Source organism: Heterodontus francisci, chromosome 10 (genome assembly GCF_036365525.1).
Source record: "Heterodontus francisci isolate sHetFra1 chromosome 10, sHetFra1.hap1, whole genome shotgun sequence".
In the NCBI taxonomy this organism is placed as follows: domain Eukaryota; kingdom Metazoa; phylum Chordata; class Chondrichthyes; order Heterodontiformes; family Heterodontidae; genus Heterodontus; species Heterodontus francisci.
In genome coordinates this window covers 83,267,544-83,792,822 of record NC_090380.1, presented here as the reverse complement: position 1 = coordinate 83,792,822, position 525,279 = coordinate 83,267,544, and the positions used below count along the sequence as shown (strand labels likewise).

At 43.2% G+C, this 525,279-nt stretch overlaps 2 protein-coding genes across 10 annotated transcripts in view; one reads left to right on the top strand and one right to left on the bottom strand.

The window, feature by feature from the left end:
• The first annotated feature begins 122,350 nt into the window (after positions 1-122,350).
• Positions 122,351-439,157, top strand: alcama (activated leukocyte cell adhesion molecule a). 4 transcript variants are annotated; one of them, XM_068040900.1, is made up of 17 exons: positions 197,171-197,233; positions 199,349-199,435; positions 363,087-363,190; positions 372,194-372,413; positions 375,500-375,564; positions 377,202-377,289; positions 378,209-378,391; positions 394,779-394,903; positions 395,494-395,623; positions 396,781-396,893; positions 411,869-412,004; positions 417,522-417,637; positions 420,003-420,141; positions 421,637-421,684; positions 426,889-427,015; positions 434,491-434,613; positions 436,806-439,157. In XM_068040900.1, exons 3-16 carry the CDS (start codon positions 363,095-363,097, stop codon positions 434,591-434,593), a joined length of 1,689 nt encoding a protein of 562 aa, XP_067897001.1. In that variant the 5' UTR covers positions 197,171-197,233; positions 199,349-199,435; positions 363,087-363,094; the 3' UTR covers positions 434,594-434,613; positions 436,806-439,157. The 4 variants fall into 4 exon arrangements, with proteins under 4 accessions (XP_067897000.1, XP_067897002.1, XP_067897001.1 ...); XM_068040899.1 differs by lacking the exons at positions 197,171-197,233; positions 199,349-199,435 and adding an exon at positions 122,351-122,859; XM_068040901.1 differs by lacking the exons at positions 197,171-197,233; positions 199,349-199,435 and adding an exon at positions 124,254-124,332.
• A 20,833-nt stretch (positions 439,158-459,990) lies between these two features.
• The window catches only part of cblb (Cbl proto-oncogene B, E3 ubiquitin protein ligase), a 279,679-nt gene continuing 214,390 nt past the window's right edge, over positions 459,991-525,279 (bottom strand). For 3 of the 6 annotated variants that reach the window (XM_068040892.1, XM_068040896.1, XM_068040897.1), the window contains 7 exons: positions 494,785-494,885; positions 487,458-487,613; positions 483,301-483,380; positions 481,496-481,630; positions 474,350-474,493; positions 464,494-464,613; positions 459,991-463,871 (listed from right to left, as the gene is read on the bottom strand). In XM_068040892.1, coding sequence (XP_067896993.1) covers positions 463,591-463,871; positions 464,494-464,613; positions 474,350-474,493; positions 481,496-481,630; positions 483,301-483,380; positions 487,458-487,613; positions 494,785-494,885 — 1,017 coding nt within the window. In that variant the 3' untranslated portion in view covers positions 459,991-463,590. The remainder of the gene's footprint in view (positions 463,872-464,493; positions 464,614-474,349; positions 474,494-481,495; positions 481,631-483,300; positions 483,381-487,457; positions 487,614-494,784; positions 494,886-525,279) is intronic. The other 3 variants (XM_068040893.1, XM_068040894.1, XM_068040895.1) reach the window with 3 other exon arrangements.

The window sequence follows — 525,279 nt, the reverse complement described above, 5'->3', positions numbered from 1 at the left end:
TAAGTACTTCTCTATTTTTTTGTATCATTTGACTTCTCCACTACCTCCTTTACTGTGATATTGGCACCATCCTCATCTTTAGTGAAGACTTATTTAGTATCTCAGCCATCCCCTCTGCCTCTATAAGAAGATCTCCTTTTTGGTCCCTAATCAGCCCCACCCTTCCTTTAACAACCCTTTTACTATTTATATGTTTTAATAGACTTTTGAGTCCCCTTTTATGTGAGCTGCTAATCTATTATACTTCCCTTGGCTACTCTTAGTTCCTTTTTATAGATCTCAGTACTTTCTGTATTAGCTTGGCTCTCTTACTGTATTATGAACCCTGCACTTTTCATAAGCTTCCTTTTCCTGTTTAATTTTAAGCTCTATATCTTTAGTCATCTAGGGAACTCTAGCTTTGGATATCCTTCCTTTCTCAATCATGTCTAGTTTATACCCAATCTAACTCTTCATTGAAGGCCTCCCATTGCTTATTTGCTGTTTTACCTGCTCGTCTTGATTCCAGTCCACCAGGGCCAGATCCCTTTCCAACTCATTGAAATTAACCCTTCTCCTGTTGAATATTTTCACGTGATTTTTCCTTATCCTTTTCCATAACTACTCGAAACCGAATGAGATTGTGATCACTGTTTCTCAAATGCTCCACCCACTGAAAGATACTTCACTTGCTCCAATTCATTCCCCAGAACTCGATCCAGCATGGCCTCCTTCCTTGTTGGGCCAGAAACATACTGATGTTTACACAGGGAATATGGAAACACTGTAGTTGTGGGGAACCAGGACATGATGGGATACTTGGTTACTGTTCTGGGAATGCTATACAACCCCATACCTAATTGCCTCCACATCTGTGTAAACATGCTGTCCTTGCTTAACTAATCAAAGAGATAAGGGTGCAACTGGAAGCAGGACAGGATGCCTTAAACTATGAGAACTGACAGCATCAAGGCTGGGGAGGAGATGGCAGGAGAATGTTAGTGGGGCAATACATTCCAGTTTATTGATCAAGCTGCAGACCTGGAATGTGTTGGGGTAGTGTGAACAAATGAGTAATGGTGATTGTATCCTATAAATGTGTGTTTCAAATTCTGTTTCACTGAGAAACCTCTGGATGAACACCAGCTACTTCTCCCCTGCACTGTGCTTGATTAAAAACCTTTATTTACTTTAATCCCGTGGACTCAAGAGTGGTTATTTTTTCCACAACATCAGGATCTGGTCATCAACCTCTATGCATCCACTGATGGTCTAATCATCTTCATCAGTACAACTTCAAGGTCAAGTACCTCGCAGGCTCACGCAACCAAGTAGCTGACATGCTTAGCCGCACTACTATCACAGACAGCATTAGCAATAGCGAAGCAACGTGCAACATCGAAGACTACGTAGTTGCTGTGATTTTGCACATGACCATGAACCTTGTTACGCGAGAGGAATTGAATGCAGAGTCAGCAGCAGATAGCGTGCTGCAGAAGGTAAGCCAGTACCCAAAAATCAATTTACCTTGTGAAATAGAGGAAGAACTGCTCCTATACTGCAGACTATGCAATGAGTTTGCATTGTTTAATGACAAGTAGAACTTGATTGGTTATCCCGAAAACACTACAGCAACTGGTGTTGCATCGTGCCAATGAAGGACATCCGAAATGTTATTAAGATGAAACAACGATCCCATGAAGCAGTCTGGTGGCCAGAAATAGATTGCCGCATAGAAGAGTTCATCAGAAACTGCGTAGCATGCAGACTTAATGAAAAATCTGCTAAACCATGTCCCGCACCTCTACAACCCACTCCATGGCCAACAAAACCATGGCAACAACTCCAAGCAGATATTTTCTGAGAAGTGCATGCAGCCCCTAGTATTTTCTTTGCTTGTCAGTCATGATCTACATAGCAAGTAGCCAGAAATCACTATATCAAATTCCATAGCTACCACTTTGGTCATTGACATTCTAGACAAGTTGATTACAAAGTGGGGTTTGTTGCAGTCTATCGTTACAGATAATGGACCCGAGTTTGCTTCCACTCAGTTCATGGAGTTCCCAGCAAACTACTGAATTCACCACCATCTGAGATTGCAATACAACCCGCAATCGAGCGCATGTCAGAGGGGAAAACATTTGAACAAACCATTCATATCCTACTTCGCACATATAGATCCACCCCACGCTCTCTGACCAGAAAGACACCGACCGATCTTACAATTGGTCACAACATTCACACACCCCTGACCGTTCTTCAGCTGGCACCTCCATCCAATGTGAATGTCAGAGCAAAAGCAGAAGAAATCACAAAGCGACAAGGCAAAGTAAAATCGTACTCCAATAAGTGAACATGTGCAAGGAAATCACGATTCGCAGTCAGAGACTGGATTTGCATCAAACATCCAAATTATAACCACAAGCTTGCGTCATCTCTATCATGACCTAAACAGTCAAGTGGATGCTCGGTACCAACTTTTATCTCTTGGATGATCCAAGTGGAACACGAGATACTTGATTGTGAGCAGACCTGAAGATTGTGCCTGTGAGGATATAATTCCTTTTCTGATTAATGATCATGATGTTGATCATCTACCTCATCAAGATGATCGCTTTGAACCACAACCATGTCTTCGTCAATCTCGGTGTCGTTACAGAAGACCTCTCTATCTCAAAGATTGTTTGTGTACTTAGAGGAACAAACGGACTCTGATAAATAACTCAATATATTCCTGTTTGATGCTTATGAAGGTTTAATTCAAAATAAGCTCCTTAGTTTACAATGGGGAAAATATGTTGTGTTTGATTGCTCAGTGATCAATTGCGCCGTGCTATTTTTGTAAGACAGCTCGCTGTGCTGTCAGTTCAACCCTGAGGAGGCGTGGTTCCAAAAGTGAAACTGAAACAGATTCCGGCAGCCATTTGAATAAAGCCTACATACACTCAAAAATTGTGAGTCTTGTTTATTCATGCCTGGGGTACGAAACATAACACTTGAATCATCCTTGTGACTTTTCTCTGAACACTCTTCAACATATCTATGTCCTTTTGAAAGAAAGGTGCCCAACCAATGTACTATGGGGTACGAAACATAACACTCGAATCATCCTTGTGACTTTTCTCTGAACACTCTTCAACATATCAATGTCCTTTTGAAAGAAAGGTGCCCAACCAATGTACTATGGGGTACGAAACATAACACTCGAATCATCCTTGTGACTTTTCTCTGAACACTCTTCAATGTATCAGTGTGCTTTTGAAAGCAAGTGCCCAACTCATGTACTGAAAGGGTAAATTTTGTAAAGCTCCACATGCGCAGAAGGGCCTTGTGTGTAACCAGCATATATCAGAAAAACACAAATCAAACAGGATGTTATTGGTAACTTTAATGTAAAACATAAGAAAAGAAATCCAAGGACAATAAAGGGCCATTCATGCATTGAGCTTGACAGTTTATTACTCTTAACTAGAATCCAATTGCATTTTAAACTCTCCTGCTGTCTTTAGGTCCATTTACCTGGTAGATTATTCCACACTTCTTTCATTAATTAAAACATTTCTGAGATATTTTTCTACATTTGCTCTTCACTAATGCAAATTTATGTGCTCTGAGCTGTCTGTCTTTATAATAGTTTTCTTATGTAGCCATTAATCATTTTATATACTCCACTAATGTCAAGCCTTAACCTTCTCTCCAGAATGTACAGCTTTATACTTATCTAATATTTCTTCATCACTCATCCTGCTTAAACTTAGGACCATTCTTCTTACTCTTCTTTGCACCTTTTCTAATGCATGAATGTCCATTTTGAAATGTGACAAACAACGTTGCACACGATTCCAAGTGTAATCTGACTAATGTGTTTTAAAGCCTTAACATAACTTCTATAGACCGTCTGCTGTTCTGGGGATGTATCCCAATATTCTATTTACTTTTCTCCACATTGTTTTGACATTCAAGATGAAGTGTTTATTGGGTCTCTTTCAAAGTATCCTTTATTCCATCCACCATATATTGTATTACTTATTCTTTTCCACAAATTTAACCAAGGTCGTCTGAATAGAACTACATTTAATTTGATACTAGCTAGCAATGCTCTAGGCCTCAAGGTGTGGCCAGTGTAGGAGGCTGAATAATTCCAGACTGGTGAAGTAGGAGGTGCTCATCCGAGGGTGAAGTTAGGGTAATTTGTGAAGGAATATTAAAACGAGCATAATTTGCAGCTGGCATGAGAATCCTTGGTGCTAGCAATGGGAGCTTCAAATGGGATCCACAATTAACATTCCTTTTCTTGATTAATAAAAAAAGCTCAAAAAACAATTGCAATTGTAATTCAGACCCATTTGAAGGAGTTACTGAGCTTGACAGTGAGCTGTTTGTTGCCACCTCCCTACAATTGCTCCAAGTGCAAATAATGTTGAAATTGGTTATTCCACAAATTGTACTCCTTTTAGATTGGAGAAGGTTATGGACAGTTTCCTGGCCATGAATCTCAGATGTTCTAAATCTTGGATGTTCTCCTTTTTCTTAGTTGAGGGTTGTGTCTCCTCCTCAGGCCCAAAGAAGGTATTTCTACAAATTAATGTTTTGAAGAGAAAGGGTTTGCTTATCCTTTATGCATCCATAACATTGGCCAAAACACATCAGTGATTGGATATAGGAATTCTGGCTGACCTGCTCCTCCAGAATCCAGGGCACTGAGACAAACTAGATTCCCTCCCCAACCCCCACCACCACTGGTCCCCATTACCCCTGCCTAAATTCAGCAATTTCAGTTCACACTGGACATCAAAATGGCATCTTCTGGTTTCTATGCCTTAGTACTATACCAGGTTATACATCACTTTGACGATGTTCTGGACACTTGCATCTGATTATGATAGGTCGAAGAAATGGGACAAAACAATTATATTCTGTGAAAAAGCAGCACTAAGTATCAGCAGAGCTCACAATCCCTAAAAAAAGGTCAAATTTGGAACTTCTCAGATTAATTAATTGATATCAATGTTTTTCAGAGCTTTAAGCTTCTGAAAGCAGCAAGCTGCATTACATTTTGAGATGTGTAATACTTTCACCCAAATAGGCATTCTTCATATGTATGCATGGGCAGTGAGTGCTGGCAGGCTAGTCAGGTGTGTGACTGTCTGATCATGACCTCATCCGGCTCCCAGCAAAGTCACTAGACAGCAGTCAGGAATGAACTTCTTCTCGCTAGCCCAGGGATGTTAAGACCAAACGTATTGATTGCTCCACTGCCTCAGCTAAGATGATCTATGTGAACACAGGCCAGGGATTGTGCATGGGACCTTTGTGGTCTGTGTGGCGTAGTATCACACTACACCATACACCTACCCAATAGGCCACTGAGGAAGCTCAGTACCAAATTTTTGTCCAGTTTTCATTATTTTGGGTTCAGGATGGCCTGTTCCTTTAAAATATATTGGGTCATATACAACAACGGACAAAACATCTAGCTGAATATGTATGCTGCCATGTGGCCTATCATTACTTCCCTACTGCTGGCACAATAGTTATTACCATAGCAACAAGCTTAGTTATTAGATTTGTACATCTATTTTTCTCAGTAGTATAATGGGTAGGGGTGGGGGGAGGGAAAGGAGAAAGTGATTCCTGGCTACCCAGTAGGAAGCAATCTGACTCCTGGAAATTAGTGAGGAGCATCCATCAGCTTTTCCTGATGTTTCAAGTTAAGCATCCATCTGTTGTCCCTGTGATGAGGTGATTGGTCAGACCATGGCACTCATCTTATGGCTGCTGTTGTAGAGGTGAATATGTGTTATACAATTCAACAGTACTGTACATAAATTTTCTGTTACCTTCCAATGAAGAGTGCATATATTGAATTTACTTGCCATTTACTGGGCAGGGTCTGCACCTCTGCTGCTAATGACAGATAGGAGTCCAGTTTCCAGTTTCTGCCTGGTGCACTTTTTGGCTGTGCATTGAGAAAGATTGCTGTTGCATCCTAACTATGGTTCCTCTGTCCAATTTTCCCTACCTCTAGCAAGGGGCTGCCACTGCTTGTGATCAGCTCCAGTATACCCAGCACAGTTCAGATTAAAAACTGCATAGGGATTGACCCGATGTCCTTCTGTCCCATGGTGCTTTGCATTAGTTCTCCAATTTACATTGCCTCCGTGCCGCCACTTAGTTAAAATTTAACTTTAAAATTTACCTTTTGTTGCTAATTTGAATGAAAAAGTAGATATGGATACAAAATGGTGTTCTCCGCTTTGTACTCATTTCTACTTTTTCACTAAAATTGGTGAACCAAGGATATTAGAGCTAAAGTATTTTGGAAATTATAAACATCAATTTGTAATATAGATCCACTTTTATTTTATTTTCATCTCCAATCATTTCGTTCTGAGCATTCACTTACTGACAGGATGTAATCGAGCCACCATTATCCCATTTCAAACAAGTAGCTGGTGCTAATTGATCTGGCTTAATAAAAATTGTCCATTTTGCTGCAATATTCATAAGCCTTTCAGTTTGTTTCACAGCCTAGATGGATTGATAATAAAATTAGGCAGAAAATCAAAGGAGCATTTTAGTGCCTAATGGCAATTATCATGCCATAAATCTTTTAAACTTATTACAGGAATCATTTAGTGCATATTAGTATACATTTGGATGTCTCTCACTTAGGGATTATAATTTTAAACATTATCATAAATCCACACAGGGTGCTTCCTTTAATGGTCTCACTTCCGAAAGCATATGTTTCATAGGCAGAGAAAAGCATTAGCAGTACGTTTTATATAGTGATGGTGACTACTCCATTACAGGGCAGGAAATTCACTCGAGTTTAACTTATGTCTGGTCTGGATCTAGAATTATTGCAGTAGTCTGTTCAAATTCTAACCAGATCAAGTACGTTTTGGGCCATCAGAACTTGGTATTCTGGATGTCTAAAATAATGTATCCTTATATTTTTAATGAGGTTTTAAAATAACAGCCCTTCTTGTTGCAGAAAATCACTGCAAATGTTTTTCTCTGTTTTCTTCCCATGAGTGTCAGGTTACAGTCCTAATTTACTTTAAAATGCATATATTATCAACTATCCAGCAGGACAATTAAATAATTATCTGGGTATCCAGTTTCCAGTGTATTTTACTATCTAGATTTCTAGGGCTGGAAAATTTGACACCTCAACTAGCCAAGGGCAAGGAACTTTTCCAGCTTTTGCAAGCTGAAATGTAAAACAGCTTATCAACATACAACTGATACCAGTATGTCACTACTTCCTTCTCAGTTTCGTTGTTGTTCCTCTGCTTGCTCGTTGCATCTGATCATTTAGTGCATATTAGTATACATTTGGATGTCTCTCACTTAGGGATTATAATTTTAAACATTATCATAAATCCACACAGGGTGCTTCCTTTAATGGTCTCACCTCTGATCACAGACAAAGAGACGAACGTAGGTGAGGACCTGGAAACAATCATTATTACGGAAGAGGTAGTGTTGAGCAAGCTAATGGAGCTAAGGATTGATAAGTCTCCTGGCCCTGATGGAATGCATCCCAGGGTACTAAAAGAGATGGCGGGAGAAATAGCAGATGCACTGACGGTAATTTTCCAAAATTCGCTGGACTCTGGGGTAGTCCCAGCTGATTGGAAAACAGCAGATGTGACGCCACTGTTTAAAAAGGGAGGTAGACAAAAGATGGGGAATTATAGACCGGTAAGCTTAACCTCTGTAGTGGGGAAGATGCTTGAGTCTATTATCAAGGAAGAAATAGCAGGGCATCTCAATAGAAATTGTCCCGTTGGGCAGACGCAGCATGGGTTCATGAAGGGCAGGTCATGCTTGGCAAATCTTTTGGAATTCTATGATGACATTATGAGCAAGGTGGACAATGGGGACCCAGTGGATGTGGTGTACCTAGATTTCCAAAAGGCCTTCGACAAGGTGCCGCACAAGAGGCTGCTGCATAAGATAAGGATGCATGGCGTTAGGGGTAAAGTATTAGTATGGATAGATGATTGGTTGACTAACAGGAAGCAGAGAGTGGGGATAAATGAGTGCTATTCTGGGTGGTAATCAGTCACTAGTGGTGTGCCTCAGGGATCGGTGTTGGGACTGCAATTATTTACAATTTATATAGATGATTTGGAGTTGGGGACCACGTGTAGGGTGTCAAAGTTTGCAGATGACACTAAGATGAGTGGCAGAGCAAAGTGTGCAGATGACTGTGAAACTTTGCAGAGGAACATAGATACATTGAGTGAGTGGGCAAAGGTCTGGCAGATGGAATGCAATGTTAATAAATGTGAAGTCATTCATTTCAGTAGGAGTAACAGTAAAAAGGATTATTACTTGAATGGTAAAAGGTTGCAGCATGCTGCCATGCAGAGGGACCTGGGTGTCCTTGTGCATGAATCGCAGAAGGTTGGTCTGCAGGTACAGCAAGTAATTAGGAAGGCAAATGGAATGTTGTCCTTCATTGCTAAAGGGATTGAGTTTAAAAGCAGAGAGGTTATGTTGCAGCTGTATAAGGTACTGGTGAGGCCGCACCTGGAGTACTGTGTGCAGTTTTGGTCTCCTTACTTGAGAAAGGATATACTGGCACTGGAGAGGGTGCAGAGGAGGATCACTAGGTTGATTCTGGAGTTGAGGGGGTTGGCTTATGAGGAGAGACTGAGTAGATTGGGATTATATTCATTGGAGTTCAGAAGAATGAGGGGGGATCTTATAGAAACATATAAAATCATGAAGGGAATAGATAAGATACAAGTAGAGAGGATGTTTCCACTGGCAGGTGAAGCTAGGACAAGAGGGCATAGCCTCAAGATTAGAGGGAGCAGATTTAGGACTGAATTAAGAAGGAACTTCTTCACCCAGAGGGTTGTTAATCTATGGAATTCCTTGCCCAGTGAAGTCGTTGACGCTTCTTCAGTAAACGTCTTTATAGCTAAGGTAGATATCCTTTTGAACAATAAAGGAATTAAGGGATACGGTGGGAGCACGGGTAGGTGGATCTGAGTCCACGAAAAGATCAGCCATGATCTTATTGAAGGCGGAGCAGGCTCGAAGGGCCGAACGGCCTACTCCTGCTCCTAGTTCTTATGATCTGATTTTTTGCAGCCAGCTGTAGTCTGCTGACTACCTCAAGTACACCAAAGCTGTATCTGTTCTTTTTCATAATTAGATTATGTTGGCGAAAGTTCAGCTATAAAAGGGTGAATTTCCTTATCATAATTTTGACAGAAAACCCACTTACACGTGTCAACAAAGTCTCAGTCGAATTTTGCCAATGGTACAGCAGCAGAGCAGAAGAAATATGGAGGAAATTCAACCCCCTTAGTATCTTCGTTGTTGCCCTTCTCTGCACCCTTTCCAGAGCTTGATATCCTTCACCAGTGAGTGGGAAAAAGTAGACACTATGCTGCAAGGCTGTCCCTTGATTCGAGGATGATATCTACTCAGGGTCGCAAGTTTCTGCCATGGGTCTTCCTGTGACTGAGCAGGCTGATTCTTGACCCGCAGGTCTTTGGGCACATAGGGCAGGATGTCCCACGAGGTAGTGGGATCTGGAGTGCAGAATTTTCTTCCTTTTCTTTCCTTCCCTGCAAGGTGGCACAGTGGCGCAGTGGTTAGCACTGCAGCCTCACAGCTCCAGGGACCTGGGTTCAGTTCTGGGTACTGCCTGTGTGGAGTTTGCAAGTTCTCCCTGTGACTGCCGGGTTTCCACCAGGTGCTCCAGTTTCCTCCCACTGCCAAAGACTTGCAGGTTGGTAGGTAAATTGGCCATTGTAAATTGTCCCTAGTGTAGGTAGGTAGTAGGAGAATGGTAGGGAATATGGGATTAATGTAGGATTAGTATAAATGGGTGGTTGATGGTTGGCACAGACTCGGTGGGCCGAAGGGCCTGTTTCAGCGCTGTATCTCTTTATGACTCTAATACTAAAGCAAAGTTGTGCGGATGCTGAAAACCTGAAATAAAAACAGAAAACACTGGAAATACTCAGCAGCTCTGGCAGCATCTGTGGAGAGAGAAAAGCAGGGTTTGAGGCCTGTGACCTTTCAGTCCCCCTCGTGTTCTGATGAAAGGTTACAGAGGGAAACATTAACTCTGTTTCTCTCTCCACAATGCTCCAAGGGACTGAATTTGTGCTCCAGCCAACTGATCTGCCAGGCATCTGCAGTCGTAGCTTAGAAAGATCCAGTAATGTAGTTAATGCTATAGTCACCTTCAACAATGAAGGGATTCAATAAAATCCAGATTAATTGAGATGGATAGGGATGGTATCCATAGAGATCATCCCTATAAATCCAGTGGGCAAAGAATAGGTTAAATGCTAGAAAGTATTTATTTTTTCAAAGAGTTCGTGCCATAAGGAGCAAATTGCTAAAATGTCATGCATTTAGAGTTGATATAGTTCTGTAAAAGGAAATGTTTAAATTCTTTAAATTGGAGGATATTTCTAGTTATTGGGGTAAACTGCCAGTTAGTTAAAATTGCAGCCACAGTCTTCCAGAACTTTGCTTGGGTGTCAGAGAGAAATTAACCTGTGTTTTTCCGAAATTGGCTGATGGAGTCAGCATTGCTAGAAATTGGGTTGAACGGTGGGCTGGATTTTATGCTCCTCTGGAAGGCGGATTTTTAGGTGGAGGGGTGGTGGAGAATCAGCGTGGAGTCTTCCGCCACAGAACCCAACACCGTAGTGCTGCGATTTGGTTCTGTCAGGGGTGGCAAAGTACCGTGGCTCACTGATGGAGGGGATGAGGAGCCAGTATGCACACTCGAATCACCCTGAGGGGAGACCCCAGATGTGGAGCGCATCCTCTCCTCCTCCCTCTCAAGTTGCCTGGAATCTCCCTGCTCACCAGAGAAGGACTAGGAGCTGGATCATTCTGCGGCCTCCTGGTCATTCTCTCGCCCTGCCACTGCCGAGTGGACCTCGTCAATAAAGCAAGGGTTTGCAGGTCATTGTGCATCTGTGGAATGTGGCTCTCCATGAGGGTCACCAACCTCGCGCTAGATGAAGCCATGCACTCATAGGCCTGGGGCATGGCAGCAGTCATGGCATGGCTGGACTCCCCCACCATCCGCTCAAGGCTACGCATGGCCTATTGCATCTCCGCCAGATGTTACCTTCCCTCTCCCTGCAACTCCAGCATGCCCTGTGCTGCCGAAACCAGAGGCTTGTCATCAGCCTGGGGCTCAGCTTGGGCCTGGCCACCCACAGTCCTCCGACTGTCAGAAGCCTCGGCTGTCTCGGCCACAACCAGCTGTTCGGGTGATGCGTTGTGCTCTCACCAGACTGTGACCCTGATTGTAAAGTCGAGCGGATTCTCACTGAGGTGAAATTATCTGCGCTGGTGGAAGATGCAGGAGAGTCATCCGACGCCTCATCCTCTGAGTGCTCCTCATCCTCAGAGGTTGTCATCAGTGTCTTGGGGTCTGTAGTCTCCTGCGAACGGTGACCTACAAGATACAATACAAACCACATATGTGTGGGTTAGGCTACACATATACCATTGAGGACAGCATGCCAGAGCTAATTCACAATTGCTATTGCATTTTTATCTGATCGACAATAAGCACTCTCTTGCGGCTGGCACCCCAAGCTCCCGAACTGAGATGGCACGTTCTCTTTGGCTCTCAACTAGTTCCAGTGCTTCCTCTTCGGCCTGACTTAAAGAACACAGGTCAGGCACTCCGCCACCAGTCCTGGCTGCCTCCCTCCTGTTACGGGGCCTCCTTTCCTGAAAGAACAAGGATGCAGATATTGAACATTGTCAAACTCTAACATCACGGTTCAACTAACCTGGGCCCCTCATCAACACCTGGGGTATGCTTTGTCTGGCATACTGACTCAACCTCTCATGGGTCTAACTTGCTCTGAGGTATTAATGAGTTAGACTTGATGCACTTATGCAGTCAATCATCTGCCATCAATCTGCTATGACCTCCCTTTCTTTAAAATGGCAGTGGCACCCATGTGGCATAACGTGTAGTGACAACCAGATCACACCGAGCAATTTTGGAACGTGCCATTGACCTTTGCTGAACGCAGGAGGTTATTGACCCTCTTCCTACACTGGATCCAGTTTTGTCAGGTGACCCCACAACTGCTGACCTCCTTTGCGATCTCTGTCCAGGCTTGCTTGGTCAGGCAGGAGGACCTCTTCTTGCCATCACTGGGAAAGAGAACCTCCTGCCTTTCCCTTGCAGTCTGGAGGAGAATAAACAAGAAGGCATCACTGAACCATGGAGCCAACCTTGCCCGGACCTCTGACATGATTAAAAGGATGCCCAGTGGGGCAACTTGCTGAGTTTTAACTTTTTGGAATAGCAGAGAAGTGTTGCTTTCGGTGAGCTTCTCTAGAATGCAGAGAGACGGTGAATGCAGGACTGGCAGGCTTTATAGATGGTGCCAGCGCCTGGTCCTACATCAGATGACACCGTGAACTCCATGGGGCGGACTCCATGTCCGCCCCGCCTCATGATTGGGGAGGGGGACCACCTCCATTATGCAAAATTGCTGCCCACCGTGTAATTGCGGCAGCGCGGCCAATCACAGGACAAGCAGGAGCGCTGTCATATTGCACACCTGCCGCCACACCCAGTGGCATCATCATTGAATCCAGTGTGGGATTACACTTTTACCTGGATAGGATGGGATTAATGGGATCTGAGGGTCTTTTTCTCTATGTCTATATGCTGACATATGTATGGTGTGTATTTTCTGCTTTTTTAAATCTAATGTTCCCCATAAGTGCTATTTCAGTGAGAAGATGAAGAGTGGTGGTTGTCAGCATTCCCCAATAAAACCATGGACTGAATTTTATGAGCCCTCCGGCGTTGGAGGTCGTGGTGGGGGTGCCCAGAAAATTGTTCTGGGAGAGGTCCACCTTGACCCCCAACACCGAGAAGGCTCAGCCGCATTTTACCAGCGGCGGCGAGGCCTCAGTGCAGACCCCCCACTGCTCGGCGGCAGAGGCATCATTTGCATAATAAAATTAATTCAAATTCATGTTAATGAATTTACCAAGACCGGGCAGCCTCCCCACGCCAAATTCCAGCTGGTGGCTGGAGCTCCCGCACCTTTGGATCCTCGTTTGGGGAACCGAGGCGAGACACTGCTGGGGAGGGGGGTGTAATTTTCAGGTCGGGAGTGGAGGAGTGGAGGAAACTGAGGAGATTTGAAGAGCAAACATCTTTAAGTTTGGGGGTGAAAGGTCAGGAACGGCAAAGCATTGTTTTCGGGAGGGAAAGGGAAATGAAACCTAGTTGGAAGAGAGGCCTCGCTTGTTTTTTTACTGTGACCTTTCACATTTTCCCTTTAAAAATGAATATTTCTTCTAAGGGCTTTAAAAATGGCACTGGCATCCGTGCGATGGCACCGGACGCAGTTGCCAGGGATGGAGCGGCCACCCTCTTTACGTCATCAGGGGCAGCGCGCTATTAAAATTCAGGCCTGTATGGGAGTTATATGGCTATTATGTACTTGTGCTGCATTCTGTAATGGCCTGGCAATTACCACCAAGACGTTGCCACTGCACTTTGAGGGAGTTGATATGGTTCAATAGATGGCATTACCTTGATAAGAAGCTACCTTATCTGTGCCTCCTCCTGATATATCCTATACATTCTTTTCACATGAGGAGGAATTTGCATGGAGATGGATTGTTTGTCACACTGCGGAGTGCAAAGCCCAACATCAAGGATTCCTCAAATGAAGCCCCAGTCTAGATCATCCAAGGCAGATGTAACCAAGCTGCTGCATAAGCAATTAGGAGTGTGTGATAGGTGCTTGTGTAATTTTTTCATGCACTCTGGGTTCCGAATGTCAATTAGGGGCCTTTAGAAAAGGAGAAAAGGAATATCGGATTCTTTGGTACCTGTCTGAAATTGCTGGATACAGAGATTCATGGCAACTGCAGTGAGTTCCTTAATGAGAAACTGAGTTTAACAGGAGTGGAACAAGTTAGGAAAAGAGGGCATTTATTATGTTGGGCTGCCATAAAGCCATCAAGCTGTCCCTGACCCAGAATGTTAATTCATTCCAGTACAATTATTTGCATGGCTGCCTCCTCATGTCAAGACAGTGCGAAACCAATTTTAACTTCAGGTGGAGAATGAGCGGGCAGAGTGCACCTGCCGCCTGCCTGTTCTTGCTGGCATGAGGCCCAAGCCACTTCTAAGTTATTTTCATTTACACGCTGCCAGCCAGCTGTATCTTGCTGGTTGTGGAGGGCGGGAAATCAGTCAGCTTGCACACTGAGTTGGCTGATGTTCAGAGTCAAGGAGTGGGCGACTCCTGGGAGACAAGGGGGGAGGGAGGAACCTTGGGGATGCTCATCCAAAAACCCTCCTGATCTTCCTGACATCACCAAAAAAATTTAACATTTCCTTTGCCGTTTTCTGAGCAGCCTGCAGTAGCTCCTATGTGGAGCTGTGGTTCAGGCTACTCGCCGTCTGGTACAAATGGATCAAGTACACACAGAGCGTACACCATCCATTTGTACCTCAAAATCTCAATCATAGGACCACAGTTTTCATATTACAAATAGCCTCCCACCTGAAACAGGCAAACGTCCTGGCCACCCATGACAGGAACTTCACCAAGATGGTGGTAACCGAAGGACTAGCAGGGCAGTAAGTGACCAACATGCAGTGACTTTTCACACCTGCACAGAAAAGCTTGTACATAATTACAGTTATGCCTAAGTATTTTAGTTTTTTTACGTATTTCAATCACCTCAGCAGCAATTCCATCTACCCAATGATATGCTGCATTTTACATTTACACAGCTGTCAACACCAGAAAAATGCTTGAATGATATTTTTGGATAATATGAGTGACATTGTTTGCAAATCTAGCTCAATATATAAGGGTAACGTGACTGATTACGAGATTGAAAGGAGTGTTGCATTAAAAGCTCCTCCTCATACATTGATTCCTGAAAGGCACATTTTTTTCTGACTTGTGGCACGTAATGCTGTGTTTGATTCCATTTTTCCATCTTTTTCAGGGTTTTTTTGCTGTTTATTTGTTAACCTATTTAGTTGTTTTGCTTTTTTGCCTGAAGACAATCTTGTTGAGAGCTTAATAAAGCTGCAGATGTCTGTTAATTTACATGTTTCCCCCTGGGATATTTCATTGTCTGGTGCACATATAGAAGCTATGATATCCCTCTGCATGTCCCTGTATTTGCAGGCTGTGGTGGAGAAAGAAAAACAAAGGAGACAGTGCAAGAAAGACGCGTTGCCAGCTTAGGGAGTGATTTAGAACCTGCCCTTATGCTACCACTTGTATTTGCAGGCCAACTGTATCTGGAAATTCCCAAAGACATTTGCATGCAAAGCCTATGGTTTCTAAATAGGCTGTCACAGTACTGGGTACTCTCAGATTTGGAAATTATTTGCAGGACAGGAACTGGTCTGTTAATACGTGCCATGGTAGCAACTACTTTAACTCTTATGCTATTGAGCCCTTCTAAGCAGCAGGAGGAGATATCTTCCAAAGCTCCTAATCTGTAGTTGTGTTCAGGAATGCCTTCCCCAGTGGGAGAAACAAGTGAGGTGATGACGACTGGGGGTCAGCGACTGGTTCTCAGAATGGTTGCTGGCATCCTTCCATCTACGAAAGATGATGGACACATAGCAAACAATCCATTTACATAGGGTGTCTTCTCTTGGTGCACCTTTGTTAATGGCTGTGAAGGCCATTCCTTGAGAGGCAGGTTCTGCTACAAGTGCTGTACGTGAAGCTGCCAAGTGACACTGTGAGTTGTTTTTGATGTTGGCGCCTGTTACCAAGCTGCTGTAGCAACTGGTCATCGTGGTAGTGTGCACCAGTCCACAGGATGTGTCACCATTTCCCTCTTTAGCTAGCTAGTGACTCCCAAGTGCGATGGTCGACATTTAGGGTCTTCATGTCACACTTGCAAGCATCCTTGAAGTGGAGCTTTGGGTGCCCCACTGGTCATCTGGCCCCGGCTACCTCACCATACAGAAGGTCCTTGGATATGCGACAGCTTTCCATCCTGCGGACGTGTCTGATCCATCAAAGCCACATCTGTTTGATTAGTGCCAACACACTTGGAAGCTCTTCCTTTGAGAGGACTGCCACACGTGATTTTTGTCCTGCCAGGATATACCCATAATGCGATGCAGACAGTGAAGATGGAAATTATTGAGCTTCTTTTCCTGGAAGTTGTAAGTCACCCATGTTTCACAACCATACAGCAAGGTGCTGAGAACACAGGCCTGATAAACCATCAGCTTGGTCCTAAGGGTCAGCTTGGTGTTATCCCACGCGCGTTTCGTAAGTCAGCCAAACGTGGTAGCTGCTTTCCCCATGCGTGTATCGAGCTCTGCATCAAGAGACAGATTATCTGCTACCGTGGGCCCAAGGTAGCAGAATTCGCTAACCATCTCCAGTGGGGTGTGATTTAGTGTAATCAGGGGTGGAGATGCAACACCTTGTCCCATGACCATGGTTTTCTTGATGCTTATAATCAAGGAGAACAAGTTACAGACACAGGAGAGACAGCCCATGAGTCTTTGTAGCTGAGTTTCCTTGTGAGTGATTGGCGCAGTATCATGAGGGTAGAGGAGTTCTCTGATCAGGACGTAATGTGTTTTTGTCTTCGCTTTCAACCTTGATAGATTGTAGAGCTTGTCACCTGACCTAGTGTGCAAGGAGACTCCTTCCATATCTGAAAGGAAGGCGAAGGTTAGGAGCATGGAGAAGAAGATGCCAAACAGAGTGGGGAATTAGGACACAACCCTGCTTCACTCCATTCTTCATTCCGAAACTGGCGGAAGTGGAGCCATCAAACTGTACAGTGCAGTGCATGTTGTCATGGAAGGAGCAGATGAGACTGGGGAGCTTTGGTGGACAGCCGGATTTTCCCAAAATATTGTAGAGCCCGGCTTTGCTAACAGTGTTGAATGCCTTAGTGAGATCTATAAAAGTAAGGTAAAAGGGTATACTCTGTTCCCTGCACTTCTCTTGCAGCTGACTTATGGAGAAGGTCACATCCACAGTAGATCTACTGGCACGGAAACCACACTGCACTTCCGGGTGCACTCAGTCTGCAAGTAAATGGAGTCTTTTAAGTCGGACCCAGCAAAGGCCTTCCCCGTGACGCTAAGGAGTGAGATGCCCCTGTTGTTGTTGCTGTCTCCTCTGCCGCCTTTGTTTTTGTACAGTGTGATGATTTTGGCATCACACATCTCCTGTGGAACAGAGCCTACTTTCCAGCAGAGAAGGAGAAGGTCATAAAGGTGTGGCAATAGATGGGACTTTCCGTACTTGAGCAGGTCGGCTGGGATTCCATCCTTGCCCGGTGCCCTTTTTTCGCTATGGCCTTCTCGAGCTCCAGTGATGAGGGCTGTTCATCGAACCCATCCATGACAGGAAGATTCGGGAGAGTGTGAGCACAGACTAGGAGATGGCTGACTCATGGCTACTGGGGGTCTGTGTCATGCAGACCCCCACCTGCCAAGAATGAGGCATATTAATTTCATCCTATGAACATTAAATTTAAACTGTTGGTGGAGTGAAGAAATGACTTGTTAAATAGATCACCAGACCTTTGACTGGAGGACATTTGCATACTAAGAGACGGTGCTTGTGGAGACAAAGAACTACTCCCTGGGCCAATTAACCCAGATGGATTTTGATCACCAGACAAGGAAGCGCATTCCAGGGATTGCTAAAATGTTACAATCCACAAAGGCAGGACTGGCTAAACCAGCTGGTCACATGACTAACCAGTTGATCCAGGCTTTTGAATGAGACAAGACAGTTTGAATAGAGACTTGAGTTTTGTAACTGAAGCTGGAACAAGGAAGCCTCTTTCCTGGCTGTCTCTCTCTCACTTTCTCCCAAGCCACTGGACCCACAGAAGACACATAAACCTCAAGAGAGAAAAGACTCCAACATCAAAACAAGTTGAAGCATGCCCTGGGCCCCAGTGAATTGTAGGACTTACCGTCAACCAAAGACTCCACATTGAACTTAAAAAAACTGTAATTATAATCCCAATATTGCCTCAAACTTTTCCCCTTTATTCTTTTCTACTTTTTCTGTCTCTATCTGCGTGTGTATTTATTGTGTATGCATGCTAGCGCGGTCGCATTGCATATTCGTAGTCGTTAAACAGATTAGAGTTTAAGATGAATGAACTTTTACCTTTATTGTTCAAATCTAAGAAAACCTTTCTGATTTCTTTGCCTTAAAATTGGAGCAGTGAACAAGGATTCACTGAGGGGGAGTGTCATGCAGGCCCCCTCTCTTTTTCTCTTTCCTCTTTTGGGCCTCCTTATCTCGAGAGACAATGGATACGCGCCTGGAGGTGGTCAGTGGTTTGTGAAGCAGCGCCTGGAGTGGCTATAAAGGCCAATTCTGGAGTGACAGGCTCTTCCACAGGTGCTGCAGAGAAATTTGTTTGTTGGGGCTGTTGCACAGTTGGCTCTCCCCTTGCGCCTCTGTCTTTTTTCCTGCCAACTACTAAGTCTCTTCGACTCGCCACAATTTAGCCCTGTCTTTATGGCTGCCCGCCAGCTCTGGCAAATGCTGGCAACTGACTCCCACGACTTGTGATCAATGTCACACGATTTCATGTCACGTTTGCAGACGTCTTTATAACGGAGACACGGACGGCCGGTGGGTCTGATACCAGTGGCGAGCTCACTGTACAATGTGTCTTTGGGGATCCTGCCATCTTCCATGCGGCTCACATGGCCAAGCCATCTCAAGCGCCGCTGACTCAGTAGTGTGTATAAGCTGGGGGTGTTGGCCGCTTCAAGGACTTCTGTGTTGGAGATATAGTCCTGCCACCTGATGCCAAGTATTCTCCGAAGGCAGCGAAGATGGAATGAATTGAGACGTCGCTCTTGGCTGGCATACGTTGTCCAGGCCTCGCTGCCGTAGAGCAAGGTACTGAGGACACAGGCCTGATACACTCGGACTTTTGTGTTCCGTGTCAGTGCGCCATTTTCCCACACTCTCTTGGCCAGTCTGGACATAGCAGTGGAAGCCTTACCCATGCGCTTGTTGATTTCTGCATCTAGAGACAGGTTACTGGTGATAGTTGAGCCTAGGTAGGTGAACTCTTGAACCACTTCCAGAGCGTGGTCGCCAATATTGATGGATGGAGCATTTCTGACATCCTGCCCCATGATGTTCGTTTTCTTGAGGCTGATGGTTAGGCCAAATTCATTGCAGGCAGACGCAAACCTGTCGATGAGACTCTGCAGGCATTCTTCAGTGTGAGATGTTAAAGCAGCATCGTCAGCAAAGAGGAGTTCTCTGATGAGGACTTTCCGTACTTTGGACTTCGCTCTTAGACGGGCAAGGTTGAACAACCTGCCCCCTGATCTTGTGTGGAGGAAAATTCCTTCTTCAGAGGATTTGAACGCATGTGAAAGCAGCAGGGAGAAGAAAATCCCAAAAAGTGTGGGTGCGAGAACACAGCCCTGTTTCACACCACTCAGGATAGGAAAGGGCTCTGATGAGGAGCCACCATGTTGAATTGTGCCTTTCATATTGTCATGGAATGAGGTGATGATACTTAGTAGCTTTGGTGGACATCCGATCTTTTCTAGTAGTCTGAAGAGACCACGTCTGCTGACGAGGTCAAAGGCTTTGGTGAGATCAATGAAAGCAATGTAGAGGGGCATCTGTTGTTCACGGCATTTCTCCTGTATCTGACGAAGGGAGAACAGCATGTCAATAGTCGATCTCTCTGCACGAAAGCCACACTGTGCCTCAGGGTAGACGCGCTCGGCCAGCTTCTGGAGCCTGTTCAGAGCGACTCGAGCAAAGACTTTCCCCACTATGCTGAGCAGGGAGATTCCACGGTAGTTGTTGCAGTCACCGCGGTCACCTTTGTTTTTATAGAGGGTGATGATGTTGACATGCAGGCCCCCACCTGCCAAGAATAAGGCACAGTAATTTCGCCACATAGACATTAGATTTTAAAATTGTTGCTGGGAGGAAAAGAAGATCTATTACAAGGGGTTGCCAAGCCCTTGGCTGCAAATATATTTTTTGCATACTGGCAGACAGTATTGGAACAAAGGAACCAGTCCTGCTCTAATTTAATCCACAATGGAATTTTGATTACCAGATGTTGAGGATGGAGAAGCTCACATTCCAGGTTGACTGCTGGAATGGCCGAATGCACAACGGATGTGGTCACACCCCCTAGTCACATGGCTAGCCTGCTGGGCAACCTGAGTTTTTTTAATTTGAACTTGCCACAGAATTTTGAACTGGCAGGAAAGCTGTTTGCTCCGGGACTGAAAAGACCTCTCGTGGCTGGCTTTCCACAGCCTCTCCTGTCTGCTCTCATCTCTTTCTCACAGAACTGAAGACCCATTGAAGACACATGAACCCCAAGAGAGAACAGTCTCCTACAGTGAACAAGGTTTAAGAAGAATACTGGGCCCCAACAAAAAGCAAGATCTACCTACAATCAAGGACCCTATAGCGAGCTCAAAGCACAGTAACAAACCCCATTCTTCTGCTCTTTTCTGTCCCTATTTGCAGGTGTGTGTTGCGTGTGCTTGCTAGCATGGGTGCATTGCGTATCTGTAGGCATTAACCGAATTAGAGTTTAAGGTTAAGTTTGAATAAATTTCACTTTTCTTCTTTAAACTTGAGAAAACCTGGTGTGCTGGTTTCTTTGCCTTATAATTGGAAAGCGATGAACAAGGGTCCACAAAGGGGGAGCTCATAACACGTGTTTAAAATTAAATCCTGTTCAATAAAGAGGCTGGTCGTAACAGTCTGACTCTCAGATTAGGGGTAGCCTAATACCTCGTAATGCAGTTTGGGCAACTCATCTACTGAACCTGTACCATCAGATCAGATATCATAATTTAAAAGGAATTTGATAAGTATTTGAAAAGGAAGAGCATTAAATGTTGCAGGGAAAAGACAAAGGAGTAGGATTAATGTAATTAGCTGCTGTTGAAGAAGTGGTGTCAACAAATGTCCAGTGGCCTGAATTGGCTCCTGTGCTGGGTGGAATCTTATGAGTGCTGCAGTGTTCCTGACGGTGGGACCAGAAGTTGTCATAACTTATGCTCCTGCCGCAAATCCCATTTCCCATGCAATTTTGTATTTAAATAGCCATGCGACGACGAGCACAGGGAACACATGGGATCATGCTGCAGGGGTAGCCTTTCATAGGTGGAACCCGCCGTCACTGCCCGAAGAACCAGGATTGCCACAGATATAAAACATTCTGTGCTTGCAGCCTCAAGGAGCATCAGTCTTCCTTTCATGTACATATCTTCAGAATAACTTAGTTGAAGCTTTCACTTAAATCAAAATGTTTTTGCCTCCCTTATTTTGCGAAACTCACCACCAACTTCATCTCATTTATTTTCCCTACAGCCAAAGTGAATGACATGGCAGCCAGCAGGCAGCGTCCTGCCCCACGGTTCTGTGATGCCTCCTTGCAGGTTCTCCTCCAGGTCATCGGGGAAAAGCGGGAGATCCTCTTGCCCGCAGATGGAGCATGAAGACCCTCCTGCCTCACCAAGGATGGAGGTAGCGAAGGAGGTCTCAAACTGTGGGGTAACTCTTAGAACGTGGGTACAGTACCACAAACAAATCAATGACTTGCTCAGATCAGCAAGGGTAAGTGGTCCTGGCGAGGCTGTTCCATTGATTTCTTACATGGCTAGGGGACTTTAAGGCAGAGGGTGCACAAGGAATGCAGTGGAATGTGTGAGCAGCCTTGGTGCCATCTACTAAATGATGAAGATTGGCATTGTTTATGTGATTGGATGTATCATGCGAAAGCCAATATAGAATGAGTGATGTTGATGCATATATGCAATGGTTGTGAAGCATCATTTGCCATGTCATTAAATCTGCACTCTCTGTTGCAGGAGAAACGAAGTGGCAACCAACGCGAGAGTTCTGAGACGGGAGAAAGGGTCCCTGACATCAGGCTGCTGACCACACCTGAGGAGGAGGCCTCTGAGATCGCGAGAGAGGGGGGAGACAGGGCAAGCAGAGATGGCGAGGCAGGAGCCACAAGACGTAAGAATGAAGTGTCATCTCTGCTCTTGCAGCTATATGTGGAAACTGAAGGAAATCAATGTGAACTCATGTGAAGCACATGGTTAAAGTGCTTCCATTGTCGGTGGCCGCACTTGAGTCACAGAACACTGCATGGCCCAGGAATCCTCCTCTGGGGAAGAAGATGAAGCCAATACCCCAGAGGGTGCACCATCACCTGCCTCTTCTTCCACCTCCACCAGCACAGATACATCTGTGAGCTCTGTGGCGAGTCTGGTTGACTACCTGAGCCATAGGCGGCACAGTGGCGCAGTGGTTAGCACCGCAGCCTCACAGCTCCAGGGACCCGGGTTCAATTCTGGGTACTGCTTTTACGGAGTTTGCAAGTTCTCCCTGTGACTGTGTGGGTTTTCCCCGGGTGCTCCGGTTTCCTCCCACCGCCAAAGACTTGCAGGTGATAGGTAAATTGGCCATTGTAAATTGCCCCTAGTGTAGGTACGTGATAGGGAACATGGGATTACTGTAGGGTTATTAAAAATGGGTGGTTCTTGGTCGGCACAGACTCAGTGGGCCGAAGGGCCTGTTTCAGTGCTGTATCTCTAAATAAATAAAATTAAATTAAAATATGTGATCTGACCTGCACTCCATCGCTGCTGCCATGGGCTCCATGCAGAAGAGTCTAAGCGAGAGGGGACAAGGAACCTGGACCTCCCTTCAGGTGCTCCTTCCCTCAGGGAGGCAGGTAGGTGTTATCGTGCACCCAGATGGAGGAGGAGTGTGTGCCAGCTGCCCCGGGACTTCCTCTCAAGATACCCCAGGGTAAGCGGCATCTTGTCCTCCCGTCTGACATTGACCCCCCCCCACTTACCTCCAGCAGGCGAGCAGACGGGTGATACTCAATCACCATTGCTGCAGACCCCCAGTAGGATGGAGTCATCAATGCCCTGTTCCTCCAGGGCACCCCTGTCACGGTCATCCACAGCAACAGGACAGCGCACTGAGCAGACTGCCTCCACCTCAGCTGCTAATGTCGGGGTAGCACCTAGACATAGTGGGAGAAAAAGGAAATTGAAACAGTTTTGAGCACGAAGGTGACACAGGTGATGTATAAATATTAATGAATGCAAAAATGTATTAAAACATTTTTATTCCTTGAAAAATTTGATCCACTCTCAGTAATGTTTTGCTTGGTTACGGATGGATACAGAAAAGGTTTTTGGAGGCCTATAGCAGGAACACAATGATGCCTGCAAAGCATCTCGGGAAATGTCCAGTGTCCATATCTCATTGTAATTTTAGCCTTCAATCTTCAATGATGGCTGCTTTCCTATTGATGATTAATAACTTCTTCCAATACTGTCATGCCTTACTTTTGTTTTCTACAGTCATATGTAATGCTGTTTGCAGTGGTGTATAATTGCATTCATTGTAGCCCATGGATGATTTCAAATGCCAATCACATGAAAGTGCAGCCATGCTTCATTAAGATCGCAGGGATGAATAAGATCCCATGTAAAAGGATATTTCTGTGGGGAATTGTTATGTTTCTCCTCCCAACGTTTGTTGATGATGTGGCTTATTTTTGGCTGAAATGTGCATAAATGAGATACTTCCTGATGACCCTTGCATGTCTCTCCATGGCCCTCATATCGATGATGGCATCATTGACATTGTTGTCCTCCTCACCCTCTTCATAGTCATCCTCATCTGAGGAGGACTGGTGCTTTTCCTGTTCCTCCGCCTGCAGAATGTTGCCACGTCTAATTGCAAGATCGTGCAAGGCACAGCAGACAACGATTAGATTAGATTAGATTAGAGATACAGCACTGAAACAGGCCCTTCGGCCCACCGAGTCTGTGCCGAACATCAACCACCCATTTTATACTAATCCTACACTAATCCCATATTCCCAACAAACATCCCCACCTGTCCCTATATTTCCCTACCACCTACCTATACTAGTGACAATTTATAATGGCCAATTTACCTATCAACCTGCAAGTCTTTTGGCTTGTGGGAGGAAACCAGAGCACCCAGAGAAAACCCACGCAGACACAGGGAGAACTTGCAAATGACACAGGCAGTACCCGGAATCGAACCCGGGTCCCTGGAGCTGTGAGGCTGCGGTGCTAACCACTGCGCCACTGTGCCGCCCTCTGTGTAATTATTCATTACACTATCTGTGGTGTGTATTGAAGAGCCCCTCCAGATGGGTCAAGGCAATGGAATCGCATTTTCAGCACGCTAACTGTGTGTTCAATGATGGCTCTGGTAGATGCATCTCTTTGGGGATAATGTACTGGTGTCATCAACCATGTACAAAGGGGTAACCCTTGACACCCAGAATCCATCCATTCACTTTGGCTGGTTCCATGAAAACTGCTGGCAGCTGGGAGTTCCTCAAAATGTAGGAGTCATGACAGCTCCCTGGGATGTGCATAAACATGCATGATTCTTCGCCTGTGGTCACAAACCAGTTGCATGTTTGTGATTAACCAAGACAGCAGGCTGGTCCCAGGGAGCTCTAATGACCACATGAGTACAGTCAATCACCCCTTGCACTCTAGGGAAGCCAACGATGGCGCCGAAGGCCGTAGACCTTGCTGCCTGGCTGTCCTTGTCTACAGGTAAGTAGATGAAATCATTAGCACGTCAAAAAAGAACATTGGTCACCTCTTTGATGCATCTGTGGGTTGCAGACTGTGAGATATGTCACCCATTGATCCCTGGTAGTAAAGAAATTGAGTGCAATGGTAGCCTTGAGGGTAAGTGGCATGGGGTTCCCAATGAAAACAAGCAGCTGCAAGTAATGCTGGAGGATCATACACATTTCTGTCGCCATTGCAAGTCATATCCTCATGCTTCTCTGGCATTACCTCTCTGACATCTGAAGGCAATGTGTCCTTGTCCTGAGGATGCAATGACACGCCAGCGTCCATCTTCGATAATACTTTTCCTGGATGGCTTCATTCTGAGCAGTCTCACCCTGTTGGGCTGCCTGCTGCTCCTGTTGAGGCATCATCCGTTGATCGCCAAGATCCCTGCTCAGTCTTTCCCTCTGCAATTGTTCGCGTGTAAGAGGACAAATTGCGTGTATGAGATTCATGTCTTTGCAACTTTTCAATTGTTGAGATGAGAAGAGTGTTGTAAAATATTCTGCCATTCAGCAGAACCATGAAAGTCATGAGCAGATTGCTGTTATGTGCTTTACATTTACACCCAATGAATACTCATTACCCTAAGCATAGTTAGGATTTAATCCTACCTGCCAGATTAACTGAACGATGAGCGATATTCCCATGTCACCTGGTTCACGAATGTTTCAACGTGGTGTGCAACAGTTGGATTGTGCAGTTGAGTCTCAGCACTGTGCTCTTCTCTCTTTCACTCAGCCGCTAAACCAACACCAGCATTGGAACGGATGTTCACCTCCAGGTTCAGCACCAGCAAGGGTGAATCATCTCGGGGTATGGCAGCGACGGCACGGACAGGTGCTACATGGAGGAGCAGGGGTGGGTAGTCAGGGAGGAAAGGGTGGGGTCTCGGGCGCATAGGGGAGCAGGGGAGGGAGGGGGCAGTGTCCCGGGTGTGTAGTTGGGTGCGTGATCAAGCATGGGGAGAGAGGGGGGTTGCTTTTGACAATGAGGCTGGCTGTGTGCGGTTGCAGGGGGTGGTGCGTTGATGTGTTCCTGTCAGGAAACTGATGGTCATGAAAGGCCTAAAAGGAGGGAGGATCGCTGTTGGTGCCAGAGTCCAGTGTGTCCACATCAGGATACTGGCTGGCAGAAGGTGCAGTCACAGTCACAGTCACAGGGAGCAATTGTATATGGTAGGGGGAAGGTCGAGATTTAGGATTGGTTATTCGAGGTCATCATAGGGAGGGGTTGGGAATCAGTAACTATATCAAGATGGATTTGTGGAGGTTCAGGGGTGAGAGTCGGTAGTTGGATGGTGATGGGAGTAGGGACAGGGGGAAGGGATGGCATGTATAAATTGATGATGATCCAGTGCACAGTAAGGGGAGGAGGTTCTATGGGAACAGGGGGAAGGGTGTAGGTTACGTTGGGTGGGTCAAAGGTGATGGGTGCAGGCTGAAAGGTGGTGGGGGAAAGTTGGAAGGTGGGCAGACTTGCCTGGTATCGCAGACGCAATATTTTCTGGAAGAAGAATGCAAACCATGTGTCCAATCGAGGAATGCAAGTCGATTGGGAGAAGACAAATGATGGTGGATGGGATGGCCCACTGCCCCCCTCACTACCCTGCTCCTCCACGCTAAAGGCCTGCTACCCGACCCGAATCTGACGGGACCCGACGACATGTGTCGGGTTCATGTCAGGTCGGGTTGCATTTCCGGGTCCAGCATTCAGGCTCGGGTCGGGCCGGGTCGGACATGCTCTATCACAGGTAAGTGGCTCCAATGTTAATTTAATTTTTGGACTAGAAAAGTGGTTTTGTTACAGTTATGTTAAGCTTGTGCAGACCAGCAACAAAGTGAAAAACAGAAGGTAACTGATGGTCGGGTTGGGCACAGAAAAAAATGGAAGGATTCAGGCCAGGTCGGGCTCGGGTCGAATGTGGTTCTGTCAGGCTCAGGTCAATATTTTCTTTGCAGACCCGAGCAGTCCTTTACTCCGCGCACCCGAAACCCCACCCTGTCCTCCCACCCCGCTCCTCCACATAGCAGCTTTCCGTGCCGTTGCTGCCATCCCCGAGATGATTCACCCTTGCTGGTGCTGAACCTGGAGGTGAACATCCGTTCCAATGCTGGTGTTAGTTTAGCGGCTGAGTGAAAGAGAGAAGAGCACAGTGCTGAGACTCAACTGTACAATCCAACTGTTGCACACCACGTTGAAACATTCGTGAACCAGGTGGCATGGGAATATCACTCATCATTCAATTAACCTGGCAGGTATGATTAAATCCTAACTATGCATAGAGTAATGAGTATTCATGGGGTGTAAATGAATGCAAAGCTGCAATCCACCACTGCACTAGGGGAACCCCGGAACGCCACAAACCTACAAACAACTTAATTCTGCTAAAATATCCCACTGTCGGGAATCCGAGAAAACACCTCCTGCCTAATTATATTTCCCTGCATGCCACCAAATCCACCTCGAGCTTGCGTTGATGTTCACTGCAACACTTCAGCAGGCCCAGGACAGAGATGTGGGCATGAGAGCAGGAGTTGTATTGAAATGGCAAGCAACCGGAAGCTCGGGGTCCTGTTTTCAGACTGAGCGCAGGTGTTCCGCAAAGCAGTCACCCAATCTGTGTTTAGTCTCCCCAACGTAGAGGAGACCGCATTGTGAGCAGCGAATACAGTATACGAAATTGAAAGATGTACAAGTAAATCCAATGAAAGCAATGTAGAGGCAGTACCTTGCTCTATGGCAGCGAGGCCTGGACAACGTATGTCAGCCAAGAGCGACGTCTCAATTCATTCCATCTTCGCTGCCTCCGGAGAATACTTGGCATCAGGTGGCAGGACCGTATCTCCAACACAGAGGTCCTTGAGGTGGCCAACATCCCCAGCTTATACACACTACTGAGTCAGCGGCGCTTCAGATGGCTTGGCCATGTGAGCTGCATGGAAGATGGCAGGATCCCCAAAGACACATTGTACAGCAAGCTCGCCACTGGTATCAGACCCACTGGCCGTCCATGTCTTCGCTTTAAAGATGTCTGCAAACGCGACATGAAGTCCTGTGACATTGATCACAAGTCGTGGGAGCCAGTTGCCAGCGATCGCCAGAGCTGGCGGGCAGCCATAAAGGCGGGGCTAAAGTGTGGTGAGTCGAAGAGACTTAGCAGTTGGCAGGAAAAAAGACAGAAGCGCAAGGGGAGAGCCAACTGTGTAACAGCCCCGACAAACAAATTTTTCTGCAGCACCCGTGGAAGAGCCTGTCACTCTAGAATTGGCCTTTATAGCCACTCCAGGCACTGCTCCACAAAGCACTGACCTCCTCCAGGCGTTTACCCATTGTCTCTCGAGACAAGGAGGCCAAAGAAGAAGAAGTACAAGTAAATCACTGCTTCACCTGGAAGGAATATTTGGGGCCTTGGATCGTGAGGAGATAGGAGGTAAAAGGGCAGGTGTTACACCTCCTGCGACTGCATGGGAAGGTGCCATGGGAAGGGAACGAGGTATCGGCGGTAATGGAAGAGTGAACCAGGGTGTCGTAGAGGGAATAATCCCTTCGGAATGTTGACAGGAGGGGAGGGGAGGGGAGGGGAAGATGCGTTTGGTGGTAACATCATGCTGAAGGTGGTGGAAACGGCGGAGGATGATTCTTTGGATGTGGAGGCTGGTGGGGTGGAAAGTGAGGACTAGAGGAACCCTGTCGCAGTTCTGGGTGGGAGGGGAACGGCTGAGGGTTTAAATTCACTTTAGTACAAGATGAAGGTCTGTGTTGATTTCGTTGATTACAACAAGGGCAGCAGAAATCCTGCTTTAAAAAGGGAAAAATTAGAAAGGGCTCCTACACCTGATCACTGTGCAGCAGCAGCAGATGGAAAGTAGATTTTTGTGTATTTTGATAGAGAGGAATGCTGCTGAATCTTATAACTGTCCAGGTTCATGCATGGACTGTAATCACCTCAGTTAGGTAACATGCCACACTGCAGCATGAGTCACTGTCAGCAGAGGACTGAAGAAGGAAAAGGAAGCTGGGGAAAATGGTGATCTACGTCAAAACAGATCACACAGTTAACACAAAATGAATAATTGTCGCTGCTGATGATAAGTAACACTTGGCAGATGCACATTTAATGAATGATTCTTCTTAACAATATTTTCCCAGAATAGGACTTATTTTGAAGCGGCAGTTCTGCAATTAATTTCTGTAGCAATAATGGAAGTGGCATGGACAACATGTTTTTTTAGAAGCTCAGATTGTTTCCATTAATAACAGCATTGCAAAGGCATCATCCACAGTCCAAACCCATGCTCCTATTTCCTATGATCCTATGCCAGATTAGATTTTATGAGCTCATATGCATCAATGATGTTTTTCATCTGTTTTTTGTAAAATCTAAACTATTTTTCCCAAAACCAAAATACAGGATGGTGCCAGCGCTTTAGTGCAAAATTAGAATCGTTACATGGTACTGTGCAATGAATTAGCAGGAGTTTTCCAGTGTCCAAGCCTTAACAAACACCAAAAACAAGTTAACTGGTTTACTGCTGTTTGTGGGGTCTGGCTCTATGCAAAATGGTAGCTTACATAGCAACAGTCACTTTACTTCAAAGTAATTAATTGTATATGAAGCACTTTGAATCATTTCTGAATGGTGTGTCAGGTGCTATATAAATGCAAGTGTTAGTAAATACTATCAAGTGATGTGGTTGTAGTGGTTGATGAAATTTAAAAATGTGTAGGACTTCCATTATATTTTGAATTGAAAAGGGAAATAGGTCTGAAGAATGCCTTTGCTGTATAGTTTAGCCCGTCTCATTGCTGAACTATAATTGTCCACATTTCACTAGAGGGAGCTACTGAGTAAATTGGAATAAATTGTATTGCATTAATCTTGATAGTGCAATGTGTAGTGGATGTGACGGCACACTTATTCTGTGTCAATGTATATCACAAACTCATCCAATACAAAATATTATACTTCTCAGATTACACAACATTAAAATTATGCCAGATATTCAATGCTAGAAATGCTGGCACAGTGAAGTTGACACATTATACGCTTTGGCCACGCCCATTACTTTTTTTTTGGAAAGATGATTGGCGCCATAATGCCTGAAGATAATTTTAGAGATAATAAACAACATTACACAGAACATTGGTGTTGGCAGTAACTCTGGCAGCAAAGAATGTAACAGCACTGGAAGAACGATAACATAAGAACAAAAGAACACAAGAACATAAGAAATAGAAGCAGGGATAGGCCATTCGGCCCTCAAGCCTGCTCCACCATTCAATAAGATCATGGCTTATCTGATTGTGGCCTTAACTCTACTTTTTTGCATGCCCCCCCACCTTGACTCCCTTGTAGATCAAAAATCTGTCGAACCCAGCCTTGAGCATATTCAATGACCTAGCCTCGACTACTCTTTGGGGAAGAGAATTCCAAAGATCAACAACCTTCTGACAGAAGAAATTTCTCCCTCATAAGAGGGATACCTCTTATTTTGAAACTGTACCCTGTTGCATTGTAGGGTTTGTATTAGTAGCATTGTAGGGAGTTCTAGAGAAAGTCTAAAACACTGGTAAAGGTTAACTAACAATTCTTTAGTATTTACAGTTACTACATACACTCTCAGCAAGCATCCTTCGTGCTGCTATAACTGCTTCTCAAGCCTATCTCATGTGACTGTTACATCATCATTCATACAGTGGGAGGGGTCTTTCACACTGAATGCTGTATTAACCCTTTACATCCCTTTACAGCAGGACTGTGATGGAATACTCTCCACTTGCCTGGATGGGTGCAGCTCCAACAACACTCAAGAAGCTTGACACCATCCAGGACAAAGCAGCCCGCTTGATTGGCACCCCATCCACAAACATTCACTCCCTCCATCACCGACGTACAGTGGCAGCAGTGTGTACCATCTACAAGATGCACTGCAGCAACGCACCAAGGCTCCTTAGACAGCAACTTCCAAACCTGTGATGTCTGCCAACTAGAAGGACAAGGGCAGCAAATGCATGGGAACACCACCACCATCAAGTTCCCCTCCAAGTCACACACCATCCTGATTTGGAACTATATTGCCGTTCCTTCACTGTCGCTGGGTCATAAATCCTGGAATTCCCTTCCTAACAGCACTGTGGGTGTATCTACCTCACATGGACCGCAGAGGTTCAAGAAGGCAGCTCACCACCACCTTCTCAAGGGCAATTACAGATGGGCAATAAATGCTGGCCGAGCCAGTGACGCCCACATCCCATGAATGAATTTTAAAAACTGCATCTCCCCCCAAGTCTTTATCCAACATTTTTCAAAACTATGCACATTTATAACTTCTGTACTAGTCTCTCTTCCCCCAAGTCTCTGACTTTACAGATTCAGTTTCATCGGAGGTTTGACAACTCTCCCCAGTCTGGTTGTAATCTGTCTGGGATGATTAGTAGTCTTTGTAGGAAGTCTGGGTTGCTGACTTGTTTTTTCGTTTCTATGGGTTGTAGTATTCCGTTCGGTTTGGGTTTGTTCATCTTCATCTGGATCTTGCAGATGGATTATTGCCTGTTGCTTTTGCGGAATAGGAATGATATTCCTTCGATTCCCTCATATGTTCCCTTCATTTATTTGTATAACATACAGTCACTGATAGCTCTCGTGTTTATGGATTACTGTACCTTCTCGTTCCAGGTCATGTATCCAAACTTTTTGACCATTGTTTAATTTGGGTAAGTTTCTCGCTCAAAATCTCCTATTACAATTCCTGGTTTGTTGCCTTCTGTAGGAGTTTTCTCTTTCATGAACGTTCTCGTAATCTTGAGTCTTCAATCCAGGCATTAATTGTTAAAGCAATACGGGAAGCTGTGTTCTTAACTTCCTTCCCATTAGTAATTCTGCTGGTGATAATCCACACAGCAGTGGCATTGAAGGATAAACTAGGAGTGAGATAGGAAGATCTTCATTTTTCGTGAGTAACAATTTTATGGTTCACACACTTCGTTCCGCCTCGCCATTGGAATGTGGATACCTCGCTGAGCTCATAAACTGCTGAAAGCCCATCTTCACGGCAAACTGGGTAAAACATTTGTTTGCAAACTGTGGTCCGTTGACTGATAATATTTCATCCACAATCCCATGTGTTGCAAAGATGTCCATAACTACCTTGGTGGTCGTAGAATGTAAGTCTGACTTCTATCCATCTGGAAAAATAGTTGTTGATGATGATATATGACTTCCCACCAAATGTGAATAAATCCATGCCTAGCCTTTGCCAAGGTCTAGTTGGAAATTGGTAGTCAACAGCAGTTTGTACTGTCTGGCCTCTGTATCACACATGTCTGACAGTTGTTGATCCTGGTCTCGATATCCTCAGATATCCCAGACCACCATACCAAAGATTGTCCCCTCGCTCTGACTTGGTTATACCCAAATGGCCTTGGTGTAATCGATCTAAGATGTCAGATCTCATTGAAGTAGGAATAACAATTCCATCATTGTAAACTAATACCTCATCAACTATGGTAAAGTATTTCCTATACTCATGTAACGTCTTCATTGTTCTTCCTCCTGGACTTTCCTGTGGCCTCCCATGTGTACAATATTGTCTAATGCGAATGCACTCTTCGTCATTGTTCCGTGCTTGTCATATTTCTCGCAACTTCTGTGTGTGTGCTGGCCAACTTTGTGCTGTGTTTTGCAAGTATGACTATGTCACCTACAAAGTTCGTGTCTTCCTGTGATGGATGATCTACGGTTGCCTCGAGAACACTTGTTTACCTTTGTTTGCTTGGCTTCGGCTAACTTTTCATTCAACTGCCGCTCCAAGCATGCATTCCTGCTCAGTAAAAAAAATTCTTGATTGTGTAAGACATATAAGGTCTCTTTCTACCAGTTGTCTCCCTTGATACTGAAGAGTTGCTTGGGGTTTGCCTTTTACTTGCAGTTGTGTCCCGCCTGTGCCACGCAGCTGTATATCTGTCGGTTGCAGGTAATGTCTCTTTAGCCAAGGCTCTCGATCAGACAATATCATGACACTAGCCCCTGTGACAAGCTTAAAATTTGTAAGGTGTCCATTGATGTAGATGTCTGCTGTCCAGAAATCTTGGTCTGGATTTCTCCCAAGAACTCTCCTGGTTCTTTCTCTTGTGGGTATTGCTGTACTTGATTAACTGCTCTTTGCATAAGGTCTTGTGCTTTGTACCTTTAAGCAAAGAAATTTTCCTGTGGCACATCTTCCCATAGTGTCCAGTTTTTCCACACTTAAAACACTTAGCCTTACTTGCTGGGCACTGCTCATGTCTGTGGGTTGTCTTGGCTCCACACATTGTCAAGATTTTCCTGTCTCATTCCTCTTCTCATCTATATGTTTTTTCTGTTCCTCAAAGTGCTTCCCTGGCTTTGGCTTAACCAGTTGGACAGACATTGGACTCTTTCTCATCCATGGCTTATTTTCAGCCTGTCCCTATTCTGATTGTGAACTTCAGCCTGTCTTACGATTTGAATGGCCTTTTCCAGTGTAAGGTCTTTCTTGGATTGCAAAAGGTCTGACAAGGATTCATCCACTAAACCGATGACTGTCCTATCTCTGATTAGTTCTGCCTTTAATTCGTCGTATTCCCACCCTTCTGCCAATGTATCAAGGTCATTAATATAGGAGTCTATAGATTCGCCAATCATTCGCATCCGTCTAATAAATTTGGTTCTTTCCAAGAGATTAAAATATTTATCAAAGACTTGGAGTACCTCTTTGCATTTATTGGTAGCCTCGTTGATCCCTTGCCAGACAATTTCATCACCCACTATCGCTCCTACTGAATACAGGAAGGTGTTCACTTCCTCGACTTCAGATTTGGTCTGGAGTTGAGAAACAATTCTGAACCTTAAGAATGTTTCTCTCCATATTAACCAATTTTGGACCTGATTGAGACCTTGATTCTGGAAACTCTCAGGCATTCCCAATTTTGGATCCATATTGCTTCCTTTTGTTTACTAGGCTTTGCTAGGGTGTTCCCCTTTAATTTAAATTTTTCAGGCTTGGCTTGAGGTGTTCGCGTTCTGTTTGGGGCTTTCCCACACTCCCCAACCTTTTCCGTGCTTTACGACTATTACCGTGCTTTTTGTCCTCGGCGAGCCTGAGCAAAAGCTGCCAACTCTACTCGCCTCCCTAGTCAGCGATTCGATCAAGATCACGTTCTGCACCTGATTTTTTTTTCCCAGTGGCCCCTTTAAATAAATGGCTTCATTTGTTTCATTGTCTCACCAATTCTGGATCATTGCCCAATAGAATGGGACCCGACTGCTGGATGTGCTGGAAGTACTGATGCAGAGCTCCACGCTGCTGTAGTGTGGTCTGAGAGGCTGCAGAGCTCTTCACAGCCTCTTCTGTACTGGGCCAGTATTTATCTTTAAATTTCTCTGTTGTTCCTCTGGTGTTTCTTCCAAAGGTAAGGAGATCTTCAAATTCTCTTGGTCACTTTCACCATTGCCACCAGTTTGCGTTGTTGGATTTGTATTGGTAGCATTGTAGGGCATTCTAGGCAAGGTCTAAAATTCCAGTAAATGTTAACTAACAACTCTTTATTATTTACAGTTACTGTATACACTCTCAGCAAGCCACCTAAGCTAGCATCCTTCGTACTGCTATACCTTCTTCCGCTCAAGCCTATCTCATGTATCTGTTACACCATCACTCATACAGTGGGAACGGTCCCTTTCACTGTCTTTGGTATTAACCTTTTACATCCTTATACTACTTACCCCCAGTTCTAGATTCCCCCATGAGGGGAAACACCCCTCAGCATCTACCCTGTCAAGCCCCCTCAGAATCTTATATGTTTCAATAAGATCAGCTCACATTCTTCTAAAGTCCAATAAGTATAGGCCCAACCTGCTCAACCTTTCCTTATAAAACAATCCTTATCCCAGGAATCAGCCTAGTGAACCTTCTCTGTACTACTTCCAATGCAAGTACATCCTTCCTTAAGAAAGTAGACAAAACTGTACACAGTACTCTAAGTATGGTCTCACCAATACCCTATACTGTTGTAGCAAGACTTCTCTACTTTTATACTCCATCCCCCTTGCAATAAATGCCAGCATTCCATTTACCTTCCTAATTACTTGCTATACCTGCATGCTAACTCTGTGAATAATGTACAAGGATACCCAGAACCCTCTGTACTGCAGTATTCTGGAGTCTCTCTCCGTGTAACTAATATTCTGCTTTTCTATTATTCCTGCCAAAGTGGACAAACTCACATTTTCCCGCATTATACTCCATCTGCCAAATTTTTTGCCCACTCACTTAACCTATCTATATCTCTTTGCAGACACTGTGTCCTCCTCACAAATTGCTCTCCTACCTATTTTTGTATTATCAGCAAATTTGGCTACAATACACTTGGTCCATTCATCCAAGATATTAATATAGATCTTAAATAGTTGAGGCCCCAGCACTGATCCCTGCGCCACTCCACTAGTTACAGTTTACCAACCTGAAAACGCCCCATTCATCCCAAAACTCTGTATCCAGTTAGTTAGTCAATCCTCTATTCAAGCTAATATATCACCCCCAACACCATGAGCTCTAATCTTCTGTAGTAACGTTTTATGTGGCACCTTCTCGAATGCAGTTTGGAAATCCAAATACACTACATCTACTGGTCCCCCTTTATCCACCCTGCTTGTTACACCCTCAAAGAACGCTAATAAGTTTCTCAAACACGATTTCCCTTTCAAAAAACCATGTTGACTCTGCCTGATTGCATTATGGCATTCTAAATGTCCTGCCACTACTTCCTTCTAATGGAATCTAGCAATTTCCCAATGACATGTTAGGCAATTGGCTTATAGTTCTGCACATTCTGTCGTATCCTACCCCCACCTGTCTGGAATAGAGGTGTTACATTTACAGTTTTCCAATCTGCTGAGACCTTTCCAGAAACTAGGGAATTTTGGAAGATTACAACCCATGCATCCAGTATCTCTGCAGCCACTTCATTTAGCAACCTAGGATTCAGGTCACCAGGTCCAGGGGACTTGTCAGCCTTTAGACCCATTAGTTTTCCTAGTACTTTTTCTCTGTGATAGTGTTTTAAGTTCCTCCCTCCCTTTTGCCTCTTGATTTTCAGCTCTTCCTGGAATGCTTTTTGTGTCTTCTACTGTGAAGACAGATACAAAATACTTATTCAAAGTCTCTGCCATTTCTTTGTTTCCCAATATTAATTCCCCAGTCTCATCTTCTAAGGGACCAACATTTACTTTAGCTACTCCCTTCCTTTTTATATGTTTGTAGAAACTTCTACTGTCTGATTTTATATTTCTTGCTAATTTACTCTCATACTCTAATTTCTCCTTCTTTATTTTTTTTAGGCATCCTCTGCTGGTTTCTAAAATTTTCCCAATCTTTTGGCCCACCATTAATCTTTGCAGTATTGTATGCCTTTTCTTTCAATTTGATACCATCCTTAACTTCTTTAGTTATCTATGGATGGTGCATCCTTCGCATAGAGTCTTTCTTTCTCAATGGAATCTATCTATGCTAAGAGTTATGAAATATCTCCTTAAATGTCTGCCACTGCTTCTCTACTTTCTTACCTTTTAACTTATTTAGTCAACTCTGTCTTCATACTTTTGTACTTGCTTTTATTTAAGACACCAGTTTTAGACCCAAACTTCTCACCCTCAAACTCAAAGTGAAATTCCATCATGTTATGATCACTCTTGCCTAGAGGATCCTTTACTATGAGGTCATTTATTAATCCTGTCTTATTACACATTACCAATTCTAAAATAGCCTGCTCCCGGATTGGTTCCAGAACATATTGTTCTAAGAAACAGTCCCTAATAATATGAACTCATCCACCAGACTATCTTTGACAATTTGATTAGTCCAGTCTATATGAAGATTAAAATCACTCATGATTATTGTAGTACCTTTCTTACAAGCTTACATCATTTCTTGGTTTATACTCTGCCCTGCAGTCTTGCTTCTGTTAGGGGACCTATACACTACTCCCACCAGTGACTTCTTGACTTGGTTATTTCTTATCTCCACCCAAACTGATTCTAAGGGCTGGATTTTGTTTTCCCCCAGGCGTTGAGTTCTGTGGCAGGGGGGCCTGAAGATGGCTCTGGATGAGGCGCACCACGGACCTCGACTCTGTGAGGCCCCAGCCGATCCTCCCGGCGGTGGTGAGGCTCCTTGGCGGCACCCCCACCCCGCCACTAGGTGACGGGATCTTCATAAAAATATTCAAATCAATAAAATGAATACATTTAAATAGACTTACCTGCGATCTTGAGGGTCCGCCGCGATCTTCGGTGGGGCGGCCTCTCCCTCAATGTCTTCTTGCGACCATGAGTAAATAAGACTGGCAAAGTTATGCTGAACCTTTATAAAGCTCCGGTTAGGCCTCAGCAGGAGTATTATGTCCAGTTCTGGTCACCACACTTCAGGAAGAGTGTAAGGGTCCTTGCAGAGGAGATTCACCAGAATGGTCCCTGGAATGGAGAATTTTAGTTACAAGGTTAGTCTGGATTTGTTCTTCTTAGAAGAAAGGAGATTAAGGGGAGATTGAATAGAAGTGTACAAGATTATAACAGGCTTAGGTAAGTTAGACAAGGAAAAACCATTCCCATTAACAAATGGTACAAGGACTAGGGGATACAGATTGAAGGTTTTGGACAGAACATGCAGAGGGAATATAAGGAAGCACTTAGTATGCAGCGGGTGGCAATGACTTGAAAGTTGCTGCCACAAGGATGGTGGAAGCTGAGATGATCAATGACTTCAAGAGGAAGTTGGATCCCTGAGAGAAATAGACTTTCAGGGTTACGGAGATTGAGCCGGGGAGCGGGACTGGCTGCATATCTCGTTGGAGAGCAGGCATGGATTCGATGGCCAAATGGCCTCCTTCTGTGCTGTAAATGACTCTATGGCTGGCGAAAAGCTGCTGACTTACACTGGGGGAGACTGAAGATGGCCTTGTAGGAGAACCTTGATCAGCTTAGAAGACTTGGCTGAGGACTACATCCTCTTGGCATGGGCGGCAGCTGTCTGAGCTGGCTAGTTGATAGGCAACAGCAACAGCGCTGGAGGAGTGGCAAGGGTGGGAGGATGAATGCTATCATCTTGTGAGAGGACAGGAGGTTCATGTTCCATGGAGCTACTGCTGTTCCCCTCGGGTGGTGCCTCATCCATCCTAATAATCTGCTGGAAGACAGATCGTTGGACTGCTATGAGAGTCTGCAAGCCCCTTTGAGCACTGCAATCCACGATCATGATTGCAGCAGTCATTGCATGACCTCAGCCTGATGTTCCACTGCAGCACAGACATTGGGTAGCTGCTGCTTGTGCTGCAATGAAAGTTGGACATTGGCTATAAGTCTCTGCATTATAGTTGGGTCCACAAGTATGCAAACGGTGTTGGCCACCACTTCCATGCTTGAAAGGATGGATTTCAAGCTCTGCACAAAGCCCTCTTCCAAGTTGTTGCTGGACACCTCCATACTGCTTGATATTGACCATCGTCTTTCTGGCAGGCTTCTCAATGCAGCAGGCATTTTGTTGTGCATAACCTATCAGCCTTCTTCTGTAGACTGCCCCATTGAAGTGCTCATCTGAATCATCTGCAGCAAAGTCCATGTGCAACCTTGCCATCTGGTGAAGTGACACCTGTAGTATCCTTGCCCCCTGCCCTGGCTGCAGGCCACTCATGCTTGGTGTCTCACCATGTGCTGATCCCACTTCTACGCTATCCTGTAAATTATGCACAGTGTCAGCATCTGAGCTGGTGGCTGCGAGTTTGAACTCAAGTGATGGTGCATCTTCATTATTCCTGTCTTCTTGCCATTCCTCCACAGGTTACACTTCTTGGGTGTCTGTGGGGAAAGGAGGAAAGTAAGAAATGCATCCTTACACTTTATGCAGCTTGTAAATCAGAAGAATATGGGATGGGGGGGTGGGTAGGATGTGAGAAGGAAGATTCATTATGAGGATATCATCATCTTCGATGGTTTCAGCCCGCTGCTGGCCACAGTCTCAACAATGACCATTCTAATAATGGCCAGCACCACCTTTTTTTTTATTCATTCATAGGATGTGGGTGTCTCTGGCTAGGCCAGCATTTATTGCCCATCCCTAATTGCCCTTGAGAGGGTGGTGGTAAGCTGCCTTCTTGAACCGCTGCAGTCCATTTGGGGTAGGTATACCTACAGTGCTGTTAGGAAAGGAGTTCCAGGATTTTGACCCAGCGACAGTGAAGGAACGGTGATATAGTTCCAAGTCAGGATGGTGTGTGACTTGGAGGGGAACTTGCAGGTGGTGGTGTTCCCATGCATTTGCTGCCCTTGTTCTTCTTGTTGGTAGAGGTCGCGGATTTGGCAGGTGCTGTCTAAGGAGCCTTGGTGCATTGCTGCAGTGCATCTTGTAGATGGTACACACTGCTGCCACTGTGCGTCGGTGGTGGAGGGAGTGAATGTTGGTGGATGGGGTGCCAATCAAGCGGGCTGCTTTGTCCTGGATGGTGTTGAGCTTCTTGAGTGTTGTTGGAGCTGCACCCATCCAGGCAAGTGGACAGTATTCCATCACACTCCTGACTTGTGCCTTGTTGATGGTGGACAGGCTTTGGGGAGTCAGGAGATGAGTTACTCGCCGCAGGATTCTTGTAGCCACGGTATTTATATGGCTACTCCAGTTCAGTTTCTGGTCAATGGTGGCCCCTAGGATGTTGATAGTGGGGGATTCAGTGATGGTAATGCCATTGAATGTCAAGGGGAGATGGTTAGATTCTCTCTTGTTGGAGATGGTCATTGCCTGGCACTTGTGTGGTGCGAATGTTACTTGCCACTTATCAGCCCAAGCCTGGATATTGTCCAAGTCTTGCTGCATTTCTACAGAGACTGCTTCAGTATCAGAGGGGTCGTGAATGGTGCTGAACGTTGTGCAATCATCAGCAAACATCCCCACTTCTGACCTTATGATTGAAGGAAGGTCATTGATGAAGCAGCTGTAGATGGTTGGGTCGAGGAAACTACCCTGAGGAACCCCTGCAGTGATGTCCTAGAGCTCAGATGATTGACCTCCAACAACCACAACCATCCACCTTTGCATTAGGTATGACTCCAACCAGCAGAGAGTTTTCCCCTGATTCCCATTGACTCCAGTTTTGCTAGGGCTCCTTGATGCCATACTAGGTCAAATGCTGCCTTGATGTCAAGGGCAGTCACTCTCACCTCACCTCTTGAGTTCAGCTCTTACTCATGGGGGTAAGGACATGCAGGTGCATCTATCCACCTCTGGTTAGCTCCTGCTGCCTCCAGTTGTGCATCTCCTTGTCCTACAAGAGAAAAGGAAGTGTGTTAGCGTTATGCAACCTCTCTGGGTGATTTAGCTGTCATGATCGAATAGCTGGCAGTGTGCTCAAGCTGTGAGATGTTGGTGTAAAGCTTGCAGCAGTGCTAATGTGTGAAGATGAGATGAAGCATGTTAGATATGTGCTCTGATTGATAGAGATTGTTGGTAGGTGAGTGATGAGGTTTTGATGAATTGAGCAGTGGCTGAGGCCAGTGCTGCAGGTGGTGGGATATGATTAGAGCCCTACCCAATTCACAGCCGTGAAAAATACTTCAAGGACCGTGAAATCTTGGATCCGCCATGAAATTGGCCATTTTTCAAACTTTGCCCGTTTTATTCATTGACACAAGGCTCACCTCACTGATTGGTAGATGAGGGAGGCCTTCCAGTGCAGTTTTGGGAGAAGCAGTCTCAAGTGTTAGCTGACAAGTGAGAATGCCAGAATGAGCAAATCAAAAACAGCCGCAACCATAACTGCAGCATATTGAGTGAAAGAATTTGGAAGCCAAATTCTGCATGTCAATGGGAGTATACTGTTTTGTACAAGCTGCAATGTTTCATTGGATCACGCATGGCGGGCAACGATACAGCACACCTTGGAGTCCAAAGGTCATCGCAGCAGAGAGTACCTGACATCGTACTGCTGGAAAACGAACACACAAAAAATCAAGCAATGACTTCATCTCTTTTAAAGAAGTTGACAGAGAACTCAGAAAGGCATCAGTTGGTTACAATGGAACTTGTGGATGCTTTTGCAAGCACCAACATACCACTGGAAAAACTTGATCACCCAAAGCTGTGGGTATTCATTCAGCATAATGTTCAAAATGGTGGTTGTTTGCCAAGTGCAAATAAACTATGACAGGACTACCTACTGAAGGTTTTATCTATACATTGTGAGGAGATGAAGTCTCAGATTAGCATATGTAAGCCTTTTGCAATTATTTGTGATGAGTCAATCTGATGAAGGGTCACAGACCGGAAACGTTAACTCTGTTTCTTTCTCCACAGATACTGCCTAACCTGCTGCGTATTTCCAGCACTTTCTGTTTTTAGTTCAGATTTCCAGCATCCATAGTATTTTGCTTTTATTTCAGTGTTTGGCATGCTGTTGGACATGGTGGAGTGCAATGCACCCCCTCAATAAGCCCTCTGTATTCACCATCTCAACCACGACTGCCCATTTCACCAGGGCCAACTCCCTCCTGATCAGTGATCCTGGCTATTTCCATTGCTCAATCCTCCATGGATGTTATCACATGAAAGTAGGGAACAACTCCTGTTTGCACCCCCTCCCAACTTTGTATTGTGTGCCCATTTCTCCTGCATGGACAGAGAGCGAGGTAAAGCATTGCTGTCTTGTATGGCCAATGCCAGCTGATCCTATTCATTAGCAGCTGCATGGCTTAGTGGTGACAGGTCTCAGAAGCACTATGGCTCAGAGCCATTCTGCGGGGTCATTAAGTGCCCTGGACACGAACTCCTTCCATGTTCAGCAGCATGCGCTCCGAGGCTTCTCAGCTGCTGTGTCTGCTCGAGGGTGAACACCAAGAGGCCTGTTGTGAGTGTCGAGGGTGCCACTCACCTTGCAGAGTGTATGAGATGTTTGAAGTATTTCCAGGATCTACGGATTATGCTTCTGCTGCTCACAATCGCTGCTATGTCCTACCAGGCCTGCTTCGTTTGGGCAGCTGGCCTCCTTCTCCCACCCTCCTGGAAGAAGACCTCCCTCCTCTCCCTTAGAGCCTCCAACGTTGCCTCCAGGTCTGCATCAGAGAATCTAGGGGTAGCCCTGCCCTGGGTTCTGGCTTTCCTGGGACATTGTGAAAAGGACAGCAGGTTGATTTAAACAGCAACCACAGTAATGGCTGTCTTGGTCTCTTTAAATCAAGCCTGCACTTTACAAGCCCCACCTCCAATCTCACCCCCACGGCCACTAATTGGACGGTGAACCTGTCTCCATATCAATTAAGGAGTTGCCCCTGTGAATTTTCTTTCCCCCCCCCGGGGGCAGATGTTACCTGCCCCCAATGTGAAAATTCAGACCTTGAAGTCTAAAGATATTTTAATGCTCTAATGATGTGGGGACTTTGGTTGGGAATGCAATGATAATGTGAATGATATGCAAATAAAAAAAGTTACCTACTGTTTTCTAGAAGACAGATCCCTTCCCCAACATCTCTATCCCAGGGGAGAGCTGGTGTACTTGTAGATTCATTAATGGTGCTGTTAGAGGCCCTTTTCTAATTGGTCAGTATAATGACCTGCAATGTCAAAACAATCCGATTGTAGGAAAAATTAGACTTTGAATAATTCATGCTGCATGTATTACAAATATGCTCCTTTGTTACCTAATTACCTGCATTAATTTGCTTTGTTAATACATCATACTTTGAAATTGGTTTTAAAGATATGGCACCTGCCATAAATCCTAATGAGAACGTAATTACTGGCAAAATTTTTAACACGATAATGACACTATCTCGCCATCTGCCAGAGTGTCGTACAGTCTGGTAAGGCACCAGCTTCCCTTTCTCTGACAGACCACACTAAGATTAGTGCTCAGTTCAAGCCTCCATTTACTGTCAAAGTAAAATGAGTAGAACCATTCAAAATGTTTTACTTTAATAATATTCTTATTTCTTATGTGCCTTTAAATGATATAGAGCTCAAACTGAATGGCAAATATAAAAAATTGCACAAGAACCTAAGAACTCGCCTAAGATCACTTTTGAAATTCTGATGAGCTGCGGTTATACTGACATGCCTTCTTTATTCATCACCATATCTTTATACAGCACAACGACTTGCATTTAGACAGCATTTATAGTGTGGAAAATGGTACTTCATAGAGCCAGAAGGAAAAATAGGTGGCTGGCTAAAATTGAAAGAGTGATGGGGAGGGTGGTGGGAGGAGGGGCGTGAGGAGACCAAATGCTTGACGAAAGAGGTCAGATGCAGGCAGGGTCTTAAAGGAGGAGAGGGAGGTGGAGAGATGCAGGGGTGGATAGGGAACAAGTCACAAAGCATTGTGCCTAGACAGCTGAAGGTACCAGAATCAGGGTAAAAGGAGGAGGGTGAAGAAAAGGCCAGAATAAGAAGAACACAGAATTAGTGGGTGGGGGATGGACCTGGAGAAGATTACAGAGATAGGGACTCCAGGTCCCTGCAGGTAGCAGGGTCCAGTTTAAATGCCTGAAGGCGGTGGGAGCCAGTTTACGGGCCTGGAGGCAACATACCTTGGGGGTGGGGTGCAAACTCTAGGTGAGCTTAGAGGCCCTGCCTACCTGGCTGGGTGCTGCAGCAGCTGCAGGCCACCCCTCTAGAGGGGATCCCCTCTGGAGTGGTGGCCTGGTTGCAAAAGCCATTTTTAATTTAAACTTTAAAAAAGTTGAAGAGAGGGCACCACCATTTTGAAGCACCCTCTATTTTACTTACCTTCCATTGCAGCCTGCTGCTGCTTTCAAGCTGGAGGGCCTAATAGTGACCCTACAGCATTGAAAGCCCTCCCGTCATCCTAAATTGGACGGTGGGCCTACCCTCTGGCCATTAATTGGCTGCTCCAGGGAAAATCAAGAGTGACTGTTTCCCACACATTGTGGGCTTCTAACCCACATTTGAGTCTGACGCTGGGGCCCCGAAGCCCGCAGGGAAAATCTAGCTCAAGAATGAGAATTTTAAATTGTGAGATGTGGGACTGGAGACAGAGTCGGTCAACAAGGACACAGTTAACAATTGAGTGGAACTTGGTGCGGAATAGGATACAGGCAGCAGAGCTAAACTTTGGGTTGGGTGAAAATTATGAAGCCAGGTCAAAGAATACTGGAATATTCAGGTCTAACAAAGGTGTCCTGTGCTGTGTCCACATTATTTGCGTGCACGTCTGCATCTCAATGTGTTGTACATATCTATTTCCCAGGTATGTTTTATTCACATTTTTCTTCTCCTTTCAACTTTACAGTAGTCTAAAAAAAAACTTTATCATACCTCGAAGCACCTCTCATAGATGAATTCATCTGGTGTACGTACTGTTATATAAGCACGTATGTCAGCCATTTTGTATGCAGTAAAATCACACAGACTGCACCAAGATGAATGAGATGAATGACCAGGTAATTGATTCTGAGTGTTGTTTAAGGGAGAAACTTTGGGCAGGGTCTGAGTTTAATGATTCATTTTAACAATAACACCTGAGTCAAAGCAGCGTTACATCATCACTGCACTAAAGAGACAACCTAAATGGAGTTTGAGCCCATGGGCTGAATTTTGACCACGGAGGCGGGAAACAGGAGCCAGGTTTGTTTTCAGGTCAGAAACCTGCCTCCATAGGAAACTGATTAAAGAAGATAATCATGGGAATGAGCGCTTAATTGATATGCAGACAGGTTCCCTGTCCACTTAGAGCCAGTGAGGGCAGGAACATAGGAGGGCCAGATGAAGTGGGGGACTGATGGAGACTCCCCATGGCAGCCATCACCAAGGCTGCTGGTTGTCCTAAGGGAGAGATCTGCTACTTGTGTCAAAGCCTTCCACAGCATCAGAGGGAAATGAGATGTCAGAGGAGAGCCGGAGCCCTGGCATCCGGGGCAGGGCTGCCTCTCGCTTCATCAATGCCGATCTGGATCTAAAGTTGGAGGCCGTGAGGGAGAAAAGGGAGGTCATCTTCCTGGAGGATGGCAAGAGGAGGCAACTGCGTCATACAGAACATTGAGTGAGTCACTGGGGTGTCTTCCTACTGTCTCTGTCAACTGTTTTCCTCAATTTGCACTGTATAAATGATGACACTTTAAGCCACATGTCTGGGACTCCCTTTATTACAGCTGTGACAGGAAAAGTAGTATGAGGTGGTGAAAGAGATAACGGGATCCTCCATGGTGGGGGCAAAGCCTCTGGGCAAATGTGCTTGCTTCATTGGCGGTGTGATTAGATGTTCCACGCTGCGGCTTCCATACATATGTAAACATAGGTATCTCAGACTTCCTTCCATGCCGTGCCCCTCAGCCTGGGTCAGGAGATCACTAACATTCATGGCATCATCACGAGCCCTTTGCACTTCAAGCCCTGCCCAGCCACCTCGTCGTAATCGGGGCACTTCTCTGTTCCATGTCATCTCTCTCTACCTCCACTTCCTCCCTTTCGCTCACTTCCTGCTCCTGCTCTTCCTCTAATGAGCTGTTTGCTTCCAGGGCCTCACTGTCCTCCACATTTATCTGGAGGGCCATGTTATGAAGAGCACAGCAGTCACCACAATGACTGAGATCCTGCAGGATGGCACCACCCAACCAGTCCAGGCACTGGAATCACATCTTGAGAAGCCCGATGGGCTGCTCAATGGTTGTCATATTGAGCTGGTGGCATTTGTTGTATCACCTCTGTGCTTCTGTCGCTCCCATAGTGGGAGGTGAGTAGCCATCTCTTCAAACGATTTCCCTTGTCCCCTAGAATCCATCTACGGATTTAGGGGTTAGAGTGAAGATCTGAGACAGCCTGGACTGGTGGAGGATGAAGGAGTCATGGCAGCCGCCAGGAAAATGACACACACATGGAGGGAGCTCCTGTTGTGGTCTCAAACCAGTTGGACGTTGAGGGAGTGGAAGCCCTTCCTGTTGGTAAATCTGACTGCTTGGTCACTGGGTGCCTTGATGGCCACATGGGTGCAGTTGATGATGCCCTGCACCTTGACGAATCCAGTGATGGAAGCAAAACCCAATGTCCTCTGTCCATGTGAGGCCACATTTGTCATGAAATAAATCTACTGTTCAGCCCTAGCAAACAGGGTATCAGTGACCAATGAGATGCAGTGCTGTGCAGCTGTTTTTGCATGCCACTAGGATTTCCTTGGAAGGAGCCAGAAGTGAAGATGTTCAAGGCCACAGTGACTTTGACGGCCACTGGAAGGCATGGCGACCAGTGCTGTGAGGTGCGAGGTCTTTGGCAATGAGGTCACAGATGACTGGGACCATCTGCCTGAGGCACTGGGTCGCTATCATCTCCAGGCAGCTCCGCCTTCGGTGGTAGACCCTGTGTTGAGAATATGGCCTCTGTTGCCTTCCTGCCCCTCTTTCTTCTCCCATGCCCTCCTGTTGCTCGAGACTTTGCCTCTCCTGTGGAGAGTGTTGCCCCTCATTGTCACTGGGCCCAAAATCTAACTGCTGTGGCCCCATTGTAGCTTTCCTTTTGTCATTGGTAGCCTTGCCCCCTCTTCTGCCCTATGATGCCAGGGGAGGTGACCCCATTCAATGACCAAGTGCTGAGTGCCCACCCTCCCTGGCACCTGCTGTAAGACTCTTAAAAAGGCGGTCTCACTTCCCTTTAAGGTCCTGACCCCATACTGAGTATCAATCGCACAAAACAGACTTTGGATACAATTTCTACTTTATGTGGAACAACTTTATTAACTCACCAAGCAATAGTATATGCTTACAAAACCAGTTGCTTGGTAGACCCGCGAACAGGAGCTCATTCCTGGGTGGTCGGGTCTGCTGAACAACTTCTCCCGCACAACTTCCTGAGACTGACCAGGTCACATTTCTTGGCTGCAGCAACAACGTCCTTGTGAGCTGTGGCTTTATACCCCTTTCTGACCCTGGTCCCTCGACATATAAAGTGATGTTTTGAATTGGGTCATCCGATTGTGTTTCAGTGCCTTATCAATCCCACCCTGGCTATACAAGACAACCTGCATATGGTCATATCCTGTTCTCAGCAGGGGCGCAGGGGTTGGGGGAGGGGATCTTAGATGCATACCAGCAATGGATGTGATATCTGCATCTTTATAAGGCAAGAAGGAAATCATTCACACATATTTCAAAAGTCCATTGTCCATGAGTGTGGTTGTTGACAGGCTGTTTGATGTTTTAACAGCCCAGGCTATAACGTCAGTGGCATGTCCTGACTTGTTTGTGTGTGTGTATATGTGGGGGTCCTAGTTCAGTTACGCTATCTTTTATTTTTTAAAAGTCCAATATGAACCCCAGCGATGATGTCGTCGGTCAGAATTCTCCTCCTTTCATCCCTATGTCCTTCGCCTCCACGTCCACATGCTGGTCCACACCACAACTGGTTTCATTTTACTTATGAACAGAAATGCAGTAGATATTAACAAATGCCTCACAGTATAACAAAAATGCAAGAGATATCCAAATGCCTTACCCTGCGCAGCAGCAAGGGTACTTCCTTTCCAAATGCCGAATCTCCCTTTGCCATGCTGACCCTTTTATGGAGTCACGACTGACTCCTCACTCTACTCACCTCCCTTCAGCTAGTCAGCAACAGACAGCTCCTGAAACCCATGTGCCCCTTCAAAATTGCAACCCTCTCCTCTAACAAGCTCTTAATGAGCTTCTCAAGTACTTTAATTGGGCTCAGTTGGGAGGCGACCAGGATCACTGCCCCGGCCTGCGCACCACCACACCCCTACCCCACCCCCCCTCCCGCCCTGGTGAGCATTGCCGCCATCCAGAATGGCATCCTGAAACCGATGTGCCAGCTGGTGCCGGTATTTTTGGGCCGCTCCCACCCCCCCACCCCTCACCTCAGTTCCCGACCTTGGGGGACGGCCCGAAAATTCGACCCCACATCTTTCAAACACAGAAGTGTTTGAAGGGCTGAGAGATGGCAAATGGAGTTTAATGCGGAAAAGTGTGTGGTGATTCACTTTGGAAGGAGTAACAGGAATGCAGAGTACTGGGCTAATGTGAAGATTCTTGGTAGTGTAGATGAACAGAGAGAACTTGGTGTCCAGGTACATAAATCCCTGAAAGTTGCTACCCAGGTTAATAGGGCTGTTAAGAAGGCATATGGTGTATTCGCTTTTATTAGTAGGGGGATCGAGTTTCGGAGCCACGAGGTCATGCTGCAGTTGTACAAAACTCCGGTGAGGCCGCACCTGGAGTATTGCGTGCAGTTCTGGTCACCGCATTATAGGAAGGATGTGGAAGCTTTGGAAAGGGTGCAGAGGAGATTTACTAGGATGTTGCCTGGTATGGAGGGAAGGTCTTATGAGGAAAGGCTGAGGGACTTGAGGTGGTTTTCGTTGGAGAGAAGGAGGAGGAGAGGTGACTTAATAGAGACATATAAGATAATCAGAGGGTTAGATAGGGTGGATAGTGAGAGTCTTTTTCCTCGGATGGTGATGGCAAATACGAGGGGACATAGCTTTAAGTTGGGGGGTGATAGATATAGGACAGATGTTAGAGGTAGTTTCTTTACTCAGAGAGTAGTAGGGGCGTGGAACGCCCTGCCTGCAACGGTAGTAGACTCGCCAACTTTAAGGGCATTTAAGTGGTCATTGGATAGACATATGGATGAAAATGGAATAGTGTAGGTCAGATGGTTTCACAGGTCGGCGCAACATCGAGGGCCGAAGGGCCTGTACTGCGCTATAATGTTCTAATTCTAAAGAAGTGAGAATGTAAGCAACAGAGCCAAGCAGGCACTGCATTGCAAATCGAAAATTATTTTCTACTGACCTGAAGCAGTACATTTTCTCAGCATCTGCCCTGTCAAGCCCCTCAGAATCTTATACGTCTCAATAAGATTACCTCTCACTCTTCTAAATGCCAATGAATATAGGCCCAAACTGCTCAACCTTTCCTCACAAGACAGCCCCATCATCCCAGGAATCAATCTAGTGAACCTTCTCAGAATTGCCTCCATGCAACATTCTGTAGTCTCTCTCCCTTTAAATAATATTTTGCTTTTCTATTTTTCCTACCCAAGTGGATAACCTCACATTTTCCCACATTACATTCAATCACTTAATCTATCTATACCTCTTTTGTTATGAAAATGCTTCTGTTTTTGTTAAATATATTTTTGAGGAACTCATAGTCAAACTGAAGAAATGTTGGACCAGTTTTTTTCCCAAGAGGGTCATCAAGAAGATTGGTTTGCCAACAACAGTTACTGGTTGTCACATGACTCAAGTTAAAAATAGAACAGGGTTACTGTTTATTTATTTAGAGATACAGCACTGAAACAGGCCCTTTGGTCCATCGAGTCTGTGCCGACCAACAACCACCCATTTATACTAATCATACATTAATCCCATATTCCCTACCATATCCCCACCATTCTCCTACCACCTACCTCCACTAGGGGCAATTTACAATTTACAACGGGTGGCACAGTGGCGCAGTGGTTAGCACCGCAGCCTCACAGCTCCAGCGACCCGGGTCCAGTTCTGGGTACTGCCTGTGCGGAGTTTGCAGGTTCTCCCTGTGACCGCATAGGTTTCCGTCGGGTGCTCCAGTTTCCTCCCACATGCCAAATACTTGCAGGTTGATAGGTAAATTGGCCATTATAAATTGCCCCTAAACTCTCCGCTGGTTGGAGTCAGATGCAACACAAAGGAAGATGGTTGTGGTTGTTGGAGGTCAATCATCTGTGCTCCGGGACAGTAGTGTCCTAGGCCCAACCATCTTCAGCTGCTTCGTCAATGGCCTTCCTTCAATCATAAGGTCAGAAGTGGGGATGTTTGCTAATGATTGTACAAGGTTCAGTATCATTAGTGATTCCTCAGATACTGAAGCAGTCCATGTAGAAATGCAGCAAGACCTGGACAATATCCAGGCTTGGGCTGAAAAGTGGCAAGTAACATTCGAGCCACACAAGTGCCAGGCAATGACAATCTCCAACAAGAGAGATTCTAACCATCTCCCCTTGACATTCAATGGCATTATGAATGCTGAATCCCCTGCTATCAATATCCTGGGTGGGGGGGGGGGGTGTTGTGGGGGGTGGTACCATTGACCAGAAACTGAACTGGAGTAGCCATATAAATACTGTGGTACAAGAACAGGTAAGAGGCACTCTTCATTGCTTGGATGAGTGCAGCTCCAACAACACTCAAGAAGCTCGACACCATCCAGGACAAAGCAACCTGCTTGATTGGCACCCCAACCACAAACATTCACTCCCTCCACCACCGACGCCCAGTGTGTACCATCTACAAGATGCACTGCAGCAATGCACCAAGGCTCCTTAGACAGCCTTCCAAATCTGCGACCTCTACCAGCTAGAAGGACAAGGGCAGCAGATGCATGCAAACACCATCACCTGCAAGCTCCCCTCCAAGCCACACCCCATCCTGACTTGGAACTATATCGCCATTCTTTCACTGTCACTGTGCCTTTGCCGCTGGGGGCCCTTTATGGGCCACAGATTGCCCACGCAGGAGTTCCTCCCCCTAAGAAGCTCGCAGGGAGGTTGCCTGATTTTACTGGGTGACATCCTCGTATGGCAGAGTCTCCCCATTCCCACTGGCTTCATTCCAGCAGCAGTGGGAAAAGGCCCTTAAGTTGCTGATAATTGGCCACTTAAGGGCCTCAATTGGCCTCTGGGCAGGTAGGCCATCTTTGGCCTTTCCCGTCCCCAACTTAATTGCGATACAATAGGAAGGCAATGGGCCCTCTGCTGCACCCCCCACCCCCTTCCCTATCCCTCCACCTTGCAGCCCATCTCCACGGGAGCCCATTAAATCAAGCCCTGTGTGTATGAGAGCTAGAACATTAAATGGAAAGAAAGACTGTATTTATATAGCACTTTTCACAACCAATGGGCATCTCAAAGCGCTTTACAGCCAATGAAATACTTTTGTACTCCCTGTTATAATGTAGGAAACAAGGCAGCCAATTTGCGTATTGCAAACTCCCACAAACAGCAATGTGATGATGACCAGATCTGTTTTTGTGATGTTTATTGAGGGATAAATATTGGCCAGGACACCAGAAATAACTCCCCTGCTCTTATTCCAAATAGTGACATTGGATCTTCTATGTCCACCTGCCAGGACAAACATGGCCTCAGTTTAACGTCTCATCCAGGAAACAGAATTTCTAATGGTGCAGCACTCGCTCAGTAATTCTAATTAGATCTAATTTCTCTGGGTGACAGTATCTGAGCTGGTGCATAGTAGTAAAAAGGCAAGTGAACAGGGCGGGGAGCATTGGCAGAGAAATATGGGAATAGGTTTTTATTGGAGGGTCTTGTGGGTGACCTTGTCCTCCTCATCATTGATGAGAAAGAATTGTTTCTCTTCCTGCCCATAATCTCCTTCCTCTTCTGCATTGATTTTTGTGCTTAAGTCCTGGAGTGAGACTTGAACCCAGAACCTTGGCACTAAGAGACAAGAGTGCTACCAATTGAGTCACAGCTGACATTAGAAAGGAAAGGAAGAGAAACTGGTCAAATGCCTAGTTGTACATGGCCTCCAGACGTGGCCAGATCGATGTTAACCCATACCCCACATCTTTCCCCCCAATAGGAACAGTGAATGGAAGGGGTTAAAATTAGCTGTGTTCTTAGCATTCAAGGCTGTACCATTCCTGCCAGGTGACATTTTATCGTAACCAACTTTGAAGTCAGCCGAGGCTCCTGCTACAGATAGGTGGGGGCCTAATTTAAGTCTAATAAATGGCATTTTAACTTTAACATTCGAAAGATCTGCACGAGGCCAATACCAACAGCTGAACCAAGAGTGGAATCCTTGTGGGCAAGGAGGAACAGGAACAGGAGTTCTCCCCCAACAGGCCTCACAGGGAGACCTTGGGCCTCCCTAGCCTGGGTGTTGCCTCCCCCCACCCCATGCCCACCTCTCCTGCAGCACCGGCAATAACTGCCAAAGCCCCTGCCCAAAACTAACTCCATACCAGGGACCTTTCCCTTGGGTCTCCAGTGTCCACAGGCTCCTGACTCATTTTCAGCTCCTACCTGGAGGGCCTGACATCACTGTGGGAGATTGTCTTGGATTATTTAAATGATGAGTTAAAATAGCCCAGTGCTCACTCTGAACTGTCCATTGGTGTTTTCCCCACCCCCGGTGCTAAAAGCTCTTCTCTCTGCCAATGATATCGATGGTGGAGAAGTGAAAGATTGATGGTACTTTTTAAAAAATTCTTTCATGAGATGTGGGTGTCGCTGGCAAAGCCATCATTTGCTTCCCATCCCTAATTGCCCTTGAGAAGTTGGTGGTGAGCTGCCTTCTTGAACCACTGCAGTCCCTCTGGTGTGGGTTCAGCCACTGTGCTGGTGGGAAGGGAGTTCCAGGATTTTGATCCAGGTCTGTGGCTATAGTCTGGTGTTGCAAGGCTATACAGAAAATAGAGATGTGAAAAGGAGTCCTATCTTGACAATCTTAATCAATTCATTAAATTTCGCCCTGAGCTGCAGCCAGGTCCTAAGAGCTATGATGCTGGGATTGACCTGTTCTGCAACCTCTATCCATGTCATTTGACTATTTTACCCATCTAAAGGAAAGAGGCAATCCCTTGTGTTCCTCACTTTATCCACAAGGATTGACATGTTGTATCAGAGAATCGGGATGCACTAGCTGACATCATATTGCCTCACTAATGCACTTTAAAAATTCACCTCCTCATTAAGAGCTGCAGTGCCAACCAACCCATCATATTTCTCACACTCAAACTGGCAAGCTCCCTAAAGCAGTGCTATTAACACTGGCAACTCACCACTTCTATTTAAATATAAAAATATTTAAATATATAAAGGGGGAGGGTGTACAGCCAGTTGTCATTGTGCACATAGGCACTAATGATATAGGTAAAAAACGGGATGAGGTCCTACAAGCAGAGTTTAGGGAGTTAGGAGCCAAGTTAAAAAGTAGGACCTCAGAGGTAGTAATCTCAGGATTACTACCAGTGCCACGTGATAGTCAGAGTAAAAATGAAAGAATAGTCAGGATGAATGCGTGGCTTGAGAGATGGTGCAGGAAGGAGGGGTTCAGATTTTTGGGACATTGGGACCGGTTCTGGGGGAGGTGGGACTATTACAAATTGGACGGTCTACACCTGGGCCGGACTGGAACCAATGTCCTTGGAGGTGCTTTTGCTAACGCTGTTGGGGAGGGTTTAAACTAATGTGGCAGGGGGATGGGAACCAATTGAGGTCAGTTGACAGTAAGGAGGTAGTAACAAAAGCCTGTAAGGAACTAGATAATGAAGTCAGTGTGACTAAGGGGAAGAGCAGGCAGGGAGCAGATGATGAATATAAAGGGACTGGTGGTCTGAGGTGCATTTGTTTTAATGCAAGAAGTGTAGTAGGTAAGGCAGATGAACTTAGGGCTTGGATTAGTACCTGGGAGTATGATGTTATTGCTATTACTGAGACTTGGTTGAGGGAAGGGCATGATTGGCAACTAAATATCCCAGGATATCGATGCTTCAGGCGGGATAGAGAGGGAGGTAAAAGGGGTGGAGGAGTTGCATTACTGGTTAAAGAGGATATCACAGCTGTGCTGAAGGAGGGTACTATGGAGGACTCGAGCAGTGAGGCAATATGGACAGAACTCAGAAATAGGAAGGGTGCGGTAACAATGTTGGGGCTGTACTACAGGCCTCCCAACAGCGAGCGTGAGATAGAGGTACAAATATGTAAACAGATTATGGAAAGATGTAGGAGCAACAGGGTGGTGGTGATAGGAGATTTTAATTTTCCCAACATTGACTGGGATTCGCTTAGTGTTAGAGGTCCAGATGGAGCAGAATTTGTAAGGAGCATCCAGGAGGGTTTTCTAGAGCAGTATGTAAATAGTCCAACTCGGGAAGGGGCCATACTGGACCTGGTGTTGGGGAATGAGCCCGGCCAGGTTGTTGAAGTTTCAGTAGGGGACTACTTTGGGAATAGTGATTACAATTCCGTAAGCTTTAAAATACTCATGGACAAAGACGAGAGTGGTCCTAAAGGAAGAGTGCTAAATTGGGGGAAGGCCAACTATACCAAAATTCGGCAGGAGCTGGGAAATGTAGATTGGGAGCAGCTGTTTGAAGGTAAATCCACATGTGATATGTGGGAGGCTTTTAAAGAGAGGTTGATTAGCGTGCAGGAGAGACATGTTCCTGTGAAAATGAGGGATAGAAATGGCAAGATTAGGGAACCATGGATGACAGGTGAAATTGTGAGACTAGCTAAGAGGAAAAAGGAAGCATACATAAGGTCTAGGCGGCTGATGAAAGACGAAGCTTTGAAAGAATATCGGGAATGTAGGACCAATCTGAAACGAGGAATTAAGAGGGCTAAAAGGGGTCATGAAATATCTTTAGCAAACAGGGTTAAGGAAAATCCCAAAGCCTTTTATTCATATATAAGGAGAAAGAGGGTAACTAGAGAAAGGATTGGCCCACTAAAGGACAAAGGAGGAATGTTATGCTTGGACTCAGAGAAAATGGGTGAGATTCTAAACGAGTACTTTGCATCGGTATTCACCGAGGAGAGGGACATGACGGATGTTGAGGTTAGGAACAGATGTTTGATTACTCTAGGTCAAGTCGGCATAAGGAGGGAGGAAGTGTTGGGTATTCTAAAGGGCATTAAGGTGGACAAGTCCCCAGGTCCGGATGGGATCTATCCCAGGTTACTGAGGGAAGCGAGAGAGGAAATAGCTGGGGCCTTAACAGATATCTTTGCAGCATCCTTAAACACGGGTGAGGTCCCGGAGGACTGGAGAATTGCTAATGTTGTCCCCTTGTTTAAGAAGGGTAGCAGGGATAATCCAGGTAATTATAGACCGGTGAGCCTGACGTCAGTGGTAGGGAAGCTGCTGGAGAAGATACTGAGGGATAGGATCTATTCCCATTTGGAAGAAAATGGGCTCATCAGTGATAGGCAACATGGTTTTGTGCAGGGAAGGTCATGTCTTACCAACTTAATAGAATTCTTTGAGGAAGTGACAAAGTTGATTGATGAGGGAAGGGCTGTCGATGTCATATACATGGACTTCAGTAAGGCGTTTGATAAGGTTCCCCATGGCAGGCTGATGGAGAAAGTGAAGGCGCTTGGGGTCCAAGGTGTACTAGCTAGATGGATAAAGAACTGGCTGGGCAACAGGAGACAGAGAGTAGCAGTAGAAGGGAGTTTCTCAAAATGGAGACGTGTGACCAGTGGTGTTCCACAGGGATCCGTGCTGGGACCACTGTTGTTTGTGATATACATTAATGATTTGGAGGAAAGTATAGGTGGACTGATTAGCAAATTTGCAGACGACACTAAGATTGGTGGAGTAGCAGATAGTGAAGGGGACTGTCAGAGAATACAGCAGAATATAGATAGATTGGAGAGTTGGGCAGAGAAATGGCAGATGGAGTTCAATCAGGGCAAATGCGAGGTGATGCATTTTGGAAGATCCAATTCAAGAGTGAACTATACAGTAAATGGAAAAGTCCTGGGGAAAATTGATGTCCAGAGAGATTTGGGTGTTCAGGTCCACTGTTCCCTGAAGGTGGCAACGCAGGTAAATAGAGTGGTCAAGAAGGCATACGGCATGCTTTCCTTCATCGGACGGGGCATTGAGTACAAGAGTTGGCAGGTCATGTTCCAGTTGTATAGGACTTTGGTTCGGCCACATTTGGAATACTGCGTACAGTTCTGGTCGCCACATTATCAAAAGGATGTGGATGCTTTGGAGAGGGTGCAGAAGAGGTTCACCAGGATGTTGCCTGGTATGGAGGGCGCTAGCTATGAAGAGAGGTTGAGTAGATTAGGATTATTTTCATTAGAAAGACGGAGGTTGAGGGGGGACCTGATTGAGGTGTACAAAATCATGAGAGGTATAGACAGGGTGGATAGCAAGAGGCTTTTTCCCAGAGTGGGGGGTTTCAATTAATAGAGGACACGAGTTCAAAGTGAAAGGGGAAAAGTTTAGGGGGGATATGCGTGGAAAGTTCTTTACGCAGAGGGTGGTGGGCACCTGGAACGCATTGCCAGCGGAGGTGGTAGATGCGGGCACGATGGAGTCTTTTAAGATGTATCTAGACAGATACATGAATGGGCAGGAAGAAAAGAGATACAGAACCTTAGAAAATAGGCGACATGTTTAGAGAGAGGATCTGGATCGGCGCAGGCTTGGAGGGCCGAAGGGCCTGTTCCTGTGCTGTAATTATCTTTGTTCTTTGTTCTTTTTTGTTCTTTGAGCCCCAACCACAAAACACTAAAGCAAAATACTGGGGATCTGGAAATCTGAAATAAATGCAGAAGATGCTGGAAACACTCAGTAGGTCAGGCAGCATCTGTGAAGAGGGAAACTGAGTTAACATTTCAGGTTGATGACCTTTCATCAGAACAAAACTACAAAATTTATTCAGACCTCCTACTGTCATTGAGCAGGTAATCAATCCACCCAGCCAATCTGCACGCCACATGGAAATATCCTCAGATATTTTTCTGCTGCTCAAAATCAAGACCCATGCCATTAGTGAGTCTTGCTAACTACAAACTTTAGTCAGACCTTACATGGAAAATATCTAACGTCGTGGCTCTGCCTTGGGGCTGAACAGTAACCTTTGTTTCTGTTTCGCTTACTGAATAACACACAGGCCCTCCCACAACCTCCTAGACTTCAGAAACCAGAAGTATAAATGCTTTATCAGATTATGATTTTGAAACATATTTATTAAAAATAACAGATGGGCAGAAGTAAGCGATTATGCAGCATTATTTTTACAAAACTTTAAACATACATTTCCTCCTTGCTGCAAGAACAACAAAATGTGCAACACTTCCCAAACTCTACTGTTACTATTAAGCCTTAAATACTATCTGTAACTGTATCTTATCAGCAGGGATAAGGAATGTCCCACAGAACTCCAAAACACGAGATCCACATCAGGTGTGGTACAGTGATGCAAGATGAACTGACGAGTGAAGTGTTGTAGGGAAAATGCCATATAAATCGCTTAAATTGTGCTGGAACACAATGAATTAGAACTTCAGTAAAGATGGCCACACAACAGGGGAGTCAGTATTTAAATTGAATGCTGGGAAAATGCTGGGAACATAAAACTAATAAAGAAAAGATTTACATTTATGTAGCTTTCATGACCTCAGGACATACCAAAGCATTTTATAGCCAATTAAGTATTTTTTGAAGGGTAATTACCATTGTAATGTAGGAAACACACCAGCAAACAAATTTGTATACAGCAAGCTCCCACAAAAAGCAATGTGATAATAAAGAGATATAGTGCTAAATATTTGATAGTGCTAGTTTTTGGGTGCCCAATCGAGGAGATGCAACCAGCAAACAAATCTTGTGCATCCCACATGTGGTCCAATGGCGAAGCGGAGTCATAAGCCATGTGTAGACAGGCTAGCTCTTGTCACCAAGCAGCCACCCTCTGGGTGAGTCATGGTAGCTTGAATATGGCAGGAACAGCTGGCTGGCACAGGATAAAAGCATCACGGCTGCTGGCACGATAGCGGGCATTCACCAACATGAAGCTCTGTGCATGGTCGTACAACAACTGCATGTAAGGAAATGGAACCCTTTGCAGTTGTGAAACATCTCCCCGTTGAGAAGCAGCATTTGCTGGGTTACGTGCGTGCAGCCGATGGCTCCCTGCACTATTGGAAATCCTGCTACCCTGGCAAAGCCACTTGCCCACTCCTCCTGCTTCCCTCTGCTTAGACAGAAGGCAATGAAGTCCTTTCTGTTTGCAAACAGGGTCTCGGTGACCTCCCTAATACATCAGTGCACGGTAAACTGTGATATATTGATGATGTTGCGAGCTCCAGTCTGGAAAGATCCTGAGGTGTGAAAATTAAGGGTTATAGTAATTTTGATGGCCACTGGCAGTGTCATCCTCACCCTGTTCTGTGGCTGCTGATCAGATTGGAGGAGCTGACACAGTTCAGTGACAACCTCCTTGGTGAATCGTAGCTGCTTCAGACACTGCTCTTGGCTGAGGTAGAGGTAGGGGAAGTGCCCTTTGAAAGCACTAGATGGGTACAGTCTTCTGTTCAGAGCCCTCCTCCTCCAGTAGTCAGGACTCAGGCCTGACATTCAGATGTTTCACCTCGCCCTCACACACCCACCAATGATACAAGACTCACACTCACTTCTCTTGGTCTCCAAAAACATGCAGCTATTCAGCTACGACATGCACATCACCCAAACTCAGTGCAACACCATCACTGCCATTCTTCTCTCCCTCTTCCAGGACAAGTTCACACACAATCGCAGGGAGCAGAGCAGAATGGGCGGGGGACAGGCAAACCTGTATCTCCTGAGCCCTGTGAAGGAGATGCTGCACCGCATCATGGGCCAGCTGTGACAGCACTCATTGCATCCGCAATCACCAAGAACATTGAGAATGATGGTATGTTTCTGCCTTATGCTCCTTCTCAACTCCCACCTCACCATCATCCTGTTATCTGGCATGAAGTGCAAGCTGCAGATGATGTGACCATGAACCTCTTGCTTTCCACCCCATCTCCTTTTTCCTCCCCACAATCCTCTCCTTCTGATTTTCTGCTTTCAGACGCCCAAGAACTGCCAACTGCTGAGCCACAGCAACTCCAGGAGGAGGAGGAGGAGAGTGACCAACAGCACAGCACTGATGATGGAGCACCATCACACACAGCCACCGGCTCAGATAACTGACACTGTGCAAACTTTAGAGGCTAGTACAGAGTTTGGGATCAGCATGTGGTGAGCCACCGGGCATGAATTGCCTGCAGCCACACCTGGGGGAAAGGATAGCTTGTGTGCTAGCTCACCAGAGGATGTGGTAGCAAACGAGTTCTGCTACAGGGGACTCAGATGACGACTTTGATATGGCGGACTACAGGAGAATGCTGATGAACATGCACACTGAGATGTCTGAGGCATTGGCAGGTCTGCCAGACAGCCTCTTGTCACTGTCAAGGAACATGGAGGTGTCCAGTTCCAATGTGGCAGAGGGCATCGTGCTGAGCTTGGAGCCCATCCTAGCCCATCCTTTCCAGCAATGAAGTGGTGACCAACTCCATGCCAGCACTTTTGGACCCAGCCATGATGCAGCATTTTGGTGGTTGCTCTCTCAGCTTGCAATGCACCACAAGTGGAAGTCACCCAACATTTCATTGCTGCAGTAGAAGTTCAGATGGAGGTCATGAGATCCATGGTTGCTGCCCTGCAGACTCAGACTGTTGCCATCATGGCTGCAGATCTCAATGTTCAAAGAAAATGCAGGCTCTCACAGCAGTCCAACAATTTGTGCTCCAGCAGATTAATAGGATTGCTGAAGCACCGTTCAGGGGACATGGCAGTAGCTTCATGGTGCATGAATCTCCTGTCCTCTCTCAGGATGATAGCATTTGTGCTCCCTCTTCTGTCACTCTGCCAGTGCCCTTGCTGTTGCCTGTCAGCAGGCCCAGACTTCCCATGCTGAGGTAGTGCAGTCCAAAGCTGAGACTTCAAGGCCCAGAGTTGCTCAAGGGCATCCTGCAAGGTCATCTCGAGTCTCCCCCAGTGAAAATCAGCCGCCTTCCACCAGCCATGCTGCAGTCACTGGGGTAGAAATGGGCAGGAGCACAAGGACAGGCAAGACTAGAATGAGGGGACACAGTTTATGAATATCTCCATCTCTGGGGCTAGGCTGTCTATTAATATCCATTATAAGCCCACCAACTCCCACAGCTACCTCGACTATACTTCTTCACACCCTGCCTCCTGTAAGGACTCCATTCCATTCTCCCAGTTTCTCCGTCTCCAACGCATCTGCTCTGATGATGCTACCTTCCATGACAGCGCTTCTGATATGACCTTTTTCCTCAACCGAGGATTCCCCCCACTGTGGTTGACAGGGCCCTCAACCGTGTCTGGCCCATTTCCCGCACCTCTACCCTCACTCCTTCCCCTCCCTCCCAGAACCATGACAGGGTTCTCCTTGTCCTCACTTTCCACCCCATCAGCCTCCATATCCAAAGGATCATCCTCCGCCATTTTCGCCACCTCCAGCGTGATGCCACTACCAAACGCATCTTCCCCTCCCTTCCTCTGTCAGCATTCTGAAGGGATCGTTCCCTCCGTGACACCCTGGTCCACTCCTCCATTACCCCCATCACCTCATCCCCTTCCCATGGCACCTTCCCCTGCAATCGCAGGAGGTGTAATACCTGCCCATTTACCTCCTCTCTCCTCACTATCCAAGGCCCCAAACACTCCTTCCAGATGAAGCAGCGATTTACTTCTTCTTCTTTCAATGTAGTATACTGTATTCGCTGCTCACAATGCGGTCTCCTCTACATTGGGGAGACCAAACGCAGACTGGGTGACTGCTTTGCGGAACACCACCGCTCAGTCCGCAAGCAGGACCCTGAGCTTCCGGTTGCTTGCCATTTCAACACTCCCCCCTGCTCGCATGGTCACATCTCTATCCTGGGATTGCTGCAGTGTTCCAGCGAACATCAACATCAAGCATGAGGAACAGCATCTCATTTACCGATTAGGCACACTACAGCCTGCCGGACTGAACATGGAGTTCAATAATTTCAGAGCATGATGGGCCCCCCATTTTACTTTTATTTTTAGCAATTTTTTCTTTTTATATATATATATATGTTTTATTGTGTTTATTTTATTTTATTTCATCTTAGTTTGTTCAGTTTGCTTACCCACTGGTTTTTTTCAGGTTTTTTTTCATGTTTGTACTTGCGGCTGTTCAATTTACAGTCCGTTAACACCCTATCTGTACGAATGCTTTGTCTTTCAACACACCATTAACATATTATTTGCCTTTGCTCCACGACCTTCTGGTCAGCTATTCTGTGACCTTGTCCTATCTACATCTTCTCCTTTGTTATCTCTTGCCCCATCCCTGCTTTACTTGCTTATAATATTTACATTTCTAATATTTGTCAGTTCTGAAGAAGGGTCACTGACCTGAAACGTTAACTCTGCTTCTCTCTCCACAGATGCTGCTAGACCTGCTGAGTATTTCCAGCATTTCTTGTTTCTATTTCAGTTTATGAATATGAGGTCTCCCTCTTAAGACAGGGATGAGGAGTAAATTTTTTCCCTCAGAGGGCCGTTAGTCTATTGAATTCTCTTCCCCAGAAAGCAGTGGAGACTGGGTCATTGAATTTATTTAGGCTGTTAATTAGATTTTTGATAGACAAGGGTTATGGGGGCAGACAGGAAAATGGAGTTGAGATCACAACCAGATCAGCCATGATTTAATCGAATTGCAGAGCAGGTTCAAAGGGCCGAATGGCTGACTCCTGTTCCTAAATCCTATGCTCCTAAGGCACACAGAAGACACCCACTAAAGGAATGCACGAGGGTGAATAGTGCAATTATGTTTGTCTAATTCAATGTGTTGTTGGATAAAGATGTCATAGAAATATTTTTTGGTGGCTTTTATGACAGGACTTGGCCAAGAAGACGCTGTGATGGGATATCACAGATAGAAGGGAAGGTGGGGAATGGTGGTGAAGGAATGGCATCCTAAGGGAACCGGAGTCTCAGTCGGTGTTCTGGATTGTCCATCCAGAGCAAAGGAGTCGCAGATGCTGCCTTGCTGCCTCTTCCTTTTCCTCCTCGCTGCCTCTTCCTCCTCCTCCTGCTCCTCCTCCTCCTTCAGAAGCGGCCACTGAATGTCTGGTGGCAATGGCTGCGCCATCACAATAGCAAGGTTATGGGGGACACAGCAGACCACCATGAAGTTGGAGGCACACCTCAGCGAGTATTGTAGGGTTTCCCCTGAGCGGTCCAGACAGCGGAACCAATGCTTAAAAACGCTGATGATCTTCTCCATGATGTTTTTGATGGCAGCATGGCTCTCATTGTACGCCTGTTGTCCTTACATAGTTAGGTGATGGAGTGTAGTCATCAGCCTTACATACAGGGATGTATCCCTTGACTCTAAGCAGTCAGTCTTGGGTTCTTCATGCTATCCGGAAGACAGCAGGAACTGAAGACTGCTCAGGATGAAGACATTGCGGCTGCTGCCAGGATAGTGGACATTCATCGACATGATGGTTTGGGCATGGTCACACAGCAACTGCACATTAATGGAGTGGAACCCTTTGCTGTTCCTGCACCTCTCCCTGTTTACATATGGGGCCCACAGAGACACATGGGTGCAATAGATAGCTTCCTGCACCATTGAGAATCCCACCATCCTGGCTGAGCCACATGCCTGCTCATCCTGCCTATTTCCAGTTAGCGTGACTATAATGAACTGTCATACTGTCATCTCCTCGCATTTAGGGCTTCCATTACCTCTCAGATGCAGTGTTGGATGGTGAACTGGAATATATTTGCAATGTTTCTGCTCCTGCCCGGCAGGATCCGGTTGTATAGAAGTTCAGAGCGACAGTGACCTTGACCACCACTGGCAGCACTATCCTTACCCTGCTGTGAAACTGAAGGTCCAGTTGAAGGAGGGCAGAGTATGGGGAAACAGCAGGAGACCTGGTGTAATTGAATTATTCTTTAACAGACTCAGCACAGACTTGATGGGCTGAATGGCCTCCTTCTGAGCAGTATCATTCTATGATTCTATGGCCGGAATTCCACCCCCCACCCCCCCCACCAAAAGAACAGGTAGGTGGTGGGGTGGTAGGGTGCGAAAGATGGAGTGGGAGACTCGAGGTGCCCTACCTGACCAGCGCCCACCTCTGCCGCCATTTTATGCAGGGTGGTGGCAGCGAAAACTGGCCCACCTGCCCAGGCCAATCAAGGCCCTTAAGTGGCCTGTTAATCGCCGGTCAGGTGACTCAGGCCTAAGAAAAGCCACCTGACAAAAGCAGGCAGCTTTCTGACGGCCTGGAGGGGGGAGCCACCTTATCAGGCACCCTGTGCCTGACAGAAGGCCGTCCCCCGATGCCCCAACCATCCCCAATGTCCAACATGCCCCCGCTCCCCCCAATCAACCCCCCTTGCCTCTCCGGGGCCAGACCAATCACCCCCAGCGGGGCCCCAAAAACATTTCCCGGTGTTGTCCTTCCTCTTCTTCTTGAAGCTGGGTTGCAGTCCCAGCAGTGACCATCGCTACCAGTAGTGCTGCTGAGACTAAGAGCTGCCGGCCCACGAATTGGCCAGCAGCTTCATGAGGGGGGACTTCCTGCCTCAATGGGGTGGAAGTCCCACCTCAGACCAATTAAAGGAATAGGGACAGTAAAATGCGGTCCAGATCCCAAGGCCAGGTGGAGACGGGATCGCCACCGACCTTTCAGCTGGTGGACGGCTCCTGTCTGACGAAAGTAAAATTCCAGCCTATGATTCTTTGCAGCAACACTCCCTGCCAAATCCAGCAACATCACCAAAAAAGGGGGGTTAATTGGGGGATTAGAGGGTGTGCTGGGCATTGGGGGTGGTTGGGGCATCGGGGGCAGCCCTCCATTGGGCTCAGGGTGACAGATCATGACAGCCTCCCCCCAAGCCATTAGTACTTCCATAAACTTTGCCAGAGCAGAAGTAAATCAAAAGCACCTCACCTGCAGGCTTTTTAAAATATTCTTTCATGGGATGTGGGCATCACTGCCCATCCCTAATTGCCCTTGAGAAGGTGATGGTGAGCTGCCTTCTTGAACCGCTGCAGTCCATGAGAGGTAGGTACACCCACAGTGCCGTTAGGAAGGGAGTTCCAGGATTTTGACCCAGCAACAGTGAAGGAACGGCGATATAGTTCCAAGTCAAGGTGGTGTGTGGCTTGGAGGGAAACATGCAGGTGGTGGTGTTCCCATGCGACTGCTGCCTTTGTCCTTCTAGGTGGTAGAGGTCGCAGGTTTGGAAGGTGCTGTCTAAGGAGCCTTGGTGAGTTGCTGCAGTGCATCTTGTAGATGGTACCCACTGCTGCCACTGTGGGTCAGTGGTGGAGGGAGTGAATGTTTGTGGATGGGGTGCCAATCAAGTGGGCTGCTTTGTCTTGGATGGTGTTGAGCTTCTTGAGTGTTGTTGCAGTTGCACCCATGCAGGCAAGTTAAGAGTATTCCATCACATTCCTGACTTGTGCCTTGTAGGATTCCTAGACTCTGACCTGCCCTTTTAGCCATGGTATTTATATGGCTACTCCAGTTCAGTTTCTGGTCAGTGGTAACCCCCAGGGTGTTGATCGTGGAGGATTCAGCGATTGTACTACCATTGAATGTCAAGGGAGATGGTTAGATTCTCTCTTGTTGGAGATGGTCATTCCCTGGCACCTGTTACTTGCCATTTATCAACCCAAACCTGGGTATTTTCCAGGTCTTGCTGCATTTCTACACGGACTGCTTCAGTATCTGAAGAGTCACGAATGGTGCTGAACATTGTGCAATCTGCGAACATCCCCACTTCTGACCTTATGATTGAAGGAAGGTTATTGATGAAGCAGCTGAAGATGGTTGGGCCGAGGACACTACCCTGAGGGACTCCTGCAGTGATGTCCTGGAGCTCAGATGATTGACCTGCATCTTCCTTTGTGTTACGTACGATTCCAACCAGCAGAGAGTTTTCCCCCTGATTCCCATTGTCTTCAGTTTTTGTCGGGCTCCTTGATGCCATACTCGGTCAAATGCTGCCTTGATGTCAAGGGCAGTCACTCTCACCTCACTTCTTGAGTTCAGTTCTTTTGTCCATCTTTAAACTCAGGCTGTAATGAGATCAGGAGCTGTGTGACCCTGGCGGAACCCAAACTGAGCAGGTTATTGCTAAGCAAGTGCGGCTTGATAGCATCTTCCATCAGTTTACTGATGATTGAGAGTAGACCGAAGGGGCGGTACTTGGCCATGCTGGACTTGTCCTGCTTTTTGTGTACAGGACATGCCTGAGCAATTTTGCACATTGTTGGGTAGATGCCAGTGTTGTAGCTATACTGGAACAGCTTGGCTAGGGGCGCAGAAAGTTCTGGAGCACAGGTCTTCAGTACTATTGTCGGTATGTTGACATGGCCCATAGCCTTTGCAGTATCCAGTGCCTTCAGTCGTTTCTTGATATCACGCAAAGTGAAACAAATTGGCTGAAGACTGGTATCTGTGATGCTGGGGACTTCAGGAGGAGGCTGAATTGGATCAACAACTCGGCACTTCTGGTTGAAGATTCTTGCAAATGCTTCAGCCTTATCTTTTGCACAGATGTGCTGGGCTCCCCCATCATTGAGAATGGGGATATTTGTGGAGCCACCTCCTCCAGTTAGTTGTTTAATTGTCCACCACCATTCACGACTGGATGTAACAGGACTGCAGAGCTTAGATCTGATCCGTTGGTTGTGGGATTGCTTAGCTCTGTCTATTGCATGCTGCCTACGCAGCTTGGCACGAAACTAGTCCTGTGTTGTAGGTTCACCAGGTTGATACCTCATTTTGAGGTATGCCTGGTGCTGCTCCTGACATGCCCTCCTGCACTCTTCATTGAACCAGGGTTGGTCTCCTGGCTTGATGGTAATGGTAGAGTGGGGGATATGCCAGGCCATGAGGTTATAGATTGTGGTTGAGTGCAATTCTGCTGCTGCTGATGGTTCTCATGGATGCCCAGTTTTGCATTGTTGGATCTGTTTGAAATCTATCCCATGTAGCACGGTGGGGGTGCCACACAGCACAATGGAGGGTATCCTCAATGTGAAGACGGGACTTTGTGGCTGTACAGGCAGTCACTCCTACCAATACTGTCATGGACAGTTGCATCTGTGGCAAGCAGATCGGTGAGCATGAGGTCAAGTATATTTTTCCCTCTTGTTGCTTCCCTCACCACCTGCCGCATACCCAGTCTAGCAGCTATGTCCTTTAGGACTTGGCCAGCAGTGGCGCTACTGAGCCACTCTTGGTGATGGACATTGAAGTCTTCCCCCAGAGTACATTCTGCACCCTCAGTGCTTCCTAACATGGAGGAGTACAGTAGGTGGTAATCAGCAGGAGGTTTACTTGCCCATGTTTGACCTGATGTCATAAGACCTCATGGGTCTGGAGTCAATGTTGAGGACCTCCAGGGCAACTCCCTCCTGACTGTATACCACTGTGCCACCACCTCTGCTGGGTCTGTCCTGCTAATGGGACAGGACATATCCAGGGATGGTGGCATCTGGGACATTGTCTGTAGGGTATGATTTGGTGAGTATGGATATGTCAGGCTGTTGCTTGACTAATCTGTGGGACAGCTCCCCCAAATTTGGCACAAGCCCCAGATATTAGTAAGGAGGACTTTGCAAGGCTGGGTTTGCTGTTGCCAGGTGGTCTGTCAGGTTTCATTCCTTATTGATTTCATAGCAGTTTGATACAACTGAGTAGCTTGCTAGGCCATTTCAGAGGGCATTTAAGAGCCAACCACATTGCTGTGGGTCTGGAGTCACACAAAAGCCAGCAAATTACCTTCCCTAAGGGCAATAGGGAACCAGATGGGTTTTTAACAACAATGGTTTCATGGCCATCACGAGACTATTTAAATTCCAGATTTATTGATTGAATGTATTAATTGAATTCAAATTCCACTATTTGTTAAGGTTGGATTTGAACTCATGCCCCCAGAACAATACCCTCAGGCTCTGGTGCCTGATAATACCACTATGCCACCGCCTCCCCTTAATTGTTGCAGTGCACCTTTTAGATGGTACACACTGCTGCCACTGTATGTCAGTGGTGAAGGGAGTGAATGTTGAAGGTGATGGATGGATGCTGATCAAGTGGGCTGCTTTGTCCTGGATGGTGTCGTGCTTCCTGAGTGTTGTTGGAGCAGCACTCATCCAGGCAAGTGGAAAGTATTCCATCACACTCCTGACTTGTGCCTTGTAGATGATGGACAGGCTTTGGGGAGTCATGAGGTGGGTTACTTGCCACAGAATTCCCAGCCTCTGACCTGCTTGTATCCACAGTATTTATGTAGCTGGTCCAATTCAGTTTCTGGTCAATGGTAACCCCCAGGATGTTGATAGTGGGGGATTCAGTGATTGTAATGCCATTGAATGGCAAGGAAGATGGTTAGATTCTCTCTTGTTGGAGATTGTCTGTGCCTGGCACTTGTGTATTGTGAATGTTACTTGCCACTTAGCAGCCCAAGCCTGGATGTTGTCCAGGTGTTTCTGAATATCGACATAGACTGCTTCAGTATCTTAGGAGTTGCAAATGGTGCTGAACATCATACAATCATCAGCGAACATCAGGGGAGGTCATTGATGAAGCAGCTGAAGATGGTTGGGCCGAGGACATTACCCTCAGGAACTCCTGCAGCAATGTCCTGGGGCTGAGATGATTGGCCCCTAATAGCCACAACCATCTTTCATCGCGCTAGGTATGACTCTAACCAGTGGAGAGCTCCCCCCTTGATTCCCATTGACTTCAATTTGGCCAGGGCTGCTTGATGCCATGCTCAGTCAAATGCTGCCTTGATATCCAGGGCGATGTCTCCCCTCACCTCTTGAGTTCAGCTCGTGTCCATGTTTGGACCAAGACTGTAATGAAGTCAGGAGCCAAGTGGCCCTGGCAAAACTGAGCAGAGGTGAGAAGGTTATTATTGTTTAAGTGGCGCTTGATAGCATTGTCAACGACACCATCCATCACCTTGCTGATGATTGAGGGTAGACTGATGGGGCCGTAATTGTCCAGATTAGATTTGTCCTGCTTTTTGTGGAGAGGACATATCTGGGCAATTTTCCACATTGTTGGGTAGATGCCTGGGTTGTAGCTGTACTGGAAAAGCTTGGCTAGGGATGCGGCTAGTTCTGCAGCAGTTGGATAACTGGTTCCTCAAATAACTCTAGTGGAAGGGTCCCTCATGCAGCTAAATGCATGTTCAGTTGTGAGTGATTAGCACAGGCATTGACTGGACCTGTATGGGACTATGTTTCCACAACTTGCATCAAATCAACCGCAATGTAGTTTGACATCATGATCTGTCCAATGTGAAAGCTTCTCAGCATGCATGGTATGCCTGTGCTAGCGTCCTTCACAGCATGAGGCAGCACGCAGGCCATGCCGGAAGTGGCTGGAAGCACTATTACAGAATCACAGAATTGTTATAGTGCAGAGGAGGCCATTCAGCCCATCGTGTCTGCACCGGCTCGCCAAATGAACAATTCACTTAGTCCCATTCCCTTGCCTTCTCCCCGTAACCCTGCACATTCTTACTTTTCATATTACAGTCTAATTCCCTTTTGAATGCTTCATTTGAACCTGTCTCCACCACTCTCTGTGTGAAAATGTTTTTCCTCATGTCACTTTTGCTTCTTTTACTAATTACTTTAAATCTGTGCCCTCTCGTTCTCAATTCTTTCACGAGTGGGAACAGTTTCTCTATATCTACTCTGTCCAGACCCCTCATAATTTTGAATACCTCTATCAAATCTTCTCTCAGCCTTCTCTTCTCCAAGGAAAACAGTCCCAGATTCTCCAATCTATCTTCATCACTGAAGTTCCTCATCCCTAGAACCATTTTCGTGGATCTTTTCTGTACTCTCTCCAATGTCTTCACATCTTTCCTCATGTGCGTGCCCAAAACTGGACACTATACTTCAGCTGATGCTGAACTAGTGTCTTATACAAGTTCAACATAATCTCCTTGCTTTTGTACTCTCTGCCCCTATTAATAAAGCCCAGGATACTGTATGTTTTATTAACCACTCTCTAAACCTGTCCTCGCACCTTCAATGACTTATGCACATATATCCCCAGGTCCCTCTACTCCTGCACCCTCTTTAGAATTGTACCCTTTATTCTATATTGTCTCTCCATGTTCTTCCTACCAAAATAAATCACTTCACATTTCTCTGCATTGAACTTCACCTGCCATCTGTCTATCCTTTTCACCAACTTGTCTATGTCCTTTTGAAGTTCTACACTATTTCCCTCACAGTTCGCAATGGCTTCCAAGTTTCATATCATCCGCACACCATATTTTCACATTGAGACTTCCATTGCACAGGCACTAGTGGCACTATGGAGCCCAGTTTTGCAGCCTACATTTGTTAGTATCCCATATCTTTTCCAGTGCTAGTATTAGCTATTTCAAGCCATTCATGAAGCATTTATGTCACCTAATTGTCGTCCAATCTGCAGCATTTTACACTTGGTGATGTTAATTTTAACTACCACTGTTGCACCTATTTAGTTTATATGTGTAACTCATTCTTTTGTTCCCAAACTGCCTCCTCCGATTCAGCTGTCCTCCTAGTTCAGTACAACCTGTGCATTTGCCCAGTTTTCATTGAGCTTCTAAATCCATGTAATTCACGTAAATCAATGGGAGGAGCCCAACACAGATCCTCGGAGCACTTCAGTTTCTTGTGTGTATCTGCTGCTTCTACCTGCTCAGTGATTAATCCATAGCAAATTGACAAATTGTATTGTCTGTTTTTCTTTGTTGCTATTGTCATGCAGACCCCCACCTGCCAAGAATGGAGCACAGGTATTTCGCCACATGGGCATTAAATTTTAAAATTGTTGCTGGGAAGAAAAGAAGGCCCATTACAAGGGGTTGCCAAGCCCTGACTTTTGCATAGTAACAGACAGGGCTTGGAAAGGACAAAGGGGCCAATTTAATCCATAATGGACTTTTGATTACCAGACGTTGAAGGTGGAGAGGCGGGCATTCCAGGTTAACTGTTAAGATGGCCGAATACATAGACAGACGTGGTCAGACCAGTTTAGTCACATGACTAACTGGCTGTTGGAGTTTTTTAAATTTGAACTTGCCACAGAGAATTTGAACTGAGAAAGTTGTTTGCTCCTGGACTGACAAGACCTCTCTCCTGTCTGCTCTCATCTCGCTCTCACCAGCTTCAGAAACCATTGAAGACACATGAACCCCAAGAGAAGAAGAATACTAGGCCCCAACGAAAAACAAGAATTGCCTACAAGTAAGGACTACCTACAAAAGGACTACAGTGAGCATGAAGCACAGGAACAAGAAACTCTTCTGATATTGCCTCAAAGCTCTCCACTTTATTTTTCTTCTCTTTTCTGTCTCTATTCGCATGTGCGTATCGCGTATGCATGCTAGCGTGAGGTGCAGCATGTATCTGTAGGCGTTAACCGAATTAGAGTTGAAGTTTAAGTTTTCATACATTTCACTTTTCTTCTTTCAACCTAAGAAGGCCTGTTTGTGCTCATTTCTTTGCCTTATAATTGGAAAACGGTGAACAAGGATTCACTAAGGGGGAGCTCAAAACACAGTGTGTTTAAAAATTAAATCCTGTTATAATAAGACCAAGTGAAGGCTGAAAGAGACTCCTAGACACCTTTCTCACCTGGTCGTAACAGAAATTTGGGTGTTAGCCTCTGGGATTTTACCCACAGACGAATGAGAGAAATTGGAAGTGGGAAGCCAAATTGTTCCCAATCAAAAAAGAGCAAGATTAATACAGTTTTTCTTGTGGTTGTGTGTGATTGAATACTAACATGTCTGCAACTGAAGCTCGTCGCTCTCCAAGCCAGGGTGAAGTAACTTGGAATAAGTTAAAAGCACTGTCTATGGAGGAATTGAGAAAAATGGCTGAGCCATGTGGGATCACTGTACGTGGCAAGGTTAGGAAGTCTAGATTCATAAGGCTAGTGGTCAACCATTTTTCCCTTGAATCTGAAGAAGAAGCAGCAGTGTTCGAAGTAGACCCAGACGGGGTACTGCTAGCAAAGATACAATTGGAACAAAAGAAACTTGAATTAGAAGACAGGGAAAGAGAAAGAGAAAGGGAGAGACAGGAAAAAGAGAGAGAGAGAGGCAGGAGAGGGAGAAAGAAAGAGCCTTCCAGAAGGAACATGAAGAAACAGAAAAACAGGAAAGAGAGAGAGAGAAAGAATATTCCAGAAAGAATGTGAAGAAAGACAGTTGAGGTGGCTTGAGTTAACTAGGGGGTGACTGAGTGACCCCAGTGAAAGCATGACCAATATGGAGGAGCAGAATTTCAGGGCTGGGGAGAAAATTGCTAAAATTCACTCAATTAATTCCAAAATTCAATGAGGAAGACATAGATGCGTTTTTTTGTGTTTTTTGAGAAACTGACAAGGCAGCTAAAATGGCTAGCTGAGACCTGGTCTTCTTTTAATGCAAAGCAAGCTAACTGGAAAAACCCATGAGGTTCATTCCCTGTTGCCAGGGGCATATGAATTACTACCCAAAGACTATCGCCAAACGTTTAGAACACTCAAAAAGCAAGCTAAACAAACTTATCTGGAGTTTGAAAGAAGTAAGCAGCTGGCTTTTGACCAGTGGCTGAGGGGTCTTAAAATACAGCTCAGCTATGAGACTCTCAGAGAAGTAATTCTGTTAGAGGAATTTAAAAACTCTCTCCCACACTCAATAAAGACACATGTGGAGGAGCAGTGAGTCCAGAGAGCCCGGCAAGCAGCCGTTTCCGCCAATGAGTTTGCTTTAATTTATAAGTTGGTTTCCCGGGGTAAACCTTTCCTAACCACCGCTACAAATCTGAAAAGGACAAAGGGTGGGAAGGTAATAGAGGCCCAGACCCAGAGGAAGGAAAGCAGGAGACACAGGGGACCCTCCTCCAGCCAAAAAGGAATGTGCTGTGAGCAAGAGTGAGACCCAGAGACCTGTGTGCTTCCATGGTAATAAAGCAGGTCTTTTAAAAGCTGATTTCTAGAAACTGGTAGGGTTAATTTGGGGCACACCCGCTCAGTGAAGTTGAGAACCTGATGCAAAGCACAGCAGAACAAGCTGTGGCTTTAACTGCAGTAAGAGGGCAACCCAGGAAGCTTACTATGGCCAGTGCAGGAAAAATTAATAGGATTCCTGAAGGTTATCAGGGTTTTGTGTCTGAAGGGAAAGTAACCCCATACCTCTCGAGTGGGGCAAGCAAGCCCATAGTGATCCACAGGGACACAAGGGCCACGAGATCTCTTTTACTGGGAAAAGGCCTGACCTTTCCCCCAGAGAGTGCAGAGAACACCAGAATGGTGGTGAATGGTATTGGAGGGCAGTGTATGCCTGTACCTGTACACGGTGCACCTGGAGTGCGACCTAGTTTCGGGACTGGTGACCGTAGGGATTGTCCCTAGTTTGCCTGTGGACGGGGTTGACCTGATCCTAGGTAATGATCTGGTGGGGGTGAAGGTGGTAGCCCCCCCCCCCCCAGTAGTGAAAGAAAGACCGCAGAAGGTCAGAGAGACAGGGCTGTGGCAGGAGACGGTTCCCTGCAGATTCTCTGAATGTGTAGTGGATCAGGTCATGATTAAAGCATCTCCCCCATAGGAGACTGAATTAGCACTGCAGGCAGATGTCCATGAGATCTGCCTGTCCGAGACTTTTCTTTGGAAAGTTAGGAGACCCAGGGAATGAATTAAATGGATTTTCCCTAGCTGAGGCTCAGCAAGCCAACCCAGTATTGCGAGAGTTAGCACAGGCTGCCTAGTCTGAAAGTGAAGCAGAGGGAGTCCCTGATTGTTACTATTTAAAGAATGAGGTACTGATGAGGAAATGGAGTTCTCCTCACAGACCTGAGAACAAGGAGTGGACAGTCGTTCACCAGTTAGTGGTGCTGCAGAGGTGCCAGAAAGAAATATTAAGAAGGGCCCACGAGACTACAGTGGCTGTACATGCCAGTATACGAAAGACCAAAGCCCGCATAAGACAGCAGTTTGACTGGCCAAAACTCCACAAAGATGTGGTGGAGTACTGCAGGAGTTACCACATGTGCCAGGTTGAGGGGAAACCCCAACCAACAGTGAAACCTGCACCCCTAAGTCCTGTACCACTGTTAGGAGGACCCTCCAACAGAGGGCTGGTGAACTGTAAGGGCCCCCACCGAGAACAAAAGAGGACAGGCAGGCACACTGCTGGAAAAAGTTTAGACAGAGAAGATAGACAAGAGGGCAGGTTAAAGGAAGTCCTGGGGGACCAGATGAAAACCCCTGCTGTCTGGTCAGCCCACTCTGAATAATTTGAAAAGTTAGACCCCATATCCCCCTATGTAAATGCAGACTCTAGAAGCACCCCACCAGAGTTGCTAACAGCATTTACAGGAACCTGCAGAGACAAAGAAAGACCTCTAGGGGGCACAGAAACTGTGAGGGTGATGCCTCATCTAGTCGAAGTGCCATAGGAGAGTGCTGTCAAGTCTGCACACATACCGGTAGGTAGGAGTGTCCCAGAGAACAAAGGGGAGATTAACAAAGAATCCTCCCCCATAGTCAGAGAAAAAGGGAACCACCCAACTCCTGAAGTCAAAAGTCTTTGCATGACTCAGAGTGTTCAGGATAGACCCGTCCACTACTAACTCTCCTGGAAGAAAACGTTACCTCAACAGGAACAAAAACCTTGGCAGTCATGGCAATGGGCAAACTGAAGAAAAGCTTCCCCAAAGAACCACATGGTTACTGGGATGCCTAAAACAAAAAAGGGAAGTTAAAGCAGTACTGGCACCCAGAAAAGACAATTTTAATAAGCTTTAAGATTTATGAATGAATGGAAATGAATGAGAGAAATGCATGGTTTTTCTTTCTGTATCATATATTTCTCTCAAACCTTTTAATGAAATGTGCCATTTGTTTTTTCAAATCGCATTTCATTCCCCTGGGTGTGGAGGTGTCATGCAGGTCCCCACCTGCCAAGAATGGGGCACAGATATTTCACCACATGGACATTAAATTTTAAAATTGTTGCTGGGAAGAAAAGAAGACCTATTATAAGGGGTTGCCAAGCCCCTGACTGGAAAGACATTTACCTAGTAACAGACAGTGCTTGGAAAGGACAAAGGGCCACTCCCTGCTCCAATTTAATCCACAATGGACTTTTGATTACCAGACGTTGAAGGTGGACTGGCTAGCACTCCAGATTAACAGCTAAGATAGCCAAAAACACAAACAGATGTGGTCAGACCAGTTTAGTCACATGATTAACTGGCTGTTGGAGTTTTTTGAATTTGAACTTGCCACAGAGAATTTGAACTGAGAAAGTTGTTTGCTCCTGGACTGACAAGACCTCTCTCCTGTCTGCTCTCATCGCTCTCTCACTAGCTTCGGAAACCATTGAAGACACATGAACCCCAAGAGAGAAAAGTCTCCTACAGTGAACAAGATTTAAGAAGAATACTGGGCCCCAATGAAAAGCAAGAATTACCTAAAAGCTAGAACTAACTACAAAAGGATTACAGTGAGCTTGAAGCACAGTAACAAGAAACTCTTCTGATATTGCCTCAAACCTCTCCTCTTTATTTTACTTCTCTTTTCTCTCTCCATTTGCATATGCGTATCGCGTATGCATGCTAGCGTGAGGCGCGGCGTGTGTCCGTAGGCATTAACCGAATTAGAGTTTAAGTTTAAGTTTTAATAAATTTCACTTTTCTTCTTTAAACTTAAGGCCTGTTTGTGCTAATTTCTTTGACTTATAACTGGAAAGCGGTGAACAAGAATTCACCAAGGGGGAGCTTAAAACACAGTGTGTTTAAAAATTAAATCATGTTACAATAAGACCAGGTGAAGGCTGAAGGAGATCCATGGACACCTTTCTCACCTGGTCGTAACACAATGATTAGATTGTTCTCAGCAATCATATGTTCTGATGCTTGTTCTTCAGATTGTTTAATGTTGAAAATAATGGCTAGAGTTTGATATATTGTGGGGGAGAGGGCCACTCTGAAATAATGGCCCAGATTTTTAAGGACTGGCAGGATCAGTGATGTACATTAACTTTTGTTGTCTAGTACACTGATCTTGAGTTGATAACTTACTCCTTATGTTCTTGCATTACTAATTAGAATATGTTACAGAGAGGTTGGCAGTGAATCAGTTGTAATACAGCCATTCTTTACAGCCATTCAACAAGTACACTCCACGCCAAGTATTTTACCCTTATGGAGGACAGTGATTACCTACTAGAAATAGCAAGAGGAATCTCCCACAAGATCTTCATCTTCACAATTAATCATTGAGGAAAATAATCTTCAACTGAAGCAGGTTGGGTCTTCAATTAATTCTAGGCCTTTTCTGATGCTGAGCAAATTTTACTAGATTAACAGGTTCATAAAACTAACATTTCATACAGGTAGAGGAAGAGAGTACCCCAGAAGACAGAAGAGGGGATAGTATCTGTAAATTCAAGAAGTAGCAAAATTAGTTTTTGATGAAGGAACTAATTGAGCAATATAACGAGTAGCGTATGAAATAGTATTTATTAAACTTTAGGATGGCCCATATATACTGCAATTGTCTATTCCCCTCTTGTACGTTTCTATGTTCCTATAATTTGAGGAAGAAGTTCCAAATAAAAAGGATTTAACCAAAGAGGGAGATTGAATATATTGAAGGAGTCACATCTGCAGAGTAGAAGGGAACCTGGAAGAACTCCAATTTTGTGACATAATTCTAGAGAGATTATCAGCAGATTAATGAACTACAAATGCCATCAGATCCTGTCTGTATCCAAATCCAAACAAGCATAATTTTGAGTAGCATTAACTGAAGAGTGCTCAGCAACAAAATATTTTGACCTGTAAATTAGTGACAGCGTGAGCATACAACAGCATGGTGAGGGCAATGAAACATCAGGGACTTTAGTGAATGATGGAACCAATACTCTGTCTCCTCAACTGATGAGATTCGTAGAAATCATAGAATCATAGAAAGTTTAAGGCAGAGAAAGAGGCCACTTGGCCCATTGTGTCTGTGCCGGCTGAAAAATTATCCACCTATTCTAATCCCACCTTCCAGCATTTGGTCCATAGCTCTGCAGATTACAGCACTTGAGGTGCATATCCAGACTCCTTTTGAATGAATTGAGGGTCTCTGCCTCAACTACCCTTTCAGGCCGTGAGGTCCAGACCCCGATCACCCTCTGGGTGAAAAAGTTTTTCCTCATCTCCCCTCTAATTTTTCTACCAATCACTTTAACTCTCTGACCCCTAGTCACTGACCTCTCTGCTAAAGTGAATAGACCCTTCACCTCCATTCTATCCAGGCCCTTCAAAATTTTGTACATGTCAATCAGATCTCCCCTCAACCTTCTCTGTTCCAAGGAGAACAATCCCAGCCTATCCAATATTTCCTCATAGCTGCATTTTTCCAGTCCTGGCAACATCCTCATAAATTTCCTCTGTACCTTCTCTGGTGCAATTACATCCTTTCTGTAATGAAGTGATTAGACAATCTACACATTAGATATGGCTTGTGCCATTAAACTTGCTGTTATTTTGGCAACAAAATCTAATAGCTGGTTTCTCCCCACCCTAGCACATGGTCACTGAGGACAAACTATAGTAATCATTATCACCAGGAGCTTGGCTCTGATTATCTCATTCAACACAGCCATATCTTTAAAATTTATGCCTCAATATCAAACCATGCACTATGTTAAACTATGAGGCAATTGAGTGGTTAAGATTTATCTTTTGTTGTCTTCCTGTTTTGTAAGAAGATACAACTTGTTCATTTACAGTAAAGAGCTCTCCTTGTTATGGGATGTGAGACTGCAATGGAAAACACAAGCTAAGGCAAGTACAAGTTGGAACCATGACAGATATGAAATCCAATGGCAAACACAAAAAGACAAGTTCACTTAGGGAAAGAGGCACATTACTTTGCATGTTACAGAAAAGAAAAAAAGGAAGACTTACATTTATATAGCACTTTTCATGACCACAGACATCTCAAAGCGCTTTACAGCCAATGAAGTACTTTTGAAATGTAATCATTGTTGTAATGTAGGAAACGTAGCAACCAATTTGCATACAGCAAACTCCCACAAACAGCAATCTGATAATGACCAGATAATCTGTTTTATGATGTCAATTGAGAGATAAATATTGATCAGGCCAACAGAGATAACTCCCCTGCTTTTCTTTGAAATAGTGCATGGATTCTTTTACATTCAACTAAGAGGCAGACAGAGCCTCTAGTTAACATCTCATCCAAAAGGTAGCACTTTCAACATTGCAGCACTTCTTCTGTACTTGCATTGACTTTTGTGCCTAAGTCCTGGAGTGGGACTTTAACCCAGAACCTTATGACTCAAAAGCAAGAGTGCTACCAACTGAGCCACAGCTAACAGTGTATAATTGTAGTTATAAAGAATGGTAGAATTGTACTCAACAGTGTACCTCAAACAACTGTTCTTCTCTAACAATATAGTCAATTATCATAACTTGGCTGGTCTGGGTTAACATAGGAATTCACCATCCCACTCTTCTTCAGACCAGCAACCATTCCTGCAACCATCTGCCAGTTGTTCCTCTTCTATTCTTGAATGAATCCCAACTTCTCAGTTTTAGCCTTCCACAAAGACTTTTCTCAGCTGAGATTCACTTCATCCATAAATCTTCATGTGGTTTCTGACCACAAAATGTGATCTTGTGATTGTGTTATTTAAAGGTCTCAAGAGAATGAATGGCTGGCTGTTGGGTGACCAAAGCTATCCTTTTGCAACCATGATTCATGACACCATTTAGAAATCCCCATAAAGCAACAGAGTGGAAATATAAGGAGGCCTAAATTACTGTCAAGAACACCATAGAGACACGAAAGCAACAATTCTCTGAACTGTTCGGTTAACTTGATGAGAATGAAGAGGTGGGTGACATGGAGGACAATGATGCGCAAAGGATTGGTGCAGAATGTTTTTATTGAGCACTAATTCCAGGAAAGAACACATAATGCCATTGACCAACTTTTGGTTTGCTATAAAAATCCACACACTGTTCTTCCAAAGGACAAATAACATATTGGGAATTAATACAAAGGGAGGTCTAATTGTCTACCATAACCTTGGTGGAAGAGCCACAGAAACCCAGTTTTTATCATTTATCTGAGGCTTCCTTGGCTCATCCACCAAAGCTGCAGTGGAAGAGTGGGAGAACTCCTGAGATAATTCACCCCAATTGTCTTTACTGAGTCCGAATGCAATTTTTCAGCTCCCTCACAGCAGACTTCATCTTTTTATGGTCCCTCTCCAACTGCTAGTCCTCCATTTGATTATGACCAGAGCAACATCTTCATGAGTGGCTATTGTTTAAGCTAGACATTTACACAAGAGCTGATACAGTTACACCTCAACAATTTATATAAATTCAAAAAAGTCTGTAAAGAATAGTTTTGATGGACCCTTACATAACATTATTCCCCCAGACTATGTCACTGCCAGAATTATGATGCTTTTTTGAAGACATTTAAATACTGATTTAGCCATCATTTTCTGAATCAGGGTTAATGGAGTAAAGCATATTGTGGGAAATTGTGATTTTCCTATTGTTATCAAAAAAACGGTTCTCCAGGTTTTCCTATCCTAGGTTAGTAAGATAGCTGCCCTCATTACATTTTTTTTTCTGGCTACATCCTGGTGTTCTGCTGCCTAATATATAGAAAAAGCCAACCATTTTCTCAGAAATAATTATTTGTCAACTACAGCAACTTGCCTTTAAAACCTAGAACATAATAAAACATCCCAATGTGCTTCACAGGAGCATTATCAAACAAAATTTGACACCAAGCCACATATAAAGATATTAGGAGAGTTAAGTAAAAACTTGGTCTTAGTAGGTAGATTTTAAGGAACGTCTTAAATGACAAGAGAAAGATAGAGAAGTGGAGAGCTTTAGGCAGGTAGTTCCACAGCTTAGAACTTAGGCAGCTGAAGGCACAGCCACCAATGGCACAGTGATGAAAATCAGGAATGCACAAGAGGCCAGAATTGGAGGAGTGCAGATCTCGGCAAACTAAACTGAGACCAGCAGATTGAGCATAGGTCACTGAAAGATTTTACATAGACCTGAATATCAAGTCGGCATTTGACTGAGTGTGGCATCAAGGAGCCTTAGCCAAACTGAAGTCAATGGGAATCAAGGGGAAAACTCTCCACTGCTTGGAGACATACATAGCACAAAGGAAGATGGTTGTGGTTGTTGGAGGCCAATCATCTCATTCCCAGGACGTTGCTGCAAGAGTTCCTGAGGGTTGTGTCCTAGGCCCAACCATCTTCAGCTGCTTCATTAATGATCTTCCCTCCATCATAAGGTCAGAAGTGGGGATGTTCACTGATGATTGAACAATGTTCAGTATTATTCACAACTGCTCAGATACTGCAGCAGTCCATGTCCATATGCAGCAAGACCTGGACAACTTTCAAGCTTGGATTGATAAGTGGCAAGCAACACTCGCACAACACAAGTGCTAGGCAATGACCATCTCCAATAAGAGAGAATTTAACCATCTTCCCTTGACATTCAATGGCATCACCATCAATGAATCCCCCACTATCAACATCCTGGGGGTTACCATTAACCAGAACTTGAAGTGGACCAGCCACATAAATACAGTGGCTACAAGAGCAGGTCAGAGACTGGGAATCCTGCAGCAAGTAACCCACCTCCTGACTCCCAAAGCCTGTACACCAGTTACAAGGCACAAGTCAGTAGTGTGATGAAATATTCTCCACTTGCCTGGATGAGTGCTGCTCCAACAACACTTAGGAAGCTTGACACCATCCAGGACAAAGCAGCCCACATGATCGACACCACATCCACCACTTTAAACATTCACTCCCTCCACCACCGACGCACAGTAGCAGTAGTAAATACCATCTACAAGATTCACTGCAGCAACTCACCATGCCTCCTTAGACAGCACCTTCCAAACCTATAACCTCTTCCACCTAGAAGAACAAGGACAGCAGACACATGGGAACACCACCTGCTGCAAGTTCCCCTCCAAGTCACATAGCATCCTGACTTGGAAATATATCGCCATTCCTTCACTGTCGCTGGATGAAAATCCTGGAACTTCCTTCCTAAAAGCACTGTGGGTGTACCCGCACTAGATGGACTGCGGCGGTTCAAGAAGGCAGCTGACTACCACTTTCTCAAGGGAAATTAGGGATGAATAGCAAATGCTGGCCTAGCCAGCAACAGCAATACCCCATGAAAGAATATATTAAAAACATTTTTTTTCACTTTTCTCCTTTCTCCAGTCCTCCAGCAGATCGTTCAATATTTGTACACATGTGTTTTCTAACAAAAGTCAGCAGGAGGAAATGCCCAGATAATATTTCTTAAGATGAGTGTGTTATGATCCCCATGGAGACCAACAAACCAAAAGAACCAGATTTAGCAAACGACCTCAATAAAAAATCCAAACAGACAAGATTTCATTTTCATAACTTTTACTTTAACAATCAAACTGAAATCATATATATTAAACATGATTTATCAGAAAAATCACAGTCAAGATATTACAAATTACACATTCACTATCAGATACAACAAAGATGGATCTCACGGATTTACTGGGCAGTTCACTCAGCATGTATGGCACCAAATTACAGTCACGTAGTTCTTCAAAATTCTGAAAATCCTCAGGTAGATCTCCAGATCCTGACCGGAATTTTGCACTTGATGTATGGGAGCCGATCACCGACCAAAACGTCGGTGGCGATCCTGCCTCTGCTGGGTCTGGGGATCCAAACCGGATTTTACGGTCCCCAGGCACTTAACTGGTCTTAGGCGGGACTTCCACCTCAATGAGGCAGGATGTCCCGCCTAATGGAGCTGCCAGCCAATCAGTGGGTCCGCAGCTCTTAGTCCCAGCAGTGCCACCTGGAGCGGTGGCCACTGCTGGAACTGCAACCCAGCTTCAAGATGAAGAGGAACGACAGCCCTGGAAAAGAGGTAAGACGGCGAGACAAGGGAGGCGATGGGGGGGGGGCAGGGAGTGTGTTGGGCTTTGGGGTGGTTAGGTGCCTGATCAGGAGGGACCCATCCCCCCAGGCCGTCATTAGGCCACCTGCTTTTAACAGGTGGCTTTTCTCAGGTCTGGGCTGCCCGCCTGCCAAAGATAAAATCCCCGTGGCCGCAGGTGGAGGCCCTTAAGTGGCCGTTAATTGGCAGCTTAAGGGCTTTGATTGGCCTGGAACGTGCAGGCCATTTCTCGCCACCACTGCCCCGCGTAAAATGGTGGCGGAGGCGAGAGCGGGTCAGGAAGGGCCACCCGAGCCTCCTGCTCCATTTTACGCAACCCCCCCCCCCACCCCCCACCATCAGCCCACTCTTTGGGGGGAGGGCGTAAAATTCCAGCCCCTGTCTTCCAAGATGCAGCCAACAATTCCTGGCTGATAGCAATTCCCCTTTAATCCCGAACTTCATGGGTACCATCTTTACCAAAAAAAATGGTATATTTCTCCAGAACCTTCTCAGTTCTGCTCACAACAGGCTTGATGGCATGGATTCACTAGTATTACTTTTAACCATGCCCTTCAGTGATAACCCTATGAACTGTATGGCCGGGTCTGGTTAATCAATTCCTCTAAATAACAGAAACCGCTCCAAGATCCAGTCTTCACTTTCTTCAACCTGCCTGTAAAATGCACCTCTCTGCCATCTGAGCTTGAATGGCTCTGTTTCTTTTTTTATCTGGTTCCAACCAGTTTTAGCTCCCCCAGAAACCTGAAGTTTTTGTTAGGACAGTCTGTTCCAAAAAAAAAGAAACTATCTTTGCAAACAGGATCAGTGCACCTAACAGAACATTTGGCAAGCCATCTGTTCAGAGGACATCTCACATACACTCCCCAGGGTCCCACGGACAGCAGATACCAGGACACTTGCGGGAGCAGTGGGATCAATTGTAGCAATAACTGAGACCTTATCAGCACTCCCCACATCCCAAGAACAAATAAATATATTTTTAAAGTTTAGTACAGCACAGAGATCAATCCTGAGACGTTCTGATCTGCCTGGTATGGTGCCACACATCATGGTGCATTTATCAGGGAAACTTGCCTAGAGCATTCTTGCAGTAACACAGACTATGTTTCCACACACCGGAAGCTTTATGCACATTTAAAAAAAACACAATCTCAGACACACGGCTCCAATCCTTGTACAAAATGCAAACAAATATTCTGTCATATTGACTTGAATTCTGTTGTTGTCACAACCTCACGTGGAGAGGGTGGGGACCAAATGTTTTCATTTCCTTCCCAAGTGTGTAAATTAAAGCAGGAGCTTTTAACACAATTGCTTAGATCCTGCAGTTTGACCTGATCAAAACATAAAAATCTAAAGGGAACTGTTTCAAAAGTGTGAATTACCCATAACTCAAAAAGCACTGCGGGAACGATTGTATGATTATGATTGTTTTACACATCAGACCTATTCTGTTTATTCCACAGAGAAATGGCTACCAGTGGATGCTTAAGCACCTCATTTGTGTACAGTAATGACTTCGGATCACAATGACTGCAGGTTAATTTCAAAGAACTCAATGATTGGTTATGGAATGGATTAACTTCCTAGAATTCTTAGAGGCATGGCATCAGCAGGTGCTCTATTAATGTTTTATATGACCCTTCAGCTTTCATCTTCCAAGAATATCATCTTTTGATACGCTCCTTTGAAAGGTGATGTGTTTTTTTAATGGATCTAACAGAAAGTCTCAATGTTCAGAGTCTAAACTAATATTACGGCATTAAAATCATTCCTCAGAGGGCGTGTCCATTTACCTGGTAGTCACTCGCATTCTTTGGTTTTCTCCCATGCTTGGCTGGAAGCGCTAGCTTCTGTTAGTTTTGTTTTGTAGATCATACAAGCCATCTGACCCCTCATCCAGAGATCATTCTTCATGTGTAGGCACAGTCAGTGAGAGTTGACAGATTATTCCTCCATGAAAGGCATCACATCTGAGCTCAATCTGGTTTTAGCCATAGTCCACACACAAAAGGTGATTTTAACCTTAACCTCCCCACCCCTACCCCAACCACCACCCCCCTTCCCAGAGGAAACCATTTGGACAGGCAGTTAAAATTGGCTGGGTGCCTTACCCACCAATGTCCTGAATGCACCCCTCTATCTTCAATTTTAACCTGCTGTTCTCAGCAGGCAGCTAGGAAATCTGCCTGAAGCCGGCGGGGTCCTTCTTTAGACATGCAGATGAGGGTCTGATGACATCATCAGGCCAAGACTTCAATTTGAGCTGTGGTTTGAGCCATTGACCCTTCAAGTGGCCATCCAATTTCCTTTCAAAGTCATTGATTAGGGAGAATTTTATGCTCTCACTCACGTCGGGTTTGGAGGCTGGGAGAGCATATAATCAGGTGGGATGGTGGCGGGGGGGGACCCCATCTCCACCCAAATTAATTCTGGGGCAGGAAGACCTGTGAACGGCACCATTGGAGGCCTTTAAGTGGCCAATTAATACCCAATTCACGGCCTTATCCCACCACCGCTAGAATTAGCCCAACGGCAGGCAGGCCTGTCGCCACGTGGGAAGGACGCCAAGCACACCCATATGGGTTGCTTGCCAGCTCCGGGGGCTAGGGGGTTCCGCATTAAAAGGCACCTAGTGCCTGAATGAGGGACCTGGTATCAGGAAGGGGGGAGGGCCACTGATAGCCACCCACCACCACCCCCATCCTTGATGCTGACCCCCCAAACCCATCCCCTGTGACCCCCACCCCGCGAAACCCCTCCTGCTGAGACTTACCTGTGGCCTGGTTGCAGGGTCTTGGGTGAGTTGAGTATCAGCAGCAGTCACTGCCTCCGCGGTGGTGCTGCTCAGTTAAAGAGCTACCAGCCTCTGATGGGACAACAGCTCTCAACAGGTGGGACCTCCATCACTGGGGTACTTGATATCCACTTAAGTGCCTAATTGACACTTCATCTGGTGGGCCTTCCCCAGAGTAGGTGCACAGGGCTCTCACTGGCACTTTTACCAGTGGTCGAGACCCTTGTTACCCGGATAAAAACCCAGCCATTGTCTTCTGCTTCTATCACCCTTGTGGGCAGCAAGTTCCAGATCATTACTACTCGCTGCATAAAAAAAGTTTTTTGTCATATTCCCCCTGCATTTCTTGCCCAAAACTTTCAATTTGTGTCCCCTAGTCCTTGTACCATTAGTTAATGAGAACTGTTTTTCCTTGTCTAACTTATCTAAGCCTGTCATAATCTTGTACACTTCTATTAAATCTCCCTCAATCTCCTTTGTTCTAAGGAGGACAAAGATTTGCTCAACCATACCCTCACTTCCACATTTGATGCCCTTGTCTCCAATAAAATCACTACTCTCTCTCATCCTGGCCATTCCCCCTGGTATGGCTGCATCTCCATTCCCTTAAGTAGAAGGGACACAGACCTGAAAAGATATGGCGGACAACTGGATTAGCCACTCGGACCAGATATGGCTGGTCTACATAAAGCACTATCATGTCCTGCTCTTGCCTGCTAAAATTGTTCATTTTTCCAGGATCATCCTGGAATGCAAAGATAACCCCGGCTTCTTTTCTGTGCTGCAACTGTCTTCCTAAACACCTCTCCCCAGTCTCCTCCACCCTCACCTTCAACAATAAGTGCAAGGAGTTCAAGGACCTTCTTGTCACAAAGATTGATACTATCCAATCAGCTGCCTCTCCGGCTTCCCTCCCTTCCACTAGCCCACCAGGCCAAACTTCCTCTAGAGCTCCCCCTGCCCTAGTTCTGAACTTACATCTTTCTCTAGTTTCCCTCCCATATCCCCTTATTCTCTCTCCGAGCTCACCTCCTGCTCCCTTGACCCTATTCCATTAAACTGTTGATCATCCAACTTCTCCTCCTGGTCCCCATGTTAGTTGATATTGTTACTGATTATCTTCAAGTGTTGGCCTTCACTGCTCTCCCCAAAAAACAAACACTTAATCCCACCATCCTAGCAAAATAACAATCCATCTCCAACCTTCCTTTCCTCTCCAAAGTGCTTGAATGTTGTTACAATCAGGTGAGGAGGGGTCGAAGGGCTTCCCTCTTTTTCATCTTCTTGTCTGACCGCAACAGGGTTTATTTCTTTTTAAAAGTGAATGTACTTGCCAATTCAGCGAGTGTTTCACTATTTACATGCTATGTTCATAAAAGAACCAATCTGACTGTTTTCTTGAGTTTAACAAAGAAAGAGGTTAGCTTTATTGTACCTAAACCGATCTAAGTAAAATAAACAATGCTGCGACTTTCACATACACACACATGAGGTTCATATACACACACAGTAATGGATTACAGAGTGGGGAAGGATAGATTGGCCAGATTAGAGTCTGGAGCATTAAAAAGGGGTATTCGATCTGTGAAGTTTGGTGACTCAGTTGTCTTCCGGATGATCTCAGTGGTCCTGAAGCTTCCAGCTTGTAGATGTGGCCAGCAGGTTGAGTGGTCCTCCTCGAAAACAGTGATGTGGATAAGTTTCTTCATGGGGTCTCTGTCAGAGAGAGAGAAAGAGGGTCCCCCACTTGGGTTTCTTTTGATCAGTGGCAATTGCTTGTCTGCCGCAGAGAGAAAAAAGCCAGCTTAAGACACACAGATGTTGGGCCTGTCACATGATGGCTCAATGTGTATTTCCACTTACGAACATATGAATATATGAATTAGGAGCAGAAGTAGATCATTCGGCCCCTCTAGTCTGCTCCGCCATTCAATAAGATCATGGCTGATCTGTTTGTGACTCGAATTTCACACTCCTATCTACCTTGATAACCTTTGATTCCCTTGCCTAATAAGAATCTATCTACCCCACCCCCTTAAAAATATTCAATGACTCTGCCTTCACTTGCAACTTAATTAGTTCATGTCCAGGACTTCCCTTCTCTCCATCAGAGTTCCATTGTTCAAGACATTACCTTTGAGTGGTCTGTCTCCACCAGTTTGATGCCCCAAGATTGCCTTTAATGTCTTGTTAATGGGGACTGCCAGGTAAAGCACTCCGAACTTCCCAAGTCATTGTTCTAGAGGGGACTGGTCAGACAGAATCAAAGAATCACAGAATTGTTACAGCACAGAAGGAGGCCATTCAGCCCATCATGTGTGCACCAGCTCTCCAAATGAGCAAGTAACCTAATGCGTTACTTGCTTCTCCTCCTCATAACCTTGCACATTCTTCCCAGAAAATTTGACTCTGTCTTGATGCAGGAATGCAGGGGATTTTGATGCAAATTTTGGTGGCCATTTTGGCTGCTGGCAGTCATCCTTTTTGAAATTTTTAATTCCGATTTCCAGCTGATGGATTAAAAAATCATCATTCGGCATAGCATGTGTTCGTGACAATATGTTGTCACCTCCCAAATCCATGCCCATCTTTCCTGGAACTCCAGGATTGAATCCCTCTAATCAGTTTTCTGCCCACGCTACAGAATTGAAAGGGCTCTTATCAAAGCCACAAATTACATCCTATGTAACCGTGACAAAGGTAAACTATTCCTCCTTGTTCTTCTTGACCTGGCAGCAACCTTTAACATGGTTGACACACCATCCTCCTCCAATGCCTCTCCACTGTCATCCAGATGGGTGGGACCGCATTCACCTGATTCCATTCTTATCTAATCATAGCCAGAGTATCACTTGCAATCTCTTCTCTTCCCACTTCAGCACCGTTATCTCTGATGCCCCCTAAGGATCTATCCTTGGCCCCCTTCTATTTCTCATCTACATGCTGCCCTTCGGTGAGATCATCCAAAAGCACAGTGTTAGTTTACAAATGTACGCTGACGACACCCAGCTCTACATCACCACCATCTCTCTCAACTCCCCCACTGTTGCTAAGACTGCTTATCCGCCATTACAGGTTGGGCCACTGGGCAGTTGGTCTTAGTCGCCCATATCATCAGATTACTTCTGTCAAATATTCCCCACCGAGACAGTTCTTAATGTGCAGCAGCAACTGTTGGTGTCCTCATTAAGGCCCTGAAAAATATATTAATTTATTTAAATATTAGGAATACACAATTCGGTGGATTTTTTCACTAGGAATGCATAATATGGTTATTGCGCTCATTTAAAAACAACGATGCTGTTTGCACTTTCAGAGCCTATACTGTTAAAACTGTGTGAGTATTATTTGTAGCTTGTGAAACACTTGGAAATTGTGTTTTTTAAGTATTACTGTTTGCATAACTTACTTGGATGTTTTTTTTTCTGTTTTATCACGGCAATTTCTATACTGGATTGTTAAGAGCTGCAATTTCAGTTACAGGAAAATGCAGAAAGTAGGCATTCCCCGATACTCTTAAGAGATAGCTCAGCAGTAGCACTCTAACTTCTAAATCTGAAGATTATGGATTCAAACCCCACGTCAGAGGTTTGAGTGTAAAATCTACACTGACACTTCAATGCAGGACTACAGTGCTACTTTGCCAAACCTGTCTTCTTAGGTGGACATAAAAGTCAGTGACACCATTTAAAGAAGAGCAATGGAGTATTTCAGGTATCTGTCTGAACATTTATTGATCAACCACCAAATCAAATTATCTGGTCATTTATCTAATTGCTGCCACACTTTCCTATATTACAACAAGAGTGTCTATGCTTCAAATCACAAGCACTTTTCATGTATCAGTCTGGTCCTTCAACTAGACTCGTCTATAGCATTTATGCTGCAGCAGAATTTGAAGAACAGGATCCAGGTGAACAGTGAGCATTGCATTGCTGATATTCTGTACTCTCAGGAGACAAAAAGTCAGTTCAAAAACATGCTGCAATGTTATACTACAGTGGCATTTACATTGTCTGCACAGATACGTAGAACTCAAATTTTCAAGGGTATGACTCCAAGGTGAAGAGTTCATACTGCACAATCTGATGTAGTGTTGAACATTTTCTTGTGTACATAGGGGTTTTACAAATTCTGTATCCATGCAGTTTGTTTCAACAAATACCCTATCTGTAAGTTCTGGGACCAGTCCAGTGTTGTCTCCTTTGATCTTTTCAACAATGTGCCATTTTTGAATTAGGAAACAGAACAATTAACAATATTTCTCTTCAAATGTTTAGTTGAGCTGAGTTAAAATTGTTCTGGTTTGCATATGGCTTTACTTTGCTGTTTAGATGTTTTTATTATTAAGATGTGACTATTAACCCTTGCTGGGTCTGAATGATTTTTTTCTGCTTCATGCCAATTTTCTATACTGCAAGTGGGAAGCACTGACTCTTTAGTGGGATATGGGCTCCATGTGAGCTCTCGTCCCTCTCTTAACTAGCCATTATTCACTAGTGTGTCTAGTGTTGGTAGGTTACTTGAATGCAGGAACATCATACCCAATCTTTATTCTTCCCTCACCAGATGTTCAAAAAGTGCACATTCCCAATAGGGGTTGATGGAAAATATTTAAGAACAGGAATGCTGACAAATTTTCCCCTCCCTAATCCAGGTTAATTGTGGCACTCTTATTGCTACTCTACTTTGATCAGATAACTGAATAACAGACAGGAATCTTCTTAATCTGTATACATCAGCTACTAAGTAGATGAAACTGCTCGGGGGAATCCTGCCAAACCTTTCTTAAAGGAACATCACTTTTTTATATAATAAAAGCAAAATACTGCGGATGCTGGAAATCTGAAATAAAAACAAAAAATGTTGGAACCACTCAGCAGGTCTGGCAGCATCACTTTTTTTATATTTTGTTTTCTTCTTCTCCTTTGATGGTTTCGCAGACAAGTGACAGCCCTCCAGTTTCTCACCTTGACCATCTTGACGTTGAAGCCCTTGAATTTGTAATCCACTGAACCAGTGCAACCATAGCAAAGTGGAATACTACCCACCCTCAAGAATTTATGTTGTCCTCCCAGAAGCAAATTGAGATAAGGATCAACTGCTGTTGGAATTCCATCTATTCGGTGAAAAATGCCTTTGGAATCTTCAAAGCCTGCTGGTCTTCCAGAGCAAGATTGGAGATTTTGGATGACCGGGAGCCAACATATGTCAGAAAGGACAGTTATGAAAGGTGTGCAGGACTTGGTGCAGAATAGGATCCAGGCAGCAGAGTTTTGGATGAGTTGAAGTTTATGGATAGTGGAGGATGGGAGTCTGGTCAGGAGAGCATTGGAATAGACTAGTTTTGAGGGGACAGAATCATGAATGAGAATTCCAACAGCAGATGGGCTGAGGCTCGGCAAGTGGGTGATGAAATGGAAGTCGAAGAAGGCAATCTTGGCAATGGAGATTATCTGGGGTCAGAAGCTCAGGATTCCGAGGTTGTGAACAATCTGGTCCAATCAGATACAGAGGCAAGAGATGTTAATCGAATTTATAGCAAAGACACAGGTTTTTGACAGAGGTTGCATAGCTCTGCGGAGAGCCAGCATGGACTCGATGGGCCAAATGGCCTCTTTCTGTGCCATAAATGACTTTATGACTCTAGGTTGAAGAGCACAATGATCTGAATAGACATAAATATATTTGTGTCTTCAAAGTGCCATGTTTAAATGCAGATGAATAATATTAATACACAACCTGAAATGATGAACCGCCAAAGGTGCCATTGAACTTTGAATATGACCTTACCATATACAGAATATCCTTTGCATGGTGGTTGTACATATTTTGCTTTGTGTGTTTGTGTGTATATATATATATATATATATTGCTTTCTTTATGAATGTGGTTTATATTTGCAAAAAGAAAGAAATACTTGGGTTAGGGAAATGAAAAATCTGCTAGGTTCCCATTCCTGATTGCCAAAACAACCATTCCTACTAGTATTGAGGATGTGAAAGCACTGAAATGTGGGCAGAATCAGGCTGCACTACATTGTCCTTCGCAGTTGGATATCCTGCCAGCTGTTGCTAACAAAGCTTACACATGAATCATGATACTTGGGCAAGGTACCAGAGGGTGATGAACAATCATTTAACCATGCCACAGTGAAGGAGTCAATGCCCACAGGAGGGAGGGAAGAAAATTGAGGAGGAGAATTTAAAAGAAAAAATAGCAGTGCTTGAAGCACAATTTAAATCCTGTTAGCAAGCTGACACTGGAGTGTCAGACATATCAGCAATAACACAATTCAAAAGGAAATACAGCAGATTCTGGCCGATTTGGTTGCTGGTCAGATAAGTGAACTGAAACCAAAAAAGGAATTTACTATCATTGTAGGTGAGATGAAAGGCAAAAGAAAGGGAAACCAATTTCACTGAACCTCCAAGTGTACTGCATCTGGAAAAGTTGTCTTATTTTGGGATGTGTGACTATAATATGATAGAATTTTACATTAAGCTTGAAAGTGAGGTAGTTCAATCTGAAGCCAGGGTATTAAATTTGAACAAAGGAAATTATGAAGGTATGAGGGGCAAATTGGCTGAGGTGGATTGGGAAAATACATTAAAAGGTATGACAGTACATAGACAATGGATAGTCTTTAAAGAAATATTACATAGTTTACAGCAACTATACATTCCTTCAAGGCACAAAAATCTCAAAAGTAAAGGCAGTCAACCATGGATAACAAAGGAAGTTAAGGATTGTATAAGATTACAAGAAAAGGCCTATAAAGTTGCCAGAAATAGTAGTACACCTGAGGATTGGGAGGATTTTAGAATACAGTAAAGGAGGATGAATAAACTGATAAAGAAAGGGAGAATAGAATATGAATGTAAGCTAGCAAAACATATAAAAATGGACTGTAAAAGCTTCTCCAGGTATGTAAAAAGGAAATGTCTGGCTAAGACAAATGTGGGTCCATTGCAGGCAGAGTCAGGAGAATTTATAATAGGGAATAGAGAAATGGCAGAGAAGCTAAATGATTACTTTGTGTCTGTCTTCACTGAGGAAGATACAAGAAATCTCCCAGAATTAGAGATCCAAGGGATTAGGAGGAATGAGGAATTGAAGGAAATTAGTATTAGTAAGAAGTTTGTATTGGAGAAATTAATGGGGCTGAAGGTTGATATTCTACATCCTAGAGAGCTATGGAGATAGTGGATGCATTGGTGATCATCTTCCAAAATGCTATAGATTCTGGAGCGGTTTCTGCAGATTGGAAGGCTGCAAATGTCGCCCCATATTTAAGAAGGGAGGGAGAGAGAAAACAGGGAATTACAGACCTGTTAGCCTTACATCAATTGTTGGGAAAATGTTAGAATCTATTTTAAACGATGTGATAAATAGACACTTGGATAATAATGATCTGATTGGGCACAGTCAAGGGGATTTGGACAAGACTTAGTGAGTGGGAAAGAATGTAGCAGATGGAATAAAATGTGGAAAAATGTGAGGTTATCCACCTGATAGGAGGAATAGATGTGCAGAGTATTTCTTAAATGGTAAGAGATTAGAAAATGTAGATGTACAAAGGGACATGGGTGTCCTTGTCAATAAGTCACTTTTAAAAGCTAACATGCAGGTGCAGCAAGCAATTAGGAGGCTAATGGTAGGTTAACCTTTATCGCAAGAGGATTTGAGTACAGGAGTAGTGAAGTCTTGCTTCAATTGTATAGAACCTTGGTTAGACAGCACTTGGAGTACTGTGTGCAATTTTGGTCCCTTTACCTTAGCAAGGATATTATTGCCAAAGAGGGAGTGCAACGAAGATTCATCAGACTTGTTCCTGGGATGGCGGGACTGTCCTATGAACAGAGCTTGGGGAAACTGGGCCTGTATTCTCTAGAATTTCGAAGAGGTGATGTAATTGAAACCTACAAAATACTTAAAGGGATAGACAGGGTAGATGCAGCTAAGATGTTTCCCCTGGTTGGGGAGTCTAGAACCAGGGGACACAATTTCAAAATAAGGAGGAAGCCACTTGGACAGAGATGAGGAGAAATTTCTTTACTCAGAGGCTTGTGAATCTTTGGAATTCTCTACCCCAGAAGGCTATGGAAGCTCAGTCATTGAGTATGTTTAAAGCAGATCTTGACAGATTTCTAAATACAAATGACATAAGGGAATAAGAGGATAGTGTGGGAAAAAGGCATTGAAGTAGATGATCAGCCATGATCATATTGAATGGCGGGGCAGGCTGGATGGGCTGAATGGCCTCCTCCTGCTCCTATGTTCATATTTTCAAGGGGGAATTTTAGGGCTGGATTTTACCAGCCCCCCCGATGCTGTGGTCATGCTGGGGGGGGGGTGCGGAAAATGCCTCCGGGAGAGGCCCGCCAAGGGTCTCGACGCCGGGAAATCCCCACCCCATATTACCGGTGGCGGCGAGGCTGTGTGGTGGCACCCCCCTCCTCCCCTCAAGGTAAGATTTTGGTGGGGGAGAGGGCAGGAATGACATGTCAGGCTATTGGGGGTGTGGGAGAGGGGCAGGAAAAAATTCTCTAATTATTTTAACACTTTAATATTAACTGTTCATTTAAAAATCTAAACTTTCAGTAAGGGCTCTAAGCCCTTTAAAAATGGCGCCAGCGCCTGCACAGTGGCGCCAAACGCCGTTGCCGAGGATGGAGTGCCTGCCCCCTCCACATCTTTGGAGAGGGAGGGGGGGCAGTCCGCCCCGGCCATGTAAATGAGCTGCTGTGCTAAATATTGCGGTGACTCCACAGAGTAAATCTCACATGTGTGCCCCATTATTTTTGAAGCTGGAAAAATTCAGCCCTTAATGTGGAGGAGCTGGCAGAACAATAATCCAGTATATTGAATCATACAACCTGAACTATTTTACTTTAATGGGGCTTTAGTCATTGGCACTATTAATCTGATAAAGCGATAGAGAAGGAAAAAAAGGAGGTGGAGTGGCAGTACTGATTAGGGCAGACATTGTCGAATTAGAAAGAGCAGCTTTCCTTGAGGGTGGCAGGACAGAAATCATTTGGTTAGAGTTGGAACCAAAAATAGGATGATCACGCTACTGGCTGTACTCTATGGGCCTCCAAATAGTGAGAGAGAAATAGAAGGGCAAATTTGCAGGAACATCACAGAGATCTGTAAGAACTATAGAGTGATGATATTGGGGTACTTTAATTCCCCAAATACCGATATGGGTAATGTTAGTGTAAAGGGAAATGAGGTGGAGGAATTTCTGAAATATCCTTGACCAGTATGTTCGCAGTCCAACTAGTCAGGACGCATTAAAAACAAGAAATGCTGGAACCACTCAGCAAGTCTGGCAGCATCTGTGGAAAGAGAAGCAGAGTTAACGTTTCGGGTCAGTGACCCTTCATCGGAACTGACAAATATTAGAAAAGTCACAGGTTATAAGCAAGTGAGGTGGGGGTGGGGCAAGAGGTAACAAAGGAGGTCTAGATTGGACCAGGCCGCATAGCTGACCAAAAGGTCACGGAGCAAAGACAAACAATATGTTAATCGTGTGTTGAAAGACAAAGCATTAGGACAGATTAGTACAAGTGCAAACCTGAAAAAAACAGTGAGTAAGCAAACTGAACAAACTAAGATGAAATGAAATAAATGCAAAAAAAAGATTGTAAAAAAGAATGTTAAAAGAAAGAAGAAAAAAAAACACTAAAAATGAAAGTAAAATGGGGGGCTGTCATGCTCTGAAATTGGTCGTCTCAATTTCTCTGCCCCCCAGGTGGTGCTGTTGTCGTATGGCGTACCGACCTCTACCTTGCAGAAGCTCAACGCCAACTCACGGACACTTCTTCCTACCTCCCTCTGGACCATGACCCCACCACCGAACATCAAGCCACCGTCCAAAGGACTGTCACTGACCTCATCTCCTCTGGAGATCTTCCCTCTACAGCTTCCAACCTCATAGTCCCACAACCCCGGACAGCCCGCTTCTACCTCCTTCCCAAAATCCACAAACGGGACTGTCCCGGCAGACCCATTGTGTCAGCCTGCTCCTGCCCCACTGAACTTATTTCTTCCTATCTTGACTCTATCTTTTCTCCGCTGGTCCAGTCTCTTCCCACCTACATCCGTGACTCTTCTGACGCCCTACGTCATTTTGACAATTTCCAGTTTCCTGGTCCCAACCGCCTCCTCTTCACGATGGATGTCCAATCGCTCTACACCTCCATCCCCCACCAGGGTGGTTTGAGGGCTCTCCGCTTCTTCCTGGAACAGAGGCCCAACCAGTCCCCATCCACCACCACCCTCCTCCGCCTGGCTGAACTTGTTCTCACATTGAACAACTTCTCCTTCAACTCCACTCACTTCCTTCAAGTAAAAGGTGTCGCTATGGGTACCCGCATGGGTCCTAGTTATGCCTGTCTTTTTGTGGGATATGTCGAGCATTCTTTGTTCCAGTCCTACTCAGGCCCCCTCCCCCAACTCTTTTTCCGGTACATTGATGACTGTATCGGTGCCATTTCCTGCTCCCGCCCCGAACTGGAAAACTTTATCAACTTTGCTTCCAATTTCCACCCTTCTCTCACCTTTACATGGTCTATCTCTGACACTTCTCTTCCCTTCCTCGACTTCTCTGTCTCCATCTCTGGGGATAGGTTGTCTACTAATATCCATTATAAGCCCACCGACTCCCACAGCTACCTCGACTATACTTCTTCACACCCTACCTCCTGTAAGGACTCCATTCCATTCTCCCAGTTTCTCCGTCTCCGACGCATCTGCTCTGATGATGCTACCTTCCATGACGGTGCTTCTGATATGACCTCCTTTTTCCTCAACCAAGGATTTCCCCCCACTGTGGTTGACAGGGCCCTCAACCGTGTCCGACCCATTCCCCGCACCTCTACCCTCACCCCTTCCCCTCCCTCCCAGAACCGTGACAGGGTTCCCCTTGTCCTCACTTTTCACCCCACCAGCCTCCATATCCAAAGGATCATCCTCCGCCATTTCCGCCACCTCCAACGTGATGCTACTACCAGTCGCATCTTCCCCTCCCTTCCCCTGTCAGCATTCCGAAGGGATCCTTCCCTCCGCGACACCCTGGTCCACTCCTCCATTACCCCCACCACCTCATCCCCTTCCCATGGCACCTTCCCCTGCAATCGCAGGAGGTGTAATACCTGCCCATTTACCTCCTCTCTCCTCACTATCCCAGGCCCCAAACACTCCTTTCAGGTGAAGCAGCAATTTACTTGTACTTCTTTCAATGTAGTATACTGTATTCGCTGCTCACAGTGTGGTCTCCTCTATATTGGGGAGACCAAGCGCAGACTGGGTGACCGCTTTGCGGAACATCTCCGCTCAGTCCGCAAGCAGGACCCCGAGCTTCCGGTTGCTTGCCATTTCAACACTCCCCCCTGCTCTCATGCTCACATCTCTGTCCTGGGATTGCTGCAGTGTTCCAGTGGACATCAACGCAAGCTCGAGGAACAGCATCTCATCTACCGATTAGGCACACTACAGCCTGCCGGACTGAACATTGAGTTCAATAATTTCAGAGCATGACAGCCCCCCATTTTACTTTCATTTTTAGTGATTTTTTTTTCTTCTTTCATTTAACATTCTTTTTTACATTTTTTACAAATTTTTTTTGCATTTATTTCATTTCATCTTAGTTTGTTCAGTTTGCTTACTCACTGTTTTTTTCAGGTTTGCACTTGCTGCTGTTCAATATTCAGTGTATTAACACCTAATCTGTACTAATGCTTTGTCTTTCAAAACACTATTAACATATTGTTTGCCTTTGCTCCATGACCTTTTGGTCAGCTGTGCGGCCTGGTCCAATCTAGACCTCCTTTGTTACCTCTTGCCCCACCCCCACCTCACTTGCTGATAACCTGTGACTTTTCTAATATTTGTCAGTTCCGATGAAGGGTCACTGACCCGAAACGTTAACTCTGCTTCTCTTTCCACAGATGCTGCCAGACCTGCTGAGTGGTTCCAGCATTTCTTGTTTTTATTTCAGATTTCCAGCATCCGCAGTATTTTGCTTTTATTATAGTAAGGACGCATTGCTAGATCTAGTTCTGGGGAATGACGTGGGCCATGTGGACAATGTGACTGTGGGAGAACACTCAGTAAAAGTGATCATTGTATCATAAGGTTTAGATTAGTAATGGAGAAGAGCAAGGAACAATCTAAAGTTAGACTTCTAAATTGGAAGAGGGATAATTTCAATGGGATGAGAAGGGATCTAGCCAGGGTAAAATGGAATCAGAGATTGACAGGAAAAACTGTAATGGAGCAGTGGGTGATCTTTAAGGAAGAGATGTTTCAGGTACAGGCTAGGTACATTCCAACAAGAGTGAAAGGTAAGGGAATCAAAGCTTGGATAACAAGACAGAAAGAGAATATGATGAAACAAAAAGGAGGGTGTTTGATACATGTTAGGTGAATTCTTCAAGCATGAAACAGGGTTAGTGAAGGACCAAAGCTGATAACATCCTGAGAAAGTGCAACAGTGCACTGCCATTGTTCTGCTACTGCTTACTCTTGCCATTACATGCTCACGTTAGTTCCTGTGCTCTTTTTTCAAGACAATTCTTGAAAAGGGTGGCACAGTGGCACAGTGGTTAGCACCGCAGCCTCACAGCTCCAGGGACCCGGGTTCAATTCTGGGTTCTGTCTGTGTGGAGTTTGCAAGTTCTCCCTGTGTCTGCGTGGGTTTCCTCCGGGTGCTCCGGTTTCCTCCCACCGCCAAAAGACTTGCAGGTGATAGGTAAATTGGCTGTTACAAATTGCCCCTAGTGGTAGGTGGTAGGGCATATGGGATTACTGTAGGGTTAGTATAAATGGGTGGTTGTTGGTCGGCACAGACTCAGTGGGCCGAAGGGCCTGTTTCAGTGCTGTATCTCTAAATATAAAAAATTCAGTTCTTGCAGTCACACAGCTTACCTGAGCAGGATATTTGCATATTATTTATAACTCTTCAGTCGCCTCAGCAAATATGCAGCAAGCGTCACAACTTCAAGCTGCCATTCTCAAGACTGTCACTTGTTCAGTTTTCAGTGCCATACTAATTCTTGTACATTTTTCTATCCTGCAGAAGACACCCTGAATAAGGATAACCTTCCTGAGATTGTACTGGTCACATCAGGCTCCTGCTCCGCCTCCTCTAAAGATGCAGAGCAGTCATTACCTTTCTCCTTCTGCAGCTCCAGTCCTCTCTGCTGCGCCACTCTGCAAAACAAGGCACACCACTATCATTTGGGTCACCCTTGCTGGTACTTACTGAAGGGTGCCCCCAGATCTGTCCAAACATCTGAATTATATCTTCAGCAGCCCAATGCCTTGCTCAATTTCCACTCTTGTGCTCATATAACTTCTGTTGTACCTCTCCTGTGCATCAGTGGTAGGGCTGCTCATTGGTGTCAGCCATGTCCTTGTTGCCCAGGAGCTATTCGTTGAGTTTACTTGGAACTTGAAAGGTCTGTGGGAGACTTGACTGAAGCAGATGAGGGCATAATAGCAGCTTCCTGGGTATCTTGCACAGACATGTATGATTATCATCCAGTGGTTACATACCAGATGAACATTAATGGAGTGGAATCCCTTTCGATTGATGAATACTGCTGGTTGATCTGAGGATGCCTTCATTGCCACATGACACATTGCCAATCTATGGCTTTCTAAAATTGTGTAAATGCAGCCATTGCAGCAAATCCAGGAGCTCACTCATTCTGATTGGCCTCATCAGTTGCAAAGTGAACGTATTTGGCAGCCCTTGCAAACATAGCATCGGTCACTTGGGAGATGCATGTGTGTGCAGCAGATTGTAATATCCTGCAGATGTCACCAGCAGATCAGTGGAATGAGCCAGAGACAAAGAAATTCAGGGCTGTGGTGACATTGACTGGCAATGTGTGCCCACCTTGGTTTACTGGGCAGGAGGTCTTTTGTCAGGAGGATGCAGATATCAGCAATGACCTGGTGAGAAAGTTAAGAGAGGCACACCACTTGCTCAGTTGTGTCCAAAAAGCTGATTCTCTGTTGATATACCCTGTGTTTGGGTATTGTCTCCTGCGTCCTGGAGCTTTGTGCTCATCCCCTCTGCCCTGTGGTGCAGCAAGTGACTGAGGACAACCCAGCTGCTGCTCCTGCTGTGTTTGCTCATGCTCTAGCTGCTCCTGTTCCTGACTCTGGTTGAGTTGCTGGTGCTGCTCCTCTTGTTCCGCATCAGAGGTCCAAGATAGAGCTGGTGCTGAGAAGGCTGACAGCTGGAATGTGCTGATCAAAGTCAAAATGTCCAAGATAGCAGAAATGACCTCCAAAGTTTTGGGAATCACCTCCAAAGCGGAGAAAGAACACTCCCAGAACAAGTCTTGTGATTAAAAGCTATTCATTTAGATAAAAATGCGACTGCCCTGGCTCAGTCTTGAAAACTTTCCAGGCTGTTAATTTCACAGCTCCATCATTCCCAGCTATGCTCTCACCTTGTTGACCTTGGCAAGTTTCAGACAGACTGGGAAATCCATGCACTAGCAGTTAAAAACAGAACGCAGGGTTAAATCTTCAGACAATTTACCTTTTTAAAATTTTTAAATCACAGGCCCACCTGTCCCAAAGGAGAAGGGTTTTCTCACAAGCCACCATACATGCTACAGTTAAATACGGGTTTCCGACACGTCAACATTTTTTTCTTCTTTAACCCCCTGCACTCACCTACTCACCCACCCCCACCCCATTTGTATATTAAAATTTCTCCCATTAGTTCGACAAACAGAAACTAGAAATATTATAAAAGCAAAATACTGCAGATGCTGGAAATCTGAAATAAAAACAAGAAATGCTGGAAATACTCAGCAGGTCTGGCAGCATCTGTGGAGATAGAAGCAGAGTTAACATTTCAGGTCAGTGATCCGTTATCAGAACTGGCAAATATTAGAAATGTAAAAGGTTTTAAGCAAGTAAAGTGGGGGTGGGGCAAGAGATAACAAAGAGAAGGTGTTGATAGGACAAGGTCACAGAGAATAACTGACCAGAAGGTCATGCAGCAAAGGCAAACAGTATGTTAATGGTGTGCTGAAAGACAATATGTTAGTACAGAGAGGGTGTTAATGGACAGAAAACTGAACAGCCTGGCCCCAAGCACAAACATGAAAAGAACTGTGGGTAGGCACAGTAGAAACAAACTGAACAAACTAAAATAAAATAACCACAGAAAAAAGAAAAAAGAAAAAATAACAAAAATTAAAAATAAAAAGGGGGGCCCGTCATGTTCTGAAATTATTGAACTCAATGTTCAGTCCGGCAGGCTGCAATGTGCCTAATCGGTAAATGAAATGCTGTTCCTCGAGCTTGCGTTGATGTTCACAGGAACACTGCAGTAATCCCAGGACAGAGATGTGGGCATGAGAGCAGGGGGTAGTGTTGAAATGGCCAGCAACCAGAAGCTCGGGGTCATGCTTTTGGACTGAGTGGAGGTGTTCCGCAAAGCTAGAAATATTAGTTCTGATACATGCCATTAAGAATGGAAGCAGTAGCATATTCGAACTTTTACTTCACAGGAAATTTTGATCACACATTCAGTTATTTTGTTGACCTTAAGGCTCATTTGTGTCTTGATGGTGGACAAACAGTCAATAAGTATTCATGGAAGCAAGCGCGGTGTGGACAGATAAAGTTGGGTACTGTTTAACAACATATGAAAGCTGACACCATATTTATGTCAATGAGTGGAACTATATTGCAGGGGATTGGGAGGGCGAGAAGGGTGAAACATTGTGGTAGACAGGAGGTGGTGTTGCATGCACAGGAGGAAATACCATTGCAGGGTATGTGTTGAGAGAGGCAGAAATGGAACCATATCAGGGCTATTCCACAGCAGACAATGACATGGTCACTGCATGGAAATCTGTGGAGGAATCGGGAAGGAATAGCACACAGTTGCAATCACAAGACATTGAACTGTAACAGATAGTGTGTCAGTAGTAGTATGATGATCTCTGATCTGTTTCCCAGACAGGGAAGTCACCAAACTGTCTCTGACTGCTCTGGGAAGTAGAACAACTCATGATGCTCTTCAAGAGGTTGCTGCTTTCCCCATAATGTAGATCTGTTGAGTCTCACTGTTTGTTTAAAAATAGAACTTGTCTCTTTCTGTGTTGATCTTAAAAGCTCCCCATGCTCAGGCAGCAATTGGAGAAGTCATGGAGGTGGCTGTGTACAAATCCATATCCCATCATTCCATTGTGTATGATGTTAATTTTCCAGTATGTTTTAGCACTGAATTGTGCAGCATATCTATGGAGTACAAAAGGTAAAAATGGGCTTTCAACCTCTCACTCTTGTTCTTTGACTTAACAATTTTCTAATTTTCCAGTTTCTCAACGTCCTGCACTATACCGTCCCTACATTTGTAATGCCCATTTCTTCAATTTCTAATCATAAGCCACAATTCTCATCACAATAAATTGGATAATATGATTAAAGTTTCCTTAATGTTTGAGGGGTTAAAGCTATTATTTTCTATTTGGAAGTCATCAGTACATATCCCTATATTTGGACACAATAATGATTCTTGTTGGAAACCAATTTACCTAATTTGGGATAATCGTGTTGTTTCATTTTAGAGGATGTGCAACATAAGAAAACATTAGAATAACCCAATACCATTCATGAAATGTACCATGACGCTGCAGTTTGATACAAACTGTTACTAAAATCATTAAAATCACTGCCAGGTCTGGCTGGACTACTTAAAACACTTTTGGGTCCTGCTCTCATCTGCTAAAACTGCTCACAATTCCGGGATCATCCTGGAATGCAAAGATAACCCCCGGCTTCTTTTCTCTATTGTAAACCATCTTCTTAAACGCTTCCTTCTGTTCCCCCCCCCCCACCCCAGCCAACCTCATCTCCAACAATAGGTGTGAGGAGCACATGGACTTCTTTGCCATGAAGATCGAGGCCATCTGATCAGCTGCCTCTGCTGCATCCCTCCCTTTCACTAACCCACCTGGTCAAACCTCCTTTAATGCTCCCCCCTGCCCTATCCCTATACTTTCATCTTTCTCTAGTTTCTCTCCTGTCTCCCCTCATGCCCTCTCTGAGCTCATCTTGTCCACAAGACCCACCTCCTGCTCCCTTGACCCTATTCCCAATAAACTGCTGATCATCCAAGTTCCTCTCCTGGTCCCCATGTTAGCTGATATTGTTAACCGTTCACCCTCTTCAGGTGTTGTCCCTCGCTCCTTTTAAATCTACTGTCATCACCCCTCCCCTCAAAAAAAAAACCCTTGACCCCACCGTCCTTGCCAACTACCAACCTGTCCAACCTGCCTTTCTTCTCCAAAGTCCTTAAACATGTTGTCACCTCCCAAATCCGTTCAGATCTTTCCCAGAGATCCATGTTTGAATCCTTCCAACCGGATTTCCGTCCCTGCGTACTGAAGCAGCTCTTATCAAAGTCACAAATTACATTCTATGTGATGGTGACAAAGGTAAGCTTTCCCTCCTCATCCTTCTTGACCTGTCTGCAGCTTTTCACATCGTTGACCACACCATCCTCCTCCAATGCCTCTCCACTGTCATCCAGCTGGGTGTAGCCAGAGAATCACTTTCAATGGCTTCTCTTGCTGCTTTTGCACTGTTACCTCAGGTAACCCCCAGGGATCTATTCTTGGTCCTTTCCTATTTCTCATCTATGTGCTTCCCCTTGGCGACATCTTCCAAAAGCACAACATTAGTTTTCACATGTACACTAACAACACCCAGCTCTACCTCACCAACATCTCTCTCGACTCTTCCACTATTGCTAAATTATCAGACTGCTTATCCAACATCCAGTATTGGATGGGCAGAAATTTCCCCCAATTCAATATTGGGAAGACTGAAGCATTGTTTTTGGTCCCTGCTCCAATCTCCATTCTCCATCTTCAGACTCCATCCTGTTCCCTGGCAACCGTCTGAGATTAAGTCAGTCTGTTCTCAACCTTTGTGTCATATTTGACCCCAAGATGAGCTTCCGGCCTCATATTCATGCCATCACAAAGACCACGTATTTCCACCTCCAGAACATCGCCTGACTTCGCCCCTGGCTCAGCTCATCTGCTGCTGAAACTCTCATTCATGCCTTCCTTACCGCTAGGCTTGACTGTTCCAATTCACTCCTGGCTGGTCTCCCAAAATCTTCTCTCTGTAAACTTGAGGTCATTCAAAACTCTGATGCCCGTGTCTTAACTTGCACCACTCCTGTTCACCAATCACCCCTGTGCTCACTGACCTACATTGGTTTCTGTTCAAGTAAATATTGTTTTTAAAATTCTCATCTTTGTTTTCAAATCCCTCCATGGCCTCGCCCTGCCCTATCTTTGTAATCTCCTCCAGCCCCACAACCCTCCAAGAGATGTGTTCCTCTAATTCTGGCCTAATGTGCATCCCTGATTTTAATCGCTACACCATTGGTGGCCGTGCCTTCAGTTGCCTAGGCCCCAATACTCTCCCTACATCTCTCTGCCTCTCCACCTCACTTTCCTCCTTTAAGACACTCCTAAAAACCTATCTCTTTGACCAAGCTTTTGGTCATCTGACCAAATATCTCCTTTTATGATCCAATGTTGGACTTTGTTTTATAATGCTCCTGTGAAGCACCTTGAGATGTTTTATTACGTTAAAGGTGCTATATAAATATAAGTTGTTGTTGTTGGGTGAAAAGTCAATGTCACAGCACCTAACAGACTTCCCTTTGCCATTCTGTTTACTTTCCTTCAACAAATGGGCGGCACAGTGGCACAGTGGTTAGCACCGCAGCCTCGCAGCTCCAGCGACCAGGGTTCAATTCCGGGTACTGCCTGTGTGGAGTTTGCAAGTTCTCCCTGTGTCTGCGTGGGTTTCCTCCGGATGCTCCGGTTTCCTCCCACATGCCAAAGACTTGCAGGTTGATAGGTAAATTGGCCATTAGCAATTGCCCCCAGTATAGGTAGGTGGTAGGGAAATATAGGGACAGGTGGGATGTGGTAGGAATATGGAATTAGTGTAGGATTAGTATAAATGGGTGGTTGATGGTCGGCACAGACTCGGTGGGCTGAAGGGCCTGTTTCAGTGCTGTATCTCTAAACTAAACTAAACTAAATGTCACCCCCGGTACGATCAGGCTTGCTGCTGATAATGAAGATGAATGGGAAATTATTTTGTACTATGGAGCTCTATAATTCTTATGTGTGTATTTCTGTCAAATGTACAAGAGCCAACTTTTTTAGCAGGGCCTTCAGAATAAAACTAGGTGGAGTAAGGATTTACTAAATGAATGAAGAAGGACAAAAATTATAACTATGTAGTAGTAAATCAACAGAATATTCTATATCTGGTAAGTATGTTTCTATGTACAAATTTGACCTTGCCTTTTTGTACCCATGTTTGATGAGCTTCCCCATATGAACAGACTGATCAGATTTTTTTAGGTTAAATTCACAAATTCAAACTCATGTTTATTGTCTGTGTGCTCACTTGAATAGAAATGAACCCGGGCAATTTTTTTAATATTGTGCACCTTTTCTGGATATATTGCTTGACTTTGAGCAGCTTATTTAAGTTTTCTGAAGACCATACGGTTTTCACCGTGACAGTTCTGTCAGATTTGGGTTTTTAATCCAGTTTCCTTAATATTTCATCCTTTCCTCACAATTTTACAGACAATTTTCAAAACTTTTTAAAACAGTTTTAGAAATAATGTAGCGTTTGTGCTTGGATACCTCTGTTTGTGATACACTAACACAAACACGCGGTACATGCGGGGAGGCAGTGGCGTAGTGGTATTGTCACTGGACTAGTAACCCAGAGACCCAGGGTATTGCTCTGAGGACATAGGTTCAAATCCCAACACAGCAGAAGGTGGAATTTGAATTCAATTAATAAATCTGGAATTAAAAAGCTAGTCTAATGATGGCCATGAAACCATTATCGATTGTTGTAAAAACCCATCTGGTTCACTAATGTCCTTTAGGGAAGGAAATCTGCTGTCCTTACCTGGTCTGGCTGACATGTGACTCCAGACCCACAGCAATGTGGTTGACTCTTACATGCCCTCTGAAATGGCCTAGCAAGCCACTCAGTTGTATCTAACTGCTATGAAGTCAATAAAAAGAAATGAAACCGGACGGACCACCCGGCATCGACCTAGGCATCGGAAACGACAACGGCAAACCCAGCCCGGTCAACCCTGCAAAGTCCTCCTTACTAACATTTGGGGACTTGTGCTAAAGTTGGGAGTGCTGTCCCATAGACTAGTCAAGCAACAGCCTGACATAGTCATACTCACGGAATCATACCTGACAGACAATGTCCCAGACACTGCCATCACCATCCCCGGGTATGTCCTGTCCCACCGGCAGGACAGACCCACCAGAGGTGGTGGCACAGTGGTATACAGTAGGGAGGGAGTTGCCCTAGGAGTCCTCAACATCAACGCTGGACCCCATGAAGTCTCATGGCATCAGATCAAACATGGACAAGGAAACCTCCTGCTGATTACCACCAACCGCCCTCCTTCAGCTGATGAGACAGTACTCCTCCACGTTGAACAGCACTTGGAGGAAGCACTGAGGGTGGCGAGGGCACAGAATGTACTCTGGGTGGGGGACTTCAAAGTCCATCACTAAGAGTGGCTCGGTAGCACCACTACTGACCGAGCTGGCCGAGTCCTAAAGGACATATCTGCTAGTCTGGGTATGTGGCAGGTGGTGAGGGAACCAACAAGAGGGGAAAACATACTTGACCTCGTCCTCATCAACTGCCTGCCACAGATGTATCTGTCAATGACAGTATTGGTAGGAGTGACCACCGCACAGTCCTTGTGGAGACGAAGTCCCGCCTTCACATTGAGGTTACCCTCCATCGTGTTATGTGGCACTACCACCGTGCTAAATGGGATAGATTTCGAACAGATCTAGCAATGCAAAACTGGGCATCCATGAGGCACTGTGGGCCATCAGCAGCAGCAGAATTGTACTCAACCACAATCTGTAACCTCATGGCCTGGCATATCCCCCATTCTACCATTACCATCAAGCTAGGAGACCAACCCTAGTTCAATGAAGAATGCAGGAGGGCATGCCAGGAGCAGCACCAGACATACCTCAAAATGAGGTGTCAACCTGGTGAAGCTACAACACAGGACTATCTGCGTGCCAAACTCTGCAAGCAGCATGCAATAGACAGAGCTGAGGGATCCCATAACCAACGGATCAGATCTAAGCTCTGCAGTCCTGACACATCCAGCCGTGAATGGTGGTGGACAATTAAACAACTAACTGGCAGAGGTGGCTCCACACATATATGCCTATCCTCAAAGATGGGGGAGCCCAGCGCATCAGTGCGAAAGATAAGGCTGAAGCATTTGCAGCAATCTTCAGCCAGAAGTGCCCGAGTTGATGATCCATCTCGGCCTCCTCCTGAAGTCCCCAGCATCACAGATGCCAGACTTCAGCCAATTCAATTCACTCCGCGTGATATCAAGAAACAACTGAAGGCACTGGATACAGCAAAGGCTATGGGCCCTGACAATATTCCGGCAATAGTAATGAAGACCTGTGCTCCAGAACGTGCCGCGCCCCTAGCCAAGCTGTTCCAGTACAGCTCCAACACTGGCATCTATCCTGCAATGTGGAAATTGCCCAGGTATGTCCTGTACACAAAAAGCAGGGCGTCCAATCCGGCCAATTACTGCCCCATCAGCCTACTCTCAATCATCAGTAAAGTGATGGAAGGTGTCATCAACAGTGCCATCAAGCAACACTTGCTCAGCAATGACCTGCTCAGTGACGCTCAGTTTGGGTTCAGCCAGGGCCACTCAGCTCCTGACCTCATTACAGCCTTGGTTCAAACATGGACAAAAGAGCTGAACTCAAGAGGTGAGGTGAGAGTGACTGCCCTTGACATCAGGGCAGCATTTGACCGAGTATGGCATCAAGGAGCCCCAGCAAAACTAAGGTCAATGGGAATCGGGGGAAAAGCCTCTGCTGGCTGGAGTCATATCTAGCGCAAAGGAAGATGGTTGTGGTTGTTGGAGGTCAATCATCTGAGCTCCAGAACATCACTGCAGGAGTTCCTCAGGGTAGTGTCCTGGGCCCAACCATCTTCAGCTGCATCATCAATGACCTTCCTTCAATCAGAAGTGGGAATGTTCGCGGATGATTGCACAATGTTCAGCACCATTTGTGACTCCTCAGATACTGAAGCAGTCCATGTAGAAATGCAGCCTGGACAACATCCAGGCTTGGGCTGATAAGTGGCAAGTAACATTCGCGCCACACAAGTGCCAGGCAATGACCATCTCCAACAAGAGAGAATCTAACCATCTCCCCTTGACATTCAATGGCATTGCCATCGCTGAATCCCCCACTATCAACATCCTAGGGGCTACCATTGACCAGAAACTGAACTGGAGTAGCCATATAAATACCATGGCTACAAGAGCAGGTCAGAGGATAGGAATCCTGAGGCGAGTAACTCACCTCCTGACTCTCCAAAGTCTGTCCACCATCTACAAGGCACAAGTCAGGAGTGTGATGGAATACTCTCCCCTTGCCTGGATGGATGCAGCTCCAACAACACTCAAGAAGCTCGACACCATCCAGGACAAAGCAGCCCGCTTGATTGGCACCCCATCTGCAAACATTCACTCCCTCCACCACCGACGCACAGTGGCAGCAGTGTGTACCATCTCCAAGACGCACTGCAGCAATGCACCAAGGCTCCTTAGACAGCACCTTCCAAACCCGCGACCTCTGCCAACTAGAAGAACAAGGGCAGCAAATGCATGGGAACACCACCACCTGCAAGTTCCCCTCCAATTCACACACCATCCTGACTTGGAACTATATCGCTGTTCCTTCACTGTCGCTGGGTCAAAATCCTGGAATTCCCTTCCTAACAGCACTGTGGGTGTACCTACCCCACACAGACTGCAGCAGTTCAAGAAGGCAGCTCACCACCACCTTCTCAAGGGCAATTAGGGATGGGCAATAAATGCTGGTCTGGCCAGCGACGCCCACATCACATGAATGAATTTTTAAAAACTGCAATCCCTGTACATTTTCTATGGGAAATACAAAACAGCTTGTATTTATATAGTAATCAAACGAAAAATGACACTGAGCAAGGAATGCGATACTAGGAGGAGTGACTAAAAGTTTGGTCGAAATGGGGTCTGAAGGGAGTGCTTAAAGGAGGAGAGAGAGGCAGAGAAGTTTCGGGAGGGAATTCCATAATTCCCTGCACTGTTTAAAGAAGAGCAGATAGGTTCTACTGATGCTCTGAGCAATTTGTCTTCAACCAACATCAGTAAAACAGATTGTCAAGTCATTTATCTCATAACTGTTTAGAGGACATTGCTGTGTGCTAATTGGCTGCTGCTTTTCCCTGCATTGGAACAGTGACTACACTTCAAAAGCATTTAATTGGCTGGGAACCACTGTGGGATATTCTGAGGTCATGATAAGTACTATATAAAAGCATATTCTTTCTTTTGCTCTTGCACGATCAGGATTTAAAAGCAACAAAATATAAAAGCGCCTTAAGGATGTCCTTACACTTGCAATCACAAACACTATTAAATCTTACACTCAAAGCTGCTCTAGGTCTTTGTGTCAGGAGATTGCACTGACTGTGAGTGGGTGGAGATTTAGCAACAGGCAGACTGCGATCTTCCACTAGTGATTCAACAGCTGTGTGATATACACAGGTCTGCTGTTATATGACATTGCTGCAATATTTCAGTCCAATTACCTGCCATTCTCAATCTGCTGGTAAAGGTCTTTCTGACAAAGATTATGCTATTTTATCTAATAACTCTCTCAGTCTGTGCTTTCAAACTAATAGTCATTTCTTCTGTGCACCATCCTTGCTGAAACAGAATGTTCTAAAAGTAATTACTTCATTGAGCTTCGTTTGTAAGCAATAAATACTGAAGCTAGAATTATTGGTTCTGATACATGCCATCAAGGAGGGTGGCAGTACCATATTCCAGCTTTTCCTTCAAAGGAAAACCTGATCACACTACTGCTCAATTATTTTGTTGACCTTAAGACTCATTCCTAGCTTGATGGTGGACATTATTCATGGAATCAAGAGTGATGTGGACAGATAAAGCTGGGTACTGAACATAGAACATAGAACAGTACAGCACAGTACAGGCCCTTTGGCCCACGATGTTGTGCCGTACCTTTAACTTACTCTAGGATCAAACTACCTACATACCCTTCATACTACTATCATCCATGTACCTATCCAAGAGTCACTTAAATGTCCCTAATGTATCTGCTTCTACTACCACCGCTGGCTGTGCATTCCACGCACCCACCACTCTCTGTGTAAAGAACCTACCTCTGACATCTCCCCGAAACCTTCCTCCAATCACCTTAAAATTATGCCCCCTGGTGAAAGCCCTTTCCACCCTGGGAAAAAGTCTCTGGCTATCCACTCTATCTATGCCTCTCATCATCTTGTACCCCTCTATCAAGTCACCTCTCATCTTTCTACGTTCCAATGAGAAAAGCCCTAGCTCCCTCAACCTTTCTTCGTAAGACATGCCCTCCAGTCCAGGCAGCATCCTGGTAAATCTCCGCTGCACCCTCTCTAAAGCTTCCACATCCTTCCTATGATGAGGCGACCAGAACTGAACACAATATTCCAAGTGTGGTCTAACCAGAGCTTTATAGAGCTGCAGCATAACCTCGCAGCTCTTAAACTCAATCCCCCCGTTAATGAAAGCCAACACACCATACGCTTTCTTAACAACCCTTTTCAACTTGGGTGGCAACTTTGAGCGATCTATGGACATGGACCCCAAGATCCCTCTGTTCCTCCACACTACCAAGAATCCTGTCTTTAAGCCTGTATTCCGCATTCAAATCCAACCTTCCAAAATGAATCACTTCACACTTTTCCAGTTTGAACTCCATCTGCCACTTCTCAGCCCAGCTCTGCATCCTGTCAATGTCCCGTTGCAACCTACAACAGCCTTCCACACTATCCACAACTCCAGCAACCTTCGTGTCATCGGCAAACTTGCTAACCCAGCCTTCCACTTCCTCATCCAAGTCATTTATAAAAATCACAAAGAGCAGAGGTCCCAGAACAGATCCCTGCGGAACACCACTGGTCACCGAGCTCCAGGCTGAATACTTTCCATCTACTACCATCCTCAGTCTTCTATGGGCCAGCCAATTCTGTATCCAGACAGCCAACTTTCCCTGTATCCCATGCCTCCTTACTTTCTGAATGAGCCTACCATGGGGAACCTGATCAAACGCCTTGCTAAAATCCATATAAACCACATCCACTGCTCTTCCTTCATCAACGTGTTTTGTCACATCTTCAAAGAATTCAATAAGGCTTGTGAGGCATGAGCTGCCCCTCACAAAGCCATGCTGACTGTCTCTAATCAAACTATGCTTTTCCAAATAATCATAAATCCTGTCTCTCAGAATCCTCTCCAATAATTTGCCCACTACCAACGTTAGACTGACTGGTCTACAATTCCCAGGGTTATCCCTATTCCCTTTCTTGAACAAGGGAATAACATTTGCCACCCTCCAATCATCTGGTACTACTCAAGTGGACAGTGAAGACGCAAAGATCATCGCCAAAGGCGCAGCAATCTCTTCCCTCGCTTCCCGTAATATCCTTGGGTATATCCCGTCTGGCCCCGGGGACATATCTGTCCTCATGTCTTTCAAAATTTCCAGCACATCCTCCCTCTTAACATCAACCTGTTCAAGCATATCAGCCTGTTTCACGCTGTCCTCACAAACGACCAGGTCCCTCTCACTAGTGAATACTGAAGCAAAGTATTCATTTAGGACCTCCCCTACCTCCTCCGACTCCAGGCACAAGTTCCCTCCACTATCCCTGATCGGCCCTACCCTGACTCTGGCCATCCTCTTGTTCCTCACATAAGTGTAGAACGCCTTGGGGTTTTCCTTAAACCTACCCGCCAAGACTTTTTCATGTCCCCTTCTAGCTCTCCTAAGTCCATTCTTCAGTTCCTTCCTGGCTACCTTGTAACCCTCTAGAGCCTTGTCTGATCCTTGCTTCCTCAAACTTTAGTAAGCTTCCTTCTTCCTCTTGACTAGCTGTTCTACGTCTATTGCCATCCAAGGTTCCTTCACCCTACCATCCCTTCCTTGCCTCATCGGGACAAACCTATCTATCAGTCGCAGCAAGTGCCCCCTAAACAACCTCCACATTTCTGTCGTGCATTTCCCTGAGAACATCTGTTCCCAATTTATGCTCCCCAGTTCAACATATTAAAGCTGGCACCATATTTATGACGAATGTCAATGAGTGAAAGTATATTGCTGGGGAATGGGAGGGTGCGAAGGATGAAACATTGTGGTAGACAGGAGATGGTAATGCAGGCACAGGAGGAAAAGCCATTGAGGTTATTTTTTTTTTAGAGATACAGCACTGAAACAGGCCCTTCGGCCCACCGAATCTGTGCCGACCATCAACCACCCACTTATACTAATCCTACACGAATCCCATATTCCAATCACATCCCCACCTGTCCCTATATTTCCCTACCACCTACCTACACTAGGGGCAATTTATAATGGCCAATTAACCTATCAACCTGCAAGTCTTTGGCATGTGGGAGGAAACCGGAGCACCCGGAGAAAACCCACGCAGACACAGGGAGAACTTGCAAACTCCACACAGGCAGTACCCGGAATTGAACCCAGGTCCCTGGAGCTGTGAGGCTGCGGTGCTAACCACTGCGCCACTGTGCCGCCCACACTGTGTGTTGAGACAGGCAGAAATGGAACCATATCAGGGCTATGCCACAGAAGGGATAATGGAGTAAAGAAAGCAGAGGACAAGGACATGGGCACTGCATGGAAAACTGTGACAAGATCAAGAAGGAATGGCACATGATGGCAATAACAAGTCATAAATTTGGTGACTTTGACCAGGGCTGTAGATGGAATGAAACAGTACTGGCGAAATTCAACTACGAAATAGGGGCCACAGTTGAGTGGTGACAATCCATTCAGAACCTTAGAACTTAACAAAAAGATGGAAATGGGATTGGTCTGTAAAGCACTGGAAGGATTGAAGATGGGCTTTTTAAGTAAGCTATATAGTCCAGCAAGATGATAGGTTAGATCCCCAGTTTGTTCTTCGTTAATTAATCTCAGCAGTGCAGTAGGGCCTCAGCACCATTGCATTAGGGAGGAACATACTTGGCTGAGATTTTTGTTCCTAAATGCAATCCTGTGATTTCTGCAGGAAAATTTACATTAGGTGTGACAGGATGAATTAGACTGTGATATCCCCCCCCCCCACTGCCCCCACCCCCATGGTAAAATAGCCTGGCAACATTTCACTAACTGACTATGGTCTCTTCGGCAAAATACAAAAAAACTGCCGGAGACCAGGGAACTGCATCTCAGCAAAACTCAGCACCTTCCAGAAAGAAGAAAGAGCAAAAAGATTTTTAAAAGATATTGAACTGTAACAGATAGTGTGTCAGCGGTAGTATGATGATCCATGATCTGTTTCCCAGACTGGAAAATCGGCGACCTGTCTCTGACTGCTCTGAGAAGTATAACAACTCATAAAGTTCTCAAAGACGGTGGTGCATTCCGCATAATGTAGATCTGTTGAGTCTCACCATTTCTTTAAAAATAGAACTTATCTCTTTCTGTGTTGATCTTAAAAGCTTCACATTCTCAGGCAACAATCGGAGAAGTCATGGAGGTGGCTGTGTACAAACCCACATTCGACCATTCCATTGTGTATTATGTTAATTTTCCAGTATGTTTTCGCACTGAATTGTGCAGCATATCTATGGAGTACAGTAGGTTAAAATGGACTTTCAATTTGTCTCATTCTTTTTCTTGGACTTCACAATTTTCTAATTTCTCAATGTACTGTACTATACCTTCCCTACATTTGTAACGTCTTTTATTTCTAATCATTAGCCACAATTCTCATCACAATAAATTAGATAACACAATTAGCGATTCCTTAATGTTTGGGGGGGCGGGGGGGGGGGGGGATCAAGACTGTTGGAGGTAATGTACATACAGCCCTATGTTTGGACATAATAGCATCAAGAACAACATGTATTAATACAGCACTTCTAACATAATAAAATGCCCCAATGTGCTTCTCAGGAGCATTATAAAGCAAACAGTGTCAATGTGCCACTGAAGGCAATATTAAGGCAGTTGGCCAAAAGCTTGGTCATAGACGTAGGTTTTAAAGAATGTCTTAAAGGAGGAAAGCGAGGTAGAGAGGCGAAGAAGTTTAGGGAGGAAATTCCAGAACTTCAGGCTGAGACACTGCCACCAATGGTGGAGCAATTATAATTGGGGATGTGCAAGAGGACAGTATTACATGGGAGCAGATATCTCAGAGGGTTGTGGCATTGGAGAAGATAATAGAGATAGGGAGCAATTTGAAAATAAAGATGAGAATAGTACACACTGCTGCCACTGTGCACTGGTGGCAGAGGGAGTGAATGTTTAAGGTGGTTGAAGGGGTGCCAATCAAGTGGGCTGCTTTGTTTGGATGGTGTCCAGCTTCTTGAGTGTTGTTTGAGCTGCACCCATTCAGGTAAAAGGGGAGTATTCCATCACACTCCTGACTTGTGCCTTGTAGATGGTGGGCAGGCTTTGGGAGTCAGGAGGTGAGTTACTTACTGCAGAATATCCAGCCTCTGACCTACTTTTGTAGCTACAGTATTTATATGGTTGATCAAGTTCAGTTTCTGGTCAATGGTGACCTTAGGATATTGATGCTGGGGAATTAAGCGTTGGTAATGTCATTGAATTTCAAGGGGCGATAGTTAGATTCTGTCTTGTTGGAGATAGTCATTGCCTGGAACTTGTGTGCCATGAATGTTACTTGCCACTTATCGGCCCAAGCCTGAATGTTGTCGAGGTCTTGCGGCATGGGGGCATGGACTGCTTCTTTATCTGAGAAGCTGCAGATGGTACTGAACACTGTACAATCATCAGCAAACATACCAACTTCTGACTTTATGATGGAGGGAAGCTCATTGATTAAGCAACTGAAGATTGTTGGGCCTAGGACACTACCCTGAGGAACTCCAGCAGTGATGTCCTGGGGATGAGATGATTGGCCTCCCACAACCACAACCATCTTCCAACCAGTGACTCCAACCAGTGGGGAGTTTTCCCCCGATTCCCATTGACTTCAATTTTACTAGGGCTCCTTGATTCCACACTCAATCAAATGTTGCCTTGATGTCAAGAGCCACTCTTACCTTAATTCTGGAATTCAGCTCTTTTGTCCATCTTTGGAGTGAATGGTCCTGGTGGAACCCAAAAATGAGCTTCAGTTTATATTTAGTTAGTGCCATTTGATAATACTGTCGATGACACCTTCCATCACTTTGCTGATGATTGAGAGTGGACTGAGGGGCAGTAATGCCAGATTGGACTTGTCCTGCTTTTTGTGAACAGGACATACGAGGATAAGTTTCCACATTATCGGGTAGATGCCAGTGTTGTAGCTATACTGGAACAGCTTGGCTAGGGCTGCAGCTAGCTCTGGAGCACAAGTCTTCAGTACTATTGCTGGAATGTTGTCAGGGCCCATAGCCTTTGCTGTATCCAGTGGGGTCAGCAATTTATTGATATCGTGTGGAGTGAATCGAATTGGCTGAACTGGCTTCTGTGATTCTGGGGACGTTGAAAGGAGGTTGAGATGGATCATCCACCTGACAGGTACCAAAGAATTGTTGATAATGCTTCAGCCTTGTCTTTGGCACACATGAGCGGGGCTCCCCCATCACCTAGGATGAGGATATTTATGGAGCCTCCTCCTCCTGGTAGTTTGTTACTTGTCTACCACTATTCATGACTGGATGAAGCAGGACTGCAGATATTTGATCTAATCCATTGGTGTGCTCAGCTCTCTCCATGGTATGCTGCTTCTGCTGTTTAGCATGCATGTAGTCCTGTGTTGTAGCTTCACCAGGTTGGCACCTCATTTTGTAGATGTGCCTGGTGCTGCTCCTGGCATGATCTCCTATACTCCTCATTGAAGCAGCGTTGGTCCCTTGTAATGGTAAAGTGAAGGATATGCCAGGCAATGAGGTTACAGATTGTTGTAGAATACAATTCTGACGCTGATGGCCCACAGCAGTTCATGCATGCCCAGTTTTGAGCTGTTAAACTTGTTCTGAATCTATCCTATTTAGCATGGAGGTAATGCCACACAACACGATGGAGGGTCTCCTCAGTTTGAAGATGGGACTTCATCTCCACAAAAACTCTGCGGTGGTCACGCCTACCAATAATATCATGGACAGATGCATCAGTGACAGGTAGATTGGTGAGGATGAGGTCATGTAGGCTTTTCCCTCATATTGGTTCTTTCACTACCTCCATGTCCATCAAGAGTGGACAAGCCACTCTTGGTGATGGACATCGAAATCCTCTACCCAGAACACATTCTGTGCCATTGTTACCCTCAATGCTTCTTCCATGCGGTGTTTAACATAGAGGAGTACTATTTCATCAACTGATGGAGGGTGGGGGCGGGGGGGGTGGGGGTGGGTAGGTGGTTTCCAAGCTCATCTTTGACCTGATGCCATATGACATCATAGGGCCCGGAGTCAATTTGAGGACTTCCAGGACCACTCCCTCCCGCTGTATACCACTGTGCCACCAATTCTGGTGGCTGTGTCCTGTTGGTGGGACAGGACTTAGATTCATAGAGCCATAGCATCATTTCGGCACAGAAGGAGGCCAATTGGCCCATCGAGTTCATGCCAGCTCTCTGTAGTGCAATCCAGTCTGTCCTATTCCCGGCTCTATTCCTGTAGCCCTGCAAGTTTATTTCCCTCAGATGCATATCTAATTTCCTTTTGAAATCATTAATCATCTCGACTACTACCATCCTCACAGGCAGAGTGTTCGGGGTAGTTACCACTCACTGCATAAAATGTTCTTCCTCACAATACCCCTGTATCTCTTGCCCAAAACCTTAAATCTGTGTCACTTAGTCCTTGTACCATCAGCTAATGTCTTTGTCTACCTTATCTAACCCTGTCATAATTTTGGTACAGCTCTATCAGACCTTTCCCCCAATCTCCTTTGCTCCAAGGAGAACAACCCCAGCTTCCCCAAGCTGACCATGTAGCTAAAATCCCTCATCCCTGGAAACATTCTTGTTAATCTCCTCTGCACCCTCTCAAGGACCCTCACATCCTTCCTAACATGTGGTGACTAGATCTGGATGTAACAATCTAGTTGTTCCTAACCAGTGGCTTCTAAAGTTTCAGCATAGCTTCCCTGCTTTTGTACACAATACCTCTATTCATGAAGCCAAAGATATGCTTTGCAAACTACTCTCTTTAATATGTCCTGCCCAGAGATGGTGATGGAGGAGTCTGGGATGTTGACTGTGAGGTATGATTCAGTAAGTGTGAATAAGTTGTATGAACAAGCTGTTGCTTGTTTAGTCTGTGGGACAGCTCTCCCAATTTTAGCACAAGTCCCCAGATGTTTGTGAGGAGGACTTTGCAGGGCATGCCTTTGCCATATCCAGTGCCTAGATTGATCAATACAATTTTATTCTTATTCAATTTTATCAAAGCAGTGTGATACAACTGAATGCTTGCTAGGCCATTTCAAGGGGCAGCTAAGAATCAACCAAATTGCTGGGGCCAGGAGTCCAGTATAGGCTAAACTGGGTAAGGACAGCAAATTTCCTTTTGTTGTGACCAGGTGAACAAGGGTCTAGGGGCTCCCTCTCAGCCTTTGCCTGGTTTAACCGTAACGGTTTAATTTTAGAAACACCATGTTTTTAGCTCCCCCTCTGTGAATCCTTGTGGAATTCAGGGGCGGCGGCATTGGGTGGTTCCACTTCAAACTCTCTTTTACTGCTTTGATGAGTCATGCAAGGGCTTTCCACATCAGGGCATGGCTGGTTCCATTTTTTCCTCTGACTGTGGGGGAGAATTCTTTGCTAATCTTCCCTTTGTCCTCAGGGACACTTCTGCTTGCAGGCATTTGTCCAGATTCTGCTGCATTCCCCTGTGGCACTTCAACTAGGTGAGGCATCACCCTCACAAATTTTCTGCCCTTTTGAGGACTTTCTTTGTCTCTACAGGTTCCTGTAAATTCTGTTAGCCACTCTGGTGGGGTGCTTCGACTGTCTGCATTTACATAGGAGGATGTGGGGTCTAACTTTTCAAATATTTTGGCGTTGGTTGACCGAACAGTAGGGGTTTTCATCCGGGATTCTTCCCAGGTTTCCTGCCCTCTTTGTCCATTTTTCCCCATTCCTTTCTAACCTGTTGCCAGCCTTGTGCCTGCCTGTCCCTTTTTGTTCTCGGCAGGGGTTCCTTACAGTTCACCAGCCTTCTGCTGGAGGGTCCTCGAAATGCCGATGTAGGACTTAGGGGTGCAGATTTCACTGTAGGTAAGGGTTTCCCCTCAACCTGACACATGTGCCAACTCCTACAGTACTCCACCACATCTTTGTGGAGTTTTGGCCAGTCAAACTGCTGTCTTATGCGGGCTTTGGTTTTTCGTACACCGGCATGTACAGCCACTCTAATCTCATGGGCCATTCTTGCTATTTCTCTCCGGTACCTCTGCGGCACCACTAACTGGTGAACCACTGTCCACTCCTTGCTCTCAGGTCTGTGAGGAGAAATCAATTTCTTCATCAGTACCTCATTCTTTAAATAGTGGCAATCAGGGACTCCCTCTGCTTCAATTTCAGACTGGGCAGCCTGTGCTAACTCTCTCAGTACCGGGTCAGCTCGCTGAGCCTCAGCTGGGGAAGATCCATTTAATTCATTCTCTGGGTCTCCTAACTTTCCAAAGAAAGTCTCAGACAAACAGACCTCATGGTCATCTGCCTGCTGTGCCAATTCAGACTCCTCTGGGGAGCTGGTTTGATCATAGCCTCAATCATTACACATTCAGGGAAACTGCAGGGGACTGTCTCCTGCCACTGCCCTGTCTCTCTGATCTCCTGCGGTCTCTCTTTCCCTACTGGGGAAGCTACCACCTTTGTTCCCGCCAGATCATTACCTAGGAGTAGGTCAACCCCGTCCACAGGCAAACGAAGGACAATCTCTACAGTCACCAGTCCCGAAACTAGGTCACACTCCAAGTGCGCCTTGTGTAAAGGTATAGGCATACACTGCCCTCCAATACCATTCACCACCATTCTGGTGTTCGCTGCACTCTCTGGGGGAAAGGTCAGGCCTTTTCCCAGTAAAAGGGATCTCATGGCCCCTGTGTCCCTAAGGATTACTATGGGCTTGCTTGCCCCTCTTGAGGGTTATGGGGTCACTCTCCCTTCAGACACAAACCCCTAATAAGCTTCAGGAATTCTGTTAGATTTTGCTGTACTTGCAGCGGTAGACTTCCTGGTTCTGACTCTTACTGCAGTTAAAGTCACAGCTTGTTCTGTTGTGCTTTCCATCAGGTTTTCTTCTTCACTGAGCGGGTGCACCCTGGTTAAACCTACAGGTTTTCCCTTTAGTTTCCAGAAGTCAGCTCTTAAATGCCCTGCTTTATTACAATGGAAGCACACAGGTCTCCGGGTCCCACTCCTACTTATAGCACCATCCTTTTTGGCTGGAGGAGGGCCCCCTGTGTTTCCTGCTTTTCTTTCCCTGCCAGGGCTGCTTGGGCTTCTATCACCTTTTCACCCTTTGTCCTATTCGGATTTGTGGGGGTGATTAGGAAAGGTTCACCCCTGGGAAACTGACTAATAAATGAGAGCAAAGTCATCAGCCAGCTGCAGCTTGCCGGGCTCAATAAGCCTTCTGTTCCTCTACATGTGTCTTTATGGAGAGTGGGAGAGAGTTTTTAAATTCCTCTAACAAAATTACCTCTGAGATATTCATAGCTGAGCTGTATTTTAAGAGCCCTCAGCCACTGGTCAAAAGCCAGCTGCATATTTCTCTCAAACTCCAGGTAAGTTTGATCAGCTTGCTTCCCAAGAGTTCCAAACTTTTGACGATAGGCTTCCGGTACTAACTCATATGCCCCGAGGATAGCAATTTTGTCAGTTCATAATTTAATGAACTATCATCTGGTAACAAGGAATAAACCTCATGGGCTTTTCCTACTAATTTGCTGTGTAACAGCAGTATCCAAGCCTCAGCTGGCCACTTTAACTGCCTTGCCAGTTTTTCAAAAGACACAAAAAATGCTTCCATGTCTCCCTCATTGAATTTTGTGATCAGTTGGGAGAGTTTTAACAATTTTGTATCCAGCCCTGAATTATGCTCCTCCATATTGGCCATGCTTTCACTGGGGTTACTCTGTTGCCCCCTAGTTAACTCAAGCCGCCTTAGCTCTCTTACTTCACATTCTTTCTGGAAGGTTCTTTCTCTTTCTCTCTCCTCCCTCTCTTTGTCTTCACGTTCCTTCTGGAAGGCTCTTTCTTTCTCTGTCTCCTGTCTCTCTCTTTCTTTCTTCTGTCTCTCTCTCTTTTTCTCTTTCCCTATCTTCTAATTCAAGTTTCCTTTGTTCCAATTGTATCTTTACTAGCAATACCCTGTCGGGGTCTACTTCTAACCCTGCTTCTGCTTCTTCAAATTCAAGGGAAAAATGGTTGGCTGCTAGTCTTATGAGTTCAGATTTCCTAGCCTTGCCATGTACAATGATCCCATACTGCTCAGCCATTTTCCTCAACTCCTCCATAGACAGTGCTTTTAACTTATTCCAAGTTACTTCACCCTGGACTGCTACTAGCTTCAGTCATAGACAAGTTAGTATTCTTGCACACACAACCACAAGAAAACCTGTATTGAAATCTTTTGTCTTTTTGTTTGGGATCAATTTGACTTCCCACTTCCAATTTCTTGATTGTCTGTGGGTCAAATCCAGGACGCTAGCCTCCAAATTTCTATTACGACCAGGTGAGAAGGGGTCTAGGGGTTCCCTCTCAGCCTTTGCCTGGTTTAATTGTAACAGGGTTTAATTTTAGAAACACCATGTTTTTAGCTCCCCCTCAGTGAATCCTTGTTCACTGCTCCAATTGTAAGGCAAAGAAATCAAACAGGTTTCCTTAGATTTAAACAAGAAAGGTGGAAGTTTATTAATCTTAAACTCTAATACAGTTAACGATTACGAATATGCGACGTGACCACGCTAGCATGCATATGTGATAAATATACATGCAGATAGGGACAGAAAAAGTAGAAAGAATAGAGGGGAAAGGTTTGAGGCAATATCTGTTAGTTATTACTGTCCTTTGAGCTCAATGTGGAGTCTTTGGTTGCCGGTAAGTTCTGCTATTCTTAGTTCACGCTTCAACTTGTTTCGATGTAGGAGTCTTTTCTCTCTTGAGGTTTACATGTCTTCCCTGGGTCCGGTGGATTAGGAGAAAGCAAGAGAGAGAGACAGCCAGGAAAGAGTCTTGCTTGTTCCAGCTTCAGTTGCAAAACTCTTCTGATCCTTTCTGTGTGGCACAATTCAAAAAACCTTAGGTTGCTCAGCAGGTTGTCATGTGACTAGCTCCTTATTTGGAACAGTCTCTCCTGCGAGGTTTGTGGATTATTATTTAAGCAGTCCCTGGAATGCGCTTCCTTACACCTTCAATGTCTGGTGATCATAATCCATTTGGGTTAATGGGAGCAGGGAATAGTCCTTTGGCTCCACAAGCACCATCTCTTAGTATGCAAATGTCCTTCCAGCCCAGTGTCCAGTGATCTTCAAACAAGTCATTTCTTCACTCCAGCAACAGTTTAAAATCAATGCTCATATGACAACATTAATATGCCTCATTCTTGGCAGGTGGGGGTCTGCATGACACTTCCCTAAAGGGCACCAGTGAACAAAATGTGTTTTTACAACAATCCAGTAATTTCATAGTCACTATGATTGAGACTAGCTTTTGAATCCCGATTTATTTAATTAATTGAATTTAAATTCCCCAGCTACTATGGTAGGATTTAAACTCATGTCTCTAGAGCATTAGTCCAGGTTTCTGGATTATTAGTGCAGCAATATAACCATTATACTACCATTCCCAACTTATTTACTTTCCCTTAACAAATGTCAATCCTGAAAGGCCAAGCTTGCTGCTGGAATTGTAGTGGAGATGAATGGGGAATTATCATGTACTCTGAGCTCCATAATTCTTATGTGTATTTCTTTCAAATGAACAGGTGCCAAGATTTTTAGCAAGGCCTTCAGAATAATATGAGTTGGAGTAAGGATTTCATAACTGAATGGAGAAGGACCAAAATTATTAACTGGGTACTAGTAATACAGAATATTCTAAATATGGTAAGTATGATTCCATGTGCAGATTTGACTGATTGATATATATATACAATATATATTATATATATTCAGCCTGAAATGTATATAGGAGTAGGTTAGGGCTGTAAGTTTCATTTTACTGGGAACTGATTAGGGTCCCGAGAAACAAAACTGGTGGAATGATTTTTCTTAGGTAATGATAGCCCAAACAGAGGCCATAACTGGATAAATAATCACACTACAAAGCTGCGCTAGGTTTCTCAGTTCATCTTACTTAATTAGGATGCTTGCTGAAATGTAAAAGTTAATTGGCATGTCGGAATGTAATAGGAGTTACTTTAGTGAATCACCATGGTTCAACAGTTTGATAAGAAACATGGGCCAGGATTTTATGTGGGCAACGGGGGTCTTGGCCACCAGCAAAAGTGCCGGCGAGAGCCCCATGTTAGCTCCTCTGGGGAAGGCCCTCTGCATTAAATGGACAGCAATGAGCCTTCCCCAGGATTAAGGACCCCATGATGGAAGTCCAGCCTGCTGAGAGCTGTCAGCCAATCAGAGGCCAGAAGCTCTATAACTGAGCAATGCCACTGTGGAGCCGGTAGCTGCTACCGGTACTGGACTCACCGGAGGCACTGGACTCAGGCCACAGGTCAGTTGGAGCAGGAGGGGTTTCGCAGGGTGGTGGTTGTGGAGGGAGGGGGTGTTGTAGAGGATTTGACAGTGGAGGGGATTCTCAGCGGCGCTGCCCCTTCCGATGCCTTTTAACAAAGAAATGCCCCCCAGCCGCACCCCACTTCCCCACCCCGGAACCTGCATGGGTTTGCTTGGTGTGCACCCCGTGTGGTGACAGGCCAACCCGCTGCTGGACTAATACCGGCAGCAGCGGGATGAGGCCCTTAATTGGGCATTAATTGCCCACTCAAGGGCCTCAAAGTCCATGGGCTTTTCCAACTCTGACTTAATTTGGGTTGAGTTTGAGGCACCCCCACACACTGCACCCCCCCACCACCCCCACACACTGCCCCCCCCACACACTGCCACCACCACCATCCAACCTGATTATTTGCTCTCCCTGCCTCCAAAGGTGCCATGGGGTACAGCATAAAACTCCCACAAGGATACTGGGCTGAAAGGCCATTTATGAACAGCTCGTTAACAGGCCTCATGAACAGCTCTGGGTATAAATAAATGGTAATAGGACAGATACAGATAATGCAACTTTTAGGAGTTAGTTTGACAGCCAGACATGCATGTTACTGGAGAGAATGGAATTGGTCAGGGAGAACAGCTTGAGATGTTAAGGATGAGGTAAGAGCCTGATTGATCAAGGATAGAAGGTACATGCGAAGGCTCAAAAAGCTAATGGCAGGTAAATTACATTAAAGGCGAGCTTTTCAACACAAGCTTTAGACATCTTATAGGGTATTTCACAATAAAGTAAATCTTTATAGGGCGCAAAGGCCTTGTCAATAATCCATCCAGATCCACCCCTGAGAAAAGATGTAAAGTAAGAGACTTTGGGAGACCTCAGTGCAGTTAGGTAGTGAAGAGAAATTCCTCAGGGTAAATCCATGCTAACACTCTTGGGTAGTTTGAGAAGTCATGAAGACTTGAGGGACCAAGAAGAAAAGAGAAAGAAGGAAGAGTTGTTTGTGTGTGTCAGCGTCCTGCCTGACCTGAATCGGTGCTTACCACTAGTTACGGGTCAGATGTCTTTTCTGTATATTTAATTTCATGTATTGTATCTGAACTGTTGCTTCTGAATAAACTGCTTTAAAACCTTCTTTAGGTAATCTGTAACTCCCAGACCAAAGCTTACAGCTCTCTGCACCCATGTTTGATCATTGTCCCCACATAAAAAGTTTGATCAGATTTTGCAGTTTCTGTCATTAAAATTCACAAATTCAGATTTATGGTTGATTTCTGTACGTCACTTGCATAGAAATAAACCAAATCCTTTTTTATGATGTATCTTTTCTGGATATGCTGCTTGAGTCTGAGCAGCTTATTTTAAGTTTTCCGAAGGTCATAGGTTTTCACCATGATAGATTAGTCAAATTTGGGTTTTTATCCCATTTCCTTGATATTTTATTCCTCTCCTAATTTTACAGACAATATTTAAAATCTTTTAAAACAAACTTGTAAATAATGCAGCCCTTGTGCTTGGACACCATTGTAATTACTCTATATTTTCTAAAGGAAAAACAAAACAACTTGTTATTTATATAGTGCCTTTAATATAGAAATAAACATCACAAACTGCTTTACACAAGTGCAATCAAATAAAAGTTGACACTGAGCCAAGGAATGTGATATTAGGACAAGTGACTAAATGCTTGGTTGGAGATGTGGGTTTTAAGGAGTGTCTTAAAGGAGGAGGAGGCAGAGAAGTTTAGGGAGGGCATTCCAGAGCTTAGCTCCTTGATGGCTTTATCATTGGAATACTCCCTATAATGAGATAAAGAGAACCGGGGTGGGGATGCAAAAGGAGCCATAGTTGGAGGAATGCAGAGTTCTTGGAGGGTTGTAGGGCGGAAGCAGATTACAGAGATAAGGAGGGGTTTAAACAACAACATGGGTGTTTTAAATAAAAACAAGAAATGCTGGAACCACTCAGCAGGTCTGGCAGCATCTGTGAAAAGAGAAGCAGAGTTAACGTTTATGAAGGGTCACTGACCTGAAACGTTAACTCTGCTTCTCTTTTCACAGATGCTGCCAGACCTGCTGAGTGGTTCCAGCATTTCTTGTTTTTATTTCAGATTTCCAGCATCCGCAGTATTTTGCTTTTACTTGGGTGTTTTAAATGTGAGGTATTAGGGGAACCGAGAGCTGATGTAGGAACAAATAAAAAATGAAGCAACTTTCTTGCTAAAATCAGGGAATATGCAAACAGCCTTTTAAGGACTCAGTGAAACTAAAAAAGAGGAAGCAGGGTGGGGCAACTAATCCTATCTCAGTATGAGCAGAAATGCAGGGAATAGTCAGCCAGCCAGCATTTTCTGATTGTATTTCAAATTTCCAGCATCCTCAGTATTTCCCCTTTGAACCTAATGTAAATGTTTGGCAGAGAGCTTGCTGCCACTTTAGAGAGAAAGAGAGAGCCTGGGAACTCCAAGTGCCAGAAGACATTGCGCTGCTGGTGAGTGCGCATGTGCTGCTTTTGCGGCGGGGCTGAGACATTCATTCACCTGCTCCAGGAGCCGGGCTGGCCGAGCGTCAAGCAGCTCAGCTCAGCTCAATCACACTGACAGCTCCCACATCCCAGCCGGCCCTGTCTCGCTGACAGTTAACGGGACACACACGCAAGGAAAGTGGGCAAGAAACTTCCAGAGACGAGAAAGAAAAAAGTTTTATTTTATTATTAATCCAGTTTATCGACTTGTTAAGTAATCCGCAGCGAGTGAAAAGAAATAAGACGGGAAGATGGGAGCGTCTGGCATTGGAATCTTGCACCCGCTTTTGATCCTCCTTCTAGGGATGCAAGGTGAGAGAGATCTGCAGTCATGAAGTGCTGAGATTTGGGGAATACCCTGTCGCTTTGTTTTTTTAATTTTGGTTTGTTTTGAATTGACTGCTGTGTTGATATAAAAGCACCAAGGTAAGGTGCAATTCGAAAACAAGTTAAATAAGTTCATTCCCCATTCTTAAACCATCCTTTTAAGAATGAGCCTGTTTATTGTGTTTGTGTCAATGGCCAATACAATTGTTTCTCTTCTCTCAGTTGCATGTGTGGCTGTAATGCTGCGATGTTACTTTGCTGGTTACGTTCTGTCCTTAAACACGAATCGGTGCTTCAACACCCACCAGGTTTGTTTGCAGCTCGGTTGCAGGAAAAGGCGGGGAGATTGGTTGGGGGGAGGGGGGACTCGTTCATCTGGTCTTGCAGGTATGACACCTGCAAAACATGCAAATTGAATATCCTTTTAATAAGTTTGGATTAGACAAAAAAGTTATGAACCATTGGGAAGTAATTGAGGATTACGTCTCGTTTTAATGAGTAAGTCAGTAAAGGGATGGTTTTCCGATAGATAAAGTGTGTTCTTTGTTCAGAGAATGACCAAAGTCATATCGTCGCCTTAACTTTGCATTGATATCCCCAATGTTTATTTCATATTCCTGAACCCAGTGATGCTTTCGCAACTGGCACATAGATTGTTTATTTCACTTTTAAAAAAAACCTTATGCAAATGCACAGCAATTAATGTTGGATCAGTGTTGAACTCCTGATATATTGCCTGGAGCCCAACTTTCACTTGGCGTGACATGAATCACTTGCCAAGGAGAAGTTGAATTTTTACCTCCAGAATGCTTGCCAGTGACTCCGCGCTACTGCGCCCTGTAATTCAGACAGGTCAAAAATATTCTCAGATTCCAGCAAAATCCCTTCCTCTACCCAGTCTGGAAGCACAAATCAGATTATACCATAAATCCAAGCAGAATAGAGAGGCTTTTCCGAGTAATGGATAAAATAAATTCTAGCACGGGAAAATATGCGTTTTGAAATGGGGGCAGCAGTCGAGAATTGTTCTTTATTTGAACTTTTGTCATGATGAATTTTTCTGCTTTTTAACTTCGGCAAATTCAGTCTGAAACGCATTTCATTTTTTGCAACTCATCAATGCAACTACCAGGAAAGCGGGCGTTGGTTACAGTTGAATTATTAATGGAATTGCTGTCACTAGCATAAATTGCAGACAGGATGTCGAGAGTAGGGAAACTTTTTGGATAACAACCTTGATTTAAAAGTTCAAGAGAAAAAGGAAACATTGTTCCCTTTCTGCATTTTCCCGTTATCGCTATCTGGGCGGGAATTAATGTGTGGTTTAAATCTGCGATGGGGTTTCCTTAATCCCTTTGAATTCATCTGACTTGGAGGGTCAGCATGAACGTGTCCGCAGGAGGTTGGCTGAACATAATATTCATGGTTGCTTTTAAGTTCGAGTGCAGTTCTGGTTAAGTATGTGTTTTATATTCTTCAATTTGTAGTATATTTAGATCAGGTGTTTTCAGAGAGAATTTAATTCATGCTGTAGTAGGAGGACTGATTTAATATTTTCAAAACAATTGTATTTGTGAACAAACGTTGTAAACTGTTACAAAGAAATAAAAATATAACATGCTGAAAACAGAAAATAATGGGAATACATGGCAAGTTATTCAGTACATGTATAGATAGATAATGTTTCAGTAGAATTGAGTTTTGACCAAGAGTCTGTGCCCGAAATATTAATTTGGATTTGTTTCTGATATTGATGCATCTGTGCTGTGGTTGCACCATTTTCTGTTTTTGTATAATTTTGTTCAGTACAAATCACATTTTTTTAAAACTGCATTAAGTCACAAGAGCGTTTGCTAACATCCAGTAGATAATACAATGTTTCAATATTTAACAATCTGTGGATGTACTACACCCCTTTTTAGCCCCCAAAAATGAAATGCATTGTTCTTTTTTTTTTGGATCTGGATTGGTTGAGGTCACTGTGGCGATCTGTGAACATACTGTTCCAACAGGTCCCTATTTCCCAATCACAGCATTGTGCTAAAAGTCTTAATTATCTCCGTATTGTATCCGTCATTTTGCCAGTATCCAGCATATTGAGGTCAGCAGGACCAGATGAATTAAAGATACATTGGACAAAAATGTAATTGCTAAAATTAATAGAATCCCTACTTCAATATTTTATTTTGTCTTGGTTATCCAATACCAAAAACATCTGGGGCAACCTGCTCTATACTTTATCCAATAGTATTCTTCAACCAATTATTGGGATTATGCATAGGTGTTTCCCAAAGCTTTTGCATTGTTGCTACTCTCTCTCTCTCTCTCTCTCTCTCCATTGCGCACTTGCTCCCTATCTCTGTTGCTCACATCTTTCTTGCTTTTGCTCTCCTTTCTTACATTCATTCTCTTCAATTTAATCTCTCTTTTTGAAAATGTTTTAGCCCAGACTTCTATCAATCAGTGGCCTACAGTCCCAATTACTTTAAGGCATTCAACATTCTATTGAAACCATATTTTGTACAAAAAGATGACTCTCCTAAGGGTATGAGTGACTTAAAAAAAAACATTCAAACAAAATGAGAGAGCTAAAATCTTAGCAAAAGGAACTTGTAGCAAGAACTCTATTGGTCATTGCTGTTATTTTATGTTTGAAATATTCTCCAACTGAACTCCAGTAGACAAATTGACAGCCTTATCATTTGGAATGGTTAGAATGAAGGGAGTGGGTGTGAACTACTGTAAACTTAAAAACAAAGTTACCCTTATCTTATGACGAACAGGCTGGTACCACCCTGTTTATGTGCATGCCAGGAGGATGAGAAGTTAGCTAGAAGAATTATTTTTCCCAATGGATTTTCATGTTGAAAACCTTTTGAGACATAGAAGTGTTATACATCACGCATGTTAGAAATCATTCTGTCACTGCTGCTGCCACAAGACATACTAAGATTGTTTAGACCTTCTAGAACTTACACTATTTAAAAACAGAATACAGAAGTCTTTTTTAAAGCAGTAGCATGTTCTGTAACCTGGCAACCACAAAGGGTATCTTAGCACCATGTTCAGGTTCTTGGTCTGGGGAATTGTTAGTGTGATGTAAATAGACTATGTATTTTCTGTCAAAATACAAAATAGTATTGTAAATTATAATTACAAGAATCTACAGAACCCAATCCCATTATTTCTCTTCATTTGCAGTGTTATTTAAATAGTCACATTTTGTTTATTTCAGTGAAAATCTACTGCTGTAGTCTACAGATGGTGAGTTGGGGTGCTAACCAAGATAAAGCATGTTAGCATTGGTGAATGGAACATTAGCCTTTTTGGGGACTACTGTTGGCATCAAACATTCGCAGGTCGGGTGTAGCATAGTCAACTGCAGAGTAAAGCTTACTGTATTGTGCCACAACAATGTGTTTTTCCTCAGTCTCTGGAGAGCACTCCCGACAACATTAAAGTGGTGTTTCTATTTGTGTTCCATTGCCCACCCCAACCATTCTTGTTGCCTCTCTGGGTGATATTGACTAACTAGTGCTCTAGTCTCAAAAAAGGAACAGTTTTATGCTGCATGCCCAAAGTACTAGAAACTAGTTTGACATTTTCTGAACTCTTTTAACTTGGGTTTTTTGCAGCCAGCAGACTGAGGAAATCTTCATTCCACCAGTCAGGGTTAGATTCAAATCCAGAGGTTAAAGACAATTTTCTAAATCCTTCTATTACCTAACCCAGGAGAGGTGGGTGGGGGTGGGGGGAATATTCACAATTTTTCAAATGCAAAATTCCAATTTGCCCCATGTCTTTTTCTTCACCTGATGTTACTAGTTTGGATTTTACAGGCTTAGACATGGCTGCTCTCATATCTAGTATTGCTGGTTAAAACCTGTTGGCTAATAACAGCACTGAGTGGTGCACCATTCCAAATCCATAAAGTTCTAACAAATAATATCAGCTGACATGAAAAGGTATTGATTGAGAGTAGCTGGCACTGCAACAGACCAGGGAGGAGATGCCAGGATATTTGGTTGTCGTAGGCATGCAGGGGTGAGAGCAGCAGTCAACACAGGTTAGCGAGTGGGGTGAGCGCAGTAAGCATTGTCGAAACCCAGCTACGAGAATCTGGATAGCATGTCCAGCTGGGGAAGGTATTTTTTGAACCTCATGAATCTGTATTGTACCCTCTGTAAAGCCTCATATCCTTCCTAAAGTGTGGAGCGCAAAGCTGCACAGAGCACTCTAAGGTCTTAAGGTTTTGTAAAGGCTCATAATTACCTTGACTTTTATATTCTATGCCTCTTTGAATGAAACTCAGAATTCCATTTTTTTTTTAGTTGTATTTTAAACTTGAAGTGCTGATTTTAATGTTGTAGAATCTCAAAACACGAGGAGAATGTCATTCGGCCAATCGTGCCTGTGCCGGATCTTTGAAAGATCTGTACAATTTAGTCGTACACCCTATATTTACCCCATAACCCTGTAAATTAGTTTAAGTACACCTCCAATTGACTTTCAGATAGTGTGTTCTAGATTTTAACCCTCTGTGTAAAGAAATTTCTTATTGCCCCTCCAACTCTTTTGCCAATTATTTTAAATCTATGACCTCAGGTTGCTGACCCACTTGTCAGAGGAAACAGTTTCTCCCTTCTTGCTCTATCAAAACCCTGGATTAGTTTGAATATCTCTATTAGGTCTCTCCTCAATGTTCTCTGCTTCAAGGAGAACAATCTCAGCTTTTCCAATCGCACCACATAATTGAAGTCCCTCATCCGTGTGGTATCATCCTGGTCAGCCACCTCTGTATGCTTTCCAAGGCCTTGGCATCCTTCCTAAAATGTGGTGCTGGGAATTGTGCACCGTATTCCATCTGAGGCCTAACCAGAGATTTATAAAGGTTTAGCATGGCTTCCTTGTTTTTGTATTCAATGTCATGATTTACAAAGCCATGTATCTCATATGCTTTCTTAACTGTCTTCTCAACTTGCCCTGCAAACCTTCAAAGTTTTGTGAATATCCCTGCCTGCTTCCCATGTCCCTCTGTTCTTGCACCCCCTTCAAACAGTACCATTTAGATTATACTGTCTCTCCATGTTGCTGCTCCCAAAGTGCATTAATTCACACTTATCCACATTAAATTGCATGTGCCACATGTCTTCCCATTTCACCAGTCTATGTCCTCCTGAAGTCTGCTACTATCATGCTTAAAATTCACTATGTGCCAAGTTTTATATCTCCCAAAATTGTATTCCCTATACCTGGATCTTTCCTATATAACCAAGAAAGCAGCAGGCCTAATATAGTGCCTTTGGCCAATTTATACCGCATACTTTTCTCTAGTCACAAAAATATCCATTCACCCACCACTACCCTCCTATCCTTTGGCCAATTTTGTATCCAAATTACCTTTAACACGATGTGCTACTTTTTCCACATCAGCCTTTGAAAGCCCATATATACAACATCTACAGCACTATCTTCATCAATTCTCTTTGTTACTACAACAAAGAATTTAATCAGGTTAGACAAATATAATGTGCCTTTAACAAATCTGTGTTGGTGGTTCCTTATTACTCCCTGCTTCTCCAAGTGAGGATTTGTTTTGTCCATGACAATTGTTTCTAGTAGTTTTCCCACTACTGATGTTAGGCTTATTGGTCTGTAGTTACCACATTTACCCTTTCCTTTTTTTGAACTGTGGTGTAACATTTCCCATTAAACCTGTAGTCTCAAATCCCTCTTCCGTGACACCGAGGCTATTTATAATTCAGATCATGATTGCTGTTTTCTTTTTTCTTTTGCCAAAATACACCACCTAACATGTCATTAAACTCCATCTGACACTTTTTAGCCTATTCCCCCATCATATCACTATTTCATTGTAGTTTTTAAATTAAATACACCTCATATTCTGGTATCATCTGAAAATTTCAATACTCCCCTCTCTAGCCTTTTATCTAAAACATTGATGGAGTGACCAGAATTGGCCCCAGAACTGAACCCTGTGGGAGATCACGACCCATTTCAATCACTTTTGGGAAGAAAAACTTCCCTTCTTTGTTTTCTTTCCTTTAACCTATTTTTAATCTAGTTTGCTATTTTCCCTCCCTACCAGCAACACCCCCCCCCCCACCCCCATTTCCATACACTCTAATCTACTTGTAATCTCCCATGCGTCACTTTGTCAAAGGTTTTTCTAAAGTGTATATATGTTAAATCAACTTCATTTCTCCGAACTACCATATCTGTTACCACCTCAAGGGGCTTCTATGAGGTTTGTCAAGCATGATCATTTCTATTTTCGGTTTATCTAGATGTGTGGTAATTTCATCCTTATTAAAGACTCTTAAAACTTTTCCAACCGCAGATACTTAGGTAACTGGTGTGTAATTACCCAGATTATCTGTCTCTCTTAAAATAAAATGGTTACTACATTGGCCACTCTCCAGTGTTCTGGCACTCATCACACTCAACAGAGCCTTGAAATATAATTTCTGTGGACTAATGCAATTTCTTCCCTCATTTCCAGTGTGATCCTAGGAAGTATCCCATTGAGCTCTGAAACCTTGATTTTCTTTAGCTGAGCCACAGTACCTGTGACTTTCCTTCCATCCTTCATAATATCACTCATCTTGCTCATAACCACTTCAGGATTCACCTCCTCTCTGATATCTTTCTCTTTAGTAAACACCGATGTGAAGAACTTAGTAAATAACTCCGCAATTTTTAAATCATCTATGTATTGACAACCCTTTCCTTTTAAGGGCGTCTCATGTTGCTTTCAATAGTTCTCTTTTTTTCTGATATACTTGTAAAGCACCCTGGTGTTCCTTTTGATGCTTTTCACAATTTTTCCTCATGCTCCCTCATGGCTTTCTTTATCCTGCTCTTGACCTCTTGTCTTCTATTCTCCTATTCCTCTTCAGTTTTTTTTTTCATTATTCTTTCAGACATCATAGGCCTTCTGCTTCAATTTTAATTGGGTTCTAACTGTATCTTTCCATTGCGTCTTAAAACTATTAGTAGTTTTCTTTTTTAATGGCGGGTGCTTATTATCTACCATTGCAATCTCTCTTTTCAAAAACATCCCACTGTTGCTCTGCGTGTGTGCCGATTTCTTCATCCACCTCACCTCAACTAACTCGATCCTCATCTTTCTAAAATCTGACCATATCCAATCTGATGATCTAGTTTTTGTATGGACTTTTAAGGCTCAACTAGAATGGGAAAAACATGTCATGTGTTTACTATTCTCGAGGAGCTCAACCACATTTAGCTTGGTTACCTTATCTATTTAATTAAACATTTCATTACAACATTCCTGCCCTTGTGTGTCTTCTAAAATACTGATGGAGGAAGCAATTTCGTGTACATTTTAGGAATTACATTTTTTTTTCTCCATTTACTCCCTCTCTGTCTCGATTGATAGGTGATATTTAAAATCCCCCAGAACAATAGCTTTGATATTCCGACTCATCTCTCTAATCTAACTGCAGCCTTCTGCTTCCATTTCCTTCCCACAAAGTGAAGTCTGTAGTACACTGCTACTAATGCAATGAGCCCTATTTTAATCCTTGAGCTCAAATTATATTGACTCTGTTTATAACCCCTCCCTTTCCACCTCATCATTCTCTACAGCATGCATTCCCTGTTGTCAGTACTGCCACTCTACCTCCTTTCTTATCTTTTCTATCGCTCTGAACTATGTCATATTGATGTTTATTTTCCATTCATGTCTAGTTTGCAGCCAGACTTACATTAATACCAACTGATTAAGTTGAGATCATCCGGTAAAATAATTGCTACCAGTTCCCCCCACCTCCGTTCCAGTTTATTTCCCTTGCTCTGCACTTTCCAAACATATGTTTAACTTATTTTGCTTTTATTTTTAACACTGCCCATTTTCTTTCTTTTGTCTAAAGTTGCCCCTTATCTTCAATCTTTTCCCCATTTTACAGCTAGTCCATTTGATTTTATTCCTATATTCCTCTTGCTAAATTATTTTGTGCAGCAATATCATCTGATTTTCCCTTTGCTGTTAGCTGATCCGGATGGTTCTATTTTTGCAGTGCCCCTCCCCTCCTTCCTTGTTTAAGTGCCTCATCACCTCCCCATTTGATTGTTTTGCCAGTACATTAGCAACCTTCCTGTTCAGGTGTAACCCATCCTTACGGAATAACTCTCATCTGTTCCAGAACTGGCACTATACCTTTAGTTCATACATTGATCTTAATCTTTCTATCCTTCCCTGTTCTAGCATATGGCTGGGGAAATAATCTTGAGATTACCTCCTGTGAAGACCTGGCACTGTTAGTTGTCTAATCTCCTAAATTCATTTAATTTTGTAGGACTTCAGGGTTTCCTTTACCTCCATCCTTGGCTCTCACATGAACCACAGTCGCTGTTTGTTTGTTTTTCTCCCTCTCCACCCCCCACAACTCTTGCAGAACCTTTTCCAGTCTATGCATTAAGTCTTTATCCTAGCAACAAATCTTGTGACTGTTGGTCTGGATTGGCAAAGATTGTGTTACATTGAGTGTACAGCACAGAAACAGATTATTTGGCTCAATTGGTCTATGCCAGTGATTATGCTCCACACAAGCCTCCTCCCACCCTACAGCATCGAATCCTATCAACATATCTTTCTATTTCTTTCTCCCCCGTGTTTATCAAGCTTCCTGTTAAATGCATCTATGTTATTTGCCCTAACTATTCCTTGTGGTAGCAATTTCCACACTCTGGGTAAAGAAGTTTCTCCTGAATTCCCTATTGGATTTATTAGTGACTGTCTTGTATCTATGACCTCTAGTTTTGGACTCCCTCACAATTGGTAACACCTTTTCTACTTCTACTTCAAAACCTTTCATTATCTTAAAAGACTTCTATCAGGTCACTCTTCAGCCTACTCTTTTCTGGAGAAAAGAGCCTCAGTCTGTTCAATATTTCCTGTTAGATCCTCTCCGTTCTAGTGTCATGCTTGTGAACCTTTTCTGCACTTTCCCAATGCCTCTATATCCTTTTTATAGTATGGAGACCAGAACACAAGTGTGATCTAATCAAGGCTTGATACAAATTTAGCAGAACTTCTCCTCTTTTCAATTCTCTACCTCTAGAAATGAAGCCCAGTGCTTGTTTTTTTTTTTAATGGCCTTTTAGTAACCTGCGTTTGTACTTTTTATTGACTTGTGCTATTGTATGCCTTGATTCTTTTGTTCCTATACCTCATTCAGGCTCTTATTCTCCAAGCAGAATGTAGTCTTGATCTTCCTACCAAAATCAATCACCTTACACTTGGCTATATCAAAATTAATTTGTCAATTATGTGCCCATTCTGCAAGTTTACTGATGCCTTCCTGTATTTTGTCACATTCTTCCTTTGTATCAACTATATCTCCCAATTTGGTGGCTGAAGCAAATTTTGAAATTGTGCTTCTGATTCCAGAGTCCAAATCATTAATGTAGATTTGTGAGCAACAGTGGTCCCAGCACTGATGCTGTTGGAATACCACTTTCCACCTTTTGCCAGTCTGATGTAGCTACCCTTGGTTTTGTAGCCAGCTTACTAGCCGTTCTGCTACTTGCTCTGACTGCTCATGCTCTGACCTTAGTCATGTGTCTGCTATGCAGTATCTTATTAAAAACGTTTTGAAAGTCATTGAACAGTCTGTAACCCTAAAAGAGAGGAAAGGTCATTGATGAAGCAGATGTGTAGATATTACAGCACAGAAACAGGTCAAGTGGTCAAATTGTTGTTTATGCTCCATGTGAGCTTCTTTCCATTCTATTTCATCTAGCCGCATCAGCATATCCTTCAATTCCTTTCTCTCTCATGTACTTACCTAACTTCCCATTAAATGCATCTATTGTAGTTGGACCTGGGATGTTGCTTTGAGGAACTTCTGAAGCAATGCCCTGCGGTTGATAGGCCTCCAATAACCAGAACCACTTTTCTTTGCATTATCTATGCATCCAGGCACTGGAGAGCTTACACCTTGATCTAATTATACCCTTCAGGTTAGCCATCTAACTATTGAATTCCCAATCACTATTGCATTTCTAGCTGTTTTGCTAACCTCCAACGCCACCACTCTTCCCACCCCCTCCCTGAGCCATGTTTTATTTATGAATATCTCTGATATTTATTTAGCCCTGCCCAGATTCCTCATTCTTCTCCACATGAAGCTAGAGCTTCAGTTCCTTTTGAGAGCCTAAGTGGCTCTGAATGCTCCTGTTCCAATGTTTCCTTTCTCCCTTTCCTTTTCACTTTCCCGTGGATAGTCACCTATTGTTTCTCTAACAATGTCTTGTCTAATTGGTGTGATTACCCTCTCAAACTCTACTCCATAAACTGCTCTCCCTCTCTGATATGTTGGATTGTTTTTTTATCACTTTACCAAGTTCTACAATTGAGTTTGAGTGATGTGAGTTAATGGCATTTGTCAGAGTTAACATCAGGCGCTCAAAACTCCTTGATCTTGCAAGAATGATACATTAGTCCCTTCCCATACTATCAATTTTATATTTAATTAGTTCTTCTACTTTAAAGTTTTTACTAATTGGGTATAATATCATCTAGTCTACTTGGCACCTTCTTCCCCTTCAGCTCCTAATTTCCATTCACCAGATTTCTGTTTTAGAAGCCTTTATTCTCACCCTGTTCCCACTGCACTCTGTCATGTGCTTTTGGAATTTGTCACCTCATGAAAGACATCAATGAGCTGTCAAATGCTTTACAAATATAGATGTATCTTAATTAATGGATTTTTGGCATTTTTTTAAACAGTCCTTCTGTAGTTCTCTTTGCTGGGTTTAATCCTATCCCTCCTGTTGGAGTTGTTGGAGCTAGCATGATGTGGAGACTGTGTGAATGTGCACACTGTCAGCAGGCTATTTTCTCAAATCGGTTAAAACAGCTGAATTTGATCTAGTCACTGCCCAACATTGACATGCACATGCACGCATTCTTGGCCTTTCACCATGGTCACTGGATAGCACTTGGGTTTAGAAACGCTTGTTGATTTTTAAAAAACCCCAATCCACCACCAGTGCACTGGCCTAGATCAGGTGACTCCATATACCATCATGAATTGAACCTAGAGTTTCCCTGTCCTGTATGTCTCCGCTACTATCTGTATATACATGCTAGTCCATTGGTAGGCCCAGTAGAAATTTTTATACATTCCCCTCACTTGGTCCAACCATCACCAGTCATGCCTTTGTCCATCTTGGCCTCTTGTTCTGGAATTCCCTGTTTAACCCTTTCTTTTCAAATCCCTCTCCTCCTTTAAGACCCTCTTAAAACCTAACTCTTTGACAAATAACCCCTCCTAATTACTTCTTTCTGTTTACATGAAAATGTTTCCCAGATAATTTCTTTTGACTCCATATCCATTCAGTTCTGATTACACATGTGTGAAGCACCTTGGGACATCTTTCTGCATTAAAGTTGCTTTATCAATGCATGTTATTATACCGAAAAGCTATATATTTGGTAAATTGCTAACAGTGCAATCACATTATTGGTGTACAGCAGATAAATCTCATTTGAAGTGTGACCTGCCTAACATCTGAAAGAGATATTACCTTCCATTAACTTTTTTTTTAGTTTATGTGAAAATGTTTCCCAGCTAATTTCCTACCCATCAGACCAGTGAAGATAAATGAAATCATTCCAGTCTGCTTCCTTGTTTGCTCTGCAGGAAGTTGATGACAATTAGGAAATGTGTCTATTTTGCAGTCCATTAAATCACTCCTGGCAAAGAACTACAAAATTAGGTATAATCTGTTATCGTGTCTAGGTGAGGTAAGGGAAGCAACAGCCAGTGGATATTTAGAAATACTGTTTCCAAAAAAGTTTGGGGAAGGGCATGTAGAAAGAACAGGTATGGAAAAAGTTTTACTCCAAATATTTACTAAGATTAGTTTTTGTTGAATTTCCTCAATGGACATTTTACAAGAAGACAAGTCTACACACTCTTGAATCTTAGCTCACATCAGTGATCACCCTTGCGGTGTTAAGAATGGCCATTTGGATAAGGCAAAGAGCAGATGCCAGCTCTTGCACAACTGTACCCTAGTGTGAATCAGTACCTTCAAGTGAGGTGAGGAGAAAGTATAATGGCAGTATGACTAATATGTTTGTGATGTTGGAGTCAACTCTGTGTGGCAGTGATAACACACACAACTAACTATACAATGGCCCGTTATTAATTAGTCAAGATTTAAAAACGAACAAAATTGATCTCCAACAAGGAGTCAGCATCTTTTAGGACAGGAGATTGGGTGAAGAGGGAAGGTAGATAATTAAAATACTGCTACTTAAAATATATGGAACTGCTCCAGTTACGTTTTTAAAGTACACAAACAAATATTTAAGAAACACTGAATTTGAACTGGAGCTGTAGATAGGTATTCTCAGAAACTCCATTTACAATCTGTCAGCACATGCCTGTGCTACTGTCTGGTCTGTCCAAACATAGTCTTTGCACTAACTGAGAAGCAGCAGCATAGCCGTTATGTAAATACTGACTGACTACTTTTACTACACAGCATGGGCCAAGATTCAGAAAATATTGAGTTCATGCTACCCTGATAACTCAGTAAAATAATCTGTTGAGTAGCTAAACCATGCATCTCTTTGGCCTCCTTACCTCGAAAGACAGTGGGTAAGCGCCTGGAGGTGGTCAGTGGTGTGTGGAGCAGCGCCTGGAGTGGCTATAAAGGCCAATTCTAGAGTGACAGGCTCTTGCACAGGTGCAGCAGAAAAATTTGTTTGTCGGGGCTGTTACATAGTTGGCTCTCCCCTTGCGCTTTTGTCTTTTTTCCTGCCAACTGCTAAGTCTCTTCGACTCGCCACACTTTAGCCCCGCCTTTATGGCTGCCCGCCAGCTCTGGCGAACGCTGGCAACTGAGTCCCATGACTTGTGATCAATGTCACAGGACTTCATGTCGTGTTTGCAGATGTCTTTAAAGCGGAGACATGGACGGCCGGTGGGTCTGATACCAGTGGCGAGCTCGCTGTACAATGTGTCTTAGGGGATCCTGCCATCTTCCATGCGGCTCACATGGCCAAGCCATCTCAAGCGCCGCTGACTTAGTAGTGTGTATAAGCTGGGGATGTTGGCTGCCTCGAGGACTTCTGTGTTGGAGATACGGTTCTGCCACCTGATGCCAAGTATTCTCCGGAGGCAGCGAAGATGGAATGAATTGAGACGTCGCTCTTGGCTGATATACGTTGTCCAGGCCTCGCTGCCGTAGAGCAAGGTACTGAGGACACAGGCTTGATACACTCAGACTTTTGTGTTCCGCGTCAGTGTGCCATTTTCCCACACTCTCTTGGCCAGTCTGGACATAGCAGTGGAAGCCTTTCCCATGCGCTTGTTGATTTCTGCATCTAGAGACAGCTAAACCATGCAGACCAGGTTAAACCCCTAATCTGTGCTGAGTTAGCTGATCCACTGCCAGGACAGTAGAAGGGTACTACAGTTGTCCTCAAGAACTCTGGATTAGTTGCTCCCACTCCCTAATTACTCTTTAGTAATCAGTCTGGAAATGCATATATGTGGACATTAGCTGTGAAAAGGATCAAGCTGGGCTATGATTCCAGTCTCTCTGAATATCCTGTTAACAGTCTAAATCTTTGCTCAGTAATTTGCTGCTCAGATGTGTTTCAACTGTTATTTGACCCCTTTTTTCCAATTTTCTACCTCATTTCCTTTTCTGAATGTATTAACTCCTGCTGAGGTACAGTGCCCCAGGCTCTGGGTTGTGGCTGGACTCAGGTTGGGGAGGATGTCATAGCTGAACTGGGGGAGACAGTGGTGTAGTGGTTATGTGATTGAATTAGTAATCCAGAGGCCCAGGCTAATGTCCTGGGGACACAGGTTCAAATCCCACTGCAGCAGCTGTTGGAATTTAAATTTAATTAATAAATTCACGAGTCTCAATTTCATGGCACCATTACTGTCATTGATTGTCGTAAAACACCATCTGGTTCATTAATGTCCTTTGGGAAGGAAATCTGCCTTCCTTATCTGGTCAGGCCTACATGTGACTCCAGACATATAGCAATGTTGTGACTCTTAACTGCCCTCTGCAATGGCCTAGCAAGCCACTCAGTTGTCAAGGGCAATTAGGGATGGGCAACAGATGTTTGTCATGCCAGCAGTGTCTACATCCCATGAAAGAATAAATAAAACTCAATACTGTCCTCACCCAACATCCACATACTTATACATTCCAGCAGGAATCCCTAAGTGATAAGGAACAGGAACCATGGCACCTCTACTATCAAATTCAGCACTGCCTAGGAATCGAACCCTGGGAACATCTGCTTTTTATGGCTTAATGTTAGACTGGGCATTGCATTTAGAGGCAAAGCCATGAATTAGCTACAACTATTTCATATATCTACCTCGCCTTGCTCTAAATTTGAGAGCATCATCACTACCATGCGACTGAATGTATCATGTGGTGTTAATTTTTTCCCCCTGGAATTCAGAAGAAGCTGGAGACCACAGGCCAGGAATAGTCACACCACACAACTTACTTTAAAGGACAGCAGATCAGTGTTTATCTGTCCCAGTTGCTCATTGGTAACATTGTGGAACTGAGTACGGTAGTTCAAAAAACAATTATGCCGAAACCTTGATTCACTTCTTTATCACTTCCAGGCTGAGCATTCTCAATACACTTCTAGGCAGCGGATCTAGCTCCATCCTACACTAACTAATCTGCTTAGTAATTTGCCACCAGCATACTAACTTGATCCTCATTCAGTAGCCTCCTCATGGCGTGCATTTGCAATTTCCTTCAGCCTATATCTTTTGTATTTCTTGGTTTTGATTTAGTTATCTACCATCAATGGTAGAGTCTTCAGCCATCACAGTTATGTTACACCCTTGTTCAAATAAGGATATAAAGATAAGTCCAGCAACTACAGGCCAGTCAGTTTAACTTCAGTGGTGGGGAAATTTCCAGAAACAATAATTCGGGACCAAATTAATAGTCACATGGACAAATGTGGGTTAATTAAGGAAAGCCAGCACGGATTTGTTAAGGGAAAATCATGTTTAACTAACTTGCTGGCATTTTTTGAAGAGGTAACAGAGAAGGTTGGAGGGCAATGCTTTTGATGTGGTGTACATGGACTTCCAAAAGGCATTTGATACAGTGCCGCACAACAGACGTATGAGCAAAATTATAGCTCATGGAATAAAAGGGACAGTGGCAATATGGATACGAAATTGGCTGAGTGACAGGAAACAGAATAGTGGTTAATGGATGTTCTTCGGGCTGGCAGAAGGTTTGTAGTGGAGTTCCGCAGGGGTCAGTGTTGGAACCCTTGCTCTTCCTGATATATGTTAATGACCTAGACCTTGATGGACAGGGCACAATTTCAAAATCTGCAGATGATACGAAACTTGGAAGCATTGTGAACTGTGAGGAGTATACTGCAGAGCTCTAAAAGGATATACAAAAGTTGGTGGAATGGGTGGACAAGTGGCAGAAGAAGTCAATGTGGAGAAATGTGAAATGTTTTATTTTGGTAGGAAGAACATGGAGAGATGATATAAAATAAAGGGTACAACTCTAAAGGGGGTACAAGAGCAGAGGGACCTGGGGATATATGTGCAAAGGTTATTGAAGGTGGCAGGACAGGTTGAGAGTGCGGGTTAATAAAACATACAGTATCCTAGGCTTATTAATGGAGTAGAGAGTACAAGAGCAAGGAGATTATGTTGAACTTGTATAAGACACTAGTTCAGCCTCAGCTGGAGTATTGTGTTCAGCTCTGGGTGCCGCACTTTAGGAAGGATGTGAAGGCGTTAGAAAGGGTGCAGAAAAGATTCACGAGAATAGTTCCAGGGATGAGGAACTTCAGTTATGAAGATAGATTGGCGAAGTTGGGACTGTTTTCCTTGAAGAAGAGAAGGGCTGTGGACAGAGTGGGTAGGGAAAAACTGTTCCCACTCTTGAAAGGATCGAGAACGGGGGGCACAGATTTAAAGTCATTGGCAAAAGAAGCAAAAGCGACATGCGGTAAAATTACTTCATGCTGCAAGTGGTAAGGATCTGGAATGCATTTCCTGAGAGTGTGGTGGAGGCAGGTTCAATCAAGGCATTGAAAAGGGAGTTAGGACTGTTAACTGAAAATGAAGAATATGCAGGGTTGCAGGGAGAAGGAGGGGGAATTCCATTAGGTGAATTGTTCATTCAGAGAGCTGGTGCAGAAACGATGGGCCAAATGGCCTCTCTCTGTGCTGTAACAATTCTGTGATTCCAACACTCAGAAATTCTCTTCCTAAAGCTCGCTACCTGCTACATCTCTGTTCACTTCCAAAAGCCCTTTAAAACGATCTCTTTGACCATGCTGTGGTCATTTCCCCTGTCTTCTATTTTCCATTCATATATCATTTTATCTGCCACTTTACTGCGTAACTGTTAGACAAGTTTCACTATGTAAACACATTTTCCTCCAGCTCGACATTGGGAACACCAAAACCATTGCTTTCAGCTGCTGCCATTAACTTTGTTCTCTTGTCACAGACACTAACTCCTTGGCTGCTATTTCACTCTAAAGCAGACTCTTTGACTCTGAGTTGAGCTTGAAACATATAAAATAAGAGCAGAAGTAGGCCATATGGCCCCTTGAGCCTACTCTGCCATTCAATAAGATCATGGCTGACCTGTGACCTCAATAGAGATGCAGTGGCAGACATTTAAGGGGACATTTCAGAATACACAGAACAGATACATTCCAACGAGGAAGAAAAATTCCAAGGGGAGGACCCATTATCCGTGGTTAACTAAAAAAGTTAAAGATAGTATTAAACTTAAATAAAAAGCATATGATTGTGCAAAGATGGGTGGACAGAATATAAAAAGCAATATAAAAAGAATAATGAAAAGATGAAGAATAAGGAGGGAAAAATTAGAGTACAAGAGAAAGCTGGTGAGAAATATGACTAAGAGTTTCTATAGATAATTGAAAAAGAAAAGTGTTAACAAAGTGAGTGTTGGTCCTATAGAAAGTGAGTCTGGGGAATTAATAAGGGAAAATAAGGAGAAGGCAGATGAATTGAACACGTTCATCATAGAGGATACAAGTAACATCCCAGAAATAGCTGTAAATCAGGAAATGAAAGGGAGGGAGGAACTCAAGAAAATTACAATCACCAGGGAAGTGTTACTGAGAAAGTTGTTGGAGCTGCGGGCTGACAAGTCCTCGGGTCCTGATGGACTTCATCCTAGGGTGTTAAAAGAAGTGGCTGGTGAGATAGATGATGCATTGGTTTTGATTTTTCAAAATTCCCTAGATTCGGGGAAGGTTCCATTAGATTGGAAAATAGCAAATGTAACTCCTTTATTCAAAAAGGGAGGGAGACAGAAAGCAGGAAACTACAGGCCAGTTGGCTTAACATCTGTCATAGGGAAAATGTTAGTGTGGAATCTAGGGTAAGCCATCCTCGGACAAGGGGTGTGGGTTTGCCTAGTCATCTTTATACATTTAACTGTTCCTTAAGAATGTACTAGGCATGGGTGTTGTGATAAGATGAGTGTTGCTGAAACAGAATGTACTTTTCTGTCTCGCACTGTGGACTGCAGTATCCGCTGCACGGCCAATGGTGCGATAGATATGTAAACGAAGGATTGAAATAATGCTGTATCCCATTGGTATAGAGCAAACGCTCAACTGAAATACCATTGGTATTTTTAAATGCAAATTAAGGATAGAAATTATTATTGTAAGACTATTGGTTACAGAATACTATAAGTGCCACTGTTTTGCGGAAACTCTTTAGAACATTGCAGTGAGCCCCACTGTGGGCCGTGCTGTGGCTGTTCTCCTTGTGCACAAGTCAATAAAAGTAGGTTGCGAGAACTCACCGTGCCAAGTCTGTTTATTTTACAACTGTTTCTTGGAGGTTCCACCGAGATGATGAACCCCCGGAGTGCTAGCACGGGAGAATAGCGTGGTGCCTCGCGGGTCAATAGCTTGATGATCGCAGCTGCCTGATTTCGGCATTACGAGATTTTGACCAGGGAAACTCACATGCTCACCTGTGTAGCACTATCGGGGTAAATCCAAAGGTTTTGAAGGAGGTTCGAGTCCCCCTCGGGGTTAGAGGCCCCATCCGAATGTGGCACGGTCTGTGGGTTAGAGGCCCAGGTCGACAGGACTAGTAGGTAATTTGAACGCCGGCTGGCAAGGTACAAATAAGGCAGCGGGCTCCATGACAAAGTTTATGGCAGAGTGACATAAAAAGACTATGTTTTAGTGAAATTTCAAGTGAGTAAAAACAAGTTACTGTGTCTTTTCATTTGAATGTGTGAATGTTGGAAGCTTCCATGAATGTGGGATGTGCAGCTTGTGTTCTGTAGAACCGACTGTCGTTAACTCTGTTGTCTGGCCTTAATGATGAAAGAATGAGTCTGTTACTTTTTCTATTTTTACACGTGTATATTTTGTGGGAACCTATTCTGGTTGTGAATTAGTTGAAGCTGTGTGTTGCTTGACATTGGGACAGGGAATTTAACACAGATTTTGGTACTTTGAATTCATCACCCATTACAGGAATCAATTTTCTAAGTTGTTTGGAATTGAATGAGTGTGAAAAGTGATTGTTGAGTGCATTCATTTCAATTTAAGATTGTGCACCCAGGAATGGGATGTAAAATTGAATTATATTTTAATTTTATTTTAAAAATATTTAAATATTTTTAAAAATTTGGTTTTGCAACTGTGAAAAGACAATGAACAATTTTGTAAGAGATAAGCTTCAGCCTTGAAGGTCTGAAGATGTTTGGCAGAAATCCAATTTGAAGTTTACAACTACTGCTTTAATTGGAATTCCAGTTTAAAATTTGTTCTTTTTTTGGGAGTTTAAATTAAAGACATGTTTTATTGACTGTTTGTTTTAAGTAGCAAATGTCAGGAATTGGATATTGGTTTAAGGGAGAGAAGGATAAACAAAGGAGATATAGGAAAGATTCTATCTGTTTAAAGTTTGTTTAAGAAACTGGTGTTAGATCTTTTGTTTTAAGAATGTTAAATAACTTTTTCTTTAGTTTTTGGTTTTATTACAGTCATTTGAAAAGGGGCCTGAAGAAAGAGCAAGAAAAATGATGTAATTTACCATCTTTAAAAATAAGCACATGCTATTCTGTTCTGTGTGTAGTTTATAAGTTAATAAGTCTGAGTTAAGTTTATGCTATTAAGGTTAATTGACCTGTTAAGTTGAAAAACTGGAAATTTCATTTGTGGCCACAATGAACTTTCAAGTTTATTATGTCAAGTTTGGAGGAGTCTTCAGTTCCGGACATAAGACTCGTTCATATAACATTGGCAGTTTTGATTTTTAAATATTTATTGCAGTGAATTGGAATTTGGAATCATCTTTGTTATATCAAAAAAATCCTGGCATTAGAAACCTCTTACAAAAGATGCTAAAAGTTTGGAAACAATCTAAAATGCTGTCTTTCCTGATGGAGATGCTTTCCTTTGAAGTTGATAATGTTACTAATGATTTTGTTGTTTTCAAACCCTAAGGATACCAAAAGGATTAAAAAAAAAAGTTTAAAATGGAGTGTAGTTCTTTTCAATCAGAAAATAAGGTTATGTAAAGTGATGCAGCTGAGAATGTTTTGCTCCGCCCCCTTGGAGACAAACAAAGAAATTAACCCCGCTGCAGCTATCGTTTTTCCATTTAATCCCCCACACAATTTTTGCATTGCTGAGTAAAATTTATACATATTATTAAATCTTAAATTTCTAAATTGACAGATATAATTGGACAAATTCACCCATTGGGCTCAGGGGCAGAGCCACAATGGATTCTTTGTGTTTTTTTTTAAGCAGGTTCCAAGGCCACATGAGAACTGATTGCCACAGCAAGAGATCCAGTAGCTTTAAGAATTTAAGAACTTAATTACAGACATCAAATATCACAGCATCTTTATCAATGAGACAATGTGCTTGAGAAGGAGAGATAGTTGCAAGCACTTCTGTCTTTAATGTAAAAGAAAAATACCACCAAGTCTGGGCATAAGAAATTGCAATCAATAAACACAATTTAATTGATATGAGTGGTTATTTAAAGCACTCAAAGGGAAATTTATCTGACATTTAAGAGGTCGAACAAAAAAAACCAAACACAGTCTAAATGGTTTACTGTGTTGGACATTAGCAATGGGTTCTGGTCCATACTGCTGGCACAAGAGTGTCACTATAAATTTGCTTGTACATTCCAGGGACAACAATACACCTGAACGTGTCTCTCCCAGGGATTTCATAATAGTCCATCGATAATCCACCTTCCTCCAGAAGGTCAGAGTGAAAGTTAAGACGAAAAAGGCACAGATAATGAAGGAAAAGGTTTCCTATTTGGGAATAGTAATAACACAGGGAAAGCATGAGATAGAGCAGATGCGAGTACAGACAATCCTCAAACTCCCCCTACCACAAGATAGTAAGGCTCGAAGATCATTTTTGGGCCTTGTTGGGTATCGCAGGAGCCTTACTGATGGATTTGCCTTAAAGCCAGCCCCTTTATATAACCTCCTGAAAAAGAACTACTATGTGCCTGGCGGACAATTTAATCTGCTGAGTATTTCCAGCATTTGTTTTTATTTCAGATTTCCAGCATCCGCAGTATTTTGCTTTTATTTTAGTGGACAATTTAATCTACCAGGTGTGTCAGGTTTTGACAGCAAAGGCCCTCCAGGGACCTTTTGTGTCAAAATCATTGGGGGGTGTACAAGGGAAGGAGCCAGCAATCAAACCAGCACTCAAAATTTTTTGTTGATCGTTCCTCTACAGTGGAGGACTGGATTAGGCAGACAGGGTGTGGATTACATGTACAGGAGGATCTAAGTCCCAGGCTCAGGGACGAATTGCGGTGGATCTTTCTTGTAAATGTTACTATTGGATAGTGGGTACGTGTCGAATGCCCAAAACAGACCCACCAGGGGGCCCCCCTCCCAGGTTCCCTGTATGGCAGTGTGATGATAAAGACTGTAGAAATCGATCAATATGTGTGAAACCACAAAACGATAGGGGCTATTGGCTCTATTGTGTTTGGAGAAATAGAAAAGGACAGTTCCTATTCCAGGTCGTGAGCGTAAATGGGTTACAAGCTCCAATCACCAAGGTTAACCCCACATCCGAATTACTAACGAGTAAGGTTATGACCCAGCAGCCACAAATGACTGATCTCCCTTGCCCTGCCTTGACTGCAGGACCAGAAAATGGACTTGCAATAATAAAAACTAATAAAATTGTATATGATATACAGCATGAATTAGTACTGGTAATATTAAATATCTCAGATATCCAGCTACCTGACTGGTGCCCTGAGAAGTCCTGAGAGTTGTACAAGGTATTACTACAACAATTGCTAAGACAAAAATTTGGTGATGAAGGAATAATAAAGGGAAAGAGGCGTAATGTAGTTTAGTGAAAGACGTAGCCGCAGATTTTAATACGGGAACTTCAATTGTCAATACTATAGATTCCGAAAATATGGACCAGAAGGTTAGAACTCTTAGTCAGCTAGTAAAGGATATTTTGAAAAAGGAGCAAAAGGCACAGAAGTGGTGTAGCTAAAGTAGGACAGGATTTGACGAACACAGTGACAGGACTGGTGAGAATACTGGAAGGTCATGCTTATACTATTAATGATATAATAGAAAAGGTAAAGGAGGTCCACGACATTTCAAATAATGAAAGTGTCTGCAGTACATATGGTCCGTGGATGTTGGAACAAATGAAGAAAAATTTGAGGCAAATTGATGCAGGACAGGTACCAGTTTTGATCAATGACACCCAGTTGGAGGACTTAGCTAGTCACACAAATGATAAAATTACCAGGTGCCAACTCAGAAAACTTAAGGTATGGAAAGGTCAGGAATGTGTAAATACAGGATCTATGAGTATTGGAGTAGTGTTGGGAATACCTGTCATTCTGAGAGATAAGTTGGGGATGCAATTACATGAAGTAGAAAATATAGGGGTGATAAGGGGAAAAGATTACATAAAATACTATGATTTATTACCCTATGTTGTGGAAATTGGAAAAGAGATAGTTGTAACAATATTGTCTGACTGTAGTCTGGAAAACCAGGTGATCATATGTCCTCATCCTATATATAAAACGGCAGAATCAAAATGTAGATTTAATGCCACTGTAAATTGCACCATGGAGACTAGGAAAGCATTGTCAGGGCTAACCCAGGTGGCCTATATGGGAAAGGGGAGATATCGTTTAACCACCACAGTGAAGGAGTACCAGTATGGATATAACCGGTATATTTTGTTACAACCCACAAATACCAACCAGAGTAGGCAAGATGGAGTTGGTAGACATACATAAATGAAAGTCAGAAACGAAACCTGTGACAGAAAGTATTAAGGAGAACTTGACAAATTACCTCCGGGAATATGAATATACTATTCAGTCATTGCCCACGCGTTTGGGTAAAGAGAGACAGCAGCTAGAAGCCATTGCTGTAGTGTACTACAATCTGGAACAACAGTCGAAGATGCTACAAGATGAGATTGACGAGATAAACAATTCTACCTGATGGGAGGACTTATGGAACTGGGGGTCAAACGTGCGAAGGGTCACTGACCCGAAACGTTAACTCTGCTTCTCTTTCCACAGATGCTGCCAGACCTGCTGAGTGAATCCAGCATTTCTTGTTTTTGTGCAGATACACCCCTGGTTTAGAATTATCTCCTGTGTCCTGATAGTGGTTTTGGGTGTCATGGTTATATGTGACACACTTAATTTGGCAACTTAAGAAATTAATTAGGCAATGTGGGAGGATGTATGAACACAGGATGGACAGCTACCCGAAAGGCAATCAGTGTTCGAACTTGCTCTATATGCCACACAAGGGTAATTGTTTAACCTATTCGCATGTACTTAAAATGAATTTATGAATGATCAACATGCTCTAAGAATGAAATTGTGGCTGTATTATGTTCGCACAATTGATTGATTATGTAATGGTGATGATTTAATTTCTCACGGTAATGATCAGGCGGACCGGGCCGCACGGGCAGCCGCGGCCGATCCATCCGGGCACGTGGTTCCCCTTTGCTATCTGGCTGCCACTCCTACCCCGTTTACTGATTTGTCTGATGTTATTTACTTACAATCTCAAGCTTCTCGCTTGGAACAGGGTGCATGGCTCCGCGCCCAATGCGGCCAGCGTTCCGAAGGTCTCTGGTGTTCCCCGGATGGGCGCGCTGTGGCCCCTGCTTCACTCCTGCCCTGGCTTGCCCGCATGTTACATGGGTTTACCCATGCGGACAAAAGGGGATGATTAGGATGGCACAGCAGATGTGGTTTGCCCCAGGATTTTCCATCATGGCAGGAAGGGTTGCCGCTCAGTGCCTGCTCTGCCAACGCCATAACCCGGAAAAGACACCTCCAGTGACTGCAGCGGTTGGCCCACAGCCATGGAGCCCTTTTGTGCATTTACAAATGGACTTTATACAAATGCCAAAATGTATGGGATACAACTACGTGCTTGTTGTTGTTTGCTTGTTTTCATGATGGGTAGAAGCATACCCAACCAGAAGGAAGGATGCTATTACTGTAACCAAGTTACTGTTACGTGAATATGTGCCTAAGTTTGGAATCCCTGAAATCATATCTAGCGACAATGGCCCTTGACTTCTTGCTGGCGGCAAAAAGGTGGGGGTCTGTGCAGCTATTAATGAGACATGTTGCTTCTACGTTAACGAGGATCAGAGGATTGAGACGGATGTACATTCCATTCAGGACCAGGTGCTGCGCCTCCACTTAGTGGCTCAGGAAAAGCTCTTTGATTGGTGGGGGTGGCTTCCCGACATTGGCGAATGGTTTGGGGACCTTTTCAGAACTCCTCAAATACTTTGTCATGGGTCTTGCACTGCTCATCATCCTGTACGTTGTCATCCAACTCTTCCTCTGTTGCATCCGCTCCGTTTGGCGGTCACAGAACCTCCAGGGTCCTGGTGACAGTCCAACAACCCATCTCCTCCCTCTCCTCAGGAACCAGGACCCCACTAAGGATGAAGCCCAGCGACTAGCAGATATCGAACTTGAGTGAGGACTGTGGATTGTCCTTTCAGTACAAAAGGGGGGGAAGTGTGGAATCTAGGGTGAGCCGTCCTTGGACAAGGGGTGTGGGTTTGCCTAGTCGTCATGTTTATACATTTAACTGTTCTTTAGTTTAGAGATACAGCACTGAAACAGGCCCTTCGGCCCACCGAGTCTGTGCCGACCATCAACCACCCATTTATACTAATGCTACACTAATCCCATATTCCTACCACATCCCCACCTGTCCCTATATTTCCCAACCACCTACCTACACTAGGGGCAATTGCTAATGGCCAATTTACCTATCAACCTGCAAGTCTTTGGCATGTGGGAGGAAACCGGAGCACCCGGAGGAAACCCATGCAAACACAGGGAGAACTTGCAAACTCCACACAGGCAGTACCCAGAATTGAACCCGGGTCGCTGGAGCTGTGAGGCTGCGGTGCTAACCACTGCGCCACTGTGCCGCCCATAATTATGTTCCTTAGGAATGTACTAGGCATGGGTGTTGAGATAAGATGAGTGTTGCTGAAACGGAATGTACTTTCTGTCTCGCACTGTGGACTGCAGTATCCGCTGCAAGGCCAATGATGCGATAGATATGTAAACGAAGGATTGAAATAATGCTGTATCCCATTGGTATAGAGCAAACGCTCAACTGAAATACCATTGGTATTTTTAAATGCAAATTAAGGATAGAAATTATTATTGTAAGACTATTGGTTACATAATACTATAAGTGCCACTGTTTTGCGGAAACTCTTTAGAACATTGCAGTGAGCCCCACTGTGGGCCGTGCTGTGGCTGTTCTCCTTGTGCACAAGTCAATAAAAGTAGGTTGCGAGAACTCACCGTGCCAAGTCTGTTTATTTTGCAACATTAGCTATTATGAAAGACGTCATAGCAGGGCACTTGGAAAAATTCAAGGTAATCAGGCAGAGTCAACATGGTTTTGTGAAAGGGAAATCATGTTTAACCAATTTATTGGAGTTCTTTGAGGAAGTAACATGTGCTGTGGCTAAAGGGGAACCTGTGGATGTACTGTACTTAGATTTCCAGAAGGCATTTGATAAGGTGCCACATAAAAGCTTATCTATACGGGCGTCACAGTGGCGCAGTGGTTAGCACCGCAGCCTCACAGCTCCAGTGACCCGGGTTCAGTTCTGGGTACTGCCTGTGTGGAGTTTGCAAGTTCTCCCTGTGTCTGCGTGGGTTTTCGCCAGGTACTCCAGTTTCCTCCCACCACCAAAAGACTTGCATGTTGATAGGTAAATTAGCCATTATAAATTGCCCCTAGTATAGGTAGGTGGTAGGAGAATATAGGGACAGGTGGGGATGTGATTATGGGATTAGTGTAGGATTAGTATAAATGGGTGGTTGATGGTCGGCACAGACACGGTGGGCCGAAGGGCCTGTTTCAGTGCTATATCTCTAAATAAAAAATATATAAAGCCTTTTGGACATCCAGATATACGATATCCACAGGCTCCCCTTCATCTATCCTGCCAGTTACATCCTCAAAAAAACTGTAATAAATTTGTAAGACATGATTTCTCCTTCATGAAATCATGTTGACTCTGCCTAATTATATTATGATTTTCTAAATGCCGTTGTTAACACCCCCTTAATAATAGATTCCAGCATTTTCCTGAAGTCTGATTTCAGACTAACTGGCCTGTAGTTCTGCTTTCTCTCTCCCTCTTTCCTTGAATAGTGGCATTACATTTGCTATCTTCCAATCTGGTGGAACCGTTCTAGAATCTAAGGAATTTTGGAAGATCATAATCAATGCATCCACTATCTCTGTTATAACTTTAGGATGTAAGCCATCCGATTCAGGGGATTCGTCGGCTTTTAATCCCACTTGTTTCTGAAATGCTTTTTCCTCTGCTGATATCAATTACTTTAAATTCCTTGCTCTCATTAGCCCATTGGTTCCCCTCTATTTTTGATATGCTTTTTGTGTCTTCTACTGTGAAGAAGATACAAAATATTAGTTCAGTGTCTGCAATTTCATTATTCCCCATTATAATTTCTCCCATCTCGGCCTCTAAGGGACTAATGTTTATTTTAGCTACTCTCTTCCTTTTTGCGTTCTTGTAAAAACCCTTACAATCTCTTGTTACATTTCTTGCCAGTTTACAATCATTTTATTTTTTTCCCTTTTTTATCAATTTTTTGGTGATCCTTTGCTGGTTTCTAAAACTCTGCCAATCCTCGGGCTGATCACTATTCTTTGTAACATTATCTTCCTCTTTTAATCTAATACTAACCTTAACTTGTTTATTCAGCCATGGATGGATCACTTTTCCCATGGAGTTTTTGTTTCTCAATGGAATGTGTTTTCATTGAGAATTTTGAATTACTACTTTAAATGTTTGCCATTGCTTATCTGCCTCCATACTTTTTAATCTATTTTCCGAATCAACCTTGGCCAACTTACCTTCCATACCTCTGTAATTGGCTTTATTTAAGGTTAAGACTTTTGTTTTGGATTTAAGTATGTCACTCTCAAATATAATGTGAAATTTATCATATGATCAGTCTGCCCAGAGGATCTTAATTACTAACTAACTCACATGCAGAGGATCACGCAATGTAGGATGAGCCATACCAATTTCCATGTGATAAATGAAGTTGAACTCTGCATGTATTTGAAGGTTCCTAACAGGGCAGGGATTGGTGTTGATGGGTATATCAGCTGCTTTCCTGGATCAACTATGTGGCGTGCCATGGCATTGCCCATCTTGGCCAACACTCAGAGTGGCACAACATGACCACATCAAGATCCTACCAGATGAATTGATTGCCCCCACCATCCATAACACCTTAATGTTCCTGCCCTTTCTGGCATCCTCTCCACACACAGTGCCTAGTGTGACATTGCCTCCTCACAAACACAGAGCGTACACTGTTAACGGAGGGGTGGTATGTGGTACCTCCCTTCATGCCAGCACAGCTTTCCCTCCAGTAATCCCAGATCCCCTCCCTTTCAGAATGCAGAGTGCGACCCCTGTGTATTTTCTCCCCCCCGTCCCCCCTCCCCATAATGCAGATTGAGGACCCACCGGCTTTTCGGATTGTGAACGGGACGGCATGTGACGGCCTCCCGTTCAATGAAAAATCCGGCAGTGTCGGTGGAGAGGCGGCGGGCTGCATAATCAGCATAGGTGCCACCGCCGTGCGGTGGGGGGCCACACCGAGGTCCGGCTGCCACTGATAAAATGCGGCGGGCCGATCTCAACGTTGTGGGTTGAGGTGGGCCTCTCCCCGCAGCATTTTACCGGCCCCTGCGCTACGACTCACGGTGTTGAGGGGCTGGTAAAATTCAACCCAAGACCTAAAGTGGCCTTATCCCTGTTTGGCTCCATGATGTCCTATTCTAGGAAACTATCTCGAATACATTCCATGAAGTCGTCCTCCAGACTACTTTTGCCAATTTTATTTGTCCAAGCTATATGTAGATTAAAGTCCTCCACGATTATTGCATTGCCTTTGTTTCAAATTCCTAATATTTCTTGATTAGTACTGTGTTCACTGGTATAGCTACTGTTCAGGGCCTGTAAACTACACCCACCAGTGTTTTCTGCCCATTGTTATTCCTTATCTTCAACCATACTGATCCTTACATCCTGATCTTCCAAGCCAAGGTCTTTCCTCACTACTGTCCTTACCTCTATTATCAGGGCACATTTTCATTCTGCTTGTCTTTTCTAATGTCAAGTACCCTGGAACAGTTAGTTCCCCACCTTGGTCACCTCACAACTTTGACTCTCTCATGGCTATTCGATCAAATCCATTTGTGCCTTTTTGTGCCTCTAGTTCATCTATCTTCTGAATGCTTCATGCTTTTTAAGTTTTTTTGCCATTACTCCCTGCTTGGACTTTATTCACTCAAGCACTATCACTGTTAAACACTCTATCCCTTCCTGCCATACTCTACTTATCTTTACCCAAATTGCTACACTGCTCTATTGTCTTGACTTTTCTCTTCAGATTTCTAAATTTTCCCCTCGCCTGACCCCCAGCATCCTTTCTTCTTTTTTCTTTTGGGCCTCCTTATCTCGAGAGACAATGGATACGCGCCTGGAGGTGGTCAGTGGTTTGTGAAGCAGCGCCTGGAGTGGCTATAAAGGCCAATTCTAGAGTGACGGGCTCTTCCACAGGTGCTGCAGAGAAATTTGTTTGTCGGGGCTGTTGCACAGTTGGCTCTCCCCTTGCGCCTCTGTCTTTTTTCCTGCCAACTACTAAGTCTCTTCAACTCGCCACATTTTAGCCCCGTCTTTATGGCTGCCCGCCAGCTCTGGCGAACGCTGGCAACTGACTCCCACGACTTGTGATCAGTGTCACAGGATTTCATGTCGCGTTTGCAGACGTCTTTAAAGCGGAGACATGGACGGCCGATGGGTCTGATACCAGTGGCGAGCTCGCTGTACAATGTGTCTTTGGGGATCCTGCCATCTTCCATGCAGCTCACATGGCCAAGCCATCTCAAGCGCCGCTGACTCAGTAGTGTGTACAAGCTGGGGATGTTGGCCACCTCGAGGACTTCTGTGTTGGAGATACGGTTCTGCCACCTGATGCCAAGTATTCTCCGGAGGCAGCGAAGATGGAATGAATTGAGACGTCGCTCTTGGCTGATATACGTTGTCCAGGCCTCGCTGCCATAGAGCAAGGTACTGAGGACACAGGCCTGATACACTCGGACTTTTGTGTTCTGTGTCAGTGCGCCATTTTCCCACACTCTCTTGGCCAGTCTGGACATAGCAGTGGAAGCCTTTCCCATGCGCTTGTTGATTTCTGCATCTAGGGACAGGTTACTGGTGATAGTTGAGCCTAGGTAGGTGAACTCTTGAACCACTTCCAGAGCGTGGTCGCCAATATTGATGGATGGAGCATTTCTGACATCCTGCCCCATGATGTTCGTTTTCTTGAGGCTGATGGTTAGGCCAAATTCATTGCAGGCAGCTGCAAACCTGTCGATGAGACTCTGCAGACACCCTTCAGTGTGAGGAGTTCCCTGATGAGGACCTTCCGTATTTTGGACTTTGCTCTTAGACGGGCAAGGTCTGTCCCAGCATCCTATCTATTGTAAACACTGCTTAATTCCACCTCCTCAGCAGTGACCACTGCAAACATATGTTGATTAATCCAATGTTTGATTTAATAAAAATCTGTTTGAGGTACTTACACTATTCTCAAACATGTTCAATGTGAGATGATTACTGAATGGAAAACACATGTGACATTCAAATTTTAAGCAAAGTTGATAGAAGAGTTCAAAATAACAACATTTTGCCCTCGGGCTCTGGATTGTCATCCAATCCAGTATCATATTACAGGCTGGATGATGCTACTGGCAGTAACTGAGGGTGGGGTTAGGTTTGAAATGGTGGAATTGTCAACTGGTCAGAATCTGAATGAAGAGGATCACAGTCAAATTTGATTTTCCTTCTCTTTCGTTCTCAGTAGAGAACTACTTCTGTGGTCTCTACAGTGGTGGTTTAGTCTGAGACGGATAGTTTAACAAAAAAATGTTGAATCAAATTTTTTTTTCTCAGCTCAATTGCATTGCTTTCATCCAATCTCTCATTTCCCCCTTAGTTGGCATCCTTCCTCCAATTAGCCAGGGCTATATGTTCTTTCTATAATTGGAGAGACTTGGATTTTCTACCTATTGTACAGCATTGGCTAAGGAAACAGGTTGGTGTAGTGGATACAGAAGGTGCATTAACTTATTTGAAATTGCTAGTTAGTGACAGAACTAAAGTATTGCTAAGCAGCAGCAGAGTTTATTGTTGGTCCCAGCAGAAAGTCCATAATCACCAACTTGGGTGCTTTAGCCCAGAAGTACAATTATTGAGCTCCTTTTTCTAAAAGGATATGATTTGTAATCTCTCTCTTTATCCCAGTTCTGGCTTTAAGGGGTCACAATTTCTGCATACAAGGGAGGGCACAAGGTTTGTGTAGGCCAGAAAAGGCTAGAGACAATGTTCCACAGCTTTGCTAATTTCACTCTTCGTTTCGCTGGCATGTGTGTCTGGCAATAAGTCTGGCAATGCTAGTTTGTTTGTGAATGTAGATACTGGGATGTGCCTGACCTCTGTTTAGTGATTCCCACAGCAGTTAAGATTGAATCTGCATTTGTTCACTATACATTGGTGTTTTACACAGTACACAATCAGGACTGTAGATAATTCTAACACAGGTTATGATAACTTCTTAACTGAGTAACCTATTCATCATTTGCTTAGTAAAATGGAACGATCTGCCATGATACCTTGAATCTCACTACAGTGTGGGAGTAAACTGGTTCCTCATCTGTACAGCTTTCAACAGTCTCCAATTTGGGAAATCAGAAGCTGTTAGCTGCTGCAAGATTCAAGTGCTTGTGGAAATTTAAAGTGTTCCCCTACCCTTTCCTCTTGAGGAAGAGGTCTGGCCGCCTTGAAAAATCCCATAAATTCTGCAAGTGTAACGAGAGTGTATTGATTTCGATACAATTGTTTGTGCTCACTGGGAGTGCAGTAGGGAATAAAGTTCATAAATTCTGCTGTGGGTTCCAGTAACATGCTGGTGTTACTAGGATCCAGTGTTGCTATGGTAGTAATGACAGAAAACATGATGTAATGTCACTCCATCATTACCACCTTAATTGGATACACTCAACCCTTTTTGATTCGACACTTCTGACATCCGGCCAAAATGATGCCAGAAAGTCACTCTAGGGAGACAAATGGGTGGAAACTGGCTTCAGAAGAAAATGCCCCCATCCCCCTGATTTTAATGAGACATCAGCCACCTTTGTGAAGAAATATTTGGCCTTTTTTATATGCAGACATATTGTAGAAATTATTTAACAGGAAGAAAAACCTTGCATATGCAAAGAAACATGATTAAAAGACTATTAGTTCCATCAAATACTCCGATCCCATTAAACAGTGCAGCCTAATATATCACAGCACCTCATCACATCTTGGAAATACCTCAAATATTTCACCTACAGTAAATTGCTTTGAAATGCAGTCACTGTTAGCAAACTTGCATCTCGCTAAATCATGAGGATAAAAATTAAGCAAAACTTGTTTCCTTCCTATAAGGGCAAGAAGTTTGTTAAACGTTTGTTCATAAGGACAGCACCCTTTTATTTTTTTGGTCTCTTTGTAAAAATGCTGCTGATCTCTTGATGGTAGAAAGCCTTGATAAAAAGACCACTTCTCTCCCTTTCTGCTGTTCTAAATAAATTGAATAAATGATGAAAATTTTCTAAGATTAAATTTTGACACAAGAAAGAATGATGCTGTTTACTCTTGGTGTTTGAAATTAAAGGGTATTCATTGTGTGAAATGGATCATCTTGGCTTCTTAATTGTCTAATAGGATTAGACAGCACAGTTGTTGCTATCCAATTTACACTTGAAACCTAGAGTTCAAACTGAACACACTTGCTAATTTAAGACAGCTGAATATGTTGCTTCAAGTTTTTTTCTAACATTCATAAGGCTTCTTCTAATTACTACTTCCTAATAGAAAATAGGGCATAACTATTTCAAGATGATCAGGATATCTGTAGTTGTCCCTGATAGAGGCAAGGATAAGTCTGTAGAAAATTTCATAAATTAAAATAAATTAATGATGTGACTTTGTTTTGGAAATAGGGAGTAGGAACAGTTTAGTTATTTTTAAAGAACTGGATTGAATTGAGTAAACAATCTTAAAATTGCAGTGACCTTCACAATATAATTTTGAAAAATGTTCACTGATTCCCATCAGATATGTGTGATGTTAACAGTCCATTACACAGAATATGTATTAGATTAGATTAGAGATACAGCACTGAAACAGGCCCTTCGGCCCACCGAGTCTGTGCCGAACATCAACCACCCATTTATACTAATCCTACACTAATCCCATATTCCTACCAAACATCCCCACCTGTCCCTATATTTCCCTACCACCTACCTATACGAGTGACAATTTATAATGGCCAATTTACCTATCAACCTGCAAGTCTTTTGGCTTGTGAGAGGAAACCGGAGCACCCGGAGAAAACCCACGCGGACACAGGGAGAACTTGCAAACTCCACACAGGCAGTACCCGGAATCGAACCTGGGTCTCTGGAGCTGTGAGGCTGCGGTGCTAACCACTGCGCCACTGTGCCGCCCCTGCGCTGTGTATGAGAATTAAATATTTATTGTAAAAGGCTGCATAAATTGTTGGGCAAGCCCTGGGTGAGCTGAGTTGCTGTTGTAATAGGAAGCCTGTTTCACTTGGCATGATTATTGCTACATTAGTGCCTTGACTTCTTGTGCATTCCTTCGTATCTACTGCAGAAATCCAGAGTTGTTCAATGAATGAAATATTTGCCTAGCATTTGCTAAGAACTCTTTCTGTTTTGACAAAGAAGATGATGAGAGGAATTAAAGAGAATAAATGTGTTCTATTATTACAAATATTTTTGTTGCATAAATGATTGCTTTATGATTTCATTTTGGTAAATGTTTAAATATCCCTAATGTTTTGAATAAATTCCTGCAGTGAGGTCCCACAAAGAAGCTGAATGATAAACCTATGGCTGCTAATTATGTCTTTGTGGCAATTAAATATTAACGATCAAGAAAGTGCACTAATTCTTCTAATAAATAATGTAAGATGCAATCATTATGTTTATGGACTAAGTGTTTCTTCTGTCAACTTAAAAAAAAAATCACTTCTGGTTTAGCATTCCTACTCATCTTTTCTTGAGGCAACTGCCTCTCTAATGGAATTTTATTTTTGGTTTCTAGAAGCCGAGCAATTTCCAGACGCTGAAATATTTTGTCCCTTTAGGAGCCATAAGCACAATTTAATGCCAATCTGCTTTTGTGCTAGGACTATACTTTGCTGACAGCATACTGTTAGGGATTGTGGTAAAACTGTTGCATCTCTGAAGGTTTTAAGTTCCACAATGTCCAATTTTGCATCGTTTGATCAGAATAAATAACATGGATAATTCACATTTAATGCAGAGATAAAGAGCTAATACTTATAAATCCACAGTTAGTTCACATCACACAAATAAGTGTGGGAAAATTTTAAAATCCAGCCTGCTCTGTACGATGCATTGGAGCATACAAATGCTGATTACATTTTTGGATTATAGTTGTATGGAAGTCTTGAACCAAAGTTTACAGAAGTGCTCACAAATAGCTGTTTCTGAGAGGCTATAACGTATAGCCCTAAGGCAACAGTCAATATTTTCAATATTGCATCCTTGTAACTTTCATATAAGAACAATAATTGATTTCACCCATTTTTGGCAGCTGGAGTCTTGTTTTGTAACAACTGTGGTCTCTTGTGCTGTGGCTATTTTCTCACATGAGACAGCTGTTTAATCTGTCGTGTTGAGTATTATGTGCCTATAATTCTGTAGTAGACGATTAATTCTGTTGTGTTACGTAAATGATTTTTAAAATTTATACTGTGGACTGAAGATCTACCGGGTGTTTCTGATAAAGATGCAACTCATATAAATGTTATGAAGTAACATTGTGTTCGTCCTTCATAGTCAAAAATGACCATGACATCAACTAGAGTTCATGGAGTTAAGTAAACAGATTTTGAAAAACAACTCGCTATCAAATCTCTCCCCTATGTAGCACCACCAAAGAACAGGGAACGTCTAACCACGGATACATCTGAAATATGAACTTTTCCTTCATGCTGTGCTTACTATTCCAAAATATATTTTTTTTCTTTTAATTTCCAAAATGTACTTTATTCATAAAAATCTGTGAAAAATACATTCCCAAACAGTTTAAAACAGCATCAAGTCAAAAAATACAAACAGTGCAAAGGTGATCAGTTTCCTTCTATACAATCATGAGTTGCCTCACAACCCTTCCATTTCACATTTGTCGTGCCAGATACATTTTTACATTTTACCGGTGACAGAATTTTCCCGATACAGTTCGAGGGGTTTCCCATGGATCCAGCCCCTCCGTTCAGCTTGGTGGGGGCACCTTACACTGTGGTCTTTCCCCATTGAGCCTTTGCTGCGGCTGCCCCAAGCTTTAGTGCATCCCTCAGCACGTAGTCCTGGACCTTGGAATGTGCCAGTCTGCAACATTCGGTGGTGGACAACTCTTTGCGCTGGAAGACCAGCAAGTTTCGGGCAGACCAAAGGGTGTCTTTCACCGAATTGATAGTCCTCCAGCAGCAGTTGACTTACTATTCCAAAATATGTCAGATTTGCATGCTAATTTGCTGAATCCAATATCCTTTTGAAATATTAAGTGACTTGAACTAAGCCTAGGGCTAACCCATCACAGTTACAGGTCCAATTTACGAAATTAGCTCAGAGTTTGAGCACACTGGCCAACTTACTCGTGAGTTCTACATGCCTAAATCTATAGCTACCAGATTTGAATTTTAAAAACACTGTACATGTGAGCACTCTGCTTGCTGTGGTATAAACTGGCCACAATATGAAGCAGGCTAATTTCAGAGCCAGAATGCACAAGGATTTAAGAGAATCTGATGTGGCAATAGTACAAAGCAGGAGTTTAACTTGTAATTAAATCTGTACTCCAGGGAGAATAAACACAAAACTGAAGTCCTGCCGAAGTCTCCACTTGTATCTGTGCAACATGGAATGTCTGCATTGTGTTGTGATATTGACACAATACTGTCTATACCAAAATTAGAAAATTCCATTGATCAACCAGTCTAAGAGGAGCTAGGTCGAATTTTGTGCTGAAAAGTAAGGCAATTTGCCTTACTTTGAATTTCACCATTTTCAATCTTCCCTGATTTCTTTGTTGTAGCTCTTTGTGTTGACAAACACGTAATCTGTGTCAAGAGTATTTTTTATTCTGCTGTAGGATTGGTACTTTTTTGATTAAATTAGTTTGGGCAAGTTCAAAATGTCTTCCTCTATACCAAGAATATAAAAAATATATTGAATGTATCCAGCTCTTCAATCATGCTCCTTCTTCACTTACAATCTACACTTGGCTAGAAATAAAAGCAGAACATGCATAGAATATATAGAAATGTCATCAACTGAAAAGAGAAATAAATAAATTAACATTTCCGGAATTGACCTATATACCTGATGATGGGTCTCTACCCAAAATGTTAACAAATTGTATTATCTTTGCCAGAAAAGCAAAATATTGCAGATGCTGGAATTCTGAAATAAAGATAAGAAATGCAGGAAACATTCAGTAGGTCAGGCAGCATCTGTGGAGAGTGAAAGAGTTAACATTTCAGGTCGATGACCGATTGTCAGAACTGGAAAAAGTTAAAGATGTAATAGATTTTAAGCAAGTAAAGAGGCAGGGAAGCTCTGTGATGGGATGGAAGGCAGGAGAGATTAAATGACAAAAGGGAAGATGGTGCAAAGCAAAAGGAGATGATCATAAGGCAAATAAAGAAACAAATGACAGATCTAGAGCAGTAGTTCTCAAATTCTTGTGGTTGAAGGACCCCTTTTCAAGTTGATCAGTAATCACAGATCCCACCACCTCCAATTATTTATACTAGGTAATACTAATAATATGAAAGTGCTGCATGTAAAGAGTGTTTTAATAATGCTTTTAATAAAACAGGTATTTATTTACAGATATCTGTGAGATAGGTCTGCCTGCTTCTTACTGCACAGTATGCAGTATGTAAATATTTTTTAAGAACTCCCCTTTCTTGAACAAGACATGAACTCACCTGACACCCACCACCAGGCTTGACAGCACAGATCTACATGGAAATCTTTGTGCCACTCTCAGTTTTCCTCCATGCACCCTCCCCTCCGAGGTGAGACTGTCAGCCCATTCTGTCCTGCACCTGTGGCAGCTGCATTTCACCCTCGGCTCGCACCGGGCATTCCTCTGGCCACTGCTCAATTATTTTGTGGACTCCCTAGAAAGTCTCTGTGGACTCCAGTTTGAGAGCCACTGGTCTATGAAACCTATCCTCATAATTTTCCCTGGAGCCCCGGTATCATTCTGGTGAATTTACATTGCACCTCCTGCAAAGCCAGTATATCCTTCCAGAGGTTCATTACCCAGAACTGAATACAGTACTCAAGATGGTGTCTGACCAGATCACAGCCCTAGCATTAAACCAATGAGGAGTTTGACAGTGTAACTTCTTTCCAACTTTTCGAACCTTGACAAATACACACAGCATCTTTTGGGGTTTTTTTTTGAACATATTGGTCTAATTTCTTTTACACACCAAGCAGAACAAAGATGGTGAGTGAGATGTCCAGAACAAACCATTGAAATTTTTAAGCAATATTTGAACAAATAGTTAGTGGACGGTCAATAAATACTGAATTTTTAAAAAGCCTCTCCCATTTGCAAATTGTGAACACTGTTGGTCCACTGCGATTTCTCCCTAATACTTGTAAAGACCGGTAAAGCAGTGGTTCTCAAACTGGGGTGGAACATGTGGTGGTCACACTCTGCCCTTCTCCTGCTGCTGCTCAGTTATTTTGTGGACCCTCTGAAAAGTCTCTACGTTCCTGAGTTTGCGAACCACTGGTCTAAAGGACGTATAAATGGGAATAGTAGAATCATTACTAACAGCTGCTGTCTGGGAAAAAATGGGGGCAGATGTTATGGTATGAAATTGTTGAGGCTGTAAAGTGCCTAATTGAAAGATGAGGTGCTATTTCTCCAGCTTGCATTGAGCTTCACTGGGTAGGGGGCAGAGGACAGAGGGGTGGAGACCACAACGGGAAGTTCATGGTCACTCTTGCGGACTGAATGGGTCCGCTTTGCAGAACACCTCCAATCTGTGTTTGGTCTCCCCAATGCAGAGGAGACTGCTTCGTGAGTAGCAAAAACAGTAAACTAAAGTGAAAGAAGTACAAGTAAACAGTTGTTTCACCTGGAGTATTATCTTCAGTGTCTGACAAACGCTACTTCACTAATTAACTCTCAAGAGACAGTTCTGCATAAATATCTACTGATCTGCAAATTTTTAGAATATTAATGCATTCTCACATCTCCAGTATTGTGTACTGGCTTTCCAGTTTTGTTCTGTGGTCTGAGGTGTGATGCAGGGACTACTAGCACATGCCTTCCCTTTAAATGTGAGACAAATAAAAAGACCAAATGCTGGTTATTTGAAATAACAATAGAAAATCCTGGAAATATACAACAGGTCTGTCAACATCTATAAAGAGAACAGACAGGTTCCTGTTTCTGGTGTGAGCCCTTCATCAGAGTTCAGGGCCTGGATTTTCGCATCAGGGCAGGAAACGGGCGCGGGACTGTTTCTGGATCCCGAGCCTGCCCCGAGGGGGAACTGATTACTCTTTGAGATTTTCACGGAGGCATCTCCTTAATTGGCATGGAGACCAGTTCCCTGTCCAATTAGGGGCAGTGGATGGACTCTCTAAGCTGGAGAGCTAATCAGAGGCCTTCCAGCTTGAGAGCAGCAGCAGTCTGTAATGGTTGGTCAGTAACTGAGAGGGCACTTCAACATGGGGGTGCCCTCTCATCAATGTTTTAAAAAATTTAAATAAATATAAAGCAGCCAGGCTACCACTGTGGGGCTGGGGTGGGGGAATGGTATGATAGAAGTGCAGCTGCACCCAGGCAGGCAGGGAAGGCTGTAGGCATGCCGCTGTGTACCTGTCTCCAGGCAGTTAAACTGACCCCATCAGTTCAGGAAATTAATTAAGTATGCTTAATAAGCCTAATTGACTACCTGCCTGGTGGGGACGGATAGCCCTGCTGGCCGAGAACTAGCCGGCTGGCACGGTATTTTTGGGCCCCATTCGTCTCTGTTTTTGCCCTCGGTGGGGCCTGAAAATTCAGCCCCAGGTGCTGTAATGAAGGGTGCCCAACCAAGACATGACCCTGCCTTTTCTCTTTACGGATATTGATACAAAGTTAGAAGGCATCAGAGCCAGAAAAATCATTGTCCACTCTTTCAGCTTTGGAACACATTAAAAATACTTCTACTCCTCAATTGGGAGGAAAAAAAATCCCAGATGGCCAGATGGATGAAAAATTCAAACAATAATGAACTTGCCACTTCGATCAACTAAAGGGAACTTACTTTTCTGTTTTGGTATTCCCTGGGAGATGAGTGAGAATATTACAGTTATGTCCAGCTAGTAACAAAATAAAAGCAAATTACTGTATGTGCTGGAAATCTTTTAAAAAAAAAAAGTGCTGGAATTACTCAGCAAGTTAGGAAGCACCTGTGAAGAGAGAAGCCAAGTTAACGTTTCAGCTAGTAACCTCATAGTGCATAGTACAATCCTTCAGAAAGTCAGGCTAAAAATGTCACTTATATTTTCTGTCTTCTTTATGACCAATACATTAGCTTTAACTGGATTTATTTTTAAGCTTGCACCCTGTCACTCCTGTCAAAGTTCTCTCTCCTAAATCTGCATGATGAAATAATCTTATTAAGATAGCAGGAATTATTTTTTGAGTGATTAAGCTTTGTGTCAGAGGACCCGGTGATATTTCACTGGCAACCACTCCTAACTTCCGATGACTGTCCTCCCCTCGGGCACCAGTACTGTAATTTGAGGATTAATTTAAAACCAATGATCCATTAGTCTTTCCTTGAGGTAGATTTACAGTTGGATCCCTATTGTGAAACTAACACCTGTAACTAATAATTTCCTGACTTCAGAGGAACACAAAGAAATGTTAATCCACCTGCATGAAATTTCGAACGCGCATAGTTTAATCTCTATATATAAAAAGCAGTGTAACATTGTTTATCACGTACAGTGCAACACAATTTTCATCCAGTGCAACATTGTTTAGCACAGTGTAAGAAAGTGTGATACCTTTTCAGCACATTGTGTTACACTGTTTAACGTGCAGTGTGACATCATTTCACACAAGAGTGTGATTTATTTACCACATACAGCTTAACATTGTTTAGCATGTGCAGTGTGGACACTGTTTATCTGAGTAGTTTAGGAAATACGTCTGTCACCAGCAGGTTTTAGGAAAGAGAATTGCCATTCCAGCCAAGCAGCATACTGCTGCTCTAACCCATACTGGTCTCAGTCTGGTTTCTGTAGTATGAATGCAACAATACATAGTAATACATAAACAATACATAGGTGGCGCAGTAGTTAGCACTGCAGCCTCACAGCTCCAGCGACCCGGGTTCAATTCTGGGTACTGCCTGTGTGGAGTTTGCAAGTTCTCCCTGTGTCTGCGTGGGTTTCCTCCGGGTGCTCCGGTTTCCTCCCACATGCCAAAGACTTGCAGGTTGATAGGTAAATTGGCCATTATAAATTGCCCCTAGTGTAGGTAGGTGGTAGGGAAATATAGGGACAGGTGGGGATGTGGTAGGAATATGGAATTAGTGTAAGATTAGTATAAATGGGTGGTTGATGGTCGGCACAGACCCGGTGGGCCGAAGGGCCTGTTTCAGTGCTGTATCTCTAAACTAATCCATTGAAGTTACAACATGAAAATGTTCCATTCAACCCATCCAGTCCGTATTGGCATTTACCCTCCGTACAATAATCCTAATCATCATTACCTGTCCTGTTCGTATATCCCTTTATTTTTCCTTAATCTACCTATAAAATCTAATCCTGAATGTTGACACAGTTTTTACCTCAACCACTAACCCTAAAAATGAATTCCATATCCTCAAGTCTGTTTAAAGAAGTTACTCCTGCCCTCTGTTCTAAATCTTACATCTAATCTTGTATCTGTGCCCCCTTATTCTAGACTGTTCAGATACTGGAAATAGTCAACTTCTATCGACCCGTCCCAACTTTTCATAATTGTAAACATTTCTATTGTATTGCCCTGTAATCTGTGTTCTAATGAAAACATTTTAATGTTGTACTGAACTAAAGTTGACAAATTTTCATATAGGAACTGATGCACAGTATTATAAAATAATTATATTCATGGAACAAACTTGTATTTGCATAACACCTTAGCACATCTCAGGACATCTGAAGCATTTTACAAGCATTACTTTCTTGATGTCCAATCACTGTTATGTGGCAGCTATAGCAGGCAATTTATATAAATCAGGATCCCACAGATAGCAAATGAATGAGTAGATGATTTATTTTTCGATGGTGTTGGTTAAGGGGGGGTGGGGTGTGAAATGTTGTCCAGGACACCTGTCTCTCCTGTCAATAGTGCTGTTGGATCTCTTACATTAGCTGAAAATGGCAGAATAGTACCTTGGTTTTAACATCACATCCAAAGGACAGTACGTCCAATGACACAGCAGTTTATAGACAGTGTAGTAGAATGTCAGATTAGGTTATGCTACCTTAGTCTGTTGATAGTGCATGAGTACTAAACATTGCATTTGTCACATGACTTTTCTTTGATCAATAATTATATATAAAGGGTGGAATTTTACACCATCCCAACGAGCTGGATGGTGTGGGGGGTAAAATGGAACGGGAGGCTTTCCCGACCTGCACCTGCCTCTGCGCCCCCCACCCCCTTATGTAGAGGTGGGGGGGCCGTAAAATGGCCCGCCCACCCCAGGCCAATCAAGGCCCTTTAGTGGCCACTTAACGGCCATTTAAGGGCCTTCGCCGGCCTCCACTTGGATTTTATGCGTGGCAAGCAGGCGTCCTGGAGCCGGGAAAATCAGGCAGCTTCTGATCATCACAGGGTGCCCGATGGAAAGCCGCCCCGCCCCCCCAACCACCCCCAAGACCCAACACAACCCCCCTCCCCCCACAGACCACCCTTGCCTTGCCGGGGCCCGACCGATATACTTCTGTGCATACTGGGCTGCAGTCCCAGCTGTGGCCACCACTCCCGGTGGCGCTGCTGGGACTAAGCGCTGCTGGTCCACTGATTGACCGGCAGTTCAATGAGGCGGGACTTCCTCCCTCAAGCGAGTGGAAGTCCCACCTCAGAACAGTTAAATCCTGGGGACCAGTAAAATATGGAAAGGATCCCCAGGTGAGGCAGAAGCGGGTTCGCCACTGACTTTTACGACGGAGGCTGGCTCCTGTCCGCCCACCGTAAAATTCCGGCCAAATATGTTAATCCATTTATTTTTTTATATATATATATAATTACTTGTACTTCTAGGCTCTTCTTTCAATACCCCCTGAGTAAAATATTAAAATCATCATATTTTCAATCTAATTACTATTTCTAGAAATCATGCCAGACAAATATTCCAAGTAAATATTTAATTTCATATTTAATGACTATTATTTTAATTGAATATTGAATTTTATTTTTTAATTAATTTAATCATATTTACATAGCTGTTGGCATTAAAAATTGATGGAATATAAAACATACTTTAACCACTATTTACATTTTGTAATAAATTTGAACCTCTACATTCAATTTGTGTTTCACAAATATTTAATGAGCCTTGGTTGATTTATTCTGGTTTAAATATTAGATCAGTCCATTAGTGCATCTGCCAATCAAAGTGTTTGCTGGAGATGGGTCAACCAGAATGTCTGGGCCGCCTTGTCATGTCCATACCACAATGCTTTTTGATCTACCCCATATCACTTAACCCAACCAGCAGTCCCAAGATTCCACGAGAGGAACAGGAAGTTGTTCACTTCCTCGTAACCTCCCCTGTGACACTGAATGTGGCTTCCTGCTGTTCACAAATTTGATGTCATTCCTGCTCATGTGTAGTGCTATCCAGCTGTATTGTAACTGAGTAAGTAGGGGTCAATGTACTGCAAAGGGACTTGATACTCCCAGCTGTTGTTCACTGACTCCTGCTGGAAAGGGCATACTTAGCAGCGGAGGGACCATTTTGGGCTAATAGAAACATATCTTTTAATGCTGAAAGAAACATCCCTCAGTGCTCCAGAGATGTGTCAAAAATAAATGAGCTTGGGAGTGGGACTCTTGTGCCCAAGTGAGATATTTGCATCTCTGGGTGTAAATGCAGGTGGAAGTATTCACATAGGGCATCTCTGGTGCTGCCTGATTTACCTGGCGGATATCCATTTATCCAATTCTCCTGGAAAATGTTTGGACATAGAGGGATTGCCCTTTGAGAATCTCATTAGTGATACTAATGGTGCTGTTGGGAAAGCAGAACAATTGCCACAAAGAAAACTGATGACAGCAGTTTCTTTTTAAGTGCAAAACTGTTCAGTGAATCTTCATACTATGTCCTTTTAAATAAACTTGTATCTACAGCAACTTTGGACACCACTTTGTGTTGGTGTGAACATCACTCATTGTCAGATATCCTCTCCGGCACTGAGAGTGTCGAATTCTACCTCTAGTATTGTCTGTCTGTGCCCTGTCTCATCTCATACACTCTAGACTTGACTATTCCAATTCTTTCCTGACCAGCCTTCCACCTTGCAGTCTCTGTAAACCTGAGCTCTTCCAAAACTGTACTGCCCATATCTTAACTTGCACCAAGTCTTGTTCACCCATCAGCCCTGTTCTCACTGACCTACATTGGCTCCCAGTCTACAATTACTTTTTAAAAATTATCTCCTTGTTTTCAAATTCCTCTGTGGCTTTGCCCCTTCTTATCTCTGTAACCTCCTTCAGCCCTGAAATCCCCAGAGATCTCCGTGTTCCTCCAATTCTTCCTTTTCTCTTCCAATTCTGCCTTTTTGCTCATCCCTGATTTTAATCCCATGGCTGTCCAGGCCTTAACTCTGGAATTCCTATCCTAAACCCCTCTTGGCTTCTCCCTTCCTTTTAAGAATGCTCCTTAAAACTTGCCTGTTTTGACTAAGCTTTTGCTTACCTGTTCTGATATCTTTTATGTAGTTAGATTTTGTCTGCTAATGCTCCTGTGAAGCATCTTGGGACATTTGGTGCTATATAAATGTAAGATGCTGTCATTGTTTTCACAAGATCAGGCAGATGAGACAGGCCATTTGGTTCACTTTAGTTCATCCATCCAGAGTTACCCTAAAGTCACCCTATTACAGCATCCACTGGTTTCTTGCATGATTCCTGGGTTTTTGCTACCATTACTTTGTCCAAGAATCCAATCCATGCCGTGATCACTCTTGGTGTGAAGAAGAGCTTCCTGATATTAGTCTTAAATTTGCCATTTACTAAAATGGCAGAACTCAAAACTTGCAAATATTGTGAACTGTGAGGAGGATAGTGATAGACGTAAAGAGGACAAAGACAGGCTGGTGGAATGGGTTGACATGTGGCAGATGAAATTTAATGCAGAGAAACGTGAAATGATACATTTTTTAGGAAGAATGAGGAGAGACAATATAAAATAAAGGGTACAATTCTAAAGGGGTGCAAGAACAGAGACTGGGGATATATGAGCACAAATCATTAAGGTGGCAGGGCAGGTTGAGAAAATGGTTATAAAAGCATGCAGGATCCTGGGCTTTATAAATAGAGGCTTAGCATACAAAAGCAAGGAAGTTGTGGTGAACCTTTATAAAACACTGGTTCAGTCTCAACTGGAGTATTGTGTCCAATTCTAGGCACCAAGCTTTAGTAAGGTTGTGAAGGCTTTTGAGAGGGTTCAGAAAAGATTAACAAGAATGGTTCCAGGGATGAGGGACTGAAGTTACGTGGATAAATTGGAGAAGTTGGAGTTGTTCTCTTTACAAAAGAGAAGGTTTACGGGAGATTTGATAGAGGTGTTCAAAATCATGAGGGGTGTAGACAGATTAGATAGGGAGAAAATGTTCCCATTGGCGGAAGGGCCAAGAACCAGAGGATGCTGATTTAAGGTGATTGGCAAAATAACCAATGGCTACTTGAGGAAAAACTTTTTTATGCAGTGAGTGGTTAGGATTTGGAATGCATTGCCTGGGTGTGTGGTGGAGGCAAATTCAATCATGGCTTTCAATAGGGAATTGGATAAGCACCTGAAAAGAAAGGAAATTGCAGGGCTACAGGGAAAGGGCAGGAGAGTGGGTCTAGCTTAGTTGCTTTTACAGAAAGCCAGCATAGACTCATCTGGCCGAATGACCACCTTCTATGCTGTAACCATTCTGATTCTCGCAATTCTTCTCCCCTCCTCTCTTAAAGGTGAGAACTCGAGTGTGTGGCAGGCTTAAAGTACCTTACTCGAGGCCATACTTCCTATTTGAGTTTAAATGGTGAGTGATGACAAACCATTCAATCATAGGGAAAGGCATCACAGCTAAACTCAGTCTTGTCCAATGCAACACCTGGTTGATATTCCATCCTCCCTTCCCCCCCCTCCAAGCCTGGAGATACAGTTTTCAATTGTTGCTCTCCTGTTGATTTTTGTCTGTCTCTATTTGACTGCACAAATTGCTGATGGAACCTGGCACCTTCCAAGTCTATCATCAGTGTAGAAGAGGGAATGAGAAGAGACATACAGTTGAATGGATAGGCATATTCAAAAATGATGTGGACTGACTGAGGTCAAATTAAACTATTTTCAAGTAAGCTCAGAATTATCCAATTTTGGTCACTTCCAGCTGTGAATTCAATTTAATGGCCCTTGGTAACATAGTCTAATATGTCACATGCTTCAGGGACACTACTATAAAGTGTATTAATAATTATCTTTCCTTTCAGATATAGAGCCACAGTACAAGTGAAATGAGAAGTCCTCTAAGAATCATGGTTGTCCTGTTCAGCATGGTTTATGATTTGTTACATGGGCTGATAGTAAGCCCTCAAGCCTGATGATTATTGTCGACCCTAAAAAAAAAAATTCCCAAGTGTGACAGGATCTTTGTCAGGCAACCTATATTCTCAGTCAGCAGAGAAACATACAAAAGACTCCTTTACCTTAGGATGGGAAAGGAACTGAATGGCATTAACAGCCTGAGGGAAAAATGACACCTTCCTCATTTTTATGTAGTGAATCATTGCTTGCAAACTTCCTTTCTCATGAGAAACATGCCAAGAAGTCAGGGGATTTTGAGAGGATCAGGATTTTTTCCTCCAATTTTCTTCTCTTCTCTTTCCGTAAATTGCTTAATTTAATTTGCTAGTATAGAGATTAGATTTCATTAAGGGAGGGTTTAGTTTAGTAAATATCAGTGTAAATATCAGGGCGGCGCAGTGGTTAGCGCCTCACAGCTCCAGCAACCCGGGTTCAATTCTGGGTACTGCCTGTGTGGAGTTTGCAAGTTCTCCCTGTGTCTGCGTGGGTTTTCTCCGGGTGCTCCGGTTTCCTCCCACAAGCCAAAAGACTTGCAGGTTGGTAGGTAAATTGGCCATTATAAATTGCCCCGAGTATAGGTAGGTGGTAGGGACAGGTGGGGATGTGGTAGGAATATGGGATTAGTGTAGGATTAGTATAAATGGGTGGTTGATGGTCGGCACAGACTCGGTGGGCCGAAGGGCCTGTTTCAGTGCTGTATCTCTAAACTAAACTTAAACTAAACTATAGTGGAGTTTTACACATTTCAAGTCAAATTTCTGTGGCTTGGTGCTTGTAAATATAGTCAAACCAGAACATTCAGTCAGGTACAGGTCTCTGAGGAGAAAGAAATAATAGGCTCTTAAGAGGTTCTGTTGAAAACAGGAAAAGGTTGAGAACTGACAGAAGCCACTTAACCTGTTGTTATTTACCTAATGAGTTTGTAGTAGTTCTCTTGTGACAGCATCTTTCTGTTCTCCGAATAAAGATAGTGTAGTAAATTAATTTATTAAAAAAAAAATCTTGCTTCCTCCAATTTTCTCTCCTCTCCCCGTGAAGGCACAGACTTCTTGCTGGAGTATAAGGCAAGGGAGATTTAACCCAGGACCTTTCTAAACTATGGCTCAAAAAAGGAGGCTTTGGCCCCAAAGTGGAAATCTAGCATAAAATGGCTGAGAGGACCATCATGGACAGGATCTGGATGCACCAGGTCTGCACCCAAAGATGAACAGAGGGGAGTTCTTGCTGCGAGCAAAGTTCTTGCCATCCATAGAAAGCCTGATTTGTAAAAGGAGGTAGGGCCAGTGGGATGGCATTTCTGTATTCTGTGACTCCAATGTTCTGAGCATTGGGTAACCTGGATGCCAGCGAATTATCAGCATCTGTGGAGAGGCACGAGTAGGACTGCAAATGTTTGAGCTGGATTTTAGCCTTGAAGATCCCAGAAGGTGGAACACCGCCACAATGAAACCAGTACTCTTATAAAAAGGGCTCATTTCCCCTTTACTGGACATTTCCATCAGCTTCTCACTCTAGCATAGGGTGCCATTTCTTGCACCTCCATTTTTGACAGGCACCCAAAGGCATTTTTATGGTGTTATGACGGTGCTTCTATATTTTTTGGTAAGTATTTTTTTGAGGATTGCATTTTAGAATTCTGGACATTGTTTTATTTGGGAAAACTGGAAGGGATTCCATAGATGTTTCTTTTTCACTGGGGACATTGAAAGGACACTGAGAAGTCTTGTTTGAAAACAAAATTTACTGAAAGTCAGCTGTCTTCAGATAAATACCCAGCAGGGCTTTTTGACTTGGGGGAGATGTTTACAGAGAAGTGACCGGTCAAGATTTATAAGGGTCAGGAGGCTTGATTCTTGAGATATTGTTTTTGGTTTCAATTTGGACAGTGTGTTGGGATGTGAACTGTTTGGACGGCAGTTGGAGAAAACCAGCCAAGCGAGCAGTCACCATCAGCACCCTCTTCCATCTCTGAGAACTTCCTGAGAATCAAGTGTAAGAAATAGAGAAACTGATGCTGCATTTCTCCTGAAAAGCCTGCCAAACTGATCTTCAATGTCACCTGAAAAAACTGTTCTGGAAAGATCCTAGTGACAGCCATCTACGCGTATTTGGGACGCCAAACCAAAAAGGGGCAACTGACATCTTTCCATATCTTCCCTTTTTTTCTTTAAGAATTAGCAAGTATTTGGCCAAAGTATTCTTTTTGTATTTTTTTTGTAACAGAGCTTTAAAGAGAATATCTCTATTTTTTCTCTTAGTGTGTGCGTGCGGGGCTAAGGTAAAAGGGAACTTTCATATTTCACTGTGTGTGTGTTAATGCTTTGCTTCTTTACTGGTTATGTCTTGTTTTATAATAAACTGATAATTTTGTTGTTTATTAGAGAAACCTGGTTTGTGTATTTTATTCTGGGATAAAGAGTAGAGTCTGTGATTGACCGCATCGGTAACTGGGTAAACATTTAAAATATATGCTGTGACCTGTGGAGAAGTGGAACTAAAAAAGACAGTGCACTCCTCCTACCTCAGATGTAACAATGGCATAGGCATTTTATTTAGGTGACTTTGCCTAATTACTCTGGATATTCCTGTGGAGTCAAAAGCATGTTGACTGTTTCCTTGGTATTTCCACTTGCTGTGCTGGTGGAGTGGGATCGAGGTTTTTCATCCCTTTGTTCCTGAACTGTTTGGTCCCTTTTAAAAATCTAAAGCAAAATCTGAATTCATTATAGAGTTGCTGCTGCAGTGGATATTTTTCTCACCATCCACAGATTACAGTGGGTGGTTAAAGTTAGAATGTGGTAAGTTTGCTTTGTTTCTAGTTGAACTTCCCTGATGTGATTTGCAATGCAGTTGCACCTCTTGAGGGAAATACACAGAAGTTTCCTGGGCATGCTTTATTTACAAGCATTGATGTAAAACCAAAGCAAGCAGCTAAACCAGCAGGAAATTTCTGTGCAGCCTTTTAATTGCACTGTTGAACAGAACACTAAGGGAGAAGGCTCTTTCATTTCTCTTAGAAATTGCTTAATTCGATTTCTTACTAATATTTTGTTTCACTTGGATGGAACATGAATTTTCAAAGTCCATCTGGACCCAGGGAAAGCAGGCCATGGCAACAAGACAGAGGAGAAGATTGCACATCTTAACTCTCCTGGAAGGGATAGTGAAGGCAGGATCCACAGACTCCTGGGTATGTGTGCCACCAAGTCAACACAATTATCCCTCATCACTGGAAGTGAGGTAACACTGACACTGCGTGCTAGCTCCCTCCAACAGGACATTGCCACAAACTTTTTCTCATCCTCGGCAGAGTAGCCAAAGTAACATGTCGCAGACCTATCTGTTTGTTTTCTTCCTTTACCCTGGACACCAGCACACTCATCATCCTTTTAAAGCAGCACTTCCACATTCTCCACAATGCTGTCTAGTTAAGAACGCTTCCAACTCCCTATCATGAATTATAGCTACATAGTTTCCCTAACGCACCAAAACCCTTTCCTTCACCTTAAGTTGCCTGCATTACAACAGTGATTACACTTTAAAAAGCACTTCTTTGGCTCTAAAGCGCTTTGAGACGTCCGATGGTCATGAAAGGTGCCGTATAAATGCTTGTCTTTTAATGCTGTCATACCTCGTGTCTCATACTGTACTCCCCTGTATCATTTGCCCCACAATTTTTAACTGCCAGCCTTGCCCCCAATTACTTATCTCTTTGGTTTTGCTGCCTTTAAGCTCCTCAGTTCCTTTGAAGACAGGGGTTGGGTAGCTCATGAGCAGGCATGCAGCTCATGTTATGGGAGATGTTGATGTTAGCAGCACATCGCTGGTGCCCGTTACTAAAAGCAGCCCTGTGAAGCATCTCACGGCAACCACATTCTACCTCCTTTTCTGTCTCCTCTCATCACAAGGAATGTGGGGCAAGGTAACTCTCATGATGAGCTGTTTAAGGTGGAAATGAGGAGTTCCTGACTGACAAGGGTCTGAAGAATTTTTATTAAAGAGCTTTGAAGGTACGAAATATATTTGTTTTTTGCATTCTGCCCAGATACCTGCAATTGCTCTGAAGGGGTCAGAGCACTCACAGACTTTCAGAACTGCCCCCAAAACATCAGCGATACTCGAGCAGAAATACAATTCCCTTGTATTCTCATGCATTCTTGTCTTCAGGCCTCCATTCTGCAGTAAAGCACAGCTACAGAAGGAAGATGATTGGCAGGACTTTTACCACTGATGAAGATAGGCACAGAGGAGGACAGTCGCGAAATTCACATTGCTGGCTGATGTGCCTATTTGCTGGCACCATCCCAACCCCGGGCCATTTTCCTACAGGTGGGATGGGGGAGGGGAGCTGCAGGGCTATCTGCCCACAAGCAGCAGGTAGGCAATTAAAGGCTTATTAAGGCCTGTTATCAGGTCGTGGAATTTTCCATTCAGCCTCTGGCACCACCCCCCCTGCAGAGTTGGTAACTTAGACAGCTGCGTGGAGGTGGCCTCCCAGCTGCAGACCAGAGGGTCAACGCTCCAGGCAGCCTTTGAGGCCCTCCCTGATTGCCTGCCTTAAGCTAGCTCTCCATAATTGTGGCTGGGTGCTGAGTCTATTTTTTGTTTAAAAACATGGAGAGAGGGTGGCTCTATCTCTCGCTCTCTCACACCTGAAAAGGCAGCCTTCTACATCTTCTATGCTGGAGGGCTTCCTATTGGTCCTCCAGCTCCCTGAGCTAAGGACGGCGAGCTCACTCCCTGGCCACTAATTGGCTAATTCAGGAAAAATAACTTCCGGCTGACTGTTCCCAATACAGTGCGGGGTTTTGACCCCATTTGATGCCGACATTGGGGTCCCAAACCAAAGGGAAAAATCCTGCCCAATGGTGCAGGGTGTAATGAGGCCCAAGCGTCCCAGAGGTTGCAGCTGCAACATACTGCCATTCCTCAGGACAGCAGCACAAGTAATCCTACTTGGCAACATGGGAGGTGTGACTGACCTGTCCAGGAAAACGCTCCAAGGAGGCAGCTGATAGTGATCACAAGCTAGGAACCAAGCTGCCCTAGGATTGAGGGCCTTTCTGTGCAACGTGAGGAACCAAACACATCACACACTCCTGTCTCTCATGTCACACTTACAACCACAAGCATTGGTGCCCAAAGGAAACTGCATGTCTGTTGTTCCAGCACTGCTGAAATGGGAGGAAATTCACCTCCTATGTTTATTATGCCTCAGCACAGCAAAATGCCCATGAAAAATCAGTTCACTTGCCTTATCCTTCATTTCTTATTCTTAAGCCAGAGTTCGCGCTTCTGTCTCGAATTAGTCTTTACAGTGCGATGGATCTATAAGGAAAAGAGTACAAGAACAGTATGAGTGCATAGTGAGATATTTGTATTTGGGTTGAATTTGAATGCAGTATTTTGTTTGAATAGTACATTTATTTTTCTTAACTGCCTTCGCTATTTTGTGTGTACCATTTCAACTTGAGAGGGAAGCATGTGACCAGCTCTGCTGTGCCGCTAAACCAGAGAGCTGTACCAAGAACAGGTTACAGAGACTGTTTGTTGGACTTTTTCACCCATTCTGTACATGAATATTTGACCTCTGCTTGATTTTTCATTTCCCTGAATCATTAATTCTCTCTCTCTCCCCATAGGCACTGTACAGACCTCCTGAGTATGTCCAGCATTTTCTGTTTTTTTAAATATTTCATGATTAAGTTTGTCAATTTGCTGTGTAGAGTGGCAGACATGAACCAATGTGCATTCTTAGAGTCCATATGCTTACTACTATTTAAAAAAAATTTTTTTTTTAAATATTGGGTTATTTTCTGGACATTAGTTATTAAATAATATCTGAATGCTACTAATTATTAATGGTTTAGACTCTTAACAGTGCAAATGTGAGTCCAATCCTAACTCCTGCTGGCATGCCATTATGGTGCAATATCAGTTTCTAGTGCCGGCACTAGACAGGATGGTGCAATGAGGCTGTAACCAATGCTATTGGCACATTTCGCAGCCTCGCCTCAATCCTATCAGGCTTTATTTGTTTTTGCGTTAAACTGGAAGATAACTGCGCACATCCTGAAGGGTTTTAAAATAGTTTCTAAATTCTCTACAGGCTCCAGAGGCTAGTATGCAAAGCAAATTCTCACAAATAAGATAGGTCTCATTTTCATTTCTGCAGGTGTTTTGAAATAGAAGCTGCAATATGAAAGTACCTTTTGCAGATTGGTGAACTATGTTCATCCTGGCTTTGACAATAGATCAGATCTATATAAAGGCTGAATGTAAATGCATACATTATTTCCATAATCTTATAAGAGGAGAAGAAAATCATTTTCTTTCTAGAGTTCTGACATTTATGGAAACCCATTACCACATTTAAAAGTTTCCAATTCAAGCTTGTGAGAAACCTGCACCCACTTGTATGGTTTGTGTTTGACCAGTATGGAGTGTGCAGTTTCTCTCTGTAGCGATGTATCCCACTTGTTTAAGGCTAGTGAATTTAGGTGAAGGTTGGCGGAGGCAAGATTGTAGGAGTCTAAGTATGCGCAGTGGTACTGCTGGAGTTTAAGCAGATAACAGTACAGCTTATCCAGCAGATCACTGGTAAAGTTCCCATTGTTTATCCAGCTAGTGTAATCCTTCTTATTAGGGTTTGGATCTGTGGGATTATTGAGAGTTGATTGAGAGGAATCACAGGCTCTGGTGACAGATCTGTCCTTTCCAGTTTCTTTATTGAGTAGGTTTGGCTGTTGACCAGCAACTGTAATTTGGAGTACTGCCTGTATTGGATCATCAAGACTGCTGTGGAGGATTGATCTGGTTCCATACTTCCATTGCCACAGTTTTGTTGGAACTGGTGTTGAAACCCCATTTGCGACAGAGCTTGATGAAAACATACTCTGCTAGTGTCAGCATTAGGAGGTGAAAAATGGTCCCATGTTACACCTGGCAATACTTCTGCAGAAGAGGATTGGTGACTAACATTTTGTTAATTGCTGGAGGCTGAGCTTGTGCTGCCGGTATCCTGCAGCTGCAGCCCTTCGGAGGCTTAATCCTTATCCTCTGCATCATTATCCTCCCATCTCTCTCTCTCTCTCTCGGCACTAAATGGAGACCTTGGAGTAGCTGGTTTTTGAGTTATAAGTAGGGGGAAAGTGAGTGACAGGTGTACATTTTAAAGCTGCTTTAACATTGGCCTCAGAGGATTGCTAGGTGAGTTGGTCTCCTGCACCTGGCAGCAAAACCAATCCAAGAGTAAGCTTGCTAGATTTCTTAAGACCATATGTTGAGAAGCTCCAGTAAAAAGGGTTAATAGTATCACTGCCACAGCAATGCTGCTGAATGCTTTTACAATCCAGTCAAGTTCATTGCAATCCTGTATAGTACAAAACCAATTTAATAGTGTTCTCCCCTTGTATGAGAGCAGCAGACTGCAGATATTCCTTCCATCAGCTGCATTCATAATATTGATTTTGTATTGGCTTACTGGAATGTTGGTGCATGAGTCTGTCACAGCCAGAAGCAACATTGGAAGTGGAGTAGGCCATTCAGTTAGATCAAGGCTGATCTGTACCTCAATTCCATTTACCCACCTTTGTTCCTTGGTATCGTTGCTTAATAGTCAATTACAGTGTTACGACCAGATGAGAAAGAGGTCTAGGGTTCCCTTTCAGCCTTCACCTGGTCTTACTGTAACAGGGTTTAATTTTAAACACGCTGTTTTTAGCTCCCCCATGGTGAATCCTTGTTCACCGCTTTCCAATTATAAGGCAAAGAAACCAGCACAAACAGACTTTCTTAGGTTTAAAGTAGAAAAGTGAAATTTTAATAAACACTAATTTGGATACACGATGTGCCCATGCTAGCATGCATACGTGATACATACATGTAGATAGGGACAGAAAAGAGCCGAAGAAATAAAGTGGAAAAGTTTGAGGCAATATCTGAAGAATTATTGTTTCGGGTCTTCAAGCTCACTGTAGAGTCCTTGATTGTAGGTAGATCTTGCTTTTCATTGGGGCCCAGTATGCTTCTTAAACCTTGTTCACTGTAGGAGACTTTTCTCTCTTGGGGTTCATGTGTCTTCAATGGATTCAGAAGCCGGTGAGAAAGAGATGGGAGCAGGCAGACAGACAGGAGGTCGTCTTCAGTCCAGGAGCATTCTGCTTTCTGCCAGTTCAAACACTGTCTCTCCAATTTAAAATTCTCAATTCAAACTCTGCAACAGCCAGTTAGTCATGTGACTGACTGGTCTGACCACGTCTGTTTGTGGATTGAATTGGAGCAGGGAGTAGCTCCTTTTGTCTACAAGCACCGTCTGTTACTATGCAAAAATATCTTTCCAGCCAGGGGCCTGGCAACCCCTTGTCACAGGCCTTCTCCTTTTCCCAGCAGCAATTTGAAATTTAATGTCCTTGTGGTGAAATTAATGTGCCTCATTCTTGGCAGGTGGGGACTTGCATGACAATAGTCTTGAAAATGTCCATTGATTCAGCATCCACAGCCTTTTTGGGAGTAAGATCCAGATTTCTATCCTTCTTGTCTGATAAAGCCCCATCTCATTGCACTCCTAAAAAGGACTAGTACTAATTTTAAGATTATGCCCCCTTGTTCTAGATTCCTCCGCCAGAGGGAACAGTTTCTCAGTATGTACTCAGGCAAACCCTCCACCTGCCAAGACTGAGGCACACATGATTTCACCACATGCACATTAAAACTTAAAATTGCAAGCCCCTGACTGGAAAGACATTTGCATAGTGACAGGCAGTGTTGGAACAATGGGGACCCCAGTCGTTGCCTCCAATACAAAGAAGAAGTGGTCAAACCAGTTTTGGTCACATGACTTGACTAAATGTTGGCATTTGAATTTGAACTTCCGACAGAGAATTTGAACTCAGAAAACCGTGTTCCCGGTTGGAATAGAACCTTCTCTCCAATCCTGCCTGCCTCCATCACTTTCCTGTGGAACTGAATCTTGTGAAAACACGTGAACCTCAAAGAGAGTAAAGTCTCCTACATGAGCAAGGTTTAAGAAGAACACTGTGCCCTGACGAACAGCAAGACTACTTACAAAATGACTACAGTGAGCTCGAAGCACTGTGGACAAGAAACTCTTCTGATATTGCCTCAAACCCCTCTCTACTATATTTTCCTCTTCTGTTTTCTGTCCCTATCTGCATGTGTATGTTGCATGTGCATGCTAGCGTGTGCGCGTCACATATCCGTAGGTGTCAACTGCATTAGAGTTTAAGTCTAAGTTTTAATAAAATGTCATCTTTCTTCTTTAAACCTCAGAAAACTTGTGTGAATTGGTTTCTTTATCTTATAATTGGAAAGCTGTGAACAAAGATTCACAAAGGGGTAGCTCAAAACCCTGTGTTTAAAATAAAACCCTGTTACAACAAGACCAGTAAAGACAGCAAAAGACCCCTAGACAATTTTCTCACCTGGTCATAACAGTACTATCAAATCCCCTTATTATTTTAAACACCTTCATTAGATCACCCCTCAAACCTCTAAACTCTAGGGAATGCAAGCCATAGTTATCAACCTGTTTTCATAATTTAAACCTTTGAGCTCAGGTAGCATTCTGGTGAATTTGTGCTGTACTCCTTCCAAAGCCAGTTTAATTTCCTGAGGTATACTGCCTAAAACACAGCCTTCCAGCTGAGGATCTGACCAAGGCTCTGAACTAAAGTATCACTTCTTCAACTATAAATTCCAGCCCCCTTGAGGTCAAGATCAACATTCCATTAGTCCTTTTGATTACTTTCTGTATCCACGCACTAACTTTGATTTGTGTGTGTGGGCGCTAAAATTCCTTGACTCCTCCATAGCTCTCAATCTCTCTCCATTAAGAAAATATTTGATTCCACTTTTTAGATACAAAGTGGATGACCTCGCACTTTGGTCAAAATTATGGCAGATGGCGTTCACTCGCTTAGTTGACTATGCAGAAATATAAAGACAGATAGTAAGAGTTTCTATAGATATTTTTAAAAATAAAAGTTAACAAAGTGAGCGTTGGTCCTATAGAAAGTTAATCTGGGGGATTAATAACGGATAATGAGGAGATGGCAAATGAATTGAACAGATACTTTGCATCAGTCTTGACTATTGAGGATTCAGATAACATCCCAGTAATTAGCTGTAAGTCAGGAAATGGAAGGGAGGGAGGAACTCAAAAAAATTACAATCGCCAGGGAAGTGGTACTGAACAAATTGTGGAACTGTGAGCTGACAAGTCCCCAGGTCCTGATGGACTTCATCCTAGGGTGTTAAAAGATAGTTGATGCATTAGTTTTAATTTTCCAAAGTTCCCTAGATTCGGGGAAGGTTCCGTTGGATTGGAAAATAGCGAATGTAACTCCTTTTATTCAAAAAGGGAGAGTCATAGAGTCATACAGCACAGAAACAGACCCTTTGGCCCATCGTGTCTGTGCCGGCCATCAAGCACCTAACTATTCTAATCCCATTTTCCAGCACTTGGCTCAAAGCCTTGAAAGCTACGGCGTTTCAAGTGCTCATCTAAATACTGCTTAAATGTTGAGGGTTCCTGCCTCTACCACCTCTTCAGGCAGTGTGTTCCAGATTCCAACCACCTTCTGAGTGAAAACTTTTTCCCTCAAATCCCCTCTAAACCCCATGCCCCTTACCTTAAATCTGTGCCCCCTGGCTATTGACCCCTCCGCTAAGGGAAAAAGTTTCTTCCTATCTATGCCCCTCATAATTTTGTATACCTCAATCATGTACCGCCCCCCCCGCCCCCCGCCCTCAGCCTTCTCTGCTCCAAGGAAAACAACCGTAGCCTTTTGAGTCTCTCTTCATAGCTGAAATGCTCCAGCCCAGGCAACATCCTGGCGAATCTCCTCTGCACCCTATCCAGGGCAATCATATCCTTCCTATAGTGTGGTGTCCAGAACTGTACACAGTACTTTAGCTGTGGCCTAACTGGCGTTTTATACAGCTCCAACATAACCTCCCTGTTCTTATATTCTATGCCTTGGTGAATAAAGGCAAGTATCCCATCTGCCTTCCTAACCACCTTATCTACCTCCGCTGCTGCCTTCAGTGATCTATGGACAAGTACACCAAAGTCCCTCTGACCCTCTGTACTTCCTAGGGTCCTACCATCCATTGTATATTCTCTGCCTCGTTAGTCCTCCCAAAATGCATCACCTCACACTTCTCAGGATTAAATTCCATTTGCCACTGCTCCGCCCATCTTACTAGCCCATCTATATCGTCCTGTAATCGAAGTCTTTCCTCCTCACTATTTACGACACCACCAATTTTCGTGTCATCTGCAAACTTACTGATCATACCTCCTATATTCATGTCTAAATTATTAATGTACACTACAAACAGCAAAGGTCCCAGCACCAATCCCTGCGGTACACCACTGGTCACAGGCTTCCACTCGCGCAAACAACCCTCGACCATCACCCTCTGCCTCCTGCCACTAAGCCAATTTTGGATCCAATTTGCCAAATTGCCCTGGATCCCATGGGCTCTTACCTTCTTAACCAATCTCCCATGTGGGACCTTATCAAAAGCCTTACTAAAGTCCATGTAGACGACATCAACTGCTTTACCCTCATCTACACGTCTAGTCACCTCCTCGAAAAATTCAATCAAGTTGGTTAGACACGATCTGCCCCTGCCAAAGCCATGCTGACTATCACTGATTGATTAATCCCTGCCTCTCCAAGTGGAGATTAATTCTGCCCCTCAGAATTTTTTCCAATCGTTTCCCTACCACTGATGTTAGACTCACTGGCCTGTAATTACCTGGTTTATCCCTGCTACTCTTCTTGAATAATGGTATCACATTCGCTGTCCTCCAATCCTCTGGTACCTCTCCTGTGGCCAGAGAGGATTTGAAAATTTGTGTCAGAGCCCCTGCTATCTCCTCCCTTGCCTTGCATAACAGCCTGGGATACATCTCATCTGGGCCTGGGGATTTATCCACTTTTAAGCCCGCTAAAGCAGCTAATATTTCCTCCCTTTCATTACTAATATGTTCAAGTATATCACAATCCCCCTCCCTGATCTCTACACCTACATCGTCCTTCTGCATAGTGAACACAGATGAAAAGTAATCATTTAAAACCTCACCTATGTCCTCTGGCTCCACACACAGATTGCCACTTTGGTCCCTAATGGGCCCTACTCTTTCCCTGGTTATCCTCTTGCCCTTAATATCCTTATAAAACGCCTTAGGATTTTCCTTTACCTTGCCCGCCAGTGTTTTTTCATGTCCCCTCTTCAATCTCCTAATTACTTTTTTAAGTACCCCCTACACTTTCTATACTCCTCTAGTGCCTCTGCTGTTTTCAGCGCTCTGAATCTGCCATAAGCCTCCTTTTTTTTTCCTGATCCGATCCTCTATATCCCTTGACATTCAGGGTTGGTCCTACCCTTCACCTTAATGGACGATATAGATGGGCTAGTAAGATGGGCGGAGCAGTGGCAAATGGTACATATTGGCTCTGAACTCTCATTATTTCCTCTTTGACTCCCACTGATCTGATGTCTGATGTAGACTTTCCTGCAAGTAGCTGCTCCCAGTCTACTTTGGCCAGATCCTGTTTTATCATATTGAAATTGGCCTTCCCCCAATTCAGTACCTTTTATTTCTGATCCATCTTTGTCCTTTTCCATAACTACCTTAAATCTTAGCGTTATGGTCACTATCCCCGAAATGCTCCCCCACTGACACTTCTACTGCTTGTCTGGCTTCATTCCCTAGGATTAGGTCCAGTTCTGCCCCTTCTCTTGTAGGACTTCCTACGTACTGGCTCGAAAAGCTCTCCTGTATGCATTATAAGAATTCTGCCCCCTTTAAGCCTTCTGCACTAAGACTATCCCAGCTGATATTGGGGAAGTTGAAATCCCCTACTATTATTACCCTATTATTTTTACACCTCTGAGATTTTCCTACATATCTGCTCCTCTATCTCTCCCTGACTATTTGGAGGCCTGTAGTACACTCCCAGCCAAGTGAGTGCCCCTTTTTTGTTTTTAAGTTCTACCCAAATGGCCTCATTTGAGGAACCTTCTAAGATATCATTCCTCCTTACTGCAGTAATTGACTCCTTGATCAACAGTGCCACCTCCTCTTTTACCCCCTCCCCTGTCTCCCCTGTAGATTCTCTACCCTGGAATATTGAGCTGTCAGTCCTGCCCCTCCCTCAGCCATGTCTCTGATAGCACATGGGATTATGATATTATTGCTAACCATCACTCTCAATTCATCTGTCTTACTAGTAAGACTGCTTGCATTAAGATAGATGCAATCCAGCCTTGTATCTTTCACTTTTGCCTTAACAGGTCTACATTTGCACTGCCTTCCAGACTGACTCAGTTTCTCTTTTATATTTGACTGAGCATCACCCCCTACTGTACCTCCACTGTATCCCATCCCCCTGCCAAATTAGTTTAAACACCATCCCCCCACCCCCCCCCCCCCCCCATCCCCCAACAGCACTAGCAAATCTCCCTGCAAGGATGTTGGTCCCGTTCCGATTCAGGTGCAACCCATCCAACCTTTGGACCAACCAGGTCCCACCTTTGCTAGAAACAGACCCTGTGATCCAGGAAACTAAAGCCCTCCCTCCTGCACCATCTCTTCAGCCCCGCATTCATCTGTTCTACCTCCTATTCCTATACTCACTAGCATGTGGCACTGGGAGTAATCCAGAGATTACAACCTTTGGGAGACAGAAAGCAGGAAACTACAGTCCAGTTATCTTAACATCTGTCTTAGGGAAAATGTTGGAAGCTATTATTAAAGATGTTATAGCAGGGCATTTAGAAAAATTCAACGTGATCAGGCAGGGTCAACATGGTTTTCTGAAAGGGAAATCATGTTTAACCAATTTATTGGAGTTTTTTGAGTGAGTTACATGTGCTGTGGATGAAGGGGAACCAGTGGATGTATTGTACTTAGATTTCCAGAAGGTATTTGTTAAGGTGCCACATCAAAGGTTATTGCAGAAAATAAAAGCTCATAGTGCAGGGGGTAACACATTGGCATAGACAGAAGATTGGCTAGCTAACAGACAACAGAGAGTAGGCATAAATGGGTCATTTTCTGGTTGGCAAGAAGTAATGAGTGGTGTGCCACAGGGATCTGTGCTGGGGCCTCAACTTTTTACAATTTATATAAATGACTTCGATGAAGGGACCGAAGTTATAGTTGCTAAATTTGCTGATGAGACAAAGATAGGTAGAAAAGTAACTTGTGAAGAGGACATAAAGGGGCTACAAACGGATATAGATAGGTTAAGTGAGTGGGCAAAGACCTGGCAAATGGAGTATACTGTGGGAAGGTGTGAAATTGTCCACTTTGGCAAGAAGAATAAAAAAAGCATATTTTCTAAATGGTGAGAGATTGCAGAGCTATGAGATGCAGAGGGATCTGGGTGTCCTACTGCATGAATCGCAAAAGGTTAGTATGCAGGTACAGCACATAATTAGGAAAGCTAATAGAATGTTATTGTTTATCGCGAGGGGAATTGAATACAAAAGTAGAGAGCTTAAGCTTCAGTTGTACAGGGCATTGGTGAGACCACATCTGGAGTACTGTGTAAAGTACTGGTCTCCTTATTTAAGGAAGGATGTAAATGCATTGGAGGCAGTACAGAGCAGGTTTACTAGACTAATACTTGGACTGGGCGGGCTGTCTTATGAAGAAAGATTGGACAGGCTAGGCTTGTATCCTTTGGAATTTAGAAGAGTAGAGGTGACTTGATTGAAACATATAAGATCCTGAGGGGTCTTGACAGGGTAGATGTAGAAAGGATGTTTCCCCTTGTGGGAAAATCTAGAACTAGGGGTCACTGTTTATAAATTAAGGGGTCACCCATTTAAAGACAATGATGAGGAGAAATCTTTTCTCTCAGGGTGGTGAGTCTTTGGAACTCTCTTCCTCAAAAGGCGGTGGAAGCAGAGTCTTTGAATATTTTTAAGGCAGAGTAGATAGATAAGCAAGGGGGTGAAAGGTTATCGGGGGTAGGTGGAAATGTGGAGTAATTAATTCAGCCATGGACTTATTGAATTGCGGAGCAGGCTCAAAGGGTTGAGTGGCCTGCTCCTACTCCTAATGTGTATGTATGTCCCTTTTATTTTGTTAATAGTCTCTTGTACAGGATTTTATCAAGAGTCTTCTCGATACCCATATATACAACATCCATGACTTCTTCAAAAAGAATTCAACTAGATGAGTCAGCCATAACCTACCATTCACAAAACCATGCTGACTCTCTATGATTAACACATTGCTCAGTCACTGTCTCTGATAGGCTGTTGTAACATCCCTTGACTTATTTATAGAATTTCTTGTACTGGAGAGTGTACTCTTGTACTCAAATGTACTCATTTGACAAATTTGCCATTTCTTCATTCCCCATTATAGTTTTGCCTGCTTTGTTTCTTTTAATGAGCCCACATCTCCTTTACTGCTCTGTCTGTTAATTTGAAAAGCTTTTTCTGTTATCTTTGATATCAAAAGTAAATTTGGTGGATTCAGCAATACCAACAGCAGGAAGACCTTTCATATAAATGAGTATCTTGGATGTCTGCCTTAATAATTCTGGTTTTGACCTGCAAGAGTTTGTGGTCTGAGGGCCCACTAAACATAATTAAAAGCATGTAGACTATAATCCGGTTTGGCTCCCTAATTCTGACAACATTATAAACCCACGGAAATATAGATATGTGACTCTCGTAGTCATAATGAAGCCAGATTTATTGTGGGAACTGATCACACATACTTCCCCTCATTGAGCTTGCTTATAAAAATGGAGTCCAGTGAACATAGGGAGACGAGCTTTTCAGACCGAATGTAAAAGAGGAAGTGCAGCATATGGGTGTCACCCTCCAATGCTGATACATCATCAGGTGAAAACATAAAAGTAATTCTAGTTTTTTTTTAAAATCCCGTTTTATCATTTACATGTATAAGTGCAAAAAAAAAAGTTAATTGTTAATATAAGCAGTGCAGTACATTTTCTGGGTCCTCATCAGCTGCCTTTGAGGGCGTACTGCCTGCAGTTCTTTGTCCGTTGAGATCAATTGAATGGAAACTCACATGCTTGCAGATAGAGACTTGAAAAAACAATATTGTTTTCTTTGTGGCGTTTCTTTACACATGTAAAACATGAGTGGTCATGCAAATCTGTTAAACCGAAGTTTTTTTTTTAGATGAATAGTTAGCACCTCAGTGTACACTGAGCTTTGTTATTAGCAGAAGTGTCAAATTTCTGTCTATTTTTAAAAGCTGTTGTGAATGGTGCTTTGTAACCAGAAAACAAAATCTGTCCAAATATCTTTGCTTTGTATAGTTTATGGGAAGTCCTTTTTGAGTGTTCTCTTTTGAGTATACAGCCAATATTTCCATTAAAACATTTTTTGGAGCAATTGCCAATATTTCCATGGTAACACCTGGCTACATTGTCATTGTATCCAGAAAAGGTTCGTTGGACACGTTGCCATTATTTCCATAGAGACGCTTCTGGACACATTACCTATTCACCCATAGAAAGTATCTTTTGAAATATTGCACTGTATCCATAGAAACTGTTGGATACATTGCCAATACAGGGGACCCTTGTAATATGCTAAACTGATGTGCTAAAGAAAAATATTGTTTCTTTATTAATGAAGGGAGTCACGTCTTGCATCACAGTTTGTGTTTTATTAGTGATTTAGAAAAGGATTACCTGCATTATACAGCTGTGGCTTTATAGGCAGCATTTTGTTTTGCTAATTTTTTTCCCTCTCTTCCTTTTTGATGGCATTGATCCATGCTGGAATATAATTCTTTGGCTGTCGCTCAAGTGGCAGCCCATTTGACCGTGGGGACGCATCCCAGCTGAAACCAATACTGTCTTTACCTTCTGTGTAGTGCACACAGTTGCCAACAGGATCCTCTAGATAGCATTCAGGGGCAGGAATCTGGCTGGTTTATTTTTCCTCTCCGTGCTACAGGTCAATCCCAGCACCCGGACATGGCTGAGATCAGTTGACTCAGCACAGACTAGAAACACAACCTGGAATATTTTGATCTGTATAGTTTTATCTGGCACTGTGCTGATTGCAAGTGTTTGTATAGAAACTTTTTTTTAACTGCCTGTGTTTATATAGCTGTTGTTTGGGACCATTGCTGAGGTTTTCACATTTATTATGCTACATCTCAGAAAACAATTTAAAAATAATTTTTCCACTGTCTTGCTGTAGGCAGATCACAATAGCTTCAGTGATCACAAACAACAGATCAGAAACAGTTGCAGCAGACGGTTTATAAAAAAACTGCAGCAGGAGAACCTACTGGTAGACTGTAAACAGCAAAATAAATGTATAAATTATATACAGGTAAAGTTGGCTGAGCATTGTAGGAGTTGGAGTTCAGATATGAATTTATAAACTGCTTGAGGTTTTTCAGATTTACTCATTCACGGCAATGCCAGCATTTATTACGCATTCTTAATTTCCCTTGAGAAGGTGGTGGTGAGCTGCCTTCTTGGATGCTGCAGTCCATGTGGTGAAGGTACTCCCACAGTACTGTTGCATAGGGAGTTCCAGGATGTTGAAGGAATAGCGATATATTTCCAAGTCGGGATGGTGTGTGATTTGGAGGCAAACTTGCAGGTGTTCCCATGTGCCTGCATTCCTTGTGCTTGTAGGTGATCGAGGTGGCGGGTTTGGGAGGTGGTGTTGAAGAAACCTTGGTAAGTTGCTGCGGTACCACGTTGTGCCACTGGTGAGGGGAGTGAATGTTTAAGGTGATGGATAGTGTGCTGATCAAACAGACTGCTTTGTTCTGGATAGTGCTAAGCTGCTGGAATGTTGTTGGAGTTGTACTCATCCAGGCAAATGGAGAGTACTCCTTCACGCTCCTGACTTGTGCCTTGAGAATGGTGGATAGGCTTTGGGGAATCAGGAGGTGAGTCACTTGCATAATAGTCCGCCTCCGACCTGCTCTTGTAGCCACAGCATTATGTGGCTGGTCCAGTTGAACTTTTGGTCAGTGGTGAACCCCAGGATATTGGTGGTGGAATTCAACAATGGTAATGCTGTTGAGTGTCAAGGGAAGGTGTTTAAAATGTCAGGATTTCAACTGATCTCTGGCTGTGTCCATTGTGTGCACCTTTAAACATCATGTCATTATTTTCATAGACACACTCAGGATATCTTGCCTGTGTTCCCATAGATACACCTTTGCATATTTTTGTCAGTATTGTCGCAGACTCACTTTTGAACATCGTGTCAGCATTTCCACTGACACAGTCTGGTTATCTTGTCATTGTTTCTATATGAAGCATTTTAATGGAATCATCCATGGGTGTTTTGCCAGCATACTGTTTTCCCACGGAGACAATTTTGACACATTTTCAATATTTTCATAAATACCTTGCCAGTGTTTCTGGAAAAGCCTTGGATGTTTAACATTCTGCGCACACTTGGCTGTATTGTAGTATAATTCCTCAACACAAGATATTTTAACCATTACTGTGCCAGCAGATCAAGTGTGGATATGATCATCTCCATATGCCCATGTGTAGGGAACAGAGTATATCACTTTACCTTACTTTTGTAGCTCTCTCTAAGGCATTCGACACTGTTAGCAGAGCAGGGCTGAAGAATTTGAAAAAAAAATTTCTGTCTACCAAAGCTCCTCAGTCTCATCCGCTCCTTCCAATGACAACATGCACTGCGCTGTACAGATCGATGGCTCCACTTCCAACAATTTTGAATGAAGAATGGAGTGAAACAGGGTGGTGTCCGAGCCCCCACTCTATTTGGTATCTTCTTCTTCTCCATATTCCTGACCTTCACCTTCCCTGCAGATATGGAGGGACCATAGGTCTAGGTCAGACCACAAGTTCTACAATCTATCAAGGCTGAAAGCAAAGACAAAAACACATTGTGTCTTGATCAGAGAGTTCCTCTACGGTGATGCTGCGCTAGTAGCTCACACGGAAATTCAGCTACAAAGACTCATGGACTGTCTTTCCTGTGTCTGTAACTTGTTCTCCTTAAATATAAGTGTCAAGAAAACTGTGGTCATGAGACAAGGTGTTGCATCTCCATCCCTGATCACACTAAATAACATCTCACTGGAAGTGTTTAGCAAATTCTGCTAACTTGGGTCCATGGTTACAGACAATATGCCCCTTGATGCAGAGCTCGATACATGCACAGGGAAAGTGCCTACTGCCTTTGGCTGACTTGCGAAATGCACATGGAATAACCAAGCTGACCCTTAGGACCAAGCTATGGTTTATAAAGCCTGTGTTCTCAGCACCTTGCTGTATGGCTGTGAAACATGGGCGATTTACAGCTACCAGGAAAAGAAGCTCAATAATTTCCATCTTCGCTGTCTGCAGTGCATTATGGGTATATCCTGGCAGGACAAAATGCGGTAGAGCTCCCAAGTGTGTTGGCACTAATAAAATAGAGATAGTTTCGGTGGATGAGACACATCTGTAGGATGGAAGACGGTCACATACCTAAGGACCTTCCATATGATGAGGTAACTGGGGCCAGATGACCAGTGGGGCAACCAAAGCTCCGCTTTAAGGATGCTTGCAAGCGTGACATGAAGGCCCTAAATGTCGATCGACTATCGCACTTGGGAGTCACTAGCTGGCGAAAGAGGGCGACACATCCGGTGGACTGGTGTGTACTACCACGATGACCAGTTACTACAGCAGCTTGGCAACAGGTGCCAAATGTCAAAAACAACAACTCACAGCGTCACTTGGCAGCTTCACATGCAGCACTTGTAGCAGAACCTGCCTCTCAAGGATTGGCCTTCACAGCCATTAACAAAGATGCACCAAGAGAAGACGCCCTATGTAAATGGATTGTTTGCTGCGTGTCCGTCATCTTTCATAGATGGAAGGATGCCAACAGGACCATTTCAGCTAGTTAGTAGTGGTGACCAGATTGTCACGAACTCTTAATAACTTGTGAAAATGCAGGCACAGTGTATGTTCAAGTCAAGAGTAGGATGCAATTATTTCTTCAGGCACATAATGGGGTTTATAAATTGAATAAGTAGTTCAACAGTAGTTTATTCACTAAAGCTGTGTACATGTAGAGCCTATGAAATGGGTGCAGTTTGATGTATAGAATTTTTTAATACGAGCAATTAACTTGACTTAATTTAAGTCTTATCTGCATTTTCCAATGAGCTGAATAAACTCAGTGTAAATATTTCACTGTTCCATTAGATATTCTGAGACGGTCCACCTCTCCTTCAACTCTGGCTCCTAGCAGATGTGCTGCTTTATATGACTTGCGACTACCACCCATAGCCCACCAGCTCTGAGACCTAGCTAGAACTGAGATAGATACTGGAGATTAAGATTGTGACCGTCAACTAAAAGTCAGTCATAATCCTGGTTTCCAGCATCAGTGGCCATTATTGTAATAGCTGTGATCCACTTTTGTTTTATTCCTTGAATATTTTTTGCCATAATTGCTTTTTCTAATGGTAGACACCCAGTTATGCACCACATCATTAGATGTAAATCATTTGCACTCTTTAATTAAAAGTTGCTCGATTTAAATCATCTGTTAATTCATTTTGGCACTAAATCTCACGATGCCATGTTAATATTGCTTCATTTACATTATCACAACTTTTTTTAGTTGCATAAAACAAATGCTAAATTTTTAGTTTGCTCCATACTCCTCAACAATGGCACTCAGTCACTGATCTTTAGGGCTATAATTTCTGGAGGATCAGCGTTCCTTGATCTGAGCTGTAACATCTGATCAGAAAGATTTGTTATAACTAGAAGTTTAGTGCAGAACTGATAAATCTTCTTCCAGCTGTAAAGGGTCAAGTTGGAGGCAGTTCTGGGACTTGCAATCCTGGACAATATCTTTTTGAAAAGTAGATATAACACAGCCTGCTGAACTAAATCATTGAATGTACTTTTCTTATTAACTCTAGGAATTGTCATACTTTTTTTGAACATTACAAAAAAGGAACTTCAGCATTATCCAAAAGCACAATGACCATTTCTAACAAAGTGAAAACTTTGTAGCAGCCCAGCAACTGGAAATGGCAAATCTATCATCTGCCAAGGGCTGTGGATTGGGTAACACCAAAGTAGAAGATGTCAATTGTAAGGATTCCAGCAAGCCCCTCCTTCCTGCCCTGACCCCACCCTCCAAACTTTGCCCAGAAGCCTTAATGAATAAATGTACTGCCTGTTGTGGCACTTAGCTATATAGAAAATGCTGCATTTGTGCTATGTTAGTTAATCTCAATTGGAGCACTATTTAGGGGAATTACAACTGGCCTTGGTGCACCTGGACTAGAGAAGGAAAAAAAATCCTCATTACGATTCAGTGAGCACTGCTATAATTTGGGAAGTTGAAGTAAGTATAGGATTGGGCTTGGCTGTGGTGCCCACAATGATAGAATTATCTGCCAAAACTCCAGTCTCCTACATGAAGAATGGGAACTTGGACCAGATACCAGAGGGCTGCTAGTGCCTGTGTATCTGTGTTTGAATAAAAGCAGCAATATTAGCAAGTAAAGAGATAAAATTGGGGAATAAAAAGGGCTTGGAACAAACTACTTGCTGAAATGAGATATAAAAAAATTATGGAATTGATATTGTGTAATTGTAACCTATGTTGGCATCAACAAGAAATCTCCTAAGGAGTCTAGATATATTATCGACCTAGTAGTTTGTAAAGCCTGTTTAATTTGAATATTTGAAAATGTATCTGAAATTCTCAATACATCAGTATTAAAATTCTGTAATTAGAATATCTTATTACACTAATAAAACAAGTTCTACAACATTTTCTGAAGTGTAGGATCATGAAGTTTTGAACTTTTACCCATCAAGTGTCTCAAATGGATGCGAACCCCCTTGTAAATTGTGTTGTGCATTTGAGTATTAATGTCAACTGCCATTTTATACAGCAGGTTTTAAATTTGTACTTCTATGTTCTGATTGTCAAAGTGAAGGAGAGAGGTCAGGTAGGACAGCCACTGAAAAGAGTCTAGCTTTAGGACCCAGGAGATCCCAATCCAACCTGCGTGGACTTGAAACTGTAACCGTTTGAGAGTTCAGCCTGTCCTCCTTTATACAGCTGCCATGTGCTACAGGCACATCACCCTACAAGCAGCCACAGCTTGTTTTCAAGCTGCATTGACTTTTCTAAAGCCTTTTCAACAAGAAAAATTAAGGAGAAACCACACTTTGAAAAATCCAGCAAGAAACAAAGCAAGCTGAAGACAAGCTGTGTGAAACAACAGAAAAATCTGATTTCTACCAGTTCCCTCTCAGTCTAAAATAAGGTGACTTCAGCAATTTAGTTGTCTCCATTACTACCTTTGAGAGTGCAAAGAAAAAGAAATTTGCAAGAGAAGAGATAACTCCAACAACTCCTCTATTTGGCATTTCTAATCGGTGATCTCCAACTTTTGGACACATTTTTTGATATTTATGGACACTAGTTTTAACTGAAATCCATCTTGGCTAGTAGTTAAGATAAGTTTCTATTGCCTTTTTTGAATGTCTTTAACATTTCCCTGAAAATTTGTAAGAGTGCATGGCAAAGTTAAACCCCTTCCTGAGTTTGAATGCATGAATAAACCCTACTTCTTTCTTTTAACTTTAAAATCTGTGTTGTTGAAATAGTCATCTACTATTTGGGTTTAAGGGAGGGAAAGAAATTCAATCACAAAGCTATTTATGGACAGGTGCTTGGAAAAATGGAAATTTGTACAGAAGAAAAAAAAACTACCTGTCCGTAACACAAGTTATGTAAGTAATGTAAGGCAAAAGCATTCAGCTAAGATGTATATTTTGTGTGAAAATATTGGCTGATATTACACATTGAGTGTGAAAATAATCTGATTTCAGTAAATATAATCATTCAATTTACATAAAGCAATTTGGAGAAACCAGCTCTTAATGCCCATCATTCAGTCTGACGAAGTGTTCTGCAAACACAATTTCAACCTTAATCACCTTGTTTGTTTTTGGTCCCAATGAGCAGTCGAATTTGAGGAGTGGCCCTTTAAGACCAAATATCCTGTTCATTTCAGATTTTTAAGCAGCCCACTACAGTTGCCTCATTGTTCCCTAACAAAGTGAGGGAAAATTCAGCCAGAATTCCTGTTCCTGATTGCTATCCAGTGATGCCCTGATGGAAGAGTGCATTAGTGGATGTCAGTTGAAAATAAGGTCAGATGAGGCCCTGGATCCCATGGTTGAATAGTCCATAAATGATCACTAAGTTTGAATAAAAAGTCAGAAGAGAAGCCCCAAGGACAAAGTTTCAATTTTTTTCAGACGTAAAGATTTAAGATGCATTGAACGTCAAAGCAGCAAAATTACAAAGTGATGGGAAGCAGATTTGGTGTCCTATTTCACTCCATTCACTGAAAAAGCGCAAAGCAGAGACCAGCTATCCTATCTCTTCTTTCCCCAGAGAGGGCAAAGATTAGGCAGTCAATCTTGTTGATTGGTTCCGAGAAGTAGTGGCCCTGGAGTTGGCCCTGGAGTTGCTCGTTTGTCTACTTTTCCAGCCACGGTGAATATATGACTGAGAGGAAACAGAGAGGGAAAAACACAAGGCAGTAAAGAAAGGCTAGTTTCTCGGGTGGCAGTTGCACAAGACCGTCTCTTTAATGCTTAACTTTGTTATACCTGCATTCATTTTCAGATGTAAATTACAGAACTGGAGAAAGGAATGAAATTTAGCAGGAGAAAGCCATGAGGAAAACTGATGTATTTTTTAATATAGTGCTGCTACTGAAACTTAAAGTACACAGGACAGTGATAACCAATTGCAGTGAAATGAAAAACAGGTGGCAACTGCAGTTAATTATGGTTTAACCATCTCATTACATAAAAAGTTCATGAATCAATTTAAATTTCTTTACGAGAACATTACACTAAGTTCCTTTTAGGGTAGTTCTTTTATCCATTAAAACTATTTGACAAATCAGTCACAGCTGTGCTGCATGTGACTCATGAGTCTTTCATTTTCATAAAGAAAACTTGCAAAGCTAACCATTTCTAATGCCGTATCATATATGTACATTATTATCAAATAAGGAAAAGCACACACGTGTGCAAACACATTCAAACTTGTAGTAGATCATTATTATTAAAATTGGGGAAACCAGTCAGTTTTTTTTTTAAATTCTGTGCTAAATCCTGTCTCCTAACTTCTCATAATGCTACTTTGAATAAAGCACCCATGAAAATATTAAACAGTCAGACACAGATGCAGATGAAATGCAATATTTCTGTTTGGGCCACTGTTATTTATGGTTTAACTGGAACTTAAGGATTAGGGGAAGAGTAGAAGAGTATATACATAGATCATTAAAAAATGGCAGCACAGGCAAATGAGCACATAAAGGCATGATGGGATCCTTGATTTTGTATTTAGCAGTGCAAAATGTTTCTTTTTATTTGTTCACAGGGTGGGGGTGCCATTGGCAAAACCAACGTTTATTGCCCATCCCTAATCGCCCTCAAGAATGTGGTGGTGAGCGTCCCTCTTGAACCACTACAGTCTGTGTAGTGAAGAGGCTCCCACAGTGCTGTCAGGTCGGGAGTTCCAGGATTTTGATTCAGCAAAAATGAAGGAACAATGATATATTTCCAAGGCAGGACTGCTGTGTAGCTTGGAGGTGATGGTAATCCCATTCAATGTCCTTGTTCTTCGGGGTGATAGAGGTCGATGGTTTAGGAGGTGCTGTCGTAGAGGCCTTGGGAAGTTGCTGCAGTGCATTTTATAGATGGTGCACACTGCAGCCATGGTGTACAAGAGGCGGAGGGAGTGATGTTTAAGATCATAGATAGGATGGCGATCAAGCAGGTTGCTTTATTCTGAATGGTGTCCAGCTGCTTCTCCGTTCACCTGAGAGTGGCGGGAAATGGCGGGAGCGGAGCGGGACCAGCTGTTGCTGCTGCCACTGTCAGACTGACATCAAAGGGAAGTAGGTTGGTGATGGCTGGTGAGTATTTCCAAGTTATCTTAGTTAAACTACGGAATAAACTGGTGTGTCTTATCAATCTTTCTTTTTGAAGTAAGGTTTATTACTTCTAGTAAGGTGTATTAAGTATTAGGGTTTATCAGTATTAATAAGATTTATGAGCATTAGTAAGGTTTATTAGTATTGCTTTCTCGGGTTTGCGGAAGGTTTGTAGTGGAGTTCCCCAGCTCGCACTCACTCTCTCTCTCTTTCTCTCTAGTGCTCTCTCTGTCTCGCGCTCTCTCTCTCGCACGCACGCGTGCTGTCTCTCTTGCACGCGCGCGCGCTTTCTCGTGCTCTCTAGAGTGCGCTCCGTCTCGCAGGCGCGCTCTCTCTCCCGTGCGCGCTCTCTCTCCCGTGCGCGCGCTCTCTCCCGTGCGCGCGCTCTCTCCCGTGCGCGCTCTCTCTCCCGTGCGCGCTCTCTCTCCCGTGCGCGCTCTCTCTCCCGTGCGCGCGCTCTCTCCCGTGCGCGCTCTCTCTCCCGTGCGCGCTCTCTCTCCCGTGCGCGCTCTCTCTCCCGTGCGCGCGCTCTCTCCCGTGCGCGCGCTCTCTCCCGTGCGCGCGCTCTCTCCCGTGCGCGCGCTCTCTCCCGTGCGCGCGCTCTCTCCCGTGCGCGCGCTCTCTCTCCCGTGCGCGCTCTCTCTCTCCCGTGCGCGCTCTCTCTCTCCCGTGCGCGCTCTCTCTCTCCCGTGCGCGCTCTCTCTCTCCCGTGCGCGCTCTCTCTCTCCCGTGCGCGCTCTCTCTCTCCCGCGCGCGCGCTCTCTCTCCCGCGCGCGCGCTCTCTCTCCCGCGCGCGCGCTCTCTCTCCCGCGCGCGCGCTCTCTCTCTCCCGCGCGCGCGCTCTCTCTCTCCCGCGCGCGCGCTCTCTCTCTCCCGCGCGCGCGCTCTCTCTCTCCCGCGCGCGCGCTCTCTCTCTCCCGCGCGCGCGCTCTCTCTCTCCCGCGCGCGCGCTCTCTCTCTCCCGCGCGCGCGCTCTCTCTCTCCCGCGCGCGCGCTCTCTCTCTCCCGCGCGCGCGCTCCCTCTCTCCCGCGCGCGCGCTCCCTCTCTCTCTCTCTCCCGCGCGCGCGCGCTCCCTCTCTCTCTCTCTCCCGCGCGCGCGCTCCCTCTCTCTCTCTCTCCCGCGCGCGCGCTCCCTCTCTCTCTCTCTCCCGCGCGCGCGCTCCCCCTCTCTCTCTCTCCCGCGCGCGCGCTCCCTCTCCCTCTCTCTCCCGCGCGCCCCCCCTCTCCCTCTCTCTCCCGCGCGCCCCCCCCTCTCTCTCTCCCGCGCGCCCCCCCCCCCCCTCTCTCTCTCTCGCGCTCTCTCTGTCTCTCTTTCTCCCCCCCCCTATCAGACAGCACAGACTTTGTGTTATTTTTCTTTGTTCTGGACTCTCATCCAACCCAAATCCTCATCACTCTGTACTCTTTTGGTGTGTGTTTGTGTGTGAGTGAAAGTGCAGCATAATTTTATTATTTTTCTTAGTTTGGGTTTAGATTTATAAGTGTAATAGACTCACCTCTTTCTTATTTGAACTCAAGAAAACCTGTTTGGTTCTTTTACGATAAGCTAAAAGTAAAACACTCACTGCAGTGGTAAGCACACCCACTGTTTTAAAAAACCCCCATAAAATCTGTTGCAGTCAAACAAGAGGAAGGACAAGAGGGGGGAGCCTTGTGACCCCTCCTCACCTGATTGTAACACTATTCTTACTACCAAAGTAAATGACCTAATACTTCCCCACATTATACTTCATCTGGCACCTTGTTGCCCATGAACTTCACCTGTCTATATCTTTTTGCAGCCTCTTTGTGTCCTCACAGCTTACATTCCCACCTAGTGGAAGGGAGTGCGAGATGTGTTTGGTGGTGGCATCACGCTGGAGGTGGAAGAAATAGCGAAGTATATTCTGTTGAATACAGAGGCTGGTGGGGTGGAATGTGAGGACAAGAGAAACCCAGGGAAGGAGGGGAAGGGGTGAGAACAGACGTGTGACAAATTTGTCCATGCAAGCATAGGAGATGCTACACCACTCCTTTTACAAAGACGTTGCCACAGCTAAAGATGGCCGCCACCATTTGAACACCTTTCACATTCCAAGGCATCAACGTGGAGATGCATGTCTGATTAGCCTGGACCAAAACAATTCCCATTAACCTTAATTTTATTAGGGCTTCTGGATACCACACCAGGTCAAATGCTATCTCGATGTCAAAGGTAGTCACCTCACCTCATCTCTGGGTTCAGCCCTTTTGTCTATGTTTGGACCAAGGCTGAAAAGATGTCTGGAGTTGAGTGGTGCTGGCAGAACCCAAACTAAGCATTGGTGAGCAGATTATTGTACTTGAACAGCTTGGCTCAGGACTCTGCTAGTTCTGGAACACAAGTCTTCAGCGTTAAAGCCGAATGTTGTTGGGGCCCATAGCCTTTGCTGTGTATCCAGTGCACTCAGCCATTTTTTGCTGTCATGTGGAATGAAAAGAATTGGCAGAAGACTGGTATCATGGGCGGGACAGTGGTTAGCACCGCAGCCTCACAGCTCCAGCGACCTGGGTTCAGTTCTGGGTACTGCCTGTGTGGAGTTTGCAAGTTCTCCTTGTGACCATGTGGATTTCTGCCGGGTGCTCTGGTTTCCTCCCACTGCCAAAGACTTGCAGGTTGATAGGTAAATTGGCCATTGTAAATTGCCCCTAGTGTAGGTAGGTGGTAGGAGAATTGAGGGAAGGTGGGGATGTGGTAGGGAATATGGGATTAATGTAGGATTAGTATAAATGGGTGGTTGATGGTCAGCATAGACTCGGTGGGCCGAAGGGCCTGTTTCAGTGCTGTATCTCTCTACGACTATGACAGTCATGCTGGGAACCACAGGAGGAGGCAGAGATGGATGGAGTGTGATTGAATGCTTTCCACTTGCCTGGATGGGTGCAGCTCTAACAATACTCAAGAAGCTCAACATCATCCAGGACAAAGCAGCCTGCTTGATCGGCACCCCATCCACCACCTTCGACTTTCACACCCTCCACCACTAGCACACAGTGGCGGCTTTCGCTATCATGCCTATCCACCATTCTCCTGAGTAACAAGTACAAGCATCATGCATGTAACTCGATTACTGATATGCAACTTGCCATACTCCCCTATTACAAATGTTCAGAGAAACAACCTATAATGCATTTGTAAAAGAATACTGGGATGTTGGAGGATAATTAACATACTTCCAGTAGTTATTTCAATGTAAAGTCTTCTATCTTTTGCTTAGTATTATGATGCAATAACTATTTTGAATGCAAATAAAGTCCTAGCTAATGCCAGCACTGCATTACTGAAATAAAAATAGTTTTTTTTAAATTTTAGTTTCTAAATATGAAGTCGCACGCACATTTGGAGTGAACAGTTTGGGCCTGATTTGCCTCCTTAAAGTAGTGCTTCCTTTAATGTTCTTCCTTTTGATTTTTCTCTTCCTTGTAATTTTTGCTAAAAGGTTAAATAAAATCAGATCTGAACATTGCTGGCTTATCGATTTCCCCTTAGATCTTTTGTTGAAGATGAAAGTGAATTTGCCTCATGTAAAGAAATGAAAATCTGAGCAGAAAATATGTAAACTGGATTGTGCCTGGTTTGGGAAAATGAGAGGGATGATCTCCCAAAAAAAACCACATCAGTAGTGAAGGCTTGTTTAAACTAAAAGGTGTGTCTCTGTTCTTGATCCTTTCTTCAATAAAATGAAGGCGCGGTTTGAATTTTCGTTCAGTTCTAGTTAGTGGTTTTTGACAGGTATGTGTCTGCTACAGACTATAGTAAAAACATTTTTACATTTTAAAAACAGTGACTAGTAGCAATCATAAGCTTCCTCCTCATTGGCTACAGTTAGAAATATAAGTTAGCAGACTCCATTTGCATTAGTGAACCTTTTTTTTAAAAAAAAAACTGGATCTTATAAGCTGCTGCCAGATTCACTGGCTGTGCATCTGCCTGGTGCTTAATGAAGAATAGTATAAATGGGTGAGTGGTGCTGGGAGATCAGTAAACACTGCAGTCCCAGAACCAGCATTGCATAGTGTCATTATAGGAGCTATGGCAGATTCGCAACCAGATATGGTGCTAAACTCTGAAACGAATCTTCAGCTTTATTTCCATTCAGCATAAGCATAACCAGTCATTGTAGTTCGTGGCAATAAACACCTCATCATTGATGTTACACTGAAATGTGTTTACTGTCTGGTTTCTAAAGAAATTGTTTCTCAATTAGTTTTTATCCTTGAATAACGAACCTTGAGTTAAGGGACAAAAACAAGAAATGCTGGATTCACTCAGCAGGTCTGGCAGCATCTGTGGAAAGAGAAGCAGAGTTAACGTTTCGGGTCAGTGACCCTTCTTCGGAACTTTGAGTTAAGGGACTCTGTTCGCATTTTGTGTTTTAATCAGCTCTGTTTCCTGATTCCAGTGTAACTGAGAGGCACAGCTAATTTAAAAATACAAGAAAAAAGCTGAGTATTAATTAACTTGAAGTTCCTTTATGAAATCTTAATCTCGTCCCACAATCGTTAATATGTAGCACGAGATGAGCTTTTTTTGGCATTTACCTTTTTACTACTGGAAGAGGTTTTGAGCCGACCAGATCCATAGCAGGAGCATTGGCAAATACAGCATGAAAATCAGCTGAAGTGTTCTGCAAGAGATCTGGAGTTAAGTATACTCAGCAGCAATGCCCCTTCATTCAATTGAAATTTGTTTTAAGCAGGCTGTCTTTTTATTTGTTTCAGCTTTTTGTTTATTCTTTAAGAATGCATTTGGGCCCTGGTCTCGGGAGAGCAGCCTACATGCACTACACCTCCTGTATTTACAAGCTGTGTAGGCTGACCCCTGAATTGAAAATAGTTGCATGTTCATCCTATGCCATTTTGAATGTTGCACATGTGCAACGTACTGAGGTCACACAATATCCAATGAATTCTATCGGAAGCTGATTTACTGTATAAAAAAAAAACTGGATTTTTGCTGGCATCAGATTTGCATGGAATAAGTTTATCTTTAGTAGTGCTGTGAACTGAGTGGGATCCAGGCAATAGGAATTGACCGCATTATGAAAATGTATTCTAAGAATTTCAAATGTTGCCTTGAGGACTCTGACTCTGAGCATACAGAACAGCCATGTTCCAGGTTCAGTGCTGAGTTGAATGATAGTTGGGACAGTGATAGCAAAGCTGCTTTTGACAGTGGGAGTACTCTGGTAGCAGTAAATCCATCGTTGCCAAGGCCTGAGTTATGGTTTTGACAGAAACATGAATAGAGTCTTATTTCAGTTCCCAAAATACTAGTAACAATCCTAGAAAACCAATTAACACAAATAAAATTTGACTTAGTTAGCCACTATCAGCTAATAGCTCTAAAAGTAAATGGGCAGAATAATGGAATGCAATCTCCAAAACCTCCAAAAACCCATATAATAAAAATGGAGCATGACTTAGTCAGGCACCAGTGAGAAGAGTATCAGTATACGAATATAGGAATTAGGAGCAGGGGTGGGCCACTCGGCCCTTCGAGCCTGCTTTGCCATTCAATAAGTTAATGGCTGAACTGATTACGTCACATTTCCACCTACCCCCAATAACCTTCTACCCCCTTGCTTATGAAGAATCTATGATACTGGCACTGGCACATGCCCAAGGCCAGAGTAGGGCAGAATAAACTATTTCCTGGTTTGGGCCATATTTAAATCTAACCTACAAGCTGTGGGTGCCAAATGGGTGTTCTGCTGCAGCTTGCCAGTTTTGGACCATGGAACATCGTCTGGCTTCTGCATAGAGTTGACTGTTTTAGGCCAGAGTGCTGTGTGCCCATTTAAAGGCCTACCTGAAAATTGAATCAGGTGAGAAACGGGGTATCTGAGGGCACTACCAGATTTTCTCTCTGCCATTGCTCATTCTAAGAGCAAGAAATGAATGGCCTCACTTGAAAAACCTCTATAAGCCCTTCATCAGGCTGCCTCCAGTTAAATAGCTTGCTATAGCCTGTTGACTCCACTGTTGAGGTTCACACTTAAACTAGGTACTCGAGAGGGGTGATACCTTGGACTAAACCCAACAAATAGCCTTTGGCAGAGATGGGAAGGGGAGAAAATTAATGGGAACAGAGTTGGGGAGGTGGGAAATAGAGAAATTCAAATTAGCTCTTCAAACGAAAGTCATTTATCAGGCATAAATGGCTGTTGGCAAGCCAGTTTAACACTTCACAACAGAACAGCAGTCAACAGCAGCAGATCAATTCTGAGTGTTCAAAATTGAAAAATATACAATGGCAGAGAAAATGCTGTTTTATTTCCCTGTTGCATGTCCCTCTGGTCCATTGAATAGTCTCATATAATTCATGGGCTGGAAGGTTTGATTCACAAAAGTCATAATCTGCTAAAGAAAATAAGTTTCCAGAACTGTTAAATATGTAACTGACTGTATTTCTGAGTGTCCCTGGTGCAGCTACTATTAAATTTTCATTTATTTGTACGTACATTCTGCACCAGGACACCTGCTTCCAGAATGATGAGCTGCTGGCAAAGATTTACTCATTTAAATTAAACGCTGTGCCAGGAGACCTGAATTATATTAATACATTTAAACCCCATCAGTGTGCAGTTATGAAATAACTGATAATTCTCCAAACTTTAGCTCTGATTTTAACTCGGGGCATGTATGGAGTGGGGGTGTGGGGGGGCCACGAGTGGAAATCTCAGGTGGCCGTGTTGGCATGAAGCCCAGGCCATTTCAGTTACCAGACTTCATTTCAAATTGCATTCCTGCCTAAAGGGAATTACAGGAGGGCCAGTTGCGATGCAGGAAATCACGTGGTAGCAGACTGCTATCAGGGACCCTGGCAAACAGTACCCTGTCAAGGTAAGTGATGAGCAGAGATCCGAGGCGATTGTGTCATGGATAGGGGAAGGCTAGTCCGAGGCAAGGGTGGCCCAGTGATTGCTTGTATGGCTGGAAAGAACACTCCTGCTCCGTCTGGCTTTCAAGGAAACGAGCACCAATTAGGGGGTGATAAAAACAAGAAATGCTGGAAATACTCAACAGATCTGGCAGCATCTGTGGAGAGAGAAGCAGAGTTAACGTTTCAGGTCAGTGAGCCGCCTCCAGAACCAGTTAGGAGGCCTCTTCTGGCCTTGCATCCAAAGTGTGGCAGTTTTCCCAAGTGCATTCGGGACTGTATGACTCAGGTGGCCCAGAGTTAGAAGCATGTTGGGGGTTCAAGTGCCGCCAGCGCACCCTGAATTTTCAGTCTTTATGAAACCATCAATTGCCATCTGTCCCAACTAGTCTGTTTCGGTGTTGATATTCCACATGACCATTCTCCTAAATAAATAGCTTTCCCCTCTCTGCCTCTATAATTCCTCACTTTCTTTCTTTCTCATGGTTGGACTACAGAGATAGGCAAGTGCTGGGCCATAGAGCAATTCAACCATGATTATGAAATATTTAAATTTTAATGTGTTGGAGGACTGTGGCTAATGCAGTTTAGCGAAGACTGGGTTGATGGATGAGCAGGACTTGGTGCAGGCTGCAGAATTTTGGTTGAGTTGCAGTTTACAAAGATGGGCGGCTAATCTAGAGAATATTGTAGTAGTCGAGTCCAGAGGTGATAAGGGTCTGGATGAGGGTTTTGACTAGGATGGAGATGAGTGATTTTATAGCGGTACAAATAGGCTGTCTTTGTGACAGAGAATATGGGATTCTGAACGTTCTGTCTGCATTGCATCTGTAGTGCAGGAGTACAGTCAGGTCAGTTGCAATATTCCTTTATAGTCACAATAGTTGAGATCAACCAAGTTAACATGGATCAGGAGTTGAATGTAGGATTTTCTGGTCTCCATGGCTCAGGTATATGGAAACTTTACGAAGCCATCAGAGGAGCTAAATGGCCATTCTCTTGATTCGGGAACTGTTCCTTTAGACTAGAAAATTATTCATGTCACTCCACTAGATAATTGATTGAGAGAAACGAAGGAATTATAGTCTAACATCTGTTGTCTGAAAATTCATATAATTAAGGATAGAGTAACTGACCACCTTAAATTTTCAGCCAATCAGAGAGAGAGAGAGTGTGGATTTGGAAAGGATATATCATGAATTTTTTGAAGAGTTGACTAAAGTAGTGGACAAGGGAATATCTGTGAATGTTGTTTGTGTGGACTTCCACAAACCATTTGAAAAGTCCTTCATAAAAGACTGTTAGCTAAAGTTGAAACTCATGGAATTGAAGGCAAATTACTGACCTGGTTAGGAAATTGGCTGAGTCGCAGAAGACGAGAGTAGGGATAATGGGCACCACTCTAATTGGCAAAAAGTGACTAGTGGTGTCTCACAAGGATCTGTGTTGGGACTTCAGATATTCGCTATTCAGTAGCGATTTGAATGATGGGATAGAAAGTCACGTATCCAAATTTACTGATGACACAAAGATAGGAGGCAATGTCAGCAGTGTAGATGGAAGCATAAAATTACAAAGAGATCTTGATAGATTAAGTGAATGGGCAAAACTATGGCAAATGGATTTCAGTGCAGGCAAATGTGAGGTCATCTACTTTGGACCTGAAAAGGATAGAACAGGATAGTGAATATTTAGAAACAGTGGAGATCCAAACAGATTTGGAGGGTCCAGGTACAAAAATCATTAAAATGTTGTGAACAGGTACAGAACATAGTGTATTGGAATGCTGGCTTTTATATCTAGAGGACAAGAATACAAAAGGGTGGAAGTCATGCTTCAGCTGTACAAAGGCCTGGTTAGACCACACCTGGAGTATTGTGAGCAGTTCTGGGCATCACACATTCGGAAGAATCTACTCTGCACTCCTTGGAGGGAGTGCAGAGTAGATTTTCCAGAATGATACCTAGGGCTGAATTTTTGTTTTTGGGGTTGGGACCCTGACATTGGGTGAACAAGAGTGCTCACCATCCAATTAAGGAAGCGGGCAGGCTCCTGAAGCTGGAGGGACAAGAGGAGGCCCCCAGCAGTGATGCATTGGCAGTCCTGCCGTCTGAGGTGGGAGCTGTCAATGTGGGCGAGAGAGAGGGTGCCTCATGATGGAGGCACTCTGAAGAGAATTTTTTAAAACAATTTTCACATTAAAAAGGTCACAGTTGCCAGTCCGTTATTGTGGAGGGACAACCCCTCCACTGGACAGCCAGTGGCCACAGCTGTGACCCGACGGCCATGACAAGTGGTCCTTAGGGGGATGGAGTACAGGGTTGGGGGTGGTACCTAGGGGTGGAGCACAAGTATGGGTTGTATTCCATGGAATTTGGAAGGGTTTGGGTGATTTGGTCAAAGTTTTCAAGATATTAGTATAACAGGGTAGATAGAGAAACTATTTTTGCTAGTTTGGGAATATAGGACTATGGGGCATAGTCTAAAATTAAGAGCCAGAAATTTCAGGAGTGAAATTCAGAAACACTCCTATACACAAAGGGTGTTAGAAGTTTGGAAAACTCTTCTGTAAACAGCAATTGATGCTTGATAAGTTGTTAATTTTAAATATGAGATTAAAAATACCTTAGGCTAACAAAAAACTAAGGGATAAAGGGCAAAGAGGGATTTAGGTCGACAGTCAGTAATGGAATTAAGTTGCAGGTTAGCCAAGATCTCATTGAATGGCAGAACAGGCTCGAGGGGTTAAATTGCCTACTGCTGTTCCTGTGTTTCTTCATGTGTGAACCTAAATTCTGAGGGCCAGTTGGCTGCTTGACAATGAAGAGTTCCACAGACACATTCTGTTTTCTCTCGACATCCACAATATACGCTTTCTATCAGCAGTCAGTGGATAGTCAGAACAAGTGGGAACACTGACTTGAGTTTTCTCTATCTATTGGTGTTGAGGCCAATTGTCTGCCCATCACTGGCTGTGATTAACAGTACAGACATTAAATATGGTACTTCCTACTCTGCATGTCTCAGGAACACATTGGACACTTAATTTTCCTATCGAACCATTCATTGGACGAGCTGCATTTGTGAACCTCAGCCTTTGCTGAGCTTTTGTAGTTTTTGCATTGTATCTAATACTCAGCACTGAAAATTAATAATGTGATGAATCGTTTAGCTTTAGTTGTATTTGTATCTTGTAAATGCATCGCAGATGTGAAATATTATTTAAACATGAGTTGAGGTTTAAGCAGATTAAGGATGTCTTGGGTGCATTTCATTGAAATCTAGATGTAGAATTTGGCAATATTGAAATCCCTTTTTAAATTCAAAAGATCCAATAAAAAAGATGGCATTACAGACTGATTGAATAAACAGTATTAAACGTTCCAGTCAGGTGAGCAAAGCCATCACCAGGTATCCCCACGTTGCCCTTGGTTTCAACCTGCTGAGACTGCTGAGCTCTGATAGGCTTTTGCACCAGAGAAAGAACATCTGGCAGGTTCTGTTTGTTCTGTAGAGAAGGAAAGAAAACAATTCCTGGAATCTCTGGCTGCATTCGTACAAATCTTGGAACACTGTGCAGTTGCCAGCTGTGGTCTTCGTAACTCGCATTTGACTTTTCATAACTTTTTCACCTGGGGTCATGTAAAAGATCTCCCCTGCGGACAGCATAATTAGTCCTCATTCACGTAGACGTCTGTATATTTTTGTTTCTGTATAAGCTGTTTTCCTTCATCAATAATTTTTTTTAAATGCACAAGATCATGTTTTATAGATGATGCACGGCAGAATTATTGTGCACTGAATGCTTAGGAAAAGCTGTAGTTCTTGCCAGAATGACAGAAGTCTGTTAATTTGTAGGCAAATCAGTGCTGCACTGCCATGTCCTCACCTTTGGACCTCGTACACACACGGAAGATGCATGTGTTCCTTCACATCAAGAACTGTAAAAGGTTACCAGTGAAATGATTTCTGGCAGGATTTATAAATTTTTTAGTAAGAATATATGGGGCAATAAAGCAGAAGATGCCAAGCTCCACAAATAAATCTGCCAAGCTGAAACCTTTTCCCAGCTGTAGTTGCTCTGTAGCTTTGTGTTTTAATTTATTTTTTCTCTACCAATTTTCCCTCCTGCTCTCCTGAAACCATTGTCTACACGTGCATTTTTAGCAGGGATCTCTGGTAGCAATCAGGAACCCCGACTAATTTGCACTTCCATAAAATCCAAGGCCACAGGCCAAATGTAGCACCACAACTGCAGCCATGACTGAAGTCAACTAATTCAACACAAAGTGGGAATTGAGCTTGGGACCTCAGTGAATTATGTCTGAGCATCAAGGAAAACTGAATCAGTCTTGGGTTATGATCCCTTCCCCCCTGCAAAGTTAAATACCCTGCCAGTGCTCACTATCGAGAGACGCTAATGAATAATGGTGATTTGAGTGAGGGGCTGGAGGGGACCCAGCACCTTTTTATTTTGATACACATCACTCAGCTGACACCAAGGGATGACGCTCATTCCCACATGAACTGGAAGTGACAGTTTTAGTCTATGTCCAATAATAGGACGTTTGCTCATTTAATGGGTTACTTTAGGCTTTCCTGAAAGCAGAAACCATGGTCTCTCTGGGTACTTCTCAGTTCCTGGTTCTCATTTGGAACATTAATTCAATATTTGTTTTTATTTTGCACAATGCTGAAGGTAAAGCTGTCTGCAAATGCAATCATTTAAAGAGTGCTTTATAATTCTAGAAAGCCACATTTGATGTCGACATTTGTGCTGGTGAGCCTCTGAAATTTTTTTCTGAATCCAGCATATTTTGTTACTGCAGATGGTTAAAATTATATGGCAGAGTGTAGGTTTATGCATTACAAATTTCAATATGATTCCAGTCATATTTCCAGCACTGTTAATCTTTTTTTTACAAAAACAAGCCTGCCACTAGAGTACTAATGCTGGGTATATTAGCACTAATATATGTTCAAGTCCAACACTGCAATAAATGGAGCAGTGATTTGGATTTTTGATTCCCCACTAGGAATGTCATCCAATCAGAGGACCGGCAGCTCTGAAACCTCAGCACCACCACTGGGAGAGGTGGTGCTGGAGGCAAGTCAGAGACCTCAGGGGTGCCTCAAAATGGAGACGCCCTCTTAGAGGTAAGTACAAATTAAAATTGAGTATGGTCGAAGGGGGAAGGCCCTCCTGGGGGATTGTGAGGACTGCCTTTCCTGCCTGTGGTGCCTCAGTCTACCTCAAATTACCCTGGACGGGGAAGGGATCTGAAAATTTGAGCAACAGGTGAAGCCAGCCAATTCACGCTGCTACTATGCAGTAGCAATACAAGTTGTATTTTTCACCAAAAAGATGCTGTGCCTACCACACAAATGAGTAATGTGGTATACGAATTCCAGTGCCGGTGCGATGCAAGGTACCTGTGTCCTAATGACTGACTGATCATATCAAATGCAATGACCAGACTCACTCTGCCAGCTCGTACTTGCAAAATTTAGAACACCGTGTCGAACAATAGATGTGATTCTGCGATTGAGCAATCCTGAGTGTGTAAGAGTGACATTCACAGCCAGTTTAAGATTATTAGTCAGGCATGCAATGTGGCTCACTTATGCTTGCTAGAAAATACGTAAATTCATACGCAGGGACCTGTCCTCTGCAGGCAAAAGGAACATGTCCAGGCACTGTACATTTTTGAATTAAACGAAGCCTTGGGGAAATAGTTCTTTAGTTATTGAGGCGTTGCTGTGGAGAATCAGTTGACTTGCCAACCAATCAACACCCTTTTCTCGTGCGGTCTAAATTGTTGCTCCCTTAGAAATTTGGCATTCTTGCTTCTGTACTGATGACTGCAAGATGAAAAGCGTCAACAGCATTTCTCTTTTTTCAGCAATACACAAGTTCTGTACAACTAAGTGACTATTTGCTCTATATATATATATATATATATATATATATATATATATTATTCCTCTCCTGGGATGGAACATCTGCCTCCAGAATGGCCTTTCATGCACAATCCAAGCTTACATTTCTTGTTCCTTTGCTGAGGGAAAGATTGTTACTCTTTCCAATCATCTTCCCTTTTACTTCTCTCTGGAAAGCATTGATTCCTTGCTGCAGTGGAGTTAAATAGATATGATTTGATCTTCAGACCTTGTTCAAGTAAATATTATTCTCAGATGTTCCACATTTCTGAAAACTATGGCAGCTGGCGGCCATCTGGGAACAATGCTCCCATTTCCTTTCCCCTCCTTCCAGCCCCTCCCCTTCAACACTACACCTCCAGAAATAGCTTTTTATGCCCACTTATCAAGTATGTTGATACTAGCAATTTATTTTTGTTGATCACCATCTTCAGTGGTCCAGACTGCTTCCCTAGTTTGGATATCCCAGTAGTACTCATTTGTGCCTTTCAGGAGACTGGTATGCTTCATCTCACTAGTCATTCCTGCCTTCTGCTATATCTCAGTGAGGGTAGGAAAATATAAACATCCCAGTGTAGGGAGTCCTTGTCTTACATGCCTAATGGAAGCTCCCAGTGCAGGCAACAACTGGATGTAATGGGTCCTGACCTATTTCCAGCTCATTTTGCTGGATAAGGGAAAGACATTGATATGTGTGACATTAGCAGCTGAGAAAATATAGACCCCTTTACTTTGCTGTGTTAACTAGGGTGTTAAACCTGTTCTTGGCTGCCAAAAATGAAAAGTCACAAAAAAAAAGTGAAAATGCCAGATGAAAAAAGGATCAGGCAAGGCTGTTACCTGCATGGTTGAAGGGTCTGGCAATTCTTGCTGTCAAGTTTCACTTGAAGAATGACCACTGACCAGATTCCTAACAGCTGCTGGCACACGTGGAATCATGCCTGAGTGCCTTCAAGAGAAGAGAAAGGGGACAAAAGGTGAGGAGAGTTATCAATCCTCCAACCAATAAACCCATGCGATATTGAAGCCCATTCTAATGCCCACAGTAAAGGCCTGCTCAGGTCAGGGGAAAAAAAACCGACCCGCACTCGACAAAACCACATCGGACCCTTGCCCGATCCGACCCCGACCCGACCGCCGGAATGTTCCCTTTACCTACCTTGCGACTCCGAATCTGGAGGAAGCTGCAGCATGAGCGTGATGACGTCACAGAGACGCTCACTGCGCAGACTCAGTTTCCCTCCTTGACGTCCCGGACTCCCAGCTCAGGTAGATTTTTTACTTTTAACACTTACCAGCAGACAACAATGCAATTCTTACTTTGTGTGCCCGACCCGAGCCTAAAGGCTGGACCCAGAAGAGCGGCCCAACCTGACCTGAACCTGACACATGTCGTCGGGTTCGGGTCAGGTAGCAGGCTTTTAGCCCACAGTGCTATCGCATCATACATCAGCTAATTTGGCAACAGTCAGCCAGGAACCATCCTGATCAGCACTGAATCACAGAACTGACTTACCAACACTTTCCTCCAGTACATCATTGAATATTTTCTGTCTGTCTAGCTTTAAAATGGAGAAGAAAAATCTTTTTTGTTTGCATGCAGTCATTCAACCTCCTATGAAAAGACTTCAATCAGTCAAATGAAAAATGCAGGGTGAGCACAGCCCAAAGAATGCTAACAAGCAGATACCTGCAGTTTTACATAGCAGTGGTTTCTTTGTAAATAATATACAGGTAGTACTTTCTCTTTGTAAATGATCCAAATTTTTGAGGGAATGCAATGTATTCATAACTATTGTAACTGTTAAACATTTCAGAGTACTTTAAATGGGTATGAATTGCCCATTTAGTATCATAACAACTAGACATTACATTTCAAGAATTAAGAACACATATAATGTTCATCTGATGGCTCATACGGTAGATATATTGTACTGAACCATGCAGTCAAGGTTGGCCCTAAATTTGATTCCTAGTCTGGGCTAAATAACTGATCTCATTTGGGGCAGTGATCACAGTGCCACAATCGGGCATAATGCCTTCGAGCTAGAGCAGTGGAAAAATCAGCTAGTGTTCTTATCGCTATCCAGTGACCCTTGAAGAGACTTTAGTGGTGTATCCTTGGCTCCATTGTTGTGCTATAATCTTAACTTACTGATGACACAGCTTACCTAATGGATCACTGTAACAGCCATTTATAAGGTGGTTCTTCTGGAGCATTTGTAAGTTCAGAAAATGTATCGCTGTGCTCTAAGAGGCTCAGCAATAATACATAAAAATGGAAGATTTGACTTCTGACCCTTCACAAATTATATTCTGGTAAGTGATGGAGTGAACAGCCTGTAAAAGGCCACAAGCAGAGATTTACAAAGGCAAAGTGGAAGTAGTTCCTTTTACCTTCAGTTCTGAAGCATTTTGAATAAAGTTGCTTTGTTTTTTTAGCCTCAATATGTTCACATCCTAATATTTCACCCAGGGGTACGTATTTAAGTATTTCCTTATCAGAGACCAGTCTCTGGTCTATGGGAGGTCAGGCCAAACTAACATGGAGGTAGTGTAGAACCTACATGCAGGCTTCAGCACATGTTTTCAAAGTCTTAAATTGGATGAATGTGGAACCTATTATTTAGTACAACAGAATGTATTCCTGTTTCTTTGAGATAACAGATAAGCATCAGTGACCAGACTTGCTGGTGCCTATTAACAGTAGTGCATTTCAATTCACCAGTGGAATATGTTTCCTGAAGATTTAGGGTACTGGCAGATGACTTCATAGGCTTTGACTTTCACAATTAACACTGCACTTTTCTTGTTTCTGGTATGATACTCCTAGCTATTAACATTGAAATTAAAATAACAATTTTAGCATAGGAACAAATTTTGGAAACTAAAGTAGAAATGAAAGAGACGATCTATTTGTTGCTCTAAAACAATCTCTAAAGGTTCATGATTTAACACACTGAAGCTATAGCTAAAGTGAGAAGGGTTCTCCGGTGCATTCACAAGACAATTCAATATAAAACAAAGCACACCATTTTGTTTTTCTACAGTTATTCAGTTAGAATAATTGTGGCCAGTTTTGGTCTCTTCACATGGTGTGGATATTGAGACTTTGGAAAGGGTACAGAGGAGGACCACAAGATTAATTCCCAGCCTATATACTGGAGAAGTACAGACTTGGGGGTGATTTGATTGACACTTATAAAATAATGAAGGGCCTAGATTGTGCTTTTGTACACCAATTATTTCAGCTGACCAAGTTATGAAAGATCAGGGAATGTGATTCCAAGTTATGTACAAGCAGAATTAGGTTGAATGTTAGGCACTTCCTTTTCTAGAGAAGAATGGACCTGTGAATTAGGTTGTTAGCTCGTGTAATGAATGCTGATTCGGTGTATTCATGCAAAAGCTGAACCTTTTTCTGACTGGGGTATAAAAAATAAGTGACCTCTAATGTAAATTAGGGCCAGTGTGACCACCTGGACTAGTTTTATTGGTAACGTGTTTATTTTACTTAAATTTGTTGTCAACCCATAAATACCATTATTCAAAGATCCAGGCACAGAGTGGGTTAAGTGAAGAGAGGACACTTGTGGTAGGAGAGGAAATGTATGTGTAAGTGACATTTAAAGGGAGGAGTATCGCAATTAGGGGGCAGAAATTCTGAAAACTTTAGCAAAGGCTCAAAAGACATCCCATACCATTAAATAGCCATTAAATGTCAGATAACGAAGACGAAAGAAGTCCCATGTACAGATTTGAGGCTACAGCTGACCAGTTCTATCAATTGTTGCACCAGCCCTGTGCTGCATATTAGTAACAGGTGTCCTTGCAGTAGATGGCACAGCTCTATATCTAACGTTTCTGACCCATACCCTCTGAAGATACCTGACTACCAAGTCGGTGTGGCAGTGCCTACAAATGTGGTCAATGTTATCTCAGCAAGTGGTGATTACCCTGGCATGCCTCCTTTGACGCTGTATAGATAAACTTGACATTCTGTTATTGGGTACTTCTGGCCTTCACAGGTATGTGTGCCATCATGTTCTTGTTATAACTTACATTGATGGTGAAATGTCAGTTGTAGCTCAGTGGTAACACGCTTGTCTCTGAGTCATAAGGTTGTGAGTTCAGGACCAGCTCCAGAGACTTGAGCACAAAATCTAGGCTGACACTCTGATGTGGTACTGAGGGAATACTGAACTGTCAGAGGTGCTATCTATTGGGTGAGATATTAAACTGAGGCCCAGATCCTATGGCACTATTTTGAAGAAGAGTTCTCCCTGGTGTCGTGGACGAAATTTAGCCCTCAACCAACATTACTTTTTGGGAAAAGAACTTATCTGATCATTATCATGTTGTCAGTGACACATTGCTATGTGAAAATTGGCTGCTACACTTCCTACATTAAAACTGACTACGCTTCAAAAGTACTTCATTGGCTGTAAAACGCTGAGATGTCCTGAGGTTGTGAAAGGCGCTGTATAAATGCAAGTTCTTTATTTTGAAGCTTTTGTTGCCAAAATGAGGTCTGCTAACTGTTGCTTTGTTCCCATATACCGAAAGCGGAAGCAGGTGTAGATATACTGGCTGGTAGGTAGGGCACTATCATGTATTGCAATCGGACTGGCACCGCCTTGGGATTCTCCTATTTCCAGTAGAGCACCTCATGGGATTTCCATTGTGAAACCTGTTGATGGCTGCAGTGGTGCTGTGGGGAAAAAATATAAATTTAAAAAACAAATGCCACAAAAGCTCATGAGGACCGAAATACAGTGAGGGGGAAAAAAATTTTAAAAATGACTCACACCATTGCCGCACCATCTCTCATTTTGCAACCTTTGCTTTAAGCATCTTGGGCCAATGTGACATAAAAGGCACGATATAAATATGTTCTAGTTGTAGTTGTAAGGCTGGGCAGCCAGGAGGCCAGGCAGGACCATTTCCAGATCTTGATATTTTATCTTACCAAGTCAAGCTTCTGTGGTTAGTGACTGGACTGCTGCACCTCATCTTTTCCCTCTCCCACTCGGACCCCAAGCTGCCAGCGGCCAGAGCCTTCTTGCACCATCCAAGGTCCTCGCACCTTCTCTGGTTCAAACTGAGTCTGGGTCCCTGTGGCTACTGGTATAAGTAATAAGAATTACAATGTCCTGTGTCCTTAAGGGAAGGAAATCTGCTGTCTTTACCTGGTCTGGCCTACATATGACTCCAGACCCACAGCAATGTGGTTGACTCTTAAATGCCCTCTGAAATGGCCTAGCAAGCCACTCAGTTCAAGGGCAGTTAGGGATGGACAATAAATTCTGGCCTAGCCAGCAACGCCCACATCCCACGAATGAATTAAGAAAAAACATGGAAACAGTCCTACCAGTCTTAACATGAACAAATAGTTCCGATCACATTTATCCAACCTGGTTTTGTAGCCCTGAATCCCTTTTCTTTCATCCACCTAACCAACCGAATCTTGGATGTTGACATAGATTTTGCCTCAACTATTAAACCTTGAAATGAATATCACAGCCTCTCAACTATTTGTGTGACGTTTCTCTTGCCCTCGGTTCTAGATCTTTTACATTTAATTTTTTATTTATTGCCCTTTGCTCTAGACCTCTCAACTCCTGGATACAGTTTCCTATGTACCCTGTGCTATCCTTTCATAATTTTAGACACTATTCTTTCCCCTTGTAATCTGTGTTTTTGTAATGAAGAAAATAATATTTTTAAGTCTTTTTGTATCTGTATTTCCTCATACCAGACAGCATCTTAGTGAATCTACATTGTATCTTCAATAAAGCCTCAGTATATTTCCTATGAAACTGTACAGTTTTCTAACTGAGGTCACTGTTAAGGTTTTACATAGGCTCATCATTACCCACTAGCTTTCATGTACATCCCTTGAGATAAAGCTTCAGTTTCTACATGATTCAAGGGCAGCTTTATGTGTCGAGTGCTTTAATAGATAGATTCCAAAAAAAAGTAAAATTCAGATTTATTTTAGGCTTATTTATAACAATGGCATGAAATAAGTAAAGGATAATGGTGCAAAGATGAAGATCATTGCTTAGAGCATTATATCTATATTATGATATAGAATCCCAGGTCTTAGGCCAGGCACAATTTATATGGCCGTGTTGTTACTGAAATCTCAACTATGAATCACAAATTGGAAGCCTCAGCTCGATTGTTATTTGCATCCAGCTCTTACCCTAGAGGAAATTTTTTGCCATCTTTTTGGACTGCTTGGGAGAAAGAAATGGGCTGAGAAGACATTCATGAAAGGTCAGACAAGGGGAATTTCATTGCAATTATGGAGATATCACTGGAATGGTTATTTTTCTAATTGCAGAGAATAAAGTGGATTTGAAAAAGTTAACTCGGTTACAGGGTGGCTTTGGCGGGAGAAAATAGAAAGAAATTACTGCAGAATTAAGTCTGAGGCATGTTGAGCGTATCAACCAGAATGAGAAATTCAGAGATTTTGAAAAAGTGAACTTTTAATTTTTATGAAACTGCAAGTGACCATGATCCACATTCCCCATATCAGCAGCATACACTAACAAAGGTTTTAGAAATAAAGATTCTGCACTTCCAGCAGTCGAGCCAGAATGCAATCCTCCAGAGATGCATTAGAAAATATATATTTTTAAAGCAGCTGCCAGTTAATAGGCCAGTGTGGAAATGGCACACAGAATGAGCAATTTCAGTAATAAAACCCAACAAAACAAACAGAAAAGTAATACTGGAAGGAAAGACGAGAATTTAAACAGACAGCAAGTGTGCCAGTTTTTTTTTTGTCGCCTGTTGACCTGAAGTCAAAAGTTACAAATTAAGCTGGCTATTTATTACTGTTGCAATAAGGCTTTTATGAGTAAGCTTTTCAAGGCAGAGCTCACCATTGTCTGTATGAGCAGAGTTATCTACCAAGAAGAGCTTATGTTTACAAAGAAAATTAATTGACATGCAAAATATAATGAGGTCACACTTGAATTAGAGAAAGCAAAAGAGACCAATTGGGTGAAGTATCTGATAATCATTGACTATATGTGAAGATCATAAAAGAATCCTCGTACCTTGCCGAATGCAAAATCTGCAACATAATTTCAGCAGTGTCTTCTACACGGTAGCCAAGCTAAGGGAAAACTACAACAAAAACATGACATAGGGGATGACAATCAGTGGTCATGTTTCCAAATGGGGAAGAGGAGGATTTTCATGAGCAGTTAAACTTTAAGCTGGTTCAAGCCCATACTTTCTGAGGTGACTTTGTAATGATTCAAAGTCCAGGAACATTGCTGCTTTGATGGGAGGGAAGAGGCTCTTATTAGGCTAACTAGGTAAATGGTAGTTTTATTTTTATTTCGTTGCCCTGACACGGTAATGAGGTAGGCCTCTAAAGATATTTAATCCTCTGTGAAATTATCTTAGTCTTGTGGACTTTAGTAGGCTGATATTGACACTTAAGCCAACTTTCAGCAGTCCAGTGTAAGCTTTAACATGTAGCTCAGGAACACCTCCAGCCACATCTCCAAAGAAGCTCTACAGCATAGAATCATGGGCAGAAGGCTTGCCTGTCCTGGCCCACCTTTGGCCTCAATTCTAGATAGATTTAACCTGTGGACAGCTATGATTTCTGTTTTGCTTAGCCCCACCCATTGAACTATTTGCCTACTTTCCGCCATCCCTAATCCCTGGAATTTTAGGTTCATTAGATTTGGCAAAATTAGGAAAAAATAAGGTGCTAATGCTGTTCCTAGTGTATATGGGCCTAGGATTGTCTCATCAGGGCAGATAAGAGCCAAATAAAATGAATATACTTCACCATAAATATGATTCTATCAGTTTAAAATCAGAATAACTATCAAAAGTTACTGAATGGATGAGGATATATGAAGTCAAGAGATCTTAAGGGAACTCTCCATCACAGTAGTAGACGTTTTTTTCATACTGCTACAGAATTTAGTGCAGTAAATAATTTTCCCAAACAATAGGTTTCCATTTAGAACAAAAATCGCCAATGACGCAGCCTTGATCGCTGATATTTCAGTTCAAGCTGACAGAGTGCTGTCACCAAAACTAAAAGGAGTTTCCATCTTTCAAACGGATCAATTAAGTGTCACCAGTTCTTGCTAGAATGTGATGAACTTAAAAATAGAAAGTAGAGTATAAAACAGAATTGACAGGCAGAAGGTAGAAGAAATAGCAATTTATTATCGAATAATACCTATCTATTCAAAGTAGTTTCAAAAAAGCAATATTCCAATTTTCCTTCCTCCATGAAAAGATCATTTTGAGGGTCAACATAGTGCTTGGAAATAAAGTATTGGAGGTAAATATATTGCAGTAAGAATCCGTATAATTTGAACAATTCAGGCAATCATAACAAAGTCTGGCACAATCCTTACTTACTGGGCACAATTTGTAATGATCAGATGTGGAAACACTTTTTTCCCCCCTTCCTGCCCCTGGAATCTGATTTCAACTACAGTATCCTCCTCACTACCCCAGAGGAATTTATTATGGGGAACAAAGAAATGGCTGACCAACTAAATGCATACTTTGATTCTGTCTTCACAAAGGAGGACATAAATATCATACCAGAAATGTTGGGGAACACAGGGTTTAGTGAGAGGGAAGAACTGAAGGAAATCAGTGTTAGTAAAGAAATGGTGTTGGGCAAATTGATGGGATTGAAGACCGATAAATCCCCAGGGTTTGATGATCTACATCCCAGAGTACTTAAGGAAGTGGCCCTAGAAATAGTGGATGCATTGGTGGTCATCCAAGGTTTTATAGACTCGAACAGTTCCTACAGATTGGAGGGTAGCTAATATAACCCCACTATTTAAAAAGGGAGGTAGAGAGAAAACAGGGAATTATAGACCAGTCAGCCTGACGGTAGTAGGGAAAATTCTAGGGTCCGTTATCAAAGATTTTATAGCAGAGCACTTGGAGAACAGTGGTGGAATTGGACAGAGTCAGCGTGGATTTATGAAAGGGAAATCATGCTTGATAAATCTACTCGAATTCTTTGAGGATGTAACTAGTAGAGTTGACGAGGGGGAGCCAGTGGATGTCGTTTATTTGGACTTTCAGAAGGCTTTCGACATAAGTCCCACATAAGAGATTAGCATGTAAAATTAAAGCGCATGGGGTTGGGGGGTAGTGTATTGCAATGGATAGAAAATTGGTTGGCAGACAGGAAAAGAAGAGTAGGAATAAATGGGTCTATTTCCGAATGGCAGGCAGTGACTAGTGGGGTACCACAGGAATCAGTGCTAGGACCCCAGCTATTCATAATATATTAATGAGTTAGATGAAGGAATTAAATGTAATATCTCCAAATTTGCAGATGAGACAAAACTGGGTGGGAGGGTGAGTTGTGAGGAGGATGCAGAGAAGCTTCAGGGTGATTTGGACAAGTTGAGTGAGTGGGCAAATGCAGGGAAGATGCAGTATAATGTGGATAAATGTGAGGTTATCCACTTTGGTAGCAAAAACCAGAAGGCAGATTATTATCTGAATGGCTATAAACTGAGAGGGGGGAATATGCAGCAAGACCTGGGTGTTCTCGTACACCAGTCGCTGAAGGTAAGCATGCAAGTGCAACAGGCGGTAACAAAGGCAAATGGTATGTTGGCCTTCATAACAAGAGGATTCGAGTACAGGAGCAGGGATGTCTTGCTGCAATTATACAGGGCCTTGGTGAGGCCACACCTGGAATATTGTGTGCAGTTTTGGTCTCCTTATCTGAGAAAGGATGTTCTTGCTGTAGAGGGAGTGCAGCGAAGGTTTACCAGACTGATTCCTGGGATGGCAGGACTGACGTATGAGGAGAGATTGAGTCGGTTAGGATTATATTCACTGGAGTTCAGAAGAGTGAAGGGGGATCTCATAGAAACCTATAAAATTCTAACAGGACTTGACAGGGTAGATGCAGGAAGCATGTTCCCGATGGTGGGGGAGTCCAGAACCAGGGGTCATAGTCTAAGGATACAGGGTAAACCTTTCAGGACTGAGATGAGGAGAAATTTCTTCACCCAGAGAGTGGTGAGCCTGTGGAATTTGCTACCACAGAAGGCAGTTGAGGCCAAAACATTGTATGTTTTCAAGAAGAAGTTAGATATAGCTGTTGGAGCGAAAGTGGGAACAGGTTGCTGAGTTGGATGATCAGCCATGATCATAATGAATGGCGGAGCAGGCTCGAAGGGCCGAAGGGCCTACTCCTGCTCCTATTTTTTATGTTTCTATGAAGACAGTGAATTCAGCACAGACCAGCGATTAAATGAAGGATCTTCTTACACTGTGTAATTCATTTACATGCTATGCTGAGCCTTTGATTCTTTTTTTCTTTGGTAACTTGTCCATTTAAACAAGGCAGTAATGTGTGCCTGTTTAAAGGGTAAGATAGCAAAGGAAGAATGTCCCCATGCTGTGACTCCTCGGTGGCCCAGTGGGTAACTGCATCATGATGTAGTCTCACTAAACAGTTTTAATCCCTGATTTTTGTTGCATCTGTCAACTAGAGTTGGAACAATGAGAGGTACTTTCCAAACTAAAAAAAGGAAAACAGATCAGATTCTTGCTCTTGATCATGACGAGTGATCCTAGCTGCAAGCATATGTATGAAGGTGTCACATAAGTACATAAATAGCTCAGCAATGACATACAACATCCAAATCTGCAATGGACTTGCTTCAGAGTATGAAGGATGTGGACTCAAGAGTTCTACTATTTGTGCTCTGTAAGCTTTAGACTGCATAAGCAACATTCAGACAACAGAAACAAACTTCAGTAAAGGCATTAAAAGAGAAAAATCAATTGATTTTTTTTTGTTGTTGTGAAAAATGTAAGCAACTTCAGTTGTTGAGGGGAAAAGACAATGAAAATGTTTTCAGAAAGCATTTTGAAAGATTTATGGGGAAAGATAGCATTGCCTAATGGCCAGAGCCTGTATTTACATAGTAACAGGAATCAGTTGATGCTAGAGAAAGAAATAAATACGAAGTGTGGACATTAGAATCCACCATTCAAAAAGTTGACTGAAAGGTGGCACCAAAAGATATCACATAAGCTTTGTAGACAGGAAATATATGAGATGCAAGATATTTAATGTAATATATGGATGATAAAACACCTCTAACAATTGACTCCCAGCCAGATGTCTTCCCATGTACAACTGCTTACTTTCAACTAAACATTGTTTTATTCAATTGTGTGCATTTTTTATCTATCATACCTGCCTGAACTTTGTTCTGTAATCTTTTATGTGGGAAGCTGCCAAATGTCTTTATAAAATCCAGCTAAATATGTCCACTGTTAGCAGGTGTACTGCCTTTAGGAGAGGAGCAAATGAGAAAGTTGGCATGAAAAACTTTTTTTTTTTAGAGAAGTTGAGAAATTGTGCTTTGTAATAACTGTGCCCTTGAGCTCTGAAATAAGATAACATGTTCACTGCAACTGTGCCATTCAGAGCTTAGTCACAGAGAAACTGGCAAGAATTACATTTATTATTTTCTCGCAAGAATATCCATATTGGATGTTAGTATTCTTTTGCTTTGAATCGAAGTCTGAGGCAACAAATATGTTGCATTGCATCAGAATATAATTACTGAATATAACAGGCCTTCTATGTGTCTGAACAGGATTGAGAAGTGTTTGGTTGGATCTGACTAGCTTGTGCATACATTTTATAGCCTTTGATTGAGGGGTATGTGGGATCAGGATAATTCCAAAAAATTTAAAAGTTCCCCTTTAGCAATGATGTCTGTCGAGCTAACCATTCAGCATTGAACAATTAAAAAAAAAACCCTTCAGCCTCCTGGAAGATCATTATAGGTGCACCTTCAGTGCAAGTTAGGAATTGCCAATAAATAGAGGCAAGTTACTACTTATGTTGGGTGAGCTGATAAAGCAAGTAGCAAAAATGGGCTGGATTTTGTGTAGGAGGCGGGGCTCCCGGCACTGGGCCAGAAAGGCAGGAGGAGCCCTGCCTCTGTCTTTTCGCACCCCACCGGGAGTGATCCTCCGGTCTTTTTAAATCAAAGAATCATGAGCCGGGATCCCTGTCCCTTTAAAGATGGGGATCCCACCTCCATGAACTGCCAGTCAATCAGAGGGCAGAGGCCTTAGTCCCAGGCCCAGCGCTGGAACCCTGGGCAAGAGATAAGTGAGGCAGGGTCACTGAGGCCAGTCCAGAAGGCCCTGGTGAGGGAAGTGGTCATGCAGTCCCGGGGGATGGGGTGTCCCATGGTAAAGTTATCCCTAGTGGGGTCCTCCATGGGCACCCCACCAAGCCCGCAGGGAGAATGCCTCGTATTCCAATGTGTTCACTCTGCAGGGCGGAGGCACCCTCGCCGCAGGTAAGATCCCAGTGGTACCAGGAAGAGGCCCTTAACTGGCCTACCAACTGGCCTCTGGGCGGGAAGCCGTCATTGGCCGATGCTGCCCCCGGCAAGATCACTTGGCAGCGGGGAGGCAATGGGCCCGCCACCCATTGCGATACTCTGTGCCCGACTCCCCGCCTCTAACCCCGCTTTGGGGCCACACAAAATCCAGCCCAATGTGTTTTACCTCCATCACTGAAACAACCTTCCCTCTCTTCCCCCTTGTGTAGAGTTTACTTTTTCTGTCATTTCAAGAAAATTTTTCGTGAAAAGACACATACGAAGTAATCTTGCACCCATTCCTACAGTAAGCATTGTTGCTGAGAGAATGCAGTGAGAGGTTAATTACTTCCTGATAGTGGGAAAGCAAAAAAATAAATTGATACAAAGTTTTGTGCACTCACATAGTAATTTAATTCATTTTGGGGTTGAAACTCCTGTAACTGCTATATTAATGCAGTGGTTAACAAGCTTCCCTGAAATGTCATTGTGTTATTTTAACTTGCATAAAATTAAGTTATTTCTAATAAATGGGTTAGGAACATGGAACAACATTGCAGAAGCACGTTAACCAGTTCAATAAAAGCAGTACAGAGGCATGTCAATCCCTTTTGTGTTTGGCAAAATGTCCAATTCTTATAAATGGTTTTCAGAAACCACCCATGCAGTAACATAATTATTTGCAGAGTTCAGAGAAATTCATATATAGCAGCATTTTATATAAAAGCAGTTCCCACTCTCATCCATTGAACAAATCCTGACCCAAATTTAACATTTCTTACCTAATTATTTATGTATTTATCAAGATTAAATTATACCATTATTTACCTTTTTGTGAAAGGTTAGACATTATTTTTCAGAAAAATAATCATTGTACAGGACAGTGCTTCAACACTAGAGCAACATGAAATTGATTTCTTTTATTGTTGAAGTTCTGTCAAATTTAAACAGGAGTGGAAACCTCTTTGCACCCCTGTGGCAAGCAAACAGACCCTTTTATCCAGTCATTATCACTGAGCAGGCACCATAGAATGCACAAGGGATGAATGAACAACTATTTTTTTTAAATCAGCCATTCACTGGCGCACTCTGCGTTTATTGACCTTTTGGGGTTCTGCCCAATTTGCTCTTGTTAATTGTAAATGACAGATGCTTAGTCATTCCTTTAATTGTAAATGACAGATGCTTAATTAGTGTTTTCTCTGTCTGTACAGCCAGGCTGCACCTCACTGTTAACCTTTGATTGATATTTGTTAAGATTTCATTGCTTGCTCAGTCAGTGGTCTAGTAACAGTCGGAAAATGTTTGGTGCTTAATTGGATGGCTGAAACTCTCATAGCTGTTGAATTAAGAGTAGCTGGATAGTCCTTAATTTAATTAATTTTGACAAAATCTACAGGAAGGATGAAATGCTTGTAACTAGTCCCTCCTCCGCCCCCAGGAAAAGCCCTGCGTTTGCTCAGATCTTTAGCTTAAACATAACATATTCCCCTCAAAGTGGCTTAGCATTTTTTTGGTATGTGAATTCTCATAGTTTGAGTTAGATTAATTGAGAGCTGAGGGGTGATTGACATTTTCTGAATTTAATTGATAGGTTTAAGCTCTCCAAAGCAGGAAGAATTTGGATGCGTGATATGATCAATGTCATTGTTAAAATTACAATTTTTGTGAATCTTCTAAATATATTTGCTTGGCAAAAGACCTGGGCAGACTACCCGTGTGGTAATTGACAGTATAACTTTCAGTTGTTAATAGCATTTCAGTGAAATGTAAAGTTGGGCAGATGAATTTTTCGTATTACTACTAAATTGCCAGTTGCTGAATATAATTTTTTTTAGAAGAAAGAATGAGATGCAATTTAGAGTCTTGAGAAACGAGGGAATTTATAATGGGGAACAAAGAAATGGCTGACCAATTAAATACATACTTTGGTTCTGTCTTCACAAAGGAGGATGCAAATTACCTACCAGAAATGTTTGGGAATATAGGGTCTAGTGAGAAGGAGGAACTGTATGAAATCAGTAGGGAAATGGTGTTAGGGAAATTGATGGGATTGAAGGCCGATAAATCCCCAGGGCCTGATAATCTACATCCCAGAGTACTTAAGGAAGTGGCCCGAGAAATAGTGGATGCATTGCTGGTCATTTTTCAAAATTCTATAGACTCGAACAGTTCCAACGGATTGGAGGGTAGCTAATGTAACCACACTATTTAAAAAAGGAGGTAGAGAGAAAACAGGGAATTATAGACCATTTAGCTTGACATCAGTAGTGGGGAAAATGCTAGAGTCAATTATAAAGATGTAATAGCAGAGCACTTGGAAAACAATGACAGGATCGGACAAAATCAACATGGATTTACGAAAGGGAAATCATGCTTGACAAATCTACTGGAATTTTTTAAGGATGTAACGTAGAATAGATAAGGGAGAACCAGTAGATATGGTGTATTTGGACTTTCAGAAGGCTTTCAATAAGGTCCCACATAAGAGATTAGTGTGCAAAATTAAAGCACATGGAATTGTGGGTAAGGTACTGACATGGATAGAGAACTGATAGGCAGACAGGAAACAAAGAGTAGGAATAAACGGGTCTTTTTCCGAGTGGCAGGCAGTGACTAGTGGGATACCACAGGGATTGCTAGGACCCCAGCAATACAATACATATTAATGATATAGATGAGAGAATTAAATGTCATATAATTCAAGGTTGCAGACGACACAAAGCTGGGTGGGAGTGTGAGCTGTGAGGAGGATGCAGAGAAGCTCCAATGTGATTTGGACAGGTTGAGTGAGTGGGCAAATACATGGCAGATGCAGTATAATTTGGATAAATGTGAGGTTATCCACTTTGGTGGTAAAAACAGAAAGGCAGATTATTATCTGAACGGTGATAGATTGGGAAAGGGGGAGGTGGAGAGAGACCTGGGTGTCCTTGTGCACCAGTCGCTGAAAGTATGCATGCAGGTGCAGCAGCCAGTTAAGAAGGCATATGGTATGTTGGCCTTCACAGCGAGAGGATTCAAGTGCAGGAGCAAGGATGTCTCGCTGCAATTATACAACGCCTTGGTGAGACCACATCTGGTGTATTGTGTGCAGTTCTGGTGTCCTTATCTGAGGAAGGATATTCTTGCTATGGAGGGAGTATAGCGAAGGTTCACCAGACTGATTCCTGGGATGGCAGGACTGACGTATGAAGATAGATTGGGTCGATTATGCTTGTATTCGCTAGAGTTTAGAAGAATGAGAGGGCATCTCGTAGAAACCTACAAAATTCTAACAGGACTGGACAGACTAGATGCAGGAAGGATGTTCCCAATGGCGGGGGAGTCCAGGACCAGGGGTCACAATCTAAGTATAAGGGGTAAGCCATTGAGGACTGAGATGAGGAGGGATTTCTTCACCCAGAGAGTGGTGAACCTTTGAAATTCTCTACCACAGAAAGCAGTTGAGGCCAAATCATTAAATATATTCAAGAAAGAGTTAGATATAGTTCTTAGGGCTAAAGGGATCAAGGGATATGGGGAGAAAGCAGGAACAGGGTACTGAGTTTGGATGAACAGCCATGATCGTATTGAATGGTGGTGCAGGCTCAAAGGGCCGAATGGCCTATTCCTGCTCCTATTTTTCCATGTTTCTATGAAACGGGGGATAATTATCTGAAGAGAAAAACTTTCCAGGGTTACAGGAAAAAGGGAGGGGTGTAGGCCTAGGTGAGTTGCTCTTGCAGCGAGCCGGCACGGACATGATGGGCTGAATGGCCTCTTCTGTGCTGTAACCACATGATTCTATGATAACAGAGGCACCTAGTGGCCAGAGCATTCAATTACATTGTGACAGATGCCATTGCAAAAAGGAATTTGCAGCAATTTGCAGTGGCAATGTTGGCAAAAGAGTTGTGAAATCAGGAAGTTAGGTTTGTGGGCAGAAAGTGGGCACCCAATGCAAAATTTTAATGGCTACTGGTCAATTTCCTGTGGTATTGTCCACAAGGAGTGACCAAGTGTAGTCTTCAGGTAAAGTACAGCTAGAGTATGGAGGGATAATTGGACAAGGGTTTGAAGATGTAAGTTAGTCCCATTTTATATTCTATCCTTATCTTTTATATATAAAACTTTCAATTATATGTTTATAGTGAAAAAAGCAAAGCAAGAAATATGAGGAAACAGATACGTAGGGCTGAATATTACCAGCCCACTGGAGATGGGCTGGGAGGCGGGAGGCCTTGTAAAATGGCGTCAGAAAACGTCGGGAGGTGAGCCCGACGTCTTCCCACTGCCACGAGGTTTTCTCAACAGTGGGAACCTCAGTGGCGCAGCTGCCTGCCGACTGGAGGCGGGTGGCTAATTAAACCATTTAATTGGCCAATTATCGGCCACTTCCCACCCCTGCTAGCATTTTATGGGTGTCAAGAGGGGCTGCTGCCCTCAGGGGCAACCACCAGGTATAACGTGGCGGCCTCCCAGTGGGATCTGCGGGGGGTGGGGGCCCCAGCGGCATTGACTGTCCCTTAAGCTCCGGCACTGCCGCTGAAGGGTGTACCCCACTTCCTGTCTAAATAAGAAAAACTTAGCTGGCATTCAAGGGTGCCTCAACATGGAAGCGTCCTGTTCTTTCTTCAGCCTCTGCAACGGCCACCTTAGTTTGAGTTGGATCGGTGTCCTCAATTGTACAATGGCCTTGGTGGTGGCCTCTTAATTGGCTGCTGCCATTAAAATGCTGCACAGGATCCCACTGCTGCCCCACATGGGCTCAGGGTCTACATTTGGTCCTGTTGGTGGGGCTACCTACCTTTTGGAAAAATTCTGGCCGTCCGGTTGGTTGGCATATTCATCTGAAATACTCGAGCAAGGGGAGGAACAGAGGGAATGGAAAAATAGTGGAGAAAAGGAGGGAAAAGAGAAGGCAAATGTGTGGGTGGGAAGAGGAGAGGTGAGGAAAAAGCAGGGTGGGGCAGAAAGAAGAGAGAAGGTTGAGTGGAGAGGGAGAGAAAGAAGGGTAGAAAATTGGAGGAAGGGAGTGGGAGGAAGAGAGCAGGAGGACAGGGAGAGAAGTCAAGGGGGCTTTTAAAAAGAGCAGGCAGGCAATGCTGTGCTGCTTGTGAAGTTTGATCCAGAGTGGCAAACTAAAGAAGGCAGTTATGCTGTCAGACTTTAGCATTTGGGGACCAGGAAATGTAGCTGAGAATTGGCCACACCAATGGTGACTAGTGAGTGAGAGTACAAATTAACAGCCACAAAGAGGACATAACTCTAAACAAATAGATCCACAGTGGGCCATGGCGCGGCTGATTTGACAGGCATGGGAAACAGTAGCAGTAGCTAAGACCCGGCCAATAAAATTGCCACCAGTGAGGGGCTGAGATAAGTAGAAGTGGACAACAGGCATATGAAATTCAGCTAAGTATTGAATAAAATGATTCTCAATGGGCTGATGTTGGGGAGAGCAACTGGGTTGAACAAATTGGGTGAGCGAGAGGCTGAGTGGAGCTGCTTGACTGAGGTGAAAGAAGCAAGCCTGCCGGAGTGAGACACATCATTCTAAAGACAAATAAATTGTTGCAAAAAACAACAATATTAAGTTTTCAGGAAAAATGGCTCAGAAAAAAATTAAGTTGTTGGTTGAGCTGGCACCAACAGATCAGAAATCTTCTCTAGCCATCTGCAGTTGTGCAGTTAGCATAACAGTTTTACATAAGCATGTCAATCATACATGTTGGCATTGAAAGTTATAGTGTAAAACTTGACACAAAGTGCAACAAAAATGTGACAACAGGATGGTGCAAACAGGAAATGTGTATAAACAGAAGGTTATTCATATTAGATAGATTGATAAATATATGCAACAAGAGAAAGGAAGTTGGTCTTTTCTTGCTGTTTTTATGACCTTTGGATAAGCTGGCCTCTCCACAAAGAGAGTGGCTAAGCAGCTGCCAATGTAGAGAAACTTCTAAAAGAACAGCAATTACCCCCTCATTGACTTAAGTACCTACTTAGACCACTGCTCTACTGGGAGAAGCTGTGCATTGATCCGAAAGGCACAGGCTGGATTAGCAGCTAAAACATCACAATATTGCTCCAGACCCCTAGGGTAGCTGTGGACAAGAAAATAAGGGATGAACGATCATGTAATATAATTCGAGCGTATGATTTAGCAACACATATGGGCGGCACAGTGGCGCAATGAGCGGCACAGTGGCGCAGTGGTTAGCACCGCAGCCTCACAGCTCCAGCGACCCGGGTTCGGATCTGGGTACTGCCTGTGCGGAGTTTGCAAGTTCTCCCTGTGTCTGCGTGGGTTTCCGCTGGGTGCTCCGGTTTCCTCCCACAGCCAAAGACTTGCAGGTTGATAGGTCAATTGGCCATTGTAAATTGCCCCTAGTGTAGGTAGGTAGTAGGAGAATGGTGGGGATGTGGTTGGGATTGGTGTAGGATTACTATAAATGTTGGTCGGCACAGACTCGGTGGGCCGAAGGGCCTGTTTTAGTGCTGTATCTCTAAACTAAACTAAACATTAAAGACAGTTGCGTAGGCAAAACTCTCCCTCTCAGGCCAAGCAGCATTCCAAGTATTAAAAAGTGAATTGTTCATAGGTGATTTGACAATTTTAGTTAGATTCTGGAACAACCCAAAACATTGAGGAGTGCGGGCTATTCAAAACCTTACTAAGGCTGGTTTATACAGAATTCAGCAAATTGTCAATAATATGAAAAGAATACTTTACAATGTTTGTTATTTGACCACAATGTAGCATTTACCACACAAATGGCACCAGGCAGTTCAAGGTGTTAGTCTGGGGCATGATTGTGCAAGAGACAGCACTTGACATTAGATGATTATGGGTCAGGTTCTGCTGGGATTGCCCATGTTGAGTAGCCTGCTGACACTTGCTGTTGAGATCCGCACATGAATAATAGCCACTTGGGTGAGGTACCAGAGGACAATTGTTCCCTGTAGAGTTGTAACTAGCAAAGAGTCAATGCCTTCAGGAAAGATAGGGTGGAAGGGAATGATGGATGAAAATTGACCTATAACTGAGAAGGAAATTAGTGAGAAATCCTGAATTGAACAACTGGAAAGAACACCATTCAATCTTGGGTAATTGTTTTTGAGGATGGGGTTGTTGAGGTGAAGAAATGCAGCAAAGTGCTACTTGAAGCCAGGGGACTTGATAATTTTTGGTCTGTTAACTTGTAAAAATGAGGACAGTGTACATTTTCCAGCAGGCTGCTTTTACCAGGTTATACTGTCGTAGAATGAGGTGGCTGCAAAAGTATCTTCATGGAAGAACATGCATTTATATAGCAATTTTCTTGATGTTCCAAAAGCTTCACAGACAATGAAGAACTTCTGGAACTACAGTCACTGTTGTAAGGAAATGCTGCAGGCAATTTGCACACAGTAAGATCCTATAAACAACAATGAAATAAACAATCAGGTAATCTGTTTTAATGATGGGCTGAATCTTCTGTGCCTGCCGCCGATGTTGGCAGGCAAAAAAACTGTGGCCCGCCCATGCGGGTCACATGTCATGGAGCCACCGCAATCTTCCGTGAGGTGGCTCATTTAAATAGCCGGGACAGGACCCCACCCCCGATCACATGGAGAGGGCTGGCTGTCCGTTCCCGGCAATGACATTAGCTGCTTGTACGCAGGTGCTGGCGCCATTTTTAAGGGTTTTCAGTCCCACCGTGAAATATAAATATTCAAAGATAAAGTTGATAAAAATAAATAGACATTTCATCTGCCCTTTACCCACCCCCCCCCATAACGATAACAATTAAATCAATTATTTGCCTTCCCCTCCAAAACACTTAGCTTGACCATCTGACCTCTTCCCCCAACCCCCCACAAACTGCCGTACTTCCCATTGTTTGTGCATCAGTAAAGGTGGGACTGCTGGGAATCTCCAGATTGCGATGAGTGGAGCTGTGGGAGTATGGAATTAAAAAAAGACCCGTGATCCTTAATGGATTAACAAATGATTAAAATTGGGGAAAAAAGAGGAAAAACCACTCTAAATTGTGCAGGCAGAAAGGGGAAAGGATTCACTGGGGTGAATATAAGAAAATGCAGGAAATGCCAAACTAGGAGTGCAGTTGATTCCAAGGAACTATAGTCAAACCAAAAATATCAATTCGGGAACAGTAGCCAGTAAGATTAATGTGGGTAAGGGTAAAGTGCTAATGATAGGAAGAAAGATAGGTGACATAAATGCCCCATGAATAGCTTGAAGTAGCTAATAGTGGCATTGGAAAAGATGTGGGGTAGTAACGGATGAAATGTTCAAAATGTCCAATTACTGCAGAGTAACAACCGACACAGCAAATAGAATGTTGATCTGTATCGTCAAAACGGTAGAGTGACAAGTCTGAGGAAGTCATGCTGAAAATGTGCATTGCTCTGATCAGACCAAACCATGACTACTGTCTCTACTGTCAGAGAGACACGAGATATTTAGGCATGGGGTGATGAAGAGAAGAGCCATAACACTGATTCCTCGTGGTAGAGGACTGAATTGTGGAGAGAGTTGGGTTTCTCAGCCATGAGAGAAAGACAGTGTTAGACCATAATAAGTAAAGGTAAATCTGAAGCACTCTTTCAGATTCAACTACGAAAGCGCAACGGATTCAAACAGCCTCTGCAAATTCTATAGACAGGAGAAGGTGTTCACTGCAAAGAATACATTAAAATGACGCAACATGTTAAAAGATTGAACAGAGGGGCAAAGAGAAAAAGCTTTGCAGCTGAGGCTGAACATAATGGTAAAACATTCAGCAGCACGAGGTCAGCCAGAAAATATTTGAAAACTGTAAAAGTTTCACATTCAGGTTAGAATGAGCAAAAATAGTAAATATTCTGAATTATTACTTTTGCTATGTATTCACAAGGGAAGATGTGTGCAAATTATGTCAATTTGCCAAACAGACAGTAGTAAGTAAAAATCAATTACTTCAGTATAACTTAAATTGGAAGTCCTAGTCAAGCTATAAAGGCTCCAAACAAATGAATCCCCAAAGGTAGATAATACTTATCCTAGAATGATGTACAAGTCTAGAAAGATTGTGAGACACTGACAAGCATCACGAGCAGCTGATGCTGAAGAGGTACCAGTAGATTGGAAACAGAATAATTGATGCCTACATTCAAAAGTATGACAAAACAGGCACAGGCAATTACATTCTAGTCTCATTCCGATTCTGTGTAAAATAATTCAGTTGATCATCAGGAGGAAACTTGCAGATTATCTGTACAATAATAACCTAGCAAATGGCAATCAATATGGATTCAAAAGGGGAAGTACCTGCCTAACTAATCATCTTGTCTTCTTTGAGGAAGTGATAGCTCAAGACACTGTGGAAAACCCAAAAATGAGGTGTATGTAAATGACCTAAAGGTCCAGTTCAAAGCTGTGGGAATTTAGGGTAAACCTCAAGAAGGGATAAGAAACTGGTTGAAGGGTAAATAGCAAATACTCATTACAGGAGCTATGCTGGGTAGTAGGTTGTACTAAGTTGGATACACCAGGACACTCTGTTGTGGTCACTGTTGTTTCTAATTTGCATAAATGGCCTTGATTTGGAAACACTGCAAACTGACCAAATTTGCTGATGATGACCAAATAAGTATATGAATAAAGCAGTGGCAGCTGAAATTTAATACAGGCATGTGCAAAAATACTGCACATAGGAAGGGAAATATAAGTGCCATAGGTACTCTATACTCCATAGGCAGAGAATACAAGAGCATTGCGATTATGCTGGAACTGTATAAAACACTAGTTAAGCCACAGCTGGAGTCCTGTGTGCATTTCTGGTTACCGTAGTCTAGGAAAGATGTGATTGCACAAGAGAGGGTATAGAGATTTACAAGGATGTTGCCCGGACTGGATAATAGTTTTGAGGAAAGATTGGATAGGCTAGGGTTGTTTTCTTTGGAACAGAGGAGGCTAAGTGGAGACCTAATTGAAGTGTATAAAATTGAGGGGTCCAGATAGAATGGATAGGAAGGCCCTATTCCCCTTGGTTGAGGGGTCCATAACCAGGGGCATAGATTTGAGGTAAGTAGTAGGAGGTTTAGAGGGGCTTCAACGGGAAATCTTTTTACCCAGAGGGTGATGGGGATCTAGAACTCACTGCCAGAAAGGGTGATAGAGGCAGAAACCCTCATAACATTTAAAGTACTTGGATATGCTCTTAAGTGTTGTAACCTACAAGGCTACGGACCAAGAGCTGGGAAGTGGGATTAAGCTGGATGGCTACTTGTTGGCTGGTGCAGACATGATGGACTGAATGGCCTCCTTCTGTGTTGTGAATTTCTATGATTCTATATTCATGGATAGAATCAATGTTGAAATAGCAAAGGATGAAGCTGAAATAGACCTAGAATCTCAATGCACTCAATCTTTAATGTACCTAGCCAATGCAGAGTAGGGTTAACAAGGCCACTAGAATGCGGAACTATAAGCCAAAAGTGTAGATTATGTCAGCGGAAGAGGTAATCAGAGTGTGTGGTGCTCTGAAACCAGACCTTCTATTCTGTCCAGTTCTGGTCATTGAAACCCAAGAGAGACATTGAAGTCAGGAGGTTGTGCACACAAAAGCCATGAGGTCAGTTATTTGATTCTCTAGTCTTTCCTCATAACTCAGAGCTTTGACAGAGAACAAACAACCTTTACAGTCTGGAAAGGAGGCATCTGATAAATGATCTTAGAGGTAGATCAGTAAGTTAAAAGTATGAAAAAACATTATTTCAGATTAAGAGTAGGACAAAGGTTCAAACCAATAAAAAGCAAATCTAGGACAAATACTAGGAAATTGTTCAAACAAAAAAGAACTTGTGTTTATATCTCATTGTGAAGCACTTTGGGATGTCCTGTCATTATCAATCAGTGATGTACTTTTCAAGTGTAGTTATTTTCGTAACATGGGGAAATGAGAGAGCCAATTTGCATAAAGCAAGGTTCTACAAACAACAATGTTGACTGAGAGAAAAATATTGGCCAAAACATTGAGAGAATTTCCTTGCCCTTTGGATAGTGCCATGGGATCTTTTACACCACCTGACAGAGCAGCCTTGGCATTGGTTGCCATCTTCTGGATAAGATGTTAAACCATGACAGTGCAGCATTTCTTCAGTAATGCTTGGATTTTGTGCTGAAATCTCTGGAATGAGGCCTGAGCTCTCAACCTCCTAACTTGGGCATGACTGCAATGGCCCAATTAAGGTTGACAGAGTGAAATAAACATTCGGATAGAGTAGTGGAAGCAAAAATCCTGTAGTCATGTAAGAAACAATTGTATGCTGCTGTGTTGGAACATTAGGATCTATCTGAATGGATCAATCAAACTGGGCCAAATGGCCTTCCTCATCTGTAATTATCTTGTGATTTTGTGTTCCACTGAGTCTACTTGCAATGGCCCATTTGCGGTGTCTACTATCATTGATACTCCCAAATTTATGGATTTGCCCTAAGAGGAACTAACTATAGAGTAATCTTATACAATTTTTTTCCCATGAGGTTTACATTGTCATAAATTACTAATGAAAGGTTGACTCTGCTGTCAAAATAATTTATGTATTTAAAAAAAAAACACTTTTTAGCACCCTGAAGGCTCAGTGAGTTTGTCTGTGACTAACTGGACCCAGTAGATGAGGAATATCTTGGGTTCAATCCTCAGTCACCTTAGCTGAGGGGGAGAAATTGGTTAGAGATCTCACTCTGGATAGCTATTCAGACTGATGTTATGAGTATGTGGTTGTTGAATGAGGACAGGACCACGATCACCTGTGATACCATGTAATGTTATGTGGCCTGCCAACACTCACTGCCAAGGTGCCGCTTTGATGAAGTACAGGTGGGCAGTTGGTACTTGAGCTGTACCCCAACAAGGACTTAACATTTTTAGGAAAGAATGGGTGAAAATTGGCAGAGAAGAAAAAACTTATTTGAAAAAAAAACTAGCTGTAAAATCACTAATGCACATCAAAAATAATTTGCGTTAAAGAAGCATCTTTGGATGCACTGAGTGAAACCGATTGATGTGGAGGTATTTTCCTCTATGACATTTACTTGCACAGATTCGTCAAATTCATATGTTGTAGCATGCAGTGTAGAAACAGTTTTTCAAGTCCAAACATTGTTTGGGGTTTCTCAAATTATAGTGTACAAAATATTTTTTACATGATGTAACATCTTTTAATTCCATATTACCTGTAAGTCCAATGATAGTGTTAGTGATAGAAGCAAAAGGCACAAATGATAAAACAAAAAAGAGGGTGTATGATGCATGTCAGGTGAATTCTTCAAGAACTGTGGGGCGGCACAGTGGTGGGGTGGCGCAGTGGTTAGCACCGCAGCCTCACAGCTCCAGCGACCCGGGTTCAAATCTGGGTACTGCCTGTGTGGAGTTTGCAAGTTCTCCCTGTGTCTGCGTGGGTTTCCTCCGGGTGCTCCGGTTTCCTCCCACAGTCAAAAGACTTGCAGGTTGGTAGGTGAATTGGCCATTATAAATTGTCCCTAGTATAGGTAGGTGGTAGGGAAATATAAGGACAGGTGGGGATGTGGTAGGAATATGGAATTAGTGTAGGATTAGTATATAAATGGGTGGTTAATGGTTGGCACAGACTTGGTGGGCCGAAGGGCCTGTTTCAGTGCTGTATCTCTAAATAAAAAATAAAATAATAAATAAATAAATAAATAAATAAAAACCAGGCTAAATACAATAAATTGAGAGGGGAGGTGAAGAGGAAAATAAGACTGGCAAAGAGAGAATATGAGAATAGAATGGCAGTTAACATAAAAGGGAACCCAAAAATCTTGTACTGGCATGTAAATAGTAAGTGGGTTGTAAAAGGTGGAGTGGGGTCTATTAGGGACAAAGAAGGTAATATATGCTTAGAGGCACAGGGCAAGGCCTTAAGTACTTAATGAGTACTTTGTCTTGATGTTTACTAAGGAAGAGGAATCTGACAAAAAATCAGTAAAAGCAGAAAGAGTAGAGGCAATGGATAGGGTAAATATTGAGAAGGAAGAGGTACTCAAGAGGCTGGCTATGCTTAGGGTAAATAAGTCACCTGGCCTGGATGGCATGCATGCCAGGTTGCTAAAGGAAGTGAGGGTGGAGATAGTGGAAGGGCTTGTCTTCCAATCTTCCCTAGATATGGGAGAGGTGCCAGAGGATTGGAGAGTGGCAAATGTTATTCAAGAAAGGGTATAAGGACAATCCTAGCAACTACAGGCCAGTTATTTTAACATCAGTGGTGGATAAGATTTTAATAATCGGGGAAAGAAAGTAGGTACTTGGAGAGTTTTGAGATAATTAAGGATAGTCAGCGTGGATTTGTAAAGGTAAATCATGCTTGACTAATCTAATTGATAAAGTAACAAAGTTGATGAAGGAAATGCAGTGGATGTTATCTATATGGATTTTAAGAAAGCGTTTGATAAAAGGCTGGTTAACAAAATTGTGGATCATGGAATAGGATAGTCAGTGTCCAATTGGATAAAAAAAAATTGGCTTAATTGCAGAAAACAGCAACTCTAGTTTTTCAGACTAGAGGATGGTAGACAGTGGTGTTCCCCAAGGGTCAGTGCGAGGACCTCTGCTTTTTTTGCTATATATAAATGACTTGGATCTTGGAAGACAGAGTAGAATTTCAAAAGCTGCTGATGGTATCAAACTTGGAGGAGTGGCAAACAGTGAGGATGATGTGAACCACCTGCAACAGGACAGAGATAGGCTAGCAGAATGGACAGATAAGTGACAGATGGAATTTAACAGACAAGTGTGAGGTGATGCATTTTGGCAGAAGGGGTAGGGAGAGGCAATATAGACTTATTGACACAGTTCTGAAGAGTGTGCAGGAACACAGGGACCTGGGGGTGCATGTGCATTGATCTTTGAAAGTGGCAGGACATATTAAGAGAGTGGTTAGCAAAGCATATGAGATGTTGGGCTTCATAAATGGAGGCATCGAGTACAAAAGCAGGGAGGTTATGCTGAACCTTAATAAATCTCTGGTTCGGCCCCAACTGGGCTATTGTCCAGTTCTGGTCACCACACTTTAGGAAGGGTGTGAGAGTTATTGAAAGAGTGCAGAGGAAATTTACCAGAATGATTTCAGGGATGGGGGATTTTAGTTACAAGGTTAGGTTGGAAAAGCTGGGGTTGTTCTCCCTGGAGCAAAGGAGATTGAGAGGAGATTTGGTAGAGGTGTACAAGATTATGACAGGCTTAGATAAGTTAGACAAGGAAAAACTGTTCCCATTAACTGATGATACAAGGATTTGGGGAAACAGATTGAAGGTTTTGGGCAAGAGATGCAGGGGGACTGTAAGGAAGAGCTTTTTTTTAATGCAGCGGGTGGTAATGACCTGGAACCCACTGCCCATGAGGGTGGTGGAAGCGGAGACTGTCAATGATTTCAAAAGGAAATTGGATTGGCACTTGAAGGAAATTGAGTGGGGGGAGTGGAACTGACTGGAATGTTACATGGAGTGCCGACGTGGACCCGATCGCCAAATGGCCTCCTTCTGTGCTGTAAATGACTTTATGGGGGAATTTTATTCTGGCGGCAGGGGTCTCGACGTCCAGAGGAACTGACGTTGAGATTCCTGCATCGTCTCTTCAGTGGATGGCCTGCCGAATTTAGTGCCAATCAGTGGACAGAATCAGGCCTTCCATGGGATCAAGGAACCTGTCGCCGCATGTCCCACCCTTGCAGAGCTGCCAGCCAATCAGAGGCTGGCAGCTGCAGCACCACCATGGAGGTAGTGCCTGCTGCTGCAGAAGTAGCTGCACTTAAACTGGAGCCCGAGGAGCATCACTGGAACCAGGCTTCAGATAAGTCAGGACAAGAGGGGTTTCGTGTGGTGGGGTGGTGGTCAGCAGCAAGGCTGGGGGTGGGGTGGCCATCAGTGGGCCCCCTCTTCCCAATATGGGTCCGCGTTCAGGCACTAAGTGCCATTTAATGAGGTTCCCCTGCCCCCAGAGCCGAGAAGCAGTCCAAATGGTTTTCCATGCCATGCTACCCATGTAGAGACAGGGCCACCCGCCGCATGGCTAATTGTGGCTGCAGCATGAAGAAGCCCTTAATTGGGGGTTAATTTCCATCTTAAGGGCCTCAATTGCTGGTGGGCTGGAAGGCCGTTCACAATCGTCCTGCCCAGGCTAATTTTTGGCGGAGGCAGGATGGTGGCAGAAACCACCCGCCACCCACCCCCCACGCCATCATCCCACCCAGTTTTATGCTCTGCTTGCCTCCAAACCCACTGTGGGGGGCAGCATAAAATTTGCCCCCAATGACTTTAAATTATGGTTATCTGGCATATAGGTCTTCGCAAAGCTGTGATTGTTCATTACTGTTGGGGAAAGATGTAAGGCTTATATTAACCATGTGTTAAATTTCTCCCTTCCTGTCATGAAATCATTGATCTCTGCTTGAAATGCAGTTTCATGGTCACCACCTGGTAGCTCCTTTAAATGGCCTTCATTAAAATCTTACTTTGAATGTGTGTTGGCAGGCAGGCCGGCCAGCAAGCCAGACCTATTCTTGCCCGATGTCCACACATTCAAGGTCTACTTTCAAGCAAGACTCACTGGATACTGATTTGAGGTGGGAACTCTGGCTGAATTGTTTCCTCCTCTTTAGCCCAGGTACCTAAGGCCAAGACTAGCACTTCATTGCTGCCCTAGCTGGGTTCAATGGACCTGGAATCTTGTGCAGAAGGTAAAATACTGAAGATACTGGAAATATAAACAGAAAATGCTGGAAATATTCAGCAAGTCAAACAGCATCAGTGGACAGGAAAACAAAGTTAATGTTTGACATCTGTGACCTTTCGTCCAAATTGTTTGAAATGAACGCACCACAGATGTGACCCCTTAAACTGACCAATCAAAGTAGTTCGGACAGACAAAAATAATGACTATTATAGATTATGAGCCATCTTTGTAACCTAGTTATAGTCCCAAGTTACCAAAGGGCATCTGATCTCCATCATGTGGGGATGAATAGCACAGGTGGGGTTAAGTGTCTAACCCTGGATCCAAGGCATGGTTTGTGTTCAGTATTTAATTAGCAATTCATTAAAAATATCTATTTGAACAACTAACTTGATAAATACCAATGTTAGGTAATTGTTCAATCTTTACTTTTTGACCGATATGATTGTAGGCCTGTTCATTCAGTGTATAGATGATGTACTTTGATGCTTCTATTGATAAGTAGATCTTTTGTGGCATTTCCCAAATTAATTTTGACGATACATTGCTTGTTTGTGAAGCATTTTATTTAGAATTTTGCTTTAATACATTTTCAGTTGGGAGAAAATTCAAACTGAAGCCAGCGTCACTTCTGATTGGTTCATCTTATCCATTCTTTTATTGGTGTGTAATGTTGACTGTGCATGATTGGTTCATTGGCCAACAATTTGCTGACAAAATAATGGTGAGGCTAAAAGCGCAAATGCTACAGAAACTTCAGGTGAAGGCAGACGCATGTGGAAATTCAAAAGTTACTGTCCAAGCTGCGCCACTCTGCTGTTAGTCTGGTGAAAATGGCATCTTGTTGTCTGGCTCACCATTGAAATGCACTGAGCAGCATAAACACCTCAAGGTTAGAGCTGGTCTGAAGTGATCCGAGGAGCCTGTTTTGGAGCCATTTAATGTCTGCATATTTAATTAAGCCTGGATTAGCTTTCAGCAATGTTCCCTCTAAACCACGTGGCCAAGCGTTCCAGTGCAGGCTGCGTAAAAGTCGGCCCCTTTAAGTTGCCAACAGGCGAGGCTGTGCAAAGTGCGTTCTTAAACAAATCACCCGTGCAGTACAAAAAAAAATGAGGGGATGTGTTGGGTGTCAAATTCTTTAATGTGTTAAGTGTTAATTGCTGCCAATGAACCTTTCTAACACCGAAAATTAACTGCTAGAATTGTGCAGTCTCATCCCTTCAGATTTTATTCGTTGTTGGATATTGTTAAAATGTTAAATTTTAAAAATATTCCAATTTTTCTTTTCTGTCTCTTTTTTCCTCTCTTTTTTAATCCCAGCTTTCTTTTCCTCTTTTTAACTCTCCCTCCATTGTTATTGAATTTCCTCACTCTAACTAGTAGTTCCTTCACAGTCCCTGTGTTGTTAATTCCACAGTCCTTCAATTTGATCAATTAAAGAGATAATCAGTTGCTTGCCCTGTTCGCTCAGGTCGGAGATACTCTGTTTCTCTTTTGTTATCAGCTCGCACCTTCATTGTCACAATTAATCAGGCAAGGGCACGTCTAACTAATAGCGGATGCCCTGCTACAGCAACTTATGGGTCATTGTTTTCATACATCATAATGGTTTATCAATGGAAGATTCTTTAATATTCTTCTACTATTCTTTGTTTTAGGTTTATATGTGACCCAGTTGTCATTTGTTGCAGTTTGATGAATTTATGTGCAAGTCTGTCTTTGTGTGTTTGATATGTGAAGTCTGAATGACAAACATGCACTTCCTGCAACAATTTTACTAAAACTATGTAGATATATAAATTAATGTAAAAAAAAAACTGCACTGCAAGTATTCAGAATGAAATCTGTGGCTAATTTCCCAGCTTGTTCTCTTATCCATTTTCTTTTGTTTTGTAACATACTGTGCTGTAGTATATCTCCATCAGGTGAGAGTGCAGCTCCTGTCTGAACACTGCAGTATTGCTTTAAGTAGGTTGCGAGCTCACAGTGGGAGTGAGATAAATGTTTGTAGTGCTTCTATTCCTCTCGAGAGGTCAAACACTGCAGTGCCATGATCAGATCAAAAAGTGGCCTTATCCTAATTCACTTCCTCTTTGAGGGTGTGTACACAAGCTGGTGGACCTATTTCTTGTTCTTAAATCTTCGAGTGACCAACTATGTGAATTCATAATCAAGTCTATTAACATTCAGTCTGCCCTCAACCTCTTCAACTGCACATACAAAAGGGTTGGTCTCTCATTCAACATCAGCAATCCAAAATCCTCCAGCAACCCTCCCCCGGACAAGCACCTGCATCTCCAGCTATTGTTATTGATGGGAGACTTTAGAAGTCATTGAACACTTGCCATATCTCAGCAGCTACCTAGTAGAGGACTGCGTGTGTCTTTTAACGTGAGGAAATCGGTGCACAGTCAACAACCGTGCAATCTTGATGGGCTAGCAATCTTTACCCAATGGCATGGCAAGCTATGTTGACTGGTAAGTGCCATTCCCACTGCAGCCTTCATCCGCCTTCACAGCCGTTGATTTATATGTGGCTCATTTAGCCTGTTCCACCATTAAGGACTTTTTATTGACGTTCGTCCCTCTGGATCCACCCAGATCAGCATAGCAGACTCACCTCGTGCAGGTTTTGGCTGGGACTATTAAACTCCAGAAAGCTTGTTATGGAAGGATGATGCTGGAGCCTATCTTTATTCAGTATCACATGTATTGTACAGAGTAAGAAGATTACAAACATGTAGCTCCTCACTCCAACCCTCCACCAGTCTCAGTAAGTCTCTGCTTATAAGTGCTGAAGTAAGACCCCAATAAACACCCTCCACCTGCATATAATCAAACAATTGGTGCACAATTAACAGATTAGCAGGGACGGTCTTGGTGGAAGGATAAGCTGTGAACAAAGCCACAACCAGTCTGCTACCTTGGCATGCGAGGACAAGGACCAGTGGAAAGGTAATACTCAGCACAGTCCTTGAGCAGGGGAGTAAGCTCTAACAGTGAGTACAGCTTGAGGAGCAAAATGATTGTTATGCCCTGTTGTAGGAGTTCAATGCACATTAAACATAGTGCAAATTAACATTCCCGTAAGGATTGGTGCCTTGCAGTTGCCATGGCATCAGTGTTGATCCTTTGATTAAATGGCCACCTCTCCCCAGGCTACATATGGATGGAATAGGCATCGAAAAAAAAGCCTATGGGTACTTATGAAAGATACTTGGTTGTAAATGTGACGTTCAATTGCCTATGATGTGAGCCACTGAAATCTCTTTAAAATGCACTACACATCCGTGCATGTGCATGTTTTCTAAACAAAGCAATTGAAAACAGGACTTCTGTTATCTGTCTGATCTTTCCTCACAATTACTGAGTGGCCACTCTTGAATCTGGACTGATTGAAAGCTGGATGAATGATATTAGATTAGTTTAGAGATACAGCACTGAAACAGGCCCTTCAGCCCAACGAGTCTGTGCCGAACATCAACCACCCATTTATACTAATCCTACACTAATCCCATATTCCCAACAAACATCCCCACCTGTCCCTATATTTCCCTATCACCTACCTACCTATACTGGTGACAATTTATAATGGCCAATTTACCTGTCAACCTGCAAGTCTTTTGGCTTGTGGGAGGAAACCGGAGCACCCGGAGAAAAGCCACGCAGACACAGGGAGAACTTGCAAACTCCACACAGGCAGTACCCAGAATCGAACCCGGGTCCCTGGAGCTGTGAGGCTGCGGTGCTAACCACTGCGCCACTGTGCCGCCCTAACCTAACCATAGGCCTGAGGTGCCTCTAACAATCAAAACCCTTTTTAAAGGGTATTGGTGGCTTCTTAAAAATTTACAGATGTTACGATTCAGGAGGGAATTTAGGGAAGTATTTGATTGTAGTAACAGATTGGAACAGTCTAAATTGTTAAGGTGCAAGTACTCATTGTTGAATACTGAGATAATGGAGTTTCAGGGCATGATGTACCTTCCGCGTATACACTGCAACCTTTTATATGAAGATCAGACTTTAGAAGCTGCTGCAAAGCATATTTGTTGTATGCTACCCACTTAGTAAGAAGGCAGTCCTGCCTTTGGATTCAGAATTTGAATAGGTTATATGTTTTTTGAAGAACAGTGTTGATGGACCCACAGATGTCTCTTGCAAACATCTGCAATATGGTCCTATGCATTTGAAAGAAAACTGAGGCGGGTTGTTGAGATTAGGGAACACCACACACATCCTAAAAAATTTGAAGAATTAGGTGTAAAGATTCAAAGGAAAGATAAATTGGAGCTGTATTTAAGAGGGTGAAAAATCTGAAAGCTACCAGTAGAAGGGTGAAGCTAGATCTGATACCATTAGAACATTCCTAACAAGCCTGAAATTAAGTCTGACAGTTTCCTCCGGTCACATGGACAGATGTCCTGTTGAAAGATTTAGAAACGAGAATGGATACGCTGTGCTGCAATAAATTAGTATTATCACTTGTCAAGTGACCAACATGCCAATCTAAGAGTGTACAAGAATTAGTCGAGCTGTTTCTTGAATGCAGACACCCACACGACATTTTGACAGCCCCATTTGCTTTTGTTCAAATGCTAAGTGATCATTTCTGTGTGCAGCAGACATTTGTACAAAAAGTAAATTTATAAACTGACAAATAGACTGAACTACATTCTTTCTAGAAATTCTATAAAATTTAATTTAATTTTTTTGACCTGTTCATATTTATAGCATTATAGCCACAGCTGCTGGGGACGCATTTCCGTAACATGGAGTTCTGTGGTGCTATAATTTTGTAAAGTAAGTGCTTAAGTAGCAGAAAAATCCCAGTGGCACTCTCCTCTTTACTAATAGCAGTTTGTTAATTGTCCATCAAACCATGTCAGCTTACTATTTCATTGTTCGGTAACTTGTCAGATCCAGGCAATTCAAATATTAGTCTTGTCAGCACTATCAAGAGAGTGGAAAAATTGATTTTCATGATATTTTGGAAATGTTGAGCGACAGTAATTATAGACTTTTTACGTAGGGCTGTATCTTCCATTTGATCTCTGCTGGAATGCCGCTGCATAGAATTTTTCACTTTGGTTTAATGGCTGCATAGGTTGCTCTCATGTAATTGTTATCACCTTTTCAGTTTCAATTTCGATTTCCTCATCTCTTCAGTTGGTTTTGTATTTACTTGGAGTAACATATATTCTTTATACAAAAAATTCCTATATTAATACACCTATAAAAACCATGATGGTTCAGTCTGTAATAGGGAATGCATGTTTTTATTTCAGGAGCAGCTGTTTCTTAGCTGCAAGATTAGACATTAGGTCTAATGGGAACGAAGAACTCAAACAGAGTTTTTTTTTCTTTTAAGCAGAAGATTATACTTTTTGGTGCTTGCATGCTTATGAAAGTGCAGTATTTCTAAGAAGGAAAAATCCTTTCTGTCTAAAGGCCACATTGAGTATTTTAAATTCAGAAACGTCTGTGTTCTGGTGCAGAGAGATTTTTGACTCATTTCGGTGAATGCATTCCAGCACAATAGTGAAGCATTTCTATTGCATATTTCATGGTATCAGGTGCATTGCAATGATCCAAATCCTTTCCCCCATAGTTCAAGTCTTCATCAGCAAAAGTGCTTGCTTCAGTTTGAAAAGTGGCATTGAGCAGATGTGCAAGTTCAGTCACCAAGAGGAGGGAACTCATTCTTGATCTAGATTAAGGGTTCCAACCCGAGCCTATCCAGTCTCTCTTCATAGCTGAAATGCTCCAGACCAGGCAACATCCTGGTGAATCTCCTCTGCACCCTCCTCGGTGCAAGCATATTCTTGCTATAGCATGGTGACCAGAACTGTACACAGTACTCCAGCTGTGGCCTAACTAGCATTTTGTACAGCTCCATAATAATCTCCCTGCTCTTATATTCTATGCCTCAGCTAATAAAGACAAGTATACCATATGCCTTATATTGAGTATAAAATCAGGAAAGTTGTGCTGAACCCTAATAAAGCTTTGGTTAGGCCTGTACTAGAGTATTGCGACCAGTTCTGGTCACCAAACGCTATAGGAAGGATGTGAGGGTCCTTGAGAAGATGCAGTGGAGATTTACCATAAAGCTGTCCCCATTATCTAAGGGGACACAGATTTAAGGTTCTGGGCAAGAGATTCGGGGGATGTGAGAGAAAAGTTTTTTTTTAACACAAGAAGTGGTAATGACTTGGAACTCGCTGCATACGAGGGTGGTGGAAGCAGAGATGATTGATTTCAAAAGGAAATCGGATAGGCAGTTAAGGGAAATAAACTTGAAGGGTTTTGGGGATAGAGTGGGTTTATGGGACTGATTAGATTGCTCTACAAAGACCCAGCATGGCCTCAATGTGTTGAATGCCCTCCTTTTGTGCTGTACTGACTGTATGAAACCAAAAAGTCCCAATCTTGATTCCTGATCTGGATGGGAAGTTAGCATATCTCCGCTGGGTGGCAGTAGAGTTGTTGCCGTTGTCCTCACCACCCCCACACTGGGAAGGGGAAAATTTAGCTGAAGTTCTCGCTTCTGATGACTATCCAAAGGTGTCTGTTGGAAAGTGCATATGTGGATGTTGGGCAAGTATAACAGACCTCAGTTATGAAATAGTTCGTAACATTGGGCTGAATTTTCCCAGTCCTGTTGTGGCAGGCTTGGAGGCAGGGGATGGAAAAATAGGGGAGCCACGTTGGGATGGCTCCCTGACGCATTCCCATTGCCAGGGAACATTCCCGGGGTGGGCTGGGAAGTGGGTTGACTGTCTGTTCCACGAAGGTGGGCAGCCAATTTACATTGTTAAGACTCCAATTGGGGCAATTTTGAGGTCTCTCTGCATTTTGCTGGTGGCAGAGCAGTTTCTGCTGCATGCGGAGGCCGGCAGCTCAATGGAGGCGGCCTCCTTCTGGCAGGCCGTGTGACTTTCGGAGCCAGAAGTTCCATGCTGCAAAGAGGGAACAGCATTCACAAAGGTCTGCAATCATGGCTGACACCACTCCAGCAAAGGGGTTTCCCCTCCACCCCGATTCACCTACTGGTCTGTATCCTAGCTATTTAATTACTGTTGTGCAGCCCAGTCATGTTGCACATGTCTCCATGTTGAGGCACCCTCATGGTCCCCGACCTGCATCAGCAGCTCTCGCCCTCTACCGCTCAAGGGCTGCTGGCTGTCTGATTAGACCGGCAGCACAAGACCCTGATTGCCGTTCTTAATAGGATAGTGAGGTTGGAGGTGGCCAATTAGGAACCTACCTCCTGGAAGATTGTGCCAACGGCCTTGCTGCTGGAAATTTATGGGCTTGGGACCCTCATTTGGATGTCAGGGTCCCAAAGCCCTCAGGAAAATTCTGCCCATTCTCGCACTAGATACTGGATGGTGATTAATGCAGAGAAAACCATTCACCAGCAAGCTCGGGGAAAGAGGAGAGAAAGTTGTGCAGTGAAGAAGTGGACAGTGCTGCATCTTGTGGTTCATCTTTCTCTAATAGTTTACACATCAAAGTGAGATAGGCAAATACTAGGAAAATTAATACTTTCCCACTGTTTGGCAACTAGTGCAAGCATTATATAGCTCAATGTATTGTTGGAATAGGACAGATTAAAGCTTCAAGCTCCAGGAATTTGCCTTCGAGCTCAGCTGTAGCAGTGTAGATTTCAACTTTGCACACAACCCATTTTTCCTACCAATTTTCTGACCTATTTTCCCTCCCACATAAAGACGCTGACTAATGCTGGAGTATAGTCATATAGTTGCTCTGTATCTCACCCAACTAGCCATTCTTTGATATAAAAACAAGAAATGCTGGCACCACTCAGCAGGTCTGGCAGCATCTGTGAAAAGAGAAGCAGAGTTAACGTTTCGGGTCAGTGACCCTTCTTTCTTTGAAGTGAGTTTAGACAGACTATTCAACTGTGTATGTCATCATGGCTGTTTGATTCTCTCTTCACTTGACATTCATGCCTTTGTGTTTACCAGCATGGTTTCTGGTAAAATGATCAGTTATGGGAACTATGGCTAATTTTTCTGTTTCTAGCCCAGTTGTAGCACTGCTGCACCAGGCTAGCAAAAATTAGGTACTTGAACTAGTTGTCTCTCTGATCTGTTGGGCTCAGTGCCACATTCGGTGCTGCATTTACTCACTTAGCCATTCTCACGGCTTCTCTGATTGTGATTGCCGTTTTGTGTCATGCTACGGAGCAGTATTTATTAGGAACTGAGTTAAGACTACCCAAATTCATTTCACATCAATCCTTTACGCTTGGCAAAGAGAGGAGACTTATATCTGCACTAGATTCATACTCTGATCCTAGAGGTGAAAGACTGTAGTTTATATAAACAAGGTATCAAAAGCTGCAAATCATGAACTACTTCTTGTACCAGTAGATGAAAAAGTTTCATTATCTGTTGGTTGTGATAGTGAAGATCATAACACATGCAATTTTATAGTTCTATCTAGTCCTTAGAAATAGTTAGATGAGATTAAATCCAGGCATCAAAATTCACAAAGCAATTGCATGGATATTCTGTTCCTTAGAAGACAGCTAGGTTGAGAACACTCTGATTTTTATACATGCTCTGATTTATGAGTTGCCTGACCATTCATGTCAACTAGCAGGGAAATGAACTGCACACTATTGCCAGCGAACATTCTAATTTCATCTGGCATGAAGACAGCAGTACTAATGCCAGATCCATAATTGCTAATGGTGCTGGAATTCTATAAACGACAAGAATTTACTCGCCCTTTACTTTCCTGCTCTGCTTGAACCTGAAATATTGTCTGTTTTTTTTTTTAGGTCATCATCTCTATCACATTGTACAAAACCAAAAGTGGGGGAAAAAAACAATTACTTGATAAATTTAAGAACATAGGAACAGGAATTTCAAGAGTTCATTGCTGTATACGACAGGCGACTGACATCATTTATTCCACAGTCAAGGCCATTATCAATTTGCCAGTGGAAAGGTACTATAGGAACCCTCACAACATTGAAGAAGTATTTAGATGAGCACTTGAAACGCCATAGCATACAAGGCTACGGGCCAAATGCTGGAAAATGGGACTAGAATAGTTAGGTGCTTGATGGCTGGCACAGACACGATGGGCTGAAGGGCCTGTTTCTGTGCTGTATGACTCTATGACCAGCTGGGGAGGGCACTGAAATTTATTGCCCGACTAGCCTCACAATTGTCCATAGTGTTACGGATGGAACCCATATGGCTGTCAGCAGGGCTAGGCACGGACATGTTGCACCACAGACATTTGACAAAATTATTAACTCAGCCATAGACAAGGGGGCAATAAATCTGTTTGTAAAGTGCATAGCCATCCTAATGCCATTAAAACACAGTCCGATTTAAAATACATTTCTCCCTGTAAATAAAGTAGCGAAGCATACAAACTTCAATGGAGAGCAGTGCTAGCAAGCAACTTGTATGCAATGCCAATGCAAATACTTTTGTTGACAGAATAGAGTTAGCTACATCATGTCACAGGGTGGTAGATAGACCTTTTCGGATGACCTCTGTGGATTCACACTGTTAGGAGTGCAAATTCATCCAATAAACCATGAAATTCAAGGAGAGGATTGTTGTTGTGGTTATTGAGGTGAGGCAGTAGAAAAATCAGCAATAGGATGATGGACCATTTCTCACATTGCTGTTGTCACTTGGCAATTTAAACCATGATGGTCAATCTTTGTGCAACCTCTGAATACAGGGCAGCCAACAAAAGGGCAGTGATCTCCAAATCAGGAGAATTTCATAGGATGGAGCAGATAGTACTTCAGAAGAGTCATATAAAACAAAAAAACAAAGTGGGACCAGGAAGGGACAGAGAGATTAATTGTAGGTAACCAAGACTAGTTTATTCATCTTGATTGACTAGGTCCTAGATTCGAAAATACAGAAACAACTGCCTTATAGCCTGGCTACCTGACCCGAGCCCGACTAGACCCAACTACATGTGTCGGGTTGAAATTCCGAGTCCAGCATTCGGGCTCTGGTTGGGTTAGGCTGGACACTGCTTCTGGGAAGTCACGGGATCAGTCTTACCCATGATTCCCCACAACTCCACCTGCAGGAATAGCCTGCAGCCGGAACGGATGAAGGATATTCATGTTGGAGCGGGTCGGGCATGAAAAAAAATTAAAGGACTCGGGTCGGGTCAGGCTCGGGTCGGGTTTTAATTTTATACCCGAGCCAGGCTTTAAACAGCATCTCTCAGGGACAAATTGTCATTTACTCACCAAAGCTAGTAACAAAAATTAGATAAACACAATTACAAATAAAGAGTCCCCTTCAGTTCCACCAATAGAGTGATTCTCTTAAATTCTCTCATGTTTATATCTCAGTCTGTCACTGTCAATTCTGATTCAGCTCTGACAAGATAGGTAACCAAAAGCTTTGCTGCCAAAGGTTGAGCAATTATTGCTGCATTCATTATTCAGTTACAAAATATTTAGTCACTATCTGTAAGGTTGTACTCCAGACTAACCAATTTATGTCCAAGCCAAGTCTCTTACCTGGTAGCAAAGGTGCACTTTTAACATAATGCAGTTATATGATACAGACAATGTTCAAATGATATTGGCCACTCAGGTTATCTGGCCTCAAACTGGATAGTAAATAATACACATTGCAGTTACTGATCTTTGACATACTTGTCAAACTTGTCCTTTAATGCAATTTGTGGCAAAAAATCAGTTAATGACTGTTTCTAACATGGCTATTGAAACATAATAAATGTTTACTATGTCTTCCCGAACAGTTTTTAAAACTGCAAATGCAGCATGGAATTTGTAAAGGAATCGTAGACAGTTCATCATAGATTAAGGTTTATTAAAGCTGTCCATTACAATGTATTTACTAACTATTGTATATGGGTCAGTAGCATCCTGTTTTTTTCCAAAGTCACTCAGCCCCATTACACCATGCTCTTGTATTCATGAGGAATTTACAGTGCTGAGATCTAGAGATTCCTTGGATTTTCTTGCCTGCTTTCCTCAATACAAGTTCTGGAACAATGTGATTCCAAATGGATAGCAGTGGAATTGCCACATTTATATAGAAGTAAAATTTCAGCAACTTTCGACATGTCACCGAGTTTATGGCCCAAGTGAAAGTAATGTGTGCCAGAGCGTAGAAATCGAGATGTTCCCGCAATGTCTTCTGCCATTTTAAAATGAGTTTACAAACACAAGCCTTTAAACTAGTGTTTTAAAATCACCTAGCTGCTAGAGACAGTTTCAGAAAAATAAAAGCATCAAAAATATATCTTGCTAATAATCAAAACAACAACAAATGTGCATTTTGTGAAGAACCTTTAAATGTGAAAACTAATTTACTGACTTACTTTCTCATTACTATGTTGGATACTCATTTATTGAGAAACCTGGCATTTTTTTTTGCTTACATAAGTAGTTGATGTCTGCCCGCACATTTCTAGCAATGCGGAGTATTCGAGATAGATGTCCATCTGTCAGGAGTGAACTTGATTGCGCTGTCTGTCTGTCTCTAATATATATATCTTACTTTCTCTCTCTGTCTCTTTCCACCCCCCACCCACCCGCCAACCCTCCCGGTCAGGACAGTGTCAGGGTTTTCTGGCTTTTTTTTTAAAAGCCCACTGGAAAATCCCGAATCTGTCCGAAGTTGGGAAGCTGCTGTTCCCGTTCTCAGCACCTGTCAGCTGCAAATATGGAAAGGAGTGTTAATGAGCATTATATAAAGATCTGAGCTTAGAAATTCCAATTCAGCTGTGAAACTGACAGTATGATTTTTCCTTAAACTGGTCTGGTCAGAAAGAAGAAGCCAATGGGAAATTTCTCCATCCTTGAAATTACCAGTCACAGACTTCAAAATGTTTTACCACGGACACTGGTGACCGTGTACGGACATGTTGCTGACCCCTGGCTATCAAGGTTCCACATATCAACTTAAACATATATATGAACAGGATGGGCTTCCATCCCATAAATGTGCAGTTTGTTTCTGAACCTAGAAATGTGAAACTAAATAGTGGGGTCGAGGGATCAAGTGAGGGAAGATGTGATAATTTAAAGAGAGAGGAGAAGGCAAGAGAGCAAGGTAGCAGTAAGGGAATTGATAATCTGAGTGTGGCAGAAAGGGAGTGTACAAACTTAAGAGTGCGCCAGCCGATAAGGCTAGAGATTGTGAAAATAATAATAAGACAGAATTAAAGTCACTCTATCTGAAAGCACATAGCATTTGCAACAAGGTAGATGAATCATGCAGGAGAAATAGAAGTAAACAGGTATGATCTAATTGCCATTGGCAATGCCAGTGGCTGCAGGGTGACCAAGGCTGGGAACTGAATTTTCAATGGTGTTCAAGGATATTCAACATTTAGGAAGGATAGGTAAAAAGGAAAAGGAGGTAGGGTAGCACTGTTAATAAAGGATGGGATCAGTACGTTAGTGAGAGAGGATCTTGGATTGAAGGATCGAGATGTAGAATCAGTTTGGGTAGAGCTAAGGGACAGCAAGGGGCAGCAAACATTGGTAAGAGTTGTTTATAGCCACCAAACAGTAGTGGTAATGTGGGGCACTGTATAAATCAGGAAATCAGAGGTGCATGTAACAAGGGTAATGTAGTAATCATGGGGGTTTTCAATCTACATATAGACTGGGTAAACCTAATTAGCACTAATGCTGTGGAGGACGAATACCTGGAATGTATACAAGCTGGTTTTCTAGAATAGTATGTTAAGGAATCAACTGGAGAATGGACTATTTTAGATCTTATATTGTGCAATGCGAAAGGGCTAATTAATAATCTCATTGTAAAGAGGCCTTTAGGGAAGAGTGGCCATAATATGATAGAATTTTACATGAATTTTGAAAGTGATGTAGTTCAATCCAAAACGAGGGTCTTAAATCTAAATAAAGGAAACTACAGAAGTATGAAGGGCAAGTTGACAGTGGTGGATTGGGGAAACTACATTGAAAGGTATGACAGTAGACCAGCAATGTCTAGCATTTAAAGAATTGATGCATGGTTTACAACAAATTTACATTCCTTTGAGGCTCAAAAGCCCAGCAGGAAAGATGATCCCACCATGGCTAACAAGGAAAGTTAAAGATTGTATAAGATCAAAGGAAGAGGCTCATAAAGTTGCCAAAAAAGTAGTAAACCTGAGGTTTGGGAGCATTTTAGAATTCAGCAAAGGAGGACCAAGAAACTGATAATAAAAGAGAAAATAGAATATGAAAGTAAACTAGCGAAAAGCATAAAAGAGTGTAAAAGCTTCTATAGGTATGTAAAAAGGAAAAGATTAGCAAAGACAAAGGTGGGCCCATTACAGGCAGAGATAGGGACATTTATAATGGGGAATAAGGAAATGGCAGAGAAATTAAACAAATACTTGCTGCCTGTCTTCACGGAGGAAGATACAAAAAACCTCCCAGGAATACAAGAGAACCAAAGGACTAGTAAGAATGAGGAACTGAAGGAAATTAGTATTTGTAAATAAGTAGTACTGGAGAAATTAATGGGACTGAAAGTTGATAAATCCCCTGAATCTGATGATCTACATTACAAACTGTTGAAAGAGGTGGCTGTAGAGATAATGGATGCATTAGTGATCATTTTCTAAAATTCTATAGATTTGGGAGCGGTTCCTGAAGATTAGAACATAGCAAATGTAACCCCACTGTTTTAAGAAAGGAGGGCGAGAGAAAATGGGGAAATACAGACCTGTTAGCCTGACATCACTAGTAGGGAAAATGCTAGAATCCATTATAAAGGATGTGATAACTGGATACTTAGAAAATAATGGTAGGATTCGGCAGAATCAACTTCAATTTATGAAAGGGAAATCATGTTTGACAAATTTAGTTTTTGAGGATGTAACAAACAGAATAGATGAAGAGGAACCAGTGGATGTGGTGTATTTGGATTTTCAGAAGAGCACATGGGATTAGGGGTAATATACTGGCATGGGTTGAGAATTGGTTAATGGACAGAAAACAGAGTAGGAATAAGTAGGTCATTCTCAGGATGGCAGGCTGTGACTAGTGGGGTACTGCAAGAATCAGTGCTTGGACCTCAGCTATTCACAATCTATATCAATGATTTGGATGTGGGGACCAAATGTAATATTTCCAGGTTTGCTGATGACAAAAAGCTAGGTGGGAATGTGAGTTGTGAGGAGGATGCAAAGAGGCTTCAAGGGGAGTTAGGCAGGCTTAGTGAGTGGGCGAGAACATGCCAAATGTAATATAATGTGGAAAAATGTGAAGTTAACTACTTTGGTAGGAAAAACAGAAATGCAGAGTATTCCTTCAATGGTGAGAGATTAGGAATTGTTGATGTCCAAAGAAACCTGGGTGTCCTTTTTCATAAGTCACTGAAAGCTAACATGCAGGCGCAGCAAACAGTTGGGAAGGCAAATGGTATGTTCGCCTTTATTGCACGGGGATTTGAGTACAGGAGTAAAGAAGTCTTGCTGCAATTGTGTAGAACCTTGGTGAGACTGCACCTGGAAAATTGTGTACAGTTTTGGTCTCCCTACTTAAGGAAGGATATATTTGCCATAGAGGGAGTGCAACGAAGGATCACCAGATTGATTCCTGGGATGGTGGGATGGTCCTATGAGGAGACTGGAACTGAATTCTCAAGAGTTTGGAAGAATGAGAAGTGATCTCATTGAAGCATTCAAAATTCTTAGAGGACTCGACAGGGTTGATGCAAGAAGGATATTTCCCATAGCTGGGGTGTTTAGAACCAGGGGACACAGTCTCAGAATAAGAGGTTGGCCATTTAGGACTGAAATGAGGAATTTCTTCACTCAGAGGGTGGTGAATCTTTGGAATTCTCTACCCCAGAAGGTTCCGGAGGTTCCGGCATTGAGTATGTTCAAGACAGAGATCGATAGATTACTAAATATCAAGGGATAACGAGGGATATGGGGATAGTGCGGGAAAATGGCGTTGAGGTAGAAGATCAGCCATGATCTAGTTGAATGGCGGAGCAGGCTGGAGGGGCTGAATCGCTGACTCCTGTTCAAGTTTCCTATGTTCTTATGTGATCCTTTGTATTATTTCACAATATCCAGGGAGGATGGATAATGATTTCAAGATGCACAATCCATGGTGGAATGGCCAGGAAGTTCCCAAGCAAATGATTGGATGGGCTCTGTTTGGACCAGGGCTTCCTGGCGCATGACCGTAATTAGAAACACTCACATACAGGAATGACACACAACACAATGAACCCCATGCAACTGTTGAGCAAACCATGGGAGGGTGGGGGGGTGGTGGTGGTGGTGGTGGGTTCTGAAGGAAATATTCCTTCGGACTGCCCAGATAGGTAGCCAGGCCAAAATCTCAAAAATCATCACATCTGCATTGCTGCACCATGTTACTGTCTAAATAAGAGCAAGCATGAGAAGAATGAAGAGGAGGCCGAAGGACCTGCTGGCCGACATGAAAAGACTGGGGAAACATGGAGGCAGCTGATGGCTCAGCTACTCCCCAGCCATTGGCCTGGGATCTAAGCAGATGCTGTACCACAGCTCATTTCAGGAGGGGATTGTTGTTTTGACATTCAATAGGCATTAGTTTCAGGATAAAATTCGACAATACCCACACGCACCTTAAAATTTAAGTCATGTAAGCTTTGGACACATTTATTTCAAACATCATGATCTTAAATGTGGCTAATTGAAATTCTTCCAGATAACATTTTGGTTGTGAGGGAACATGTTGTACTCATGAAAATGTATTTACATTTGTAAAGGTTCTAGGATTTCATGGCAGAATGTTACTTTGTTTAATGTTAAAGGGTTAAAATATGTGTCCAGATAAATATGATAATGAATACTATTATTGTCTTTCTGCTTAAATAGGTTGACCAATTTTAGTTATTGTTATATTCTGTGTGTTTTATATTTGCAAAAGAAAAATATAAAAATGTGTGAGGAAATGGGACGTACTAGATAGATCCGTCAGAAAGCCGATGCAGCTGCAATGGTCCAAATAGTTTCCTTCTGTGCTGCAGAATTCTATTATTTTGTAATGGATTTCATAGCAGAGCAGCTTCAATTGGCAAGTTTCACATGTAAACTCTTAGCACGTTTAAGTAGATTCCTTTGCATGCTATTTTTACTCCAGCTTTAGCCTATCTACAAATAGCACTGATGAGATCACAGTACAAGCACACTAAGCAATCATCTGAACATCACTAATCAGAAAATGTCCCTTTCTGTTTGAGTACATAAAGTGTGTCTGTGTGCATGTATGGTGCCCACATGGTGGCCAGTCTAAGACAAAGTTGGATTTATTACATTTGTTTTGTATTGCTCTAGACCTATGCTGTTGGCACCTGTCCAACATACAAGTTTACCAGATCTTAAATAAAAGCAAAATATTACAGATGCTGGAAATCTGAAATAAAAAACAGAAAGTGCTGGAAATACTCAGCAGCTCAGACAGCATTTCTGGAGAGAGAAGCAGAGTTAATGTTTCAGGTCTGTGTGACCTTTCATCAGAACTGGTAAAGGTAAGAAAAGTATTAGGCTTTAAGCAAGGGGAGGGGGAGGGGGGGAGTGGTGGTGGGGATGAGAACAAAAGGGAAGGTGTTTGATAGGGCAGGAGAGATTAAAGAACAAACCTGACCTAGGACAAAGGCAGATTGGCTGACTGCTTTGCGGAACACCATTATTCAGTCTGAAAGCATGATCCCGAGCATCCGGTTGCTTGCCATTTCAACACCCCACTGCTCTCATGCCGACATTTCTGCCTTTGGCCTGCTCCAGTGTTCCAGTGAACATCAACTCAAGCTCGAGGAGCAGCACCTGATCTTTCGATTAGGCAGTCCACAACCTTGCGGACTGAACATTGAGTTCAATAACCTCAGAGCATGACTGGCTTTTTTATGTTTTTATATTTTTTATTTTATTTTGTTTTTTTAAAAATCATGTGTCTGTTTTTCATGTAGACAGAGCTGCTCATTATTCCGCCATTAACACTCTGTCTGGATTAATGCTTTGTCTTTCACCACAAGCATTAACAAACTCTTTGCCTTTATTTTACCAGATCTTCCTGCCCAATGGGTTTAGTGAATTCAAGCATGCTTGCTTTCAGGTTTTAGCTACCTGTGCCAAACCTACACATTGGGAACATGTGCCAGGAGCATTGGGTTTAGCACAATATAGAAGCAGCAATAGCTTATAGGGGGGAAGAAACACTGCTGAGCCAAACTTTTGTCTCTGGGTGGTCCCACAAACAATGTTTGTTGATAACTATCAGATGAATAATATGTGCATTTGACTTTTCCAGCTTTATAAATATTTACTTTACCTTATGTATGTGCTGACCCATTCAAATCTAACTTTTTATGAAATGGCTGGTACGGACTTTTCTGAAGTAGCCCGACCATTTCAATCTTTCACAGCTGCCAACTCCAAATCGATCTTTATTCCTCATTTTTATTTTTTTCCCCTACAATTGATTGGCAAAGGTGACATGAGGAAAAACTTCTTCATACAACAAGTGGTTAGGATCTGGAATGCACTGCCTGCGAGTATGGTGGAGGCAGGTTCAATTGAGGCATTCAAAAGGGAATTAGACTGTTATCTGGAAAGGAAGAATATGCAGGGTTGCGGGGAAAAGTGGGGGGGAATGATATTAGGTGAATTGCTCGGAGAGCCGGTGCAGACACAATGGGCCAAATGGCCGCCTCTTGCGCTATAACTATTCAGTGATGCTGTGAATTTCTCCTCTTTTGAAGGTGTGGGCTCACACTGAGATGTTAAGAGTGTAAAGTTACAAGATGCCAAGCCTCTGGGTGGATTAAAATGGACAGTGCTCCTAGGATTTTCTAATCGGCCACCTTCTGGATGGTGGTATGACATCTTGGAAAATTTACTTCTTAGTTCCATGTCATACAATCTCACTCTAGGAGAAATTGTGAGGCATCAAGAAAGTGTGTTGTCGACTATTGACCATAGGAATTATGTAGCCACCTCCTGTTCACAGTCTGGACTATATTCATGTGGACAAAATAGTGAAATGCAGCCACTGAGTCAAAGTATATGAGAGGAAGGAAGAAAAAAGCCAGAATATTAGAGGGATAAAGAAGCTACACGAAATGGACTGAAATTCAGAGGCTAGAGAGAAGCTGAAAGTAAATATTGTGTTGCACCAAGATAGATGAAGAGATTCTTTGAATGGTATTGAGTGTCAGTCCATCACTGATTTTCTTAGCTAGGTCAGTAAGGGATTTTTGATGATCTCTTGCATGCTAACCTTTCTTAAGGTGCAGGATAATTACTGCAAGCTCTGCCTTTGCAGTTGCAGGATTGCTGCTCTGCCAGTAGAGGAGCAGAATTGTTGGCTACCCTGTAGTGTAAGGTGTAGACCCTGTCCAAAATTGTGGAGCAGGAGTATTTTCTATAAATGGGATGGGCAGAAAATGTCTGTGAGGACACATCAGAGAAACATACCCTATAGTGTTGGCGTTGGGCACCACACTTCTTTGTGGGGAGATGGAGACAAAGTAAAGGCCAAAGAACAAAGTCCATCAATTATTTTTGCACTCCTCCTAAGGGAGAAAATATATATTTTTAGAAAGTGAGCTTGGCAGTAGCCATCACTGGCAGTTAGCAGTGGTGAGAAAAGAATTGATTACACGAACAAAAGGTTTAACGTCCAATCACCAAACTTACACAAGAAAGCTCACGAATGTAATCAAAATTTAGAAAATCCAAGCTATTTGCTGAAAATCATCTGGCTATTTTGGTGAGTGGCAGCTTGGCTTAGCATTCATGCCTTTAGTAGATCAGGTGTATGTTGAAGATCCCACAGCAGTGTATGCAAAGAACAGTTTTTTTCCCTGCAAATCTGTCCTATCTCAATCATCAACTAAATGAGATTAACAGACATTCATATAATTGTTTATAAATCTTGTGAACAATATAGCTGCTCCATCTGACTACAGAATAAGTCACTGCACTTCAGATACATTGGCCGGAATTTTACAGGGCCTTTGGGAATGGGCTCTGAGGCGGGAAGGCTAGCAAAATAGCATAGGAAGGTGTCTTTTGGCATGTTTAGCACCTTTTCGCTGCCATGCCATTTTGCCAGCAGCGGGAAAGGTGGCAGACAAAAGAGCTGAACTCGAGAGGTGAGGTGAGGTGAGAGTCACTGCCCTTGACGACATTAAGGCAACATTTGACTGATTATGGCATCAAGGAACCCTAACAAAACTGGAGTCAATGGGAATCAGGGGGGGAAAACTCTGCTGCTTAGAGTCATACCTAGCACAAAGGGAGATGGTTATGGTTGTTGGAGGTTAATCATCTCAGCTCCAGGACATCACTGTAGGAGTTCCTCAGGGTCCTAGCCCTGACCATCATCAATGACCTTCCTTCAATCATAACATCAGAAGTAGGGATGTTCGCTGATGATTGCACCATATTCAGCACCTTTCGCAACTCCTCTGATACTGAAGCAGTCCGTGTCGCAATGCAGCAAGACCTGGACAATATCCAGGCTTGGGCTGAAAAGTGGCAAGAAACATTCACGCCACACAACTGCCAGGCAATGAATATCACAAGTAAGAGAGAATCTAACCATCTCCCCTTGATTTTCAGTGGCATGACAATCACTGAATCCCCCACTATCAACATCCTAGAGGTTACCTTTGACCAGAAACTGAACTGGAGTAGCCATCTAAGTACCCTGGCTACAAGAACAGGTCAGAGTCTAAGAATCCTGCGGCATGTAACTCACCTCCTGACTCGCCAAAACTTGTCCACCATCTGCGAAGCACGCATCAGGAGTGTGATGGAATACTCTCCACTTGCCTGGATGGGTGCAGCTTCAACAACACTCAAGAAGCTTGACACCATCCAGGATAAAGCAGCCCGCTTGATTGACAGCCAAATCGCAAGTATTCACTCCCTCCACCACCGGTGCGCACAGTGGCAGCAGTGTGTACCGTCTACAAGATGCAATGCAGCTGCTCACCAAGGTTCCTTAGACAGCACCTTCCAAACCCATGACCTCTGCCACCTAGAAGGACAAAGGCAGCAGATGCATGGGAACACCACCATCTGCAAGTTCCCCTCCAAGCCCCACACCATCCTGACTTGGAACTATATCACTGACACTGGGTCAAAATCCTGGAGCTCTCTTGTTAACAGCACTGTTGGTATACCTACCCCACATGGACTGCAGCGGTCCAAGAAGGCAGCTCACCACCACATTCTGAAGGGCAATTAGGGATGGGCAATAAATGCTGTCCTAGCCACTGATGCCCACATCCCATGAACGAATAAACAAAAAATCCTTCCGCCCGTCTGTAGCCCAATTAAGCACTTCCCAGCTCCATTGGCATTTTAGCAATGGCGGCGGGCCCTGCCAGGTAAATCCTGGTGGGCTCCCAGTAGGCTTCAGGTTGTGGGGTGCCTCCTTTTTGGCCTACGAAGGGGCCCCCTGGCAGCAATGGCTATCTATGTGGCACGGCACCGCCTGCCTTCAGTGACGTTTTCTCCTCCGCCACCTCACCTAACTGCTCCTGGAGCCCCCAGACCCCACTTACTTTGAGGGCACACGTCCATCAATGCGCCCTTGTTGTCCAGGTGAAACCCCAGCAGTGGCCACTGCTCCTGGTGGTGCTGCTGAGCTGCTGGCCCTCTGATTTTGCCAGCAACTCTTGGGGGCAGGCCACCGACCTTAATTGGATGGCAGCCCTGGCAGCAGCCATTTAATTGGCTGCCACCCAAAAATGTGGTCCCGGGCCCTTTTGCCAGCCAAAAGTGTGTTTCCCCTATCGCTGGCTTTCGGCCCCGGCAGCAAGACCCCTGCCATCTGCGAAATATCCCGGCCATTGTATGTAAAGCACTTTTGTGAGAGATGTTTAGGAACTTTGTAAATGAAAATCTTAACCTTCTTTGGGGCAACTGTAAGAGGACAGTTTTCATCCAGTCTAAATGGAAGAGGAACAAGTTACCAAGAAATGCATTTATAATAAAAACAAACACATTTTCTTTGAGGACAATTTGGCTCAACATGTGAAAATATTGTGTTGCCTGTAGCAACAGGTGAAGTTTGGGCTATTGAAGACAATTTTTAATAGCCTGAGCGAGATACAGCACTGAAAATGAAGTACAAACCTGTTGCTGTCAAAGCACTGCGAACTGCTCCCAGCCAGTACTCTTCCTCTGCTGCAGAATCTACTGCAAAATTGATCATTTCTGAGCTAATTTTCATTTTCTCTCACTTTTTAGTCTACCATTATATCATGAAAATAAAAAATCTGCATGAATGTTTGTCCCAGTATTAATCTTGCTGATGTGCATGATTGGTAGAAAGATTAAAATGCATGAAATTGTGCTGTAGATTGTTCCTGTAAATATTTTCCCAGTTTGCAATAATTTCTGTACTAATTCTGTACGAACAAGAACATTTTTCCATTTTAATCATAACTTGGCTAATAAAACAGCACCATTTACAAAAAACAACTGTTCTTAGGATATGGGGCACTGATGAATTCTGTATTTATTGCCCACATCTAGATACTAACTGCAGTGTGGGCCGGGGCTAGTCGCGTATAGGCAGATTCAGTAGGGGTGGAAGGTTCCCTTTCCTGATTGACAGTCGCGAACCAGTATTGCACACAAATGAGTTAACCGTGCCGGATAATGCAAAGTTGGTTCGTGTGCATTGGCGCATGGAATGCCAGAGCCAGAGTATGGGCACCAGCAGGCAGTCAAGGGCTACTGGGTGCCTGTTGTGCACTGGATGATTTTCCAGAAACAGGTGAGGAACACCGATTGCAGGTGGTGTGTGGGTGGATGCCAGGAGTAGGGCTGCCAGGAATATTTTTGTTCTTTATTGTACACGGAAGTCAGGGATCTGATGAGGTTAGCGCACAGCATGTGTCCAAACTCCCAGGCCCTATGCAGTCATAGCTGGTGGCATTTTGGGCACCTTGGAAGTCTCAGACTTCCTTCTTTCTTCGTCTTCTTCATCGTCGTCTTCTTGTCTCGAGAGACAATGGGTAAGCGCCTAGAGGTGGTCAGTGGTTTGTGAAGCAGCGCCTGGAGTGGCAATAAAGGCTAATTCTAGCGTGACAGACTTCCAAGCCCACGATATACAGTTGACCTTGATTGAGCACTACCAGTGCAGCTGTAGAACAACCAGGGGAAAAGAAAAGTACTTGTAATCTGCCTCAATGATGCACCTTAATTCAAGCCTTGGAAGTCACTTGCTGTAATTTTTTTCTCAGACCAGTCACCGTTGAGGCCTGTGTATGATGCTGTCCCAGATAATGTGGTGACATCCCATATGAAAAACAAAGTTTTATGGCTGTGATGTTGAAAATCTGCTCTTCCATTTGTGTCTGGATCTTGATGTATATCTCATCAACTCTGGGATAATGAGAGAGCTAGGATATAGATGGATAGCTAGAAAATAAGAGGGAGAGACACGCACATATAAAGACATACATCCAGGCGGCTACTTGGATTGTAGCCCTCAACAAAAAGTTAAAAGCTGTAATTCTGGGATTCCTGCTCAGTCACCCAGGTGCAGTAGGCAGTCGTCCTAGCCGTCAGTTCAAGAGGACATTGACCCTGCCTCACGTCATTCCAACAGAGTCCGTTCCATAGTTGAAGTGGTCATTCGACATCTGTAGAGGTACAATAGAACTGCCTATCTCAATGAGCAAACCGTAATTTCAGCAGCACCTTGTTACTCAGATGAAAACGCTGAAGAAATAAGAGCCCCTAATATTTCAGAATGCTCCTAAAGGAACTGTCATTTGAAAGTTAATTGATCCTCTTTGGGATCGATTATCCTTTGGGCAGCCTTCAGGTTATATATGGGATCTACACAAGCTCTCAGGCAGCACGGATCCCATTGCTCTTTCTGGGTGGTGTACTGGGTGAAATTTCTGGAATAACTGGCCAAGAGGTGTTCTGTTTAGACATAGAGGGAACAAGTGGAACATTTGCCCACTGCCCAACCAATTGGAATTTAGGATGGAATGGAACCCAGCAATCTAGATTCTACCCCATTCCTGGCAGGCAATCAGTTTGAGTTGTGCCCTCTTGCATCCCAGGAATCTTGGTGCCAAAGCATAATTCAGAAAAAATATAATGGCAACCTGGTGCTACAGACGTGTGAAGAAGACTCTGTACTCAGCACTGAATGTGGAATTTATCCAACTTGCTATTGCATTGTTTATAAATTAAATTGTCTTTGTTAACTCATGCAATAATGCTAACTCTTGCAATAAGGTTATGGTACAGAATGTTTCTTAATGGGGAATGTGTTTCAAAATGTAGCATTATATCTCTAAATGTTGGGTACTCTACCGAACAGCAGTAGTACCTTTATGTTCTAGCACTGTTATACTAACCTATTTGAGGTAATGTTTATTTTTTACTTCCATTATCCTCCCCTGCTGCTCTCCTTGGTGACACTAATGTTACGACTTCAGTGAGACTGCTAATGCTAAAAATACGAGATATGAACATCAATTTAGAGAATTACATGACAAGATTTTACATTTTAATATTTTTATTATAACAACTGCACTAAAAGAAATGCCCATTAACTAAATAGTACTTTGTAAGTAGCTGATATCCCTAATTACAAAGGATGGCGTTTACTTATTAAAATACTTGAAAACCTCATACCACACTTATACGCAACACAGTCCTCTTTGATGGCGAAATTTTGTGGTTCAAAGACCCAAAATTCTTCCAGTTGCAATGGGTTGGATCTCCCAGACCTTTTCAAAATCTATGTCCTCTTTGGTCACTTCCCCAGGCCTGGACATCAGTGAATAAGTGATCCTGTTGGGCTTTTACTTCTCCGCCATCTGCAACTTTCAAAACAGGTTCAAGTCTTCACAGCCTTTCACTGTATCAGGCTTCCAAGAGCAGGTGCTCTCTCTCTGTCTGTCTGTCTGTCTCTCGTACTCTCGTTCTTGCTCTTCCTCTCTCTCTCTCTCCTGCCACCATTGGGTGTCTTCCTATCTTTGAGGCTGCCACCGCTGGTTTCCTTACTTACATTTTACTGAAGGCAGACAGGCTGTATTAAATTCATCTGGAATCAAGCATCAATAACTTATTGTCCTTTTCCAATATGCAAAGTCCAGCCGTCTGGTTTCACAGAGCCACCTGGGCATTTCTTTGTTTCCAGGTGTTAACAGCTGTCGGTTTCATTTGCATCCTCAGAATCATCGACTCCGTGTTTACGATTCAAAAGTCTGGGAGGGTGAAACCCATTGTTCTTCAGATGTTACTCCTGCAGTCTCTGTATTTAAAAAAAAAAGTCCTGGATCTGTGTTCTCTGTTGTCCTGGTAACCAAGATTTCTGTCTTGTTCTTAAGCAGAGTGATTTGTGAGGTCACCTGACTTTTTAGACTTTATCTTAAACTTTTAAAAGTCACAGTTTTTAAAACATTGTCATGTTACAAAGTCCAGCATTCATAACAGTCAGGTGTAGTCCTGTTGCAGTGATGATGATCCCTTGTAACTTGTCCAGTCGTTAATGATCCTTGTGAGCATGTGAGGAGCATGTGTGATTTTGCCCTTGTCTGCACCTTGCATCCACACGTGTTCAGTTAATTCAGTACCTTTCTAATGCAAATCACTGGATCAGATTGCCTGATGTTTTTAACCCACTATTTAGGGATGAACTCAATGTTCTTAAAATGTGGCTTTCTTTTTCCAGATGGTACTTTTGAATTCGCCACAATTAAACCAACAAATCACTTGCTAATTAAAAAAAAAGTGCTTTGCAATAAAATGGGAACTGAAAGGATCCAAAACATAATTTTAAAACATTTTTATGACCTTTTTGATAATTTCAACACTTTTTAAAACCTTTGCTAATCCTGTTAGGGAGGGTTTAAATTAAATTGTAAGTGGGTTGGAACCTAAGAGGGAGCTTGGATTGGAGGGAAGCAGAACTGGTAACAGGAAGTAGAGAAGTAGTAAGCCAAATTGGAAGGCAGACGAGACGAAGGCAACATCAAATAGGATCTGAATGAGGAATAATGTTAAGACAAAGTTAAGGGCACTCTGTCTGAATGCACGCAGCGTTCACAACAAGGTAGATGATTTGAGAGCACAAATAAAGGTAAATGGGTATGATTTAATTGCCATTATGGAATCGTGATTACAGGGCGACCAGGACTGGGAACTGAATATTCAGGGATATTCGTCATTTAGGAGGGATAGGCAGAGGGGAAAAGGAGGTGGGGTAGCACCATTAATAAGGAACGAGATTAGTACATTAGTGAGAGAGGATCTTAGATCGAAGGAGCAAGATGTCGAATCAGTTTGGATGGAACTAAGAAACAGCAAGGGGCAGTAAACATTGGTGGGAGTGGTTTATAGGCAACCAAACTGTAGTGGTAATGTTGGGCATGGTATAAATCAGGAAATTAGAGTTGCATGTAGCATGGGCAATACAATAATAATGGATGACTTCAATTTACATGTAGATTGGGTAAACCTAATTGGCACTAATGCTGTGGAGGATGAATTCCTGGAGTGCATACGAGATGGGTTTCTGGAGCAGTATGTTGAAGAACCAATTAAGGATTGGGCTATTTTAGATTTAGTATTGTGCAATGAGAAAGAACTAATTACTAACATTGCTGTAAAGGAGCCATTAGGAAATACTGACCACAATATGATAGAATTCTACAATAAATTTGAAAGAGATATAGTTCATTCTGAAACTAGGGTCTTAAATCTGAACAAAGGAAACTATGAAGGTATGAGGGGCAAGTTGGCAATGGTGGATTGGGAAAATACATGAAAAGATTTGATGGTAGACAGGCAATGGCTACTATTTAAAGAAGTATTACATGGTTTACAACAAATATGCATTCCTCTAAGACACAAAACACCCAACAGGAAAGGTGAATCAACTATGGCTAACAAAAGAAGATTGCATTAGGTCAAAGACTTATAAGGTCGCCAGAAAAAGCAGTAAGCCTGAGGATTAGGAGCAGTTTAGAGTCCAACAAAGGAGGACCAAGAAATTGATAAAGAAAGGGAAAAGAGATTAGGAATGTAAACTAGCTAGAAACATAAAGGTGGACTGTAAAAGCTTCTTTAGGTTTGTGAAAAGGAAATGATTAGCAAGGATGAATGTAGATGCATTGCAGGCGGAGACAGGAGAGTTTGTGGTGGAGAATGAGGAAATGGTGGAGAGACTAAACAATTACATTGTGTCTGTCTTCACGGAGAAAAACACAAAAAATCTCGCAGTAATACTAGGGAACCAAGGGACTTGTAAAAATGAGGAACTGAAAGTAATTAGTATCAATAAAGAAGAAGTACCTGAAAAATTAATTGGATTGAAAGTTGATAAACCCCCTGGACCAGATGAGCTACATCCCAGAGTATTGAAGAAGGTGGCTATTGAGTTAGTGGATGCATTGGTGGTTATCTTTCAAAATTGAATACATTCTGGAAGGGTTCTTGCAGACTGGAAAGTAGCAAATGTAACCCCACTATTTAAGAAGGGAGCGAGACAGAAAGCTGAGAACAACAGACCTATTCAGTTGAAGTCAGAAGTAAGGAAATGTTAGAATCTATTATAAAGGATGAGATAACTGGACACTTGATTGGACAGAGTTGACCTTCAAAGATCTATGCACATGTACCCCCAAGTCCCCTTGTCCCTGGGCACTCTTTAGTCTGTTAAGTCGATATTGCCTGTCCCTATCTCTTCTGCCAAAATACGTCACCTCACTTCTCTATATTAAATTCCATCTGCTGCTTGTCTGCCCATTCCGCTAGGCTATCTATGTTCTGTTGCTGTCGATTGGTATCATCCTCCCTGTTTGCCAAAGCTCCAGGTTTGGTATCATTGGAAAATTTTGAAATTTGACGCTGTATTCCAGTATCCAAATCATATATTTTACATATAGAGCACTAACCTTTGTGGAACACCACTGACTATCATCCTCCAGACTGAAAAACAGTCATTTATCATGACTCACCTGTTTTCTGTCCTTAAGCCAAATTTTTTTTAGCCAATTAGACATTGACCTTCCTATTCCATGAGCCTCAGTTTTGTTAGCCAGCCTTTTGTGTGTTACTTTGTCAGAGGTTTTTCAAAAATCCATATAGGCAACATCTATTGCTTTCCCTTCATCAACCTTCTCTGTTACTTCTTCAAAAAATTCAGTTAGTCAAACATGATCTGCCTTTTACAAATCCATGCTGGCTATCCTTAATTAACTCAAACCTCTCCAAGTGCCTGTTGATTTTTTTCCCCTTGGTTATTGTTTCTAAAACCTTATCTGCCACTGATGCTAAACTGACTGGGCTTTAGTTATGAGGACTGTCCTTACATCCTTTTTGAACAAAGGTGTCTGTTTGCCACTTTCCAATCCTCTGGTACCTTCCCCATATCTAGGGAAGATTGGAAGATTACGGCAAGCCCTTTCACTATCTCCATCCCCACCTCCCTAGGCAACCTTGGATGCAAGCCATCTGGACCAGGCAACTTATCCATTCTATGCATAGTTAGCCTTTCCAGTGCATCCAGGCTATCAAGTTTCACCCCATCCATTACCTCTACCATTTCCGCTTCTAACAATATTTTCTCAGCATCCATTTACTAAACACCGATGCAAAGTACTCATTAAGTATTCTAGCCATGCTCTGGACCTCTAAGCATATATCACCCTCTTTGTCCTAATAGGACCCAGCCTGCCTCTTAGTACCCACTTACTATTTACATGCCAGTAGAAGATTTTTGGGTTCCCTTTTATGTTATTTGCCATTCCATTCTCATATGTTCTCTTTGCCAGTCTTAGTTTCCTCTTTGCTTCCCCCCCCCCCCCCCCCCCACCCCCCAAACTTGTTATATTTGGCCTGGTTCTTGCCTGAAGAAGTCACCTGATATGCATCATACACCCTTTTTTTTGTTTCATCATATTCTCCATCTCCCTCGTCACTCAAGGGGGTCCTGACTTTGGTTCCCCTACCTTTTGCCTTTGCTGGAATGTACCCAGCCTTTAACTGAAGCATCTCCTTCTTAAAGATGACCCATTGTTCTGTTTCCGTTTTTCCTGACAATCTTTGGTTCCGTTTTACCCTGGCTAGATCCCCTCTCATCTCATTGAAGTTATCTGTTGTGCAATTTAGAAATTCTACTTTAGATTGTTCCTTGCTTTTCTCCATTACTAATCTAAACTCTTACCAAGTGTTCCCCACAGAACTTGGCCCACCTCTTTACCCAGCACCAGATCTAGCAATGCCTCCTTCCAAGTTGGACCGAGAACACACTGGTCAAGAAAGTGCTCCTGAACACATTTCAGAAATTCCTCCCCCTCCTTTCCCTTTACTTTAACTTTATTCCAGTCGATATTTGGGTAACGTCCCCAGTATCAAAACTCTATAGTTCTTGTGCATCTCTGTGATTTCCCTGCAAATTTGCCCTTCTATCTCTCTCACTATTTGGAGGCCTATAGAACACTCTCAGGAGTGTGATCATACTTGAGTTGCTTCTCAACTATAACCAAGTGGATTCTGTCTTTGCACCCCCCCTCCCTTTTTTTTTTAGAAAAGGTAGTAGCTTTCCTGTCAAATATAAGTTTTAAAAAAGCTTTTTAAATCCATCTTGTTTTCATATAATTTGAAAGAGCAAATTAAGTAGTTTTATACTGAGCAGATAAATGCATCTTTATTAAAATTGTTTACAATTTATAATTATAAATAGCGCAGGCAGAGTAATAACTCAATATTTCTTCCTTTCTTTCCCTCTGAGCTTATCTTTGTGTCTGACATAAAAAACTTAAGCTTTTGACAGTAGTTTAATTCTCAAATGTTACCTAAAGGAAGCTTTAAAATTCATTCTGCACAACTTCAAATAATCAGTCCTATTGATCCTGAAAATATCTAGTTTTCCTCGGATAAACATAATTGACATCAGAGAAGAGTTCTAAAGTTATTGGTTTATGTCAGTGGTTCACAAACTGGGGTCCGTAGAGACTTTCCAGGGGCCCACAAAATAATTCACTAGTGGGCAAGAGAGAGGGAAAAATGCAAGGGGGAAAAGGGAAGGAAAATAAAGACAAGCCAACTGCTTTGTGTAAATTAATGGAAGTGAGTGTTAAATGTCCACTCCCAAATACTTGACCACCTTCAGGGTGATGGGCACCTTGGCTGCCATGTTTTTCGGTGGCAAGTCTCACGTTTACTGTGGGTGGGAGGGAAGGGGAATTGGGAGGCCAGCTTCTGCTGTGATACTCTGGTGGATTCAATTTGGACTTATGCAGTGAAGCAAGTGATATTATAAAGCTGCCTGGCCTGCTTAGTATTTCCAGCATTTTCTGTTTATTTAATATAGTCTCTATTTGGTTTGATTCTTGTAATCATGGAAAAGGTGTCAGTTTTATTTTACTTAAAGCTTCCACCATATGCAATAATGTAAATTCCTTGAATGATTAACTAACACTGAAAAACTGGTCTGGGTTTGCACAGGTCTGTAAAATATTCTCGAGAATGTCAAGTTCATGTGAGTACTCTAATAGAATTGGAGGCAAGGAAACTGATCTGTTTATGGGAAGTTTGTTTTAATTTAAAATAATAACCAGCTTTGAGCCTGTTAAACATGTAAATGTGGTGTGACTGCTGTTATTACTGATTTGACCAATAGCTGTTTGTATTGGATGTGATCTGTGAGCTGATTGCCTGTTAATGGTATACATACCAATCTTTAACCACGTTAAAAGCAGTTTAATTCGCGTATACCATGATATTAGTGCAGTCACACTTATCCTTTATCTCTGGTTTTTCTAGCCTGTCTCACCACTGTCTACATCAGTGAAATAGTCCTCAGATTGCTACTCTGAGTAATTACCTGTTTTCTTAAAAGCTTTATTAAAAAACTGTTTACAAGCAGCACTTTCCTGTTATGACTATTATAAAGCATTACAATTTAGATTGGAAGCCTGTGATAACTAATCCATTAGACAGCACCTTCCAAACCCTCTATCACCTAGAAGGACAAGGGCAGCAGATGCATGAGAACACTGCCACCTGCAAGTTACCCTTCAAGCCACGCACCCTCCTGACTTGGATCTATATCGCTGTTCCTTCACTGTCGCTGGTTCAAAATCCTGGAACTCCCTTCCTTACAGCACTGTGGGTGTACCTACCCCACATGGACTGCAGCGGTTCAAGAAGGCAGCTCACCGCCACCTTCTCAAGGGCAATTAGGGATGGGCAATAAATGCTGGTCTGGCCAGCGACGCTGACATCCCATGAATGAATAAAAAAAAATGAAAGGGGGTCCTTCAAACAAATAATTTGAGAACTACTGTTGATGCGATCAAGTTTTTAAGCACAAGAATTAATTGCTTCACTCTAGTGCAAGAAACACATTTATGAACAATGGGTGCTGGCTCACAGACACTCTGGGATAGAAGATTGGTTATGTCCCGTTTTCAGGTGTCTATCCAGCGTGTGCTGTTGGTATGTATCTGAACTGGGAGGACTGAGGCCAACCCGAAGTTTGGCACCGGGCAATGTTCCCTGTAAGCTGCACAGCTGTGCAGCAACCCGTAAGTCCCAAAAACAATTCTATAAGTTATTCTACACTCTCTTGCTCCTAAAAGTTTGCTGGTTGGCGATGAGGAATATTGTAGAAAATTTAAAAGCTGCATTTTGTCTTTACGTAGCAACACAGAACAGAAAAAGTATATTAAAACTAGTAACAAGCACTAGTCAAAGGTCAGTCTATCCTTGGTCTCCTCGTTTCTTATCTACAGGCTGCTCCTCAGTGACATCATCTGAAAACACATTATTTTCTACATGACGCTGTCAATACCCAGCTTTACCTCACAACCATCCCTCTCAACCCCTCCACTGTCTCTAAATTGTTGGACTGCTTGTCCAACATCTGGTACTGGATGAGCAGAAATTTCCTCCAACTAAATATTGGAAAAACAAAGCCATGTCTAATTTCCTAGCCACAAATTCCATTCCTCTCATCCTGGCAATTGTCTGAGGCTGAACCAGACTGTTTGTAGCCTTTACCCCAATCACATACCTGGCCATCACAGAGACCCCCCCTACTTCCACCTGTGTAACTTTGCTCCTACCTCTCATCACCTGCTGCTGAAACACTCATCCATGCTTTTGTTACCTCTAGACTTGACTATTCCAATGCACTCCTGGTCAGACTCTTGCATTCTATCCTCCATAAACTTGAGGTCATTTAAAACTCAGCTGTCTGTGTTCTAACTTGCGTTAAGTCCTGTTCACCCATCACCGCTGTGCTCGCTGACCAACATTGGCTCTTGGTTAAGCAATGCCTCGATTTTAAAATTCTCATCCTTGTTTTCAAATCCCTGCATATCCCCACTCCTCCCTTTCTCTGTAATCTCCTCCAGCACTTCAACCCTCTGACATATTTGCACTCCTTTGATTCTGGCCTCTTAAGCATCTCCAATTTTAATCACGTCACCATTGGTGGCCATGCCTTCAACTGCCAAGACCCTAAACTCTGGAATTCCCTTTGCCTCTCTATCTCTCGTTCTTCCTTTAAGATGCTCCTTAAAGCTTATCTCTTTTGACCAAGATTTTGGTGAACTGCCCTAATATATCCTTATGTGTCTTGGTGTAAAATTTTATTTGATAATGCTCCTGTGAAGCGTCTTTGGGCGTTTTGACATTCAAGGAGCTATATAAATACAAGTTGTGAGGTAACAAGTTGTTGTTACTGCCAATTCACATTTTATCAAGGCATTTCTGTCAAAAAAAAAGATTGGATGTGTCTTTGCCTGCTCCCTTGGCAGCAATGAATATTCTTACTTTAACACGTAGATTTAAAAAAGGAAGTCATTAAATAATCACGTTACTTCTTGTCTTGAATTATTCCTCATTTGGTAATGAACCAGTTTCAGATTTCTTTTTTTAAAGCTAACTTGTATGATTAACATTCAGATTTTTTGACAGCTGTTTCACAGCATCGATTATCCTATGATGTTAAAAATATTCCAGTATAATCTAATGTGAAGAGCTGAACGCAATATTAGCTGGTTGTCAAAATAGTCAAGCAAATAGAAGTAGGCTTTGACAGCATAGAGCTTCTTGTTTAGCAAAGAACCTACCGTGCATGGAGAAAAATGCCCATGTTAATTGACAAGGCTACAGATTTGCCTGCAAAGTGAATTAAAATGAAACTAAAAGGTCTTCTCCTTTTGTCTAAATGGGCAGATGCACTGGGTGGTGTGGTACTGAGCCATAATGATTTGGAAGGTCCCAGGTTCAATTCCCAATCTGTACTGAACCAACTGATTAAAGTCAGGTAGCATTAGGTTCTCGCTATCTTGGGTGGGGGAAAATCAGCAAGTGTCCCCAATTCTGAATGCTGATCAGTGATCTTTACTGAAAAATGATGCATGTATGTGGACATTGGTTGGACAAAGCCATGATGCCTCCCATGTTTAAATCGCCCAGCTGCTAATATTAATTGTCTGCACTAGCACATGAAGGTTTGCCAGTTGGGAAAGGTACACAGGAATCTTGAGGAGCAGGGAGCAAAGGGGTAGGCAGGGCTGTTGCAGGTATTATAAAGCTAACATCGCCCACAAATTACTGCTGTATTAGTGATGCAGTATTACTGGACAAGTGTTTAATGTTTTTGTATGTTATTTCTTTGTTTCTTTATTTTAAAAGAGGCATTAGCTCATTTAAAATAAATGGGCTAATGCCTGTGGTTAAATAGCAAACAAAGGAATGCAATGAACGTGTAAATGTTCATCCACTGATATCACTAATAATTTCTTGACTTATAAGAGTCGAGTTTGGGACTTTTATCTAGCTTTTGTTTTTGTTTTCATTCAGGCTGAGGTTATCTCATTTGAAACCTACTAACTATTGAGACAGGAATACATTGAACTTCCGTTTCCATGTGTTACTATTCCAAGTTGCTGCCCTTTACAATTTCCATCTGTCTCCTCAGTCTAGTGTGTTCACCTCGTAACTGGCCTTCATTGGCTCACCCCTGTTTCACTCCTTTCGCAGCCTTATCATTATCATAACTAGATTACACTGTATCATCCCTTCCAAGAAATATGCTAATAAATATTCTGTTTTCCTGAACCTCAGTGATGAGGCCAATTTTGTTGGAGGTATATAGTTTTGTAGATCCTGTCCTCCTACTTTCATCATTCTGTTCCTTGGACTTCTGAGGCAATTTCTGGTCCAGCTGCAGAGACAGTTGTTCTTTTTGTATTTGCCATTAGTGCACCATAGATTAAGTTGAAAGTATCTATTCCTGTTTTTTGGCGTGTGAAGAAGATCTCAATGGTAGTATTTTATAGAACCACTAGATATTTGAATTACAAATGATCAAAATTGAGAATTGTTGCATTGCACCCTTTGTTTTCGAGTCTCTCACCCGTATTTGGTTACCTTCACTAACATTTGCCAACTGTCTCACCTTTTTGTCTGGAAATTATATTATTTTGACAAAAATGGATCCTATTTCCTTTTGCTGAAGTTGGCTAAACAAGATTTGCTGGAAACTTAGGCAAACCTGTCTTCCCATTAACAATTCTGAGCTATATTGTTTTGCTGATAAAGTTGCACTAAATAATATGGAAGCTTTAAATGGACCTTTTGATTTATTTACCAGATCTTGTCTAGTTTTCATCTCTCTCTCTTGTTCCCATTACTTTGTATGTGTTTGGGGCTAAATATGGGTAAAACGTTTTGCTTCTTTTAGAGCTTGATAGGCTCTTGCACTGATAATTGTGATCCAATATCTGACCTTGCACATTGTAGTATTACACGGTGAATAAATGTGAACTTTAGATGTGCACCATTGCTTGAGGTGTAGTTGGAGTTAATAAAATGATTTCCATGTATCATATCTCCTGACTGTCTACTACATTTTATGTGTCTCCTTTCAATTCAAGGGTCAGTTCCATACTTTTTTTTACTCTTCCTTTTCTCTTGTGTTTCTTTTTAAATCGTGTTTGTTCATAATATCTTGTCCTGAGGAAGGGATTTAGAGCTAAAATGTAAGCTGAATGACTTCTGTTTCTTCACAGGTGCTGTCTGACCCACTGAATATTTCCAGATTTTTCTGTTTTTGCTTTCGGCATCCCAGCATACATAGTATATTGCTTTTTGCTTACATCTATTTTTCTCCTGCATTACTTGGCATAACTTCAACTAATTTATTTCAAGTCAGGTCATTATATAGGTTCCTGAGCTCATTCTCTGCACTTTTGGATTGCTTGGGTGTGCTGCATGATTCTGTTCAACATGTTAGAGTGCACTGACATATGGATCACCAGATGAATAACTTTTAGTAGTGGTCTAATCTAAATTATCAGTTCCACTGCCGAGCTCAGTATAGTGTCAATCTTACGACCTGGTTTTGATTTCCCAGCCATTCCCATGATCAGCTTACAGATCTCATCTTAAGTTTTCCTGACGCTGAATTTTGTAGATGGAAATGCTTTACAAAATGACATCTACGTATGAATGTGTGTCTACCTGGAAGCTCGTGAAAAGCTAACTGCAGAAATACCAGGCTTTCCCCTGGTATTTGAGAAATTGTGTACAAGCATCTGTGCAGACATAGGTGAAAACCTTTGTATTCTAAGAGGTGACACGTCGCATTTTTATGGTCTAGTGGAGAAGCTGGGGTCGTTCCCTTTAGAGCAGAGAAGGCTAAGAGAAAATTTAGTAGAGGTGTTTAAGATCATGAAAGGTTTAGGTAGAATAAATAAAAAGTGTTTCTAATGGCTGAATGGTCGATGACCAGATTTAAAGTGATTTGCAAAAGAACCAGAGGTGCCATGAGGAAAAAACTTTTTCTGCAACGAGTAGTTAGGATTTTGAATAGGGTGGTGGATACAGATTCAACAGTAGCATCCAAAAGATAATTGGATAAATACTTGAAGGAGAAAAGATTTCAGAGATGTGGGGAACGAGTTGAGGAATGGCCCTAATTGGATTACTCTTCAAAAGAGTCTGATGGGCCAAACTTCTTCGTGATGAATGGTCATTGACCTGAAATGTTAACTTTGTTTCTCTCCCCACAGATGCTGCCAGACCTGCTGAGTATTTTCAGCATTTCTTTTAAATTTCAGATTTCCAGTATCTGCAGTATTTTGCTTTTGTCCTCCTCCTGTGCTGTGTTCTGTGATTAATGGCTGTGGTCAGTCTTGATTATCATGAAATACTCATACACTACTTGTGAAATCTCTCACACAAAAGTAACAACAAGAGTTTCTTCTATGTATGTATCTTCAATCTGTGTTATTCACTGATTATGAAGTGCACACTGGACAGTGTTGCCTTGCCAGGTCCCTATATTGTATGAAACACTATGGCCGGAATTTTACGCTGGGTGGACGGGAGCCGGACTCCGACGTAAATGTCAGTGCCGCTCCCGCCCAGCCTGGAGATCTGTCCCGTATTTTATGGATCCCCAGGCTTCAATTGGCTCGAGGCGGGTCTTCCACCCACTTGAGGGAGGAGGTCCCGCCTCAGTGAGCTGCCGGCCAATCAGCGGGCCGGCAGCTCTTAGTCTCCGCAGCGCTACCGGGAGCAGTGGCCACTGCTGAGACTGCAGCCCAGCCGACGGAGGAGGATGCAATGAAACCGGGACAGAAGGTAGGTTTGGGCAGCCTCACCAGGGGAATCGGTCATGCCCTGGTGAGGCTAGGGTGGTCCTTTGGGGGGAGTGGGGGGCGATTTTGGATCCCGGGGTTGGGTTGAGAGGTGGGGGTGGCCCTCAATCAGGCAGCCTGTGCCCGATTGCCAGGCTGTACCCCCCCCCCCCCCACCCCGGGGTGTGGAAAGGCTGACAGCTGTAGCAGGGTGGCCTTTCACGTCCCCGGCACACCCGCTTGCCACGGGCAAAATACCCGTGGAGGCGGGCGAGGGCCCTTAAGTGGCCACTTAAGGGTCTTGATTGGCCTTGGGCAGGCGGGCCGCTTCTCACCCCACCGCCCACCGCCGGACATCCGTAAACTTGGTCGGAGGCAGAATCGGGGCGGTTAGGCCTCCGGGAGCTTACCGCTCAATTTTATGCCGCCCCCACGCCACCATCCGACCTGCTGGGGCGGCGTAAAATTCCGGCCTATGTACTCAATCTGGTGTCAAATCAGTTGTCTGAGCTTTGGCACCTGTTTGTTTAATTAAAACATGTTGGCAAATAATGTGACTTTTTGGAATTAAAACAAAAGAATAGTTAGAGGTAAAAAGGAAATAAATAGCAGCTCGGTCAGAATCTGACTTACTTTGGAATTCTCTGCATTGCATATGCTGTTCCCTTTAGTATTTATATTCTACTGCTGATCATTGGGGACTTGTGTTCCATGCCCTTAGTAAGAACCTGGGAGGTGTGGCTCTCATTTCCCAGAATGTAGAATCACTTGGACAAGTTATGTGGAAATATTAGTCGGAGAAGACAGTAGATACCAGCACAACTGATTAAAATTATTTCTTGCAATAAGTGTAAAAAAATTATTACATGTAACTGGATGACACATTTGCTTTTGACAGTTATCTTTGGGAGAGGAGTGACATCATAGAAAAGATCTCCTGTATCCAAAAAGAAAGCCGGACAATAGCATTAAATAGAAGAATATTAATATCAGAAATATGTGGTCAGTGCACGCACTGTCTGTGATTGAGAGTCAGGATGGAATGCAGTCTGTGGGAGGGAGATTGACGCACAATTGTTGAAAGCCCAGAAGAATTTTAGACATGATTAAGAGAGGACAGCTATTGCGATCAGCAGTCATTGACTTCTTTATTATCACAGACACTGAAGGCCATTAGTTTGGTCTGAGAAAATTAACAGAATCAGGGAAATAACTAGGCACAAACCTACTTTATCGTCAGACGAGATAGGTGGCAATGACTGATTCACTTTTTATTTCTTCAAAGTAACATGGTATCATTGTTTTAATATGTTTAAAAAAAAAAAAATTTTTTAATTTATAAAATGAGGTTACCTTTGAAAATAAGTAGAGTTAAGGAAAAGTAGAGCGTTTGCGTCTGTTTTCCTGATTTTAAAGTCCTCTCAATTTGCAAACCCCTCAGGATATATGTTACTGAATGAAAATAAAATCATTCATATTTCGGTATGTATTTTTAAAAATATAGGTGATGAGATCTGTGCATATTTTATTAATTTTAAAAATGCACTGGATTCATTTTTTTGTTATTTGTTCTTGGGATGTGGGTCTGGTTGGCTAGGCTAGCATTTATTGCCCATCCCTAATTGACCTTGAGAAGGTGGTGCTCGGGAGGGATTTTCAGGATTTTGACCAGGCAACAATGAAGGAACGGTGATATATTTCCGAGTCAGGTTGGTGAATGAGTTCGAGGGGTACTTTCAGGTGGTGGTGTTCTCATGCATCTGCTGCCCTTGACCTTCTCGGTGGTCGAGGTCGTGGGTTTGGAAGGTGCTGTCGAAGGAGGCGGTGCCTTGCTGCAGTGCATCTTGTAGATGGTACATACTGCTGCCACCGTGCGCCCATGGTGGAGGGAGTGAATGTTTTTATTGTGGTGGATGAGGTACTGATCAAGGAGGCTGCTTTGTCTTGGATGGTGTAGAGCTTCTTGAGTGTTGTTTGAGCTACATTCATCCAGGAAAGTGGAGATTATTCCATCTCACTCCTGCCTTGTGCCTTGTAGATGGTGGGCAGACTTCAGAGAGTCTAGAAGTGAGTTACATGCTGCAGAATTTCCAGCCTCTGACTTTCCCTAGTAGCCACAGTATTTATATGATTGGTCAGTTAAGTTTCTGGTCAATGGTAACCTCCCCCCCACCCCCAGGATGTTGGTGGGGGATTCAGCAAAGGCAATGCCATCGAATGTCAAGAGGAGATTGTTATTGCCTGGCATTTGAGTTGAGCGAATGTCATTTGACACTTATAAGCCCTAGCCTGAATGTTGTCCAGGTCTTGCTGGATGTGGGCATGGACTGCTTCAGTATCTGAGGCGTGCGAATGGTACTGAACACTGTGCAACATCCCCACTTTTGACATTACATTGGAGGGGAGCCCATTGGTGAAGCAGCTGAAGACGGTTGGGCCTAGGACACTACCCTGAGAAACTCCTGCAGTGATGTCCTGGGGCTGAGATGATTGACCTCCAACAACCACAACCATCTTCCTTTGTGCTCGGTATGACTTCAGCAATTGAGGAGCTTTCCCCCTGATTCCCATTGACTTCAATTTTACGAGGGCTCCTTGATTCCACAGTCGGTCAAATGTCGCCTTGATGTCACTCTCACCTCATCTCTGGAGTTAAGCTGTTTTGTTCATGTTTGGGCCAAGGTTGTAATGAGGTCAGGAGCTGAGTGGCTCTGGCAGAACCCAAACTGAACATCTGTGAGCGGGTTGTTGCTGAGTAAGTGCCACTTGATAGCACTGTCAACTACACCTTTCTTCATTTTGCTACTGATTGAGAGTAGACTGCTGGGACAGTAGTTGGCCAGATTGCATTTATCCTGCTTTTTAAGGATAATACATACCTGGGCAATCTTCCACATTGTTGGGTAGATGCCTGTGTTGTAGCTGTATTGGAACAGCTTGGCGATTGGGTGTGGCTAGTTCTGGAGCACAAGTCTTCAGTACTATTGCCGGAATGTTGTCAGGGCCCATAGCCTTTGCTGTCTCCAGTGCCTTCAGCCATTTCTTGATATGGTGAATTGAACCATCTAAAGACTGGCATCTATATTGGTGGGAACTTCAGGAGGAGGCCGAGATGGATCATCCACTTGGCACTTCTGACTGAAAATGTTTGCAAATGTTTCAGCCTTAAGTCATGCTAAGCCCCCACCTGCCAAGAATGAGGCACAATAATTTTGTCATGAACATTGATTTAAACTATTACTGGAGTGACGAAAGGACTTGTTAAACAGATCAGCCGTGGCTGGAAAAGACATTTGCATATTTACAGATGGTGATTAGAAGGACAAGGGACCATTCATTGACACATTCAAACCACACTGGACCTTGATCACCAGGTATTGTGTGTAAGAGGAGCATTCTAGACTGCTAAGGTGATACAATCCAAGATATGGTCAGACCAGTTAGTCACGTGACTAACCTGCTTGGCAACCTGGGTTTTCTGAATTGTACAAACAGTTTGAACTGGGAGTGTCTGTTTGCTCCTGGATTGAGAAGATCTCTCCTGTCTTCTCCCATCTCTTTCTCACAAGCCTCTGAATCCACTGAAGACACATGAACCCCAAGAGAGAAAAGTCGCCTACTGCGAGCAAGGTTTAAGAAGAATACTGGACCTCAACGGAAAGCAAGATCTACCGACAATCAAGGACTGTACAGTGAGCTCGAAGAACCGTAACAACAACTCTTCTGATATTGCCTCAAACCTTTCCACTTCATTTTTCTTCTCTTTTCTGTCTCTATTTGCATATGTGTATCACGTATGCATGCTAGCATGGGTGTGTCTTGTATCCGTAGGTGTTAACCGAATGAGAGTTTAAGTTTAATAAATTTCAACTTTTCTTTAAACTTAAGAAAGCCTGTTTGTGCTGGTTTCTTTGCCTTATAATTGGAAAGTAGTGAACAAGGATTCACTAAGGAGGAGCAAAAAACGCAGTGTGCTTAAAATTAAACCCTGTTACGGTAAGACCAGGTGAATGTTGAAAGGGAACCCTGGACCTCTTTCTCACCTGGTCGTAACACTTGTCTCTTGCACTGATCTGCTGGGCTCCCCCATCGTTGAGGATAAGGATGTTTTTGGAGCCTCCTCCTCCGGTTAGTTGTTTAATTGTCCACCACCATTTACGACTGGATGTGGCAGGGCTGCAGAGCTTTGATCTGATCTGTTGGTTGTGGAATCGCTTAGATCTGTCGACAGCATGTTGCTTCTGCTGTTTAGCATGCATGTCATCCTGTGTTGTAGTTTCGCTGGGTTGGCATTTCTTTTTTAAGTATGTCTCAGGTCACTTGGTCCTATGTAATTGCATAGGTTACACAGTTCTAATGTCAGCCCAGGGTGGACATTGTTCTTTCTAAGACTTCTATAGTAAGACTGTTTTCTAGCTGAGATGTATGTTTTTTACTCGAGGCTGCATAATATCAGTGAGTAAGGTTCTTTATCTTTTTCAGTGCTCTGTGTTGGTGACTATCCCATATCCATGTTTTGTTTTTCCTCAGGACATCCATTTAAACTTTTAGTTTACTCTGCCAAGTTTGGAGAAACCTTGCCAAATTAGTGTGCCATTTCCAGGAAGCAGTGCCCCTTGATCATGTTCATGGGTGGAGCTATCTTGAAGGCAGCCTGTGTTTTGTCATGGTCTTTCTGCCTCTACCTTTCAGACAATAGTTCTTTTTTGGAATAAACTTTACCATCGTCACCCATGAATTTCCCATGTTTACAACAGGTCGACATTTGCCACCTCAGTGTGGCTACCTTATCAATCATTAGCTTGGAATCTAACTGTAATATTTTGTTCTCTCATCTTGTACTTCCACTACAATATGATCACAAATCATTTAACCAAGCTGGTAACCATACTGTATAACCAGCTTAAAGCTGGAACAAAGCTGTATATTTTGCTTTTTTCCTGTTTCTCTGGTTAAATGTAGCTTTCAAAATAGATTTCTGCAGAACACAAAATGCTTTTCCTGTACTATTTTAGAATTTCCCTGAAAAATATCCTCCATCTTTCTTATCATTGAGTACATCAAAGTAGTAATTTTATCCAGTTTGTTCTTCAGTTATCTAATCCTGAAGTAATAATTGTTTTATTCATCTTGACCAATATTCTGGCTGACTGAAATCAAATTTATCCTTTGGGCGAATATAGAACACAATCATGTGTCTGGCTTTCATACTGAGTCTCCAATCTTACTATTTTAAAAGTCTTTCACTGTTTTTCCTCTCATTAGGCCACTATCAAACTCTCTCTTCCAATTTCCTGTGATCTCCAGATGAACAGAAAATCACCACGAACTACCATCTTGTAGCATTTGAGTTCTATTACGATAGACTGAGACACAACTGTACTTAGATTAAGGATGCTTGTCTTAAATTTTACACTTGTCTCCTTAGGCTGGTGAGTTCTCCTTGTAATTAGACCCCACTGGTCTGAATAGTCCTGTTTCTCCACCTATTTAGTCTCACTCACACTTTCCCTCACTGCCTTTTCTTAATAATGAACTTAGTTATAACCTTAATAACCCTGAAGAATGTACAACAACTTGCAGACAGCAATAGTGAATAGAACAATCCCTAAAAATGGACAACAGTGTGTGAGACAAGAGAAATTTAAAGATGTTTATTCAAAATTAAGCAGGCAGATTTGTTCAGGCCTGAATGACAGACTGCCACAAAACACAGCATAGAGAAAGAAAAAATGATTAATCCTAGCATTCCTCCTTTATATGTAATTAAAGATGCAAGGAAGTAATTTCCTGGGGCTAAAAGGATCATTTATAATTTGATTCAACTTTACAACAGCATTGGCTCTGTGAGCTTGCTTGAATTCAGGTGTTTTTGAATGGAAACATAAGTTTTTCCGTCCAACATTCGTATTGCCACCTCTTAAAAGTTTTGATTACGGTTGGAGTGTTATACTTTGTGAAGTCTGCACTTGTGTGAGTATCAGTAGAGGGCATTGCGGCTAAGTCCAATGTTGCCCATATATCGTGGGATCAAAATTCTGGAACTCCCTTCCTAACAGCACTGTGGGTGTACCTGCATCAAATGGACTGCAATGGTTCAAGTAGGCAGCTCACCACCACCTTCTTGAGGGCAATTAGGGATGAGCAATAAATGCTGGTCTTGCCAGCTTATATCCCATGAAAGAAAAAAATTATATTTTTTATGGGGTTGGCGGGGGGCGGGGGTGGGGTGGGGAGGGGTTAGTCATTGGATAGCAGTCAAGAGCAGATCCCATGGATGAACTTTTTTATTTGTTCATGGGATGTGGGGGTCACTGGCTAGGCCAGCATTTATTGCCCATCCCTAATTGCCCTTGAGAAGGTGGTGGTGAGTCAGCTTCTTGAACCGCTGGAGTCCATGTGGGGTAGGTACACCCACAGTGCTGTTAGGAAGGGAGTTCCAGGATTTTGACCCAGCGACAGTGAAGGAACGGCGATATCGTTCCAAGTCAGGATGGTGCGTGGCTTGGAGGGGAACCTGCAGTTGGTTGTGTTTCCACGCATCTGCTGCCCTTGTCCATCTAGGTGATAGAGGTCGCGGGTTTGGAAAGTACTGTTGAAGGAGTCTTGATGAGTTGCTGCATTGCATCTTGTAGATGGTACACACTGCTGCCACTATGCGTCGGTGTTTGTGAATGGGGTGCCAATCAAGTGGGCTGCTTTGTCCTGGATGGTGATGAGCTTCTTGAGTGTTGCTGGAGCTGCACCCATCCAGCCAAGTGGAGAGTATTCCATCACACTCCTGACTTGTGCCTTGTAGATGGTGGACAGGCTTTGGGGAGACAGGAGGTGAGTTACTTGCCGCAGGATTCCTAGCATCTGACCTGGTCTTGTAACCACAGTATTTATATGGCTACTCCAGTTCAGTTTCTGGTCAGTGGTAACCCCCAGGATGTCGGTAGTGGGGATTCAGCAATCGTAATGCCATTGAATATCAAGGGAGATGATCAGATTCTCTTTTGTTTGAGATAGTCATTGCCTGGCACTTGTATGGTGCAAATGCTACTTGCCACTTATCCGCCCAAGCCTGGATATTGTCCACGGCTTGCTGCACCTCTACACGGACTGCTTCAGTATCTGAGGAGTCGCGAATGGTGCTGAATATTGTGCAATCATCAGCAAACGTTCCCACTTCTGACCTTATGATTGAAGGAAGGTCATTGATGAAGCAGCTGAAGATGGTTGGGGCTAGGACACTACCCTGAGGAACTCCTGCAGTGATGTCCTGGAGCATAGATGATTGACCTTTAACAATCACACTATCTTCCTTTGCATTAGGTACGACTCCAACCAGCAGAGAGTTTCCCCCCCCCACCCCACCCGCCCCGTTGACATCAGTTTTTTTCATGCTCCTTGATGCCGTACTTGGTCAAATGCTGCCTTGATGTAAAGGGCAGTCACTCACCTCACCTGAATGATATTCCCTTTCCAAAATCAATTTTGAGGAGCTGATCCTAAGACTAAAACTGGACTGTGACTCAAAGCATTTCTTGTATTGGTTTTTCCGATTATTTTCTACTTCATGTTTGTTGTTCCTGTTAACTAGTGTATCAGGGAACATCAATGAAAACCATATTCAAACCTCTGTCAATTGACTGGGCAGAGCCTGGTCTCCTATATTAAATAATTGAGTCAAGCATTAATTCAGTAGAAAGGATCCAGCATTACTTAAGGCTTTTTCTATTATAGCAGGCAGTCAGTCAATTCAATTGTACCAAATTCAGTAGATACTGGTAATCACGGAATTAAAATGCAATTTTTAAAAACATGCTTTGATTTATCTTGATTATATTCACTCTCCATGTAATAAGTGTCAATCAGACACACTGACTGCATGAAGATCACATTCCATTTCAAACCACCACAAAGACTTCTGCTTTAAACTCTTAAAATAGTATAGTGAGAAGATCATTGGCAGATTTGTAGTATGTTGCTGTCTTGGATACGACCCTGCAGTAGTTCATTTTCATTAGTGTTCTTCTATTTAAACTCCACTCTCTAACACTTCAAATTATGAAGACCTTTGATTCTGAAAGTAACAGACCTAAATATTGGGTCATGATTTGTTCCCTGTGCTGGAACGGGTAGACCTGAAGCATACCCTATATTGGATCTCAGGCCTCATGAACGCAAGAACAGCGAGCTGTAGACACCTGCTAGGCTCTCCAGTGAAGAGAATTTCAATTTCACACCACTACCTCCTGGGAAATGGGTCAGGGTGGGGGGAATCTGGTAGGAGGGAAGGGCAGTTGGGAGGGTGGGGGTGATGTGATTTGGGAAGGATGTCATCTGGACCTGAGTACAATTTAAATCAGAGGCCTGAGCTGGCAAGCAGTATTGGCTTGTTTGTCAGGTCAAACTGCAAGGAGAGATATCATGGATCAGGAGAGGCTCAGCGCAGGTAACTTTTTTTTTGAAGGTTTCCTTGCAGGCCAGGAGCAGCAGAAGTGCTCAGTACAATGCAGTGTACTTTTTAAACTTACCAATGTTCTCCCCTTCTGAAAGTGGTGAGTCATACTGCCTTGGGATATTTTACTACTTTTAAAGGCGCTATATATATGCACAATGTTTGGTTTGCTCTGGACACTGGTTGTCCACTGGGCACTCATCCAAGTGCCTGTCCTTCATGTGCAAACTTGGTTAGCAAAGATAACCCTCAGCTTCTTTTGTTCACGACCAACCATATTCTAAAAAGTTAGTTTCTGGCTAGGCCTGCCTTAACCATGGCTTCCTCCCTCACCTACCTCCTTACCACTCAGCTTAATGGGAATAAATAAAAATGTCAACTAGCATGGGCATAGGAAGGGAAGTTGGGTGGTCAGCAGTTTAGTGGGAAATTTGGACAATGGAGCAAGAGGTGAGACTTGTGGTCAAGATGAGTTCTAGAGAAGACATAAGGGGAGGGAGAGAAATTGGCTTTTTAGGATATCGTTGGTAGTGAAGAAACAAAGCTTTGGGGGTTATCTTTATTATCTAAGCCTGCTCATGTGGGATAGGCAATTGGACGAGGAGCCAGTGGACAGCCAGTGCAGGATTTCAGTTCCGGGTTTGGGACTGCAACATGACGTTCATTGCTGAGTCCCGACCCCGTGCGTGCACACGTTGCTATTTTAATTGGAAATCCAGTTAATTGGCCCAGAGTTGTGTTCACCGTCCAATTAGCGGTGGCGGAGGCAGGACACTGGGAGGAGTGGGCCCGATTTAAAGGGCGAGTGGCAGCCATTGCTGTAGTTGCCATTTGTCTCAATGATGGCAGGGGAAGCTGAGCAGAGGGCAGTTGGTAGGGAGGACCCCAGTGCTAGGGCAGTTAACCCCCCCCCCCCAGCACCACCACCTCACTTAAGGTGCTGTTGGACGTCGTGACAGCACAGAGAAGCATCCTGCTCCATGTCAGTGGCATGAAAAAAACCTGCAAGGCAGACCTAGAAGGCATGGCTGGAGGTAGCGCATGAGGTCAGCAGCAGACGAATGGTGAGGAGGAACTGGGTCCAGTGCAGGAAACGTTTCAATGAACTGCTTAGATCTGGCAAGGTGAGTCCAAAGATCGGCCCAGATGGCATGCCTCCTGGTCAGCAGTCTCCTGAATGCAAAAGAAAGGGGCATCCTGAGGGAGCATAGAGTTCTCCTGACCATAAGAGAAATGTGTGCACAGCATCTTTGATGACCCATAAGGATAGTTCATAACCCTAGTGCTATTGGAAGTGGTCTATGGCGAATGAAAAGCTGCAAGTTGTGGGGGAGAGGCGCATTGTCCTAACAGCATCTTTCTTCACCTCGCAGGCCAAACAAGAGAACAACTCAAGGGAGAGCAAGAGGGCATATTTGGACGCATTTTGAGGAGCTGGCTCTTGATCTGGCCAGAGTGGCAAGTCACTTGGACTGTGAGATGGAGCAACGGGAGTCCAGCGTAAACAGGGTGAAAGGATCTCAACATTCCCAGGTTCAGGGGATGCAGGGCAATCCTCCCTGTGCAACAAGCTGTCAATGCATAAGCTGTCATCTCATTATTTTAAGCAGCAGAAGCATCTGTTGATTGTGCCAATTTCTCATGACCACCTTCCCTCATTACTCCGAGAGGGCCAGCTGCAGAGGGGGAGGAGTTGACAGACAGCCAACATGATCTGGAGGAACCAGAAGAGGAAGACACATCAGAGCCTGTACCATCACATCTTTCTTGCATGCCCTGCACCAGCGCAGACTCTCTCATCTCAGTGGGTTCTCGCGTGGTATTAGAGAAGGAGTCCTAGGGTGAAGCGCTCATCACTTCAGAGTGGGAGGCAATGGAGGAGGCAGAGTCAGCTGTGGCCAGTCTTCCTTGGAAGATGGAGGACAGTCGCAGCCCTGCTGAGCAGGGCGGAGATGCAGAGCCTGGGGAGTCCTGAAATGGGTAGCTCTACCTGGAGAACCAGTGTGAGGGGGGTTGGGGGGGGGGGGGGGCACATGTCTGAGTTACCTCAGACACTGTGGAGTTACGGGATGAGAATGGAGGAGTCCGTTCATCACGTGTTCCGCAATGTCTCTGCTTTGAGCGTATGAGCTTCTTTGTTGAGAGAATGGCCAATCCCTCTATGCGGCATCACTCAGAATGGATGCAGAAGCAGCAATCTGACATGCACAGGATGCATGCCAGTCTCTGCAACATTGACCAGTCTGTGTCGCAAAATGGTGTAGAGAAGCAGGGGGTGGCTGACCGCTCTAATGATCAAGGGCATCATGAAAGAGCTGAGGTGGTGACAGATGGTGATGAGGGGGCCATCCTTCACAGGGCCCTGTCATCATCATCCACCTCCATGGTCCCTCTGACAGAGGAAGCATCTAGAGTCACTCCCTGTGACAGAGGCTGCTTCTGCAGTGATGTTGGTGCAGCAGCCTTTGAAGGCATCCCCTCTGGCACCTGCGTGACAAGGCTGCCCACCACAGACATCTCGGTCCCAGACAGGCACTAGCGAACACTCTGCCTCCACCTCATTCTCAGCCAAAGGGGAACAGCTTGGAGGTGTGGCCATGAGCACAGGCCACCACGTCGGGAATGTCACTTTGAGGGTCACTTGGGTGCTTATGTTGTACATCAGGTCAGCCCATAATGTGAGAAAGCACTGGGAATGTTGTTGCACTAAGGCCGATTTGTGTGTTTCCATTTCATCATGGCGAAAGGCAGGAGAATGAAAAATAAGGGTTAGCAAAGCAAACGAGCGTGTTGGGGAAGAGTTTTCCAGGTGGAGACTATGGAGTCTTGCAGTGTTTGTGCCATTGGAAGTTGCTGTTTCTCAGATGAAGCAGAATATCCTCTCCAAATGTCCCGTAGACTGAGTCTCGCTCAGGTGAAACGTGTCTGGATGAGAGTGGCCCCAGTGTCACCACCATCCTGATAAGTATTTCGCCTCCTGAGCCTACCACTGCAAAGAATGGGAACATTCTCCAGTTTTCCTTGAGCCTCATCCTCATCTTCCTCTTGCGAGGAGCTGTGCCATTACAGCACTTCCCCCTCTTCAAGATCGACAGCTCTCTGGAGGGCCATGTTATGGAGAGCACAGCAGACCACTGCAATGTGCGAGACCCTTGAGGGAGGGTACTGGAGGATTCCATCTGAACAGTCAAGGCACCTAAACCTCATCTTCCTGAGGCCGATGGCCTGCTCAGTGAACCTTGTGCTCAGCCTCTGTGGCAGGGTTACACACTGAAGTCATCAGCCATCTCTTCACAGAATGTACTAAACAGCAGTACCATTGTTTCCAGGGGACAATTTTTTCTTTTTAAAATATGTATTGTTCGTTAGCCCCCACCAACGACACATCTGGAATCTGTTCATTTCTGCTCAGTTGCATGTTTGCTTCGTACTGGTCTTAGCTTCAATATTTGTTTCTATTTAGCATGGAAAAGAGTTGGAAGTCAGTCTGAAATGATATTTTACTTCTCAGCTTTATTTTGCTGAGAATCTGGCCAGGAACAATTTCAAGGAATCAAATTCAAGGAATGAGTCATGAATACTTAAAATCTGGTGACAGTAAACAGCTTCCTTTGTTAAATTACTAAATGTCCTCCAGGCTGAATTTCATTGAGATCCAAGTGCCATACAATATGCAAGGATGCTGTCCTTTTTACCTTGGGGACTTGAGCATCCAGGCCAGACATATGAGGACATCTCTCATAGAAATTGAAGAATTCCACTGTTAGTGTAATAAATTTGGGCAGTCTTGATCAAATTCCTAATGTGCAAAAAAGACCTCACATTTTATACTAATTGGCATTTTTTTAAAAAGGGGACAGTAGTTCCTTTCTATTCGCCCATGGTGTTGCTGACTCACTAATCAGAGATCTAGAAGGTCAAAATTGCACAATTAAGATTTATGCACACTGCACCGCTGTGAAGTGGAAGATTAACAAATAAAAATTATCTTGCTTACCATTCGTAGTTTGTAAACTTAATATCTGTATGTCTGGCAGATGTACTCTATAAAGATGTAAACAGGGTCAAAGCTGCTGCATCTGGATTCAGAGCCCAATGATCCAGAACAGCGGTTTTACACTTGGGCAGCAAGTTGAAAGTGTGCCCACGTATATTTTGAAATAGGTGTAATTCTGATGTGACTGACTTGCGGCTCAAATTCTGATCCCCTGTGCCAGAGCTACAACACTGTTTCATCAGAAAAAAAAACACCAAATAAATATTGGATTAGTTAAACCTTGGATAATGGGGGGGTTTTTTTAACATTATTTTTATTCTTTTCTTCCTCTGTTGAATGTACTAATTCTACATGAATTGGATACTCTCCATTTTTTTTATATTGTTTTGTGAGGCTAGACTAAGTGTTGATAAGCCGTTCAACTTTTGGCAGCACCACAGACAAGCCCAGTCCTCTTTTCCCCTGACATCTATGGACTTCTTATGTTGGTATCTGGCTGATGATAAAGAAACCATTACCATCTTGGTTGAGATCAGCAAACTCAATGTGCAAGCTAATGATTGAACCAAGAACCTTCCTGGTGTGTATGGCTCTCTACCTTAACTTTTCCAGCTATTACTGTTGTGTGATTGCCTTTAAGATCTCTGTATGCTAATGAACTGAGAACCAGGATGCAGTCATGTGACTACCTGCCAGTCTCACTCTGTAACTGTAACACCAAAAGGCAAGACCTGTCAATAGACAGCTCTGCACTGTATATACTTGTTATCTGTTAATAAACCTGTTTGAGATCTTCATTCAACTGAACGCCATGCATCTCATTTATGTTGCATCAGACAACATAAAAAGTTTCTCATTAGATGGTAGTAGTGGTGGGATGTGAACCCACATCATTGAAATGACTGGAGAGCTTCTCATTACAATTACTATTTTTACTATTTCATTATTTCACTGGGGTCATGGAGATGATTAAGAAGCTTCCAGATTTCATCTCTCCATTCTATTAATTATCAGATTTCAGTCGAGCCCGAATCAGGGTTATGACACAATCTTTTGCGTCCCTGGCTAGTGAGCAGGAAACTCTGCCAGAATTACTGCTAATGATTCTTGCTGAAAAATGTGCATGTATAGGTGTTATGTTTGACTGGAAACTGTCCATACTCAACCTGCTGGCAATCACACACTAGTCTCACAAGTGAAGGATGGCCAATTAAGCTGGGCACCAGAGGCCTCTTAAGACCTGTGGAATTGTACCCTTTAAGTAATTGCCTTTAGAAAGGAAAGATTAAAAAAAAAGAATTTGGATTGGTGTTATGTTTGATAACCCAGTCAGGTATTCAGTCTTGTTCCCTGTAAATCAATACAATATGTTGTACCTCAGTCCATTGAATCGCTATGGTTGCAATTGATGCCCTTTTGAACAGCCTAAAATAATTGGCTGAAAGTGATTACAGTGAAGTCCTTTATCGTGCTTACACATTAGTTGGAGTTCTAATACAAAGTTAATTAGATCCCCCAGCAATTTTGTGGCACCCTCTCAAATCTGTTCAGGACACTTCCACTTACACAAATCTGCAGCGATGGCATTTACTGCAGAGTAATAGGAAGAAATTCACTGGAAAGAGCTGCAAAGTGTGAGGAATGTGAGTGTGTAGCAGTATGGAGCAGTATCTATAGAAGCAGCTCTGTTCCCATGTAAATTGGTTTAAATTCAATGACCCACGGGCAGTATTTCACCGAAAATCACTCACAAAGCCCAAACTGTTCTCAGTTTTCAAGAATTGGAGCCTTGTCTGTTGTATTGCATTTTTCTTTTGATTAGGTGATGTTTGTATGCGTTTCTAGCACATTTGTAGTCAATTTGCCACCAATTGCACATCTAAAGTATGTGGCAAATCTATGGTAAACAAAGTATCACTTGTGCTGACTGAGATGGAACCCATTGGCAATAGAGATACTTTCAATCCATGCTTGCCACATTCAAGCCAGAGAAAGTTGTTCACCTTTGCACACCTTTCCCCGTCTTAACGAGATTTGTTAGATGTGCAGTTTTTTTTTAAATGGCTTTAGTTGCTGCAATGTAAACTGTCTCATTTCTGGATCAGCAGGAGTGCCAGTCATTATTGCAGAAACACAGCAAAGTTTTCAAAAACTTCTTTTGTTGGAATCCAGTGGAATTGCACCCATTCCAAATCAATCAAGACATGCTAAACCCGAAAGTAATCCTTACTCATAGATTTCAGTTTTTTGGGTGTAACACATTATTTTTTCAATGTTTGAAAATTGATATTGGATTTTGTATATGGACTGAAAATAAGAAAGAAATTGGGAATTTAAGAACTTTAAAAAGAAATTAAGGTAAAATAAAAATTATGTCACTTAACAGCCAGCACAGCGACTGGTGTGGAAAAATTACTGGAGTTTTTTTGTCAAATTTTATTTATATTAAATTAGCAGGAAGCCACTGACTGGCTATGCCAAAAGGTGTTCCAGCACACATTACTCGGACATACATTCAAAAAAACAAGCAATACTACTCAACCCCAAATTTCCAATCTCTGGGATGCTGTCAAGGAAGTTACAAGGAGAGAACCAGTCTTTCCCACTGGGAGTTTTTTTTTAGAACATTACAGCGTAGTACAGGCCCTTCGGCCCTCGATGTTGCGCCGACCTGTGAAACCATCTGACCTACACTATTCCATTTTCATCCATATATCTATCCAATGACCACTTAAATGCCCTTAAAGTTGGCGAGTCTACTACTGTTGCAGGCAGGGTGCTCCACGCCCCTACTACTCTCTGAGTAAAGAAACTACCTCTAACATCTGTCCTATATCTATCACCCCTCAACTTAAAGCTATGTCCCCTCGTGTTTGCCATCACCATCCGAGGAAAAAGACTCTCACTATCCACCCTATCTAACCCTCTGATTATCTTATATGTCTCTATTAAGTCACCTCTCCTCCTCCTCTCCAACGAAAACAACCTCAAGTCCCTCAGCCTTTCCTCGTAAGACCTTCCCTCCATACCAGGCAACATCCTAGTAAATCTCCTCTGCACCCTTTCCAAAGCTTCCACATCCTTCCTATAATGCGGTGACCAGAACTGCACGCAATACTCCAGGTGCGGTCTCACCAGAGTTTTGTACAGCTGCAGCATGACCTCGTGGCTCCGAAACTCGATCCCCTTACTAATAAAAGCTAACACACCATATGCCTTCGTAACAGCCCTATTAACCTGGGTAGCAACTTTCAGGGATTTATGTACCTGGACACCAAGATCTCTCTGTTCATCTACACTACCAAGAATCTTCCCATTAGCCCAGTACTCTGCATTCCTGTTACTCCTTCCAAAGTGAATCACCTCACACTTTTCCGCATTAAACTCCATTTGCCATCTCTCAGCCCAGCTCTGCAGCCTATCTATGTCCCTCTGTACCCTACAACATCCTTCGGCACTATCCACAACTCCACCGACCTTCGTGTCATCCGCACATTTACTAACCCACCCTTCTACACCCTCTTCCAGGTCATTTATAAAAATGACAAACAGCAGTGGCCCCAAAACAGATCCTTGCGGTACACCACTAGTAACTAAACTCCAGGATGAACATTTGCCATCAACCACCACCCTCCGTCTTCTTTCAGCGAGCCAATTTCTGATCCAAAGCTCTAAATCACCTTCAACCCCATACTTCCGTATTTTCTGCAATAGCCTACCGTGGGGAACCTTATCAAACGCCTTACTGAAATCCATATACACCACATCCACTGCTTTACCCTCATCCACCTGTTTGGTCACCTTCTCGAAAAACTCAATAAGGTTTGTGAGGCACGACCTGCCCTTCACAAAACCGTGCTGACTATCGCTAATGAACTTATTCTTTTCAAGATGATTATAAATCCTGTCCCTTATAACCTTTTCCAACATTTTACCCACAACCGAAGTAAGGCTCACAGGTCTATAATTACCAGGGCTGTCTCTACTCCCCTTCTTGAACAAGGGGACAACATTTGATATCCTCCAGTCTTCCGGCACTATTCCTGTCGACAATGACGACATAAAGATCAAGGAGAAAGGCTCTGCAATCTCCTCCCTAGCTTCCCAGAGAATCCTAGGATAAATCCCATCTGGCCCAGGGGACTTATCTACTTTCACACTTTCCAAAATTGCTAACACCTCCTCCTTGTGAACCTCAATCCCATCTAGCCTAGTAGTCTGAATCTCAGTATTCTCCTCGACAACATTTTCTTTCTCTACTGTAAATACTGACGAAAAATATTCATTTAACGCTAGACTGGGAGCTGCATCAGCCGTTTATTGCATTTCATCCAGAAAGAAAGCTTGCATTTATATAGCATCTAAAAGTACAAGCCAATTTGTTAATTACTTTGAACGTGTAGTCACTGTTGCTGCAGAGCCAAACAGCAACAAGATCCCACAGCAATGGGATAATGACCAGTTAAGCTGTTTATTTGGTGGCTGAGGGAGAAATATTGGCCAAGGCAGTAGAAGAACTCCTCTACTCTTCCGGTTTGGTAAGGGACAGGATTAGCAGAGGCCTACTTGTACATTGGAAGGCTGATTTTACAGATGTGTTCTCCCAGCATTGCACTTGGTCCACCAGATGTCCTTCACAGTAGATGGAAAATTTGGAGACTGCACCCACAGTTTCCCAATTGTGTACTAATTTAGGCAAGGATCCCTGCTAGGAGCACAATTTCTTAAAATCGCAAGTCTCATGTTCAGATTCTCAGCTAGGAAATGGTGAATAGTTTGGAGAGGAAATAAAAAGGAAAGTATATTAAATACTGTGGGGGTGAGAAAGCTTTACAGGGGCCAAAGCTTTTGCTGTACGTTTTTTCAAGTCTCTAAGGCTAGCTGGAGCAACACAACTGGCACATAACTGCTATTCACAGTGCTAACAATTTATTACCATATTCATAAGGTGCAGATTGTGACTCTGCCAAATAAGCTTGTACATGTTGAAATTTGTACTTTTTTTTTAGATTTAGAGATACAGCACTGAAACAGGCCCTTCAGCCCACCGAGTCTGTGCTGACCAACAACCACCCATTTATACTAATCCTACACTAATCCCATATTCCTACCACATCCTCACTTGTTCCTATATTCCCCTACCACCTACCTATACTAGGGGCAATTTATAATGGCCAATTTGTAAGTCTTTGGCTGTGGGAGGAAACCGGAGCACCCGGAGGAAACCCACGCAGACACAGGGAGAACTTGCAAACTCCACACAGGCAGTACCCAGAATTGAACCCGGGTCGCTGGAGCTGTGAGGCTGCGGTGCTAACCACTGCGCCACTGTGCCGCCCCTATATACAATGCAAAAATGTGAGGCCAGCAGACACTTTCTTTGAAACACAAAACATGCTTTTTTAATCAGATACTTTGTATGGGTGTGTGTGTCATTAACAGAAGTAGCAATGCAAGGCTAATTGTAGTCTTGTACCAAATTTGTTGTGAATTTTACTAATATTCTCAGTTCCTGTCATGAAGGAGGTGACATGCCCTGTGGGATTTTATGTCGTGTAAGTCTAGAGAATGAGTATTGGCAAGTTATTTGATTTTGACGACACAGCCTGAGCCTGATACTCATCTGATATTCATTGTCCAGCAGAAGCCACTCAATTGTGCACAGCAGCAGGAACCTTCATTAATTTCTCTTCCCCTCGCTAGCCTGGAAATAGAGGCTAATAGCACCCTCCTGTTGTCCTGGCTATGATCAGCTAACTGGCATAAACTAGAGACTGAACCTGAGACCTTTGTCATCTGTATGGCTGAGCAACTAAACAATTAGGAAGCTGTAGGAAACATTTCAAGGGTAATGTTACAAATTTGCGATTCGGGCATAAAGCTGCACCCACCAGGACATTAACATGAATGGATGGAAAATGCTGGAGAACATGTGTCCAAATTCCTAGTATATACTTTCAAAGGGTGCTGGGAATGTTATTTCTCCAAATTGCTCCATTTATTCTGGAAAACATTACTTGTATTGTGGTTGTTAAGAACTGAAATAGTGAAAGGCCTGCAGTTTCATGTTTACTGTCCTGTTCTGCTCTGGAATGGCACTTTAAGGCTTGTGACATTAATTAAGTTTACTCAGTAAAGGCATGGAAAGGCACTGCACCATCTGTTTTTCTTACCGTCAGGTAAGGAAATAAACACCATAAATAGTTGGTGTGATTGTTGCTTAGAATTGACTTCATTATGTTGGCTCCTGTGTATACCCAGCAACATGCTATGGTGCGGATAATGTCTTTTGGATGCTGTTAAGATCCTGGCCTATTGCTGACATTCTGCATGTACTTTGTGTCTGGCAGGGAAACAAAGAGCTTCTGACTGTATAAAATTGTATGGAAAATCAGTTCTACACTGAAGTATTGTACTATGCATTGACCCCATTGTGAACTTCAATGCCTATTCATCCTGTTTTTCTTTTATTTTCAAGGGTTTGTAAAGCATTCTCTTACCATATGTTTGATCAAATGAGACTTGAATATACAATAATAGTGACCAGATGATATATAAATATAACATACAATAAAGTGAACAGACAACATTGGCAATGGTACTTAGAATTACAGCACAAGACACCTGCTTATGTTCTTTCAGGCAAACAAAGGAGATCAAATTCCCATTTAGAAAAAGCAAATGATAAATTGGATCCTTTTTTATTCTGCTCATTTGCACTTGTTTTGCGAGTTTCAAGGTAGCTCATTATTTAGATTTTACCTCAATTACATTTTTGTGTTTTGAGGAAAACGATTGACATAACTTGTGTTTTTTGGAAAAATTATGTTAGAGCTGGCCTGATGTACTCCAACTGGTGTTCGACGATAAACCAAGATTACTCTGGGTTCCCCTGGGTTGATCAATGTATTTTCTATTGTGAAACTGAACTATACAGGCTATAGGTTCACACCCTACTCTATGCTGAATAAACTGTTCAGATGGGTTGGCAGTTGGGATGCTGCAATTGACATCCCCTTCCTGATCTAGGAAGGTGGAATATCAGACCAGGTTCTCATCCTGATGGCAATCCAGTAACATTTATTGTCAACTGTGCATGTGAGCATCTCCTAAGGACAGAATGTTAATGATATTCTTGGTTGAATAGGCAATACTTTGTTCACAGATGAAGACTGACTCCTTGTTTGATGTACCAAAAGATAATTTGCCCATGGAACCATAATTTAGCATGAGTCAGCACCTTTTTTGAGGGGATGTGGGGGCACTTTTATATCGGAAACAATTTGCTACCTAATAAGCAGAGACAACATTATAGGGAGCTACCCCAGTACAGACAAAGAGGGATTCTTCCTGTCACTGAAATTGGATGATCCTGTTGAAAATTTGAGTCACTTTGAGATTCTTGCGCATCTGCCTAACCAGTCCCTTACTCAAAATATGAAGTCGGCTCATTCAAAGGCTTCTTTGTGCATGTAAAACTGTTAGCGCACACTGCTGTTCCCAATGAACAAACCTGTGGAACTCAAAAAGAAAGCCAGCCATTCACAGCAGATACTGAATTTGAAATTTGAATGTAACCGATCAAGATTAGACATTGTTCAGTTGGAATTTAAGTGTAAAAATTCTGAATGTATTTTAAAAAGGTAATGACTTGAACAACCAACATGAATTTCAAATGTTTTACAAAATTTCCATTTGTTCCGTGTGTGTGTCTCTCTTTCTCCGCCCCTCCCCCCCAACATCCCAACACCCTCAACTTTGCTGAGTGAATTATTCTGAGTGCATTTCTGGGTTTCCACCTTCTGGTTTCCTTTTGTAAATACTTTGCCTATGTAATAATAGTCACAATAACTTATTGTGTGAAGAGCTTTGAGACACTTCTACAATAACAGCATTTATATTGCAGCTATAATTTGCAGAAAACATCCCAAAGCAATTCACTAAGGTGTAAGGGAAAAATTGAATGCTGAGCCACAGAAGATGATACTAGGAAATGTGACCAAAAGCTTAGCGAAAGGGCTTAAAGGAGGAGAAGGGAAAGATGGGAGGAGGATGGGTTTAGGAAGGAAATATCAGATTGTGGGGCTGAGGTGACTGAGGCCTTGCTGCCAGTGGTGGGGCAAATGAATGGGAAGATGCACAAGGAGCCAGAGTCAAATGTAGAGACTATTGGTGAAGGAGGTAGTAGCTTTGGAGAAGGTGAGAAACAGGGAGAAAGTGGAGGCATTTGAAGAATAAGGTGAGAATTTTAAATTTGAAGGATTGGGGAATGGGCACCAATGTAGATCACAAGGAGAGGTATGATGGGTGAATGGGACTTGGTGCAGGATGGGATACAGGCCAAATATGAGCTTATCTTGAAGGGTGATTATTATGATGGGTGGTGGATGGGAGGCTGGTCAGAAGAGCACAGTCAAGTCTGGAGGTGACAAAGCATGGCTGAGGGTTATAGTGGCAAAAGGTCTGAGGTGGGGATGGAGGTGGGTGACATTATGGAAAGCAACCCCCCACCCGACCCTGCCCCTACCCACCAGCAACCATTTCATTTCCTGGGTGAGGCAAAAAACACACACAAAACCCCAGGTCAATTAGGGGAAAACATCTGGAAAAAGTCCTCTTTGATCCCTTTATGTGATCAAAACTAGTCTAGCAAACCACATTGACCATACTTATATAACTCAGTATTTCACCTACTTTTTATAAGATGTGATCACCACCCAAGCCAGGAACTGGTCTAGTTCTGTCCTGAAGGTCTGTACAGAGTCAGCACTCAACGCATAAGCTGGCAACTTGCTCCTTAGGTCTACTATCCTCTGAAAAAGAACCTCCTACCATTCAACCTAGCCTTGCCCTTCTTTAGCTTATACGCATGACCCCTGATCTTTCCCAATCTATCAAATGTCAATGCTGTGTCGTAAATGACTCTGACTCTATAATGTGGAACTTACTACCACATGGAGTAATTGAGTTGAATAGCATAAATGCATTTAATAGGTTGTAATATTACTTGTTCCTTTGATTGTAAGACTCACTGGACTACAAGTAATATCCAAACGTGGGTTTTTATTATGCTTTAAACTAGACCATTGAACAGCACATTGGCGCAGTGGTTAGCACCGCAGCCTCACATCTCCAGCAACCCAGGTTCAAATCCGGGTACTGCCTTTGCGGAGTTTGCAAGTTCTCCCTGTGACCACGTGAGTTTTCGCCGGGTGCTCCGGTTTCCTCTCACAGCCAAAGACTTGCAGGTTGATAGGTAAATGGGCCATTATAAATTGCCCCTAGTATAGGTAGGCAGTAGGGGAAGGTGGCAATGTGGTAGGAATATGGGATTAATGTAGGATTAATATAAATGGGTGGTTGATGGTCGGCACAGACTCGGTGGGCCGAAGGGCCTGTTTCAGTGCTGTATCTCTAAATAAATAAATAAATAAATAAACATGTATATATGGAATGTATATATTTTATTTTTATATATATATATATTTACATATATATATACATACACCGTTGCTACACGAGCACATCTAAACACATCTCACTGTCTAATTTACATGTGAGCAAGTTTAACACTCTTTAAAACGTACAGAAGGTTTTCCATATTCGTCCCGATCCTGTTCATAAATCTCTTCCCAGAGCTGAGCTTGTCTTGACGACTCCTCTGAGACGCTGGTGACTCAGAACTCTGGTTGGCATGTTCTTCCTCTGTGTTCATAGCCTCTCCACATTCATCTTCAGACTTCGTCTTTGAATGTGTCCGCTATGCCACAGGGTTGTCACGTGTAATATCATACAGCTCTCTGAGTTGACTCGTCTGAGTTGACTCATCTGAGAATTGCATCATTGGGTGTCTGGACCTCGTATGATCTGTACTGGTCACATATCCACGCAACATCTGCAGGATACCAAGTTCACGAGACATGATTGAGGACTCTGACTTTCTGTCCTACTCACAATCAAGCTAATTTTGGTTTAGCTTGCCTGTCATACAATGCCTTCATTTTCCCTTGTTTACACAGAGGAATATGCGGAAAAATTAGATGATGACTGCAACACCACCAATCACGGGAAACCCCTCTGGCCTTCGGGTGCTTGCTGCCATGAACTGAAGCCCAAGGAGAAACTCCCTGTCATATTGCCTCTTTGTGTCAAGATTCCCAGCTTTTGCGTTGTCCTTTATATGAACCAAATCGATACACTGGACCTGATATTTTCTAACATCTTTGGTGCATTACTGACTTCAGGTATTGACAATTCGTAGACTTTGGCATCCTGAAAGTCCTGCGACAACTGGTCCAGTTTTTGCCCACAATATAAAACATTTGGGGTAGCCATTCGGAGCTCCCATAGCTATACTGCAAGGTTATAGTTCCAATGCATTTGATAGGAGAACCATTGTAGGCAGTCAGCCTGTGTTGGGTTGCACCATAGATTCCCATTTCTTTAGATACATATCCTACAGCATATGGATGGGCAGAATATTTACACTTGCTCCAGTGTTGATTTTTACTCTGAGCTTATGCTTGCCACTCTTCTGCGGACATTTAATCCCGATCATGGCTAGTGCCTCAAATTGCGTGATAGCATTGACATTGATCCAAGTTAACTGTGTGGAATGCTTGCTCGCTCTTCATCCGTGTCCTCCTGACAATCTGTCTCTCTGCTGACCTGATGTACCTGCTTAGGCTTTTGTTGCATGATGGCATACCTTTTGTTGCATTGCCATCCTGTCTTGCAGACATTATCTCTGTATGTAATCTGCCACAATTCCTGTGTGCAGTATCTCAGCTTGGCCTTCTGCACTGCCTTGTCCAATGTTCTCGCATGCCATAAGCTTTACACTGGTTCTGGTACGCTCAACAACTGCGATTTGGGTGAGTGAGGCCACATTTGCCACAAGGAATAGTAGACTCTGAGCCTTGGTTACCATACCAATTGTTGTAGTTGCCCCAACACTTGTAATTGTTGGTGCCCAGCTTTGATGGCTTCAAATTTCCTTCCATCATTGAGTAGTTCATCTACAATGTGCCCCTTCTTCTTTTGTAGCAGGTCTCTTTGAAAGGCCTCTAGTGGGGTAGACGATGATTACTAGCTCTATAACCCGTTCTGACAATTCAATATCTGCAAAGTCGCATTCTTGACCTTTGACTCGGCACCTTGCAACAAACTGGTCAATGAACTGGTCTCGTATTTGCCTGTAGGTCATATGCTGAAGTCTATGTACTCTGAAATTTACCTTCATCTTGAGTTGCTGCTCCAGGAATGACCACAGCTTGCTAGGGTCCTTCTGATCCTCAGCTGAAAATACTTGGGTATTGATCAGTTGCAGGCCCTTGTTGCTCAGTGTTATGTTAACCTTGATAGCTTGTTTCTTGGTTTTGCTCACTTTTTGCTCCAGGAAACACTGTTGTATTCGCTGTTGAAACAGTTTAAATTCGGACGCTATGTTTGATGCCTTGCCATTTATAACTGGACATCTGAAAGCCATTGTCTTAGTGATCCTGCTTTTTTTTTACAAGTATAAGACTTTTTACAAGTTTTCACAGTCACACTTCTTTTCTTGTTCAGACAGATATGTTTTCTGCAGGCCTGCCTCTTTAGCTCCTTTAAAAGTGAGAGATCACTGCTTGTCTTTATTTTAACTGTGAGCTTTTTTTAAAAAAACAGATGAAGCAGATCTTTGTCTGCAGCCATCTGCAGCTTGCAGTACTGGAAGCTGCCACAGTCAGGCATTTTCACTGTGCTGTGGACCTCTGCTGGCGCTGTTGCGTTCTTCACCCCTCTTTTTGGCTTAGGCCCCACTCATGAAGCAAAAAACTGGGAAAACTAAAACAGTAATGGCTTCAGCGACTGTTTTTCAAATTTTTGACCCCATGCCAGATTAATTGAAGGCTCCGATCTCCTGGCAAATTGCCTACTGTACTCAGGGTTTCAGCACTTCCTGGGGTCCTGTCTGTGGTCCTAACTTGCTGCACTGTTGTGGGTCTCCTGCCAGCTGTACCCCTGGTAAGCAACCTGCTGTTTCATGTTCTTTGTTAGTGCGTTCTTCAGAAAAAATGAAACATTGCCACGATGTAATATTTGGTGGTCTTCAGAAAAAAAAAATCCCAAACATTGCCACCATATAATATTACTTGTTCCTTTGATTTATGAACTGTTGTAAGACTCGTTGGACTGCAAGTAATATCCAAAGAATGTGGATTTTTGTTATATATATGTTCTAATTTAAAGTATATATACACAAAAGGTTATTGCATAAGCACATCTCAACACCTCTAACTCTGTTGGACTACACCCACAACTCTCTGGTCATGTGTGACATGGCATCACTTCTTCTGGTTACTTTCATTTATAGATCTTAAAGTGGTCCTGTTAAAGTGGTCTTCTTAAAGTTGTCCCAAAGCAAAGGAAACCTAGATAAGTACATGAGGGAGAAATGAACAAAAGGATATGTTGATGGGTTGAGATGAAGTAGGATTTGGCTCATATAGGGCATAAAAACCAGCATAGACTGGTTGGGCCAAATGGCCTGTTTCTGTGTCATTCTATGTAAATACCATTTGCCAGAGGTTTTCCTCTACTGCATCTAAATGTGTCTACAGAAATTTATTCTCCTTTATAGTCATAACACTTGCACAGATTTTTGTATCATTAGTGAACTTGCAGACCATTTCCCTAATACCTACATCCATGTCACTAATGAATGCAACAAAAACAGTAGCTCTAATACCATTGTGAAAGGAGCAGAGGGAAGCTAGGAGCATTGTTCCTAGATGGCTGAAAGTTAGGCTGCCAGTGGTGGATCAGTCTTGGATGAGCTCTGGTTTTCTCCAGCTAAATAGTCAGATGGGACCTTGCTTCAGTGTCTTATACAAAAAATTGGTACTGTGCGAAATTGTCAAGATTTGAGCTTATGACATAGCTCAGAAGCAGGAGCACTACCATTGAACCAAGCTAATACTTTAAAATTAAATCTTGCTATTCAAAATGACTTGATTGTAATGTCATCTGCAAAGTAATTAAACATTTATGCTGTTGGCTAAATTTTGTGAAGATGCATTCGTGCTACACAGCTCCACTAGTGGCACATGTCATTAAATTGGGTGCTCAGGTCAGTCAATGTGGCTCTCATTTGCTACTGACCCAAAAGAAATCTTGGCTTTTGTCGATTCTAAATTTTCTAAGTGAACGGTCCCAGTCAGTACAGGTGCTAATTGGTTCAGCAATTTTCATTGGTGGGTGGAATACAATTCTGGGCATTCACATACTACCCACCCTCGCCCACCTTGTCCCCCCACCCTCAGAATGATTCAGACAATATTTGGCATCAATCTGATTTCACATCACATCATTAAAGAATTAGAAGTGGGATGGGGGTGGGAAATAGTACAAGCACCCCATGTCTAAAAATAATGCTGGGTACATTGTGATTATGTATTGCTGTGTTCCTTATTAGGACAAGATCCAAGATGCATTACACCACTTGGAATGTATCCAGGATTGAAGTAGAAGGGACTAAATGCAACTGATTTGCCAATTCTTCTTGTTTCCACTGAATGTACCAACTTCCTTACTGGAGTGTAAATCCCCTGGTCCCTCACTCATGTTGCTAGTAACCATGTATGTGTCCTGTTAGGCATTCCTACCTCTGGCAGCATCACATTGAATAACACCCAACTGGAAGTGGTTAGCAAATTCTGCTATCTTGGGTCCACGGTGACAGACAATCTGTCCTTTGATGTAGAGCTCAATAAATGCATAGAGAAAGCAACTACCACCTTTGGCCGATTTGTGAAACGCACATGGGATAACACCAAGCTGATCCTTAGAACCAAGCTTATGGTTTATAAGGCCTGTGTTTTCAGTAGCTTGCAGTACGGCTGTGAAACATGGGCGACTTGCAGCTACCGGGAAAAGAAGCTCAATAATTTCCTTCGCTGTCTGTGGTGCATTATGGGTATAACCTGGCAAGACAAAATCACAAGTGTGGCCATCCTCTCAAAGGCAGAGTTCCCAAGTGTGCTGACACTAATCAAACAGAGGCGGTTTCGGTGCATCGGACACGTCCACAGGATGAAACATGGTTGCATACCCGAAGATATTCTGTACAGTGAGATAGCTGGGGCTGGAAGATCAGTGGGGCACCCAAAGCTCCGCTTCAAGGATGCTTGCAAGTGTGACATAAAGGCCCTAGCTATTGCACTTGGGAGTCACTGGCTGGTGAAAGAAGGAAATGGTGACACATCCTGTGGACTGGCGTGCAATACCACAATGACCAGTTGCTACAGCGTCAATGCCAAAAACAACTCACAGCGTCACTTGGCAGCTTCACATGCAGCACGTGTGGCAGAACTTGCCTGTCAAGGATTGGCCTTCACCGCCATCAGCAAATGTGAACCAAGAGAAGACACCCCACCTAAATGGATTGTTTCCATCATCTTTTGTAGATGGAAGGATGCCAACTAACGATGTTCTGAGCTGAGGTCCACAAATTTGCAATTCTAGCATCTGATAGTTATCAACTGACAGATTTTTCCTTTCCTGGGAGCATTCCAGTGATTTCTATCACCCTATTGCTGCACTGTTTGAAATCAGGGACTTTACTGGACACTGAGGCTCAACTACTTGCTCAGATAAACTTGTTGGGTCATCAGAGGATACTATTTCTCGTGTAATTCATCAACAGACAAACCACCACACTACCACCAAGGGCACACAATAGTTCATTATGCTACCCGTAACTAATTGCCATGTTTTGCAGTGATGCTTGCCCGAGGGTAAATGAGATCATTTTTTCAAACAGAAGCTATTGTAATGCGGCATGCGCATCATGCCTCAAGCATTCAGTTCCATCCATGAGGTGGAGTAAAAACTTTTGGTTCAAAATTAGCTTTCAGTCGACAATGCGGCTGACTCCAGATAAGCAGACATCTGCCTGAGGCAGGATCTGTTTCACGAGTGCAGCCCGTTCTACTGAGGACCTTGCCCAGTGAGACTGCAAGCTCTGCTTCACAGAGGGATAATTGTTGCAGTGTTTCCATTCATTTCTCTGCCTCTAAATTTCTGTTATGAGTAGGCTGTTGCATTGCTTAAGGTTTAATAACTATTGCATGTCACTGAGCCAGATCTATACTGAGTTCAAAATTCTGCAGATGTTGGGATTAATGTATTAATTCTGCTGAATCTGTTTGTTTCATTTGGATTATGGCTCTAAGCATTTACAGACACCGGGATAAATTTTCAGCTTGGGCATTAACTGACAGACGAGATGGCCTACATTTCCGATTTTCCTTCTATTGGCATCAATCTGGATACAGAAGCCAGTGCAGCCCATAACATTTTCTGTCTATTAAATGGATAAAGCAATTAATCATAGATTGCCCACTGATTCTCAGTGTCTACCTCTATATGATATATTCCCCTCTGGATGTCTGAACTAATACTTTCGATTGAGTACTAATCAGGAGTAAGTGTAATTCGGCAGTCTGTGGGTACATAATCCTCGACTTTTCATTCTTGATTTTCTTTTGTAATGATCAAGTAGATCTGTTCAGACATTAGCTGCTTATCCTCATCAATGAGGAATGAAGCAGGGGAGCTTAAAGGGGACACGTTCACACATGCCAACCTGGTGTACTAACATTAGTAAAAATCTTGCCACGTTGCCTGAATATAGGCCTTCTAATATGTGGAAGCAAATAGTATGATAGAGTAAAAGCACACAATTTATTTTCTGATCCATAAGAAATTACAAATGTATGAGCTGAACTTTTTATTTAAAAGAAAGCAGTCCTGTATAGATTTTTTTCTCCGAAAGCTTTATTACTTTATTGTTTACCACTGTCCCCATTATCTGTCCCTGAGTTGATTGTTCTTGGACTGTCATTCCATCTCCCACTGAGATTGAGTGCATTAACATCACTGACTGATGGAAATTGCACTTGCCTTGTTTACATTTCAAGCTCAGAACTTTTATAATATCTAGACACAAGCAGTCCTGCTGAGCAGAGCAGTAGCGACGCTTCAGTCCATTCTGTTAGTTGGACGGTGTTTGTGTTCCAGTGACTCTTATTGTATGACCAGGTAGAGGGTGAAAAGGCAATTGTGATACCTGATGGGACACCAGTAATTGGACAAAAGAGTTCAAATGCCTACACATCATGTAAAACACAGATACTCGGTGTGTATCCAGACTTGCTGTTTTTCTTTTGTGTTGCCAGGAGTGTATTTTTTTTTTAATTTGTTGATGGGATGTGAATGTTTAGTTTATTGCCAATCCCTAATTGTCCTTGAGAAGGTGGTGGTGAGCCACTACCATGAACCGCCTGCAGTTCATGTCGGGTAGGTACATCCACAGTGCTGTTAGGAAGGGAGTTTCAGGATTTTGGCCCAGCGACAGTGAAAGAACGGTGATACAGTTCCAAGTCAGGATGGTGTGTGGCTTGAATGGGAACTTGCAGGTGGTGGTATTCCCATGCATTTGCTGCCCTTGTCCTTCTAGGTGGTAGAGGTCGCAGGTTCCACAGTAACCTATGCAGATTATGCTCCCTACGGTCTGACGTCAAATTGAGTAAAATAGGAATAAAAACAAGAAATGCTGGAAATACTCAGCAGGTCTGGCAGCATCTGTGGCGAGAGAAGCAGAGTTAACGTTTCAGGTCAGTGACCTTTCATCAGAACTGGCAAATATTAGAAATTTTTTTTTTTTGGGCAGATATCAGCTGGGTAAATCACTCAGTCAATTTTAGCTACACACCCACCTGGTTTCATCAAATTACATTGAGTCTCCAGCACAAAAACAAGTCATTCGGCCCAACAGGTCTATGCTGGTGCTCATGGCCCACATGAGCTTCCTCCCACCCCCTTCATCTCGCCCCATCAACATACCCTTCTTTCCCTTTTCTCCCTCATGTGTTTATCTAGCTTCCCATTAAATACATCTAAACGATTCACCTCAACCACTTCTACATTCTCAACGCTCTCTGGGTAAAGAAGTTTCTCCTGAATTCCCTATTGGATGTAACAGTGACTATTTTATACTTATGGTCCCTAGTTTTGAACTCCCCCACAAGTGAAAATGCAAATATTAGAAATGTAAAAGGTTTTAAGCAAGTAAAGCAGGGGTGGGGCAAGAGATAACAAAAGAGAAGGTATTGATAGGACATGGTCACAGAGAATAACTGACCAGAAGGTCATAGAGCAAAGGCAAACGCTGTGTTAATAGTGTGGTGAAAGACAAAGTGTTAGAGCAGAGAGGGTGTTAATGGACAGAAAAATGAACAGCCCTGGCCTAAAGTACAAACCTGAAAAAAAAACAGTGGGTAGGCACAGTAGAAACAAACTAAAATAAAATAAACAAATAAAAAAGAAAAAAATAACAAAAGATAAAAATAAAAAGGGGGGCCCCATCATGCTCTGTAATTATTGAACTCCATGTTCAGTCCAGCAGGCTACAGCCTGCCTAATCAGTAAATGAAATGTTGTTCCTCGACCTTGCGTTAATGTTCACTGAAACACTGCAGCAATCCCAGGACAGAGTTGTGGGCATGAGAGCGGGGGGGGGGGAGGGGGTTGGTGGTGGAATGTGGTGTTGAAATGGCCAGAAACCAGAAGCTCGGGGTTATGCTTTCAGACTGAGCGGTGGTGTTCCACAAAGCGCTCACCCAATCTGCATTTGGTCTCCCCAGTGTAGAGGAGACCACATTGTGAGCAGCGAGTACAGTATACTAAATAGAAAGAAGTGCAAGTAATTCGCTGCTTCATCTGAAAGAAGTGTTTGGGGCCTTGGATAGTGAGGAGAGAGGAGGTAAATGGGCAGGTATTACACCTCCTGCGATTGCAGGGGAAGGTGCTATGGGAAGGGGACGAGGTGGTGGGGGGAGTGGACCAGGGTGTCGCAGAAGGAATGCTGACGGGAGGGGAGGGGAAGATGTGTTTGGTAGTGGCATCATGCTGGACATGGCCAAAATGGCAGAGGATGATCCTTTGGATGTGGAGGCTGATGGGGTGGAAAGTGAGTTCAAGGGAAACCCTGTCATGGTTCTGGGAAGGGGTGAGGGTAGAGGTGCAGGAAATGGGCTGGACATGGATGAGGGCTTTGTCAACCACAGTGGGGGGGAATCCTCAGTTGAGGAAAAAGGAAGACATATCAGAAGCACCGTCATGGAAGGTAGCATCATCAGAGCAGGTGCGTTGGAGACGGAGAAACTGGGAGAATGAAATGGAGTCCTTACAGGAGGCAGGGTGTGAAGAAGTGGCATTGAGGTACCTGTGGAGGTTGGTGGGCTTATAATGAATATTAGTAGACAGCTTATCCCCAGAGATGGAGACAGAGAAGTCGAGGAAGGGAAGAGAAGTGTAAGTGATGGACCATGTAAAGGTGAGAGAAGGGTGGAAATTGGAAGCAAAGTTGATTAACATTTTCCAGTTCGAGGCGGGAGCAGGAAACGGCACCGATACAGTCATCAATGTACCGGAAATAGAATTGGGGCAGGGGGCCTGAGTTGGACTGGAACAAGGAATTTTTGACATATCTCATGACTGTATCGGTGCCGTTTCCTGCTCCCACCCTGAACTGGAAAACTTTATCAACTTTGCTTCTAATTTCCACCCTTCTCTCACCTTTACATGGTCCATCTCCGACAGTATTTTGCTTTTATTTGAGTAAAATAGGAGTTGTGCTAGTCCTAATTTTTTATTTTGAAATTAATAGCGATACAATCGGAAACCAGAATCCCGGCTATTGTTTCTTCCTCTACTTCTCTTCAAGGTCAGTTGTAGCACCCAGGATGAGATCAGTTAACAGTGTCGATTGGGAATTGAACCTCAGTCTTCCTAGACCAGGGTTGTCCAACATACAGCCAGTATGTCAGGATCCGATCCGCCAAAGGTTTCCATCCGGCCAGTGAATGTAAACTGTACTCAAGGCAGTTCCTCATCCTCGCCAGGACTCTGTGACTGGAGATGAGAAAGGGGGCCAGAGGGGGCCAGAGAGAGGAAGGGGACCAGTGAGAGAGAGAGAGAGAAAGGGGGCCAGAGAGAGAGAGAGAGAGAAAGGGGGCCAGAGAGAGAGAGAGAGAGAGAGAGAAAGGGGGCCAGAGAGAGAGAGAGAAAGAAAGGGGGGCAGAGAGAGAAAGAAAGGGGGGCAGAGAGAGAGAGAAAGAAAGGGGGGCAGAGAGAGAGAGAGAGAAAGGGAGCCAGAGAGAGAGAGAGAAAGGGGGCCAGAGAGAGAGAGGGAGAGAAAGGGGGCCAGAGAGAGGGAGAGAAAGAAAGGGGGCCAGAGAGAGAGAGGGAGAGAAAGGGGGACAGAGAGAGAGAGATCAGAGAGAGAGACAAAGAGGGAGAGAAAGAAAGGGGGCCAGAGAGGGAGAGAAAGAAAGGGGGCCAGAGAGGGAGAGAAAGAAAGGGGGACAGAGAGAGAGAGGGAGAGAAAGGGGGACAGAGAGAGAGAGAGAGAGAAAGGGGGCAGAGAGAGGAAAAGGGGGGCAGACAGAGAGAAAGGGGGGGACAGGGGTGGAGACACAGAGTGAGGACAACACAGAGGGTGGGGGGAGCAACACAAAGGGGGGAAGGGAGGGAGCGAGTCATCAAGATCACTCCTGACAGAATGACATCTATCCGGAATACTCCGCATGGCTACATCAAGTGTGCAGGCAAACATTGACTACTTGTGCAAGCACAAATTGCCAGGTATGTCACGAAATCAATGTCCAATACAGCGATAAGAAAGTAAGTCAATAAATTAGTCTTCTCATTGAAAGCTTCGTCACAAAAATGTACATTTGTTGTTTTGATTAACAGTAAGATAAATTTTTAATGCCTTTATCTTTCTGAAATTGTCTCACTGGCCCCTATGTAAGACATAAATTGTAATGTGGCCCCCCACACAAAAAGGTTGGACAACGCTGTCCTAGACCTGTTCAGTTTCAGACTGGGCAGATGACTTAGGAACAGAGCTTTTCAAGGGCATGTAAAACAATATTCTCAAAATGATCTTGCTAACTGCAGCAAAAGTGCCAAGAGCAATATCCTGAGTTGAAAACATCTTTGTTACAGACTGCTACTGATTGTAACAGTATATCTCTTTCATAGTTGTAATTGTGGCTGAGACACGATCAGGTGTAGGACTGTGCACTTCAGATCTTATTGTTCATTACTATGGTTTACTGAAAATTCTACAGCTGTCTTTAACACCCCTGCAGAACAGACTGTTCAGATATTTTCACCCAGTCTTTTATCAGGAGCAGGACATGTGGAACAGATGAGATTATTCATTGCTACCTCTCATATTCTGTGCTGTAATTCTATCTTCAATTGACTAAATGCGGTGCTGTGATTACGCTGGTTTTCTGTTACAAAAGAAAGCTACACATGAGATAAAGAAATCTTTGTGAAAAAGGTTATGCACATAATTAGAGCGAGCCAGTTGGTCAGTCAGTAATAAGGTCAGCATGGTGTGTACAGAATGTCTGTATATTCTTTGACCTCAGACAGGGCAGGATTTTGGCCCCGACATGGGAGCGAACCAAAGACGTGCAGGCGCCTAATTTTGCACCGCCTATCAGTGTGCCGGTTTGCCGGCACCATCTCACCCATGAGCCATTTTCCTGGAGGCCAGATTCCCACAAGTGGCAGATAGCTTTGCTAAGGTAATTAAAAGGCCAATTAAAGCCATTGATCAGAGGCCAATTGGAATTTTCCAGTCAGCCTCGGGGCACCCTGTGCCCCGCAGCATCAGGAGTACGGCTGCCGCCTGGAGGCAGCCTCCCAACAGCAGACAAGGTGCCCAACACTACAGGTAGGCTCTGAGGCCCTCCCTGCCTGCCTCCCCACAGCTGAGGCCACAGGCCACCTTGTGGAAACGGCTTCCCTTCCACAATGGTGATTTGGCAGCTGTGGCCATTTTTTACTTAGAAGTGCTGAGAGGATGCCTCAAGATTGAGATGCCCTCTCTCTCCCTTATCTGCAATAGTAGGCTGTAGCCCTTTCTGTGCTGGAGAGCCTCCTAGTGGCCCTCCAGCTTCAAGAGCCTGCTCGGAGTCTGTAATTGGATGGTGAGTGAACCCTCTGGCTACTAATTGGCTAACCAGGTAAAATCGACATTGGGTTGCTGCTCCTGACGCAGTGCAGGGTCGGGACCCACATTTGATGCCAATGTTGAGGTGCCGACCCAAAATGGAAAATCCCGCCCACAGTGTCTAGTTGCTTATGTTTGACCCAACAGCACAATAGTCACTGCTTAACTCTTCAAACCATAAGAGGTCAAGGAAAAAAGACTAGTCGGCCACCAAAGCTTTATCCCTGTAGTACATAACAGTTGCATTATAATATCCAAGAAGTAGTGATTGATTACATTGGGGGTGATGTAAAGAAATGGCCTCCATTCTAATCTCATTGAATATTTCTTGGTATATATTTTGAATAGGAAAATGTTACATTAGTTTGTACACTTTATCGTGTTTTAATATTTTGTAATTATATTTGTCTTTATCTCCAGAACACTTTTTAAAAAGTAAAAGCAAAATACTGCGGATGCTGGAAATCTGAAATAAAAACAAGAAATGCTGGAATCACTCAGCAGGTCTGGCAGCATCTGTGGAAAGAGAAGCAGAGTTAACGTTTCGGGTCAGTGACCCTTCATCGGAACTGACAAATATTAGAAAAGTCACAGGTTATAAGCAAGTGAGGTGGGGGTGGGGCAAGAGATAACAAAGGAGGTCTAGATTGGACCAGGCCACATAGCTGACCAAAAGGTCACGGAGCAAAGGCAAACAATATGTTAATGGTGTGTTGAAAGACAAAGCATTAGTACAGATTAGGTATAAATACACTGAATATTGAACAGCAGCAAGTGAAAACCTGAAAAAAAACTGGGTAAGCAAACTGAACAAACTAAGATGAAATGAAATAAATGCAAAAAAAAGATTGTAAAAAATGTAAAAAAGAATGTTAAAAAAAGGAAGAAAAAATAACTAAAAATGAAAGTAAAATGGGGGGCTGTCATGCTCTGAAATTATTGAACTCAATGTTCAGTCCGGCAGGCTGTAGTGTGCCTAATCGGTAGATGAGATGCTGTTCCTCGAGCTTGCGTTGATGTTCACTGGAACACTGCAGCAATCCCAGGACAGAGATGCTTTTTAAAAAGTGATGGGTGAGGGAGAAAATGCAACAATTATGATTAAGGTTTTGGAGAAATGTTCTGTTCTCAGTGAAGGGGAAACAGTATTGGATGGGAACAGCAAGGACCATAAAGAATTGTGAAGAAAGTATAGATCAAAATTTAACGGAAAATAGGCCTTTTTCCACCATGATGTAAAAAGTTATAACTCTTATTGTATGGCTTAGTAAATAGTTGGGAGGTATGAGAGAGAGAGAGAGAGAGTAAGGAGAAAGGGAATGAACTCTGGTGGGATGCAACAAGTGGTGTTCTCCACAGGTCTGCCCTAGGGACTCGGCTTTTACCATGTATATTGATGACTTTATGAAAGAAAAGAGAGTTGTATATCCAAGTTTGCAGATGACACCAAGTTAGAAGCCACAGTAAGTTGTGTAGATGGCAGCCAGAAGTTACAAAGGGATATAAGCAAATGACTGGCAAAATGGTGAGGTCATCCACTTTGGATCAAAGAAAGACAAATTGGAATATTTTTTAATTGGTGAAAAACTAGGAACTGTGGAGGAGTAATGGGATTTAGGTATCCAGCTGTGCTGATCGTAAAAGCTCGTGATTGTGTACAAGAGTAATGGTAAAGGGTAATGGAACGTTGCCCTATAACTCGAGGTGTAGAATACAAAGGAGAGGATGTAATGCATTAATAGTACAGAGACGTGGTCAGACTTCATCTGGACTACTGTGTTCAGCTTTGAGCACTGCACCTGGGGAAGGATAAATTGACCTTGGAGGGATATAGTGCAAATTAACTACAATAATACCAAATCCATAAAGGGTTAAATTATCAGGATAGGTCGCATAAATGTATTCCCTCAAACTTGGAAGGATAGGTGATCTAATTGAGATATCTAAAGTGATAAAGGATATCTATAGGGTGGACACAGAGAAACTATTTCCTCTGGTGGGGGAATCTAGAACAAAAAGCCACAATCTTAAAATTAGAGCTCGGCCATTCAGGAGTGAAATCAGGAAACACTTATATACACAAAGTGGAGTGGAAATCTAGAACTCTTCCCCCAAAAGGCTGCACTTGTTGGGTCAAATGGAATTTTCAGGATTGGGATTGACATATTTATTAGGTAAAAGTATTAAGGATCTTTGATCAAAGATGGGTAAATGGAGTTGAGGTACAGATCAGCCATGATCTAATTGATGGCAGAACAGGCACAAGAGGTTGAATGGTTTACTCCTGTTCCTATGTTCCATAATCTATGTGTAGCTATTTGTCAAAGGATGAGGTGGAATAGCAGAATCAGAACACTGGACCATTTGGGTCAAGCAGAGCCAAAGCAGGTGGCTGCCTTCACCACTGTGATTGGTTGTTATGACTCCTTCATAAGATGACAAGATGTACAAGATGATGAGAGGCATAGATAGAGTGGATAGCCAGAAACTTTTTCCCAGGGCGGAAAGGGCTATCACCAGGGGGCATAATTTTAAGGTGATTGGAGGAAGGTTTAGGGGAGATGTCAGAGGTAGGTTCTTCACACAGAGTGGTGGGTGCGTGGAATGCACTGCCAGTGGTGGTAGTAGGAGCAGATACATTAGGGACATTTAAGCGACTCTTGGATAGGTACATGGATGATAGTAGAATGAAGGGTATGTAGGTAGTTTGATCTTAGAGTAGGTTAAAGGGTCGGCACAACATCGTGGGCCGCAGGGCCTGTACTGTGCTGTACTGTTCTATGTTCTATGACATTGTTAAGTGCCAACCCAGTTCACAGCACAAGAAAAGCCCTCACGATTCAGAATTTGAATACTAATAAAAAGGTAAACGATTATTAAAGAGACCAGAAAAATATGTGGACACATTAGAAATTTACAGTTGTAAAAAGCGAGTGTACCCACTGAACCAGCAGTTTGTTGTGATAGCCATAATATTGTTATTGTGATGTTAATAATCATGCCTTTCTGATACTTGTTTGAAAACAGACCCACAATGGAAGGTCATGCTCTGCACTGGAGCAGAATTGGATGCCATGTGGAACTGAGTTTTATAGAGGAGCTTTGTAGTTAGTTATTCTGAGCAATAATAGAACTACAGGGGAGAAGATATATTATGATATTCCAATGGCTTATAACTTAAGCATTTCGAAACAAAACTATAGGATCCTCTTCCCTTTTACTTTCCATAACATATTAGCATTTGTGGATTTAGAAAGAAAGGAACAAGAAAATAATTGTTTTAAGTAGATTTACATTGGCTGCAGAGAGATGACTGTTCCTGGTATGTGGGCTTTGCATACCTAGTGCCAACCCCATTGTAAACTTGACAGACTTTTTGAGACCAGATATTGGGAAGACCTGGTTTAAATAATGGATCCTTTGACAGCCAACCTTAGCAAGTCTGGCACGTTTACATTAGGTTTGCCACTGGGAACCAGCAGCACAAACATTGTAAACTAATATAAAAGAAGCTTAGGTCAGTTTGTCATTTAGATCCACGTTTCCCAATGCCTATCATGAATGGTAGATTGGGATTGGGAGAAAACTAGTCATTGCAGAGAATTTCAGGCAGTACTTAATGATATATCACCTTTTACTGTTTGTTTGCCGCTGGAGGTTTAAAGAGGAATGGTGGTGGGCAATTAAACAACTAACAGGCGGAGGAGGCGTCACGAATATCCCCATTCTCAACAATGGAGGAGCCCAGCACATAAGTGCAAAAGACAAGGCTGAAGCATTTACATCCATGTTCAGCCAGAAGTGGGGAATGGATGATCCATCTCGGCCTCCTCCTGCAGTCCCCAGCATCACAGATGCCAGACTTCAACCAATCCGATTCACTCCACGAGATATCAGGAAACGGCGGAAGGCACTGGATACTGCAAAGGCTATGGGCTCTGACAACATTCCGGCAATAGTACTGAAGACTTGTCCTCCAGAACTAGCCGTGCCCCCAGCCAAGCTGTTCCAGTACAGCTACAACACTGGCATCTACACAGTATGTGGAAGATTGCCCAGGTATGTCCTGTACACAAAATGCAGGGCAAATCCAACCTGGCCAATTACCGCCCTGTCAATCTACTCTCGATCATCAGCAAAGTGATGGAAGGTGTTGTAGACAGTGCTATCAAAATGGCACTTGCTCAGCAATAACCTGCTCACAGCTGCTCAGTTTGTGTTCCGCCAGAGCCACTCAGCTCCTGACATCATTACAGCCTTGGTCTAAACATGGACAAAAGAGCTGAACTCCAGAGGTGAGGTGCAAGTAACTGCCCTTGACATCAAGGCAACATTTGACTGAGTATGGCATCAAGGAAAACTGGAGTCAGTGGGAATCGGGGGAAACTCTCCGTTGGTTGGAGTCATACCTATTGCAAAGGAAGACAGTTGTGGTTGTTGGTTGTCAGTTCCAGAACATTACTGCGGGAGTTCCTCAGGGTAGTGTCCTGGGCCCAACTGTCCTCAGCTGCTTCATCAATGACTTTCGCTCCATCATGAGGTCAGAAGTAGGATGTTTGCACAATGTTCACCATTCACGACTCCTCAGATACTGAAGCAGCCAGTGTCCAGATGCAGCAAGACCTGGACAACATCTAGGCTTGGGCTGATGCAAGGCAGGTAACCTGCATACCACACAAGTGCCAGGCAATAACTATCTTAAACAGGAGAGAATCTAACCATCTCCCCTTGATGTTCAATGGCATTACCATCGCTGAATCCCCCACTATCAACATCCTGGTGGTTACCATTGACCAGAAACTGAACTGGACCAGCCAAATAATGCTGTGGCTACAAGAGCAGGTCAGAGGCTAGGATTTCTGTGCTGCGTAACTCACCACCTGTCTGCCCAGTGCCAGTGCACCATCCACAAAGCACAAATCAGGAGTGTGATGGAATACTCTCCACGTCTGGATGGATGCAGCTCCAACAACAATCAAGAAGCTTGATACCATCCAGGACAAAGCAGCCTGCTTGATTGGCACCCTGTTCACCACCTTCAACACTCCCATCATCACCGACGCACAGTGGCAGCAGTGTGCACCATCTGCAAGATGCACTGCAGGAAATCACCAAGCCTCCTTCAACTAGCACCTTCCAAATCCGTGACCTCTGCCTCCTAGAAAGACAAGGGCAGCAGATGTATGGGAACACCAGCATCTGTAAGTTTCTCTCCAAGTCACACACCATCCTGACTTGGAACTATATCACCATTCCTTCGCTGTTGCTGGGTTAAAATCCTGGAACTCCCTCCCTAACAGCACTGTGGGTGTACCTACACCTCAAGGACTGCAGTGATTCAAGAAAGCAGCTCACCACCACCTTCTCCAGGACAATTGGGGATGGGCAATAAATTCTGGCCTAGCCAGTGATGCCCACATTCCAGAGATGAATAAAAAAAAATAACTTGAAACACATTGGGAGACTTTATGGAATGCTTTTGACTGTTGAAATCTTGAGTATCAACATTTATTTCAGGAATTCTCTGAGGATTTCACCTAAAAAGAGTAAGTGCTGTGCTACTCCACCTTATTGGACACATTCTAGGAGTCGCCAGGAGAAAGGGACAGCTTGGTCATTACCATCTTGCTAGGGGTCCCCTTAGGTCTGCAGGAGGAATGGGACAAGGTCAGGCACAGCAGCACCAGGAGAGAAGTGCATGAGGGCAAGGTGGACTCCTCTCCCTGCTGCAAGTACAAGACATCCCCTTTCCTCTGCATCTTCAGTGTCACATCTGAAAATCTGTGCACCTCTCACTGAGCCATCCTGAAAGGTACCTATGTCCTTCGAGGAGAGATTGAGTAGAATAGACCTTTATTCTCTGGAACTTAAAAGAATGAGAGATGATTTCATTGAATCATACAAAATATGTAGAGGGCTTGACAGGATACATGTTGAGAGCCTAGAGGTTAGAGTCTCAGAAAAAGAAGTTAGCTACTTAAGACTGAGATGAGGAAAAATTTCTTCTGAGGTTTGTGAATCATAGGAATTTTCTATCCTGAAGGACTGTGGCTGCTCAGACTGAGATCAATAGGTTTTTGGGCATAAGGGATATGGGGTAAGGTGAGAATGTGGCGTTGATGTAGCAGATCAGCCATGATATTATTGAATGGCGGAGCAGGCTTGACGTGCTGTTATTTTTTATATTTGGTCATGGGATGTGGGCATCATTGGCCAGGTCAGCATTTATTGCCCATCCCTAATTGCCCTTGAGAAGGTGGTGGTGAGCTGCTGCCTTGAACCACTGCAGTCCCTGTGGTATAGATACACTCACAGTGTTGTTAGGAAGGCTGTTCCATGATTTTGACCCAGCAACAATGAAGAAACAGTGATATCATTCCAAGTCAGGATAGTGTGTGGTTTGGAGGGGAACCTGCAGGTGTTGGTGTTCCTGTGCGTCTGATGGCCTTGTCCTTCTAGGTGGTAGAGGCCACGGGCTTGGAAGGTGCTTTTGCAGAAGTATTGGCGAGTTGCTGCAATGCATCTTGGGGATGATGCACATTGCTGCTGCTGCTGTATGCTGGTGGTGGATGAAGTGAATGTTTAAGGTGGTGGATGGGTGCCAATCAAGCACGCTGCTCATTCCTGGATGGTCTTGAGCTTCTTGAATGTTCTGGGAGCTGCATCCATCCCGGCAATTAGAGGATATTCCATCACATTTCTGACTTGTGCCTCATAGATGGTGTTCAGTTTGCTTACCCACTGTTTTTTTTTCATGTTTGTACTTGCTGCTGTTCAATCTTCAATTCATTAACACCCTATCTGTACTAATGCTTTGTCTTTCAACACACCATTAACATATTGTTTGCCTTTGCTCCATGACCTCTTGGTCAGCTATGTGGCCTTGTCCAATCTACACCTTCTCCTTTATCTCTTTCCCCACCCCCGGTTCACTTGCTTATAACCTTTCAAATTTCTAATATTTGCTAGTTCCGAAGAAGGGTCACTGACCCGAAACGTTAACTCTGCTTCTCTTTCCTCAGATGCTGCCAGACCTGCTGAGTGGTTCCAGCATTTCTTGTTTTTTTTCAGATTTCCAGCATCCGCAGTATTTTGCTTTTATCACTGATGAAGCAACTGGAGAAGGTTGGGATAGGACATTACCCTGAGTAATTCCTGCAACGATGTCCTGAGGCTGAGTTGATCAGCCTCCAACAACCACAATCATTGTCTTTGTGCTAGTTCTGACTCCAACCATTGTAGCGTTTTCCCCTGATTCCCACTGACTTCAATTTTGCTAGGGCTCCTTGATGCCACACTCAGTCCAATGCTGCCTTGATGTCAAGGGAAGTCACTCTCACCTCACCTCGGAGTTCAGTTCTTTTGTCTACGTTTGGACCAAGGCTGTAATGAGGTCAGGAGCCGAGTGGTCCTGGTGGAACCCAAACTGAGCATCGGTGAGCCAGTTATTGCTAACTAGCTGCTGCTTGATAGCACTGTCGACAACACTTTCCACCACTTTGCTGGTGATTGAGAGGAGGCTGATGGGTGATAATTATCCGAATTGGATTTATTCTACTTTTTGTAGACAGGACATACCTGGGCAATTTTCCACATTGTCGGGTTGATACTAGTGTTGTAGCTATACTGGAACAGCTTAGCTAGGGGCGTGGCTAGTTTTGGAGCACAAGTCTTTAGTACTAGAGCCAAGATGTTGTCAGGGCCCGTAGCCTTTGCTGTATCCAATGCCTTCAGCCTTTTCTTGATGTCATGTGGAGTGAATCTAATTGGCTTAAGACTGGCATCTGTGATGCTGGGGACTGCAGGAGGAGGACAAGGTGGATCATCCACTTGGTACACTGGCTGAAGATGGATGCAAATGCTTCAGCCTTGTCTTTTGCACTGATGTGCAGGGCTCTGTAATCGTTGAGGATGAGGATGTTTGTGCAGCCTCTTCCTCCAGTTAGTTGTTTAATTGTCCACCACCACCAACTGGATGTGGTGGCACTGCAGAGCTGTGATCTGATCCGTTGGTTGTGGGATTGCGTGGCTGTGTTTATGGCATGCTGCTTCCGCTGTTTGGCATGCTGCTTCCGCTGTTCATCATGCATGTAGTCCTGTGTTGTTGCTTCACTAGGTTGGCACCTCATTTTTAGGTATGCCTGGTGTTGCTCCTGGCATGCCCTCCTACACTCCTTAATGAACCAGGGTTGGTCCCCTGGCTTGATGGTAATGGTAGAGTGAACGATATACTAAGCATGAGGATACAGATTGTGGTTGAATACAATTCTGCTGCTGCTGATGGTCCACAGTGCCTCATGGATGCCCAGTTTTAAGCTGCTAGATTAGTTCTGAATCTATCCCATTTAGCACGGTGGTAGTGCCACACAACACGATGGATGGTGTCCTCAGTGTGATGACACAACTTTGTCTCCACAAGGATTGTGCGTTGGTCACTCCTACCAATACTGTCATGGGCAGATACCTCTGTGACAGGTAACTTGGTGAGGATGAGGTCAAGTAGGTTTTTCCCTCTTGTTTGTTCTCTCACCACCTGCCACAGGCCCAGTCTGGCAAAAATGTCCTTCAGGACTTGGCCAGCTCAGTCAGCGGTGGTGCTACTGAGCCACTCTTGGTGATGGACATTGAAGCTCCCCCACCCAGAATACGTTTTGAGCCCTTGTAATCCTCAGTGCTTCCTCCAAGTGGTGTTCAACATGGAGGAGCAATGACTCATTAGCCGAAGGTGGGTGTTGGTGATAATCAACAGGAGGTTTCCTTGCCCTTGTTTGACCTGATGCCATGAGACATCATGGGGTCCGGAGTCAATGTTGAGGACTCCCGGGGCCACTCCCTCCCACTGTGCCGCCACCTCTGGTGGGTCTGCCCTGTTGGTGGGACAGGACATATTCAGGGATGTTGATGGAGGCGTCTGGGACATTGGCTATAAGATATGGTTCAGTGAGTATGACTGTCAGACTGTTGCTTGACTATCTCTAATCTAATCTAATCTAATCAATTGAACAACTCTCCCAATTCTGCCACAAGTCACCAGATGTTAGTGAGAGATACTTTGCAGGCTCGACTGGACGAAGTGTGCCTTTGTCATTTTTGTTTTTTATAAAATTAGAGATACAGCACTGAAACAGGCCCTTCGGCCCACCGAGTCTGTGCCGAACATCAACCACCCATTTATACTAATCCTACACTGATCCCATATTCCTACCAAACATCCCCACCTGTCCCTATATTTCCCTACCACCTACCTACACTAGTGACAATTTATAATGGCCAATTTACCTATCAACCTGCAAGTCTTTTGGCTTGTGGGAGGAAACCAGAGCACCCGGAGAAAACCCACGCAGACACAGGGAGAACTTGCAAACTCCACACAGGCAGTACCAGGAATCGAACCCGGGTCCCTGGAGCTGTGAGGCTGCGGTGCTAACCACTGCGCCACTGTGCCGCCCTGTATAGGGTGATGCCTGTGCTCCATCCAGTTTTATTCTTCTACTTTTCTGCAGTGGTTTAATGCAATTGAGTGGCTTGCTAGGCCATTTCAGATGGCAGTTAAGAGTCAATCATATTGCTGTGTGTCTGGAGACCAGGTAAGGACAGCAGAATTCCTTCCCTGAAGGACAATCCAGTAGTTTCAAGATCATCATTACTGATACTAGCTTTTTATTCCAGATTTATTAATTAATTGAAATTCACCCAGCTGACATGGTGGGATTTTGAACTCATGGAAACATTTTTAGCCTCATATGGGGGCAAGCATGGAGGCGGATGAGCACTATCCTGCCCCAGACAATTTTCCCAAAGGTGGGATGGGGGTCGGCAGGGCTACCCGCATGTAAGCAGTGGGTAGCCAATTGAACTAGTTAAAGGCCTGTTGTCAGAGGTCAGATGGAATTTTCCAGTTGGCTTGCAGGCCCTGAGGCGTCGGGGACTAGACTAGACTAGACCAGACCTCCCACTGGCAGACTGGGGGGAGCCAGCGATCCAGGCAGGCTTTGAGGCCATTCCCACCTGCTTGGCCACAGGCCACCCTGTGGATGGGTTCTGCTCCATAATGGTGACCAGGCTGCTGATTCCATTTTTAAATTTAAATGTTTAAAAAGGTGGAGAGAGGGCGCCTCAAAATGGAGGCGCGTTCTCTGTCTCTTATCTGAACTTCAGGATTCATTTCCTTCTGAGCTGAAGGGCCTCCTATTGTCGAGCCTGCCCTCTGGCCACTCTCTCAGATTAACAGAATTGTTACAGCACAGAAGGAGGCCATTTGGTCCATCGCGTCTGCGCCGGCTCTCAGAATGAGTAATTCACTTAGTGCCAATGCCCTGTCTTCTCCCCGTAACCCTCCACATTCTTTCTTTTCCGATAACAGTCTAATTCCCTTTTGAATACCTTGGTTGAACCTGCCTCCACCACATACTCAGGCAGTGCATTCCAGACCTTAACCACACACTGTGTGAAAAAGTATTTCCCCGTGTCACTTTTGCTTCTTTTGCCAATTACTTTAAATCTGTGCCCTCTCGTTCTTGATCCTTTCATGAGTGGTAACAGTTTCTCTCTATCGATTCTGTCCAGACCCCTCATGATTTTGAATACCTGTATCAAATTACCTCTCAGCCTTCTCTTCTCCAAGGAAAACAGTCCTACCTTCTCAAATCTATCTTCATAACAGAAGTTCCTCATCTCTGGAACCATTCTTGTGAATCTTTTTTGCACTCTGCACAGTGCCTTCACATCTTTGTTAAAGTGTGCCACCCAGAACTGGATTCAGTACTCCAGCTGAGGCCGAACTAGTGTCTTATCCAAGTTCAACAAAACCTGCTTGCTCTTGTACTCTATGCACCGATTAATAAAGCCCAGGATACTGTATGCTTTATTAACTGCTCTCTCAACTTGTCCTGCCACCTTTACTGACTTATGCACATATACACCTAGGTACCTCTGCTCCTGCACCCCCCTTTAGAGTTGTACCCTTTATATTGTCTCTCTATGTTCTTAACAAAATGAATGATTTCATATTTTGCTGCATTGAACTTCATCTGCCACTTGTCCGCCCATTCCACCAACTTGTCTATGTCCTTCTGAAGTTCTACGCTATCCTCCTCACAGTTCACAATGCTTCCCAGTTTCATATCATCCGCAACTTAACCAGTTCGGGGAAAATCACTGTCGAGTGGACTGTTTTGCACACAGTGCTGGGTCCTGACTCAAAGGGCCAAATCCTGCCCCATGTCTCTGTACCATTAGTCCAATAACATTACACCACACTACCATTCCCATAATTTCTATATGGCCTAAACTTTCTATTTCTTATTTTCTTATGTGCCACTGTGTGTCAGCCAGTAAACTCCACACTTAGAGCAGAAGTGGGTGAGTGGAGCCCACATACACTACTCCACAAAAATTGTGTCTAATCAGCGCTTGAGTGCTGAATCTGCAAGTGTCTGATTTAGCACCTCAGGTGCAGACTCTGGTGGGTAAGGGTTAAGAAATACTGTTTGGTCCTCTCACTTCCTCTGATTTTATATTATTCAGAACTGATAGAATGTCCTTCCTGTCGCTGTTAATTGGGGAAAAAAAGTCTTGCAATACTCAGTTAATATTTAGCAATGATGCAAGGCTCTTTTTTAAAAATAAAGGTGGAGTTCCTGTTCATCACATTGTGCAAATTAATCACACTTGAAAAATGTAATGGACTATGTCACGTTTACTTTAGCGTAACATCTTGTTTGAAAAGGTCAAAAGTAAAATCTGAAGCTTCAATGCAACCTTGCATCTTACTTTATTGGCCTAGAATTTTCTCCAACTTTTCAGTGTGATTACAGCATACAAATGCCTTTTTCTCCATTGCGATCAACACTTGAGTGATAAACCTGTAGGTGTCTGTTTTCACACCTCCAGGCTAGTTCAAATAATGATAATCAGCAATTAGGACTACAATTGCGTGCTAAAACCAGACTTTCAAACAGGCGTGCCTTATTCGTACAGCACCCATTCAGTGCCTGTTTTCATGTTTCCACCAGAATAACCCCCAGTAACTTTCTTTTACTTCGCTCTCCTTCACTCCAAATGACAATCCCATCTTGTATGACTGTTTTTGTTTGTTTATTTATCTGAGTCGATTTATATTTTTTCAAATGAACGCAATCTCTGCTGTCAGCCAGGATTCCCATCTCTGATAACCATCCAGTGGCCCTGCTGAAAGTGCGGCTGTGTGAGCACTGACTGAGGATACATTAGATTGAGCTGTGATGCCCCCTCCACGTTCCGTCCTGCTGTTACTCACTGTTAAAGGCTCCAACATGAAGAATGGCACCTTGGAAGAGGTACTGAACTGGTACCCATGGAACTGTACCCCCAGTGATGGATTTAACGCCTATGAGAGAAAGAAATAATCAGAAAATTTTAGCAAAGAAGAAGGGCCTGTGTGGTTAACACCCATGAAATGTTAATCTGCTGAAACAATAATACAATATTGGGCTTCAGTGGTGGTTAAGGGAAGGAAATTAAGATATTTGGTTTTAAGATTATACTGCAGGGTACAGATAAGTATATTTCACATGGTTTCCATGTTCATTTGTGATAATTATAAATTAGTGGAACACACTAACTTCAATTCTTTTATTTTTACTGAGAATGTTATTTTATGCTCTATACTGATTTCTCGAGCAAAATTCAAACTATAATCAAGGCTACATTTTTAGAACCTACTTCTAAATTATTTGGAATTTCTTTCCCAGCTATGTCCAGCTATGAATTACCATGAATATAATTTGTGTTCTCTGGTAGGAAAGGGTTAAGAAATACTGTTTGGTCCTCTCACTTTCACTGATTTTATAATACTGTTAGAAACAGATAGAACATCCTTCCTGTCGTTGTTAGTTGGAAAAATATCTTGCATTACTCAGACTTAATATTAGCGATGATGCAAAGCTCTTGGTTAAAAAAAATAGGTTGAGTCCCTGTTCATCGCATGGTGGAAATTAATTATGCTTTTTTGAAAAATGTAACGGACTACACCATCTTTTATTTTGGTGTAACATATTGCACAAAAAGGTCAATGTAAAATCTTAAGTTTCAAAGCAGTCTTGCATCTTATTTATTGGCCCAGAATTTCCTGGAACCATTCATTGTAAGTACTGCAAAAGCGAGCCTTTATTTCTGTGAGGAAATTGCATATAACTGATTTGCAAGCGCGGCATCCATATGCAAGAATTTCCTTAATCGTTTGCACTATTTCTGAGATGTGTCTGCCGAGACCCTCTGCTAGTTATATAAATAACCTTGCCCCCATTCAAAAGACCAGCTTGCTTGAGTTTCCTGCATGTACATCAGAATACACTGGTGTAGATTGATGCCCAAAAATGCAGGCATAGTATGCCTGAAGCCACCTGATTGCAACATAATTGATATTTCTGGTGTTTGATTTTTCTTCAGTTTTATTTGCATTTTTCTTACTTAAAGTGCTGTCCATCTCATTATATCTGAATTTTTCCAAACCCAAATTTGGAAGTGGAACAATGTAAATAGTATGTAGATACTTCTCTGACCTCTGCTACCGCCAATGCTCTTGCTACCATAGTGATGTTATCCACAATTCCTGCACATGGGGACACCTACACACCATTTAATGATATGCATGCATACTGAAAAAGGAACCTGGGTCACTCCGGTATAATTGGGAGTATCCAATCAGAATTCTTCTGGCTACTGTTTCTAGCAATTGTAAATTCATTTGTGAAAGCTTCGTGCGTTTGATATATTTTAATTTCACTAGATACCTTAAATAAATTTACAATCCTGCTAAACATGGCGACCAGAGGAATTCTTATCCTCCATCTTGGAGAGGAACAAGAAGCCATGAAGTTAAAGTCCCTTTAAATAGAGCACTTCCACGTGATTACTAAAAATTTGACTTCAATGCCATTCCCCTCATTTTGCTTAATTTCTGATCATCTGATCAGCGCCTCTCTTGCAATGGCTTCTCTTCCCACAATGAGTTCAATTCAGCTGTGCCCCATGGTTTCATCCTTTTCCTCACCTATGTTTGCTCCTTGACAACTTATAGGCATGGTTCAGATGTCATATGTATACTGACCACACCCAGGACACCTGTCCACCGCTATTCTTGACCCTATTGTGCTGTCTGCCTTTTTATCCACTGAAATTATGGACATGCAAGGACTTCCTTCAACTCAACACAGGCAACACAAAGCTATCCATTTTGTTTACTGCTAAAAACTTCACACCCTAGCCACTGATTCCATTCCTTCCCAGCTACTCAGTCAGCTAGAGCCCAACTATGTGCAGCCTCTATACCCATCTTACACCTGAGTTGATCTTCAAACCTCACATCCGAGGAACCAGCAAGAGCATTTACATCCACATCAGAATATTGCTTGTCTCCACCCTGCTGAAACACTTATGCTCACCTACACAACCTACAAACTCACCATTGCAATACTTTGCTGCCGATCTCCTACAACCCAACTGACATCATGACTCCAACTCATTTAAAACTCTGCACATTTATTATCTTCCACAGTAACCTCAAAAGCACAATCACCCATGTCCTCGTGCGTCTCCATCAGCTCATTATTCCTCAAGTACATCAAATTAGAGATCCTTGTTCTTATCTAAAAGTCCCTCCGTTGCCTTGTTCTCATTATATCTGTAGCCATCTCCAGTCCTACATGCCAGTTTTTGTACTCTCCCCTTTCAACTTTGCTGTGCTTTGCATCCTCCCAATACGCGTTCCTCCTTCAGTCACAGCTGTTATGGCCTGCAGTTACGCTAGATGTAAGAGGAGAAAATAAGAGCAAATTTGAATAAAATCTACAAACCATAATCCATTGCAATCACCCAGCTGTAGCCAACAGGTTGACAAATAGTTCTGCTGAGACAAATTTGTCTGCAATGTCCTCTCATGATGTTGGGTGCCTTTTTAGTCAAATATCAACATCCAAGGAAACAATTTTTTTTAAAAAGGCAGTCTTGACTTTGGTACAGTGTGTAAGCCCATTAAGCTCACAAACTTTCTATTAGTCCTTTGACCGGTTTTTTACCGTTATGATCAGAGACTGCACTGAACAGAACAGTAAGATCCTGCCAAACTTGATTGCCTTAAAATGGCATAATTTTGCTGCAAAACTGTTTGACAAAGCTCACAATCTCAGCATTGAGGTATGGAGGAAGAAAATATTCAACTCCAGCAAAAGTTGGCGAGCATAACTTCTACATGATTAGGCTTGTAGATAAGTGGATGTGCCTGTGCATAGTATGTTTTCAGTAAACACACTATATTACAGCTCTACCTTTAAGCTTGCTTATGTGTTTTTTTTCTCTATGCCTTTAGTAGCAACATATTTTGTACATGGGGATATTTTGCTGACCTATCTTTCACCCTTGTTAGCTTGTAGAATATGATGCAGTGATCATTCAGCCAGCTGACAGCTTTTCCAGGTGTTATGTTCCTAACTCTGGTTATTCTCAGAATTCTAGGCGTTGTCCCTTTTATTGATTACATGTCACAAAAGCAGGTGATACTTACTTGAAATGTGAACATATGTCAGTGTTAAGGTATGTTACTCACATGCCTGTTTGTAATGTGTTAGGACCCAGTGAGAAAGGGATCTAGGGTTCCCTCTCAGCCTTCACATGGTCTTACCATAACAGGGTTTTTATCTTAAACACATCGTTTTTCAAGCTCCCCATTAGTGAATCTTTGTTCACTGCTTTCCAATTGTAAGGCAAAGAAACCAGCCAAATAGGTTTTCTTAGGTTTAAAGAACTTTAGTAAACTTAAACTTTATTTTGGTTAACGCTTATGGATATGCGACGCGCCCACGCTAGCATGCATATGCGATACACACATGCAGATAGAGACAGAAAAGAGCAGAAGAAATAAAGTGGAAAAGTTTGAGGCAATATCTGAAGATGGTTTTGATTACTGTTCTTCGAGCTCACTGTAGAGTCCTTGATTGTAGGTAGATCTTTCTTTTCGTTGGAGCCCAGTATTCTTCTTAAACCTTGTTCGATGTAGAGACTTTTCTCTCTTGGGGTTCACGCCTTCAGTGGATTTGGAGTTCCATGAGAAAGAGATGGGAGCAGACGGGAGAGGTCTTTACAGCCCAGAAGCAAACGGTCTCTCTCCCAGTTCAAACTGTCTGTACAATTCAGAAAACTCAGGTTGCCCAGCAGGTTAGTCATGTGACTAGCTGGTTTGACCACGTCCGTTTGTGGATTTGGCCATCTTAGCAGTCATCCTGGAATGTGAGCTTCCTCACCTTCAATGTCTGGTGATCATAGTCTATTGTGAGTTGAATGTGTCAGGGAATGGTTCTTTGTCTCCACAAGTTGGTATGTAATTGTTTTTTTTTTCCAGCCACAACTGATCTGTTTAACAAGTCATTTCCTCCGGCAACAGTTAAAAATCAATGGTCATAGGAACATAGGAGCAGGAGTAGGCCATTCAGCTCATCGAGGGTGCTCCACCATTCAATACAATAAAAGCTGATCATACACTTCAGTGCCTTTTCCCCACACTATCCCCATATCCCTTTATGTCATTGGCATTTAGAAATATGTCAATCTCTGCTTTAAACACACTCAATGGCTGAGCATCTGAAAATTAATATGCCTCATTCTTGGCAGGTGGGGGTCTGCATGACAAATCCTTATCAAAAAAGTTCTCATTTTTTCCAGTTACCATAACCAGAAATCCATGTAAATTCTCAACTGTAGCAAAGTTATAGTCAACAACAACTTGAATTTATATAGCACCTTTAATGTAGAAACATCCTATAGTACTTCAACAGAGACAAAACTGTTGCCAGGTATTAGAACATAGCGGAAAACCGCAACTTCTCATTTTTGGTCTCCCACAACACTATTTCAACATAACTCAATGCAAGCTTCAGGAATAGTATTTCTCCTGCTCACTTAATATCTCTTTGGACTGAACATTGAGAATAACTAGAGGCTTTGGCCAGAATTTTACGCTGGGTGGACGGGAGCCGGACTCGGACGTAAATTTCGGTGCCGATCCCGCTCACGCCCAGCCTGGGGAATCGTCTCGTATTTTACGGATCCCCAGGCTTTAATTAGCCCGAGGTGGGAGTTCCACCCGCTTGAGGGAGGAGGTCCCGCCTCAGTGAGCTGCCGGCCAATCAGTGGGCTGGCAGCTCTTAGTCTCAACAGCGCCACCGGGAGCGGTGGCCACTGTTGCGACTGCAGCCCAGCCGACCGAGGAGGACGCAATGGAACCGGCACAGAAGGTAAGTTCGGGCAGCCTCACCAGGGGAATCAGTCGTGTCCTGGTGAGGCTAGGGTGGTCGATTTGGGGGAAGGTGGCGTCTTGGATCCCGGGGTTGGGTTGGGAGGTGGGGGTGCAGAAAGGCCAGCAGCTATAGCTGGGCGGCCTTTCACGTCCCGGCACACCCGCTTGCCACGGGTAAAATACCCTTGGAGGCAGTCGGGGGCCCTTGAGTGGCCGTTAAGTGGCCACTTAAGGGTCTTGATTGACCTCGGGCGGGCGGGCCGCATCTCACCGCCCCCCCGCCGGACCTCCATAAACTTGGTCGGAGGCGGAATCAGGGCGGTTAGGCCTCCCAGAGCCTGCTGCTCAATTTTACGCCACCCCCACGCCACCATCCGACACGCTGAGGCCAGTTAAACAGGCCTCCTGAGGGCTCGGTGCGCAGTGGGATTCTTCCGGGCAAAGGCCCTATCCTTGATTTTTCTTTTCAGGAGGAAATGCCAGTTCTATGGAATGGGTCTGTTGGCACTTGGGGGCAGGGAAGGGAAATTAACACATTGGCTGGGATTTAACGCAGAGGACGTGGCCCTGCCCACTGTTTGGAAAGTCTGGGCGAGCCCACCTGCACTGGCTGTAGAAGCCACAACAGTATCCTAACGGTCCTCAGACAATTAACCGCTTGCAGTCATGGTTTCTGCCCCTCTAAGGCAGGATCTTCCACCTCCAAGAGCTGCCGGGCATCAGTGCCAGCAGCACCACCAGGAGTGGTGGCCACTGCTGGGACTGCAGCAGTCCCCAGAACAGCCGTCATCGAGGAGGCCCAGAGTGCAGGTGTGAGGTTGGGGATCGCCAGGGCCAATTAGGCAGGCCTCCCTGTGGGCTCGGTGGGTATTGGGGTTCTTCCCGGCAGGATGGGTGGGGGGGATGCAGCACTTGCCGCTGGGGATGCCCTACATGGGGTACAGGCTGTCCGATCAGAAGGGATGTTCTCCTCCCCCTAGTCTTCTCACCGAGCCCTCGGGTAGACTGCCAGGATGGCCTCTCCAGGTGGCAAAGTGCCATCTGCCCCAGTAAGATAACAGCAGCAATGGGAAGAGGCCTTTAAGTGGCCATTAATTAGCCACTTAAGGGCCTCAATTGATCCAAGGGCAGGCTTCCTGCCTGTCATCTCCCCCACCACTGTAAAATAACAGTGGAGGCGGGTAGACAAAGAGCACGGCACCCTGCCATCCCACCCAATTTTACAACCCGCCCCCCACCCCTATAAACCGCTGAAAATTACCAGCTAATCTGCATATGTGGTGTTGATTGAGGGATAAATATTGGCCAGGAGACACGGGCTAACTTCCCTGCTCTTCGAAATAGTGCCAGGGAATCTTTTATGTCTACTTGAGAGGGCCGATAGAGCCTTGATTTAACATTTCATCTGAAAGACAACACCTTTGACAGTGCAGCACTCCCTCAGTACTGCACTGGAGTGTCAGCCCTGATTTTAATGCTCAAATTCTGGAGTGGGATTTAAATCCACAATCTTCTGACTCTGAGGCAAGAGTGCTATCAACTGAGGTGCGACTCACATACATCCTTTAGTTCTTCTAATACGTCTTCTGAGATGATCGTCTATATCATTTAGTAGATGCACGCCACTATTATGCAGCTTACAGATCAAGCCATCCGTTAACATATTCCAAATAAGCGAAAACTATTTCCTCTCCTTTCAACTCTACAAAAAACTTTGTTTTCTCTTTACAGATGCTAAGTGATCAAATTTTTAAAAATTCTTTCATAGGATGTGGGCGTCGCTGGCTCTTCTTTGGCCTCCTTATCTCGAGAGACAATGGATAAGCGCCTGGAGGTGGTCAGTGGTTTGTGAAGCAGCGCCTGGAGTGGCTATAAAGGCCAATTCTAGAGTGACAGACTATTCCACAGGTGCTGCAGAGAAATTTGTTTGTCGGGGCTGTTGCACAGTTGGCTCTCCCCTTGCGCCTCTGTCTTTTTTCCTGCCAACTACTAAGTTGCTGGCTAGGCTAGCATTTATTGCCCATCCCTAATTTCCCTTGAGAAGGTGGTGGTGAGTTGCCTCTTGAACCACTGCAGTCCATGTGGTGTAGGTATACCCACAGTACTGTTAGGAAGGGAGTTCCAGGTTTTTGACCCAGTGAAGGAGCAATGATATATTTCCAAGTCAGGATGGTGTGTGGCTTGAGGGGAGCTTGCAGGTGGTGGTGTTCACATGCGTCTGCTACCCTTGTCCTTCTAGGTGGTAGAGGTCATGAGTTTGAAAGGTTTTGTTGAAGGAAGCTTGTGAGTTGCTGCAGTGAATCTTATTGTTGCTTTTACTGAGCATTAGTAGATGTCTTATGTGCTTGTTTACTCTGTGAAACACTACAATCATTGGCTCAACGTTCCCTGCCACTCCCACTCCCTCCCCAGCACCCTCTAAGTTTCTCCCAACCTCTTCTGAACAATGTTTGATTTGCTGCATGGCAGTGGTCAAGTACCTCACCTTGAACTGCCATTGTTTGTGTATGAGGCTTGACAGGCTATTTGACGATGAGTAGTGTTCCAGCCAAGTGTGATCATGTCCTCAAACATGTACTTTCCAGTAGGACCAATGGATAGTGATCAATACCAGGCTGATTTTCCTCTCCCTAGCTATGGGTCACTAAGGCCAGTCCTGCACGGATGCCACACTTACTCATAAAGCCACCAGAGACCTATTTTGATCTGCAGCAAAGTAAAGAAAATTGAAAATGGCAGAAGAAGCCAAGTTGTGTTGCTTACTCGTTCCAATTTTGTGCAAACCATTACACTCAGAAGTTATTCACTATAAGCAAGATTTAAAATTTATATGAAGCCAACATTGTTTCACTGGAATGAGACAAGTGCATTCTGTAGTGGTCACTGAAAGTGGGAGTAGGATTAGTCCAGCAGACCAGAGAATGTTTATCAATCTAAAGGAAAGCTAAGTGCACTCTGTGGATATTTTACAACAATTTAGTTAACCCCCCCCCCTCCCCACCTTTTGTTTGCACACACTATGCATTATTCCTGGACTCAGGAAATTACATACTATCAAGTCTTTGTAATGTTGCATGTAATCAGGAGATATATTGGACTCCAGGGTCTGCCTTTAAACCATGTAATTTGTGTTGAGGAAGCCCAAACTTTTTTTAATAACAAAGGCAAGAGGCTATGACACTGAATAAAAACACTGCTGTAGAATGAGTAAGGGATATCAAAAAATTAAATGACAAAACCAGGAAAAAGAAAAAGGGTCCTCAAATATTGGAGTCGAGTCAGGATTGATAGGTATGTATACGAATGGACAAAGCATTCAAAACAAACCTGGAGAGCTAGAAGCATTAATAAGTATGGTGGGATATGATGTGGGAATGAAGATGAGGTTGGGACAGGACTGGGAACTTAATATTTCTGGTCATTACATTTTCACGAGAGATGGGAAGGGGGAAAGGACTGTGGGTGTGCCCATTGTCCGTAAAGGATTCTATCACTGTGTTAGAATGTAGGAATGTCCTGTGAGGTTGTGATAAGGCACAATTCATATGTGTAAAGTTAAAAAGTCGGAAGAGAAATGGTACAATTCTTGGTGTACATTAAAAACCAGCAAGCAGTAGGTATGAGATAAAGGAGAGCATCTGCAGAAAATTCAGAGAGATGTAAGAACAAGAGGGCAGTATTAGTGGGTGATTTTAACTATCCCACGATAGACTGAACAAAAGGTAATTCATGTGATGAAAGTGGGGAGCTCTTTTAATGCATCTCTAACTGCTTCTAGATTGGTCTGTTTGATGTCTGACAAGGAAAAACACATTGCTTGATTTCGCGCTGGGAAATGGAAGTGGGGTAAATAACTTGTGACGGTAGGAGAACAATTGGGAAATAGTAACCACAACATCTCCGAAATCTCAACATCACAATATAGAGGAAAAGACTAATGAAGAGTCTAAAATAATGCTGCTGGACTGGAAAAGGGCTTAGTTCAATAAGATGAAAAATGGATCTGGGCAGAAAAGTTAACAAATAGGTTGGTAGATCAGCAGTGGAATTCTTCAAATAAATGAGATGCATGGAGTACAAAATAAATACTGTTCTATAATATAAAAAGGGGATGCATCAAAGAATGGGTTTCTAATGATAAATGGACTACAAACAAACTGAAACTTAAGTGAGGCATATGAAAAATCGAAATAGTAAGGATTTTTATAGGCATATGAAAGGAAAAGAATGGTTGGGTAGGACAGCTCAGGGATGATGGAAGGGGTGTAATTGTGGAGGATTGAAGTATGGCAGAGGTATTACATATTTTATATTGGCTTTTACAAATGATTTTGGGTGTGAAATGTCAGCATACTGAAGGTGGACATGAACAATTGGCTGAGCTAACTGTAGAAGAGGAATTGGTTCTGAAAATAGAAGTACAATAGGTGGCGAAGTTGTTGGTCCCTGATGTCATGCACCCTCGGCAGTTGAAAGAAATTTAGACAGGAGACAACAAAGGTTCTGCCCACAAATTTTAATTCCTATTAAAAATGTTAATGGTTCTGTTGGACTGGAGAGTAGCCAATATAACTTTTTTTTTATATAAAGATGGGAGTGGAAGTTAAACTGGTTAAGTCCAGCATCAATTATGGGAAAATCGTTGGAATCCATAATATAACATAAAATTAGGGAACATTGAGAAATGCATGGATTAGTCAGGGGCAGGTAAAACACATTTATAAAAATCCAAGTCATGTTCAAATTTAATAAAGTATTTTTGAAGAGATGAACTGTTGGGTAGTTAAAGATAATGTTGTAGATGCAGTGTATATGGATTTTCAGAAGATATTCAATAAGGAGTTTCAAAAAACTTTGTTGGAAAAATTCGGACATATGGTATGAGGAACTGTGGCAGCATGGATACCAAGTTGGTTGATGGACAGGAATTAAGGTAAATGGGTGTTTCTCGAGTTGAGAGGAAATGGTGTATCCCTGGGGTTAGTGCTGGGTCTGTTTTCATTCTTAGTATACATAAATTATTTGGGAATAGGGAATGCAGTTTAGACATTTTCTGAGAACACAGTAGGGCGGCACAGTGGTTAGCACTGCAGCCTCACAGCTCCAGGGACCCGGGTTCAATTCTGGGTACTGCCTGTGCGGAGTTTGCAAGTTCCCCCTGTGACCGCGTGGGTTTTCGCCGGGTGCTCCGGTTTCCTCCCACAGCCAAAGACTTGCAGGTTGATAGGTAAATTGGCCATTGTAAATTGCTCCTGGGAGGTAGGTGGTAGGGAATATGGGATTACTGCAGGGTTAGTATAAATGGGTGGTTGTTGGTCGGCATTGATTCGGTGGGCCAAAGGGCCTGTTTCAGTGCTGCATCTCTAAATTAATAAAATAAATAGTTTTGGCCAACAGTGAGAGAGAGGGTAAAAGCCTCAGGAACAGGCGTAGGCCATTCATAAGAACATAGGCGCAGCAGCAGGCCATTCGGCCTTTTGAGCCTGCTTTGCTATTCAACTAGATCATGGCTGATCTTCTACCTCAATGCCATTTTCCCACACTATTCCCAAGTCCCTTGATATTTTTAATATCTTGAACATACTCAATGACTGAGCTTCCACAGTCCTCTGGGGTAGAGAATTCCAAAGATTCACCACCCTCTGAGTGAAGAAATCCCTTCTTATCTCAGTCCTAAATGGCCTACTTATTATTCTGAGACTGTGCCCCTCGTTCTAAACATCCCAGCTCGGGGGAAACATCCTTCCTGCATCAACCCTGTTGAGCCCTGTAAGAATTTTATATGCTGCAATGAGATCACCTCTCATTCTTCTAAACTCTAGAGAATACAGGCCCAGTCTCCTCAATCTCTCCTCATAGGACAATCCTGCCATCCCAGGAATCAGTAAGGAGACCAAAACTGTACACAATGCTGCAGGTGCAATCTCACCAAGGCTGTATACAATTGCAGCAAGCCTTCTTTACTCCTGTACTCAAATCCTCTTGCAATAAAGGCCAACATACTGTTGCTACCAAGGCGGGAGTAATGCACCGTTAATTCAGTCCCACTACTCTACAGCATATCAAGAAAGTTTCCACTTACCGAAGAATAGCCAAATTAGACACGCTATTTGTCCCCCTAAATAAAGCACACCAAACCAGGTTTCTTAAAACAACAGCAACTTTAACTAATTATTAGAGAAGAAATAAAAGGTCTTAAGCAATAATGAGATAAATCTATATATGAAAGACTTTTAAAAATTCCTTATTCTTCCTAGCCTTCATGCACACACATACATTCAAAAAAATGGGTTAACTGGGGGGAAAGGATTTTTTGGTTTACAGCTGTTTCTTAGGAATAAAAAGGAAAAATTAAAATGATTGCGTTTATCACGTTCTGGTAGGATGTTTTTGGTATGGTGAGGTGTCCCAGAGTTGAATAGTCAGATGCCACTCCAAGTCTCTCGAGGTGAGGTTGATGAACCGTCTTTGATTGGTAGGCATTCAAAGCAGTTTGTCTGCAACAGGCATCACACAGGTCTTTCAGCAGGGGTGCAGCAACTGGTCTGCTCAGGACTCACAGCAACAACACAGCAGTAGAAGCTTTGTGCAGGTTCCAGGGTTTCCCAAAACACAGGAGGCACCAGGAACCACAGTTGGTGCAGGAATTCTTCAGAGACAGGAGGCAACAGGAATCTGCCACCTTTTCAAATGCAGGATTTCTTTTCAAGAGATGCAGGTTTCCTTTACAGAGAGAGGTCTTTTTCTCTAATCTCCAGGCAGGTCACAGCCAAATTTCAAATGCCTGCTCCTTGTCCAACTCACTGGTCCATTACAATCCAAAAGTGAAACTAACTTGATCAATCAAGTCACATGACAATCATAAACCTTGACCTGTCAGCCTCTGAGTTGTTTGGAAACAGGTGCCTTGCAGTCTGTGTATTTCAATCAGTCCAAACCCACAAAGTTCAGCAATCAATGTCCATGGAAAAATCCTTTTTTAGTTTTTAAAAAACACATAGAATTCTAAGTTTTTAATACAAAACCAAGCCTTGTAACAATACCATTTTCTGCCTTAATTGCTTGCTGCACCTGCATGGTGGCTTTCAGTGATTTATGAACAAGAACACCCAGGGCCCTTTGGCCATCAACACTTCCCAATCTTTCACCATTTAAGAAATACTCTGCATTTCTGTTTTTCCTAGCAAAGTGGATAACCTCACATTTTTCTACATTATATTCCATCTGCCATTTTCTTGCCCACTCACTTAGCCTGTCTGTATCGCCTTGAAGCCTCTTTGCAGCCTCCTCACAATTCACATTCCCACCAAGATTTGTGTCATCAGCAAACTTGGAAATATTATATTTGGTGCCCACATCCAAATCATTGATTTATATTGTGACAAGGCTGAAGTATTTACATCCATCTTCAGCCACAAGGGCGAGTGGATGATCCATCTTGGCCTCCTCCTGAGGTCCACAGCATCACAGATGCCAGTCTTCAGCCAATCCAATTCACTCCACGCGATATCAAGAAATGGCTGAAGGCACTGGATACTGCAAAGTCCATGGGCCGTGACAACATTCCTGCAATAGTACTGAATCATAGAAAGTTTACGGCACAGAAAGAGGCCACTTGGCCCATCATTTCTGCACCGGCCAAAAAATGAGCCACGCAGCCTAATCCCACTTTCCAGCATCTGGTCCGTAGCCCTGCAGGTAACAGCACTTGAGGTGCATATCCAGACACCTTTTAAATAAATTCAGGGTTTCTGCCTCTACTACCCTTTCAGGTGGTGAGTTCCAGACCCCAATCACCCTCTGGGTGAAAACATATTTCCTCATCTCCCCTCTAATCTTTTTACCAATCACTAAATCTATGCCCTCTAGTCACTGACCTCTCTGGTAAGATAAATAGGCCCTTCACATCCATTCTATCCAGGCCCCTCACAATTTTGTACATTTCAATCAACTCTTCCTTCAGCCTCATCTGTTCCAAGGAGAACAACCCCAGCCTATCCAATCTTTCCTCATAGTTGCAATTTTCCAGTTCTGGCAAAATCCTCATGAATCTCCTCTGAGCCCTCTCTAGTGCATTTACATCCTTTCTGTAATGGGGTGACCAGAACTGCACACAGTACTCAAGTTGTGGCCGAACCAATGATTTATACAGCTCCAGCATAACCTCCCTGCTCTTATTTTCTATACCTCAACTAATAAATAAATGAGGAACAGCACCACATCTTTCAGTCAGGCACTTTACAGCTTTCCAGACTCACTGATTTCAAAAATATCAAGCTTTAATCACTGCTCCCATCTTGCTTCCTTTTTGCTTTTGGACACAGCTATCCATCCTTGTGTCATTTACAACTCCTCTAGACACATCTTTCAATTCTTTACATGTTCCATACCTCTCCCTTTGGCCCTGCATCATCAACTCTTTTGTCATTTGATCTCTCGTCTTCCACCTGATCACAGAACTTCCTTCTTTTCCAACCCTCCCCCATTTCACCTGCTTCAAACCTATTACATTTCTAACTTTTCCCAGTTTTTTTTTTATCCATTCATGGGATGTAGGCGTCACTGGCCAGGCCAGCATTTATTGCCCATCCCTAATTGCCCTTGAGAAGGTGGTGGTGAGCTGCCTTCTTGAACCGCTGCAGTCCATTTGGGGTAGGTATACCCACAGTGCTGTTAGGAAGGGAGTTCCAGGATTTTGACCCAGCGACAGTGAAGGAATGGCGATATAATTCCAAGTCAGGATGGTGTGTGACTTGGAGGGCAACTTGCAGGTGGTGGTATTCCCATGTATTTGCTGCCCTTGTCCTTCTAGTTGGTAGAGGTCGCGGGTTTGGAAGGTGCTGTCTAAAGAGCCTTGGTGCATTGCTGCAGTGCATCTTGTAGATGGTACACACTGCTGCCACTGTGCGTCGGTGGTGGAGGGAGTGAATGTTTGTAGATGGGGTGCCAATCAAGCGGGCTGCTTTGTCCTGGATGGTGTCGAGCTTCTTGAATGTTGTTGGAGCTGCACCCATCCAGGCAAGTGGAGAGTATTCCATCACACTCCTGACTTGTGCCTTGTGGATGGTGGACAGGCTTTGGGGAGTCAGGTGAGTTACTCGCCTCGATTCCTATCCTCTGACCTGCTCTTGTAGCCACGGTATTTATATGGCTACTCCAGTTCAGTTTCTGGTCAGTGGTAGCCCCTAAGATGTTGATAGTGGGGGATTCAGCGATGGTAATGCCATTGAATGTCATGGGGAGATGGTTAGATTCTCTCTTGTTGGAGATGGTCATTGCCTGGCACTTGTGTGGTGCGAATGTTACTCGCCACTTATCAGCCCAAGCCTGGATATTGTCCAGGTCTTGCTGCATTTCTACATGGACTGCTTCAGTATCTGAGGAGTCACGAATGGTGCTGAACATTGTGCAATCATCAGCGAACATCCCCACTTCTGACCTTATGATTGAAGGAAGGTCATTGATGAAGCATCTGAAGATGGTTGGGCCTAGGACACTACCCTGAGGAACTCCTGCAGTGATGTCCTGGAGCTCAGATGATTGACCTCCAACAACCACAACCATCTTCCTTTGTGCTAGGTATGACTCCAGCCAGCGGAGGGTTTTCCCCCTGACTGCCAATGACCTCAGTTTTGCTAGGGCTCCTTGATGCCATTCTCAGTCAAATGCTGCCTTGATGTCAAGGGCAGTCACTCTCACCTCACCTCTTGAGTTCAGCTCTTTTGTCCATGTTTGAACCAAGGCTGTAATGAGGTCAGGAGCTGAGTGGCCCTGGCGGAACACAAACTGAGCGTCACTGAGCAGGTTATTGCTAAGCAAGTGCCGCTTGATGGCACCGTTGTTAACACCTTCAATCACTTTACTGATGATTGAGAGTAGGCTGATGGGGCAGTAATTGGCCGGGTTGGACTTGTCCTGCTTTTTATGTACAGGACATACCTGGGCAATTTTCCACTTTGCAGGGTAGATGCCAGTGTTGTAGCTGTACTGGAACAGCTTGGCTAGGGGCGTGGCAAGTTCTGGAGCACAGGTCTTCAGTACTATTGCTGAAATATTGTCAGGGCCCATAGCTTTTACAGTATCCAGTGCCTTCAGTCGTTTCTTGATATCACGCGGAGTGAATCGAATTGGCTGAGGTCTGGCATCTGTGATGCTGAGGACTTCAGGAGGAGGCCGACATGGATCATCAACTCAGCACTTCTGGCTGACGATTGTTGCAAATGCTACAGCCTTATCTTTTGCACTGATGTGCTGGGCTCCCCCATCATTGAGGATGGGGATATTTGTGGAGCCACCTCCTTCAGTTAGTTGTTTAATTGTCCACCACCATTCACGGCCGGATGTGACAGGACTGCAGAGCTTCGATCTGATCCGTTGGTTATGGGATCGCTTAGCTCTGTCTATCGCATGCTGCTTACGCAGTTTGGCATGCAAGTAGTCGTGGGTTGTAGCTTCACCAGGTTGACACCTCATTTTTAGGTATGCCAGGTGCTGCTCCTGGCATGTCCTCCTGCACTGTTCATTGATCCAGGGTTGGTCTCCTGGCTTGATGGTAATGTTAGAGTGGGGGATATACCAGGCCATGAGGTTACAGATTGTGGTTGAGTACAATTCTGCTGCTGCTGATGGCCCACAGCGCCTCATGGATGCCCAGTTTTGCATTGCTAGATCTGTTTGAAATCTATCCTATTTAGCACGGTGATCGTGCCTCACAACATGATGAACGGTATCCTCAATGTGAAGGCGGGACTTCATCTCTACAAGGACTGTGCGGTGGTCACTCCTACCAATACTGTCATGGACAGAAGCATCTGTGGCAGGCAGATTGGTGAAGACGAGGTCAGGTATGTTTTCCCCTCGTGTTGGTTCCCCCACCACCTGCCACAGACGCAGTCTAGCAGCTATGTCCTTTAGGACTCGGCCAGCTCGGTCAGTAGTGGTGCTACTGAGCCACTCTTGGTGATGGACATTGAAGTCCCCCACCCAGAGTACATTTTGTGCCCTTGCCACCCTCAGTGCTTCCTCCAAGTGGTGTTCAACATGGAGGAGTACCGAGTCATCAGCTGAGGGAGGGCGGTAGGTGGTAATCAGTAGGAGGTTACTTTGCCCATGTTTGACCTGATGCCATGAGACTTCGTGGGGTCCGGAGTCAATGTTGAGGACTCCCAGGGCAACTCCCTCCCTACTGTATACCACTGTGCCACCACCTCTGGTGGGTCTGCCCTGCCGATGGGACAGGACATACCTGGGGATGGTGATGGCAGTTTCTGGGACATTGTCTGTAAGGTATGATTCCATGAGTATGACTATGTCAGGCTGCTGCTTAACTAGTCTGTGGGACAGCACTCCCAACATTGGCACAAGCCCCCAGATGTTAGTAAGGAGAACTTTGCAGGGTCGACAGGGCTGGGTTTGCCTTTGTCATTTCCGGTGCCTAGGTCGATGCCGGGTGGTCTGTCCAGTTTCATTCCTTTTTATTGACTTCGTAGCGGTTAGGTACAATTGAGTGGCTTGCTAGGCAATTTCAGAGGGCATGTAAGAGTTAACCACATTGCTGTGAGTCTGGAGTCACATGTAGGCCAGACCAGGTAAGGACAGCAGATTTCCTTCCCTAAAGGGCATTAGTGAACCAGATGGGTTTTTACAACAATCGACAATGGTTTCATGGCCATCATTAGACTAGCTTTTGATTCCAGATTTATTAATTAAATTCAAATTCCACCTTCTGCTGTGGTGGGATTCGAACCCATGTCCCCAGAGAAATACCCTGGGTTTCTGGGTTACTAGTCCAGTGATAATACCACTGCACCACCGCCTACCCATAAGTTCTGATGAAAGGTCATTGATCTGAAACAGGAACTCTTGTTTCCCCCTCCACAGATGCTGCCTGACGTGCTGAGTATTTCCAGCATCTGGAATATTTTGCTTTTCATAGAATTGTTACAACATGGAGACCATTCAGTGCATTGTGTCTGCACTGGATCGCTACAAGAGCAACTCAGCTAGTCCCACTCTCCTGCCTTTTCCCCATAGACCTGGAAATTAGGGAAAGCGACGGTCTACTGGCAATGCCAGAAGACTACTAACCCAGAGCCCCAGGCTAATGCTCTGGGGACATGGGTTCGAATCCCACCACAGCAGATGGTGGAACCCGAATCCAACCAATAAGTCTGGAATTAAAAGCTAGTCTAGTGGTGACCATGAAACCATTGTCGACTGCTGCAAAAACCCATCTGGCCCATCAATGTCCTCCGGGAAGGCAATCTGCCACCCTACCTGGTCTGGCCTATATGTGAGTCCAGACCCACAGCAATGTGGTTGACTCTTAAATGCCCATTCAAATGGCCTAGCAAGCCACTCAGTTGTATCAAACCAGTACATAGTCTAAAAAGAGGAATGAAACTGGATGGACCACCTGGCATCGACCTAGGCACTGGAAATGACCATGACAAACACACCTCTGTCGACCCTGCAAAGTCCTCCCTACCAGCACCTCGGGACCTGTGCTCCAGAACTAGCCGTACCCCTGGCAAAGTTGTTCCAGTACAGCTACAACACTGGCACCTACCCGGCAATGTGGAATGTCGAAGCTGGAGACAACCACTGAGGCGGAAGATGTGGCTGTGAAAACAGGTTTTGGTAGACACCTTATCGAACATCAGGAGGGAAATGGAAAGCAACGAAGATGAACAAGGGAAAGAGACAAAAAAATATACCATCAGAGAGAAGAGCAGAACTTCTTCAAGGTAGGCATTCCTAAAATAAATAGATTTCCCATCTTCCTTTTGGTAACACGTTCATTAGTGCAGGTCAGCACTAATCAGTGACCTTGTTATCGAACTTTCTCACAGGAAATCAGCCACAGGGGCCAGTATAATTTCAATAATGACTTCCTGATGAAGTGCTTTTGATGGCATAAGACAAAACGCAAATATACTGTTACAATGTTGTCTCATAATTTGGAACTGTGGTATGGCCTATAAGAAACCAGGTAAACATTGTAAAATTCTGAGCACTTGTTTTATTCGAATCCAGCACTTCATTAGCTGAGTGAACTTATTTTGGGGATTTTGTAAGTACACAAAGTACTGATGCTCTTTGATAAATCAATATCAGGGATCTGCTCATTTGACTGAGTAGGTGGAAAGTCCATCCTAATACATCCTATAGATTGGACTGAGAGCCTCTTTAAACTGCCTGGAAATATGAAGGTAAACCCACTATTGTACCATTAATAAATTAAGACCAACTCATGGTATGATCTAGATACAGATATATTACTAAATATTGTATACAGAGCTTCCTTCCCCACTGTCCCATCTGCCACAGTAATTTAGCTGATCTGCCTACCAGTAACTACAGGAAAACTAATTTTCATCAAAGAGACAGCAGGTAACCTGTACCCAGACCATCAGGGATGAGTTTGATGGTGGCAGCAGCCAGCACTCACCCTGATGTGGGAAAATAACAATCAGATTGATGAAACAATTGTAGACCACAGTGAAAGGAAGGCAAGGGATGGCCTGATATCTTTTGGATAAAAAAGATTTCTCTCTCTCTCCCTTTTCTCCAATCCTGCTATTAATGTACACAGAAAGATAAGAATTATTTTTAGCTGAAATGAAAAACTTTTCCTTTTTTCTGCTTCCCACTTGAAGTCAATGGAAAAGAAATTTTGGCAGCGTGTAAACTGGGTTTGCTGATTTGCTAGCACCTGTTTTGTGTTACCGTCCAAGACCAGTTTTACCTCAGTGCAAATTTCATCCCTCATCCACAACCCTGGAGGAACCAATATCATAGTGGCCATGTCATAATTTGAAGCAGCCTTAATTGAACAAGGGCCAAATGTATTTAAAACATAAGGAAATTTAGTGGTGTGTGTATATGTATATATAATATATATATTTAATATGTATGAGTACAACAAGGTAGTATCAAGGGTATTTTAAATTGTAACTTTATTTTTTGTGAAAATGTTAGCAATATAGTTTCTTGAGTGTATCTATTAAATTAATAGGATTGTTTTTATCTGCATTCAACTGTCCCTCTCAGTAGGGGTGAGCCTGAGTTCAGATATGGAGCCTATTGTGCCCATTGAGCTTGCCTGTCAGCACTGTGCATTCATTCAGTGCTTTCTCACTGCTTGGCACAATAATGCCTCATAGCAACATTCCCACACTGATTAAAATTTATGGTATGGATTGAGTTTTATTATTTTCAATTTTTCCCCTCCTTGTTCCATTTTCTGAAAGCAGTGACTGATAATGTATTTCCGACATTACAACAGTGACTATGCTACAAAGCGTTTTGGGATATCCTGAGGTCATCAAAGGTGCTATATAAATGCAAGTCTTCTTCTTTTTACCACTCCCAATACTTCAAATTCCTCAAATATAAGTTTTGCCGGTATGTGTCAGTAGTCTGCTTAGCTGCAGGGTTTGCCAGTCTTGTCAATCATGTCCTCGCTTTAGGGCCAGCTTTCCTTCACATTCTATTGGTAGAGAAATCAAAAGTACTTGTAAGGAGCACAATGATTTTACTACAAACAGCAAGAGGAAACCTTCTCTTCTGAGGTTCACACATTCACTTTATATCAGGCATGGAAAAAGGCATGCCGGATCCTGCGTTTCATCAACAGGGGTACAGAAAACAACATGGTATTGATAAGCATTTGATATGAATCATTGATTCAGCTATATTTAAGATATTGGCCTTCCTGCTCCTCCCAGCCCTTTATTCGGATAAGTACATTTGAAAGATTTACGCTGTTGATTATGTTCTGCAGTGCCTTTTAAGAACCGCCAGTTTGGCTGTATGTAGGCCTGGTTGTCCTGAGTGAAGCCACCACCAGCAAGCTCTTTTTGGTATTTACAAATATGATGGGCGGTACACTTTTGTCTCATAAAGAGAGTGTACCTCCTGCCATCAGCCCCCCCCACCCCCCATATTGGAGACTTAGGAGGCCATTTAGTGCCTGACAAACAGGTGCTACACAGATGAATTTCTAGGCCATTGTGTTCAGTTTTGAGCACCTTACTTTAGAATGGATATCAAGGCTATGGCTGGAATTTAATGACCCCCGCAGAGCAGGATAGGAGGCGGGGTGGGGTGCCATGCCCATCACCTACCCATCCCTGCTGCTATTTTACCAGGCCTGCCCATTCTCCCTTAGGTCAGTTGAGGTCCTTAAGTGCCCAATTAATTGCCACTTAAGGGCTTCTTGCCGCCACTGGTATTTTACAGGGGCTGGAGGGGTCCCTCCTGACAGGGAATGGAGGGCCCCTGCTAAAACAAACTCCCCTGCCCTACCCTCCAGCCCCCTCTCCCTCCTACCAGTGTCTAGCCAATTGTCTCTGGCGAGGCCCAACCCCATACTTGCCTGTTCCAGGCCAACATCCACTGTCCTCTTGCTGGCTGCTGTCCTAACCGTGACCAACACTCCCGGTGGTGTTGCTGGGACTGAGATCTACCAGCCTTCTGATTGACTTCCAGTTCTTGGAGGCGGGACTTCCTGCCTCAGAGGGGCTGAAGCCCCAACTGAAGCCAATAACGGGCCTGAGCCAAGCAAAATAACAGTGTGGCAAAATAACAGCGGTGGCAGGCTCGCTCCGAGATTTCTGGCCTATGACTGGGTGCAGAAGAGATTCACTAAGATGTTGCCAGGGATGAGAGACTTTAGTTATGTGGAAAGACTAGACGAACTGGGACTCTTTTCAGTCCAACAAAGAAAGACGGAGGAGATCTGATGGTGTTCACAATTATGAGGGATTTCGATGAAGTAAATAGGGAGAAACTATTTCTACCTATCAGTGAATTGGTAAATGGAGAATGTAAAATTTCAATTCAAGAAGGCGGCGCACTACCACTTTCTCAGGGCAGCTAGAGATGAGTAACAAATATGTTGTTCCAGGATCGCCCACATCTTGACAATTTAATAAAAAATCAAAAGGACACGTTTGTGAGGATATGGAATGCCCTACAAAAAACAATGATGAAAGCACTTTTAAAATGAAAGTCGATAAAGATTTCAAAAAGAAAAATTAAAGACCGGTACAAAGGGCAGGTGAGTGGGATTAAGTGGGGAGTAGCTCTTTCACAGAGATGGTCCAAGTGAGATGTTGTAAAATTCTATAATTCTGTGAATAATTCCAGGTGGATTTCATGTTTTATTTTCCCACTCTAAATTAGGAGCACTGAGCTGATTGTTGTTGTCTTAATACCATTCTGAGTGGTACCATAAGCTAACGACAAGGAATGATGTTGGGGTCTTCCTGATCCGTTTGAACACACGGGACTTTACTCAGACTTTAAAGAGAAATCTTGTGGAACAAAATTCCAAGATCTATGTATCAGACTGTTTCTGAATAAGATCCCCAGCTGATCAGTCGATACACAAACAAAAGCAAAATAGTGTGGCTGCTGGAAATCTGAAATAAAAACAAAAAACACTGGAAATACTCAGCAGGGCCGGCAACATCTGTCTTCTGACAAATGATTATCGAGCTGAAATGTTAACTCTGCTTTCTCTCTGTGCAAATGCTGGCTGGCCTTTTGAGTATTTCTAGCATTTTCTGTTTACATAGTCTACGATGGAACTGATACTGAGGGCAGGATTTTCCAACGGGTTTCAGACCCCACCGTCAGGCTGCAATGGGGGTCAGAAGCCCGAACTTTGTGGGCAATTAGTGGCCAGAGGGCAGGCTTGGCGTTCAATTAAGGATGGCAAGTGGGCTGTTGAAGTTGGAGGGCCAAAAGGAGGCCCCTCCAGCTTGAAAGCAGCAACAGGATGCCACAGCAGGTAAATGAGAGAGAGGGCGCCCTAATTGGAGGTACACTGTCCAACCTTTTTAAATTTGAAGTAAAAAGGCCTTTGCAGTCGGACCACCAGTGTGTTGGCGGTGGGGGGCGTGGGGAACACCCTGCACAGGGTGGCCTGTGACTCCTGTCGAACCCAAGCAGGTGGGGGGGGGGGGGTGGTGGTCTCTAAGCCTGGAGTGCTACCCCCCACCCCAGTCCACTGTTAGGAAAATGTCCTGGGGGCAGGATGGAGCTGGGTAACCGGCACACCAGCCAGCAGTGCTATTTTTAGCACCTGTCCACCTCCATTGCTGGACTTGGCAGGGTCTTAAAATCCTGCCCTTAAAGAGTCAGTCATGTATCATGGTGAAATGTACATTTGGTTCCAAAAATGGCTCCTCCCAGGTCTGTGGACTTTTGGAAGGTTAACACCAGGAAATTAAGCACTTTGAACTTGGCATGACTTTGTATAAACTAAATTGTATAAAGAACATTGTTTATTCTTTAAATCTCTGCGGGATTGGTGAACCTTTATTGTTTATTTTCAATAACAACATAGCATTGTTCCAAGTAGAAGTGCTCAGCAGTGGACTGCTAATTTGGTGATAGTGTATTGCGTTTGGGATGACAGGGTTGACATTTTTTTTGTGATGATATGCACCGGCCACATGTACTTAGCACTAGGATCAGGCAGGCAGACTGCTGCCACTTGCGACTGTGATGGTGCAGAGCAAGTTCAGTCGAAACTCCAAAATGGTGAAGCTGAGAGTTTGCTTTCTCTACACCCTCATATTTTGCACAGTTAGCTTTAGAGAAGTGATCTTCATTCAAGGCTAATTAAAAGCAGACACATCTCTAGTCACACTTTCCAGAGTTTTATATTAAGTTCTCTTAAATGTGTGTTGACTTGTTTTGAGACAGAATATTTTTGTTGTTTCTTGGTACTTGTCGCACTTGGCTGGCTGTTTTATTTTGTTTGCTTTTTTGAGTATTATTTTGCCATCTTTGATATTTTTATTTCCTCTTTTTCACCTCTGTTATGGTCAAGTGGGGAGGGGTTGAAGGGCTTCCCTCTTTACCCTCTCCTTCTTAGACCACAACAGGTTTAATTCTTTCTTAAAGTGGATGTACTGGCCAATTCAGTAGGTTTTTAATTACTTGTTATGATCATAACAAGAACCAATCGGACAGGTTTTCTTGAGACAACAAAGAAAGAGGTTGACTTTATTGTACTTAAACTGAACGATTAAAATAATAAATAACATCCCGACTCTCTCACACTCTGGAGGTTTACACGCGCACACATATAAGTTAGAGTGGGGAAAGGTAGATTGGTTGAGCTAGAGTCCACAAAAATAAAAAGATATACAGTCTGTGAACCTTGGTGATTTGGCTGGCTTCTAGCTGAATTCACTGGTCCTGAGGTTTTTAATTTGAAGAGGTAGATGACTGGTTCAGTGAGTCTCTTGGAGATAGGGATGCAGATGATTTCCTCCAAAGGGGTTTCTGGTTGTAGCTGGAGTATGCAAATGTGGTCCGTCAACAAGCAGGATTTGAAAGCTTTCAAGCTGGAATGGAGAGAGAGAGAGACCCCTACTTGGGTCTGCAGGTGTCAGAGTCCAGTTGCTTCTCCTCTCTCTGCTGCAGAAAGACACAAGCTTAAAACCACAAATGGGGAGGGGCTTGTCACATGACAGTCACTCAGTCATTCAAACATTGCAGTTAGCAGTATTTCTGTATGCTAAAAAGAACATGCAGTTCCTTTAAACCTTCTGGGTCTTGGTTCTTGCTGGGAAATGCAGCCATTTTGTCTCCCTCCTCACAATCCTTTGCAGTGTGGGATACAGTATTGCAAACTAGGTGATCACCTTCAGCTGCCTGCAGTCATCCTTTTTTAAAATGGCTTTTAAAATAAATTCAGATCTCCAGTCAGTGAACCCAAAGAAAATTATCATTCAAGAAAACACATTGGCATAACATCTTCTACCATGCAGGGAGTGTAATTCCATGAGCAACAAACCACCAATTTAACTGACCCATGCTGAGCCAGAAAGAAGGCAGACACTGGTAACTACCTTAGCATCAGACATAGTGCTTGTAGTTATGGGGTCATCTTGTGATCCAACAGGAGAAGGTAAAGAACCACCTCCATCTCAGAAACCATTCAGTGATATCCCTCAATATTCTCCTACTAGGGTAGCACCCTACTAGAGGACTATTAGATTAGATGGTACAAGATACTCACTGCACACTCACAAAGGGGAAACATTGTTGAAAAATTACAAATTTACAGAACAGTGCTGGGATAATAAATTAATTGATTTACATTCCTATTTTGCTCTGCTTGTTCATTTTTACTGCAGCAGAAGATAAATGGATGGTGAATCATGGTAGATGAAGTAGAGAATAAGGTTGGGCATCGTGCATTATGTGCCAGCTCACTGGGAACTGGTATTTAACGGTGCCTCTGGCCAACTTAACATTGCTGCATCTTACTCCCTGACTGCAGCTCTCGTGGATTTTGTTGTCTTTGTTCTCCTTGGGAACAGCTTGACCCTGCACCGTTTACTTGCTCTGTGATGATGGCAATTCTGATAACAAAATTGTCACACTATTATTTTAATTTTTTTTAGTCTTTTTGGTAGCACGCCCTTGGATCTGTTCAAGCAGCAGAATTTTTGTTTCTGTTTACCAATTGTATTCTATATTTGTATAAAGGGGATCAAAGTGGTAAATGTTTCACACAAAGAATAGTGGGTATCTGGAATGAGCTGCCTGAGGAGGTGGTGGAGTCAGGAACAGTAGCAACATTTAAGAGGCATCTGGACAGGTACTTGAATGAGCAAGGCATAGAGGGATATTGAATTAATGCAGGCAGGTGGGATTAGTATAGATAGGCATTATGGTCGGCATGGACGCGGTGGTCCGAAGGGCCTGTTTCTGTGCTGTACGACTCTATGACTCTATCCTCGTGGAAGCACTTGCCTCATAATATCTGATTTCAACCCCAGTTTATGGCAGTTAGAAAGCTCATTGTGGAATTGTTGAAGGTAGTATCCTCCACATGCAACAGCAGTGCAGGAGACCTGACTGGAAGTTGCAGCCAACAAGTTGAGGGAGGAGGTGAGTTTGATTGGCATTGCAAAGGCTGCATCTATGGGCAGTTTGGCTGAAAATGTCCTTGCAACATATGAACAGATCTGCAACTGATTTTGTGCTGACTCAAAGCCTGTAGACGCACTTGTTTTTTTTGTCATTTATTGTCAAGTAGGTATTTTATGTGGATTTTTAAAAAATTCATTCATTGGATGTGGGCTTTGCTGGCAAGGCCAGCATTTATTGCTGATCCCTAATTGCCTTTGAGAAAGTTTGACATACAGGCTGGTGTAACCCAGTACAGTCTACTGCTTACCTTGGTAATCCTTCTTTGAACTTGTATCACTTTAACCATTGAATACTGAAATTAGGGCACTTCACACAAAAAGCTCCATCATTAATTTCAACTTGAGTGCAAGCATTTTTCACTTTGATGCCTTATTACTCCTTAAGTTCTTAACGTTTGTTTTGTAAGAACTAATTTTCATGCCTTATTTTTCTGTTCTTTCTGTCCTGCTAAATTCTTGGTGAATTAGCAAGCAATAGTTGGCTACTTTAAATTTCACGAAATGATAGTGGGGCTAAAAATCCATGGCCCTTTTTGTGCAGTCCAGTCATAAACCTGGCAGGTGTGTGGTGGAAGAACTGGAAATTAAACAAGGACTGCCAACACCACAAAAATACAAACTTCAGAGGAGGATGTGTCCTAGGGAGAGGACTGCCAGGTTGGGAATTTCTTTGACCCTTGTTGAGGAGATATGCTGAAGGAGAGGAGGTGTTCTTGCCCATTACCAGTGTTTGTGGGGTCCATCTGAGAGACCAGGCCTGAGCCATGAAGATTGATGAGATTTTTTTTTAACCAGTAGTTTTCTGCCCATTTATGAAGGGGCTGCTGAGTTTTTCCGTGGGTGGGGGCGGAAGTGCGCCCCAGCAATCCACAAAAGCAGACATCCTACACCAGGATGTTCATCTTACCCCTCTGGCTTGTGTCAGGATTGTGTTAATAGAGTGACTTCTCTCTGACACCACATTCTTTGTGGAGTCACCGTCGAGGTAACTAGGGGGCATATCCTGGCTCTTTCACCAGATTATTTGAACGTTTGAGCAAAGATTGAGGAGAAAGAAAGAAAAATCCTCCCCCGAAAAATATTTTTTTCATAAAAATGCAAATAAGTGTTCACATAAAATATACTGCAAAATGAAAAAGGGTGGAGGAAAAAAATCTTAGGATCCTTTAAGAGCTCCATCATTCAACAAAATTCTCTTAGGCCAATTCCTGATGAGCAGTAAATATTTGGCATTGTAGTGAGTAGCTGAATCATATAGACTAGGAAGATTGCAGGCTCACTTCCCACTCTATGCTGAGTTAGCTGGCCTTAACTATATCAGTAACAGGGGTGCTAAAATCACCTCAGCAGTCTGGAACTAAGAGGGTGAACATCAGATGTGGTTGCTTCTGCTAATCACCTTTCAGCAATGCCTGTTGAAAGCGCGTGTATGAGTGTTGAGTAAAGACCGGATTGGACTCAGCTGTCATGTCCTCCATGACCTAAAAGCCTGCCATCATTCACTGAGGCTAACATATTTGGGCAAAGTGCCAAATGACACTTATGGAGCTGTATACACCAAAGGGCCCACGGCAGGGGAGGGAGGGAGGAAAATTAGCAGTGAAAATTGACAAGAAAAATAGAACGTGACAGGAAGTTGACAGTTGCTGTAGCAACTGTTTTTTTGATGAATTTGATTTGTTTCGGCTCTCTCCATTCCTGTATTGTGAGAGTCTGGTAACTGCCTTGTATTACATAGTTGTTGTTAAAAAAAAAACAAGGCAGGTCAGTGTGGCAGCTGTTTCCATTACTTCGTTTCAGTTAATCAAAGCTATTGTGTAGAAGCAGAACATGTGATATTGTTTAAACAGCATTTTCCTATAATAATTCTTTCAACGCACTTCAGGGACCTTTGAAAGGTTTCCTTTGGTAAATCAAATATTTATAATCTAGTTGGTTGCTTTAGATTGCATTAGAAATTAATACATATTAATAAATTGCAAAAATAATATATATGACATAAAATATTCCTTTTATGCACAATAAAATAGATTTTTTGCTCATCGTGCTGAGGCATTTTAACATTGAGGAATAGAAAACTTTATTTGTCACTCAGTGTCAGGTCAGTTATAGGTTAGGTGCATGGTAAAGCTGCCCCTGTTGTGCTTCAACAATGCCCCTTAATCATAGTCTGAGAATAGGTTGCCCCTAATTACACCATGATACAGGTCTACATTAGCCATTATTGTGACCTCGAAGTCAGATTGCTGAGTACTGCTGATTTTGGATAGTGACTGTTACTAATTGGATTGCTAGCAAGTAGAGCGAAGAGATTTTTGTGTCATCAATCAGGGCTGAATTCACATTTTATGTTCCACAGTTGGAAGGACACTTTGCTAACCCACTGCAGACAGTCCCATGATGAGCTATTCTAAATGGACAAAGGAAACCTGCCATCCTCTCTTCTAAGTTGCTGCTCTGAGGTACAGAGTTGTTGTGGAATGACGGGCAGCAATCACCTATTGGAGAGGCAGCCATAGCGTGGGTACCCATAGATTTGAGGGGCACAGCCATGAAGGGAACAAGAAGACTCTTGTGATAGACAGTTATGGGGAGGAGGGGGCAAAGAACAAGCTACAAATGTAGTCACAGGAGCAGGCAGCTGCCTGGCCACGGAAGGAAGTTGACAGTTTTAACTGGAAGTAAGTTGACTGAAGTTTCCGTGAGGTAAGTGGAGGGAAAAAAATCCAACCTCGTTGAATTACTGCCCCATGTTAACTGATATTAAAACATCGTCGATGCAGCTCAAACTGCTCTAACTTCTGGGTCCTGTGGAAGATTGATGATTGGTAACAATAAGTAGCAAAGAGAAAAAAAGGAAGAAATGCATTAATACAATAAATGTTTATGGAACATTTTTGTTGCAGGAAGGAGTCCTAGATCTGGAAGTTTACTCTTCTTTCAAAGTTAGTTAATTTGAATTGCTGGATTTTTTTTTGTTTTTGCGCTATCTCTTTGGCCCTCATATTTAAGGGGGTAGGAGTGCTGTTTTGTATTTGGGCCCTCAGGTCTTGCTAAATATAATGGCAGGATCTAATTAACATTTTTATCTCCATTTCCTGGCCGCACCCAGCCTGATCGTGGCTGGCTGGCTGCTGGGAAAATAAGCCTTTGGTGCCAAAGAGGAGGGGGAATCGGAAAGGCTGGTGGGGGTGAGGTGGGGTGGGAGGGAAGATCGGAGACCAGAGAAGGAGGAAATTAGAAAGGCTGAAGGGTGGAGGGGCGCGGTGGGGGCAGGAGAAGTTATAAGGGTTGACGGGAGATCAGGGGCCATAGTCAGTGATCGGGCGAGGCAGGTGGTGAGATTGGAAAGGCCAGATCGATAGAAGATTGTGACTCGGGGGTGGGGGCAGTGGGGTCAGTCGATTGTGTGAGTGGTTTACAGATAAGCTTGGGGTAAAATATCCCTGAGTGTCCTGGCCCACAAGCAGTGCTGCAAAGGCTCTTATCTGCTGGATCCAGCAGTCCTCTGCTCCCTTCAGTTGATGGATAATACAGAGACCCGGGAAAACCTGGGCATCTACGGTTAAACCTAAAATGGAGAACAAGTGTGACACATGCAACCTCATTAAAATATTTAAATGAGCCACCCGCCTCCTGGGAGCAGGTTGATTGCCTACTCCCCTCCCCCATCTTTCCTCTGTTAAAACCAGAGGTGGGCAGGTTCAAAGTAAGTTGCATTTAGGTTTGAGATTTTTAACATTTTAACCGCCCACCTGTTTTTGGGGTTTAAAATTCCCCCCATTTATAACCATTTTATTCATGTTGCTTAATTTCAGTTACAGATAAATTTGAATTTTTGTTGTGCAAAAAAAACTTTGAATTTTTGGGACTTTATTGAGCTGTATTTTGAATGGATGCATGTAAGAAATTGTCCTATGTTGGTAAGGAAACATGATATCTCTCAGAAAGCTATTGTTATTTTGATGGATTATTCTAACTGATGTGTACTGCAGATTGTATAACATGGTATTACTTACTTGTTTGTCACTGAATTTGATCCAGAGTGAATTGATGCAAAAAGTTCCTGGTCCTCCATGGTTCACAAGGCCATGTAGATGGATGGGGCCTACAAAGCAGTCAAGGCCTCTTTTTTAAATATCTTGGCACAGATCCAGTGTTATGCCATTAGTTTTTTTTCCTCTCCTGGAGACATTTATGCCAGAGTGCTTGCCAGCCACTCTACACTCAAGTTACCATTATTCACATGTGAATGTAGGCAATGTCAGCAGGCAGTTCAACAAAGGGGAGAATCAGTCTCAAGCCCAATGGCTATACAGTCCCACTTCCCTCTAGAATAGTGATCCATATTGGCAATCCCTGCCAGAAATTATGCTCGTGTGGAAGTCACATGAAGACAGGATGTGGGCTTGTCGTGATACCCTCCATGGTAAAATTGACTCCCACCAATCACTATCTAGGGTTACATATATGGAGTAAAGCTTCCTGGGCTTAATACCCTTGGGCTAGTGATTTCAGCAAATGAAGGAAGAATATTAGAAAAGAAAAAAAAATCTCTTTACTAAAGGCTGCTATTCTAGAACCCTCTGGCTGGGACAAGACAGCATGCCTGAAGAGAATGTGCCTTTCCAGGCCTCAGTACAGCTGATTTTAGTGAGTTAGGTCAGTTGGGCTATTTGAATGGCCCAGTCATTACCCCTTCCCCCTGTTGCCCAGCGGCTGGTTCTGAGGGAGGAAGGATGACCACTACCGCAGGACTAAGAGTTCTGCAGCACTGGCAATAACTTGTTGTTTGGGGCTTTCTGGGTGCTATCTAATAACAACAGCCAGAAAGCTTCCAGCACCTAAACTGGCCTGATGTCCCTGTGGAAAGCACATTTACCTGTGGGCCTTTGGTGGTTCCTGAAACCCCCTCTCTGATCCTCTGGACCATCTCTTCCACACACCCCCTTCCACCCCCCCCCCCCCCACAAGCATTCCCCCATCCCCCCAGAAATCACTGGGTAATAGCAAGGGAGTGGAAATCTGGCTTACTGCCAATTTGGACCTCCGCCCTATTTCCTATGCTTCGTATCCGGGAACTAAATGTTCCCCCGATGCTGACTGCAGAAAAATAATTTGTGAACCTTGAAATTATGCTGTGGGATAATTTCTTACGTGTTTTAGCAGATTTGTTAATCCATTTATTTTAAACAGGTTGGAATACATCTGCTAAAATGGCTGGAAGAGGAATTTTAGCCAAAACATTATGCATTGATTCACAATGTAATAATCCACAGTGAATTGGCTTATACCCAGGGTAATGAAAGCTTACAAGGTCCCAGAAAAGAGGAGAAACCCCACAATGAGTCCAAAGGTTCTTGAATAGTCCATGTGTTTCATTACTTATGCTTTGAGAGTAGTGTTCTGTTGCTGTGGTAATCTGCAATACATTAATATAACTGTCTGAGACCAAAAGAAATGCAATACAATAGAAAGTCTGTGGTGATTTTTATCTCGCTTTCAGTGTCGGTATGTAATCCTTCACATGGAACAAAATACCAATCTCTTTTCCTCAGCATTGTTTGGAAACAAAGTTGGATCAGGAGGTGATATAAGTAAAATAATTACCAGCAAGGCTACTGCATAGATTTTAAACTGTGAGGTACTTGTATTTAAAGTTTACAATAGCTGAATAAATTTACTCACTAAGTTTACCTGAGCCAAACAGATGAGAAAATCCCAAGATCAGTTTTGTTCTGAGCTGAGTTAAATGATTTAAGCCACACAGCCAGTAGAGTCTAAAATGGGCTTCAAAAATTCATGGTTTTGAGAGATTAAGATGCAACTATTCATGGGTATAGGCATAATGTGGAGGGGACTATAATAAACATTGTAGCCCCGGCGCAGAGAAATGCAGAAGTTTGTATTAATTGACCTTCTGGGGTAGAGCTTGAATATTGGGAGTGCGTAGCAGGAATCCCGACTCAATTTAGGAGGCTTCATAGGATAGTGGAAACTTGTATGCAGTGGTCAGCAGGTTTTGCAGGATTTTTCATCCATAAAGTATGGGAAATCCAACTGGACCTGCTGACCTCTGCACCTGACTCCCACAACTCTCACTCCTAGGCCGGAATTTTACATTGCCCAGCGGGTTGGTTGGTGGCGTGGGGGCGGCGTAAAATTGAGCGGCAGGCTCCGGGAGGCCTACCCGCCCCGATACCATCTTTGAACAGGTTTATGGAGGTCTGGCGGGGGGTGGGAAACGGCCCACCCACCCGAGGCCAATCAAGACCCTTAAGTGGCCACGTAACGGCCACTTAAGGGCCCTCGCCTGCCTCCACGGGTATTTTAGCCGTGGCAAGTGGGTGTGCTGGGGACGTGAAAGGCCGCCCAACGATAGCTGCGGGCCTTTCTGCGGGGTGGGGGGGGGGCATGGCAGTCGGGCACAGGGTACCCGATTGAGGGCCGCCCCCACCTCCCAACCCACCCCCAGGATCCAAGATGCCCCCTCCCCACCAATACAACAACTCTAGCCTCACCAGGGCACAACTGATCCCCCTGGTGAGGCAACCCAAACCTTACCCGCTCTCTTGGCTCCATCAGGTCAGTTGGGCTGCAGTCCCAGAAGTGGCCACCGCTCCCAGTGGCGCTGCTGAGACTAAGAGCTGCCAGCCTTTCTGCGCCCCGGCGGGGGGGGGGGGGGGGTGGGGGAGGGGGTTGCATAGCAGTCGGGCACAGGCCGGCAGCCCACTGAGGTGGGACCTCCTCCCTCAAGTGGGTGGAAGTCCCACCTCGGGCCAATTAAAGCCTGGGGATCCGTAAAATACAGGACAGATCCCCAGGCTGGGCGGAAGTGGGGTCGCCACCGACATTTACGTCTGAGTCCGGCTCCTGTCCGCCCAATGTAAGAGTCCGGCCCTAGTGTGCAAAGCTCTGCATTGGTAGTGCAAATTCGTCAAATTACATCCTAAGATTGCCTACCAGAATGGTAGGTAATTAATAACGTAGGGCAAAGGGCCTGGAGTTTAATGTATGGAAATGTGAGAAACGTTCGTGTCAGGAAAAACAATTCAATTTTCATAATTGTGAGAAATTCGGAGCAGTGGAGGAGCAAAGGGATTTTGGTGTCCATGTGCATAAATCCTAAAGGCTGGTGCACTGTTACAAAAAGTAATTTGAAAAAGTCTAATAAAATGTTGGCCTTTATCACAAGTGAGTATGAATCCAAAAATGAGAAAAAGATGCTAGACTTGTACAGAGCTTTGGTCAGATACCAGGGATCATATCAAGGGATATGGAGCTAAGGCAGGTAAATGGAGTTGAGGTACAGATCTAACTAAATGGTGGAACAGGCTCAAGTGGGTGAATGGACTACTCCTGTTTCTATGGCATATCAGAATTCCGCTTGAGGATCCAAAACTTGGAGTAATCCGATCTCCCACCCAAAAACAGCCCCATAAACACTTTGAAACTTCATGGCAACATTTTAATATTAATATTGCATAAATGACATGTTTGGACATCGACATATTACAATTGTAATCTAGGAGCGGTATAGTTATAATTTAGCCCAATAATAGCACTAGTGACATCTAATAATAGTGTTCGCGTTATTTGTATACTTCCTAGTAAAGCTTCATGTTCCTCAGTCTTTTCTATCTACTTTTGCACAAACAAAGGGTAACACTGAAAAATATGTGAAAGATAGAGTAGATGACTGGTTCAGAACTAGAACAGGCACTGACAACAGGCTAAATAGGCTTGATCTGTACTGAAATATCTGATTCTGTGAAAAAGGTTATTATATCTGAATGTTATAATTTGCATATGACTAATCAGATAGCAGATATCAGCGTGCAGTGGAAAAAATGCCCGTGTAAATTAGGGTACATGAAAGACACGTGCTCCATCCTGCAGAGGAACATGCAGTCAGCAGAATTGTGCTGGCTACAGATGAGATTGGTTGGTTGTATTGAGCGTTATTGGACCTAAATTCAATGAGCTGTCCCAGCAAGAAAATAAACACAGAATGAGAGAAAACCAGACAGTCACGTTACTAACCTGTCTAATGTTTCTAGATCCACCACTGACTGAAGATACATTGTTCTGTAGGAAGTTTGACCTCCCCTCGCCCAAAAATGTGGAGACAACAAAAACTGTTCTAAGAGAAGGCAGTGCTTTTTAACACGACTCATAGTAAAAAAAAAAAATGCTTTTTTCCCCAACATAATCTTAGTCTGAGGAGAATAGCAAATAGGAAATTCAAAAATGGGTACTTCTGTCTTGGACCTGTCTTTCTCATGTTGGTCTTTTTCAGTTTAATCGAAATAATGGGTGGAATTTTATGCTGTCCTCCACAAGGGGCTTAGAGGCAGGGAGAGGATAAAATCGGGTGGGATGGTGGTAGGGGGAGACACCCACCTACGCCAAAATTTAGTCCAGGGCAGGACAGCCTGTGAACAGCCTTCGTGCCCTGCTGCCAATTGAGACCCTTAACTAGGCAATTAATACCTAATTAAGGACCTCTTCCCGCCACAGCCGCAATCAGCTGTGCGGCGGGCGGCCCTGTTGCCGCTCAGGAAGCACGGCAACAAAAACTGTGCGGCTGCTTCCTGGCTGCGGAGGGGTCCCTCATTCAAAGGCACAGTGCCTGAACAAGGGGCCCGGCATCAGGAAGGGAGGGCCCACTGGGGACCACCTCCACTGCCCTTGCTGCCGTCCTCCTCACCCCTCCTGCTTCACGAGACCCTCCCACCCTTGCCTACCTTAAGCCTGGTTCCCGTGCCACTCCTTGGAGTCTGATCATTGCAGCAGCAGCTGCTGACCTCTGATTTGCCGGCAGCTCTGCAAGGTCAGGATCTCTGGCGACAGGGTCCTAAATCGTACGGAAGGCCTGCCGCTGCCCAGTTAGATGCTCGATTGGCTCTAAACGCGGCGGGCCTTCCTCACAAGGCCCAAACACTAATAAAATACCAGCGGACCTTAAACAGACCATTGCAAGGCACTCAGAATAATGTTTTAAAACAGGTTTGTAACTGATTTTTGTAGGTGGACAGCACTCCTCCCACCAACCCCCTCCCCCACCCATTCCAACAGAGGTGCTCCATAAGTCCAAGCAGCCCGTTGATGTAATTCCAGTGAGACCTCACCCGACCAAGAAAATATGCCAGGTCACAGATCTTGTCTCTCAGGTGGGTGGCGAGCTTCTGTTCGGTGGATGCAGTTGTACGAAAATCTACCCCCAATATCCTATAAAGGCTATCTGCATCTTATTTTTCAATTAAAAAGAAGCAATATGGCAAACAAACAGAGACAGATCAGCCACACCTATTTGAATTCTAATGTTCTGCTGGTGAGAGGCGTTTTTTGTGATTGAAATAAGTTTCAGGCTGAAAAAGGGACTATTTATTGTAGTGCACCTTCCCAATCTCTCTGAACTTGGGACATAAACACCAGCCTCCTCTCCCACTCTGTGCCCAAATAAAAATTACCTGTGGCACAATTTGAATGACTGTATCAGTTCAGTGTTAAACTTCAAGCAAAAAAAATCCCCCAAGGTGAAAAACACAACCGTTGCATACATTAGAGAGCGGAAAATGGCAGTATAGCAGCACCTTGTGCCACAAAACTGGTATTGCAAAAACAAAATTAATGATGCGAGTTGCTTATTGTGTTTTTTTAGGTCACAAGTTCAGTCACTGTTTTACACATTTGTATATACTATGAATTTCTAGTACGTTATATTTCTAATGATTTACATTTTGAAACATTACTTTAACAAAACTCCAGTTGTGTATATATTTATTATTGATCCACTAAAGCTGACCTGGGGCAATGAACTGTATGTAAATAAAACGGCTCGTTAGCAGACTGACACTCCTGCTGACTTCTTGTTCTGGCAGAGTCAGCAGCCCGTTTGCCAGATGTGTACTTTGCATTATTAGTAAAACTCTTAAGAACATAAGAAATAGGAGCAGGAGTAGACCATATGGCCTGTTGAGCCTGCTTCACCATTCAATACAACCTTTGGCTTCAACTGCACGTTCCCACCTGCTTCCCATATCCCTTGATTCCCTGAGAGACGAAAATCAGTCTATCTTAGCCTTAAATGTGTTCAATGATGGAGCATCCACAGTGCTCTGGGGTACAGAACTCCAAAGATTCACAACCCTTGCAGTGAATTATTTTCACCTCATCTCAGTCTTAAATAATCGGCTCCTTAACCTGCGACTGTGCCCCCGTGTTCTAGATTACCCAGCCAGGGAAAACAACCACGCAATGTCTACCCTGTCAAGCCCCATTACAATCTTGAATGTGTCAACGAGATCACCTCTTATTCTTCTAAACACCAGAGAATACAGATCCAATTTACTCAGCCTTTCAGCATAGGTCAACCGTCTCATCACAGGGATCTGTACCATTTTTGCTGTACCACCTCCAATGCAAGCATATCCTTCCTTAAATATGGAGCCCAAACTGTGCACAATACTCTGGGTGTCGTCTCACCAAAGCCCTGTATAGCTGTAGCAAGACCTCTTTAGTCTTATACTCCAATCCCCTTGCAATTAAGTCCAGCATGCCATTTGCCTTCCGAATTGCTTGCTGTACCTGCATGCTAACTTTTTGTGTTCTTTGTACAAGTACACCCAAGTCCCTCTGAACATCAATATTTAGAAATTTCATGCCTTTTAAAAAATATTCTGCTTTTCTATTCTAATTAGTAAAGTGAATAACCTCACTTTTCCCCACATTATACTCCAATTGACACCTTGTTGCCTATGCACCTGTCTATATCTTTTTGCAGCCTTTCTCGGCTTGCATTCCCACCTAAATTTGTGTTGTCAGCAAAGTTCTGTTTCTTCATCTAAGTCATTAGTTATAAATTGTAAATAGCTGAGGCCCCAGCACTGATCCTTGCAACAGTCTACTAGTTACAGCCTGCCAAATTGAAAATGCCCAGTTTATCCCTACACTCTACTTGGTGTACATTAATCAATTGTCTATCCCTGTTAATATATTACCCAAACTCCATGAGCCCTTATCTTGCATACTAATCTTCTGTGTGTCTCCTTAACAAATGCCTTTTGGAAATCCAAGTATACTACATCTACTGGTTACCCTTTATCTACCCTACTAGTTACATCTTCAAAAAACTCTAATAAATTTATCAAGTACATTTCCCTTTTGTAAAATCCATGTTGACTTTGTCAGATCGTAACTATGATTTTCTAAGTGCATCGTTATGACTTCCTTAATAATAGATTCCAGCTCTTTCCCAGTGACTGATGTCAAGCTAACTGGGCTGTAGTTCCCTGTATTCTCTCTCTCACTTGTTTTGAATAGCAGTTTACCATTTGCTAACTTCTAATCTGCTGGGACCATTCTAGAATCTAGGGAACTTTGGAAAATCATAACCAGTGCATCCACTATCTTTGCAGCTACCTCTTTTAGAACCCGAGGATGTAGGCTATCCAGTCCTTGGGATTTGTCAGATTTTAGTTCCGTAACTTCCTCTGGTACTTTGCTGATAAATTACCATAATTTTCTCACTCTTCCTAGTGCCTGGGTTGCCCTTTATTTTTGACATGTAATTTGTGTCTTCTACTTTGAAGACAGCCACACAATATTTGTTCAATGTCTCTGCCATTTCCTCATTTCCCATGACAATTTCTCATTCTCTGCCTCTAAAGGACCAACGTTTACTTTAGATACTTCCTTCTTTTTACACACATGTAAAAGCTATGACAATCTGTTTTTATATTCCTGGCTAGCTTACTCTCATTCATTTTTTTTTCTTTTTTAAGACACTCCCAATCCTCAGGCTTGCTACTATTTTTTACAACATACTAAGCCTCTTCTTTTAACCTAATATAATCCGAAAATTCACTAGTAAGCTACGAATGGATTTTTTTTTAGTTTTTGTTTTTTAATGGAATGTACTTTTGTTGAAAATTGTGAATTGTTTCTTTAAATGTTTCCCACTGTTTATTTACCACCATACTTTTTGGTCTATTTACCTAATCAACCTTAGCCAGCTCTCCCCTCATGCCTACGTAATTGGAGTTTTTTAAGTTCAAGATTTGTTTTTGGTTCTGGAGTATGTCGCTTTCAAACTTAATGTGGAATTCAATTGCGTTATGATTACTTTTTCCTAGCGGATCTTGTACTGAGATTACTGTCAGGAAAAACCCTAAATGCCAAATGAGAAATATTTAATTTCATTGGTTGGAAACTTGCATTAGACTTTTTAATAGAAGCAAAACCCTACAGTAACTAAAAAAAAAAACACTATCAGCCATCTAGCTACTGCCATTTACATCTGAAATACCAGGAGATTGAACTGGAGACAAAAAGTCGAACAAGAAGCCCAGCCAGAATAATGCTTTGGCTAACTGAGTACATTAGCCACATCACCCTTGATAGCAGGACATTCCAAACCATCTCGAGGCATTCATAAATGGAGACGTCCCTCCAGGGGGTAAACACTGCCAACCTGACCTAAGAGAAGTTTTGGGTTTTAGACTTTGGACCTCATTAGAAACAAAGGGGAGTGAGAGAACCATGTTACCATCTGTTCATCTCTGAAGAAACTGGAAGTTTTGTCACGTAGGCAAGCTGACAAGCAGTAACCGAGTGGATAGCAGCTAAGAAGGCTGCTGCTCCCGTCTCTCTCTCTCTCTCTCTCCCTCCCTCCCTCCCTCCCTCCCCAGAAAACATCAAGTGAAAACCGTCTGCGACTAGGGGACCCTTCAAACCTACAGACTGCTACAGCCAGCAACAGGCGAAGAAAGCCAACTGCAATTCTGCCTTCAAGCAACCCTGAGCAAAGCAGGCCAATCAAAGTGCACTTTGATTAGTGAGGACTTCAAGACTACAGCTTCAGCCAAGCACTACTGGATTTACAGACTGTATTTAAGTTCCATTTATTCTGGACTTTAGTCCAATCACCAAATCTATTTTCCCTCCTGTAATCTATTTGTTTGTGTGTGATTGTCGTGTGAATATGTAGCGTATTTTTAAATGGGGTTAGAGTGTTAAGTATAATAAACTTACCTCTTTCTTGTTTAAATTCAAGAAAACCTGTCTGGTTCTTTTGCAATCACAAAAAGGAAAAGGCAAAACACTCACAGAGGTGGTAAGCCCAATCACTTTAAAAAGAATAAACCCTGTGGCAGGCAAATAAGAGGAAAGGGCAAGAGGGGAGCCTGAGACCCCCTCCTCACCTGGCTGTAACATTACTACTTAACCCTGCCTTATTGCACTGTACTAGATCTAAAATAGCTTTATCCCTAGGTGGTTCCACAATGTATTGTTTGAGGAAACTGTCATGAAAGCATTTTACACTCATCTTCAGACCACCTTTGCCAATTTGATTAGTCAAGCTTGGTGAAGATTGATGTCCCCCACAATTATTGCATTGCCTTTGTTACGAGTTCCAATAATTTCTTGCTTAATGCTCCATCCAACAGCGTAACTATTGTTAGGGGGCCAATAAATTACTCGCACCAGCATTTTCTGACCCTTGTTATTCCTAATCTCTATTCCCCCCCCCCCCCCCCACCCCCGTATTGATTCTAATTCCTGATTTTCTGAGCCTTTCTCACTACTGTCCTTATGTCATCTTTTACTATCAGGGCTACTCCTCCTTTTCCATTCTGTTAGTCTTTTCGAAATTTTGTATACCCTGGAGTATTTATTTCCCAATCTTGGTCACCTTGTAACTATATCTGTGCAATGGCGATTAGATCTAAGCCATTTATCTCTATTTGTGCCACTAGTTCATCTAACTTATAGCAAATGCTTCGTGCACTCCGATAAAAAGCCTTTAATTTTTTTTTACCACTATTCTTTGCATGAATCTTCTTTGCTGATGCACTATTACCATTAAACTCTCTGACTCTTCCTGTCCCACTCTCCTTATCTTTACCCAAACTGTTCTATTGCCCCGACTTTTCTCTTTGGATTTATAAATCTGTCTTCATTTGAACCTTCACCCACCACCTCCCGCCCACCCCCCCACCCCACATCCCGCCTCTGTTAGTTCACAGCCCTATCGATGGCCCTGACAGCCCTAGATATATGATTCGCCAGGAGACAGCTTAGTTTAAATGGAGCCCATCCCAACAAAACCGTTCCCTCTTTCCTGAATAGTGGTCCCAGTGCCCCGTGAATCAAAACCCCTTCTTCCCACACCACTCTGAGCCATCCATTTAATTCACTGATCTGTATTACCCTATGCCAATTGGCATGTGGCTCAGGTAACAATGCAGAGATGATTACCTTTGAGGTTCTGCATTTTAATTTGGACCCTAGCTTCTCAAACGCTCTCAGCAGAACATCATTCTTAGTTGAACCTATGTTTTCGGTTTCTACGTGGACCACGGTAACTGAATCCTCCCCTTCCCACTGCAACTTTGTCTCCAGCCACAAGGGCATGTCATTAACTCTGGCACCAGGTAGGCAATACAACCATCGGCGCTCTTGGCTATGGCTGCAGAGAACAGTTTCTGTCCCCCTGACTATACTGTTTCCTATTGCTAACACATTCCTTTTCACTCCCCCCACTTGAATGGCATCCTGCGCCAAGGTGCCCTGGTCAGTTTGCTCATCCATCCTGCAGTCCTTGTTCCAGTCCACACAAGGGAGCAAGTACCTGTTGGCCAAAGTCTAGGGCTGAGGCTCCTCTATCACTGGATCTCCATACCTGCTTAGCTTGCAGTCATACCCTTGTGTTCTGGACCATTGATTAACTCTAAAGTTCGGCTTAACCTAAGGGGTGTGACTGCCTCCTGGAACAAAGTGTGCCGGTAACTCTCCTGCGCCCTCATGTCCCACAATGTCAGCAACTGAGACGCCAGGTCAGCAGCTGTGAGTTGAAGTTGCTCAAGCTGCAGATACTTACCATAAATATGGTTGTTCAAGATTGCAGTGAATTGCACAAATTCCCACATGTTGCAGTCACGGCACACCACCATCCCTGCCATGTCTGTCCGACATTTATTTATTTATTTGATTAGTTACTTTAGTTAACTAAATTAGTAGCTAATTAATATTGCTGAAAATAGAGACATCATGTTGAAGCTTTTCGTCTTGCACTCATCAGGACAATCGCAAGCACAACCAATGTAAGGGAAAACAAACGACTTATACTGCATGAGAAGAGAGTGCTGATTGGTTGGCAAGTGAACTCTGATTGGTAGAGGCGTTGCCATGGCGAATGCACCAGTTTACGGTGACTGGCAGTTAACTGCCAAGCTTTGTTTAAAATTTAAACCAGGCAGCTTGACTCAGATTGGTCAAGGCATTGCTCTGAGGAATGAACCAGCGAAAGGCTGTCACTTACCTTTGTCAGCTGAAACAGGCGCAATGTTTGTACATATTCTTTCTGTCTGCAAAGAACAGGGCCCTGTGTATTAATATGTGTCGCTTCCAGTGCGCACAAATGTGCCACACTGCGAGCTCCACTGACAATCTTAAGTTGGTTGTCAGCATAATTTTTAGCACAGTGTGGATTATTTAGCAAATGTTATCCAATTGCGGAATCACATTTAATGTTGGACACTGTGTTTTGAGTTTTGCAAGCACAGGCTTGTTCGTTATGGCCTGTACCTTGTCCCTTCTGTTCACAACAGGCATGTTGTTTGATACGATCCGCCTGTCTTTGGGACGTATGGCCTATATACCTAGCATCACACTGGCATTCAAATTCATATATCACATTACTCATTTGTGTGATAGACAGAACGTCTTTTTGGCTTGACAGCAGCATCCTGTTAGAGGCGAGCACCACACATGTTGCTACTGCATAGTAGCAGCACAAAACAGCTAACTTCACCTTTTGCTCAAATTTTAGGGATACATTATCCTTCCAGGGTAATTTGAGGTAGACTGAGCACTTTTTAGGGCCGAAAAAGACGGCCTTAGCCCCGTTCAAAAGTTTATGCGATATACAGTGAGAAATGATCTGATCATTGTCACGCAGGATGCCTTTGATTCACCCTATTTCAACATCAGGCTTGCATGGTCAGCAAATGGCTCGGGCCCTATTTGAGGTTGCCAATAAGATCAATCTTATAGCATGTGGAACTGTAAGAATCCCAACGTGTGTATTGACCAGTGAAGGTAGGTTTGAATTGCAATGCCAGTGTGATGTTAGGTATATAGGCCGTACGTCCCAAAGACAGGCGGATCATATCAAACAACATGTCCCTTCTGCTGTTCGCAACGGGCAAGGTACAGGCTGTACCCAACCAGCCCATGCTTGCAAAATTCAAAACACAGTGTCCAACATTAGATGTGATTCCACGATTGGACAATATTTGCCAAATAATCCTCGGTGTGCTGATAACCAATTTAAGATTGTCAGTAGGGCTCGCAGTGTGGTGCATTTGCACGTACTGGAAGCTACATATATTAATAAACAGGGCCCTGTTCTTTGCAGACAGAAAGAATATATACAAACATTGCGCCTGTTTCAGCTGAACAAAATAAGTAACAGCCATTCGCTGGTTCATTCCTCAGGGCAATGCCTTGACCAATCAGAGTCAAGCTACCTAGTTTAAATTTTAAACAAATCTTGGCAGTTAACTGTCAGTAAACTGGTGCATTCGTCATGGCAACGTCACTACCAATCAGAGTTCACTTGCCAACCAATCAGCACTCTCTTCTCATGCAGTATAAGTTGTTGTTTTCCCTTACATTGGTTGTGCTTGCGATTGTGCTGATGAGTGCATGACGAAAAGCCTCAACAAAATGTCTCTGATTTCAGCAATACGTTCTGTACTGCTAAACGACTATAACTAATTAATTCCCGTTCCGAAGAAGGGTCACTGACCCGAAACGTTAACTCTGCTTCTCTTTCTACAGATGCTGCCAGACCTGCTGAGTGAATCCAGCATTTCTTGTTTTTGTTTCAGATTTCCAGCATCCGCAGTATTTTGCTTTTATATAACTAATTAATAGCTAGTTATAGTTGCCTAGCTTGGAGACAAAAGAGGAACACTCGGTCACCAGCCACTGGAGGTGAAACAAAAAGAATAAAAAGCAGCACCTCCTTCCCCCTCTGCACCGAAATCCCGCTTGTAACAAATTCCCAACTTAGCACTCGGGTTGCGAAGAGCTCTGTTCCCAGATCACTCTGTGTGGTAGCAAACACTGGTTACTTCCATAGAGAGCTCATGACTCACATCCAACTTCAAACTGCTAAGTCAACTTGCTGCTACAGCAATTAACACTTATTCAGGCAACCACTTTGAGTTCATAGAATCATAGAATAGTTATAACACAGAAGGAGGCCATTTGGCTTGTCGTGCCCTTGCTGGCTCTCTGCAAGAGCAACTCAGCTAGTCTTATTCCTCTGCCTTTTCCCTGTAGCCCTGCTAATTTTTTCTCTTTGGATACTTATCCAGTTCTCCTTTAAAGGCCTCAATTGAATCTGCCTCCACCACACTCTCAGGCAGTGGCAGTGCTTACTAGATCCTAAATACTTGCTGCATAAAAAAAGTTCTTCCTATATCGCTGTTACTTCTTTTGCCTTAAATTGCTATCTTCTGGTTCTGTATCCAATGGCAATGGGAACATTTTCTCCCTATCTGCTCTTCATGATTTTGAACACCTCTATCTTAATGTTCTCTTCTCCAAAGGGAACAGACACAGCTTCTCCAATCTATCCATGTAACTGAAGTTCCTCATCCCTGGAACCATTCTTGTGAATCTTTTCTGCACCCTCTCTAAAGCCTTCACATCCTTCCTAATTGTGGTGTCCAGAACTGGACACAATACTCCAGTTGAGGCCGAACCAGTGTTTTATACAGTGGCGTGGAAGGAGCCATGATGAAATAATGAAATGGAAGAATGATGAATTTAAAAAATTCAACTGCTAAACAAAATCACAAGAACATGGACACTTATACACAGTAAAAATGGAGTAGCGGCCATGCAACCCCTCCTATACTGGACATCCACAAACGCATCTGCAAGGACAAGGCTCATTAATCTTAACTGAAATAGCTCTGGGGAGAACCCCTTTGAAATTGAAAGGAGCTATTGCATATTAGTGACTCTGATCGATATAAATGGATTAACAGAGGATGCTGGAGGCAGTCTGGCTCATAGCCAAACCAAGGTGAATAAGGTGTGAAGCAGCAACGTCGTTACAGAATGATTCCCATTCAAACATTAAATGATAGCCATGGTTATCATATCGTGGCCCATTGTGTGGTCACAACACGGGAGAAGGCCATGTGTCTCCTAACATAAGCTAATATGAGAGATTTTACCTTAAAACGGTAGCTGTCTGGCGAGAAAGAGGAAGATCAAACCAACATCACAGCCTGTGAGAAGGATCCAGAGCAAGCAATCCTGCTGACCAAGAACAGCCACCATAGCAGTGACATCACAAAGTGATTTTAAGACCAACCATCTGAGAAGGTAACAAACTACACACCACCAGCTTTGGGCTCTGTTACAACCACTAGAGCTCTCCCGTCCTCCACACAAGTTCAAGACTGCGAATAATCAGGCCTGCAACTTTTTAAAGAAAGACTTTTCTACCCGAGAAGACGCATTCTTCTGTAAATCACGAACACTTACCTACTTGGGACTTTAAACTACCTCTTACCCTTTTCTCTTTATCTGTCTATTCTTGTGTATGTACACGTGGGTGAATATGTGTGTACAGTTGTGATCATTTTGGGATTTGTTTTAAAATAAATGTTAGGTTTTCTTGTAGGTAAAAGAAGTCATTGTCTATTTATTTGACCCTAAAGACACTCACGGGCTAAAGCATAATTTTAACAATACATGATTGCGGTCTGTTGGGAGGTGAACAGTGGGAACCACCCACACCCCTTACCACATGTCCATAGCAATAGATTTATCATAACCTCCTTGTTTTTGTACTTTATGCCTCTATTTATAAATCCCGGGAGCCTGTTTGCTTTATTAACTGCATTTTCAACCTGCTCCACAGCCTTCAGTGATTTATGCACATCTACCCCCAGGTCCTTCTGTTCCTGCATCCCCTTTAGAATTATGCCCTCTAATTTATATTGCCTCTCCTCGTTCTTCCTACCAAAATGAATCACTTCATACTTTTCTGCAGTAAATTTCATCTGCCACTTGTCTGCCCATTCCGCCAGACTGTCTGTGTCTTTTTGAAGTTTATCGCTATCCCCCTCACTATTCACAATACTTCCAAGTTTTGTGTTGCCTGCAAATTTTGAAATTGTGCCCTGTACACCCAAGTCTGTCTCATTAATATATATCAAGAAAAGCAGGGGTCCCCACACCAACCTCTGGTGAACCCCACCTTCCTCCAGTCTGAAAAACAACCATTCACAACTGCTCTCTGTTTCCTGTCAACTCAGCCAATTTTGTATCCAGGCTGCTACTGTCCCATTTATTTCACTCTAACTTTGCTGACAAGCCTGTTATGTGGCACTTTATCAATGCCTTTTAGAAGTCCATGTACACCACATCAACTGCATTACCCTAATCAAATCTCTGTTACCTCATCAAAAAACTCAAGCAAGTTAGTTACACACGATTTTCCCTCAACAAATCTGTGCTGGTTTCCCTTAATTAATCCATATTTGTCCAAGTCACTATTAATATTGTCTCAAATTATCATTTCTAAAAGCTTTCTCACCACTGCAGTTGAACTGACTGGCCTGTAGTTGTCCTTATACCCTTTTTTGAACAAGGGTATAACAGTTGCAATTCTCCAGTCCACTGGCACTACACCTGTAGCTAAGAAGGATTGGAAGATTATGGCCAGTGCCTCCACATTTTCCACCCTTACTTCCCTAAGTATCCCTGTATGCATCTCATCCAGTCCTGGTGACTTATCAACTTTAAGTACAGCCAACCTATCTAATACCTCTTTATCAATTTTTAGTCCATCCAATGTCTCAACTACCTTTCTTTCACCATGACCTTGGGCAGCATTTTGTTCCTTGGTAAAGGCAGATGCGAAGTACTCATTTAATAGCTCATCCATGCCCCCTGCCTCCATGCTTAAATCCCCTTTTATGTCCCGAATCAGCCCCACTCCTTTTACCACCCTTTTACTGTTTATGTGCCTATAGAAGATTTTGGATTCCCTTTTATGTTTGCTGCCCGTCTCTTCTCATACTCTTTGCTTCTTTTATTTGTTCTCTCACTTCCCCTCCACACCTGCTATATTCAGCCTGGTTTTCAACTGTATTATCAACCTGACATCTCTCATATGCATCCTTTTTTTGCTTCATCTTACTCTGTATCTCTTTGCACATCTGGGGAGCTCTGAATCTGTTTGCTCCACCTTTCCCTCTCATGGGAATGTACCTTGACTGTACCTGAGCTATTTCCTCTTTAAAAGATGCTTGGGTCAGTTGATAGTTTACAGCCACTGCCAGGCAGTTTCTGTTAACTAAATATCTTAACTAGCTTGCAGTTTTAAAATTCTAAGTCAGAAACTGACTGTTAATCTAAATTACAGCTTGAGAATTACTTACCAGAGGGCGGCACAGTGGCGCAGTGGTTAGCACCGCAGCCTCACAGCTCCAGGGACCCGGGTTCGATTCCGGGTACTGCCTGTGTGGAGTTTGCAAGTTCTCCCTGTGTCTGCGTGGGTTTTCTCCGGGTGCTCCGGTTTCCTCCCACAAGCCAAAAGACTTGCAGGTTGATAGGTAAATTGGCCATTATAAATTGTCACTAGTATAGGTAGGTGGTAGGGAAATATAGGGACAGGTGGGGATGTTTGGTAGGAATATGGGATTAGTGTAGGATTAGTATAAATGGGTGGTTGATGTTCGGCACAGACTCGGTGGGCCGAAGGGCCTGTTTCAGTGCTGTATCTCTAATCTAAATCCAGAGAGATCCCACTTGCACCAAATTCCTGACTTAGCACTCAGTCTACAAAGTACTCTATTCCCAGCTCAATTTGTGCTCCCCATTCACCTTCACCTTTTGTAGTTAGTTTCTCATGAACTGGACATTCCTTTGGTGAACAGCTTACTTCTTATCAAAGTCAGCATTCATCAGGAAACAATTCCTAATGATTTTGCTGGACATTGTTCTTTGCAACAATGATCGCATACATATATGAAGATATTACTACATTATTTTGTGAAGCATTCAGTAAATACATTAGATGCAGTTCTGGTAGCAATTGGGGGCACAGAGGGGCAAGTCTATCAATTTAAAATAAACCAGTGGAAGTGGTGAAATGTTGTGGAAGCTAATGTAGTTTGCTGTTAGAGTACAGAGGCATGAGTCTACCATGAATAGAAAGTAATAAAAGCACATTGTTGTATCCACACAGTGGGCTTGATGTTGCCAAGCCCACGACATCGGGCTCTGTGGCTGGGGGGCCGGAGGATGGTTGCAGCAGAGGCCCGCCACGGAGGCCCGGCCCGATCCTCCCAATGGCAGCAAGGCTACATATATCTATATTTATAATATCTACATATTTAAATCAATGAAATGAATAAATTTAAATTAACTTACCTGCAATCTTCCAGGCCCACTGCATTCCTCAGTGCAGCAGCCAGCACTCCCGTGCCTTCAATTCCCCATTTGGGAAAAGCTGGCTTGACACTGGTGGGGAAGAGGGATGAGTTAAGATTTCCAGTGCAGGGGGTGGTGGGGATGGGGTCCGATAAAACATGACTGTAGGGGATGGTGGGAAGGGGTGAACTTTAAACTTTTTGCAGTCTTGGGGTGGGGTGGGGGGGGGGGTGCGGGAAGGCCTGATTTAAAAGGTAAGTGTTTTGTGGGGGAAGGGCAGATAGTTAATGTAATTGTTATTTGGGGGTGGGAAAGGGGCATTAGAATTTTATTTGATAAATTTTGTGGGGGTCTATCTTTAAAAATTTAAATATGCCGGCAGGGCTGGCTGCCCTTTAAAAATGGCACCAGCGCCTGCGCACAGGCAGCTGACGACATTGCTGGTGTCGGACAGCCCGTCCCCTCCACGTGATTGGGGAGGGGGAGGGGGGGGGGGCTCTTCAGTTTGAGCTCGTCACCGGGGGCAACGGTGGTCTCTTTAAAAATCCAGCCCAGTGATGTATGTATAAATGGAGGTGCTGCACTGGATTTTAATACAATTCGTGTTATCCCTTATTGGGATAATCTTTTAGTGCCTCATCCTGGATCATGGAAGAACCTAAATGTGATCCACATTCATTTTTAAATGTTCTTCAATAATATTTAAGCCCCTTACACAAGAACCGTGTCAGTTCTGAGCAGGAGTAAGAAGGATGTTATGGGAAGCATTATTGAATTTGTAGATTTTTAGAAGGCTTTCAAAAATGGGGAGTGATATAGGAAAGCAAAGGTGTTTGGGAGGGATGTTCTACATTGTGAGCACAAGATGGCTCAAAGCTCTGTCTTTAGTGGTGGAGGGACCAGGAAATGCTCAGTCAAAAAAATTATCAATTTAAGCAGTAATAGTTGTGGATTAGTCATCATCCTTTGAAATTAGATGCCAGCTTCACTATATAAAGAATATAATTCATATAAGATGCAGGAAGTCTCCAATGGCCACTGAAATTAGTGAGTGAAATTGATGCACGGAGGACAAGGGGCTATTATCATTATCACGCTTTCTCATTGTCATCTCTGTATCGCTGCTTGTCTTTGACTTTTCTTTACTCTTTCTCTCTCATTCTCTCCGTGAATCTGTCTGGCCTTCCAGTTCCTGCCCTGTACTTCTCAGTCCCTCTGTCGGCCTCTCACACACTATTCTGCTATATGTCTCTCTCTCTCTCCTGTAAACCTTCCATTATTTCTATATGCCTCACATGCACTTTCTATAACTCGCTTTCTCATTCTCTGTTTCTCTCTGTGTATTACTCACTTTACTTTTTCTGCTCACCTGCCAAAAAGACTTGGATCTAAGCATGAGGCTCTTGCCATCTGATTGCTCTAGAAAATAACATGGCTGTCTTTAGATAAAAGAAAGGGGAAGGCCTGAGCCTGGAAAAAAAGGGGATGGGGGTGAGGACTTGACCTGACAAGGGGGAGATAGCTGGGATGGGGACCAGGACTTGAGCTGGGAAATACTTGTATGTCAGGTTAGGTGGTCTTGTTGCTGCCCTTGAGTCTGTTGAGAGCTAGATAAAAACAGGTAGATAGATATGTCCCAGTTTATACGTAAATGTGAATTGATAATGTACTTTTTTTCAGCTCATGCAATGACCACAGTGCCTGCAATGGTTGGAGAAAATGTAACACTGTTTTGTGAGGCGACAACAGGTGGTGATGATTTGACCTTGGTGTCATGGAGAGTGGTGAGTAATTTATAGACTGTATCAGTTTCTCTGATGTTGTTAATAAAACCAATTACTGATGTGAAGCATTTCTAAGGTAGTTGCGGCTTCGGGTTTTTTTTCCGATGTAAAGGGGGCTGATCGGCCCGCTGCTGTTGAAGGGGTCATACTGCTGTGAAGTGTTCACTAGTGCTAATCCAGTGCGGCATTTCCTGCCCTGTTCTCCCCGCCCCCGCTAGTCTAATGGGTACCCAGCATGCACCTGTACTGTACAGGCTTTTGATGAAGAACCAGATGGCTGTTGTGCCGGTTTGCAGCACTAATGCTAGTGGAAAGCAACTAAGGATTTTCAGACTTTAAAAAAAAATAATTTTGCTATTTGTAACTTTTTTACACCTCTTGTTTTCTCTCAATTTTTTTTAAATATGCAAAGTTTTACATGCTGTCAAGACATGGTTTTGTAATGTGATAGATACTGTTTACATATTTCAGAATACACGCAGGTAAATCTAGGGAGGACCAAACACAATTATACAGCTCTATAGGTTAGGGTGAAGGATGTGCATGGCTGGGGTTCTTGTGGTCAGGGTTATAGTGGGCTTGTGAGGGCAAGTGGGAGGTGTCACTTTAGGCTACAGTGACAATAGACCCTTGTCAGCATTATGCTGGGTTACTGGAGACTATATACTCAGCAGGTAGCTCCAAAACTGTTGTAATAGTGGAAATTTTGGGTGTGAGGCTGGCCCACAGGCAAGGACCCCATGTCTCCTGGTATCTCTCAAAGTCTGTGCACAAGCCTATACTTTACTTGTTCTGACCAGCAGATGTCCCACATGTGCCTAGACCATGTTCTTTGGTCAGTTCCACAACAACGGGAAGCATCTGCTTGCTGCCAGGAATGAGATTTTTGTAAGGTTACCAGTGGTAGAGGTTACTTACTCTGCCAGCAGTAGGCTGAGCACCCACTTGCTTGGGTTACGTGAGATGGTTAGGTTTATCACAGCTTCACGAGCCTCCTACATCTGTCTTGGGACAATGGAGCAGGATCAGAATGTATGCAGGACTGTGTCATTTCAGCAACAGTTCTGTAAGTATTATTCAAATGCCAAGATCAAGTGGAATCTGTTTCTGCAGTGTGACTAAGTGAGAATTGATAATGGTTGCGCATCCCGTCTGATGCAAAGATAGACATTACTGAGTAGAGGGGTTTAAGTTGGATGGCTTTGTGTTTATCAGGAAATGGAAGGGAGGGAGGAACTCAAGAAAATTACAATTAACAGGGAAGTGGTACTGAGCAAATTGTTAGAACTGCTGGCTGAGAAGTCCCTGGATCCTGGTGGACTTCATCCTAGGGTCTAAAAGAAGTGGCTAGTGAGATAGTTGATGCATTGGTTTAAATTTCCCAAAATTCCCTAGATTCAAGGAAGGTTCTGCTGGACTGGAAAATAGTGAATGTATTTTATTCAAAAAGGGAGGGAGACAGAAATCAGGAAACTACAGGCCAGTTAGCTTAACATCTGTCTTAGGGAAAATGTTAGAAGCTATTATTTAAAATGTTATAAGAGGGCACTTATAAAAATTGAAGGTCATTAGGCAGAGTCAACATGGTTTTGTTAAAGGAAAATCATGTTTAACTAATTTATTGGAGTTCTTTAAGGAAGTAGAATGTGCTGTGCATAAAGGGGAACTGGTGGATGTACTCAACTAGATTTCCGGAAGGCATTTGATAAGGTGCCACATCAAAGGTTATTGTGGGGAAAAAAGCTCATGGTGTAGGGGTAACATATTGGCATGGATAGAAGATTGGCTAGCTAACAGGAAACAGACAGTCGGCATAAATGGGTAATTTTCTGGTTGGCAGTATGTAACAAGTGCTGGGGCCTCAACCTTTTACAATTTATGTAAATGACTTAGATGAAGAGACCAAAGGTATGGTTGCTAAATTTGCTGATGACACAAAGATAGGTAGGAAAGTAGGTTGTGAAGAGGACACAAGGAGGCTACAAAGGGATAAAGATAGGTTAAATGCGTGGGCAAAGATCTGGCAGATGGAGTATATTGTGGGAAAATGCAAAGTTGTCCATTTTGGCAGGAAGAATAACAAAGAAGCATATTATCTAAATGGTGAGAGATTGCAGAGCTCTGAGATGCAGAGGGATCTGGGTGTTCTAGTGCATGAATCGCAAAAGGTTAGTATGTAGGGACAGAACGTAATTAGGAAAGCTAATAGAATGTTATCGTTTGTCGGGAGGGGAATTGAATACAAAAGTAGGGAGGTTGTGTTTCAGCTAAACAGGGTATTGGTGAGACCACATCTGGAGTACTGTGTACAGTATTGGTCTCTTTTTTTAAAAAAAGATGTAAATGCGTTGGAAGCAGTTCAAAGAAGGTTTACTAGACTGATACTTGGAATGGGTGGGCTATATTGTGAGGAAAGATTGGACAGGCTAGGCTTGTATCCGCTGGAATTTAGAAGAGTAAGAGCTGGCTTGATTGAAACATATAAGATCCTGAGGGGTCTTGACAGGGTGGATGTGGAAAGGCTGTTACCCCCTGTGAAAGAATCTAGAACCATGGGTCACTGTTTAAAAATAAGGGGTCGCCCATTTAAGACAGAGATGAGGTGAATTCTTTTCTCTGAGGGTTGAGTCTTTGGAACCGTCTTCGTCAAAAGGTGGCGGAAGCAGAGTCTTTGTGTTTAAGGCAGAGGTTGATAGATTCTTGATAAGCAAGGGGGTGAAAGGTTATCGGGGATAGGCAGGAATGTGGAGTTAAGGTTACAATCAGATCTGCCATGATCTTATTGAATGGTGGAGCAGGTTCGAAGGGCCGAGTGGCCTCCTGCTCCTAATTCGTATGTTCGTAGATGGTAAACTGTAATGAGGCCAGTTTGTAGTGGAGTTTACAGGGCACAGAGGCATCTTGGATTAACTGGTGTGCCTATAGGTAGCAGAAGTAGTTGTGTTGATATTAAATTGGCTAGTTCCTGCAAGGACTGAACTGCTGTTAGAACAGTTTTCTCAATCTAGTAATTCCTCTTTCATGCCATCCTTGAAGCTGATGGCTTGAAAATCATTAGGAACATCACTTTTGAGCCACAGAGGACCAATATGGCCCACTGACACCTTCAGTACAGCACAGGTTTCCTCCATATCACGACGGGCCAGGATACAATTGGGTATTTCTGTGTACCCATTAATTTTGGATTTTGTGAGCGAGGGAGCATATCTTGGAACAGATTTAGAGGAAAATCACCTTGTCAAAACAGATATTGAATGGCGCTCTTGTTCCAGGCAGATTCCTTGGAATTGGGTTGCCCAGTAATAGTGCTGAAAGTTTAGATGACTCTGATCACCTTTTTTGGGGAGTTGGAGTCATCGTGGAAGCATTCTTGGAGAGCTGGGAGAGACTTCATTGAAAATAGTGCGGAGTGCAGGGAGGGGCTTCACTGAAAAGAGCACAGAGTGCGGGGAGGGGCTTCACTGAAAAGAGCGCGGAGTGCAGGGAGGGGCTTCACTGAAAAGAGCGCGGGGAGCGGCTTCACTGAAAAGAGCACAGAGTGCGGGGAGGTGCTTCACTGAAAAGAGCACAGAGTGCGGGGAGGGGCTTCACTGAAAAGAGCACAGAGTGCGGGGAGGGGCTTCACTGAAAAGAGCACAGAGTGCGGGGAGGGGCTTCACTGAAAAGAGCACAGAGTGCGGGGAGGGGCTTCACTGAAAAGAGCACGGAGTGCGGGGAGGGGCTTCACTGAAAAGAGCACGGAGTGCGGGGAGGGGCTTCACTGAAAAGAGCACGGTGTGCGGGGAGGGGCTTCACTGAAAAGAGCAGGGAGGGGCTTCACTGAAAAGAGCACGGAGTGAGGGGAGGGGCTTCACTGAAAAGAGCACGGAGTGCGGGGAGGGGCTTCACTGAAAAGAGCAGGGAGGGGCTTCACTGAAAAGAGCACGGAGTGAGGGGAGGGGCTTCGTTAAAAAGAGCACGGAGTGCGGGGAGGGGCTTCACTGAAAAGAGCACGGAGTACGGGGAGAGGCTTCACTGAAAAGAGCACGGAGTACGGGGAGAGGCTTCACTGAAAAGAGCACGGAGTGCAGGAGGGGCTTCACTGAAAAGAGCACGGAGTACGAGGAGAGACGTCACTGTTAAGAGCACGGAATACGGGGAGAGACTTCACTGTTAAGAGCACGGAGTACGGGGAGAGACTTCACTGTTAAGAGCGCAGAGTACGGGGAGAGGCTTCACTGTTAAGAGCACGGAGTACGGGGAGAAGAGGGGCTTCACTGTTAAGAGCGCAGAGTACGGGGAGAGGCTTCACTGAAAAGAGCACGGAGTACGGGGAGAGGCTTCACTGAAAAGAGCACGGAGTACGAGGAGAGACTTCACTGTTAAGAGCGTGGAGTACGGGGAGAGACTTCACTGAAAAGAGCACGGAGTGCAGGGAGGGGCTTCACTGAAAAGAGCACGGAGTGCAGGGAGGGACCTCAATGAAAAAAGCACGGAGTACGGGGAGAGACTTCACTGTTAAGAGCGCAGAGTACGGGGAGAGGCTTCACTGTTAAGAGCGCGGTGTGCGGGGAGAGGCTTCACTGTTAAGAGCACGGTGTGCGGGGAGAGGCTTCACTGTTAAGAGCACGGTGTGCGGGGAGAGGCTTCACTGTTAAGAGCACGGTGTGCGGGGAGAGGCTTCACTGAAAAGAGCACGGAGTACGGGGAGAGGCTTCACTGAAAAGAGCACGGAGTGCAGGGAGGGGCTTCACTGAAAAGAGCACGGAGTGCAGGGAGGGGCTTCACTGAAAAGAGCACGGAGTGCAGGGAGGGACCTCAATGAAAAAAGCACAGAGTACGGGGAGAGACTTCACTGTTAAGAGCGCAGAGTACGGGGAGAGGCTTCACTGTTAAGAGCACGGTGTGCGGGGAGAGGCTTCACTGTTAAGAGCACGGTGTGCGGGGAGAGGCTTCACTGTTAAGAGCACGGTGTGCGGGGAGAGGCTTCACCGTTAAGAGCACGGTGTGCGGGGAGAGGCTTCACTGTTAAGAGCACGGTGTGCGGGGAGAGGCTTCACTGTTAAGAGCACGGTGTGCGGGGAGAGGCTTCACTGTTAAGAGCACGGTGTGCGGGGAGAGGCTTCACTGTTAAGAGCACGGTGTGCGGGGAGAGGCTATCCTGTTTCCTATCCTAGCCTCTAGCCTCTGTAGTTCAGTGGAATGAGCCCTTCAAAGAAAATCAAGTGTGACGTCACAGGCAAGCAAGTAGGTGATTGGTTGGGGAAGAAGCTACCTGTTCGGTGAGTATCTGGTAAGTGATTAAGGTCTATTCTAATCCTAACGTTTAAAATAGTAAAGGAACTAGTGGTAAGCTTAATAAACTATATAAAAAAAGGAAAATAAAATAAATAATTGAGTAAAATAATTAAGTAGTTAATTGAAACACATTAAGGATGGCAGGACAGGTGATGTGTCATGTGGGAGCTCCTGGATGCCAGTGTGATCCACGGCAAACACATCTGCAGTAAGTGTTTGTGGCTCGAAGAGCTTCAGCCCAGAGTCATTGAACTGAAGGCCAAGCCGCAGACAGTGCGATACATCAGGAAGGGGGAAAGTTAGCTGGACGTTTTGTACCAGGAGGCAGTCACACCCCTTAGGATAGGGCCTTCTGATTTGGTCAGTGGTCAGGGACAGGAGAGTGTGGCTGCAGCTGAGGCAGGTAAGGGGTCCCAGAGGGCAGGAGTGCAGCAGCCTCACCCTTTGCGATTGTTCAACAGGTTTGAGGTACTTTCAGCTTGTTTGGATGAGAATGAGGGCTGCAGGGTGGATGAGCAACCTGATCATGGCACCATGATACAGGAAGCCTTTCAAGTGGAGGGAGATAAACGGAATGTAGGGGTGGTAGGGGACAGTATAGTTAGGGGGATTGACACTGTTCTCTGCAGCAAAGAGCGAGAAAGGTTATCGGGGGCAGGTGGTAATGTGGAGAAATCAGTTCAGCCATGAACTTTTTGAATGGCGGAGGAGGCTTGAGGGGTCAAGTGGCCTACTCCTGCTCCTAATTTGTATGTTCGTATGTTTTTTTTCTGTCCAGACAAAACTGGTAAAAATGCTTGTCGCATTCCAGAATTCCTTATCTGGGATATAAATGGCAGCATTTACAACATGTGGAAGAGGTGGAAAGGCTCATTCTTTCTAATAAAAGCAAAATACTGCAGATGCTGGAAATCTGAAATAAAAACAGGAAATGCTGGAAATACTCAGCAGGTCTGGCAGTATCTGTGGAGAGAGAAGCAGAATTAACGTTTCAGGTCAGTGACCCTCTTCAGAACTGACAGATATTAGAAATGTAAAAGATTTTTAGCAACTAAGTGGGGGAGGGTGGGGGCCAGAGATAACAAAAGAGGTGTTGAGAGGACAAGGTCACAGAGAATAACTGACCAGAAGGCCATGGAGCAAAGGCAAACGGTATGTCAATGGTGTGCTGAAAGACAAAACGTTAGTACAGAGAGGGTGTGAATAGACTGTAGAGCACAAAGCACTCAAAGCACAAACATTAAAAAAATTTTTAAGCAGCAGTAACAGTGGGTAGGCACAAGACTAAACACACTAAAAATACCTAAAATAAAATAACCAAATAAAAAAGATCTAAAATAAAATAACCAAAGAAAAAAAGAAAAAGTAACTAAACATAAAAAGTGGGGGGGGGGGCCCATCATGCTCTGAAATTATTGAATCCAATGTTCAGTCCGGCAGGCTGTAGCGTGCTTAATCGATAAATGAGATGCTGTTCCTCGAGCTTGTGTTGATGTTCGCTGGAATACTGCAGCAATCCCTGGACAGAGATGTGAGCATGAGAGCGGGGGCGGGGCGGAGGGTGGGGTGCTCGGGTGGTGGAGGTTGTTGAAATGGCCAGCGACCGGAAGCTTGGGGTCATTCTTATGGACTGAGCGGAGGTGTTCCGCAAAGCAGTCACCCAATCTGCGTTTGGTCTCCCCGATGTAGAGGAGACCACATTGTGAGCAGCGAATACAGTATACTACATTGAAAGAAGTACAAGTAAATTGCTGCTTCACCTGAAAGGAGTGTTTGGGGCCTTGGATAGTGAGGAGAGAGGAGGTAAATGGGCAGGTATTACACCTCCTGCGATTGCAGGGGAAGGTGCCGTGGGAAGGGGACGAGGTGGTTGGGGTAATGGAGGAGTGGACCAGGGTGTCATGGAGGGAACGATCCCTTCAGAATGCTGACAGGGGAAGGGAGGGGAAGATGCGTTTGGTAGTGGCATCACGCTGGATGTGGCAGAAGTGGCGGAGGATGATCCTTTGGATATGGAAGCTGATGGGGTGGAAAGTGAGGACAAGGGGAACGCTGTCACAGTTCTGGGAGGGAGGGGAAGGGGTGAGGGTACAGGTGCGGGAAATGGGCCAGACACGGTTGAGGGCCCTGTCAACCACAGTTGGGGGGGGAATCCTTGGTTGAGGAAAAAGGAAGACATAGCAGAAGCACTGTTGTGGAAGGTAGCATCATCAGAGCAGATGCATCGGAGACGGAGAAACTGGGAGAATGGAATGGAGTCCTTACAGGAGGCAGGGTGTGAAGAAGTGTAGGCGAAGTAGCTGTGGGAGTCGGTGGACTTATAATGAATATTAGTAGACAGCCTATCCCCAGAAATGGAGACAGAGAAGTCGAGGAAGGGAAGGACTCCCACAGCTAGCTCGAGGCTAGGTTTTTGGATCAGTTAATGCATAGAACTTGCTCCAGTGGAAATTAAGTTTAATGGTGATTCAGATCCTCAGAACTGTTCACTTGACAAATTCGTTAGCATGTCTGCAATGGGGAAAGGACAGCAGAGCAACTGGTGCTTCCTACTTGAATAAATAATTTTCAGGGTTTTGGGAATTATGAGCCTCCAAATCATATTGCTTTGACATTGCAGTCAAAAGTTGTCAACAAATGCGCATTTTCAGGGCCATTCTCATCTTAAGTCACAAAGCTCATGTAACTATTTTTCAAATGCCAGTGGTGTCCTTGAGTTGTTATCTGTTCAGGGACCTTGTTAATATGTTTGGTCAGCAATTGCTAGTTTTCCAGGTCGGCACATATGAGTTGAGTGGAACAAGATCTGTTTTTGATCATTACTTGATTTCAATTAGGCTGGGGGTTGGGATGCTACAATAGTCTTCAGTGCCTCTGGGTTAGGATGGTGAAAAACTAGCTATGGTTCTTGCTTCCAATCGTTATCCATTGATGCCTGCAAAATGCATGTGTGCTCATCAAGAAGAGAGATTTTTTTCTATTTGCTAGGTGTTGCAACATTGTTGACATGTTGGCCCTGAAAATCCTTGGCTACATGCCACTGGTGTAAGTGTGACAGAGGAGGCACTGGTGACTATTACTTCTAACTCTGCCAGAGTATTCAGGATTAGGGCGTGGTCAGGTATTTTGCAAGCTATCGCCAGCACCCATGCTACAGGAAGGATGGCATGGTGATGTGGCTCAGGCAGACAACTCCCTGACCAGCCAGCACCATGAGCTCCATTTAATTTTTAACATTATGGCCATTTGGCTGAAGCAACCTGTACATCGTTTTCATCTTAATGTCAGGATCACTGGGTAATGGGGAGTCTAGCATTGAAGAAGTTCCAAGTGTGACAATCCAGATCCCACCAGAATTCCCATCCCCACAGAGTCTCTTGCACCTGACCAACATGCAGGATCTGCCATTGGACCCATGGATTTTTAGCCTCTTTGTTCATAAATAAGTTTAATGATTCTGCTGCACCTAATGCATGAAGGAAATCTTAAACCCTGCCCCCTGTATATTAAGATTGGGCTGGTTTGAAGTATTATTTTGCTGCCTGCTCCAGGAAACAAGTCTGCTGATGCTCACCATCGAGGCTTACATATGAGGAATAGCAACTTGAGCAGCTGGCAATTGAACCCGGCAGATCACCATGCTGAAAAGCTCTGATAGAACCCCCAAAAAATGAAAGGTTTGTCAGCTATATATTGTTGACCTTCATTTTTTTCTCTCTTTTTCAGAAGTTAAATGAAGCAGACAATGAACAACTAATTTCATTTTCACCTTTGAATAATCAAATAACAAAAAAAGAGGTTCCCGGATACAAGGACAGGATAATTATGAATGCAGACTTTTCCTTAACTATCTCTAATATTGGAATTCAGGACGAAAAGATATTTTCCTGCTTTTCATTGGTGGGATCAGACATAGCTGAAATTCCAGTCTCAGTCAAAGTTTACAGTAAGTAATAAAGATCATTGTATTAAAATAATCTTGTAATTGTGGATGAAGCAGAGGATCTTTACAGGGGATTGTTGTACTCACACGTGTACTTATCCATTATTATATTTTCCAGTGACCAGTGAGGTGATAAAGTCATTTAGAATATTGTCTATCTCTTCTAGGACCAGGATTCAGATCCATTTCTGTCTTATAGGCCTATGTTTCCTCTTCCATAGGCAAGTTGAGGCAGGATGTCCACTTGCAGCTTGACCCCACCTTGATCCTGGGCCCATTTCCTGGGTCAGGGAACATTCCTGTGGTGCTGCACTGGGACTGTTGCTGCAGTACCTGATGAAGCAAGATAAATAAGGGGACAGAAGAGCCATGAAGATGAAGGAGGGACAGGCCAAGGCCTAAATAGATATGGTTATGTGGCCTAATGAGAGGGAGAAGTGCTGACTGTTCCACCAGGGATTACCACCCCCCACTCAGAATTTCCTGGATGGAAAGCCAGGAAATCGTGCTGCTTCCAGGGCCCCACCTCCCTGTCATATGTGGCAGTGGGGGAAGGGGCAGTGGGCAGCAGACAACTGTCCTGAAAGGAACAGGGGGTGAGGTGGAGAGGAAAATCAAATTCAGTGTGGGAATGCCAGATTTGAGGCAATATAGCAGAGGCAATTCCACTTCATTGAATTAAGCTCTTAAAAGGCAGTTTTTCCATTTTCAGTCCATTCCCTAGCGGGCATGAGCTCCACGGTACATTTTCACTGCGGTCACTATTTGACCATTTGCAATTTGCAATCATGCTTAGAGGTGTCACAATGACAGAGAGTGTAAGGAGTATCCCCCAGCTTTCAATTCCACTTCATAAGCTTGTTCACAACAACAAATTGCAGTTATGTAACACTAAACATCGAAAAGCATCCCAAATAGCAGGCACCAAGCCTTTACGGGAGAGTTGGGCACAGCTGATCGAAACCTTGATGTGTTTTGAGAAGGATTTTAAGGTGGTGAAGAGGAGGGATTTGGGAAAAAAATCAGCACTTCAGATTCATCCAACTTGCTCTCCCTTTGAACACATCCTGTTGGGATGTGTAGTTGGTGAATTTGCCCTGACGAGTGCAAGTGCACAGTAATGTTACCACTGAATAGAGTGCGTTTTATTTTTTTGAAATACTTCACAGTGATTGCTTTTCATTTGCTTAAATTCATATTAATTGTCATTATTATATAGTTATAAAGTGCATATCATAAGCCAACAGGTGCTGTGTCACCCATTCCCACTAGACATCTAGCATATGAACTCTATTAGAGTTTCTGCGAAGTGGGCATGATTCTGTTGTGTACCACCAACTGTTCTGAAGTGCTGATTTTTTTTTTGTTGAATGGTACTTTCTTCTGCAAGGGTATCAACAATATCACTGAACGATACAATTAGTTAGGATGCACTAGATTATGTATGGCATATCCATAGTTTAATAGAATTAAAAGCCTCTTGTCACTGAATCACTATTAACTGATTGACTGCATTGATATAGTCAGTTGCATGTGTGCACAGTGACAAGCATGCATCAGTCTTTCTTATCTGTACCTTTTTATCTTCCTCCATTTTAACCTGCTTGAATACTGTGTAGCAATTTTCAGCGGTTCCTTTAGTGTTGCAATTTGAGCATATGACTGGATAAAGTTACGTTCACTACATTTTTTTGGAAAGCTCATATAAACACTTAGATAGCCACATATGGCAGTTTACAATTATTCACAATCATCCTCATTATTCACATTTTCAGTGCCCTTCAAGTGTGACAGCCAGATGCCCATGCACTTGCCACCCACACCTGCTTTGCGTGTTGATATATTTTCCCTCAGCAGTAAAGAGAGTTTGTCAACCGCGCTTCTAGAGCTTCTTCAGTGAAGCTGTCTTTACATGATTTATGATCGTCCTTCATTGTTGCCCAAAATAGAGCACTCCATTGTTGGATTAGAACCATAGAAAAGTTACAGCACAGAAGGGGGCCATTCAGCCCATTGTGTCTGCGTGGCTGAAAAAAAACTAGCCACCTAATCTAATCCCACCTTCCAGCACCTGGTCCATAGCCTTGCAGGTTACTGCATGTCCAGGTACCTTTTAAATGTGTTGAGGGTTTCTGCCTCCACCACTGTTCCAGGCAGTGAATTCCAAACACCCACCACCCTCTGGGTGAAAAAAGTTTTTCTCATGTCCCCTCTAATCCTCTACCAATCACCTTAAATCTGTGCCCTCGGTAATTGACCTCTCCGCTAGGTGAAAGAGGTCCTTCCTGTCTACTCTATCTAGGCCACTCATAATTTTGTGCCCCTCATAATTTTGTACACCTCAATTAATTCACCCCTCAGCCTCCTCTGTTCTAAGGAAAATAACCAATCATTCCTCACAGTTGCAACTTTCAGGCCCTGGCAACATTCTTGTAAATCTTCTCTGTACTCTCTCCAGAGCAGTTATGTCCTTCCTGTAATGTGTTGACCAGAACTGTACACAATACTCCAGCTGTGGCCTAACCAGCATTTTATACAGTTACAGCATTACATCCCTGCTTTTGTATTTTATACCTCGGCCAATGAAGGAAAGTATTCCATATGCCTTATTTAATACTCTATGTACCTGTCCTGCTACCTTCAGGGACCTGTGGACATGCATTCCAAGGTCTCTCACTTCTTCTACCCCTCTCAGTATCCTCCCGTTTATTGTGTATTTCCTTGCTTTATTTGCCCTCCCCAAATGCATTACCTCACACATCCCCGGATTGAATTCCATTTGCCACTTTTCCGCCCACTCAACCAAACCATTGATATCATTCTGGTGTCTACAGCTATCCTCTTCATTATCAACTACACGACCGATTGACCTCATGCACTCTGCAACTGAACTGAAGTAATATGCTGATAATTACTGTAGTTATGCATTGGTTGGAAAGTACCCTGTCTTGCAGAAAGTAAAGTAAATTTCCTTACTAAAATAACTCCTATTTACTGTGTTCTTGTGCACTAATTAATTTCAGTCCCTTGGTATATATTTTCTGTAAGTCTTATGCCTGAGCTTTGTTTTGTTTCTTTTTCCTATGCAGAACAACCATCTAATCCTGAAATTATGCAATCAGCTGCATTTCTTGATGAAGGGAAACTACAGCAGGTATGTGCAGGACACAAACATGAGTGACTTAGTAACATAGGCAAGAGAGCTGGCTCATTGCTCCAGATTGATGGCCAGAATTACATGGAAGCTCTGAATATTGTTCCATATAAAAGGTCATGGTTTGTACTAACAAAATGTTAAAAGAGTATAAATCTAAAGAGATTTTAAGGTAACAGTATATGGCATTGGTCACAGGCTAGGCTTGTATCTGCTAGAGTTTAAAAGAGTAAGAGGCGACTTGATTGAAACATATAAGATCCTGAGGGGTCTTGACTGGGTGGATGTGGAACGGATGTTTCCTCTTCTGGGAGAATCTAGAACTAGGGGTCACTGTTTAAAAATAAGGGGTCGCCCATTTAAGACAGAGATGAGAAGAAATTTTTTCTTTGAGGGTTGTGAGTCTTTGAAACTCTCTTCCTCAAAAGGCAGTAGAAGCAGAGTCTTTGAATATTTTTAAGGCAGATATATTCTTGATAAGCAAGGGGATGAAAGGTTATCAGGGCTAGGTGGGAATGTGGAGTTGAGGTTACAACCAGTTCAGCCATGATCTTGTTGAATGGCGGAGCAGGCTTGAGGGGCCAAGTGGCCTACTCCTGCTCCTAATTCATATGTTCTTTATGGACCATTGTCAGTTCTGGTCAGCCAATTGTAAGATGGGCATAATTGGCCTTGAGAGGAACAAGCAGTAAAGATGATCATTGAGCGTCTAAGGAATGAAAAAACCATAAGGATATTGAGCTTGTCCATGGTGTAAAAGAAGTACCTTAGAGATGGTCTAATTCAGGTTTTAAAGATTAATCTAGGCAAAATGGTCATTATGGCAAAGGGATCAAATACTAGGGGCACAAGTTAATACTTGGAAGTTTTGAGTAAGAACAGTCATGTGCAGCCTTTTGACCAATGGTAATAAACTTGTACAATACGTTACCAAGGAGGGCGATTGAAACAGCCAGTATAAATTGATAAAAGTGGGATGCATTTCTGGAAACAGAAAGTAATTGAGAGATGTGTTGGTGGCATTTGTCTTTTCAAAAGGTTCAAGCTTGTAGGTATTAATGGCCTTTCCTATTCCTAAAAATTCTTGTGTAACAATTTTCTATTCTGTACACATCACAGATTAATGAATTGAGTTGTATTTATAAAGTGCTTAATTTGTGCTGATCAACTGAAGATCTTAAATGCACTGTTTTAAAAAAAAAACCACATTATACATTTAGTGATGGGCAACATCGTCAGAATTGTTTTTCAACATCCAGTTTAAAGCATCTCACAGTCGGATGAAACAGAGAATCCAGCAATGTTTTTATGATGGAATCACCATTTGAGTAAGTGCATAAAAGGTTTGAAGTTGATTTGACTTCCATTAGTACAACAAGGAAGTTTCTGTTCCAGTTGAGAGTTAGACAAGGAAGCAAGAGCTTCAATTTCCATTTGATGTGTTGCCTTGGAGTAAGATTCTGTTGTGCCTGCTGCTGGCACCTATCAGGAGCATATATTTCCACACAAATTTCCATACAGGTATGTACTCCAGTAGAGAAAACATTGATGGCTAATAAACACAAAAGGCTGAATCATGTTACTAAAGTGTTTCCGGAAGAGTAATTGTGTTTTTTGCGTGTTCCCTTTCACCTCAGGTTGGTGTATGTGTTGTGAACAATAGCCACCCTGCTGCCAACATTACCTGGCAATACAATTCTCAGAATGTGGACCTTGACAGCCCAGGTACGATTCTAGAATTCAACATCACTGCTTGCATATTGAATGGGTTTACCATTTTTGATTGATTTTGAATGATGCCACTTCTCATGGAGAAAGACAGAAAGATTGCCTTCAGATTAGCTGAATGTGCTGTGAGCTAATGTCTGATGTCAGGCTGTCTGGCTACAAAACATATCAGGTTTGTGCCTGATCCTGTCTTGCATACAGGAAGCTTCACTGAGCATCACAAGGAGCGTCAACTGGCTGATTTCTGTTCCACCACACCTAGGCCAGTAGCACTAGAGCCAGTTGTAGCATTTCTACTACTGTCCTCCCTGAGATCAATACTGCATGTTCTTAAACAGTGTTTTTCCTATTTTCTTGTCCTCCCATATCTACTCAGCCCTTCTAGGATGAGATATCCTAGCCTTTTTTTCCATCAACACTGCAACACTGTATTGTCAACCCACCACTTGAATATTATGGGGTGGATTCCAGGGACAGTATAGTCTGTTTCTCCACATGATCCAGCCAAGAATGATGAAGATAACTGCATTACTTAACCTTTTCTGAGTCTTCAAAATGCCTTTCAATGTCCATTCCATGGCAGTAGGGTCTAGAATTAGAGAACATAAGTTTAGAGTGATTGGCAACAGAATGAAAGGCGACATGAGGAGAAACTTTTTTACAGAGCAAGTGGTTATGATCTGGAATGCATGACCTGAAAGGGTGGTGGAGGCAGATTCTATCGTGGCTTTTAAAAGGGAATTAGATAAGCACCTGTAGGGAAATAATTTGCAGAGTTTCAGGGAAAGGACAGGGGAGTGAGGCTACGTAAATTTCTCTTGCAGAGAGCTGGCACGGGCTCAATGGACCAAATGGCTTCCTTCTCTGCTGTAAGCATTCTATCATTCTAATGAATGTTTCACTTACTGTTTTCCAGAGGTGAAGATTGACGAGAGGACTTTTCAAAGTGACAAAGGTTTTTACAATACAGAATCTTCTCTGAAGTACTTGTCAAAGAGGGAGGAAAAAAGAGTTTCTTTTACCTGCAAGGCAACTTACTTTGAAGACCTAGACAGAACAACATCCAAATTATCTTCGCCTGTCGTTGTGTTTGTACACTGTAAGTAGGAATCTCCAGAATCGGTCCCTGCTAAGATGGTGCTGAACACCTAACAAACTGAATGATCTGTTAACTCTCAGATAAAAAACACGACTTGTACTTACAACACTTTTCATATCCACAGGAAAACCCAATGCTTCACAGCCAATGAAATGTAGTCAATTTGCATATAACAAGGCCAAGCACTTAAATATCACCAATTAATCTGTTCTTATTGATTGAGGGATAAATGTTAGCCAGGATACCAGAAGAACTCCTTTTGCTTTTCAAATAGTGCTTTGAAATCTTTTACGAGACCTCAGTTTAACATCTCATCAAAAAGATTGTACCTCTAATAATGCAGCACTCCTTCTGCGCTAAACTGAAGCATCAGCCTACGTTTATGTGCTCAAGTCTTGGAATGGGATTTAGAAACAAAAGTGCCATCACTGTTCACTTGCCAATCATTCTGTGTTTGTACCTGAGAATTTCAGTTGCGTCCTGCCATCTGACATTAATTGTTTTCTCTCCTCATTATTTTCTCTACTCAGTTACTATCCCCTTCCTTTCAAAAGTACCATCATGAACCACCTGATCAAAAAACCCACCCTTGGCACCAGTCTTTTCAAACCACCACCCCATCTTCAGCTTCGCATTCCTTTCCAAAGTTCTTGAACATATTGTCACCTCCCAAGGGAGAGTTCCAGGGCAATGGATGCCCCTGCTCCACCTGGCCCACAAGAAAACTTAAAAATGTATACTTAGATCGCTGGCCCTCATCTGGCCCAGATTACTATCGCCAGTTGTTTGGGCCTAGTGGACAAGCCACCCCTACTCCCCAACCTAGGCCTCAGGTTAAAAAAGCAGACAGGCCCCTGATGTCATCGAAGCCCGATCTGCATATTTAAAATGACCCCACAGGCTTTGGCTAGGTTCCCTTGCTGTCTGCAGTTTTAAATTACAGTCAGTCAAAACAGGGTGAGAAAAGGAATAGGTAAATCCCCTGCTCCATCTTAATACCACCATCCCCCACCCCCTTCCACAATCCCCTCTCTTGGCCTCATTGCTGCCGGGCAGGGGGTGGGGGAGGACAGTTAAAATCGAGGCCCCCTCGATCAAGCCCTTGTGCAATAACACTCTTATCTGTCTAACTGTACCCAGAGCATCTCTGATGCTAACTTCTCTTCCAGCCCCAGAATTTTACCACTCAAGTTTTCCAGCGCAATTTGGCAAATTGGATCCAAAATTGGCTTAATGGTAGGAGACAGAGGGTGATGGTCGAGGCTTGTTTTTGCAATTGGAAGCCTGTGACCAGTGGTGTACCACAGGGATCGGTGCTGCGACCCTTGCTGTTTGTCATGTACAGGAGATTTAGAGGGGATTTGTGGAAAAGATTTTTCACCCAGAGGGTGGTTGGAATCTGGAACACACTGCCTGAAGTGGTGGTAGAGGCAGGAACCCTCACAACATTTAAGAAGTATTTAGATGAGCACTTGAAACGCCATTGCATACAAGGCTACGAGCCAAATTCTGGAAAATGGGATTAGAATAGATAGGTGCTTGATGGCCGGCATGGATATGATGGGCTGAAGGGCCTGTTTCTGTGCTGTAAGACTCTATGACATTGATGAGTATTGCTTAGACTGAAACTATAAATCAAGTTTATTAAGAAATAATATTAAACAGAAGCGAAAAATGTGAAACAGATGATTTAATTAGAATAGTGTACTTAACTTACAGTGTCTCTTTCAATACAATACAAGTTCTGAACTCTTAGCAATTCTTCCCATAACTTAGATAATGCATTATAGCCACTGGCCTTATTGAAGTATAGAGGGCAGGATTTCAAATAGTCAGTGAGGGCGGAAAAGGGGGGCAGTCAGTTGCTTAAACCTACCCCTTGGGTAGGCATGCCAGTTTTCTGATCCGAAATCAGCACACTCAGATTTTGAATGATGCCAACAAAAGCCAGAAGGGGCCAACATATGCTCTGTGCAATTGGCCAGTTAAGCATATCAATGAGCTTACAGAGTCATTTACAGCACGGAGGACTGCAGCGGTTCAAGAAGGTAACTCACCACCACCTTCTCAAGGGTAATTAGGGATGGGCAATAAATGCTGTTCTGGCAGTGACGCCCACATCCCACAAGTCCATGTCAGCTCCGCAACAGAGCTGCATGCTGGCTCTCCATGGAACTATGCAGTCAGTCCCATTCCCCAGCTCAATCCCTGTTGCGCTGCAAATCTATTTCTTGTTGGCCAGGCTTGGGATTTTGGTTGTAAGGGGCGGGTTCAATATGCCATCAGAACCTTGAGAAGGAGGAGGAGGAAAGCGGGGAGCAGCCTGGAATGGTGGGATGCTGGCAAGAGGCAACAATGAAGGAGGAAGGTTGAGAGATGGCCCTGATTCACAGGCAAGCAGTTGTGAAATAGTCTGCATATCTTTGCAATCTTGATCAGGGCTTTTTGATGGGGGGAAGGGGGGTGGTATTTCAGAAAACTGGCATGCCTACCCAAGGGGTAGGTTTAAGCAACTGACTGCCCCCCTTTTCCGTGGTATTTCAGACAGACTCCACAATCCAGTGCCAATGAAGGAAGGGCATAAGAGGAAATGGGATCAAGCTTCTCTGAGCTTGGTCCGACCAACAATGAGGAGCAGCATGTCGAGTAGAGGCAGACCCCTGGGCAGCAGGATGCAGGGGTGAGGAAGGCTCCAGAGTCTGCACCTAACACAATCTTCATAGCACAGTCCATCGTTCTGCCAACCGTCACTTCCCATTCTGCTGCGTTTCTCCAACATGAAATGGAAACACACAAGTCAGCCTTAGTGCAACTACTTTCCCAGTGATTTATAGCTTAACAATTCACTATTATTTACATCGTAAGCACCCAGGTGGCCCAAGAAGTGGCACTACTGATGCAATAATGGCCAGTCCTACGAGATGTGCCCCCTGTGGCTGAGGATGAGGGGCTCCCTCGCTTGTTCCTGTCTGGGACTGAGATGCCTGTGGCAGTCGTCCTTGTTGTGGAGGTGGTGAGGGGGGGGGCAAGGGGGCGCCTCATTGTCGTATCTGGGAGGATGATGACGACGGAACCGCATGAGGCCTTCTCGGCCCTTTCACGGCGCCCTTGATCGCTGGAGGTGCCACCAGCTGGGGTGCGGCTGGCATCCACTCATGCTTATCTGCGCCACTGACTGGTTAATGCTGCTGACTCTGGCATACATCTTGTGCATGTCAGTGTGCTGTTCCTGCGTCCATTCTGGGTGATGCTGCACATGGCTCTCCAGAAAGTTGGCCACTCTCTCAAGGGAGGAGCTCAAAGCAAATTGTGGTGGACACGAGATGAATGAACTCTATCATTCTCACCACATGGCTCCGCAGGGCCTCAGGTAACTCCGACATGTGGGCACACCTCTCACCCTGGTTCTCCAGGTACAACTACCTGTTTCTTGACACCCCAGGCAATGCATTTCCCCCCCCCTATGCCTGTTCTCCATCTCCAAGAGGAACTGGCCACAGCTGACTCTGCCTCCTCCTGCTGTGAAGTGACGTGTGCTTCACCCTGTTCCACCTTCTCTAATAACACGCGAGGACCCATGGAGGTGCAAGTGTCTGTGCTGGTAAGATGTGACAGTGTAGGCTACAAAGTCACTTCCTACTCAGGAACTTATTCTGAGTGTGGACTTCTGCCCCTCTGCAGCTAGCCCTGTGAGAGACATAAGAGAAGATGGGAAAGAAAAATCGTGTTTGACTTTTCTTTGAGGATGAGCAGGGTGGATCAAGGGGAATGAGTAGATGTAGAGTATTTAGATTTCCGAAAGGTATTCAATAAGGTGCCACAAAAAAGGTTACTACGCAAGATAAGAGCTCATGTTATTGGATATAGGATTGGCTAACTAACAGGAAACAGAGCCGGGATGAATGGGGCATTTTCAAGCTGGCGCTCTGTAACTCGTGGAGTGCCACAGGGATCAGTGCTGGGGCTTCAACTATTTATGATCTACATTAATGACTTGGATAAAGGGACTGAGTGTATTTTAGCCAAATTTGCAGATGATACAAAGATAGGTAGGAAAGCAAGTTGTGAGGAGGACACAAAGAATCTGCAAAGAGATATAGATGGGTTTAGTGAGTGGGGAAAAATTTGGCAGATGGAGTATAATGTAGAAAAATATGAGTTTGTCCACTTTGGCGGGAAGTATAGAAAGGCAGAATATCATTTAAATGGAGATAGACTGCAGAATGCTGCGGTATAGAGGGATCTGGGTGTCCTTGTAAATGAATCGCAAAAAGTTAGCATGCAGGTATAGCAAGTAATTAGGAAGGCAAATGGAATGTTGTTGGCCTTTATTGAAAGGGGGATGGAATGTAAATGTGGGGAAATCTTGTACATTGGTGAGACCGCACCGAGAATATTGCATTCAGTTTTTGTCTCCTTACTTAAAGAGGGATATACTTGCATTGTAAGCAGCTGAGAAAAGGTTCACTCGGCTGATTTCTGGGATGAAGGGGTTGTCTTATGAGGAAAAGTTGAGCAGGTTGGACTTATGCTCATTGGAGTTTAGAAGAATGAGAGGTGATCTTATTGAGACATACAAGATTCTGAGGGGGTTTGCCAGGTTGGATGCTGAGAGGATGTTTCCCTTTTCGGGGAATCTAGAACTAAGGGGCACATTTTAAAAATAAGGGGTCTCCCATTTAGATGGCGATGAGGAGGGATTTCTTCTCTGTGGGTCATTAATCTTTGGAATTCTGTTCCTCTGAGAGCAGTGGAGACTGGGTCATTGAATATGTTCAAGGCTGAGTTAGACAGATTTTCGATCTACAAGGGAATCAAGGGTTATGGGACCTGGCAGGAAAGTGGAGTTAAAGCCACAATCAGATTATGCATGATCTGGAGAAGGCTTGAGGGGCCTACCTCTGCTCCTATTTCATATGATCTTATCTAATGGTAATGAGAGATCGGGACAGTAATCAGATGCTTCTACTGCTTAAAATAATAAAGTGACAGCTTATGCATTGTAACACAGCTGTAACACAGAGAGCATAGTCATGCATCCCCTGAACATGGAGATGTTAAGATCTTTTCACCCTGTATGTGGCAAACCCCTACTTCTCTGTCCCAAGCGCCCTGTGGCTGGACATTCTGGCCACATCAAGGGCCTGCTCCTTGAATTATGTCAGTACTGTGAGCTGGGGCACCTGACCATCCAGGCGTGCCCTCTCGTTCTCCCATGAGTTCAACTCCCTTTTGGTTTGCAAGGTGAAGAACGATGCCATTAGAACAATGCCTCCCCCCCTCTCCACTTACATCTTCTCATTCACAAACGATATTGCAGTCTGCACTCCAGCCTCCGGACCAGCGACACTGGGGTTCTACACCTACCGATGCTTCTGGATCAGCAAGACATCTGAGCACATGGTCACATGGTCTCCCATGGTCAGGAGAACTCGCTGCACCCTCAAAATGACCTTCTCTTTTGCACACTGGTGACTGCTGACTGGGAGGCATGCCATCTGCGGGTATTTTGGAACTCACCTGGCTAGACCTAAGAAGGTCATAGAAGTGTTTCCGGTACTGCTCCCAGTTCCTCCTCACCATTCCTCTGCTGTTGACCTCATGTGCCACCTCCAGCCACGTCCTTTTGGTGAGACTTGCGGGCCTCTTGTTGCTGTTGGCATGGAAGAATTGTTGCTGCACCCAGTCACCACTTCCAGCAGTGCTTCCAGCAAAACGGGGGTTGCCCTAACACCTGGGCCCTCCCTACCCACTGCCCTCTGCTCAGATTGTGCTTCCATTTTTTTTGTACGAGCAGCAGCCTCAGCAATGGCTGCCACCCACCCTTTAAATCAGGCCTGCTGCTGCCTCAGTCCCGCCTCCTTCCCACATCTGCTGCTGCAGATTGGGCAGCGAACATGACTCCAGACCAATTATGTTCTTGCTGATTTAAAATTGTGACACATGCACGTTTCCGCATTGGCGCAGGATTGGGACCTGGAAGTCGTCATGATATCTGTGCTCGAATTCCACAATTTGAAATCTCACCCAGAGCAAACTGGAGAAGCTCGTTTGTCAGCCTAATTATTTGCCTCTAGAATAGGTGGATCGTTTTTCGGCCGGCACAGACACGATGGGCCAAGTGGCCTCTTTCTGTGTCTTGCACTTTCTATGATTCTTTGAACTCAAGCTGGTAGAAAAGGGTATCTTCACGATTAATCAAAACTGCCAATCAAAGATAGACTCAAAGCAATTAGCGGTCTGATCATTAATGTATTTTCCCAGGCAGATGGTATAGGAACAGCTGGCTATATGTCCTCTATTCTTCATTAAATTACTTGAACTGAGCGCCTTGTCTGGTTGATGCATCCCATGTGGTGGTGGTATCATCTTGTAAATGTGACAGTGATTAGATTTATTTCGTATGGCTACCCATAGACATAGTATCAAATGTAATTAGAGACATCAGGAAAGAAAAGAAACCCAAAGTTGCATTATTTGAATATTTGAGCCCATGGATCCTATAGTTTTAGCCTGGACCATTGGGTGCACATTTCACATCTTTCCCTACATAGAAAAGTACTGACAGTAATCCCAGTCACAGAAGACAATACTGGCAAGCTAGAAATTCTAATTAAAATATATCATCTCATGACGTGAAGCAGGACAGATTTATGATTTGTTATACTTGTTCTGCAAAAAAAAAGGGTGGCAGGAACAACACCCAGGACAACCGTTATTGCCAACAGTGATGAAGCCTATTCCAAGTGATCAGTCATGAAATTAGCTGACAATAAGCCTTTAAGCATTAGCGAACTGGCCTATCACAGACCAATAGTAAAGCAGAGGGCATTAGTGTGATTAGTGAATGGTAGCAATAAAACTATTAACTTGTTTAAAGAACATGTGATTTATGGCATTGTCAGCCTGGCCCAAGGCCCATTGAGCACATTTAAACTTGATTATTCCTTACCTTGATTGTAACACCGCCTCATTATCCTATTGTATATTATCTCCCATATATATAATATTTAAAGCAATTAAAATCACTGAAGAAGGAATTTTCCTCCACACAAGATCAGGGGGCAGGTTGTTCAACCTTGCCCGTCTAAGAGCGAAGTCCAAAGTACGGAAAGTCCTCATCAGGGAACTCCTCTTTGCTGACGATGCTGCTTTAACATCTCACACTGAAGAGTGCCTGCAGAGTCTCATCGACAGGTTTGCGGCTGCCTGCAATGAATTTGGCCTAACCATCAGCCTTAAGAAAACGAACATCATGGGGCAGGACATCAGAAATGCTCCATCCGTCAATATTGGCGACCACGCTCTGGAAGTGGTTCAAGAGTTCACCTACCTAGGCTCAACTATCACCAGTAACCTGTCTCTAGATGCAGAAATCAACAAGCGCATGGGAAAGGCTTCCACTGCTATGTCCAGACTGGCCAAGAGAGTGTGGGAAAATGGTGCACTGACACGGAACACAAAAGTCCGAGTGTATCAAGCCTGTGTCCTCAGAACCTTGCTCTATGGCAGCGAGGCCTGGACAACGTATGTCAGCCAAGAGCGACATCTCAATTCATTCCATCTTCGCTGCCTCCGGAGAATACTTGCTATCAGGTGGCAGGACCGTATCTCCAACACAGAAGTCCTCGAGGTGGCCAACATCCCCAGCTTGTACACACTACTGAGTCAGTGGCGCTTGAGATGGTTTGGCCATGTGAGCCGCATGGAAGATGGCAGGATCCCCAAGGACACATTGTACAGCGAGCTCGCCACTGGTATCAGACCCACCAGCCGTCCATGTCTCCGCTTTAAAGACGTCTGCAAACGCGACATGAAATCCTGTGACATTGATCACAAGTCGTGGGAGTCAGTTGCCAGTGTTCGCCAGAGCTGGCGGGCAGCCATAAAGGCGGGGCTAAAGTGTGGCAATTCGAAGAGACTTAGTAGTTGGCAGGAAAAAATTCAAAAGCGCAAGGGGAGAGCCAACTGTGTAACAGCCCCGACAAACAAATTTTTCTGCAGCACCTGTGGAAGAGCCTGTCACTCTAGAATTGCCGTTTATAGCCACTCCAGGCGCTGCTCCACACACCACTGACCACCTCCAGGCGCTTACCCATTGTCTCTCGAGATAAGGAGGCCAAAGAAGAAATATAATATTTAAAGCAATTAAAATCATTGAGTAACAAAATGCTGTTCTGCAGTCATTGGACAGCAATCCAGCAGTTAGCATATACAGGAGTTACAGAATCTTGTTGTTTGGTTTAACCTGCACTGGCATTAGATAATATATTGTGGCAGTTAAAATGCTTTTTTAAAAATTACAAACCACTGAGATTACTGGTTTAATTAACTTCAGTTACCAAAAGTTATACTTAGGATAAGGTGCATCCCAGCAAATGTAGTGGTGAATCTCCTCCAGTACAACAACAACTTGCATTTATATAGCACCTTTAGCAGCAGAGTAAAATATCTCACAGAGCTTCGCAGGAGCATTATGAAACAAAATTTGATGCCAAGCCACATATTAGGGCAGGTAACCAACAGCTTGAACAAAAAGGCAAGTTTTAAGTGGTATCTTAAAGGCGGAAGGAGAGGTAGAAAAGCAGAAAGGTTTACAGAGAGACTTCCAGAGTTCAGGGCCTCAGCAGTTGAAGGCATAGCTGCCAGTTGTGGAGTGATTAAAATCAGGGATACTCGAGGCCAGAATTGGAGGAGCACAGATATCTTGGAGCAGCGTAGAGCTGGAGAATGATACAGAGGTCAGGAGGAGGTGAAGCCATGGAAGGATTTGAAAACAAGGATGAGAATTTTTATGTTGAAGCTTTGCTTAACTGGGAGTCAGTGTAGCTCAGCGAGCACAGGGGTGATGGGTGAACAGGACTTGGTGTGAATTAGGATACAGGCAGCATAGTTTTGGGCGAGCTTAAGTTTATGGAGGGTGGGAGGCCTGCCAGTAGGGCTTTGCAATAGTCAAGTCTAGAGACATAGTTTCAGCAGCAGATGGGCTGAGACAGAGGCTGAGTCTTCAAACACTTTCCAGAAGGACAGTATGATTTTACCTCACTTGGTGCTTCACTAGAGTGACATGGCAGTTCAGAAATGTGGCTATCTGTGGGCCTAAACCTATAGCCTTTCATGCAACATCCCCATTAAAAAGAGAAAATAGGCTTAAAAATCCTGCCCCGTGAAAGCATTTCTGATCGCTCAGTGAGTCTACCAGTCAGTGAATGGATCATGCAGACAAGGTTCCAGGTTCAATCCTGTTAGTGCTGAAGTGGTTGACTCAACTGGGGCATCAATCGGATATTACAATTGGCATCCTGACTTCTGGAATAGGGAGTGGACAAATTAGCCAGTGATCCTGCTCTTGATCCCTACAGATTGATGTCCAGTCATTTGGTGGCAAAGAATAAGAGGCCGATGTTGAAAAACATCGAACTTTGTCACGTTACAAAACGTGTAACTCACCTCCTGACTTGACTTCTCAAAGCCTGTCCACTATCTGCAAGGCGCAAGCCAGGAGTGTGATGGAATACTCTCCACTTGCCTGAATGAGTGCAACTCCAACAACACTCAAGAAGCTCGACACCATCCAAGGCAAAGCAGCCCACCTGATTGGCACTCCCTCCACTACCAGCGCACAGTGGCAACAATGTGTACCATCTACAACAGGATCTGGCCCACCAAAGGTTTTCATCCAGCCCCAGATGCAAACTGTGCTGGGTAGTTCTTCAGCCTCGGCAAGGGTTGGTGACTGAAGATGAGAAATTTCCCAGTGCCGCTACCTTTCAGACCGGCTTTTTAAAAATAGCGCTTTCAGTTTCTCAGCTGACAGGTGCTTACATTGGAAACAGCAGTTTCTGAACTTCAGACAGTTTTGGGGTTTTCCGGCAGGCTTTTAAAAAAAAAAGTAGGAACCCACCAGAAAACCCCGAATCTGTCCGAAGTAGGGAAACTGCTGTACCCGATGTCAGCTCCTGTCAGCTGTGAAACTGACAGTGCAATTTCTTTTTAAAAATGACCAACCACAAAGCTGCTATGCTGAGGTGCTTTCATTCCCTGCAACTGTCAGACAGAGAGAGAGAAGGAGGGGGAACAGACAGAAAAAGAAGGAGGGAAGTGGGGGACAGAGATAGAGGGATGGAGGGGAGGGACAGAGAGATAGAGAGATAGAGGGAGAGAGGGGGGATAGAGGGAGGGGAGACAGAGTTAGAGAAAGAGGGAGGGAGGGGGGACAGAGAGGGCAAGACAAAGAGGGAGGGGGAACAGGGGAAGGAGAGAGGGGGGGAGGGGGGACAGACAGAGAGAGCGAGAGGGAGGGGGGACAGACAGAGAGGGAGGGAGAGAGGGAGGGGGGAACAGAGAGGGAGAGAGAGAGGGAGGCAGGAATATAGACAGCGAGAAGGAGGGGGGACAGACAGAGAGAGAGAGTGTGAGGGGAAGGGGGAACAAAAAGAGGGGGAACGGGACAAACCGAGCAAGAGAGGGGGACAGACAGATGGAGAGCAAGAGAGAGAGGGACAGGTGGAAAGAGATGAAGGGGAGGAAGAGAAAGACGAGGAGAAGGAGAGAGTAGGGGGCGGAGGGAGATGAGGACAGGGAGGTGGAGAGCGAGAGGAGGGGGACAGAGAGAGAGCGAGAGGAGGGGGACAGAGAGAGAGCGAGGGGGACAGAGAGAGAGCGAGAGGAGGGGGACAGAGAGAGAGCGAGAGGAGGGGGACAGAGACAGAGAGAGAGAGAGAAGGGGGACAGAGACAGAGAGAGAGAGAGAGAAGGTGGGACAGAGAGAGAGAGAGAAGGGAGACAGAGCGAGAGAGAAAGAAGGGGGACAGAGCGAGAGAGAGAGAGAAAGAAGGGGGACAGAGCGAGAGAGAGAGAGAAAGAAGGGGGACAGAGCGAGAGAGAGAGAGAGAAAGAAGGGGGACAGAGCGAGAGAGAGAGAGAAAGAAGGGGGACAGAGCGAGAGAGAGAGAGAGAGAAAGAAGGGGGACAGAGCGAGAGAGAGAGAGAGAGAAAGAAGGGGGACAGAGCGAGAGAGAGAGAGAGAGAAAGAAGGGGGACAGTGCGAGCGAGAGAGAGAGAAAGAAGGGGGACAGAGCGAGCGAGAGAGAGAGAAAGAAGGGGACAGAGCGAGAGAGAGAGAGAGAAAGAAGGGGGCAGAGCGAGAGAGAGAGAGAGAAAGAAGGGGGACAGAGCGAGAGAGAGAGAGAGAGAAAGAAGGGGGACAGAGCGAGAGAGAGAGAGAGAAAGAAGGGGGACAGAGCGAGAGAGAAAGAAGGGGGACAGAGCGAGAGAGAGAGAGAGAAAGAAGGGGGACAGAGCGAGAGAGAGAGAGAGGAAGAAGGGGGACAGGCGAGAGAGGGAGAGAAAGGGGACAGAGAGAGGGAGAGAAAGGGGACAGAGAGAGAGAAAGGGGACAGAGAGAGAGAGAGAAGGGGACAGAGAGAGAGAGAGAAGGGGACAGAGAGAGGGAGAGAAAGGGGACAGAGAGAGGGAGAGAAAGGGGACAGAGAGAGGGAGAGAAAGGGGACAGAGAGAGGGAGAGAAAGGGGACAGAGAGAGAGAGAGGGAGAGAAAGGGGACAGAGAGAGAGAGAGAGAGAGAAGGGGACAGAGAGAGAGAAGGGGACAGAGAGAGAGAAGGGGACAGAGAGAGAGAAGGGGACAGAGAGAGAGAAGGGGACAGAGAGAGAGAGAGAGAGAGAGAAGGGGCAGAGAGAGAGAGAGAGAGAAGGGGACAGAGAGAGAGAGAGAGAGAGAAGGGGACAGAGAGAGAGAGAGAGAGAGAAGGGGACAGAGAGAGAGAGAGAGAGAGAAGGGGACAGAGAGAGAGAGAGAGAGAGAAGGGGACAGAGAGAGAGAGAGAGAGAGAGAGAAGGGGACAGAGAGAGAGAGAGAGAGAGAGAGAAGGGGACAGAGAGAGAGAGAGAGAGAGAAGGGGACAGAGAGAGAGAGGGAGAGAAGGGGACAGAGAGAGAGAAGGGGACAGAGAGAGAGAGAGAGAGAAGGGGGGACAGAGAGAGAGAGAGAGAAGGTGGGACAGAGAGAGAGAGAGAGAAGGTGGGACAGAGAGAGAGAGAGAAGGTGGGACAGAGAGAGAGCGAAGGTGGGACAGAGAGAGAGCGAAGGTGGGACAGAGAGAGAGCGAAGGTGGGACAGAGAGAGAGCGAAGGTGGGACAGAGAGAGAGCGAAGGTGGGACAGAGAGAGAGCGAAGGTGGGACAGAGAGAGAGCGAAGGTGGGACAGAGAGAGAGCGAAGGTGGGACAGAGCGAGAGCGAAGGTGGGACAGAGCGAGAGAGAAGGGGGACAGAGCGAGAGAGAAGGGGGACAGAGCGAGAGAGAAGGGGGACAGAGCGAGAGAGAAGGGGGACAGAGCGAGAGAGAGCGAGAGAGAAGGGGGACAGAGCGAGAGAGAAGGGGGACAGAGCGAGAGAGAAGGGGGACAGAGCGAGAGAGAAGGGGGACAGAGCGAGAGAGAAGGGGGACAGAGCGAGAGAGAGAGAGAAAGAAGGGGGACAGAGCGAGAGAGAGAGAGAAAGAAGGGGGACAGAGCGAGAGAGAGAGAGAAAGAAGGGGGACAGAGCGAGAGAGAGAGAGAGAAGGGGGACAGAGCGAGAGAGAGAGAGAGAAGGGGGACAGAGCGAGAGAGAGAGAGAAGGGGGACAGAGAGCGAGAGAGAGAGAGAAGGGGGACAGAGAGCGAGAGAGAGAGAGAAGGGGGACAGAGCGAGAGAGAGAGAGAAGGGGACAGAGAGAGAGAGAGAGAAGGTGGGACAGAGAGAGAGAGAGAGAAGGTGGGACAGAGAGAGAGAGAGAGAGAAGGTGGGACAGAGAGAGAGAGAGAGAAGGTGGGACAGAGAGAGAGAGAGAGAAGGTGGGACAGAGAGAGAGAGAGAGAAGGTGGGACAGAGAGAGAGAGAGAGAAGGTGGGACAGAGAGAGAGAGAGAGAAGGTGGGACAGAGAGAGAGAGAGAGAAGGTGGGACAGAGAGAGAGAGAGAGAAGGTGGGACAGAGAGAGAGAGAGAGAAGGTGGGACAGAGAGAGAGAGAGAGAAGGTGGGACAGAGAGAGAGAGAGAGAAGGTGGGACAGAGAGAGAGAGAGAGAAGGTGGGACAGAGAGAGAGAGAGAGAAGGTGGGACAGAGAGAGAGAGAGAGAAGGTGGGACAGAGAGAGAGAGAGAGAAGGTGGGACAGAGAGAGAGAGAGAGAAGGTGGGACAGAGAGAGAGAGAGAGAAGGTGGGACAGAGAGAGAGAGAGAGAAGGTGGGACAGAGAGAGAGAGAGAGAAGGTGGGACAGAGAGAGAGAGAGAGAAGGTGGGACAGAGAGAGAGAGAGAGAAGGTGGGACAGAGAGAGAGAGAGAGAAGGTGGGACAGAGAGAGAGAGAGAGAAGGTGGGACAGAGAGAGAGAGAGAGAAGGTGGGACAGAGAGAGAGAGAGAGAAGGTGGACAGAGCGAGAGAGAGAGAGAAAGAAGGGGGACAGAGCGAGAGAGAGAGAGAAAGAAGGGGGACAGAGCGAGAGAGAGAGAGAAAGAAGGGGGACAGAGCGAGAGAGAGAGAGAAAGAAGGGGGACAGAGCGAGAGAGAGAGAGAAAGAAGGGGGACAGAGCGAGAGAGAGAGAGAAAGAAGGGGGACAGAGCGAGAGAGAGAGAGAAAGAAGGGGGACAGAGCGAGAGAGAGAGAGAAAGAAGGGGGATTCTCGATTTTGTGCCCCGGACTCCAGAGCTGGCGAGAAGGAGAGCAGATGGCCACGAAAGAAGAGAGAGAAGAGGAGGAGAGAAGAAGGGGGACAGAGCGAGAGAGAGAGAGAAAGAAGGGGGACAGAGCGATGAGAGAGAGAGAAAGAAGGGGGACAGAGCGAGAGAGAGAGAGAAAGAAGGGGACAGAGCGAGAGAGAGAGAGAAGGGGGACAGAGCGAGAGAGAGAGAGAAGGGGGACAGAGCGAGAGAGAGAGAGAAGGGGGACAGAGCGAGAGAGAGAGAGAAGGGGGACAGAGCGAGAGAGAGAGAGAAGGGGGACAGAGCGAGAGAGAGAGAGAAGGGGGACAGAGCGAGAGAGAGAGAGAAGGGGGACAGAGCGAGAGAGAGAGAGAAGGGGGACAGAGCGAGAGAGAGAGAGAAGGGGGACAGAGCGAGAGAGAGAGAGAAGGGGGACAGAGCGAGAGAGAGAGAGAAGGGGGACAGAGCGAGAGAGAGAGAGAAGGGGGACAGAGCGAGAGAGAGAGAGAAGGGGGACAGAGCGAGAGAGAGAGAGAAGGGGGACAGAGCGAGAGAGAGAGAGAAGGGGGACAGAGCGAGAGAGAGAGAGAAGGGGGACAGAGCGAGAGAGAGAGAGAAGGGGGACAGAGCGAGAGAGAGAGAGAAGGGGGACAGAGCGAGAGAGAGAAGGGGGACAGAGCGAGAGAGAGAGAGAAGGGGGACAGAGCGAGAGAGAGAGAGAAGGGGGACAGAGCGAGAGAGAGAGAGAAGGGGGACAGAGCGAGAGAGAGAGAGAAGGGGGACAGAGCGAGAGAGAGAGAGAAGGGGGACAGAGCGAGAGAGAGAGAGAAGGGGGACAGAGCGAGAGAGAGAGAGAAGGGGGACAGAGCGAGAGAGAGAGAGAAGGGGGACAGAGCGAGAGAGAGAGAGAAGGGGGACAGAGCGAGAGAGAGAGAGAAGGGGGACAGAGCGCGAGAGAGAGAGAAGGGGGACAGAGCGCGAGAGAGAGAGAAGGGGGACAGAGCGCGAGAGAGAGAGAAGGGGGACAGAGCGCGAGAGAGAGAGAAGGGGGACAGAGCGCGAGAGAGAGAGAAGGGGGACAGAGCGCGAGAGAGAGAGAAGGGGGACAGAGCGCGAGAGAGAGAGAAGGGGGACAGAGCGCGAGAGAGAGAGAAGGGGGACAGAGCGAGAGAGAGAGAGAAGGGGGACAGAGCGAGAGAGAGAGAGAAGGGGGACAGAGCGAGAGAGAGAGAGAAGGGGGACAGAGCGAGAGAGAGAGAGAAGGGGGACAGAGAGAGAGAGAGAAGGGGGACAGAGAGAGAGAGAGAGAGAGAGAGAAAGGGGACAGAGAGAGAGAGAGAGAGAGAGAGAGAGAGAGAAGGTGGGACAGAGAGACAGAGAGAGTGAAGGGGGGGACAGACAGAGAGAGAGAGAGAGTGAAGGGGGGACAGACAGAGAGAGAGAGAGAGAGTGAAGGGGGGACAGACAGAGAGAGAGAGAGAGAGTGAAGGGGGGACAGAGAGAGGGAGAGAAGGGAGGACAGAGAGAGCGAGAGAGAGAGAAGGGGGGCAGAGAGGGAAGGGAGAACAGAGACTGGGAGGGGGGGATAGAGAGAGAAATAGAGAGGGGGGACAGAGGGGGAGTGAGAGAGGGAGGGAGAGAGAGAAGGGGGAACAGAGGGAAAGAGAGAGAAGGGAGGAGAGAGAGAGGGAAGGGAGAACAGAGAGACTGGGAAGAGGGATAGAGAGAGAAACAGAGAGGGGCGGCAGAGGGGGAGAGAGAGAGAGAGGGACAGAGTGGGGGGGGCGACAAAGAGAGAGCGAGAGATGGGGGCAGAGAGAGGGAGAGAGAAGGGAACAGAGAGGGGGAGAGAGAGAGGTGGGCAGAGATAGAGAGGGGGGAACAGAGAGAGAAAGAGGAGGGGGACACAGAGCGGGGGAACACAGGGAGAGAGCGTGAATAAGATCATTCCTGACAGATGGACATCTATCCGGCATACTCTGCATTGCTATAACATTTGTGCTGGCAAATGTTGACTCGTGTAAGCAAATATTGCCAAGTATTTCACTAAATCAGTACCAACATAGTGAAGAGAAAGTAAGTTAATAAATTATTCTTCTCATTTAAAGCTTCTTCACAAAAATGTACATTTGTTATTGTTTTGATAAGTGGTAAGATCAATTTTTAATGCCTTTATCTTTCCAAAATTGTGTCACGACCCCTATGTAAGACAAAAATTGTAATGTCGCCCCCTCGTGAAATGGCTGGACAACCCAGATCTACAAGATACATTGGAGTACCTCGCCACGGCTTCATCAACAGCACGTTTCAAACCTGCAACTTCTACCACCTAGAAGAACACATGGAAATGTCACCACCTGCAAGTTCCCCTCCAAGCCACACACCATACTGACTTGGAACGATGTCACTGCTCCTTCACTGTCACTGGGTCAAAATCCTGGAACTCCCTCCCTAACAGCACTGTTGTTGTACCCACCCCATATGGACTGCAGCGGTTCAAGAAGGCGGTTCACCACCACCTTCTTAAGGGCAGTTAGGAATGGGTAATAAATACTGGCCTTGCCAGCACCACTTAGATCTCAAGGACGAATTAAAAAAAAAAGAGATTTGTAACATGAAACAAGCAAAGGATACTCAGGAGTATAAGAGTTAACATCTATTATTCTTTCCCCTTCCTTGTTCAGACAAAACCTCAAAGGTTTCATTGCAAGCGTCACCAGCGCAAGATGTCGAAGAGGGAACAAATGTTACACTGTCATGTTCGGGTGATGGGTACCCTCCACCAGACAAATTCATCTTCAGCAAAAATGTAAGGCAAATATAGTACATTAGTCTTAATTTGTCCTCCATTTAATTAATGATTTTATTTTAGTTCCTTTTTCTCCTTATTTGTAAATGCCATATACCCTTCTCCCAGTTAAGCCCATTCTTGCCCCTTCATTTGCCTTGTAAGTGGTTGATTTAGAAACAACAGAAATCCAACTTAATTTGGTCTCTGCAGTTTCTCTGAGGGTTTTGCCAGTCTCCCACAGGAGTTAGGGCAGGAAATTAGCAGAACTCCAGTGGGATTTAAGACCTTAATAAGAACACCTACATGTATAATAGCTTCATAAGGTAAACATACACCTATATGTATATGTGTGAATTTACACCTATATCTAAAAATGCAAATTTAGAATCTTGAGAACACAATATGGTTTAAAAAAAATAACCACACATCTACGGATGGGATATTATACATCACTGTTAAGGTCTTCATTCACATCAGTAAATTGTTTTTATGATTGGTATGTGTCCTTGCAGACAGCAGACTTTGAATATGTTGTGTTTCATTTGTTGCATGCACATTATAATGATCAGATGTATGTTGAATATATGCCTACTATACGAAATTTGTAGGGAGAGGAGAAAGCTTTTGGCACTGACCAATATGAGCTGATTAATGTGACGCAAGAGGATACCGGTGAATACACATGTTCACAACAAGATAACCCTGACCTAAAGGATCCTGTTAACATCACTGTACATTGTAAGTGATTTTTTAAAAATAGAAATAGTTATGAATTTCTTTTGTCCTGATTTATTAAATTTGAGTACATGTATTTCCTGTAATGCCTACGTTTTCCTGTCATGGAAACGTAGATGCATTTAGTCATTTTGTATGAAGTGCGGACTGTCTCTGATCAAGTTCATTGTAGCAACTCATCTTGGCAACAAGGTCCTGAAAAGGTTTTCTGCCTGATTGGGAGAATTTAATTTGCCTGTCAAAGTCATCAAAATGAAAAATAAATTGTCTGAGACTTGGACGTTTTTAAATGAATGCCTGAAAAGAATATGGGGAATTTAGACAATTCCCAATGGATCTAAGTCCATAAGACAAAACTGCCAATAATTCAACTTAATTTTCCACAATCTCTAAGAGTAGGTAAAATCAGTATATTTCTATTTATTATTTTTCTGCATAAACAAACATTAGTCGTCAGAAAAAAAGCAACCATGGGATTATAGGGGCAGTAGCAGCATGGACAAAATTGGCAGAGTCAGAAAGTAGAGAGTAGTGGTGAACAGTTGTTTATTAGATATTCATTTCTGTTGATGTTGCTGGAAATTAAAATTGGGAGAGATGTAAAACTGGCTGACGTCTCACTATCACCCATTTTACACCATTGCACAAAGTTAAAATTATTCCTGGGGGTTAAAGAACATTTAAAATTCTACTCCTTATTGCCACTCATTGCTGGAATTGCATATGTGTGGATGTTGGTTGATAACAGGATTGGATTCAACTGTACTACTTTCCTTAGGTTTTCCATTCTTTATAACTATCCAATGACCACTGTTGGAAAGGTACAGGATATTAGGCAATGATTACACTGGGCTTGGCTGTAATTCTGTTCATAGTGAAATAACCTGCTAATATTCAGGACTCTCATATGTAGACCGGCCCCTTGATTGAGGTACCAGATGATGCCTTGGTCCTGAGAAACTATACCCTGGCAAGGAGGCAACAACTTCAACTGAGATGGGAAAGAGAGAGCATAAATTCTGCAGAGACAATCAGCAACATAAAATGTTCCTCACCCTTAGAAACCCTGGGTTTTAATCTGGCAAACAAGTGACCTGGAAATGTAGGGGAATCTGATATGGTGGAGAAATGATCACTTATAAATATCCTATTATTAACAGACTTGGCCTTGACTATGAATCCTAGTGAAAACATCTCCAAGATGGTTGGGGAGAATATAACCCTGGAATGCATCGTGGTCTCCTCTGGAACTGTGGATGTTACCCTGATGAAAGTAAGCTGATGAATATTGCTTCCAACCTATGCTAAACAACTAGAATTAGTGCTCAGGAATTTGTTCAGGGAGTTAATGTGATGTGTCAAAGAAGTGAGGAGTGACCATCCCAAAATTTAGAATCTTAAGGAGATGAACCTCTCAAATGCTGCAAAGCACTTTCTCAAATTAAACCATCTTTACTTCAATGGTTGCTCGTGCTTCAATAATAATTTACTAAACTCTGGGAGGTTACTTCATATTTTCAGTTTTACTTTCTTTCCTTCTCCTTTCTGTAAACGACTTCGAGTAGATTTTAACCAAAGGCAGAGATCAGGTGGACAGAATGTGCTTGCCACTCACCCATTGTTGCCACCTTGAGGCCTGGGTCATATTTACATTCTGCCAGTGACCTGTGGCCACCAAATAGGTGTTCAACTGAAGCTCCTTGGTTCTGGGAAGATAGGAAATTGACCAGCTCCCACGTTGAGCCGGCCGATAATCGGAGCCTGCGGGAGGTGGGAAGTAATTGGTGGAGGTCTTTGAATGGGCTGGTAGCGTTTTTCTTGTGGGTCCTGGATGACCACACTTTGTTCATTTGTACCTCAAAATTGCAGTCAGTGACATATGCTTGTCATATATGGTGACAACTGGAGCAACAAAGTACATAGGGCAGAGAGTGGTTCAATGCTATTTTTGGGCCACTATTGCCATGTTTGCACTGAGCTGAGAGTGTTGAAATTAGCCATCTTTAAATCATGTAGCAATCATATCTCTCTCTCACTCTGCCTCTAGTTTCTGTTCTTTTTCATTGTTATTTTTTCCTGATTTTTTTTTTTGTCCCACTTTTTCTTTTCCACCCCTTATTCTTTGAGAAAATCGCATTTGGGATACAGTATATGAGTAATTTGAGACATGCCATACCATAAATGTAGCATGCTTTGGAGGAAAATATGACTTTAGACCTGTGGTTTCTCAAAGCTCTCCACCATCCATTGGTGTCTTTCTCGCTTCATGCGATTGCTATGATGAGTCAGTGACTCCATTATTGCGGTATCATGCGACTATCAGGATGGACGATGTTCAACAGGGTGGACCTTGATCTTTTTTTTTGTCTTGCATTTCTTTTGTTCCTGTATTTTTTTTCCCCTTTTCCTTTCTATCCTTCTTCCTTGATTTTCTTTCCCTCATTTTCTCTCATTTACCCTTACATTTCCTTCCTTTGCCTTTCCTCTCCCTCTCTTTTATGAACAAACAAAAATAGGAGCAAGAAAAGACCATTAGGTACATCAGTGCTCAGCTTATGCATTGTAAGTTGTGGTGTCTTGCACTACCCTTTCCAGTTGCTTGTAAAGCTAATTTATGGGAAGACCTAAACCAGGTCAATTTCAGGAAAAATGCTGGCTGGGAAATTTCTCCTGACATATTAACTTAATCAAGCAAATTTCAAGAGATCATTTCTTCCCATAGCAATTAATGAACCTCCCCCCGCCCCCCCCCCCCCCCCCCCCAACTCTCTCTCTCTCTCTCATCTGTCACCCAGCACCCCTCCCTACCCTCCCACAACCTCCAGCCAATTTGTTCTAATATCCTATTCTAACGTTCCCCTGGTATTCTATCCATCACTTCTTATCATCCTTGGTTTTTCTCTGCCTCTTTTTCTCTTTTCATTCGGCTATGAAATGCTTGGTTTACTCTCTGTGGCTAATATCCTGTCTCTCTCTGCAGTGAATCATAAGCAGAACCCAGGATTAATCATTCCAAGGCACAGCACATTGGAACTTGAACATTACTGTACCAGATAGTTGGCATCAAGGGGATCTAATACACTCAACTCATAATTTGAATAATGCGCTAACCAGCTGGGTATGGCTATAGTTGCTACCAAGTACAGTGTTATAGCGTTGCATGGCTCAAGAGGAGATCTCAAAGGTATTGAGTGGAAGATAGAAGGGGGCAGCTGTTCCATCTGTTTATTCATTTTAAGTACCTAAGGATGCTGGTGGGTGTAAACTTTAGCGATGAAGTGCACTTTGGTCTTCCTTAAGAAAGCAAAGTCCCAATGCAGGTTCAGTAATTCCTCCTGACTCCCCAAAGCCTGTCCACAAGGCACAAGTCAGGAGTGTGATTGAATACTCTCCACTTGCCTGGATGGGTGCAGCTCCAACAACACTCAAGAAGCTCGACACCATCCAGGACAAAGCAGCCCGCTTGATTGACACCTCATCCACAAACATTCACTCCCTCCACCACCGACGCACAGTGGCAGCAGTGTGTACCATCTACAAGATGCACTGCAGCAACGCACCAAGGCTCCTTAGGCAGCACCTTCCAAACCTGCGACCTCTACCAACTAGAAGGACAGGAGATGCATGGGAACACCACCACCTGAAAGTTCCCCTCCAAGCCACCAACCATCCTGACTTGGAACTATATCGCCGTTCCTTCATTGCCACTGGGTCAAAAATCCTGGAACTCCCTTCCTGGCAGCACTGTCAATGTACCTACCCCATATGGATTGCAGCAGTTCAAGAAGGCGGTGCACCACCACCTTATGAAGGGCAATTAGGGATGGGCAATAAGTGCTGCCCTAGCCAGCAAAACCTACATCCCATGAACGAATTATTAAAAGCATTCAGTTGTCTGCCAGATGAATGCGTGGTCTTGATGTTTCTGGCTGGTAGAGGTGGTCACCTGGTTCAGGGTTTTCTTGGAGGCAGTGATGCAGATGGTTTTCTCCCTGGAGTTGCTGTCTGCAGCAATGATAGCCCTGGATGTTTCTCAGCCCGCAGACAGGGTTCGAAACTTAGTGTTGCCTAGAGAGAGAGATAGAGAGAGAAGACCCCCTTGGGTCCCATTCTCGTTAACTCAAAGCTTGTCTGATGTGTCCAAAATAAACACAGATGGAGAGGCTGTCACATGATTGCCCCAGCGTATTCTGTTTTGCACTTTAATGAGTTCCAAGTCTAAGAATTCCAATCTCTCTCAGTTCTTATTGTTTCAATGTTTACCCCTTGAGGTTCATCTCCACTAGTGTTAATGTTCCAAGATAGCTCTGAATGTCTTGCTAATGAAGGCAATACTGGGTAGTGTTCAAACTGCTGAAGCCATTGTTCTGGATGAAGGCTATTCCGAAATGCGTCTCCACCTTGATATCTTGGAATGTGAGGTATTTCAACGCAAATTACAACGGCCATCTTAGCTGCTTTCTTTTTAAAAAGTTGAATTTAGGTTTCCAGCTAACATTTTCAAATTTAATTTCCAACCAATAAATTGAAAATCCTCATTCAGCACAGCACTTTCATGACACCTCCACTCCATGCGGAATGAAATGTGACAACAGGAGCATTTTATTACAAGGTCACAGGTTTAAAAACAAGAAACTGTGCACACACATTCATCCTCAAACACTCACTTCTCAATCTCTCACTGCCATAGCTATTCTCTGGTTTAGTTTTCATCTGGGATGATTCTGCGTTGAGTTAGACTCTGGACAACACTTGAGCTGTCACATTGTTTTTCCTGCAGTGTGGGTAATTTTTAAGTGGTAGGGTTGCAAAAGCAGGCTCCATCGAAATAGCCTTGCAGTTTGATTTTTGAACTTCTCCAGAAAGGATAAAGGATTCTGATCGGTATAGACGACAGACTCCGTATATCCATTTTAGACATAGACCTCAAAGTGCTGGAGAGCTAGCAACATTCCCAGTGCTTCCTTTTCCACAGTAGAATACCTCTTTTGGCATTGGTTTAATTTTTTGGAGAAGTACCCAACTGGTCTCTCAATGCCTGTCTCATCATCTTAGAGCAGGATGGTACCTACCCCTAGATCACTAGCATCAACTGCCACTTTAAATGGTTTATTGTAATTTGGAGCTGCAAGCACTGGCTCATTGCTTTAGATGGCTTGTAGCCTCTCACAAGCTGTTTGGCATCTATCTGACCATACTGCCTTTGCTCTTTTCTGCAGTAAGTATGTCAGTGGGGCGGCTATAGTGCTGAAGTTTGAGACAAACTTGCGACAAAACACACACACACACATCCCCAAAAATTGCATTATTTCCCATTGGGAGCAAGTATCAAAAAGGAATACCATGGTGCACAGAATACTAGGGGAGATAGTAGGGAATAGTAAGTTATTAAGTGGGGTCAGAGTAAAGGTGAAAGTAATAAAGTCTGAATCAGGGTTAATGTGCATGTATGTGAATGCACGGAGTATGGTTAGTAAGACTGGTGAGGTACAGGCTAAGATTGCCATGTGGAAGTATGGTGTTTTGGCTATAACAGAAACCCAGCTCAAAGAAGGGCAGGACTGGGTGTTAAATATTTCTGGATACAAGATGTTCAGGAAAGATAGGAAAGGGGAAAAAAAGGGGGAGGGGTGGCAGTATTGATTAAGGAGAGCATTGCAGTGCTGGGTAAAAAGGATGTCGCAGAGGGGTCGAGGACAGAATCAACTTGGCTAGAGTTAAGGAAGAACAAAGGTGCAGTTACATTGCTCGATCTCATCTATAGGCCACCAGCTAGTGGGAAGGATGTGGAGGAACAAATTTGCAAGGAAATCACAGAGAGGTGCAAAAATTATAGGGCAGTTATAATGGGTGACTTGAATTATCCAAACATAGACTGGAATATTAGCAACGTAAAGGGCAGTGAGGGACAAGAGTTCCTAGAGTGCGTTCAGGAAAATTTTTGACAACAGTATGTTGCTAGTCCAACGGGAAAGAAGGCACTGCTAGGTCTGGCTCTTGGGAATGAGATGGGCCAAGTGGATCAAGTATCAGTAGGAGAGCATTTAGGGGATAGTGATAATTGTATCATAAGGTTTAGGGAGACTATGGAAAAGGACAAAGAACAATCCAGGCTAAGAATAATTTACTGGGAGAAGGCCAACTTCGCTGGGGTAAGAATGGAGTTGGGGTGAATAAATTGGAGTCAAAAGATGGCAGAAAATCTGGTAGATGAACAATGGGCTACCTTCACAGAAGAGATAGTTCGGGCACAGTCAAAGTGTTTTCCCTCGAAGGGAAAAGTAGGGCAAACAAATCCAGAGTTCCCTGGATGACAAAAGAGATAGAGATTAAGATAAAGAAGAAAATGTGTGTTTATGACAGATGCCAGGTAGAAAATACTATTGAGAACCAAGTTGAATATAGAAGGCCCAGAAAGGAAGTGAAAAAGCAAATAAGGGAAGCAAAGAGAGAGCATGAAAAGAGACTGGCAGCTAGCATTAAAGGAAATCCCAAAGTTTTCTATGGGCACATAAATAGTAAAACGGTGGTAAAAGGAGGAGTGAGGCTAATTAGGGACCAGAAAGTGGATTTACACATGGCGGCAGAGGGCATAGCTGAGGTATTAAATGAATACTTTGCATCTGTCTTGAGCAAGGAAGAAGATGCAACCCAAGTGTTACAACCAGGTGAGAAAGGTGTCTAGGGGTCTTTTACTGCCTTCACCTGGTCTTATTGTAACAGGGTTTGATTTTTAACACACTGTATTTTGAGCTCCCCTTTGGTGAATCCTTGTTCATCACTTTCCAATTATAAGGCAAAGAAATGAACATAAACAGACTTTCTTAGGTTGAAGGAAGAAAAGTGAAATTTATTAAATCTTAAACTTAAACTCGATTATAGTTAACACCTATGGATATAAGACATGCCCACGCTAGCATGCACACATGATACACACATGCAAATACAGACAGAAAAGGGCAGAAGAAAAATAAAATGGAGAGATTTGAGGCAATCTCTGAAGAGTTTTTTTTTTTGCTGTGCTTCGAGCTCACTGTAGTCCTTTTGTAAGTAGTCTTTTTGTTGGGACCCCATATTCTTCTTAAAACTTGTACACTGTAGGAGACTTTTCTGTCTTGGGGTCATAGAGTTATACAGCACAGAAACAGGCCCTTTGGCCCATTGTGTTCGTGCTGGCCATCAAGCACCTATCTATTCTAATCCCATTTTCCAGCACTTGTCCCATAGCCTTGTATGCTATGGCGTTTCAAGTGCACATCTAAATTTTTCTTAAATGTTGTAGTGTGTTCCAGATTCCAACCACCCACTGGGTGAAAAAAATTTTTCCTCAAATCCCCTCTAAACCTTCTGCCCCTTACCTTAAATCTATGCCCCCTGGTTATTGACACCTCCGCGAAGGGAAAAAGTTTCTTCCTATCTATCCGATCAAAGCCCCTCATAATTTTGTATACCTCAATCAGTTCCCCCTCAGCCTTCTCTTCTCTAAGGAAAATAACCCTAGCATATCCAGTCTCCCTTCATAGATGAAATGCTCCATCCCAGGCAACATCCTGGTGAATCTCCTCTGCACCCTCTCGTGCAATCACATCCATTCCTATAATGTGGTGACCACAACTGTACACAGTACTCCAGCTGTGGCCTAACTAGCGTTTTATACAGCTCCATCATAACCTCCCTGCTCTTATATTCTATGTCTCGGCTAATAAAGGCAAGTATCCCATATGCCTTCCTAAACACCTTATCTAACTGTGCTGCTGCCTTCAGTGATCTATGGACACGTACACCAATGTCCCTCTGACCCTCTGTACTTCCTGGAGTCCTACCATCCATTGTATATTCACTTGCCTTGTTAGTCCTCCCAAAACGTATCACCTCACACTCTCAGGATTAAATTCCATTTGCCACTGCTCCGCCCATTTTGCCAGCCCATCGATATCATCCTGTAAACTAAGGCTTTCCTCCTCACTATTTACGACACCACCAATTTTCGTGTCATCTGCGAACTTACTGATCATACCTCCTATATTCACGTTTGAATGATGTGTCTTCAATGGGTTCCGAAGCTAGTAAGAGCAAGATGAGAGCAGACAGGAGAGAGGTGTTCTCAATCCAGGAGAAAACAGACTTCTGATTTCAAATTCCTTCTTGGAAGTTCAAATTCAAAAAACTCCAACAGTCATCCAGCCATGTGACCAAACCAGTCCGACCATATCTGTTTGTGTATTCGGCCATTTTAGCAGTTAACCTGGAATGCTAGCCTTTCTACCTTTAACATCTGGTAATCAAAAGTCCATTGTGGATTAAATTGGAGCAGGGAATATCCCTTTGTTCTTTGAAGTACTGTCTGTGTATGCTAATGTCTCTCTCCAAACAAAGTCTCCAATTGTTTTTTTTAAAGCAAGTTCTTGTTTCACCAACAACTGTTTCAAATCAATGTTCATGTAGCAAAATTAATTTTCCTCATTCTTGGCAGGTGGGGGGGGGGGGGGCTTGCCTGACACCAGGCAATGTTGAAAGAGGAGGTAAGTCGGACCCTAGAGGCGTTTAAATTGATAAAGAGGAAGTATTAGATAGGCTGTCATTAATTAAAGCGGATAAAGCATCAGGACCGGATAAGATGCATCCAAGGATACTGAGGGAAGTGAGGGTGGAAATAGCAAAGGTACTGGTCATAATTTTTCAGTCTTCCTTAGACTCGGGGGTGGTGTCAGAGAACTGGAGAATTGCAAACTTGTTCAAAAAAGGGTGTAAATATAAGCCCAGCAACTACAGGCCAATCAGTTTGATTTCGGTGGTGGGAAAACTTCTAGAAAGAAGTCTAGAAGGACAAATTTCTTTACTCAGAGGGTTGTGAATCTTTGGAATTCTCTACCCCAGAGGACTGTGCAAGCTCAGTCACTGAGTATGTTTAAAGCAGAGATTAACAGATTTCTAAATGCCAATGACGTAAAGGGATACGGGGATAGTGTGGGGAAAAGGCATGACAGTATTGATTGGCGGGTCAGGCTCGATGGGTTGAATGGCCTATTCCTGTTCCTTAAAAAAAAAAATTCAGGACAAAATCAATAGTCACATGGACAAATGCGAGTTAATTAAGGAAAGCCAGCATGGATTTCTTAAGGGAAAATCATGTTTAATTAACTTGCTGGTGTTTTTTGAGGAGGTAACAGAGAGGGTCGATGAGGGCAATGTTGTTGATGTGTACATGGACTTTCAAAAGGCGTTTGATACAGTGCCACACAACAGATTTGTGAGCAAACTTGTAGCTCATGGAATAAAAGGGACGGTAGCAACATGGATACAAAATTAGCTGAGTGACAGGAAACAAAGAGTAGTGGTTAATGGATGTTTTTCGGGCTGGAGGAAGGTTTGCAGTGGAGTTCCCCAGGGATCAGTGTTGGGACCCTTGCTTTTCCTGATATATATTAATGACCTAGACCTTGCTGTACAGGGCACAATTTCAAAGTTTGCAGATGATACAGAACTTGGAAGCATTGTGAACTGTGAAGAGGATAGTGTAGAACTTCAAAAGGACATAGACAAGTTGGTGGAATGGGCAGACAGGTGCCAGATGAAGTTCAATGCAAAGAAATGTGAGGTGATTCATTTTGGTAGGAAGAACATGGAGAGACAATATAGAATAAAGGGCACAATTCTAAAGGGGGTGCAGGAGCAGAGGGACCTAGGTGTATATGTGCATAAGTCATTGAAGGTGCCAGGACAGGTTGAGAGAATGTTTAATAAAGTATACAGTATCCTGGACTTTATTAATAGGGGCATAGAGTATAAGAGCAAGGAGGTTATGTTGAATGTGTATAAGACACTAGTTCAGCCTCAGCTGGAGTATTGCATCCAGTTCTTGGTGCCGCGCTTCAGGAAAGATGTTGAGGGCATTGGAGAGAGTACAGAAAAGATTCACAAGAATGGTTCCAGGGATGAGGAATTTCTGTTATGAAGATAGATTGGAGAAGTTAGGACTGTTTTCCTTGGAGAAGAGAAGGCTGAGAGGTGACTTGATAGAGGTGTTCAAAATCATGAGGGCTCTGTACAGAGTAGATAGAGAGAAACTTTTACCACTCGTGTGAGGATTGAGAATGAGAGGGAACAGATTTAAAGTATTTGGTAAGAGAAGAAAAAGTGACATGAGGAAAATCTTTTTCACGCATCGAGTGGTTAAGGTCTGGAATGCACTGCCTGAGAACATGGTGGAGGCAGGTTCTATTGAAGCATTCAAAAGGGAATTTGACAGTTATATGCAAAAGAAGAATGTGGAGAGTTGTGGGGAGTAGCCGGGGGAATGGAACTAAGGGAATTGCTCTTTCAGAGAGCCAGTGTGGACACGATAGGCCGAATGGCCTCCTTCTGCACTGTAATGATTCTGAGATTCTGGTCATCGGGACGGGAAAATCCATCAGCTTCTGTACTTTTTCTGCTCTGGGCAGCACTCGCCCTTGACCTGTAACATGCCCTAGGAAGGTTACCTGAGCTTCAGCAAACTTGCTAAAGGGACGGTAACAACATGGATACGAAATTGCAAGATGTACCATTAGGTCAGCTGACTGTAAGATCGGAAGATGGCTTCTAATTGGTCTAGGTGGTTCCCCCCAGGTCTTACTGTACACTAACAAATCATCCAGGTACATTACACAGTTGGGTAGGCCAGCCACTACCTGGTTCATCAGCCTTTGGAAGGTGGCTGGGGAATTCCTTAATCCAAAGGGCATCACTCGGCGCTGGTATAGGCTGTATGGGGTGTCAAAAGCTGAGATTCCTTTGGCTCGGGGTGTTAAGGGAATCTACTGGTATCCTTTTAGCAAGTCTATCGTGGTTATGTAGGGAGCATTTCCCACTCTATCAATAATGTTTTCCAGGTGAGGAATTGGGTAGAAGTCAGCTCTGGCCACTGCATTAACCTTCCTGTAAATCAATGCAGAGCCTTGCTGAGCCATCAGGCTTGGGCATCAGCAAAATAGGGGAACTCCAGCTGCTCTGGCTGGGCTCAATCAGCTTGTACTCTGGCATATAGTGAATTTCCTCCTGAACCTGGGTCAGTTTCCTGGGATCTAGGCGATACAGGTTTCATCTTATAGGAGGAGTCTCTCCGACATCTACATTGTGTAGGGTTAGGGTTGTGCACCCTGGTCTGTCCCTGCAGATCTCTTTAAATGCTGTGAGCAGCCTTATTAGAGCTCCTCTCTGTTCTGCATCTAAATAGGTGAGTAATTTATTATACATAAATAATTTAATAATAGGAGTCTAATTTTCCTAACATTTCAGTGTTAGCTAACCAAACAGTAGGGGGTTCAATTTGGGAATCCTCCAGCCCCTCCTCTAACTCATCCTGTCTTTTTCATCCTCCTCTTTTCAGACAGCCTGACAGACCTGGCCTTGTTTGTCCCCTTCCTGGCTGTGATACTGCATAACATCTGTGGTACAGCCTTTGTTTTTTTGTATGGTCTGGAGTGTCAATTAAATAGTTCTCCCTGCCAATTCTCTTTACTATTTTATAGAGGCCAGTGAAACAGGCTTTCAGGGGTTCGCCCTGTATTAGGAGTAGGACGAACACATGGGGCTGAATTTTACCAGCCCCTCAACACGGGGGGCCTGTAAAATGCCTCTGGGAGAGGCCTGCCAAGGGCCTTGACGCTGGGAAGGCCCCATGGCGGCGGTGGTGAGGCCATGTGGCGGACTCCCGCCGCTCGGCGACAGGAGCAGGATTCAAATATTTAAATGAATGTTAATTAATGAATTAATGACCTACCTGCTTCCATCGGCCGTCCCACTGTGATATTCCGATTGGTTGCCGTGACTCCCGCGATCCGAGGCAGAACACTGGTTGGGAGGAGGGAGCAGGTACTTTTTCAGGGCGGTGGGGGGGCGGCGGGTGTGAAACCTTTTTGATTGGTCTAGGGGTGGTGGGAAGGGGTAAAGTTTAAACTTTGGCAGGTGGGGAGGGGTTCAGGATCCCAAGGTAAGTTTATTTTTTGTGTGAGGGGAGAGGGCAAGTTATAAATTGTTTAGTCATTGGGGGTGGTGGGGGAGGGGCTTGAAACTTTTATTAAAGTTTTTACGAAAAATTTATAATGCCTCTCACTTTAAAAATTCAAATTTAATGGAAGGGCTTGAAGCCCTTTAAAAATGGCACCTGCACATTGGTACCCATGTCATCAAGTGGGGGGGTGCGGGGAGCGGTCCGCCCCGGCCATGTAATACACGGCAGCACGGCGGAGTAAAAGTCGCATGTATGGGCCGCCATCTTAGAAGTTTGCTGATTCAGCCCATGGTCTCCGGGCTGAAATGTTCTGGCCTTGGCATGTTTATCTGCCTGCCTTTTCATAGCTGTCTGGGAGGATCTTAGGTGCTCCTGAGCCATAGCACAGGCACTCGTGAGCTGCTCCTGGAACATGAAGATGTAGTCTAACAGGGAAAGCTCATCCCTGTGTTCCAGAAACCTCTCCTTGATTAGTTTAAGAGAATCTCTCACTTCATGTCCATTTGCTAATTCAAAGGGACTAAAGCCAGTGGACTCACTGGGTGAGTCCGTTGTGGCAAACAGGAGAAATTCCAGCCCTTTATCCCAGTCATGGGGGTACTCATAGCAATATGTCGATCGTTGTCTTTAGGGTCAGGTCATACCCTTCCAAAGCCCCTTGTGACAGTGGGTGGTAGGCTGAGGACTTTAGCTGGGTTATACCCAGAATACCCATGAACTTTTGAGAAGTACTGGACATAAAAATCATGCCCTGATCCAACTGGATCTCAGCAGGTAGCCCATATCGGGTAAAGAATTGGATTAGCCCCTCCACCACTACCTTGGCAGAGATAGTTCTTAGGGGAATAGCCTCTGGGAATCGGGTAGCCACATCAATAATGGCGAGAATACTGGTAGGCCCTTTTTTTTCAGCAGGGGTCTCACACAATTCACCAGCACTTGCCCCAAAATCTGGTATGGGAATTAGGGGGGCAGGTTTTATTGCAGGTTGGGGCTCCCCCCAACCTGGCACGTTTGGCAAGTTTTACAGAACTCCACCACAGCTTTGTGGAGATGTGGCCAGTCAAAATGCTGTCTTATGCGGGCTTGGGTTTTTCTTATACTGAGATGTCCAGTTTGTGGGCTATTCTTAGCATTTCCTTACGGTACCTCAGCAGCATCACGGTTTGCTGAACCACTGTCCACTTTTGGTCCGCAGGTCTGTGAGGAGATCTCCACTTCCTCATCAGCACCTCATCCTTTAAATAGTAGCACTCTGGGACTCCCTTTGCTTCGGCTTCAGTTTGGGCAGTCTGTGCTAACTTTTTTAATACTGGGTCAGCTTGCTGAGCCTCGACCACGGGAGATCTGTTAAACACATCCTTTGGGTCCTTTAACTTCCCAAAGAAGATTTCAGGTAACCAGACAGGAAGGTCATCTGTCTGCAGTGTCAGCCTCTTCTGACTGAGCTTGTTTGGCCATGGACTGGGTCACCACACAGTCAGGGAAGATGCTGGGCAACTTCTCCTGTAATTGCTCTGTCTCCCTGTCCTCTTTTGGTCTCTCTAAAACCACTGGGGAAGCTACCACCTTCGCCCCTGCAAGATTATTACCCAGGAGCAAGTCATCCACAGGTAATCTAGGGACAATCCCCACAGTTACCAGTTCTGAAACAAGCTTGCCATCCAGGTGCACCTGATGTAAAGGTATGGGCATATACCTTCCTCCGATACCGTTTACTAACACTCTAGCATTCAATGCACTCTCGGGGGAAAGGTCATGCCTTTTCTCAGCAGAAGGAATTGGGTGGCCCCTGTATCCCTAATTATGACTATGGGCTTGCTTACCTCACTCGAGGGGTATGTAGTCGCTTTTTCTTTGGGACACAAAATCCTGGTAACTCTCTGGGATTTTGTTACGTTTTCCTGCACTTACAGCGGTATGTTACTGAATCTTACTGCCTCGGTTAAAGCTACAGCCTGGTCTGCTGTGCTTTCCATCAGGGCCCCTTTTCCTGCACTGGTCTGGTGTGCCCTGATTAATCCTACTGGTTTTCCCCGTAATTTCCAGCAGTTAGCTCGAAGGTGACCTGTCTTGTTCCAGAGGAAACACGTAAGCTTTCAGTCTTTGCTCCTACTCTCAGCAGCATCCTTTCTGGCCTGAGGAGGGCACCCTGTCTGTCCAGCTTTCTGTTCTCGTCCATGGCTATTCAGGCTGCTATCACCCTCCCACCCTTTATCCTCTTTGGGTTTTTGGAGGTGACTAGGGAATGGTTTCCCTTGGGGTAAGGGCTTGTGGACAAGCGTAAACCCATCAGCCAGGGTTGCTGCCTGTGTGGCTCCTGAAACCTTTTGTTCCTCCAAGTGGGTTTTGATGGAAAGGGGAAGCGAGTTTTTGAACTCCTCAAGAAGGATTACCTCTCTGAGGTTTTCATATGTGGGCTGTATCTTGAGTGCCAATATCCATTGGTCAAAACTGAGTTGCTTAACTCTTTCAAACTCGAGGTAAGTTTGTTCAGGCTGCTTACGGAGGGTTCGGAATTTTTGGCGGTACGCCTCCGGTATCCACTCAGGATAGCATTTTTGGTCATCTCATAGTCTGATGAACTCTCATTAGGCAACAGTGAATAAACTTCATGGGCTTGTCCTCTTAGTTTGCTCTGCAATAACAGTGTCCAGTTCTCTGCTGACCACGTCAGTTGTTTCGCAAGCTTTTCAAAAGAGATGAAAATGCTTTCACATCCCCCTCATTGAACTTTGGTATCAATTGGGAGAACTTTAAGATCTCAGCACTCAGTCATGAGCTTGGAATAGTTCACCCACTAGCGGTGACTTCCCTGGGTGCATTGAGTTTTCCCCTAGTTAGTTCAAGTTGCCTTAACTCTCTTTGGAAAGCTTTCTTTTTCCCTTTCCTGAAACTCTCTCCGCTTTCTCCTTCTGGAAAGCTCTTTTTCTTTTTCTTGGAATTCTAATTCTAGTCTCCTCTGTTCTAGCTGTATCTTAGCTAATGTTACCCTATCTGTTTCCAACTCTAAACCTTGTCCGAGTCCTCAGTTTCAAGTACAAAACGGTTGGCGAGATGTTTTAGGATTTTGGGTTTCTAGCCTTTGGCTGGATAGTAATCCCTAACTGCCCAGCTACATTCCTCAACTCTTCAATAGATAGGGCTTTTAATCTGTCCCAAGTTACTTCACTCTGATCTAGGAAAGTACTAGCTTTGAATGTGGGCATTTTAGTATTCTAGCACAGAAAACCACAAGAAAAGAAGTTTTAAAATTTTGCTAGTTTTTGCTGGTTTCGGTTTCCTACTTGTCTTTGGATTTTGATCCCAGATGCGAGCCCCTAAATTTCTGTTACGATCAGGTGAGGAGGGGTCAAAAGGCTCCCCTCTTATCCCTCTCCTTGTCTGACTGCAACAGGGTTTATTTCTTTTAAACAGTGGATATGCTTACTAAATCAGTGTGTGCTTAACCTTTAATGTGCTATGATCATTAAAGAACCAATTGGATGAGTTGTTTTGAGTTTAAACAAGAAAGAGGTTAGTTTATTGTACTTAAAATCAAAACCCAATCTAAGTAAGAATAATAAACTATGCTCCAACATTCATATGCGCACCCACACGAGAATCACACTTGCACACAATTAGGTTACAGAGTGAAGAAGGATAGTTTGGTTGGATTAGAGTCCAGAACAAATAAAATAACATACAGTATGTGGAGTCCAACTGAATTAATGGTCTTGAAGTTCCTGACTGGTAGAGGTGGCCACCTGGTTCTGGGTTTACTTGGAGACAGTAATGTAGATGGTTTTCTCTCTCGAATTTCTGTCTGCAGCAATGATTGACTTGGATGTTTTGAGCCCACAGACAGGGTTCAAAACTTAGCGTTGCCTGGGGAGACAGAGTCTGACCCCCTTGGGTCCTGTACTGGTTAGCTCAAAGGGTGTCTGATGTATCCAAATTGCTATGTGTAGGTTCTTTGACTATGCTGAAATCAAATGTTTGTTGTAATCCTGATGAGCCAGCTTTGAGATTTGGGACCACACTGCTGGAGACCGGAATTAAGAATCCTGCCGAATGTGCTGAGTTCTCTAGCCTAAGTGAACTTTTGGTACAAATAATGATTGTATACAGGCTGACAGTTGATTTTATGTGGTGCACAGATATTTGGGGTTCCTATGTGGGCTGTGGTCAATCCTTGCACTTCTGTTTGTTCCAGAAGACAAATCTAGGCCTGTTTTAATATAGCATATTTCTGACATGTTCTTTCTGTATTTCAGAATGATGAGGTTTACCAAAATCCCTACACGGTGGAGTCACTGCAGTACATGCATTCTGGTCCTTATACCTGCTTAGCTAAAATAAAGGAAGTGAAAGACATGAAGAGAGAAAAAAAAGTAACAGTACGAGTGGAAGGTAAAACAAACTCATTCATGTAGCACCAATCAGGTCCATCTTACTGTTTTATGGCTATTTTCTCCCCTACTTCTTTGAAAGCGGTAACTCTGATTTATAATTCTGAGTACCAGTCATCTGCTGGTACCTCATGAGGTATCTCACTCTTTATGTATAAATTTGTACGTGGGTAACATTGTGACTTTAGATGGAATTTTAGCTGAGCCCAATCCTGCCGTCATCTGACAACCAGTATAGGGCAGGATTGTCAGTGAGTTAGCTGTGCAGACATTCAGACTGCACCACAGAATCATAGTGGTCTGCAATGAAACATCCAGGTCCAATGCTCGGGTTCCGAGTCACAGTGCCAGGCGACAGTCCAAGATCGGGTGAGAGAACTTTAAAAGGGGACTTTGATGGATAATGGTGCACTGGATTGGAAAAGCGGGGAGAGAGGGCGACCTCTAGCGAAAGGCAGCTCGGGAGTTGGGCGGAGTCGGCAGCCATTACTCAACTAGACTGCGGAGAGAAAGCGGGGGAACTCCCGGAAAGTATGGGAAACCCCAAAAAGAGCTCAAACACCTCCATTAAAGTCTAAACGATTATAAAGAAAGGGGAACACCCTAAAAAGGCTAACAAAGCCTAGGAAAACAAAATGGATTTGAAATTTAGAATACCTGAAAGCTTCCACAATCAGGAAGGACCCAGTCAGGTACAAAATTGGTCCTTATGGAGAAGAAGATTCTTACAATTTAGGATAGCTCCTGAGCTGCATACTGAATCAGAAGCTGAACAGGTAAATACCCTCTAATACTCTAAGGGTGCAGTTGTGGATGACGTGATTATGAGGTAAGGAATAAACAAGGTTTTTCATAAATTTGAGGATGTGCTACAACCCTACGACAAATATTTCAATTTACGTAGTTACAAAATCCTGGAAAGAGCAAAATTTAGCAAGCGAGTCCAGTAGGTAGGCGAATCCGTAGATTCTTCCATAAATTATCTGTACAGATTGGCTGAGGGATGTGACTATGGAGAATTGAAGGCGGAACTGATAAGAGACTGAATAGTTGATGAGTCTGTATAAGATCTCTCACAGTTGAAAGATGACCTTACACTTGAGAAGGCAATCCAGATCATACGACAGGCGGAAATCCGAAGACAAAACAGAGCCATTCTGCAGGCTGAAGAGAAGCCTTGGATTAGAAGAAATCCAATGGCTGTACAGTTCTTGAAGTCAAAGACAGAGAGGCAATCTATTGAGAAGAAGACACACAGGTGAGAAGGTGCCATGACACCAGGAGACCGTGCCAGTGCCACGGAGCCAGAAAGACCCACAGACGGGAGCAGTGTCCTGCTAGTAAAGCAGAATGTTTCAACCGTAAAAAGACAGGCCATTCTGGAAAAATGTGCCAGAGTAAGGTCTCTTTGTTCAAAATCACAAAGCGAAAGACCTTCACACAGAGAGCGGTGAATAAAGTGCATCAACTTCCAGCAGGAAAGGATCTAGGAGATTTCTTTGGAGAAATTAATAACCCAGATTGAGGATTTTGGACGGCGGACATTTATATAAATGGACAGCTGTCGAATTTCAAATTGGACACAGGTGCTAGTGTCACAGTTCTGTCAGACCAAGAGCCATGGTTGATGAGACATTGCCTACAACTGGCAGACACACAGATGCATGGTCCAGGTGGGACCCAATTGAAAGTGAAGGGTTAGCTTCAAGCAACTCTCCAATATAGATGAAGAAAAATTATGGAAACCCTATACATCTTGCAAAACCAAGAAGTTTCCCTCCTAAGTAGAAAAATGTGCTTAAACCTGCATCTGATCAAGAAAATTGATGAAGTTAAACAGCCACAGGTAAAAAGTCACTTTCAAGCAGACTATCCAAAACTTTTCACCAGTCTCGCAAGACTCAAGATAGAGTATAGAATCACACTTAAAGAAGATGCCAGACCAGTGTCTATCTTTACAGACAGGAAGATACCTCATCCATTGATTAACCAAGTTGAAGGCCAGCTGGAAGAGATGACCAGGATCAGAGTAATTTCTCCTGTTACAAAACCAATGGAGTGGTGTTCGGCTATGGTTCCAGTCACAAAATGAAATGGTATTCTTTGTATCTGTGTGGATTTATCGCAGCTTAACAAAGCGGTGGTGCGGAAAATTCATCCAATGGCCACAGTGGATGACAGCTTGGCTAAATTGTCTCCGAGCATCATGTTTACCAAGCTTGATGCCAATAATGGGTTCATTAGATAAGACCTCGAGATTACTAACTGCATTTACAACACCATTCAGGAGGTTTTGTTTCAGTTGGTTACCATTTGGGGTAACTTCCGCACCAAAGAAATTCCAAAGATTTATATTTAACATCTTAGAAGGGCTCAAGGGAGTTATTTGTCACATGGATGACATCCTGGTACATGGGTGGTCAGTAGAGGAACATGACCAAAGAGTTCGAGCAGTTGTACAACGACTTCAAGAAGCAGGGCAAACACAGAACAAGAAGTACAAATTCTCCGAGACATAAATTCGTTTCTTGGGATATATAGTAAACAGTAAAGTTATAATGGCAGACCCACAGAAGACATGAGCTATTACAGAATTCCCTACTCTTACTTCTGTTCAACAGCTCCAAAGATTCCTTGGAATAGTGAATCAGTTATCCAAATTTCTACTTCATTTAGCGCAGGTAACGGAAACTCTAAGACAACTTCACAAAAAAGATCAAACATTGTGCTGGAGTTCACATCAAGAACAAGCATTCCAGAAGATTAAAGAAATTCTCATATCACTGGACATCTTGGCACACTATAACTGTGCACTAGCAACAACGATAACTGCAGATGCCTTCTCTATGGGGTTAGGGGCAGTCCTTTTCCAGGATCAACCTGATGGTTCTCGCAGACCTATATACTAGACATCTAGAGCTTTGTACAAGACAGAGACAAGGTATGTGGTAATTGAAAAAGAAGCACTTGCCGTCACATGGGCATGTGAGAAATTTTCTGCTGTATTGTGGGATTGAGAGTCGTCATCTCGACAGACCATAAACCTTTGGTATCTTTGTTAGATGAAAAGGAGATTGCAAAAATGCCTCCAAGTTTTCAAAGGTTTTGTTTAAGATTGATGAGACATACTTATGAGATCGTATATGTCCAGGGAAAGATGCAGACATCTGCTGATGCACTATCAAGAGCGACGGTAGACCATCTGACACAACAAAATGTGAATTTTGTGGATGAGATAGGGTCATATTCGCAATGTACTGCACAACAATCGCTGGCAAGTATACAGAAACTGCAAGAAATTTGTCGTGCCCAAAAACCTTGACATGTCTCTGCAAACAACTCCTCTAGTCAACAAGGCTCCTACTGTTTACTTAGCTTAAGACATGTGACATCCAGTTAGGGTTTGTTTTTAAATAAAATCTCAAGTTCTTCCAGTGACCTTTTTGAAAAAAAAACTCTCTTGGAATCTCTTCAGTCTTTCAAATGAATCCATTTCCATAATTTTTAAACACGAGTCCTCGAAAAATATTTTAAAAATTGAAGCAGTTTCATAACAATACCACATACGATCTCTGGTAGTTTTCATCTCTGTGGATTACATTACCTTCCCTTTCTAGGTCTCGAATCCATACTCTTTTACCTTCATTCAGTTTTGGTAAGTCTCTGGCACAAAATCTTTTGTTGTAATTTTGAGCTCATTGCCTTCTATAACAGTTTTCCTGGTCTCTTACACTCTCGTACTCCCGGACATCCAATCCTGGGAGCAGTGTTTTAGGCAACATAGGAAGTTGCATTCTTATCTTCCTGCCCATCAGTAACTCTGCAAGTGATAATACACACATCAACAGTTTAGCTCGATAAATTAGAAGTGAGGTTGGAAGGTCTCCATTCTTCAATAAGGACGTTATTGGTTCTTACCCCTCTTTCTGCTTCACCATTCAACTGTGGATAATGTGGTGCACTTGTGAGATGTTGAAATCCCATTCTTGTCATTCTTGTGTGAAATATTCATTTGCAAACCGTGATCTGTTGTCTGACAGCACTTTGCCAGCGACACCATGTGTTGCAAAGATGTCTTGTGGAACTCCTATAACTACTTCTGTTGTTGTTGCATACAACTTTCTCACTTCTATCCACCTTGAGATGTAATCAATGATGATTATGTAGGACTTAACATTGAACATGAATAAATCCATACCTAGATGTTTCCATGGTCTGGTCAGAAATTGAGTAGTTATCAGAGGTTCATGCTATTCTGGTCTTTGTATTGCACAGATCTGGCAGACTGGATCACATTTTCGATGTCTTTGGATATTCCTGGCCACCACACTGATGATTGTGCCCTTGCTCTGCATTTTGTTATTCCCATATGGCCTTGAAGTAGACGTTCCGAGATATCGATCTAAGTGAACTGGGAATGACTAGTCCGTTATTATAAACTAACAAATAGTTGACGACTGTGAAGTATTTTCTATATTCATAGAAAGTTTTCATCGTCTTCCCACTAGGATGTCCTTGTGGCCATCCTTGTGTGCAATACTTAGTAAAAATCAACGAAGTCAGCAACCCAGACTTACAAGGAAGACTACTAATCATCCCACTTGGACGAGAACATGATCTGTGAAGTCAGAGACTTGGGCAAGGAGGGTGGGGGAGGGTAGCAGGTAAAGTCAAGAATGTATATATGTTAAAGAAAATATATGGATAAAGACTTGTGGGTGAGATGTAGTATTAAGGACCTGACAGGGTTAATGTTGGAGACAGTGAGAACAACTCTTCCCGTTGTAGTGATGATGATGTAACAATCACATGGTAATGAGCTGTGGAAGAAGAGAGTAGCAGCACAAAGGATGCTAGCTAGAAAGGCTTGTTGAAAGTGTATATAGAGATTTGTAAATAATAAGTTATTAGTTGACTTTATCCAGACTCTGAGACTTTAGCAATAATGCCCTAGTTACGCTACAACTACAACAACAACGCACAACAAATAGGGCTTTTATCATATGAACTATTAAAGGATCTTATTTTACTATTGCTTTACTAGACACAATTTAAGCTGCCTAGAATAAGTTTAAGGTAAGTGAACAATCAGGAATCTAAAGTGTTGAATAATTCAATTCCAAAGTTCAATTCCCAGTTCCGAAGAAGGGTCACTGACCCGAAACGTTAACGCTGCTTCTCTTTCCACAGATGCTGCCAGACCTGCTGAGTGGTTCCAGCATTTCTTGTTTTTATTTCAGATTTCCAGCATCTGCAGTATTTTGCTTTTATGTTAGCAGTGTGGGTTAGATTTCCATTTGCATTGCCAGTGCAGTAATCTGGTGTTGTGGGTCACATGACTAATTGAACTGACATGATTTTCATTCCATTAATTTCAGGGAAATGAGAATCAGTTCAATTATATCGGGGCAGGTGATCTGCCCCACGAGATTACTACTTGGCCAGTGAAGACAATAATCTTATCACTATGTTTCCTTATGTTGGCCTCATTAGTAAACCATTTTTCTATTTGTTACAGGAAAGCCAAGAATAAATAAATTGACAAAGAAGGTCTTGAACAATACTAAAGTGATCAGCTGTGTTGTGGAGGGAGTACCCAAGCCCATCGTCCAGTGGAGCATCAATGGAACAGCTGTAAGTAACAGAGCTGAGGGAGACCACCTCTGTCTTCCATCTGAAGCAAAATTGTAGCCAACAGTGCCTTTTTTGGGATAAATAGAGACATAAGGTACACAAGTCAGCAAGTTATGCTAAAACTATATAAAACATTAGTTTGCTTTAGCTGGAGTATTGTGTCCAATTCTGGGCACCACACTTTAGGAAGGATGTGAAGGCTTTGGAGGTGGGACAGAAAAGAATTATTAGACTGGTTCCAAGGATGAAGGGTTAGTTATGTGAATTGACTGGAGAAGCTGAGGTTATTCTCCTTCGAGCAGAGAAGGTTAAGAGGATATTTGATTGAGGTGTTTAAAATCATGCAGTGTTTAGATAGAATATTAGAGAAAAACTGTTTTCACTGGCTAAAGGGTCAGTAACGTGATAGACAAAAGGACCAAAGGCAACATGAGAAAAAACATTTTATGCAGCGAGTGGTTAGGATTTGGAATGCACTACCCGATAGGGTGGTGGACTAGATTCAATAGCAGCTTTCAGAAGATAATTTTAACAACACTTAAAGGAGCAAAAATTGCAGGGGTATGGAGAGTCAGGGTTGGGAACTGGATTGCTCTTCAAAAGAGCCAGCACAGGCTCAGGTGGCCAAATGGCCTCCTGTGTTGGACTATTCTGAGTTGGAAAACTAAAGGGGTCATTTTCCAACTTCACACTGCTAGTGGATAGTCTCGTCCACTGACTGAGTACATTGGAAGGTCAGGTGCGCTGCAGATTATTTTCTAACTACTTAAAGCGAGTGCTTCCAAATTTCTGATGTGCGCTGTCAGCAGGCAGAGCATCCAACTGGTTGCATGAAGACAGAAAATAACCTCTCTGATAAATGTGAGTAGATTTGACAATGATGATGGCCTTTTTTTTAATTGGCAATTATTTGGAAAGATTTCATTTAGTGTCTTTGTGATTTTATCCTCTGGGGATTGTTTTAAATTCCATGCCAAATCTGATAATGAGCTGTTGGGACGAAAAAGACCCAACTATGATAATGCAGTTGTTGTAAACTAAAGTATATTTCTGTTTGTGCTTTGAAATTACATTTTCAATATTAGTAAGACAGTTGTTACTGAAGCCCTTTGTTTGCTTTTTCAGCAGAGTTTTAAAAGGATTATTTTCAAAGCTTTTTTTTTAAACAAATGATCTTCACTGTCTATTGGAACCTTATTCTCTGTTCCTCTTAAAATCAGGCATTGGGACATGGTTTTAGAACTGTAATTTCCACAGGAGTATTGTTCAGGTTCACACAAGAAAGAATGAAATTTAGGTGAGGAACAGAAGGGCTACCAGTGCCTATAGGTCCTTACCTTGAATACTTCATCCAAATGCCCACAGCTCGAGTGAACATACAAACATTTGAGTTAGGAGCAGGAGTAGGCCACTTGGCCCCTCAAGCCTGCTCCACTATTCAACTAAATCATGGCTGATCTGATTGTAACCTCAACTCCACATTCCCGCCTACCCCCAATAACCTTTCACCCCCTTGCTTATCACAAATCTATCTACCTGTGCCTTAAAAATATTACAAAGCCTTTTGAGGAAGAGAGCTCCAAAAACTCACGACCCTCAGAGAAAAAAATTCTCCTTGTCTCTGTCTTAAATGGGCGACCCCTTGTTTTTAAACAGTGAACCTTAGTTCTAGATTCTCCCACAAGGGGAAACATCCTTTCCACATCCACCCTGTCAAGACCTCTCAGGATTTTATATGTTCCAATCAAGTCGCCTCTTACTCTTCTAATCTCCATAGGCGGTGAATCATGAGATAGTTATAAGGAAGGGAAATCCTGGATGATTTTCTTTGTTTTCCTCCCTTTCCCAGGGGAGTGAAGGCTAATTGTGCCATCAACATGCCACCTTGAACAAACCTGCCTAGATTTTATGGTTCAGTTCTACATTGTGTAGTGCCTTTATAAATGAGCCATTAGGGAGTTCCCTTTAGGGTCTGAAGGAATGTGTCCAATAATTTGCAGATTTTTGCTGTGGGCACAATAGGATTTGAGTGGAGCCTTCCTAAACTCATGTCAACTACCTGATAGAACAAAGAGACATCCATCTCATCATTCAGAGCTGAATTTGAACCTAGATTCCAAATGTGAAGTGACAGTAAACCAAATTTAGCAGTCGTGTGCGTATGGAATGGAGCCTGGCTAGATCAGAGCACATGTCAGAGATAGGACTATAACACCATAGTGCTGATTCTCTGACCCACACTACTGTTGAGCAAAGATTCATGCTCGGAGCCCTAACATGCTCTCTGAAGTCCACCAGTTTCAGAATCCACAAATACTGTGCAGTCCCAAAATTTGAATATGAAATGGAAATATTTTCATTGCAGTCCAGAGAAGAACGAGTAAAGGACAGGAGATCACAGTGGTGCCACAAGATTACAGTACAACCTTCAGAGAACATTACAGTAATGTGCACAGCCGTAAACACCTATGGACAGGATCAAGATACAGTGAATCTAACTGCCAGTGAGTATTCTGCAACATTTTGCAAATAAAGTGGGCGGCGGCTTATTGAACGTGTCAACTGGCCTAATAAAAGCCCAAGTGCAATGTTTTTGATATTCAGCAATAGTGTCCCATTTACACTGTGAAAGTGTTACTGAAAGTTTTGATGAATAATTTTCAATTATTCAAAGGGCAGTGCTTTCCCACAGTTCCTCATGTATTTCAGTGTTCACAAGCCCCATCTTTCTGACTGGCCATGTACTGTGTACTGAAGATTGATTTGATAATAGTATAACTTGATGGAGAACATTTCTGAGGCACTTCATCTGATGAAGTGGCAGCAAAGCACCCACTTCAGTTCAGCATTTCCGCCAGTAATGCAGAATTTTTCATTATTATTTGAATCCAGGCAGCTACCATTGACCAAAAGGGAAGCAGGATGCTAAAAATTCCTTTTTATCTTCACACGCACAATTGATTCCATAATGTTGCTCACTAAGAGTTTTATTTTGACTGTTCTTGATTATGTCCTGTGAGCTGTCTCTCACCTCTCTCCATTGCAACCTTTCTTGTTTCTCCTTATTTTATCAATACTGGTAAGGACAGTACAGATCTGATCTTTTCTTGTTCTTTCTAAGCTTACTGCATCCTCATTGTAATGTCTTATCTCTACCTTATTCTTTTCCTGGACTTCAAAACTGTGTAATCACTTACCTCACCCACTGTCTCCCTCAATCTGCAGGCTTTTAAAATTCATGCTTGGTGTTGCTTGCCCAGCTTCTTTATTTTTCTCCTCACATTTCACAATCTTGATGACCTTCTGCACTTTGAGCCTTGGCCCATCACCTGGAGTTTACAGTAAAAACACAGTGACTGCAACATTAATTGAGGTGCAATAATGAACTTGTTGTCTTGTCCCTAAAAGTTACACTTGTTTATTCCTGTGGTAGTGATAATTGAGGGCACAATCACACTACAAAAGGCTGCAGTCTTCTGAGCTGATTCATATTCTTGCTCAGATCCACTGAGCAGTGGAGACTGCAGAAAGAGTCATCTCATTGAAATTTTCATGTTCACCGATTGGAATGGACGATGTGCCGGAGCCACTTTCATTGTGCAGTTTTATTTACCGAATTCTTTAAAGGTACAGGATTATTTGATTTTTTTTTTGGCAGGGTTGTTTCATTATACTAATACTTAATGGACAGTGATCATCATTTCACTGTTAAATTACTCATATTTTGCAGTGATCTCTGAGCAATTGTGGGTAACACAAACAATTCCACAAGGTTGCTCACTAAGAGTTCTATTTTGACTGTTCTTGATTATGTTCTATGAGCTGTCTCTCACCTCTATCCAGAAGTGAGTGTCTGCTTTCTTTGAATTGTTTCTGGGGAAACAAAATTTATATGGCCATCTTGGGATAAAACACAGCAAAGTTAGCAAGCTGGGATAAATCTTCAGTGACGGATTCCACGGGTTCACATTAATTCGCTTTTCTCTTTATATTTTTCAGTGCGATTCAAGGAACCAGTGGATGAAACTCTTGAGCAAGACCCTTCAGGTAGGTACTAGAATCTCACTTCAGCTATAATCTCTCCATCAAAATGTACAATGTGATGCATCGTCAAGATGATGAAGTGACTAAAGTGGGGAATGGAATGATATCCCTCTTCATTCCTGATGAGAGTACTGCTACTATTAACACTTAGCCTGGGACCCCCGCTTACGCTTTTCTTCCTTCCTGCTTATATGTCAAGTTTTTTTTTTCTTTTTTCTATCTTCTTTCATTATGGTGTTGGTTTCTTGCTGGGATATGTAGCTTGCTATGACTGAGGCTGGAGGACTGCACTGTCTTTCTCTCGATCCACTTCTCCATGGGTCACAATGTATGTTTAAATGTTTACCCAGTTACCAATATGGCCAATTATAAACACTGTTTATTTCAGAATAAAATTCACCAACCAGATTTCTTTAATAAACAAGAAAATTATTAATTTATTATAAAACAAGACTTATTCAGGAAAGATGCAAAGCATTAACACACAGATTGAAATATGAAAGTTCTCTTCTAACTTAGCCCAACACACACACACACACATGTATGTATGTATATATATATATATATATATATATACCAGTTAAAGAAAAATGAAGATGTTTTCTCTGCAGAGATCTTTTTACAAAAAAGACAAAAAAACTTTGTCCAAATACTTGTTAATTCTTGAAGGAAAAGGCGAAGATATGGAATTATATCAGTTGTCCCTTTATTCTGGCGCCCCAAATACACATAGACAGCTGTCATTGGGATCTATTTGGAGCAGTTCACTCGTAACTTCCAGTAAGGGTTTGTTTTTAAACAAAGTTCCCCAAGTCCTTCCTGTGACCTTTTTTAAAAAAAAAACAAAGTGCAGCATCAAAGTAATCTCTTCAGTCCCAAATGAATCCATCTCCACAATCTTCAAACAGGAGGCCTCAAAAATATTTTAAAAATGGAAGTGCTTGCATGCATTCTTCCTGTATGAACCTATATAGTGTGCATGGTACATCAGAGCTGAACACCAGCCTGTCCTCATATAGAAAATATATATACACACACAGGATGTCTTTTTTCCTGTCTCTAAACACAATTCTAGGGTTCTGTCAAACCTGGTGGCAGTCAGTTTGAGGTGGGTAACAGATTATGTGCTGAATACATAGGTGGTGCATGTCTGCAGAAGCTCTCTGGTTTGTCCTTTTCAAATCTGTTTCAAATATGAGACTGTTTCATATTCGGGAATTCCCCGAAAATGAGGAGGAATGGTGAAAAGTCTTTCCCTCAAGGAAACATTGCAGATACCCAGCCACCAAGATGTATAGGTCCAAAAGATCATGTAACCTTTCTGGAATTATGTGCAGGAAGGTTGTGGTTCATCCCAAAAGCTCCAAAGAAGCTTAGGGAGATCTGCACACTTCTTCAAGAACCAAGACAGCAGTTCTGTGGCTCAGAAAGTTACTATTATGCTTCATTTTGTGGTCAGTGGCTCATCCAAGAGCAACAGGTGACTTCAGCTAGGTTGGTCTGTTTACCATTCATGCATAAAGCAAGTCATTCATGCCCAATTTTCTAGGGCAATTCAGTTCATTATATTGGGCAAGAAGGAAGACATATGGGGGAGCTGGCCTTTTTTAAATCAAATTGCTGGGATTCTACAAGTACTTGTTAGATTACATTCATGTGGCCATATGAGCACTTGCTGTCAACCCACACCATTATGTTAACTAATAGCAGTTTTACTCTCTTACTAGCCAATTGGTGTGCCGGTACAAGCACAGGTTTCTACATGTCAGTATTCAATATGTAGAAACCTGTCATGATTAGTTCACCCCTAAGCAGTCTCGTGTCCATACACATTCTCAGAATCAAGGGCCAGGCACTTGCTTGGCTTCTTGAAGACCAGGACTATTTAAAACTACAATAGTTCCTAACACAATTGAAAAGGTTCACCTGTGAAGTACAGTTAGGCACTTTAAAATCGAACATGCCTTAGGCCTGCTGAAGAGAAGATTTAGGGGACTGGATAGGTCCAGGGGCTCCCTCTAGTATGCTCCCAATGTTGAGTTGTGTATTATAGTGGCCTGATGTGCCCTCCACAAACTTGCTTTTCCGAATGGCCTCTAAATTGAAAAACCTGCAGAGAATTGAGTCAGAAGCTGAACCCCTGAGACAGAAGATATTAGGAGGTCACAGATAGCTGCTAGGAGAGAGCTGTATGACAAACTCATCAGACAGAGTAATGGGTAATCAGATTATAGTTATACAACATCTGTAATAACACAGACACTAAATATAATTTACATGTACAACTCTTCATAACAGTCTATTAATCATGAAAAGCTGAAGTCCGATGGTGGTCCATTTTCAGTAATGCTTCATGTTTACAATAGAAAAAATTCTAAACATCACAATATTTTTTTGCAAAAATAATCACGCAAGGCTTTTGGCACCAAGAAGTCTTTATGCTCATGACTATGTACTCCCTTGGTGACTTGTTGCTTCTTCCTCATTCGTAATTTAACATTTCTAAGTTCGACCTGAGGACCTGGGGTCTGAGCTGTGGTTAACTGCTCTATATGACTGAGCTACTTGGGATGGAGGTGGCACTCAACTCAGGGTCATTGAGTCCTGGGATGACCCCATGACAGACTGATTTTTTGGGCTTGGAATCTCTAGAGCCTTGGTTTTCTTTTAACTCGGAAGGCTTCTGAGGGTGCCTGAGCAAAGAATTGGTGCTGTTATCCTGAGTGCAGGCAGAATCCTCGCAGCCACCTGTTGCTCTCCCGCCAGACATGGGATGGGAAAATTGGTTGTCCCTGATCTGTCGGAACACAATCTTACTGGAATTACTAATATCCCCTAAACCATGGGTTAGAATATCCAAATGTTCTGCAAACCCTCCAAAGTGGTGAGGGAGATCTCTGAATGCAATAGATCCTGCTGTCACTTCTGTTACCCTCTGAGAAGTTGGAGGCTCTCTTCTTATTGGGTCCTGTTGGCCATGTCTTCACATTGTTGGATGTTTGTTCTGCTTTAAGAGAAACGCAGCTTTAAAGGGGAAGCGTTAAATTAATATTTTTCGTCAGTATTTACAGTAGAGAAAGAAAATGTTGTCGAGGAGAATACTGAGATTCTGACTACTAGGCTAGATGGGATTGAGGTTCACAAGGAGGAGGTGTTAGCAATTTTGGAAAATGTGAAAATAGATAAGTCCCCTGGGCCAGATGGGATTTATCCTAGGATTCTCTGGGAAGCCAGGGAGGAGATTGCAGAGCCTTTGTCCTTGATCTTTATGTCGTCATTGTCGACAGGAATAGTGCCAGAAGACTGGAGGATAGCAAATGTTGTCCCCTTGTTCAAGAAGGGGAGTAGAGACAGCCCTGGTAATTATAGACCTGTGAGCCTTACTTCGGTTGTGGGTAAAATGTTGGAAAAGGTTATAAGAGATAGGATTTATAATCATCTTGAAAAGAATAAGTTCATTAGCGATAGTCAGCACGGTTTTGTGAAGGGTAGGTCGTGCCTCACAAACCTTATTGAGTTTTTCGAGAAGGTGACCAAACAGGTGGATGAGGGTAAAGCAGTGGATGTGGTGTATATGGATTTCAGTAAGGCGTTTGATAAGGTTCCCCATGGTAGGCTATTGCAGAAAATACGGAAGTATGGGGTTGAAGGTGATTTAGAGCTTTGGATCAGAAATTGGCTAGCTGAAAGAAGACAGAGGGTGGTGGTTGATGGCAAATATTCATCCTGGAGTTTAGTTACTAGTGGTGTACTGCAAGGATCTGTTTTGGGGCCACTGCTGTTTGTCATTTTTAAAAATGACCTGGATGAGGGTGTAGAAGGGTGGGTTAGTAAATTTGCGGATGACACGAAGGTCGGTGGAGTTGTGGATAGTGCCGAAGGATGTTGTAGGGTACAGAGGGACATAGATAGGCTGCAGAGCTGGGCTGAGAGATGGCAAATGGAGTTTAATGCGGAAAAGTGTGAGGTGATTCACTTTGGAAGGAGTAACAGCAATGCAGAGTACTGGGCTAATGGGAAGATTCTTGGTAGTGTAGATGAGCAGAGAGATCTTGGTGTCCAGGTACATAAATCCCTGAAAGTTGCTACCCAGGTTAATAGGGCTGTTAAGAAGGCATATGGTGTGTTAGCTTTTATTAGTAGGGGGATCGAGTTTCGGAGCCACGAGGTCATGCTGCAGCTGTACAAAACTCTGGTGAGGCCGCACCTGGAGTATTGCGTGCAGTTTTGGTCACCGCATTATAGGAAGGATGTGGAAGCTTTGGAAAGGGTGCAGAGGAGATTTACTAGGATGTTGCCTGGTATGGAGGGAAGGTCTTACGAGGAAAGGCTGAGGGACTTGAGGTTGTTTTCGTTGGAGAGAAGGAGGAGGAGAGGTGACTTAATAGAGACATATAAGATAATCAGAGGGTTAGATAGGGTGGATAGTGAGAGTCTTTTTCCTCGGATGGTGATGGCAAACACGAGGGGACATAGCTTTAAGTTGAGGGGTGATAGATATAGGACAGGTGTTAGAGGTAGTTTCTTTACTCAGAGAGTAGTAGGGGCGTGGAATGCCCTGCCTGCAACAGTAGTAGACTCGCCAACTTTAAGGGCATTTAAGTGGTCATTGGATAGACATATGGATGAAAATGGAATAGTGTAGGTCAGATGGTTTCACAGGTCGGCGCAACATCGAGGGCCGAAGGGCCTGTACTGCGCTGTAATGTTCTAATTCTAAATGCAACGCCTCTGTGCTTAGCAAGAACTGCTCGCTTTGAAAGGGTTGACCATTTTGGAGTCAGCACTAGAGGGCACTGGGCAGGTGGAGGTTCCACTGTGTCGCACCACCATTGCTGAATGGCAGAAGTTGGAATTTCAAGGCCATTGTTTATATGCTTTCACCAAATGTTTAACAGTGAAAGTGCCTTAAACACACAGTGGCCACTAGATGGAGCCTGTCTGCCAATTCATTTATTGTTTGATGCAGATGGGACAGAAGCTCGGAAATGCAGCATTTGTGCAACTCTAGTTCTCTCGTATCCAAGGTATTCACAATTCCTATTTCATATTTACCTATAATGCCATTAATTTCTGTCAACCATAAGTATTACTGAGTGAACAGATGATTGTTACCATACCCGGTCATGGTATGATCTAATTGATTTAAAAGTTTGGTTGAACATTGTGATTTAATAAATCTGATCAGAATGTTTTTCTTCCTGCAGACCCAAAAAATAACAATGACGAGAGCAAAGGTAGCGACCAGGCCAAGGTGATAGTGGGAGTCATCGTAGGCCTACTAATAGCTGCAGTCATCGCTGGTGTAATTTACTGGTTGTACAAAAAGAAAAGGTATGCAGCAGTCTATTAATCAGTAACAAACAGCTTGTATTCGAGCGGTGCCTTTCAACAACAACTTCTATTTAGAGAGTGCCTTTGACATAATAAAACATCCCAAGGTGCTTCACGAGCGTTATGAACCAAAATTTGACACCAAGCCACGTAAGGTGATATTCAGGCAGATGACCGAAAGCTTGGAGTCAAAAGCAGTGGTGTTGCTACCAGCAGTGGCCAGTTAAGAAGCCACAGCCTGGACTGCCGTCCCATTAAGGACAGCAGCTTGCCTCTCCAAGTTGCCGGCCCAGTCAGAGCGCCAGCAGCTCTGCAGCCTTTGCAGCGCCACTGATAGAGGCTGCAAGGGGAAGGAGAGAACTCCTCTATATTGGGTGCCTTCGCAGGTAGGTGGAAAATTTCATGTGCTTCGGCCAGGGTGAACCCTCCAGCAGCGGCGTCAAGGCCACGGGAGCAGCCATAGCCGCTGATGGGCCCCGCCGTGTACCATGACGCCTCCAGAAAGGAAGGCCCCTTTCCCCCAAGGAAGCTGCTGGGTGGCTGCCTGGATGTAGCTGGTGGACTCACCACGTGGTGGGGGGCTGTTCCGAGGCTAGTAAAATCCCAGTGGGATTGTAAAATGGCTGTCAATAGGCTAATTAATTACCTTAATTGGCCACCTGCCACAGTTGGTGGGTGCTCGAGCTGCTGCTGTTCCCGCTTTGAAAATATCCATTGGTGGCAAATCACATCAGGCTTCCCTCCCGCCACCTTCTACCACCATTTTACTTTACCTCCCCTCCCGCCTCCCAGCTTATCTCCAAATGGCTGGTAAAATTCAGCCCATAGAGACATTTTAGACCATCGAGCCCATATTGGCTCTTTGTAGAGCAATCCATTCAGTCCCATTCCCCCGTTGCCCTGCAGGTTTATTTCCCTCAAGTCGCCATCAAGTGCCTTTTGAAATCATTGATCATCTTGCTTCCATCAACCTTGTAGGCAGCGAGTTCCAGGCCATTGTCAACCGCTGAGTCAAAAAGTTCTTCCTCACATCGCCCCTGCATCTCTTGCCCAAAACCTTAAATCTGTGTCCCCTAGTCCTTGTACCACAAGCAAATGGGAACAGCTTTTCTTTTTCTAGCCTATCCAAACCTATCAGAATCTTGTACACTTCTGTCCAATCTCCCCTCAATCTTCTTTGATCTGAGGAGAACAAACCCAGCTTCTCTAACCTATCCTTGTAGTGAAAATCCCTCATCCATTTAACCATTCTGGTAAATTTCCTCTGCACCCTCTCAAAGACTCTCCTAAAGTGTGGTGACCAAAATTGGATGCAGTACTCTAGTTGTGGCCTAATCAGAGCTTTATAAAGGTTCAGCATAACTTCCCTGCTTTTGTACTCCATCATCTCACTTTATGAAGGCCATGATCCCATTTGTTTTGCTAACTACTCTCTCAATATGTCCTGCCACCTTCAAAGATCTAAGCACAAGAACCCCCAGGTCGCTGTGTCCTTGCACACTCTTTAGAACTGTGCTATTAAGTTTGAATTGCCTCTCACTATCCCTTCTGCCAAAATGCATCCCTTCTCTGTGTTAAATTCCATCTGCCACTTTGCTGCCCATTCTGCTCGCCTATCTATGTTTTGTAGCAGTCGATTGGTATCTTCCTCACTATTTATCACACCCCCAAGTTTAGTATCATTGGCAAATTTTTAAATTTTACTCTGTATTCTAATATCCAAGTCATTTATACATACCAAAAAATCAGTGGTCCCAGCACTGACCCTTGGTAAATGCCAGTTTACCATCTCACAGTCTGATAAACAACCATTTACCACAACTCACTGTTTTCTGTCCTTAAGCCTATTTTTTATTCAAGCCTGACACAGATCCTCCTATTCTATGAACCTCAATTTTGTTAACCAGCCTTTTATGGGGTACTTTGTCAAATGGACCAACGTCCATTGCATTCCCTTCATCAACCTCCTCTGTTACTTCATTAAAAAATTCAAGTAGATTAATCAAACAGGATCTGCCTTTTACAAATCTGTGCTGGCTCTCCTTAGTTAACTCAAACTTGTTTTCACTGGAACGACAGAGGTGGAGGGGCGACATGATAGAGGTTTACAAAGTTACGAGTGGCATGGACAGAGTGGATAGTCAGAAGCTTTTTCCCAGGGTGGAAGAGTCAGTTACTAGGGGACATAGGTTTAAGGTGAGAGGGGCAAAGTTTAGAGGGGATGTGCGAGGCAAGTTCTTTACACAGAGGGTGGTGAGTGCCTGGAACTTGCTCCCGGGGGAGGTGGTGGAAGCAGGTCGGATAGCGACGTTTAAGAGGCATATTGACAAATACATGAAGAGGATGGGAATAGAGGGATAGGGTTCCCGGAAGTGCAGAAGGTTTTAGTTTAGGCAGGCATCAAGATCGGCGCAGGCTTGGAGGGCCAAATGGCCTGTTCCTGTGCTGTACTGTTCTTTGTTCTCCAGTTGCCTCTTGATTACCCACCACTGATGTGAAAATGACCAGCCTGTAGTTACTAGGAATGTCCTTAACCCTTTTTTGAATAAGGGTGTCACATTTGCCATTCTCCAATCCTCTGGCACCTCCCCTGTATCTATCTCTGTTTCTACTGATATTTTGTCAGTATCCTCTTCTTTAGTAAACACAAAGTACTCATGGGGTCATTTATGGCATAGAAAGAGTGATTTACAGCATAAAAAGAAGGCTATTCAGTCCATCAAGTCCATGCCGGCTCTCCTCATACTCATTAAGTATTCGAGCCTTGCCCTGTGCCTCTAAGCATATATCACCCTCTTTGTCCCTAATATGACAAACCCTACTTCTTACTACCCATTTACTATTTATGTGCTGGTAGAAGATTTTTGGCTTCCCTTTCATGTTAACTGTCATTATATTCTCATTCTCTCTTTAGTCTTATTTTCCTCTTCATTTCCCTCTCAACTTATTGTATTTGGCCTGGTTCTTGCTTGAGGAATCCACCTGACATGCATCATAAACCCTCTTTTTTATTGTTTCATCATATTCTGTAGCCCCTTCATCATTCAAGGAGCTCTGGCTTTGGTTCCCTTACTTTTTGCCTGGTTGGAATGCACCTAGCCTGTACCTGAAACATCATCTTGCTTTTGATTCCCCAACCTATTGCCCTTGTTGTAATATACCTAGCCTGTACCTGAAACATCTCCTCCTTAAAGATCAAACATTGTTCTGTTACAGTTTTCCTGTCAGTCTTTGGTTCCATTTTACTCTGATTAGATCCCCTCTCATCCCATTAAAGTTAGCCCTATCCCAATTTAGAAGTTCTACTTTAGATTGCTCCTTGCTCTTCTCCATTATTAACCTAAACCTCATGATACAAAGATCACTCTTACCCAAGTGCCGTCTTATAGCCATTTGGTCCACTTGGCCCACCTCATTCCCCAGCACCAGATCCAGCAATGCCTCCTTCCTAGTTGGGACCAAAAACAGACTGGTCATGGAAATTCTCCTGAACACATTTCAGAAATTCCTCCCTCTCCTTTCCCTTTACTCTAACACTATCCCAGTCGATATTTGGGTAATTAAAGTCCATATCACCACTCTATAGTTCTTGCACACCTCTGATTTCTGTACAGATTTGCTCCTGTATCTCTCTCTCTCTATTTGGAGGCCTATAGAATACCCCCAGTAGCATGATCATACCTTTCTTGCTTCTCAACTCTAACCAAATGGGTTCTGCCCTTGCCACCTCAAGGACGTCCTCTTTTTCCAACACGACAATGTTTTCACTAATCAGTACGGTCACCCACCTCCCTATTTCCCTTCCCTATCTTTTCTGAACACTTTGTATCCTTGAATATTAAGCACCCAGTCCTCACCATTTTTAAGCCACGTTTCCGTTATTGCCACTACATCATGTTCCCACACAGCTATTTCTGCTTGTAGCTCATCAACCTTATTAACCACAGTTTGTGCATTTACACACATGCATCGTAATCCTGTCTTTGTATTCTTCATTAGAACAAGGAGCAAGAGTAGGCTATTCGGCCCCTCAAGCCTGCTCCACCATTCTATAAGATCATGGCTGGTCTGTTTGTGGACTCAACTCCACTTTCCTGCTACCCCCGATACCCTTCGACTTCCTTGTTAGTCAAGAATCTGTCTACCTCTGCCTTAAAAATATTCAGTGACCCTGCCTCCACCACTGTCCGGGCAAGAGAGTTCCACAGACTCACGACCCTGAGAGAAGAAATTTCTCCTCATCTCTGTCTGAAATGGGAGACCCCTTATTTTTAAACTGTGTCCGCTAGTTTTAGTCTCTCTCACAAGAGGAAACATTCTTTCAACATCTACCGTTTCACGACCCCTCGGGATCATGTATGTTTCAATCAGATTACCTCTCATTCTTCTAAACTCTAATGAAAACAGACACTTATTAGTCTGCTTCTATCTAATATGGTACTACTTCTCTAGTACTATCAAAAACTCTCACTTTATGTACCTTATTTCTCTTTCCTACTTCTATATGCTGGTGCTCATCCTCCTGCCAGTTTAGTTTAACACCAACCCCCTCCCCCTGCCCCCACCAAACATACTAGTCAACCTCCCCACGATGGCATTGGTCCCAGTCCTGTTGAGGTGCAACCTGCCCCTTTTGAACAGCTGCCTCCTGCCCTAGAATTGGTCCCAATGCCCGAAGAATCTGAAGCTCTCTCTCCAGCACCATGCTTCAAGCCATGCATTGATCCTCCCTATTTCTACTCTCGCTAGCATGTGGCACCGGGAGTAATCCAGAGATTACTGCCTTCGAGGTCCTACCCTATAACTTTCTTCCTAGCTCCTGAAAATCTGATCGTAAGACCTCAATACCTGTCCCCTCTGTCATTGATACCAACGTGTACCACAACTTTTGGCTCATTCCCTTCCCCTTGCAAAATATTCTGCACCCTCTCAGTGATGTCCTATACCCTGTCACCAGGAGGCAACACACCATGCGGGACTTACAGTGATGGTTACAGAAATACCTGTCGCCCTAACTAAGGAATCTCCTATAATGTCTGCATTTCTACTCTGTTCCCCCCTGTGCAGTCCCTTGCCCATTGGTGCCATGGTCTGAACTGCAGTCCTTCAAGGTGTTGTCACTGCCAACAGTCTCCAAAGCTGAGTACCGGTTTGTGAGTGGCACACACCCTGTAGACTCCTGCACTTCCCTGCCTCTTCCTACTGTTCCAGGTGGCTACCCACCTACTATCCTGAACTCTTACTGCTGTGGGGTGACCATCTCCTTGAATGTACGATCCAGGAAACTCTCCTACCCCCTGATGCTCCGCAGTGATTCCAGTTGCTTCTCAAGCTCGGAAATCCTGAGCTTGAGCTCAAGCAGCTGGAGACACTTCCTACACACGTGATCCCCCAAGACACATGAAGTGTCCTGAAGTTCCCACATGGTGTAGAAATTGCAAGCAACAGGTCTCAGCTGCCCATCCATGATCTAAACAAAACTCTATAAATTCTTTTATAATCTATTTAGTACCTTGTTTAAACAATTAATTTTAATTAATGCCTCTAGACCTGCTCTGTGCTAATACTATCATACTACCCGAATTCCTTCAGCTACGTGCTCTTCATCTCTGGGTTATCTGAGCAACTAATCACCTACCTGCTGCCCTGTGATTTCCTTTCCTAAAGGACATTAGTGAACCAGATGGGTTTTTACAACAATCGACAATGGTTTCATGGTCACCATTAGACTAGCTTTTAATTCCAGATTTTTTTATTAATTGAATTCAAATTTCACCATCTGCCATGGTGGGATTCGAACCCTTGTTACCAGAGCACTAGCCAGGGCCTCTGGATTACTAGTCCAATAACATTACCACCACCCCAAGTTTATGGAGGGTACAATGTGGGAGGCCAGCCAGGAGTGTGTTGGAATAGTCAAGTCTAGAAGTAACAATGGCATGAATGAGAGTTTCAGCAGTAGATGATCTGAGGCAGGGCAAGAGTTGAGCAATATTACGGATGTGGAAATCGGTGGTCTTAGTGATGGGTTAGATGTGTGGTTGGAAGCTCATCCTGGGGTCAAATATGACACCAAGGTTGTGACAGCCTGGTTCAGTCTCAGGCAGTTGTAAGGTGAGGGACAGAGTCGGTGGCTAGGGAACAGAGTTTGTAGTGAGGTCCAAAGACAACAGTTTAGATCTTCCCAATGTTTAGTTGGAGAGAATTTCTGCTGATCCAGTATTGAATGTTGGAAAAGCTGCCTGATAATTTAGCAACAGTGGAGGAGTCGAGAGAGGTGGCGGTGAGGTAGAGCTGGGTGTCGCCTGTGTACATGTGAAAACGTAACTCTTTCACACAATAAAGCTCAGATGAGTCCAGGCAATTTAGGTGAGTCCAAGTTTTTGGGACACAATAAAGCTTACTCAAGGTGCCTTACAACATTTTAATAGCTTCTCACTTCACTATAGAGCAGGAAAAACATCCCAAAAACTGACTCGCCTTAAATTGCACGGACTCACCTGAACTTCCTGGTAAACAAACAGGCCCCTGAAAGCGGCTGCATCCTTGGGCCTTTCTGTAAAAGTGTAGCAGGGAATTTTGTGCAATTTCATCATTTCTTTGTTTCTCATCCTAATTATGTTCATATTTTGGAGCACTAAATATATCAGAAAGATAAATATTACCTTTTGAGAAGCATTCCTAGGGAATTAACTCGGTAAAGGTTTTGAACCTGACACGGTGTTCAAAATGTACTTTACTGGTGACTTACTCTGTGATCAGGCGGTTCCACGTTGACATACATGTGGGTTCACAGTTGGTGTTTCCCATTAAAATAAATTAAGTTGCTAGAATAAATAGGCTCTCGGTAACATCACTGGAACAGCCCTTGAGAATAGAAGGAACAAAAGTTGAGTCATTATTGGGGTAGAAAATTTGGGCTAGGATTTTCTGCTTCTGCACAGGCCAAGCCTGTGGGAAAGTGAGAGCAGAAACAGAAATTCCTCACCTTGATGATTTGTCTTCCAAACATCAGGGGATATTTTTATAAATTTACTAGACAATCTGCTGTTGCATATGGGCGAGGAGACCAGCTGTAGTTTGGAGTGAAGCAGGGTTGAGGGAAATTGATCGGAGCATGCATATATAACTCCGTTACCATTTTAAAAACACTTTTAATTTAATATTTTGACTTTATATTAGTTGGTTAACTAAAAACTTACAGCAATTGAGAAAGCAGAATTAGTTGGAGCATAGGAATTTCTCTGCAGTACAGGCTGAGGAGTTGAGAATTGCAAAACTGAGGTGCTACACCTCCACTGGTGTAACAAGTTTACATATATGTTTTCTGTTCTAAATGTGGAAATAGGAACCTATTGTAGTAGCATTGCTGCAGCAGCAGTTTCTTTTGTTGTTGTGTCTGTGTCTTTAAATATAAATTGAAATTGACTCTGCAGTGTGATTCTCCCTGCTCTTTAAACCTCATTCTCTAACAGCCCAACTTCAAAAACCAAAACCAATGAAAGAGGCACTGCCGATGAGATCAAGAAGATAAATAAGGGAGATAACAACCACACGTCAGGTTCCTCAGCTGTATAACCAGATCGTCTCGAAGCCAGGTATGGATCTCCATAAAACACAAAAGCACTCCAGCCACTCATAATCAATTAACTATAAATTGCACTACTACATTAGCTATCATCACTATTATTACAGAGTGCTGTGGTATGTTGAAACTAATAATATGGTAGAGGGCGAGTACTGAGGGTATAAATTAATGGAGGACTTAAACATCATCATAAACCTGAAGAATAATGTTTAAGTGGTTTATGGATGTCATCCAAATTGCAAGATTCAATGACTGAAGAGTGAGAGGTTATCTTAACGATGGTCATGAGAAGAGCCTAAAACTTACTTTACAAAATGTCTGATTTGGTATATTTCCTTGAAATTTTATTTAAAAAATATATTTTGCACTTTTTATATGTGAATTGCATGTTATTTTGTTTTAATTTTGCACTTTGGGCATCACACATCTACTCTTGTTCATTGTGAACAGCTTGTGCTGTTGTCTAAACTCTGATGAAATGTTCCTTTGTTAATATCAAAAGAGGCAAATAAAGGGAGCTAATGTCCTGGCATCACGAGCGATGTAATATTGATTAGGAATAACAAAAATTGTCTTCACTAACAAAACTACTAGTTTCTTGCAGTAGTGTTATATTTTGTATTCTCAGCTGCTTAACCAATGGTGTTTCAAATTCCATGTCCAACTACATCAATCCAGAGTTTAGGTTGCTTTCCAAAATCTAGAAATCACAGTTGACACGTCCTCATGCTATGGAAATGGTCATCACCAGCAGCTTACAGCAATCTTCCATATAATCTTGGTTGTCCACCTAGCAATGACTCTGCTATAACTGAAGCTTCAACTTTACACAGTCTTGCTGTAGGGATGTGTTTTGCTTTTCACTATCAATTAGTTTCAGATTTTGAACATTGATTTGTAAAACAAAAGGGACTGCTACAATTTCCACAACATTCCAGTATCTCCCGCTCCTTTGGTATACTTTGCTTGATTCCTCACCCAAAGAGCCATACTTCACGTGCATACCTAAACAGTGGGTGGTTATAGACTACTCAGATGAGGAAAAATGGACCAGTTAGTGCAATTTACTGCCATCTGCTGAAATCGGCTAAAATAGTACAGAATATGTACTAACCCTTGGACTTGTGATCTGCATGCCAGTTATAATCTTATGCTGCTCTACTTTATTGACCTATCCCAGGGGAAGCTCTGCAAGAGGGTTATAGGCCCAAAACGTATAAGGATGACAGACATTTTGGTCTGTACTAGTGTTTTTATTTACAACTTGCCATCATTAATTGTTTGGGTAAAAGTGCATAATTCTAAACTTCAAAGCAACTTGGTGTTTTGATATAGTGCATGTGAGTTATGTATTCCTATAACACGTCTCACATTCTTTAATCTTAATACTGACCTTTAACATCCAAAACTGGTACTGTTCAGTGATCCTATCTATACAATGCACATTCTTGTATATATTGCTTGGGGTATATAAAAACAATGTGCCAAATCTTCCTGGAAAAGTAATGGCATGTTCATGATGCACGCCATTATTAATGTGCAAATTGGCTGGCAAGTTCAGGGCAAGAAGAGATGCACTGTGAGTTGTGCATCGTTATAACTTGCTATTTGCTTTACGCCACTCCACGATTAACCTCAGCACAAACAGCATCTCACCCTTAGCCTCCCAGTTCTTTTTACGAACCTGCAGGATTGGATCGAAGTTAGGACTCAGACTTAAAAGTGGAAGTACCCTTTTAACCAGGTGATAATTGGTAATGCAATGACAATCAACCACTCTGGTCCAGAAAGGGAACAATTTAAACTGTTGAATCTCATTCCTGCATGTAATAAATTCTTAGAGATACCGTTTGTCTCTTTTTTTCTCTATTTCCTTTTGTAACAGATTTGGCTCTAATTCATCCTCCTTATCTGTCATTCCTTATTTCTTTTACAATTTTTTAATCAATTGGTTAAATAGCTAGGACTGTTGGTTCTATCATTCACTAAGGTCCCAGATTTCCCATTCCTCTTGCCATTATCAGCTGACATTTCCTGCAAGTTATGGCACAAAATATATTTAAGCTGAAGGGTAAAGGAAAAAATCTAACTAATGGAGCATGTCACCAGATCTGATGCTTCACCAAGATTTGGCCCATTGAATGCCAAATAAGATACTTTCCAATTTGATGATGGTGGCTTGTTTTTTCTCCTCCTTTCTAGGGAAAGAAAACATCTATTAAGATACAGGTTGGCCAAGAACATGATTGCCATTGAAACACTGAATTGTAAGATATGCTGAAATCGGCAGTGAGTTGAAATTGCCATGCTCCACCACTACGGGCAATGCCTTATCTCTAAGATACAGAAGTATAAATATCTCCAGCTGAACATCCAAATATTTTTAATGAAACACTTTAAACCTGTTTGTTACTCTTTGAGGGCTGAAGTAACATTTTACCTGAGCAGTTGTATAGGAGGGGAAATTCTCTCCTGTCAGACACAACAATGACGAGGTAAATATGCAGTAACTTTTCATTGGATTTGAAAAATATTAGAAAGAGGTGACTGAGATGTTTCTTACACTAAGGTACTCAGTCCTCAAAGGGATAATAAAGTTCCCCATTGTAACAACTGAGGGGTTTTTTTTTTAAAAATGTGTTTCATTGTTTTGAATATCTGCACTGATGTGTTTGCTTTAAATGTTAATATAATTTTCCAGGGGATGGTGAATGCTTTCATGTGCCATTTCCTTATGGCATTGGTTTATGGGTTAATGTGGATCATACTTCAAATGTATTTTTTTTAAATATTAGCTTCAGGTTAATTTCCAAGGCAATTCTGGTTAGTAAGAGTTGGTACAATGCAAAGAGTTCAATAAATTCACCAGCTGCTTTGATAAACCATTTTTGGACTTCAGTGGAACTTCCATTATCCTCCATGAGGGAACTCCTAGCAGATAACTCTGTCTCTGAATTTTAGTTTTGGATGTGTGGTACAGCAACCCCCTAGGAATGGATGGAAGATGAGTAAATACACTGAATTTAATCTTTCTGGGTTAGGAGGAAATTGCAGTTATTAGGCTTTTGGAAAAAGACAACATCTCATACAAAGCTTTATCCTCCAGATATTCTGATGGATAGTCAGGAAGGCTGATAATTAGAGCACAGGTAATGGAGGTTCCACTATCCCTCATCAATTACTGGCTTGCATTTAAGTTTTCCTGATTCCTATCTTGACGTTGCTGCTAGTTTAACTAACTAGTGGCACAGCTTAAAGCACTCTGTGTAAAGGCCAATTTCAATTTTTTAGAATATGTCTGTCCTTTTCCTGCCCTCTCTCTAGCATGCTGTTGGAGAAAAGTGCATCCATTTTTCATCCACAGTGCCTCCCAACAAAACTGGAAATAGGGAGGGAAGAGATGTCTCATTGATGGATCCTTTTATACTAATCTTAACTGAGGCATCTACAGCTAACATTCTTAAATAAACATGATAGGGCAGATGGCATCCAAAAAAGTATGAAAAATATAAGTGGCCAAATATACATGATAAATAGGAACTAAACTATTTTGTTTACAAGCATTCTGCAAAACCCTTTGTCCACTCAGCAACTTTGTTTATAACATTTGTGCATTATGTCAATGTAATATGAGCAAAAAAAATTGAGGATTGGAAAAGTCAACTCTGATTGCTATGTGTGACATCTTAAATACACCCAATGTCATTGCACACTGACTGGATCCCCATATGGATTTCACCAGACAAAAAAAGAGTTTTTTTTTAGAAAAATAAAAGTAGAAGCTATCAATTGATCAGGTGTTTAATTTGTCATAAAAAGTACTAAATGTCTAGACATTGTGGAATGACTGATGAATACACAGATGTTTGTATGATAAATATGCAAAGATTGTGCATGTTTCTTAAGGAATTTATTCAGTTAGTTTCTGTGGTGACCTGATATATAGGCTACTTTTTTCTTTGCAAACTACAACCTCCATTTCTGTGATGCCCCTTATTTCATGTACTGGAGTGAGATTTAGACTTTAAAAACATTTGTCAGACGTTTGTTGTAACACATTCAAAGAGGTTGTGGACCCTTGGAAATTCACTTACCTCCCCAGAATATTTAGATGTGACCGTATGTTAGCAGTGCAGGCAATTAACTAAAATTGGGTCATTTGAAATGACATCTGGACTTCTTTAATTCATTAATCTATGATATATTGTGTATTCTATGTTTTTCTGTTATTACAATGTTATTTCTCAATGATTGAATAAGTATCAGAATTACGCACAGCCAGGGAAAATTAATGTTGTCCCCAATCAAGCAACATGGATCCATCCAGCCTCACAGAGATATCATTAACAAAGAAACATTAGCTGGTGGTTGCACAGTTCCATCTACTTTTCTAGGCAGCCCCAATATAAATCCCTTGTAATAAAAAATGGAATTGAACTTATTCAGTTAACATATGCCAGTGGCCCTAATTAGTTAGCCTGATTCCCTGTACACAAACAGTTCATGATCTTTAATCTTTCCAGTTTGCTAAAAATAAATGTTTTGAAGCTTTAATAGGCTACAGTGTATTATTTATTCAGCGGTAAGAACTGATCATATTCTACTCCGGAGCTGTTTATGTTGCATGTGTTTCAAAAGCAGTAAAAGGAGTACAGTGTTCCTAGAATTACTTCAGCTGCTAATTGAATTATGAGCAAGGGCCAGACAAGGATTCCAAATTTTAACTAGATCTGTCAAACCTATTGGATTGAGTTATATATTTTGAGGTATCTAAAACTGATCGTGTTTAAATTTTGGTAAATGGTGGAGGTTGTACCTTCGCATAACGTGGACTCCACTGGTTAAATATTAAAAATACTATGAGCACAGAACTGACTAAAGATTACAAGAATTCCCACCACCCAGTTTAGTGGATAGATGATACAGCTCTTAGAAAAAAAAGTTAATACTGTGCCAATAAACTCCTTAAAGAGCCAGATGTTGAAATGGAAGGTAAAGTATAGGTAAAGAAAATCAGATATTCCACTCCACATGAGATTGGGATCCAGGAAATATAACCTGGTCATCATTGCAAGAGAAATTAAGAATTTTCCCTAGACCGATTGACAAATTGGAACATTCTGTGACTCCAATCATGAAGATTTGTGTTTTCCTTTACTCCTTCGTGGACTAAAACCTGCATTCATTTACTGATTTATTTCAAAAAGTTGGTACCATGTAATTGTTTAATAAGATAGTTTAGTTACTAATCAAACCGCAAGCATTCCATACAATTGTCAGTGTGCATGTAGCCTTAACTCCTGAGCAATAATTTTACGATATCTAAGCATAATCTCAGATTAGTGTACCCATCACATTACTCATTCAAATCCACCCATTATTGTACTATGTAAATGAGACTGCGCAGCTGGACAGCCATTGATTTTGCCTGCTGCCTATTTCAGCGCCGGGAGTGTAAATTTCAGCCCAGTAGGTGTGAAATAACACTTATTTATCAATGAGAGTTCAATTGTTGGAAAGAGAGTTCACTTTGAAGCCGCCTTGGTTTTCCAGATGGAAGTTTTAACAGTGTTGCAGGCCTGAATTTTGCTTGTCTTGAACTTGATGAAGTGTCGCAGATTTCTTTGATTAAAATTCAGTCCAAAGTTGGTGATGGAAGTCCTGGTTCAATTTCTTAAATGGGGATTTTTCAAGGTCACCTTGTAATCAATCTCTGTGCTTCAGTAATTTAAAGATGGTGCGAGCCGGGTTTGTTGCTAAACTGAATAGATCTCTCAGTTTCTCTCGCAGTAATGGCATTCTGTTCCTCTCTCAGCATGTAAAAGTAAAACCTATCAGGCTTTGGTTTTCCCCTGGGGCGTTCATATAATGTCTCAGGATGTGGGGACCATTGTTAAGACCAGCAAAATTCAGACCTGCAACACTGTTAAAACTTCCATCCGGAAAACCAAGGCGGCTTCAAAGTGAACTCTCATTGCATACTATCCTCTAATCTTAAACTTTTCTGGTGTTTGTGAGTGGGTGAGGTTGTGAACATTTTCGGGTATTGTTTTAATAGCTCTCTATTTTTTAACCTATGATTTTTATTTACCTTTAAACACTCAGGAACTGAAACACTTTTAAAACACTAGGTTGAGAGGTGAAAAATGGAAGCCACACACACCATTTTCCACCTGACTGTAACAGATTGAAACATCAGATTGAACAAGCAATTAAGAAACAGGAGAAAAATTGATCCTAAATTTGTAAAAATTAAATAGGCAGTGTTCTCGTATTCTTCGTTACAGGGCTAAACACAAAGACATGACCACATTTGTGCCAAATGTTTGTAGAGCAGGGAGAGGTATCATGGGATGCCCTAAATCTATTAAGTATTGAAAACTAAAATGTTGTAGCTAGCCAGGTGGGAGTAACTTTCGGCCAGAAGTGGTTACACCCAAGGTGCAGGCAGATAGATGGGTGACCGCTAGAAGGGGCAGGCAGTCAGTGCAGGAATCCCCTGTAGCTATCCCCCTCCCTAACAAGTATACCGCTTTGGATACTGTTGGGGGGGATGGCCTATCAGGGGAAAACAGCAGCAGCCAGAGCAGTGGTACCATGGCTGGCACTGTTGTTCAGCAGAGAGGGACAAAGCGCAGAAGAGCAATAGTTATAGGGGACTCTATAGTCAGGGGCACAGATAGGCGCTTCTGTGGACGTGAAAGAGACTCCAGGATGGTATGTTGCCTCCCTGGTGCCAGGGTCAAGGATGTCTCTGAACGGACAGGGGGCATTCTGAAGGGGGAGGGTGAACAGCCAGAGGTTGTGGTACACATCGGTACCAACGACATAGGCAGGAAGAGTGGCGAGGTCCTGCAGGGGGAGTTTAGGGAGTTAGGTATAAAGTTAAAAGACAGGACCTCTGGGGTAGTAATCTCGGAATTACTCCCTGTGCCACGTGCCAGTGAGGCTAGAAATAGGAAGATAGTGCAGCTAAACACGTGGCTGAACAGCTGGTGTAGAAGAGAGGGTTTCAGATATCTAGACCATTGGGATTTCTTCAGGGACAGATGGGACCTGTACAAGAAGGATGGGTTGCATCTAAACTGTAGGGGCACAAATATCCTGGCTGCGAGGTTTGCTAGCGTCACTCGAGAGGGTTTAAACTAGTGTGGCGGGGGGGTGGGAACCAGAGCAGTAGGACAGCAAGTGAAATAAATGAGGGGGAACTAGTAAATAAGGCCAGTAAGACTAGGAGGAAGAGCAGGCAGGGAGATGTTGCGGAGCACAGTGGGACTGGTGGTCTGAAGTGCATTTGTTTCAATGCGAGAAGTATAACAGGTAAGGCAGATGAACTTAGAGCTTGGATTAGTACTTGGAACTATGATGATGTTGCTATTACAGAGACTTGGTTGAGGGAAGGACAGGATTGTCAGCTAAATGTTCCGGGATTTAGAAGCTTCAGGTGGGATAGAGGGGGATGTAAACGGGGTGGGGTAGTTACATTTCTTGTTAAAGGAGAATATCACAGCTGTACTGTGGGAGGACACCTCGGAGGGGTCGTGCAGCGAGGCAATATGAGTGGAGCTCAGGAATAGGAAGGGTGCAGTCACGATGTTGGGGGTTTTCTTCAGGCCTCCCAACAGCTAGCGGGAGGTAGAGGAGCAGATATGTAGACAGATTTTGGAAAGATGTAAAGGTAACAGGGTTGTTGTAGTGGGTGATTTTAACTTCCCCTATATTGACTGGGACTCACTTAGTGCTAGGGGCTTGGATGGGACAGAATTTGTAAGGAGCATCCAGGAGGGCTTCTTGAAACAATATGTAGATAGTCCAACTAGGGATGGGGCCATACTGGACCTGGTATTGGGGAATGAGCCCGGCCAGGTGGTCGAAGTTTCAATAGGGGAGCATTTCGGGAACAGTGACCATAATTCCATAAGTTTTAAGGTACTTGTGGATAAGGATAAGAGTAGTCCTCAGGTGAAGGTGCTAAATTGGGGGAAGGCTAATTATAACAATATTAGACAGAAACTGAAGAATTTAGATTGGGGGCGGCTGTTTGAGGGTAAATCAACATCTGACATGTGGGAGTCTTTCAAATGTCAGTTGATTAGAATCCAGGACCGGCATGTTCTTGTGAGGAAGAAGGATAAGTTTGGCAAGTTTCGGGAACCTTGGATAACATGGGATATTGTGAGCCTAGTCAAAAAGAAAAAGGAAGCATTCATAAGGCTAGGAACAGACTAATCCCTTGAGGAATATAAAGACAGTAGGAAGGAACTTAAACAAGGAGTCAGGAGGGCTAAAAGGGGTCATGAAAAGTCATTGGCAAACAGGATTAAGGATAGTCCCAAGGCTTTTTATACGTATATAGAGCAAGAGGGTAACCAGGGAAAGGGTTGGCCCACTCAAGGACAGAGAAGGGAATCTATGTGTGGAGGCAGAGGAAATGGGCGAGGTACTAAATGAGTACTTTGCATCAGTATTCACCAAAGAGAAGGATTTGGTGGATGATGAGCCTCTCATTATCAAAAAGGAGGAGGTGTTGGGTGTCTTGCAAAGCATTAAGGTAGATAAGTCTCCAGGGCCTGATGGGATCTACCCCAGAATACTAAGGAAGGCAAGGGAAGAAATTGCTGGGGCCTTGACAGAACTCTTTGCATCCTCATTGGCTACAGGTGAGGTCCCAGAGGACTGGAGAATAGCCAATGTTGTTCCTTTGGTTAAGAAGGGTAGCAAGGATAATCCAGGAAATTATAGGCCGGTGAGCCTTACGTAAGTGGTAGGGAAATTATTAGAGAGGATTCTTCGGGACAGGACTTACTCCCATTTGGAAACAAATGGACTTATTAGCGAGAGGCAGCATGGTTTTGTGAAGGGGAGGTCGTGTCTTACTAATTTGATCGTGTTTTTTGAGGAAGTGACAAAGATGATTGATGAAGGAAGGACAGTGGATGTTATCGATATGAACTTCAGTAAAGCCTTTGACAAAGTCCCTCATGGCAGACTGGTACAAAAGGTGAAGTCACACGGGATCAGAGGTGAGCTGGCAAGATGGATACAGAACTCGCTCAGTCATTGAAGACAGAGGGTAGCAGTGGAGGGGTGCTTTTCTGAATGGAGGGATGTGACCAGTGGTGTTCCGCAGGGATCAGTGCTGGGACCTTTGCTGTTGTATATATAAATGATTTGGAGGAAAATGTAGCTGGTCTGATTAGTAAGTTTGCGGACGACACAAAGGTTGGCGGAGTTGCGGATAGTGATGAGGATTGTCAGAGGATGCAGCAGGATATAGATCGGTTGGAGACTTGGGCAGAGAAATGGCAGATGGAGTTTAATCTGGACAAATGTGAGGTAATGCATTTTGGAAGGTCTAATGCAGGTGGGAAGTATACAGTAAATGGCAGAACCCTTAGGAATATTGACAAGCAGAGAGATCTGGGCGTACAGGTCCACAGGTCACTGAAAGTGGCAACGCAGGTGGATAAGGTAGTCAAGAAGGCATACGGCATGCTTGCCTTCATCGGTCGGGGCATAGAGTATAAAAATTGGCAAGTCATGCTGCAGCTGTACAGAACTTTAGTTAGGCCACACTAAGAATATTGCGTGCAATTCTGATTGCCACATAACCAGAAGGATGTGGAGGCTTTGGAGAGGGTACAGAAGAGGTTTATCAGGATGTTGCCTGGTCTGGAGGGTATTAGCTATGAGGAGAGGTTGGATAAACTCGGATTGTTTTCACTGGAATGACGGAGGTGGAGGGGTGACATGATAGAGGTTTACAAAGTTATGAGCGGCATGGACAGAGTGGATAGTCAGAATCTTTTTCCCAGGGTGGAAGAGTCAGTTACTAGGGGACATAGGTTTAAGGTGAGAGGGGCAAAGTTTAGAGGGGATGTGTGAGGCAAGTTCTTTACATAGAGGGTGGTGAATGCCTGGCACTTGCTGCCGGGGGAGGTGGTGGAAGCAGGTACAATAGCGACGTTTAAGAGGCATCTTGACAAATACATGAATAGGATGGGAATAGAGGGATACGGTCCCCGGAAGTGCATAAGGTTTTAGTTTAGGCAAGCATCAAGATCGGTGCAGGCTTGGAGGGTCGAATGGCCTGTTCCTGTGCTGTACTGTTCTTAAGGATCTCTGTTCTTGTTCAGAAAGCAAAGAAACTAAAGAGTCTCGGTAGTCATTTTAATATTACCCCAGAACCAGTAGGAACTGGTGTGGAATCTGAAATCAAAAAGGTAGCCCTATCTAGAGTTTAATTGGAAACGCGAAAAGCGGAAATGCAGTTTCAAAAGGAAAAAGAGGTAGCAGAAAGAAGAAAAAGAGATGCAGTTTCAAAACAAAAATAAAGGGGTGCAAACAGAGAGAAAGGCAGCGGCGATACAGTTGGTGATAGACAGGCTGAAAGGGCAAGGTAGGGATGCCACCAACAATTCAAATATTAACTCCAATTTGGAGCAAAGTTTTGATGTTATGAGACATTCATGACTGGTTCCAAAATTTAATAAGGAAGAGACTGAGTCACGTTTTACCTCTTTTGAGAAAATTGCTAGCAGGTTAAAACAGCCAAAAGAATATTGGACCCTCTTTTTGCAAGGCGAGTTAGTGGGGAGAGCTCGTGCAACCTGTTATTCCATGTTGTCGGAGGAAAGTTCTTTCAATTACAAACAGACTGAAACTGCTATTTTGGATGCATTCAAGTTAGTCCCTGAAGCCTATCGGCAAGCATTTAGAAATTCTAGGAAAAGACCTGCTCAAAGTTTTATCGAATTTGAGAGAATTATACACATGGCTTTTGATCACTGGATACAATCTCTAAAAGTAGAACTAACACAAGAAAATTTGAGTGAAACAATCCCATTAGAAGAATTTTAAAATAGCATTTCCAATGACATAATAATCCATATCAAGGAACAAGGGTAAGAAAAGCTTCTACAATGGCAGATGACTATGAACTCACACATAAATCCTTTTACTCAGGGAAAACCCTTCCATAATAATTCCGAGGTCCAGGAAGGACAGAAAGTGGGATAGTGACAAAAGATGGGGTGATAGTGAAAGGAAAACTAAGGAAGCCCTCTACAAGTCTGGAAAGAATGGGCAGGAGTGTTTTCCACAGCCCCATGTGTTCCCATTGTAGCAATGCAGGGCTCGTGAAAGCTGACTGCTGGAAATTGAAAGGGAAGTCAGAGAGGTTTGTGGGAGCTCACAAGGCTAGCGTAGAAATGGATCCCCTAGCAGGCAGCAAGGCAGACAAGCCTGTGGTCCTAACACAGTAATGGATCTATCTTAGAATACCGCCATAGGTGTGGCAGAAACAAAAAATTCCTGAGTGTTACTAGGATTTTGTTTTAAATGGAAAGGTGTCCCCGCACCCCTCAGGTGAGACAGGCAAGTTCATTGTCCTGCTCAAAGATACAGGGGCCACTCAATCCTTAATGCTGTATAAAGGCATGACCTTTCCACCAGCGAGCTCGTTAAAGGCGAAAGATCTGGTAAAAGAAATTGAAGGCAGGTACATGTCTGTACCCCTATATCGGGTCCACCTGCAGTGTGACTTAGTCTCTGGACCAGTTACAGTAGGGATTGTTCCTAGTCTGCTTGTGGTCATAATAGATTTGCTGCTAGGCAATGATTTGGCTGGAGGTAGGATGGTTGCAGCCTCAGTAGTCTTAGACCAGCCGAATGAGACCTAGGAGATGGAACAAATACAGGAGGAAGGCCATGACTGTGTAGCAACTAGATCGGTGGCTAAGCAAGTTACACCACAGCGAGTTGAGCCAGTAATTCAGCCAGGTGGCCCCAAGTCTGGCCAGCTGAAACGTTTTTCAGAAATTTAGAGAGGAGTAGATGTACAGTAGGTCCTCCTTGATTGAAGCCTAACAGGCAGGCCCTGATTTAAAATTAGTGCAAACTGCCTGCTTGGATGCAAAGTGTCCAAATGCTACTATAAAAATGCAGTAATAATGAGGAAATGAAGACCTCCACAGTGACCCGCAGAGGAGGAGTGGACAGTAGTCCACTATTTTTTAGTTCCCCTTCGTATTATAGAGAAATATTGAGGATTGCCCATGAAATTCCAATGGCTAGGCACATGGGTATCCAAGAGTTGCAGGCCGGATATGCCGACACTTTTATAAAAGCAAAATACTGCGGATGCTGGAAATCTGAAATAAAAATGTTCTGCTAGGACCTCCTTTTTCCTCAACCGAGGATTTCCCCCCACTGTTGTTGACAGGGCCCTCAACCGTGTCCGGCCCATTTCCCGCACCTCTACCCTCACCCCTTCCCCTGCCTCCCAGAACTGTGATAGGGTTCCCATTGTCCTCACTTTCCACCCCATCAACCTCCATATCCAAAGGATCATCCTCCGCCATCTGCAGCGTGATGCCACCACCAAATGCATCTTCCCCTCCCTTCCCCTGTCAGCATTCCGAAGGGATCGTTCCCTCCGCGACACCCTGGTCCACTCCTCCATTACCGTCACCATCCCATGGCACATTCCCCTGCAATCGCAGGAGGTGTAATACCTGCCCATTTATCCCCTCACTATCCCAGGCCCCAAACACTCCTTTCAGGTGAAGCAGCGATTTACTTGTACTTCTTTCAATGTAGTATACTGTATTCGCTGCTCACAATGTGGTCTCCTCTACATTGGGGAAGACCAAACGGAGACTGGGTGACCACTTTGCGGAAAACCTCCGCTCAGTCCGCAAGCAGGACCCTGAGCTTCCGGTTGTTTGTCATTTCAACACACCCCCTGCTCTCATCTCTGTCCTGGGATTGCTGCAGTGTTCCAGTGAACATCAACGCAAGCTCGAGGAACAGCATCTCATTTATCGATTAAGCACGCTACAGCCTGCCGGACTGAACATTGAATTCAATAATTTCAGAGCATGACAGGCCCCCCATTTATTTTATTTTTAGTTATTTTTTCTTTTTTACATTTTTTTACAATTTTTTTTTTGTTTATTTCATTTCATTGTAGTTTGTTCAGTTTGCTTACCCACTGTTTTTTTTCAATCTTCAGTCCGTTAACACCCTATTTGTACTAATGCTTCGTCTTTCAGCACACCATTAATATATTGTTTGCCTTTGCTTCATGACCTTTTGGTCAGCTATGTGGCCTTGTCCAATATACACCTTCTTCTTTGTTATCTCTTGCCCCACCCCCGGCTCACTTGCTTATAACCTTTGACATTTCTAATATTTGCTAGTTCCGAAGAAGGGTCACTGACCCAAAACGTTAACTCTGCTTCTCTTTCCACAGATGCTGCCAGACCTGCTGAGTGATTGCAGCATTTTTTGTTTTTATGCTGACACTTTTACTGGCCTCAAATCCACAAGGTTGTGGTTAAATTTTGTAGGACCTGCCATACCTTCCAGGTTGTTGAGAAACCACAACCTACAATCAAACCTGCCCCACTAATCCCCATCCCTGCTTTTGTGGAACCTTTCAGCAGAGTTCTGGTTGATTGCATGGGACCTCTACCCAAAATTAGGGCAGGTTTCCAATACCTCCTAATCATTATGAATATGGCCACCCGATTCCCAGAAGCCATACTCGAGGAAAATAACAGCTAAAGCCATAATCGAGGGGTTGACCCAGTTTTTTTTTTTTTTTTTACCTATTATGGACTGCCCAAAGAAATTCAATCCAATCAAGGAACTAATTTCATGTCCCACACATTCCAAGAAGTCATACACAGAAATCTTCAACATATCACCCACAATCACAAGGGGCTCTAGAACGATACCATCAAACCCTGAAAACCATAATCAGGGCATATTGCTGTGAATATTCTCATGACTGGGATAAAGGGTTAGCATTCTTACTGTTCACTACCAGAGATTCACTAATGAATCCACAGGTTTCAGCCCATTTGAATTGGTTTTTGGACATGAGTTGAGATGCGCCCTTAAATTGATCTGGTAAAAACTTCTTACATCAAAGGAAGGAAATTCATTGCTAAATTATGTATCCACTTATGAGAGACTTTTTAAAAGCCTGTGCTGTAGCCTGTGCATAACAACTGAAAACCTCTCAGGAAAACATGAGAACGCAGGCAGACAAAAAGGCTCCAAGTTTGAGAATTTAAAACAGGGCATGAACCCTTAAAAGGGAGATTTAGTGGCCTGGACAGCGTAGGGGAAAAAGTCAATGAAGTGAATGACCTAATTAAGACACCAGACAGGAGGAAAAAGCAAAGAATGTACCACATAAATATGCTAAAAACAACAGTTGGGAACCAGATAGACCAGTGAGTGTATGTCAGGCAGTGAGTCAGTGGAGGAGAGCAACACTAGTGAAGAAACTGAACATTCGACTGCAAAATTGGAAAATACCAAAATTTTAAGGAGACTTGATACCATATTTGACCATCTATCTAACCAGCAGAGAAAGGACCTAGCAACGCTGCCAAGGGAGTTTGAGGAAGTTTGCAGGGACGAACCAGGTCATAACTCTTTAACTACACACGATGTAGATGCAGGAGCGACCACACCTATAAAACATATAGACTGAGCCCCAATAAATTGGTTCAGATCCCTGAAGAAATCCAATATATGCTGGACAATGATTTAATTGAACCCAGTCAAAGCAGCTGGATTTCACCTATCGTTCCGTTCCTCAAATGCGACAGATCAACCAGACTTTGCATTGATTACTGCAAAATTAATGCAGTAACCCGAACCGATACATACCTAATCCCCCATATTGAAGACTGCATCAACCAAGTAGGAAACTCCAACTACATTAGTAAAATTGATTTATTGAAAGGATACTGGCAAGTTCCCATGACCACTGACGCAAAATAAATCTGCTTTTATAACGTCAGATGGCTTATTTCAATGTAAAGTAATGCCATTCGGTTTAAAGAACCCCCCAGCAATGCTCCAGAGATTAATGAACCAGGTGGTAGCTGATTTAAACAACTGTGTTGTCTACTTGGATGACCTGTTAGCTTACAGTGATACCTGGGAAGACCACTTGAACCATTTACGAGGACTCCTTTAAAAGGTCTACAGCAAGCAAACCTACTGGTCAATTTAGCAAAAAGCATGTTCACTAAGGCAGAAGTAACCTATTTAGGCCAAGGTCGGGTGTTGCCAAGGGCAGCAGAAGTGCAAACCCTGATAGATTTCCCCATTCCAAAAACGAAGAAGGAAATTATGCGATTCCTGGGGATGTGTGGTTTCTACAGAAAATCAGTCGCGAACTTCAGCACCCTTAACCGACTTATTAAAGAAAAATGTAAAGGTCGTGTGGTCAGAGCGGTGCTTTTGAAAAGTTGAAGGTGATTTTAACAAATGACCGCACATTGGCAGCCCCAAATTAAAATAGATCCTTTAAGGTGGCTATTGACGCCAGTGCTGCAGGAGTAGGAGCGGTCTTACTCCAGAATGACGATTCAGGCTTCAAGAGGCCAATGGGCAATTTTTCAAAAAAACTAAAACACCATGGAAATATTCCACAACAGAGAATGAGGCATTGGGACTCCTGCTAGTCCTTCAACATTTTGAAGTCTATATAAATAACATATACAGAGAAATTCAAATCTATACTGACCACAACCCCCTAACATTTCTGGAAAAATTCAAAGATAAAAATGCCAGACTGTTCCGATGGAGCTTATTTCTCCAGCTCTTCAACTTGAAAATTGCACATATAGCTGGAGAAAACATTATTGCAGGCACACTGTCCAGAATTTAAACACTGTACTACCAGAAACCTGTGAAAGAAGCATGATTGAAAACCTGAAGAATGCATGGGATGAATGCATGCAAATGTGTGCTATCCTATATCTATCTTTCATTCTGAAAATAATAAGAAAAAAGAAATACCAAGGAATTTCATTTTTCCCTTTTTGCAGGGAGGTGTCACACTCATGGAGGGAACATAGATGAAATATGAAATGACCTGGTGGATTTATGAAATAAAAGTAAACTGTTGAACTAAGCTACAAGAAAATGAACACTTTGCTACCTGGCAACATGGAGGGACAGGTCAGGTAATCCCCTCCTGCACTGCCAATCAACATGTTTGCCTGTTGAGGACGGGACCATTATTAACGTCTAGAATTGCCTTGAGGAGGCACATTGATATGTAAAACAGCCCATTCCATGCGAATTACTCCTTTCATCAAACATTGGGCTAGCAAAGGCTTTTGTAGACATCTATTTATCAAAATTGACCACATTCAGACACCATTATGTAACAATGGTCCTCACAACCTGGGACATTGTATGAACACCCCAAGGGAATCTTGAACACCTGACTAAAACCAAAACCTAACTGCTCTGAGAGGAACACTGCAGCCAGACAAGCTGTGAAATCAATCCATCTAATTGCATGCTATCCTCTACTCTCTATCTTTTCTGGTGTAAGTGGGCGAGGATGTGAACATTTTCGGGTATTGTTTTTAATAAATAGTTATCTTTTTTAATCTACAAGAAAACCTGTCGTTTGTCTGTTTATGTGACACTTAAACACTCAGGAACTAAAACACTATTTTAAAAAACTATCTGCGGTCAGTTGAGAGGTGAAAAGTGGAAGCCACCCACACCATTTCCAGCCTGACCATAACAAAATTAAATACTTGCGTAAATCAATGTGCAGAATTGTTTAGTTCAGACCAACTCTAGCTGCATCCCTCATTACTTCAGGCATTTCCCTTTGCTCAGCAGATTTGTCTGTCTGATCATTAGTTGGAGAATATCATGGCTCAAATCTTGTTAGAGAGGGCCACCTCGTGACATGCGCTGTTATAACCATGGAAGCACTTATATCCTTAACTTGAGATTTAAAGATTGAGAAAGACAGGGAGGTTGGAATCAGGTACAGAAAGAGAAATAGAGATGGCAAGAAAGAGACAAAGCAAAATTATGATTTTTTTTTTAAATCTCCAAGAAGCATTACAATTATCAAACTGTTAAAAGGGCACTTAGGCTGTTAAGTACAAGCCTTAACTTTCTACAGTGAGTTCAATTTGAGCATAATATGCAAATCGTGCAGATTCTTAAAATAAGATTGAAGGCAAGCTGCTGTTTGTGCGTGGCAATAGGCAGAGTGAGATAAATTGACCAGTAAGTTGTGCCAATTCATAACTCACAGTTTATCTCTTCTTCGCCTGACCTTGCTGGCTGATTTGTGCATTAATAACGGAGAGCTTCACGAACCTACTGTTATTTTTAGAAGAAAATTTTCCCATGTCCCTGCCTATTTCCACTCTACATTTTAATAGTAATAGAGTTATACAGCATAGAAATAGGCCCTTCGGCACATAATGTCCGTGCCAGCCATCAAGCACCTATATATTCTGATCACATTTTCCAGCACTTGGCCCACAGTCTTGTATGCTATGACATTTCAAGTGCTCATCTAAATACTTTTTAAATGTTGTGAGGATTCCTGCCTGTACCACCCCTTCAGGCAGTATGTTCCAGATTCCAACTACCCTCTGGGTGCAAAAGTTTTTCCTCAAATCCCCTCTAAACCTCCTGCCCCTTACCGTAAATCTATGCCCCTGGTTATTGACACCTCTGTGAAGGGAAAAAGTTTCTTCCTATCTATGCCCCTCATAATTTTGTATACTTCAATCAGATCCCCCTTCAGCCTTCTCTGCTCTAAGGAAAATAACCCTAGCCTTTTCAGTCTCTCTTCATAGCTGAAATGCCCCAGCCCAGGCAACATCCTGGTGAATATCCTCTCCAGTGCAATCTCATCCTTGGTATATTGTGGCAACCAAAACTGTACACAGCACTCCAGCTGTGGCCTAACTAGCATTTTATACAGCTCCATCATAACCTCCTTGCTCTTATATACTATGCTTCGGCGAATAAAGGTAAGTATCCCATATGCCTTCTTAACCACCTTACCTACCTGTGCTGCTGCCTTCAGTGATCTATGGACAAGTACACCAAGATCCCTTTGACACTCTGTGCTTCCTAGGGTCTTACCATCCATTGTATATTTCCTTGCCTTGTTAGTCCTCCCAAAATGCATCACCTCACACTTCTCAGGATTATATTCCATTTGCCACTGCTCTGCCCATCTATATCGTCCTGTAATCTAAGTCTTTCCTCCTCACTATTTACCACACCACCAATCTTTGTGTCATCTGCAAACTTACTAATCATACCTCCTATATTCACATCTAAATCATTAATGTACAAACAGCAAGGGTCCCAGCACCGATCCCTGCAGTACACCATTAGTCACAGGCTTCCAATCACAAAAACAACCCTCGACCATCACCCCTCTGCCTCCTGCCACTAAGCCAATTTGGATCCCATGGGCTGTTACCTTCTTGACCAATCTCCCATGTGGGATCTTATCAAAAGCCTTACTGAAGTCCATGTAGACTACATCAACTGTTTTACCCTCATCTACACACCTAGTCACCTCCTCGAAAAATTCAATCACATTTGTTAGACATGATCTCTCCCTGACAAAGCCATGCTGACTATCCTCGATTAATCCTGGTCTCTGCAAGTGATGATTAATCATGTCCCTCAGAATGTTTTCCAATAGTTTCCCTACCACTGATGTTAGACTCACTGGCCTGTAATTACCTAGTTCATCCCTGCTTGAATAATGGTACCACATTCACTGTCCTCCAGTCCTCTGGCACCTCTCCTGTGCCAGACAGGATTTGAAAATTTGTGTCAGAGCCCCTGCTATCTCCTCCCTTGCCTCACATAACAGCCTGGGATACATCTCATCTGGGTCTGGGGATTTATCCACTTTTAAGCCCACTAAAACCGCTACTACCTCCTCCCTTTCAATGCTAATTTGTTCAAGTATATCACAATCCCCCTCCCTAATATCTACACCTACATTGTCCTTCTCCATAGTGAACACAGATGAAAAGCAATCATTTAAAACCTCACCTACATCCTCCGGCTTCATACTCAGATTGCCACTTTGGTCCCTAATGGGCCCTACTCTTTCCCTGGTTATCCTCTCGCTCTTAATATACTTATAAAACGCCTTAGGATTTTCCTTTACCTTGCCCGCCAGCATTTTTTTGTGCTCCCTCTTCACTCTAATTCATTTTTTAAGTACCCCCCCCCCCCCCCCGCCCCACTATGCTTTCTATACTCCTCTAGGACCTCCGCTGTTTTCAGCCCTCTGAATCTGCCATAAGCCTCCTTTTTTTTCTTTATCCAATCCTCTATATCCCTTGACATCAAGGGTTCCCTGGACTTGTTGGTCCTACCCTTCACCTTTACAGGAACGTGTTGATCCTGAACTCTATTTCTTTTGAATGACTCCCACTGGTCTGATGTAGATTTTCCTACAAGTAGCTGCTCCCAGTCCACTTTGGCCAGATCCCGTTTTATCATATTGAAATCGGCCTTCCCCCAATTCAGTACCTTTATTTCTGGACCATCTTTGTCCTTTTCCATAATTGCCTCAAATCTTACAGAGTTATGGTCACTATCCCCAAAATGCTCCCTCACAGACACTTCTACCACTTGTCCAGCTTCATTCCCTAAGATTAGGTCCAGTACCACCCCTTCTCTTGTAGGACTTTCTATGTGCTGGCTCAAAAAGCTCCCCTGGATGCACTTGAAGAATTCCTCCCCCTTTAATTCTTTTGCACTAAGACTATCCCAGTTGATATTGGGGAAGTTGAAATACCTTACAATTATTACCCTATTATTTTTACACCTCTCTGAGATTTGCCCACATATCTGCTCCTCTCTCTCTCCCTGAATGTTTGGAGGCCTGTAGTCTTCTCCAAGCCAAGTGAATGCCCCCTTTTTGTTTTTAAGTTCTACCCATATGGCCTCATTTGAGGTACCTTCTCAGATATCATCCCTCCTTACTGCAGTTATTGACTCCTTGATCAATAGTGCAATGCCACCTCCTGTTTTACACCCCCACCACCACCATCACACCTGAAGAATCTATACCTTGGAATATTGAGCTGCCAGTCCTGCCCTTCCCTCAACCATTTCTATGTGATAGCAATATCATAGTCCCATGTGTTAAACAATGCCCTCAATTCATCTGCCTTACAAGTAAGACTCCTTGTGTTAAAATAGATGCAATCCAGTCTTGCATTATGTGCTTGTGCCTTAACAGGTTTATATTTGCTCTGCCTTCCAGACTGACTTAGTTTCTCTTCTATATTTGGCTGTGCAGCACCTCCTACTGTACCTCCACTCTGAATCCCCCCGCCCCCACCAACAGCACTAGCAAACCTCCCTGCAAGGAGGTTGGTCCTGTTCCAGTTCAGGTGCAACACACCTGAGTTGTATAGGCCCCACCTTTGCCCGAAACAGACCCAGTGATCCAGGAAACTAAAGCCCTCCCTCCTGCACCATCTCTTCAGCCACACATTCATCTACTCTATCCTCCTATTCCTATACTCACTAGCACGTGGCACTGGGAGTAATGCAGGTCCTGCTTTTTAATCAGCTACCTAGCTCCCTAAATTCTTGTTGCAGGACCTCATCGCTCTTTTTATCTATATCGTTGGTACCAATGTGAAACACAACCTCTGACTGTTCACCCTCCCCCTTCAGAATGTCCTGCAGCCGCTCTGTGACATCCTTGACCCGAGCACCAGGGAGGCAACATACCATCCTGGAGTCACGTTTGTGGCCACAGAAACACCTATCTGTAACTCTTACGACAGAATCCCTATAGCTCTCCCCTCTTTTTCCTCCCCTCCTGTGCAGCTGAGCCATCTGTGGTGCCACAGACTTGGCTCTTGCTGCATTCCCCTGAGAAGTTAGCTCCCCCAACAGCATCCGAAGCAGAAAATCTGTTAGAGAGAGAGATGGACTCAGGGGACTCCTGCACTACCTGCCTAGTTCTTCTACTCTGCATGGTCGCCACCCATTCCCTTTCTGCCTGAGCAGTCTTTACCTGCGGTGTGACCACCTCCCTGTATATGCTATCCACGAGGATCTCAGCCTCGCGGATGCTCCAGTGTCCCCAGCCGCTGCTCCAAATCTGAAACACGGATTTCGAGTAGCTGCAGCTGGAGACACCTCCTGCAATTGTTTTCGTCCTGAACACCGGAAGTGTCCCTGACTTCCCACATTACACAGGAGGAGCATTCCACGCTGCCGAGCTGCCCTGCCATGACTTACCCTTAATTTACTCAAAAATTAGAGATTATTTACACTAGGGACCTTGATTCCCTCAAGAAACACTACTTACTACATTAAAAAAAACTGCAGACCTTACCTTTCTCTTTACTTTAGTTACTAACCCACATTACTTACTTTAGTCACTTACCACTCACCAAACAGGTAACTTCTTCCCAAACCAATCATCTACCTGTTTGCCTGTGATGTTTGATGCTATGTTTGATTTAAATTAAATTAAAAGTACCTATTTAAACAATCAATTGTAATTAATACTTCTAGTCCTGCTCTGTGTTTATACTCTTACAATAACACTTACTGTCACACTACCACGATTGAAAACATTTTAATTACCCAACTCCTAATTTGAACCCATAACCTCCCTGCTGGTCCCTCTCTTTCTCTCTCTCTCCCAAAATTATAAAATCCGCCTTAGTTTTTCATTTTTATACTAATGAATCGATCAAGTCTTATTTTATATTTGATTAACTTAGATTAAATTAAAAGCTTACCAGTATACTCATCCCGGCCTGCTTTCTGTTTCCCCACGCTCTCTGTTGATTGTGATGTCACTTTTCGATTTTTGATTTGCCTCCAAACCTCCGAGGTTCTAGCGCGCTTTTTGAATGCTCTCCTCTCCCAAAACTCAGGGTACAAACTTGAAATATATACATATAAAACATCCCATAATACCAATAATACAGATGAGGGAATGGGGGAAAGATTAGCCATTAAATTGTGCAATAAATGGAGAGTGTCACACAGTTGCATTTGAGAAATCTATACTTTTCCAGACTCGTTTCAAAGCATGGAAAGTTTAAACAGCATTGCTTAGGAATGATATCCAACAAGTTTATAAACTCTTGTTTGGGCTTCTGAGAAAATGCAGAATTCAGGCAGCCCTTGGCTACCCTTCGCATTAGTGTGAGGGCAGAGAAAGTGGTTCAGTGTAGTTCGAGACAAGGGAGGCCCAAACTTTGCTTATAGCACCCCAAGGAGCACTGCTGGCCCCATAAATGAGCTAACCTTTAATGTCTCTTTGCTTCTGTTCTCGCTTTTCTAGGCAGGTGTCTTTGCCAAATGCTAGGAGCAGGTTTAAACTGAAGATGGTGGGTCTTTGGCGGTTAAGTTGCAGGTGGATGTTAACTGCCTATCTGCTCAGTTTCAGCAGGGTAGGTAGGGTTAAAATTGACCTCTCTCTATTATATATATGGTGTGTTATAGAGAGGGTTGAGGTAAAGGACTACATTTTGTGTGCAATGAGTCTAAAAACATTTTATGATCTCTAAATAGTTAATACTTATCCTCTTTACACATGCAAATATTAAATAATCTATAAATTGCAATGAAGCTAGTACAGAGTATGTTGCGGAAAGTAATTTTTCAGTCAATTTCATATTTCATTCATTTCAATTGGCAAAGCTACAGCTCATTATGTACATAACCAGACAGCTATGAAAGAGACAACTTAAAAAAAAAAGGCTACAGCACTGTAACCATAATGACTCTATAATTAGAATGGCAATATAACAGGTCATTTGGCTCATTAAGCAATAAATTTAAGTAAATAATCCAGATATTGGAAAAATTCTGACATGAATCATGCTCCAACGGATTCAAAAGCCTGCTTACGTAGTTAAACCTCACACATGAAAAACAGATACTTAAAGTGCTGGAGAGTCACCACTAATTTTGTATCTAGCATTCTCCAAGATAAGTAATCATAAAGACTATTAACACTAAAGGTATTTAGCAATTTCTTTTTCTGCCAACCATTAATGCATTATTTACCTTGGGAAATTTCTTCTAAAGTAAGCTGGCAGTTGGACTGCTATATAATTTTAAGTAGTTAGAAAATTTTGTCCAACAATTTCTAGGACAATAGGTCTATAAATATTGCATTAAATCTTATATCAAACAATAATAGGTAAATTAGAAATTCCAAATGGCTTTTGCAGATATTACTGGAAATAAAAATTCCAAACAACTATGAAGGCAACATCAACACTAGAGTTTAATCATATTTATCCAGAAACAGTACTCCAGGTGTGCTGGACAACTTCTGGACATGCACAAAGATCCAGTTGGACTAGAAAAATGCACCTCATAAAATTTTTTAACGGTACTAAGCCAACAGTATTTCAAGTCTTCCTAGAGGTTTCCTGGTCTCAAGCATGAATGAGCTACGAACCACAGTCTGATGACTCAGGTTACTGTGGTCATGATAGGCTTCCTTCTATTCCAAACTGTGACCCCTGCACCCCGGAATCCCCCCCCACCACACTCTCCCAACCAACCAAATAAAAGCTTGGTCAATGGAAAATAGCCCAATCTGAAAAAAACATTCACTCAGAGGCTAAATCAAATTATTCAAAACCTGGTCCTGCTGTGTTAATAATACTCCTATAAAGTTCATGCACCACGAGAGGTAGATGTGACACCCCATCTTAATATAGCAATCATAACACAGCAAAAACTGACTAGTCATGAAATCAGTGGGTATATAATGTTTACTGGCACCCAATTTAGAGACTTACTAGGGTGCCCTACAGCCTTTTCTGTTCTCACACAAGATTTAGTTTCAGAGGCAAATTGCAACAAGCAATTATGTCAGCAGTGATGAGATCATCACACTGTATCACTAATAAATATTTAGTGGAGTTTGAAATATTGGATGTTCAAAATGCAATGAGTAATTAGATATTCAGTGAACAAGTGCTCATAGTGGGAGCACTTTAAGTAACGAAGCACTGGCTAACAATTTAATGTATCCATCATAATGACTGGGCATTAATTCATAAGTGCTTAAAAAAAATTTTTTTTAAACTTTGATTGCAGCAAGCGCCAAATAGAATGCCATTGTCACGAACATTTGATTTTAAACTGTTACTGGAGTAAAGAAAGGACTTGTTAAACAGATCAGCTGTGGCTGGAAAAGACATTTGCATATTAACAGACAGTGTTTGGAAGGACAAAGCAGCCATTCCCTGTCACATTCAACCCACAATGGACTTTTGATCACCAGACGTTGAAGGTGGGGCAGCTCACATTCCAGGTTGACTGCTAAGATGGCCGAATACACAAAAGGGCATGGTCAAACCAGCTAGTCACATGACTAACCTGCTGGGCAACCTGAGTTTTCTGAATTCAGACAAACGGTTTGGGCAAAAAGCAGAAAGTCTGTTTGCTCCTGGACTGAGAAGATCTCTCTCATGTCTGCTCCCATCTCTTTCTCACAAGTCTCTGAATCTACTGAAGATACATGAACCCCAAGACAGAAAAGTCTCCTGCAGTGAACACAGTTTAAGAATAATACTGGGCCCCAACGAAAAACAAGATCTACCTACAATCAAGGACTTGAAAGTGAGCTCGAGGAACCGTAACAACAACTCTTCAGATATTGCCTCAAACTTTTCCACTTTATTTCTTCTGTTTTCTTTCTGTCTATATCTGCATGTGGGTATCGCATGTGCATGCTAGCATGGGCGCGTCATGTATCTGTAGGCGTTAACCGAATTAGAGTTTAAGTTTAAATAATTTTCAACTTTTCTTCTTTAAACCTAAGAAGCCTGTTGTGCTGGTTTCTTTGCCTTATAAATTGGAAAGCAGTGAATAAGGATTCACCAAGAGGGAGCTAAAAACACGATGTGTTTAAAATTAAACCCTGTTACAGTAAGACCAGGTGAAGGCTGAAAGGGAACCCTAGACCTCTTTCTCACCTGGTCGTAAATGTAAGTTTACAGTCACAATAAATTTCATATAACTCTTTCCTAGCTTGGTACTTTCTCTACAACTTAATGTGGATTAATTTGTAAAGTAAAGCAGAAAATTACTCCTGTATTATTTTACAATATTAAGAATCTCAGATCTTATTAAGCTGTTCAGTGATGGGACAAATGCACAAGATGAAATAATAAAAAGTCACTGGAAATTACACAATTTACTGCACTTTCATTACTTACGAGAAAAGCTAATGATATAAAGTTTTTGTGGAAGCCTAGTGAATCATAAATTGCAAGCCGCCAAAAGATAATAAAAATGGAATTTGAGTTAGTTAATCATTGTTAACCAGTGGCCCTGTTTATGGATGTTGAGAGGATTTTCTTACAGGCTCTGCAGTTTAAAATGACAAATCCAGCCCTATTGCATGCTATTAAAAAAGGTTCACTGTACCAGCATTCATAACAAGTTGGGGAAGAAAATAAGAATCCTTCATTCCAGCAGATATAGTAAAAATGTTAAAAAGAAATGGACACAATTTATTTGTTAATACTGATTTTATAAAATATTTTACAAGAACAGATAAAAATATTTAAAAGATTATTGAATATTCAGAATTAATAAAAGATCAAAAAATGCTGAATAAAATATAAATTAATTGCACACATTACTATTTTGCCATGTGTTAGACAAATAACAAGGCATCCTTCTCAACAGAACATTGAGTTAATACGAAAATAAACCCAAGTAAGAAACTACTGCTTTTTTAAAAAAAAGAGTCCTTAGGTTCAGAGCACAGGCAGTACCTGATTTCCAATGAACTCTATCAACAAAATGAAGAGGCTTCCACCTGGAGGCAGTCCTTAGTACTACACTGCATCATTTCAGAGAGGTGAAGAGTTACTGTTCAGCTCAGAAGCACAGAGTAACGTTAACATGTCACACCAGAATACAGGTTCGACAAAACAGACTTTGCTCACTGTTTAAATAAAAAACATTTAGATTTCAAACTACATGTTCCACATAAATGAACCTACTATAAATGGTTACATGGAATGGAGTGAGGGGCTGAGATTGACGGCAGATAAATATGATTAACTTTCTCGAGGCTCATAGGCTCATCATGTAGACAGCAGTTCAATTTCCCCTATAGGGCCTACAAGTTGCTTTAATTAGGACTGCACATTTTTCACAGGTTGCATCTGTCTTATGAAATCCATGAGGTTCCATGTCAAGGGCCCTACATCAATGTCTTCTAAATATTCAAAAGTCATTGAAACTTCAAGAAACTTTCCAGAGCTCACAGACCTTGTGCAACAAATGTAACCAATGAATATTATACAGCTCCAGTTATGGATGCTTTGAGAGAGAAGCCTCTCTATTTTGCCATTAAAGCACATTATAGTTATTTAACTTCAAACATTTACACTCAAAGACATAAGAAAACTAAATAAGAAAAGCTGACCAGTGCAAAGGGAAAAAGACTTCAAGTTGAGAATGAACAAAAACCTGAATATTGGATGGATGTGCCTGGCAAGAGGATGTCATTCACATTTATTTAAGGTAAATCATTTGGCAAGACAAGTGCCATTCCTGAAACTAATTTCAAAATCTAAGTTCTAGTAACTGCTGATGGCTTTTCTGTAGGTCTAAAATGGTGAGATGCAAGTAACCCAGTGAGGTCAATCCTCAACTAAATAGATGTTCATTGAGCAGGATTTTAATACTGTGCAGTAAATAGTTTGTTTTAGTCTCTGAAAAATGTTTTTTTTTAAAATACAACTTAATGTACAACTGATAATGACCAACATTGTGAATTGACTGAAAGTGAAAATATTTTTTAAAATGTAAATGCCTTACCATTTTCAGTAATTTTTAATAGAAAGCAGCAATACGCCCACTACATTGACAGAGATATTATTTTGATGTAGGTAGGGACAGCAAACTGTGAAGAGTGAAGATTCCATCCCCCATCTACACTGAACCCCATTTCACAGACAGCACATAAATAGCATCAGTCACTAAGGGCCATTTTGACTTTGAGTGATAGCGTAGAGATATTGAATGGAAATGAAAATTGTGACTGAATCGTTTCCCCAACTTTACACGACCACCTGAAGTAAAAATTACTCCCAATGTATCTAATCCAGTGGAAATTATGGTAAACTGGATTGAGTGCATTAATGGATTTATAGATATTGTTAAAATAAAAATTACATTAAAGATATTGTTTACAACTTTTCTCTCATCCCTTCAAAGTTTATTCTTTTAAGATCCACAAGTTGGCTATAACTTTACCAATGCTATAGTGTGGCCAGACCAGTAGGGGACAGTATAATAGCATGAGACATATTTCAAGCGTTCCAAAGCTGAGAATGTACCATACTAACGGAGAAGCTGAGATCAAGTAACTGCCATAAAATTGTTACTGCAATTTATGCAAGATATAATCATTTAATAGCCACAATGTTATGCATCATACAGTCATTTATCCTGGCAGTTAGTTGTAATATTTTCTTTTGGCCTTTATGAGTTTAGTAATCAAAACACCTCAAAACTGCTGAGTAAGGAGCAGTTGAAGTCAGATTTCAATTATGAAGGCCTGAATTACTAAGCCTCAAAGCTATGAGGCAAACAAGTTACATGCAACACTATTGACTGAACTTAGGTTACAAAAGATAGTATCATTTACATAACAATGAGGGATATTTGCCCTGAGTTTTGATTCACCAGAAATTATGGTGATGCAAGGCAAAGCTGAACCTACCATTCCCTTCATCAATGTAACCTAGAAAACAGGCATCAACAGAACCAAGTCAGCTTCTCATTCATTATCAGGTAAAACAAATATAATCCCATACCAATGTGAAGAAAGGAGTAGACACCTCATGAATTTGCAAGGAAACTGTTTACCATTTCACAGCCACTATGACATCCAACACAATGTTAACAGTGCACGGTCTATTTCTTTCTTCGGACTGAATAGTTGGTTGTTACCGGTTCTAACTTAGTGATACCAAACTTGAAAATTGACTGCACTCAACTTTTCCAAACAAAATGGTGCTAATGCTGATGACGTATTATCAGAAAATAATGGTATTGCTCCCTCTCCACATTCACAAATAGCAAAAACTCTTATTCTGCAACACAGTTCTATTAATATATTGGCACTTAATTGAATGGAGGCAGTTTTACATTCATTTGGCCATAATCAGTGTATAGATGTTGTGTATTGTCTCTGATGCTTTCGCTTCTCTATATCCAGCATTACGAACCATTTCAAAAACTAAAACAGAACTAGAAATTTTTACTTTGGAATCGATCCAGTTAGCGATGTCACAATTCACAAAAGTAGGTCAGCATTTTTGCTGCATTAACCAGAAACTTAAACATTAGTTTTGTTCTGTCAGAATACAACACAGATGAATTAGCTGAGTCATAAGACAAAGAATGAAATAGAAATAATTAAAAAGAATACATTAAAGGCTGTGCACAACGGAAAGCTGCCAAGGTTACAGTCAAAAATTACCTTGAAAGGCAATACATAGACAAATATTTGTACTCCACATTCAGAAATTAATTTTTTAATAAAGAGATTTCACTTTATCTCGGAGAAGACTCAGTAGTGAAGGCCACATGCTTTTTACACCTGTTGAATAGACTGAAATGCAGCAAATTAAAGCATCTTCAGAAAGAACTCATTTAGTCTGTGCCTAGATTGAATCCTGGGGGAGGAGGGAAAAGTCAAAACCAGCAGTGTGTCCCATCAGTGCAGATGACGTGAAAGGAATGCTGCAGCAGGACTGACCGTCCCAGAGTCCAGATGTAAAAAATACTGAAACCAATAAGACTGTATAATATCCCACTTAAACAATAAAGTTCAGATGGCTTTCAAAAATCTTTTGACAGCAGTAAGCAGCAGAGATCTCAAGCAATTCACAGGAGTGAAATTCAAGAACAGTAAACTTTCTTCTTCTCAGTTGAACCCTGATTCTTAACATTATGGCTAATAAAAATACATAAGCACATTCTCTATCTTCTACCAGAATCTTTCTCAAGAAACCCGCAGAAACAGTCTGCACACAATTGTTCCACCTGTTGAAAGCTACTTTAAAACTCAATGATCTTCAGAATTGAGAAGCCTATCTTCTGGGTTTTCCACTCACGTGAATCCTTGCTATGGATTGAGGCGTGGTGAAATAGGGGGAAAGCAGGCAAATTCTCTTAAAATACTTCTTGCCATTTCTACATTATTGTTAGCTATCAGAAGGGCTCGTTTTACATCTTCAAAGGAGTAGCCTTCTCCCATCAGTTTTGCAATTTTAGCATCCACATTTTCTCCTGCTTGGCTGCTGTGTAAAGAGGCTGGCTCTTGACCATGATTTTTCTTGTGATAACCATCTGGTGCAGTCCTGCGAGGGAGTGGTTTAGGAGGTCTGGCTGGAGCTTGTGAAGTATCTGAAATAGAAAACAGAACAATGAAATACTAAAGTCCAAGGACATAATGACAAGTGAAAAATGTCAAGTGACACCGGTCCCATGATCATTTCAGTTCATTGTTAGTGACGTTTTAGTCATGAAATGCCCAACCAGTTGAGCACGTTGTCAAAAAAAAAACCAACTTACATGATTTTATTTGTGCCACTGTGATGTACTGACAGCCTATAGCTTCCACACCCATTCTTAAATAAAAGATTTTGTACACCATCAAGCAATTATAACGCCGAGAAGAATGTGAGAGCTCTCAAGTTACTGTCAATTGTAATTCCTCAGTAAACAAATGTTGTAATTCCCTTTGCCCTTCTGAAATTGTACTGCTCAAAGAGAATCTATATAGTCTCATCTTTTTGAACAGGTAACTTGCACGTAAGTGTTTTAAGTCAAACAAGTACTGGAAAAAGATTAAAAGTGGGCACCATAACTGGATTGTGCGGGGACTGCATATAATGGCCAAAACACTGCAATCCTCAGATATCTAAATACTGTTTCTCATATTCAAGATTAACCAGTATCTGTAGTCAACAGACTATTTAATTCCAGTTATCCTTGGTTCCTCCAGGTCAAGTTTTTCCCCACATACCTGCCAATGATGGGAGTTGGTCATATTCTTGCGATATCCTGTTAGATTTCTGATTATCTTCAACCGTCCTTCTAGCTGGCGGTACAGGCACAGGAATATTTGTCGGGTCAAAGGCAGTATCTATGTAAAAACATAAAAAGTTTAAAGTAATTCTTATTAATATTTTAAAAATACTTATATTTATTTAGAGCTTTATTACATGCCTCAAAAATGCCTCAAAGTGCTTTACATAAAATGTATTACTCAAATAGCGAGTTGCTATGTCCTCCTTACTAACATCTGGGAGCTTATGCCAAAGTTGGGACAGCAATCCCACAGATCAGTCAAGCAACAGCCTGACATAGTCATACTCATCGAATCATACCTTACAGACAATGTCCCAGACACCACCATCACCATCCCCGGGTATGTCCTGTCCCACCGGCAGGACAGACCCAACAGAAGTGGCAACACAGTGGTCTACAGTAGGGAGGGAGTTGCCCTGGGAGTCCTCAACATAGACTCCATGAAGTCTCATGGCATCAGGTCAAGCATGGGCAAGGAAACCTCCTGATTATCACCTACCGCATTCCCTCAACTGATGAGTCAGTACTCCTCCATGTTGAACACCACCTGGAGGAAGCACTGAGGGTGACAAGGGCGCAGAATGTACTCTGGGTGGGGGACTTCAACATCCATCACCAAGAGTGGTTCGGTAGCACCACTACTGACTGAACTGGCCGTGTCCTAAAGGACATAGCTGCTAGACTGGGTATGCGGCAGGTGGTGAGGGAACCAACAAGAGGGAAAAACATACTTGACCTTGTCCTCACCAATCTGCCTGTCGCAGATGCATCTGTCCATGACAGCATTGTAGGAGTGACCACCGCATAGTCCTTGTGGAGACAAAGTCCCGTCTTCACATTGAGGATACACTCCATCGTGTAGCGTGGCACTACCACCATGCTAAATGGGATAGATTTCGAATAGATCTAGTGATGCAAAACAGAGCATCCATGAGGACCATCAGCAGCAGAATTGCACTCATGGCCTGGCATATCCCCCACTCTACCATTACCAACAAGCCAGGGGATCAACCCTGGTTCAATGAAGAGTACAGGAGGGGATGTCAGGAGCAACACCAGGCATACCCAAAATGAGGTGTCAACCTGGTGAAACTACAACCCAGGACTACTTGCATGCCAAACAGCGTAAGCAGCATGTGATAGACAGTGCTAAACGATCCCACAATCAACGGATCAGATATAAGTTCTGCAGTCCTGCCACATCCAATTGTGGATGGTGGTGGGCAATTAAACAACTCACTGGAGGAGGCGGCTCCACAAATAATCCCATCCTCAATGATGGGGGAGCCCAGCACATCAGTGCAAAAGATAAGGCTGAAGCATTTGCAACAATCTTCAGCCAGACGTGCCGAGTGGATGATCCATCTTAGTCTCCTCCTGAAGTCCCCAGCATCACAGATGCCAGTCTTCAGCCAATTCGATTCACTCCACGTGATATCAAGAAACGACTGAAGGCACTGGACACTACAAAGGTTGGCAGCATTCCGGAAATAGTTCTGAAGACCTGTGCTCCAGAACTTGTTGCATCCCTAGCCAAGCTGTTCCAGTACAGCTACAACACAGCATCTACCTGGCAATGTGGAAAATTGCCCAGTACGTCCTGTACAAAACAAGCAGGACAAATACAACCCAGCCAATTACCATTCCATCAGTCTACTCTCGATCATCAGTAAAGTGGTGAAAGGTGTCATTGACAGTGCTATCAAGCAGCACTTGCTTAGCAATAACCTGCTCAGTGACGCTCAGTTTGGGTTCCACCAGGGCCACTCTGCTCCTGACCTCACTACAGCCTTGGTTCAAAAGTGGTCAAAAGAGCTGAACTCGAGATGAGGTCAGAGTGACTGCCCTTGACATCAAGGCAACATTTGACCGACTATGGCATCAAGGACATATCCTGTTCCAGGACATCACTGCAGGAGTTCCTCAGGGTAGCGTCGTAGGCCCAACCATCTTCAGCTGCTTCATCAATGACCTTCCTTCAATCAGAAGTGGGGATGTTCGCTGATGATTGCACAATGTTCAGCACCATTTGCGACTCCTCAGATACTGAAGCAGTCCGTGTAGAAATGCAGCAAGGCCTGGACAACATCTAGGCTTGGGTTGATAAATGGCAAGTAACATTTACGCCACACAAGTGCAGGCAATGACCATCTCCAACAAGAAAGAATCTAACCACCCCGCCCTGACATTCATTGGCATTACGATTGCTGAATCCCCCACTATCAACAACCTGGGTATAATCATTGACCAGAAACTGAACTGGAGTAGCCATATAAATACCATGGCTACAAGAGCAGGTCAGAGGCGAGGAATCCTGCGGCGAGTATCTCACCTCCTGACTCCTCAAAGCCTGTCCACCATCTACAAGGCACAAGTCAGGAGTGTGATGGAATACTCTCCACTTGCCTGGATAGGCGCAGCTCCAACACTCAAGAAGCTCGACAACATCCAGGACAAAGCAAGCCGCTTGATTGGCACCCGGTTCACAAGCAATCACTCCCTCCACCACTGACGCACAGTGCCAGCAGTATGTACCATCTACAAGATACACTGCAACAACGCACTACGGCTACTCAGACAGCACCTTCTAAACCCATGACCTCTACCACCTAGAAGGTCAAGGGCAGCAGATGCATGGGAACACCACCACCTGCAAGTTCCCCTCCAAGCTACACACCATCCTGACTTGGAACTATTGCGCCGTTCCTTCACTGTCACTGGGCCAAAATCCTGGAACTCCCTTCCTAACAGCACTGTGGGTGTACCTATCCCACATGGACTGCAGCGGTTCAAGAAGGCAGCTCACCACCACCTTCTCGAGGGCAATTAGGGATGGGCAATAAATGCTGGCCTGGCCAGCACTGCCCACATCCCATGAAACAAATAAAAAAAAACATGGGCAAGCAAAACTGCAATGTTGTATATAACACAGAGATGAAGGACCGGCTGTCTGTTTTCAATGTTTTTTTTTAAAAAAGGTCCAGACAAGGACACCAGAAAAACTCCATGCTCTTTTTTTTTTTGAATAGTGCAATAGGACCTTTAGCAGACACACAGGGACTTGGTTTAAAGTTTCTGAAGAACAGCACCTCAAATAATGCTGCATTCCCTCAGTCCTGCACTGGAGAATCAGTCTGATTTGTGCATTCAAGTCCTGAAGCCACAATCTTTTGACTCAAGGACAATAACTGATAACTTGTACACAAGTGTTTGGAGAAGTCAAACATATATGCTTCGCCTTTTATTACTGGGTGATGAATTAAACAGACGAGCTGTGAAACACCAAAGTTCTCTAGGTCTCTGCTTCATCTATTGATAAAGAACTATATTCATGCGGAATAACAAGGCTGCAATTAAGCTACAAGCATTGGAAGGAGATTGAAAGACCTAAGGGATTGTCGTCAGCCCAACCACAAACTCCATAACCTCTTCGCCAATTCCATCAAATCCCCACCCCACCCCGGACACTGTTTCAGGTTGAACCAGACTATTCACAAACTCGGCATCCTATTTGATGGAGTTGAGCTTCCAAACCCATAATCCTCACCATTATAAAGATTCCTTCCTTTTACCTCTGTTATATTGCTATTCTCTGCTCTAGATCAGCTCATCTGCTGCTGAAACCCTCACCCATGCTTTTGTTTACCTCTAGACTTAACTATTCCAATGCTCTCCCACCCAGCCATTTTCCACCCTCTGTAAAAACAACTGCCAGATAACATAGTAGAGATGGAGATTTAAACAAGTTCAAACTCCAGCTGGATATTAGGTTGGCTAATCTCAATTTCAAGAGGTTTGCTGGGACAAATGGCATACTGTTGCCCTTGATTTTTCCGTATGTTGTTCTGCTGATATTAAACAAAATAATTCATTTGATGACTCCTAGCTTAACAGGAGGTAACCAATTGGTATATTAAATACACTAACCACTAATATTTGGAATTATATCAACTTCTTTCACCATTTGTACAAATGACTAACTCTTTGTAAGAACATGAGAAACAGGAGCAGGAGTAGGCCATTCAGCCTCTTGAGCCTGCTCCACCATTCAATATGAACATGGCTGATCTGATAATGGTCTTAACTCCACTTTCCTGCCTGCCCCCATAATCCTTGACTCCCTTGTCGGTCAAAAATCTGTCCAGCTCAGCCGTTAATACATTCAATGACCCAGCCTCCACTCCTCTCTGGGGAAGAGAATTCCAAAGATTAACGACCCTCAGAGATGAAATTCCTCCTCATCTCCATCTTAAAAGGTGCCCCCAAGTTCTAGATTTCCTTTCACAAGGGGCAATATCTTCAGCATCTACCCTCAGAATCTTGTGTGTTTCAATAAGATCACCTTTCATTCTTCTAAATGTCAATGAGTATAGGCCCAACCTGCTCAATCATTCCCCATAAGACAACCCCTTCATCCCAGAAACCAGCCTAGTGAACCTTCTCTGAACTGCATCCAATACAAGTATATCCCTCCTTTAATAAAGGAGAACAAAACTGTATGCACTACTCTAGGTGTGGTCTCAATGTCCTGTACAGTTGTAGCAAGACTTGCCTAATTTTATACTCCATCCCCCTTGCAATAAATGTCAACATTCCATTTGCCTTCCTAATTACTTGCTGTACCTGCATGCTAATTTTTTGAGATTCATGTACACGGACACTCAGAACCCTTTGTACCACGGCATTCTGCAGTCTCTCTCCATGTAAATAAGATTGTGCTTTTCTATTCTTCCCACTAAGGTGGACAACCTCACAGTTCCCACATTATACTTTGCAGACACTGAGTCCTCCTTTCAACTTGCTTTCCTACCTATCTTTGTATCGTCTGCAAATTTGGCTACAATACACTCTGTCCATTCATCTAAGTCATTAAAATAGATCATAAATAGTTGAGACCCCAGCACTGATCCCTGTGGCACTCCACTAGTTACATTTTTCCAACCTGAAAATGCACCATTTATCCTGACTGTTCCCTGTTAATTAGCCAGTCCTCTATCCATGCTAATATATTACCCCCAACACCATGAGCTCATATCTTGTGTAGTAACCTTTTATGTGGCACCTTATTGAATGCCTTTTGGAAATCTAAATACTCCATATCTACTCATCCCCCCCCCCCCCCACCTTTATCCACCCTGCTTGTTACATCCTCAAAGAACTTTAATAAATTTGTCAAACATGATTTCCCTGTCATAAAACCATGTTGACTCTGCCTGATTGCATTATGATTTTCTAAATGTCTTGTTACTAGTTCCTTATTAATGAATGCTAGCATTCCCAATGACAGATGTTAGGCTAACTGGCCTATAGTTTTCGGCTTTCTGTCTCCCTCCTTCCTTGAATAGAGGTGTTACATTTGCGGTTTTTCAACGCGCTGGGACCTTTGCAGAATCTAGGGAATTTTGGAAGATTACAACCCATGCATCCACTATCTCTGCGAGAACTTCTTTTAAGACCCTAGGATGCAGGCCATCAGATCCAACGGACTTGTCAATCTTTAGTTCCATTAGCTTTGCTAGTACTTTTTCTCTAGTGATACTGATTGTTTTTAAGTTCCTCCCTCCCATTTGCCTCGATTTTCTACTATTCTTGGGATGCTTTTTTGTGTATTGTAGACTGAAGACAGATACAAAATACTTCTTCAAAGTATCTGACATTTCCTTGCTTCCCATTATTAATTTCCCAGTCTCATCCTCTAAGGGACCAATGCTTACTTTTGCTGCTCACTTTTTATATATTTGTCTAAGTTTTTACTGTACTGTCTGTTTTTATATTTCTTGCTAGTTTATTCCCATACTTTAATTTCTCCCTCTTTATTTTTAGTCATCATCTGCCGGTTTCTAAAATTTTTCCAATCTTCTGGTCTACCACTAACCTTTGCAGCACCGTATGCCTTTTTTCTTTCAATTTGATACCATCCTTAACTTCCTTAGTTATCCACGATGGTGCATCCGTCTCATAGAGTCTTTCTTTCTCAATGGAACATATCTTTGTTGAGAGTTATCATAGTCATAGAGTTATACAGCACAGAAACAGGCCCTTCGGCCTACCATGTCCGCGCAAGCCATCAAGCCTATTTATTCTAATCCCATTTGCCAGCACTTGGCCCATAGCCTTGTATGCTATGGCGTTTCAAGTGCTCATCTAGATACTTCTTAAATATTGTGAGGGTTCCTGCCTTTACCACCCCTTCAGGCAGTGTGTTCCAGATTCCAACCACCCTCTGGGTAAAAACATTTTTCCTCATATCCCCTCTAAATCTCCGACACCTTACCCTAAATCTATGCCCCCTGGTTCTTGAGCCCTCCGCTAAGGGAAAAAGTTTCTTCCTATCTAACCTATCAATGCTCCTCATAATCTCGTACACCTCAATCAGGTCCCCCCTCAGCCTTCTCTGCTCCAAGGAAAACAACCCTAGCCTTTTCAGTCGCTCTTCATAGCTGAAATGCTCCAGCCCAGGCAACATCCTGTTGAATCTCCTCTGCACCCTCTCCAGTGCAATCACATCCTTCCTATAGTGTGGTGACCATAACTGTACACAGTACTCCAGCTGTGGCCTAACTAGCGTTTTATACAGCTCCATCATAACCTCCCTGCTCTTATATTCTATGCCTCGGCTAATAAAGGCAAGTATCCCATATGCCTTCCTAACCACCTTATCTACCTGTGCTTCTGCCTTCAGTGATCTATGGACAAGTACTCCAAGGTCCCTCTGACCCTCTGTACTTCCTAGGGTCTTACCACCCTTTGCATATTCCCTTGCCTTATTAGTCCCCCCTAAAATGCATCACCACACACTTCTCAGGATTAAATTCCATTTGCCACTGCCCTGCCCATCGATATCATCCTGTAATTTAAGGCTTTCCTCCTCATTATATACACCACCAATTTTCATGTCATCTGCAAACTTACTGATCATACCTCCTATATTCACGTCTAAATCATTAATGTACACTACAAACAAGAAGGGTCCCAGCACCGATCCCTGCGGTACACCACTGGTCACAGGCTTCCAATCGCAAAAACAACCTTCGATCATCACCCTCTGCCTCCTGCCACTAAGCCAATTTTGTATCAAATTGCCAAATTGCCCCGGATCCCATGGGCTCACCTTCTTAAGGTCCCGCATGGGAAATTGTTTATCAAAAGCCTTACTGATGTCCACGTAGACTACATAAACTACTTTACCCTCATCTACACATCTAGTCACCTCCTCGAAAAATTCAATCAAGTTTGTTAGACATGATCTCCCCCTGACAAAGCCATGCCGACAATTCTTGATTAATTCCTGCCTCTCCAAGTGGAGTTTAATCCTGTCCCTCAGAATTTTTTTCCAATAGTTTCCCTACCACTGATGTTAGACTCACCAGCCTGTAATTACCTGGATTATCCCTGCTACCCTTCTTGAATAATGGTACCACATTCGCTGTCCTCCAGTCCTCTGACATCTCTCCTCCGGCCAGAGAGGATTTGAAAATTTGTGTCAGAGCCCTATCTCCTCCTTGCCTCACATAACAGCCTGGGATACATCTCATCTGTATCGACTTTTAAGCCCACTAAAACCAATACATCCTCCCTTTCAATGCTAATTTGTTCAAATATATCACAATCCCCCTCCCTGATCTCTACACCTACATAGTGAACACAGATGAAAAGTAATCATTTAAAACCTCATCTACATCCTCTGGCTCCTTAAATGTTTGCCACTGCTTCTGTACTGTCTTACCTTTTAATTATTTTCCCAGTCCACTTTATCCAACTCTGTCTTCATACCCTTGTAATTGCCTTTATTTAAGTTTAAGACACTAGTTTCAGACCCAAATTTCTCACCCTCAAATTGAATGTGAAATTCTATCATGTCATGATCACTCTTGCCTAGATGATCCTTTGCTATGAGGTCATTTATTGATCCTGTCTCATTATGCATCACCCGGTCTAAAATAGCCTGCTGTTGGGTTAGTTCCAGAACATATTATTCTAAAAAACCATCCCTCATACACTCTATGAACTCATCCTCGGCTACCTGTGCCAATTTGATTAATCAAAACAACATCAAGAATAAAATCACCCACAATTCTTGCAGTTTCTTTCCTATAAGCACCCATTATTGCTTGATTTATACTCTATCTTACAGTGTAGCTACTGTTAGGGTGCCTCTAACCTACTCCCTTCTTTCTTCTACTATTTCTTAGCTCCATCCAAACTGATTCTACATCTTGATCTTCCAGGCCAAGATCATTTCTCACAACTGTACTGACCTTATCCTTTATTAACAGAGGTACCCCACCTTCTTTTCCTTTCTTCCTATCCTTCCGAAATGTCAAATACCCTTCAAGCAGAGTATTCCCTCATATGTTAGATAAACCTTCATCTTAGAGCCATAAGCTTTAGGAAAATCTTCAGCATTCTAGGTAGGTTTTAATATCTTCATTGTTCAAGCCTTGCCCCATTAGAATTTTTTTTGGAAGAGAGGAGTATTATCCATAAAGATTTGAAGTAGATGCTTTCAGCAGAACAGCAATACGATTTCTAACAAATATAATCATCCTTACTTATAGTGGTTTCCATGTATGGCCCAAATCCAAAAGTGCTTGCCCTATTACAAGTGCCAATATCACCCTGTTGAATAAGATATTACTTGAATTTCAAACCAATTTTCTTTAATGACAGGTGAGAGCAAACAGCTCAAGTGCAAAAACAAAGAAAACTGAGGTGATTAATAGGTCTGTGAAAGTTTATAACTTCTACATTTGCTCAAAGAAAATGGAAGCTGGTTTAAATTACCATGGTTTAATGACGTGCTAGAGAGTGTGCAAGGCACAATAATTTTCAAATAATCTTGACTCTGAAATATACCAGACTGAATGTCGATTGGCGTGACTCTGATGACTTCAAGAACGGCAATTTACCAAGTGATACATATCACAATTTTATTGTTATACTTGCTGCCCAAAAGGTACAGCACTGAATAAGACTAGATTTGAATTCACACTCTAAGCTAATGAACTGTGCACTGGCTACTTCTAGTAATAAGCCTTATTGGGAGTCCCCAGCTATTTTGCAAAGCACCTCTGGTAGGTCAATCAGGAGCACATTGTGGAAGCTGAAGTGGACAGCATAGACAGACAGCGGGCCAGGGCAAGAGAAGAAAATAAAAACTTACAGGAAGATATGGAAGTGTGTAGAAACATCCATTACATACATGGTATAGTAAGAATTTTACATTTGCACATACTGTCAACATCTTCAATAATAAATTCCTACATCATATTTATAATGAAAACTGGCTCAGTAAACTTATCATACTTAACTACATTCTCTCCTTTGTGGAGGTACTACAGTGCAACCTCTGGTTAGGGCGTAATTGAAGTGGTACAAGTTTACATAACTAGCTTCCGTTATAAATATGGACACAAGCCTTTACAATGGAAATATAAAAATATAGACAGAATGCATGACTTTAAAATGGGGACAATTACACCTGTGTGCTCTGGTCCAATTATCTCCAACACTCTATAATTCTGTTTTGCCTGAAGACTGCGCTTGGTGTTCATTCCCTGTGTGCAATACCATAGGACCCCAACTATATTAAAAATATTTGAAGAGGATTGAACAAAATGCACAACTTGAAGAATTCAACAAAAAGAGACGATTGCTGGTACTACTCTGTGAAATGTCTCAACAAACTAAAAATATACAAAGAAAGTTCTCAGTATTTTTAGACAATCACATCTAGGAGCTCACCTTTATATACATACAATCCAATCATAACCTACAAAAAGCTGGATTACCTGCACTGAAATGGAACGAATCATGGCCAGATGTGGGTCTGCTGCCTGAGCCAGAGGATCTGGGCAGATCAGGGAGGCTAACCCGTACAGGAGGTGGGGGTGGAGGCAACAAGGGAGGCAGGCTGTCGAATGCATTATCACCTGCTGGCAAAAAACACACAAGTTTAAGCCAAACAACAAGGGTTCTCATTGACACACGAACATAAACTTAAAAGGCTGGTGTGACAGTTGATAAAACAATGTTTTAAAATTAATAACCTCAAATTCAAAAGGGTTTCCATAAATCTACTCCAGGACAAAATTTGACATCAGCAGTTAACAGTCACTATAGCTTTCAACAAATAATAGCGGCTGATTTTGCACAGTACACCAAAATAAATGGCTGCTTCTAACAAAATAGGAGGAATTCATCACTGATGAGAACAATGGTGGAGAAATTGGTCCCTGTCACGACCAATTTTTGGAGTCCAAGTATCATTCCAGTAAATCTACGCAGCACTCCTTTCAAGCCCAATCTATCAAATACAACCAATATTCCCTAAAGTTGCTGAAACAGTATAGAACATTTAAAGGGAATCTGCAATCATTTAAAAGATGATTAAAGAATGTCCTATCAGGGCATCTTTTAAAAGTTAAATTATTGAAAGGGATAATCACATTAATATCCTTTTTCTTCCCCTTCTGCTTTTGTTGTTTTGCTTTTAAAATATATTTGTTTAATCAGCATGTACTGATCATATCACTACAGGCACTGGCTAGCAAAGTATACTGAGCCTGAAATTATATAAAAGCATCCTTGTGCTAATGATCACTCAACTGTTAATTTAGCTTCAGATAACTGTCAGCCACAGGAAGCCAAACAACCTTGTATCCCTCTCTCAATATTACCAATCTCCATTTAAACAAAAATACTCCTAAATCAGCAGAATGGACTAAAAAATGTAAAGACAATGTTCAAGCTAATCCTGATTATTTTTTTTTAACTGGGCTCCACAAATTGTTGAATGGGTAACTTGACGAGATGCTGACCCTAAGTAGGGAAGTACCCAGTCTGATCCCGGGTCTTTGTATAGTTAGCAGATCACAGACAAGGCAGCAATAGGAGTGCTACAATTGGTCTTAGTTTTGCCAGAGTGAAGAAGAAAGGAAGGATAACCAAAGCAGCAAGCTTTCTTTTGCTGCCAGCCCCTTCACTCATCATCAGCTGTAATGGCTATGTGTGGCATGACTCGTTAATACTCAAGTTGTAGTCTCATACGTTAAAATGGCAGCATGTACAAAGTGCCAGGGGACTGCCAATTCCTATGGAACAAAATCCCCAGAAGGCCCTTCAAGAGAGAAAACTGTGAGGAAACATGGAGTGAATTTTCTGGTGGCTGCTTACAATGCTCTGTTCATTTTCCTATCTAACCAGCATTTTCTTCCTGCACTGCTGATTTTGAACTCTTTGTTTTTAGTTTTGTGCTTGGGTTCCCAGGTCATCTAGTTTCCTAGCAATGGCAACTTTCCTCAATCATGCATGGTTCTTAAATCATGCCAGGAATATTTTCTTCAAACTATTATAATAACAATTTGAACACAAAAAAAAAATCAAATGCTTGAAACTTTTTACAAAGCTGAGTTCCTAATCAGAAAAGTTGCATTCCTGGCCCTTGCATATCAGTGTTTCATCGATACCCAACATAATGAGTAACAGAATATAACTGCGTTAAATCATATTCAACTGGATAGTCCAGCAAGTTGGTAAATGAGTAGCTAAACCATAAAGATCAGAAAGGCCTCAGGTTTGCTCCCTGATCTGCATTGAGTTAGCTGATCTCAAGCTAGGTGGAAGCAGAGGAATTTTTTTAAATATTCGTTCAGGGGATGTGGGCTTCGCTGGCTAGGCCAGCATTTATTGCCCATCCCTCATTGCTCTTGAGAAGGTGGTGGTGAGCTGCCTTCTTGAACCACTGCAGGCCTTGGGCTGTAGGTAACAGGTTTCGAAGGTGCTGTTGAAGGAGCCTTGGTGAGTTGCTGTAGTACATCTTGTAGATGATACACACTGCTGCCACTGTGAGTCTGTGGTAGAGCGAGTGAATGTTGAAGGTGGTGGATAGAGTGCCAATCAAGCAGGCTGATTTGTCCTGGATGGTGCTGAGCTTGAGTGTTGTTGGAACTGCACCCATCCAGGCAAGTGGAGAGTATTCCATCACACTCCTGACTTGTGCCTAGATGGTGGACAGGCACTGGGGAGACAGAAGGAGAGTTACTTGCCACAGGAGTCCTAGCCTCTGACCTGCTCTTATAGCCACAGCATTTATCCGGCTGGTCCAGTTCATTTCCGGTCAATGGTGAACTCCAGGATGTTGATGGCGGGAGATGCAGCAATGGTAATACCATTGAATGTCATGGGGAGATGGTTAGATTCTCTCTTGTTTGAAAGGGTTATTGCCTGCTACTTGTACGGCACGAATGTTACTTGCCACATCATCCCAAGCCTGGATGTAGTCCAGATCTTGCTGCATACAGACATGGGCTGCTTCAGTATCTGAGGGGACGCGAATGGTGCTGAACTTTGTGCAATCATCAGCGAACATCCCCACTTCTGACCTTATGATGGAGGGAAGGTCATTGATGAAGCAACTGAAGATGGTTGCGCCGAGGACACTACCCTGAGGAACTCCTGCAGTGATGTCCTGGGACTGAGGTGATTGACCTCCAACAACCACAAATATCTTCCTTTGTGCAAGGTATGTCTCCAACCAGCAGAGAGTTTGCTGCGATTCCAATTGACTCCAGTGTTGCTAGGGCTCCTTGATGCCATACTCAGTCAAATCCTGCCTTGATGTCAGGGGCAGTCACTCTCACCTCACCTCTGGAGTTCAGCTCTTTTGTTCATGTTTGGACCAAGACTGTAATCAGGACAGGAGCTGAGTGGCCCATAGCAGAACCCAAATCGAGCGTCAGTGAGCAGGTTACTGCTGAGCAAGTGCCACTTGATAGCACTGTTGACAACCCCTTCCATTACTTTGCTGATGATCGGGAGTAGACAGATGGGGCGGTAATCGGCCGGGTTGGATTTCTCCTGCTTTTTCTGTACAGGACATACCCGGGCAATTTTCCACATTGCCAGGTAGATGCCACTGTTGTAGCTGTACTGGAACTGCTAGGCTAGGGGCGTGGCTAGTTCCAGAATGTTGTCAGGGCTTTGTAGTAGCCTGTGCCTTCAGCCATTTCTTGATATCATGTGGAGTGAAAATCGGATTGGCTGAAGACTGGCATCTGTGATGCTGGGGACTTCAGGAGGAGGCTGAGATGGATCATCCACTCGGCACTTCTGACTGAAGATGGATGCAAATGCTTCAGCCTTGTCTTTTGCACTGATGTGCTGGGTTCCCCCATTCGTTGAGGATGGGGATATCTGTGGAGTCTCCTCCACCTGTCAGTTGTTTAATTGCCCTCCACCACCACTCACGACTGGATGTGGCAGGAATGCAGAGCTTAGATCGGATACGTTGGTTGTGGGATCACTGTCTATTGCATGCTGCTTCTGCTGTTTGGCATGCATGTAGTCTTGGGTTGTAGCTTCACCAGGCTGACACCTCATTTTTAGGTATGGCTGCTGCTCCTGGCATGTCCTCCTGCAGTCTTCATTGAACCAGGATTGGTCACCCGGCTTGATGGTAATGGTAGAGTGGAGGTAATGCCAGGTCATGAGGTTACAGATTGTGGTTAAATACAATTCTGCTGCTGTTGATGGCCCACAGCGCCTCATGGATGCCCAGTTTTGAGTTGCTACATCTGTTCGAAATCTATCCCATTTAGCATGGTGGTGGTGCCACACAACACAATGGTGGGTACCCTCAATGTGAAGATGGGACTTTGTCTCCACAAGGACTGTGCAGTGGTGACTCCTACCAATATTGTCATGGACAGATGCATCTACATGTATATTGATGAGGAAGAGGTCAAGTAGGCTTTTCCCTGGTTCCCTCACCACCGGCCGCAGACCCAGTCTAGCAGCTATGTCCTTTAGGACCCAGTCAGCCCGATCAGTCTTGGTGCTACCAAGTCACTCTTGGTGGTGGACATTGAGGTTCCCCACTCAGAGTACATTTTGTGCCCTTGCTGCCCTCAGTGCTTCTACCAATTGGGGTTCAGCACGGATAAGTACTGATTCATCAGATGAGGGAGTGTGGCTGTAGGTGGTAATCAGGAGGAGTTTTCCTTGTCCATGTTTGACCTGATGCCATGAGACTTCATGGGGTCCAGAATCAATGTTGAGAACTCCCAGGACAACTCCCTGTATACCACTCCTCACTGTATACCACTGTGCTGCCACCTCTGGTGGGTCTGTTCTGCCGGTGGGACAGGACATACCTGGGATGGTGATGGCAGTGTCTGGGATAATGTCTGCAAGGTATGATTCCTTAAGTATGACTATGTCAGGCTGTTGCTTAACTAGTCTGTGGAACAGCTCTTCCAATTTTGGCACAAGTCCCAGATGTTAGTCAGAAGGACTTTGCAGGGTTGACAGAGCTGGGTTTGCCATTGCAGTTTTCAGTGCCTCGGCTAATGCCTTGTGGTCCATCCGGTTTCATTCCTTCTCAGACTTTATAGCTGTTTGATACAACTAAATGGCTAAAAGGCCACTTCAGAGGGCATTTAAGAGTCAACCACATTGCTGAGAGTCTGGAGTCACATGTAGGTCAGACTAGGTAAGGATGGCAGATTTCCTTCTCTAAAGGACGTTAGTGAACCAGATTTTTTTTTCACAACAATCGACAGTGGTTTCATGATCACCACTAGACTAGCTTTTTAATTCCAGATTTATTAATCAAATTCAAATTCCACCATCTGCCATGGTGGGATTCAAACCCTTGGCCCCAGAGCATTAGCCTGGGGCTCTGGGTTACTAGTCTAATGATATTACCACTACGCCACCGCCTCCCCCAATTTCCATTAGTACCAGAGATAGGAAAAACATGACTGCCATCTGCACACAGCTACTAAAAGCAGACATCTGTAGACAGGACTGATCAGTGATACACTCTGCCATGGGTATCAGTGCAAACAATTGTTGTCAAGGCTCACACTTGGAAGAATGGCCAGGTAAGACAGAGGTTGAGCATCATTCATGACTATGCCTCTCAGCAAAGTGTCACGGAGAAGTGCTGAGGAGAGAAACTGAAGGGAAAACTGGTGAGAAAAACAAATTATTTTCTTCTATTAGCCATTGATATCAAAGCATTTCTTTCATCTCAAATCTATATGAGAACTATACAAGATCTCTGTTTTTTATATTTTTAACATCTTGTATCTTTTCCACAGGCTGCTGTAAGCTCCTTCACCAACAGTCTTTGTTGTGAGGAACAATTGCCAGTATCTCTATTATGGTAAGTCAACAAAACATGCACCTACAGTCAGGACCAGGAGCTCTACCAATCTCCATCCTAGGGGACTGCACTCCACCTGACATCTGTGCATGGTTAATGGTAAGAGGACTCAAGAATCTGGAACTTCTCCTTGTGTTGTGGGAAGAGGACATGGAAGTTTGAACCTCAGGCCATCTGGCCAGGAAACAGGCAAACTTGTCACCAGATGCTCCTCACTCCGAAGTCCGAACACTCAGGAGTACTCTATTGGAAAATTCTTTCCGGCCCTCTCAGCTGGAAAAAAGTGTGTAGGTAAAAGACTAAGCCAAGTCAGAGTTCAACAGAAACAGCATCAATTGAATGAGAAGTAGTTTGTTTTTTATTCGTTCGTGGCATGTGGGCGTCGATGGCTAGGCCTGCATTTATTGCCCATCCCTAATTGCCCTAGAACTGAGTGCCTTGCCAAGCCATTTCAGAGGGCATTTAAAAGTCAACCACATTACTGTGGGTCTGGAGTCACATGTAGGCCAGACCAGGTAAGGACGGCAGATTTCCTTCCCTAAAGGGCTTTAATGAACCAGATGGGTTTTTACAACAATCGACAATGGTTTCATGGTCACCATTAAACTAACTTTTTAATTCCAGATTTATTCATTTAATTCAAATTTCACCATCTGCTATGTTGGGATTTGAACCCATGTCCCCAGTGTTATGACCAGGTGAGAAATAGGTTTAGGGGTTCCCTTTCAGCCTTCACCTGGTCTTACTGTAACAGGGTTTAACTTTAAACACATTGTGTTTTGAGCTCCCCCTTGGTGAATCCTTGTTCACTGCTTTCCAATTATAAGGCAAAGAAATGAGCATAAACAGGCTTTCTTAGGTTTAAAGAAGGAAAATGAAATTTATTAAACTTAAACTACAAACTCTAATTCAGCTAATGCCTACAGATACACGCCGTGCCCCACGCTAGCATGCATACGCGAAAAGCACATGCAAATAGAGACAGAAAACAGAAGAAAAAATAAAGTGCAACAGTTTGAGGCAATCCCTGCGGAAGGTTTTTTTGTTACTGTGTTTCGAGCTCACTGTAGAGTCCTTTTGTAAGTTGATCTTGCTTTTTGTTGGGGCCCATTATTCTTCTTAAACCTTATTCGCTGTAGGAGACTTTTCTCTCTTGGAGTTCCTATATCTTCAGTGAGTTTCAGTTCCGTAAGAAACAGATGGAAGCAGACAGCAAAAGGCTGTGGCGAGCCAGCCACGAGGTCTTTTCAGTCCAGGAGCAAAACTGCCTTCTCAGTTCAAATTCTCTGTGGCGCGTTCAAAAAATCCTGCAACAGCCAGTTAGTCGTGTGACTAAACTGGTCTGACCACGTCTTCTGTGCATATTGAGCAGGGGATAGCTCCTTTGTTCCAATACTGTCTGCTAGTATGCAAAAATGTCTTTCCAGCCAGAAGCTTGGCAATCCCTTGTAATAAGCATTCTTTTCTTCCCAGCAACAATTTGAAATTTAATGTCCATGTGGCGAAATTAATGTGCCTCATTCTTGGCAGGCGTGGGCCTGCATGACACCAGAGCACTAGCCTGAGCCTCTGGATTACTAGTCCAGTGACCTTACCACTAAACCACTGCCTCCTTGACATTTAATCAGTGGAATGGTTCATTCAATACTACTAAAATTACCAACAATCTGATTTTTCGGCCTGTCATACATTCTGAAAATAAGTAAGGAGTCATAATCACAGCAACGATATTAAGCGCTTATCTGTAAATGGGATCTAAACGACGCACCTGGTGGAGGAACTAGGAGGTCATAATCAGATGGTGTTCTGTTCAGAGAAGAGCAACTGGGTTTTTGGTTGTCTCTTGCTGGAAGTCGAGCTGGTGGTAAGGGAGCTGGAACAATCGGCATCTCAAAGATATCATCTGAAAATACCAGAAATATATTTGCCTCATTTACAATACCATTCAGTATTCATCATTCAGTGCAACATGCCATTTTATATTAATTTTCTCCCCTCATTCCCTAAAGTTTCAGTGTCCTATTGGGCTATGGTTCCATAGGTTGTGGCAGCCCCCCAGTGACCATTCCTCATGCATGAGCCTACACAGGGAGCTTAAGCAGACTATAGAAGGTATCAGTGTTAAACTTACTCGTATCCTCAGACATCCAACCCAAGGTACTTTTTGTACGGAAATTAGGAGCGAGAACCCCAGTTGTTTTTTTTTTACACTCTAGCCCAGGGTTAGCGGGGCTAACTGTAGCATCCCAACTACTGCTCTGGCTGAAATAGTTAACACAGCACAGACTGGAAACTGAACACAATCTACACAGCTTAATGTCACACTGCTACATCATAAATGTTTCTCTTAAAGGCATACAAGTTTTTGAAAAACAGTTTATATGTACATTGTATAACAATACTCATATAATTGATACTAGGTTTTGGGATGGACAGAGAACAACTTTCCCTTAGCATACAACAGTTATTGAGAAAGTAACCTACAGGGCAACTGTTTGTAAAAAGATAGCAATATAGGTTGCAGTGTTTACTTTTTTTAATACCACTAAAATTGTCAACAATCAGATTTTTGTGCCCTGGCCATACATTCTTAAAATGAGTATTTAGTCATGATCAAAGTAACAATATTAAGCCCTTATCTGTAAACTTTAATTTAGACTACGTACCTGGTGAAGGAACTAGGTGGTCATAATCAGAGGGTATTCATTTGAGAGAGGAGCAATTCCTTAGATCGGGGAAATTAATATGAGAAACCTTTCCATTTATTTTAGTGTGTACTGAAGCAGGCAGTAGCAAGGTGTTGCAAAGTCATCAGGCAAAAGTGTCTGTTGTATTACCCACTGACCCCAACAATAAATAATACAACGACAGCTTGCATTTCTTTAATGTGCAAAATGTACCAAGACACTTCACAGAGAAGCATTATCAAACAAAATCTGATACCGTGCCACACAAGAGATATCAGGACAGGTGACCAAAAGCTTGGTCGAAGTAGTAGGTTTTAAGGAGCATCTTTAAAAGGAGGAGTGAGGTGTAGGGGGCAGAGGGGTTTAGGTAGGGTTCCAGAGCTTAGGGCTTAGGCAGCTGAAGTCATAGCTGCCTATGGTGGAGCAAAGAAAATTGGGGATGCACAAGAGACCAGAATTGGAGGAGCACAGAAATATAAGAGGGTTGCAGGGCTGGAGGAGGTTTGTTAATCATGTTTAATTGTATCTAATGCTCATTAAAATTATCAAGTGACTGGATGTTGGTGCATAGTAGAAATATCTTGTGGTGATAAATGTTCAGCATGTTTTATATTGGAATAGGGATCAACATTAAGAATAATAATTAAGAACATCTGACATTATTTCCTATTTCAGTGAAACACATGTTTCCCTCTATAGTACCAAATACATGGATCATATCTTCAGGACATGATAAAAAGGCAAGTTGGAGGTACTGAGTTGAACATATTTTTGTTTTTTTGTTATTGTTATTAGTGATAATATTTTTGCTTATTTCAACATATTTGTCTTACCAGCCATTTAAAATAATTTTAATATAAAAAAGGTAAAATCAAACATATTTTACCTATTTCCAATGCTTTGGGTTTCTTTGCTTCTGACGTGTTATTGTGTGTTCCATTAGCATACTGCCCATTTTCAAATACCCTGAAAAATTAAAGAGGATTAAAAATAAAACTGAAGTTACATAGACAAGGAGAGTAAGGCAATAATTCAATTTAAACACATGACTGACAATTTTAAATTTGAGATACTGGGTCAGTGAGCACAGGGAAGACAGAGGAGTTAATTGCCTCTTGAAATGCAAAATCTACTGGAACATGTGCATTGGATTAGTATACTGGCCTCCCAACTGTGACCAGGGTTTGAATCTATTGCAGACTGTTGGGAGACTGTGTACTCTACCTACTGATTGTAGAGTAAAATGAACATTTGGATTAAACTGCCCTTAACTTTCAAAACTAGTTCTGAAGACAGTGTTTCCTTTAAATCTTCACTCCTCTCCTCAATTGGAGAGGTACTGGTGTTGTTGGTATCACTGAAATAGAACTTGCATTTTGCCAAGGTTTTCAAGTCTTCATAAAGATGTTTTTCCCACCAATATCACTCCATCCTTTACCATGCTTGGATATGGTTCCATAGGTGCTGGGAATCCCACTGCATTTCACCAAATCTAAACAGTGAGCATTGGGAATTAGTTCACTCTGAAGTCATCACAGCTGAGCCCAATCCTGTCCTCACTCAATGTCCATACACTCACTGTTCCTTCCAGCATGGATTGATGGATAGCCATCGGGATTTGAAGCTGATTTTTCACTTTTTAAGACAAGGGGTGACAAAGCCAATTGTAGTATCCTCTCTGGAGGCTGGCTGAAATCACCTAACTCACACTAACTGGAAATCGAAGCTGAAGTCGTCCTTGCCTGTACAATTCATCTACTGACGAGATAAAACTCCCTGAGCCTCATGAAGGATGACTAATCATCAAGTGTTCATGAAACTTAGGCTATTTCAATAGTTACAGTTGCATTTCAACAGGGAGGAAAAAAGTCAAAAGCAAAATTCAAATCCACATGTATTTTGTCTTCTGGGCTGGTCCAAAAGGGGTAAAAGGATGGAAATAAGTATTTCAGAACATGTTATAAGGTTGTAAAAGCTGAACAGCTGGGGAGACGGTGGCGTAGTGGTAATGTCACTGAATTAGTAATCCAGAGGCCCAGGCTAATACCCCTGGGACACAAGCTCAATTCCCACCATGGCAACTGGTGAAATTTACATTCAATTAATTAATACATTCAATTATTTGATAATAAATCTGGAATTGAAAGCTAGTCTCAATAATTAGTGCCATGAAACTATCATCGATTGTCATAAAAACCCATCTGGTGCACTAATGTCCTTTAGGGAAAGAAATCTGCTGTCCTTACCTGGTCTAGCCTACATGTGACTCCAGACCCACAGCAGTGTGATTGACTCTTAATTGCCCTCTGAAATGGCCTAGCAAGCCACTCAGTTGTCAAGGGCAATTAGGGATAGGCAACAAATGCTGGCCTTGCCAGCGACACCCACATTCCATGTAAGAATAATAAAAATAATAAACTTAACTTAATAACAAGCACATTAAATTTATTTCGAGAAAGGTTACAAGCAAAACTATAATTGTTATTTCAATAAATGCTTAACTTCATGAAGTTTCTTTATTCTGAAAATTACTTGCATTCTATATAATTATAGTCAATTACATTAAATCCCTAAATCCTTGTTCAAAGCAGAAATTGAAACACAGGTTTCATTATATAGAAGTGCTGAGGCTTGTTACAGAGGTCTAGCAGCAGAGGTTCAAAAGACAAGAGTCCCTGTGGGAAAAGGATCCCTATGGCCAAAGCCTGAACACCAATGTGTACAATTTTGTCTATTCACTGGAAAAGCAGCCTCCCACACTCCCATATAAAACCAGTTCAATTTACCAACCCCATCCCAGAAATTTTAACCTGAACTGTGCTCCTTTCCGTTTGTTCCATGAAAAAACATTGTTTGATGTCTGTATATTACTCTACAACCGACCCTCTCAGCTATATACGGAGCTGAGCAGCAATGAGACAAGTGAAGAATAAAATGCAAGGGTAAAGTTGAAAGGAAGGATTAAATTGATATTATACTATCCATCTACTATAGATCTAAAATCATTCAAGATTTACTGGTTTACCTGAAAATATTTTATAGTTTCCTGCTTATCAAACAAAAACTTACACTGATGTTATTAAACTCTGTCAATTGTTGAATCTCACTTCAAAACAGATAAGGTCCAAAAAGGATAAGTCCTCAAATGCTAAATCTTCAAAAACTGAAAGTTCTAAATACAGTACACTCTTGCATGTATTCATTTCTAATTACTTCCATCTGTACGCCAACTCCAAGTGGCACTTCCTGCATCTGTAAGGTTTCCTATCAGAAACTTATATAATAAAGGCTAAATGGATAACTTTCCAAATAAAGCATTCATTTTCCCTCACTCAGATAAGGATAAGATATTCTGCAAATATGATTTAAGTTAAAATCTCTGACAATCTTTCAAATGTAAAGACCAGTAACTTTTATTTAACTTTTTTATATTATATTTTTAATTACCTACAGTTTGGTATATACATAGGGTAAACTTCTGCACTTCACTTTACTACACTGCAACAATTAAAGGACAGAGGACAGAGACTTTCCATCCTCTGCTTTAGCTACATTTTTGATCGAGACTTGCAGAAAATAAATTTTAGACTAAAGTCCCAGAGATACAGGGCAATAAAATTTCATAAAGGAAAAGTCAGATTTAGGTTAGATTCATTTACCCTTTACATGGTAGGAAATCATCAATGAAAAAAATCACACAGGTTCTACACTTAAGTACTGCTTGCTATCCAGAACTGTCAATGATGCACACACCACAAAGAAAATCATTTTAATTCTTTAACCTGTTGGTAGAAATTGTGAAGCTAATTTTAAGTAAGAGTAATCAAAATCAAAAATAAAATGTTATTTTACTTTTGGTGCTGATGGTACTCACTATCAACACAAGGGTCTCACGAAGCCAGCTGCAACCTAAAAATAAACTTTCTGGAATTCATCAAGATTGATGGGCAAGTAGCTTGGTCTTAAAGAAAATTAAAAGCACAAGTCTGCATTTCTGCTAAAAGCCAAACTGCAGGCACCTTTACAATAGCTAGATAATTCCCTGTTCCAAAGCATAGAGGACTTAATTGATGCATTTCACATTGGTACAGTTATAACTTATTCAATCAAAAGTATTTCTTCTCATAGCTGCAAATCACAAATTTCTTCTATCCAATTTGAAGTGCAAGGAAACGTTATGTATATGCCCACCAGGAAAGAATTATGATAATAAAGGTCGTGAATTATTCAAAAATAAACTAAGCAAAATGGAAACGAAATACCATGTTTCATGGCAGGTTAAGAATTTATACTTTAAATTAATTATGATTAAGGTTACATTTCCTCTCCTAGAGTTGCAATGCAGTTGCAATTCTCAGTTTGGTTAATTCTGAAAGGAACCCAATAGTCTTCTGGTCTAAGGGGAAAGTTCAACAGTGACTATTAGACTAGTCAGATAACAAGTTTGTGCTCCAAGTACAGAATGTTCATAACTGCATGATCCAACCAGAGTTTCTACCAGGATAAACAACAACCAAAATCTAGAGCATAACAGGGAAGAAATCACTGGTCAAGTTCAGCTGAAGAAAAAAAAGGTATCACGCTGGGTTATGATGCTTGCTGTGATTAAATAATCAGCTGATACCTGCTACCAAGGGTCATACATGAACAATGATCACTTTGGGTGAGGTAACAGTGGCCCTTGGAATCATACCCCAGCAAAACTATATCATTTCAGTACCAGAATGGTGGGGAGAACACCGAAGAAAATGAAAAAGTGCTAATGTGCTTAAAAATGTATTCTTACATTCCATACAGAAATATAGATTTAAATGAATTTGTGGCCCCCTATTAAAATTAACAGATTAATGCTTACGTATAATTCACTAGTTGCAATACTAGAATCTAGGCAGTGCATAGGGCATCCTCTAAACTTTAGATGGAATCCAACAGGATTTAAAAAAAATATATATTAATAGTTTTTGTACTACAGAAAAGTAGAAATTATAACAATTACTCCATGTAATGAAAATAAAACTAGTCTAGCCTAAAACAGAAACTTACCTTGATGCACGAGGCTTCACAATTTGTGAATGAGGAGCTTGTGCAGCTACAGACACAGGATATGATGTTGGAATCTTGTATTCATCTTCATTATCCTCAGCAAACCCTTTTAGTTTCTCTGAGTTTGGCTGTGAATTTGTGAATGGGTGTGGATATCTACAAAAGTAAATATTTCATAAATAAAATGATTTACCGCAGAGGAGTTAACTATCACACAGCTTTACATAACATATATTTTTTTGATTTCAAGCAGCTGTCACACCACAATTGACAACAGCTCTGTTAAGGGGAAAAAACATTTTGCAGTGACATAATCACACCAGTCCATAAACTCTGCAATTTACTTCCCAATTAATGTTAAAAACTTCGACACAATGTTTCTCATTCTAATTACTTTGCCAACATGGTAAATTTGGCTACTGCAAATTAGAGTCATAGAGTATTCCAGCATAGAAACAGGCCCTTCGGCCCACCGTGTCCATGCCGACCATAATGCCTATCTATACTAATCCCACCTGCCTGCATTAATTCCATATCCCTCTATGCCTTACTCATTCAAGTACCTGTCCAGATGCCTCTTAAATGTTGCTACTCTTCCTGCCTCCACCACCACCTCAGGCAGCTCATTCCAGATATCCACTATTCCTTGTATGAAAAAATTACCCCTTTGATCCTCTTTAAACCTCCTCCCTCTCACCTTAAATCTATGCCCTCTAGTTTTAGTCACCCCTACCAAGGGAAACAGACTCTGGCTATCTACCCTATAAAGCGAATCCACATGAAAAGAATGACGCAATAATCCATTCTTGGTGACCACGATAATAAAGTTTGAGGATATATTTAATACAATTGCTGTCTTTGGCCAGCAACTAATGGAGTGGAATATGCCTGCCTATTGGCAAACAAACGATCATCAGTGTCAAACAACATTCTGCAGTGTCAATATGTTTGATTGCAAAGATGCTGAATTTTTCATCTCAACTGTGCTACTGCAGAGAGCTGTTAACAAGCGATTGTGCACCTTCCAGCAAAAGGAAGGAAAATAAAATGGGGAGTCTTCAATGAGCTGCTCTTGTGCTTTCCTGTAGCTGACTTAAGAGCTGCTTCAATACAGTTTGTAATGAAAGACCCATCCTATTCCACCTATTCAACCTAAAGGAATTTGTTGTGAAAATTAGTTAGAAAACACAAATGGGGTACAGTTAAATTATATCCTAAACCAAGACTTTCAGGAAAATATGAGTGTATGCCTGAATTTGCTCATTCTCTTAACCAGCAGAATGGAAAATTAAAATCAGACAAAAATTAAGTTTCACTTCCCTCTAACCTCTCTCCTCTCAATCCCCCCACATCATGCATCATCTTCTAGATAAAAGCATTTTCAAATGTCTGCAACTATGACTATTACAGGACTATGGGCTCTTGTCACTATATATAAGCTACTCACTTTTGTTAATGCTTCCTCCTAGGGTTGTATATTGCAGTTAAGGCAGCAGAGGTTAGAAAGCTAATTGTGTAGGGTAACAAGTTTAATATAGATCTTCTACCCATCTTTGTGGCCTTTGTACAATTATATTCATTTATGGATAGCTATTAGAAGAAAGCACAGAACTCCAGAGAGAGGCAGAGAACCAGGACAGTGGCCCTCCAGTGAGACCACCGGAAGGACGCCCCACTCCAGGAGGCTACAAATACCAGTAATGACCTGCTACGAAGGTGCGAGTCTCCTATAATAACTCAGACTTTTGGTAAGAATAAAATGCAACTGAACCCGGGCACCAAAATGAACATGCAGTGTGATTGCGCTGACAATGTCAGGGATCAGTAGAACATAACAAAATTTTTCTACATTGAATTCCTAACTTCAACTATGCCCTTTAGGGAGGGAGAAAAGCACCGCGCCCCACTGCCCCCCCACCCCTCCGAGGACAAGCCATCCAAAGCTGCTTTCACTTCCCATTGAGCTTATAAATATCAACTTTGAAGCAACTTATCTATCTGCCTACCCTCTTTGATATGGATCTGCCCAAGAGGATTTGCAAAGGGGAAAACATTTAAAGAACTGACTTGATTACAAAAGAGAGCTGAAGTACTATTTATATGTGCTTTTTCATAGCATCAAAACAAAATAATTCCTGTAGATTTGAGAAAACGTGCTGCAACTGTTTCATTATGAAAACAGCTACAAAATCATCTGCTGCAGTTTACTTCATCTTCGTATCTACAGAGGGAGCAATTGCCCTGGTTAGCTAAAAACAAATCCTTTGGTCTTTGATAATGAATTCAATTCATATTGAGTTGTTCCAATGCAGCTATGACATGGCACCTGCCAAACAATTTGGAAAATTGCCCAGGTGTGTCCTATTTACAAAAAAAGTAATTAACACTATCAGCCTCCTCTCAATCTTGAGCAAAATGATGGATGGAGTCTTCAATCATGCCTTAGTGATGGTATATTAAGTTCAAGTGCACACATTAGACAATGAGTCAACTTCTTTCTGGCAATTCTAACTCAATAGTTCTGCCTCAATATATGGTTTCCCATTACAATGGTTAGATGCACCACCTTTATTTTCAAAGATTACTTTCCATTATCCCAACAGTACCTGCATTACCCAACAGTGTACCTTAGATTAAGATCTGGGATCTCAGCTGAGAAAATCAAGTAGTGGAATCAGTTTGGGTGGAGCAAGGGACATAAAACATTAGTGAGAATTGCTTATAGCTCCCTAACAGCAGTCGTAGTGTAGGGCAGAGTATAAATCAGGAAATTATAGGCACGTGCAATAAAGGTAATGCTCTTTTAGATTTTTATTAGATTTAGAGATACAGCACTGAAACAGGCCCTTCGGCCCACCGAGTCTGTGCCGACCATTAACCACCCATTTATACTAATCCTACACTAATCCCATATTCCTACCACATCCTCACCTGTCCCTATATTCCCCTACCACCTACCTATACTAGGGACAATTTTATAATGGCCAATTAACCTATCAACCTGCAAGTCTTTTGGCTGTGGGAGGAAACCGAAGCACCCGGAGGAAACCCACGCAGACACAGGGAGAACATGCAAACTCCACACAGGTAGTACCCAGAATTGAACCCGGGTCGCTAGAGCTGTGAGGCTGCGGTGCTAACCACTGCGCCACTGTGCCGCCCTCTTCATATAGACTGGGCAAATTTTCAGCTAATAGCGTGGAGGACGAGTTCACAGAATGTATATAAGCTAGTTTCTAGATCATTATGTCAAGGAACCAACTCGGGAACAGTCTATATTGGATGTAGTATTGTGCATTGATAAAGGGTTAATTGATAACCTTGTATTAAAGGGACTTCTAGGGAAGTGTGATCATATGATAGAATTTTATATTGAGTTTGAAAGTAATTTAGTAGAGTCTAGGGTCTTGAATGCAAACAAACTACATAAGTATCAGGGACGAGTTAGCTAAGGTAGATCAGGGAAACTAAATGAAAAGATCTAACAGCAGACAAGCAATTGCTAGCATTTAAAGAATAAATAGATAATTTGCAACAAATATGCATTCCTTTAAGGCACAAATACCCCACAGAAAAAGTGGTCCAACCATGGCTAACAAGAGGAGCTAAAGATAATACTAGGTCAAAGAAAGAGGATTATAATGATGTCAAAAAGGGCAGCAAGCCTGAAGATTGCTGAATTCTAAAATCCGCCCAAAGGAGGACTAAGAAATTAATAAGAGAAGAGAATGTGTCAGTAGACTGGCAACAGGCATAAAAACAAATTGCAAATCTTTCCATAGGTATATAAATAGGAAGAGATTAGTGAAAGTAAACTTGGGCCCATTAGAGGTAGAGACAAGTGAAATTATAATGGCTTCACGGCAGAAGATAGAAAAAAATTCTGGAAATATTGGGAACCAAGGGTCTAGCGACAATGAGAAACATAAAGAAATCAGTATAAGCAAAGAAACTGTACTGGAGAAATTAATGGGACTGAGTGGTGACAAATCCTCTAGAACCTGATCTGCATCCAAGGATTTTAAAAGAGGCAGCTGCAGAGATCATGGATGCATTCATTTTGATTTTCCAGAATTCCTTAGATTCTAGAACAGTTCCCAAGGATTGGAAGATTGCAAACATAACCTCACTAATTGAGAAAGGAGGAAGAGAGAAAAATGGGAACGATAGACCAATTAACCAAACATCAGTAGGAGGCAAAATGCGAGAAGCTATTATTAAGGATGTGATTAAAGGGAACTTAGAAAATCATAATATGATTAAGCAGTGTCAACATGAATTTATAAAAGAAAATTGTGTTTGACAAATCTGTTAAGAGTTTTTGAGGACATAACTGGTAAGATGGATAAGGGGGAAACCAGTGGATGTAATATATTTGGATTTTCAAAAAGCATTCAATAAGGTGATGCACAAGAGGTTATGACACAAAATTAGGACTCATAGGATTGGGGGCAATACATTAGCATGGATTGACAGGCTGTAACTAGCGTGGTAACGCAAGGATCAGTACTTGGGCCTCAGCTATTTACAATCTATATTAATGACTTAGGGTATAATGTATCCAAGTTTGCCGACAATACGAAGTTGGTGGGAAAGTAAACAGTGAGGAGAACACATAAGAGGCTGCACAATGATATAGACAGATTAGATGTGGGCAAGAGCATGGTAGATGCAATACAATGTAGTGAAGTGTGAAATCCACTTGGGTAGGAAAAATAAAAAGGAATAATTTTTTGAATGGAGGTAGACTGGGAAATGTTTACATTCAGAGGGACCTTACACATAATTCACAGAAAGTTGACAGGCAGGTACAGCAAGCAATTAGGTAGGCAAATAGTATGTTAGCTTTTGTTACAAAGGAACTGGAATATAAGGGTAAAGAAGTCTTACGACAATTATACAATCCACACTGAACTACTGACTGGATTTTACCAAGCCTTCGACATCAGGCTCTGTGGCGGGGTGGGGGGGGAACCGAAAGATGGGGCCGGCAGCAGTTCACCACGGAGGCCAACGCCAAGAGGGCTCGACCCGATCCTCCCAGCGGCGAGGCTCCGCGGCACCCTCCCCGCCCACCACCGCACCCCCCCACCTGCCGCTGGGCAACGGGACCTGGATTTCAATACTTAAATTAATGACATGCATAAATTTAAATTAACTTACCTTCAATCCTCCAGCCCTGTCGCCAGCTTTAGCGCAGCGGCCAGCACTCCCAAGCCTTCAATTTCCTGACTGGGGAAAGCCGGCTTGACACTGGTGGGGAGGGGGGAGGAGTTGAGATTTTCTGTGCGGGGGGTGGAACAGGGTCAAATAAACATAATGGGTGTAGGGTATGGTGGGAAGGGGTGAACTTTAAACTTTGTGCAGTCTGGGGAGTGGTGGGGGAGAAGGTCAGATTTAAAAGGTAAGTGTTGGGGGCGGGTGGGACGAAGGGCAAATAGTTAATGTAATTATTATTGGGGAGTGGGAAAGGGGCGTTATAAATTTATTTAATACATTTTGGGGGGTGGTGGGTGTTTCTTTAAAAATTCAAATTGACCGCCCTTTAAAAACGGCACCAGCACCTGCGCACAGGCAGCTCCACGAGATTGAGGGGGGCGGGCCACCCCGGCTATTTAAATGAGCCGCAGCATGTGAGATCGCAGCGGCTCTTTGGCATGCACAGGCTGCCATTTTTTGAGCTCGCCGCTGATCTCGGCAGCGGGCTCTTAAAATCCAACCCGCTGTGTGCAGTTTTGGTCTCCTTACCTAAGGAAGGGCATACTTGCGCTAGCGGGAGTGCAACCAAGGCTCACTAGACTGGTTCTTGGGATGAAGGAATTGTCCTATGAGGAGAGATTGAGAAGACAAGGCCTACATTCCCTGGAGTTTAGAAGAATGATAAAGATGATCCAATTGAAACATATAGAATCCTTAAGGGGTTTTACAGGGTAAATGCTGTGAAAATGATTCCCGTGGCTGGGTAAACTAGAACACGGGGTCACAGTTTCAGAATAAGGGGCCAACCATTTAGGCCTGAGATGAGGAAAATTTCTTCACTCAGAGAGTTGTGAATCTTCAGAATTCTTTACCCCAGAGAACTGTAGATGCCCGGTTGTTGACTATATCCAAGACAGAAGTCGACAGGTTTTTGGGTACTAAGGGAATTAAGGGATATGGAGGTAATGCGGGAAGATACAGTTGAGGTAGAAGATCAGCCATGATCTTATTGAATGGCAGAGCAAGCTCAAAGGTCCAAATGACCTACTCCAGCTCCTATTTCTTATGTATAAAATATGATTGGGCTGGTCTGACAGTATTATTTATGCTGCAGGGGCACCTAGTTATTTTTCACCAATATATGGGTTCACTAGATGAATCGGAATTTATAAATTCCCTGTAATTCTTCCCATGTAGATATGCAAGTCTTTTCCAGGGAAAATACAGGCCAAGAATTACATCTGCATAGCTGAATGTTAACACAAGTTCATTTATATGTGCAGAGGGAGAAATAGAGTTAACATTTCAGGTCGATGACCTTTAATACAACAGTTCTAATGAAAGATCATCGACCTGAAACATTAACTCTGTTACTCTCTCCGCAAATGCTACTAGAGCTGCTCAGTATTTACAACATTTTTTGTTTTTATTTCAGATTTCCAGCATCCACAATATTTTGCTTGTGTCATTTATATCTGTTCTTGTGCAGCAGCATTTTCAAAATATCTTGATTAATGCAGTCACATTTAACATGTATTGAACTTCCCACCTACATTCATGTAAAAGGATAAATTTACAATTTAATAATTAATCAAAGGAACTTTTTTCTCACCCCACCCCTTTAAGGGAGTAATTCATGTTCAACCATGCATCCACATGCAATATTTGGCTTGCAGTACCTCACTAAAGTAACCGTTCTTTTATTTGTAAGCCTGCACAGTGAAAACTGGTGGGCTACTCAAAGGTGGTGGCCATGACCAAGCCTGATTCTACCTGCACTGAAATGGCTTTGCAGCAGAGATCACTGAGTAATAATCAGGAATGTCACCTGATCTTTGTCTTTCCTAGACACTGATATCAACAGTAGTGCCCTCATTACTGATTAAGTCAATGTAGATAAGTGATTGAACTGGCCACTTTTTAGTTGCAAAAACAGTACATCATGCAGCTTTTGAATTATTTATGTTCATTTAATCCCAAGTAAAAGACTTTTAAGTTTCTTCATTCTTTATATTTGTAATAATTACCATGATTTATAATTACTAAGCTATGGAAAAGCCAACAAAACTCTCTGTACCTGATAGTGAAACGTTGTTATTTTGCACCAAAATTAACAGTAACAACTCACTTTGTGTTGTTGGGAAATGCTGCAAGTGTTGGTGGTGGCGGAGATTGTCGTGGTGGAGGTACGTCATATTCGTCAGTTCGCAGAAGCCCATTGGTGATTGCCTATAAAAGGAGTGAACTAATTATTCTTGTTTATTTCTGAAAACCTACATCATCTGTCTTTAACATAGCTTTAAAAAAATTTCCCTTACCCTTCAATTCGTATATCTTTCATAATTATACAACCATGCAGCAGTAGACACCGCTCTTATAAGACTTACCTTATTTATATTGATTGGCTATGTGTTAACGAGCGACCTTGAATGAAAATTAAACACAAAGGCTGATCGCGATCAACGTTCCTATTTGTACACAATTCTCTAATGACATCTAAGTAATACAGCCGACCTATTTATGATTTTTACATTTTAAATTTTTTCTTTCCTGTTATACTCAACTTTGGTTAAGACATTTGACTGCAGTGCAAAGGTACAAATTCTATCCAAACATGTATTGTTATGAAGATGTTTCTAAATTTAAGTATTTTTTCTGAGGATTCATTTAAATTGTGGAGATGGATTCATTGGAAGGCTGAAGATCTCATAAATGCTAGACTTTGGTTTGTCGTTGACAGTTCACTGAAAGGACACGGAGATGTTGTTTGAAAACAACCTGTTCTGGAAATCATGTGCTTTAAGCTCAGTAAACACCAGAAACCTTGGTGACTTGGGGAAGATGTTTATAGAGAAGCCACATTTCAAGGTTTATGGAGGTCAAGATTTTAACTTTCTGTTTGGGGTTTGAATATTGTTTTCAGCAATTGGAGATAAACTTGCCAAGGTAAAAACACCCAGCTCACCTCTTTCTCTACCTCTTTGAAGAAACCCTGCAAAGATCCAGTGTGGGAGAGCTAAAATCCTTGGTGCTGCATCTCGCCTGAGAATCTGAAAAAACCTGCCACATTAATTCTCAACGCCGCCTGAAAAGAACTGCTTTAGAAAAGATCCCAATGACCCGTCTCCGTATACCCAAACGCCAGAGCAAAAGGGACAACTGACTTTCTTTCATATCTTCTTTTTTCTTAAAAATAACCAACTATTTGGCCAAAGTATTCTTTATTGTCTTTTTTTGTAACAGACCTCTGCAGAGACAATTTCTGTACTTTTTCAGCTTGTGTGTGTGTATGTGTGTGTGTGTATGTGTGTGTGTGTATGTGTGTGTGTGTATGTGTGTGTGTGTATGTGTGTGTGTGTATGTGTGTGTGTGTATGTGTGTGTGTGTATGTGTGTGTGTGTATGTGTGTGTGTGTATGTGTGTGTGTGTATGTGTGTGTGTGTATGTGTGTGTGTATATGTGTGTGTGTATGTGTGTGTGTATGTGTGTGTGTATGTGTGTGTGTATGTGTGTGTGTATGTGTGTGTGTGTATGTGTGTGTGTATGTGTGTGTGTGTGTGTGTGTGTGTGTATGTGTGTGTGTGTGTGTGTGTGTGTGTGTGTGTGTGTATGTGTGTATGTGTGTGTGTGTATGTGTGTGTGTGTATGTGTGTGTGTGTATGTGTGTGTGTGTATGTGTGTGTGTATATATGTGTGTGTGTGTGGAATTTAAAAAGGGAACTTTTATTTTCAATCTCTGTGTTAATGCTTTGCTTCATTATTGGATAAGTCTTGTTTGATAATAAACTTAGAATTTTGTTGTTTATTAAAGAAATCTGGTTGGTGTATTTTATTCTGGGATAAAGAGTAGAGTATGTGATTGACCGCATCGGTAACTGGGTAAACATTTAAATATATGTTGTGACCTGTGGAGAAACGGAACTCGAAAAGACAGTGCACTCCTCCAACTTCGGTCGTAACAGTATTATTAGAGGAGCTAAAAATCAAAACTGCGTACAGTAAGACTTCTATACAAGACTGATGAATACATATTACTCTACTAAAACCAAGACATGGGGATAACAGGATTAACTTTACAGATAAGTCATCTGTTGCTCCAGAGGAAAGGATTATCATTTTATACCAGCATTATCTGCCATAGTGAGGTCCGAACTATACATCACAGCTTGACTGAAGTTAGAAAATCTTCCAGGTTTAAACACGGCGACTAGGTCACGATTGTTAATCCATGACTGAGATGGAATGCACTGGCTCTCAACGGCTGCAATGAATAAGCTGCAAAAACACATTCCACTTCTCCAAAGTTCATGGTATCTCCACAAATAAAAATCATGCAGAAAGCAGATCCCACACAGCAAATCACATCACACTTTAAATGCGTCTGTAGCAAGAAAAAGTAACTACAAGTAAACACTGAGGATCCTACACAACCTCAACCAATAAAAGGTATCACTCTAATAGCAACAATCGCAAACCAAACCAATACCAATGCTTACATTTGTTTTTTCACTTGATTTCTGAGCCACAATACATAAATAATTTTAAACCAGTAATGTCTCTAGATGCCTGCCTGCCTCCCTCTTCATTGGCTAGGGGCTTCAGTTACACTGTATTTCACTGTGCATCTGAGCCTTCCCTGAATAAATCTGCTAAAGCAAGCAAATTCCCAGAGGTACCAATGACACAAATGGACAACTCCCAAAATGTACCATTGTCACCATGCATGGAGTCCAAGTCTTAGAATGCAGCTTAAATATTTATTACTTAAGACTAATACTTCACACAAAGATCAAGGTTTGTAAATAGTGATATGCATGCTTGGTTACAAGCTACTATTCTAGACAATCATAAAAAATTCTGGCATTTTAAAGACACATCCTGATTGATGTATTTTTTTTTCTCAAATATAAATTTCTGATTGGAAATCAGATCCAGGAAAAAATGCTTCCCTCAAAGCAGCTGCCATCACAATTCACCATATCTCCATTGCTACTAAACAGGTAAGCCTCTAACCAAGTAGATTAACACGCAGAATTTAGCCTGCTAACACTGGTCCTTGATTTGGGGGTGGGAGGGTTATTTTGGAATATTCTAGATGGCAACTGTAATGAAAATTGTGTGGATCAGTATGTCTACAAGCACTAAATAAACTTTTTTTTTGTTTATTCCCCTGGTGAGTTACATCTTTGCCCAACATTAGCAGTTACATATAGGAAAATCATAACAAGCCCTTATTTCTCGAAGCCTAGTGGTGCTACTTTTACCTTTTAAATGAAAAAAAATCTTAATTGTGTCACAAAGATAAAATGTATATTACTTCTAACTTCCCTCATCACTCTATTTTCATAGTGTAGAATTTTGTTTTTAACCTTTTCATCCAGTTTCCTATGTAATCTTGAACTCACTGCAACCTGCAACATATGTCTTTGAACAGACTTGTTATGGACACAAACGGCCAAGGAGAATGTGGTATTCAGTAGAATCTAATGACAAGATTAGTTGCTCTTCGATTACTACAATACTCGAGGTGTAATTAGCAAACATGGATAGCATGGATGGGAATTTAATTTACAAAAAAAATTGCATTATAACCATAGGCCACTTACAGTGCAGTAAGGCATCACAATGATTTCCATCCCATGCCCCTGCCCCACCTTCCCTTTCCCTTCCCATTTCCAGTAACCAAAACAGTGCAATAAATGGACTCAGTGGCTGCTAAAATATTTGAATCCCGAGGTTGGAAAATGGAACAGCTTTAGGAACCCATGCTGGTAAATGGAAGTTCCATCCAGCCATACTTACAGCAGCAGAGGAGAAAGTTCAAAATGAGGAAACTGTGAAGCATTGTGGGATTTGAGGGATAGGGTGTTATATTTTTCCATCACCTAAAGCTCATTCATGTGGTCTACACACTTGGTAGAAACAAAAAATTTGTTTACGTAGAAGTGTGTTAAATAACTGGTATTGAAATGCACAATAGGTGGGGAAATTTCCCAGCATCCAGCAGCAAAGCTAATAAGAATTTGCTTATGCCAGAATTGCAAGCAAGTGGGTTTCACCACAGCTTTTAAAGCACAAAATTCATATAAGTAGGAAACTTGGAGGTCAGGAATAGGCAAAATCCACAGACAACACAAACCAATTAATGCCAACTAGGGATGTTTTAATATTACAACTTTGACATTGTTATCAAGCTGTGTCCACTCTGCAGCAATGCTGAAGTTGTAACATAAACCCAGAGTTGGGTCCCAACTTGACATTGGAGAGGAGCAGTGTGAATTGAGACAATTTCATGTGGCTTGAGTTTGGCATTGCTTGGCATTGACTTCTTGAAGTTGTTTCATTGGTTGGCTAGTTACAAAGAAAGGATTTCCATGTAGGTCGTTCCCATCAAATTTGCAGGATATCCCAACGTGCTTTGTCGCCAATAGATTATGTTTTGAAGTGCAGTCACTGTTAATTTGCGCACAGCAACGTTCCATAATAGTGCAAGAGATGAATGATTAGTTGATACGTATTTTGGTGGTACAAGAGCAAAACACTGCAAATGCTGGAAATCTGAAAGACAAAAAATGCTGGAAATACTCAGCAGGTCTGTGGAGAGAGAGGGAGAGAGTGTTAACTTTTCTGGTCGATGACTCTTTGTCAGACCTGCAGGGTATTTCCAGCATTTTCTGTACTTTAGTGGTATTGGTTGAGAGAGGAATGTTGGTGAGGATACCAGGAGAATTCCTTGTACCTCTCTGAACAGCTATATTGGAGCATATTACATCCAGCTGCATCGGTAGATGGGGATTCATTTTAATGTCTAATCTAAAAGACAGCACCTTCAATAATGCAGCACTTCCTTAGCGTTGCACTAAATATTCAGCCGAGATTATGTGCTCAAATCCTGGAGTTGAGCACCCAACTTTCTGATTTGCAGCTAACAGTGATATCGACTGAACAAAATTGATGCTTGCTTCCATTGGCTATTATTCACATGAGCCTGGAGAGCGAGTGTTAATAGCCCATTTAACCAGGAAGCATTACAACCAAGATCAATTCTGTCGTCTTCCAATACTTATGCGTGTCGACTTCAACAGGATGGCCATTAAGCACAGGAACCCTACCTGAATTTCTGTTTAGAAACATAGAAAATAGGAGCAGGAGTAGGCCATTCGGCCCTTCGAGCCTGCTCCGCCATTCATTATGATCATGGCTGATCATCCAAATCCGTAACCTGTTCCCGCTTTCTCCCCATACCCTTTGATCCCTTTAGACCCAAGAGCTATATCTAAACTCCTTCTTGAAAACATACAATTTTTTGGCCTCAACTGCTTTCTGTGGTAGTGAATTCCAGAGGCTCACCACTCTCTGGGTGAAGAAATTTCTCCTCATCTCAGTCCTGAAAGGTTTACCCCATATCCTTAGACTATGACCCCTTGTCTGGACTCCCCCACCATCGGGAACATCCTTCCGGCATCTACCCTGTCAAGTCCTGTTAGTATTTTATAGGTTTCTTTGAAAACCCCCCTCACTCTTCTGAACTCCAGCGAATATAATCCTAACCGACTTAATCTCTCCTCATACGTCAGTCCCGCCATCCCAGTAATCAGTCTGGTAAACCTTCGCTGCACTCCCTCTATAGTAAGAACATACTTCCTCAGATAAGGAGACCAAAACTGCACACAATATTCCAGGTGTGGCCTTACCAAGGCCCTGTATAAATGCAGCAAGCCATCCCTGTTCCTGTACTCGAATCGTCTTGCTATGAAGGCCAACATGCCATTTGCCATTTTTACCGCCTGTTGGACCTGCACACTTACCTTCAGCGACTAGTGTACGAGAACATCCAGGTCTCGCTGCATATTCCCCTCTCACAGTTTATAGCCGTTCAGATAATAATCTGCCTTCCTGTTTTTGCTACCAAAGTGGATAACCTCACATTTATCCACATTATACTGCATCTGCCATGCATTAGCCCACTCACTCAACTTGTCCAAATCACCCTGAAGCCTCTCTGCATCCTCCTCACAGCTCACCCTCCCATCCAGTTTTGTGTCATCTGCAAATTTGGAGATATTACATTTAGCTCGCTCATCTAAATCATTAATGTATATTGTGAATAGCTGAGGTCCTAGCACTGATCCCTGCAGTATCCCACTAGTCACTGCCTGCCATTCGGAAAAAGACCCATTTATCACTACTCTGTTTCCTGTCTGCCAACCAATTTTGTACACGCTAATCTCTTATGTGGGACTTTGTCGAAAGCCTTCTGAAAGTCCAAATAAACCACATCCACTGGCTCCCCCTCATCAACTCTACTAGTTACATCCTCGAAGAATTCTAGTAGATTTGTCAAGCATGATTTCCCTTTTGTAAATCCATGCTGACTCTGCCCGATTCTACCACTGTTCTCTAAGTGCTCTGCTATAAAATCTTTGATAATAGACTCTAGAATTTTCCCCACTCCCGACATCAGGCTGACTGGTCTATAATTCCCTGCTTTCTCTCTACCTCCCTTTTTAAATAGGGGAGTTACATTAGTTACCCTCCAATCTGTAGGAACTGTTCCACAGTATATAGAATCTTGGAAGATGACCACCAATATATCCACTATTTCGAGGGCCACTTCCTTAAGTACTCTGGGATGCATATCATCAGGCCCTGGGGATTTATCGGCCTCCAATCCCATCAATTTCCCCAACACCATTTCTCTACCAATACGGATTTCCTTCAGTTCCTGTCTCTCACTAAGCCCTGTGTTCCCCAACATTTCTGGTATGATATTTGTGCCCTCCTTTGTGAAGACAGAACCAAAGTATGCATTTAGTTGGTCAGCCATTTCTTTGTTCCCCATAATAAATTCCCCTGTTTCTGACTGTAAGGGACCTACATTTGTCTTCGCCAATCTTTTTCTCTTCCCATACCTATAGTAACTTTTACAGTCAGTTTTTATGTTCCCCGCAAGCTTGCTCTCGTACTCTATTTTCCCCTTCTTAGTCAATCCCTTAGGCCTGCTTTGCTGAATTCTAAACTGCTCCCAATCCTCAGGTCTGTTGTTTTTTCTGGCAGATTTATATGCCTCTTCCTTGGATCTAATGTTATCTCTAATTTCCCTTGTCAGCCATGGTTTGGCTACCTTTCCCATTTTACTTTTGCGCCAGACAGGGATAAACAATTGTTGCAGTTCATCCATGCGCTCTTTAAATGTTTGCCATTGTCTATCCACAGTCATCCCTTTCAATAACGTTTCCCAATCTGTCATAGCCAACTCGTGCCTCATACCTTCGTAGTTTCCTTTACTAAGATTCAGGACCCTAGTCTCAGAATCAACTACGTCACTCTCCATCTTGATGAAGAATTCTATCATATTATGGTCGCTCATCCCCAAGGGGTCTCGCACTAGATTGTCAATTATTCCTCTCTCATTACACAATACCCAGTCTTGGATGGCCTGTTCTCTAGATGGTTCCTCAAAGTATTGGTCCAGAAAACCATCCCGTATACACTCCAAGAATTCCTCCTCTATGTTATTGTCACGAATTTGATTTGTCCAATCTATATGCAGATTAAAGTCACCCATAATTACAGATGTTCCTTTATCGCATGCGTCTCTAAGTTCCTGTTTAATGCCATTCCTAACATCACCACTACAGTTTGGGGATCTATATACAACCCCCACTAACGGTTTTTGCCCCTTCGTGTTTCTCAACTCTACCCATACAGATTCCACATCGTCAGAGCTAATATCTTTCCTCACTATTGCGTTAATTTCCTCTTTAACCAGCAATGCAACTCCACCGCCTTTTGCTTTTTGTCTGTCCTTCCTAAATACTGAATACTTCTGGATGTTCATTTCCCATCCCTGGTCACCTTGCAGCCATGTCTCCGTAAACCAGACTATATCATACCAGTTTAGATCTATTTGCACGATTAATTCATCCAATTTATTGCGACTGCTCCGCGCGTTAAGGCACAAAGACTTCCGGCTTGTCTTTTTAACATTACTTGTCCCCTTCCCACTATTTTTCACTGTGGCCCTGTTTGATTCTGGCCCTTGATATCTCTGCCTGTCATTTTTCTTATTCCCCTTACTGTCTTTTATTCTTGTCTTTGATCCCCCCTCCTCTGACTCCTTGCAAAGGTTCCCATCCCCCTGCCATTTTAGTTTAAACCCTCCCCAACCACTCTAGCAAATACTCCCCCAGGACATCAGTCCCGGTCCTGCCCAGGTGTAACCCATCCAGTTTGTACTGATCCCACCTCCCCCAGAACCAGTCCCAATGCCCCAGGAATCTAAAACCCTCCCCCTCACACCATCTCTTCAGCCACATATTCATCCGATATATCCTGCTACTTCTACTCTGACTAGCACGTGGCACTGGTAGCAATCCTGAGATCACTACCTTTGAGGTCCTGCTTTTCAACTTACTTCCTAGCTCCCTATATTCTGCTTATAGCACCTCATCCTTTTTTTTTTTTACCTGTGTCATTTGTACCAATGTGTACCACGACCACTGGCTGTTCACCCTCCCCCTTCAGAATGTCCTGTAACTGCTCTGAAACATCCTTGACCATAGCACCAGGGAGACAACATACTATCTTGGAGTCTCTTTTGCAGCCACAGAAACGCTTAGCTATTCCCCTTACAATTGAATCCCCTATAACAATTGCATTCCCACACTTTTTACTCCTCCCCTGTGCAGCAGAGCCAACCATGATGCAATGAATTAGGCTGTTGCTGCTTTCCCCCGAGAGGCCATTCCCCCCAACAGTATCCAAAGCAGTATATGTGTTTTGCAGAGGAATTGCCACAGTAGGTTCCTGAACTGCCTGCCTAGTCCTCTTGCTCTGCCTGGTGGTCACCTATTCCCTTCCTGCCTGTGGTGTCTGAGCCTGCAGTGTGACCACCTCTCTATACCTGCTATCCACGATACTCTCTGCCTCGTGGATGCTCCACAGTGTCCCCAGCTGCCGCTACAGCTCCAAAACCCGGGCTTCCAGGAGCTGCAGCTGGAGACACTTCCTGCACACGCCGGTCCAGGGCACTGGAAATGTCCACGGCTTTCAACATGGAGCACGAGGAGCAAATCACGGCTTTGAGCTCTCCTGCCATGACTTAACCCTTTAAGTTAAACCTTTTGGAAGATCTTATCAAAATAATATCAATTACTCGCGGGCCCTTCTTCCCTGGTCCTCGTTACTACAGAACTCCCTAAAAAAAACACACTACTTACTATATTTGAAAAAAAAACAGTAAACCTTTAAACCTTTCTTACCTTAGATACTTACCCAGCTATTTAGAGCTATTCCCGAACAGCAGTGACTCACCAACCAATCACCTTGCAGCTTTCCTGTAACGCCACTGTTGGCTTTTTTTTTTAAACTTTATTTTCAAAACTCCGGCACACTGTAAGAGGTCCGACTGCTCTCCGCTCCTGAAGGTAAGTGAAGGCCTCGAGCCTCACGCTGAATCTATCCGCTCCCGGTTCTGGTTGTTTCCACACAGATCCGACTGCTCTCCCCTCCTGAAGCCAAGAGAAGGCCTCGAGCCTCATGCTGGATTTATCTGCTCCCGGTTCTGGTTGTTTCCACACAGGTTGGACTGCTCTCCGCTCCTTATTCTAGTGGCACTGATGCTAATTGTAACACTGCCTTGCTGATATGTAAGCTTTAGAGTATTGTTCATCTAATAAGCTGAAATAAAATCAAATGCCTGAGAATTTACAGGCAGGAATTACCATAAATTTGGCAGTTTCCTGTTTTGGCTGTCAAAACCTGCACCAGCTTTGGGCATCAGAAATATAACAATTAGAACTAAAATGACAAGGAAAGGGACAGGAAGTGACATTTAAAGAGCCTAAATGTAGCTGGTTGCTAAGATAATTTTCTTTTACATCCAGATAAATCCTAAAACAACGGAATGAAAAAGACAAGAGGAATCAGGTGTACATCTCTGTCCACAGCTATCAAAAACCAAACTGGAGGTTTGAGCCTAGAAATCTGTTACAGGCGTAAAACAAGCACCTGCATGTAGCATGCACTGCGAACATTCCACATTGGAAGTGCTCCGCCCACCATATTGGTAAAGGTTCCAGTGTAAACTCCATGGGATTATGCCCGAAACAGACATTAGGTCCTTTGCACATGGAAATAGGGGTCCCAAAGACAGTTTAATGCCCCATTTCTAAATTTGGACTTTGCTGAATGCAACCGATGCAGAGTTTGGTGTATTCAGAATAATAATGTTTACCTGCAGCCTAACCAGCAGTTCTTAGAGGGACTGTTGGAGGCCGACACCAACAGGTACCTTTTAAAGAGAAAAATACTGTTGGCCAGGGGCTGCAAGAAACACAGAATCAGTTACAAACTGCTGGAATTGTTTGACCTGTAGTAACCTGGAGCTCGGACACTGGCCTGTGCTGGTAAAAAACAGTTTGAATTAATTACTTTATGGGACAAGACAAAGAACAGGACACAGGAACAGGGATGCAAGTAATGCAAAATGTCATGACCCTCTTTGGGGTTAAACAGAAATTCCACATACCCTATAGACCACAGTCTAGTGGAATTGTGGAAAGGATGAATCGGACATTGAAAAACATGATAGCTAAAATGGTACAGCAGCATAAGGCGACCTGGCAGGTTGTTTTCCCCTATGTGTTGATGGTAATCAGGAATACCGCAGCTTTATCAACAGGTTATACTCCCTATAAACTCATGACGGGAAGGGACATGACAGGAATGGAGGGGTTGGTAGGTTTGGACTTGTCCGAACCTGAGGTGGACAGTATTATATCAGAAAAATGGGTACAACATTTAGTAGAAACAGTGAAGGAAGCAAATTATGTGGCAGCTCACCAACAGGGAAAGAAGAGACAGCAAAGTAAGGCTTATTTCGATGCGAAAGCCAGCCCGATAGAGTTGAGCCCCGGACAAAGGATAATGATCAGAATATACCAGCCCATCTCATTTTTGTCCAAAGTTCGCCGGTCCCTATGAGATCGTAGATAAAGCTAGTCCATCTGTATACAAAGTATTGAAGGTGCCAGATAAGAGTGGCTGGTATCACATTAATCAGTTAAAGTTAGTTGGAGAAAAACAAGATAATCACAGTTGGCATGTGATGCTTGATGCTACTGATGTTCCGATTGAAGGTTAGGGAGATCAAGAGCAGGATCAATTGCGGATCCAAGCGGAAGTGTTTGAAAGACAACCTGAGGTTGTACATCCACATACAGAAGGAAATCAAGGGAAAAAACGAAAGAAAAATAAAGAAAACAGGGAAAGTAAGTGGGCTAGGAGAAATGGACGGTTAGAATCAGTAACAAATTGGGAACAAGACATAGACAGTCTGGCTCAGTGTATGGAGAGACTGGACTTAAAATAGGATAAGAAAGAAACTGTATATAAGAGCAGAAATTACACTTGTATGTTACAGGTCCAGCCCACAATGAAGAGGGTGATACATTGCATTGCAATTGGATTGACCATATTTGGGACTATGGGTGAATCCGCATTGGAGCTATCACGACGAATGAACGCGCCGGAAGCAGTGGCGACGTGGGAAGACTATCCCGTGGCCAGAAACAACTTTGCTCGACAGATCAAGATAGTTCGAACCAACAAAGGACAGCGAGAAGATTTAAATTTGTATTATGCGGGAGTGGATGGGTTGGCGTGCGCGGGAAAAACATTGGGTATACTGGAGGGACACAATGTAGCCATTTACAACGTAACCTCGGATTTGGTTGTTGGTGGACAAGTACTGCCTAAGCCAATAAAGAGGATAGTGATAAAGGAGAATCTTACGGAAACCATTTTGAACTAATTACTTTACGAGACAAGACAAAGGATCGATCACAGGACAAGGGCCTTATTTGGACACAGTGTGATACCAGGGTCTTTGGGCCTGGGCCAATTAAGAGAAGCTGTGAACGAGGTGATCAAGCTTAAGCCAACCGGAAAGACACAGCTCAGATTTGCAGAGATAAGCAACAGGATAAGAATAGAGCTTTTTGGGCATAGAGCCAGCGAAAACTCCGGAGATCAAGCATCGTGGAAGCGGAAGACCCTGCGTGAGCGACAACGTAGGAGAGAGAGAGAGAACGGAACGCCTGGCCAGCGTTAACTCTCCCTTTTTCGGGTAATATCCTTTGTATTCTGTGACTAGGACAGGGAAAGGTCAGAGGAACCTAGTGGGTGTGCTTATGAATTCTAGCTAGTTTTGTTATTAACTGTATAACTCAGTGGAGTTGTATGTTTTTGTCTAACTAAGTGTATAAGCCTTATTCATACATTGTACAACAACGTAAATAAAGTAAATTGATAGTTAAGGAAAGGACTGAGTTCCCCCTCTTTGTACTAAACCAGTAACTGTAGCTGTGGATTAAGCTGGAGGGTGGCTCCCTTGAAATCCGATATCCCAAACAAGGGGGAGTTGACTCCGCGCCACGGTTAACAATACTTAACTGAATGTGGAGCCAGGAGAAGAAACAACCCGAGCAGTACTACTGGGAGGGCAGCCGACCCAACTAGGTCCTCATGGAACCGATGAGCTGCCTCTGGACACCTGTTTGATATCCACAGTTCTCCGGCAATACGCCAATGAATCTAATTTCCACCCCTTGACATTTTGAAATTGAATTATATAATCTATCCTTGGATAAAACTGTAGTTATTTAGACTTTGATACATATCTGTTATATGAAAGCCTATTGGTTTCCCAATTCCTCATTTCTATGGTGACCGTATTGTTATGATCCTGTAGTTTTTTTGGGGAAGAATGTGGTGTGCCTTTAAAGCTGGAAAGGGAGCAGTACTGCTTTAAGGCCACAAGCTCTAAAAAACGGAGTCAAAGAATGCATTTTTGTTGTCCCGGGATACAGCCATTCGGAGACGGAGAGTCAAAGAGTGCATTCCTGTTGCCCGGGATACAGCCATCTAGGACCAGAGATCGAGAGATGTATTGTTACAATTTAATTTTGAACTGGCTTATAGTGGAAACAGACTGTTCTAACTCAGAAAAACAGACAGACGGCTGTGTGTTAGCACCTGAAAGGAGGGCTCTCAGACCATTTAAACTGTAAGAAGAGAATTTAGTCTGTTTATTATTCTCTTTCAAAATTCTAAAAAGTCAAGCCAAAATAGAGATCTCTGATAATTTAAACTGAAGGAAGGGAAGTTAGACTGTGACAATCTCTCAAAAGTTCTGAAGCCAAATTAATTCATTAAAAAGTATTTGCAAGTTGTTAATTGTTGAATTTCATCACTGGAGAAGGAGCAACAATTTCGACTTCTGAATTAGACTACGGACTGTTCTACTGTTGAAGAACCTTTTTTCCCCCCATTGGACGGCTGTGAGGACTTCAAGCAACCTTGGACTGTTCCACGTTCTGCAGGAGCGTATTATGCAAGGACACGAATGCAAGTTTCTATTTTAAATGTTGTTTATATCTTAGTAGTGTTTAAGAATTTAGTTTTTTTCTAATTAAACAATTAATTTTGTTGATCTAAAGACACCTAATTTGGTTAGCCTCATTCGGGGGTTAATGGATGGTACAATTTGGCTGGGTCTTTCTTTAATTTGGAAAGTTTAAGTGATATGTTAGGTGATCTGTGGAGGGACGGGATTAAATTAACAGTGTGTTTCTTCCACCACAATCAGAATCATGTATTTTGATTGGGGGCTTTGACTTGAGTGGTTGGTCGTAACAGTATTCATTTCTACCATATGAAAACATTTTACTAGGAAGGCTGCAGTAAATGGATTACTTTTACCAATTTTTAAAACCATGAGTGTTCATTCTCCATCAAAATACAGTTCAAGCCACTGTTCCTATCTCACTTCCTCCCTTCTGCTCCCCACCCCAACCACACCCAGTTATCTATCTTCCTCACCATGACTGAATGAGTAAAGGCACCACCTGGAGCAATACTGAAGCACACAGATCTGACACTCCCAGGTTTGATCCCCAGTCTATGCTAACTCAGAGGGGGGATGTATTAGTGTGTTGGGGTGGGGAGGGGTGGTATTCATTGAACACTATACGAAGTGCTCTGCATTTTTCTTCCAAGCAGCAGTCATCACTCTCAAGAGTAACCCAATGCCTAATGGACCATTTATATGATGTAGCAAAGAAATGTATTATTGGGTGTTTGACTTCTGCTTTCGTACAAGAAAATAAGTAACTAGAAACTAGACAGCTCTTGTGGGCAATGTGAAATAAATTGTTCAGGAAGAAAAAAAAGCGAGGGTATATTTATGAAACGTCACTTATGATTTCTAATGTGACAATTACACCTAGCTCTGTAACCAAATTCAAAAGCAAAACACTGCGGATGCTGGATATCAAACAAAAACAGAAAATGCTGGAAATACTCAGCAGGTCAGGCAGCATCTGTGGACAAAAAAACAGAGTTAACTTTTCAGGTCTGTGTGACCTTTCATCAGAACTGCAAAAGTTAGAAATGTAATAGGCTTTGAGCAAGTGAAAGGGGGGGGGGTGGTGTGGGCAGAGGGGGGAAAAAAGAACAAAAGGGAAGGTCCATGATAGCGTGGAAGGCAGGAGAGTTTAAATGACAAAAGGTTTCCTTATACAAAGCCAAGGGGAGTGGTAGTGGGACAAGTAAAGAAACAAAAGATGCATCTGGATGAGGTGAAAATGGCAGGATAGCTGCTGTCCAAACACAAAGTAAAGGGATTAAGAAAGAAAGAACCAGGGGGCAATAAGCCAACAAAGAAATCCTGAAAAAAATGGGGGCAGATGTTAGGATCTAAAATTACTGAACTCAATGTTGAGTGTGGAAGGCTGTTAAGTGCCCAGTTGAAAGATGAGGTGTTGTTCCTTGCATTGAGCTTCATTAGAACACTGTAGCCGGCTAAGGACAGAAAGGCCAGAGCGGGAGCAAGGTGGAGAATTAAAATGACAAGCGACAGGTAGCTTGGGGTCACGCTTGTGGACTGAAAGGAAGTGGTCTGCTGCAAAGCTATCACCCAGTCTACATTAAGTCTCCCCAGTGTAGAAGAGACCACATTGTGAGCAGTGAATACAGTATACTAAATTGAAATAACTTTCACTTGCTCAAAACCTACTACATTTCAACCTTTTGCCAGTTCAGATGAAAGGTCACACAGACCTGAAACATTAACTCCTTTTCTCTCTGCAGATGCTGCCTGACCTGCTGAGTATTTCCAGCATTTTCTGTTTCTAGAAACAAATTGGGTATTTTTAACCCTGACGGAGGAAAACCTCTTGCCTGCTGGACAGCATATCATACAGAATCATTACTGAAATAGGGTAGACTGCTTTCTTTGTAGTCACAACTATTGTGCAAGCTGCTAGCATTCGATGATTTGGATACCAGGATGTCACTTACAAGCTGCGCAGTGATAGCCAACAGGACAAATATTATGCATTATGACGAAAGCTATCATTTTTATATACATATATAAAATATATTATTACATTTATACACAACTTTAACATTTACAGTTAAGCTCCACGACAGGAATGTCTTCGGCAACTTAAAACAAATGCTGGTATTGTAAAAGATTACATCATGCAACAGGAGAATCAGTGAAAGAAATTTATCAAAAAGAAAGTTAAAAAAAAAAAATTGGAAGGAAGGAATCTTAAAACATGGATTAATAAATAAGGGAGGCAAATTCAAAGAGATCTGCTAACAAACTAACAAAATACAGCAGAGATTTAAAAATCTTCTGTGGTCTTGTTGAAATCTTGTTCCAATATCTTTATCCATAATTAATTTCACAAATAAAAAATCACATTGGAGGCCTGTAGCCAAAACTAGCAAATTTGGCCGGTTGACTGATTTAAGAACTCAAAGTTCAGAGAACAAAGCATAGTCAACGTAATGCCACCAAATTGGAGATCACTGAAAACATTTGAAAGCAATAATCTGAAGGCAAGTCCTAGACAGCTCGAAAAAGACATTAGTTGTTTGCAACAAACTCAAAAAGCACTTTGAAAAATCCAATATATGACCTTTATGATGGACCAGAATCACAGAATCTTGAACTTAATACATGTAAAATATGTTAACAGCAATAGTTGAAAGATTGCACTACTTCATAAAACCAATGATTAGAACAGTGCAAGGCATGGATGCAGTCTCTGGTAATTATACTGTAAGCGTGAATAATACATTCCAATTTAGAATTAACCACAATTAATAACGCTATTCACAAGAAAAGGTGTGGAGATTAGAAAATGCATTCTATTCAATCTGTGCCCTGTAGTTTAAGCAACAAATATGTATTAGATCACAATGAATGGTTACCAGGTTCCTGCAAGGAATCTGAAGGTAAACATGATTAAGGCCCAATAACTTTTTTTTTGCTAGATTAATCACACCAACCCTCTTTCTTGCCATATCTCTCAATCTTCTTTCCCTCTCTCCAAAAATATTTTCAACTGTCTGTTCAACTCATTTATACTGCTTACCTGAATGGCCCACTGTTGTAACTTATCCCATTTTTTTTTTCCTTTGGAGTACACTTAAAAGTTATTGCCTATTTCCCTTACTACATATTTCCTAACTTTTAAACTTGCATCAACTTGTAATGAAATCCTTTGGCACGTTAAACAATTTTCGGACAGTAGTTTTATTAAGTTATTGTATAATCTTGGAAATTTAAGGTAGATCACCTTGGTTCATTTTGTAACAGACCCACTAATAACTAATGCTACTGAGGTGATTTCATTTTAAATTGATTTACCAAATGGCATAGGATGGGGGAGCTTGTAGTTAGATGCCTTCACTGAGCAGGAATAAAAATTGCTATTTCCATCATTTATATTCTGTTTTCCAGTGATTTTGCAGAGAATATTTGGTTACTTTTATATTAAAATGTGGTAGAGTCATTTACAGCACAGAAGGAAGGCATTTGGCTCATCGAGCCCATGCCAGCTCTCTGCGGAGCCGTCCAGTCAATCCCACTCCCCCACTTAATCCCTGTAGCCCTGGAAGTTTATTTCCTTCAAGTGCCTATTCAATTTCCTTTTGAAATTACTGATTGTCTCTGCTTTCACCACCCTCATGGGCAGCGAGTTCAAGGTCATTACCACCCACTGTGTAAAAAAAAAGTTCTTCCTCACATTCTCCCTGCATTTCTTGCCCGAAACCTTCAATCTGCGTCCCCTAGTCCTTGTACTATCAGTTAATGGCAAGATTTTCCTTGTCTAACTTATCTAAGCCTGTCATAATCTTCTACACCTCTATCAAATCCCTGCTCAATCTCCTTTACTCTATATGAACATACAAAGTAGGAGCAGGAGTAGGCACTCAGCCCCTGGAGCCTGCTCCGCCATTCAATTAGATCATGGCTGATTTGATTATAACCTCGACTCCACATTCCCGCCAACCCTCAATAACCTTTCCACCCTTTCTTATCAAGAATCTATCTACCTCTGCCTTAAAAATATTCAAAGACTCTGCTTCCACTGCCTTTTGAGGAAGAGAGTACCAAAGACTCACGACCCTCAGAGAAAAGAATTCTTCTCATCTCTGTCTTAAATGGGAGACCCCTTATTTTTAAATAGTGACCCCTAGTTCCAGATTCTCCCACAAGAGGGAACACATTTACCCTGCCAAGACCCCTCAGGATCTTATATGTTTCAATCAAGTTGCCTCTTACTCTTCTAAACTCCAGCAGATACAAGTCTAGACTGTCCAACATTTCCTCATAAAACAGCCCAGGTATTAGTCTAGTAAACCTTCACTGAATTGCTTCCAACTCATTTACATCCTTCCTTAAATAAGGAGACCAATACTGTACACAGTACTCCAGATGTGGTCTCAACAATGTCCTGTATAGCTGAAGCATAACCTCCCTACTTTTGTATTCAATTCCCCTCGCAATAAACGATAACATTTTATTTGCTTTCTTATTACTTTCCTACTTACTTGCTGAACCTTGATACTAACCTTTTGAGATTCATGGACATCCAGATCCCTCTGCAATCTCTCACCATTTAGATAATATGCTTTTTTATTCTTCTTTCCAAAATGGACAATTTCACATTTTCCCACATCATACTCCATTTGCCAGATCTTTGCCCACTCACTTAACCTATCTATATTCCTTTGTAGCCTCCTTATGCCCTCTTCACAACTTACTTCCCTACCTATCTTTGTCTCATCAGCAAATTTAGCAACCATACCTTCAGTCTCTTCATCCAAGTCATTTATATAAATTGCCCCAGCACTGATCCCTGTGGCACACCACTCTTCTATCCATGCCAATACATTACCCCCTGCACCATTAGCTTTTATTTTCCACAATAACCTTTGATGTGGCACCTTATCAAATGTCTTCTGGAAATCCAAGTACAGTACATCCACCGGTTCACCTTTATCCACAGCACGTTACTTCTTCAAAGAACTTCAATAAATTGGTTAAACATGATTTCCTTTTCACAAAACCATGCTGACTCTGCCTGATTACCTTGAATTTTTCTAAGTGCTCTGCCATAATGCCTTTGATAACAGCTTCTAACATTTTCCCTAAGACATATGTTAAGCTAACTGGCCTATAGTTTCCTGCTTTCTGTCTCGCTCCTTTTTTGAATAAAGGAGTTACATTGGCTATTTTCCAATCTAATGGGACCTTCCCCGAATATAGGAAATTTTGGAAAATTAAAACCTATGCATCAACTATCTCTCTAGCCACTTCTTTTAGGACGCTAGTGTTATGAAAGTGACTACGTTTTTAAAAAAAAAATTTTATAAAGGAATTTATAGTTAATCGAAATAAATGTTTTTTAATCAAGGGGACAGTCAGCGCCGGACTGGCAACAGTGTTGCTGTTTGTCACCTGGTTTGGGCCAGGCTTAGAGCAGAAGCCATGGCAACAGGGACAGAAAACTAACAAACACTCCTTTGACTGGACAAGCCCAGGAGCAACAGGGAATATCTGGGTGGGCAGAAAACTGCCAAGCTGTTTGGTTGTCAGTCAGTGCATGTGTGAGATATCTTCTGGAAGGAGACAAAATTCAAGTGCTGCTAAAGTGTCAAAAAAGGACAGAAAATGGAGAGAATTCCAAGGAAGAACCGAAGAATACAACAAAGTTCACTTCCCAGGAATTCCATAGAAGATCCTGTGAAGCTCAGTGTCGATTCATCTTGTTCCCTGTTTTTGAAGAAAGCCCGGTAAAATTAATTCTCCACACTGCCTGAAAAAGAATTGTTTTAAAAAGACCTGCCTACGTACTCAGAAGATAGAACAAATGCCAGTTTGGAACAACATATCTCATCTGCTGTTTCCTTCAAAAAAGGAGCAAGTAATTAACACAAATGCTTTTTGTCTGTAACAGAGTTCTGATGTAAAAATCCTTTTTTATTTTTCCGGTTAACCGATTTAATGTGTGTGTGTGTGTGTGTGTTTGTGTGAGTGAGTGTTAAGGGACTAAGGTAAAGGGGACTTTTTAACATTTAATGTTTGATATGTAAAACTTGATCTATGTGATATTGTTTTGCTTCATTATTAGTTAAGATTTGTTTTATAATAAACTGTTAATGTTGTTCAGTAAAGAAACCTGGTTAGTGTGCTTTATTCTGGGGAAAAATAGTCTATCTGACTGTTTCCACAAGTGGGAACACTTTAAAATATGTTGTGATCTGTAGAGAAGTGGGACTGAATTAACAGTGCACTCCTCCCGCCTTGGTCATAACACTAGGATAAAGTACATCAGGACCCGGGACTGGTCAGCCCGCTGCTCCAACAATTTGCTTAGTACCACTTCCCTGGTGATTGTAATTTTCTTGCATTCCTCCCTCCCTTCCATTTCCTGATTCTCAGCTATTTCTGAGATGTTACTTGTATCCTCTATAGTGAGGACTGATGCAAAATACCTGTTCAATTCATCTGCCATCTCCTTATTTTCCCATATTAACTCCCCAGACTCATTTTCTATAGGACCAACGTTCACTTTGTTAGCCCCTTTCTTTTTTAAATATCTATGAAACTCTTACTATTGTTTTTTATATTTCTACCTAGCTTTCTCTCGAACTCTATTTGTTCCCTCCTTATCAATCTTTTCATCATTCTTTGCTATTTTTTATATTCTGTCCAATCTCCTGACCTGCCACCCATCTTTGTGCAATTATATGCTTTTTCTTTAAGTTTGATATTATCTTTTAACTTTTTTAGTTATCCACAGATAGTGGGTCCTCCCCTCAGAATTTTTCTTTCTCATTGGAAAGTATCTATTTTGTGTATTCTGAAATATCCACTTAAATGTCTGCCACTGCATCTCTATTGACCTTTCCTTTAACCTACTTTGCCAGTTCACTTTAGCTAGCTCTGCTTTCATGCCCTCATAATTTCCCTTATTTAAGTTTAAAATACTAGTCGTAGACCCACTCTTCTCTCCCTCAAACTGAATGCAAAATTCAATCATATTATGATTGTTGCTACCTAGGGGCACCTTCACTATGAAATCATCAATTAATCCTCTTACTGCAGAATACCAGGTCTAGTATAGCCTGCTCTCTGGTTGGTTCCAGAAACTATCCCGAAAACATTCCATGAACTCCTCATCTAGCCTACCTTTGCCCACCTGATTTTACCAAACTTTATGTAGATTAAAATCCCCCGGGATTATCGCCATACCTTTCTGACAAGCTCCCATTATTTCTTCCTTTTATACTCTGTTACTTGTATCCTATTACTTTACCTACCATGTGGGTACTGTTAGGGGGCTTGTACACCACTCCCACAAGTGGCTTCTTACCTTTATCATTTCTCATCTCTACCCAAACCGTTTCTACATTCTGGTTTCCTGAACTTAGATCATCACTCTCTAATGTGCTAATACCATCATTAATTAACAGAGCCACCCCTCCACCTTTTCCTAGCTTCCTATCCTTCCTAAATGTCATGTACCCTTCAATATTCAGGTCCCAATCTATGTCATCCTGCAGCCATGTCTCTGTAATGGCTATCAGATCGTACTTATTTATTTCCATTTGTACTATCAGTTCATCTGTTTTGCTTCGAATGCTATGTGCATTCAGATACAGAGCCTTTAATTTTGTCTTATTATTTTTGTAATGTCTAGCCTTGACTGCTGTCAGTCTGTTTATCATTTTCCATATTAATACCTTTCTCTCTTTCCTAGTCTCTGCTCCTTGATTTACCACATCTCCCCAAATTTGATCCCTTGCTCCCACTATTTAGCTTAAAACCCTATCTACTTCCCCAGTTATGCAGCTCGCTAGAACACCAGCCCCAGCAGGGTTCATATGTGCACCGTCCCAATGGTACAGCCACCACTTTCCCCAGTACTTGTGCCAGTGCCCCACAAACCAGAACCCACTTCCATCACACCAGTCTTTAAGCCATGCATTCATTTCTCTAATCTAATTTGCCCTATGCCAATTTGCATGTGACTCAGGTAATAATTCAGAGATTATTACCTTTGAGGTTCTGTTTCTTAATTTTCTGCTGAGCTCCTCATACTGACAATGCAGAACCTCCTCCCTTGTTTTGTCTATGTCATTGGTACCTACATGGACCATGATGTCTGGATCCTCCCCCCTCCCACTGTAAGTTCTTCTCCAGCCCTAACTAGATGTCCCGAACCCTGGCACCGGGCAGGCAATACAGCCTTCTGGACTCTCGCTCTTTGCTGCAGAGAATAGTGTCAATCCCCCTCACTATACTATCTCCCATTACCACTACATTCCTTTTTGCACCCCTCCCCCCAACTGAATGGCTTCCTGTACCACAGTGCCATGGTTGGTTAGCTCATCCACCCTGCAGCCCCCACTCTCATCCAAACAAGCTGAAACAACCTCAAACCTGTTGAACAATTGCAAAGGCGGAGGCTCCTGCACTCCTGCCCTCTGGGTCCCCTTACCTGGCTCAGCTGCAGCCACACTCTCCTGTCCCTGAACAAATCAGAAGACCCTCTCCTAAAGGGTATGATCGCCTCCAGGTACAAAGTGTCCACGTAACTTGCCCCCTCCATGATGCTTCACAGTTTCTGCAGCTCGGTCTCCAGCTCAATGACTCTGAACCGAAGCTCCTCAAGCCACAACACTTACGGCAGGGAGAACAACCCCGGCTTTTCCAACCTAACCTTGTAACGATTCTGGTAAATCTCCTCTGGATCCTCTCAAGGACCCACACATCCTTCCTTCCAGAACTGGATGCCATACTCTATTTGGGGCCTAAACAGAGCTTTATAAAGGTTCAGCATAACTTTCCTGCTTTTGTACTCAATGCCTCTTATGAAGCCCAGATCCCATATGCTTTGCTAACCACTCAATATGCCCTGCCACCTTCAAATATCGATGCACATGCACCCACAGGTACCTCTGTTCCTCCCTATTCCCTTCTGACAAAATGCTTCACCTCACACTGTCAAACCTTTTATAATCCCAAAAAGCACAGACAAAATCTACACAAAAAACCTTTGCCTCTTCAAGAGTTTCCCTTTATACCTAATCCAGTGAGCAGGGCGAGTGCACAGTGTAAACTGGACTTAAGGGATGACAAATCAAAGACGACTTGCATTTATATAGCACTTTTCATGACCTCCGAATATCTCAAAGTGCTTTACCGCCAATGAAGTACAGTCACTAAGGTAATGTAGGAAATCATGCAAAGAACACTAATTTAAATATTACTGAAATGATGAAGCTCTCAAGCATTGAGAGAAAAAAAATTATACTAGTTACTTAGGTAGCTGGCTTAAACTGGTTTTCAGAAGCTTGAATCACTTGTTTTTCAGAAGGTATAAAAGCAGAGCTTCCTCAGTGGTGCTTCATGTGCACAGAGTATAAAGTGGGAGTTTGGTGAGTGAGGAAGTTCAGTGAGGGAGGTGCTCCTTTCTTTCTTTTTCTACTTATTTTCAGCCTCCAGGAAATATCTTTTACTTTGGTAGAGGGGATGAAGCTGATAGGTAAATAACTTTTAAGTTATTCTACTTATTCTAATCGTAACAAATAGTTTTTAAAGTTACGGTATGGCAGGTCAGCTTGGCCAAGTGGAATATACATCCTGCAATATGTGGGAAGTCATGGATGCACCAAGTGCCCTAGACGAACCCATCTGCAGGAAGTGTCACCGGCTGCAGAAGCTCGAGCTCCGGGTTTCGGATCTTTAACGGCGACTGGAGTCACTGTTGTGTAGCCGCAAGGTGGAGGACTACGTGGATAGCATGTTTAGGGAGGTGGTTACACCGCAGGTTAGGAGCAATGGGAGCCAGGCAGTCCAAGAGAACCAGGCAGGTAGTGCAGGAGTCCCGAGTCTAACCTGCTTGCTAACCAGTTTTCCATTTTGGATACTGGTGAGGGCGATGGTTCCTCAGGGGAGTGCAGCCAGAGCAAAGTCCGTGGCACTACGGGTGGCTCAGCTGCACAGGAGGGAAGATGAGCGAAGAGCAATAGTGATAGGGGATTCGATAGTCAGCGGATCAGACAGGTATTTCTGCGGCAGTCAATGTGACTCCAGGATGTTGTGTTGCCTCCCAGGTGCCAAGGTTGCGGATGTCACGAAGGGTGGCTGCAGGACATCCTGTTGAGGGACGGTGAACAGCCAGATATCGTTGTCTACATTGGTACCAACAACATAGGTAGGAAGAGGGATGAGGTCCTGAAAGCAGATTCTATGGAGTTAGGAAGGAAATTAAAAAGCAGGGCCTCAAGAGCAGTAATCTCTGGATTACTCCCAATGCCATGTGCTAGCGAGCATAGGAGCAGGAGGATTGATCGATGGAATACGTGGCTGGAGAACTGGTGTAGGAGGGAGGGCATCAGATTCCTGAGACATTGGGACCAGTTCGGGGGCAGGGCAGGTACCTGTACAAGATGGAGGGGATACATCTCAACAAAACCGGAACTAATATCCTCACAGGGAGATTTGCTAGTGCTGTTGGGGAAGGTTTAAATTGGCTTGTCCAGGGGTTGGGAACCTGAGGGGTAGTTCAAATTGGAAGGAGGTAAAGCTGGAAACAGGAAGTAGAAAAGTAGCATGCAAAATTAGAAATAAAAGCAAGAAATGCTGGAAATACTCAGCAGGTCTGGCAGCATCTGTGGAGAGCAAAGCAGAGTTAACCTTTCAGGTCAGTGACCCGTCATCAGAAGTGAAATTAGAAGGCAGGTGAAACAAAGGCAAGTATCAACTTGGCTCAGAATGCAGAATAATATCAAGGCAACAAGGTTAAGGGCACTCTACTTGAATGCACACAGCATTCGCACAAGGGAGATGATTTCAAGGCACAATTGGAGTTAAATGGGTATGATCTAATTGCCATTACGGAAACGTGGCTACAGAATGACCAAGACTGGGAACTGAATATTTAAGGATATTTGACATTTAGGAAGGACAAGCAAAAAGGAAAAGGAGGTGGTGTTGCACTGATAATAAGGGATGGGATCAGTACATTAGAAAGGGAGGTTCTCAGATTAGAAGAACAAAATGTGGAATCTGTTTGGGTGGAGGTGAGAAACAGCATGAGGCAGCAAACATTGGTAGGAGCTGTTTAAAGACCACTAAACAGCAGTGGTAATGTGGGGCATGGTATTAATCATAAGATTAGAAAAGCAAGTAGCATGGGTAATACTGTAATCATGGGTGACTTCAATCTGCATATAGACTGGGTAAACCTAATGAGCACTAATGCTGCAGAGGACGAGTTTCTGGAGTGTGTTAGGGATGGTTTTCTAGAGCAATATGTTGAGGAACCGACTAGAGGACAGGCTATTTAGATCTAGTATTATGTACTGAGAAAGGGCTAATTAATAATCTTGCTGCAAAAGAACCTTTAGGGATGAGTGATCATAATATGATAGAATTTTAGATTATGTTTGAAAGTGAGGTAGTTCAATCTGAAGCCAGGGTGTTAAATTTGAAAAAAGGAAATTATGAAGGTATGAGGGGCTGTCACGCAGACCTCCACCTGCCAAGAATGAGGCATATTAATTACGTCATATAAGCACTGATTTTTAAACTGTTGCTGGAGTGAAGAAAGGACTTGTCAAAGAATCACCAGACACTTGGCTGGAAAACCATTTGCTTATTAACGGACGGTGCTTGGACCCTGCTCTAATTTAACCCACAATGGAGTTTGAGCACCAGACGTTGAAGATGAGGGAGCACACATTCCAGGATGATTGCTAAGATGGCCGAATCCACAAGCAGACGTGATCAGACCAGCTAGTCACATTCTGCTTGGTAACCTGGGTTTTTCTGAATTGTACTAAGAGTTTGAACTGAGAAAGATGTTTGCTCCTGGACTGAGAAGATCTCTCCTGTCTGCTCCCATCTCTTTCTCACATGCCTCTGGACCCACTGAGGACACGTGAAGCTCGAGAGAGAAAAGTCTTGTACATCAAACAAGGTTATGAAGAATACTGGGCCCCAACGAAAAGCAAGGCCTACCTACAATCAAGGACTCTAAGCGAGTTTGAAGAACAGTAATCAAAACCATCTTCAGACATTGCCTCAAAGTTTTCCACTTTATTTATTTATTTTATTTTTTTAAATTTAGAGATACAGCATTGAAACAGGCCCTTCGGCCCACTGAGCCTGTGCCGACCATCAACCACCCATTTATACTAATCCTACACTAATTCCATATTCCTACCACAATGCCACATTTCCCTACCACCTATCTACACTAGGGGCAATTTATAATAGCCAATTTACCTATCAACCTGCAAGTCTTTGGCATGTGGGAGGAAACTGGAGCACCCGGAGGAAACCCACGCAGACACAGGGAGAACTTGCAAACTCCACACAGGCAGTACCCAGAATTGAACCCGGGTCGCTGGAACTGTGAGGCTGCAGTGCTAACCACTGCGCCACTGTGCCGCCCCAAATTTCTTATGCTCTTTTCTGTCTCTATCTGCATGCGTGTATCACGCATGCATGCTAGCGTGGACGCGTCGTGTATCCATTGGCGTTAACCGAATTTGAGTTTAAGTTTAATAAAAGTTCAACCTTTCTTCTTTAAACCTAAGAAAACCTGTTTGGCTGGTTTCTTTGCCTTACAATTGGAAAGCAGTGAACAAAGATTCACCAAGGGGGAGCTAAAAACATGGTGTGTTTAAAATTAAACCCTGTTACGGTAAGACCAGGTGAAGGCTGAGGGAACCCTAGACCCCTTTCTCACCGGGTCATAACAGTGCGAATTGGCTGAGGTGAATTGAGAAAATACATTAAAAGGTATGACAGTTCATAGGCAATGGATAGTCTTTAAGAATTACTACATAGTTTACAACAACTATACATTCCTTTAAGGCTCAAAAACCCAAAAAGAAAAGACAGTCACCGTGGCTAACAAAGTAAGTGGATTTATGAATGGGAAATCATGTTTGATGAACCTGTTGGAGCTTTTGAGGATATTACTGACAGAATTGATAAAGGGGAGTCAGTGGACGTAGTATACTTGGATTTTCAGAAGGCTTTTGATAAAGTCCCCCGCAGCAGGTTGGTTCACAAAATTAAAGCACATGGGATCGGAGGTAACTGGCATGGATTAAGGATTGATTAGCAGGCAGAAAACAGAAGTAATAAATGGGTCATTCTCATGTTGGCAGGCTGTGACTAGTGGGGGTACCGCAAGGATCAGTACTTGGGCCCCAGCTGTTCACAATATATATCAATGATTTGGATGTGGGGACCAAATGTAATATTTCCAAGTTTGTGGATGATATAAAACTGAGTGGGAATGTGTACTGTGAGGAATATGCAAAGTGGCTTCAAGGGGATTTGGACAGACTTAGTGAGTGGACAAGAGCATGGCGGATGGAATATAATGTGGAAAAATGTAAGCTTATCCACTTTGGTAGGAGGAATAGATGTGCAGAGTATTTCTTAAATGGTTAAGAGATTAGAAAGTGTAGATGTATAAAGGGACTTGGGTGTCCTTTTCTTTACTCAGAGGGTTGTGAATCTTTGGAATTCTCTACCCCAGAGGGCTGTGGAAGCTCAGTCATTGAGTGTTTAGAGATTGATAGATTTCTAAATACCAATGACATAAAGGGATACGGGGATAATGTGGCACAAAGGCATTGAAGTGGATGATCAGAAATGGTCGTATTGAATGGCAGAGCAGGCTCGATGGGCTGAATGGCCTACTCCTGCTCCTTTGTTCCTATGTTCCGATATCAACCTAAAATATGACTGGAAAATAAGAGTGCAAGATCAATCAATTCCTACCCAATGTTCTGGCTTTCACACATCCATTCCATGCTGATAGGAAGTATATTGGGCAGCAGAAACGTTTCTATAATTAAGTGACCAGCCTTCACACTACTCCAGTTGAACTGTGGTTAGCACCTTACATATCAGTACAAAATCCTCTGTTTTGTACTCCATCCCTCAGCTAACACAATCAAGTTAGAGTAAATGAATCAACAGAGATCAATTGTGTACACTCATGGAAAATATCTAGTTACTCATTTAGATCGGATTTGCATATCATGAATTATGTTTACATTTTCAAATTACAATATGTTCATAAATTTGTTCCGAGCTATTGCAAGTTAAAATTATGTATTTTTTTTTAAATGAACAGAAATTTACAAAGACACTACATAACAGTAATAAATATACTATATGCCACACATAGGAGCAAGAGTAGGCCATTGGGGGAAGATGGTGGCCTAGTGAAAATGTCACTGGATGAGTAATTCAGAAGCCCAGGCTAATGCCCTGGGATCATGAGTTCAAATTCCACCACAGCAGTTGGTGGAATTTGAATTCAATTAATCAATGAATTTAGTTAATGAATAAAAAGAATCATAATGGTGCCATGAAACTATCATCCCTTGTCGTAAAAACCAATCCAGTTCACAAATGTCCTTTAGAGAAGAAAATCTGCTGTCCTTCACTGGTCTGGCCTACATGTGACTCCAGATCCACAGCAATATGGTTGACTCTGAACTGCCCTCAGAAATGGCCTAGCAAGCCACTCAGTTCAAGGGCAATTAGGGATTGGCAACAAATGCTGGCCTTGCCAGCGATGCCCACATTCCATGAAGGAATAAAAATTCAGCTCCTCAAGCCCGTTATGCCATTCAATTAGATCTTCGCTGATCTGCATTTAAACTCCAACTATCCACCTTGATTCTGTAACCCTTACTACCTTGCCCAGCAATAAACTATCAATCTCAGTTTTGACATATTTAATTGACCTCGCCTCAACAGCTTTTTGGTGGAGAGTGTTCAAGAATGCCACTACCCTTTGCGTGAAGAAGTCCTTCCAGACATCATCCCTGTATGGCCTAGCTCTAATTTTAAGGTTATGCCCTCTTTTTGTGGACTCTGCCGCCAAAGAAAATAGTTTCCCTCTAGATCCTATCAAATCATTTAATCATCTTAAAGACCTCAATTAGAACACCCCTTTATCTTCTATACTCAAGGGACTACAGGCCTAGTCTCTGCAACCTGTCCTCATAATTTAATACTTTTAGCCTGGCATCCTTCTGGTGAATTTGCACTGCACCCACTCCAAGGCCAATATATCCTTTCTGAGCTGCAGTGCCCAGAATGGAATGCAGTACTCAAAATGGGGTCTAACCAAAACTTTTTTCTTTTATTCTTTCTTGGGATATTTGCATCACTAGCAAGGCCAGCATTTGTTGCCCATCTCTTGCCCTTGAGAAGGTGGTGGTGAGCAGCCTCCTTGAACCACTATAGTCCATGTGGTGAAGGTACACCCACATTGCTGTTAGGAAGGGAGTTCCAGGATTTTTGCCCAATGACAGTGAAGGAACGATGATATAGTTCAAAGTCAGGATGCTGTGTGGCTTGAAGGGGAACTTGCAGCTGGTGGTGTTCCCATGCATCTGCTGCCCTTGTCCTTCTACTTGGTAGAGGTCATGAGAGGAGGCTTGGCGGGTTGCTGCTCTGCATCTTGTAGATAGTACGTACTGCTGCCACTGTGCACCGGTGATGGAGGGAGTGCCGATCAAGTGGGTTGCTTTGTCTTGGATGGTGTCGAGTTTTTGGAGTGTTGTTGGAGCTGCACTCATTCAGGCAAGTGGAGAGTATTTATATGGCTGATCCAGTTAAGTTCCTCGTGGATAGTAACCTCCCCAGGATATTGATCGTGGGGGATTTAGCAATGGTAATGCCATTGAACGTCAAGGGGAGAAGGTAAGATTCTCTCTTGTTGGAGATGGTCATTGCCTGGCACTTGTGTGACCCGAATGTTATTTACCACCTACCTATCAGCCCAATTCTGAATGTTGTCTAGGTCTTGCTGCATGCAGACATGGTATGCTTCAGTATCTGAGGAGTCACGAATGGTACTGAACACTGTGCAATCAACAGCGAACATCCCCACTTCTGACCTTATGTTGGAGGGAAGGTCATTGATGAAGCAGCTGAAGATGGCTGGGCCGAGGACACGATCCTGAGGAACTCCTGCAGCGATATCCTGGGGCTGAGATTACAGGCTTCCAACAACCATAACCATCTTGCTTCACATTAGGTATGACTCCAACCAGTGGAGAATTTTCCCCCGGTTCCCATCAAATTCCAATTTTGCTAGGGCTCCTTGATGCCACACTAGGTCAAATGCTGCCTTGATGTCAAAGGCTTTCACTCACACCTCACCTCTAGAATTCAGTTCTTATGTCTATGTTTGGACCAAGGCAGTCATGAGGTCTGTAGCCTAGTGCCCCTGGAGAAATCCAAACTGAGCACCAGTGAGGAGGTTATTGGTAAGTAAGTGCTGCTTGACAGCACTGTCAATGACATCTTCCATTACTTTGCTGATGATTGACAGTAGACTGATGGGGTGGTAATTGGCTGGAAAGGACTTTTCCTGCTTTTTGTGGACAGGACGTACTTGGGCAATTTTCCACATTGTCGGGTAGATGCCAGTGTTGTAGCTTTACTGGAACAGATCATAATTTAATGTCCTCATAATTTAATGCTTTTAGCCTGGCATCCTTCTGGTGAATTTGCACTGCACCCACTCCAAGGCCAATGCATCCTTTGAGCTGCAGTGCCCAGAATGGAATGCAGTACTCAAAATGGGGTCTAACCAAAACTTTTTTATTATTCTTTCTTGGGATATTTGCATCGCTAGCAAGGCCAGCATTTGTTGCCCATCTCTTGCCCTTGAGAAGGTGGTGGTGAGCAGCCTCCTTGAACCACTGTAGTCCATGTGGTGAAGGTACACCCACATTGCTGTAGGGAAGGGAGTTGTTGGAGCTCCACTCACTTGGCTAGAGGCGCAGCTAGCTCTGGAGCACAATTCTTCAGTGCTACAACTGTGATGTTGTCAGGCTCCTTACCCTTTGCTGTAACTTTACATAACTGTAGTATAACTTCCACTCCTTTGTAATCTAGACCCCCCGAGATAAAGAGGAACATTCCATTCACATTTTAAATTTTATTTTTGTACTTGTCCACGAGATCGGAGTGATTCCTATACTTGGGACCCCTAAATCTCTGCTCCTTCAGAGCTCCTAGCTTATCACCATTTAAAAAATATCTTGATCGATCTTTCTTGGGTCCAAAGGGACCTCACACTTCCCCACTCCACTCCGTTCTAACAACTTTCCACCTGAAATTTCTGCATGAGGAAGAGTTTGTTGCTTATAAGTTTTCATTATGTGCAGAATTGCTGTTATATCTAGTCTCAGCTAT

Bases quoted from the DNA above. Each gene is read 5' to 3' on its own strand.
- alcama (XM_068040899.1), top strand. From the start codon at position 122,799: ATGGGAGCGTCTGGCATTGGAATCTTGCACCCGCTTTTGATCCTCCTT. The intron at 122,860-363,086 runs GTGAGAGAGATC...ACTTTTTTTCAG, and splicing joins CCTCCTTCTAGGGATGCAAG to CTCATGCAATGACCACAGTG. The intron at 375,565-377,201 runs GTATGTGCAGGA...CTTTCACCTCAG, and splicing joins ATGAAGGGAAACTACAGCAG to GTTGGTGTATGTGTTGTGAA.